This window comes from Gopherus evgoodei, chromosome 4 (genome assembly GCF_007399415.2).
Source record: "Gopherus evgoodei ecotype Sinaloan lineage chromosome 4, rGopEvg1_v1.p, whole genome shotgun sequence".
In the NCBI taxonomy this organism is placed as follows: Eukaryota; Metazoa; Chordata; order Testudines; family Testudinidae; genus Gopherus; species Gopherus evgoodei.
Window position 1 is genome coordinate 116,261,156 of NC_044325.1, and position 551,757 is coordinate 116,812,912.

A 551,757-nucleotide genomic window follows, 5' to 3' on the forward strand; every position below is an offset into this window, starting at 1 on the left:
AATAGTAATTATCAGAGTGACACCTTGATTTTTTCCCTGTACAGACCTACTGATTAACACACAATTATCTGTGTTTAACATACAGATTTGATTTTGTTGCTTTCGGAGACAATATGCTGCTGGGTACATTTCCCAGGGAAAATGGACACCTAACTATACACAAAAGCTATACAGCTAATTTATACCTTTTTGAATTTATAATCTTGTCTATGCTTCTATGGACACTTTGTATGGGCTGCAGCTCAAATCCTAAAATAGTAAAGAATTTTTCCTTTCCCATATAGTATTCTCTTTACTTTGACTTTAAAAAAAAAAGCGTATAAATGCAATAATGCAGGTAGACTAGAAATACTAGATTGAAAATTAAAGTAGTTTAGCTTGTCCCATTGTGACTTACAGTGTTGTATGACACCCAACGCTGTATCCTAGCATTCTCAAGGCTTCCTACGTAGCTGAATCTAGTATTAGCTTTGAAACCCATTGTGTGAATGGCGGGCGGGTGGATTGGAAATGTGTACTCTCTACGCACTGTATGTTACTCACATCAGAAGCTGTATGGCCACTCCATATGCTGTGAAACTGTAAATGATTCCAAATACACCTGTAACTCTTATCAGGATTGTGTGAAATAAATTATATACATATATATATATATTTATATATATATATATATAGACATACTGTATAATGCTAACGTGACCATCTCTGTGTATTTGGGTGTGTGAGTGAAACTGGCCATTCCTTCTCTCGCTCCTGAGGGATAAATACCCATCTCTATGGTTAATACTGTTAGTCATGCCTAGAGACCCTCAACGGAGCTCAGGGACCCATAGTGCTAGGTACTATATATACATATCATATGAGACTGTCACTGCCCTGAAGCACTTACAATCTACATAAGACAGATGTAAAAGCAGCAAAGAATCCTGTGGCACCTTATAGACTAACAGACGTTTTGGAGCTTGAGCTTTCGTGGGTGAATACCCACTTCCTCAGATGCATGTCTGAGTATTCACCCACGAAAGCTCATGCTCCAAAACGTCTGTTAGTCTATAAGGTGCCACAGGATTCTTTACTGCTTTTACAGATCCAGACCAACACGGCTACCCCTCTGATACATAAGACAGATGGACAGAGGAAGCATTATTAGCCCCATTTTATAATTAAGGAACTGAGATGCAGACCCCAAAGTCACAACAGAAATCCATGAACCCAAGTCTCCCGCATCACTGTCTGTTGCCTTAACTACAAGACCATCTTTTCCCTCCTGCTAGGAGCTGTTAAGTCTTGACTTTTCACCCACCTGCAGTGTGATGTTTTCCTGGGCAAATAATCTAATTTCCTTCAAGCTTAGTTGTGGCACCTCCACCTCTCTCACCTTACTGCCACTGATGAAAAATTACTCACCTGGGTCATCCCATTGATTTCACTCTGATTACTCCCAGGAGCAGCTGCTCACCAATGGGAGCAAGGAGTTCACAATCTGGCCCAGAGGAAGCAAAGAGAGAACTTCAGAAGCTTAAGTGATTATTGATGAGACTTACATCATCCATGGCAGCATCTGGAGGCACTAAAGAGCCTTGGCTGGGAGCCTCTGCAAAAATCTAATTGCTTCTGGGCAAGAGTCTATGAGAAGTCAGGTACTGGATTCCCCTGGGACCAGGTAAAAGGCTCAGGGATAGTCTTTGGCTGGAGAAGCCTTATCAAATTCAACATATAAGGAGAGCCTTCTGAGCACTCAAAAACTTCAGCTATAAGGAAGCCTTTATTATCTACAAGCTTGTCTGCCACTAAATCACATTCTTCCTGTGTGGGTCTGAACCCTGCTTATGAGAAGCCATTTACCTGGTGTTTGACTGGGGTGGGAGGAGGCCTGGCTTTACCCACCATCCCTGGTTAGAGCATATAAGCCAATATGGACACTTAGCCAAAGAGGAGGTGACTTGCCCTTTGATTAGGCAGCCTGAACAGCCTACCACCTGGCAGTAGGGTAGGGAATAACTTTGTCAAAGAGGAAATAGAAATGCAGCCCTTACATGGCTACTTGCAGAACAACAGAAGCAACATGACTTCAGTGGAGCCAGGAGTTAAAAGTAAAGATATTGTAGCAGGAGGCAGTGTTCCAACTTGGAAGTTTCACTCATAGTTTGGAGCAGAGGGGTTGGGTGAGGGACTTCTGCACAAATTATCCCCTTTAGCCTGGGTAAGTCAGGATTGTGCCTCCTGTAGAGAGGAGGTGGGGTGAAGGTCTGGGGAAATCTGTTCAGTTGTTTTCTCATTCAAACCAAAAGGCTTTCTCAGAACCAAGGCTAGAAGCAACATCGCTTAGCGAACAAACTGCTGGTGAGTGCCGTTCCTGAGTGCTCGTTTGCTCCTGAAAATTCTAGTGAGTATGTTTATTATGGAAATATATATGCTGAGTCTGTATGCTATACTGAGCACCTCTCTTTGAGGAGTGATTTATCAACATCCATGGAGAAAGTGAACTCCATTTGAGACCGAGAAATCCTCCCTTTAGCTTGATGGCTGAACATTAATAAGAGGACCCCCAAGAACCAATCTGAAACCAATGTCACCTGTAACCATGTTTGAAAATGTAAGGTCCTGTTATGAGCCACAGGAGTAGATAAGGTTCTAGAGCAAATAGTTCTTGCTGCAGCATCCATTAGTGTTCAGCATCGCAGAGCCACTGTTCCAGGAGAGATCCAGCCCTGGCAGTGGAAAGCTACATTAACTAAGCACTTCATTCTAGAAACATGGTTCCAGGGTTTTTCATATAATTCACAGGAGCTGTTATTTAGGAAGCAATGCTGTTTCATTAGCGGAAAAGGGCCAGATCTTGGTCCCTGCTCTGGTGAGTTTGTGGTGATCCACTAGCACATTAGCAGTCCCAAAGCCAGCTTAAATGGCTACTCAAAGACTTCCCCAGCATGGAGAAATTTCAGGATGGTGTAAGATTGGTGCAGCAGCCCCCTGTAACAGCTCTTGGGACCAGCCTAGTGGCCCCAGAACTGGGATGGGAGATAAAAGATGCCTGAAAACCACCTTTATGCTCCTTTCCAGATCTGTCTCAGTTGCTGCCACACTAGTCCTAAAAGTCTGACCAAATCTGTTATTTAAAAGACCTCCAGGGCACACTGCAAGGCTCCTCTGTTTTCCCAAACTTTTGTCTGAGAGTCTGGTTGCATGGACCGGGCTTAGTTTTACTTTGGGAGTTGGGTGAGTGTTCCACTTAAAACTGACATTTCGCCAACAAATTGCATATTCTAATTCTAAGCGAAATGCAAGGGCTTGGAGCAGTTAAAAATCTCTTGGAAAATCAAATATTTCAACAGCCTTAGAGTCTGCACCTTTAGAATGACACTGTGCTCTGTAGTCTTCTTGAGGTGTCCACATATGTTCTCAATGCTACAGTGAATGGTTGGGACGCAGGAGTCGAATAGGATCCGATCTGGACGGTTGTGCCACCTGTGTATGACTTCAGGTAATTTCTTCCTTGTACCTCAAGCCTTGTCTGTACTTGAGTTTCAGCAACCACCGGCCAGCAATCAGTGTAGCTACACTGAAGCAAACTGAAGGTGGAAGCAAGAAAAGCCAGTTTACGCCAGTTATCCTGCCTGAAAAGTACAATCAGCTCAGCTGGTGAAATTGCAGTTTTCCTTGCCTATGCCTGAGGTTTACATCTGAGCAAGATACTAGTTACCAGTTACTGAATCAATGGTAATCCTAAGTACAGACAAAACCATAGACAAGTCCTTAATGCAAAACTGAGTAGAGAGAAGCTGCGCTATTCTGGATGGGTATCTCTTTAAAAAGCGTTCTCCACAGGTATTTCTCTTAAAAGATACATACGGGGAAGAAAACACTTCACTCTCAATTCAGGCTGCTTCTGTCTCCTCCATGTATTGACTTTCCTCAGTGGACCACACTTCTCAGTGTCACTGAACATAGCCTTTCAGACATATGATTGAAGATCTCTCTCTACTTCTCCGGAATACATGGCTGGCTGCTGTGCACCGGTGGAGGGAAGGAGTTGGCCTAAAAGCACAGGAGTAGGGATGTGTTGAGAGCTACCCAAACTAAAGTTCTGAACATCTGTGTTACAGGTTGGCTGTCCCTTTAATGGGAGTTGGGCCCAGCCCCACCTATGATAGATCAGCTACCTTTCCACTCAATCCTGATCAGCTAGGGATCAGATGGCCCTGTTTAATCATTAGAAAGGGGTGAGGGGATAGCTACAAATTGCTATGAACTCAGGAGGTGGAGATGCTGCAGAAGGTTAGTTAGCTCTTCTTGTAGGCCCTTGAGAAGGGTAACTGCCAGGCAGGTAGCCTGGAGGAGGACAGAGGAAAGCTTGCTTACTCACTCCTGTGACTGGCCCTGGAAGAAGAGAGACCCCTACAGGGGAAAAGCCCTGAGAGTCAGTGCTCTGTAGGAGAGTGGGAAAGAACCGACAGCTGAGTCCAGAAGGAGCAGAAAACTCTTTTGTTTGTATTGCTCTTAGTACTATTGTCAAAGTTTGTTACCTATACCTTGTTGAGTGGTGCTAATAAACTCTCCTATGCAGTAATGTCTCCTGTGTGGGGAAAACTGAGGAAGGGTGAACAATGCCATGGTGGGCCATGAGCGGGGTGCTGCAGAGACCAGCCCTGCCACAAGCTGGTGGAGAAAGTGAGCACAGATCTAGCCCCTGCAGGAGGGAGCAAACTGGGATGGCAACGCTGCCACATTCAGCTAGCACTAGATTTGCACTGTTTATTCACGGTGTAACTAAATTACTGGCTTTGCCTCATCATAATTCAAGGAAAAAGTCATTGGTTGTTCGGGTTTTTTTGAGGAAACCATAAACTGATACTCAGCTCCTGCAGCTTCCATCCTTCCTTTTCTTTTCTTCTTTTTCACACTTCCTAAATAGGAGTTAGAAACAATAACAACAACCAACATTAATATCACACCTTGTTGTTTATCACCTTTTTTTGTTTAATATCTAGTTGCCTCTAATTTAATCGCTTTCTTTTTCTGATGCGTGTTCTAACGCAGTGGTTCTCCACCTTTTTTTATTTGCAGTCCCCTAAAACATATCAAATGGCAGAGTGGACCCCTTTGGAAATCTATTGTCTGTATATATACTTGAATTCTGTACAGTCAGTTTTCAGTCTAAGTCTTTCACAGACCTCTTAGACGTAGTCCATGGATCCCCTGGGGTCCACAGACCTCAGGTTGAGAACCACGGTTCTACCAGATCATTAGACCAACTCCATTCTGCATAGTAGGAAAGTTCCACAAAGGAGCACAAAGCAGTCCAAATCCAGCAACCCCCTTTGCACCAGCTGATGACAGGTATAAACAGGTATGAATTCAATCATGGTCATTTGGGGCATCTAAGCACCTGACTTTCAGGCACAGTTGTGTACTTAAAAGTCTAAGTAATAGTAATTCTGCCCACAGTGATGCAAGTGCGAAAAAGGAGTCCAAGTGAAGGATGGACCTAAAACTGCAGACTTTTGCCCTTACTGCAGTATCATTGTCTTTAGAGGGGGTTAACAGAATATAAATCAGGGATAATTTGACCCTTAAAGTCTAGCCTTAGAATGTACTAATCTCACAGCTAAATCAGCCCTAGTAGTAGCTATAGATCTATTTGGAACTGATGTAGGGGAAACCCTGGAGTGGTGTAGTGCCAAGTTTAGCAGTTCTAGGTCACCAGCCCATTGCCTGGGGAGTGGACTGAGTACTATGGTGCTCCTGCGCTAGAGTCTATTCATGGCTAGTGGAAAGGACCTTTGGGGACAGCTGCAGCAAGGTGCACATTCGAGTAGCCCAGCAGCTGCTCAGAGTTGTGCCAGGGGGCACACAGTTCCCTGGCCAGGCCCAGAATAAAAGAAGTGCAAATGTACAGTATAGTCCCTCCTGTCCACCCCCACTCAGGTCCAGAGCCAAGGGCAGTTCAGCTTAGGAACTGGGCTCAATAATTGCCTTACTAGTAAAGTCAAAAAGGTGTAGCCTACTGCTGTGTGCTCCTCAGCCATCTGTGCCTGATCCACAGGTGACATGGATCTGCTAGCGCTCTGAGCTAGAAAGTGTTAGCTGAACCTGTAGCAGCTCTCCTTTTAGCTCTGCAGGTCCCTGGCTCAATCGCCCATGTGTTAGCACAGATGGGGGCCATCACCCTTATAATAGACTGTAGGTTCTAGAGTCTATTGTTTCCCTGGAAATGTCTTAGCTATAGAAAACAAAAATGTAGGTAATTTTGAAATGACATTACAAGGGGCTCAGCCTATTAGAGAGCATAGGTCTCAATGTAGCTACAAAATCAAGTCCATCATCAGCCAAGGGATACATGAAGGATAAAATCCATTACTTTGTCATTCCATGATGGCTTTTCTATGACTAAAGCCATTTGTGTAATGATTTTGGAACACAGCAGTAATAAATGCAGCACTCGTGTCCAGCAGAGGAGATATATACCCAGGGCCAGCTCCAGCACTTTTGCAGTCTAAGTGTGGGGGGAAAAAAATAAAAGCCACGATTCGTGGCAGCTCTACCGCCACCGCTTCATTCTTCGGCGGCAATTCGGTAGCAGGTCCTATCCTCCGAGAGGGACTGAAGGGCCCGCCACCGAATTGCCAGCAAAGAGCTGGACATGCCGTCCCGCTCCGTTGGCAGCCCCAGGCACCTGCTTACTGCGTTAGTGCCTAGAGCTGGCTCTGTATATATCTAAGCATGGATATGTCAGATATGGTATGATGGACAGTGACTGTATGGTGCAGATGCTGCCTAATGCAGGCACCTCTGGTACGTAGCAAGCCTCATCGCTCCTTATCACCCAACAGCTGTGAATTAACTGGCATTAGCACTCTGTTGGAAGGACGTTATTGTGGTTACCCAATGGATATTCTTTCACCCCATAAAATAGTTCCTAGGGAAGTCTCTGAATATTCTATTCTCCCTGGCGCAGTGACATTCTGGTTTCTTTGATTACTTACTTTAAAAGCTCGCTTTTTATATATATATTTTCACAACTAAAACTGATAGTGTGATGTGTAACACTTGTAGCACACTAGGCACTTACCATCTATAGAACCACATGAGTAAAGCATACACCAAGCCCCAAAAAATGCATGCAGCAATCACAGCACCTAAAATGTACTTTCCAGCTGAAAATTAAAAAAAGACAGGGAAATGATTAGTTGCAGATTGGCCTTTCCACACACCTGTAAATACAAACCCCAACCTGTGTCTTATACGGCAACAAATTGCTGGTGTCAAAGCTTGTTCTTTTTAAAGCATTTTTGCCAGCACTTCATCCTCTTCCCCTCCAGGCCTGGCCAAATGCCTCTCTTTCAAGCCAGGAGGAATGGGGAATGTTTGAACAACTTCATACTGGGAGAGACCAGAATCTGGTTGTACACCATTATTATTTATATTACAATACTACCTAAGGTCCTAACCAAAACTACGGCCCCATTGTGCTGAGCCCTGTGAACATACACGGTAACAGACCATCCTGGCCCTGAAGAGTACGCAATCTAAACAGACAAGCCAAAGGGTGGGAGAAAGGAAGTATTATTCTCATTTTACAGCTGAGGAACTGAGTAAGGCCTGGTCTACACTAAAAAGTTGGGTCATCAAAAAGGACCTGGTAGTGTAGACATATACATTAACAGGTCAACTCAAGGTGGCTTCCTTTGACCTAAGTTGCCTTTAATGTCAACTTCTGTAATCCACTTCTGCAAGAGGCATAGCGCTTAATTCGATTTTCATGGGTCGACTGCAAGCTAGTGCAGACACAGCTTAATTCAACTTAATTGGCCTCCAGGTGGTGTCCCAGAATGCTCATCTGTGACTGCTCTGGAGATCATTCTCAACTCTGCTGCACTGCAGCCAGGTACACAGGAAACAGCCCCTCCCCAACTAAACCCTGGGAATTTTTGATTTCCCATTTCCTGTTTGATCAGCATTTGGAACATGTCAGCTTGAGCACAGCTGATCATGGAGATTAAATGCCCCAAACGTGCTCCAGCCTGGTCTGCACAAGAGGTGGTGGAGCTCATCGCTGTGTGGAGAGAAGAGTTTGTGCAGGCAGAGCATCAATCTAGCAGAAGATTGCTTGTGGAATGGGGGAAAAGGGCTACATGAGGGACATACAGCAGCATCATGTGAAAATAAAAGAACTTCACCAAGCGTACCAGAAGGCAAGGGAGGCGAACAGTCATTCTGGTGCTGAACCCCACACACACTGGTTCTACAATAAGCTGCATGCGATTCTCGGGGGTGACCCTACCAGCACCCCCACAAGCAACATAGATACCTCATAGGTGTGTTAGTCTAGGGACAACAAGGAGGATGATATGGTAGAGGAGGAGGAGACTGGGAGACAGACAAGCAGTGGATCCATTCTCCCCGAGAGCCAGGAAATATTTTTAACCCTGGAGCCCTATGGGTCGCAGGACATCACAGTGTCCGACTGTGATGCCGGGGAAGGCACCTCTGGTGAGTATACAGTTACAATGGAAGTCTAGTTAAACTTTAGCAAGCACACACGTTCAGCGGTATTGCATGTTTACTGTGAAGAAAAAATGAGGTGCTGTGGTTCTCTGCTTACAAGAGGCTGCTCCGGCTACACAGAGGGGGAGCCCTGGAAAAGACTGTTTATGTGGACTGGGATAGCCCGGAAATCCTCCATGGATATCTCTAGGAAACTTTCATGGAGGTACTCTGCAATCCTTTGCAAAAGGTTTCTGGGCGGGGCAGTTTTATTTCTTCCACCATGGTAAGACACTTTCCCATGCAACTCCTGAATTAATTCTGCTGGCATCATTGCGGTACATAGAATAGCACCATAAGGACCGGGTTGATACCCAGACACTTGCAGCATCTCCTTCTTTTCCACCTCTGTTACCCTCAGGAGACTGATATCACCTATGGTCCCCTTGGGGAAATGGGGGAAATTCTCACTAAAAGTGCTCTTACAAGAAAAAAAAAGGGCATGTAGGCCCCCTCACACATTCTGGATAGCCAAACCAAGTGGCCACTAATGTGCCTTTACTGTGCTCTTCATGGGTCAGCAAGTAGTTTAAAGTGGCTGATAGGGAACTGGAGCCCCACATGTGAGATTCCGCAATTTGGGAGTGAAAACATTCCCATTCACACCCCATTTGTTAACAGCTTCCTGTGGTACTACGGGGAAGGGCCATTGTTTGACTAACTACCTCTGCTTCTGACATGAGCCTGCCATAAACTTCATTAAAAGTGTGGTCATGCATGACTTGGGGGGAGGAGTTTACTCACCATGGCTGGAACAGCAAAACGGCGCAGTGAACAGTTACAGATTCTGATTATGTTATGGCTTGTACCTAGTGTAATAAGGATTTTTTTAAAAATGAAAACGGCCTTGGAAACATTTTATTGATGTACACTGGGTCCTTTATTTTTTCCCACAACTGACAGCTGGAAATGTGTCCTTTGGTGTGTCAACACTCGAAAGCAGGCATTCACTGATTAGGAGGAGAAAGAGAATGCGGGAGGAGATGTTCACAGAGATAATGAATGCCTCTGGGACAGCTGAGACAGAGCTGAGAGCGTGGAGGATTTCACTGTCTGAGAACTTAGACATTGACATGGACAGCAGGAAAGCTTCCAATGAGCAAGAGCGTGCAGTGCAGGATGAGATGCTTCGGATTATGAGGGGACCAAGCAGACATGTTGAGGAATCCAGTTGAACTGCAGGAACAGAAGCAGGAGGGTAGAGTCCCTCTATAGACTTTGGTGGACAGCCAGCCAGCATGGCCTGGCAGAATCACCCTCCCCAAAACGTTCCATGAGGCATGGGCGAAAAGTCCATTATCCCTTTCATTTAACACAGGTGGGAGGGTACAAGGAATGGAAGGCACCCATTCTCAGACCTTTGATGGTCTGGAGTGTGGTGTTATGTTACACAGCTGAAAACATTTCTCCGGTTCCAACTTTACAACCTCTTTCCCCCAAGGTTATTTTTTTTCCTGTTCTCCCTCTTTACTTATGTTTGTTAAATAAAGTAGATGGATTTGAGAAATAAACATTCTTTATTGAGTAGAAGCAGTGGGCTTGGGTGGGGGGTTGGCTTAACAGGGACGGTGATACAAGGCAGGTGAAGGTTGGGAAAGCACAATGCAGACAAGCAGCTCACATTGCTGTGACTCATTATTGAAACAGCTTTTCAAAGTCTCACAGATTTGCAGCACCCCTTGCTGCGCTCTTCTTATTGCCCTGGTGTCTAGCTGCTCAAAAATGGCTGCCATGTGATCTGTCTCAACTGCCCACCCCCGTGGAAAATTTCCCCCATTTTTTTCACAGATATTATGGAGCACTTAGCAGGCAGCTATAACCAGAGGGATGTTCTCTTCACTAAGATCCAACCTCGTTAGTAAACTTCTCCAGCGCCCTTTCAAATGACCAAAGGCACATTCGACCACCATTCTGCACTTGCTGAGCCTATAGTTGAATCGTTCCTTACTGCTGTACAGACTGCCGGTGTATGGCTTCATGAGCCATGGGAGCAATGGGTAGGTTGCATCCCCCAAGATAACTATGGGCATCTCAACATCATCATTGTTCATTTTGTGGTCTGGAAAGAAAGTCCCAGATTGCAGCTTTTTTAACAGACCCGAGTTCCTAAAGATGAATGCGTCATGAACCTTTCCCAACCATCCGCCAGTGCTTGCAACACCATTGAAAAGTATCCCTTTTGGTTTATGAACTCTTTGGCAAGGTGGTTTGGTGCCAAGATGGGGATATGCATGCCATCTATTGCCCCACCATAATTAGGGAACCCCATCGCAGCAAAACCATCCACTATGTCCTGCACATTTCCCAGACTCACTACCCCTCGTAGCAGAAGTCGATTAATGTCCTTGCACACTTGGAGCACAGCAGCTCCCACAGTTGATTGGACAAGGAGGAGAAGAAGTACAGGTGGCCAGGCAACTGGGGGATCCAGTGGCGCCACAAGCCAGGACCTGTTTTTTTAATTCCAGAGCAATCCAGGCAGTCCCTACAGTGCAGCATGGGAGAGCCTGATGCAGGGGCAGGAACCTCTAGTAAGTATGCAGCTTGCTTTGATATTGCAGGGACACATCTGTTCATTTACTCTTTTTTTTTTTTAAATCATGCTAGAAGAGGTAGTGAAATAGCAACTCTATCTCTATTGGTTATGTGCTTCTCATTCCCCTGTACAGTTAGGCACAGGAAGCCATGCAAAACAGTTTATTTATGTGCACCAGAATGTCCCGTGAATCCTCCATAGAGATCATGAGGAAAGTTTCCTGAAGGTAGTCTGCAATCCTCTGCTGAAGGTTTCTGGTTTCTTCTGCCGTGGTAGGACTCTTTCTCACACCACTCACCAATTACTCCAGCAGGCACCATTGCACCACTCAGGCTAGCAGCATATAGCCCTGGTCTACAGCCAGAAGTGAGCAAGAGCTGTTACCCTCAGAAATGAAATATCAGCTAAGATCACCACTGCCAGAGGAAAATAGTGCCAGCATTCAGTTCATTTGCCCTATCTGCAGATACTCATGCTCGTGAACTAACCCCCCACCACTGTCCCAACTCACTCCTTCTCCCCTCCAGGCCATACTCACCATGGCTGAGACTGTAACTGTGCTCTATGAATCCCAAGGAGAAGTAAGAACGTGGTGCTTGCAACTTGCGTGGCTCAAGAGGAGCGAGTTCAGTATACCACATTTCCATGTATCTTGTACGATTGTGAGTATATTTACCTCTGTGCATTGTATTTCTTGCAACGGAAATGTGGCCTTGAGGGCTTTCTATCCACACCAGCAGAGCGGCTCAGCCAGACAAGGGGGAGAAGGAAGAGGATGCAGGATGACATGTTCCAAAAGATCCTGCAAGACTTATGGTGGTTGGGCTACTGAGCACAGGGTTTGGAGGATCACCTTTGTGGACAGAATGGACAGGGATAGTTTGGAGAGCACAGGAAAAGGGGAGAGATGTGCAGCAGGAGATGCTAGCACAGGAGTGGGCAAACTAAGGCCAGCAGGCTTTATCTGCTTGATCCGCTGGGGAGTGGGGTCGGGGGCCGCACCACGCGACTCGGCCCTGCTCCAGTGCTCTGGCTGGGGCACTGGGTCACGGGCTGCACCACGCAGTTCGGCCTGCTCTGGTGCTCCAGCCAGGACGTTGGGTTGGGGGCTGCTCCGGTGCTCAGGCTGGGGTGCTGGGTAGGGGGCTGCTATGGTGCTCTGGCTGGGATGCTGGGTTGGTGGCCACATCACGCAGCTTGGCCCTGCTCTGGCGCTGTGGCTGGGGCACTGGGTCGGTGGCCACGCCACGTGGCTCAGCCTAACTCCGGCGCTCTGGCTGGGGCACTGGGTTGCGGGCTGCACCATGCAGCTTGGCCCCACTCCGACGTTGCAGCTGGGGTGCTGGGTCGCGGGCTGCACCACACGGCTCGGCCCTGCTCCAGCGCTGCAGGCAGTTTGCTAAAGTCTGCCCTCTTGAAATCCATTGTCTTTATTTTGCTGTTCTCCCTCCTACCATACCATTATAGCCCTGGTAGCTGGCTGCTCAAAATCAGCAGACGACCATTTCACTTCCACTCGGTGGAAACTTTCCCCCTTTGCTTCACAGATATTATGAAGCACACAGAAGGCAGCTATAACCATGGGGACTTTTTTTTCCACTGAGATCTAATCTCATGAGTAGACAACACCAGCGGCCTTTCAAATGGCCAAAGGCTCATTCTGCATCTGTTGAGTCTGTAGTTGCTGCTGTCGAGGTGGCTGGTGTATGGCTTCATGAGCCACAAGAGTGAAGAGTAGGCTGAGTCTTCCAGGATCACTACTGGCATTTCAACATCTCTCAGTGGTAATCCTTTGGTCTGAAAAGAAAGTCCCTTCTTGCAGCTTTCTGAACGGTGGGGCTGGCCTTACCATGAGCGAACTGAGGCGGCTGCCTTAGGTGCCACACTGGGGAGGGGTGCCACTAGGACCCAGAATGTAAAAAATTGTGTCTGCTGCTGGTGCATATGTATTCTCTCTGCTCTAGAAGCACAGAGATGGTGGAGTGCTGTGCTGGAGGAAGAAGGGCACAAGAGATATAACAGGCAGGCAGGAGAAAAGGTGAGAGGGAATAACAGAAAGCAGCAGAAGCTGCAGGGAGAGAGAGGAGGAGAAGCCTCTTATGTACCTTTCTAGTACCCCCAGGAGCCTGGACTGATTAACACCAGCTTCTCAGGCAGCTTCCTGTTTCCTGCTTCTTCCCTGAACCCACTTGAGGAGAACAGGCAGTCAACTGAAGTAGCAGGAGCCAGTTAGGCCCTTAAGACGCTGATATCTTCCCTCACTCAGGCCCTGCTACCAGCCTATTTATTTGTCCCCTTCAACTGAGTGTTGAGAGTCACTATAGCTGGCACAGAACAGCAGTCATGAGTGAAAGAAGAAAATGCCCCTCTGTTTGCTTTCTTTTTCTGAATGCTGCCCCAAAGGAAGCTGTTCTATCTAAGCAGGAAGGAGCTCTCCCGAGACACATAGACACAAATGTTCATGGTGAGTCTTCCGGCCCCAGTGAGGATGTGAGGGGTGAGGAGATGCCTGATCTTCCAGTTAAACAGAGTGCAGGTGACCTGGCAGCTACTGCAGCATCCATATCTCCATCTCAAATGGATGTAACCAGGCACATTCCTGAAGAAAAGTGTAGATCAGAGAAGAGTGTGGTGGAGGCGCAAGAAACAGCTGCTGCTGAGTTTAGTTCCTTAAGTCTAGATGGTCCAGGACTGTGGACTCATTTGAGCAGCAGCCTGAGGGACTTCCTTGTACTGCCTGGGCCACAGCAAGTGAAAAACTTCATGTTCCCCAAAGACAATGAAAATAGAAATTTCCATCCAACATATTACTGGCGTGAAATCCCCCATGGTGACAAATTGGAGAGGCCATGGCTTATGTACTCAAAAGCCCAGAATGCTGCATACTGTTTCTGTAGCAAACTCTTCCAGTCTAATGTTCCTGCCACATTGGGTTCTACAGGAACAAAGGACTGGAAAAATCTGGCTAGAAAGTTGGCATGCCATGAGAAGGCAGCAAATCACCAGAGAGCATTCCATAGGCGGAAAGAGCTTGAGATGAGACTAAGGTTAAAGGCCACCATAGATGATCGGCATCAAGAGAAGATTGCATTAGAGTGTCTTGACAGGCAAAATGTTCTGAAAAGGCTCATTGCCATTGTGAGAATGCTTGCTACCCAAAACCTAGCACTGCATGGCACTTCAGATCAGCTGTGTATGACAAACCATGGAAACTTCCTTAAAATTGTGGAGCTGATGGCGGAGTTTGATGCACTCCAGGAGCATCTAAGAAGAGTCACCACCTGAGAATGTACCCACACCACTACCTTGGAAAAACAATTCAAAATGAGATCATACAGTTACTGGCAACAAAAGTCAAACAGAAGATTGTGGCAGATCTGAAGTCAGCAAGATATTACTCTGTTATTCTGGACTGCACACCTGACATCAGCCATATGGAACAAATGACTTTAATGGTGCGTTTTGTAACAACAACAGAGCCTAGTGAAAATGTCCCTGCAATGGTGACTGTCAGAGAGCATTTTCTAGAATTTATTGACATTGATGTTACTACAGGAGCTGGTATGAGAAATGTGCTTCTTAAAAAGCTGGAAGATACGGGAATTGTGATAGCTGACATGAGAGATCAGGGCTATGATAATGGTGCCAACATGAGAGGAAAGAATAGGGGAGTGCAGACATGGATCTGAGACTTAAACCCTCAAGTTTTTTTTGTCCTATACAGTTCTCATTCATTGAACTTGGTGGTCAGTGATGCAGCATTAGCTTTTAGTGAGGCTGCTGAATTTTTTAATGTAATTCAAAGCATCTATGTATTTTTCTCTGCATCAACTCATCAATGACAAATTTTGAAGCAACATCTGGGAACATCTTCTCTGACACTGAAACCACTGAGTGCCACATGATGGGAAAGTCAAGTGGAGGCGATAAAGCCTATCAAACACCAAATTGGGAAGATAGATGATGCCACAGTTGCCATTATGAAGGATAATGCTATGACAGGAACTGTTCATGGGAGAACAGTAGCAGAGGGAACTGTAATCACCAGAAACATACGTAACTTCAAATTTCTGTGTGGCTTAATGTTGTGGCATAACATACTATTTGAAATAAATGTTGTAAGCAAGAGACTCCAAGGTGTTGACCTTGATATATCTGGAGCAATGGAACAACTGGACAAAGCAAAGTCATACCTACAGTCAGATGAGGGATTTCAAAACATTTTGAAGAGTGCACAGAAGTTGGCAGAGGAACTTCACACTGAAGCTATTTTCCCACCCATTCAAGAATACAAGAGTCACCAAAGAAGACATTTTTATTACAAGGCACAGGATAATCCCATAAGAGACTCCGAATAACAATTCAAAGTTGAATTCTTTAACCAGGTGCTAGATATTGCAATACAGTCAGTTGAAGAACGTTCCATGCAGCTCAAGGAACACAGCAGTATATTTGGGATGTTGTATGATATTCCAAAACTCTTCACTCTACCTGAAGAAGACCTACACCAGCAATGCAGGGCACTAGAGATAGTATTGACACATGATGACATGCTCAATATTGATGTGAGTGATTTAGGTGATGAACTGAAAGCCCTTTCAAAATACATTTCGGCAGGATCAACTCCAAAGGCTGTTCTGGAATTTATGTGCACAAATAAGACGACTACCCTCTTTCCAAATGCTTCTGTTGCTCTGTGCATACTTCTAACACTTCCTGTAACAGTTGCCAGTGGAGAATGCAGCTTCTCCAAGCTGAAGTTAATAAAAACACATCTACGCTCCACAGTGACACAGGAGAGGATGGTCGGCCTTTCAACCATCTCAATAGAGCATGAGTTGGCCCAGACTGTGGACTTTCAGGAAACAGTTCAAATCTTTACAACCAAGAAGGCAGGGAAAGCACCACTTTGATTATTCAAACAGATAAAAATGCCAGTGTTTACTATGCAGACAAGAAAAATTACATTTGCTATTCAGGTGTTTAAAAGTTAAGTGTTTTACTTAAAATTTTTGAACAAGGCATTTTAAGTTGTTGTTCTCCTTTATTGGGGTAGGTAGCAGAGCAGTACCGCAAGAGGAGTAGAACAGGAAGAAGGCAGAATTCAAAGTTTTGGCCTGAGCGTGGGGGCATGGGGGCATCATTTGAGCTCCCTGTCTCAGATGCCAAAATGTTGTGGGCTGGCCCTGCTAAACGGGCCTGTGTTCTTAAAGATATGTGGCTCATGCACCTTCCCTGACTGTCCTGGTGAGCCTCAGCACTTGCAGTACCACAGAAAAGTAGGGAGATGCCAATTCAATCAGGGTGGATCAGATTTCATTAGCACTGACCCCGCCACACTTGGTAAGGCAAATCCCATCTTTTCATGTGTTGTATATTTATACTGCCTACTGTATTTTTCACTCCATGCATCTGATGAAGTGGGTTCTAGCCCACAAAAGCTTATGCCCAAATAAATTTGTTAGGCTCTAAGGTGCCACAAGGACTCCTTGCTGTTTTTGCTGATACAGATTAACATGGCAACTCCTCTGAAACTTTTCACAGACTAGACTCCTTCCTAGTCTGGACCCAATCCTTTCCCCTGGTACAGTCCTTGTTAGTTCCAGCAGGCATGTTAGGCCTTGGCTACACTGGCACTTTACAGCGCTGCAACTTTCTCGCTCAGGGGTGTGAAAAAAACACCCCCCCAGTGCTGCAAGATACAGCGCTGTAAAGCGCCAGTGTAAACAGTGCCGTAGCTCTGGGAGTGCGGCTCCCAGCGCTGTAAGCTAAATCCCAGGAGTAGGTGGAGTACATGCAGTGCTGGGACCACACTCACACTTCAAAGTGCTGCTGCGGCAGAGCTCCCGCAGCAGCGCTTTGAAGTTTCGAGTGTAGCCAAGCCCTTAGGTGAAAAGCAGGAGCTTTCTCATGACTGGGAGCTCTCTTTGTCCTGTTCCATCCCCTTTTATAGCTTTGGCACAAGGCGGGAATCTTTTGTCTCTCTGGGTCCCCACCCCTCCTTCTAAATGGAAAAGTACCAGATTTAAGATGGAGTCCAGTATCATGTGACCTGGTCACATGTCTCATGAGACCTCATTCTTCTTTAGCCATGGACTGGCACACACGTACACAGGAAGGTTTGCAGGTAAGCAGAGCCATTTACAACAATTGTCCTAGTCAATGGGAGCCATCAAGATTCTAAACCACCATTAATAGCCCACACTTTTCATAATTATAGTGGGACCTCAGAGTTATACTTCATATTTCTAGCTTCAGATACAAGGATGATACATGCATACAAATAGGAGGAATATATTCAATAGGTTATAACCTTTGTTATGATACCTTACATGAGATCTTTTGCATAAAGGATATTCCAGTTATATCATATTCACACTCATGAGCATATTTCCATGAAACATTATGGAGTGCATCATCACACTTGGTACTTATTTAGTACTTCACATCTTCAAAACACTGTACAAATACTTTTACTGATGGCATGGCTACACTTGCAAATGTAGAGCGCTTTGAGTTAAACCAACCTTCGTAGCACGCAGTAGGGAAAGCGCTGTAGTCTGTCCACACTAACAGCTGCAAGCTCATTGGCCTGGCCACATTTGCGGCACTTGCAGTGGCATTGGGAGCAGTGCATTATGGGCAGCTATCCCGCAGAGCACCTCTTCCCATTCTGGTGCTGTGGCTTGTGGGAAGGGGGCGGGGAATGCAGGGCATTCTGGGTCCTGTCCCAATGCCCCGTGATGCATCGATTTGCATCGCAGCAATCCCTGTGCTTCCATCCACATTGGAGCCATCTTTCAATGTTTTTTGTACTGCGTGCTCTGTCTTCCCTTTCGGTCTGTGGGAATGGAGCCCAAACTGCTGAGGGATTTTCTGAAGAGTCTCGCCACCATGCCATGTTTGGAAGTCGAGTTACTCCTTAAGACCCATACTGACAGTGAGGACTCTGATGATGATATGGACTCAAGTAACGCATACAGCATGAGATTGCTTGTGCCATTCACAGACATGCTCACCACCGTGAAACGCCACTTTTGGGCTCAGGAAACAAGCATTGTGTGGTGGGATCACATCATCCTGCAAGTCTGGGATGACGAGCAGTGGCTGCAGAACTTTCAGATGAGAAGAGCCTCTTTCATGGGACTGTGTGAGGAGCTCGCCCCCATTATGCAGCACATGGACACGAGATTGAGAGCTGCCCTGATGGTGGAGAAGTGGGTGGCTATTGCAATCTGGAAGCTGGCAACTCCAGACAGCTACCCATCAGTCGCTAACCAGTTTGGAGTGGGAAAGTCAACCACTGGAATCATGTTGATGCAAGTTTGCAGAGCATTAATTGCATCCTGCTCAGAAGAACCATGACTCTGGGTAACATGCATGATATTGTGTCTGGCTTTGCACAAATGGGTTTCCCTAACTGCGGAGGGGCGATAGATGGGATGCATATTCCAGTTCTGGCACCAGCCCACCTAGCCTCCGAGTATGTTAATTGGAAAGGGTATTTCTCTATGGTTCTCCAGGTGCTTGTGGATCACTGTGGGCATTTCATTGACATTAATGCAGGCAGGCCTGGAAAGGTGCATGACGCATGCATCTTTCGGAACATGGCCTATTCAGGAAGCTGTAAGCCAGGACTTTTTTCCCAGATGAGAAGATCACCATCGAGGAAGTCGAAATGCCCACTGTGATCCTTGGAAACCCTGCTTACCCTTATGCCATGGCTCATGAAACCCTTCACAGGGAGCCGTGACAGCAACAAGGAGGGTTCAGAAACAGGATGAGCCGGTGCAGAATGACTGTGGAGTATGCTTTTGGCCGTTTAAAGGACCGCTGGCACTCTCTGTATGGGAAGCTGGACCTGGCCAATGAAAACATCCCTGCGGTTATATCGCATGCTGTACCCTCCATAACATTTGTGAAGGGAAGGGTGAAAGATTCACTCAGGCATGGAACTTGGAGGTTCAACACCTGGAGGCTGAATTTGAACAGCCATAGAGCAGGGCTATTAGAGGGGCCCAGCGCAGGGCTGCAAGGATTAGAGATGCCTTGAGGGAGCAATTTGAGGCTGAAAGCCACCAGTAATGTCTGGTGCCCTGCACAGGACTGAAGTGCAGTGATTCCAATGTTAGTAGGAACCTGTGTTTGCTACGCTGAATTGCAGTGCCTGTTGCTTTCCTGGGCTAAGTTATCTTTTACTTTATGCAATAATAATGAATATTTTCAAAGCCAAAAAATCGATTTATTGAAAAGATAAAAAATCATTTATGGAAAAGAAACACAACTGCTTGGGAAACAGAAAGGGCAAGAGGGTGGGGTGGGGAACGGTACAATCACAGATTTGCATATGTCCTGTTATCATACTCAGCCTTCCCATCTGGAGTGCTGTGCAATGAGTGCTGCACTTCAGGATGGCTATAATGCATGGTGATGGGTGTTAAGCGCAGTGGGTAAGGGTCATAGTTTTCAGGGCTGGGTGGTGAAGCTACAGGTGTTGGAGGCAGCTGGTGGCGATAAGAACCCAGATGTTGGGGAAAGTGGGTTGGAGGTGACATTGGGGCACAAGGGAAAGAGTTTTGGGACAGGGGGTGCTGGTGCGGCAGTGCTCTGCCTGCATGGCTATGAGCACCTGGATCGAGTCCGCTTGGCGCTCCATGAAGCTTATCAGACAATCTGTGCTTTGCTGCCGAAGTTCCATGCTTTTGTGCCAACGCTCCTCATTCTGCTGGTGAATCCTCCTTTCACTCTTTCTCCACTCCTGCGCTTTTAGATTCTCGTTAAGGGACTGCTGCATTACTTCATGTAGCATGTCTTCTTGCTTCTAAGTGGCCTCTTCCTAATTCTTTGGAGTCTTTTGGCTGGTGATAACACAGATGGCTGAGATCTCAAGGTTGCATCTATAAAGGCAAAATGCAACACTTAACAGAGGCAGCATTGTTCACACAAGACAGACCAATGATTCCCCCATACTTAAGGGCAAGCACAGATTACACAATAGCATAATTTCCCCTTCCAATGCGAGTGCACTTAACCCATGGGAACCCCGAAATGGTGAGTAAGCACAGGGTCAAGGGGGACTGATTGTTTCACGGTTGTACTGTCCTCGGAGTTTCTGGGCCTTGGGGAGAGCCAACAGCTGCAGGGGGCCCCTATACCGAACACTGTCCCCACATTTTCCATAGGAGTTCGTCCTGAAAGATATCTCACTGCTGAGGGAGACCTGGGAAGCAAGGGAGGGTCTTCTACTGCAATGCGGCTTTCACCCTGGCCCATATGCAGCTTGCCTGTGTGCAGCAATGGTCCCCCCACCCCTCATGATACAGTGGGGGGACATATTGGCCTGACTGGGACAAGGACCACAATGGCTCTCCCAAGAAACCTGCACAAGCTCATTGCCCAACTCCTGGATGAGACCTTTGAAGGGATTACTGAGGCCGATTACTGCAATGTGAGAGAGTACATCAATGCCCCATTCCACATTTAGGCATGCATGCAGCCCTAACCCTCGTCGTCCCAAAAGCCTGCAATGAATAACTTCCTTCCCAAAATAAAAGCCACTTACTGGGAACATCCTCTGGTGTCTATCCTTCCCCAAGCACCGGCCACCACAACTGGCAACCTTCTTCCTGGCTTGAGAACAGCTCCTGGCTGCATGCATCTAGGGATTCCAGGGTGTCTTCTTCCTTCTTAGCACCCTCGCTCCCACTTTTCTCCTCCTCCTCCTGCCTTGTTGAACTGGACTCTGAAGTGTCCATGGTGGTCCTTGGAGTGGAGGTGGGGTCGCCCCCAAGTTTCGCGTCTCCTTGCAGAAATGGCAGGTCGCGGGGGCACCACCAGAGCGGCAGCTTGCCTTGCAGGCTTTGCGGTAGGCATTCCACAGCTCCTTCACTTTAATCCTGCAGTGCAGTGTGTCCCAATCATGGCCCCTTTTCATCATGTCCCTTGATATCTGCCTGAAGGTATCGTAATTCCTATGGCTGGAGCGCAGCTGGGACTGGGCAGCTTCTTCCACCCAAACACTGATGAGGTCCAGCACCTCACCATTGCTCCATACTGGGGATCGCATGGTCACCTGGAAAGATTCACTGAGAACACTCAACGCCTGGCTGAGCAAACAGGAAGGGGATTTTCAAAATTTCCAGAGAATTTAAAGGGCGGGTCTGACGATTGGTCACCTGAGGGCAGGGCAGTAGAATTCAAAGTGATGACCACAGTGGCTAGAATAGGCATTGTGGGACACTTCTGGAGGCCGAGCAGAGCTCATTAACAGACCAGCGCATCCACACTGGAGCCACGGCACTCCAGCAGGGGCACATCAAACGTTATTCCACTTTCCGAGGTGGATTACCAGGAGCGCTCTAGCCGCAGAGTCCAGGTGCTCTACATGCCTTGCCAGTGTGGACGCGTCATGAGTTAGAGCATTCTGGGCTGCTTTAATGCGCTGTAACTCACAAGTATAACCATGCCCTAAGAGTAAAATTCACCCTACTGTGGCACAAGAAACTAAGTGGTACATAACCCTTGTTCTAGCCTTCTGAACAGTAGTGAATTCCCCCTTATCTGATTAATCCTCACAACAGCGCTATCAGATAGTTAGCAAGAAGGGGCCAGATCCAAAGCTTATTGAAGAAGTTTAGGGAGCACTAATGGTTTTACCTTGTTCAAAGAATTCATCCCTTTTTACTCTCTGGAGTGTGGGGAAACTCACGAAAGCCATACTAATTGTGGGCTGAAACTGACCTCCTGCGTGGGGGATAACACACAATATAGACAGCTCAGTAACTTCATTGAGTCATGTTTTCCAACTGTCCCTTTTAATCACTCGACTCAAAGGTCTACATGACTGACAATGTGCTCCGCCTCCCCCAGAGAAAGGTTGATAGCATCGCAGATGGCTGTTATCTTGCTGGCTATATTTGCAAGAAGAACATGCTGAACTGCAAATTTGAGCAGAAATTAAAAGTATGGGAAGGAATCCTTCCTCTTTACCCTCCTCTCTTGATACATAATGGCAGTGGCTAATGGGATAAGTGCAGAAATGAGGCTTTCTGCTAAAGCATCAAGTATTGACCACTGCCAGAGGCAGGATACTGGATTTAATAGATCAATGTTCTGATCCTGTAGGGCAAATACTATATACTATTGATTTTATTCCCATTTTCAGAGGTTGACAAAACTTGGGCTCTGAACTCACCCTGGAACTTTTGGAAAGTGTGAATTTGGATTCAGACTTTGTGACTAGCCCCCAACCTTTATAATGAACTGAGGCAGGCTCACTTCTAAGCTTTGTGGCTTAGACCTGTCTCTGTGCTTACTGCCCTTGTAAACTCTTGAATAATAAATGCCTTACACTTCGTTCTTTCTTCCAATTGAAACAAAACCAAGAATTATTTTAAAAGACAATTAAATATTATGGGGCGAGCAGTTGCAAAGATATGCTATAAATAAACACATACATTCAGTTCTTGAGTGCTGAAGGAAATTGTTCTTTGACCCTGTGCCTCACAACTCTACCACAAGATATGGAGCCTAATGTTTCTAGATTTCTAGTACTGCTGGATTTTTTTCTGAAATGAAAACATCATGATTTAAAAGGTTCTCTCAGAAATCCAGACGCTCCCCTTATGATGATTTTCTTACATGAAAATAGCCCTTTCACTGCTATTCCCAGCTCCAGTCGCTGTTTGGCAGAAGAATATGACGTGACACGCTGAAAGTGATGCTCTGAGCTGCACTGCAGCTATGTTTTGCTCAATGTACCTATTGAGGCAGCACCCAATTGGTTAAATAAAATCATAACATCAAAACCCTAATAAAAGGAATGGCCTGCCTGACATGGTACAGTAGCAGGTATGTTTCATAGTCATCTAGATACTTATAGAATGGCTTTACTCACAGTTACTAACCAGCCAAATCCAGCATAGAGAAATCTAAATGTTGATCTAGAGCTTATTGGAAAGAGAAGTCAACAGCAGATCATCTTCAGAACCAGCCAGTCATGTGATCCGATAAAATTGACACATTGGCACCCAGTGAACAATGGAACATCACAGACTGTGACATCATTGTGTGATTTAACCTCTTAGCAACTGGCGCTGACTAGATGCTGAACAAGTTTTCTTTTTTTCTTTTTGGAGAGACTAGATGGATGAGATAATCTCTCTTATTGAACCAACTTCTATTGGTGAAAGAGATAAGCTTTTGACCTTGAGATCTTCAGGACTGGGATGAACACAACTACAATCACACCACCAAAAAATTGTTTTTTTACACCCACCACATAAACCATTGCAGGACCATCTGTATTTTATGCCAGGTGAATGGGGTATATATGACTAACCAGTTGGAAAAAAGGCAGGGGAAGCTAGAACTGTGGCCACATTCATCTCATTGATCAATCTAGTCAGGCCACAATCTGATGTATCAGTTTGCACTCTGATTTTTGATTTTTAAAACCTGTAGATTAGCAAAGATCGACTGAGTGGAGACAATAGGCCAGAGTGTTTGCTCCATTAAGGCTACTCTGCCCTGTGGCCCATGCACAAAGCAACCATCAAGCCAGCTTAACTGGCCAGTGGAAGGCAATCTCTGTCTCAGACCCAGGGCCAGTGAGCAATCTGGAGTAAAGAGTGAGGAGTCTCCAGGGCATCTCTACAATTTGGCAATTCCTGGCATTCCCAACAGCTTCTTGAGGCCATAGTAGCTGGGTGTAACGTAGAGCAGTCCTTTACCCCGGGACCTGACCAGTGACTAGACAGCCCTAGGATCAGGGGACTGAAAGTCCCCTTTAAAGCCATTTTTGCCCCTGCAGCCCATGCTGAGCTGAGGGTAATTTAGCAGAACCAAGTATCAGAGGGGTAGCCGTGTTAGTCTGGATCTGCAAAAGCAGCGAAGAATCCTGTGGCACCTTATAGACTAACAGACATTTTGGAGCATGAGCTTTCGTGGGTGAATACCCACTTCGTCAGATGCATGTAGTGGAAATTTCCAGGAGCAGGTATATATATGCAGGCAAGCTAGAGATAATGAGGTAGGTTCAATCAGGGACGATGACGCCCTGTTCTAGCAGTTGAGGTGCAAAAACCAAGGGAGGAGAAACTGGTTTTGTAATTGGCAAGCCATTCACAGTCTTTGTTAAATCCTGAGCTGATGGTGTCAAATTTGCAGATGAACTGAAGCTCAGCAGTTTCTCTTTGAAGTCTGGTCCTGAAGTTTTTTTGCTGCAGGATGGCCACCTTAAGGTCTGCTATAGTGTGGCCAGGGAGGTTGAAGTGTTCTCCCACAGGTTTTTGTATATTGCCATTCCTAATATCTGATTTGTGTCCGTTTATCCTTTTCCGTAGCGACTGTCCAGTTTGGCCGATGTACATAGCAGAGGGGCATTGCTGGCATATGATGGCATATATTACATTAGTGGACGTGCAGGTGAATGAACGGTGATGGTGTGGCTGATCTGGTTAGGTCCTGTGATGGTGTCGCTGGTGTCTTGAGCTAGAGTTACTATGGTGCGGTGTGCAGTTACTGGTGAGAATATGCTTTAGCAGAACCAGAGAATATCTGGCTTTATTTTACCAAACTGTGTGCTGGTTTTGTGATTGACGCAAATTAGGAATTAGAATAAGACCCACCAGAATCATTTCACTTGTAGCCCAAGGCAAGATTTATACACAAGGGTCAGATCATCAACTAGTGTAAATTGATGGAAGTCAATGGAGCAATACTGATTGGGGATCTGGCCACACATCTACTGGGCTCAAAGGCCAATGTGTTAGGAATTAATGACCTATTGTTTCAGAGGTACTTAGCACCTGCAACTATAACTAAAATCCATGAGAGATGCAGGTGCTCAATGCCTCCACAAAATTAAGCTATAAGGGAGTATGTGAGAGAGAGAAGAGGTGAGAAATTTAGGTGGGCTGGGAACCCTAGCCTAGTGGAAAGCTATATATGGACATCAAGTTAATGCAATAATTTAGGAACTAAATAATTGAAAAATTATAAAAAGTAAAGAAACACAAAGAAAGAGTAAACTGAATTCAGATACCAGGATGCTCCCTGTAAAGTCCCACTGGCAAACAAAGATTACCTTTAGTGGCAGTTCAGGTTGCATCAAGATATATTCCACCCACCCAAAACCTTAAAAGAATGGAAATAAGTAAGGAAAAAGAGTTGTGGATCCTTTCCAATTTTGTCTTTCATACAACGTGATCAATAACATACTCTAATAAGGTTTTCAGGTTCCATCTTCAACAGATATGCATAACAAGCAACATGTATCCAACTTCATCAAACTTGTTTTTATATCAAAGGCTCAGCACATCTGATTGTTGCACATTTCATGCCTTTGAGAAGCTATTATGTCTCAATACTGTTCAGGTGACTGTTAAGGTTTTGTATTTAAGGGTTATAACCCTATTAGGAAAAGAAGCAAACACTCCACAAATAAGTCCTATGACATCATACATTGTATCTCTGGCTACATCATGAGAGTGAAGCTTGCTTTACAACTGGAAGCAGAAAATAATATATAACATTACAAAACAGGTTTCCTCACATAAACAAAATAATAAAAGAAAATGATGTTTCTCTCTCTCTCTCTCTTTCTTTTAAGCCCTTGTGTATTGACACTGATGCTTTTATTTGCTAATGTACTATAGAAGAGAATAAGCCTAATGAATGAACATAAATAATACTGGAAAAAATGCAAATCTGGAAACTGTTACTGCACACAATTTATAGAAATAAGATTTTCTTTTGTGAGATATGCCACCAAAAAGAATGATTTTTACAATAAATGAACATCTTCCTCAAAGACTAACAAGTCATTAAAAATTAAAAGCGTACAGTACACAAGTGAGGCACTACAGCTGTATATATGAAGAATGGGAAAGATGGTTCTAGGACAAATATTTGTTTACTTAGTTTACAATTCTGATGTTTGTTTTATTGGCTCAATGTAATCACTCGAGTCCTGGATCCACAAATTTCAATCTTCACTCTTTCAACTGCCATAGCAGCTTGATAGGTTAGTTCTCTAAGATATTTTATAACCTCATCATTGAGAAATTTTGATAGCAACCGCAGCTTCTTAAAGGATGCAGGGAGAGCAAAATGGCTGTTCCTTTCTGTCCCTGTCCCGCCACCCCTCTCACCAAGAGGTTCACTGGAATATATTAGGAATAAAATACAATAAGTATTAAATTCCAATAAATGAAAAATTGCTTTGGGTCAAGAAAGTGAGATTGTTTCCTCCTTGCCTGAGTGTGTGAAAAGCACTGCATGATTGACATGATAAAATATGATAGCGTAATGGTTGCTACGTGCCTTATAATGCATAATAAGGTATTTGAGCTCAGTCTGATTTGGTGTCCACCACCTAAACAGGACAATTCCAGACTTTCCAAGCCTGAGTTTGGAGAATATCAGCACCAGGAGAATTTCAAATGAAAAGCAAATGATTCTTCAAATTCAAGTACACAATCCTGAAAGAATTTTGCTCTTGAGGTTAGAGCAAGGGAATGGGAATCCCCCTCTTTTGTGGGTTCAATTTCTAGCTGTATCTCTTTGGGTGAGACATTTAGGGTAAATACTTTCATATGTGGGTGTCTAAAGGTAGATGTCTTAATCCATATTTAGACATTTAAATAACATTTCTGGTTTTTGAAGAGGCCAAGCACCCACAACTTCCACTGAAGTCAACTGACACTGTAGGACTCATTATCTCCCTCCTTGCTTTGAGCATGCAGTTGCAGAAGAGAAAAATCCAGAGGGTTTGAAACAAGGCTGGCCCTAGATGTTCTGCTGCCCAGAGTGGAAAACATTTTTGGTGCCCCCCGAGAGAAGCAGTTGAGCAAAAAACAAAAACAAAGTGGCCAAGCAGAGAGAGAGAGAGAGAAAGAGAAAGGGGGAAAAAAACAAACAGCTGTGTAGCCAAGCAACGTAGCGCCCTCGATGTCGACTTGTCGCCCCCCTGAAGTTGGAATCCAGAAGAACTGCCTTGATCACCTGCCTCTAAGGCCTTGAAATTGAGAATGCAAATACCTTGCTGATCAGTGATGCTGGGAAAAGAAATACAGAGTTAATGACAATTTTGCAAGGGCGTTTAGCAAAGTATCATAGCTTTGGATTTTAAAACTTGATGCCTAAAGTTAGGCACCTGAATCCATATTTAAAATTTAGGCACCTAAATAACTGGCCTGATTTTCAGAGGAATTGACCATCTATAGCTCCTAGTGACTTAAATTGGAGTTGTGGATGATTAGTACTTCAGAAAATCTGGCCCCAGGATACTTATTTAGAGGCCTAAATATGGATTTAGTTGCCTAGCTGTAAGCATCTAGGTTTGAAAATGTAAGCCTTTGTTATTACAGGGGTGCAGGTAGCACTGCCTGTAGATAAGTTTATCTGATCCTTTCTATTTCAAGGCCTTCTTTAAAATTACTTATAACTTTGCCAAATTTTAACTGTTTGAGCTGAATTTTTCCTGCTGGGTATCTGCCTCAGGCTGAATTTATTTCTGGAAATCTTCAGCAAAAATAGTTTAACTGTTTCCAAAGAAAAGGCTCAAGGAAAATACCTTGTTTTGTCCATGTTAAAAAATCCTAACAATCATTTCACTGAGAAGCTCCAGCACCTCTTATGTATTGAAGTAGAAACTGGATGTGGGAAGGGGAGTAGCTCATGTCAAATATGTAGTTTTCAACATTCCTGTGAAAATATGTGTGATGGGTTGGATCACAGAACCCCCCTTGGGAGCTGCCAACTAATGTACCAAGACTACTTCTGTCCCTGTTTTCCTGCCCGGTCAGCTTAGGACTTCAGACCCAGGTCTGAATCACATCCCCTAACAGCTGCAGGTTTACGTGAAAGCAGCTAATAGAAATGTTCTTGTCTTTAACACTGAGATGCTCAACTCCCAGTGGGGTCTAAACCCAAATAAATCCGTTTCACCCTGTAGAAAGCTTATGCAGGGTAAACTCCTAAATTGTTCACCCTCTACAATACTGATAGAGACATATGCACAGCTGTTTGCCACCCAGGTATTAATATATATTCTGAGTTAATTAATAAGGAAAAAGTGATTTTATTACATACAGAAAGTAGGATTTAAGTGGTTCCAAGTAATAACAGACAGAACTAAGTAAGTCACCAAGCAAAATAAAATACAATGCGCAAATCTATGTCTAATCAAACTGAATTCAGATAATCTCACCCTTAGAGATGCTTCAGTACATTTTTTCCTCAGACTGTACGGACATCTTCCAGGCCTAGGCACAATTCTTTCCCCTGGTACAGCTCTTGTTCCAGCTCAGGTGGTAGCTAGGGGATTCTTCATGATGGCTCTCCCTTTGTTCTGTTCCACCCATTTATATGTCTTTTGCATTAGGTGGGAATCCTTTGTCCCTCTCTGGGTTCCCACCCGCTCCTTCTCAATGGAAAGATACCAGGTTAAAGATGGCTTCCAGTTCAGGTGACATGATCACCAGGACTGGCGCTAGGGGTTTGAGCGCCCTAGGGGACGGCAATTTCGCCGCCCCACGCGCTGGTCCCGCGGCTCCGATGAAGCTGCCGCAGTCGTGCCTGCGGGCGGTCCACCGGAGCCGCGCGAGCAGCCGACTGTCTGCAGGCACGACTGCGGCAGCTCCACCGGAGCCACGGAGCACCAGACCCTCCGCAGGCACCTCTGTGGCAGCTCCACCGGAGCCGCCGGCCGTCCCCTCCAGCAAAACGGCGCCCACCATTTATTCTGGCGCCTTAGGTGATTGCCTAGGCTGCCTAAATGGTAGCGTCGGCCCTGATGATCACATGTCACGGTAAAACTTCAAGCCTTCATTTCTCCCAGCCTGACTCACAGGAAGGCTTGCCTGCAAACAGAGCCATCCATGGTCAATTTTCCTGGTTGATGGGAGCCATCAAGATTCCAAACCACCATTAATGGCCCACACTTTGCATAATTACAATAGGCCCTCAGAGTTATATTTCATATTTCTAGTTTTAGATACAAGAGTGATACATTTATACAAATAGGATGAGCACACTCAGTAGATCATAAGCTTTGTAATGATACCTTACAAGAGTCCTTTTGCATGAAGCATATTCCATTTACATTATATTCACTCATTACCATATATTTATAAAATCTTATAGAGTGCAATGTCACAGTATGTCCAAAATTTGACCAAGTGAAGTGGCTCTCGAAATCTCAGTTTGCACCTGCCTACTAGAGACTTTAGAGTTTGCTAAATTCTCTGCAGATTCCATCTGCACCGACTATGCTCCAGCCTTCCCATTACAGCTTCTACCTATGACCAGACTCTGCCTGCGGCTGTACCAATTCCATTCTCCACACAAAGACTGAGTATGCACCTACCAAAGACTGCAGATGCTTAGCAGGATTGTTGCTGCAAATTGCTATGGCTACTCTTGGCAGCTAAGGGCTGATGTGGTGCTGGGCAGAGGAACTGCACTGAGAAGCCAGGGAGTGGACTGGAACTGGGATGTGGAACCACAATATTGGGTGTGGGATGAGGAGCCAAGGTACAGTGTGGGTTTGGGATGAGCAGCTGGACTATGAGGTGGAGCTGAGGAGTTAAGGACTGGAACAAGAGGCCCAAGAAGGGCAGGTGGGGGGGAGACTGGGACAAGGAGCCAGGGGGGCATGTAATTCAGTGTTTCTACATGATGGAGCTACTGTTTTTTCAGTTTGCTTTTTTAAAAGCTAGGAAATTACACAACAAAGAAAACAAAACAAGAACAGCCCCACCTAAAAAGAACATTAAACTTACAAACTCAAGCCCTTGAAGTTGGAAAATGACAGAATTAAGATTACCCTTGTGCAGCATTAATTTTGACCCCTCACGTGTTTGCCTTAGGCTACTGTCCTCATTAATTACATGATCACAGGGTTTTCATTTCTCCCCAGGACCCCAACCACTCAGTGCACAGGATGCCCCTGCTGTGGGGCTGAATCAGGTTGTGTAGGGAAGGAGGCTGTCAGCTGCAGGACCCCTGCAACCAGCAGTGTTCATTCTGGGCATCTCCTAACTTTGAGCGCTTCACTTTGCAACCTTAGCAATGCTAACGGGGGGAGGGGGGTGTCCCGCCTTTGTACGGTCCCCAGCCCCACAGACCCCGCCAATGATTGTCCCGCACCCGCGGGCACCACAGCCCCTTTCTTGTCCCCTCCCCCCGGCCAATGACACCCCCTCTCGGCCCCACCCCTCTGCCCCGTGGGCCCGGGCGCTCCGCGGGTGTGATGGGAAACAGCCGGGCGGGGTCGGGCGAGGCCCCGCCCCCCGCTCTAACCGGCGCCGTCGCGGCGCCTGCGCGGTGCGGCCGGCCGGGCCGGGGCCCATCCTCTGGGGCCGTCGCCCCGGCCCGTCCATATGCGGAGGCAGCCGCCGCCGGGCCCCGCCAGCGCCATGTCGGAGCGGCCCGGGAAGCCCGCCTGCCTCATCATCGCCAGCGCGGCCTCCGCGGGTGAGTCACGGCCCGGGAAGGGGACCGAGAGCTGGGCCGCCCCTGCGGCGGGAGCCGGCCCTGGCCGGCCTGGCGCTGGCGTCCGGCCGCCTCGTCCGGAGCCGCCCCGCTCCCTGTGCCAGGGCCCTGCTCCGCCTCCTGCTTCCCAGCCCGGACACCGCCTCCACACCGCTGGCAGCGACGGACCGGGTAGTACTTGCCCGGGGTGAGCCCGCTGCCCTCGGCTCTGGGGCAGGTGAGGGTCTGTGCCAGCCCCCCGGGGGTCCAGGCTGTCCGGGAGGAAATGGAGATGCTGGGTGGTAGACCTGGCTGGCAAACTGAGCTTGCGCACACAGCTGATTGGAGAGAGATTTATTAATCGCTTCCAGCAGAAGAAAGTCAGGAACAAACACTAAGGGCCTTCAGAGGAAGGTTGGTCTGGTGGTTCAGGTGCTGAACAATCATGAGATGGGTTCAATAGGCAGCTTTGTCAGACTTCCTGTGTGTCCATAGGCAAGTCACTTAATCTTTCTATGCCTCAGTTCCCCGTCTGTAAACCAAGGATAATAATACTTCCCTGCCTTCCAGTAGTGTGATGAGAATGAGTTCATTAATGCCTTGTGAAAGGCTCAGCTACTGTGCTGTTGCAGGCTGTAAAAATACCTTAATGGCTGGAACGTGCTTTGAGCAGAACTTAAGATTTCTATAATTAACATGTCCAGGCATGATCCTTTCCCATAGTTCTTTATCCTGCTACGTCAGATGCCAGGGGTCATTCTTTTAGAAATATCTGAAGATGGCACAGTCAGTGCCTTTCTTGGAGCCTTTTTCAATGCACATTGGAAAAAATAACCCCAACTATACACACAATATGATGGGGGCTAATTTAGCTGCAACAAATCAGGAAAAAGATCTTGGAGTCATCGTGGATAGTTCTCTGAAGATGTCCATGCAGTGTGCAGATGCAGTCAAAAAAGCAAACAGGATGTTAGGAATAGTTAAAAAGGGGATAGAGAATAAGAAGGAGAATATATTATTGCCCTTATATAAATTGATGGTACGCCCACATCTTGAATACTGCGTACAGATGTGGTCTCCTCATCTCAAAAAAGATATACTGGCACTAGAAAAAGTTCAGAGAAGGGCAACTAAAATGATTAGGGGTTTGTAATGGGTCCCATATGAGGAGAGATTAAAGAGGCTAAGACTTTTCAGCTTGGAAAAGAGGGGACTGGGGGGGATATGATAGAGGTATATAAAATCATGAGTGATGTGGAGAAAGTGGATAAGGAAAAGTTATATACTTATTCCCATAATACAAGAACTGGGGGCCACCAAATGAAATTAATGGGCAGCAAGTTTAAAACAAATAAAAAGGACATTCTTCACACAGTGCGCAGTCGACCTGTGGAACTCCTTGCCTGAGGAGGTTGTGAAGGCTTGGACTATATCAGGGTTTAAAAGAGAACTAGATAAATTCATAGAGGTTAAGTCAATTAATGGCTATTAGCCAGGATGGGTAAGGAATGGTGTCCCTAGCCTCTGTTTGTCAGAGGGTGGAGATGGATGGCAGGAGAGAGATCACTTGATCATTACCTGTTAGGTTCTTTCCCTCTGGGGCACCTGGCATTGACCACTGTTGGCACACAAGATACTGGGGCTGAATGGACCTTTGGTCTAACCCAGTATGGCCATTCTTAACGTTCTTAACTAATTTTTCATTAGTCTGGGGCTTTGGATTTTGTTGCTCTCTCTAATTTCATTAACACTGACTCTGCTTGTACTGTTCCTGTTTTTCAGAGCATTACATTTTCTAATGCCATTATTAAAATACTAACATCAAGTGTAGAGTGTGAGTATGATACATTATTTTTGTGAATATTTCTCCTTGTGTTATTAAAAATGCCCCTAGGCCACAGGCGTCTTTTAGTGACTTGAAGGCTCATTTAACAGAGGCCACTTGGTGAACTATGTACTGTACAGTGTAGCTGGGTTTAAGATATGATGATTCTTTCCTTAAGTTGTCCAACTCTATTTTCCAGGTGTGTCTGCCCAATCCTTTCTTCATTCTTTTACACTGGCTAGCGCTGCTTTTAATCTACAAGTTGCCACTCCAGGGGTAAGTGTGAGAGAACAGCAATTGACACGTACAAACTATGATGGTCTGAAAACAACCAATCCTCCATTAATGTATAAACTAGTAATGAAAAAGTATGGTAGCCCTTTGAGAGAATTCTGGTCATCTTTACAGATGAAGGCCCTTGACCTTTAAACTCTTACATACATGCTTAACTTCAATGAGAACACTCATGCATAGAGATAAACCCATGCATAAGTGTTTGTAGGATTGGGGTCTATGCTGGTACATTAATTAATTAATAATTATAAAGTCCTTTTGTTTTTTACGTTCTAAAGCAGGGCAAACTACGGCCCAGGGGACACATCCAGCCCTCCAGACATTTTAATCCGGCCCTCGAGCTCCTGCTTGGGAGCAGAGTCCAGAACTTGCCCCGCTCTGGCACTCCAGCCAGGGACTGGGGTCGGGGGCTTGCCCCTCTCTGCACAAGTCCTGGAAGCAATGGGATGTCCCCCCTGTGGCTCCTACATGTAGGGGCAGCCAGGGGGCTCTGCATGCTGCCCTCGCCCCAAGCTCTGTCCCTGTAGGGAACCATGGGCGCTGGAGGGGGGATATGCTGCTGCTCCTGGGAGCTGCTTGAAGTAAGCGCTGTCTGGAGCCTGCATCCCAGACTTCCTCCCGCACTCTGACCCCCTGCCCCAGCCCTGATCCCCTTCCTGTCCTCGAACCCCTCGGTCCCAGCCCGGAGCAACGTCCTGTACCCCCAACCCCACCCCACCCCCAGAGCCCACATCACCAGCTGGAGCCCTCACCCCCTTCCATACCCCAGCCCCCAATTTTGTGAGCATTCATGGCCCACCATACAAGTTCCATACCAGAAGTGGCCCTCCAGCCAAAAAGTTTGCCCACCCCTGTTCTGAAGGATGCTTCCTGAAATACTGCAAGAATTGTAAAGGGGAATCTACAAAGGGAAAAAAACATAGAGATTGTGCTCTCTTTTTCTTCTTTATGTTGTAGAAAGAAGGTTTGAAAAATCAACTTCCTTCTCCCCCTCTCATCCCCTCAAAAAACAGCAACAAAATCTTTTGTTGCTTGTTTTGTATACAAGATGTTTTGGTCTTTCTGGCTGTGGAAGATTCTGACTAGAGAACTAGGAAAATGATGACATCATAAGAATCAAGATAGTAAAAATTGAGCAATAGAAATGGGAAGGGGTTTTTCAGACTTTTAAAAACTGTTTGACCCAGATTCTCTGCTGCACATAGTTTCTGCTTGGTACAGCCAAGGGAAGCCCTCAGGAAGCCTGTTGCATCTCCATGATTCTCAGGGTTGATCTGTTCCTGTCCTGGCATAATTTAGAGCAACTGGGGACAGCTCTAACTTGCATCACTGGCAACAGTCCACAGTGTTTACTACCCCATTTGGATATAGCCATACGATAACCAGCTCTGGCCATGCTCCTCTGCCTCTGTCCCTATGCTGGGGCGACAGGAGTGTGTGTGTGTTTAGCATAGGAGGCGGGTATGCCATCTTTGCACCAGCTGAGAGTTCCTGTACACCAGAGGAATTCTCAGCTGTCAGATCTGGCTGTTTTCTAGATGGCGCAGAGGGATTGGAATTCCTTCAGAAAATCTGACCCTTTGTGTTTTTTGCTAACACTTTGACCACGTTAGTCATTGAAGTTAAAGGACGTCTTCATTAAAGATTCTTCATTTTCATTTAAGATGTTAAAACCTTTAATAAAAACATTGTGTGTGCTTGCACAGGATCAAGGCCTTAAGTTCTGATATTGAGTCTAATATTTCCCTAGCTCGAGTGTATGAATTATTGGAAAAACAAATGTGTGTAATTGATTGCAAAGTATCAAATGGATCATAAAAGGACAGCTAAGTAACTTTTGCATTTAGTCTGGCAAAAAGTACCGGTGTAACACTTCTGTTCAGTTGCATATAATGAAAAGTTGTTTCCCACAGTCCAAACTTAAATTGCCTTCCTGCAAAGTTAATAAGAAAATAACTCGCTTTCATTTGGCACTGAGATTTTTGTCTTATTACCTCAGATACAAACAAGTAAACTGAAATAAAATGTGCCGATCCAACTATCTCTAAATGCATGTATAAAAACTAACAACACAGAACTCATTAACTAAAGGGACACTTTCCCCAGTATTGCTCGATCTCTGGCTATGTTTACCTGTTCTCATCAGGCAAAATCTGGAGTGGACCGTTGAGCCATATGTAATATCCTTTGGGCTTATTTAAAAATTTAGTTGTTCATATCACTTTTATTTTGATTAACAAGTTTTTCAGAAATTTCTAAATGAGTTTATTGTAAAATACATTGAATTGGATAACTACATATGTCAGGAAACTGATAATAGGAAGTAAATCTGCTCACTTCTGGGTCAGTAGTTCAAATTCATTGTGGGCTAACGGATTAAAAATTGCCATCTGACAAATGCTTGATGTTTTCTCTGCTTCTAACAGGATGAAGTTCAAACTTCTGACATCACTCTTGAGAAATTAGTAATAGTTAAGTCTGGTTGCTTGTTGTGCTCCTCACAACAAACAAATGCAACACTTGTAGTTTAAACATCATTTTCCAATACAATAACTGTCACTGATAGTTTTAAAAACATAAAAACATGACTAACTACAAAAAATTGAAAAGAGCCAATTGTGTAGAAATTCATGGAAGAGCTTTAGCTCTGTAATAGGCAGAACAGAGTGAAAAAGTCTTTTAATGGAAAAATTCACATAATTTGTCAAAATGACAAATATACAGCCATACTACTGGGAGAGGCCTTTGTCTCTGGATCACCAGTTAAAATCCAGTCCAGGACAGAAGTGACAGAAAATCATTACCATTTTATTACTGAAACAAGTTCATTTCTAACAGGTCACACAAATCTGCATCATAGTTTGGCGCTAATCAGTACTCTGATTTCTACCTCTAAAAGGCTAGGGATTAATTGGGCCCTGGAAGATGAAATATCCTCTTCTCAAACAGAGGCCAGGTCTACACTAATAATACTTTGCCAGTATACCTATAGTGGTATACTAGCTTTTGCCAGTATAGCTTATTTCAGACCCCCTGAGCAAAATATGTGATACTGACGAAAACATGTCTGTTAGAGGCTTTTGCTGGCATAGCACTCCTAACAGACACCTCTGTTTCTACAAAAGTTTGTATTATAGACCTCCTGTTAGATATGGCTTCTTGATTTCAGGGTAAAGTCATCTTGGAGAGAGAAAGACCTTCTCTGTGGGCAAAGAGAGAACTTTTAGTTCCAATGAGCACTAAAGTCCCTGTAAAAAAGAAACTCCACATACTTAGAAGCAAGCTAAACAAAAAGCTGTGTAGTGATATTAACCACTATCTTTGAACAATGATTCAACTAGGGGAAGTTAATTGACTTTGTTGATGTGAATGAGAGCAACATGCGTTGGATACAGGACTTCCGAATGAAATCTTATGCAAATCCTGCCAAGTTAGAGTCAATTGATGGTGAGTAACTTTGAGGTTAGCCTTTCATGTCTCCCTTTTATATTGTGAAAACAAATGCTTCTGAGTGCTAAACCTGTGGGAAGAAAGGAGCAAAAAATGTGATGGGACCTGTGTTTTTGGAGATGGTCTGTCAATTTGCAGAATGGGCATCACTGTTGTCTTCCCACTCTAATTGCTCCGGCTATTCCTTCTTAAAATGGTCTGGAGAAGCTGCATCATCTGTTGCAAACAGACTGCATAACTAATCACTGAGACAAAAACTACAGGAAGAGATGAAACTATAAAATGTCTTTTCTTCTGTTTTTATTAACATGTGTACTCAGCACTGTTCAGGCAGAATATGCCTAACAGAGTACCTTTCTCCAAGCACTTACAATATAAAGGCACGTGGATGCAGTGCAATAGAATACAGGAAAATTACTGAGTGTGTTGTAGCTAGATGAACTGGGTCTTAAGAAAATTTATTAAGGAAGAATGGGAGAAGGTTTATGATATGCTAAATGATAGGTTGTTCATGAAAGAAGATTTAAAGTCAGGAGTGGGCAAAGAAGTCAAAAGGATCAATAAGGAGAGAAGCTTATACACTGTGGAAGAAGCATGAGGGGCTGTAAAGTCAGACTGAGGAACTGATGTAGGCAAGAAGTGAGATGGGGCAGAGCCTTGTTGGAAATGAGGACCAGGAGCTTGAATTTATCTTTCTCATCATGGATTTTGCCATGCATTTCAGCCAAGATACGGGGCCTGTCTAGTATTGCAGCGGACCTCTACTCCCTAATGTAGATTGGGAATAAGCACTAGGCTTGAGATGTCTTTCCCACAATTGAATCAAAGTTGTGCTAAAAAATTCTCAAACAGAGGTGTGGTTTGGGTTTTTTCTTTTGTTTGTTTTTGGGTTTTTTTGCATCTTAATTTTTTTCTTAGCATGTCATGGGCAAGCAGTGAAAACGTTAGACTAATAAAAAGCCAATATTTTGGCGACATACATTTGCTCCTGAAGAAAGGGTATGCTAACCTAGGCATACTGGTAACTATGGGGTCAATTAAAGGGCTTCTGCTTTAGCAGAAGGAAGAATGGTAAATCTTTGGCTTGTTAAGAATATCTCTTTCTCCTTCCCGAGCTCTGGACTTTATAGTGAGCCACATAGGTATTTTATTTTTATTTAATTTCTTTGGGACATGTTTTTATATATTGTGCTGTGTGACTGACTTTTTTGTGGAGTAGTTTTTGTTTTGTCAAATAAATGTTGGAAAGAAATCATGCTCAGATATTTTTGCCTATTAATATGGTTCAAACTTGTATTATTCTCTCTTCCTGACTAGGTGCTAGATACCATGCCCTGTTGATTCCTAACTGTCCTGGGGCTTTGACTGACCTTGCAAACAGTGGATACCTAGCTAGGATATTGCAGCACTTCAGCAATGAGAACAGTAGGTAAACCCTATTGGGCATCTTTAATAAAATCCAGAGTCTGTATGTAATTCATTACTTCATTCTTGGTCCATGCAAAAGTCCATTTATCTTGCAGTGATCATTTGTAGGCATTGTAATGGAAGAAGTGGTGATGGGACCAGCAAACTTCAAATTACTTACACAGCTGGAAGAGTGCAGCAGCATCAGAACTGGGAAACTGCTCTAGATCAGTGTGTCCTTTCACTTAAAAAATAGCAAAACCTTTCTTGTGAAAAGAGATAAAAATAAGGTGTTTTGAATGCTTTTGAGAGTGAGAAGAGAATTCCTCTGCCTTACCAATGTCCAAAACTGGAGTGATGCTCCCTGTGAGTTAGATGGAACTTTTAGTTCATAGCCAGTTGCACAGTATTCCAGAATCCTCTTCAATAAGTTCCTCGTTCTGCAAATAATCACACATGTGCTTTAATTTAAGCACTTGAGTGTGAATAGCCCTGTTGGAACTACCTCTGTTAAGCACATATGTAACTCTGAAGGATTGGTCCCTAAAGTCGTAAATTGGTGCACAGAGAAAACAGTAAAGCCAAAGAGAATGCAAACAATGCCTCATAACATTGTTTTCAGAAAGGTAATATACAGTACCTTAAAGGATATTATTTTGGCTGTTCTCACTTTCAGGATATTTATAATTAAATGAATTTCTTAATTCTCTTTGTTTTTTAGAGCCTATTTGTGCTGTGGGACATGGAGTTGCTGCTTTATGCTGTGCCACAAATGAGGATAAATCGTGGGTATTTCAGGGATACAGCCTGACAGGGGTAGGTACTGTGAAGCAAACTTCTCCCAAAGTGAGGATTTCACTGTGCATGGGGCAGTGTAATTTAGTGTGGTAGTGCCAGGGATTTTGGTGTCATCCTCGGTCTTAAGAGACTTTGGGCCAAATCAAAATAATCAGTCTGACATGTTCAACAACTTGTTATTCAAGAGCTGCAGGACTGTCATTGGCAGGGGGTGCTGTAGGCCAGGATGGTGAGCTGTGTAGGGGCCCAAGACTGCACGTGAGGGCTCTGCTGCAATTCAGCCTTGCTCTGGTGAGTGCTGTCGGTCTCAGTATTTAATAAATACTAAATGAAGGTGATAAAACCTCTCTAGCTGATAGTTCATGGCTTTAATACTGTGGTTATTCAATTTGGTGCCATAACACTGCTCTTGAATTTTATTTCTGTGAATGATTTTTGCATGTTAAAGGAATCTAACTCAGAAAAAGCTATTTGTACAAACTAAAATAAATTCAAACTCAGGCTGCCATTATTGATCTCTTGCTTATCCTGTTGTGCTTTAGGCTGTAATGTCTCAGATCACGCACAGACTGTCACCTATCTGTGCAGGCTCTATTATGCATTTTATTGATAAATGAGTATAAACATTTTTAATGCAACTTAAATGGGAGAGATAGCTCAGTGGTTTGAGCATTGGCCTGCTAAACCCACGGTTGTGAGTTCAGTCCTTGAGGGGGCTACTTAGGGATCTGGGGAAAAATCAGTACTTGGTCCTGCTAGTGAAGGCAGGGGGCTGGACTCATTGACTTGTCAGGGTCCCTTCCAGTTCTATGAGATAATATAATATATGGAGATATACCTATTATTATTAACTTTTGTAGTTGAAAATTTACACACAGAGTCAGGAAATTAAAAGTTATGGCTTCCTCAGAAGCTGTAACGCGGACTCCTGGTGCATATATATTTGATACCACAGTATACGCTGATACTTTTAATGTAATATGTGCATTGTGGCCTAGTTATTGTCATTAAAGATGCAGATTTGTTTAAAATGATGATGCAGTTTTACATTGAAATGTGCAATCAGACACAAACACTGTGTCCTGCACGGAATCCAAGTAACTGGGCTCTGCAGTTTAGAGAACACGATTAGGCAACATTTTGGTGTGGTTAATCTCCTGCATGTTGTTTTCTGGATACAGGCATATATTTTTTGCTGTTAAATTAGTTGTCAGTGTCATGCTGTTGTGTGAATGCAGAAGTGGGAAGTTCCTTTATATTATGGTTGAATGGGCTGACCCCAAAAGCAGCAAAGTGGAGAGCTATCTTTTTACCTCCCTTTCACCAGCACTGCAGGTAAAAGTGCCACAGCAGTAGCTAACAGAAGGCAGATCGCTCATGGGACAGGGTAAAGGGCTTGTCCAATAATCTTTTGTTTAAGAAAAAGTACGTCTTATGTGTGATGATTTTGTGTGCATGAATGGTTGAGTGTGAACACCTTCTAGACGATAAAGAACTGAAGGTCAGGCTGTGTTTTATTTGAAAGGTAATTTTTCTCACATTTGCATTAAGGTCTTGGATTGGTTCTGTGACGCCCAATGTCATGATTTGAGAATTGTTGATATACCTGCCTGCCCATCGTGGGTTACCTTCTTGTTTGTGTGGTGTATTTATTTTAACTTTATAAAGTGCTAGGGTTCAAAAATATCCCCATGTGGATTCCATTAAGATACAACACGATAGGAAAACTAACACCTGTGTGAGTAAGTAAGCAGATGTAATGTACAATGTGTCAGGCTGGAATAGCACCATGTCTTGGGGTGTTACAAATCATGAGGTGGAGTCAAATGCCTTTTAACATCCAGAATTACAGAATTCCAACTAAACATACTCATGGAGTATTTCACTGTAGCTACAAAATGGCCCCAAGCTTTCTAGCTTTTTACAAAACAACACAGTCTGTAATTCCATCCCAATTTATCATGTTTTGTGGATACAAAGCTTTGCTTATCTCTTCATGTAGGTGATTATGCTGGATTTAATGCTGATAGAGGTCAAGTAACAAACTTTTGTCAGAGATAGCTTTCTATTACCATTATTGCAAAACAACTTGAAAGTAATCAATTGGAAGTTTACTTAAGTGGAATTATATTTATAATTACAGAGCTTGAGGATGCATTGGTATAATGCAGTTCTCAGTCAACTATTGTTTTCTCAGAAGCTTCTCTCCTGGTTTCTGGGCATGATGTTCTACGCCTTCCCTGACGCTGGCCGACTGTTTTCACCTCTCATTATTTAAGATTTGCAGAGACTGCAGAATCAGAGAAGGGAGAAGAGCAGAAAAACCCATGACATCCTCTGGGGACATTGCATTGCTATTCAAATTAAGTGTGACGTTCTCAGATAGTGCCAACACCCAAATCCAAAAATAGACAGAAGCCTCAAATTCTTAGTCATATACTGTTGGAGTCACTATGATGTACTTGTGTGCTTAACCTTTTTATGCAGACTAAGATTGACTCCCATGAGTGTTTGGTCCCTAATTTGGATATCTGTAGGATATTGGATATTTTGGGGTTTGGGTTTTATTTTTTAACTACTCCAAAAATAACTTCAGTTGCATGCTTTTATTTAAAATTTTTTGGAAGAAGGAAGTGGGTAGAAGAATAGATTGTAATCAAATATTTTCCTTACTGGTTTTGATTGGATCTGTCTTATGTAAAAGCTAAGCAGATTTATCTTACTCTCTTGTTTTTTTTCAGCCCTCTGTGTATGAGCTGATAAGGCAGCCCAGTTTTGCCAGTTTGTCCATTATTGTGGAGGACTTTGTGAAAGATTCTGGAGCGACTTTTAGTGGTATGTCACTTTCTGATTGTTAGCCCTTCATGTCTTATGAATGATTGTTGGTGGGTGAAAGAGCTTTTATGTCGGGGTTGGCAAACTACAGCCCACAGACTGGATCCGGCCCGTGGGATTGCCATCCCTGTGGCACAACGGGGCTAAAGCGGGCTCCCTGGCATCGCTACCGAAGTGGCTGGCACCACGTCCCTGTAGCCCCTGAGAGAGCAGGGGGCAGAGGGCTCTGTGCGCTGCCCTTGCCTGCAGGCACTGCCCCCTGCAGCTCCCATTGGCCAGGAACGGGGAACCACAGCCAATGGGAGCTTTGGGGGAGGTACCTCCAGGGGAGGGCAGTGTGCGGAGCCCTCTGCCCCGCCCGGGACTGCAGGGATGTGGTACCAGCCACTTCTGGGAGCAGCGCAGGGCAGGCAGGGAGCCTGCCTTAGCCCGCTGTGCAGTGCTGCCACCCTGGAGCCACTCAAGGTAAGTGGCCCTGGACTGGAGACCACACCCCCGCTCTCCCTGCCCTGAGCCTCCTTCCGCACCTCTTCTGCACCTCAACCCCCTACCCTGAGCCCCCTGCAACACCCCACATCATTCCAGCACCCCAACCCCTTGCCCTGAGCCCCCTCGTACACCCCGCACCCATCCTGCACCCTAACACCTTCTCCTGAGCCCCCTCCTGCACACCGCACCCCTTTCTGCACACCGCACCCCAAATCTCTGCCCCAGCCCTACATTCATGGCCTCGCATGCAATTTCCCCACCCAGCTGTGGCCCTGAGGCCAAAAAGTTTGCTCACCCCTGTTTTATACCTTTGCCACACATGTGAGAAGGACCATTACAGAATGTGCTCTGTTACACTCTGTTAAAATAAAATGCAACACATGCTAAAAGACCTGGAAAGTTAAAAATGTTTTTCCATTACTCTGCCAATCAAGCCTTTTGTGTGTTTAAATAGCAGCTTTCTCCTTTCTAATTAGCTGACTTTTCCTGATTAGTTCAGTAATGATATTCCAGCATCTGATGTCACAGTCATGGTGACTACTTGTGATGTCATACAGATTTGGCTGAAGCTTTACTGAGTGGATTGAGCAGCAGGAGGAGTATGTTCAGAACTAAGCCATTTATACCCACCCACGCATTTGGATTATCATCATCAGTTGTCAGGAAGGGGGTGGAATACAGAAAAAGAATGACAGTTTAATGGAATTTCATAATAGTATGTAAAAAAGTTTCATCAAGGACAAAAGATCAAAGGGGTTGGTGAAATACCAACATGTTATCCTGATATACTGTATTTGCTAGTATTTTCACTGGACAGAAAATCTGTATCATTGCAGGCTCTTTGTAAGGCAGTGATTGCTAACCTTGGTTTCTTCCATGAGAGGTATTTATAATGCATTGCATGGGTGAATGGAAGCTAAAGAAATGCACTTCAAAATTTGTTTCCCAGGATAGCCTCATGAAATACTCAGGGAACTTGATAGAGGACTGGTACAAATAAAGGGCCAATCTGTCTATCATTCCATGCAGGCAATTCCTGTTGAAATCCTCAGGAAGCTTTTGATTGGAGGGTCAGGTTTATCTCTATTTTGTAGACAGCTCAGCATATCAATTAGTCACCAAACACTATGTCTATTTGAAAAAGTTAACTTCTGTACTGCAGTCTCATTGGTTGTGTGAAATAGAAATTATGAAGAAATTATGACATCAGTATTTGAATATTTTTCTCTGATTCAGCCAGCAAGCCAGATGCCGTACACATAGTTCTGGACAGGCACCTTGTTACAGGACAGAATGAGAATTCCACTGTTATAGCAGTCCAGAACCTTATTAATCTCTGCAATGGCAGGTGAGGAAATATGGGTAAAGGACCGTGGGAATGGATTCTTTGACCAGAAATATTTATGTTTCAGGAATAACTCTGAATAGTGCCACAAAGACAACAATTTTTCTGATATAAGAGCAGAAATAAGTCTTTTTAAATGTCTCTTGTGTCTTAATTTCCTTTTACTAACAGCATTTTTGACTTACAGTTATTGGGTTTGAAATGCACAGCTACACACGCAGACTGATAAAGGGAAATATGGAATTTGGGTTCACTCAGTCTTTTCATTAGGAGAAATTTTTTATGTGTAAATTCTTAGTGTCACAGTTTCAGGGGAATGTCACCTGTATTCCCCCATGGTCCACTCCAAGGGTTCCCAGTTGGGTATCATGTTCCCAGCTGCCACTTGTGTCAGGGCAGGGACTCTTGTCCCACTGCCTTCTGACCAGGGGGTTTTAAAGGTGCATAGCTCTCCTGCCTGACACTCTGATATCACCAGCTAGCCAATATGTCTAAAGGCCAGCACCTGTGCTTTGCTTTCTCACTTAGGGCTGTGAACAGTTTATTGACAACAGTTAAAAATTACCACACAGTTCTTGCTAAGCAAGCACCTTTATTATTAAGGAATAAGCATTGCAGTAAAAGCATAATAAAAGCAATACACGGATTTAAACATACCAGGAGTCACCCATCAATTTTATTGGACCCTTGTAGGCCAAAATCATTCCAATCCTTTCACAAGGGTTGGGGGTCCTCCTTGGAGATAAGCTCCTGTCCATTTGCTGAATCAGAAAGAAGCCCTGTGTTAGTTCAAGCTCATCCTTTTATACCAAAATCTTGTCTCTTAGGCCTTGTCTATACTACTAAGTTTTGTCACCAAAAACTGCCTTTTGGTGACAAAAGAGCAAGAGCGCGCACACTACAATGGGACTTTTGTCGTGAAAATGCCCGGTTTTGGCGACAAAAAACTTGCATTCCTATGAGAGACTTTTATCTTTTCCCCTCCCTTTTTTGTCGACAAAGAGTCAGTGTAGACACTGCTGATTATTTTTGTCGACAGAACTGGCTTCCGCCAGTATCCCACAATGCCTGCCCTGATTGCTCTGCTCAGTGTTTTGATCTCTGCTGCCTTGCAGGCAGGCGCCCCTCCCCTTTCAGTGCTCCAGGAAGTATCTATGGGCTGCTCCGCTTGAGGAACAAAATGCAAATAATTGGAATGCTCCTGTTCTGCCCGGCACTAGGAACACAGCAGCATGGCACGGAGAGCTCCCAGAGCTGCTCATGATGCTGCTCTCGGCAGCTGAGGGGGCTGTGGGAGAATTTGGAGAGAATCCCAAAATGCGCAGCTATCAGCTCTTCCTTCCCACAACACTGCACTGTGGGAAACATACCCATGGTGCATTGCTCAGCCTGTCGATGATGGTGCCCCCAGTGTGTACGAGATCTGTTGACAGAGGGAGCAAGTGTGAAAACCCTTTGGCGACTTTTGGGTGTCAACAAGTTTTGTCAACAAAACTTGGTAGTGTAGATAAGCTCTTAATCTCTGGAAAACTCATCATGAGCCAGTATATGCAAACCACCATGGGGGCAGTACCTTTCTAAAGTTGTTTAGTCTCAGTGACTCACCTTAATCACCACCCACTGGTTTTAAGTTTCTGTAGGAGCTGCGGTAACCCTCCACCATGGAAAAGAACACAATCATGAATAAACCATTTGTAAATTTACTACAGTGTCCCCCCAAAATACTGCATGGGATTGCAAGATCTGTCACACTTTGAGCTTTGATAACTCAGTATTTGGGCAGCTCCATATATTGTGTATAGTAGGAACAAACAGATTTCAGATATTTGTTAATAGGTTGGTGGTTTAATTTGTTTATTTCTTGGATCTGCCAATACGAAAGACTGCAAATAACAAAAATCTGGATGGGATTAGGTGAATATCAGTTAGAAGTTCCTTTCCAGCTGTGGGCTAGCTAGCCATGTCATGCTGTTGGATGTGTTTCATTCAGCAGGAAATGAAGGAGCCGGCCTCCTTGTAGCTGGAATGGATGAAGAGCCAGAGAGACTGAAGATTTTCTTGTCTGTGAATAGGATGTCTTGCTGATGAAGAGGGCCATCAGCACTTCTGTTGATTCTGTGATCATGAAGAGGTGGTACCAATGTACATGCAGAGTGGATAAAGCTTGTGAACAAGAAAGCATTTACGTGTGTCACTCCTTAAACATGATCCTGAAATAGTCTCACTTATCTTTCTGGTAGTGAAACTTTTCTTGCAGATTTTATCCCCCCTGCCCTTGAAAAAAGAGGTTTCTACATTTTACATGGGAAAACATCCTAAAAAGAGCATATATATTTATAGTACCAACACTTCTCCTTGTGCTAAAGGGCAGAGATCCCACTCCAGGGCTATATGATGTCAGCCCTTAGTTGGGAACCTGATAATCCAACTCCATAGCAAAACAGTTCTGGAATACTCGCAGTTTAGGTCCATTCATTTATCAGCTGGTGCCTGTGGTTCAAATATCAAACTCCACAATTAATGCTGCATTGAATTGCAGTTTGAAGTCTATTCTATACCTCTGTCCAATGAGTCACAAAGTTGGCTCCAGACTCTCTAAATGGATTTTTGAAAGTGTGACAGATTTGAGATATAAAGGAAAATGCTTAGATAAATCCTGCATGAGTGCAACTTGAACAATTGAGTCTGAAGCAGCTCACCTTGACGATACCATTGACATAATATGCTCTTTTCTCATTGTGTATTCAGGTTAATGCACTTCTTTAAAAAATCTGCTCAAAGGTTGTTTTAAAGGACCCTCTAAAAAGTCATTTGCAGTACTGTCTTGTGCAGCATGTATTATGAATTTGTATTGTTTGGATTGTCAGAAATATTGATCTCTGGCAAGTACAGTGCGATTGTCTGTTCTTGGAATTAATTTTATTACAGAAGTAAAAATTTAGAAATGAATTTACTTAGACCAAATAGATTTCATCCTGCACATAGTTTCTTAGTAGATCAATGACTCATTCTCTTTGCATTTCATATTGAGCATGTTATTTGTTCCTTTCCATCCATTTAAAAAATGAAAGGGACCATCAGCCCACGAAGAAGGGTTTTCCCTCCACCTTAGTCCTAACCATGTGAAAGCTGTTGCCAGAAGGTGGATGCATTCATGGTTGTTTTTTTCCATGACTGAAATTGAGACCACCCTTTTCTGCAGTATTCTCTAGGGAACAGGACTCATGAAGTTTCTCCTGGTTTAATTTTTTCTTAAAGGGAGCATGAGATGCTGTAATCATAGTGATCTGGCAGACCAGCCTTGTTTCCTTTTCTGAGGGGAAATGTTTATTAGCTCTACTTCCTCTCAGAACTGGTGTGTGAGTTTAAATAATTTGCTATGGGGGTTTCCAGGCTTTCTGTCTGTGTTGTAAACTGAAGCCCTGCTTTTAGATTTGCACTTATGATGGAAATGTTTGTTAAATCTTCATCCCTGTCAGCTTCTGTCAAGAATTTTCTTTTAGTTTCTTCTCTGCTGCCAGAACATATGTCTCAGCTACAGTTTTTGGTGGACCATCCAGTGAAATGATGTGGAACGTCTATTTCGGTAGCATGCAGAGGTGGGGCAGTATGGGACAGCTTCTGAAAGCCAGCAACAGTCGATGTAAGCAACACGGTATCTACGCTCACGCTGCGTCAACCTAACTACATCGCCATTGACTCGACGCCTCTCATGGAGGTGGAGTTAAGTCAGTGTAACGGGCCAGTTATGTCTGTGGGAGTGAAATTTTTACTGTAGATGCTTACATAAGCTGTTTTGCGTCTACCTAACTCTAGAATAGACCAGGACAGAGATTGGGGCCCCATTGTGCTGGGTGATGTACTCACACAGAGCAAGAGATAGGCTCTGCCTCAAAGAACTTACAGTCTAAATAGACAAAACAAAGCCCTGTCCACTAGACCAGAGGTTCTCAAACTGGGAGGCAGGCCCTGGGGGCGAGGGCAGCACATGAGCAGTTTTAGGGGGGGAAAGACTTACTGCGCACATTTTGCCCACAGCAGTGAATAATTAGCAAAGCTCATTCCTCCAGACATTGTAGCTCCTCAGATGGCGCTGTGTATTTGACGCTAGATGGCACTGTTCATATTGATGGGTTTCTGTTAACCTTGCATCATACAAAGTTGCTGCCATCTGTATATTAATCTGTTTGCTATGACACTGCGTGCACATTTAACTGTAAGCATCAAGCACAATCGCTGTTTTGCCTTTGCTCTTATTACTATGGATCATTGCTCTGTTTGAATTGAAGCCTTACTGTTTTTAATATTTAAGTGAGAGCTGCATATTGGGGGGTGGTTTGTTTTTTTAATCGGTGTGTATGTATACTTGTGTGGCAGGAGGAGGGGGCATAAACTACTACAGACACAAAGAAGGGGAGTGCGATCAAACAAGTTTGAGAAATACTGCACCAGCCTACGCTGCCTCCCATCTCTCTCTAGAATGTTCCCAGCTTTGATAGTCCATATTCCTGCCTCTCCCTTCGTCTCTCCCTCCACCCCCATTTTAAAAGCAGTTGAGAGAAACCTAGTTCTCTAAGAGCAGGAAACTGAAAGTTGCTCTCAAGACTGCCAGTCTTTTCTGCTTTTATTTTTCTTAACTGAAACATTTAGGGGCCAGTAGAGAAGACTTGTTATTTCACCAAGGCTGATTTCACCCAGAATTAGAGTCCCAAGTACTATTTTTTTCCCCAATGGCAGCTTGAACTAGAAGTGTGATGGCAATAACTTGTGGTTTTGAAAGCACAAAGTGAAACATAACTTAATTAAAAATAGTTTTTGATTGGATTTTGGTAGTAAACTGGGTTCTATTTCAAGCTGTGCCTTGGGCTTCCTACCTGATTTTGTGCAAACTTAACATCTCAGTTCCCTCTCTGAAACAAGGGACTTACGACCATGTTGCTATCTCACGGGAGTGCTGAGGCTTGATTCCTAATTGGCAATGTGTTTGGTGACCCTTGGATTGAAGATGCTAGATGAGCTCAAAGTATTAAAAAGGTAACTATCCATCGTAACACTTCCAGTTGTAGCTGCTTGTCATTAACAGATGGTTAAGGGTTAATGTCTCTTTTACCTGTAAAGAGTTAAGCTCAGTGAACCTGGCTGACACCTGACCAGAGGACCAGTGGGGGGACAAGATACTTTCAAATCTTGGTGGAGGGAAGTTTTTGTTTGTGCTGGTTTTTTTTTTTGTTCGTTTGCTCTTGGGGCTAAGAGGGACCAGACATATACCCAGGTTTTCTCCAATCTTTCTAAATCAGTCTCTCATGTTTCAAAATAGTAAGTACTAGCCAGGAAAGGCAGATTAGTCTTGTTTTGTTTTCTTAACTTGTAAATGTGTGTTTTGCTGGAAGGATTTTTACCTCTGTTTGCTGTAGCTTTGAATCTCAGACTGGGTGGGGGGAAGTCCCTCTAGTCTATATGAATCTGAATACCCTGTAAGCATTTACCATCCTGATTTTACAGAGATAATTTCTTACTTTTTCTTTCTTTAATTAAAAGCTTTCTTTTTAAGAACCTGATTGATTTTTCCTTGTTTTGGAATCCAAGGGATTGAGTCTAAACTCACCAGGGATTGGTGGGGGGAAAGGAGGAAGGGAATGGTTAATTCCTCTTTGTTTTAAGATCCAAGGAGTTTGGATCTGTATAGCTTCCCAAGGCAACCCACGGAGGGGAAAGTCTGGGGGGGATAGGAGGAGGAATGGTTTGTTTCTCCTTGTTTTAAGACCCAAGGGGTTGGGGTCTTGGGTTTCCCAGGGAAGGTTTTGGGGGAACAGGAAGTGAGCCATATTTTGGCTGGTGGCAGCGTACTAAATTTAAGCTAGTAATTAAGCTTAAAAGTGATCATGGAGGTCCCCACTTTTTGGACGCTAAAATTCAAAGTGGGGAAAAGACCTTGACACTGCTTATCTATTTCTTTTGCCTCTTGTGACTATCTACTAAACTTTGTATGCACCTATACGAGGAAGTTTTCCAGGTTAATCATTGTAAAAAATATGTATATGTTAACTGTACTACCTAATATTTTTGAGTGCCTCCTTGTTCTCACATTATGGGACTAGAAGAGGCATCTTCCCTATATTTCATGATTCCCTCTTCTGTGCCCTTTTTCTGTCTGATCTAAATAGTCCCCATATTGGAGCCATTTTTATTGCAGAGCAGGGAGTAGGCATTTCATGCCCTAACAAGAAGTGGCTGAATAGGTGATGCATAATGTCTGCTTGCACTGTCTGATGAAAAAAGAACATTGGCTGTTTGATAGTGACCTGATTTCTAATAGCAAAGTAGGTAAGTGATTTTGAGAAGGAACCCCTCACCCTAATGTTCATGGTGGACTACCAAGTGATAGCCTTAGAAATTTTAGTGACACATAGTGAACGACTGACGCTGACACTATTTTTAAAAAATACAGTTTTCATATGATGCGACCAATTTAAACTCAGGGCTGTAGACAGTGCTAGGCTGACAGAAGAATTCTTCCGTCTACCTAGGTACCTCCTCTCACGGAAGTGCATTTACTACTACAGTGATGGAAGAACCCCTCCTGTCACTGTAGTGAGTGTCTACACTGGGGTGGAAAGAATGTCAGGCTGTCTTACAAAACATGTCCAGATAGCATGTTAGCTTTGGGAGGAGTCTTCCTGTTCTTTGGTCACTGGATAAAAGTGCAAGGACACCAGCTTCTGCTGAGTGGAGCAACAAAAGGGGTAACAGGATGAAAAAGGGGTAGAGGTAACTGCACAAAGGAAGCTGCGGATACTGTTTGGCTCAGGCTTTTTTAAATTTTGGAAGAAATCCTGGACTGAGAAAACATTGCAGTGATTTCAGATGGTGAAATATATTTGATTTATTTAGAAATGTGGTTGCTGTATCATTGCATTACTAAAATATGTTAGGGTGAACATTGTTACAAAAGTTAGTGCCATTTATCCCCTCCTTTCCCTCACACATACCAGAGCACAGAGAGCTGATGTCACTTTTCATCAGCTTCTGTCTCCTGACAAACACTCTGGTCCCCTCGCCCCTGGAGGGGCTGATAGTCTCAAAGTTACAGTTTTCATAATTGAAGAACTATTGGAAAATGTTTTGAAAACAGCAACATCTCTTGAATTTGCTTCTCAAATGTCTATATAGTATGTTCTTGGCACCAAAACTACTGTCGTGTTTAACATTCCCATTCATTTTGAAATTAGTTAAATGCAAACAAAGTTGAAGTACAGGCACAGAGAAAGAAATGAAAACTTAAGTCATTGTTATGTGCCCAGCTATTGGAGCATCTCTCAGCTGTCCCTCATTTAGTCCCAAAGTTAAACATGTGCCACACAAATTTGGCATCCCCCTCATTTTATTCTTGAAAGTGTATTTACATCAGACATAAATAATCATGAAACTGCGGTTGTGAAAAAAGTGTTGCTAAAAAAAATAAAATATCCCATGGCATTTGAAGTTTCCTACCTGAATAATTTTTGTCCCTTTTTGAATCTGCCACATGTTGTTATGCAGAGTATTGTTCTCTGTTTGGGTCTTGGCAGGTTGAGAAGTATGCATAGTAGGCATCTCAGCTCTCGCATCCAAGCAGCAACCTTTATTATGTGTGTCAAGTTTCCATCAGTAGAGACTTAAATTTGTCCCTATGCCTCACAAATAGCAAGTGTACTTTTAATATTGTAAAAATGTCAAAAAAACAGTGCCAGTGTCACTCTAAAGAAAAGGCTCTCGCATTGTCTGAACATATCTGCTGGGTTTTTTTTGTTATTTCTTAGTGTCGGTCTTGTTCTCACACTTGGACTTCACCAAATTGAGTGGTGGATACTGAATAATAACTTTCAGTGTGTATTTCCATCTTTTTCTCAGTTTAAAATTAGACTTGTAATACTTTTAAAATCCAGTTTTCTTTTGGCTTATTGGCATACTAAAACACAGCTGCAGACATTGTAGCAGCCCTGCAAATGTAAAAGACACTTACTTTGCCCAAGGCAGTGCCTCACCTGAACAAAGAAACTTTTATGATTCCACTGCAATGGTAGTTGAGACATCTGCTAACATTGTAACTGGCCCTTTGTGGAATGAAGAAAATTGAACTCTTCCATAGTCATTTTATTGCTGCTTTGGATCTGGTATGGGGTTAGTTATCAAGTGGCTTTAGAATTCCTCTCAAAATGCCCTTTGCTGTGATAGTCTCATATTCTTAGGGATACATTCCTGTATGGCACCCCCACAAAGGACTTCTTCAACAGCAGAAAGACGATACACACCACTGTGCAGCCCAGCACTATCCCAACCACTAAGGCAGTGTAGTTGGTACCTGCAGGGAGGAGGGAACGGAGGCAGATGTGAGAAATGTATTCAGGAACCTCCAGGGGAGAACCATCAGATTTTAAGTGCTGGAAGTTGTAGGACAGGCCTCACCCTTGTGAAATGTTCTAAACCTCTTCTAAGCACCAAAGTGCTAACCGTTGGTTTATTTTGATACCCTGTCTCTGTCTCTGGAAAAGAAACACAGAGGGGCAAAAATCCAATAAGCTGCCAACAAGCTCTAGTGTTCAAATGGTATTTGGGGGTGCATTGTGGTATTCATGAAAGTGAGGCACCAGTATAACTCAAGAGTTGTCCCCAGCCTGCCAGCTGTCCGCATACAAAAATCTCTAGTGTGAGTTAGGTGCTACTTTAAACTCTAACTAGCTGGTCTGTCAGAGGGTGCAGGTTGAAGCTCTAGTGTAGGTGGAAGCTCTTGAGAAAAGGCTGCTCTCCTTTTATAGATGTTTGTTGCTGTTTAGAATTTTTCCATAATAAGGTTGCTCCCATGCTCTCACGCACACGCAATAACGCCTTCCATGCCCCACCAATGGAAATCATTATTTGTATTAATATCTCTCTATATTTCAAGATGTACAGGTCCACCTGGAGTCTCCAAAGCAGCAGCTAAAGGAAAAGAACGTTAATATGGCAGTTTGTGCTTCATTGGTAGTGGGTGGCATGTACATTTTGCCGTCTCACTACATCTACACTTTGGAGCCACACCAAATTCTTCTGCTGATGGCTAAGAAAGGAGTGGCTTTCTTTCAGTGATTGATGGAATGATCCCTATACATCCCTTCCTTACCCCTATAGTGCTACCGGGAGACTAGAGGACTGTTATCTGGCTACTGCATCCCCTGTAGCTTGTATACTCATGTATTCGGCATTGATTACTATGGCTCGTAGAAGCTTTTTGTCAGATAAGAGGGCTGATATGGGCACATGGGGAGTATTTGGTACCTGGTACTGCTCTGCCCAGTGGTATAGAATCAGCTAGCCCATTCCCCTCTGAGTTTTATATTTTCATGTTGTGATCTAGTATCTTGATGCGATTATGCAACATTGTGATGCTACCAACGAACATATAATCACAATGCTGCAATGCCCAAAACAATCCTGGGGACTTTTGGCTATGTAAACCTGATTCACACACTAACGGACATTGGGATGATCCCATTTTTGTTTAAAAAAAAACAAAACACTAAAATGAGGACTATCTAATATTTTACAAGTGACAACCTCCCTCCAATTTTGAGGGGTTGTCTGCACCATTGCCTATGGCTCCCCCATTACTGTGGACGTTGTGGTGCCCTAGAGATTGCCCTGCTTGGAAGTCAAAACCTAGAGTGACCGCCAGCTCAGACAGTTCCAAATACCACTGCTGTAAATTCTGGGCATAAGCCCACTCTGCCATTTTTGTAAAATCATGTGCTTGATGATCATTGCAGTCCTCAAAAACCAAAGTCTTTGTGGTGGCATGGAACCCTGTGCAACAGGTGCACCCCTAGAGCGAGCTGCTGCTTGTTTCTGTTACATAAGGGCTACAAGTTCTACAATCCTATATTCTCAGTGGTGAGGTTGGTGCTTTGGGATAATACATCAACTGCTCCCAGCCTTCCCTCTCGCAGCCTGTTTTAGAAGACCCTATTAAGTAACAAATGCCTCAGAAATCGAATGACCTCTTACCGTTGGAAGGGCCCTTGGTGATCTGGATTGGCCCAGCGGTGATCCGATGGATCTTTGTTTCTAGTATCTTCCATGGCGAATCATTGCTTTTGAAGGACCTGCACCCTGAAGGGCATAGCCTGGACCTGTTCAAGCTGTGGCATAGCTTCACATCGCAAGTTACAAACACCCCTAGAAACAAGGACAGCTGGCTTTAAGTTCTAGCAACCTTCACAGTCAGCAATATAGCTCCAAGCCTCCTCTACCAGCCTGGGAATTGTGACTATTCATGGTTCTGTGGCAGAATTTTCCCCTTGGATACACACGGCAGTTTTGCCGTTTGTGTCGCTCGCTCTCCTTCATATTCCTGAATTTGGGATGTGTATGAAACAGACTATTTTTGTGAAAATATTATCCCGTTTTCCAACCAGCTCTGCTGCAGACGTTTTTGTGCAGCATTGTTTGTGCCTGTATTTCTGTGCATGTGCAGGGTGGGGAGTGACTTGTAGAAATAGAGGAGTTAATTTTCAGGAGCTGGATGGAGGAGAGTATCTCTTTCATGTTTTACATGTTCTGTGGGAGGAGGAAGCTAGAAGCCAGGTCACTCACTTTTCGGAAGTGTGTGATGTGTGAAAACATGGATGGCACTAATGTAAGTATGGGTGTGTGCCTGCGCAGCTCTCTGGGTATGTAGGAAGAGGCAGGGATGTGTATTCTTTTTCTCTGTGTCAGTGAGGGAAGTACCTGTATTAATTTGAAGGAGACGGATGGGAGGTGTGTCCTTCATGTTTCTAATGTGTCCATTCTGGAGGAGCTGACAGAGGAGCCCTTATACCCTATTTGCACAGTATCGCAGCCTGTGGAACACTTTGGGTTCTCGTCCCAGTATCTCCCAAGAGCCCAAGGGTGTGGCAGGACTGAGCTAACAGCTATAGTGGTAGAAGAAGGGGCAAAGTGGTAAAGCAGCTCAGGAACGGTGTCGGCTACTGCGGAGAGCCTGAGGCTGTACACCTTGTCCTCGGAATCTTCCAGTATCACTTCTTTGGCTCCCCCTTTCTTGACTCTCTGCAATGTTTCTTCAACATTAAAGAATCGCTAACCTAGGCCCAGTGTCATTTTTGGAGACATTCTACATTTTCAGGAAAGGAGGAACTATTTCTCTGTCAGGTTTTTGTTTGTTTCTTTCTTTCTTTTTAATGGCAGCTCTGTGAAGGTGCTTGGAGGTTTGGGCTATTACACTTGGTCCTAGGGATGAGCTAGTGATCTTCGTTGGGAACCCAACAGAAAATAGGAATTGCCATATTGAATCAGCAGTGGTTCCTCTAGTCTTGGATCTTGGCAATTCTGCCTTTCCCCCAGCACTGTTGTGGTAGGTGGCCTCTTCCCCGAAAGGCTAGTGGGGTTGATAGCAATACCATGTAGCAGCAACTCTTTCTCAGTGGATTGTGCCCAGCCAGCCCCCTTCTTAGGGATACAAGGAGGGAGGTTTCCTGCACCCTCTTCCTCTCACCCTTGCCCATCGACACAGGGCTGGGCACAATCGAGCAAAATCTGCAGCTTCTGCAAACATAAGAGAAAGCTGAGACCTCTTTGATTTTGGATTACTTTTTTTAAATAGACAAAGCAGCTCTATATGGCCTGGAGAATCTAAGGCAGACTAGGATTTTTCAAAAACCCCACAAGGTGGTGCCCTTGCACCACACAAACCTCTACATTTATACTCCGCCAGTGCCACACTTGATGAATAAAAGATTAAACGCATAAGCAAAGTGTTAGGGTTTGCAAGTAAACTTCCCTCTACTAATTCCTAGCATCTTACATGCTACTTTTATTTACCTGTGCCCTGTGGGTAATCTGCAGCTTCTGCAAGAGAGGGGAAGAGGAAAAACCAATTAAACCACCCCCTTTGGCAATAGTATGCAATAGGTATTCATCTACAATTAATATTAAACTCAGCTAGTGAGCAGGAGGTTGCAGACATAGCTGGTCCTTGCCATGTGCTATGGTTGCTGTTGCATTAAGCCCCACTCTCCAGAACCACGGAGAAGAGGAGGTTAGGCTTGCTAGCCATGAAGTGAGGTGTCTACACTCCTCTTATGCCCACCTTTCAAACCTTCAGCCAGTGACAGAAGCCTTGGCTTCCCCACCCCAGTGCCACTGTTCCCTCTAAGCTGTGTGTGTGTGCGCACACAGATCCTAAACCATGCACACATGGGCGAAACACCATATGCACAAAAATTTGCACAGAAGAAATTTTTTGCTCACACAGCCTGTCAAAAATTAGAGGGAACATTGCCCAGTGCCCTATAATAACGTACCCAGCCACACTGACATAGACCCCACCCCCGCCACAATTATCCTACATGCGTCACCCTAATGGCTAATCCCCCAACCCTAATCTACCCAGCTAAATACTCCCTCTCCCATGGGTTATGTATGTCTGCCTGCCTGCCACCTGCACCTCTTCCTGTGCACAAAACCTAGAGCCAGCCCACCCTGCTGTGTAAATCAGCAGCAAGATACCATATCTGGGATAGTCACTCACAACCCTGGGGGGTAAGGGGCCAGGACAGCAGTTTAGTTTAGTTTGATGAGTTCCTAGTTTTATGGTGAATCAGCCTGAAGGTTATACAGATCTCCTGCTGTCCTAGACAAACATGCAACCAGCAGCAATGTGGTAAGGGCACTAGGGGAAAGGAGTTCACTGGAGTGACACATCACTTGGAAGTAAGGAATGTGATTTTACTCCCCTTAGGCTGCTTCAGAGGAGCTGAGACTGACCCAGGGGAGAAGGCTCCCATTCATCCCTGCAATGTAACATCACACTGAACATCCAGCAGTGTCTTGTGATTGAAATGGGCTCAAGCTGCAGCAAGGATATACGGTTCTTCCTGTGAAATCTGCATTTCTGCATGTAGAACTGACCAGATTGCTGCCCTAATGGGGAGGGATTTGCAATTACCACACAGACTGATGGGGAAAATATGAGAGATGACAGGAAACAACCCTTCCCAGATACTCACTCTGCACAATCCAAATGCATCTGAGCTCAGACTGTAACCTAGACACCAAAGAAGAAGCAAAGAAGATAAAGTCACCTGCCAAGCAGAGCAGGTCAGACCTTAAGCTACCCTAGTTACACTGAAATTAATGCAGAACAGCTGTGCTCACAATAGTCTTTGGTAGTTCTCACCCGGACAACGTGCTGGCCACAAAACATACAGGAACCTGGTGCGATCTTGCAGGGTTCCTGCTCTCCCAAGTGATATTCACAGAGACAGTGCAGAGATCATCTGTCATCCATGGACCCAGTGTGTGTAGCCCGTAAGGACCCAGAACCTGCAAGTCCGCCATCCTGCCCGAAAAGAGAAAAGGGTTGCATTTCAAGCCCCAAGGATCATCCAGATGTGAGCCTGACACTGGAATCATGCACAGAATTGAGAGGGCAGATCATGTCAGTGCAGCAGATAATGACATAGATGCAGTACCGATTGCCATCAGGCTGGATTTATTAATTCAGCTGCATGCCTGTGCCTTCTGTGCAGGGTCATGAATAATGCTGTGCAAAACTTGTCTGCACTGGTACTGCCGCTATCCTACAGGTCTCTAAGGTGGGCATAAAATACCAGGCATATTTAGTTTATCTTGCAGCCCATGCACTGGGTAAGGTAGGGTTTGCTTTTGAATAAGTGCTAGAGAATATCATTTTGAATGGCCTTTCCAAGGCGTTCAGGGCAAAGTTACAGAGCCCAACACCCCTCTGCAGAAAGGAATAGAAAAAGAATGGGAGCTCCCACTTCCACTGCAGTCAATGCTGGCTGATCTGCTGCCCCAGCTCTGCCCACAAAGCACCTATAATCCCCCAGGGTAAGACATGTCATTACATGCAATCCAATCGCTGCCACAGCAGATGCAGTACAAGAAAGAGAGAGCTCTAACAGCATGTTATTAACAGGCCTAATGAAGAACTAACAGTCTGAGCATCACCCCACAATAAATGTACTCAGGAAATGTAGGGTCTGATTTAAAGCCCCCTGAAGTCAGTGAAGAGACTCCCATTGACCAGTGAGTTTTGGATCAGGCCCTACAGATGCATAACATCTGTCTATGCTCACCAGATAGGAAATAAAAAGATGGTCAATTTATTGTCAGTGTATTGGATCAGTAATGGTTGAGGGAAAGGCCAATTAGATCATCCATCTAAACTGTTGGCCAGGGCACAATATAGTCCCTGTATTAAGTAGACATCAGATATTGAAGTGATACTGCACGTTAGTCACAGTCACAAAGCACTGTCCTACAGGCATTACAAACCAGAAATCAAGTTGGCACATCAGTGTATGGCATTTATTTATCCCCTTATTGCAGAGCAACTGGTCCTGTGGAAGGTACCGAGCTGCTAGCCTTGGAGAATGAAGTCCTCCTCCACTACCCACAGAATAAGTGGCTGCAGTGCAGTTTTCCCCAGTCTGAGCCATGCTTTAACATGTGTTAACTCTCAACACTAAATTCTAGTGCAGACCTGCCACACATATTGGTTTGCTGAGTGTGGCTGCAGATCCTGTAAGGTTCTGGTGCCTGCTGAGCCAGTGGGAGTTAAGGACACTCAGGTGCCTTGCAGGACCACTCTATGAATGCGCATCATGTTAGCAATGATGAAGCCTGAAAGGGCTGGCGTTGTGTTCTCTGAGCTTGGAAGGCCTTGGTCCTGTTGTGGGGTTCAGTTTAACTGTGCAGCCTCTCTTCCATTTCAGTCACCTTTCTCTTGCGCTGACAGCCATCACTGTGAAGGAAATGTCCTCGTAGGGCAGCACACTGATCCTGTCCCCATCGATAGGGGTTGGGCTGATAAATATTGGCCTTCTAATTCCAAAGGCACAGTCCTCTACTGGCTTCTCCACTGGGAAACAAAACAGGAACATGTTATCTTAAAGCCACTTCCTTTCTTCTACTGAGACCCTTTTCATCCCCCTCCCAACACACTCACATCCCAATAATTCCTTTGATCCATTATAGGAGAGGACATCTATGTCTTCCCAACCCCCATCCTTAAAGGTGTATTCCCTTACTGTATCATGGGAGTTAGGTACCTAAACACCTTTGAGGACCTGGGACAGCCTACCTACAGTAATACAGACATCTCCAATATCCTCCTTCCATTCTCCATCCTGATGGGCATCCTGGCTCATCTGAATATAATTCAGGATGAACACCAGAGGATATCTCTGACAGAGGATATAGGCTGACAGGAATGCTGAGCTATTGCTCTAAGTTATAACAGAAATAGATTTATTTCTATTTCAATTATTTTAGTACATAATTGATCTCCCCAAGATCCAGTAACTGATTTGATGTTTGTTCCTCAAATCATTAAACTAGTTTCTGAGATGAATGGCAGACCTTGATTCCCTCTCCCTCATACAAATGTTCTCCTCTTGTTTAAAAAACCTGAAGTGGACAAACCTGTGACATCATCAGGTATTAATAGTAACATATAATGTCATAGGCAGAAGGTGATGACATCTTAACTGGTTATTACAATAACTAAGATGTTATGAATGCCTTTGAGGTTACCTAGGGCGAGTTACCTAGGGAGGTGGTAGAATCTCCTTCCTTAGAGGTTTTTAAAGTCAGGCTTGACAAAGTCCTGGCTGGGATGATTTAGTTGGGAATTGGCCCTGCTTTGAGCAGGGGGTTGGACTAGATGACTTCCTGAGGTCCTGATATTCTTTGAGTCTATTCTATGATTCTAATGTAAAATTTTGATACCACAGCTCTGCTAATAGTTCTGATGAAATACAAAGAAGATGTGACATCACATTGTGAGATAAGCAGAAGGAACTAATCGTTAGGGAGACAAATTCTGTTTCCGTATAAGATTTCCTAGTAAGTCAATGTTTGTCTGAGAAAATTCCCAATAGATAGATAGACACAGGAAAGGTGTATATTTATTTATTTATTTCACAACTTGGATAGGTGATGGCAGTTAATTGGGGAAGAAGTTCCCTGGGATAACACTTCAATCCTTAGTGCACATACTTGGGACTGGCACTGTTACCTGTTAAGGTGAACTGAAGTGGGACAGAACTTAGGGCTTGGTTCCCACCCCCTCCTGAAGCATTGTATGGATGAATCTCATGCATCTCATCCTCAAACTTCAGGACCACCATTTTCCTGGGGAAATCCTCCGCCATCAGCTCCACCGGGTGGGTGCCTTCGGAGCCCATTCCATCATACGTAAGGGTGCATCCTTCCTGAAGCCAAAAAAAGATCAGTCAGAAGTTGTGCAGGCTACAGGGCCTCAATTTTAGCCCTTCGGTGCCAGTCTCAGCTCACATGAAGCAATGTACATGGTGGATTGGAGCAGTGAGCATTGTGGCTGCTGCGCCTTGTGTTCATCTCTGCAATGGAGCCCATTTCAAAGACATGCAGACTAGAGCAGAAGGCCCAAAAACAAGGCTCTCAGTGTGAATTCAAAGAAGTGAGAACCTGAAGGAGTGGTTAGATTTTGGGTGCTGGGCAGCGGCATTAGAGTAAACACTTTAGGGCGGGCAGTATCTTTGTGTTCTATTTGTACAGCATCTTGCACAGTGGGGTCCTGGTTCATGGCTGGGGCTATTCAGTGCATTGTAATAAAAATTAACAAATAATAATAATAGTAGTGCCTCAGACAGGAACTCCTAAGCTATGGACTTGGCTGCTTTTTACTGAGTATATTAAAAGGCTAGTGCCTTCCTGATGGACTCTTTTTTAAATTATATTACTATCAAATATTTAACTGCCTGAGAACTGCAATTAAAATACCATTTTAAAATGTGCATATAGAGAAACTAAAATATTAGGTTATCAGATTATTACTGTATTATTATTATCTTTTTAATTTTGTACTGCAATAACAGTCAAAGGCCCCAGTTAAGGTCAGGGCCTTGTTGTAGTAAGTACTGCACGTGTTGGACGTAGGAAGACACAGCCACCTTGCTTCTGCTTGGTACTTGTCACTTGAATGAAGATACCAAGAAAATCTTCCCCGGTTCCAACTTTACACTTTTGTCACACTTGGCCAGAATTGGCTTGGAGATCTCTGGGACGTATTTCTGCTCTCCAGATGTGAACAGGGGTACCTCCTAGACTTGCCAAATGAGCTGCCACGTTGAGATGTTGTCTCTGTTCAGAACATGGACTCATCCAGCTGAGAGATGGATAAGACCAACAAGAGCTTGGTGTGTTCCATCAGGAACACTGCCTATTGCTGTTAGAAGTACTTGGTCCTGCTAGGGAAGGCAGGGGGCTGGACTCAGTGACCTCTCAGGGTCCCTTCCAGTTGTATGAGATAGGTGTATCTCCATATGATAATTAAAAAAGGAGTGAACAGGTTAAGAGAAAAAAATGCTCTCAAATCTCAAACCAAGCCTCTTTTGAGATTTAAACAAAGTTAAGGAAGGACCCAGGAGATCTGAGTATGATTCCTGGTGTGGTTAAGGCACTGTGGTAGGACCCATGAAAGTGGGGTTCAATTTCTGGCTCTATTACTGGACTCTCAGAATGACCTTGGACAAGTCTCTTAGAACCAGATTTGTCAAAAGTACTTAGTCACCTAAAGTCATAGATGGATGCCTAGCGGGGGTTTCAACAGTGATTTCAAGTGCCTAGGCAGCAGTTGTGTGCCATCTGTGTGTGCAAGGCATGCATTTCATACCCTACATTTCCCCAAAATGGGGTCCAACTGGCAGCCCTCAGGCCAATCCTGTTTGGCCTCCCAAAGTGCATTGTAGAACAAAATGGTCTCCTCTGCCCAGCATGACCTCCCATGCACCATTCATGGGAGGTCATAGTGCATGGTGAATGCCATTTCGGACCCCCCTAGGGCACGCAGATGCTGGAACTAGAGTGGGGAGTGCTGCCACACCCTGTGGCTTGAAGTGGTTTCTATCATACACAGGGTTTACAGTTTGGTTCAATGGCTCTCAGCACCCCCACTATACAAATGGTTCCAGCGCCCCTGCTAGGGCATGCGAATGTAGCACTGCATGCCTTCCTGAAATGTCATGGCATGCCACTGCTGAGCATTTTGAAAATCCCACCTATCAGCACCATTAGGCACCTAAATACCTCTAAAAACCTGGCTCTTAATCTCTTGGCACCTCAGCTCCCCAGGTGTAAAATGGGGATGATGACAAGGCTTCCTTTGCCTGGCTTGTCTATTTAGATCACACAGTTTGGAGCAGGGGCTGTCTCTTACTCTGCATGTACAGCACCCAGCGGCATGAGGCCCTGACATAGGCTGAGGCCTTTCAGTGCTACTGTACCTAATGCAACAATGATAATGTTTTGGCTGAGTGTGATAGCAGGAGCTGGCCTTTTAAGGGAGGGAGCTCCACCAGTGTTTGGTTTTCTCACGAATCATGAGACTGAGTCCCCAGGTGATGCCACTGTTCAAAGGGAGCAAGTTGATTGGGCAGGCTCATGGACTGGGGTCATGTGACTGCAGGCTAGAGGCAGGGCCTGCTATAAAAGCAGATGTCTTCCTTTCACTCTCAGTATATGTAGGGGTAAAGTAGGGTCAGTGGTGGGACTTGCTATAGTGTCCAGGCAGCATTGCTAGCCCCAAACATTCAAAAAGCCTGAGATTGGTTTAAAAGTGATAAATCTGGGGTGCTGTTAATTTGCCTTCTGGCTCGTGAGCCTGCAGGGTGCTTCCTTCCCATTGCTGCGTGCTTCTGCACAACTACGAAGGCTAAAAACTTACCCTTTAAAAAAAAATAATGAAAACTGAGAGTCTCACCTAATCTCATGATTCCAGGGAGCTGGGGCTTCTGAAAAGCCACCAAATACCGTGAGAGTTAGCAGCACTGCAGGAAGCTTGGGAAATGGCTGGGAGGCTCTTCTAGGCTGACTTCAAAGGGACCCAGGGAACAGGGGGCTGGAGGAAGAGATGTGGGCAGTATAGTGCAGTGTGGGGCTCAAGCCTGAGTGGCTGCCTGTAGGTAATGGCCCAGGCTGGGGCTCCCTGTATTGGTAGGAAGATGCCCTTTTCCTCTGGGCCTGAGTCAACAGCGCCGGGAAGGCCTTGGAAACAGCAAGAGGCTAGGTGGAAAATTGGTTTTCGGTGGACTTCTTGTCCCACCTCAGATGGGGTGGACTTTGTGACTTAGCTAGGTCATCTCCCTGCTCCAAGTGCACTGAAGATAGCAGCCTATAAAACAACCCAAGGTGCTGGCAGAGGGAAACTGAGGCAGCAATGAATGAAGGTAAGGGAACTTGTTACAGTGAGTATTCAAACTTCAGATAAATCCTGCTCACTCTGCACATTCTTGACTCCTCTCAAGGCGGACGGCTTGTCTGTTAGTAAGAGGAGTTGGAGTTGACCACTGATATTGTCTAAGCTGAGACAAACCTCTGTACTTTTTGCTGCTTGCCCATTACTAACTACTGTGGACTTTTACTACTGGGTTAAACAAGGTTTCAGCTGCATTTGTGTCAGGCTGCAATGACACCTCACTACTGACCACCTCAAGTTCTCTTATAAGTATATCACATCACTGGTCCCACTATTGCCTGGTTGCTTCTGCTGCTGGGTGTGAGGGCACAGGACCTACATACTTGCCTCATCCAAATGCAGAAAAGGGTACTTCTTGCAGAAAGCACAGGCAAGCTCCTCTCGACGCCCATATCGGCACCTCACTACATCCCCATCTTGGTCTGAGACACTCAGATTATACACTGTAGCACAGTTTTGGGGAACTCTGTGAAAACAAACACCATGGTTTTGAAGAACTCTCTCTACCTGATTTTGTATTTCGTTCTCCATTGAGCCCTTTCGTTTTTGCATGGCTGCCTGTGTTGGGGTTTTGGTTTTTTGAAAGTGAATGCTTTCAATGAGCCTTTTTCAAAAATGGTTCCTATTATCTGACTAGCTGTAGTTACATGTGTATGAATGTGTGACGTTAATGTGCACTGTTAAATACTTGCCACTTCCACTCCCAGAAGTGGCTGCATTTCAGTGGTGAATGGAATGATACTTCTATCTATAGTTTATAGAAAAACTTAGTAAAGCTCTTTGGGATCCTTTGAAATGGAAAGTATTATATAAATATGAGCTATCAAAGTTCTGTGTTTATGGGCCTGCCTCCTATAATAACTGTACACAGGTCTTATATAGCACTCTTAATCGGTAGATCTTCAAGCACTTCACAACTGCCAATATCATTCTCCTCATTGTACAGTTGGGAAAACTGAGGTACAGGGAGGTGAAGTGACTTGCTCAAGGTCATCCAGCAGGCTTGTGGCAGACCTGGAAATAGAACCCATGTCTCCTGAGTCCCAGTCTAGTGCTCTATCCATTACACCACACTGCCTCCCTATGGGTACTGATGCCTTCTTTGGGTGAAATATCAGATCTGATCTGGTGTGTCATGTCTCCCTCAACTGGCTAAATACTGCTCCCTAGCCTCCAGTGCTGACACATCTACCATGTGTGCGCACGTATGTGTGAGATCTTGTAACTAGTGCTTCAGCTTACAGAGGATACACAGCCTAATGCTACTAAAGAAACATGAGAGCTTTGTGGCGTATTGACAGCTTATCATGATGAATGCTGCTGCCAGTGTCCTGTGCTGAGATCAGAATTTCTCACCCTGTTGTATTAGTGTTATAGGAAGAAACATTTGAAAGGGGGGTGTCATGGTTCAGGGCAACTGCACCTGTATTCCCCCGCCATGGTGTACCAAAGGCACCCACTCTAGTCTCCCTGCTCCTCAGCCATCACCTGTCCTGGGCAGAGACCTGCCTTCCCCCTCTTGACTGGGGGTTTTCCAGGCTACACAGTTCCCTGCCTACACTGGTATCCCCAGCAAGCCAGACTGCCTAAGTAGACCAGTGTCTGTGCTTTTGGTTTCTCTTCAACAGCTATGAGCAGTGTAGTTGCCAGTGGTTCTGAATAACCACACAGCTCTTCCTAAGCAAGCACATTTATTCTTAAGGTGAAAGCATACAGAGAAAACGTACTAAAAACAATAATACAAATGCCAAAAAGCTTATCAGAGATCACCCCAACTCCAGCCTTGGGCTTAGGTACATATCAGTCCTTCAATACCCACAGCTGAGTTTTTGCTGTGGCACAAGTTCATAACTGTCTCAGATTCAGAACAGGATGAACTATCCATGATTTTCCTTTATATAGCTTGGGCCTCTGATCTGGGCTTGCTGTAACAGGGGATCAGCAAAGGTCCACACCTCAGAGCATAGCTTCAAAACACTGAATTTTTGCATGACCGAAGGTGGGGGATTGCATTAACCTCCCCCTAGATATTTCTTAGAAAATCCATTTCACACACATTATCCCAAAAGTCCATTCATGCCTGGCACACTGTTCAATACAATCCTTTGAACATCCAGGCCTTATATCCCATCTCCTGCCTAGAGAGTTTACATGCAATCCTGGCCCATAATAATACATAATCTTTGCATTTAGTGCAATGGACCTCAAAGAGACCTAAACTTAATTCCATATGTTGTTTCCAAGGATATGGCAGGAAATGGCCATCTCTGTCACTGGGCACAGCTGAGTAAAGCATTAGTAGATTGGACTCTGCCATTCTTAGTACCGCTTGTAGCTGACATGCGGTGTACTGAATGGAAAGGAGTTACCTGAGAGGAGGCAGAAGCGGAGTCTGCGGAGAGGTGTTTGTTGATCCTGTATCAGAGCGGGCACCCAGGGTATAAGTCATCACCATCTCAAACTGGACACTGGAGTTGTTATCCTGACTGGGAGAGAGCACAGTCTGGGACCAGCAGCAGCTGGAGAGCCTAGAGGAACACAGAGGAATGTACAAGGTGGAATATTTTAAAGCCTCTGCATGATTAGCTGTAAATCAAACAACAATTTGACTTGTCCATTCCTGGAAAGTGATCTTTTCCCCTACTACTGTGTCCAAACTCCTCCTCCCCATCATCATCATCGAACCATGGGGAAAGCTGTCTACATGAGAGAAAAACCATGTAAAATCTAGTTCAATTATGTTTCCATTTCCTGTTGGGGAAAATTCTCTACAACCCTACTGACCAGTGGCTTAAAATATGTGCAAAATTTGGCCCTTCCTTTTGAAAAGGAGATTTGACCTACTTGAATATTATTTGAGTGTACTGAGTTCTCCAGACTCACTATGGTTTCTTTTCTTATTGCATTCCCGTGTCTCACTGCTGAGATGGTGTGAGCTGCTTTTGTGATGGGTCCTACAAAAACCCATCTTTCTCTGCTGCCTCTTCAGCAGCAGTGAACTAACAGGGCAGTTCTGGGAACAGCAGAAGTTAACAGGATGGGATACGAACCAAATTGCTTTGAGGTGAGATGGCTGTGGCATATGTTGGCTCCACAACAGATTGGCTGTGTTAAATTCAGCTTCATTGTAAATGAAGGGAAAAGAAACTAGGGTTTTTTTCACAAATGAAAAGGGATGTGATGGTTTTATTTGAGTTCCCTGGAGAGAGGTTTAAAATCAGCTGAGTGCTCAGTTCAGTGCTACTTTAAAAATACTAGCTATGCCCATTTTCTTCCTATGATACTAGGGCCTGATCCTGCAAGCTGCCAAGGCCCAGATATTTAAAGGTATTTAGGCCTTGCTCTGCTTTTGAAAAATTGGACTTTGTCATCTAAAAGTGTCTTAGGCCTGAGGATCTGGACCTTACATCTTGCAACGCTGAATGAAGAAATGCCTAAATACCTTTTAAAAATCTGGGCCTAAGAGCCCTCAACCCTCACTTGGGGGTTGGGAGCCCAACACTGGCTGGGCATCTCACAGCATCAGGCCCCTAGCGCATAGCTGCATTAGAACTATTGGTCTCAGTACGAGACATTTCCTGGGGAATTCATATGTGATGGGCTGAGTGGTACTTCATTTCATTTCAAGCTATCCTGATGTCCAGATGGTCATTAGCCACCAGGAAGTGCTTTGGGCCCAGGACTATTAAATGGCCATTATTTAGACTTCATCCGTATTAGAGGCAATATCTATTTATAGGAGGATCATTTTTTGTAATTGTTTCTTTATTTAGCATCGTCTGCTATCAATTATCTAGGGAGTCTGTTTGCGTTATTGCTTTAGAGTAACCTTCTCATATAATAACTTTAAATTATTCTGCTGGTGACAGAGGCCAGCTCTGGAGGAGGATGTCTGCTGATTCCCAGAACAGGCAAAGTGTGGGATACAGCAGGGCAAGCATCTCCCAGCAGTGCCCTGTCATTGAGTCCCAGCTGTGCTAAAGGAAAGTGGAGTAGGAGAGGCAGCCACTCAATGCCACACCCAAAGAAGCAATTGGGAAGTGCTGGGGACCCAAGCCAGGGAGCAAAGGGGGAGCTGTGCTGCCTCCGGTCCTCCCTCACTTTATCCTTTGCCTGCCATCACTTCACTGGGTGACTGGTTCAGTCTCTAGAGCCTTGCTGATTCTTGGCATCTGAGCTAAGGCTGCTAATTAGAGCCAGTCATGGGAATGGGTGTTGTAACCTCTTTAGAGCAGGGACCATCTTTTTGTTCTGTTTCTACAGCACCTAGCATGGTGGGGTCCTGGTCCATGCCGGGGCTCCTAGATGCGAGGCAGTACCCCTGAAGGCCTGGCCTGAGATCATGATCTTGCTTTATGTGGGTCCTGGAATGGCTATTGGCAAATGGCTGCAAGTCACTATTGACCAATGCCCTAGCACTGCAAGGGTCCAAAGTGGCTGTTGACAACCTCCTGAGCCACCCCCGGCTTGAGCACAGATGTTTTGGGGGTGTCACACTCCTTTAACACTGAGGATCTGGAAACCCTTGTCTAGGGGCTGGAATTACCTGTCTGGGAGCTGGAGGCAGTTAGTTAAACCCTTTAGATTTGTCCAGCGTTAGGAGCATTTCAGGGTGTTTACTGGGGGAGTGAGTTCTCTGACATTGGATTGGAGAGAGCAGGTGGTTCTGCACTGGAAATGATTAATTTTGGTCTTGGACATTTGGAAAGCAGCTGGGAGTCCATGGTGTGGAGATGAGAATGCTAAGATGTCACCCAGGGTTAGAGCAATAGTCAAAGATATCCTTCCAAGGTACATTTTTTGATGCTTCTGTATTTCTTATCTATTCTAAGGCCAGAAAGGACTATCAGTCCATGTAGTCTGACCTTCTGTGTACCACAGGCCAGAGAATTTCACCCTGCCCCTCCTGTACTGAGCCCAGTCACTTATTTGGCTAAAGCCCATCTTCCAGAAAAACCAACTCCTGATTTGAAGATGACAGAAGGGGAGGAGCAGGGGGGAAGCCTAGGGCCAGGTCCCCAGTTGCTGTAAGTCTGTGTAGCTCCACTGACTTTAGCAGAGGCAGGATGACTGAAATCAGTGGAGGATCTGGCCCGCACTGTCAGAACTCCTGTTACATGCAAATCACCCCACCTCGCTCTTTAATCCTGCCACACAGTTGTACCAAGAGGAAATGATACACAATTAGCATTCATCCCTGCCTGAGTCCCTCACACCAATTTCCAGGGAAGCTGTCTGCTTCAGCTACTCCTGGTTAAGATAGTTACTAGGGACCTTGACTTAAACCTTACTTCAAATACGAGTGACATTAAACCTAGTCCAAGTGCTGAACCTTTCCAGAGTAGCTAAAATAAAAAGTCAGTACAAGAAACGCAGTGAACCTGAACAGCCAACAGAACCCATCATGCCTTTGGACAAAAATGCAAATGACAATAGGCCTGCCTTGGAACAGCTAATCACTACAATGGCCCTTGTGGCTGCAACTAGCTGTCACTCTGTGGGAGTGGAGTGGCAGTGTTTCATGGGAGCCACATTGGCTGATCATATTGTCAGTTGTCCATGAGATCCTGTAAGTGAATGGTGCAATCGTGATCTCTGTTGCCTTGTAGTCACTGTGCTGCTGTTTGGTGTCTCAGTGGATATAGGATTTGCCATCCTGCGAGTGGGGAGCAGTGCCTGATGCACCAGAAGAAGGTGGTTTGGGAGAAGGAGGGAGGGGCATATTGCTTGATATCACTGTAGTAGAATGCTGTGCACTGCTGTTTTGTATTACAATAGCACTTCCAGGCCCCAGCTGAAATCAGAGCCCCGTTGTGCTTGGCTCTGTACATACACCTAGTAGGAGAAGGGTTTACCATTTACATAGGGAAGACAGACGGTGGGAGAAAGGGAGTATTATCAGTTCCATTTAACTGGTGAGGAACTGAGGAATGGAGAGAGCAGGGTCTAGACTCAAAGACACTAAGATGTGATGTTCAGAGTTGCCATGCCAAACTTTTAAGCTTATGGAAAATAACTGCAATTCACAAAAGAGGGCACCTAAGATAACCAGTGGGAAGAGTGCTAAACCCTGTCCCTGTCACGGAGATAGGTACTCAAGTTTTGGCTGTGAGAGGCACCTCCCTCTGCTTGGGATTCTCAGCTGCAAACCCTCACTTGGAGATAGGGACCTCTTTTTGCAAGAACCAGACAGGTGCAGTGGGTTCGGGGGAGGCCTTCCCTTGTAACTTTTAGCCCAGCAGTTAAGGCATTCACTTGGGATATGAGAGACCCCCATTTCAAGTCCCCCCTCTGCCTGAGGGGGGGACAAGGGATTTGAACACATCTCCCACCTCTTAGGCAAGTGCTCTAACCTCTGAGCTACAAGATATTCTGATATAGCCTCTCTTGACCACTTCTGTTGAAGCTGTTCCACTGAGTGACAAACTGATTGGACCACACACAGAGAGAGAGACCAAGCATGAGAAGGCCTTTGTAGCCTGCTGATCAGAGCACTCACCTGCGACATGGGAAATGCACAATCCAGTCCCCTGCTCCAAATGGCTTCAACAGGAGAGACTGAGGGAGTGATTCCATACCCTTGATCATCTTTGTTGCCCTTCACTGAACCTTTTCTACTTCCACTATATCCTTCTGAGGTGGGGCAACCAGCTCTGGACACAGTATTCAAGGTATGGGCTTTGGGCACCACAGATTTATATAGTGGCATCATATTTTTGTCTTATTTTCTACCCCCTTCTAATAGTTTCTGCCATATTGTTTGCCTTTTTGACTACTGCTGCTATGCATTGAGTGGAAGTTTTCAGAGAACTATCTACAGCAGTGGTGGGCAACCTGCGGCCCGTCAGAGTAATCCATGGTAGGCCACGAGACACTGTTTACATTGACCATCCACAGGCATGGTCACCTGCAGCTTCCAGTAGCTGCAGTTCACCGTTGGGATTATTTTTTTCAATGTTCATTACTTTGCACTTTTCAATGCTGAATTTCATTTGCTATGTTGTTGTCTGGAAACCCAGTTGTAGGAGATCCCTCTGTAATGCCTCAAAGTGTGCTTTGAACTTCACTATCTTGAAAAATTTTGCCTCATCTGCAAACTTTTCCACTTCACCGTTGACCCCCTTTTTTAGATCATTAATTAATATGTTGAACTGCACAGATCCTGGGGGGTCCATGCTGTTCACCTCTCCATTTATTCCTTTCCTTTGTTTCCAGTCTTTCAACCAGTTACTGATCCATAAGAGGACCTTCCCTCTTATCACATGGCTACTTAGTTTCCTTAACAGGCTTTGGTGAGGGACCTTTTCAAAGGTTTTCTGAAACTCCAGATACACTATATCAACTGGATCACCCTTATCCATGTGCTTTTTGACTCCTTCAAAGAATTCTAATAGATTAGTGAGGCATGATTTCCCTTTACAAAAGCCACATTACTCTTCCCTCAACATATCATGTTCATGTATTTGTCTGATAATTCCGTTCTGTGGTATAGTTTCAATCAATTTGCCTGATACTAAAGTTAGGCTTACTGGCCTGTAATTGTCAAGATCTCCTTTGGACCCTTTTTAAAAAATTGGTGTTACATTAGCTATACTCCAAACATCTGGTACAGAGGCTGATTTAAGTTACATACCACAGTTGTTAGTTCTGCAATTTCATATCCGAGTTCCTTCAGAACTCTTGGGTGAATACCATCTGGTCCTGGTCACTGTTTAATTTATCAGTTTGTTCCAAAACCTCTTCTACTGATGCATCAGTTTGGGACAATACTTCAGGCTTGCTACCCAAACAATAGCTCTGATGTGGCTATCTCTCCCCACATCTTCAGCAAGTAAGGCAAAGGCTGTTCCTGGCTAGCATCACAAACCCACCTACCCACCCCAATCTGAGCAGAGAAGCAAACGGCTGGATTTGGCTTTTCCAACCCTCAAAGGGTTGCCTGAAGGTCTGGCTGAGGCAAGCTGGTGGGGCAGTGTGTGGGGAAGCTGGCCCTGCCATGCTCTGTACGTGTCAGCCAAGCACTTTTCACCAGTGCTACATTCACCGAAAACGTTAACACACACCACCCACCTTACCTCATGGGGAAGGATCCAGGGGAAGCGGGGAAGATAGCCGCCTCTCCCTCTAGCTGGCACAGGGCTGTGGAGTTCTGTAAACCTGTGGAAGGGACCCTGGAAGTGCAAGTCACAGCCCTGCAAATCCCATCTTTGGTACTGGAACAAGGAGAAGCAATCCTTTGGTAATATAAAAGTACCTGGCAATGGCATGTGAACAATTAATACAGCATCCCCTTACAGCATAAGAGACTCTTACAGCACTTCATTCCTTCACTTCCAATCTCAGAGGAATATTTGCAGAGTGGGGAGCGGGATCCCTGCCCTATGTGAAGTTAGCCAGCTATAAATTCAGAGATCTGCTGTAGCTGAGTTTTGATTAGCAGCAGGTTGTAGATTCAGGGCTGAATTTTCTAAGCCAGAGGGCAGAGACTGGCATGTGCAAATACAGTAACTGGTTGCAGATGGGGTAAACACACATACATTTGCCTGCAAGATGCCCATCTGGCTGTTGGCACTGGCTGGTGCCCTGTGCACGAGTGCACTTGTGGTACTTGTGCTAGCAAATGCAGTTGCCCAGGCAAATGGGCTTCTACCTTTTAGAGATCAGGCACACACTGAACAGTCAAATGTTCATGAGATGTCTTTAAAGCAGAGGTCCCCAAAGTGGGGCATGGCCCCCCAGGGGCACGGAGGACTGTCTGGGGGGGGCGCAGCAGGGAAGGAGCATCACTCAGCCCTTCCCCACCCCTAGCTCTGCTCTGGTCCCTCTCCCAGCCTAGTCCCCAGTCTCCGTGTGGCTCCGCTTTCAGTTCTGTGCCAGCCATGGCCGCTGGCTGCAGCGCCATTCCCAGCCCGGGGCTGAGGCTGGGGGAAAGGTTGGGAGCAGAGCCACACCTGGTCGCAGGCCCAGCTGCCAACCCCAGACTCAGCCTCAGCCCCCTTGCCCCTGTCTGTATCTTCCCCTCCCCCAAGCAGTGGCCTCATTTCTGGCCTCAGCTCCTGGGGGTGGGAGGGTGCGTGGACAGGGGTGAGGGGGGCGTGACCCTCAGAAGTTTGGGGATCACTGCTTTAAAGTCTTCCCATGTGCTTCTGGAAAGGTTGATACATGTTCTGCAAAATCATCCTCCAACTATGAATAATCCCCTCTGGTCACACATTTACCCCCATCCCCTCCACAGCCCAGTGGGCACCGATGCCCAGATCCTCAAAGGTATTTAGGTACCTAACTCCCATTGATTTCAATAGAGCTATTCTGACATACACCAGATGAGGATCTGGTCCAGTATATTCACTGGTGCTTCATGCGTAATGTGGTTTCTCTTGATTTCTGTGCTTCATAAGCACGGGCATCAGTTAATATACACACTGCAGCAGGAGATGCGACAGAGCCCTGCACTATTTAAAACATAGGGCTGGATGCTCAGCTGCTGGAAAATAGCTTTGCTTCACTGAGACCCAGTTACACCTGGCCAAGAGCTTGTAACTCTTAAATAGTTTTGCTGTTCAGCTGGCTTCTGCTTTAAAATGACACCTCCTGCTCTTGTGAGCCCTGTAACACAGCCAAGATGATGGCTTTGTCTCTTCCAGACTGGAAGAAGAGACTAAACAAACACCCATGAGAATATCAATCAGTCAGGAATGCTTCCATCCTGTTCCCAAATTGATCTTTCTAGGAGCTTATGTGACATGTGGGTGTGCACACTGCTCAGTACTGGCAGCTGGGTGAAATTCTGGAGGGTTGAGGTGAGCCATGTGGATAATGGATTTTTTTTCCTGTAAACAGCACAGTACAAGAGCATAAGACAAGGTGTAGAAGTGGAACAGAGGGACTCCTTTAGGATCAGTAACTAGACTGATGGGTAAATAAAGAAGATGAAGACTCCATCTGCTAAATAGAAGAAGCCTGAAGTAATGAGAGCTGGCAAAAGACAAACTGGGGCAGGCCAGGGCTGTGTGAGATAACCCTGGGAAGATGGGACCTAATCCACATGCTCCTTTTTAGGGCTGGGAGAATTTGGTTAAATTCTGGATCTAGCTGCAAAAGTCATCAAAGCTGATTTGAGCCCTGCTGTGATACAGTGATCATTACATCACAGCACTACATTGTGGTGTCAGCACCCCAGCCCAGCCAGTTTGTGCTCTGGGGTTGGGCGCCAGAAGCAGAGGGTTCTCCTTGAGTTTCTGTTTCCTCATATGGTCAGCCCAGATGGGCTGGGAGACTCTTGAGTCTGGATTCCTGAGTAGTTGCTACATTCTTCCGACTGAAAAAGCTTCAGAGCTGTGGGAGCAGCACAGTGCAGGGTCTTTTAAATCTATTACATCATTTGCATAAAAACTGCAACCTTACCAGGTATGCAGCCTGCTCCTGCCACCTGTGCTCTGGGAATGGAAGACATCACCTGGCATTACATACTTTGTTGCACAGTATTCACTGCATAACTGATTACAATTACGGATGGGGTTTTTGAAATCCAGCCCCTGGTAATATGTATCAAAGGGAATGAAATCTCAATGGAACTTGAGCTCCTAAGACATTTTGAGTGCTCTTGAAAATCCCACCCTAAAGCTCTATGTACCAGCAAAACACAGGGTTTGATTAGGCAGCCAGTTAAATAGTAACATCATAGTATAAAGTCCCAGGAACCCCAACTGGGTTTCTGTTTAGTAACAAAAGATGCAAAATCCACTAAATGAGAAGGAACCCACCTGTGTTGTGTTCTCCTGGAAGGAGGACTGCAGGCTCAGGGAGGATCCCAGGTAAGAGAAATCCACAGAGAGAACCCTTCCAAAGGACAGCACAGTTATCCAGAGGGAAAAGGACTCAGACCTTCCCAGAATCTCCATGCTCTGTGCTGCTTGTGTGCTGGCCAGAGATATTGAGCATACAACTCCCAGATGAAAACAACAGGGACCAAGAGACTCTGGTGAAGTGCACCACTGTTGTGACAACGAAAGGAGAGAAAGGGATCTGACAGGTGAACTTATGGCAGCATCTCTGATCCATGGACCTTAACAGCTGTTTCCTTATTAAAGAGCTATTTAAGGGCTCGAGCTGAGCTCCAGCACATGGAGGCTTTTGAGTTCTGATTGGAGCAGAGGCAGTGCATGCAGCTCTGGGAAATGGGGAAAGGAGACTGGATGCCAGCCAAGCTCAACTTATGATTTTGTTTAATTGTAAATGAGAGATGATCCAGACACCCCCATGGTGCACCACGGCTCAACAGAAGAGTCCTAGCACTGTCTATGGTCATTATCTAAAGGCAGGCTAAAGATTTTTGTGTATGAGCTGTATGATGGATGTAGCTCATGCAGCGGTGGCTTTCATGTGTCCTGGTACTGTAAAGGCGGGAGGAGGCAGAGAGAGGACACAATCCATGGTGTTTATTTCCATACAGTGCCAATTCCACAGTACATCTGGTACACTGGAATAAGTATATAGCAAATCTGAGAGCAGCTTCCAGAAATCCACAATAGTAGAAGAGGGCCTGGAGTTTGGTAGGGAAAAAGAAAAGAATTGACTAGAGATGAGCCCAACCCAGAAGCTGGAAACGTGACTCTAAGGCCAAATATCACAGCTCATGTTTAGCTTCGTAACAGGCATGTAAGGGGTTAGCTGTCATGATCATTTGATTGCCTGACATATGATACAGTGACTTTGCAAAAGCTAAATTACTTGTAATGGAAAAAACATTCCTCACACTGTTTGAAAGGACTGCAGCAATCCATCTGCAGGTCAGATCTGTCACCTGAGATTTTTCTGTTCAATGTCTATTTCTGTTTGAAAGAAGGGCTTAGCCATGTCCATGTGAATCCCCCATCCTACTTTACAATGACCTTAACCCTTCTCATTCTGAAGAGCTGCATGTGATTTGATAAATAAGCCCAATATTCAGCAAGTTTAAATTGTAATCACTACATTAACTTCAACGGAGTTCTACCAGTTTTGACCAGCTGAACCCAGGGAATGTTACCAAGGCCATTCAGTGCTCCTGTTTACCTTGTCCTACAATGCAAGGATGGTCAATGAAATAGAAATGGAATACACTGTGAACAGGGAAGAAAGAGGGAGGGGACTGGAGTGCTAAAGCTTATGGGTAACGGGGTTTCTCTCCTGACCAGTTTGACAATGACCAAATGTTGTTCCTACATGATGACTCTGGTCTAGATGAAACACATTAGTGATTTTAATCCTGTTCTCGATGGTAAGGTGTCACACAAACCATGATGCTAGCTGGTCCAGGCAGCAGAGAACCAAAGAATGGGGTGGATGTGGAGAAAGAACTACCATTTTGTCTCTCAAGATGGTCAAAGATGAAATGCATTGTTGGGGCAGGACCAGGAAACTTGCATTGCAGTTGTTTATGCTGTACTTCTTCCACTGTCAGGCCCCAGGGCTCAATCCCATTTTAAATTCATTGATACATTTCTTTAAAACCATATAAGTAACCTGTGGAATCCACTGGCACAGGAACATCAAACAGGGCCTGATTCCCAGCTCAGTGTAATCAATGGTATGATTCCTGTTAACATCAATGGGATTTGGATCAAGCCCCTGGCGAGCTAGGTTCAGAGATGGATTACCCTGTTTTATGAGCATGAATAGCTCTTTCCCCTCCAGAGGAGGTAACTTGTGGAGGGCTCAGAAGGGAACTTTTCCTCCTTTTGCAAAAATGTCCATGTGCTTTATAGACTTTCTCTAAAAAACATTACTGGAGACAGGATACTAGATTAGCTGGATGAATGGTCTCTTCCAGTGTAGCAGTGTCTCCATCCTTAGTGACTTTAGAGGCCTTACCCTGTATGCCTTCCATACCCAAACCTCCCACTGCGTTCAAGGGTGTTAAGGCAGGTCAGATTGCATTGTGATAGTGTACTACTGTGCCCACTGGTAGGAACCAATGATGTCTTACTGCTGTGGTGCCATTAGTTTGCATTGTTTAGGTTTGTAGAAGGTACATGAAGGAATCACAGCACCATATTGTCAAGTCCTTAAACCAGTACTCCCAAACTCTAAACCCCCCCCATAGCATGGGATTCCTGGTTTGCTACTAATGGTGTGTATTGCCACTGCTTTGCTTTATGTAAATAAGACCCTCACAGCAAACACTGGTGGCTCTCAGGAGGAAGCAAGAGGAAAAGCACAACTATGATTGTGTATTTGCACACATCTAGCTTTTAAAAATCTGTGGCCAAATCCTCAACTTTGCTGAGCATTGTGTGTGAACAAAGGCCTCTGTCTCTTGTTGAAAGCAGTCATAATGGACTGTGTACCTCACTTATCATGTGGCCTAAGGCTATGTGTTTTAGAATCATAGAATATCAGGGTTGAAAGGGACCTTAGGAGGTCATCTAGTCCAACCCCCTGCTCAAAACAGAACCAATCCCCAGGCAGATATTTGCCCCAGATCCCTAAGTGGCCCCCTCAAGGATTAAACTCACAACCCTGGTTTTAGCAGGCTAATGCTCAAACCACTGAGCTATCCCTTCCCTATATCTATCTATCTAAATAAAAAAAATTCAGAGTTTACAAAGTAGCTTAGTAGGAACTGAGCATTACTCCCTCAATGTATATTCTAGAACTGAAGTAAAAAAACCACTTGATGAAGGAACTACATCAAAAGCAGGAACCTACTGATTTGTTTTCTGAAGATTCTCCCTCACTATTTTGCCTCACTATAATTTAGGTTCAGCTCATTTTTTAGCAGAGGATAAACTCCAAAGGTTTGCAGATGCCTAAAACCTGTGCTAGCTCTCAGAAAGTTGTCTACTTTTTTACATGACCTGCCCTGGGTTTGGTAGGCAGTTGGTTCAAGCTTGGTGCCTCTGGAACTGTGGGCTGGTTCACAAAAGGCCTGAAAGTTTGTGTGTGTCTTGACTCTGAGGAAAACCTCATTGTCCTATTTTCTTTGAAAGACCTTGCTGCAGTGACGCACATCTCTGGAAGTATTTCTAGTGGTGTATTGTGGCAGTGTTCAGGAGCCTGAGTTATGAACCAGGACCCTACTGAGCTAGCTAGGTGCTCTACAGACACACAACAAAAAGGTGGACCCTACCCCAAGGAGCTCATGTTCTGAAGAGACCAGACAGAAAAATAGGTTTTATGCAGGGCACAAAAATTAAGTGGCTTGCCCAAGGTCATCCAAGGGAGGGGAGTGGCTTTGGCAGAGAATGGCAATAGTTCTGGGGCTTGGGAAGCTTCTTAGTGCAGTGTTGCTTACTGTCCTGCGGGAGAGCTAAATTCCTGGGCCTTGGCTCTTGCTTGCAGGTGTCTGCCATTCTGAAATCTATGGGACTGCCCTGATTCTCAAAGTACAGCCTGCAAACCTAAGGCCTGCATGATGAGAGTCCTAAATTTATTTTTAATGTTTAAGTACAAGCAGTTGGCAAACTCTCCTTTAAAAGCTTGGCTAAGCCTTCAGTTGGGAAAAGCAGTAGGATTTTGCCTTTCAGGGGCTTGGTTTTTCTCTTTTTAAGGTGTTGGCTTTTGACCTATTTATCCACAGAAAAGATACAGCAAGGCAAGCTTAACTATGCCTAGAATAAAGCTGGGATACTCAATCCTTCATCTCATGCTGAAGGGTGGCTGAGAAGGAATGCAATTTTTCCATGCAGCTCTATATATCCTCAGTATAGGCATGTGGACGCCTAGGCTGAGCAGCCACTGCTTACTGCAAAGTCTCTGATCAAAAACACAGGTGCACTTGAAGTTGAGTACCCATTCTCTGCACCCAAACTAATTCATATAAGTTAATGGGAGTCTTACTATTAAGTCTCAATGGGAATTGGAGCTGCCTCTAAAAACATTAATGGAGATCAGCAAAGGCTCTATGATTCTGAGTGTGGCTGAATTACAGAATGCAAGGAAATTACCAGTCAGCCTTCTTTGTCCATAGTGCTAGCACCTGAATGTAGATAAGGCCCAGTGAAGTTAGTGAGTTACACGTACACAGTCAGTGGAAAAATTTGGGCCCTTGCATGTCTTGTGCTGCTAGGGGTGCCTGAGCATTTTCTTCTCTAGCAGAATTGTGCTAACACCAACATAAGAGGAGCATTCCCTGCTCTGGCCTTAGCTAAATTAGGTTGTCAACCTTTTGCACAGTCACCTAATGACAACAATGACTAGTCCTGTTACTCATTGGGTTTTTCCCCCCTTGTACTGTTCAATGTGAATGCATGGGTATAACAGAGCAGAATGTTCTTGACATACAAGTTTAGTGCTGCTTCTTGGGAGGCTGAAAGTTCAAATACAATTTACTGTGTTATCAGTTTAATCAGGGAACAGTTAACCTAGGGCCACATCCTCCTGACATAATTGGACCCCTATAAACTAGTAAGGCAGGAGGCAGATTTAATTATGAACCAGAAGAGAAAAATACAGCAAAAAGGACAGGTGTTAAGCACTGATTGAGCTCCACTGAGCATTCTGCAGAGAAAACAAGAGTTTAACAAGTGTTGTAGTAGGAACAGCCCTTTCTTTAGAAGAATGGGAGTAATGCTCTTCTGCTATAATGGCTTCATTTTTGTGGAAGGAGAGGAAATAACAGGGAGCTGTTCAGAATGGAAAAAGGAACCTTACTGAGATGGAGTAGTTGGAACTGTTCACTCATTATGCAATAGCAATGAAGTAGTTTGTTCCAGAATTTTAAGTTAATAGAAAGCTGTAAAGTGAGCAGGTTGGAGTGGTGTTTGAATAATTTCAGCAGCTTTGGGGACCTATCTTGATTGTTTAGAGTTGCATGGATTTTGAGTGTCAAGTCAAAGTTTCTGTGTACTTATAAAAAGCTTTTAAATATCTTAAGCTGTACGCAGCATGGACTGATTCTGATTACCTCTGTCTAATTTTTGGTCAGTTAAGTGGTAGAGTGGGACTAAAATTTGTGCTAGAATGCTTGTACTGGAGCAGCAGAAGTCAAGCTTGCAACTTTGATTTAACTGACTTTCACTGCCTTGTACCATAAAATGCCTGCTCTTTCTGCAGGCTTCTAGTGCCTTTACTGGGGTAAATCAGAGCTCTGTGTCAGCTAAAAAGCTTGTCTGAGTGACAGTAATTAGTCCAATACATAAGGAAAGGGGGTGAGGTAATGATTAGAGTCAACTGCAAATGTCAGTGGCTTTACTGAATTGCTATGTAAGATTTCTTAACAGCAAGTGGGGAAAGGTCTGAGATATCACCACAGTGCAGATGTTTAGGCCCTGCATTATACAGGGCCAGGACAACTGCACAGGCTGCCTCAAATGTTTGCTAGAGCTAGGGCATGCACACAGTGCAATGGAAAACTGGCAGTCTCAAAATACCCCCAAGGAATAAAATACTTGCTCTTACTGCTTCTATACCTAGCTCTGCTAATTCATTTAGGTCTGAGTGAGTCTTAACCCTATTCTTCAGCTATAGAATGGGGTAGCACCTCAGAACTGTTACCTTATACTTCTAAGTGCTTTTAGATCAGTAGTTGAGAGTAACTGTCATTTTCAGTGGAAGGAGTGAGGAAAACCTAGAGGCTCAGCTTCTACATAATTCTGAAGCTGCTATTCCATGCTTACTTTCACAGCCACATGTTCTAAGAGTACATCTCTTGGTTTGTTTCTTTAAGTCCACTTACAATAAGAGGTATTTGGACAGGCTGCTGGACTGGGATTCAGGAAATCCAGCTACAAGTGACAACTTCACCCCACTTCCAGAATGATACAAAAACAATTCATGATCTTACTGAAAATCTATTGAGTATGTGTTTGATCTTTAAAACTTAATAGATCTTCCTAGCCTGGGGCAGTAAGTTTGATTAGTTATTGTATTGAAAAGGCACTCATACATACTGTGATTTTGAAGGCTGTGTAAGTACTTCAAGGATAAAATACTTGTTTCCCTAGGATCATCTGGGAGGTACATTTAAGGGTTTAAAAATTGTTAGCTACTTGCTGAGAATTCTAGTGAAAGTGAGTGGCTTAAGCTGAAAAGCAGCAGCAAGGTGTACAGCAATGTAAATATTGATCTAAATAAGTGCACAATAGTGAAATTCATTACATAAAGTATTTTATTACATTGCCAAAATTGCTACATATTGAAAGTCTTGTCCCTTTGCAAATTGATAAAAGCATGGAATACAGAACTCTCCATACACAGCATAAAAGACTTTACATACAGATATTTGTATATCCATTTTTAATAATTCCACTCAGTCTCCACAATACAGCAGGAATTTTGGTTTCTCTACTTTCCATTTTTAGTACTGAACATTCGTTCCTAGGAAAAAGAATAATCTGCAGTTAAAATTTCCAATAGTCCTAAATAAGTCTGGAAACTGTAGTGCTTTGACACTAGACTAAGCCAGCACAATAGTAATTATGCAGTCAACATTAGCAGTGTCTACAACTGCTATGAAAATATACATGCAGATTAAGTCAAGATGCTATTAAATTCACCTAATTATTTCAACTGGTATTTTAAAATAGTTGAGACTATACAAAAATGGACCTTAATCAACATTTTCCCCTATGCATCCTGTAAATAAGTGTTTTACTGCCAAAGTTACACCTAATCGCTATAGAAGTACTGCATTTTAGTGTACCTCAGACACCAATACTGATATAGAATATTACTGATTTGAGGCAGAAACTTAATTTTCAGATTCTATGTCAGGAATTTCTGATAGCCATACAAACTCCTCAGAATGTCACCTGCTGACTCATCTAGCCGTAGTGCAGTCTAAATACTGCTGGGCACTTGGGATAACATTCATGTTTGTTTACATCTTGCATTAGTCAGTGCTCACAGGAGGTATAACAAGACATAATTACATATACTGGGTATTCATTCCAATGTATGTGTTTCATATGCTATCTAGGCAGCAAACCACCTTTGCACATAGGAATGGAGACAATACTTATCACAATTTGTATACAATAAACACTGTTTTAAGAATAAAGACAGCACCACACTTCACTTGTGGGTCAGCTGGTGTCATTCTGAAAGGTCTGGAAAGGGGGCATATAAATTGCTGAATTCTATGCTGAATTACCTTCAACATTCTCTCCAATTTAACTGCATCAGCAGCAAATTTCCTGATCCCATCTGATAATTTCTCCACAGCCATTTGGTCTTCATTATGTTCCCAGCGGAATGTCTTCTCATCCATGTGAATCTTCTCAAGGTTAGATGTCTGAGCTATACAAAAAAGGGAGTTGTAACAATCTCAAAAGGCAAAATCCTTCATTCAAATACAAGATTGCTATCCAAAAATAATAAATGTTCCTTAAACTCCCTGATGTAGTCTCCCATTAGCTGAAGTTTGAAATTCTCCTCTCCCTCCCCACACACACTGCTGACAAGGTTGTCTGAGACACATTTTGGGGAGTAAATCGGATATTGTTGATTCTGAACTCTTATCTTAAGGGAAGTTATCCTGCTAGTCTAAATTTTAGGCTAGGGCATTTGTTTCTCATGTTTGTATCTAGCTCCTAATGGCACTAAACTTTCAGCCCACAGTACAAAAATGTTACACAAGACACTGTGGGCATGAGCAAGGACTCAAGCAAACAATTGGTTCCAATTATTCAGCAGATGCCTAACAAAAAGCTCAATTGATAACAAGCCTGCCCACTGCTTAGAGCCTTTAATAGAGCTCATGATTGCAGCTGTGCACAATTCCCAGTCTGAATTTTGTAATTTACTATTTGTTTATAAAGCTAAGAGGAAGGAAAAAGGAGTGGTACAGCTACCAGGACCACATGCAAGAACCACCACAGCAAAACATTGCTAAACCAAATAAGTTGCAACACTTTAGTACCATTTCAAGAGAGACTGGTTTTTAAAAACTCTGGGTTTCAAATGTTGACTGTTGTATAGGCATATGATCTTTTTCTAGCCTTACCTGAAGTCCTTCAGATGAATTCCATTCGTGCAAAATTAGTGTTAAAGTTTCTTGCTGGAAGGATTTTGTGAAATCCTTCAAGTCCCAGGATACAAATTAGAGGTGGTTTCTCCCTCCCACCCCAATTTTTTTTTTAATTGAAGTATCACTGTTTAAACTGAATCGGACATCTTGACTTTAATCTGGGGTAGTTGCTGGCTAATGCATGCAAAAGGACCCAAGATATTAAGTAAACTGAATATAAATGGCTACATACTAGATCAAAAAGGTATAGAAAAGCCTTGATTCCCTCAACAGCAGTGCCACAAGGACTGCTGATAGCCATGGTGGTCATGAAGACAGTACAAGGCAGTTACTGTAGATGAGCTAAGTCTTACCCCTTTAAAAAAAAGTGTTTGGATGGAGGCAAGAAACATTAAGTTTAAGCTGAAGTTATGTACTACCACTTACCAAAGCTGGCTTCTTCCATATATCAGCTATGTTCAGTAGTAAAGAGGAGTCTTGGGATTATGGAACAAGTCTGTATTATACAAGGAAAGAAAACTGACTTACCATCTTTAGCACTGAGTGTGGGAGTTAGCTTGGTGTTCTCTTTACTGAGCTCTCCCAGAAGCTTAGGTGAAATGGTAAGATAGTCACAGCCTGTCAGTGCTTTAATCTCCCCAGTGTTTCGGAATGAAGCACCCATCACAATAGTTTTGTAGCCAAACTTTTTGTAGTAATTATAGATTTTAGTGACACTCTTCACCCCTATGAAGAAAACACTGGTGATTTTCAAGACAATAAGTTTTAAAATGCAAAGATTCTTAAATCAGAGAAGTTTTAGTACCCAATACTGTGTTTTCTAGAGGAGCATTCGTAAGAGAAGATTTAAAAAGTAACGTAGTGAATTTTCCCCAATTACATTCAGAGGCAAGCTTACCTGGGTCCTCTGAGGGCTCAAAAGTCTTCTTGTCTGTGTTTGCAACATGCCAATCCAGGATACGCCCTACAAAGGGGGAAATTAGGGTGACCCCAGCTTCAGCACAGGCCACTGCCTGAGCAAAGGAGAAGAGTAAGGTCATGTTGCAATGGATTCCATACTCTTCTTCCAGAACCCTGCAAAAAAAAAAAAGGGTCATCTTTGAATGGAGGGGGAGGACAGACTCCATTCTATCTACAATCAAATTAGTTTAATAACTTCATAAAGTTAAATGTCACTAGTTAATTACTGAACTAACATGTTAGAGCTCAAAAGCAATGATCTAGTACTAGAATAAGCATATTAGTCCCATGAATAAAAAAAGTCTTGCTCATGTTAGATTTAACCCCACTAACTGAATTTACTGGTGCATGGTTCTCAAAACAGTCACATTGATAGGATTTTTTAAAATTTTCATGACCAGCCATTAGAAGCATTATATAAATTAAAAATAAATGCCAGCTACAGACACTTACTTGCCTGCCTGAATCCCCTCCCACGTTGATGACAGTTTTATGAGAATGCGATCTTTACCAATTCCTGCTTCCTTATAAAGGTCAATGAGGCGCTTAGCTCTCTTAATCATTCCTTCCTTATCAAAGGACAACCTGTGAAACAAAGACATTGATCCAAGTCAAACATTTGTCATCTTGTGTCTATATCCCAGATCCATCTTTTTCTAGCTTCCACCAACAGATAATGGTAGACAATGATGCATGCTCTCACATGGAGTAACAGTGGCTATCAGTGTCTCTAATTTAGCCATAACCAGAAGAACTATCCTGCCTCCTGTATTTAAATTTAAGTCCCAATAAATAGCTTTTCTATTTGGGGCTGTAGTTAAAGTGACCCAAATTGTAACAGATTCTCTAGGATTAAGTGGGCCCAGAGCTCAACAAAACCAAAGATGTTTCTCAGGGAAAATTAAAGTTATTGCTTTAATTTTCATAAAGAATTTAGATGCTGAAAAGGCAGAAAAGAATCAAGGAGGTTAACAGGCCTTACCCCTTGTGCATGTTAAAAACAAAAGCCATAGTGTACCATTTTGTACATTTTGGTGGGAGAAGGGCAAAGAAAAGAAACTCAACTCTTATGTTTAAATCAGATGCCTGAATTTAAGTCCAAGAATGGTGGATAGATTGAGAATGTGATCTGTGCCTTAACTACGTCGAAAGTGAACCCTATTTACAACTGCCTTGAAGATTAACCCCATTTCATACTTAGTTTTGTCTAGCATGCAGTAAAAACCTAGACAGGCAAACTGACTTCACAGTTCAATTAAACAAAAAAGGTAGCGATTTAAACTCCGAACATTTCACTGTTCCTAATCTGCTGAATTTGTAACACCCTAGTTACAAATTGCATACAAGATGCCTACAAATCTTGCTCTGGTTCAGAAAAACCAAACCTTGCATCTACTTCTGTGGACACACGACCTGGTATCCTCTTCAGTATTTCTGCCCCAAACAACACAAAAAGTTTGTCACTTGCATTTTGGACCTGTTCGTCTTCTGACCTGAGAGAATGAAAATGTAATTAGTGAAATGTGAGAGACTGCAGCTAGTATCCTAAGACTGTCTCTCTCCACATACAGTTCAAGCCTTTAAATCAGAAAAATTCTCCCATTCTTTATTTATCCACTCTAGTCTTTTGTCCCATCTATGCTTCACCAATACTACCAGAATCCATATGCCATTTGTTTCTCCCACAAACATCTGTGCTTTCTTTCATGATGCTATCTATTCATGGAATGCTTTCCCTGAGCAAGCCCACAAAGCTACTTCAAAAGGGATCTAAATTAGAATGAAGACTCACTTTGCTTCACAGGGTACGTCTACACAGCATCTGGACACCCACGACTGGTCTGTGCCAGCCAACAAGCTCAGACTACAGGGCTGTTTCATTGTTCTGTGGGCTTCTGGGCTCAGGCTGGAACCTGGCCTTCAGGATCCTGTGAGTCCCCTTCACCTTTCAGGTTCCTGGAGCTACTGGGCTCCACCCTGAGCCTAGAAGTCTACACAGCAGTGAAATAACTTCATAACCAGAGCCCCATGAGCCAGAGTCAGCTGGCACAGGCAAGCCATGGATTTTTCTTTGCTAGGTAGATATACCCATAATGTTTACCAGAAACTACTCATTGGGGTAGTCTTTACAGTGCTGAGGACAAAACCTCACACTGGGTTATACACCTATCACATGTAGCCTGTCACCATCTTTGCTGATGTGTATGTTGCATCCCTTTACCTACGCTTTGTTAGCTAGTCTTCTAGACTAAGTTCTAGGAGCAAAACTCATGTGTTTGCTTAGGTTATGAAAAGGCCAAACACTATAGCTGCTACTGCAAATAGTTACATAAAGCATCAGTTGTCATAACTGTAAGCCCAATTAAATTAATGGTCTTACTTACCCACCAAGTTTTTTTCCATACTCAATAGCATCCTCTACTAATTCCTGGTAAGCTGGCATTTGAGCTGCAGCTAGTATCAAGGATGGGTTTGTAGTAGCATCCAGAGGCTTGTACTGATCAATTGCTACAAAAATAAAGATTGCTAGTTTAAAACAGGTTACCCAGCCTGACCAATCAAGTATGATCCTACTACTGTAGGATCAGTTAACATGCCTCTTAAGCAATAAAATCTGTATCAGAGTTAAGTGTTTTCTTAAGGCAGGAATGGTGCAGTTAAGAGGCTGCCTGCAAGTCTGGGGAATGGTGCCAAAAAAGAGTCTATACCAGAGTCTCAAACTCAGGGGGTCATACTCAGAGGCTTGCTGTGTGAAAGGGGTCACCAATACAAAAGTTTGAGAACCACTGTACAAAGCGATGACTGAAAGCTACAGTGATCAAGCAAGGTTTATTTAGTACTTAAGCTCTACTGTTTCCAAAGAGTAACAAACTATTGGTCAAGACACTGTAGAAGTTACTTATCTATCTTATCTAGGTTTCAGGGGGCCACCAAGCAGGGGAAGCATTAGACTCATTGGGGCCTAGTGCAGAAAGCCAAAGCCTGGGATTGAAACCTGGGCCCTGAGCCCCACCACCTGAGGCTGAAGCCGAAGCCTGAGAAATGTAGCTTTGCAGGGGCTCCTGGGGCATGACAACTACAGGCAATTGGCCTGCTGGCTACCCTCTAATGCGGTCCCTGGCTTTTACATGCAGAAAAGCTGTTATGACAATACAAGTGGGCCATGGAGTTTAATAGCATGTTGGGGGGCGGGTCCTCAAAGAAAAAGGTTGAGAACCTCTGTTTCAGATGACATATGTTTACCACAAAGTGGTTTTTACTGTACACTGTCTGGTTCTAACATGCCTGAGTAGCTGAACAGTCTGGCATGCAATGTTTGCCTCAAATAGCTTTATAAGCAGAGGTCACTGTAGAGGACATAAGGTATCTTGAAAAAGCTAAAATATCAAAATTATGAAAAAATTACCAATTTGTTTTTCTGAACACTTTGCATTCCAAGAGGAAAATTTCATTTTAGAAAATTCTACTTAATTTCTACAGATAGCGCTCAGAAACATTGTACAGAAAGCTACATTTTCCTAGCAGCTTCCTTTAAGTAAAGATCTTGATTCTCTGTACATGTTCATCTTACGCATAGGTCCTTCAGATATCTTTTTTCCAGTTTTACGTTCATCGTCCATGTTTTATCTGACAACACAATGCAACTCCAAGATGGGTAAGTACTGATAAAGCTCATTTATCCTCTTCAGCATCCTATGTATTTGCAATACACTTCTGGATAAACTATCTTACAGGACTCTAGCAACATATATACTGCTTGTCATGTGTTACTGAAGTCTGTACAACTCAGTTATGCTAAAGATTACAAGCAAACATATGACTTCTGACATGTCATCTGGATATATGATAAGGACTGATTTTTCCAGTATCCCCTACCTATAGAAGCAGTGTCATTTGGCACTTTCTAGTCTCTAATTATGATAACACAATTGAAGGTAGAGTTCAAAAGTTCGCTCCCTATAATAAGGGGTTACATTTCAGCCTTCCAGAACAAGTTTTCAGCAAAGGTTTAAATGCGGATTCTGAATCCTGCTCACTGCTACAAAATCTGTTTAATGTTGACTGGTTGGAGAACTGTGCAGAAGAATAAGTATGTGCTGTTCTGGCCCATACTGCCACACCAACAAGAGCAGCAGACTGAAACTAGGGGTATGGCTACACTCGAAACTTCAAAGTGCTGCCGCGGGAGCGCTTTGAAGTTTTGAGTGTGGTCGCAGCGCCAGCGCTGGAAGAGAGCTCTCCCAGTGCTGCATGTACTCCACTTCCTCATGGGGATTAGCCTGCAGCGCTGGGAGCTGCAGCACTGCTTACACTGGCGCTTTACGGTGCTGTATCTTGCAGCGCTCAGGAGGAGTGTGTGTGTGGCTTTTTTCCACACCCCGAGCGAGAAAGTTGCAGTACTGTAAAGCATCAGTGTAGCCAAGGCCTAAGTTTCATAATTTATCAGGTGTTCTTTGCTTTTGCTGGGAACACTGCTTTTCTGCAGATGGAGACAAGAGGCACCTGGCCCAATGTTTCACTGGAAGCACACAGATGGTCAGGACTAGAATGGTCCTTTGCTCCTTAGACCAGAAATTTTCCCTACTATATAGTGCAATAAATATTTATCAACACTTTTGGAAAAAAATACACACTGCTGGTGACTGGTGTCAACAACAGCTGCAGCTGAACCAGTACCAAGCACTAACCGCAAATGTAGCCAAGGACAAACTACAGAATGGTTTTAGAGTGCATGGTTAAAACTTGCAGCTAGATTGTGCTCAGCACCTGTTGCTGACTACAGTATGAAATACATATCTGTTGACAAGGCTACAGAGTCAATGTTTTAAATTCCCATACCCTCAGACATTAGATCCTAGACATTCTGTTAATGGCCACCTCTAGCCATACTTGATAGTGCTGAAGATTCAGAAATCAGCAGATATTCGAGTTATACATGAATAATTCATGTATTAATGTAAAATATATGGGTTACATCTGGATTCAGAACACAGCTCCATTGTAAGAATTACTTTTTCTTTGTACAAAAGTTATGAGACTGACTTGGCTACCTCCTTGGGACTTTCAAGGCTCAGGAGAGTTAATCCCTTGTCCCCATAGCACCTAGACATCTCCTGTGAGGACTGTGGCTTGTATAAAAAAGCCAAATTGGTTCAAAATTTTACATGCATTAAAGTTTTGTCCAATTAGACAAAACCAAGGTATCAGGGGAATTAAAGATCTCATGTGGCTCTTGATCACCTCTGGCCAGGGATTAGAGTGGACGTGTGTCCTGGCCAAATCAGAGCCTGAGAAATCCTCCCTTAAAATCCTTGTGGTCACAGTAGTTGCCTTCCCCTGAAAATTGTTATGAGCCTGTTCCACTTAAACTTCTACTGCTCCCTGCTCATATTTGTACCCACTGTTCACTGCTCGTATTTATTTACTTTTAGTAACAATTCCCATCAGCAAAGTCTGCTCTTTCAGCTACCTTCAGCACTACTGAATTCATGCTGCAGGAACCTTGCTGTGGCTGCTCTTTCTATATTCTTTTGCCCTATGGTCCTCTACCACACAAGGCCTACTCTTGGGGTCAATTAAGTTGCTCAGAAGCCAGCACCCCATATCAGGAGTTAACAGGTTTGTATAACCTACTCTAATGCCTTCAAAATACTCAAAAGTATTTTTACTTTGTCTTTTTGACTTTGGGTCACCAATACTGAACTCCACCAATTACTTGTTCCCCTACTTTTTTCTGAATCTTAGATGAAACCCAAGTACTGTACCAAAACTACTGTACTATACTCTTGGTCTTAATAGAAGTCACTAAATATAAGACTCCCATTACTGAAGACCTTTGGACACAAAGGTAAAACATGATTCAAGACTAAGTTAACTAAGCCTGCATATACAGATAACCCCCAACTTATGCAAGGCTTTCTGGAATGGAACAATTGCATAACTCAAGTTTTGCATAGTCGGAAACACATACATGTACATTACATAAAAATTTCCGCAACTTGAAAATCCTATTTCTGGCTTATGGAACTTTTTCCGTAAGTGCAAATTTGCATAAGTCCAGTCTTGGCAGAGCATCTGTATGTCACTGAAGTTGGTGAAGCAAATCCTCAATTTTAAGTGTACTGAGTACACTATATTATACAGTACTCCTTAAATCCTGTAGCAAAATCATTTGTGTTTAAGATCTCTTGTACAGAAAAAAATCTAGCCCCGCCCTTTTTAAATTAAGCAACAAGAGTGTTTACTCATTTTCATGCTAAGTGAAACAAAATTCCTCTTACATTAACTCCTCTCTGCCTCTCCACTGTTGTTTCACCATGAGAAAACTATACAGGAAGCCATTAAAAAAATCAAAACCAGCCAAGTAAATAAAATGTAACAGCTTTCTGAAGAGAAATGAAGACAGCCAGTCTTGTAAAAATAAGCCTCGTTTATAAACCTATTATAAAAAATTAGAAATATTTCCAATTTACCAAACCCTGATTTGAGCAGGAATGAAATTTGAATCAGAATCAGGGTGTTAAAAGTACCAAGGGCCATTAGTTTCCCAAATGGATAATTTAAACAAGATTTATGGTACATATAAAAATTAACTACTTGTTGATGGTAATAAATGCTAGCTCAGAGCCCTTCACTTGTTTCCATTATCAATTTAAAGATAGCTGCACTCAGGAGTTCTGCTGCAACAGTAACTAAAAGAGTAGAGCTACAATCATTTACACCTTGAAACAACCACGTTTTTGCATTTTAATAATGCAAACAACTTTTCAAGATCCTAGTTCAAAGGTCAGTGCTAGTAGGTCATACTTATGACATTTGTTTATAGGAGCAGTACACAGGTTATTGCAGTGAGGCCACATATTTCCAGTAACACACCTGTACCCACACATACACTGCTAACCATTTCATATTAGTACTTTGGATTTCTACAGTCCCTTCCATCCAGAGAGCCAGAATTATTTTACAAAGCTAATTATCAGCATGAGGCAGATATTACCCTCATTTTACATGTGAAGCAGCTGAATCATAGGAAGGCTGACTTCCCAAGTGAGTCAAAGGAAGTGGGTAGAAAAGACGGTATTAAGCATGTGTGATTTCTGCTACTAGGCTGGTGTTGTGGTGAAGGCCCTTCTCCTGTTGTGAAGTCTTCAATTCCTGATGCATTTATATAGTTTTGTTCTGTGTTCTTGTGTTGAGTCCAACTTCTCTGTATTAGCAAATTGCACTGCCATATAACCATAGGATCCCACTGTGTCCTGCAAGACTGACCACAATTTGCAGAAGGCTCTTATCCTCTCAATCTGCAAACTCACCACCCATCACACATTAAGCAACTGGGACATTTCAGTCTTTCATAACAGCACACAAGTAACAAGACAGCTTTAGGCAAAGAACTTAACCTTGTAATAAAAAAACCCTCTGTTAAACTTGGCTATGTTCTCCAAGTAGATTACAATTTAGACCAAAATACTTAGATTATGTCTACTCTAGAGAGCTGCCAGTGGCACTGCTGTACCTATACTGTAAGATCTCTTGTGTAGCTGCTCCCAGTGACATAATTAAGTCACCCCCAAAGAATAGCAGTAGTAGCTATGCCAGGGGTAGAAGTTCTCTCACTGACATAGCACTGTGCACACTACCACTTATGCAGATGTAATTTATGTTGCTCAGGGAGGTGGGATATTTGCTGACATAAGTGGTAGTGTAGACATAGCCTATCCTAAGTCTTCCCTTCCATCAGAGAATGATTAATTCCCACTCAATATTTCATTCTGACTACATGCTATCTCTCATGGTGAAAGTTCAGTGTTCCATTTATGTTTCGCTCACTTAACACGTGAGGCTGTTGGTGAGTGGAATCAGCATTTCCCATATTCACTAAGACCCCCAAACTCAATAGGATGGTTACACTTTGCCAAACAGGGAGTCAATGCGAGGAAGGGGCTATTAGTAACAAGTGATCCGGACCTTGCTTCCCCTTACAGGCAGCACCAGTTAAAGCAAAGCAAGGCCTCCACCTGCCTGCCAGACCCCGCCCCCCCATGAGGTATCCCCTGCCCTGCTGCTGCGCTCCCAACCCCCCAACCCACTTCATACTGAGACCCCACGATCTGAGTCAGGGGAGAGGCAGAGGCAGCCCCATCCCCTGCCCTGGGCACAGGGGAGGGAATGAGCCGGAGGGCCTGGCCCTTACAGAGCTGGGGAGGAAGGACTAGGCCCCCAACCGCCTGCCTCAGGAGGGGCGGCGGCACCCAGTGGTTCCGGGGAGCGCGCACGTCCTGCCCAGCGATCAGACCCCTGGAGCAGCCGCCTTCCCGCCAAGCCTCCCCCTCGCCAGAGCCGAGCCCGCCAGAACTCCGGGCTCGGCTCCCCTCCCCCGCGTGTGTGTGTGTGTGGGGAGGAGGGGGCGGGCTCGCCCACTGCCCCTGTCAGGGGGAGGAGTCAGCCATGGGGGACTGGGACCACCCCCCGCCCTAATGGGGGTAACGGGCCCCTCATGCCTCGCGGGGGCGGGGTGTGATCTCACCATGGAAGTCGCCGGTGTCCGCCACCACCGTGGTGTGCTGCTTAAGCTGCTCCAGCGCGGACTCCATCTTCGGCCGCTTCACGGGGGACACTGACATAATCCGCCAGGGGCACCGGCCCGGAGACCCTTTATATACCTGCCAAAGGCCACCCAGCGCGCGCCCGCCGCAGCCGACGTCCTACAGTAGCGCCAGGGGGAGGAGACGGCGCCCGCGAAGGGCGACACCTGCGGCGACGCGCGCGCCCCCGCCCTGACAGCCATTCACGACCGTGGGGGGGGGGAGAGGCAGTAGCCAATCAACAGCGAAGAGAGCGGGAACTAGCCAATCACGACAGGAGAGGGAAGAAGGCATCTGATTGGGTGAGTAGGTGGCGTATGACAGTTAATACATACCGGAGGCTCCTGAGCATGAGTTGGTGACGGTTCACCCTATCAGACGGGGCAGGGGGAACTGTGGGGGCGGGGCGAGAGGAGAGCTACACCTCCCCCAAGAGAGGAGGCAGCGGGTCATAAGGGCGCGCAGGGCTGTCCAGGGTCTGGCCTCTGCCCGAGGGTGTCACGTGGGTCCTCCCGTAAGTGACGGGTGTGACACTGTGTCTGCTGGGGCTGCGGCTGGTGCGTGAGCAGTTAGGTAGCTGCCCGGGAAGTTACCTGTAAAGGGCTGTGGCTGGGCCCTGGTCAGCAGGAACGGACAGAAACCCTGTTTTCCCCACACCAGGGAGGTTCACCTGGCTGGCTGGTGACGTGGTTGTGTGTTTCACAACGGGGCTCAGCTCACCGGCCTGAACTGGATGCTCAGGAAGGGTTGTGGAAACTTCAAAGAGGAAACAGTAACAGGAGAACTAACCGGTAGAGGGGAGGGATCCCTACCTTGAGATACACATCAACTTTTCATGTAGTTAGGGGACAAAGAAGACACCCTGGCATCCTTCACCTACAGCAGTGGTTTTCAACCTGTGAATGCCGCAGTCTATGCCTAAGATTTCCAAAGGGTTCTGCACCTCCATTAGAAATCTTTTAGGGGGTCTGCAAATGGAAAAAGGTTGAAACCTACAGATCTAAGAAGTAAACAGTATGTTTACTTCATGAAAGGGGGTGTCAACCACTGTTGGCTGAAAAATTTGGAAAGAACTCTGTGTGAAATCAGATCCTTTAGACAGGAGGATAGCTTGTTAGGCAAGGTTAGTCTCTAGAAAGTGTGTTATGGTTTTGTTTTATAGCTAACCATTTGTTTCCAATATTCCTACAATCACTTGGATCTCTGTTCTTTGACAATAAACTTATTCTTGTTTTCATTGTAAATATATCTCTGTGCAGTGGCGTAGCCAGGTGGAGGGAACAGCGGGAGCGGGGAAAGAAAAAAAGGCGCCTCCTCACCGTGGTGCTTTTACTGACGGAGCGGTGCTCTGGGTCTTCAGTGGCATCTTGGCAGCGGGACCTTCACTCGCTCCGCGGGTCTTCGGCAGCATTTCAGTGATGAAGCTTCAGTGCCTCTGAAGACATGCGGAGCTAGCGAAGGGCCTGCTGGCGAAGTACCACTGAAGACCTGGAGCACCGCCCTGTCAGTAAAAGTGGGTGGTGCCTTTTTTTTTTTTTTAAATTAAAAAGGCTCCACTTGTGCTCGATGGGGGAGTGGCTGCTGCCCCGCTCCCCCCGCCAGCTACGCTCCTGCTGTGGTGTTAACCAAAGTGGTGCTCCTGAGTTGAATCTTACAAACTGGTGTGCACTGCTGTTCGTTTGAGAATAGCAGGCCTGGCAACTATGTGAGTGTTCAGTGGATAAGGGGCTGGACACTGCCAGAAATGCTCCAAGGACATGAGGCTGGAGTGTACTTATCACTACCTGTACAGCAAGAGGGAGGCCTGAAAGGCAGTGCTTTTACTGCCAGAGGCTGGGGGTTTCAGGAAGCTGATCCACTGCAGTCATGGACAAGATTTCTTACACTAAAAGCAGGTGGTGGTGAGTGTTACAAACCCTCTGTTTTATTGAGATGAAAGCAGATGCTCTTCTCCATAGAGGAACAGGGAATTTGGCTTCCCATTGATGTGGAGGGAAAAGTGGTGCTCCTCCGTTCCCTGGCACCAGGGTGGTTGGATGTCCTTTTATGGGACAGGACAAGATGCCCCTTCGTTGGGGAAGATGCCCCCACCCTGCTGATGGGAGAAAGCTGGTATGCCTATGTTTGGGGTAGTGGGTAGCTAATTCTTGAGGGGATCTATGGGGAAAGAATAAAGATCTATCAAAGGACTCAGAGTTACTATGCTGTTAATAACAGGTGAAGTTGCATTGGGCAATTAATCAAGTGCTCCTGTGTATTTGGTAACTTCAGGCAGAGAGTGAGCTGGCATGGTGAAAGGAAGCAGATTGTAGGGAAGGCCTGTTTCAGATATCTGCCCCTTTTACAGCTGGCCCTTTCTGTCTGGCTCTGGGGGTTTGGAGCATCGCCAAGATGCAGATGGGCCGTCCCTAGCCATTTTGGTGCCCTACGCAGCCCTCCTTTGGGGGGGCGGGGTTGCCCCAGGCCTCGGGGGGGCAGAAGCAGGCTTGGGGGGTGGGGGGAAACCACCCCCCAGCACAAGCTGGCGGCACATCTGGAAGCCACGGAGCGGGCTGGGGCTGGGTTGCTCCATTTCCCACCACCCAGTGAGTGCAGGGTAAGCTGGACCCCTTCTGCAGTCCTCAGGGGAAGGAGTGGAGTGTGGGTGGGGCAGGGATGGGAATAGCTGGGACTGGGGCAGAGCAGGGGTGGGGGTCATGGGGAAGAGGTGGAGCAGCACGCAGCTGCATAGGGCACCAGGAAATTTGGTGCCCCAAATTTCTTGGTGCCCTACGCAGAGGCGTACTTTGGGTATGGGTAAGGATAGCCCTGCCTGCAGGTGCCGCCCCCACAGTTCCCATTGGCTGCGGTTCCAGGCCAATGGGAGCTGCAGAGCCGACACTCTGGATGGGGGCAGCATGTGGAACCCCCCTGGCCACGCCTCCACCTAGGAGCCGAGGGACATGTCGCCGCTTCCAGGGAGCCGCACAGAGCCAGGTAGGGAGCCTGCCAAACCCCTCCCCCCCAGCAGCAGCAGGGGTCCTGGGCTGTGTGCTGCCCTCCCTAGTATCAGTGGGGGTCCCAGGGTCCCGTCCCCCCCCCGCCAAGCACCCAAGTTTTAGTTAGGGGTATATAGTACAAGTCATGGACAGGCCACAGGCTGTGAATTTTTGTTTACTGCCCATGACCTGCCCATGACTTTTACAAAAAATGCCCGTTACTAAAACATAGCCTTAGCAATGGAGCCTCTCTTAGATACTCTGATCATACCTTTCCCTTGATTTTATCTTGTAATGCCTCATCTGTGAGAGTTGTGACAGTGATTTCCCATAATTTGCTTGATGTGTCAGAATACTCCACTGCATAAACCTCCCACTCCTTGTCCAAGACAGAAAAATGATATTGGTGAAAGAAACATTAGTGTTTTGGGATTCTCATATTTCATGATTATTGGTAGAAAACTTATACTCCTCATTGATCACAGACTCTTTGTCAGAATCTGCAAGCTCAGGACAGGGATACCTCTCCACTGCCTGCTGTGCTCCTCTAGGTTTGGGCATCATTAGCATCAATCTGCTTGTATGAAATGCAGTACATCTGAAGCTCTGCACTTACAAATACAGCTATACTCTCCAAATGGCCTCTTCTGGAGGTGAAAGAGGTTCTTCCCTCCAAGTATCAGAGGATGCAGTTTGGATCCAGATCCTAATTTTCCCGCAGTTTGGGCTCTTTCAGAAGTAGGTTTTGCACCATTTCTAGTTTTGATTGATCATTATGCTGAAGTGGTCTCACTTTTGATCATTACTTGCTGACAAACAAGAAGAAACAGGCTACCCACAGCTCTACTGTTGCTGTACATCGAGAGGCTTGCTGCAACAAAACGTTTGAAAAACCAGCCATCTGCTCCCAAATTCTCCTTTTCGCTCATATCAATTTAAGAGCAAGAAAGCATTATAATTTAACTATTTTAATAAATCTTAAAACAGTGCATGGTTATATCATTTTATCCTTAGTTCAATCACATTCATGTACATTATAGTTTTATCTGCAGACAGTACAAATATATCAGATGCATAGTTCATATGGATACTAAACCTATGATGTGGTTTAGCATTTTAATAGTTGCTGTCAGCTTTGGCAACAATTCTTTACAGAACTGTTGAATGGACTGCTAATATAAATCCAAATAGTTGTAATTGTGGGTGATTTTGTTTCCTTTATACATAAAGAGAAAAATGGTGTGTTATGGTTCTTAGCTCACCTTCTGGTTTATTTTTGTTTTTCTAGAATTCATTTAACCTGCCATCCTTAAACCGCTGTTATCATTTTCCAGTATTAATGCTTGCTTTCCCTCTACCCCAGTCAAAAGCTGATGGTTCTCTAGAAGAATGATCTCTTTCATTCCTCCCTGAACCAAATCAGTGCCCTTTTCAAATTCCAGCTACCTTGGTAAGTAACTGCTGATGTGGGAAAGAATATTATCCTCACAATCTAGTGTCTTCTCTGCACTGATGATTTTCTCTAACTGTTGCTCTGTCATTATTTTATCCCCACTGGTGCTAATGATGGTATTGTCTAAGGCTTTATTTAAAAATAAATCATCCATTTAGAAACATGTTACAAAAAACCAAATAATGCGTCGGTATTCTTTTAATATCGAAACCAACTCCCGCACTTACTCCTCCATTTACAGGTACATACAGTTCAGTATGATGAATCATTCTGTATTTGATTAAATATACAAGCATGGGCCCCTTCCTGCAAAGGCTTATGCGTGTGCTTAACTTAATGCATGGTGAGTATTCCCACTGAAGTCAATGTGTGTAAACTCAGTGTAAAGTAAACACTAGTGTAAGTCTTTGCAAGATCAGAGCGAGAATTTCCATTAACCAAAGTTAATGTGGATAAAGGAAAGAATAGATCAAAGTTACTCCAGTTTTATTATTACCATCTCAGACAATGAGCAGTACCTGTAAATTTATTTATCCTTCCCACTTTGTAAGGCTGGTGAAAAAGTAAGGAAAAGGTGTATATATGTTTATTGACTGGAAATGTGCCAATTTCACTGTGCATGCTAAAATCCAGGAAATATATTTTATACTTGCTTTGATTTTTAAAATGTGTTGTTAATTTATCACTTCACAATTACTTGATTATACGTTACTTTGGGCAGGGACCTTGGCTTCGTCATTTATATATACATAATCTCAAAGCCTGTCAGTGCAATATAGATATTTAACAGCATTAGGAAAAACAGGAAGTAAAGTACTAATAAATGTATTTGCTAAATTAAGCAATTTTTCAGACCTTTTTTCCAAAGATTTTTTTTAATTGTGTGTGAAATGGCCATCCCAACTTCCATTTAATTTCCTAGATGTTCACTCTTTGTGCCAGATTGTTATATTAATAAAGCAGAGCACAGGGCTACATGGATAGAGAATGGGGAGTAAGTTTTATAGATTTATCTTCTGATTGTTGAAGTCTTGGGTTTGACAATATTGTGGTTTGCCGGTTGGGATCAATGCCAAGTCAAACTGCTGCATAGTCGCACTAGCCCGCATCCACTGGTAGCCATTGTGTGGGTGAATGTAGTTGCACACAGCTTCCCAATTGGCAAATTCAAATAATTTAAGGGTACTACTCACTGCTCTTTAGTGTTTAATTAAAACACTCCCTGTCCCTCAAAGAAAGCAGTAGCTTTGTGTATATATATTTAAACAGGGTGATCCAACCCTAAAATCTGTTACACACTGTTGTAATTTCATCTTCAGATACAGACAGCCCAGCCCTTGTTTTAAAATGTTTAAGGCTTGAGAGAAGCACAGGGGTAGAAGTGTGGGAGGAAACTTAACTGCTGCTGGGCTTTCATGAACAGGGAAACTCAGGATACTGTTGCTTAGTGTTTCTGCCACAGCCAAGAAGGAAACAAGGGGGAAAAAAGCTGTAGCCTTTATGGTACAGAAACTCTAAGCATTCAAGCAGTCCTTTGTTGGGAGAATTATTTCTAGCCTTCTTTTTAGAGCTTTATCAGATCAATGGAGAGCCATATAGCAGTATATTATGAGGTTCTGGGTGTGTGTGTGTGTGTGTGTTTTTTTAAACTTGAATCCAGCCTTGCCTCGTACATTTAGAATCCCATGAATTCAGATCCTGCTCATGCTCTGGACTGCATACACACAAAATTTCTGTATAAAATATATAGATATAAAAATAATATTTCATGCAATACTAAAACTTCTCTCCCAGCATGATAGCATATTGGTGAATGAGTATCCTCCTTATCAACAGTGTTCCAGGAATTGTCAGTTTGCTGGCAGTTATTCTGGTAGGTGATGGTCTGTAGTCTCTTTCATTTTGATCAGGGATCGGTGCTGTTATTCCCTTTTTCTGCATGACTATGACTAATAGTTGAAAAAAGCAGATAGAACTTTAAAGAGCAGAATCACTCCTCTCTTGGCGACGTTTCATAATTTCTTGAAGCTCTGAATCCCCTCCGCATTTCTGGAAGGGCAACAAAGCATAAAGAGTTTGAACCTCAAAAAGCGGCTTACAGCTTATCCTAAATAAGTGATATAGAATGCTGTCAAAGTGGAGCTGCTTTCAAGGAGATAGGGTATAAGTTAATAGCCCAGATCTTTCCATTAAACTAGGTTGATTTGCACCAGCTGAGGATCTGGCCCAGTGTTTCTAAATTGTAGTTTTTGCAAGATTTCTATTGTTTTTATGCTAAAATGAGTGTTCAGCAGGCCTCTTATCTTGGTTAATATAACTGTGTTTCTTAAAATGCCGTTTTAATAGAGCTTGCTAGTATTTTGTGCTACTGGGTTCCATACTAATAGGATTTTGTGGGAAAACTTCTTACCTCCAGGAGAGATTTTTGCACTGTAATTTTACTGTATACCCTGCCTCCTTCATGACACACTTTCTTCAATTCCTCCTTATTCAGAGAGAAAAGCTGGGCCCCTGTAAGTATGCCAAGATGTTCCACAGTCCTAGAAAAACACAGGTAATGAAAGGCACGTGATACAAATGGGTCAAAAGGAGAAAAATGGAGTGAGAAGTCTATGAAAGTTTACTCTATTATGGCAGTGTCCACTCCATGAGTAGTCAACACATGAGATTAGGCTCTGTCTCCATATATATTTAATATTATTATGAAAAGTTAGCAGCCCATATTTAGTTATTATATACTTAATTATAATCCCTAGGTAAGAGGTGTTTAGGAATTACAGCCCAGACATGGGATCCAGTTCTAACCCTAGTTCTTATATTGACTCGCTCTGCAGTCTTGAGCAAGTCACTTGAGACCAGATTTTTAAAGGTACTTAGGTACCTAAAGGTATAGATGGGATCTAGTGAGATTTTCTGGAACTACCTAAGATACTAACTAACTCCTATTGATACTAAATAGAGTTAGGCAACTGAACTTTTTCAATATCCTGCCAGGTGCCTCTCTATCTCTATGCATCTAAATACCTTTAAAAATCTGGCCCATAACTTTTCGGTGCCCCAGTGTTCCCATCTGTAAATTAACTACTTTTGCAAAGTCCTTTGGGATTCTCAGCAGTAAGGGTTAGTTAAAAGGAAAACACCTGTCATCCAGGGTCGATCCTACTGGGAGATGCTAACTGGGTTCTGCTAACCACAGGTGGCTTGCTTGATCCACCTGGGATATAAGGGAGGTGGGAGTGCTCCCCTGAAGAGGTGGTGTAGAGATTGAACAGTCCTCAGGGAGGAACTTTAGAAGTAGTCACATCTAGAGAGAAGACACCGGCTGGTATTTGTGTTACATTGATTGTCTCTTTGTCAGCAAAACAAAACCCCTGGGAGTAGTTCGGACTCTGTACTGACTGTGCGTACTGACTGTGTTAAGAGCAGGGTAGAAGTGTTGCTTGCTCACAGGCTTTATAAATTAAACAAACATAAGCATCCTGTAATCTAGTAAAAATGTCAAAAGCCTCCTTCTTCCCCCCTTTCAATGAAAGTTCAGCATCTCACATAGCAGCTGTGCAGATTTACCCTTTGCTGAAGGAATTTGCTTCCAGCCATGCTTTGACCTCTTCAGCGCTTGACTCAAACGTCAGGGGCACGCCAACTTGCTGCGTCTTCTCCACCTTAAAGTTTCTTTGGTGGGGCTGAACTTTACTAGTTGTGATCTTCTTCAGCAGCTCATCATTCACCTCGTCCATATGATGGATAAGTTCTGGAAAATGAAGCACACTTTCAGGTGACAAATTAGAGACCGGAGGCGAAATTCTGTCTTAAATCACAACTAGTGAAAATCAATGGGGTTGCATAAGATGTAAATAAAGGCAGAATTTGACTCTGCAGCTCTATTAACTCTGTAAAAAAACATGCTCAAGATAGGAAATCAGGAAAACTTAATCATGTGGTTAACTTTAAAGAAGGTGCTTAAGTGCTTTGCGGGGTGGGCGAGACATGACATTTTGACCATGAAACCTGCTTCAGGAACAAAGTGTAAAGGAAACATTTGATGTGCCATCACTTTAGTAGTAACATGCTGAACCAACTGTAGGGTTCTCTCATGCCCCACAGGCCCCAAAGCTGGCGCCTATCTTTTCAAATTTCTTTTTCAGTTTTTGAGGTCTGAAAACCTTCTTCCGTGCTTTTAAATGCTGTATTTCCACAATATCTCTTCCGAGGGAGGGAATGCAAAATAACAGCCAGACACAAGTCCTTGTAGCAGAGTTTTAGGCGGATTTTAGTTTTCAGAAAGCTAATTGAGAACCAGTCATAGGGTCACTTGCTCCTAAGATGAGTGAGTGGTTGGGTGCAGGTATTGTGTCCATTAATCCTGCAATGCCAAAATCCTAGCATAAGTTCTAAAGCAACTCCTGGAGGGCTAATTGGAGAGTCTTGGAATAGTTGGCGATCCTGAGAGCAAGGAGACAGACAGCAGAGATGGCATTGTGTTATGTAGTTACTAGCCACCATATCAGGACTGGACATTAATGACATGGACATAGGGTAAATCCATCCTCCTGTGTCTTACCTGTCTCTAACTAATAACTGAGGGATCTGTCTCTTTTTTTTTTTTACATGGTGGTAATAATTGAATGGCGTTTATTCAGTTCTCATTGGAACAAATTGTTGTGATGGGATTTCTAGTTCCCAACATGATTGTCATTATTAAAGCTGTATAATTTCCAGTTGGTAAAGAAACTCTTCTCTTTCATGGTACATAATGACAAACTTGATGGGGAACGATTAAATTTTATTTCATAAGTGTGTATTCTAAGGGGCAATATAAACCAAGCCATGATTTGTAAGGCGTGAGAAAAATGAACACATACCCGTAGTCCACCTTACTTTTAGCTGGCTGGAGCTTTACTTTACTAAAGTCAGAACTGGTTGGGAAACTATTACTGAAAAGTGCTTGGTGGAAAATTCCAAAGAGCAGGATGAGTCCTTTTGGAGCCAGAAGTCCAGCACGCTTTTAAAGTGATGACATTGTACATATATGACAATTAAAGAAGACCGGGGTTGTTTATTTTGCAATAACCACACACAGAATGCATGGGACTGTGCTGAGTACTACAGTTTTAGTACAGTAGAGAATATGTAAAAGAAAAGATAAAGAAAAAAATAGTGGGGGAAGATATGGTTGCTGCAACATATAGTAGTAGGTACCTGAATGGCCACTTAGTAGGCAACTAAACACAGGGGGAGTGAGATTGGTGCAGCACACACCTTGCTGCGCAGGGGGAGGAGAGGTTAAGGTGTTTTTAAGCCACTCCTCATTCGGGGCTGTTGTGGGGCCCACAATATAGTTTGCACAGTCTTGCAGGCCGGTTTAAGTTGCAGCAGCTTCCTCAGGGCTGCTCTGTGGGCCACAGCATAGCCCAGAATCTCAACAGTGTTGTGACCCTGCCTCATTGTGCCTCTTATGGCCACAGCCCTGGCAGGCCCCCTAGACCAGGATTTGTACAGGGAGTCTCAGAAAGCAGCTTCCTGGCTGTCTTCCATAGTGACTGCACTGGGGGAATCCTCCCCTGGCCAGAACTAGAGTTCTTACAGCCCCTGTGTGCTGCACTGGCCCTTTTATATGGTACAAAGAGGCCTGAGTGGAGGTGAAGATCTTTCCCCTTTTTCTGCTGCCTATGTCATTTTAGGTATTTAAATATGGATTTAGGTGCATAGATTTAGGCCCATATACACAGTGACTAATAAAAATAAAATAATAATTGGAGATATCCTGTCTCCTAGAACTAGAAGGGACCTTGAAAGGTCATTGAGTCCAGCCCCCTGCCTTCACTAGGCAGGACCAAATACTGATTTTTGCCCCAGATCCCTAAGTGGCCCTCTCAAGGATTGAGCTCACAACCCTGGGTTTAGCAGGCCAACGCTCAAAACCACTGAGCTATCCCTCCTCCTTAAGGATACTAAGGAAATTAAGACAGATGAACAGTTTTAGAAAAGTAAATAAAGAAGGAGGGTGGTGAAGCACTGGAATGGGTTACCTAAGGAGGTGGTGGAATCTCCTGCCTTAGAGGTTTTTAAGGTCTGCCTTCACAAAGCCCTGGCTGGGATGATGTAGTTGGGGATTTGGGGGTTGGACTAGATGACCTCCTGAGGTCCCTTCCAACCCTGATATTCTATGATTCTAAGAAGAAATCCACTAGCACCCAACATAAACAAAGGAGAGAACACACTGGTGGAAGCTTCTCAGCTTAAATCTAAGTTCCAGAACGGCAGTACCAAGTTCTGTGGACTGTGTATTGTGAAACAATATACATGTCTGAGTTGTGGTGAACAGTAAGAACCCTGATACTATGCACTTACGTTCTTTGGCATTGTGAGGAGAGTTCCCAGCTAACATTTCACTTCCCCATTTATCACCAGCGTAGCTACCAGGAATCCTATGGGTAGGGCTGGCAGGGCCAATTCCTCTCGGACTCAAGTCTCCTTTGTACTTCTGGTTAGAATAAAAAATAAAAGGGTTTTTATTAAGTAAAATATTTTTTCAGCATTATTGAATATTTGTCCCCCCCACAACTATAGTAGATTAGAGCACAGTGGCCCAGATCCTCAGCTGTTCTGTAAACTGGTCTAGCTCTATTGAAGTTAACATGTAATTATGAGAAACTGTACTTGACCAGCTTCCATTTAATTCTGTTTTACACCATCCAGTGAAATTGTATCAAGGATCTCCATAAGCCAAGGCGTGAATATTCACATGCTATTGTCACCTGCTACATTTCTACCTCGATACAATGCTGTCTTTGGGAGCCAAAAAATCTTACCACGTTATAGGTGAAACTGTGTTGTACTGAACTTGATTTGATCCACCAGAGTGCACAGCCCTCCCCCCCGGAGTACTGTTTTACCACATTATATCCGAATTCGTGTTATATCAGGTCATGTTATATCGAGCTAGCGGTGTACCTCAGGTTGCAAGAAGGCCTCACCATTGTGTTGCAAAATAATGCCAAGCTAAATGTGATCATGTACTGTTGGCTCTGCAAAGCCCAAAGTTCATTGCTTATTGACTTGCCACAGAGCTATAATTTACAGTGCTGCTAACTCTCAGGATTTTATCATGCACCTTGCAATAATGAATAATTTTCTGAAAGTCTCCACTCTAGCTGTTTTGTGAGATTTTGTGAGAATCTCACTTTTTTTAAATGAAAGGTTAGTCTCCTGCACTTATGACTGTGTTGAAAAGCCAGAAAATGTGACATGAGTGGCCCCTAAGGCTCAGAATCCATACAGCAAAGAAATTGTATGATATTTTTAATAGCTCATGATTTTTAAATCAATCTCACTGCACCCCAGTCTATCTCATCTTGCACTCCAGGGTTTTTAATACCTGGGACTGACAATACTGAATTTATTGTCTGCCCAGACCTTCCACTCCCATTTTAGATAAATAATTCATCATTAGCACTAGCTTGGCGAGAGCCTTTCATCAGTACATGAAGTTCTGTGACATGGCCATATAACCACAGAAAAGAAAATCATTATGCTTAAAACTCAAAAGCATGTGAAATTCTACTGCCACTCATTTGTAAGAGATGGCAGGTGGCAATTTGTGATTTCTGATTGGCTAAGAATTGCATGCCTCCTATTATCTTTATTATCCTAGTTTCGCCAACCCTGACTCACTTGTGTCACTCATCTGTTCAATCTTGTAAACTCTTTGGGACAGGGACTATCATTTTACTATATATTTATACTGTGCCTAGCACAACGGAGCCCTGACATGGTTGCTCTCATGGTTACCACTGTATAAAAGTTAATTAATAATTAGTAATAACAGAAAAGAGAACAGATGACCATGAGGATATCTTGACAGGGAGTGATATAATCTAGTGGTTAAGCCACAGGACTAGGAAGTTGGAGAGCTAGATGCTATTAGCGGCTCTGTCACTGACTTGGTGAGTGACCTCTTTCTTTCAGTGGGACCACTCACAGTAGTAAAGTTAAGCACCTGCATAAGTGTTTGCAGGATTGGGGCCTAAAGACCTGATTCTCAGAAGTGGTGAGCACCCACTGCTCCAGGTCAAATCAATGGGAGCTGCAGGGCCTTAGTCCCCAGGAAATCAGACCCTTAAGCACCTTGGCTCAGTTCCTTAATGGTATTTAGGCACCTAATTCCCACTGATTTCAATGAGAGTTGTGTGCCTAAATCACTTTGAGAATCTGGGGCTTTGTTCCTGTCTCCTCATGTCATTATGCCTATGATGGTCATGATAATGACCCACCCTCCCAGCAACATTACAAGGGCTAGTTCATTAACATCTCTAAATTACTTTGAGATCCTGGAATGGAAGCCTAGAGATGTGCAAAATGTCTGCAAGCTGGTGGAGGGGGCTAGCTGGCTCAGGAACAAAACCAAAGGCCTGATTTGTTATTGCCTTGCAGCTTGCACAGGCATTTCAACCAGTGCATGGTGGTTGCGAAATGCCATTGAGTCACAGCTGGTAGTTTACTCCCACATTGCAATGGACTCAGTGACAACATAGTGCAGAGCAATGATGACTCAGGCCTTTTGCTAAGTGAGTATGGCTTCTCTGAAGTTTTTCTTGGTGATGTGAGACAGTGGTTCTTAGCTAGAGGTCCAGGGCCCTCGAGTAGGTTTCAGGAGGACCTCCAAGCAGGGCCAACATTATACTCGCTGGGGCCCAAGGTGGAAAGCTGAAGCCCCACCGCATGGGTCTGAAGCCCAAGTCCTTGAGCCCTGCCATCCACGGCTGAAGCTGAAGCCTGAGCAATGTAGCTTCATGGGCACCCCTGTGGCATGCGGTCCCAGGAAATTGCCCTGACTGCTACCCCTGAACATTGGCCCTGCTTTTATATGCAGACAACCAGTTATTGTGGCACAGGTGTGCCATGGAGTATAGTATATAGGGGGAGGGGAGCTTAGAAAGAAAAAGGTTGAGAACCTCTGTTGTAAGGCACATCTATGAAAACAAAGAAACTACAGGATTGTACATAAAGAGAAAAATTCTGTCTCAAGTTATAAGCTAATCCTCTAGGAGCTGAGTGTGGAGTTGTATCTCCTTCAAGGGCCCAGAAGCTGTTTTCACAGAGGTTTCTGGCTTTCTGCTGAACACCTAATTGGGTCTTCATTGTTTAGCTTTACTTAATCACTTCACCTTCTACACCAGCTGTGAGGTGTCTAAATAGAGCATTAACTTCCTAATAACATTTAGTTGTGAAGACAGCACAATGCATGAAAACCTATACAGACAGGGAGAGGGTGTATTAAGAGGCCTACAGGTATCTTCCCCACCCCTTCTTTTTTTTATGCCTACTGAAGCTAGCCATAAGCAGAGGCTGATTATGCACTGCAGCTGATCACCAATGAAACATCACCTGACTATAGAGCTGTTCATAATCTTCCAGTTTCACCACATCCAGGATGTTATAGGGGACATAACCAGCCTGCCCACTCCGGTTTAGCAGTTTCCACCACTGCTTATTATCTTCCAACACCTGTGAGGGGAAAAAGTACTTCAGCCATTGAGCCCATCAGGCATTCATGACAAGTGCAAGGTAACAAAAGTTTCACATCTTCACATGGGCTTGCAGTGGAAAAAACATACAATTATATTGGAGCTTTGTAATACAGGCAAGGAAACCACAACAGATTCATGTAACATTAAATTCCAATGTCACATTAATAAACACTCCCTGAAAAGGATTGATAAAACAATTGTAATAGTGGTCTATTGGGCAACAATGCTGAGGAAAAATGTATCTAGTGTCTGTAGGAACCCCTAGCTCCTGCTTAACTTGCATGTTGTTTTTTAAAGCTTTACTTGATGAGAGAGATCATGGTGTCCAGAAATGCTTGCCTTGCTTTTACATTTAAAAAAAAATGCTCTTCAGCAGTGAATCCTGCTGAAGGTGGAAAAAATGCCTGCAGGATTTTCATATAACCTGATTACAGCCCATCCATTACATAAACAGGACATGGAAAAGATGGTGTATTGTTATTAGAATATCTTCCTCTTTGCGTCATGACCTGTCTCTTCTTACAGGCTTGTTCTATTTTGAACTCCAATTAAAAAATCATGTGTGAAAACTGTCCTTAACCCAAAGATTTCTGAACCACATGCCTGTGCTTCAGTGTTTATTTGCATTAAGATTTTAATATAGTTATATCTGAGAAACAAGGTTTTAAAATGTCAGTTTTCCTAATCTACAGATTTGCTAACCCAATGTGAAGCAACTATACAATTATTCCAGATACATATTTAACAGAAGTCTGTCTCTTAATCCAATGTAGCCTTAACATGTAGACTAAAGTCATATCATGTATTTTGTGACAGCGAAGTGTGTCGCAATGAGGAAGACTGGTAGTGGTTAAAAATTCTGTATTATGTTTTAGTGGAAAATAGTCCCTGAGTTCACCATCATACTGAAACTTAAGGCAGAAAGACCCTTCTTGCAGCAAACAGTGAATTTTAGTGGGGCTACTCACATGCGTAAAGGTGAGCGTATTAAGCAAAGATTTAAGTGCTTTGCTGCATTCAGGCCAGAGTGCTCAGTGATTGCTGCCAGGCTGAGCCCTGTGCTTGGAAATTGGGCTCAGTATGTTGTCAGACATTGTATTATAATGATATGGTTTTCTTTTCTTTGCTGCTGTTTTTTTTTAAACCAGAGTTTGGTCTCAAATCTCAGCTGAACCCATGCACTAAGGCACTGGAAAAGTACCAGCCATCCTTTTCTTACTCAGATTTAAAGCTTACTATCCAAATGAAATGTCATGTTGCCATTCATAACTTCCAGAGGAAAACTATTTGGGATTTTTCAGTCTCTTGGTGCATCTTCTTTCCCTCTCTAGAAAGCAGGGACTATAAAAATTTGATCCTGAGTTTATTAACTTACCTCCAGGACTTCATCCTTCAGCACTGAGAGTTCATTGGCATTTCGAGCAGTGAAATCATAGCGGATTTTGGCATATTTCTTCGGCTGGGCCATCCCTTGTGCCTCAAAATTCCTTTAAAAGACAAAATGAGGTTATAATCAGGGCTCCTCTGACAGCCATGTCAATAATGCCAGTGCTGGAGGAACTGGTATTTGTAGTAATTATGTTAGCATGCAGCTGAAGAGACTGTACATTGTTAATGGGGCAATCGCCCTGGACAAGTCGCATTTACTTGTGACCACGAAGTGAACAAATTTTCCATCACGTTACAGTAAAAAGTCCTGCACAAATGCAAAGTGCAGGCTCTTCAACCAATGACCAGTGCATAGCTGTGAGGTTGATGTAAGCAGACCCATACAAAAAGACAGTTTTATTCTCCATTTTAGTAGTTTCTATGCTGAAGTGAGGACTAAGAAAATGTTGTGGAGACACAGAAAACCCTTGAATTTACTGTACTGAAATAAAGTTATAGTAGCCAGCCAATCAGAGCATGTCAGCTGTTCATGCCATAAATCTGAGTAGACTTCATGGGCCTGATTCTATAGTGCTTTGGCACCCTGGGTAGCCATTTACACATGTGCAAAATGGGTGTAAACCACTACCACTCTGTACGGGGTAAATAACTTCTCAAGAGAGAAGCAGGCTCCTTATCTTGAGGAGGGGGAAGTTACCATTGTGTGGTTTTGGAGTGTCTAGTAATAATTCTTCCCCAAAAGGTTTGTTTACCCCACAGTCCTAACTTTTGATTGGCTTATAACCAGCATGTTGTTATGGAAACACATCCTCAGTGTCATGATTTTTTATTTATTTATTTATTATTCTAGTATGTCCCAAACCACCCCCTCCCCACTCAAAAACTGGTAATTGGAAGGTCTATGCCAAGTACAAAAGATGATGGCTCTTAAGCATATATGAATAAAATGGACCATATGTGTGAGCAGCGGCCTACAGAGAGCCAGCTGTGAGGTCCATCATAAGATATTGCTTCTAGTCTTCCTTGCCTGGGAGAACTTGTGTTCCAGGCAATAAATTGTCATAATAATTATAGCCTTGTACAGTCTGTCAATAGCAAGTCTGTGGCGTTGGCTGGGGTTTGGAATCAATTCATTGGCAGCCTGAATCTGCTAGACAGAAAAGGGAGCGGTAACCTTTCCCAGCAGTTGCCCTGAAGGCAGGGAGAGGGAGGAATGTTTTGTGTTGTATTTTTGTAGCATGCCAGCAGCAAAGTGAGTCACCAGGGGAAGGGCTGGCACTTGAGTTTTACTGCAGAGGAACCCACAGCAGTTTTTTTGCCCGCCGTTACTAAGACCAGGTCTACAGTAGAACTTTTGCTGGTATAGCAGTGCCAGCTAAGCGGCCGGAGGAGTGGGGTGTGTGTGTGTGTGTGACACACACACACTTTTATACTAGCAAAAACCCTAGTGCTTTTGCTTGTATTGCTTATTTTGCTCAGGATAGTTGTATAAGACTTTTTTTGCTAGAACAAGCCATGTTTACACTAGGAAGGTTATACCAGCAAACCTTTTTTAGTGTAGACCTGGCCCTGATTCAGGAAAGTACTTAAGCATGTGCTTAGCTGGAATCAAGGCCTATATGATGACAGCTGTGTCATGGATGCTGCTAAATATAATCCTATCTGAAAGGTGGAAGAGTTGGTAAAACAAGAGAAACATAAGGATAGCGAATCTTGCTTGTGGGAATTTACTGATAAAAGATCTAAATGTCTGTTAGAATAAATTCTTCTTGCATCAAAACTTTTTAAGAGATTTCTTTTATAACTGTGGCTGCTACAAATTGATGTTCTATCAATAAAACACTGCAAAATAAAAAATAATTATTCATGTACTTAATCTGACTTTCTGGTTTGGCTCATTGGAAAAAATTCTGAATCCTGAAGTTTTAGATCTGATTCAGATCTGAGCTTTTCCAGAGTTTGGATCTGGGGGTTTCAGCACTGGAGTTCTGGGGTTGGCCCATCCTCATCTCCATGACAAACAGTTTTAAAATCGCAACAGATAAGATGTTGTGATAATAATAATGATGATAAATGCCTAGCTGTTGTATAGAGCTGGATGAATTTTATTTTTTTTTTAAACAAAACTACTTCATTTAGAATATTTTGGGGAAAGTTTCAATTTGTTGATGGGAAAGGAATCTGAAACAATTTTGGTTTGTCAAAAAGCAAAATGAAAATTCCCATATCAGACAAAACATTTTTTATTTGGAATTTTTCATTTCATTAAAAATTAAAAATGTGGAAATCACACTACTTTTTTTTCAAAATACTGCATTGTTCAACAACAAAAATCTCAGCAGAAAAATCTTGACCATCTGTAGGTTTTTGCATGTATTCTATCCTTAAAGTGTTTTTCCCTAAATACGTAATACCAGGGGGAATGAATATAATGGAGCAAACTAACTTATGTAGCCATACAACTGTTCCACGTGAACAAACATTGCAACAGAGTATCCCAAACACAGGACAATAAGCGGGGAAACAGAACCTCTACCAACTTCTTAATGTCAAGCATGATGGTCTGAAATAAAAACATATTGACTGACTGATAAATCAAGCTGATAATTCTTTCTCTACAAGGATGAAATACACTTGGGTGTAACCCATTTCCTTGCATATGTGCTTATTAAAATGCTTTTCAGGCAGGCAGTACATGCATGAATAATTATTTGACATCTCTGGATGTAGACAACTAGCATGAATCAATGATAGCAAAGAGATACCAAAGGCGGTGGGGGGGCCAAATATTTTAGTATTTATTTTTGTATTGTGATAATGCCTGGGGCCACCAATCAAGGATCAAGGCTTCATTGTGCCAAGCACCGGGACTAGTACATTACCTATTTACATGTTGAGTAACTGCTTGTGTTTGCTCAGGTGTCTGTCCACGTTTTATCGATGAGTTACGATAAGGATATCCATTGGCTGATGACAGCTGAAAAGATAAAATGGAGTCATAGTGTTACTAAAAGAGAGTAAATCTGCATGAGATACAGGAAGGTAAACTTATCATCGCCTGGAGTCTTTAAATCAAGATTGGCTGTCTTTCAAAAAGAGATGCTCTAGAGCAGGGGTCAGCAACGTCTGGCAAGTGGCTTGCCAGAGCGTAGCACCTTGGCGGGCCAGGCTGGTTTGTTTACCTGCCGCGTCTGCAGGTTTGGCCAATCACAGCTCCCACTGGCCGCGGTTCACCGTCCTAGGCCAATGGGAATGGTGGGAAGTGGCAGCCAGCACATCCATCAGCCCGCGCCGCTTCCTGCCACTCCAGTTGGCCTGGAGTGGTGAACTGTGGCCAACGGGGGCCACGATCAGCCAAACCTGTGGACGCAGCAGGTAAACAAACCGGCTTTTCCCGCCAGGGTGCTTACCCTAGTGAGCCGCATGCCAAAGGTTGCTGATCCCTGCTTTAGAGGAAGCACAAGTTATTTTTCTTCTTTGTGGCTTGCTTACGTTGTAGGGAAGAATAATTCCCTCCACTGGGTGAAATGCTAAGGTCTGTGTCATACAGGTCAGGCTGGTTGATCAGTGTTCCCTTCTGGCCTTAAAATCCATGAATGTATTTCTGAGTTTCTATAGTTTATTCAGATGAGTAAGAACAAATTCAGCTCTTGATCGACCCATTCACTGTATTTCAGACACCATCACAATCTACATTGTAGCACAGTTAGATCAACCAATATCTTGTATATTTGGGAAGCACCTGATGGCGGCACCGCCACCCTTGAAGTATGGTGTGATTCCTGGGCTACTGCTGAAGAGGCCAGGATACTGTAGATGGTAACTGGATTTCTGGATTAAAATATTGCTGTTGATCATGACAGCTCCAGGGTCCAGTATAGAATAAGTCCAACATTCTCTAGCCAGAGCCTGTTATTTTCAGGAAGAATCAAGAATAACTTGTTAAGAGGGTTTCAGCAATAGGGCAAGTCAGCAAGCTGCACAGTGACAGGCCTCTGCTCTGTAAGGTGTATATGCTATGGGTAAGTCTACTCTGCAAAAAACACCCACTGCAATGAGTCTCAGAGCCCAGGTGCTCAGACTTCGGCTTGCACTACAGCTATAAAAATGCACTAGATGTTCCTGCTTGAGTTCTGAAACCCACCAATGGGGGTGGGTCTCAGAGCCCGATTCGGAACATCTACACTGCTATTTTTAGCACTGGAGTATGAGCCTGAATCTATAGAGCTGGGCTCTGAGATACACTGCTGCAGGTTTTTGGGTGTTGTGTTGTTTTTTGGGTTTTTTTTGCAGTGCAGACCTGCCCTAAGAGATTTAGTACTGGCAACAGAGAGCTAGGAACCTGGGTTCTCATCCAACCAACCCACTGACTCTTTGCATCTGATTCCCTGCTCACACCAGCATAAAACTGGTGAACTCCACTGAATTCAATGGCATTTCACTGCAGTAATGGAGTGGAGAATAAAGCCCTTTGCCTCATCTCAATAAACTCAGTAGATCTCACATCTGCATCAACCCAGCTGAAAAACAGCAAGGCTCTTGCCATGAACCTGGTATTTGTCCCTGAGGTAATCTTCAAAATGCAGGACCAGATCTGTAGCTCGTGTAAACTGGGATAGCAGAGGATCTGGCCCGCTGGCCAAGTAAGTTAGTAGAAAAGGAAGATGACTTGAGGCATGAGACCTACCTCCTCTTGTAAATGTCCAACGTCTATTTCCCATGGGGCTCCACGGAAGATTTCCAGGGGTGGCTCCCATCCATTGCGGAATTTTGGGATGTAGGTTGGGACAACAGACTCTCTAGGCCATTCCGCTCTTAAAAGATGGGAGGGAAAAATTATATGCAGTGTCAGATCCTCAAATGGTACATTTCTAGGACCCAAGTCCCCATTGCCCTGTACCCACTGACATTACTTACATCAGTGCAGAGGGTGTAAATTGCCACACAGGTGCAGGACAACAGTGAATCAGGTCCCTAGTGTTTTAACCTATTGGACAAAATCCTGCTCTCACACTCAGCCCCCCTGAATGGGCTACAGAAACGAAATGCTGCTCTGAATTGTTCTTAGAACTTGGAAATCTGCTGATTGTCCCTTTGCCCAGCCTGACTCTTACCTGGATCTGGTCCACGTCTCTCCAATGGACTCCCAGAGCATCATCTCTTTCGGTGTCAGGTGTCCTCTCAGGAAATCTGTGGTATCTTTAGAGAGAAGCGGGCTGACGACAGACCTTGCGAGTTCAGGGCCTCCACAGCTATGGAGGATCTAAGTCACGCACACACATACACACAATACCAGTTACAAACTTTCACTTCATGAACAAATCCCACAATCTCAAACTGAAAATCAATTTCTCTGGGTTTCTGGTTGAAACTGGGAATCCCTCATAGTATTTCAGGGCTAATAATGAGTGATATTTGCTTGAAATTGGGGCCCAGGGCCACTCCAGATTGGAACCATATTTTGTTCTCACGACCATAGGCCCAAAGTCTGAAAAGGCTCGCAATCCTCGTGAATAGTTTGAGTCACGTTCAAGTTTGTAATTAAACCTGAACCCAGATGAATGTTGCGCTGTTTCAAGGTTTGGCTGTGAATTCGTTGTGCAGTTTTGCACAGTAGTCTGAATCCCCACATGCTCTCTGCAAGTGCCCCGGGTAAAAATAGGTGATTGTTGCCTTTAAGGAAATGGGGTTTCAGTGCTCTCCTAATCTAGCAAGCTTGGCTTGCCTCTCTGACTTTATGCAATGGCCGCCGTCTTGGTCATGATCAGGGACTGCCAATGCTAAGAACACAAGACTCTATAGTTTGAACTAAAGGACTGAATCTTTTGAGCAGGAGCTGTACTAGACGATGGAGAACACACAACATGCCTCAAACAGTGGTTATATTTGCACCTGCTAGTATTCTGGGATAATGTGGGGAGCTATATGCCCACGATTGGCACTGGTACAATGGTGATCACTAATGCAGGATCAGGTTCTATGCCCCTTGTGCTGCTTGTAACTTCTTATCTTACACGAGTACACCTAATACTGGCGCACCTGCCCTTAGCCAGATCATGTCCAGTATCTTTCTGTCTGCCTCTTATTCTCTGCTAGTGCTACTTTTTACATAGGGACATTAGTAAGAATAAGAATTGTATTTAAAGGGTTACCAGTTCCAGTGGCCCAAACAGGAAATGCACTAGTTCTGAAGCACTTGGGTTCTGGATATGCTTTCTCAATTTGGCCTGAAAAGAGAGAAGACTCCCAGATTAATCCAAACCTGGCTTTTGGTTCCTATCATCTGTGATGTAGAGAGATTACTGTTTTCTGATACTTTCCCTTACTGTAGGAGACTGAGAACTAAAAAAATAAATGGTTAGCTTCCAATCATGAGACCTAGCCCAAGTGACATAATGATTTTGGGTGACTCGATTCTTTTTTCTTTTTCTTTTCTTTGGTGTCCATTTTGAGAACCCATAAAGGGGCCTGATTTTTCAGAAAGTGCCAAGCATCTGCCCTCTGAAAATCACAACCTTTCAAGGTGTTTTGAGTTGGGAACCCAAAAGCATTGGTCATTTTTGAAAACCTGACCCATAAATTCCTGGGTAGAAAGAAAGGTCTAGAACTTCAGAGGTATTTAGGCATTTGACCCCATTGTGAGCTAGGTGCCCTGCAAATGTATTCAGCAAATTACCAACAGGGAAAATTCTTCACTGTGGCTTGGGTTCCAGCTAAAACTTAGGTAGACCTAGCTGCATCGTTCAAGGCCGTGTGTGACATCATTAAGTCAACCTAAATCCCACTGTAGACATGCAACTAGGCTAATGGGAAAAAATTCTTCTGTCGACCTAGCTACCACTTCTTGGAGAGGTGGATTTACTACAGCGATGGAAAAACCCCTTCCGTCCATGTGGGAAGCATCTATGCTACATTGGCACAGCTGCACTGCTGTAGTGTAGACATGGGGGTTTGCACCAATGTATCTAGAGAAGTTGATGGCCACTGATTGCAGAATCCCAAGCATAGACAAGACCTAAATGCTCTGCCTTTTGAAATGGGCTGTGTTGCAAAGAAGAACAAATGCCTGGGATTAAATTATGATGATCAAGTGTATTTTTGCAGCAATCAATGGGAGACGTAGTGACACCACTTCAGTCTATGCCTCCTTTATTTTCTCTCTCTCTCACAAATTGTTGGTGTTGCTACAATGGAAAATTAGATCTCTCAGTGGAACTGCAAGGTACTGTGGCTCTGCGTGTGCTAAAATCCTTAAATTATTTCTGCTGCATGCATCCTGTTGTGAGAGAGAGATGAGCTCATCTGAGCACAGCCCTAGGAGCCAGAAACAGCTGCATTTAGTCCCAGCTCTAGCATCAAATCCCACTCTGCGGTCTTGGGTAAATCACTTAACCTCTCTGCTTCAGTGTTTCCATATGCAAAATGGAGCTGCCCAATTCCCAAGTGAGATGTGAGGACAGATTCATTCAGGGGAAGTGCTATGTAGGTTCTAAGTAACGTTAGGCTGGCGGTGTGTGTTTTTAAATATTAATGTGGAGAAGAAAATGTAAAAAAGAATTGATGTATATAAACCTACTAAGTGAAGTGACATCTCCTAAAGCGTGTGCTGTTACGCAACCTGGAATTCTGCAAATGCTGTGTTTCTATTGGGGCTAGTTTAATTTATTAATATTTTCATTGCTACTTCCCCTTTACGTTCCTTCAGGGCAGCAATTTGTGTCTATGACTAAGGGCTCATATAAACCCACAAGTTGTATGGAGCTAATAATGCCAGTATAGTAAAGTGGTACAAACCCCCTAGCATGGATGGAGTTATACTGGTATAAAAGTGCTTTTATATCAGTATAACTATTCCCATATGGGAAGAGGAATAAACTCTACCAGTTTAAGGCACTTGTGATGCATATAGCAATTTCCTTCAATATCTTTGGGAGATCTTATTGAATTAAGTTTCAGTAGATTTGGACTCCATTGTATTGTAAATGCAAAATTTATATGTGGATGTGGGATTGTATACAAATTGTCTAGGAGGAAGACATGACCAGTGTAAACTCTGGGAAGTGTTATGAGCTTCAGAGGACTATTTTAAACAATGAAGACAAGAAGGAATTTTTGGGACAAACAAAGTTAAGTGGGTTTCCTAGAAAACACCTGGAGGGAAGTGAATGAAAATTCCCACCTCCAGACTCAACCTTTTGAAGCTACTCCCTGAGGAGAGCGCCATTGTCTGACTGATTAGCTATTCATAGGCTCTGAAGATCAAAAACCCACAGTGCACTGAAAGCTGTTATGATCTTGTAGCCACAGAAAAACTCCTGTGTGCAGTTTGAAGGGCTGATCACCTATCAGAGCCCTTGCTGGAATTGGAGGTAATCTCTGGCAAGCTATTAGCATGTGTGTAGGTTTTTTGTCTAACTTCTAGGCACTGTAGAAATGCCTAATAGAGCTGACCCTAGTCCCAAACTGTTTACATTCTAACTGGAACATCTCAATGCTTCTGGTCTCACTTTTCCTCCAACGAAGCAAAGTTGAAGAGCCAGAGTGATTATTTCTATCAGAGTCAGAAAAATTAGCAATGGAAAAGACTTACTAGGTCACTCCTAGAGAACTGGTGCAGGAATGTTCTCTACAATATCCTCCAGTCCAGACTTTTTAAAATGACTCAAGAGATGGTACTTCCACTACTTCCCTTAGGTGATCATTCCCCAATCGTACAGAACTTGTAGCTCAGTGATCTCCCCTGGTATTCAGCCTACATTTTGCTTCACTTAATTACATCCCATTTTTCCTAACCTGAGCCCTCATTCTGTGGAGCAAACTAAATAATTCCTCCTCCTCTTATGTAGCTTAATCCTAGAGGCGGGGTGGAGAAAAGGTGGCTCTAAACCAGAGGTCTCAAACACGCGGCCCACAGGCTGCCCCGCAAGATTATTTTCTGCGGCCTGCAAGCTCCTCGCGGTCCCTCTGTCCTCCCCCAGTGTTTACCTACAGCGGCTCTGGCCCGGCGCGCACTGGGGGCAGGGCAGGCTGCCTGCCTGCCCTGCCCCGAGGCTGCTCCGGGAAGCAGAAAGAAAGTAGGGGGAGAGAGGCGCAGGGGTGTGTGTTGCTGTTGCTTCAGGCACCGCTCCCAGCAGTTCCCCGTTCCCAGCCAATGGGAGATGTGGGGGGTGGTGCCTGAAGCAACTGCAACACACACCCTGTGTTCTTGCTCCCCCACGTTCCAGCCGCTTCCCGGAGCGGAGCAGCGAGGGGGCAGGGCAGGCAGGCAGGCAGGCAGGGAGCCTGCCCTGCCCCTGGTGTGCGCTGGGCCAGCCTGCCCCCTAGCCCCTCCAGCAGTCAACCCCCCTGCCCTGAGCCTCTTGCCGCATCCTGCACCCTGACCCTCTCCCACACCCCTCCTGCACCCCAACCCACTGCTCTGAGCCCCCTGCCGCACCCTGACCCCCTGCCATACCCTGCACCCTGACCCCCTGCCCTGAATCCCCGTGCCACACCCCTCCTGCACCCCTTGGGGACAGGGAGGGGGTGGAGTTGGGGTGGGGATTTTGGGGAAGGGGTTGGTAGGGGAGCAGGGAAGGGGTGGGAAGAGGCGGGGCAGGGGAGGGGCTTCATGGAAGAGGTAGAGTGGGGATGGGGCTGAGGGCGGCGGGGAGGAGGTGTTAGTAATGTGGCCCTTGGGCCAATGTATTAGTCCTCGTGGCCCTCATGGTCATTTGAGTTTGAGACCCCAATCTAAACCTCCCTTGATTGTGGGCAGGCCTCCAGCACAAGCTAACAGCAGCTTCAGGACTGATTTAACAGCTAGACCAGAATTCTGCCCTGACCCTGCCTCTTCTGTCATACTTCCTCCTTAGCCCCTGCTGGCTGAGGGAATCAGGGAAGATTGGGGTAAATCCAGTCATGCCAGCTAAGGATTCCTGTATTCCAGGTGAATCCTCGGCCACCTCTTTAGCACAGTTTTTAGGGACATTTCTTGCTGCCCTGGATGCACAAAGTGAGCTTTGTGGTGGGATTCATAATCTGACCTTTGATGTTAGTTATCCTATCAGAGTTTTCCCCAGGGCTCTTACCCACGAGTGATGGTCACTAAGGGGAGGAGTGGTGGGGTTTGCTGGCATTGCCAGCTCATTCTCGGGTGGGAGAATGTGCATTAATATTCAGTTGCAGTAGAAAAGTCTGAAGTTGGTCTGCTAGTTGCCCTAGACTTGTTTACAGTCTGTGGTTTCTCTGCAAATAACTTCCTTAAAACTAATCTTGCTAGATCTGGTTCATTGGACAAGCTTGGTTAGAGTGCTATGAAATGACAAATTGATTCAAACAGAGTCATTACCCTGCTTTTCTACTATGTATAGTTAATCAGAATCAGCAGCATTTGGTACATCTTCACGCTTGGTAGTACCTGGCTCTACTGTTTGTAACAGGGCAACTCATCCAGAGGAGAAATGGAAAGTAAGAGCTTTATAAAGCATTTGGGGGAAAAATTAGAAGCACAGGTATGCTCAGTTACCTATGGACTCCACATGGGCCAATATTTTAGCAGCTCATACAAAGTAACGCTATACATAAAGTGTCCGATGTGAATCATGTTAAAGCACAATGGTTTTTTCTTTCCTATTTAAAACCTCTTTCCTTTCCTGCCCCCCATCGAAACAGAGAAGTAGAAAAATTGCATAACTAGTCAGATTTTTTTTTTAAAGGCAGCAAGTGGAAGTGTATGTGCAAAAACACTGACTTGTGCACAAATGAGTATCTAGATGTTTAACGGCCCATTTGCGTGCACGGCTATGACAACTGTGCTCACGCAAATGTTGGCCTGCAAATATGTACGTATTGTTGAGGGCTGGGTTAAACCTCATTTAAACTGTTGTGATCTCCACCCCTCATGTAATATAGCTTTGAGAGACAGCTGAGCCGTCCTGCCTAAGACTAAATGGGATACGTGAGCCCGCCCAGTAACACTGACCATCTGGGCGGTGCGCTCCACAGCTCATTTCCCTTGGGTAAGTGTGTGTGGATGGAATAGTGAGACAGACAGCGGCCTAGCAAGCAGTGGGTAACACAATCCTGGGAAAAGCTGAGAGAGAAAGCGTGTGCCGTTGGGGAGGTGCCAGCTGAAAGAAGTTTGGTGCTGTGAGCAAGGACACTGTCTTTTGTTGTTTGGTTCCTCCTGTTTTCAGGCAACCATACTTTGTGCGTTCCATGTAATTAAACACGATTGCCTCAAAGGTACTCGACTCCATCCTTCAATTCTCCCCCCCTACCAGAACAAACTTCAGGGTTGAACTTTGACTAGAAGCTCAGGTCAAAAGTGGTAACAATATTTTTGTGCCTGGACCTTCCTCCTTTTTACCATTAGAAACCTGCTTCAAGAAACATTATATAAAAGCTTTAACCAGGATTTTGTCAGCAAGTGACTATGATGCAGGAGTCTAGAATATGTCCCACCCCATCCCTGTAGTAAAATAAGCAGGAGGAAATAAAGCAGGTGCTTCAATATTATTTTCTGTTGGTTTTGAGAGATCACATTTGTTTTCCAAAGTACATGCATAGTAGTTGTGTTCTATAGGCATACAGCACTCTTAGTGCAGCATAGAAAGGGAATGAAATACATTTGCACCTTACCAGGAGGTTGAGAGCCAGCTTGGTTTTCTGGAAGCAGTCAATGAACTCAGCCTCTGTTGGAGGCCTGGCTCTAAGAGTCAGTACCCCCTCTGAAAAGAAGTTGAGAAGAAAGATTATTTGAGCAAAGCATGCTTTCAAATTTACAATGAATTAAAGTAATTGGTTTTAACGACAAGGTGTTATTTGGCTCATTGGATTTCAGGAGCCCTAGCAGGGCAGCACATACATAATAAAGACACAGCGAACATCTTTTCTCCATGCTGCAATCTTTGCTTACTAAGCTGGAGTTATAGAATGGTGCTGAATGTATTGTTATGTCACTGAACCTGAACTTGAAGGCTTCAGGAAGTCGCCAATTTGTGCCTGCTTAGATTTCCTCCCAAGTCATTAACTGAGCCCTCTTGTTCACCCACTTGCGTATTATGCTGGTTGATTGACTATACCTGCTGGCGCTTTCTTCTTGCTCTTCTTCCCTTTCTTCCGCTGGTTCAGCTGTTTGAATGCCTCTGCTGCTTTCTGAAGCCGGGCAACAAACATCTCAATATCATCCAGAGTGCAGTTCAGGATTTGCTGTGAATGGAGCAAAGAGACAAAAATGCTGAACCCAGGGCAAAAGAGCGGCTACTGCATCAGACTTAGGAGCCCAAGCACTGAAGTATAACTTCCACCAGGGCCTCAGTCCCAGGGTCTAGTGATCACTTCCTTAGAGCCTCTGGAGGGGCTGTTTATCAAGGCATGAAATAAAGTGGAATTGACCTTTTTCCAACAGTGTGATTTCCAGGCACAAAATTCTGTGTTTAGGCACTTCTTTTCTACTGCATCTATCAGTGTGGTATCTGGCCGACTGCATGGCAACTGGAAAAAATAAACTGCATGAATAGCATCTCTGGGCCTAATCTGGGCACTCTTTTCCATATCAAGTTAGTACCTCATTCTTTGTAAAGTCCCAACTACTCAATGAGTAAGGCAAGTACAAATGGCACAATCTGACCTATGCATCATCTTCTCTCTTGTCCATCTCCTCTTGGTGGGTATTTAGGTGCCTGTTTTAAATGATTAAATTGCATACAATTTGTCCATGAAGGACAAATTTCTTCCCTTTCTCCCCATATCGCTTTGCCTGTTATGGATGCCCAACTCCTGCTACCAACCGTTTCTTTTTCAATCTTCTGTGCTAAGATCGCTCGGGACTCTTCATGCTCCTGGGAGCTGGAGCTGGGTCGTTCAAATTCTGCCAAGCAAGCAAATGGCAGGGTGTTAACAATCAAAAGGATGAAAACAGGGGTGCACTCCCAACAAATAATAAAGGCATTGTACCCAACTGAGTGATAAAACTTGATTGGGTTTTGCATGTTAATTTATGCTGGGTTACAAAAATTTGTCTATGGGAATGCAGAGAACATTCAGCTAGGAGATCAACAGTGCTAATTAAGCCATTCAGAGGTGTAGCACCTGTCTGCAATATCTGTGTATTGATTTGTCAGCTTGCAAATTCAAACAGTGCATGAATCATAGGAAACAATAGCCAGTTAGTTGTAGCTACTGAAGCCACATCCTCAGCTGTAGCTCCATTGACTTCACTGTTACTTGACTGGTCTGCTGGAGATCAAACCTGTAGTCTCTTGACACCTGTGAGCAACATAATGTGAGCTGCCACATGCACTCTTAGGTCAAGGTTGATTGAAATACACATCCACACCATCCATCAGCAGAAGCTTCTATTGTCACATGGGCAAAAGATCAAAAATACAAGGGATGGTAAGACTGAAGAAAAGAAAAGACACAAATAAATGCAAAGGCTAGTCTGCTAGTCCCAGTGTGCCAGGATTTCTGCTTGACTGATATTTTATACATGCTTGTACAAAGATCAGAGGAGCTCTGTGCAGACTTGTATGTGCTGCCTCAAGATGTAATTCTGTTTAACTTGCAAAAGCTCACTCTGGAGTAAATAAAAACAAAGACACAGGTAGTCCGTAGGCTTTCAGATGACAGACTGGTCAATGACATATCAGTATTTCAGAATAAGTAGTTTCTGGGTCAGCTTTTTTGTTTAAAAGAATAATGACTAAGTTCAGGAAACAAGAGTTCAAAGTCTCAGAAGGCTCCTTTAGCAAGTGCCATAGGAGTTCAGACAGATTCACAGAATATATAATATGAGAGTACTGGGAGATTGTTTTGGCAGAGAACCACAAAAACTGCCTGCATGTCATCCCTAATTGAAGGGATTAGGTGACTAGTTTGGACAGGTGTTCTAGAGAAAGCACTGAATTATGTCTTAATGGTGAACTGGTTCAGTGAGGCATCTACATTCAAGATATTGTACTGTCCCACTGATACATGCCGGACTCCATTTTATCTGGACACGGTCCCTGAACTTTAGCAGTGCCTGTTGATGTAGTGGACAGATTCCGAGAATTCCATAAAGCATTTGGAATGTACTGTGAAGAGCAGAGTCAAGGGTGTGTGGGTCGTGGCCATTTTATGACAAAGATGTGCACCAGAAGTGTTGCCTATGAAAATACAAGAGGCTTAACTCTAAAATGTCCAGCCCTGTACAATGCATCTCCAGTACTAAGTGGGCCCCAGGGTGTTACTGTAAAGCAAATAATTAACAAGCATGTTCAGTGGGAGACCTAGCAGTGCATTGTCTAGTGTCTGTACACCACTGTCCTTGGGTGGATAGAATGGCAGACCTGCTCAGGTGTGACTATCTTGCCCTCCAGTGGCTGCAACCTCTGTTGTGTAAAACCCTAATAACAGCTGTTAAAGATCCTGCTTCAGGTGAAGGGACCAGAGCTTGTATTTCTGGAGAAGGTGCACAGTTCTGTCCTCATCTATGAAGGTAGGAAAAGACATACACTTGACTATGCTGTGTGATGTAGCTGGTGACTATAATCCAGATTGGCCATGGAACAGTCCGTCTGACCATGACGTGAAGGGGTAAAGTTAGCAAGGAGAGTTTAGACATAGCTGTGCTTGTGGCTGGGGAGGGGATACCAAGCTTCTCAGTGAAATTGGTATTGGAAAAAATAATAAGGAAAAGCAGCAAAGAGTCCTGTGGCACCTTATAGACTAGCAGACGTCTGTTAGTCTATAAGGTGCCACAGAACTCTTTGCTGCTTTTACAGATCTAGGCTAACACGGCTACCCCTCTGATACTATAGTAAAGGAAGCAATTTGTGGAACCAGAAACAAAATGCCACTAAATGCTCTTCAGATCCTGCCTAATGGGACTACATCATAGACATTATTAGGTAGAGGGGTGGGGAAACCACAGAGATCAGTTTCACGCCAAGAATATAATGAATGATAAAAACAATCTTCCTTGGCATTTTTGAAGTCCCATTGAAATATCTCATTGAAAGAAACTGTCCCAGAAGAGGTCGGTTGCTAACATATTCCAAAGTCTTGTCTTTGCAATCTGTGGCCAGTGCCAACTATTTAGGATTTTGAGCTGTGGCCCCTTTGCATGTGGCAGTCTGCCAGCATGCATGTTTGCCAGTTTGTAATGAGCTAGTGATCTCTACAGTTTAAGGACCCATTGACATCAGTGATCTCTGCATGAGCAGACTGCTGCACACACTGACTTAATCCACCTGCATAGAGCTCTTTGCAGGATTGAGGCCTATGTCTTCACAGTGGTCTATCCAGCTAGTCATGTATCTGAGGATTACACCTGGGAAGCAAAGGGGACGCAGCTGGCTGGAGTCACATTACCGCAATGAAGTCAGCTAAATGAGAAATGTAGCATAATAAAAGATTATGTCTTGGGCCTATCATTGTGCTCCTTGGAGTGGAAGATGGATCAGGTTGGTGGTGTGGAGAGTGATAGACAACCTCTGTTTAAGCTATAGCTTGGATGGTATTTTCTGGTCTTGTGCTGCTTGGTTTGCTATGGAACAGCAGCAGCAGGTTATTTGTATTTTCAGCTCCAGTTTGCTCATGTGTATCCGGTCGTGGTTTTGAATCCTGAACAGAGTGCTCTCTGTGATGACAGTACTTCTATGAAATGTGACAGCAGCATGATGTATGGTTACTGCTCCTGGGGCTACATTTGTAAGTTCTATGTTTCTGTGCATATCTTGGGACACCAACACCAGCTACATCATCCAAGCGTGTAATTTACATATTTGAGCTGAGAGAGCTGGAAAAAAATATACCAGAATAGCTTAGGATCATAGAAATGAGAGCTGGAAAAGACCTAGTTTACCATGTAATGGAGATAGTAATGCTTTCTTTTTCTGTCTTGTCTATTTTGATTGTAAAGCTCTCTGGGACAGGTACTGTCTCTTAATGAGTGTTTATACAGCATCTGTCACAATGAGACTCTGATATTGATTGAAGCCACTAGGTACTGCAATTATACAAGTAATAAATATTATTTTCCTTTTTATCCTGGAGATGTTTCTGAATCCAGGAACAAGACATTCTAAATCCAGTATGTACAGTGTGTACATCAGTTGCTTAAAAAATTAATCAAATTTCTATCTTCTAATCCAAGCTGCGTATTATTTTCATTATGCAAAGCTGATTCTAAAATACTGTTTCTTTACACAGGAGAGCAGATCAACTGTTTGTCCTCTACTGTCCATCACTGGGAAAGAGTATTTTGTCTCCTCAGGACCTTGATAAATTGGAGAATTGGTCAGCGATGAAATTCAATAAAGATAAGTACAAAGTACTACACTTACGGTATGTCTACACTATCCGCTGGATCGGCGGGCAGCGATCGATCCAGCGGGGGTCGATTTATTGCAATAAATCGACCCCCAAGCACTCTCCCGCCGACTCCTGTACACCACCACCATGAGAGGCGCAGGCAGAGTCAACGGGGGAGTGACAGCACACTCACCGCAGTGAAAACACCGCGGCGAGGAAGTCTAAATATGTCAACTTCAGCTACGTTATTCACATAGCTGAAGTTGCATAACTTAGATCGATTCCCCTCCCTCCCCCGTCCCCCCCAGTGTAGACTAGGCCTTAGGAAGAAAAAGTCAAATGCTGAGCTACAAAATGGGGAATAACTGTCTAAGTAGTATTGCAGAAAGGATTTGGGAGATATAATGGATCACAGATTGAATGAGTCAACAATGTGATGCAGTTGTGAAAATGGTAAATATCATGCTGGGATGTCCGAAAAGAAGTGTCATATATATGACATGGAAGGTAATTGACCTGCTCTACTTGTTATGTCCATTTTTTGGGTGCCAAACTTTAGAAAGATGTGGGCAAATTGGAGAGAGTCCAGAGGAGAGCAACAAAAATGATAAAAGATTTAGAAAACCTGATTTATGAGGAAAGGCTGAAAATACAGGGTATATTTAGTCTTCAGAAAAGAAGTCTGGGAAAAGAACCCTCAGGCTGTCATAAAAAGGACGATGATAGATTGTTCTCTCTGTCCTCTGAAGGTAGGCTAAGGAGTAATCCTCTTAGTCTGCAGCAAGGAGATTTAGGTTAGGTATTAGGAAAAACCTTCTAACTACACCTCTACCCCGATAGAATGTGACCTGATACAACGTGAATTCAGATATAATGCAGTAAAGCAGCACTCCGGGGGGGCGGGGCTGCGCACTCTGGCGGCTCAAAGCAAGTTCGATATAACACAGTTTCACCTATAACATAAGATGTTTTGACTCCCGAGGACATAGTGGGGTAGAGGTGTATAAGGATAGTTAAGTACTGGAATAGGTTTTCAAGGGAGGTTGTAGAATCCTCGTCATTGGGGTTTTTAAGAACAGGTTAGAAAAACGCCTGTGAAGGTTGGACTAGTTTTACTTGATTCTCTCTCAGCACATAGGGGATGGACTGTGTGACCTCTCAAGGTCCCTTCCAGCCCTACCTTTCTACAACTTTGTGTGCAGTAGAAGCTTTGTTATCCAGTGTGTTGGGGGTGCCAGTAAGCAAAAAATTCTGGTTAACTAAGAGAGAGGGAATTTGGATGCGGGAAGGTGCTCAGGGCCAGGGTTTGGGGCACGGAACATGTGCTCTGGGAGGGAGTTTGGGTACAGCAAGGGGGTTCAGGGCTGGAGGTTAAGGTGCGGGAGGTGGCACGGGCTTTGGGAACTTCTTTCTGAGAGGAAAATAAACGTCTTCCTGATCAAAGTGAAACGAAATATCAGGCCTAATGAAGGAAGGATGGTCTTGTGTGTAAGGCACTAGCCTGGTACTTAGGAGACCTTAGTTCTATCCCAGGCTCTGCTGCAGACCCCCTGTAGGATCTTGGGCCAGTCACTTAGTCTCTCTGGGTGAAGTCCTGGCTCTACTGAGTCTTTAATACATATTAATACTTGAATACATAATACAAATGATTATAAAATGACCTCAAAAGCAGCTTCCAGGCCTTTGATTCATTGAGCCCACTCACACTGGTCAGGTTACCAGTTGCTAGCCTGGCAGGTAGAAATATGCACAGTTGGTTGCATTTTTGAAATGCATAAACAAAGGGTGTTTGTTTTCCAGTTCTATGGAGACCACTTTGAAACTCTGTGAAATGACATTTGCTTTCTCGTGTTATGACATCAGACCCAAAATGAGTTCAGGATATTTTTAGAGGTCCAGGATGGGAGTCAGCCTGCGTAACTGTTTGCATTAGTCACATATTCATATTACAGAGCCACTGAAGGACTCCAGTACCTGGTTCATTATGCTCTGGTGGGGGAGCCACCCGGTTCCTGTGGTTCATCGATGAGCCTCGCATCTCGTGCTGGATAGGGATAGGAGCTGGCCCTTGAGACGGTGGGAGTATAGATTGTCGCTGCTTTATTTTCTCTTGGTTTACTCTGCAGGGTAAAGAATACAAAAGCAATTAATCCTACCACCAATAGCAACCTTTCCTGTTCTCAAGAGAGTGCCCAGTTAGAGCAGGGAAGGGAAACTCAGTCTGTGTTGTTTTGTTTTGCCTGAAATTCACCCTTGTGCACAGGGCTTGTGCAATGTTGCACCAGTGGATAGGCCATCGGCAGTGAGGATCAAACCTGATATGTCTGGATCTTAACACGTGAGTGTCTCTCTGCTGCTTGAGCTAAAAGACCCACTCCGTTAGGCCTGGTCTACACGGGGAGAGGGGATGCAATGTGCATTTCTGGTAAGTTTCTATGATAAAAGAACATTAGATGTTAATGGATTACATTGACTTCCCTCCTGTTTGGTCTATAGCAGTGGTTCTCAAACAGGGGTACCCCCTGGGGGTACACAGAGATCTTCCAGGGGTACATCAACTCATCTAGATATTTGCCTAGTTTTACAACAAGCTACATAAAAAGCACTAGGGAAGTCAGTAAAAACTACAATTTCATACAGACAATAACTTGTTTATACTGTTCTATATACTACACACTGAAATGCAAGTGGAATATATATATTGTCAATGATTTATTTTATAATTATGGTAAAAATGAGAAAGTCAGCAATTTGTCAGGAATAGTGTGCTGTGACACTTTTTTGTATTTCTATGTCTGATTTGGTAAGCAAGTCCTTTTTAAGTGAAGTGAAACTTGGGGGGTATGCAAGACCAATCAAACTCCTGAAAGGGGTACAGTAGTCTAGAAAGGCTGAGAGCCACTGGTCTGTAGGGATCACACTTTCAGAAAAGGCTGACTCATATTGGTGTAGGCAGTTTCACCTGGTGTCTTGAAGCAGAAGAATATTTTATGATGCTAGTGGGATTCCTCGTGTGGAGCGGAGAATAAACTAGAGCCCCCTATTGTATCACAGCAGCCAGAATATCATTTGTGATTCACCAAAGAGTATTGCTGTAAAAGTTACCAAATGGCATTTGGACAGAAGGTAGCGGAATCCTGGTGAAACAAGAACATTTATCTATCAAAGTGCCTGCAGTTCCCATTTCCAGACAGTGAAAAGAGGGATAAACTTTGAAGAAATTCAGACCCTTTGTAAATTGCAATGGAACTGAGTCAGCTTACACCAGGTCTGACTTTAGCCTTTTACCTGTGTCCTCCCAAACACTTTAACTGTAGATGGACCTAAAGCAGAGCATCTAATTCAGGGGTAGGCAACCTATGGCATGCGTGCCGAAGGCAGCACACAAGCTGATTTTCAGTGGCACTCAGACTGCCCAGGTCCTGGCCACTAGTCTGGGAGGCTCTGCATTTTAATTTAATTTTAAATTAAGCTTCTTAAACATTTTTAAAACCTTATTTACTTATATACAACAATAATTTAGTTTATATATTATAGATTTATGGAAAGAGACCTTCTAAAAACATTAAAATGTATTACTGGCACGCAAAACCTTAAATTAGAGTGAATAAATGAAGACTCGGCACACCAATTCTGAAAGGATGCCGACCCCTGATCTAAATCAAAGCCCTTTGAGGGTGTGTGTGTGTGTGTGTTTGTTTGTTTTAAACGGAGGTATGTGATAAACGTGAATTGCTTTATTTGAACCTCTCCTTTTAGTTCATTTCTGGGTTAGATCCAAAACCAGGAGGGAGCCTATTTTCCTGCTCTCATTCAGATGTGACAAAATCTCCCAAGAATAGTGTGCAAGATTTCACTGCCAACAAACTCCAACTCTCATTTGACCTGGAACCCTAATCTCAAATCCCAGCCTGACTGTAACCTGTCTCTGGATTCAAACTGATCCAGGACAGCCTTGTCTGCCTTTGTGTTCTGTTTTCTATGTAGCTGATGAGAGCAGGGGGCATTTGTTCCCATCTGTCTGCAGCACTTACTTGAGCGTCTGCGGCCGTATCTTCTTTCCCTGCTTGTGATCGGCGAGTGCACTTTCTATGTCCTCGTGGACCATCTCCGCCTCAAACACAAAACAGTGATCTCATAAAGGCTTTGCTTTGAATGAACTGGAGGATGTAGGTGGCATGATGGGGAAATAGCTGGCTGAGAATGTCACCGGCTACGTGCTCATATTGCATTACAAGTCAACTCAGCACTTGGCAGTTTCACTGTGTAGTGCTCTCACTGCCTCTATCTGAGCAGCCAGTGTGAATACTGGTGCAGGTGAAAGGATCCGGTTCTCAAGCAGGTGAACTAGTTTCAAGTGACTAGCTATGAAGCAGCAGGATTTGGGCAGTCTTGGACATCGTATGTCCTAGGATTTCAGCCACTAGTGTCTGTGCAAACCGCTAGGGTAGTTACATGCTTACGCAGGTGATTTGCACCTTTTGATTTGGAACTAGGATACAAATTGTGTTGCCCTAGGGTAAACTGAGCTTACGCTAGAGGTTTGTATTAGTGCAGCTGAAGGCACTGCTACTGCTCACTGGCAGCTGCAGTTAGTGGGGCTGAAATCTCCACATAGATAAGGAGAGCACTTCCTGACTGCACTCCTGACTGTGTGCCTGATGACAAAGCTACACAGGTGCATGCTGGCTCTCTGGAAGAGGAAGGGATAGGATTGCAAGAGGCAACTGAGGGTCCAGAATGGACAGGGGTGCAGGGAAAACCTCCCAGTAATTCCAGATATATTGACATAATTCTCTTGCGTTCCAGTTGCACTAACTTCAGTGGATCTGCACCAATTTACACTGCTATGACTGAGAAGGGGATCTCCAGCAGCAGTAAATGACAGGCCAGGCGTTGCAGTTAAGGCAGGCAGAATGCTCTCCAGTCCTACCCGCTAAAAGGAGTGATGGGAAGCATTGCTGCTGTAATTCGTACTCTGGTGAAATGTCTCTGCTCTTAGTCTGTTAGACAGGGTGGAATGAAAGGCAATGATCAATATAAACTACCCTTGCATGACAACATTCATTGCTCTGCATGCGCTTCACCCTTACTTGAGCCAGCTTAGGATAAGCTCATGCAGACTGTGCGTCTGTGCATCCAGTCTGCATTTGCTCCCACACATGGAGGCTTGCACCGTCATTTGCGCCCACAGTTCTGGTTTGGTTTTTTCTCTTGACATGCCCAAGCAGGGGGAAGGTTTGGAAATCTAGCCCCAAGCAGCAGTGACTTCTGCCGCCTAGAGCTCCTCTCGCTTTCCCTCCCTGCTCACCTCCACCTCGTCGCAGTTGAAGAAGTGGATATCGGGCTTGTGCTGCTCGGAGTCCTGGCACACCAGCAGGAGGATGGAGGTGTAGCGCATCTGATTCAGCACAGTTTGGCAGAGCTGGACCGTTGGCAGGGGAAAGTCCTCCAGCTCCTCCTGTAAGACAATGGGCAGGGCATCATGCAAACAGGAGTGGTGTTAAAATAGCCCCTCGCCATCCCCGGCATTGCCTCATGCAGTCACTGCTGCAAATAGGAGGAGACCTCACAGGACAGGTGCCTCCCGGCGGTCCATGTCCCCACAGTTCTGTGTCTGATACTGAAGACCGTCCCATCAATGTTTGGGGAAGACAAATGAGCCTTGGAACTAGAGACCAACTAGAAGGAGGTGGAGTTTCCCACCGTGCTTTCTGGGGATGAGGTCCCAGAGCACAGGCTGCTTCTTGGGCTTGCAACACAGCACATTGATATTGGTGCTACAGAGGTCACCTCGTTGCTGTGCTCCACCTGCAGCAGTGAACTAGCAGTGTTGGGCTTGCGGCAACACAGGCAAATGGGGCTGGGTTGGGAGCACCAAGAGGAAGGATGCTGTTGTGATTAAGGCACTGGACTGGGACTTGGGACAACTGGGCTTTGTTCTTGGCTTTGTCACATGCTCCCTGGGTAACCTTGGGCAAGTGTGTCCATGCCTCAGTTCCCTGTTATTAAATGGGATAATAAGACCTTCCGCCCACCTTTTGGCTTGGCTATTTAGCTTGTACACCCTTGGGGGCAGGAAGAGTGGTGTGTGTGTGTGTGTGTGTGTGTGTGTATCAATCTCTGTTGGGGGCTCCTAGAGCTACAGAAATACAAATCGTTAACAACTATGAATTCCACCCAAACCATTTTGTGAAATCCTGACTGGACCCGTCAATCTCCCTTAGCCTGTCACTTCCACTGAGGTCTGACTTATCGTTCACCCCTGAGTGTAGCAGCAAGGAGCTGAGAGTTTGGTTAATTAGTTCAGTCCCACCTTGCTGTGCACTCAAACTCTAGAGAAACCCTTCTGTCCTTTGGTTAAAATCAGCCAGTCCCTGTTGTGGTTTTTTGTATCAATTCTTCCCAGTTTAGTAGTCCTGGAAAAGCATGTTACCCCTCCTCAGCCAGCTGGAAAGTGGCATACTTTTGAATGCAGTCTATTGCCCATTTTGCATCTTGCCTTGGAGGAGAAAGTTCATGACCTACCTGTGACTCGCAGTCTAGCAGTCGAATGGACTTGTCATTCACTTGCAACAGCATCTCCTGGGCCCAGATCTTCTCTTTAGAGTTGAGCTGCATCAGCTTCCTGATGGCGTCATCCACTGTCACACTGGCTTCACTTTTATCCATGATGAATGTGGCTAAGTGCTGTGGGGGCAGTGGGGAGAACACACACAGGAGAGGTGTCAGGCTAATAAGAGTGAGGGTGACCTCAAGTCAGCTTAGCTCTGCAGAGCTGTTAATGAGCCATGTCTGCCCCACACCCACTCACTACAGCACTTTGTCCCCCTTTGGTAATGGCTGGGCTGCATAGAGAAGTTGATGAGCCTGCTACGGCCTTGGCTAAGAAGCGGATGGTTTTTTAGCTTGGGCAGTAGAGATTTATGTGCTAAATCCAGAGGTTCCAGGTTCAATCATGGATACTGACAACCCAGCGGGGCACAGTGTTACACACACTTTGTAGGCTGCAAGAGAGATTTACAGTATATGAGAGTGTGCATCCTATCTCAGAAGTTGGGCTAGATCAGGGGTAGGTAACCTATGGCATGCATGCCATAGTGGCACACGAGCTGATTTTCAATGGCACTCACACTGCCTGGGTCCTGGCCACCAGTCCGAGGGGCTCTGCATTTTAATTTAATTTTAAATGAAGCTTCTTAAATACTTTCAAAAATTAATTTACTTTACATACAACAATAGTTTAGTTATATGTCAGACTTATAGAAAGAGACCTTTTAAAAACATTAAAATGTATTACTGGCACGCAAAACCTTAAATTAGAGTGAATAAATGAAGACTCGGCACACCACTTCTGAAAGGTTGCTGACCCCTAGGCTAGATTATGTAGGCTCCTCACAGCCTGCAGCAACTCACATGAGAAGCAGTCACATGGTGCTGTCAGGTAATGGCCTGTTCTCTGTTATGAACCATCATTATGTCAGTGCCAATACCTAATGGACTCCTGAGGAAAGCATTGCTACATGATAGGATTTCACAGCACAGAAAGGCATGTCTACATGGGAATGCTCTGGGAAAGTTAAGCCACATTAACTGAAGGCTGTAATGTAAAGTTAAAGCATACATTCAGTTAATGTGACTTAACTTTCCCAGAGCATTCCCATGTAAACATGCCCTAAATTCCATCACTTGCAGATTTAGCAGAACATGTTTTAAGGCGCCAATCCAGCAAAGCACTTAAACATGTGTTTCATTCTAAGTACCTGACTAGTCACATTGTTTTCCTGGACTGCTCATGCGCTCAACATTCAGCTTGTGCTTAAGTGATCTGCTGGATTAGGTCTGAAATCATTCCCCAGACTGAACACATTCAGTGTTTTCTCTCTTTTGTATAAAGAATGAGGACCACGAAAGCTTATGCCCAAATAAATTTGTTAGTCTGTAAAGTGCCACAAGGACTCCTTGTTCTTTTTGCTGATACAGCCTAACACAGCTACCACTCTGAAATCTCTCTTTGTATAGTAGATCTCACAGAAGGAAATTTGCCCCGCACAGATGGTCCAGACAGGAGCTATGCAGACACCATTTAAACCCTATGGGATTTAAATGGGATTAAAGTGATCTGTAGGCTCTGTCTGGACTGTCTGTCCAGGGTCAGTCCCACCCACGCTGCAGCTATACCACAAAGCTCTCTACACTGCAAAGCTACCCAGCAGATAGGGTAGCCTTTAACCTGACTCCTAACTCTACCCCAGCCTGCTAAATCACCTCTTGTACCACGGAACCAAAATGACGCCATACGCAGTGGCATGACTTTTCCTTGAGTTCTGAGACCTTAATGGAAACTGGCATCTCTGGTTACAATAGGGGTTTTTGTAAAGGGTCGGGGGAGCTTCTGCAGGATTTAGTGTTCCTTACTGCTCCATTTTAGGAAGGAAGGAAGCCCCAAATGCAACGGACTTGTTGGACTTATCCTGCAGGGCACACTCCTGCTTTCCTGTACGCCCCAACTCGGAATTCCACTGCATTCCTCTGCTCTTCCATGTTCCTTAGCAAAAATGCAACGGCATTCTATGGTAGTGGCCCAGATACTGCAGTAACGCTATAGTCATTCTGGTGCTTTAGATCATGAAAGTGGCCCGTGACTTCCAATGCACTCTGTAGTACCTATTTATATAAAAGGTCTCAGAACCTGCCAGATTCTGCATCCCAGCTCAGCTACAGAAAAGGAATTCTCCCTGTTTTCATATCCCACCCATCCCCTCCCCACCGTGTTTTGCTGTCACTTCAGCTCTGCACTGTGGCATTCAGTGCTTAATTTGTGCCAGGGCTTGTGAGAGCTGACTCCCTGCACCTCTAGACTTGGCAATTCATAGCTCTGGCACCTCTGGACTTGCCGTGTTAATTATGGAAATTTAAAAAAACAAACAAAAAACCCTGCTTGAGCAGCTCTTTCATTACAAATTAAGCACTGGTGGCATCACAGGAGTTCCCCAGTTTTCCTTCCTCCCAAATCCAGAGAAACCTGCACCCAGCTTCTATAGCGCTTATACACGAGCTCCGTCCCTATAACAAACTGAATTCAGTCATCACCTCCTCTTGCACGTTGTGTAAATTCTATACTTTGGACTGAAGGCAGCTCTGATCAGGTAGCATAATCCCAGACATGACTGCAATTGCAGGCACTTCCATCCAGGTCTAAGCACATCCTACCATTTTCGTAAGCATGCAATGAAGCCATTAAACATTGCACTTGGATACAATCACACTTACTCAAGGCCTCTGAACTTTGGTGTCTGCATAATTGTGCTGTACCTCTGGGCTTTAGGCTGCTATTGATGCTATGCATAAAAGAAAGTACCATGCTGGGAAGTGGAGGAGATAAACGGAGGGGAGATGTATTCTGCATAAAAATGGCATTTGTTTCCTCTAGCCTGTGAATTCCACCCTTTCAGTGAAAGTTGGTTCTCGCTTTCCTATCCTAAGCTACGTCTAGACTACCCGCCGTATCGGCGGGTTAAAATCGATTGCTCGGGGGTCGATATATCGCATCTCATCTAGACGCAATATATCGATCCCCGAGCGCACTTATATTGATTCCAGAACTCCACCAACCCCAACGGAGTTGCGGAATCGACGGGGGAGCCGCGGACATCGATCCCGCGCGGTGAGGACGGGTGAGTAATCCGATCTTAGATATTCGACTTCAGCTACGTTATTCACGTAGCTGAAGTTGCGTATCTTAGATTGATTTCCCCCCGTAGTGTAGACCAGCCCCTAGTCTCTCTTTACTTGCCACTGTTCACAGGCAGAACACCTGTTCTCTCACCAAGCTAGATAATGCTTCCCAGTGACTTAACTGCCACCAGAGGGAATTGCGAGGCAATAGAAGCGAGGAGGCTTACCTTCTCTCCTACTAGTTACACACTAATGTATCATCTGGAGAGACTGTGGGGCTGATTCTGCACTCACTGGTTTTACAGGAGTACAGCTCAGCTGATTTCAGTGCATTTGCTGCTGGTCTATACTAGCAGGAGTGACAGAAGAATCAGGCCATGTGTTCTTATAACAGTGGGGGCAGGTGGGTAAATCATGAACCAAAATCAATAGTCTCCCCTGCTCTGTCCCTAGGAGTGCAAAGTGGATGATAACTGGCCCAGTCTCCATCACTGAAGATTCCTACAGTGTTGGGGAATCACTACGAGAGTTAGAGCCAGCATATCCTGGTCCTAAGAAGACAGCTTCTGTTGCAGCCAGTGGTGGAGGATTTGGGTGTGTTTGAGGCATAGTCTCTGTTCCACTCAGCAGACTCAGGCACAACAGAAAGCTTGGGCCTGTATTCCTGCACTGAATGTTACAATGGAACCATGGGTTAGCACTGCCTGTTATTACGGCTTTTTTTGCTTGATCACTATTTAGCACGGCAAAAAGAGGGACAAAACCGGATTTTGATACAGTGAATACTACTGAAGTAATTCTAACACAAAGTGTTAGAAACCAAACAAATTCATGTGAGGAAACTCATGTCTACACTGCAAGTGAAGGTGTGATGGTAGCATGAGTAAGCATACCCGTGTTAACTTTAATCTAACCAGCCTGGGTTACAGTAACAGTGTAGATATGATTGCATGGACTAGCAACCAGAGTGTAAGTCTTTTAGGTACCATGGGTATGTACTCTGGTTGTTAGCCCATGCAGAAGCTTATGCCAGCATATCTATGCTCCTATTGTTATTTGTCCCAACTAGATCAAAGCTAGCATGGGTATGCCTACCCATACAACAATCACATCTTCGTGGTGTAGACAGAGACTAGGGGCAGGTCTACACTACAGCCAGGTTTGACACTCTGAGATCAATCCACGGGTGGTCAAGTTAGCGGATCTAGTGAAGACCCGCTAAATCGACTGCAGATAGCTCTCCAGTAAGCCCCTGTACTCTACCTCTGATGAGAAGAGTAAGGTAAGTCAACGGGAGATTTTCTCCCTTTGACCCCCCCCACCCTCCGTGGTGCAGACCCCATGGTAACTCGACCTAAGGTACATCGACTCCAGCTACGTTATTCATGTAGCTGGAGTTTTGTAGCATAGGTCGACTTACCGTGGTAGTGTAGACATAGCTTAAGAGGTGAGGCTAGCTGAGAATCTTGGCAGCTCCCACACCATGTTGCCAAAAAGGCAGAAGGTGTTCTGGGAGCAAAAATAGGATTGGAAGGGGGGAGATGACCATTGTGAGGGATGGACTGTTAGGTTTGCAACAATGGCATTCTGGGACAGTCATTAGAATTCAAAGCAGAAAGAATTCTAAGGCAGAAGATGCTGGATGAGGACTTGACTCTCTCTCCTAACATTCCTTCTCCTTTTTCTTGGGTAAATAGTAGGACAAATAGGAAAACCAGAGTGTTTGGAACTATCCAGTATTTTTTGAAACTATTTGTTTGATGTAAGTCGTAAACTCCTCCTTATAATATGAAGATGGATCTATTCTTGTCCAAACTCTATGAGGGACTAAATGCTTCATGAGGGTCAACATTTTGGGGGATTTGGAAACCATCAATGACATTTCAAAACTTTTTAAAAAACCGGAAATATTTTGACACAATTTTCATAAAATCAAAATATGTAGTTTAACTGTTTTTGTTTTGTTTTTTACCTAACCAGCTCTTCTGTGGGTGAACAGTGAGAACTGAGAGTGGTCAGCACCTTGCAGAATCTGGCCCTAGCTCAGGGGAAAGCATGAGGCACCAAAAATAAACAGATGTCTGTATGTAAAATTCATAAACCTGACTGAAGCAGGATTAGAAAAACAGCTCAGCTCATTCTGTGGCTAAATGTCTTCTGCCCCTCCTGCCCACCATGAAGAGTTTGGAAAAATGGGAACTTCTGTATTGGCAGAAAAATCTGTAGCTTTTCCCAGTGCTGAGACATTTAAACCAAATGTCACTGTGCTATGGTCATCATTTGAACATTATTATCATGGGTTGGGGAGGGCGGGGTTACCAGTCTAAGGTCAAGGTGGCAGAATAAGTAGAAGACTGAGGAGAAAAACGCATTGTAGAGCAAAACAGATTTATATCCATGCCTCTCATGAAAAGGCAGAAGTTCCCTCACTTGGACTGGAATTATTGGAAAACACTACACAATATTATCTGGTAACTATGGAATTAATTTGTGTGACTGCTCCATTTCCTCCAGCCAAACAACATTTAGCTCAGGAGTTTTCCAGTATTCTCTGTGTTGCACTTACACCTTATCTGCTCATGAAACTTCTGTACAGAACACTGGATTCTATTTTCTAGGTCTGTGCATTGCATCCTCTATTGTTCAATCACGTAGCACAGAATAAAGATTACTAAGAGGGGGATTGTGTGGATCAGGGCAAGACTGCCCCTCAGCAGCATTGGCAGCATAGGTATATAATTCTTACTCCTTCCTTCCCATCCCACTGGGCTCCCATTCCAGCTACCCTTATAGAGACAGTATCCAGTGTAGCAATTCCAACTGGCTAGTTGCGAAGACTCCATGCTTTGTCACAATACCTCCTAGATATGGCACTCTGAACCATAGATTTTTAACCCCAAGCTGTGTGTGAACTGGCCCAGGGTGGGGCACAATCCCCCTCCATTTTTTTATGGCTCAATGGGAGAGGAATCATGAATGTATTTATTTATTTTTAATAACATGGAGTCACAGTATGGAAAAAGGTGAGACCGACTGCCCTCTAGGCAGCCACTTATACTGCTTATAAAGCTGGCCCTACACAGGGGATTGATGAAGGAATACAGAGCTCTTCACCTCCAGGTCACCCCTTCGTGCCACGGTAACTCTTCTGTGTATACAGGTAGTTGGAATGAGAGCGAGAGGAGGGGATCACAAGTAATTATCTTGGATGCCAGTGCTGCTGAGGGGGCCTCTGGTCTGCACAGTTCTCCTTAGTAACCTTGTTCTGAGTAACATTAGCTGATGAACAATGGATGACCCAACTCAAAGGCCTAAAAAACAAAATCCAGTATCACTTACAGATGCTTCACAAGCAGATAAGGTGCAAGTGCACCATAGGAAGAGCATTGGGAAATTCCTGGGCTAATGTTGTTTGACTGCAGAGAATGTAGCGGTGACACAAATAAATTCCATAGTTACTGGATAATATTGTCTGGCATTCTGCAATGATTCCAGTGAAAGCCATGGAACCTTCTGACCTTTCACAAGAGGCATGCAACTAGATCTCTGGCTGCAATCTGGTATCACATAAAGAGCTGGAAAAACCAGTAACATTTTTAAAGCAATGGTCTATTTAAGCTGTAAGGGAGAAAAATAGGTTATCACTACTGCATAGACTCCCTGCAGAGCAATGAATCTCACCCTCAGAGAAGACAGTGTGCATTGGTCCTTGCTCTCCTTTTCCCCTGTTCCTTGTCTGTCGGGGTAGAATGTAAGCTCTTTGGAGTAGATATCATTTCATATTATTATTGCTTGTATTACAGTGGTGGTGAGGGGCCTCAGTCAAGGATAAGGAGCTCATTACCCCAGAGAGTTCATAGTCTAGAATTATGATGGAACACCACAGATGAATAAAATAGACATATGGGGTGCCTGGGGAGGATGAGTATGAGCATAATACATAGCAGTCACCCCTTGCCTGGCTAGCCATTGTCAGCAGTGTTCTGAAGGCAATGCATCGTGATAGAGGTGAGTCTCAAGGAGGAGGAGAAGATAATAGCTTGATGGATTTGCCCACCTGGAAAGGGTGGCATGGGAGATGTCACAAAGGTGTCTGAGTGAGAAGTGTACTACTCAGTAATAAAGGCTGGCCTCACTGATTGACTCAGGTGGCTCAGCATGGAACTAAGCTAAGAGATCCGCTGTGTACGGTGGTGCTAAAAGCCAAAGGGCCCCCAAAGTGAAGATGAGATGCTTGTGTTGGATATGGAGGAGGAGGAGGAGTCAGTGGAAGGGCTCAAAGAAGGAGGTTCATGTAGTTAGAACCATGTGCTAGGAAAATCATCCAGGCACTAGCATTTTAAATGGATCCGAGAAGGACAAGTTTGTTGCAGATGAGGTCAGAGAGGAAGAGATTAGAGGTGCCAAGGCATGAGAGAACAGCCTAGACAAGAGCACTGGTAGTCTGGACAGACAGAAAAGCCCAGATCTTAGAAATGTTATATATGAAGATGCAGGAAGACTGAGACGCCTGGACGTGTGGGTCTAGAGGGGGTCAAGTCGAAGATGATGCCTGCATGAGTGACTAGAAGGATGGTGGTTGTATCCATGGTGACAGAGAGTGGGGAGAGTTTGGGGAGAACAAGATGAAAAGCTCAGTTTTGGTCATGTTGCATTTAAGTTGATAGCTAGACATCCATGAGGAGATGTGAGAAAGACAGGCCAAGATGGGGGATTGGATGGAGGGAGGAAAGTGTGTAAAATCCCTAGCACTTAATAGGCACCCATTTCAACACCCCTCGAAGGAAGGAAAAGACTCCCATTGTCTTCATTGGGCACTGAATCAGGCCTGACATAAATGAAACTATGGCAAGTGTGCTCTGAGCAGCTGTTGCTGAAAGCCATGACTGGCCATGCAGTCAGGTGAGAATTAACACCCTCAGGTGTTTTGTGGTAATTATAAAATGTTATACCAAATGTTATTTCAGAAAGGCAATAATGTTATCTATATTTATGTTACTGAGGTGACAAAACTGAATTCCGAACAGTGAATTGCACTGTTTTGCAGTCTGGAATTCTAATCAGCTCTATGGCATTCATCGACCTGTTTTACAGACTTCATAAATTCCTCTGCGATTTGCTGTTGATTATATAAATATTTATTGGGGTTATAGTTGCTCATATGATTGTCATAGCATGTATTGGTAGATTAATGCCCCCACCCCCTTCCAATCATTCAGTCTTCTCTAGATACTGGACCAATTATTTTGTTTAAGCTACTGGAGAAGGGGGAAGAGTTTGCTACTGTCTTGTATTTATCTCATTTTAAGAAATTTTGAAAGCCTAAAAGCAAAATGTAATATCTGTCACCCCTAAAGTGATTCAGATCCAATATATACTGTAGGAATGGACCATGATTGCAATTTAGTAACAAGAGTTTTATCAGCATACAAATCGCTGCTATGCATATAAAAGGCCAACTCATTTTTTATGAAAACACATGCACCTTGTGGCAATAAAACCTATTTGCTCTGATCAGCATTCAAGGTGGGGCCTCACACCTGGGTGACATGAAACATAACTAACGGGGGCTGACCTGTGTGTCACTGTTTAAAGTCTCTTCTCTGCCACCGTGACTTCCTTTTGGTACACAACACTGTGGGGCTTCTAATAATAGCTTAAAATAAAAACCAGATTGAAAATATGGCATCTGAGACCTATGAAAAAGGATGTGAAGAAAAATGAACCTTTAGTCCAGGGGTAGGCAACCTATGGCACGCATGCCGAAGGTGGCACGCGAGCTGATTTTTAGTGGCACTCACACTGCGCAGGTCCTGGCCACCGGTCTGGGGGGGCTCTGCATTTTAATTTACTTTTAAATGAAGCTTCTTAAACATTTTAAAAACATTATTTACTTTACATACAACAATAGTTTAGTTATATATTATAGACCTATAGAAAGAAACTTTCTAAAAACATTAAAATGTATTACTGGCATGCAAAACCTTAATTTAGAATGAATAAATGAAGACTTGGCACACCACTTCTGAAAGGTTGCCGACCCTTGCTTTAGTCATTCAGCTTATGATGTGTAGCATGTGTCTATACAAGTGTGCATATAAAAATGACTGGCCAGTGGGAAATGAAGCCATTTCAAGGTTTTATTATACTGTCATTCATGACAATATGGACAGTACAAAGTTTATACACCTCTGGTGCAGTTATACACCACACTTTTTCTAGAGTAAGGTCTAGTTGAAATTGTGATTTAATATTCTTGTCACGTGTTAGGGACCTTTTCTTAAGTGTAAATCAAGATGCACATCGGTGACCAACTGTAAAAGTGGGGCTCTTAGCCATCAGGTTACTTATTCTGAACTTTAATTATACAAGACAAAAAGGCCCCAATCCAATAGAGCACTTAAGTCGGAGCTTAACTTTAAGCAGCTGAGTAGTCTCATTGAAATCAATGGGACTGCTCAGGTACCTGCTTAAAGTTAAGTAGGTGCTTAAGTGCTTTGCAGGATCAGGCCTCCACAGCAGAGAGAAGGATATTCCTTTTAGTATATAGGAACCTCTGATAAGTTATTTCCTATCTCAAAAATCCATCTCCCTATTTTTCCTTCCTCATGCATTTAAAATATATGACAAGTGGCCAACTGGTTTTAGATACCTTTTTATTTCTTGTGGACTGGAAACAGTCCACGGGGATCAACCCATTTCCTCCTCCACCTGACAACCTCCGGGCAGGGCTAGATGCTCAATGTCACTTCTGCATCAAGCAGAAGGTGTTGCCCCAGCACAGCAAGAGATACTTCCTCTACACTGTCTGCTGATTGTGTTGCTTCTGTAATACCATTCCACCTCAGGGAGCTAAGGAGCAAGCACAGACCTTTCACTTGGATCCACACATCCCATGAGAGGCCATTGGCAGCCTGCCCTTGCTTCAGCCTCCAATACCCAATTCAATGTTAAACTGGCAGGGATATCTTCTGAAGCAACAGTCTCCCTAGAGTCCCCCTAGAACAGTATTGCTATGAGGCCTTAGCTACTGCGCACAGCAGAGGATGGCTGGTCACCATTCTGCAGATTTGACAGGCCATGCATCATCAGATTCTGCTGCCTGCTCTAGCTTTTTAGTTCACGTCTATGGTTTTCCTAATTTTCAACAAGTTAGAAAATAATTATTTAAAATGCAGCTTGATAGCAGTGAGATGGCTGAACCAAACACACCTGTGTTAGGCTCTCCATGTCCTCTATCTCAGTGATTCTCTACCTTTTCCACACTGATAAGGCTATTTTGCAACAAATATTTTTCAGGATGCTCCCATCCCCCTTTTTGTCTAGCCACATAAGGGAGGATGGCCATGATCCCCCACAACCTATTAATAGGCCCCAGATAGGGTCATGATGACCCTGGGCAGAATGCTTTTCCTCCCCAGTGCACCTCTTCAAACAGCACCCCCATAGTGATGGGCAAAGAACAGCAGTGAGGCTGTTACTCTCGTGTTGCCTGTAGATGCTGACCCTCTGCCTAGCAGATTGAGTTGTGGCTGGGTGAAGCTTAGCGGCTGGTGTTCTGCAGAAGATCAGACTAAATGATCATAATGGTCCCTTTGGGCTTTAAAATCTGACATGACAGGGAGACCCAAATCTTGGTGTTATGGAGAAATTGCCTGATGTTCCCAGACAGGATCACCACCAAAATGCTACATTTCAGGGCTCAGCAGAGCAGAGATCATCTCTCTGACGAGGCTGGCTCCTCTTTTGGCAGTGGAATGTCTGTAACAATGGAAGGTGGGAGCGCTGCTACCTTGCTGTCAAACAGGTTTGGAAATAACTGAGTAGGACACACCATGGTAAAGCAACAACAGATAGAGAGGGAGCCCCTGTATCAATCCTGGTGGGAGGTCACGCTCAGTGGGGCCCTCTTGTTCTGGCAGATGGATTTCAGCAATCGCTATAGGACTCTCAATTTATAAGCTTGTGCCAATCAACCAGAGTTTAAAGTGGGGGATCATATGAGGGAGCACAGCTCCCCTTGCTTGGCTTAAGGCAGAGAGAGTGAGAGCTTAGGCCTTTTCTCTTCTAGGCTTAGGAGAACTCGACTCTCCCAGAGCTCCCCCCCTTCCTGTCTCTTCACTGGCTGGTGATGTGAGGGAGAATCTGAAGTGGGAGCAGCAGGACAGGCTGGTGCCTGGCTGGGAAGTTGATGGGTCTCTGAGTCTTTCCCGCCACTAGGCAGAGCAGCAGCATCCGCATCTGGTGGGAGGAGGACTGTCCAGGCTGGGAGGCCTAGTCTGCCTCCTCCTCATGCCTTGCTGGTTCCTCCTATGCCTTTGGGCATGGGGGGAGAGACAGATCCTGTTTCACTCAGCTCTCTCTCCCCTCGGGGAGCAAGGAAGAGAGACCCTGCTGCTGACTTCCCCTCCCTTAGACAGAGTGGCCTTGTCAGTTGTCTCTCCCTTCTTGGCACTACAGAGTGGAAAGAGAGGCTGGGAGAACAAGTGTTTCCCCCCCCCAAACACATACACACACACTCTTTGTCTGGCTCCAGGCCTTCTTGGGGACATGGATTCCTTTCAGCTATGCTGATTCCTTTGTTCCGTTCTCTTCCACATGCCATGTCCTATCACATGCAATGACACAAAGTCCTCTCATAATGTGATGTCAATACTTATGAGTCAAGGCAGGTGAGTTAATATATTTATTGGACCAGTTCCTATAATGCCTCAGCCATCTTGTGTCTCTGATCTCCTGGGACCAACATGGCTACAACAACACTGCAAACCTCAGTACCTATGACAATCTGCAACCACCACAATGGTTGCACTCACCTCACCTGTGTGGACCTATTTTAACCACTGGTGCTCTGGCTGTGACTTTCACAGAGGCTTTCTTGGCTTCGGATTAGCAAATGAGCTGCTGAGCCAGCAAGCTCCAAGAGGCCTAGTCTTTGCCTTGACATCAGCCTGCCGGCCAAATGCTGATAGAGTTGTCTTACAGAACTGAAGGTCTCTAGATAAGCTCAGGGGGATCAAGCTGCTGTGACAGGCCTGAACCTTGGTAACAGGCTACCATGCTAAAACTGCTGAGTTAGTTGCTACAGAGGGCAGTGCTTTGGCATTATCTGGGCAAGCTAGAGAAACTCATCCAGAGAACTTAGTGATGCATGCTTGGTATTGAACCAGAATGCTATGGCTGTGATGGGGCGTATCAACCCTACACTGGTGACACCAGGGTTAAAAACTGGCTTTGGGCCCAAGAGACCATGCTCCCTCATTCTTGTGGGCATGTGCCTAGCGGAGGGAGAATATAAAAGGAAGCTGCTCAGCTCAGTGTGGGCTGGCTGAGGAGGAGAATGGATGCGAGCTGCGGACTCCTGCTGAGAAGCCACCGGGACTCCAGACCGCTGAGGCTGCGCTCCCTAGCTATGCTGCAGGAAGCCTTTCGACCACGGGGACTGAAGGAGATGATGCACTCGAGGGGATCCCAGAGATAGAGCAAAGGGTAGGAAGTGACCCAGGGAATGCATTTGGGGATATGGAGCCCTGAGCCTTGTACCAGGGTAACTGGTTTTGAAAGGCCCTAGGTCAGAAGCAGCTGGACTAGGGTGAGCTGGAGTTCCTCTACCCTCCGCACATCCACCACATGGCACCCTAGCAAGTAAGGAAAGCAGCCTACTTGGACTCTTGCCCTTGGGCGATATAGCTGCTGGCTGCGGTGGCTACTGGGTCCTTGCCATGAGGCATTACTGCTGCCAGAGAGAGGGAGGCATCTTGGACCCTGGCCATGAGGCCCTACTGCCACCAGAGAGAGGCGGTGCCTTGGGACCCCCGCCACCACTGACCCTTTGCAATGGCTCTTCAGCAAGTGGTCCACAAGGAGGTGTCTGCCGTGATGTTAGCTCAGCATGCTATTCCCATGCTCGGGAAAGCAGATATCTCAGTGAAGCACTATCACTGTGAGTCACCTGGCGCTAATGACTTTGAATGACTCTCAACTCCTGGCCAATCCCCTTGGAATAATGTCCTTTTCTACTCAGCTGAGTCAAGCATGACGGAGGGAGAGGCTGGAGCTTCACACTGGAACACTTGGCAGAGAGACAGCATATCTCAATGTCGCACGCTCAGACTGGACTCTGATGCAGTGTGAGCCTGAGTCCACACTCACAAATCTGGCTGACACAGATCAGCATGCATACAGGACCTGGGTTCTAGGACCCTGTTAGGAGGGGTGGCTCTGAGTCATCCAATCATAGAATATCAGGGTTGGAAGGAACCTCAGGAGATCATCTAGTCCAATTCCCTGCTCAAAGCAGGACCTATCCCCAATTAGATCATCCAACAGATTTTTGCCCCATATCTCTAAATGGCCCCATCAAGGATTGAACTCTCAACCCTGGGTTTAGCGGGCCAATGCTCAAACCACTGAGCTATCCCTCCCCCAAGACATTGGTCCAGCCCTGTCAGCTGCAGAGGCAAGTCAGAAGATCAGTGTAGTGCATTATGGACTTGTTAGCACAGCTGTGAGACCTGGATCCAGCAATTGTAAACCGAGGCAGGGTGGATGCCCAAGCATTGGCTCGGAAACACCAAGTCCACAAGCCTCAGTCCCGCAGATCTGGGTTTATAATGAAGTGTAGATGTACGCCTGGAGACCTACTTAAGAGGGGGTGCAGCTCTGTGGAGGAGCTAACCATCGCCACATGTAAGAAGGACTTTGGAGGGCAGGAGGAACCCTGCCCAGCCTGAAACATAGACAAATCATGGAATCACAGAAGGGGGGAGATCTGTTTTAGTACTCTTGTTAGTTTCAAAGATCTCTAACTGTTGGGTGCTTTAAGAGTAAAATCACTGTGGTTTAGAAATTCCTAAGAAAGTCCTAAGAAACAGTGACTAGACTCTCTACCCAGACTCAGTTGGCTTGGAAGCACAAGTCCACTGTCAACAGACTGGTGACTGCATGGAGTGGGCCAGGTTGTAACAGTACGTTTCAGTTAGCCCTCAAAAGGCATCGGGCAAAGGAAAAGATAAAAAGAACTAGCGGACTATGTCCCAAATACTGGAGAAAGGAGAATGCAGTTCAAGAGGTTTCATTGTCAGACACTATTCAGGACTTCCTGTGAGTAGGGTGACCTTTGCTCATTCATAGAAAGGCTTCTAATTGGCCTCTGAAGTAATTAGGTTCCATGATGAGTCATGCATAGTGAATTAAGCAAGGGTCATGATATAAATGAACCAGGTGTCCTTATCAGCACCCATCACTGATGCAGTTTATTGCTTATTCCCGTAAAGGCTCTGTGCAAACTCACCTGTACATGGTACTGTGATGTCTCATGCATAATTACATTGGAGTTGGAGTACTTTTTCCTTTGTTCTGAAAAAAGAAGAAAACAAGCCTTGCATTTAATGTTCATTTATCAGTGAAATAGGATCCAAGGACGTAGTTCACATGACTGGCTCTACTGCCTTTTTCACTCCTTCTGAATTCATTGGATTAATCAAATCCATTGGAAACAGGGCATGTGTAGAAAAATATATTAATCTTTATTACAGAGACTCACAAGCAACTCATCTGGATTTTCATATTACTGGTAACTTGATTTCTGAAAGCCAAGGGCAGAGTGCTTGTTTGTCAAGGAAATGAAACTTAAAAATCCAAATAAACTATGAGGTTATCAGAAGAGAGCTGGTGAGTTATGGCTCCCCTGCCTGAGAAACCTGGCTCAGGGCCACAAAGCAAAATTGATCTGAAAAGGAAATTATGAACACCCACCACCCTGCACAAAAACTCTACATTACAACTGGGCAAAACATCTGACAAAACTTTTTTTTAATGCAGATTCAGGTCAAATTTACCAAATTGTTTCTGTCCAAATAAAAAAAAAATCAAAACTTTTTTTTTTTTTTTTTATATTTTCAAAGACATCAATAATACTTTCAATAAAATTTTGGAAAACTGAAAATAGGTTTTTTTTTTTAAACTCTGAAAAATGTACTGGGAGGGGATTTGAAAAAAAACTTTAAATGTCAGTTTTTTGAGCAGCATTAATCATCACGTTTAGGGGTTAACCTTGAGAGCTACAATAGTTACATCAAAAAGTCTTGATGCCTGATGATGCTCACATCCTCTCAATGCAATCTCATAGTGTGTAAAGGAGTGGGTTTATTCTCCCCCCCATCAGACTAAATTGGTGTGCTTTGCATCTTTTAAGCTACTCCAACAAGCAGTCTGTGTGCATGGGCTTCATCTCCCACACTTCCATTCCTAGCAGCTGTTTTCCCTATTGTATAATCCCAAGCATTGTGGTCTCCAGGAAAGAGCATAGCTCTAGGAGTTGACAGATCTTGACTTCTAATCCTGGCTCTGCCACTGCTTGCTGTATGGCCATGGGTGAGTCACTTTACCTCTCAGTCTGTTTTCCCCATCTGTGAAATGGGGATATCACTACTTATAGGGCTGTTTTGAGCGTTAATTATTTCACATCTGTCCCTTGCATTAAATATGTCAAGAAGTATATGAATTTTAAAATTACAACTTTCTAGAGCTTACCTTCCAGCTGCTGCTATTTATTTAGTGTCACAAGTGCCACAGGGCTTTACAAATTAAAAAAAACTGCAAGCTCCCCACCCTGAGGAACTCATTATCCAAGAATCCAGTCCAGCTCCTACTAAAGTCAACAGTAAACTCCTATTGTCTTCAATGGGAACGGAATCAGACCATAAATTAAGGCTATGGCTACGCTACGGAGTTTACAGTGGGGCAGCTGCACCAATGCAGCTGTGCTGCTAGTGCAGACGCTCTAAGCTGACGGGAGAGAGCTTTCCCGTCAATTACTCCAGTCCCAGTGAGCAGCAGTAGCTATGTCAGCAGGAGAGCGTCTCCCGCCGGCATTGTGCTGTCTACACCGACACTTAGTGTAACTTACTTATCAGCTCAGGGGGCTGGTTTTTTCACACTCCTACGGAACATAATTTATACCGACGTAAGCTGTGGTGTGTGTGTAGCCTAAAAGAGTGAGTATCAAACATGGAGGAGGAAGGAGGGGATGGGATAGGGAGAGGGATGCCCAGACAAGGGGAAGGGGAGAATCATGTGCAGAGCATCTGGCTTGCTTTCACACAACAAGCTTTTGTAACAGGAATTGTGTTGCTTCATATGTTTATTTATAGACAGGCATGCACCTATCGTATCATGATCAGGTGCGGCAGTGACCATAAGGAACACCCAAGCAGAGATTAGCAGTAGTAAGCAGGCAGGGTGTTTGGAGGAACAGTGAAAAGAGTGCTTGGGTGCTCCAGAGTAAGGAGGCGGCTCCAAGCATGGACAGGAAATGGCCCAGCATCAGGAGTGGAAGGAGACAGCAAGGTATAGTGATGCTAGCAATGCACTGAGTGACAAGACAGAGGAGGAAATGAGAGCTGAGAAGCAGGCAGGAGCAGAACTCTGCAGAACCCTGAAGCGAGGAGAAGGAAGCTGAATATGATGCAGAAGGAGGCAGAAGGATGGTACAGAGATTTGAGTTGGGGCATGGGTGGTGGGTTACATAGGCTGGGGGAGGCTATGCCTCCCCAAACAGCCAGGTGTGGCCCCGCCCCCTGCTTACTACCACTCCCTGTGTGTGGCTCCAGTCCTCCAACCCCCAGTGCTCTGGCTGGGGAGGCTGGGGCTGTGCACCACCCACACTCTCGCACTCTGGGGTTGGAGGGGGCTGCAGCTGCATGCCATCCACGCTCCTGGCACTCCTTTGGGGCTGGGGCCGCCTGCCACCCGCCCTCCCAGTACTCCTTTGGGACTAAGGGGCTAGCCTGGGGTGGGACTGGGCCAGTGGCCATGGTGGTGGGGGCTCTGAGCTCTGGGGGGCAGAAGGGGTAGGGCCTTGAGCAGAAAGGGCGGGGCTAGGGGCTAGCCTCCCCCAGTTGGCAGTTCACACACTGCCCACGAGGAGGGGGTTATACAGAAAGTCCAGCAGGATAAGATAAATTGGAATGGACACAGGTGAAAAGCAGGGAGTCCCAATAGAACAAAGGCCCAATGGTCCAAGCAATTAATGTCCAAATCTACCAGTAAAGGAACTGCTTCAATGTGGACATGAGCTAATATTGCCTTTCCCTTTCTGATGACTGGGAGAAGTGCCAAGCAATGCTCTCAAACCCCACCAGCCTGGGAAACCTCAATCCCATGGCATCTCCCAATTCATGTGGTTGTATGCTACAGTATCTACCAAGTTAGCTGGCCAGTCACTTCTTTAGATTTTTTTCAAAATATGTCAATAGTTGAGTGCTAACAAGAAACTGATTCAGCAGGTTCTTCAGGCCATCCTTGTTCTTCATCCATACATTACTCACAAAGACCAAACAACAGAGTTCCAGCAAACAACCCACAAGGGGAGAAGCAATTGTTTTAATCCTAAGTAGGGTACAAGTGCTGGTCCAAGAGGTGAATATAGATGGACCACTTGGTAATAGCGACCATAATGTAATTAAAATTAACATCCTTGTGGTGGGGAAGATACCAAAGAAGCCACAGTAGCATTTAACTTCAAAATGGGGAACAACACAAAAATGAGGACACTAGTTAAACAGAAATTAAAAGGAACAGTCACAAGAATGAAATGCCTGCAAGCTGCATGGAAACTTTTTAAAGACACCACAATGGAGGTTCAAATTAAATGTATATCCCAAATAAAGCAAATTGATAAATTAAACAGTAATAAGTTACCAGGACCAGATGGTGTACACCCAAGAGTTCTAAAGGAACTCAAATATGAAATTGTAGAACTACAGACTGTGATATGTAATTTAACACTTAAATCCGTTTCTGTACCAGATGACTGGAGGACAGCTAATGTGATGCCAGTTTTTTAAAAAGGCACCAGAGGCAATCTTGGAAATTAGAGGCTGGTAAGCCTAATTTCAGTTCCAGGCAAACTGACTGAAACTATAATAAAGAACAGAATTATCAGATACATAGATTAACGTGATTTGTTGGGGAAGAGTCAACACGGGTTTTGTAAACAGAAATTATGCCTCACCTATTAGAATTCTTTGAGAAGCTCAACAAACGTGGAGAAGGGTGATCCAGTGTACAGAGTGTACTTGGACTTTCAGAAAGCTTTTGACAAGGTCATTCACCTAAGGCTGTTAAGCAAAGTAAGCAATCATAAGATAAGAGGGAAGGTACTCTCATGAATCAGTAATTGGCTAAAAGACAGGAAACGAAGGGTAGGAGTAAATGGTCAGTTTTCACTGTGGGGAGAGATAAATAGCAGGGTCCCCCGGGAATCAGTACTTGGACCATGCTGTTCAACATATTCATAAATAACCTGGGAAAAGGGGTAAAGACTGAGGTGAAAAAGTTTGCAGATGACACAAAATTACTCAAGATCGTAACTCTTGTAGTCTGCTTCGGACTTAATTAAGGGATCTCACAAAACAGTGGACAATAAAATGGTAGGTGAAATTCAGTGCTTATAAATGCAAAGTTATGCATGTTGGAAAACATAATCCCAACTACCTATTTCAAAATGATCGGGTCTAAATTAGCTGTTATCACTGAAGAAAGAGATCTTGGTGTCATTATGGATAGTTCTCTGAAAATATCAGCTCAATGTGCAGTGACAGTCAAAAAATCTAGCAGAATATTAGGAACCCTTAAGAAAGGGAAAGATAAAAAGACAAAAAATAGCATAAAACCACTATATAAAATCCACAGTACACCCACACTTTGAATACTGTGTGCAGATGTGGTTGCCCCATCTCCAAAAAGATCTATTAGAATCGGAAAAGGTGTAGAGATGGGCAACAAAACTGATTAGGGGGATGGAACAGCTTCCGTATGAGGAAAGTTAAAAAGACTGGGACTGTTCAGCTTGGAAAAGAGATGACTAAGGGGGGGATATGACCAAGGTCTGTAAAATCATGACTAGAGTGGAGAAAGTGAATAAGAAAGTGTTATTTACTCTTTCACATAACTCAAGAACCAGAGGTCCCCAATGAAAATTAATACGCAGCAAGTTTAAAAGAAACATAAGGAAGTACTTCTGCACACGATGCATTGTTAACCTGTGGGACTCATTGCCAGGGCATGTTGTGAAGGCCAAAAGTACAAATGGGTTAAAAAAAGATTGAGATATGTTCCTGGAGGACAGGTCAATCAGTGGCTATTAGCCAAGATGGTCAGGGATGTAACCCCAAGCTCTGGGTGTCCCCGAACCTCTGGCGGCCATATGATGGGAGTGGATGACAGGAGATGGATCACTCAATAATTTCCCTGTTCCGTGCCAACTGCCGGTGTAACAAACTGCAAAGGCACAGTCTGAGCCTTTGTCTCAGCCCTACGATACCTGGGTGTGGTGTCCTCCTTTGCACCAAAGCCTCCTTCCCCTCTCGCTCCCAAGCAGCCACTCTGCAAAGGGAGGGGACACTGCTGGTCTGGAGTTTCAATGGCCAGGTGGTGCCTTGGTATTTTGTCCAGTGAGTTTATATGTTAAAATCTATATTTGGGATTTCTACTGTACCTGGTATCCAAGTGCCATGACTTTCAGAAGTAGGATTTGTGTCCTTCCACATCTGTGCATGTGCTACCAGCCCTGTGGCCAGAGGCACCTGTATGCTCAGGGGGTATCTTACCTCTGACTGGTTGCTTGCGCCTAATACACAAATGGAGCTGGCCAATGCCACCACCTGCAGGCCTCTCTTACTGACAGTCCAAATCACTCCTATGCTATGGTAGGCAGCTGCAGACTTAGCTGCCAGGGCTGGTTCAGCAAGCAGAGTATGGGTCTCTCTCACTGCACTGTGTATCTCCCGTTTTCTCCTGGACTACTAAACTGTGCCCTATGTTGTTACAATACACTGTATTCCATCTCAGTGGTGTCTGAGCAATATTATAGGTTAAGCATCAACAGTGTTTGCTAATCTGTGGAAGACACTAAATGAAGTGTCCCTGCCCCAAAGGGCCTGCAGGTAGAGCTAGTCCAAAATATTTTTGATGGAACAATTTTTTTCATTGGAAAATGCAGTTTTGTCAAAATCTAAATGTTTTGTGGGAACATGGCAATTCTCAGGAATTTTTCAGTGGGGACAAAGTCTAAATGAATTGTTTACTTTCTCATTTCAATAGTGTCGTAACATTTTGTTTTGATTAACATTTCAGTTAATTTCAGTTTGGCTATTAGAATTACAATTATATTATAAAAGCAGCAAAGAATCCTGTGGCACCTTATATACTAACAGAAGTTTTGAGCATGAGCTTTTGTGGGTAAATACCCACTTCGTCAGATGAATGTAGTGGAAATTTCCAGGGGCAGGTATATATATATGCAGGCAAGCTAAAGATAATAAGGTTAGTTCAATCAGGGAGGATGAGAACCCCTGTTCTAGCAGTTGAGGTGTGAAAACCAAGGGAGGAGAAACTGGTTTTGTAGTTGGCAAGCCATTCACAGTCTTTGTTTAATCCTGAGCTGATGGTGTCAAATCTGCAGATGAACTGAAGCTCAGCAGTTTCTCTTTGAAGTCTGGTCCTGAAGTTTTTTTGCTGCAGGATGGCCACCTTAAGGTCTGCTATAGTGTGGCCAGGGAGGTTGAAGTGTTCTCCTACAGGTTTTTGTATATTGCCATTCCTAATATCTGATTTATGTCCGTTTATCCTTTTCCGTAGCGACTGTCCAGTTTGGCCGATGTACATAGCAGAGGGGCATTGCTGGCATATGATGGCGTATATTACATTGGTGGACGTGCAGGTGAATGAACCGGTGATGGTGTGGCTGATCTGGTTAGGTCCTGTGATGGTGTCACTGGTTTAGATATGTGGGCAGAGTTGGCATCGAGGTTTGTTGCATGGATTGGTTCCTGAGCTAGATTACTATGGTGTGGTGCGCAGTTACTGGTGAATTATATTATACTCCAATATGTAATATTTCATATTGTTTTGACATTATCAAAATGATATTGCAGAAATAAAACAATTTGCTGGTTTCAAATCAAATTTATGGGGGGAGGAGGAATGCTTGTTCTGATGGAATTTTTGACTCTTGCTGCTGATTCGGAATGAAAAGTTATCTTGGAATTTCCCATAGTATGGAAATTCTGTTTTTTGACCAGCTCTACTTACAGGTCAAATATGAGTTTCCAATCCACAGAATGTACTGATGAAAAATGACCATGATTTATCAGTGAGAACCTAATCTAATATACAGTGTTTCTAATGCACCCGTCACTACTCTCTCTAGGCACCATGTATGAAGAATCTTGTGGTTTTAACTATTGGAAAATATTAGTCAACCTCTATCCTGTGCCACTGTGTTCCCTCCCTCATATGACCTCCGGACCTCATGGGTGGGAGACAAGCAAAAGACAACTCAGGAACTTGGTAATGGGCAGTGGAGAAATCTGTGTTCAAATGTTGTTTCTAAATTCAAATAATGAGGCTATTGATGTCTTAGCACTATTCACCTTTGCAAAGGTGGGATTTGCAAATGAAAAGACAGTGGGAAAGCCGGTAAAAGTACAGACTTCACAACAAGCTTCTTGAATGAGAGCAAGGGTAGTCTTGCCACACTGAAATAGCATGCAGGAGACCTGGGTTCATTCCCCTGCTTTTACCAGAGAATTGACCCTGGGCAAGTCATTAGTGTGTCTATTCCTTCATTCCCATCTGTAGCAGAGGGTTAACTGTCTTGTCTATTAAGACCAGTCTTCATGAGAAAGCTGCACCAGTTTTTAAACCACTTTAGTTACACCTGTGTGAAAGGCTGTGTGGATCCTGTTATTTCAGTTTATTTTGGTTTAGCATAAGGCGGTTAGTTATCAGTTGGGTTAAGTAATCAAGATAAGCCACGCTTAAACCAAAATAAGTGTCCACGTGGGAACTTAAAAACTATTTCAAGTTAATCAGTGTTAACTTTCTCATGCAGACAGGACCTTAGATTGTAAGCTTTTCAGGACAGTAGCTTACTATGTGTTAGGGACTGCACTGTACAAACGCAAGGAGACCTCAGATCTCAGCTGGAGCTTCTAGGTGCTACTGTCATGCTAATAACAGTAACAAAATCCAGGGCATAGATGGTGCAGGTCAAACCTGAGCCCTTAACGCCGTTTTTGTTCTTTGTCTTGCCTCTCCCATGTAAACCTTTTTCCGAATTCACCTCAAGCATTTTTTTCTCCAGCCTGCCAGGCAGAACTGGCCAGCAGGTGGCTCTCTATAGCAACATTCGCCTCACCCATGCCGCCTTCCCTAGGTGCTAACCACATCAATTCTGCTGAGGCTGAGGCTCTCAACTCACTGTGGGGTGAAGGACTGAAGACCCCTTCTTGCCATCATGCTGAAGGATTTAGCTAGCTTTGCATCACTGCTTAGCCAGGGCGGGTTGGTAGTCTAATCTGGTTCCCTATAATCCATCTCACAAAACTGAGTTGGCTGTTAACCATTCTTCCTCACTAGATCTTGGTTGGGCTGGTTGTCAGGGAACCACAGCCTGTGACTAGTGTTTCTGGCTGCTTGGCCAACGGAAAAACATTTTTAGTTTTTATTAACAACAAAGCTAACTGGTAGTGCTGGGACATCGTAAACATCCTGAGGAAGGAACATGGAGGTGGAAATAGAACAAGATGCACCATCTTTCAATCATACCCTTGTGTGGGTTGGTGATAGCTGATTTTTAATGACTTTTTTTTTATTTTGAGCCTGGGAGGAGACCTATAAGCCTACATTACACATGTTTCCATGTGTTTTATCTCTGGAGCTACTTAACAGAGCAACAGCAGCTCCCACTGGTCCTTAACTGGTAGGTGTACACAAATAGACGAGTTTACTCTGGATGCACTGGCAAAAGCATAAATGAGTAAGACTATAAACTTCAGACTCGGTATGTTTTTATAATGTTAGAACTGTGCCAGAGGTTTATTTGGAGGAAGGATGTTTTTGTGATTAAGGTGCTGATTAAGGAGAGCTGGGTTCAATTCCCAGCTCTGACATCCAGAATGACCTTGGATAAAACAGTTAATCTCTCTGTGTCCCTGTTCCCTATTTGTGTCCTACATCTATAGAAATGTTCCGTTTCTGTTGTCTCCGTTTTAATCACAACCTGCCCCAGCTTGAATGAAAAGGCACAATGAGGCACTCAAGTTTTGTGCACAAAGTTACCAGGCTCTGGGATTAATGTCTAACCCGAATAAGACTTTTCCATAGCGGCAGTTGTATAATTCAGCATTTCTGACCTAAATAATAAAAATGAGAACACCAAGTCTGTGTGGGATAAAAATCAATTTGGATCTTGGGACATTGTGTGCCTTCCTTTTAAAATGAATTTACTACTGGTGAAACAGGCCAAATTGTCAGGTCTAGAAAATAAAACTTTTTAACATTAGAACAGGTTTATCTCATACTTCCCTGTCTGTAAAGTTCTAGCTGAACTGGATAAGGGCCTACCAATGGAATAGCAGGGGGTGCTACATAAGAGGACTGAGGTGCATTGGCAGAGCTGCGGTAGGGCATGTTTTGAATAGGATGGGCTGATGAGTTCAGGGAGAGTGAATGGGCAGAGCTGCGTGGGAAAGCTTGTGTGGTGCCTCTCTTCACCATGTATGGTTCTGCATACAACTAGCTCTCCATGTGCAAGTATGCTCATCCTCTCCTCCCTTTTATTTTCTCATAGTTGTTGTTAATTATATAGCAGGGACCTCAACACCCATTTCCAAGGACAATGGTTGGTCTCTGCTGTTTCATGTGCCATGTAATATGAGCTGTACAATATGAGAGAACTCTGTTTCAAACACAAAACTAGCTCTTTTTTAGGGGAACTATTTACAGAGTTGCCATAACTGCAGCTGACTTTCCAGCCATGTGCACACAGACTGGCTTCTCAGTGCCTCCTTCAAATTCTTCCCTCCTGCAACCTGTGCTCCTTCCTCCAAATTCCATGCAGGTTGCAACACCTGCTGTAGAGAGAGGAGAGCTTAGAACTCATCATTTAGAACTTAATGAGCTATGTAATCCCAAGTCTCTGAAGTGTTTGCTGTATTTGGGAAGTGGGGCAAGGCAAATCCATTATCTCACCTTCCCAAAACAAAATTTTGAAATATTTTGAGAAATCTGTAGAACTTCCTGAAAAGTTCTAAGGCTTTGATGAAACCTCAAACTTTTCTATGTTCTCCCTTTCCTTCACCAATGCCATCTGATTACTATACATCTAGGGACCCACCTAAAGCCCACTGCAATCAGTGGCAGAGCTTTCCGTTGACTTCAGCTGGCTTTGCATCAGGTCCTATTCCCTGATCAGGTCAGATGTGCTGCTCTAGGACTAGCTCTACCTCTCTGCCTGCATCTCCAGCAGGGATGGATTGCTGACCAGGCTCACCTCTCATTGGAGAGGCTTTTCTTTGTCAGTACAAAGCTGTCACTTTGATAATTTATGCAGGTGCTGAACAACTTCAGGGGGCCTCTTCTGCTGTCTAATCAGTGCTGCATCTCCACTGCTCTGCTCACAATACCAAGCAGCTGCAAAAATAAAATGAAAGGAAAACCAAAACTTTCAAGCTCCTTTTGTTGATTCTCCAGGGCGGTATGTTTGTGTTACCTTTAAGGTCCATAGAACAAGGACAACCTGGCTTTGTGAGATGCTGTGCTTAGATGTCATTCAAGTGAGGATCTTCTAAAACCAACACTTTGACAGCTGCTCAGGAGGTGGATTGGGGTGTGTGTTGTACGTATGTTTGTCTGGCTCTTTACCTTAGGCTTCTGTTTACTTCTCTTCCAAGATCCCCTTTCACCTTGCTGTTGATCCTGCCCAACCCCTCCCAACTTCAAAGCGTAACTAATCTGCCTGAAAACAGACACACTGAATGAGGAGGATGCCAATATGTTTAGTACTGGAGAATTGCAAAGCTTCCATTTGGGGCATGCTTGAGCGCTTCACTTCTGTTTAATCACAGATATAAGATTCTAAGCAGAAAAACAGCAGTAGACTGTAGTAGCCTCACCATCACAGGCCATGTCTACATAGGAAAGGTGAGTCAGTTTAATATGGGAATAGGGAGGTTAAACCAATATAGTTAATCTGATGCAAAGCCTTGTGTGGATACTCTGATTTTGGTTTAGCGTAAACTTGTTCTCAGTCAACTTATGCTGAGCTGAAATAAGCATCTCTTAAACCAAAATAGTGTCCACACAGGGACTTATACTGGTCTAATGATGATGGTTTAAAAATCACACTTTTAGGTTCAACCACTATAACAGACAAGGCTTTGAAGCCAGCAACTTTCTCATTAGTGTTTCCCAAGCTGCTGTTCGGCACAGCTCCGTCCTCAACCTGCTTAATTTTATACAGGGGAAAGCTGGACTATCCGTAACATTAGCTAATTTATCTGTGTCCTTCTGGGTTATCAGATACCTCTAATAACAGAATCCTTCGCGTTCCTCCAGCACCTTCCACTGGAGAAGTTCAAAATACTTTACAAACATTATCCAGTCCTTACAACATCTCTAAGAGGTGAAGTAGTTACACTTTCCCCATCCGATAGGCTGTGGGAAAGAAATGGCAATGTAAGTGACTTTCCCAGGGTTACATGGTAATTCACTGTCACAGCCTGGATCAGGCTCTAAGATTATGCCTTTGCTGCAGAGATAACCTGGGTTCTTACTCCTGTGTTGCTCCAACCCCCTCCCATCCACACACAAAATCCTCTCACTGGATTTAATGGTGCTTTCAACCGTAGCTAGCTGGCCTGGCTGAGGCTAGGAAATAGAGCCCGAGTGCCACTATCACTTGGGCTGGTAACCTGCCTACTTTGCAATGATAACACAGGCTGAACCTCTGAGTACTGATAGTCATTTAATGCCCTTCCCACAATGCTCTCTGTGTGCCCAGGAGGACAGACAAGTTCTTCAACAATTCAGAGCAGCTCATTTTACTGCAGTGCTGAGAACCATAGGGATGTGCCCCGAAACGCCCTAGCAACGCATACAGGTGACTGCAGCACTAGTGAGGACACAGTGACTGAGGTAAGACTTGCAGTGTGGCTGCTCACCCCCCAAGTGCTAGTCACCTGGGGTCTGATCACCAGAGTTAACTGCAGTGAAGGCGTACCCTAAATCTGCTGGCTTCCAGACTCTTGCTTTTACCCTCGCTCTAGATCTGCTAGGGCAATAGTGGACTTATGGCACTGCGACCAACCCATGTGCAATACTCAAAATTATTCCTTTCAGTGCTGAAGTAAAGTATTGTGCAATATCTAACCAATAGCTTGATGGCCAATAGCTTTGCTTTAAATTGCCGTTTGGGATGCTTTGGTTGCACACATGGTCTCTATTTCCTGAAACAGTCCAGGGTACAGGTGCTACAAAAACAGTACAACCTGGAGGAAGGAATTTTTTTGCATTACTGGTACCCTCTTGCTGACTGGACAGAGGTGCATCAATTGGCTCCAAAGAAGTTCTCCTGTATTCTTTGACTTGAAAGATAATAGCTCTGATGCCCTATAGGGGGCTGTGAAGTGTTAGTGAGGGGGATTGGGAAGGAAAGTCTCAGAGTTCTGAGGTGACTATGGCAAACTCCACAAGGGAAAGGAGCATGTTGATAAAAGCTGGCAATTCGTAATCTCTGATCCACTCAGCATAAACCTGCAGTAACCACTGCTCTATTTTTCCCCTTCTTCTTTACTTATGGCAACACAGTGGCGGCATGCAGTTCAACGCTTGCATGCAAAATGGCATCCGCTGTGCGGCGTGACCTGGCATATATGAGGCATGCAAGGTCACACTATGCAGAGGATGCCATTTTGTAGAATAAAATATGCTCCTTGCACATTGGAGCTAGACTAAATCAACCTTCAGGCACAGCCAGTCCAGGGGCATGCAATGTGTGTGTTGCACACTCAGCTGGATGCCACTGTAACACACACAAAGCCAGAGGGAGACAGGAAAACAACTGAGCTGGTATAAATCCAGAGTAACTTCATTGAAGTCAGGGAATTGCTTAAGCTTTACATCAGTGTGAGAGCAGAATTTGATCCATTCTCTTTTACTGGATGACTCCTGCCATTCATACGCAGTGCAGCATCCAGACAAAATGCAGGAGAGGAAGGATGGTCATGTGGTTAAGGCACTGGACTGGGTTGTGGTTCAATTCTCAGCTCAGCCATAGAGTTACTGCGTAGCCTGGGACAAGTCACTGAAGCTACCTGGGCATCTGTGGGGATAATTAGGCTTCCATTCCCCCACCTTTTGTCTTCTTAATCTTTTAAGCTCTTTGAGGCAGGGATCTCTCTTCCAATGTGTATGTACAGCACCTAGCACAACAGGGTCCTGATCACACTTGGAGTCTTTAGATGCTATTGTAATAGGAATAATTATTAATCAAGCATGGCCTGGGTATGTCCCAACAACCCCACTGATTCCAAAAGGCTGTTAATGGATGATGACAGCACAGCGGAGGCTGTAAGAAATCATAATAGCAAAAAAGATTGCTATTTACTTTAACTTGCTTTGCCTTTTCTGAACGTTGGGCTTCTACAGCATTCATGCTGGTATGCCACTGGCTCTATTTCCCCCCTGCTCCTGGATATGGGGCATATATTTTGTAGACCTCCAAAGAGTAACGAATTTCAGAAGCCAGAGAGCAGCCTGCTAGCGACAGGATCCAAAGAGATGATCGGTTCCCAGATATCATCTCTTTCCATTCCATTTGCATTTGTGCCATTGCTATAAACAGAAACTTAATGGCCAAGTGGCTGTACACGAAGGGCCACACTCAGTCTTGGTGTCCGTTACATTTGTCCCCAGTCACATGTGAGATGAATGCACCCCAAACTCTCCATCCCAAACCTCCTAATCTGGTTAATTTGGCTTCCATCACAAAGGAGGCTCCCTGTCTCTTCTCTCACATTGGATTTTGCTGTTACTAGCAGAAGGCATTGAGGAGGAGAGGGAATAATAAGGGGCCGCCACAGATGCAGAAGCGTAGAGAACTGACTATTCTGTCAACTAAGTGACACTTGTAATGCAGCCTAACCAGTAATCATATTTACCTTGCGCCTTTCATCTTGTAGCACTTTGCAAACTAGATATACAAAGAACCACTAATAGGCAGCCACCTCTAGGGCAGGGGATTGTCATGGAAATTTTAGCCACGGATACAGAGCAAATCCCTGTAAGGTTTTGAAGCCCGCTTGATGAGCAGCTTCTCTTGCTGATTGCAGAGGCCTTCCCAATGACCAGAAAATGGCCCTTGCAGAGATTCTGAGCTCAGCCGACAGGGTAGGAACCACTGAGCTCCATGCCTATTCTTAAGGAGTTTAGAAATATCTTAGGGACTTGAGGCCATGGCAGAGCAGCTGAGCTCTGTGTCTGTCCCTGCACTACTTCTAAACTCTGGAGAGACATGCACATTGCTGAGAAGTTCTGCAGGGGATAACCAGGAATCCAGTGCCATGGACTCCAGAGAGAGTCCCAGCATTCTGATCTGGCAGTGTTTCACACTCCCTTTGCACAGGTGTAAATGATATAAGGCAGTGGAAGGCCAGGTTCAAAGCGCTCATCTTGAACAACAGACTGTGATTTTAGTATTAGGGGCAGGGAGCAGGGCAACTTCTCCAGGCCATCTGAGCTACACTCACTCACTGTGGGGATGCAGTAGGCAGCAGTCCTGCCAACCCCACAAAGTCCTACGTCAGGAGTCAGGCCCCTGAATCAGGCTTAACAATCACGAGATTTTTTTTAAAAGTGTGAAGTTCAGGTTTCTTTTATTTGCCTTCTGCTTTTTGAGCATGTACTTTCCCAAGCTCTTCCCCCATATTTTTGTTTTAAGTGAAAGCTGAGATTCTCCCATGACTCCAGGAGCTGGGTCTTTAAGGAAAAACACACCAAACCTTATGAGACTTGTGATTAAAACAGTGGAAAATGGCAGCATGAGGATCGGAATGACCTCTGAGATCCTCTGTATTCTGGGGCCTGCTAGAAGCCTGCCTAGCCTGCCTAGTCAGGCAACTTTTGGAAGTAGTCTTCTGGAACGTGCAGTTTTGAGACTTTACCAGTGTATACACTTTGTGGTAACATGAGTGTTTAGCATGGCTCTTGGCATTTGTGCCAAAACAACAGGTCGGGGCACAGTCCTTCAAAGGAGGCTCACAGAGACGAAGCAAGACGACAAATGCTCTGCATAATGTTAAAACAACCATGGGCATTTTGCAGAGCTGGATTGTTAAAGATACTGATCAAATTGAATCTACTGTTAGTAACTGATTACTGGGTCAGAAAAGCAATCCAGTTACATATCACTGAATAGTGCTGCCTCACACACAACAGGTTAGTGGTTACTCCTAGGTCAGGTTTATACAACAAATTTCTGTCAGCCTAGCTCCAGGAGTGTGAAGGGTTGTGATTTGCAAGTGACATAGCTGTACCAGCAGAAGTCCCTAGTGTAGACACAGTTATATGAGCAAAACTGCACTTTTGCTGGTATAGCTTATTTGCTCAGGAGGGACAGAATAAGCACTACTGGCAAAAGCTGCATCCACACTAGGAGTACTTTGGTAGACTGATATAGCTACACCAGCAAAGCCTTCCAAGTGTAGCCGTAACACACAGGTGCAGGACACAGTATGCGTGGCTAGACTGCACACTGTGACATCAGTGCTCACCTGCGAGACAGATAAAATCTGGGATTGTTCAAACGTAATGAAAAGTAAATCCATAGTTGGCACCATTTTCAGGCAGGTCCACTTACATTTTATCAAGGTACCTTTTAAAGGAGAAAGACAGAAAAATATTCCCCACAATGCATTGCACCTTCTTAGAAGCAGCTCTGCAGCACTTTTTAAAAGCATCAACTCACATTTTTGCTTAGCGGACTGATACATCTTGACCTGGCCCTAACAATTCTGTGAGAGAAATTGTATATCTCTGCTGTGGTCATGCTGGGGATCTGTGCCTTGTGAAACTATTACTTTTAGTTGGTGATGAAGGGCCTGTTCCAAAACCCACTGGAAATCAATGGGAAGGCTTCCGTTGACTGCTGTGAGTTTTGGATGACGCCCAAAGGTATGAAAACTTTGTAACAATAATTATAGACAGCATGTCAGTAGCTGTTAGTTGGAGTTTCATAACTAAATTCCCGCTCCTCATGCTTTGTGTTTACCACCAGAGCAATTTCAAGTGCTCATATTCCTTTTTTATTAGCTGCAGATATAACCCACTCTGTGAGAGCAAATAAAAACAGGGCCAGCCTCCTGATTGTGCAAGGGCTTTGTGCAATCAATAACACTGCACCTCTGCCTCTTAACTTGTCACAGCATGTAAGGATGGAAGGCAGTATTTACAGTAGCACCCCATGCTGTGACCTGGGGACAAGAAGCCAAGTGGTGGAAAATAACTTACTAGAGAATAAGCAACCCAGTGAAAAAAAACATCCTTGGTCATGTAAGCTTAGATACAGAGATAGCCTCCTGTCTTATAAGTAGAGCTGAATGAAAAACTGCCAGTTACTTTTTTGCAAGAAAATTGAAAATATTATTTTTTCTAGATTTCCCACAAACATTTTTCAGGGATTATATGTGGGGGGAAAATGAAACAGAAATATTTTTAATTTTGAAACCAGTTTTCAGTATAATTTTTTTGGGGGGGAGTGGAAAAAAATTTCAAAAACTGAATGTTTTTATCAAAAAACAAAAATTTGAATTGAAAAAACTGTTTTTTGTTTTTAACAGCAGAATAACAGAAGGAAATTTTTGACCAAAATGAATGTTTTCCCAATACTTTTCATTCCAGTAAAAAAGCCAGTGTTTGTTTTTTAAAAGTTACAATGAGAAAAAAGTCTTGCTTGTACTATTATAAAACTTTGGAAAGAAATCCTGTCCACTCCCCTTTGAACTGTGCAGAAGAGAAACCTGGGGATCAAGGCTGGGGTTGCAAGAGTCAGAACAACTTCACAGGTCCACCATTACCTGAATATCTGTGATGTAGTCACAGTGGTCACTTGGGGACTACTGCCAGCTGATGGGCTGCTCTAGCCTGTGTCAGGGCAGTGATCAGGGCAACTCTGGGCAAAGAATTAGGGAGCTCCCCAACCTGTTGTGCTGAGCAGTTCTCAGCTGCAGCAGCGAGTCTGACCTAATATCATCCGACTGTGGCTTCAAGATGAAACAATAGGATTGATGGACTGGCTTGAAAAAGAATCAGAGCTAGAGTAATACTTTCTGGGGTTCACATCAGCTTGGATAGCTGTCCCACCAGAACTACCAGCCTTTAGAGGTCTCAGCAGATCTCAGGAGCTCTGGGGCATCTCCAGAGAGACAAGCAGCAATGGGCTGTGGAACATGGCTGAACACACACAGGTTGAAGAAAGCAGCCAGCCAGAGGCCAGGAGAGAGGGGGTTAGAACGCAGAGCTCTCTCTCCCGCTAGGGAATATTAACAGCAGGCCAGCTTCTGCCCCTGGCTACACCTGCAACTCAGTGAGATTTGGGTGTGTGTAACCGAGGGCAGAATTTGGATCATAGGGAAGTAAACAGCATTGTATTTGGCTAGAAACATTAGGCTCTCTAGGGAGGGCATACGGAGCCAGAAAACTACCCATGCCCATCCTAAAAAGGGGAGCACATTGGTGAGGGACATGAGGGAGCAGCAGGGACCTGTTTGCAATTGAGGAAGCTGGAGAAAGGTATTGGAGGGAGGGAGGGAGAGGGAGAAGGCTGGGAAGCACAGAATGCTCTTTTATGTCCTAGACTGTGTGGTGCTCTCCCTATTAATGTAAGGAGAACTTGGGTCAAACAAATACACACTTTGCTTCTACCTAGCAGCACAGAAACCAGAATCTGCTTCTGCCTGCAGCAGGAAGCTCTCTGTTCAGCATTCAGGCCTGATCTACACTGGGGGCGGGGAAGAGGAGCGAGATAAGTTGGTCTAAGTTACGCAACTTCAGCTACGAAAATAGCGTAGTTGAAGTTGACATACTTAGAGCTACTTACTGCGGTGTCTTCACTGCAGTAGGTTGACTGCTGCCACTCCCCCGGTGGAGTACCGGAGTCAACGGGAGACGGGGACCCCTGCTGGATTGCTTGCTCCGGAGGTAAGTGTGGACATACCTTTCAGGGCCCTGCATTGCTGTCTGAATTCTCCCACCATTTCCCACAACCTTACTGCACAACAGTAGCTACTCTGCTGCTTCACACAGTGAGCTCTCTGGGAAAGAAGCTATTTTCTTGTTCCCTATCTGTCCCTAGCATAGTTACTGGCCTTTGGTTAGGGCCCCTAGAGATGCTACTGTCATACCGATAATGGGGCAGCAGGGTGATGAACGTGGATTTGGGTGCATTCAGATACCTATCCAAGCCTACGGGAGCTGAACTGAGTACGCACATGGAGGTACACCCACCACGGGCAAACAGCTAGATTACTGCCCAAAGGATGCTGCCGCCTTCTTTCAAAAAGCTCCATTTTCAGATGGCGTAGGTAAAAAGGAAAGGGTGACTGAGGCTTTAAGAGGAAAGGTTGTCAGTAAGAGGAGAGCTGCACTGCAGCAGGGGAAAGCAAGGGGTAACATGAAGCTGGGATCTGTGATAGGAAAGGAAACATGAAGAGAGACACTGCAGTGGCCCAGCTGGATACGTATATGTGAACAATGTAGTCATTCAAAGCCTGTGGGGAAAGATGGAATTAGTGTGCCTCAGGCATTCCAGTGGCACAGCTCCATGAAACCAGATCAACTCCAGCACCGACTTCCACGGGGGCATAAACACACAGCAACCAGGCCCTGGGAAAGTTTAAGTGGCACAGCTTCAAAAGGCTGTCCTCTTGCTTACTATTTACACACAGTAGAGCAGTGATGGGCAACCTGTGGCCTCAGCCTAGCATCCCCAAAAGAGATTTGAGCCCCATTGTGACAGGCACTGCACAAACATAGTGAGAGACAATCCTTGCCCTGAAGCTGTTTGCAGTCTAAATAGACAAGACAGATCAAGAGTGGGAGGAAAGCACAGAGAGCTGAAGTGACTTGGCCAAGCAATGCAGGGCTCTGAATGCTGATCAGAGTGGAGAGCTGCCTGCTGCAGATTGGAGCAGACTCTTTGCTGTCAAGTGGATGCAAACAGGTTGGTAAAATGCATCCCAGGTCTCCTGGTTCCCAGACCAGTGCACTAACTGTTGGACCCCTGATCAGAGCTAGAGGTAGGAATTGCATGGCCAGCAGGTGGGAGAATGTTGCATCAATCCTGATGAGTACAGCGTTCTTGCTCCTGAGTATTGTTCTTACTGGGCTAGGCAGAAATTATCATAGTGAGACTAAAATATTCAGACCCATAAAGGTGAACATGAACAGCATTTTATTGGTTAGAGACTTTAGGCACTGGGGTGGGGTGGGGTGGGCATATATGGAGCCAGAAAACTACCCATGTCAATCATAACGAGAGGGTAGGGAACCACTGGAGACAATGTTGTTACTTTAATTGTGCCCTATGCCCAAGGGTCTCAAAGCACTTCCCAGATATTAAGAGCCAGATTTAGCCACAGCCCTGCATTGGGGGCAGTGTGGAGTGACTCTGCCCCAGGGGAAGAGTCAGAATCCCAAGTGAGAAGCGTAAACCCCATGGCTCTGCCCTCTCCCAGCCTCCCATGGGTTGACTTGTGCCCCAGGGGGCACATTCAGGGAGCAGTCCTTGTGCTCAGGCTGGCCACGCTCTGAGACAAATGTTTGCAACACCCTGGAATGTAACTTAGTCATGAGAAAATCCTGGCTTGCAATTTGCTGAAAAAAGTCATGCTAAATCAGTCAATTCCTATTAAATAATAATACTGACCAATCATGTTACATATACAAAATGAGTGGCTGCTGATAAGCTGCAATGGAATTAGTGGACAGCAATTCTTCCTTACTAGGGAAGTGACTTATTTTTTTCTGGACCTCTGACATCATTCCTTTAAAATGATTGTTTCAACAGAGAACCTCTGCTGGCAGTTTGTTCAGTCACTATAACCTGAATTGCAGCCCAGTTCTTTTAATGCTGATGACAAAAGTATGCACCAGTGTGTATACTGACTTTTTATTCATGGAAATACCACTGCTTCCCCCTAGTCAAGTTAATGAATTGTGACAGTCACCGCTATGGATGTGGAAACAGGCATACAGAAATATTAAGTGACTAACCCAAGTCCAGTGACAGAAAGGGAAACTGAATCCTGGAATCTTGACCTAGGTGCTGGAACTGGGGGTGCTGCCACACCTCTGGCTTTAAGTGGTTTCCATTATATAACAGGTTTACAGTTTGGTTCAATGGCTCTCAGCACCCCCACTATACAGATTGTACTCTGAGTCTTGATTCTCTTTTCAGTGCTCTACCCACTAGACACTGCTAAACAGAAAGTGCATGAATCCTCTCATAAGTGTACGGTCACAAAGAGACATGTTTTTCTCTCTTCCTTGTACCTATTGGAAGCAAACTTAAGCATGTACTTCACTGACACCTCCCCACCCATCACCATTCAGGGCAAATAACCAAGAAAGAAGGGGCCCGAGGAGATAAATGAGCTGGAGTGAGAAATTAGGTTAAGTCTCCAAGGCTCTTAATAGCCAGTGTACTTTTGAGTGCTGCATTCATTTTGTGGGATGGGAAGAGATTTCTTGCTAATGTGAATAGCAGTAACTTATCAAAGTCTGCTCTTTGGTGGTCTCTGGGACCCAAAACTGGGAGCCAAATTAAGGCCTTGATTCAGAAAAGCATTCCAATTCAAGACAGGGCTTAAGCATGTGGTTTACTTTTAAGCATGAGCTTAAGTTCAGGTAGCGCATGTGTTGGTTACGGTGTCGGTTACATCCTGAACTGGGATGGCCTTACGCTTGTGCGTAGGTGTTTTCCTGAATCATGGCCTAAATCCACTAAACACAAATGTTGGTTGAGCTCCGTTTATTGCATCAATGCTCTTTGTCTTACATTACAGATGTTAACTACACATATTAAACCAGTGTGAAAGATGTGGAATTTTTGGGGGTCGGCGGGGGGGGGGGAAGAGGAAATATTTCATGAGCGCAGTTGCAGTGTATCCATTTATATTCATGTGAATGTCACATGTAGTTCAGCTAAAATAATTAACAAGCCCATGGTTCTATACAGCAGATAACCAGTCACTAATGCTGAATAATCACCCCTGTTGTCCAGTATGCTAACTAATCAATAACTAATGGCTATTTTCTACCCAGCTTTATGAAAAAGATAGTTTCAAGGCAATTTTTAGAGCTTTGTGCTTTTGGAGCCAGAACTTTGGCTGGTGTGAACACACGTAACACCACCAATGTCAATGGATCTGTGCCAATTTATACCAGCTAAGGATCAACTGGGCCCTTTATTTTCACTTATGCTGCTGTTTATCAGCCCCTGTTAGATGTTAGAAAATGACATTTCTTTTATGGCCTGTTTGTTCAGTTCCACCAGTTAGTTGAACACTGATTCTCGTCCCCACCCCATGTTTATAACAGAGCTGGAATTGACGTCATTATTTTCGAGTGTCTGATAGCATGTTAGGTTCCTCAAGAGAACAGATAAAGAGACAGTCCCCGCCCAGAGGAGAGTACAAGATAAATTCACAGAAGACACAAAGAGTATGTCTACTCTACAGTCCAAAGTGAGGCTGCAGCAGGGTAGACATACCAGCGCTCGCATGGATAAAACCAGAAGCGTGGATGCAGCAGCGTGGGCTGTTCAAGCACACCAGGGACCATGGATATGTATTCACGTTGCTAGACTGTGCTGAAGTGGGCACACCTACCTGTGCTGCAGTCACACCGCAGATTGCAGTGTAGGCACACTCAAAATGAGGGGCAAAAGCAGTCAAAATTGGGGTAGGTGGAGGACAAAGATGATGACTCTAGGACTGTGCAGTTATTCAGTAGAACCCTGATCCTGAAAACTGGTCCATGCAAATAGACTCCTGGGCTCCACATGGGCACAGGGCTCTGCATGTGCGCAGCCAATTGCAAAATCACAACCTTGATGATCCCATTAAACGTTTTGTTCTGGTCTTGAGAACCAACAACTGCCACTTATCTAGCACTTTGCTGCGCTCTGCTCTGTCTAGGGAGAGGCATGTCAGCTTGGGAAAAATACAAATTGAGCTGATCCTTAGTTCATGCACACTCAACTCAACCAAACCTTCTTTCCAATTCAGATCACTCACTTCCCTCTGCAGAGCTCCCAGCCCATGCAACTATCTGCTAGGCTCAGATATTGAACTCAAGTCTCCCAAAGGTCTCTGGCTGTTGGATAACTGAAATCAGCTTTGCTCTGGATACAGTGGCTGTGTAGCTGTGGAAACCAGTCTTGTGATCAGTCGGGTTGTAATTTAATCTTTGACCTGTAGTACATTCCACTCAGCCAATGAGGACATGAGGTCTCTTATGTGCCAGGGATCCTACAGTGGCACTTCTCCATGGAAACTGTGCTGCCAATGGATCACTATAGATTGGGTGCAGTCTGCCTCTGTTCAGAGTCTCCTGGCTACAGCACATCAACCTGTGCCTTAAGCCAGTGGTTCTCAACCAAGGGTCTGGGGCCCCCTGGAGGCCCACAAGCAGGTTTCAGGGGGGCCACCAAGCAGGGCCAGCGTTGGATTTGCTGGGGCCCAGGGCAGAAAGCCGGAGCCCCACTGCAAGGGGCTGAAGCCCGGGGTCCATGAACCCTGCCACTTGGGGCTGAAGCTGAAGCCTGAGCAACTTCGCTTCAAGGGGGCCCCTGTGCTGTGGGGCCCCGGGCAGTTGCCCTGCATGCTACCTCCTAATGCCAGCTCTGGGTTTTACTTGCAGAAAACCAGTTGTTGTGGCACAGGTGGGCCGTGGAGCTTTATAGCATGTTGGTGGGGCCTTGGAAAGAAAAAGGTTGAGAACCCCTGCCTGAAACAAAGCACCTCCAGGCAGATGGTGTCATTTGCCTAAGCCAGGCAGGTGGGAATGACTGGGCCTGTCTTGCCCAGTGTTCTGTTACAGCCTAGAAACCTTTCTTCAGTTACAAACTGCTTTTGGTATCGAGTGATCACAGCTGCCAGGTTGTCACTCCTCAAGTTAACTGTTTCATCAGCTGGTTAATCTGCAGCAGGCAAAGTGCTCAGCACTCTCAAAGCTTGGACTCCATGATAAGACAGCACAGAAACTTCTTGCTATGAGCACAGTTACAGGCTGTGAAATACCCCTTCCATTTTATAGGCATTAGTTAGTTCTTCCCTAGGCACAAATAGATCAGTATAGTCTACAGACAATCGGGAATGGGTGACTGATGTGAGTCATGCTGCTTAATGTACTACTGGAAGGTGCTTAGATGATCACAGTATAAGTACTTATATAGACTAGACTATTATCTTACAGCCTGATTCAAAGCCCACTGAAGTCAATAGAGAGACCCCCTCCCTTAGTTTGTTATCTTAGGATCTTAGGATCAGTCCCTTTTTCCCCTGGGTTCAGTGCATGACCCTTGAATGGGTACAGTATTATTTATTAAGCCTTGAAAACAATTTAGATCAGTAGGAGGCTGCTGGCTAATGCAACCACAAAGTCAGCAATAAGCCTGTTGTGTAAACTACTCATTATTTTAAAGTACTTCCTTCCCAGCCTTTCTCTAGGGATTGTCAGGAATACAATGGATTTCCCTCAATGTCCTTTCATCTAGGTTCAGAACAGAAGCCAGTAAGCAGAGAAGCAGCTTTATTTATTCATGGTGGACATTAACATTTAGTCAGCTGGCTGCCCTGTGCGGTGAATAAGGCAGCAACATGATAGCTACCTGTCCTCCTACCTGCTGTCTGGGTAGCCAAGGTGCGTTCTAAAAATGTGGCCAGAGACCCTTCCAGAACTTGGGGCTGAGCAAAGGAGAGACTGTGTTTTACTCTTTAAGAGTGATGACTCTGTGGTACCCATGATGACCTGGAGATAAGCTCACCAACAGCTGGGAGCAACCCATCCACCCTCTGTTCGTGCAAACTGGGTGAGGGATCATTCATCTGATCATGGCATGGCTATGCTAGTTGACTCTGAAGGAAATGCTGACCATAAACTGTTCACACACAAGGCACATATACAGGGCCAGGTTTGCTGATATACTCTGGATGCCTGGTGATGCAAAGCAGCCGGATTGTACCAGTGATTCTGCCCGTGGTATTCTCTTTTCCTATCCTTTCTAGGGTGACCAGACAGCAAGTGTGAAAAATCGGGACGGGGGCGGGGGGAAATAAGAGACTATATAAGAAATAGACCCCCAAAACGTGACTATCCCTATAAAATCAGGACATCTGGTCACCCTAATCCTTCCTGTTAAGTGTAAACTTATGTCTAGGAATTCATACTAGGCAGACAGGATGAGTAGGTGGCCAACTTTACATTGTAGGAGAAAACGTAACTTTCAGAATTTCCTGACTTTTGAGTGTTTGATTTTACAACAGAAGCTGAGAATAGGCGACTGGAATGGATCACTTGATGACTACCTGTTCTGTTCATTCCCTCTGAAGCACCTGGCACTGTCCATTGTCGGTAGACAGGATACTGGGCTAGATGGACCTTTGTTCTGACCCAGTATGGCCACACTTATGTTCTTACAGTCTAACATTTAATGTTGCATTAACCTCGGGATTTTGTTTGGGGTTTTTTTGCATTATTATTATTAATTATTGTTATTTTGTCAGTGAATAGGGTCTGAGTATGGATGTGTGGGAGAAATTCCTCTTAGTGCTATTAGAATCAGCCTATTTAAATCCCCATCAGATTGAAGGTAACTAAATGCAAAAAGAAAGAGGGTTAATGCAACACTTGCCTCCTTTGTACAGTGTTTTGAGATTTACTATTAAAAAGTGAATTACAAAGAAGGTGATTGTCATCATCCCCATTTCACGGGCAGGGAAACTGAGGCACAGAGCAGTAATGTGATTTGCCCAAGATGATCTAGCAGGCTGCTGGCCAAGCTACAAATAGCATCTAGGTCTCCCAAGTCTGAGTTCAGTACTCTATTTACTTGGGTACAGTGCCTCTGACATCCTAAATGACATTTATAAAGTGTTGCCTATACAGGTCAAAGCGGGAGAGACAGGTAGGTGTCCAGCTACTGAGGGTTTTTTGGCAGAAAAGTAAGCACACAGAAGGCTTACCTCATTCATATACAAGCAGTGTAGTCTAGCAGGAGGCTGGGAGGGCAGAGCCCTGGATCCTATTCCCAGCTCTGCCACAGACCTGCTGTGGGATGCCAGTACTTGTCATTTAACCTCTCAGTGTCAGTGAATTTGTAACAAGAATTGCTTTTAGGGTGACCAGACAGCAAGTGTGAAAAATCGGGACAGATGGTGGGGGGTAATAGGAGCCTATATAAGAAAAAGCCTCAAATATTGGGACTGTCTCTATAAAATCGGGACATCTGGTCACCCTAATTGCTTTTGGGGCAGCTTCACAAAAAAGTAAGGCACTTTTCACCGAAGTTGTGATTGATGTTTGTTTTTGAGAACAAATTTGTTTTACAGAGAGTATGGATGCTTTGGGAGTGTTTGCCAAACCATTGGCTACTTATTTTCCACCTCCAGTTGTGGGCAGTAAAGCTATTTTAGAGCTGCCAGTGTCCCTATGGAAGGGCATAGAGCCAGTATTTTAACATCCGCATGTTGATTACCTAATAACAAGTCTCAGTTCTGTGATGCATTCACATGGTTGGTGGCAGGGCCGGTGCAACCATTTGGTGCTAGGATTTGCAGGGTCGGGGGGTGCCATTTTCTCCAGCAGCAACTGCAGCGGCCAGATCTTTGGCCGCCCCAGTCGCCGCCAGCATTTAGGCGGAGGGAGTTGGGGCAGGGGAGCGCGGAGAGGGCCACCTGCAGCAAGTAAGGTGGTAGAGGGCAGCACACAGGGGAACTCCCCACCCCAGCTCACCCCTGCCCCGCCTCCTCCCCGAGCATGATGTGGCTGCTTCACTTTTCCCGCCTCCCAGGCTTGCGGCACCAATCAGCTTAGGTGCCACAAGCCTGGGAGGCGGGAGAAGTGAAGCAGCGACGGCGTGCTTGGGGTGCTTGTGCTCTTGCGCGGAGCAGGGGTGAGCTGGGGCGGGGGGGTGCCTCAGGGCGGGGGGTGGGCTGTGGGGAGCTGCCGCAAGGGGGGCGCCTCAGGGCAGAGAGGGGAAGCTGCCGCAGGGGGGTGCCTCAGGGCGGGGACGCTGGGGGAAGGGGAGGGCGCAAAGTGGAAGTTTTGCCTAGGGCGCGAAACATCCTTGCATCGGCCCTGGTTGGTGGATATCTGCCTTAAGGAAAGTGGCCTTAGTACATGAAATGTTTAAAATACGTTATGTTCAAGTTATGTTCAACTTTCAGTTTAATTTTTATTTTGACCAGTATTCAGAAGAGGCTAAAATAAGATCAAGGTATTTACTGTAGAAGGCTTTTAGACTGAAATCTTTGCACCACCAAAAACTACCCTCCCCTAGCCAAGCTCTGGGTACCTTCAACATATAGTTAAAAACACAATAACATAGGAGTTACAAAACATAACAGAGGGGCACTATGGCCCCCTTACACTGTGTAAAGGGGCCTTAGTACAAATGAGAATAAGGTCCAACTAGTCCAATGCATCAGCACTTCTTTTCCCCACTCAAGCACATGTTATTTAATCACTAGACAAGTGACCAATAGAATAACCCCTGCATTTTCTCCCCAGACAGAAATTAGGCCACAAATAGTCAGTGAGTGGTGCAAATAGCACTGAATTTATCTCCTCCCTTTACTTCTGTGTATTGGTCCCTTGCAGCTAATCTAAATTATTTATGATTACTTTGTTCAACACTTTATCCGCTAAGCTAAGTACTCAGCCCTTCAGCCAAGGAGGTCACTCACGGTGACACTGTCCCAGGTTGAGGTCATTTTACAGTGACAAATCTCCAGGCAACCAGTCTGCAACAGAGGTCACTCTAGAGCGACAAATATCCCAGGCACCCCACCTGTGACCACGATCACCTTACAGTGAAAATATCTCAGGCAACCAGTAGGCAAAGGCAAGTTTCTAATCAAGTCTGAGCAACTCATTGAATTGCTGGAATGCTTTGATAGTCTACAAAAACCCAGAACAGAAGAATTGCCAGAATTCCACAAGGTTGTTTAGTAATTTTGCAGCTGGAAAGCAAAATCAGAAAAGCCATGTTCTGTTCTATTCTGGCTTTTATATCTGCACCCATCACACTGCACTCACAAAACTAATGTTGCGTACCTGTGGCTGGATCGGGCTAATGAAGTCAGTGAGAATTCTACACACGGAAGGCTTTCCAAACCACAACTAGAGTACCCCAAACTAAAGAGCTTTTATCCTCCTAGCTGAACTGTGTGGAGAAGATTTCTCTTCTCACCTCCCCTTGCTTGTTCAGGCAATCACTACATAGTGTGGACCAGATCCTCAGCTAGTGTAAATCAGCTGAGATCCATGAGTAATGTTGATGATTACTAGCTCTGATACAATGCTTTTATACGTAGGTCCATTGACTTCAATGTGGCTATGTCAGTTTACACCAGCTGAGGATCTGGCCCGGCATGTTAATCTGAAACTCTTCTTGCCCTCTAGAAAATAATCCCTTTGTAAACTCTCTCTTTGAAAGCTTCAGAGAGCATTGACTTTTCATGGTGTACTGAGTAATTAATGAGTATAATCATTAACCTGCTCACAACAGTCTTTTTTAGCTTCGCACTTTTGAGAACCTGGTTGTCTGGCTAAATCAGCCAGAGAACGTTAGGGATCCTGTGGAAGTGTGTCTGTTTTGCACAGGCTTGTAACATTAGCAAAATTAATATGGGGGTGGCAGCCTCTATCAGAGTAGTTGCAATGGCATGACCACTAGTGCAGAGAGAACATGTGCCATTCTGCCACCATGTCATGAAAACCTGCTGTAAACATGATGTATAGGAAAACAGATGTCGTCTGCCTGTTTTCTGCCACATAGCACCTCAGCATGGAGAAGTATAGGAAACAGTATTGGAACAGACCCATGGCTTGTCTAGTCTGGCATCCTGCCTGCAGTAGTTTCTTCTACTGGATGCTTCATTGGAAAGTGAGAAGCCCCTTAAAGGTGAATTGTGACGTGTCCATGTCAGTTCCTCTCACAACCGCCCCACACTGTCCTACCATGAGATACGAAGAGGAAGCCATGCAATAACGATGCCTTCAGCTTTCCCTTCTACCAGTTTGAACCTGGCAGTCTTTACTCAGGCAAATCTCAGCAGCAGCCTAGTGTATCAGTGGCAGTGACTTACCGTATAAATCTTTTGCACTCATTCTCGAAGCACCATCTGCTTTGCCCAAGCTGCTGCTGCAAAAGGAAAGAAAAGGAGCAAATAAACAATAAATCTCAAAAAGTTGTGGGTTTTTTGTGTTTTGTTTTTACTGGATTCATTTGAGCAACATGGAGGGTAACCAGTTGATCTGGTCTAGTGCTTGAATGGCAAACGACGACGGGCTTTTCAAACCAGCTTAATGGCAAATGGCAATGGGTTTTTCACATCAGCTTGCGTTAGTGTGTAAGTGAGGTAGTTATCAGGACCCTTCCTGGTGAGCTGAAGGAGTATCAGTCACTGACACCAATTCTCCAGTGACGCCTCTGATTGCAACAAGCTGGGATGCCTTGCAGGAAGCTCGAATGCCATCATGTTTGCACAGTCTGTTGGAGAGACCTAATTTTCGTGAGGGGAGGGGATCTGACCTACTCCTGTTTGAGGTTTCACTCACTCCAAGGAGTAGCCCACTGGCTTTCCCTTCAGGCAGGTCAGACCAAAAAGGGCAGAGGACCCTCTGCCTAAGACAACATATGTATGGATCTTCCACCACTGACTCTCACCCATTTTTCTCTTTTTGTTCTCCCAGCATCCGTTGGTCCCTTCTAGTCTGTAGGGGTTTGTCACAGGCTGGCTGGCCCTTTAAGGCAAACCGGGCTCAGCCTTGCCTGTGACCAAACAGCTATTCCCCAGCTGAATGTGAGGGAGACTTAATTATAACGCCTGGTCCCAGCTGTGAAGGATCAGAAGAGGACTATGTAAACAGAGCTGTGAACTCAATTCAGAGAGGAGCCAGGAGAGTCCCCTTTCTCAGAAGTGCCTGGGGAACTTAGGCTGGAGGACACAACTCAAGGAGCAGGTCAGGTTCCTGTGGGGGATTATGAGGTAGGGCCTGTGAGGAGCAGGGAGATCCCTGAGGGAGGGGACGCAGTGGAGGAGACCTGCCGCGGGGAGGAAGCAGAATAGGAGAAATTGCTGGGACCAGGTGCAGGGGGGCAGAGAACTTCCAGGTTGCCTGAGAGGAGCAGAAGAACTATTAGTCTGGGTATTTATTTGGACTTACAGTTGGATTTCTGTTACCCTGGAAAGGGGCTGAATTTGAGAGGTGTTGGCCAGACAAAATCCAAACAGCAACAGGCCATCATGAGGCCAGCACAGGTGGTCAACAGGGGGCATAAGCAGCAAAGTACCCTGCAGTGCCACATCCTGATGCCAGGGGATGCTATAGCAATGAGGCCAGCCAGGATAGTGAGCTGTGTCCTGGTTCCCCCCTCCTGGGGCAGGCAGCAGCTCAGAGTTGTGTAGTGTACTGCCACATGCACCCTGCTGTCCAGTATTGGCTGAAGCTTTCAGGGAGAGAAGGGAGAGATTTTGTAGATCCAGGCAGAGTATAATTTGAATCTGCCCCATAGAGATTGTGGGCACCTGAACGAACCCTAGCACTACAGAAACAGGGCAACCAGACATAGGTTTCTCTTCCCTCTAGAATGTCGATCAAACCACATGGCGCTTTTTGGGAAAGCCTTGATGCATGATGGCATGCGTGAGCATGTTTGGTTTAGACTGCATTGGGACATGGCAAGGTGGAATCTTCCCTGGCCCTAGCTGGGGAGACCCAAGTAAGTGAGCAGGAGAAAGTGGAGTCCCTCTCTTAGGGGAGAACCAGGAGTGGAAGGAAATGTGTTTGTGGTGGCAGGTAATAATCTATTGCAGTTCCTGGGGATGAGCCATTCAGCCAAACTTTGTCATTCAGGTTCTTACTTTGCAGAGCCAGGCTGGCTGCTGGTAGATCCTTTGAGACTCATGTTGCTGTCCAAGACATTAAACTGTAACAGAAACAAAGGAGTTGCAGTTAGCACATTCCGCATTCCACTTGTTTGACCTGATGAAATGTTTGCCTGGGTGTGAACCACACTTCACAATCAGACTTCGTTCGGCATCTGGGGCTCCAGCCTTTGATTCTGTGCCCACAGTCAATAGCGTGTGCAGACAATAGTATTTAGATGCACCTAATGTGCTTCCATAACCTCTCCCGACCCCACATCTGTTTGTATTGCTATATCTCCCTATATAGAACACCTAATGTGTGCACACACACCGACAAAAGTCCTGGATTCAAATTCCACAGCAGGTTGTAGGCCCATTCCTAACCTAATGCTTTCAGTTTGTTCTATGTTGTTGTTTTATGACTTGCTGCTGGCATTACAGCACAGTATCATTAAAGGCTGCTGCAGTGTTAGAGATCTGTCATTTAGATGACAGATTAATCCAAGGTTCCCTCTGCTCATCTCTGCCCAGGTAGAAGGTAAAGCCTTTTAAAGCCAGTTCCAGTGCCTGTGTATGCGTGAATTGCTGCTGAGCTCACAAGGGCAGCTGCTGTCTCTTTACAATCTCCACACTGCTGATATCTGATGGATCTCTTTGTGCAGTGCTTTAGGATTGCTGGAGAATGGGCTGCGCTCTATAAACCCCAGTTAATAATAATATACGGAGATATATCTATCTCATAGAATGGGAAGGGACCCCGAAAGGTCATTGAGTTCAGCCCCTGCCATCACTAGCAGGACCAAGTACTGATTTTGCCCCAGATCCCTAAGTGGCCCCCTCAAGGGCTGAGCTCACAACCCTGAGTTTAGTAGGCCAGTGCTCAAACCACTGAACTATCCCTCCCCTGTCTTCTGTTCATTTTAGGACTGTTTTATGTGCAGTTCATACCTCCCCTGAAACCACTGCACCATGGTCGCAACTTAATGCAACCTCTCTGAAGTCCAAAGTGTTGCATGGGTGTAAATGAGAGCAGGATTTGGCCCAGGGAGTTGGCAGTTTACCTCCAGGATCCTAGAACAGAAAGCTCTAATGGGGGAGCTGATTGACAGAGGGGTCACCTTGAGAACTGTAGCACTTGTGTTGCTTCATAAATTCTCTCAGCGCAATGCTGTGAGATCTACCTCCCTTTCTCCTCCCATTATAGGGCTAGATTCAATCACATCCCATCTGGTTTCTGAGGTAACAGCAGGGCCGTCCTTAGGCATAGGCAACATAGGCAGCTGCATAGGGCACCTGAAAATTTGGGGCACCACTGGGTCTTAGTGTCCACCCTCTTGTTTTCCTATCCCTGTTTTGACCCTTCCTGCAGGCTCCCACAGATGGCTGCTCTAGCCTGGTGAGTCTTCCTTGGGAGGGAATCTAGTAGTTAAAAGTGAAAAAACCTCCAGCCTGCCAGACCTATTAGCACAACATTGAAACTGTTAAAGAGACATTCAAGGGGTAATAAAGCCATTTAACAGGCATTTGCCAACCCCAAGGTATATACTGACAGATTTCAGAGTGGTAGTCCTGTTAGGGCTTGGCTACATCAGAAAGTTGCAGCGCTGGTGAGAGAGTTACAGCGCTGCAACTTTGAAGGTGTACACATCTGCAGGGCATCACCAGCGCTGCAACTCCCTGTTTGCAGCACTGGCCGTACTCCCGTTTTGTCTCGGGTGTAGAGGATCCAGCGCTGGTGATCCAGCGCTGGTAATCCAATGTAGACACTTACCAGCGCTTTTCTTGACCTCCGTGGAAGGAGGAAGCCTCTGGTAATCAAGCTGGTCTCCTTTCCCGGTTTGCTCTCTCGTTCCCGGAACCCCGAGCAAGCAGGTCTCCTTCCCTGCGGTTTGCAGGGTGGCTCCGGGAACGCGAGAGCAAACCGCGGCGAAGCTGGTCTCCTTTCCTGGTTTGCTCTCTCGTTCCCCGAACCGCCGAGCAAGCGGTTCTCCTTCCCTGCGGTTTGCAGGGTGGCTCCGGGAACGCGAGAGCAAACCGCGGCGAAGCTGGTCTCCTTTCCCGGTTTGCTCTCTCGTTCCCGGAGCCACCCTGCAAACCGCAGGGAAGGAGAACCGCTTGCTCGGCGGTTCAGGGAACGAGAGAGCAAACCGGGAAAGGAGACCAGCTTCGCCGCGGTTTGCTCTCGCGTTCCCGGAGCCACCCTGCAAACCGCAGGGAAGGAGACCTGCTTGCTCGGGGTTCCGGGAACGAGAGAGCAAACCGCGGCGAAGCTGGTCTCCTTCCCCGGCTTGCTCTCTCGTTCCCGGAACCCCGAGCAAGCAGGTCTCCTTCCCTGCGGTTTGCAGGGTGGCTCCGGGAACGCGAGAGCAAACCGCGGCGAAGCTGGTCTCCTTTCCCGGTTTGCTCTCTCGTTCCCGGAACCCCGAGCAAGCAGGTCTCCTTCCCTGCGGTTTGCAGGGTGGCTCCGGGAACGCGAGAGCAAACCGCGGCGAAGCTGGTCTCCTTTCCCGGTTTGCTCTCTCGTTCCCCGAACCGCCGAGCAAGCGGTTCTCCTTCCCTGCGGTTTGCAGGGTGGCTCCGGGAACGCGAGAGCAAACCGCGGCGAAGCTGGTCTCCTTTCCAGGTTTGCTCTCTCGTTCCCGGAGCCACCCTGCAAACCGCAGGGAAGGAGAACCGCTTGCTCGGCGGTTCAGGGAACGAGAGAGCAAACCGGGAAAGGAGACCAGCTTCGCCGCGGTTTGCTCTCGCATTCCCGGAGCCACCCTGCAAACCGCAGGGAAGGAGACCTGCTTGCTCGGGGTTCCGGGAACGAGAGAGCAAACCGCGGCGAAGCTGGTCTCCTTCCCCGGCTTGCTCTCTCGTTCCCGGAACCCCGAGCAAGCAGGTCTCCTTCCCTGCGGTTTGCAGGGTGGCTCCGGGAACGCGAGAGCAAACCGCGGCGAAGCTGGTCTCCTTTCCCGGTTTGCTCTCTCGTTCCCGGAACCCCGAGCAAGCAGGTCTCCTTCCCTGCGGTTTGCAGGGTGGCTCCGGGAACGCGAGAGCAAACCGCGGCAAAGCTGGTCTCCTTTCCCGGTTTGCTCTCTCGTTCCCCGAACCGCCGAGCAAGCGGTTCTCCTTCCCTGCGGTTTGCAGGGTGGCTCCGGGAACGCGAGAGCAAACCGCGGCGAAGCTGGTCTCCTTTCCCGGTTTGCTCTCTCGTTCCCGGAGCCACCCTGCAAACCGCAGGGAAGGAGAACCGCTTGCTCGGCGGTTCAGGGAACGAGAGAGCAAACCGGGAAAGGAGACCAGCTTCGCCGCGGTTTGCTCTCGCGTTCCCGGAGCCACCCTGCAAACCGCAGGGAAGGAGACCTGCTTGCTCGGGGTTCCGGGAACGAGAGAGCAAACCGCGGCGAAGCTGGTCTCCTTCCCCGGCTTGCTCTCTCGTTCCCGGAACCCCGAGCAAGCAGGTCTCCTTCCCTGCGGTTTGCAGGGTGGCTCCGGGAACGCGAGAGCAAACCGCGGCGAAGCTGGTCTCCTTTCCCGGTTTGCTCTCTCGTTCCCGGAACCCCGAGCAAGCAGGTCTCCTTCCCTGCGGTTTGCAGGGTGGCTCCGGGAACGCGAGAGCAAACCGCGGCGAAGCTGGTCTCCTTTCCCGGTTTGCTCTCTCGTTCCCCGAACCGCCGAGCAAGCGGTTCTCCTTCCCTGCGGTTTGCAGGGTGGCTCCGGGAACGCGAGAGCAAACCGCGGCGAAGCTGGTCTCCTTTCCCGGTTTGCTCTCTCGTTCCCGGAGCCACCCTGCAAACCGCAGGGAAGGAGAACCGCTTGCTCGGCGGTTCAGGGAACGAGAGAGCAAACCGGGAAAGGAGACCAGCTTCGCCGCGGTTTGCTCTCGCATTCCCGGAGCCACCCTGCAAACCGCAGGGAAGGAGACCTGCTTGCTCGGGGTTCCGGGAACGAGAGAGCAAACCGCGGCGAAGCTGGTCTCCTTCCCCGGCTTGCTCTCTCGTTCCCGGAACCCCGAGCAAGCAGGTCTCCTTCCCTGCGGTTTGCAGGGTGGCTCCGGGAACGCGAGAGCAAACCGCGGCGAAGCTGGTCTCCTTTCCCGGTTTGCTCTCTCGTTCCCGGAACCCCGAGCAAGCAGGTCTCCTTCCCTGCGGTTTGCAGGGTGGCTCCGGGAACGCGAGAGCAAACCGCGGCAAAGCTGGTCTCCTTTCCCGGTTTGCTCTCTCGTTCCCCGAACCGCCGAGCAAGCGGTTCTCCTTCCCTGCGGTTTGCAGGGTGGCTCCGGGAACGCGAGAGCAAACCGCGGCGAAGCTGGTCTCCTTTCCCGGTTTGCTCTCTCGTTCCCGGAGCCACCCTGCAAACCGCAGGGAAGGAGAACCGCTTGCTCGGCGGTTCGGGGAACGAGAGAGCAAACCGGGAAAGGAGACCAGCTTCGCCGTGGTTTGCTCTCGCGTTCCCGGAGCCACCCTGCAAACCGCAGGGAAGGAGACCTGCTTGCTCGGGGTTCCGGGAACGAGAGAGCAAGCCGGGGAAGGAGACCAGCTTCGCCGCGGTTTGCTCTCTCGTTCCCGGAACCCCGAGCAAGCAGGTCTCCTTCCCTGCGGTTTGCAGGGTGGCTCCGGGAACGCGAGAGCAAACCGCGGCGAAGCTGGTCTCCTTCCCCGGTTTGCTCTCGCGTTCCCGGAACCCCCCTTGAAGCCGCCCAACAGCGCTGCAGTGTGGCCACATCTAACACCACTTGCAGCGCTGGTTGCTGTAAGTGTGGCCACTCTGCAGCGCTGGCCCTATACAGCTGTACTAATACAGCTGTAACAACCAGCGCTGCAAAATTTTAGATGTAGACATGGCCTAAGTCTGTATCAGCAAAAACAAGGACGAGTCCTTGTGTCACCTCAAAGACTAACAAATTATTTGGGCATAAGCTTTTGTGGACTAGAACCCATTTCATCAGATGTCCACAAAAGCTTATGCCCAAATAAAATTTTTTACTGTCAGTTTCTGACTTTACTGACAAAAACAGTTGTGCATTAATGTAATATTTACACAGAACATGTCAGTCTACAGGACCTTAGTTTAAAATTTGCTTTAAAAATATTTCATTAGTGAGCTGGTGAAGATTATAAAATCACATTTCTAAAAAATGCTTGCATAGAGTTTTAGATGCACAATCATCTTTAGCCTTAAATGTGTGGATCTTCACACATAGTTTTTTTAAATAAATCCTTCAGAAGACCTCCCTTATCTAAAATACACATTTTAATTACTATAGTTAAAAAAAAAAGTGCTTCCAAGTCTTCCTGTCCTTTCTGTCCATCCCTTCACCACCTCTCCCCCTACTCCCCACTGAAGAGAGCCCTTAAAGGGACAACAGTCCTTCCCTTCCAGATAGCTGGACAAAGAGTTCCCTTTCTTTACTTCTGACTGTCCGACAAACTAGTTTTAAAAGAACCCTCCAGCAAAATCAGTACCTTAGTAAGACAAAATCCTTGTTATACCTAAAATCTTTGGAAACATATTTTTTTAAAGTTGGTGAAATTTCATAACCATGTCTCTTGTTATGGAGATCACACAAAGTAAATTACTGTTCCCTTTTTCCAAAAGCAATGAACATTGTTATGAACACACTAAACCTCTCTGATTAATTTAAAAGAACGTCTTTGTTTCAGTGAGTTAAATATGTAGTAATCTGGAATGCTGGCTTAAGATTTGAGTACATTTAAAATATAAATTCAACTTAGAAATACTGATGAAGAAAATGTAAAACAGAGAAGAGCTGCATCATGTGTTCCATAATATGTAATGTTGTATTCAGCAGGACAGCTGACTCACCCTTACTATGAAGTTTCTGACAAACTTCAGGGCATATCAAAAAACCTGTGACTGACATTTTTTATTCCCAAATTTTAGTGCTTTTAATTAGGTACTTTCTTCATGTCCATTCTGCATGAGGGAGAGTGCATGGAAGTCTCTGCGGGGAACTGTGACTCTCTGCCATCATGAGGCAGGCTGGGCATCTCATTATCCTTTGCTGTCAAGTCCCTCCTCCCCCTCCCCGACCAGGCTGTGAGCTTGGGCTGCCATCTGGCATAGGGGCACCAGTTTAATAATACTGCCTCGGGCCCCATAAATCCTAAGGACAGCCCTGGGCAGAGCTTTATACAAGCTCCCAGAGAGAAGCTATGTGGAGTTCTACTGAATCTGGACAAGCCATAAAATGAAATGATTTTTAACTCATGGTTGATAACAGTGGAGCACCAGGGGAATAAGCCATTGCACCCAGGAGAACAGCCAAAGAATTCATCCTGCATAATGGTCTAGCAGGAGCCTCAAAGGAAGTCAGAGCCATCTGCCACCTATTAAAACTTGCTGTTAAGGTTGCCAACTCTCCAGGATTGGCCTGGAATCTCCAGCAATTAAAGATTCATCTTTCATTAAAGATTATGTCGTATGATGAAACCTCCAGGAATACGTCCAACCAAAATTGGCAACCCTAACTTGCTGTAAGCTCCATGCACACATGAAGGCTTCATAAAGTTTCATCTGGCTGAGTGTGGGATTCACATGCATAGCCATTGCTGGCATTTTGATGAGAGTGTCACATGTAAATTCCCTGCATTTATCTAGAGTAGAAAGATGCCACTGACTTCCTTAAAGGTGAGTTGTCATGCTGTGACAGCCACTTCAGTAACAGAGTGCAGTTACGGTAGAATGAGTGGCACATGCTAAGGGCCTGATCCAGAACTCACTGAAGTCAATGGAAGGCTTGGGCTGCCCATCAGGAATCAGGGTCCCATTGTGCGAGGTACTGTGTGTACACACACACACACACATGCACTGATCTATGCCTGAAAGAGCTTACACTCTAACTGTGTGATGAGAGGCAACAGGTGGATTCAACAAGCAGACATGGGGAGCATGAGGTGACAGTGAGAATAATGAGGAGTGTACTAAGCAGCAGTCACAGCATACCAGGTGCCTAGCCACCTCAGGTATTTGTGGGTGTAACCCACGCTAATAGAGAGTGATGCTTTGTCTCCCTCTAGTGGCTAATGAGAGTGCAACACCACTCAAACTGCACAAGCTCCTGTAATTCGAGCAGTCAGGGCTCCTGCTTTTTAGAGCCAAGGTCCGAGGGTCAGTCCCTGCAGATGGACAGGAGAGCTGGTGTTATATTAGGTTAATTAATACAGATCATAGTGCCACATTCCACCCCGGAAGTGACTTCGCTAGTTGTTGAATGATTCCCTGTATCTATATAGGGATCAGGATCAACTAAGCATGAGCTCCCAAAGTATATCTGGGGCCAAAAATGCTAATACGATCCTAAAATGCATAAACAGGGGAATCTCGAGTAGGAGTAGAAAGGTTATTTTCCCTCTGTATTTGACACTGGTGTGAGGGCTGGTGGAATACTATCTCCAGCTCTGGTGGTGCCTACAAATCAAGAAGGATGTTGATAAATTGGAGACAGTTCAGAAAAGAGCCACAGGAATGATTAGAGAATTAGAAAGCATGCCTTACACTAATAGACTCAAGGAGTTTGATCTATTTAAATTAACAAAGAAGATGAAGGGGTGGCTTGTTTACAGTCTATAAGTATTTATATGGGGAACAAATATTTAATAATGGGCTCTTCAATCTGGCAGACAGAGGCGATCCAATGGCTAGAAGTTGAAGCTAGACAAATTTGGACTAGATATACGATGTCAATTTTTAACAGTGAGAGTAATTAACCATTGGAACAATTGACCAAGGGTCATGGTGGTTTCTCCATCACTGACAATTGTTAAATCAAGACTGGATGTTTTTCTAAAAGACACGCTCTAGGAATCATTTTGGGGAAGGCCTGTGTTACACAGGAGGGCAAACTAGATGATCATAGTGGTCTATTCTGGCCTTGGAATCTATGAATCTATCTATTATTATAATTATTTATATTGTGGTAGCTGCCAATAGCCCCAGTGCTAGGTACACTGAGAGAGAGCCCTCCGCCCAATGAGCTTGCAGTCTAAAAGAACACAAAACAGGAAACACGCAAAGAGCCCAGGGAGCTAGCAGGCACGTGTTTCAGTACTTCCATCCCTCTCATTTAATGCAGCATTATTACTATTATTTATTAGTAGTATTTAACCCTTGCCTGATTTCCCACCCCCAAACTATTTCATTATGATGAAGTCTCATGTGATTATGCTGCTAATACTTCTCACCAATAGGTCTTGTCTATATGTAACTGAGCCCTCATCCAGACTAACCCGCGGCATCGGCGGGTTAAAATCGATTGCTCGGGGATCGATATATCGCGTCTAGTCTGGACGCAATGTATCGATCCCCGAGCGCGCTTACATCGATTCCGGAACTCCATCAACCCGAACGGAGTTCCGGAATCGACACGGAGACCCGCGGACATCGATGCAGCGCCGTCCAGACAGGTGAGTACCTCGATTTTAGAAATTCGACTTCAGCTACATTATTCCCGTAGCTGAAGTTGCGTATCTAAAATCGATTTTAATATCTAGTCTGGACGTGGCCTTAGGGTGTGATGTCTAACCAAGTTAGTTAAATCTAGGCAAAATCTTCTTTTGTGAATACTCTGAATTTGATTTTAAACCTGGCTTATATCAGTTAAACTGAATTCCTTATCTGTAGGTGAAAAGCACTATGCAAGAGTTAGGGGGTGGTATGATTATTATTGAGCTAAATTGCGATAAACCGAATGTCAGGGGGTTTTAAATAGATTTACAGTTAAACTGTTTCAGCTTTGAATATAGACATGGACCAAAGAAAATGTGTGAGCACTGGGGCCTGTGATCAAGCCCTCCCCCCCTTCCCCTTGTGTTCTTTCCTCTCTGGAGGGCATCTCCAAAGCCTCCAGTACTGGTGCAGCCTCCAGCTCTTGCTCTGGGTTCTGCTTGCTTTCACTTTGTTTCTCACTCATGCTTTCCGGATGAAAGAATTCCTGAAATCTCTCTTTATCTTCCTAATGGGTGCGGTTGTTTGCTACATATTTCATGGGGCGCTGGTGTGTGCATTTTAAAAAGAAACAAGAGGCAAATTCAGTAATATGATTATTAGAACATTGTGTATCCGGATCGCTTTGTCTCTGCCACTATTTGCTTCTGTTGTTTCCTCCCTAGACCTTCCGTTTCTCATCTCCCTCAGTAGGAAATTTGCCTTTGTTTAAATCAGTATTTAAAGTAGCAGTAGATGTGACTCTGGACTCTAGTAAGGCTTTTGACACATTATATTCTTTAAGCAAACTAGGGAAATCAGGTCGAGATGAAATTACTATTAGATGGGTGCACAGCTGGTTGCAAAACTGCACTCAAAAAGTAGTTATCAATGGTTTGCTGTCAAACAGGGATATATCTAGTTGGGTCCCACAGTGGTCTGTCTTGGGACCAGTACTATTCAATATTTTCATTAATAATTTGGAGGATGGGGCTGGGGAGAGTATACTTATAAAATTTGCAGATGCCACCAAGCTGGAAGGGTTTGCAAGCACTTTGAAGGGCAGGATTGCAATTCAAAATAATCATTTTATACTGGAGAATTGGTCAGACATGAACAAGACGAACTTCAACAAAGACAAGTGCAAAGTACTACACTTAGAAAAAATCAAATGCACAAATACAAAATCGGAAATAAGTGGCTAGGCAGCAGTACTGCAGGATTTGGCGGTTATAGTGGATCACTGAGTTAATAGTGTGATGCTGTTGCTTAAAAGGCAACTGTCAGTCTGGGATGTATTAGTGGGAGTGTCATATATAAGACATAGGCGGTGTCCCGCTCTGCTCAGCACTGGTGAGGTCTCAGCTGGAGTCCAGTTTTGGGCACCATGCTTTTAGACAGATGTGAACAAACTAGAGAGAGTCCAGAGGAGAACAAATATTATAGAAGATTTAGAAGACATGACTCTCAGGAAAGGTTGAAATAATTGAGCATGCTTAGTCTTGAGAAAAGAAGACTGAGGGGAGACATAACTTCAAATATGTAAAAGGTTGTCATACAGAGGAGAGAGATCAATTGTTCTCTGTGTCTCCTGTCTTAGTTTGCAGCAGTGGAGATTTAGGTTAGATATTAGGGGAAAAGTTCTAACTATACAGATAGTTAAGCACTGGAATTGGTTCCTACAGAGATTGCACAATTACTGTCTTTGGAGGTTTTTAAGAACAGGTTAGACAAATACCTGTCATAAATGGTCTAGGTATATTGAATTCTGACTCAGGACAAGGTGATGGATTAGTTTCATTGCACTGCGACCCCCTTCTGACAACAAAAATTACTACACAACCCCAGGAGTGGGGGACCAAAGCCCAAGGGCTTCAGCCCCAATTTGGGGGCTGTAACCTGAGACCCACCACCCACGGCTGAACCGGTGGGGCTTGGGCTTGGGCTTGGGGCTCAGGTTACAGGCCAGCAATTCTAATGCCAGCTCTGACGACCCCATTAAAACAGGGTTGTGACCCACTTTGGAGTCCGAAGCCACTGTTTGAGAACCGCTGGATTAGATGACTTCTTGAGGTCCCCGCCAACCCTACATTTCTGTGATTCTATTATTCTGTTTTGGTGAACTATCCCAGGTTGATTTATCTGATGGGGTAGGGCAGTGTTTTTCAAAGCCCATTGATTGTGACTGCCAAGAGGGTGGGATCACAAAAGGCAATCATGGGCATTGCGAGGCATTGAATATTGATACTTTTTTATTCTTACTTTTATAATAAATGTGAGAGGGTCGTGAAAAATTTTGACTTCGGATAAAGGCTTGCCAACCTGGAAAGGCTGAGCAATGCTGGTGTAGTGTATAGGAATAGTAATAACACCTCATTCTTATATAGTGCTATTCATCTTAAAGTGCTTTGTAAAGGTGGCACATATTAGAGCTGGACGGAGAAACTTCTACAGAAGCATATTCCATCAAAATATTCAATTCCAACTCAATCAAAATGCTTCATGAAATTGGGTTGATTTTGCTGGAATTTCCTTTCTGAAGAAAACTGGAATAAAAAGTTCTGACAATGTTGAAACACCCCATTTCGACCTTTTTGGAATGAAATGATTTTTCGTTTTGAAATTACTTTTTATTTTGAAATTTTGTGTTCTAATACTCAGTTAAAGTCAAAACTTAAACAACACATTTCAGTCTTTTCAAAATGAAAGCCTTTGATTGACCCATAATCAATTTTGTTTGGAATTTTCTTTCCTGGAAAACTTTGACATTTTTGGTTTTTCATTCTGATTTGCAAGGAAGCCAAATTTCAAAATCTCAAAAGCCTTCATGAAATGGCATTCTGTCCTCCACATGGCACTAGTCAGTTGTCATGGAGTCCCTGGGCGATGCTCTGGAACTGCTCCCCACAAAGCCAGTCAGGATTTTGGGGAGCCTCCTCTCCCTTGGAGCAGACTTTTTCAGGGCAAGAAGCTCACACGTCTTCACCTCCTGGGTCTCTCCTTGGAGCATTCAGCATATGTCCCTCCATGCGCTTCGCACATCGAGCCCGCCCCAGCGGGGTCCTGGGGAAGCCACAGGGTCCTGCACCCCGACTTAGCAGTCAGACATGACTCTCAGCCAGCCAGTAAAACAGAGGTTTATTTGATGACAGGAACACGGTCTAAAACAGAGCTTCTAGGTACCGCGAACTGGACCATTCGGCTGGGTCCATTCTGGGGGGCAGTGAGCCAGACCCCCACATCTGCACTTCACTCCTCGTCCCCAGCCAGTCCCAGACTGCTAACCCCCTCCAGCCCCTCCTCCTCTGTTCAGTTCCTTTCCCGGGCCAGGAGGTCACCTGACCTTTTTGTCTCCGACACCTTCAATTGTCACCTTTGCAGAGAAGGGGCCCAGGCCATCAGTTGCTAGGAGACAGAGTGCCAGGAACTTAGGTGCACTGGCCCTTTGCTCTGTAGCAATCACACACCCTTATTCCACCACTTAGATACTTAAGAACTGCATAGGGGACACTGAGGCACCAACACAGTATTCAGAGAAAACATTAAAAACATTTCCAGTTTGCCACATCAGTATCATCCACCCCCATTTGACAGATGGGGAAACAGAGGCACAGAGAATGATTTGTTCATGGTAACAGACAGGCCAGTGGCAGAGCTAGGAACAGAATGCAGGTTTCCTGAGTGCTCTAGCCACTGCAGGTCATACTGCCTGGCATAGTATTGCTGTCTAGGGTAGTATCTCTCTAAATAGGAATATCCCTATATAGCTCAGATGGGAAGGCCTCCCTAAAAAAAGACTCATCATAAGCAGAGCAAACAGTCAAATGAAATTGAACTGAATATGTAGCCATGTTACTGGGGCATGAGATGAAGCCACTCCAACCAAGCAGGCTAATGCCACTTCCCATATAGTCCTACAATAGAAAAGGGTTGGCAGGAAGTGAATCCGTTGATTAAAAATGGCTAGAAAACCTACAGATCTGCTGTAGATTGGCCAAAGCTGCAACATTTGAATACATATCTTAATTCCTATTCGTTATTTGGATTACAGTTGTGTTCAGAGGCACCCACAGAGATTAGGGTCCCTTTGGGCTAATCTCCGTACACACACAGTCTCCGCCCCAAAGAGCTTACAACCTAAATAGACAAGGCAGATGGGTGAAGTGACTTGTCCCAGATCACCCAGCAGGTCAGCAGTGGAGCTGAGGTCTCCTGGGTCCCAGTTCAGTGCCGTATCCACTAGTCCACACTGCCCTAATGTAAAGGGTTGATTGCTGCTAGGACTGAAGCAAAACTCCTATCTCCAAAATGTGAACTAGCTAAGGAGTAATGCTGAGAGCTTCACATTGGAGTTCAACCCTTTCGCTGCCAACAGACCATGTCCTTGTCTTCATCAGCCTTGCAACTGAAACGTCTGTGTGACTGGCGTGATGGCGCCTATCTGATGGATCAGCCCCGAGGGGCGGATCGTGTTTTCCTAGGTGGAGCTGGCATATCATATTCAGTATGAGCTGGGTTAACTGGAGCAAGCACAGAAAGGGGTTAATTAAGTCAGCTGTCTGAAGCCCTTCTTTGCGTATTTTCTGGTCCAGGAAATGTTGAATTGTCCCTAAGAGATGATGCATTTTCTAAAGTCTCACCAAAGGGTGGGACTGAAATGTAATGGAAATCTGAACAGAATCCTAGTCGGGGTTGGAGCTTTAGCATGTTAGGTACTGCCATGTGATCACTCTAGCTGAAATGGAACCTGTGGGTGTCAGCAGGAGCGAAGGGAGCCTGGCATGACATGGGCCAGCTCTCATGTTGCCGTCAATGCCAAGTTCCCTCCCTCTCTTCCTTCAAAGTGGGTGAAAGAGATAACGGACACAGGCAGGAGAGAGGTCTGGGCAGTGAGAGCAGGGCTGGCACCTTCCATGGATGCTGTCAGGCATAATTAATGAATGCATAGGAAATACTTCCTGATCCTCAGAGAGAGGAGACCCTGCACAAGGACCAAATGTTATTAGTGGAAAAGAGTTGGCGATGATGAGATGTTTGTGACAGAAATGCTGCCCTTGGGGCCCGCGCAGGGGGCGAGTCTAACCTTACTCTGCCTTTGGTGGCCACATTTGTGGTCAGTGCCGATAGAAAGGATCACACAAGAATGCTAGATTAGGGAAAGCCTGAGCAAATAACACCAGGCTCCAGTTAGAATCTTTAGCTGTTGATCACATGATGTTATCTCTTGAAGTACCCAGGAGAACAAAGCTCCATCTGTTCGTGCTGCTGGACAGTTTTGGAAGCATATGTAGCGCTGGGGAAAGTGCCTAATTAGTGCCTAAATGATGCCTAAATCTGCCTGTGCCCACAAGAACAGTTACAGCACAGCCAGCAGCTGTACAAGCTGCCCTATGATGCTGTACCAGCACACATCTGCCACAGCCAGGGCTGTCCATTTCCAGAGGCAAGAGTGTTGTCCCATCTTCCATGGCCTATTACATCCCCCCTGCCCCATTACTGGGCTCCTGGAAAACGTTAATGCGTTCATCCTCACAGCACTCCTGGGGGAAGTATTAGCCTTGTTTTACGAGTGGGCAGGGATGAGGCATTGAGTGACTTGCCAAATCACACAAGGAGTTCATTGCAGAGCCAAGAATTGAACCCAACTCTCCTGAGCCTCCATCTAATGCCTTCGTGATAGAACCATCTTCCACTGTTTCCCCATCATGGTTCTGCTGGGTTTGCCAACGAGAGTGCTTGTTAGTGCCAACTGCGGTGTGGTTTCTGTGATGTTGAGACCAATACACTAGGTACTGGTCTGAGATAACTGGTTTATTTCACACACGCTGACTAACAGCCATGTGATGGTAATAAATTTCCGCCACTACCAACCTAAGCTGGATTTGGACATGTGAACAAGAAGTGAAGGGCTCTGTTACCCACCACCAAAAAATCCATCTGTCTAAACAAAAACAAATGAAGAAGAAAATGATTCACATTTGTCACGGAGTGTGGGGGAGACAAGGCCCTGTACCCCCGGCTTCCTGCGATTCACAGTGACTCTCAGCCAGCCAGTAAAACAAAAGGTTTATTTAGACAACAGGAACACAGTCCAAAACAGGTCTTGCCAGTACACACAACAGGACCCCCTTTAGTTAGGTCAGTCTGGGGGCCCCAGGGAGGCCACAGCCCCGTTGGGAAGCCCAAGCCCCATCGGGGCTTCCCTCTCCATTTCCCAGCCAGCTCTGAACTGAAATTCCCTCCAGCCGTCTCACTCAGCCTCCCCCTGGCTTCTCCCCCAGTCTTTGTGTCCTTTGTCCAATTTCCGGTCAGAGGTGTTACCTGGCCTCCAACCCCGCTCCTGGGTTCTCATGTTACATGCTCAGATATCCCCGCTTCCCCAATGCAGACAGTCCCAGCAAAACTCCCCTGCAACCTTCCCAGGTCAATACTCCCCACTCAGTATTCAAAGAACACATCAAGAACATTCCCACTTTGTCACAACATTCAAGAAAGGTATGTCTTGTTTTAGATGGAAGAGAAGTCAGCAGCTGCAAGGGAGACCAGCACCCAGCACTCAGGTGTTGGCCTTTGGGCAAAGACGCAAATGTGCTTCAATCTTTTCGTTGTTGTTGTTGTAAATCTTCTCTGCAACATTAGGGTCAAGTTTTTCAAAAACTGTTTTCCAAAATGTGCCCTCTCAAATTTTGTTTGTTTTTCTCATGAGCAGATCTGTGGGGGTCGGTGCTCGTTTTGGATGGATTTTTTTTAAAAAGTGGTTCTGATGGCTCCTACTTTCACATGAGGGGAAGACTGGCAAACCTGTTTAAGGGGCTAGTAATTTGATGTGCCTCAATTGTGAGGCACCCAACTTGAACTGCCTGAAAGGGTCCAGATTTTCAGGAAGTGTCACACCTCCAGCTTGTGAAAATCAGGCCCCTATGAGGAGTCTATAACTGGACACCTAAAGACTGAGGCACTCACAATTGTTAGTTGTTTTTGGAAGATCTTGGCCTATTGCTTGTGTGAGAACACACCTAGGTGAGTGTGAGAGTATAGCCAGCCTGTGTGTGTGGCACTTCGATGCGACTAGAGGAGTGAGTGGGTCCTGCTAGGAACCTGAAACAAACACTCCCTGTTCTCCAAATTAAATATTTCACATTTCTGAGATTCTACAGCAGATAAACACACAGCTAAAAATATTCCTTCCTGGTGGGGAGGTGACCGCAGTCACTGGCAGCCACCACAGTGCTCTGGATTTCAGAATGGCACAGGTGTGTCCGAAAGAACCCTAAGGCTGGGGAGGAAACGTCTCTGGGTGTCTAGTCTGAATGCAGGGAGCGTTCTTTTCATACTGACCATTCTTTTCATACTGACAGTCCTCAGAACCCCACCCAGCTCCCTCCTGGGGCTGCTCCCTTGCAGCTCAGAACCAGGAGCAAGATAGTGGACTGTATTTGATGGGGTGACAGTAGAGGATCAAGACTCTGTGATGGTCCAGGTTTGTCCCATATTAAATATCTCCCCCTCCTCCAAGAATCAGTCCATCTTCACAGGACTGCAGCAGCTCCTTGTCCCACCTCATCACACTCACTTCCCTGGGCTCTGCTGCCCAGCAGTGCTCAGCACTGACACCTCCAACAGGAGCATCCTCAGCCCTCCCTATGTCAAATCTCTCCTGCCCCACATACCTACCCATATCGTAGGTATATTGCAGATCATCAGATCTTCCCACTGACTGCAAAGTGTGAGTCGGATCAGAAACCAAGGCTGATCTCCCCTTGACTGCACATGGTAGGGTAGATCAGCAGTCCCCAAAATGTCTCTCTTCCACAGTTAACCTACATTGTTATGCTACTATTATGCTACCAGAGCTGAAGAATTCTCCAAAGAACCCAAACCCTCTGTTTTCTAAGCTCCTCAGAAACAATAATAAACTCAGGATTTGTACTAAAATAAAAAAAAAAAAGTTTCCTGAGAAAAGGCTTAGGTGGAGTGAACTTCCCAGCATTGAAAGTAAACCACCCATGTGTTTCTCCTGGGGCTGGGTTTGGCATGGATTGCTCCCTCGGGGGAGGGACTGCGAGGTTGCTGCCAGATTGGATTAGAGCTCAGACAGGGACTGCCTCTGTGGCTGCCCTCCTTAATGTGGATCAACAGAAGGGGTTAGAGACAAAGGGTATGGCTACACTTGGAGATGTGCAGCGCTGGGAGTTACAGCTGTGTTCGTACAGCTGTGTAGGGAAAGCGCTGCAATGTGGCCACACTGAAAGCTACCAGCGCTGCAGTGTGGCCACATTTGCAGCATTTGCAGCGCTGTTGGGAGTGGTGCATTGTGGGCAGCTATCCCAGCGTTCAAGTGGCTGCAGCGTGCTTTTCAAAAGAGGGGGATGGGGTGGAGTGTGACAGGGAGCGTGGGGGAGACAGAGAGTGGATTTTTGAAGCTGACACTGTGTCAGCTCCCTGCCTTGCAAGTTCTAAGGACTGGAAGATACACAGCACCAACCTTCAATCATTTAAAAAGTTTTGACCTTTCCCCCACCCCTCTCTTATTCACTAAATGCAAATTATGCACTCCTAAATAGTCTTTAGACCATATAAGCAGCTGCTCAGCACGGACTACCCCCTCCCCTCTCTCCTCAAGCAAACAGCTGTGAACATTCCAAAGCAATTCCCCTGCCTCCGCTCACTCGCTTGCTGGAGCAAAGAGCAGCTGTGTTTGTTTTTTAGCTAAGTAGCTACGGGGAGATCGGAGTTCAGCCATTCTTCCGGTTTGTTGTGGACAGGAATTCTGGGATACCTCCTAATACCCTGGAGGCTAATAACAGTGCTTTTGGTGGCTACACTTGATGACCAGTGCTGCATCACCAGCGCTGGAATCGCTACACCCGAGGCAAACCAGGTGTATAGCCAGCGCTACAACCAGGGAGTTGCAGCGCTGGCCGTGCTTTGCAAGTGTGGACACAGAGTGAGTTGCAGCACTGTAACCCCCTCACCAGCGCTGCAACTCTCCAGTGTAGCCATGCCCTAAAGCCTGATCTTGCAAGCTACTGTTAATGCATTGAAAACATAAACTGATACCAAAGAGCACCACCAGCGCTCAGAACATGCCAGTATTTGCAGAATCTTTACACGAAATTCACAAAGCGCTTGGAAGGAGTTCTATTTCCCCTCCCTTGTCAACCTGCAAGCCACACTTAATCTAGATAGATATAGCTCAAGTCCATTCCTGCAGAGTGCTGGAAGCTCTCACTGCCCAGTGCGGTCAATGGGAGTTGAAGGCCCTCAGCAGCTCACAGGTTTGAGCCCAAAGCTGGTGAAGAGACCAAAATAATAGTGTATACTACTACTACTACTACTAACAAAAGAATATTCCTGCCAGAAGATGAATCTGTCCTCAAGAACATGACAGAACTGGCTGCATGCACGTTCCTGTCAGCATTGCTGATCTATAAATATCTGGGGAAAGTGTGGAATCTAAAAGATCTTGGGAGAAGTTTGGATGTTGACTTCAGTGTCAGTCTGAAAGGAGAATTAGCAGAGGGCAGATTCTCCAGTCTCTGAGCTGATTCATATCATCTGAATTTATCCTGTGCCTCTGTATGAACAGCCCTGTCAAATCCAAGTTAAGGAAAAAACAGAGCAGGTTTCAGCTTGTCGTGTGTATGCTGATCACGCGCCTTGCCAAGGATGCCATGTTGCACATCATCTGTGCTTCTATCAGGGTTAAACAGTTTTGGCTCAGAACTGGGCACTTTCTTTCCTGGCTTTTGAAATTCTCTCCTATTCTTACTCTTTTTGTTTTCTCTCTCCATGCACTGGGCAGAAATGCTAAGGGTGCAGAAAAGCTGGTAGCCATGCTGGGCCTGACTCTCCATTGCCTGGCACCCTCAGGAGTCACTTAACCCAGAGCAAAGTGGGCATGGAGCACGACCATTCTGATCTGGTGGCATTCTACACTCATTGCGCCCTGGTGTGACTACACACAGTGCAGGCCAAGGGTGAATCAGGCCCTCTCGTTGCGAAGGCCTGAAGGTGATTTTAAATAACTGGAAGAGCACAACTCCAATTTTATATGGCGTCTGATTTAAACATACCCCTTCCCCCAAGCCCCTCTGATAAGGTCTTGTTTCTTTCCATTCCTGGGGAGGCAGTCCACTGACCGCAGCGGTCATCCCTGCACTGCATCACTGCCTTCTTCCTGCTTCTTCTGGGGTCCCTTGGAATGCAGGGTTTGAAGCCTTAGGATCCTGCCTTAATCAGTTCCTGAGGATCTAATAAGGGCTTGATGCAGGAATCTCTGGATGGTATGGCCTACCTGTGTTATGGAGAACATCCGCTAGAGGAACACAGTGATCCTTTCTAAAATCCTGATTGCCTTAACATCTGTTACTTTATAATAATAATAATGAGAGCTAAGGCCTACATTTTCACTGCTTTAGGGTGCCCCCTTGAGAGCCCTGGGGCTTGATTTGAGTCTGAGCCCCCACATTCCAGGTGAAATCAATGGGAGGTGTGAGTGCTCTGAAAATCAGGCCCTAGGTACCTCAAGATGGAGGTAACCCATAATGGAGACACCCAAAATCAGGGGAGCTTTTGGGAATGCAGGCTCAGATAAATAAACGGGCATTGTATAGAAAAGTTCATTACAATCTTTTTAAAAGACCCAAATCAAAAGTGTCAGAAAGGTGGGTCTGTAATATGAGTCATTGATATGGAAAAACAGCTCCAGGTTCCCCAGGCTCCCTGGGAATGGCTCAGTGCCTTTGTTTGTGGAGAGTGCCGTAGCTTTTTCTTGCCCAAAGCTTTGAAATGTTCTCTGGTTTTGGTTTTCCCCTCTCCCATTCTGCAGTTAGTGAAACCTGCCACCGTGCCCTATAATTAGCACAGAGTCCACAACAGATGGGAACAGACCAAGAGACCTTTGGAAACATTCCTAATTTCAGCAGCAAGTCTGACTCAGGTGGCTGGGAGAAACCGAGAGCCTGATTCAAAGCCCATCCAAGTCAGCAGGAATCTTTCCATTGACTTCACTGGGCTTTGGATCCAGACCCCTTAGCGCCAGAAAGGGCAGATGCTTGCTTAGGAGGTGCACTGGCGATTTCAGAGTGAAATGCTCTCACATCCGAATAGCACAAATGGGAATATTTCTCCCTCCCCCACTCCTGACTCAGAACCATGAATCCAGGACAGTTAATTCTCTCTTTCCAACCTGGCATTATATACTAAGGGCTGGCTCATCAGAGAAGTCAGTGGGAACAGTCTCGTTACTTTCAATGGGAGCAGCATCAGACCTGAAGTCTCAAGATGAAAAGAATCCTAAAGCCCCTTTTTTCCCCCTCTGGTGCACTTTGTGTTTACATTATAAATCAGAGACTGGGCCAATCAAAATAGGGAATGGCTGTGCGTGTGAGACTCGTATTCTAATGAGTAGAGCACTGTCTACCTCCTGAGTAGCAAGAAAAACTCCAGAGGAACATAATGTTCTACTCCAGCCAAACTCCTAACATGGCACTGAATGAGGGGCTCTGTGTTCACGCGAAGTGTAGAGAGTGTCTGTACGAATGGCAAGGTGTCCATGTCTCCTGGCTCAGTGTTCACATTTGAAGAGCTTTTCCTCGCATGCACCTCCCCCAGGAGCCAGAATTGCATCACATTTGCCGTTTGGCTTCTCCAAGCTAGGATGCACTTGACTTCTAAAGCAGCTAAGAGCTATGACAAGCAGTGGCATGTATGTGATGGTGTGGTCTAGTGGCTGGAGTGGAAGACAGAATGTCAGGACTCCCAGCTCTGTCTCTGACTCACTGTATAACTTTGGGTAAGTTGCTTGAAGGTGCTATGCCTCCATTTTAAGAAAAGGGTATAATATACTGATCTACCTGATAGTGGGGGCTGTAAGCCTTAGTAAAAGAATTCTCAAGAGTTCTGAGATCCTCACTTGAAATAGGGTGGAATATACCCTTGATGCATTGTTATTTAATGCCCCAAACTGCACTATTTAAGCACATCAATCAGAAAATGCAAAACCTTGCTTCCTTCAACAGCTTTACTCTCAGGCAGGCTGCACATCAGTGAGAGCACTTATCACTTAAAAGCCCACAGTCACTGCACAGTGACATGACAGATCACAGTTCTTTCCTTATATAGAGAGTAATAACTGTTACTGCAGCTACAGCCATATGGTAGGTCAGTGATTGGCTTCTTAGGGTACGTCTACACTACAGGATTATTCTGATTTTACATAAACCGGTTTTGTAAAACAGATTGTATAAAGTCGAGTGCACGTGGCCACACTAAGCACATTAATTCGGTGGTGTGCGTCCATGTACCGAGGCTAGCGTCGATTTCTGGAACGTTGCACTGTGGGTAGCTATCTCGTAGCTATCCCATAGTTCCCGCAGTGTCCCCCGCCCATTGGAATTCTGGGTTGAGATCCCAATGCATGATGGTACAAAAACAGTGTCGCGGGTGATTCTGGGTAAATGTCGTCATTCATTCCTTCCTCTGTGAAAGCAACCGCAGACAATCATTTCGCTCCCTTTTTCCCTGGATTGCCCTGGAGCCTGTTTTCCCTTTTGTCATTGTCACCGTATTGTACTGGATGCCGCCGACAGAGGCGGTACTGCAGTGCTACATAGCAGCATTCATTTGCCTTTGCAAGGTAGCAGAGATGGTTACCAGTCATTCTGTACCGTCTGCTATGCCACTGTAAATTAGCAATGAGATGATGGTTATCACTCGTTCTGTACCGTCTGCTGCTGTCATGGGTGTTCCTGGCTGGCATTCGCTGAGGTCGGCCGGGGGTGCAAAGACAAAAATGGGAATGACTCCCCAGGTCATTCCCTCCTTTATGTTTTATCTAAAAATAGAGTCAGTCCTGCCTAGAATATGGGGCAAGTGTACTAGAGAGCCAGTGCATCAGAGAACCAGAGAGCACAGCCACTCCGTGTCAGATCCTGCAGAAATGATGAGCTGCATGCCATTCTAGGGGGTGCCTCTGCAACAACCCCACCCTTTGCTTCCCTTCTCCCCCAACACTCCTGGGCTACCGTGGCAGTGTCCCCCCATTTGTATGATGAAGTAATAAAGAATGCAGGAATAAGAAACACTGAATTTTTAGTGAGATAAAATGAGGCAGAGGCAGCCTCCAGCTGCTATGATAGTCCAGGCAGGACATTAAATGGTGGTGGGGAGAGGAGCCCAGCCTCCCGCTGCTTTGATAGTCCAGGCAGTACAGAATCTTTTCTTTAGACATGAAAGGGGGGCACTGATGGAGCTCAGCCCCCAGTTGCTATGATGAGGACGGTTACCAGCCATTCTGTACCATCTGCCGGGAATAACCGGGAGTCATTCCTATTTTTACCCAGGCACCCACGGCCGACCTCACCTGAGGCCAGCCAGGAGCACTCACGGAATGATGACAAGGACGGCTGTCAGTCCTTTTGTACAATACCGTCTGCCACTGAGGAGGGGAGGGGAGGGGAGGGGAGAGGATGCTGCTGTTCAGTGCCGCAACACCCCATCTACCAGTAGCATGCAGTAGACATAGGGTGACATTGAAAAAAGTCAGGAAACGATTTTTTTCCCTTTTCTTTCGTGGGGGGGTGGGGTGGGGAGGTAAATTGATGAGATATGCCCTGAACCACTCTGGACAATGTGTTTGACCCTACAGGCATTGGGAGCTCAGCCAAGAATGCAAATACTTTTCAGAGACTGCGGGGACTGTGGGATAGCTGGAGCCCTCAGTCCCCCCTCCCTTCCTCCATGATCATCCATTTGATTCTTTGGCTTTCCGTTACGCTTGTCACACAGCACTGTGCTATGGCCTCTGTCTATCATAGCCTGGATATTTTTTTCAAATGCTTTGTCATTTCGTCTTCTATAATGGAGCTCAGATAGAACAGATTTGTCTCCCCATACAGTGATCAAATCCAGTATCTCCTGTATGGTCCATGCTGGAGCTCTTTTTGGATTTGGGACTGCATCGCCACCTGTGCTGATCAGAGCTCCACACTGGCCAAACAAGAAATGCAATTAAAAAGTTTGCTGGACTTTTCCTGTCTACCTGGCCAGTGCATCCAAATTCAGATGGCTTTCCAGAGCGGTCACAATGGTGCACTGTGGGATACCGCCCGGAGGCCAATACCGTCAATTTGCGGTCACACTAAGCCTAATCTGACATGGCAATACCGATTTCAGTGCTACTGCTCTCGTCGGGGAGGAGTACAGAAACCGGTTTAAAGAGCCCTTTATATCGATATTAAGGGCCTCGTTGTGTGGACGGGTGCAGGGTTAAATCGGTTTAACGCTGCTAAATTCGGTTTAAACGCATAGTGTAGACCAGGCCTTAGTGATGGTTATTTTAAGCTAATCATTTACCTGCATAAATATTTAATTAAAATCACTACTTAACACACGTGCTGGAGGCCAAGTTAACATGTTAACACAATAATCTCTAGTTTGCCCTCGGGAGAGATTCCCTTGTGTATAAAATACCTCTGGCCCTCAACACCAGTTTATCTGATTTCATAAGTGATCCATAAAGCTGCTCTTAATAGAGCTGGCAGGCAAATGCATTGCAACATTCTGCTCCCCAGCAAAGGCCCTGTCTACACTAGGACCCCACGCCCATCAGATGATTTATTGATAGGGTTGAGCTCAGTGAGCTGTGTGTGACTAGGAGGCTGTTGCAATTCTTTTCCACCAGCTCCATCTGAGAGGTTGGCTGCTAAGGATGTTTCTGACACTCCCCCAAAGGTGAGTGTTAAAGCTGGACTCACTTGCCTCAGGCTTGCAAAGGGATAAAGTCTCTCCATGAAAGACTGAAACCAGGGATGGAGACATTGCTTACACCCATTGGTTAACAGAAGAATGCCCTCTGCAAGGCGGGGCAGTAAATGCAAGGCCTAGGGCTTAGCATTAAGAATTTACAAGTGCCTGCTGGCTGGCCTGCCTCCCCGGGGGGATGGACTCTCTGGACCAGGTTCAGTGCTGACTCACACACCCTGATTGATGTCAATGGGAGTGCAGCTGGGTGCAAATCCAGATTGGTGAATCTGGCCCCTCCTACTTAAGGAGATGTTCTCCATTTCTCAGGGTCCCTTTCTTGTTAAGCTGCTGGCTTCTTCAGTCTGTTGAGTTGAGAAGCCTCTGTCAGGCTCTCCCAACGCCCTTATTGGAATAAAGCTGCAAACATTCCCCTGTCTGGCCCTACAAGGGAGTAGCTGCTTCACCTGCCCTGGGGTCACCCCCCTCCCCTTTCCAGGGGGGGTCTCAGGCAGTTCACAGATGCCTTCAGTTGGGGTAAACTGTTGCATCAATAAATTCCATTTACAAGCGTGGGAATTTTGAGCGTTTTTTCGCTGGGGGTTGGAGGATTTAGATGTTTCATCTCTTGAAAGCATGTCTGGCACTTTAGGGCTTTTTTCAGTCTGTAAGCTAACTATTGCTGTTTTCCTCTCCCTCTCCTCCCGCTCCGTTTTTATTTCTTACTCACGTCCTGTCTATATATTTTTGGACACTTGCTAACAATTCACTTTGGGCTGAAACCTGGCACTTAGGAACTCAGCCGGGAGTGTCCCTATAAAACAAACAAGACATTGTTTGAGCTGGTCTGGTGGCAGCACAACCACATGGGGGGAGGGTGTGAGTCTCAGCCCTAGGCCTGGCAGGGGCTGAGAGTGCTACTGAAGCAGCCCATTCAGCCCTGAACAATGTGTGGAGTGGCACTGATGAGCTCTGGAAACCCTACTCCCCAGAACCCCTCCGGGAATCAATAGATTTGGGAGCCATCCATGGCTTGGGCTTCTGTTTGACATTAGTGAGTTGGAGGAAGTCTTGCAGCTGGCTGGAGCTGATCAACAATATGCCACACCCAGCATGGACCTGTAGGGTAGCATGGCTTTGAATGATGTGGCATTTCTGTAAGGTGATATCCCTGCAGCTGCTCCTCCTGTGTGCCCGACACACTTCTGCTGTTAATATTTCATGCCTGCCAGTCTTCCTTGCACCACTGCACAAGAGGTGCCTATGACAGCCAGCTCCATTTACAGCTGCAGCCAGCGAGAATGAATGGATTTTTGTTTGGAGTTGTGTTAGGTTTCCTCACCCCTTGTGGTCAGATTCCTCCTATGGAGGTAGATGGCTCTGCAAGGGGTCGGGGAGCTCATCTGGCCAGACTGATTTGGCTGGCAGGATCAGAAGGCAGTGGGAATCTGTTGGATGTAGATTACATCCCGTAAACAAATATCAATGTGTCTAAGGGCCAAATTATCAGCTGGCATAACTCCACTGACCTAGTCCATTGACTCCTCCGCTTATGTAATTCCACTGAACTTGGCCCTCAGCATCCACAGGGGAACAAGTCCCAGTGTTTGTGCTTGACTGTGTGGTAGATATGTGGGGGGATCCCAGTCAACACAGGAGCATAAGAATTACTATATTGGATCAGACGTGTGGTCCATCTAGTCCACTATCCTGTTTCTGACAGTGGTCAGCAGTAGAAGGTGCAGGAAACTCCACTATACGTAGACATAGTCTAAACCTCCCAGGAAGGTCTCCTTAATCCCTAATAGTTAGAGATTGGTTTAAACCTGCAGGATGGGGCTCAATATCCCTTTCAGACTTTCTGTTAGCATTAACTATTATAACTTTGGATAGTCGTGTTATCCATGTAAATGTCCAATCTCTCTTTGAATGGTGCTAAATTCTTGGTCTCAGCAACAACCTAAACTGCACTGCCCAATTTACTGTACAAATACATGTTTTCACTGCATTTGTACAACATCAGTTTACTGTATTCCAGCAACGTCTTCACTGTGTCCTTTTTTTCATGATGGTGGGTCAGATTCTCTGTTGCTTTACACCAGTACAAAGGGGGTATACGATGCTAATAAGACAAAATAAAACTGTACTGAATCCAGATCTTCTGCGTTCCAGTCTTAATCACAACACTATCATTCCTCTCGGGTTTTGTAAGGAGTCTCTAAAAATATTGCTGGCGGCAGAACCCCAGTAATCTGGATCTGTGGTCGTTACTCAAGCTGGTTGAAACTCAAGAATTTCCATTCTGCAGGAAACTTTTTTGAAATTTGTTTTTATTCCAAAATTAAATGATGACAAAAAAAGTCTCACCAAATGCAGTTTTTGAAAAGCTGTCATTTTGGCTCAATTAAAATGTTCCATTTCGATCAAATCAAAAAGTTGTGTTCCACTTTCAACAGGTTTTATTTATTTTTTTAATTTATAATATTAATTTTAAAATGAGTCATTTTGAAACAAAAATCAAAATGTTCCATTCTGTTAACGTCAAAAGGGAATGTTTTGACAGCAAAATGCTTTTTTGTTTTGGTTTTGTTTGTTCTTTGTGGCAAAATTTTGTTAAGAAACCAATCAACAGGAAAACTTTCAATTTTGACAAAATGGAATTTGTCAATGGAAAACTTGTGACCATCTCTACGCATGACATCCTCTTCCAAGTCAGAGCTCCGGGAATAACTAACTTTGTTTGTTTCCAAACACAGGAATAAGAGCAACAACAGACTGTCGACTGAAAATGAGGATAAGTGAAGGTTTTGGTTTTCAAAGTGCGATGGAAGCAGAGTGCTGGCTTTCAGTCAGGTGAGTCCTATTGAATTTCGTTGAAGTCATTTTATTTCTTCAATCGTCACTTCCAGCTATTGATTAAGGAACACATCTGCCAAAGGTGCAAACACAGAGGCATTGTGGTACCAGCCAGCTATGCCTGAATCATAGATCATCCCTATATGGTGCTTGTTTCAGCCCTCATCCAGACTACCCCGCCGTATCGGCGGGTTAAAATCAATTGCTTGGGGATCAATATATCACGTCTAATCTAGACACGATATATCGATCCCCGAGCGCGCTTATATCGATTCCGGAACTCCATCAACCCCAACGGAGTTCCGGAATCGACACGGAGAGCTGCGGACATCAATCCCGCGCCGTCTGGACGGGTGAGTAATTCGATCTTAGATATTCGACTTCAGCTATGTTATTCACGTAGCTGAAGTTGCGTATCTAAGATCGATTTTCCCCCCCTAGTCTGGACGAGCCCTCAGTCTCTCTGATGACAGGAGTTGGGATTAGAACCAGAATGTGGAACAGGGATCCCATTTTCTGAAATCCTGAATTACCGTTAAATGCTTCAGTATAGCTCTACAAAGATTGCCCTCATCTATTGCAGCCTGTCATGTCACTGCACCGCATCTCTGTGTTAATATACAAGGAGCATATACTCAATAGACAAAGTGGGGGAGAACTAGTTCAGTGTGCCATTTAAAAGGTGCTAAGGCAGGAAGGATGGGTCAGAGGTTCAGTTCCCTGCTGCACCACAGACTTCTTATGTAGCCTTAGGCAAATCACTTAGCTACTCTGCCTCAATTGCCATCTGTAAAATGGAGATAATGCAACTTCCCTAGCTCACAGGTCTATTGTGAGGATAATTACATTAAAGATCGGGAGGTGCTTGGATATTATGGTAATGGGGCCATACCTGGAGAGGGAGATGGTGTGTCCAAGGCATACAGTTTGGATCCGGATCTCAACACTCCCAACACCAAAGTGTGTCACAGATTGGGCTGAACCCTAATCCCAGATTCCAGTACCGGCTGATGCATTGCCTGCCTTTGTTCAAAGCCTAGTGTATGGTTCTGCAGGTAGTTTCTGGCCATGTTTTAGTATTTGGCTCATTCTGTTAAGGAGAATTTTTAGAGCTGTGGCTTATGTTCACACCAAGTGTGAGCTGGAATGATGTTCTAATGAGACGCCCATTTCGCTCACATTTGAATTTGAACTCTGCAATCTGGTCTGCTTAAAAGACAGGCTAAAGCTCTGAATTCTCTCTAGTAGCTTGAATCTAGTGTGCAGTTGTAATGATTGGCATTTTAGTTGGCACTGAGAACTAGTTCCTGGACCTACACAGCAAAGAGTGTGAGCCTCTACAGTTAGAGCTAAAGCAGAACTAGTTCCTCTAGCTAGAAGCTGTCGGAAATGTATTCTCTGTGGATCAGGCCCAAAGGGGGATGTATAACACATACTGAACAGTGAGTTACACAGTAACCAGAATGATCCCCCGATAGACCTTCCAAATGAAGTCTGTTTTCTTTGCCCTTTGTTTCATTTCACATGGAAGGATGTGTGTTGCTGGATTTGTCCAGGCAGCTTAAAAGGGCCATTTCTAATCTTAATGATGCAGAAGCATTTTAACAACCGCGGCATAAATAATTAACCTGGAACAAGGGGAAAAAAGCTGTCATTGTATTTGAGCTCTGGACCCATGTTGGGGATCTTGCTCTGTGTCACAGAACATCAGCCATGTGATTTCCCCTGGCTTCTTATCAGAGCTTTTGTTCTTGGGCCAAACAGTAGAAGTTGTGGTAGGTGCCTGCTGCAACACGCTAGCTGGCGGAGGAGGAACCCAGCGGAGTGGACAATAGTGGGCAATAGTCCAGTAGGGGTGGAAAAGTCATCTATGCAGCACAAATACTACCTCACAGACGTAGGATGCACCAAACCCCTTGCAATCAATGAACCCATCAGGCCTTTATCAGCTTCCCCCAAAGTTGTCCCCTCTGAGCTACCAGGTCTCTTGTATGTCTGCGCAGAGGCTTGGCCCTATTTTCCAGCCCCGAAAGGTGTCACAGGTAAAGCTCTGCCTGTGGGCACAAAAGAGGAGCACCCTTGTTCGACACCCTTGTGCTAGTTCCCAGGGGACAGGTGGGCAGGGAATGAGGGGATCAAGACTGATGCTCATCTAATGGAAATGCACTTTTAAAACCATGCAGGGCAGCAGCGTAAGCACAATTGGCCTTTCTGAACTCCTGGAGCCGCCAGGGAAGAGCCTGGCAACAAAGGGCTTGTCTACATCAGAAAGTTGCAGCGCCGGTGAGGGAGTTACAGCGCTGCAACTTAGGAGGTGTACACATCTGCAGGGCACCACCAGCGCTGCAACTCCCTGTTTGCAGCGCTGGCCGTACTCCCGTTTTGTCTCGGGTGTAGAGGATCCAGCGCTGGTGATCCAGCGCTGGTAATCAAGTATAGACACTTACCAGCACTTTTCTTGACCTCCGTGGAACAAGCAGGTATCCCAGCATACCTGAGGAAGCCTCTGGTAATCAAGCTGGTCTCCTTCCCCGGTTTGCTCTCGCGTTCCCTGAACAGCAGGTCTCCTTCCCTGAGGTTTGCTGGGTGGTTCCGGGAACGCGAGAGCAAACCGCGGCGAAGCTGGTCTCCTTCCCCGGTTTGCTCTCGCGTTCCCCGAACAAGCAGGTCTCCTTCCCTGCGGTTTGCAGGGTGGTTCGGGGAACGCGAGAGCAAACCGCGGCGAAGCTGGTCTCCTTTCCCGGTTTGCTCTCTCATTCCCCGAACCCCCGAGCAAGCAGGTCTCCTTCCCTGCGGTTTGCAGGGGGGTTCGGGGAACGCGAGAGCAAACCGCGGCGAAGCTGGTCTCCTTCCCCGGTTTGCTCTCGCGTTCCTCGAACCCCCCTTGAAGCTGCCCAACAGCGCTGCAGTGTGGCCACATCTAACACCACTTGCAGCGCTGGTTGCTGTAAGTGTGGCCACTCTGCAGCGCTGGCCCTATACAGCTGTACTAATACAGCTGTAACAACCAGCGCTGCAAAATTTTAGATGTAGACATGGCCAAAGACACCGTTTAGCCTCAGACTGATGGTCTCCTGGAGCTGAAGGGAGAGTTAGCGGTGACTGTTTTAAGGGCACAGTAACCTAAGCCAGTTAATACAGCCTGTGCAGCCTGAGGCTAAATAGCAGTGGAGAATCTGGCTCAGTGAGAACTGTCAGGCAGTGGAATGGCTTCCCAAGGGAAGAGGCAGAAACCTCAGCTTTTGGGGCACTTCAGAGTAGACAAGACAAAACCCTTTAGGGCAGGGATTGATTCAGGTAGATTTTCCAGACTGTAATTAAACTCACCCAACGTTCTCTCTGAATAGTAATCAGGACTACTGTTTTTCTGCACCCCATCCACTGGCTAAGGAAGCTGTTAATAAGGACACACAGCCATGGACAGCTGCCCATAAATGTTTTTAGTGCTTCATTTTCTAGATCATTGTTATGGCCAACTCCAGCTAGGATGACAAGTTATTCACTTTGATGTAATTACTTATTAAAATTTGAACACCCGTTGTCACATGGAGACACAGCAGGAAAAGGGTCCTCCCAATCCATCCCACGCGTGACAGGATCACCAAATCAGCTGAGCACTCCCAAGGTGTCATCTGCACACACTGGCAAGTGGTAGCTATAATCACAATACTGTGCATTTTGGTCTCTCTGTCCTGCTAAATCTGCTCCTGTCCAGTTTTAGTTCTCTTGAGTCTTAGTTGGCTAGGTTGCTGCTTATTGCAGCTAATTAAGCTTTGGTTTGTTTTTGTTTTGTTTTGTTTTTTTAAAGCAGCTGTGACCGGCAGGAGTAATTAACCTTTGGATGTTTTCTTCAATGTTGAGCCCCAATTGAGATTGATCAGTGAACTGAAATCAGTGCCCTGAGCCTTTTATGACATGTTTACTCCTCCCTCCTCATTTCCAGGGCAAAAAACCACTTTTCCACATTCCTTACATGCCAGCCTACTTCAGGTTTAATTTGAATCACATATGGTACTGCCTGGGACTCCAAGATACTGCCTGATTACAGCAAATCTGGATCTGGATACCAGCCCCGACTCTCCTCTCACTAGCATTGGTTTTGCACGGATGTAAAACTATAAGGCCAGATCTTCAGCTGACATCAGTTGATGCAGTTCCATTGGAGCCATGCGGAGGCTCTGATGTGTAGATTTCAATAAAGTTACTCCTCGTTTATATCACCATGAAAGAGAGACCAGGCCTGCAGCCTGCTGATTTCACCCACCATGAAAATTTGGAGGTGTGCTGATATGGGATTTTCGATCAGCCCATTATAGACACAGGAACTATCCAGTAGTGGGTCTGAATTTGGGGACAGATTTTAAACCCTCCTTGAAGTCAATGGGACTACTCACACACTAAAAGTTAAGAACGTGCTTCAGTGCTTTTCTGGATCAAAGCCTAATTCCCCAGGTAACCACACTGAGGGCTTGTCTACATCACAAAGTTGCAGCGCTGGTGAGGTGGTTACAGTGCTGCAACTTAGGAGGTGTACACATCTGCAGGGCATCACCAGCGCTGCAACTCCCTGTTTGCAGCGCTGGCCGTACTCCCGTTTTGTCTCGGGTGTAGAGGATCCAGCGCTGGTGATCCAGCGCTGGTAATCAAGTGTAGACACTTACCAGCGCTTTTCTTGACCTCCGTGGAATAAGCAGGTATCCCAGCATACCTGAGGAAGCATCTGGTAATCAAGCAGGTCTCCTTCCCCGGTTTGCAGGGGGGTTCGGGGAACGCGAGAGCAAACCGCGGCGAAGCTGGTCTCCTTTCCCGGTTTGCTCTCGCGTTCCCCGAACCCCCGTGCAAGCAGGTCTCCTTCCCTGCGGTTTGCAGGGAGGTTCGGGGAATGCGAGAGCAAACCGCGGCGAAGCTGGTCTACTTCCCCGGTTTGCTCTCGCGTTCCCCAAACCTCCGTGCAAGCAGGTCTCCTTCCCTGCGGTTTGCAGGGGGGTTCGGGGAACGCGAGAGCAAACCGCGGCGAAGCTGGTCTCCTTTCCCGGTTTGCTCTCGCGTTCCCCGAACCCCCCTTGAAGCCGCCCAACAGCGCTGCAGTGTGGCCACATCTAACACCACTTGCAGCGCTGGTTGCTGTAAGTGTGGCCACTCTGCAGCGCTGGCCCTATACGGCTGTACTAATACAGCTGTAACAACCAGCGCTGCAAAATTTTAGATGTAGACATACCCTCACATCTATGGGCCTGATTCGAATCTCACATTAGTGTAAATCTGGATCAATTCTGCTGAAGTCCATGTAACAGAGATCAGAGTTTGGCCCTTTGGAGTTGAACTAGGGGTAAATCAGCATAGGCTGTGGCCCACAGTATCGATCAGAAAGGCCTTGACTATGCTAAGCACCAGCACCTGCCATCAGTATGTGAATTCCTTAGTTCCAGCAGGTTAGTATCAGAAATATTAAAGTGAGGATGTGAAGGAATCGCAGAGAAGTCCCACTTGCAGCAATTACCAAGGAGAAAGCAAGTAGTCTGATTGGTTAAGAAAATCCGCTCATGAAGTCAATAGAGCTGGACTGATGAGGCAGGATCCAGATTGTTTCGGTCATTGTTTAGGTTGAAGGCTGACTTGGGGGAGAGTTAAAGGTTGGAGTCACTAACCCAGAAACCTTGTGAGATCAATTATTTGTGAGAGAGTTCTGCCACCTAGGGCAAAAGATTCACGATAGCAGGAGCTGTCGAGAGACAAGCTGCATCTGAATGGGATCATTACAGTGGCTCTGGCTTTGGAACTAAACAGGAACCAAAACCACTGGGGCACATTTGGATGCTGGCATCTCACTCCAAACCTCCTATCACCCAACTCCCATAAAATTCAAAGAGGGTCCAGCTTTGGCCCATGTCTGTCGTTCATAAACACAGCACTTTTGTTCCTTATACCAATGAAAACCATTGTAATGATCGTCTTGAGTTGTAATGTAGTCTTCGCTACAAAGTGTGACTCAGGGACTCTTATACTTAAGCTCCAAGATGATTCCCATTCAGCTGTCCTTGGCAAAAGGAAGGTTGTCTGGGGTAGGATGTAAACTGTGCTGGTTATGGGGAGTGTTGGTCTGGAGGACTGTGCTTTTCCATTAGCATCTTTCTTCCTATGGAGAGTATTTTGCTTTCGGAGTTACACAGCGCTGGTGAATTTCACTGCTGGATGGATGGTACTTTGGTTTACTGCCATGCAAATGGACTGCACTTTACCCCTTGTGGGATATAAATCTGGACAATTTGGGACTGATAAGGCAATAAACAACTGAGAAAAAGAAAACAGGAAGAAATAATTCAGAGAAAATAAAAGAGACTATTTTGAGCTGATACCAGAATTGGGGTCAAGAATGAAGGAGAAATTTGCTGTCCTCCTTGGGAATTTGCATTGAAAGAACAAATCCTAATGAAGCTTGTAATATTCTTTTTAGTGCCATATCCAGCTGGGTGCATTTCTCATTGGCTCTAGTGGGAGTTGCCCTCTTATGCAAAGGCTGTAATTGGTCCCTGTGGTTTAAAATCCAGATTTTCCGCTGTGTCAAAGCAGCTGTATGCTGCTCCACCAGGGCAAAGCTCCCCTAAAGCCTCTTTAAATGGCCACAGAAGGATTCCAGCCCCAGCCATGGAGGAGAAATCTTGCCAGCAACTCCATGCAGCCCGCGTGGGGAGACGGTTTGGAAAAAGGAGCATGGCTGGGACACCCCTTCACCCTTAATGATCCCTAGTTGCCATAACAACAGCTGTTGTAATTCACACCAGTTGGCCAGAGCAGAATAGCCATGTCCCCCTTTCCCCTCCCCCCCAACACACACACCTTTTCCAGCCCTACTTGGGTTAGATGCACTATTCTACTACATGGTTTAAGCAAATGTAGGGTCGAGATGGTTTGCCTGGCTGCAGTGGAGAGCAGAGCTGCTCCTACAGACATACAGAGCAGGTGGCAGGCAGCCCCAAGCATTCAAAGCAGGGAGGCTGAGGGCTTGTCTACATCACAAAGTTGCAGCGCTGGTGAGGGGGTTACAGCGCTGCAACTTAGGAGGTGTACACATCTGCAGGGCATCACCAGCGCTGCAACTCCCTGTTTGCAGCGCTGGCCGTACTCCCGTTTTGTCTCGGGTGTAGAGGATCCAGCGCTTGTGATCCAGCGCTGGTAATCAAGTGTAGACACTTACCAGCGCTTTTCTTGACCTCCGTGGAATAAGCAGGTATCCCAGCATACCTGAGGAAGTCTCTGGTAATCAAGCTGGTCTCCTTTCCCGGTTTGTTCTCGCGTTCCCCGAACCCCGAGCAAGCAGGTCTCCTTCCCTGCGGTTTGCAGGGGGGTTCGGGGAACGCGAGAGCAAACCGCGGCGAAGCTGGTCTCCTTCCCCGGTTTGCTCTCGCGTTCCCCGAACAAGCAGGTCTCCTTCCCTGCGGTTTGCAGGGGGGTTCGGGGAACGCGAGAGCAAACCGCGGCAATGCTGGTCTCCTTCCCTGCTCTCGCGTTCCCCGAACCTCCGTGCAAGCAGGTCTCCTTCCCTGCGGTTTGCAGGGGGGTTCGGGGAACGCGAGAGCAAACCGCGGCGAAGCTGGTCTCCTTCCCCGGTTTGCTCTCGCGTCCCCCGAACAAGCAGGTCTCCTTCCCTGTGGTTTGCAGGGGGGTTCGGGGAACGCGAGAGCAAACCGCGGCGAAGCTGGTCTCCTTCCCCGGTTTGCTCTCGCGTTCCCCAAACCTCCGTGTAAGCAGGTCTCCTTCCCTGCGGTTTGCAGGGGGGTTCGGGGAACGCGAGAGCAAACCGCGGCAAAGCTGGTCTCCTTTCCCGGTTTGCTCTCGCATTCCCCGAACCTCCCTTGAAGCCGCCCAACAGCGCTGCAGTATGGCCACATCTAACACCACTTGCAGCGCTGGTTGCTGTAAGTGTGGCCACTCTGCAGCGCTGGCCCTATACAGCTGTACTAATACAGCTGTAACAACCAGCGCTGCAAAATTTTAGATGTAGACATACCCTGAGAGCTACAGCAATGAAGTCATTATTTTTCTTCTTCAGCCAGTGAGAAGGCGGGAGGAGTGGGAGCAGCAGGAGTTGAGTGACCCCCATTTTCATGGTGGAAAGCCCCAGTCAGCTGTAGCTGGTGTGGGGGCAGGGCATGGTTCTGGTGGGGTGTCCGGAAAGCGCGGGCAGGAGGATTTTGGCAGCACTTTAGCTGGGGCAGGCAGGGGGTTCGCTATAGAGCCTTGGAGAGGACAGCATGACAAATCTGAGGCACAGATGCACTCGGCCTGCCTGCGGTCAGTTTCACTGGCTTAACTAGCTAGAGGCCCTGCCACACAAGTATGTAAGTGTGGGAAACAACTGGGACACAACACCTATTGTTGTAGAATAACCAGGATACCTGGACAAGCCTGAAAGTAGGGCCATTCTCATCTATCAGGGATACATCCTCTGCCTAAGTGGGAGACCAACAGGGCCTGATCTCAAGCCCATCGAAATCAAATAGAGTCTTCTCCTGTGGAAGCAACAGGAGCCTGCTGGTGGGAGGAGCAGACTGAGAAAACTGGTGCCCCTAACCAAGAACTGTATTTCCTCTGAAAACATCAGACCCACACTGGTGAGGAGAGCATCACAGAATGAGCAGCTTCCTTTGCCTCAGAAAATACATCCCTTGCTCTTTCTATGTGACTTTTGCTAGCAGGGTGTTAGCATGGCTGGTGTGGACAGGAACAGTTTTTCTGAGAATCATGGTATGGAATAATGATCCTCCTACTCTGTAGTCCAGAGCATGGTTTATAACGAGTCTGTCAGAAAAAATATTCCCATCCCCACAAGCTAAGGAAATGTCTCTAGAGTCCTGTGAGGAACAAGCCTGTTTCAGTAGTGGTGCTGTGAACACTGATGAGCTGTAGCCCGGGGGGAACCTAAGTGCATTCATTATGCAACCAAAACTAACTGTGTGAGGCTTCCAAATTGTTGTGCTGCATGGACACTTTCAGGGCAGATTATTTCCCTTTTTTAGTTGTGATTCCTACTCATTTATCCAGATGACCTGGGGAAGAAAACAGATCAGCTTATCCTCTGCATCCTGCGTTTCACCAAAAGAGGATTACAAATCACTCTGCCACCAAAGAGGTGCATAATGTGAATGGAAACCATTTGCTTCCTTTCAAAGGGAAAAGCTTTCCCTTTGCATACAAATCTGTCTAGCAAAAGGGGCCTTTTCTGTGCAGTATCAGAGCAATCAGAGTTGCATGCATTACCGGCTCCTAAGGTGCTTCAGTTGAAAGTTAAACTCCCTGTTTGCAGTGACTAGCTGTTTTAGGGATGGGTAATTGGATATATTTGCCCCAAGGTTGTCTGTTCAAATCCAGTGCAGGTAGGGTGAATTGTCAGCTCCTTAAAGGTATATGAAAGACACACGAAATGTCTCAGTCTAGCTTCCAGTGGACAAGTGTCCACCCCACGACCACTGACCCTAAAATGCATCTCGACAGAGAGGCCAATGATTGAATGGGTCTGGAGACTCAAACTCCCCTCTAGCAGTGGCAACTCCCAAAGATAAGATAAATAGGACACATGGTCATGTGGGTAGGGCACTGGACTGGGAGTCAGGAGCTAAGTTTGTTTCCAGCTTGGCCTCAGATTGCATAATGTCTAGCTCATTCTTGGCTGGGGTCCAGAGTCCCTGCTGTAATATAGGTGGGGTAGGGTTTGGGAGCTTCCACTACCTATTCTGTGGCTAGAGAATTTCAGATTAGGAGTAGCATAATCATATGCATGTTGTTTATAAAAGCTTTTCAGTAAGGCCTCTTATTACAGATGAGTAGAATGGGAGAGGAAGAAAGAGGTATCTCAAAGATCAGGTGAGAGGTTTTGAAGGCCCTTAGCTAGTAATGTGGGCACTTTGCTATCTATCTAATGAACATGGGTCAAACAAGACCTGATGTGAATACCTTGGCAAAGGAGTGATGTTGCAGTGTTAGATATGCTTTGCACTGCCATTGTGACGACATTCCAGGAAGAACAGTTGCAAAGGTTGGGCCATTTGGGTGTGTTTTATTGCAGGGTGGGAAATAATCCCTAGACATGTTGTTATTCCATAAAGTCCACAGTCTTTCAAAGGCACAGCCTCTGGGGACCGTCAGAGGAGATGTTTGGAAGGCTGGCAGGTTTGTGTATATTTGGGTAGAATCAGCAGGTAGCTTTATTACAGGTCATGCTGAAATTATAAATTTGTGCAAGGTGTGAGTCAGGGCAGAATTTGGCCCTGTGCTAGGAGAAAATGGTTGTCAGTAAAACCACTTGACCTTCCCGGAATCAGCATTCACAGAAGAGAGAGAGACTAGGATGTGGGGGAGAGAGGGAGCAGAGAGAGGGAAAAAGGAAGAGAGACAGACAGGAGGACATAGCTGAGGGATTCAGCCCTGAGAGAATCATCCAGGCAATAATTCAGTGAGATTACAATTGCACTTCATTCCCCCACCATCCCAGTGTGGGATTTTTTTTCATGCCCCAGAATAATTAATTGATCACATGTGGTGCTCTGGGTTGTTTCCTATAGACATTCCTCAACCCCACCGCCACACACACTGACAATACAGTGATATATTTCACTTCTTCCTTAATCTGACAAAACCTCTGGAATATTTTTTGAAGCATTTGGGGCCTTTAGAACTTTGAGGCCTCTTAAATTTCCGTCATCCCAAATAAGGAACCTGGACAGTCACAAGCCCATCTAAAGGGCTGCAACGCACAAAGGAAAGTGGTTTGTGTGATCCAGGGGTCAGATCCTCAGCTGGAGCAAATTGGCATAGCTCAATTCACTACCACAGCTGATTTATACCCATAGCAGATTCTGCCTAGTCTGTTCCTTTAGCGTGGATTCAGCTTTCAAGTGCTATACTCCAAACCCTAATGATCAGATCTTTAAGATGTCAGACAAATAATCATGCACCTGCATTAAGCAGCACCTGGCACTAGAAAGCAAAACCTCATCCCAAGCAATCACTTTAAGGTTTGTACAGTGCCTAGCACAATGGAGGGGCAGGTCCATGACTGGGGCTCTTAGGCCCTATCACTATACAAATAAAGTATCCCCATGTGGTTTCCAGTGCAGTTTGGTTCTGCTTTATCATAAAGACCAACCTATACTAGACAACCAGTTTTGGACACCAGCTGAGGATCAGGTTCAGGTCTGACCGCAAATCTAGGGTGGTAATTAAATAATTTATATTACTCTAAATGTCTCTTGTTTAAATGAGAACAATATGCTGCCTGGCATGACAGTTTCTACTGCATTTATTTGCATTTCCATAGCAAAGTCCGTGGCTTTCAATCTCCCTTGTTATGACAGAGCCTTTTTAAAAGGTCCGTATCTCCAAAGAGCTTAGTTATCAGGATCTCTTTTTCTCCTGAACCATTCTTTTCTGTGCCCAAGAAAATCACTTGATCACACAACTAAATGGAACTTTGAACACACAACGGCAAGCTTTACTGAGGAATTCTTGGAGCCCATACTAGCTGTATTTGTTTGACACCAAGAAGGCTCACAGATAGCTTCTTAGGTGGTGGACAGCAGTAGCTCCATTGACTTCAATGCAGGTAAGACAGTTTACACCAGTTGAGGATCTGGCCCTCTCACTTAAATTGCTTTCCCTGACATGGAAAGTGGCCTCAGTGCGGGGCAAACCCTGCAGTGGCAGCTCAGTGACTGCAATAGGATTTTTAAATGAGCAAGAACTGAAGGACCTGTCCCTGTTTAATCTTCCAGACAGTTCTTGGAACATTTTCAAAGCAGCCCAGCAAAGGCAGAATCACACGGAATGGCCGTAATTATAGGAGACGTAGCATCGTATTTTACTGCGTGACTGTTTCACAATATGAGGAATAATTCCCAGAGTTTAAAAATACATCAGTCGACACTTCAAAGAAATCTAGTCTCGCCAAATGTCCCCCTGAGGACATTTAACATCCAAATAAGCAAAACGGGGAGAATATATGGACAATATCTCTTGCTACAGGTATAGAATGAAAGATTTCAGAGAGCCTGCACAGTCATGGGTGAGCCCCGCAGCTCAAAAATTACTCCCACTAGATTTTTAAGTACTGTGTAAAATTGTGTGCTGTGGGACGACCCAGCAAACCAGCAAGTAGGAAAGGACCCAAATATGAAGCAGGGAAAATTCCTTCCAACCTCTCCGGAGAGGAGGAAACCCCAACGTTTGTTTGCAAACAAACAGAGCGACACAAAAATACCATCTTCAGACTTCATTAAAAAGCCTCTTCTCTGCCAAACAGCCATCATCTGCCAAGAAAGTGCCACCTACTGGAGGTAGGACACTGGGCAGGAAAGGGTGAGAAAAGGAAAACACTGGGAAAACTGCTGCTTTTTCCTTTAGAGAAATCCCTCTCTTTAATGTCTCCCAGCACTAAATTCTTACCACCTTTCCCTGCCCCAAACGCACACGCTTCCCCAGCTGCATGGCCCCATTCTTTGAAGTAGGCACATGTCACAGAGAATAATGGACTGTGGAGAACTAAGAGGTGAGACTTACCAGTGCTGAGAAGCCTCTGCTGTTTCCTGGTCCCTATTTCCTCTCCCAGTTAGCTGTGCCCTGTTAGGGAAATCTCGCTGCCATTCTCAGCACACCAGGTGCCCCGCTGCTTTTCCCTCAGCAAAGTGCTTTGGCTGATGTGGATGCAGCCCCAGTGTCCCAGAGGCTTTTAGCTGAATAGTTTAACAGAGAAGGAGGGAACCCACCTAATTTTCCAGGGTGGCTCCTTATTATATTCACTCTGCCCTGTCTTCCACTTCAGTCTCCCGAGCTTCACTGAGAGCAGGTGACAGGCGTCTGGGCAGAGGAGGAACAGCACAAGGAGGGGAGGGCTGGGAGGCAGGGAGAGGTGGAGCCACAACCAGACAACAGGTTACTGTGTAACTAGGAGCTTGAGGCCCTGGCTGTCAGGCAGCATCCCCGGAGCTCCCTCCAGTGCTGGGCATCTCTGCTGACACCTGGCACAGCGGGGGAGAGGGCTCCATGCTGCCTGGGCTAAGGCCAGGAAGGGCTTTGAGGCAGACGCTATTTCTGTTTTCTGTCATCTGGGAAGATTTGGGCAGCAGGGGCGTAAGAGAATGAGGAGGGGAAATTACTGACCTGGCTGTTCAGTTGGGGGAACAAGGAGTCTTTTGTGAAGCATGAGCCACCTCTCCCAAGCTTTCCATTGGCTCACAGGCTCACTCTGTCTCCCTAGGTGTTTTTTCCTGCTTGGGTAATTAAGGGCCTCCCAGCCTTGGCATCTTCAATGTGGAAATTTGCAGTGAGGCAGAGGATGTGGACAAATAGCCTCCATTTTGGGCAAATGCACACAGGGCCCGATGCAAAGCCTACTGAAGTCAAGGGGTAGATATGAAGTGCAGGGAGGCAAGGGCTGATTCTACTGTCATGCTAGTTTTGTGCATTGAAATCAATGGGTTTACACGGGCGGCTTGGGCTCCCAGTCGCTGTTCCAGCTTCAGTGCTGTGTTAGTGTTCCATACAAGATGAACGAGCACTGGTAATCGCACCTCCTCCTAATTATATGGGAGCCAGCAGGGGCCTGATCCCAGTCCTTGTGCACCCCTCTCAAACCACCTAGAGACACATTCTGCTCTTTTGACAAGTTAGTCTGTAGCAGCTGTGTTAGTCTGTATCCGCAAAAAGAACAGGAGTTCTTGTGGCACCTTAGAGACTAACAAATGGATTTATTTGTTAGTCTTTAAGGTGCCACAAGTACTCCTGTTCATTCTGCTCTTACTTTGCATTTGCACTGTCATAACTAACATCAGGAGTTACTCCAGATTAACACCCATGTAAATGGGAGTGGGATCAGTTCCCCATTGAGTTTATTGAGAATTTTGGGTGAACAAGGAATGCCAGATCAGGTCAGGAGAGAGTTTTCAGAGGCATGCAATTCACTCAACTCCTACTCTATGGACACAGAGGATCCACCATGACTGTTGAAGGGCTGATGGCACCAAGCAGAACACTTGGGAAAACCACTTTAGTAACGGTTCTGCTTATAGGTGACTATTTTCAGGATTCATTAAATCTGTGGTTGGAAGGAAGGGAAATAAAACACTTGGCTGGACAGATGAGGGATTTTTTTTTTAAGTGTTTACTGGGCATCAGAGTATATATTACTGCACCATTGGGAAGTTTGTGTATTCTCATGCTTCGGAAGTGGTACCTCCTCAGGCTCTGATCCTGGAAACTCTTCCACACATCCTAATCTTTAGGCCTGGTTTACATCTAAAACTTAGGTTACACTAGCTACATCTCTCAGGGGCGTGAAAATTTTTTCACACCCCTGACCAACACAGTTAAACTGACCTAAGCCCCCATATAGACACCTCTAGATTTATTGAACAATTCATCTGTCGACCTAGCTACCACCTCTTGAGGGGTTTGATTTATTCAGCAACAGAAAACACCCCTTCTGTCACTGTAGCAAGTGTGTACGTACAGGGCTACAGCAGCACAGCTTGCAGACATGGCCTGAGTCCCATGAGAAGACCCATTGGTTTCAATATAATTGGAGCTTAAATACCCCACTTCACAAAGAATGGGACACATTCCTGTCTCCATCTGTCTGGTGGGGAAACCGAGGCAGAGAGTAGTTGTCAAAGGTTATATAATGCATCACTTCTAGAGGTGGAACTAGAACCCAGGTCTCCGTACTGCAGGTAGAACTTTTCTTATGTTCTGGGAGAGGGATTCCTTTGGAAACCAAAAAGTCCCTTCAAATTTTCCAATGTTCCTCCTCTTCTTCAAAGGCCAGGGGAGATCCTTAAAGGATGGTACAAGGCACTCCCCTCCCATCATGGGCAGACAATGCTTACCCTGAAACTATGCTTCTGTTACTGGGCTATTCTGATGTATCTTTTGACAAAATAGGAAGAGAGGACATGTGAATTGTGCTTTTGGGTCCTCGGAGAGAAGGTGCCTATCCCGCATGCTGAGCTCCATTTGGAAAATCTGGGCACTTATTTTGGTGTCTGAATGGGAACCAAACTCTGGGAAATCTGGTTCTATATTTGTAAACTATTATTACTTTAAAAGAAGTGTCTCTGTACCTTTCCTACCAAGTCTCTCATTTCAGCTATGCAATAACACGCAATTTTAAGATAGTGCCACCAGCTGAGGGGCTGGTCAGTTCACACTGGCGACTTACTCAAACCATGTATAATGGGGCCCGAGTGTTGACACATTCCATGATATCACACACCTTTCTTGCAGTCAGGAAACAGATGAGCAAAACATTTGTGCCATTTCACTGGTCTGGTAGTAATAGCCTGAGCTCCTGGGGTCCAATCTTGTCACATAGTGTTTTCCTGCCCTGGCATGTTACGGGAGGGGACTTGATTTTCAGCTTTCTACCTTGCATATGTGCAGTACTACCTGGAGAGAAAACGCCCCTGCTGAGTTCTCACCAGTGGAATGTCGCATGACAAGGTGCACACAGCAAGGCTGGACTGATAGAGATTCAGTTTACTGAATGACAGTTATCATTTTAGAAGCCCAGCTTTAAAAGAAGAATATCCTCTTTCACCACCAATACAAATAGTGAGACATACCTTGTGTGTGTATATAAGACACACAATGATTCCTTTATTTTCCTAAAAAATGCTTCGTAAACCCTGTATATATTACAACACCATTAAAATGAAGCCACCCCTAGGGTAGAGGGCAAGAGGCAGATAGATAATAACCACCACATATAACAGGGAGGGGACGGCTTAGCCAGCTCACTGGAAACAGCCTCTACTCTTTTATGAGAAGCATCTTGGGATCTTTAATCTCGTCCAGAAAGTGAATAGTACCTCCTGCTTTAAAATTTCATACGAGGTCCTTTCTCAGTAACCTGTATTATGTACCTTTGACATACTTCAGAGTGATTAATGGCTGAGTTGACCTTCCCAGGATGCACCCCTGTAGTTTCAGGGATTCTAGGGACAACACACTTTAAGCTTAACACACTAAGATATCCCATTCTGGCTGCATATGTGTGGTGTTCTGTACCTCTTGGGAACACCCTACACCCCCATATTCATCTTTATAATATAATTGTATGGTATCCAATGCAAAGTTTGTCATGTCGACTGTCTTCGGAAGGCTCATGATGCACTGAGCATTGTTGTTATAGTGACGTTATACTACCCAAGATCCACAAACTCGGAAATCCTGGACGTCCCATCATCTCGGGCATTGGCACTCTCACTGAAGGACTGTCTGGATATATGGACTTTCTACTCAGACCCTATGCCACCAGCACTCCCAGCTACCTCCGTGACACCACTGATTTCCTGAGGAAACTACAATGCATTGGTCACCTCCCAGAAAACACCATCCTAGCCACCATGGATGTAGAGGCTCTCTACACAAACATCCCACACACAGATGGAATACAAGCTGTCAGGAACACTATACCTGATGATGCCACAGCACAACGGGCTGCTGAGCTCTGTGCCTTTATACTTACACACAACTATTTCAAATTTGATAACAATATATATCTCCAGATCAGTGGCACTGCTATGGGCACCCGCATGGCCCCACAATATGCCAATATCTTTATGGCCGACCTGGAACAACGCTTCCTCAGCTCTCGTCCACTCATGCCCCTTCTCTACCTACACTACATTGATGACATCTTCATCATCTGGACCCATGGGAAGGAGACTCTGGAAAAATTCCACCACGATTTCAACAGCTTCCACCCCACCATCAACCTCAGCCTGGACCAATCTACACGGGAGGTCCACTTTCTTGACATCACGGTGCAAATAAGTGATGGTCACATTAACAGCATCCTATATCGAAAACATACTGACCGCTATGCCTACCTTCATGCCTCCAGCTTCCATTCCGGACATATCACACGATCCATTGTCTACAGCCAAGCACTGAGGTACAACCGCATTGCTCTAACCCCTCAGACAGAGACCAACACCTACAAAATCTCCACCAAGCATTCTCAAAACTACAATACCCACATGAGGAAATAAGGAAACAGATCAGCAGAGCCAGACGTGTACCCAGAAGCCTCGTACTGCAAGACAAACGCAACAAAGAAACCAACAGGACTCCACTGGCCGTCACATACCACCCCCAGCTAAAACCCCTCCAACGCATCATCAAGGATCTACAACCCATCCTGGACAATGATCCCACACTTTCACAGGCCTTGGGTGGCAGGCCAGTCCTTGCCCACAGACAACCTGCCAACCTGAAACATATTCTCACCAGTAACTGCACACCGCACCATAATAACTCTAGCTCAGGAACCAATCCATGCAACAAACCTCGATGCCAACTCTGCCCACATATCTACACCAGCGACACCATCACAGGACCTAACCAGATCAGCTACACCATCACTGGTTCATTCACCTGTACATCCACCAATGTAATATACGCCATCATATGCCAGCAATGCCCCTCTGCTATGTACATCGGGCAAACTGGACAGTCTCTACGGAAAAGGATAAATAGACACAAATCAGACATTAGGAATGGCAATATACAAAAACCTGTAGGAGAGCACTTCAACCTCCCTGGCCACACTATAGCAGACCTTAAGGTGGCCATCCTGCAGCAAAAAAACTTCAGGACCAGACTTCAAAGAGAAACTGCTGAGCTTCAGTTCATCTGCAAATTTGACACCATCAGCCCAGGATTGAACAAAGACTGTGAATGGCTTGCCAACTACAGAACCAGTTTCTCCTCTCTTGGTTTTCACATCTCAACTGCTAGAACAGGGCCTCATCCTCCCTGATTGAACTGACCTCGTTATCTCTAGCTTGCTTGCTAGCATATATATACCTGCCCCTGGAAATTTACACTACATGCATCTGAGGAAGTGGGTATTCACCCACGAAAGCTCATGCTCCAAAACGTCTGTTAGTCTATAAGGTGCCACAGGATTCTTCGCTGCTTTTACAGATCCAGACTAACACGGCTACCCCTCTGATAAGTGATGTTATAGTAATTGTTATTACAGTAATGTTATAGGTTGTAATTTCATATATATAGTTATGAGGCTGAAAATGTGTCCTCGTGGCTTAAAGCAAGCCCATGCAAAAACTGTCCAGAGCACAGAGGCAGTTAACACCTCATCAGGGCATGTATGGAACAAACCCAGCCCAGCCTCACAGGAACAAAGGACACTGGCCTAGGCAACAACAAAAGATCTGTTGGACTCTTGAGTGAGTCACCCCACTTCCTTTGGTCAGTTTGGGACTGTGATGAGGTAACACTGAAGTGGGGGGGAGGCCAAAGCCAAGAAGGAAGAAAGAACATGATAAAAGGGAGAGACGTTTGCCATGCTCCTCCTCTCTCTTCCATCTCCATCTACAGACATCACCACCAAGCAACTGAAGTGCTGATCAAAGGGGAGAGCCTGGCTGAAGGGCAACCAGCCAGCCTGCGGTGAGAAGCATCGAAGTTTGTAAGGGCACTGGAAGTGTGAAGATCAGCTTAGAATGCGTTTTGCTTTTGTTTCATTTGACCAAATCCGACATGTTGTGCTTTGACGTATAATCACTCAAAATCTATTTTTTATAGTTAATAGATTTGTTTGTTTATTCTACCTGAAGCAGTATGTTTGGTTTAAAGCATGTCAGAGATTCTCCTTGGGATAACAAGCCTGGTGCATATCAATTTCTTTGTTAAATTGACAAACTTTATATAAGTGTGCAGTGTCCAGCGGGCATAACTGGACACTGCAAGATGGAGATTCCTAGGGTTGTGTCCGGGACCGGAGATATTGGCTAGTGTCATTCGGTTGCACAATCCATGGAGCAACTTACATGCCAGAGGCTGTGCATGAACTGCCCAGGAGTGGGGGTTCTCACAGCAGAGCAGGGTAAGGCTGGCGCCCAGAGTCAAGGATTGGAGTGACCTAGCAGATCACCGGTCTGGGTAACACCAGGGGAACATCACACTATGCTACACATAAATTATGGAGATAGCCACATGAGTCACTGTGAAATGCTATATCCTATAACAGTGGTTCTCAACCAGGGGTCTCGGGCCCTCTGGGGGGCCATGAGTGGGCTTCAGGGGGTCCGCCAAACAGGGTTGGCATTAGACTTGCTAAGGTTCAGAGCAGAGAGCTGAAGCCCCACCTCATGAGGCCGAAACCTGAGGCCCCAAGCCCTGCCACCCTTGGGCTGAAGCTGAAGCCTGAGCAACTTAGCTTTATGGTGCCTCCTGTGGCATGGGGCTCCGGGCAGTTGTCCCACTGGCTACCCCCTAACGCTGGTCCTGGCTTTTATATGCAGAAAAACAGTTGCTGTGGCAAAAATGGGCTGTGGAGTTTTTATAGCACGTTGGAAAGGCCTTGGAAAGAAAAAGGTTGAGAACCCTTACCCTATGGGAAAAGGTACATGGCTTTAGGCTATCTGTATAGACTCCTGGGAGTGCCACTACCCTAGTAAATAATGAGTGTTTAGCCTAAAGGAAAAGGAAAGGAATTGAAAACTGGAAGGGCAAGGAGTGACTTAGAGGATTAGGAAGTAGTCTAAAGGCCTGATCCAACCTCAGTTGAAGTCAGTGGGAATCTTTTCACGATTTCAGTGGGCTTTGGATTGTGCCCTAATGCCAGAGCTGGAAATAATCAGCACGTTGCGTATCAGCAAAGTCAAGAATGTGACAGCTTTGATTGTCCACCTCCGGTGGTATAAACCAGAAAATGATCACTAAGCACTGAGGAGAGTTTGGGGCTGCAGGGGCAGGCGGTTCACACCTTCATGAAATGAAATGAACTCCGGTTAAGCATGAAGGAGGAAGAAGGTAATGTAAATTTGTATCAGACAATTGTATAGAAAAGGTAGAGAGGGCGAATTGCAGTGGCCATTCTCTTATTACAAGGGGACATTCAATTAAAGGAAAGGCACTAAATTTAAATTGAAAAAAAGAAAGGCTTTTCCACACAATCAACAGATAACCTGTGGAACTGACCGCCACAAACCATTGAGGCCAAGTTCTTGGTGGGACTCAAAAAGGGATTAGAGACTTATATGGCTAATAAGAACATCCTGAGCTAGAATAGTAAATATTTAAAAAAACCAAGAGTTTGGGCAGGGATAAGAACCCTCCTGCTCTATGGCAGGAGCCATCCTCAAACTATTAGAGCTTAGGAGGGAACAGTCCCTCTTGGGGCAGGTTATCCCATAGCTCCTGAGTGCAGGGTTTCCTGCACCTTCCTCTTCAGCAACTGGTGCTGCCTCCTTGTCAAAGCATGTCTGCACTGGAAAGTAAAAGTGTGTTTGTAATGTAGGTAGGCTTACCCATGCTGGCTTTCATCTACTGAGCTTGGCTACCTGATGGCAGCATGGGCTTTAGCATAGACTAGCAACTAGGGCCCTGGCAGGCTTCGCAGGTTGCTAGTCCATGCTGAAGCCTGAGCTGCTGCATTTTTGCTACTATTGTTACCCCTGCTAGATAGTTTAATGGGGTTCTTGACTAGGTTGGCCCTGGTCTGATCTGGTATGGCAACTCCTATGTTCCTACAAATAAAGTGTACTAAATTCCCACAAAAAGTCCTATGGCACCTTATAGACTAACAGACATACTGGAGCATAAGTTTTCGTGGGTGAATACCCACTTCGTCATGCATCTGATGAAGTGGGTATTCACCCACAAAAGCTCATGCTCCAATACGTCTGTTAGTCTATAAGATGCCACAGGACTCTGTCGCTTTTTACAGATCCAGACTAACACGGCTCCCCGATACTAAATTCCCACAGGCAGATAAACACAAATCTTGCTTTGTTGTCGATAAAGCAGCTTATGAGTTCTTGAGGAATGCAGAGCTTTGTTTGTATTTCATTTTTCAGTTTTATTGTTGCTTGCAAACGAAGGCAGCCCATGAAACAACAAGGCCTGGAATATCTCTCAAAAATATCTCTCAGTGCTAAACCCCTGGAGACTAACTTGCTTCTAGGTATTGGTCGTTTCATGCTGGCAGCAAACACCCCAGGATGGCTGAGAACAAAGGCCTTTTCCCTGCAGCATAAACAACACCCAACACTTGATCTAAGCGTCTTAAAATATGCGTTCCTCTTCATTTTTAAGGCAGTTTTCACCACACTTGCTTGGCCTGTTTCAAAAGGGCTGGCCCATATAATTATACACTCCGGCAGGCTTGTACATTTGCAAATATTATCAGTGGCTTGATTATGCCATGCCCATGCTCCAGATAGCAAGAACAGATCAAAAAGTGTGTTACTGCTTAGAAAGATGTTCTGAGGTGCGGGGCTTGGTCCTCAACAGTAATTTATATGAGTGCAAAGAGGGTATGAAATGCCAGCATGTCAGAATGGTAGCGTTTTACACCCAGTTTGCATTGATATAAATGAGACAGCGCAAGGGCCGTGGAGAATCAAGCCCCAGGAGTATGCAGGAAGGCAGTGACTACAGTGGCCTACACTGTAGGTTACAGTGTTCTTCCTTATGCTGATTTCCTTGATGAGGCAGAATTGTGGCATGTGACAGGCCCGCTGAATCAGGAAAGGAGTTTAACTATCACTGTGATCTGCTTTGTTGTAAAATAGCAAAGTAAATGGGAACGTTCTGACTCTTCAAGGGCTAAGCAGAAGCATAGCTGGATCTATGAGTGTTACAGTGACACAGCTGCAGTGCTGTAGTTATGTCATCGTTGCTCCTGTAGTGTAGATGCCTCCTATGCTGAAAGAAGGTGGTTTTCCATCACTGCAGGACAGTAATCCACCTCCCTGAGTGGCTGTAATTATGCTGGCAGATGAATTCTCCCATCGACCTACCCACGTCTACACTGGGGGTTAGCTTGGCTTAGCTACAGCACTCAGGGGTGTGAATTTTTCACACCGAAGAACCATAGCTATGTCTACCTAGCTTTTAAGTGTAGATCAGGCCTGTTACTGGGCTTTCTGCAACCAAAGTAAAGGTATAAAGCAAAGCTTGTGAGCTCAGTTCAGAGAAGAGATCTAAAGTATAGCTCCCTGCAGCCAGGGGCCAGAGAATCAGACACACCCATCTATGCTCTCCTGGTTCTCCACTCATCTCTAGCCTTTTCCTTAGAGTTCATTCCTCCCTAAATCTCAGTTAGACTCTGGTCTCAACTCCTTACAGCATGTCCGCCATGTATTGTGCTAGAGGGGGTGTAACCCAAGGACTCCATGCCAACTGGCAGAGGGCACAGGGATACAAGGGGCACAGGGATCCCAGGGGTTCATCAAAAGGGGTCATGTAAGGTCTCCGCTGAAAGCCTGTGTTACACTGATCATCATCATCGTATATGTACAGAAAATGTGTGAGGAGTTATATGGGTATATACTACCACTTATGGGGGGAGGGATAGCTCAGTGGTTTGAGCATTGGCCTGCTAAACCCAGAGTTGTGAGTTTAGTCCTTGAGGGGGCCATTTGGGGATTTAGTTGGGGATTGGTCCTGCTTAGAGCAGGGGGTTGAACTAGATGATCTTCTGAGGTCCCTTCCAAACCTAATAATAATCTATGATTCTAATCTAATCTATGATTCTAAGTTCTCTAGGTCTGTAGTTAAAAGCAGGTTACTCAAATGTAGTTTGTCTTGAGACAAACTTTTCTCAGTAGGGAATGGGCACTTATCTCCATGATGGACCACTGTGTATTTTATGTCATACAGTAGGAGTCTACTGGCATACTAAAAATGCTAATGAAGAGCTGGTGGAGACTTCAGAAGGAAACTAACAGGAAGAGGTAAACAGCAGGTGAAAGACCCTAGTTGAAGGTGAACATCAAAGGTCTGTTCTGGTATATTTGGCAGTGCAGAGGGACACTCTGGCACCCTTTAGCTAGGAAATAACCTGGCAGTGGGTTTGCAAGATGAAAAAGAGATCTCAGCCAGGCTTGGCTGAAAACACTGGAAAGAAGTTTGGGAGAGAGAATCTGCTTTAGATAGGTTAGCTTGGTTAGGTTTAGTCTCTAGAATGCATGGTATGATTTTGTTTTATATGTAACCATTTGTCCCTATCTCTCACTTTGGTTTTTATTTGAATCTTTATTTGTTCTTCAACAAACTTCCTTTTGTTTTATAATTGAACACAAGTGCTGTGCATAATGGTATAAGGTAAAGCAGTGAACTGTGGTACGCTGTTCTTTGGGAACAGAGGATGTGAGATTTCTGTGGGTACTCAGTGATCAGGGGCTAGAGACCACACAGGGACACTTCAAAGGGACCTGGGGGCTGAAGTGCATCTCTTGTCAACCTGCAAAAGTGAAGATAGGGTTGGTGTAGCCCAAAGGAGAGTGCCTGAGTGGTTGACAGGCTGGTTGTGTAAGGGAGCTAATACCCAGCTAGTACAGGTCAGGCTCCATCATGCTTGAGGCAGGTGGTAAAAAGGTAACACAGCCCTGGGTGTCCCGAGAAGCAACATTGGGGGATATAAAATGAATTCCCTCAGCTGGACCAGCCCAGCTATTTGTAAATCCCTGCACTCAGGGAAGGCAACTGTACTTCCTCTAAGTCAGAGGTGGGCAATTTATCGCCCGCGGGACCATTCTGCCTGGCCTTTGAGCTCCCGGCCGGGGAGGTTAGCCTCCGTCCCTCCCCCGCTGCTACGCCGCCACGTGGGCAGCGCTCTGGATGGCGGGCCTGAGTGCTCCTGCAGGGCAGAGCAGCAGCGTGTCTGGCTCTGGCCGGGCAGCCGCCAGACATGCTGCTCTGAGTGTCATGGTAAGGGGGCCGGGCCCGGGGGGACTGGGTAAGGAGTAGGGTGTCCTGGGGCACAGGGAGTAGGGGCAGAGGTTCTGGTAGGGGTGTCAGGGGATGGGGAACGGGGAGTTGGATAAGTGTGGGAGTCCCGGGGGGCCTGTCAGGGGGCAGGGGTGTGAATAGGAATCAGGGCAGTCAGGGGACAGGGAGGGTTGGATAGGTGGTTGGGTCCTGGGAGGTGGTGGTTAGGGGACAAGGAGCAGGGGGTTGGATGGGCTGGGACTTCTGAGGGGAGCAGTCAGGAGGTGGGAAGTGGGAGGGGTTGGATGGGGGTGGGGGCCAGGCTGTTTGGGGAGGCACAGCCTTCCCTACCCAGCCCTCCAAACTGTTTTGCAACCCCAATGTGGCCCTCAGGCCAAAAAGTTTGCCCACCCTTGCTCTAAGTGGGGAGGGCTAATCCCTCCCTGCCAACATCTGAATGGGGATTATATAACCTTTGGATCTTTTCCTCCTGTCCTTAACACTGCCCTTGGTCATTGCTGCATCCTCCTCCTCCTCACTGGCATTGCAACATCAGAGAGAAACAAGCTAACAGGTGACCTCAAGAGACTAACAGCTCTGACTAATGCCAGGCACAATGCAAGTACAGAGTAAGCTTTCCCACCCAGCTCTGCTCGTGCACTTACTATATAACCCATGCCAGTCGGTTCCTAGACTTCTGAGCAGACAATTGTGTGGTGATTTTGTGACATGAAGAGAGCTCCACTAGGGATTAGGGGCCTGATCCAAACCCCATGGTGCCAATGGGAAGACCTCCATTGACTTCGAGGGGGCTTTGGATCAGGCCCTAGTTTGAAACCACCAGCCGCATTTGAAATGTTGACCTAAATAAGAAGATATGAACTTTGAACTCCAACACTGAAGGCTAGTGAATTAAACAATTTGTCTCCCAGCCTCTAAGATCAGTCCCTTTTAAAGGTGCCCTGCAAAGGGGAAAACAGTTGGCCTTTTACACTCCTTTCTATCAAGTAGAAGCTTTTTAAAAAAAACAAAACAAAACAAAAAACCTTTCAGCTCCATAAAGAATATGAAAATAGCACAAGTGCCATTTCATCCATTAGAGGGCACCTTTAAATCAGCAGAAATAAAGTCAAATATAGGAACCTCGCCAGCCTTTTTCCTATGTTTTTCTCCACTGACTCAGAGGAAGGACTTGCAGAGCCTGAGAGCTTGTCTGTCAGTATTATTTTTAACTGCAAATAAAATATATTAATCAAAACTTGGCTCCCTCTAGTGAAAGACAGTATTGACTTGTCCACCACCCTTTCTGTTTAACAGGATATTCCTGTTTTGCTGTTGCTGGGATACTAGAGGAAATCCAAAATATTCTCTCTCGCAATATAACTGTACATCATGCTGTACAGCAGGTACAATGTACCAAATAAAGATAACAAATTTCTGTCCCAAAGAGTTAAGGCTATGGCCCTGATCCTGAAAGGAGCTCCACACACAGGCAATGATCTGCTTGGACAGAGCTCATTGTAAGACTGAGATTAAATATAGGAACGGGCACAGTAGCAATAGCAACCAGAGAGATGAGTGTGAGCATTACGGCTTGGCTGGCTTCATGGAACCCATGGATGTTTTGAAGTGTGAGAGGGAGAGTGCTTGGCACATGCTATCCAGGAGATTGTTCAGTGCATGAAGGTGACATACAAGAGGGCATAAAAGCATAACTACTTAACATTCCATGGATGGTATAAATCCTCTAGTTCATATTGTCATCCAGAAACCCTGGTAATTTCACAGTCCCCTCGTACCAAAACTTTGCCCTAGCCGTGTGCAATTGAGGAGAAGCCTGGCTCTCACGACTCCAGCACTTCTGTTTAAACATGCTCAAGCAATAACACACAACTTACGGAGAGAATGCCCCCCCCCCGCCCTTGCTGTAGGCATCCACAATTTCAGGGTAAAAATGAGTGAATGAGATCAGGTAAAAGATGAGATGTGACAACAGCCGAATCACGAACATGGGCAGTGGATTGAGGCTGCACTAGCAAGACAGGAGAAAAGAGGTAGTAGGACTTTTAACTCCATCATCACTAGCCTCCCACTTCTACAATCTTGTTCCTTCTCTCTCCACCCATAGCCAATATAATCAGTGAGCTCAGCCTTTGACCCAGAGAGCTGGGTGTGCCAAGCTAATATTATTAATAGTGCAGTAGGGCTCAGAATCCCTTTCTGGAACATTAGACCCTGCTCTGAGTATTTGGTGCTGCTTGAGAGTTTAGGGTTTATCTACAAGGATAATCACACTGGCTTAACTAAAGGTGTGAATTTAAATCAGTTTAGTTAAACTCCCATGTGGTCACTTATTTTGATTTAAGAATGGCTTCAATTCACCTTAAGTACATTGGGAACAAGTTGAAGCTAAGCCAAAAATATACCCACTCTAACCAAAATACGAGTGGTGACACAGAGGATTGCCCTAGTTTAACTACACCCATGTGAGGGCGGGTCGACCAGGCCTTAGTTGACTTCTCGGGTTATTCGTTTTCTTAAGTGTTCCACGAGTTTCTTTCAGAGAGAATTTCGAAACGACTGACAGTCTGTACAGAGAATAATGCATACAGGTGACAGCGTATCACATCTATGTAGGGGCTCTACATCTATGGCGAAAAAGGTTACAAAGAGCATAGAACACCAGGAGACATTGGATGGGTACTTTATCTGTACCAGAGGGCACATGACTTTAGGCATTAATTGTGGGACTCAAGACAACACTTGGAAACAAGAGAACAAGTGTATTTAAATCATTAATGAAGTTAGACATTTGTTACCTCTAGCTGGACTAGTCTAATGTGCTCTGTTTGCAGCCACCCTTTCAGACCACCAGAGGCAAGTAAAAGAGGGAAGCTAATCCAGGAACTCAGAGTTAACTATAAGGTGTGCTATCGCTGTCTGCTCTAATAGAGACAATCAAGTAACTGTGCTTTTGTTTACATCGTTTTTCCTTTGGATTCTGTTAAGTGCCCCTATATTTCTACCTTTGCCTGAGATGGGCATAAGTAAATACCAGGAAATGAACATGCATTTATTTACGCACATACAATAAAACAAGGTATAAATATGCATGGTATGCTTTCATCATGCGTAGGGTGGGTGCAGCAGTGTTATAGGTTGTGCATTTTACTTTATTAATAGAAAGTGTATGACAGGACAGATTCCATTATGCCAGGCAAATGGAGAAGAACAAAAGGATTGCCATTTGACTTATGCAGATTAAGCATGAAAGCATTCAGTCACTCAGTTTATCTGCTGCCTCCAGGGCTGGTGCAAGGATATTTTGCGCCCTAGGCGAAACTTCCATCTTGCGTCCCCCACCCCCCCCAAATCGCATACATTATACACAATACACGGTCACAGAGTAACATGTTATAATTTAGAATTTATGTTTCCGCGCTTTAAGTTTGGCAAATTTAGAAACAAGTTCCTCCAAGTCAATGCTGTGAGCAATGTCATGTTCTATTGACAAGGTAGATAGCCCAACAAGTCTTTGTTGCAACATTGATGTTCGCATATATGTTTTTATCAACTTGAGCTTCAAGAAGCTTCGCTCACCACTGGCCACAGAAACTGGGAGTCGAGAGGATGCGAAGAGCAATAACTGTGTTAGGGACACTATCTGTCAGCTTATTTTCCCATATGAAGTTCAATACATCTTGCAGTGATGAACTCCTTTGGACTCGTCTTGCAATAGCTTGCAATTCACTGCACAAGTCAAAGGCATCAATATCTTTGTATTCACCATGTTGCAAAGTTTTCTCCAGATTCAAGCAATGTTCCATAATTTGCTTTGGTGTTTTATTTTGCAAACTGTACTGTAAACATCAAATATGAAGCCAAATACTGAACTAATTTGCTGCATCAATGTGAATCTTTCTTCAACCGAATGTATTGCTGTGTCAATGACTGCAAAGTAAAAGTTCACTTTGAATTTTTCTTTCGGATCATAAATAGGTTCGTCATCTGCTTCATATGTGAACTGCTTCCTTTTCTTTCTAATACGGATTGGATCTGGTTCAAAAAGTGCCGGTACATCCAACTCCTCCGCAAGTTCACCTGCATCTACCAATGTTTTCTCAAAGGCTGCATCACTTCTGCGGCCCACAAGAAACTTCTTGGTTTCTCCAAGTTGATTAATGGCATCTCATATATCAAATTCTTTTGCCTGAAGTTGTTTGCTAGTTATGTTGATCTCAAACAATGTCATACCACAAAACAAGAGAAACAAGAAACTTGAAACTAGAAATGGCTTTTGTAAGAGCCTTTTCATCAACTCGTGATGTATTGCCAGATGATCCTGTCAGAGTATTGTCTTCATAGCTGTCTACCAGAGCATCACAGATGTCACCAATGAAAGCAGGATGGAAAAGCTCCCCCCTAAGAAGACCTAAGACATGATGGCTGGATACAGAAACAGACGCCTGTCCCTCACAGGCACTACCTCATAACATGCCAATTTTGCTCAGGACAGAACATCATAGAGGAATACTATGCATTCAGTGGTCTCTACACTGGCCAAGCAACAGCATGACAACTAACCTAACCAGTCCATCCAACTTTTTTGACTGCTTCTTGGGCACTGGTGAGGGGTAGCGGTGCCAGACTGAGCCCGGTGATGGGTGCACTACAAATCTACAAACTGAGGCAAGGTGCTGGGCCTAGAGTCCTGCTGAGACTGCTGTCCTGCACCAAGTGGAGCACAGCCTCCATGAGGAGAGAACTCAAACAAATATCATGCTCCTTCTGCATGATTCCCCCAAGCACTTCTTCAGGCAGCTGCTATGGAGGTCACTCACAGGCTTAGGCCTGCCTGTTGCAGGCAAAACACAGCAGCAGGGCTTAAAACTCAGACAGGGCCGCCCAGAGGACTCAGGGGGCCTTGGGCAAAGCAAAATCGGGGCCCCTTCCATAAAACATTTGCAATACTATAGTAACATGTATTAGGAAATGTAAAAAATAACTAGTGAAATACATTCAAAAATTAATTTGTAATAATTTGAAAATAAACTAAATACATTATTTAAAAATATTAAAAGCTGTAATAGTCTGTATACATTTGCAATTACATAATGGGCAGTTGCTGGGTGATTGTGATAGTTGGTACCAATGGGCCGTCGTTGTCTGGGGGTGGTGCTGTTGTTGCCCACGGCTGGGTGGGGAGCTGGGCTCTGGGTTCAGGGGTGCCCAGCTCACAGGGGCTGGGCTCAGGGATATGGGGAGATAGGGTCAGGGGAGTGTCCAGCTCAGAGGGGCTGGGCTCAGAGCTGGGGGTCAGGGCTGTTGGGGGGATGGGGTCAGGGGGGTTCCAGCTCAGAGGGACTGGGCTCGGAGCTGGGGGTCAGGGCTGTGGGGGGGATGGGGTCGAGGGGGTTTCCAGCTCAGAGGGGCTGGGCTCGGAGCTGGGGGTCAGGGATGTGGGGGGGATGGGGTCAAGGGGGTTTCCAGCTCAGAGGGACTGGGCTCGGAGCTGGGGGTAAGGGCTGTGGAGGGATGAGGTCGAGGGGGTTTCCAGCTCAGAAGGACTAGGCTCGGAGCTGGGGGTCAGGGCTGTGGGGGGGATGGGGTCAGGGGGGTGCCTGAGGGCACTGGGGCAGCTCAGCTCTGCAGGCTGCTGTTCTCTCCAGCCGTCCAGGCACAAGGGGAGCAGGAGCAGGGACCAGCCAAGGACCAAGGGGGCAGGAGCACAGGCACCTGAGGCCGACCTGTGGGGAGGCACTTGCTTACCTTGCCCAATGCATCAGCGTTGGGGTCCTCTTTCTTCCTCCGCTCCACCAGACCACTGCTGAGACTCTTTTCTTCTCCGTGCCCCTCACTGGGGCTGATGTGGAGGCTGAGCCAGGGGGCAGCCGCCGCTTTTCTTCAGAAGCGAAGCCCTGGTGTTGTGCCGCTGTCACAGGGCCCCTGCCACGTGCCCTAAGCAGAGCTGCGCAGCTCTGCCCAGCCGCCGGTGCCCCCGCCGGCAATGAGAAAAACTGCAGAGGGAGAGGGATTCTGAGCCTCTGCCTGCAGCTCAGGGATTCCCCTGGGTCAGCGCAGCCGCCGTCAGCCCGAACCTCTGGGTTGCTGCGGCGGCGCGCTGAACCCCGGGGCACCCTGGGCTGCTGGGCTGCCGCGGCGGCGCCCTGACCCCGGGGGCGCCCTGGGCTGCCGGGCTGCTGCGGCGGCTCCCTGACCCGGGGGGTGCCGTGGGCTGCCGGGCTGCCGTGGCAGCTCCCTGACCTCAGGGGCCCCCCGGGCTGCCCCAGCGGCGCGCTGAGCCCAGGGGCGCCCTGGGCTGCCGGGCTGCCGCGGTGGCGCCCTGACCCCGGGGGCGCCCTGGGCTGCCAGGCTGCCACAGTGGCGCCCTGACCCGGGGGGGCGCCCTGGGCTGCCGCGGCGGTGCGCTGACCCCGGGGGGGGGTGCACTGGGCTGCTGGCGGCAGGCAGCTGCTGCTGCGGGCAGCTCAGACTACCTCTCCAGCAGCAGTGGCTGCAACCATTAAAATTTTGGGGGGGGGGCGCCGCTTTTTGGCACCCTCAAATCTTGGCGCCCTAGGCAACCACCTAGTTCGCCTAAATGGTTGCACCGGCCCTGGCTGCCTCTTAGGATGCACTTCCACAGTTCTCGCATTGACTTTGGGGTGAAATCCTGACTCTACTGAAATCAATGGGAAATTTTGCCATTGGCTTTAACGGGGCCAAGATTTCATCCCCAGGAGATTTGCCTGGAGAAATGCAGATTTTGATGTTAGTTACATTGTAGGTATAATCTGGCTCTGAAGCAGATGTTAACTAGCTCATGGATGATTTCCCTACTTTAAGATTGATCCTTTGGTGGCACAGTGCTGCCACGTGGGCTCTTACATCACTGTCCCCCTGCTGCCGTCAGAGCAGGGGAAAGGGTGTGTGGCTGCGCCACTATCAGGCAACACCAGTCCCTGGCTGCATTTTCAGCCCCCTGCAGTCACCGCAGCCTGGCGTAAATTAAAGCAGACCTCAGGATGCTCTCCCAGTGTACAGGTGAACTGGCCTGCACATAGAAGCAGCAAAATCAAAGGAGTCCTTTCCACACACTCTACCTAAGCCCCCTAACTTGTGCTCTGTGCGGCTTAGCCATACTCTAGAAGCTGGTCTCCAAAGTATTTTGCACTTGCAAACAGAATGAGAGTGTAATGAATTCTTTATTTTTTTTAAATTGATACAAAAATAAAACATGAATAGGAAGGCTATAATTATGTGCAAAAAACCCAATGATGACACTGTTACAAAAACCCATGGTCATCTGTAAAATCTTAGCTCGCATTTAGTCAAACAGATTTTAAAATAGTGACTTAACCAAACAGGAAAGGAAAGGTATAAAAATAGATACATCATATAGAGACAATAAAAACCTTACACAACATTAAAGCTGATCTTTCAAAAGGAAAAATCAAGGACTAATTCTTATTTATAAAAAGGTCATTCTACACTGCTCTGGTAGTACAAAGGGGAGGTAACATTCATGCCCATTTTAAAGCCCCATCCTTTACATTGCCAAAGCAGAGATGTGGCCTTAGTGGAAATGAGGAGTGGTTGGACCTGTAGTTCCCACAACAGCCATAACACAGCTCCCTTGTGCATATAGGAGACTTGATTCGGCTCCCTCGCACACTGGTATCAATCAGAATAACTCCACTGAAGTCAGTTACGAAGGTGTAAAAGGCACAAGTGAGATCAGAATAAGGACAACAGGACAAAATTCTGCCCTCAAATACAACCCTGTACCTGGTAGTACAGAATTGATCCCACAGTATTTTCTTTTAATATAGACAGGCCGGATTCTCCTCTATATTACTCCAGTTTTATGCCAGTTTGATTTCATTAAAATCAATGGCATTGCCAGGGCTAGCTCCAGGCACCCGCTCAGCAAGCAGGTGCTTGGGGCGGCCAAGGGGAAGGGGTGGCAGATTGGGCACTTCGGTGGCAATTCGGCGGCGGGTCCCTTGGTCCCTCTTGGAGGGAAGGACCTGCCGCCAAAGAAGAAAGCGGCGCGGTGGAGCTGCTGCTGATCCCGACTTCTTCTTTTTTTTTTTTTTGCCGCTTGGGGTGGCGAAAACCCTGGAGCTGGCCCTGGGTATTGCACCAACATACAACTAGAGTAATATGCTGGTTTATATTTGTTCTAATTTGGATACAAATATCTGATGCAGAATTTTGATTAAATACACATGTACATGTTTAGGCACAGCAGGTCAGGACATGGACCCAATGCAGGAATACGCTTGATTATGTGTGTAACCTTAAGCCCAGAAGCACTCCCATTGACTACAATGAAATTACTCAGATTTAAAGCGGAGCATGTGCTTAAGTGTTTTCCTGAAGCAGGGCCATTGCCACTAAATGAACTACTTAGTCAAACAGTGGAACAGTGCTACTGTACAGGATATTTTAGCTGGTTATTCATGGGGGGCTTGAAGTTGCATATATAAGATCGATTTGGAGTAGGGCTATATTAAACCCTGTAATATAAGGATGAGTTTCTTCACAATATTTTACACTGGAGAAAGTGAAACCAAATACGTTTAGACTTTAAAGATGCATGTTGTCTCTTTACTGAAGAAATGTTGGAAGCAGATGTACCTTACAACTCTGAGCAGCAGAGATTTAGCTGACGAATGCAGCAATGGCTATAATCTGTAGTAGTCCCTCAAGTCCATACATAAAAAGAAGAATAGCATTAATTATGACGTCTGCTTTTAGCACGTAAGTCTCCCACACCAGGAAGTAGACAGACAACATTATGCTGCAAACAGTAATCACGAGACTGACCCCTAGTGGAACCTCTTCTTCTGTCAGGTTACCCTTTGTACCTTGAGGAAACAAAAGGGTTACATGAATCTTTGACGGTTTACAGGGACAATGTCTTTGGGCTGGTCTACACTACGGTGGAAAATCGATCTTATATACGCAACTTCAGCTATGTGAATAATGTAGCTGAAGTCGAAGTAAGATCGAATTACTCACTGTCCTCATGGCGCAGGATCGATGTCCGCGGCGCCCCCTGTCGATTCCGCAACTCTGCTCGGGTTGGTGGAGTTACAGAATCGATATAAGCATGTTCGGGGATCGATATATCGTGTCTAGATGAGATGTGATATATCGATCCCCGAGCAATCGATTGCTACCCGCCGATACAGCGGGTAGTGAAGACGTACCCTTTGAGAGCAGCTCTGTTCAGTAAGGGCACTTAAACACATGCTTAACTGTAAGTACATGCTTAGAGTCGAGCACATGCTTAAATGCCTTCCTGAATCGAGGCCATTGTCTGTAAGCTTAAGAACAAAACCAAAGACAGATGAGCACGGTCATTTTAACACTGACCAGGATGGTAGTTTGGAGAAAAGACAATCTACCGGTACTCTAAGACTTGGTCTCCACTACAGACTTATGTCGATATAACTACATTGCTCAGGAGTGTGGAAAATCCACACAGCACATGTGGACAAGCCCTAAGCACAACTCCTACATTATTTCCCCCAGATTAATAGAATTTAAAGTTAGATGTAATCATTACGATCATCTAGTCTGGCCTGGTGCTTGAAAGGCCGTTAAATTTCACCACATTGTTCCTGCATCTAGCCTGACAACTTGTTGACTAGAGCAGAGGTTCTCAAAGTGTGGTCCACGGACCACCAGTGTTCCGCGAGCTCCATTCAGGTGGTCCACAGATAGTTCCCTCTAAGGTGTGCGCCTGGGCGGCCGCACACAAGAGAACGAAGAGCCACCCAATTAGCGGAGCCGTGCAGGCATGGCTTCACTAATTAGGTGCTTGGACCCTGGAGAAGACACACATGTAAGGTGAGGTGGTGGCCTTAGGGGGAATAGGGGGTAGGTGGGAGGGGGCATGGGGTGAGAAAAGGGAGTGGGGGGAATTTGGGATGTGCAGGGCTATGGTGGCCAGAGAAAGAGGCAACACTCCCCAGCTCCAGAACTGTGGCTGTTGAGGAGAGAGAGAGAGACATCCCTCCTTCCCAGCCTCAGCTCTGTGGGTGTTGTGGCGGAGGAGAGACACCCTCCCTTCTCAGCCTCAGCTCGGGAGCTGCCGTGGCAGGGGGGAGAGGGCACATCCATCACATTAGAAAGGTAAGACTACTGATATTAAAAAATGAGTTGTGTGCTTTTATGTGTAGAACAAAAAAAGTTAATTATTATTAAGTTTTTTATATATAAATATAGTGCTTTTATGCAAAGCGCTTTACAGTAGTTAGCTAAGAGTATAAACAACATTTGGAAAGATCATTAAGTGGTCTGCCGAGACCCTCAGCAATTTTCAAGTGGTACGTGGAAAAAAAAGTTTGAGAACCACTGGACTAGGGTGTATCTTTTTTAAAGAGATCCAAATACGATTTTAATATTTCAAGTAATGGAGAATATACCACATCTCTTAGTCATCTGTTCCGATTGTTAAGTATTTTTGTTAAAATTTTGTACCTTATATCCAAGCCAGTTTTAGGGTCAATAGTTTTGTTATTCATTTTTAATTGACTCAGACTTGGAACTTATTTTTCTATTTATAGAATATTTTTATTGAACAGGCTCTGAGAATATCTACAGAGAATTTTCTTTTAGGTATATTTTAGCTATAAAATGAAGACAATAGGCTATATTCAGCCCTGATGTAACCTAGCTGAATTCAGCAGCAGCCCATGGTGTATGCTGGTATAAATGTCTCAAGAACATCTGGCATATAAAAAAATTAATCCTCAACCCCAACAAACACACACAACCCTTTGGACTGACTCAGTAAAGCCTACAGTGGGGGTTGGAACCAAGGCTTATATGTTCCTTTATGCAGTGATGAGCTGCCAAAATATTAACTGGTTCCCTCCTCCTCACCCCACGAGGGGGTCGTGCCGCCACCCCCGGGACTCCTGCCCCATCCAAGCCCCCATGTTCCTTGACAGCCCACCCCATCCACCCTCCTTCCCTGTCCCGTGACTGTCCCTGCCACCCCATCCAACCCCTCCTCTCATTCCTGATGGCACCCCGGGACCCCTGCACCATCCAACCACCCCTTCTCTCTGTCCCCTGACTGTCCCTGGAATCCCTATCCCTGACTGCCCCCCGCCACGCCATCCAACCCCTGCTCCTTCCTGACTGCCCTCCCCGGGATCCTTGCCCCCATTCAATCCCCGTTTCCTGCCCTCTGACCGCCCCGACACTAATCCACCCCCCCAACTCCCCTGTACTCTATCCAACACCTGCTCCCTGCCCCCTTACCCCGCTGCCTGGAGGTGGGGACCGGGCTGGGCCAGGGTGGCTTGGCCGGGGCCGAGGTTGGAACCAGAGCCACTCGGTCAGAGCCACGGCGCTCGGCCGGGGCTGGGCCCAGGGGCCAGAGCTGGGCCGCCCGGAGCCAGGACCGGGGCCGGGCCGGAGCTGCGCCGCCCGACCAGGACCGGGCCCAGAGCCGCGCCTCCCGGCCAAGGTCGGGGCCAGGCCCAGGGGCTAGGCCAGAGCCGCGCCGCCCAGCCGAGATCAGGGCTGGGCCGGAGCTGCGCCGCCCGGCATGCTGCAGTCAAAGCCGGGGCCGGACATGTGCCGGCTGGGGTCGGGGTCACAGTCCGAGGCCAGGCTGGAGCCGTGTGGCGCCTGGAGCCCTCCTCCCGCTCGCACCCCCCACCCCTCTGCCCCAGTTCACCTGTGGGAAGCCGCTGCTTCCTTCTCACCCCTCCCAGGCTTCCTGAGCAAACAGCGGATTTGCGGGATGCTGGGGAGGGGGAGGAGAAGTCGGAGGAGCGTTCAGGGAAGGAGGCAGAGGTGGAGTGAGGTGAGCTGGTGCTGGGGGAAGGGCAGGGAGCTGTTGGAGCTTTTTATAAATTTAAAAGCCCTTTTCGAAAAGGGCTTCTAAATTTAATAACCGGTTCCTGTGAACCGGTGGGAACCGGCTCCAGCTCACCACTGCGTTTATGCCACTCTAGTCCATTAACCTAATGCAAAGGGGCCACAGTCAAGGTGAGAGTCCCTCCTGCCCCATACCCTGCCCTCCAAGTGTAGTGCTGGAAGAAATGAGGGCTGCAAGGAGGAGGAGTGTGGAACAATTGTGGCAGCTCTAGGTTGCTCAATTAAATCTTCTGTACTGGGGAATCCCTGGGAGCTATTTCCAGCCACTTGACTGGTTTTTTGCTGCTGGAGCAGCGTAAAGGAGCCCTTCAGTAGAATCAGGGCCTCTGCATTTTGAGCTTGATTCTCTCCCACAACATACACACTTATAAATAGTTCAGCAGTACTCTAGTGTTACATTTCCAGCAGTTCTTGTTATCTGTGAATCTGTCCCTTTTTAGTGGTAATAAAAAATTATATTTAACCAATATATAGCTATTATCATTTGCCCTTTTGGCAATACAGATCAATCGCTCAATTAATGTTTAACAACATACATGTTTAACAGTCTGTAAAATAACAGGTTACGTTGCTAAATCAGCAAGTTTTGACATCCACATTCATAACATGATTCATGTGTAAAGACTATGAGGCAAACATTCCATCTTAAAGTGTACAATGATAATTAAGATTAACATACCCAAGTATAATCGGATTGCTTCTAGAATGGCCATAATGAACAGCAGCGCAAGATCAAGAGCCAAGTAATTATCCGGATAACTGAAAACTTGACCTGTTGAATAACAAAGCATAAACAAACCAGAACCACTAAGTACATCAAGTCATCACAATATCACATGCACACATCTGAGTTTTGTGTTTAGAGTATGTATAAAGTAACTTACTTTTATAAATAATCATTAGAAGCGTTGCCAAGAAATAAAAGATGTAATAAAATCCATTTAAATAGAACAGGATCTGTAAGGGAACAGACGACAGCTGACGAATGTTATTAAGGATCTTTAACAGGAATGCAGTCAATCTATTTTATAAACTATCGGTCACAGCATATTAATGTCAAAATGCTACTATCCCTTATTTTCCATAGCAATCTATGCATGTACATGTTTCTATTGGCACTTAAGATATCAAGGTTGTTGATATAATGGAAATACCTAAAATCGGTTGAGATTCCAAATACTATGAATTTATGACAATAGCTTTTTGGTTTCTTGTCTGTTTTAATACGTAGTTCTAGCTAGATTATGTGTTAACATGGCCCTATTAGCATAGTATCTGAGCACCTCACAATCTCTAGGGTATTATTCTCACAACACTCCGGTGAACCCTATTATTCCTAATTTTACAGCTGAGGAACTGATGCACTAGGCAAATAGTGATTTGCATAAGGTCGCGCAGGAAGTCTGTGGTAGAACATGGTAGAACAGGATCTTGAATCCAGGTCTCTTAAATCTTTGGCTAGTGCCCTAGCCTCTGGATCAGCCTTTCTCACCAATTTTTCAGACAGATCAATATTACAAGAGTGTATGGTGGGGAAAGAGTCTTCTAGCCAGCAGGTGTGTATTTCATTTGAATTTCCTTGGTAGTCTCTTTCATTTGTTTATTATGCATTGTTTAATGGGGGGGGGGACCACAGGAGCCAAATATGATCTACATTTCAAATGCTGACAACGCCTTCAATAAAATACAGGTGCCAAAATCTCTGCTGCTGTCATGGAGCTGCACCTATTTCAACTAAGAGAGAATTTGGCATGGATTTCTTCTAGTGGCCATTTAGTTCTATTGTCTCCCAGGTTTAAGATGATATTAAATTAACATACAAATTATTTTAGCGTTCGTGCCCACCCAGTTTTGGATGAGAAACCCTGCAAGTCCTGGGCGTAGTCCAGTTCCCAAGCAAGTAAGCATGTTAATTTTAATGAGGCAGAACTTGGTTTTCCTGTTTTTCTGGTTGAAGGTGGAGCAAAAATGCTGGAGAAATTCCAGTAGCAGAAGTCTTTGAAGAATAAGGTGTCTGGCTCTTTTCTTAGGAGGTTACCCTGGGGATGTGGCGGAGGAGGGAGGGTGGAGCACCAGGAATTAACCAGAGAGGAAAGAGAGACAAAGAGTGTGCTACAATGCTCTTTTGGTGCCTCTTGTCAGCTATGTAATGTCAAATCTCAGGGGTGTGTGCTGCATGGATTTCATGTGGCTCAGTCTACAAACCTAATTGTTTAGATTGTTAGTATGGACCAAACAGTCACTCCTTCCTTCTCCTCTAATCTCCCACATACACCTCTCTAGACCATGGATCTATGGTGACTGTTTTTTGTTTCAACTCTCTTTCCATTACTCCTCTACACATCACTGATTTAGGGTATGTCTTCTTTCAGATGAACAGCCCCTAGCTTAATCTACCCTGGATGTGAGCAGCCGCATTGCAAAACCATTCCTGAGTTACTGCTCCACACTGATTCATGTGTTGCTAGGACTTCTAGGGGCATATCCTATGGTTCTTAGCTTTGCTGTAAGCTGACCCACTCTATGATTCTTTCCCAGTAAACTGTAAGAGAACTTGTCTGTCCTTTTCAACACATGGGGGAGAGGGAATTTTGGGAAAGCATCAGAGGAGTCAGACTATTGGCATTTGATGCGCCCTGATTGCAAAATGGGTGGGTTTACCAGTCCCAGTGAAAGCAGAACCTGACAGTCAGCCTATAGCACCAGACCAGCCAGCTAGCCCAGGCTGAAAGCATAAGTATATTCATGCAAGAGGTCTTCATGTGTGTATGGGTGCTGGGGTAGCAGCAATACCCAAGTAGAAGCCTGGGATAACTCTGCTGTGAAGACATACCTTTAGAAGCTATCACCTACCAATAGTAGCTCAAACAGATGGTGTTGATGGTTGATGCCACACAAAAAAGGATACCAGTGAAAACAATGCTAATATAAACATTGTGCAAACTTATTAGACAGCGATCTTGCATGTCATCCCCAAGTGCAAGGGATGGGATGTCCAAAAGGATACAACTGATGAAGTTCTTCCTGCCATCGGAGGGAAAATAAGGAGTAATTAGGAAAAAATCAGCCTACATTTTTGCTACCAACAATGTTGCAAAATGCACAAATGACTGAAATTTTTCCACATCAGCTACTTCAGATTTAGAAAATAACTTGTTTTAGGATACATTAACCCTAAAGTCATTTTGTGAAACCTTCATGGAGAGAACCCACCTTCTCTTTGAAAACTTTAAGCATTATATAGATACTAAATACTATTGTGTATCTGTACCTTCACAGCACTCATTATGAATCACCTGATGACATTTCCATTTCTGAACTGTACAAGAACCAGGGAAGCATGTGTGGGAATCAGAATGTCATCTGTTGTTAAATTACAACCAAAGGTTGATTAAGTCAAACCCATGGCCCCAACCACCACAATGTTGCCCCTATCCCCATCTCAAATGATACTTCCTTCTAACCATACTCTCCTTACAACCAGTCATTGAAAGCCCAGATAAATCCTTAACACAATGCAATTAAAAAAAAAAAAGTATGAGCCAAGCAATAATTCTTCTGAAAGTGTCTAATCTAACTTCCCTGTAAACCCAAATTTAAATTTTCTTGAAGTGTGGCAGTATTGACCTAATGAAAGCTCACTTGTCCATTGTTATCCCTCTTAGGTACATACAGAATTGAGAATCTCTTGTGAGTATTATTAGCCCCATTTTTCAGAAGGCAAAATTAAGGCACTTTGTGATTAAGGCACTCATCCTACAAAGATTTATGCCTCTGCTGCTTACTTTTACACATTGACTTCAATGGGACTACTTACAACATGTAAAGTTAAGCTGATGTGGAAGTCTTTGCAGGATCAGGGCCTAAGGACTGGGCTACATGCAAATTTTTTATTGATATAAATATGTCAGTTAAGGGTGTGATTTCTTACTAAAATAGTTATACCAGAATAACCTCTAGTGTGGATCGCTTACTCCCCAAACAGGAAAAAGGGCTTGTCTACACTTGAAACTTGTTTCATCTTAAGGTAGAGTGTTAATTTAAAGTGCAATAACTCCACGTGTGGATACCCTTATTCTGGAGTAGAGATAGCTCTTATTCTGGAATTCCATCTGTAAACAAGCCTAAGATACACCGTATGACACATGGCCAGAAAGGGTTTAGCAGCTTGCAGGATAATTGACCCAGATTCAACTTTTAGGGACATATTGGTAGATAATGTTTGTGGTTTTGTGCGTTTACATATATATTGTTAGAGGTTAACAATGTAATCAAGAGTTCCTGTCTATGCTGTATTCTGTTAATTCAGACATCAAAAGGAAATATCATTTAAATGAACTGTAAACAGTGATATCACTGTATTCATCTCTCTTTGAAATGTATAGCAAGTCACCTGTGAATGGTGGAAAACACGCAACTGCCTTATGTTAATCCATGTAGCTAATTACCGGTGATGCTTAGGAAACAGGTCTACTTCAAAGTCTCCATGATTGCCTATTGTTCACCTAAAGACTCCGAGCTATCAAAAGAAGGCCTGGTACTATATAAAAATGTCTTGGGTCTTGATCCTTTTTATCTCAGATCTGCTTGATGCTTCATGCAGGGGAAGCTTAAGTCCCAAGACTGAGATCTCGAGAGTCCCATCTGGGTCACCCTGAATATGGACATAGGACCATAGCCTTGGACTAATTCTGAAAGAACTCTTTGCAACTACAAAGCTCACCATCTCTATTAAGAATCTGATCTCAGAACTGTACTCAAGTCTGTATGCATACTGATATTTTACCCAATATTCTCTCTCTTTTCTTTTTAAATAAATTTTAGGTTAGTTAATAAGAATTGGCTGTAAACATGTATTTGGGTAAGATCTGAAATATTCATTAATCTGGGAGATAACGTTTCTGATCCTTTGGGATTGGTAGAACTTTATTATATGATTAATAAGATTTTCAGTAATCTTCATCATATTTGACTTGGGAGTCTGGGTGGAGGCCTAAGGCTGGGTTACTTTAAGGAAACTGTGTTGTTGGCTTCTGAGTAACCGTAAAGTATTATGGAAGCGGTTTTGTGCTGACTTGGTAAATCTAAGTATTGGAATATTCACCAGCTTTGGGGATTGTCTGCCCCATTCTTTGCAGTTCACCCTAATTGAGTAACCTCCGTGTGACTCCCCTGGGACTCTGGTCACACACTTCTATAACTGACTCCATACTACAGAGGTTGTATTACTTTAATTATACTGGGCTAGATAAAGCAGTACAATTTTTTGCCCAAAAAAAGATCACACAGTGTCAGTGAAAGAGCTGAGTATAGAACCCAGAGTGCTGATTCCCAGTTCTCTGCTCTAAACACAAAACCGTATACCATTGTCATTAGTCCACAAGTAGACATTAACCATATTCCTACATTTGTACCAAGGACAAATGATATAATATCTAATAATCCTACTTAGCATCTATAGAATCTCAGTACATTTCACCAATATTAATTGCTTATGCCTGACAACACACACTTGTGAGATAGGGTATTGTAATTATATAGTAGTTCGTAATCTAGTAATAACATATCCACTCCATTAAGAAACTTGACATCTAATTTTCAATTATTCTAAATTAGTTCAGACTGCCAAGTGCAAGATCACTTTGCTTTCAATGGCCTAAATAACGATGCTTAAATATGGGCCGACTCTATCTTTGATGTAACTCCAGTGAAGACAATGGGTTTATACCAGGGATGAATCTGGCTCACTAACTCCAGTTTTCAAGAAAGGATACAAACATGGTGCAAATCCCACATTCATATATACGAGTGAGCTCTTAGGAGCATGGTTCTGAGGGCCTGTTTGCATGTGCATATGCCTGAGCTGCATGTGTGTCTTAAGAAACATTTTGAAAATTGTGCCCCTCGTGCTGGATCATGCAGATACTCCATAAGCAGAATCCCACTGACTTTACTGGGAGTTTGATATACTGAACAAATACAGAACCAGGTCCATAAAGTCTGTTCCAAACAACTGAGTTTTTTAAATGTAGCCCCTGCAAATTTTCTTAAAGAACACTGTGCGCATGTATATTTGAAGACAGAATTTGGCCCATTTTCTACAAATCTGTTTCAGGATTTAGCATTTCTGATGCCAAAAATGTATCAGGGCGCAGGTAGCCTGTGCCTATAACTAGGTTTGCCCAACACTTCCCATTACAAGACTCTGTTTTCACTTACTTATATCTTTGCCAAACTTAAACCATTCAGGTCAAAATTTTCCATGCCAGGCATCTACCTCAAACTGAATTTATTTATTTATTTATTTTTTAACTTTCAGCTAAAATGGTGGTTGTTTTTGGAGAATGAGAGCACTGAAAAATTCATGTTGCCCATGTTAATGAACTGGTTGTAAGATTATTCTCATTTTTTAAGAGGCTTTCACACCTCCTTGCTTTGGATTGGGACTGGACATCTGACAGGGGGTCACCTGCTATCAGGAATGTGCCTTTTGCTGTTGCTGTGAAAAAAACACCCAAGTAGGACCAAGTTATGAGTCACTGAAAAATCTCAGTTCACACATAATCAACTGAGTCTCCTTGGACATTGGCTACTAAATTCTCCACAGATTTTGTTTGTATTGCACATGCTCCAGCCCCTGGCAGCTCCCATGTATGATTGGACTGCACATGCACCATCCCCAAAGAATGACGGAGCACACTCTGGGAAGCTGTGGCAATACTATAAGAAAAAATAGTATGTGATCATGTAATAAAATACGGTATCATAATGCATATGCACAAGGGAGCTGAATTAAGGTTGCATAACCATCCTTAAAACTGGTATTTCCCACTTCTGAGTGCTTGACTTTGCAATGTTATTAAAAGGGCATTGTTAGGCTTTTTTTTAATGAAGTACTTACAACACTGAGGGCTTGTCTACATCAGAAAGTTGCAGCGCTGGTGAGGGAGTTACAGCGCTGCAACTTTGAAGGTGTACACATCTGCAGGGCATCACCAGCGCTGCAACTCCGTTTGCAGCGCTGGCCGTACTCCCGTTTTGTCTCGGGTGTAGAGGATCCAGCGCTGGTGATCCAGCGCTGGTAATCCAATGTAGACACTTACCAGCGCTTTTCTTGACCTCCGTGGAAGGAGGAAGCCTCTGGTAATCAAGCTGGTCTCCTTTCCCGGTTTGCTCTCTCGTTCCCGGAACCCCGAGCAAGCAGGTCTCCTTCCCTGCGGTTTGCAGGGTGGCTCCGGGAACGCGAGAGCAAACCGCGGCGAAGCTGGTCTCCTTTCCCGGTTTGCTCTCTCGTTCCCCGAACCGCCGAGCAAGCAGGTCTCCTTCCCTGCGGTTTGCAGGGTGGCTCCGGGAACGCGAGAGCAAACCGCGGCGAAGCTGGTCTCCTTTCCCGGTTTGCTCTCTCGTTCCCCGAACCGCCGAGCAAGCAGGTCTCCTTCCCTGCGGTTTGCAGGGTGGCTCCGGGAACGCGAGAGCAAACCGCGGCGAAGCTGGTCTCCTTTCCCGGTTTGCTCTCTCGTTCCCGGAGCCACCCTGCAAACCGCAGGGAAGGAGAACCGCTTGCTCGGCGGTTCGGGGAACGAGAGAGCAAACCGGGAAAGGAGACCAGCTTCGCCGCGGTTTGCTCTCGCGTTCCCGGAGCCACCCTGCAAACCGCAGGGAAGGAGAACCGCTTGCTCGGCGGTTCGGGGAACGAGAGAGCAAACTGCGGCGAAGCTGGTCTCCTTCCCCGGTTTGCTCTCGCGTTCCCGGAACCCACCTTGAAGCCGCCCAACAGCACTGCAGTGTGGCCACATCTAACACCACTTGCAGCGCTGGTTGCTGTAAGTGTGGCCACTCTGCAGCGCTGGCCCTATACAGCTGTACTAATACAGCTGTAACAACCAGCGCTGCAAAATTTTAGATGTAGACATGGCCTGAGAGAATAGCAGGTGTAACCAGATCTACTAGCAGCTTAGCACTCATCCACTTGCACCGTTGTTAGCAGCTGCTATAATACAGATCCTACTTTTGCTAGTATAGGAGTACGCCATGAGAAGAGGACCAGGAGTCTTGGTTTCTATTTCTAGCTAACTTATTAACTTATGTCATGTCACTTTGGACAAGCCACGTACTGTCTCTGGGTCAAAAATCTGCTCTCAGTTACACCACTCTAAATCAAGGGAAACTCTACTGATTTGGTGAGAGTCCTTCTGGATTTAAACTGATACACAGCAATATCTGGTCCTTTGTACTTGTTTCTACATATGTAAAATGAAGATAATTTACCTGTGTCACAAAGATATTGAGAGGCTTCATTCATTAGTGTTTGTCAAGTGCTTTGAAATACTCATCAGGAAGGTGCTAATATAAGTATAAAATATTGTTACTAATCAAAATGAAGGATGCCCCCCTCAGCAAAGGTCAGTTGGGAGGCTGGGTGTAACTGTTTACATTTATTTTATTCATATTAAATTAAAATAATTAAAAACAACATAATACTGATTAACTCACTCTAAAAGTAGCCAGGAATGCTGTAATAAGCAAATTCTGCTACTACTGAAGTCAAGGAGAGTTTTGCCATTACAAAATGTATGGCATGGGATAAAATTGTACAGATCGATAGTTAATAATGCATTCATCCCAGCTACAGTTATTTCACTGGTGCAGCATCTCTTTCCCTTGCTTTACTTCATTATATGTTATAAAGCAGGGGTGTGCAAACTTTTTGGCCCAAGGGCCACACTGAGGTTGCAAAACTGTATGGAGGGCTGGGTAGGGAAGGCTGTGCCTCCCCAAACAGCCTGGCCTCCACGCCCTCCCACTTCCTGCCCCCCTCAGAACTCCCTCGCTCCTTGTCCCCCAACTACCCCTCCTGGGACCCCCCCATTCAACCCTCCCCTGCTCCCTGACTGCCCCGCCCCTTATCCATACCCCAGACCCCTAACTGCCCCCGGGACCCCACCCCCAATCCAACCCCCCTGCTCCCAGTCCCGATTGCCCTGATCCTTATCCATACCCCTGCCAGGCCCCTCGGGACTCCCATGCTTATCCAACCCCTCATTTCCCATCCCCATGCCCTATCGACACCCCCACCCCCTGACATGCCCCCTGGGACTCTCATGCTTATCCAACTCCCCCATCCTCTGACTGCCGCCCAGAACCTACGCCTCATTCAACCGCCCCCTGCTCCCTCTCTCCTGACTGCCCCCCGGCCCCCTTACCATGCCGCTCAGAGCAGCATGTCTGGCAGCCTTGCCGCCCGGCCAGAGCAAGATATGCTGCCATGCTGCTCGGCAGGAGTGCGCAACCCCGCCATCCAGAGCGCTGCCCACGTGGTGGCATGGCTGTGGGTGAGCGGGGACAGCAAGGGACGGGCTGGGGGCTAACCTCCCTGGCCGGGAGCTCAAGGGCCGGGTAGGACGGTCCCATAGGCCGGATGTGGCCCGCAGGCCGTAGTTTGCCCACCTCTGTTATAGAGTATCCCACACGGAGAACAAATTAAACAAAATATCCATGCTGTGTTGTTCACGTTGCCAGAAGAACTCATACAAAGAAAGCATGACAAGCTAGTCAGGATACTGACAATTCAGTTATGCTTAGTGGGATAGATTCACCACTAGTGCAGCAGCCGCTGAGCCTACCAAGCACATCCCTAGGCAGAATTCAGCGATAACGTTAGTAGAGCTGATTGGGAATTTTTCAACCTAATTTTTTATTGGAAAATGCTGTTTAGTCAAAACTGAAACTGTCTGTGGGAAAATGGTTGGTTTTGATGAATTTCGTGACTACAAAAAGTTGAAAAAATCCAAATAGCCTAAACAAATAATTTTTGAAACAAAAAATTCCAGTTTTCTGGTTCTAAATGACTTTTTAGTTAGAAAAGCAAAAAAGTAAAAATGGTCAAAACCAAAATGTTTTCATTGACCCCAATTGAAATGGAGGGGGAGGGGTATGGTGTGGTTCATGACCGTTTTCAAGATGTTGGTCCAATTTGGGGTGGGAACATTTTTCAGTGTCAAAAAATTTCCTGAGACAGGAAAACTTTTTCCTGCCCAGCTGTGATTGTAAGCAAGAGGCAAGGCCCTCTGCAAGTGGTGAAGGGATGTAGCTTGCATAGATTTGAACAGGTCAGAGGGAGGCACACCAGGCAGCCCCTACCCTGAAGTGGGAGGCTGCACACAGTGGAAGGGCAGACGCTGGGGGTGCTTGTGACCTCCAATGAAGCAAAGCCAACCTGTCCCCTTTGCTGAGGCTTGGGATGCAGCAGTGCAGAGCATGGAGCCTCTGGCTCTAAACAGTTTAGCTGAGTTCAGCAAGTAAGAGTCAGAAGCAGGCAGGCAAGGGGCACAACAAAAGTTCCCACTGGTCTAGGTCTCCCTGGTGTGGGGAAGGGAGTCCACACCACTCCAGGTCTCTCCTAGAGAAAGGCGAGGGGTGGGGAGAGAAGGAGGGGAACCCCATATGCAGTGAGCCCCTCCTGGGTCCCCTCAATAAAATTCTGGTTGTGCCTTTGCAGCCATCTGGTACTCACAACAGGGGTACGCACTGGGGACTGGTGAGAATGAACATGGGGCACTCCTTTCTCGCCATCTCTTCCAGACACCAGCTAACCCCTGCCTCTTCCACATACTCACCACCCACTGTCCCCTTAGACACCCCCCATCTCTCTCTCCTCAGTCCCCTGCATCCCCGGAGCTCCCTAGACACACAACAGCCCTCTTCTTAGTGCCCTGCATCCTTCGGCCACACTCCAGCTCCCTGAACCCCCTAGACACCCATCACCCGGACACCTTTCTCCTCTGACTCCCCTCAGGCACTGACCGCCCCGGACCCGCCCCGCTTTCCGATAGCCGCTTGCAGGCAAGGCTTGCTCAGGGGTCGAAGTGCAGGAGAGGGGCCTGCGAGGCTGTTCCGTGAGCGTGGGAGCGAGCCGGGCTAAGACGAGCCAGGGCTCACTCAGCCTGTCTCTCCTGGAAAGGAGGTCGCAGCGACCCTCCTTCTGCCCCCCGCGAGATCCTGGGGCTGACTCCGGAATCGCTTCACATTCCCTTCCCGTCTGAACGCTCGTCTCCACCAGTTTTAAGTTTCACACTGACCAGCGCTGCCTCCTCCCCCACGGGGTCCACCGGAGTCCGTCGCCGCCGTGTAGTGAACGGTACCGCATCGTTCGCGGTAATAACCCCCATCGCCTCCTGGCGCCGCGCGCCGGCTGGCGTTGATTGTCACGTAACCAGGGCCGTGCAGTAACCATGGCAACACTGCAACAGAGGGACGAGGCCCATCATCCCGAAGGGGCAACCCCACACTGCCCCCGCCCCCCGCACTCCGTCTGGCTGGGAACCGTCACCCCCGACCCATCGGCCACGGAGCTCGCGGTAACGATGGCAACGCGTCCACTCACCTCTCCTAACAGCAGCCATGTCCTCCCCCCTCTCTCTCCCCTCCCTTCGCCACCTCTCAGTCCTCCAGCATCCCGGCATCCCGTGCGCCACTGGGGCTTCGGGCGCCTTCGGCCATTGCCGCTTATTCTCGCGTGCTGTGAGGGAGGAGAGGAGCCCGCCACTTCCCCTTCAGCCCTGCGGCCTTCGGGCGTCCCGCGCGCTCGGCCGTGTTCGTTCTGCTTCGGGCTGACTCGGGCGCTGTCCGTTCGGCTCCCCGGCCAGCCCGGCCGTTCGGGTGAGATCGGACGGGGCTCGGCTCGGCTCGGCTCCCCGCGGCTATGGGGACGAGCTGGGAGGACTCGGGCAGGCTCGACTCTAATCGGCTCTAGCCTCCGATCTCCTCGGGCAGGTTCGGGTCCCTCCGTCCCACCCGGCTGGGATTGCTGTTCGGGCGACGCTCGGGTGAGACGGGCGAGGACTCGCAGGGGTTCGGCTCCCCTCGGGTGCCCGGATCGGTCCGCATTCGGGTCACCCGGGAGGGGCAGGGGATTCAGTCGAGATCAGCTCCTTCGGCAGGAGCGGCACTCGGCCGAGCTCGGACAGACTCGAGACCACTCGGTCAGGCCCTGTACAGTTCTACAGCTCGCTCTCGGCAGCGCTCGGCTATTTTCGGAAGGACTCGGGATCGCTCGGGGAAACAGTGCATCCAAGGGGTAGCGCGGCGCCGCGCCCGAGGAGCTGAGAATCGGGCTCGTGTGAGATCGGAGAGGGCTCGAGCCCGCTCGGGCCGGGCTCGGCTCCTCTCGGTCCCCGGCTACGGCCGCCTCGGGCGGGCTCGGATGGAGGACTCGGACTCGGCGGCGAAGCAGCTGGGCTTGGCCGAGGCGGCGGCGGTAGCTGCGGCGGCGGTGGCCGCAGCAGTGGCCGCGGAAGGATCCGAGCACCAGCGGGCGGAGGCGGCGGGCTTAGAGGCGGAGCCCGAGGAGGAGGAGGCAGCGGCGCAAGTGACGGCAGTGACCGTGATGGCGGCGGATGCCGAACACATCGACATGGGAGCCGAGTCCCTGCCGAGCGCGGACGAGGCCGCCGCCTTCGCAGGTCAGAGCGCGGCGCATGCGCACAGAGCGCCCCGCGCGCGCGCGCGCCTGTGGCGCTGGCACGCGCTGTGGCTGGTACAGACCAGCAGCCCCGCGCGCGACGGGCTGGCAGTTCCCGCGGGTGAGCCAAGCCCGCAGTCAGAGTTGTGCACAGGGTGTGAGCCGAGCGGAGATGGGGTCCTGGTGGTTTCACCTGCGTGGAGCTACTCCAGTAGGGTGACCAGACCTAAAGTGTGAAAAATCAGGACGGGGTGGGGGTAATAGAAGCCTGTATAAGAAAAAGACCCCGGAATCAGGAGTGTCCCTATAAAACTGGGAAAGGGCCACCTGGGTTCAGCCGCACTGCTGAGTTTGACTTGCTGCTCTCTACCTCATTCCCCCAGCCAGTCTGTCCCAGGATGCTCATTACCCACATGGTCACCCACCACCGTGCATCTTATCAGTGCCACAGCTCCTGACATTAAGTCCTCCCACCCACATGGTCACCCACCACCGTGCATCTTATCAGTGCCACAGCTCCTGACATTAAGTCCTCCCAGCCGAGCTACATGGTTATCTTTGTTTTACAGCTGGGGAGCCAGACCGGTGAAGTAACTTGTCCCAGGCCAAATAAATAGCAAATTCAGAATTAGAAGTAAATACTGTCAGACTCCCAACCTTTTGCTAAGGTTGCCAATTTTGGTTGGACTTATTCCTGGAGGTTTCATCACATGATACAGACATCAGGATAACCCTACCTTTTGCTTAGTGTTTCAGTCCACACTGCCTTCACAAAAACACTGAGGAGTCCGGTGGCACCTTAAAGACTAACAGATTTATTTGTGCATAAGCTTTCGTGGGTAAAAAACCCACTTCTTCAGATGCAATGGCAACATCCTGCCTTCACAAGTAAACGATACACTGTTTTCCCCCTTGAGTAAGAGGCTTCTTTCTGCACATCACATCTTGACTTTGACCTTCTGCTCACTGTGTGTGCACAGATCTCTCACTGGGAGTTTTGCCTCCCTAAACAAATGCAAAATATTGGAGACGAGCTGCCATGCAGCCAGGAGCGGAGATTTTAGCCCATAATCAGGCTTAATAGAATTCAATTTTAATTTTTTACATAATTTCAGTGGTTAATATCAATTTTTATTTTTTATTTTTATCTATTCAAATTTTCTTAGTTGTGAGAAATTACGGGAGGGATCAGACAGTAATTGTTTAATGACAGTAGACATTGAGATGCAAAAAGTAAAGATTTACAACCATTAACACAAAAAATTGTGAACATTACACGTCAAAGTATACAAAGTAAATATCCTTAAACTGTAATAAGCTGTCAAGCAGCATATGTCTTACTTTGACTATTTGTAAATTGCAGTTATGATGAAAAAATTTTCCTTAGTTTGTGTGTGAAAAGTAAAATTGACATTTACCGATAAAAATCTAATGCATCCACAATTACCCATAATTAGCTGTCAGTCTTGTTGCACGTCTGGGTGTTGTTTTTCATGCCTTTCCATTCCTGGAATACAGAAATCATTTTTTGTGTGTACGCCATGAAATATGGCAGCAGGATTCAGCCTAAGGGTATGGCTACACTTGCACGGCAGCACTTTGAAGTTTTGAGTGTGGTCGCAGCTCCAGCGCTGGGAGAGAGCTTTCCCAGCGCTGCACGTACTCCACATCCTCTACAGGTGTAGCCTGCAGTGCTGGGAGCTGCGCTCCCAGCGCTGCGGCACTGTTTACACTGAGGCTTTACAGCACTGTATCTTGCAGCGCTCAGGTGGGTAGTTTTTTCACACTCGAGCACGAAAGTTGCAGCGCTGTAAAGCACCAGTGTAGCCATGGCCTAAGTATTCTGTATGTGCTCTAAACAGCTGTTACTTTACAAATTTTATATGTAGAATAGTTGTAGCAGTGTCAGTCCCAGGATATTAGAGAGACAGGACCTGAAGAAGAGCCCTGAGTGTCTTGAAAGCTTGTCTATCTCACCAACAAAAGTTGGTCCAATAAAAGACATTACCTCACCCACCTTGTGTCTCTACTTTACAAGTGTGTCAGACTCAGAGGACTTGTAGGATCTTACTTTGTGAAGCCGCACATATATGCCATACAACACCCAACTTGGATTCCCTTAGTTAAGAAGCTGAGCTTTCATAAGGGTTTGTATATATCTTGTAACTTATGCATAAACAGAAGTTGATATAAATCATGAGCATCTATTAGCTTGTACCAAATTTTCCTTAAAAAAGCAAATTTTTATAGACAGCAGCAGAAGAGAGACAATCTGGTAGACTTTCCATAACTAAATATGCTATCAAATTTTATGCAAAATATAATTTTAAAAATTGGATACTTTCTAGCTGATGTGCTAGCTGGCTCTATCATGATATTATTGAAGTGGTAGCAATTAATTTATAGACTGAGGCCATGTCTACATCTACAATTTTGCAGCGCTGGTTGTTACAGCTGTATTAGTACAGCTGTATAGGGCCAGCGCTGCAGAGTGGCCACACTTACAGCAACCAGCGCTGCAAGTGGTGTTAGATGTGGCCACACTGCAGCGCTGTTGGGCGGCTTCAAGGGGGGTTCGGGGAACGCGAGAGCAAACCGGGAAGGAGACCAGCTTCGCCGCGGTTTGCTCTTGCAGTTCCCCGAACCACCCTGCAAACCGCAGGGAAGGAGACCTGCTTGCTCGGGGTTCGGGGAACGAGAGAGCAAAACCGGGAAAGGAGACCAGCTTCGCCGCGGTTTGCTCTAGCGTTCCCCCGAACCACCCTGCAAACCGCAGGGAAGGAGACCTGCTTGTTCGGGGAACGCGAGAGCAAACCGGGGAAGGAGACCAGCTTCGCCGCAGTTTGCTCTCACGTTCCCCGAACCACCCAGCAAACCTCAGGGAAGGAGACCTGCTTGCTCGGGGTTCGGGGAACGCGAGAGCAAGCTGGGGAAGGAGACCAGTTTGATTACCAGAGGCTTCCTCAGGTATGCTGGGATACCTGCTTATTCCACGGAGGTCAAGAAAAGCGCTGGTAAGTGTCTATACTTGATTACCAGCGCTGGATCACCAGCGCTGGATCCTCTACACCCGAGACAAAACGGGAGTACGGCCAGCGCTGCAAACAGGGAGTTGCAGCGCTGGTGGTGCCCTGCAGATGTGTACACCTCCTAAGTTGCAGCGCTGTAACTCCCTCACCAGCGCTACAACTTTCTGATGTAGACAAGCCCTGAGACAGGCAGAGAGTCTGAGGTTTTCTCTTCCTTTTATCTTTAGGTTTGTAAGTCAATCCCCTTTTACAGTTCTCATGCGCACTGAAGCAGCTTCATTTTTCCTCCTAGTTAATCACATGCTGTTAAATACTGTCTCAGCCTCAACAGTGTTCAAATGATAAGCCCAAGGCAGTTTTGAAGATAAATAGCAATAATCAGAAAGATATTTATTTCTAGTTTAGATTCTTTGAAAAGATTTCCAGAGGTGACCTTAGAAGTGAAGTTGTGTATGTCCTCTGTGGATGATCTTATTCTCAACGGGTGGGAAGGAGAACCTGGAAAAAAATTGAAAATAATATAGGGGGGGGGAAAACACAATTGTATTTTCTCCCCTTTTAGCTTTTATCAGGTTCTGTGAATACAGCAGTATATTAAGTTCACTTCTGTTTTATGTTCTAGAAGTGACAACAGTAACGGTAGCCAATGTGGGTGCCTCTGCAGACAATGTCTTCACCACATCAGTGGCAAATGCTGCATCTATATCCGGACATGTGCTGGTAAGTTAAGGGTTTTTTGTGTGTTTTGTTGTAATTCCTTTAGGATGTTGTGGGCCCTATGTTGATAATGCCCTATGTAATATCTCAGGATAAGTACAACTCTGATGTTCAGGCTGTGTTAAGATCAAAGGGGGACTCTTCATTGCAATATGCAGGAATTTAGCCACATAACCAGCAATAAAGTTAAGAGTTACACAGCTAGCTCACTCTGAATATGTCCTCCCATGTAGTTCTGGTGAACTGAAGCATATAGCCTTGGATTCACTGTTCTGAAGCCAGAATTTGGTTGACTTGAAAGCACACATCCCTATCTTAGCTACTTCCATGCTGATTAGAGTTGTAGGGATCCAGAGAGAAGAATCTGAGAGGCATAAAAATATCTGAGATTTTAATTATATTAATTAAAACTCTTTATTATTTTGTAGTCTGGCAGAACAGCTCTTCAAATTGGGGACAGCTTGAATACAGAAAAAGCCACTTTGATAGTGGTTCACACAGATGGCAGCATTGTAGAAACCACAGGGCTGAAGGGGCCCTCTGCACCTCTCACACCAGGTATAACACAATCCTGCTTTGTTTTTTAAACATCACTCAGATGAGTTAGCCTTATATTTCCTATTTCTGTATTGAGAACTAGAAACTGTCTCTTGTAACTCTTAGAAATCATGTTATAAGCATTGACTGTCACCTCTTGAAATTCTGTTGGTAGATCCAAAAGCCAAGTACTTCTTGAGAGTAGAGGAAGATTATTTTCTCCCCATTTCTTCTATATTTCTTTCACTCATTTTTTGAGTGTGCTTTCGCAAGCACACTCAAGAAAATCTCGCCTTTTCTTTATTTTTCTCATGTTCACTTGTCTCTGCATTCCACCCAGGAAAATGAATTTTTCATTGTAACTATTGATATTGGAAAAGGATGGCAACCTTGATAAGTTCCGTCTCCTAGTTCTGGACTCATTTATATTTTAAACTTTGCAAATGGTCATGATTCCACCAAGACCTTTTGTTGACATTTGAATGTCAAGATAGCACTGTTTCTTTGTTTCTAAAGATTATTTCTTAATTCAAGTGTGTGCACTGGCAGCTGCAGTCTTCTTTCTGTGCACAAGGTGGCACAACAACTCTTTAACATTAAAAGTCACATTTCCTAGAAACAGGATATGGAAAATACATAATATATCCATCCTCCCATAGCCATTGCAGTTTTAAATGACTCAAATAAGAACGGCCATACTGAGTCAGATCAATGGTCCATCTAGTCCAGTATCCTGTCTTCCAACAGTGGCGTTTCAGAGGGAGTGGAACAGAACAAGTAATCCTCAAGTGATCCATCCCCTGTCGCCCATTCTCAGCTTCTGACAAACAGAGGCTAGAGACACCATCCCTGCCCATCCTGGCTAATAGACATTGATGGACCTATCCTCCATGAACTTATCTAGTTTTTTTTTTAACCCTGTTGGTGTCTTGGCCTTCACAACATCCTCTGGAAAGAGTGCCACAGGTTGACTGTGTTGTGTGTGAAGTAATGGGAGTTTCATCATTTTCCCAGGAGACTATTTCACTGTCCATTTGAACTCATTGTTAAGATACATTTCCTAATGCACACATACAAAGTGGGAAATGACTGCCTAGGAAGTAGTACTTCAGAAAGGGATCTGGGGCTCACAGTGGATCATAAGCTAAATATGAGTCAACAGTGTAACGCTGTTCAAAAACAGCAAACAATATTCTAGGATGTATCAGAAGGAATGTTGTAAGCAAGACATGTGAAGAAATTCTTCCGCTCTACACTGTGTTGATTAGGCCTCAGCTGGAGTATTGTGTCCAGTTCTGGGTGCCACATTTCAGAAAAGAACAAACTGGAGAAAGTCCAGAGGAGAGCAACAGAATGATGAAAGGTCTGGAAAACATGACCTATGAGGGAAGACTGAAAAAATTGGGTTTGTTTAATCTGGAAAAGAGAAGAGTGATGGGAGATGTAACAGTTTTCAAACACACAAAAGGTTGTTACAAGGAGGAGGGTCAAAAATTGTTCTCATTAACCTCTGAAGATAAAACAAGAAGCAAAGGGCTTAAATTGCAGCAAGGGTGGTTTAGGTTGGACATCAGGAAAAACTTTCTAGCTGTCAGGGTGATTAAGCACTGGAACAAATTGCCTAGGGAGGCTATGGAATCTCCGGCACTGGAGATTTTTAAGAACAGATTAGACAAACACCTGCTAGGAATGGTCTAGTTGTTAAAATAGTCCTGTCTTGAGTGCAGGGGACTGGACTAGATAATCTGTTGCGGCCCCTTCCAGTCCTACACTTCTGTGATTCTACAATTTAGCCTCCTTTATTTTCTTTCTGTTTTATAACGTTATACCTAACCAGGGCTCCTAGAAGCACCTTAAACAATCTCATTGGTCTGAAAGACGCTGTTAACATACCCTAAATTAAATTACATCATTTAGTATGATTCTCTGCTCATTATGGACAGTCATGAGCTGGCTGAGTTAATTGCATTACAGTCTGGGTGTCACAGATATTAAAACTCCAAAGCTGTGTTTGGTGGGCATTTAGTATGTTTCATCTTTCTTTTCTTAACCCAAAGGTTCTCAGTCTCCTCCCACTCCCTTAACACCTGGTCAAGAAAAAAATGGCACAAAGTATAACTGGGACCCATCAGTGTATGACAGTGAACTCCCTGTGCGATGCCGGAATATCAGTGGAATCCTGTATAAAAACAGGCTTGGTTCAGGTAAAAAGGCCCTTCCTGCCTTCCACAAGAGAGGGATGGTGATTCGTACATCTTTGTTTGGTGTGTGCTTGTTTTAATTGTGCTGCTCTTACAAACCTGTTATGAAGGGAAGGGAGAATTTCCAAGCCAGTCTTCTTTTGGATATTGCTCTTCTTGGGTGCTTTGGCCTCTTGCTATCCCACTCTGTTCCTTTGGAGAGTAGGAAGCCTGACTCCCACAGAGATTCTTTGGTTGTGTCAGATGCTGAATCTTGACATAGCCACAAGCAGCATAGAGGCACTGGAGCTGTCTGCCTGCAGATTCAGGCATCCATGGCTGCTCTTTTGTTCACATATGGAAGCTTTTCTTCACAACCATAAAGGCTAGAAACTTAAAAATAAAAGTAAAGGAGAGCACTACTTCTGGAGAAGTTGATGGCATTTGCTTGGAAAGCTTTGTACGTGCCACAGAGGAGTGCATTCTTCCAGCTTGGATCTAGGTGCTAATGAGAGTAGGATATGGAGCAGCCTAAGCACACACAAACAAACAGGAGGTGGTAAGCACTGGTTAATACAACCAAGGTCTTAAATGAGTACAATTATTCTAATAGGGTGGGAACTACTAGACTAGTGTGCCAGATATTTACATGATATGGATTAACTGCTTCATCACCTGGTGGTTTCAGTGCTTACATCTTCAGAAAAGTGAAAAAGTTATTCTTCTCTTGTCTTGTTTCAGGAGGCCGGGGCCGATGTATTAAGCAAGGGGAGAACTGGTACAGCCCCACTGAGTTTGAAGCCATGGCAGGAAGAGCCAGCAGCAAAGATTGGAAAAGAAGCATCCGCTATGCAGGGAGGCCACTGCAGTGCCTTATTCATGTAAGATCAATCCTGTGCTTGTCTCTGCTTCAGGGGAAGGGATGGCAGTGTCTGTCTCTCCAACGTCCTGGCCAAATGCTTGTGTTCTGTCAAAGGGATGAGTCGTGGGGTGTAGGGGGGAGAACGCTAACCTAATCACAGAAGTATTAAAGAGAAATGATGTTACAACAGGGCACTTCATTAACAATGATTTGGTTTTGCTGAGACCCAAGGGGTAGAACCCCTAGCCAGGTTCCCAAGTTAAGTCAGTCCAAATGTTTGTTAAGCTCAAAAAGGGTTTATTCCAGTTTAAAAGCTACCATGGGTTAAGTTCCAGCAGTGAACTTCATATGGCAGAAATGGGGAAATGGTAGCCTTAAAGGCTCCCCACCTGTATTACCACCTTGTAATTCTATAATCGGACTTCATTTACTGTTGTTTGGCTGGGACAAGTGGTTCCCTTGCTTCTTACTAGGTTTTCTCCAGATATTTTACATCCCATAGTGTTACAAGGGAAGCCCATTCTTTATGGACATTCTTATTAAACAGACAATTGGGCAGAGGTCCTTTATACTATTCTAAACACATTCACCTGCCCTTTGTCTTTGCTTTTGGAGTTCTTCCCTTGCTATATTCCCCACCATTCCCTTTTTGTTTCTGAAGAGTTGTCCTTTTTACTGCTAGGCAGGGTCTTCAGGGACTGGACAGATTTCAGGAGAGCCTGAACCATTTGCTAGAGTAATGTTCATGCTTTGGGTGATTTGTGACTCTTTTAATGCTGTCCTGGTAACTTCCCAATTTCAGGATGGGATTTTAAATCCTCATGCTGCCTCATGCACGTGTGCCGCCTGCTGTGATGACATGACCTTGGTGAGTTGCAAGTTTACAGCCACTAATTTGAGAACTTTCAGTATTGGCTTCGTTTTCTAATGATAATCAGTAGGCTGTCACATGGCCATCAGAGTTTAAGTCATCAGCAACCTGAGACAGGAAGGGGTTGGGAGTGTTGTGGATGCAGTGTGCTTTGGTCATGACTAGAGTAAGGAAAGGGGTAATGAAATCCCTCTGTTTGAAGTTCAGAGCTGCTCCTTAGATAATGATGGTAAGATGCTGAGTCTGGGCCCTTTTAGCTGGAGCGGGCATTTTGTGTGAAATGAGTGAGTAACATAATGGGAGTGAGAAGGCAGAGATTTTGTTGGTACAAGTGGGTAGCTGGTTTGGGGATATGCTCTTTGCTGAGACTGATGATATCTTAGCCTTCAATTTTGATCATCTTTAGTGCTGATTATGGAGTGACACCACCAGCTGTATTGAAAGGTTTGAGCTCAATAATACCTTAAATATTGTGCATCTTAACTGTTCTCTTTGACCTGGCGAGAAGAAGCAAATATCTCTGCTGTAGTCTTAATTGGCACTTTGACAAAATGCAGCAGCAGGAGAGCCCAATGATTTGTTAGCTCTGTGTTCCTCAGGAAGAGCTGCTACATATAAAACAGTATGCTCCCAGCTGTGTCTGGAGAGTTAGAGCAAACATGATCAAGATGAAAAAGGACAAAGAGTCTTAATAAGAAAGCTCCTATAATAACTGCTCATTTCTCTTTCTCTCAGAGTGGCCCAGTACGACTGTTTGTCCCTTATAAAAGGCGAAAAAAAGAAAACGAATTGCCTACAACTCCAGTGAAAAAGGACTCTCCCAAAAACATCACCCTGCTTCCTGCTACAGCTGCTACCACTTGTAAGTTCCCTTCTGGAATAGACCTGCCAGTTCTTTATTAGAGGAGCATTGTCATGATCAATAAATCATATTTTGTCTTTTTTGCTTGATTTCCATATTAATGACATCCTAGAGAATCCAATCAGAAAGGCTTTAATAAATTTGATTGTTAGTTTAATTTTGGTATGTCATTTTGATTGGACAGTGAAACTAGACTGGTCTGATTAGTCAGTTTCATTTCTTAGTTCTTGTGCATGAGTACAGTGTTGCAATAGTTGAGTTGCAAACACAGTAGAAAAATGTTCAGTCTGTTTGTAGGAAAATATTTTTTTAAGAATCTTGAAAACCTTTTGTGTTTGATAAAACTTGGGTTGTATTTTTTTCTTGCTGCACGGGAAACCTGGATTTCCATTCCGTCCTTGTCTTTTGGTCCAGTGGGCTATCAAAAGCTTTGGAGCCCTGGCCTCATTCTGTAGAGGTTAGAGGTAGATTTTCCAGAACTAGGTGCCTAACACCTGTTGATTTTGACTTTCAGTGGGAGTTAAGCAATAGTACTTTGAAAATTTACCCTTTTGTGCTCTTCAGGAGACTCAGGTTCCATTCCTTATGCTGGTCTTTTGCTTTCCAAGAGCAGGCAGGGTCTGTATTATTAGCTTCACACTGTTTCTTGAAACATACTAAAATATTATCAGCTGCTGGAATGGTCTCTGATCTGGAAGTTTTTAGTGAGAACTGCTGCATGGGCCATCTTCACCTTCAAACAGGTTTCTCAGAATATATTAAATTTAAGTTCTATCTAGATACCATGTAATCTTTCTGTATTTTGTTTCTCAGTGTTTTTTATTACCAAGATACTTGTGTGAAAACAAAGGTTCACTTTTATAAACGGTCTGCTTCCATTTCCTGATACCTTCAATGATGTCATAGTTCAGTATATGTGACTTTCTGGTATTGAAGTCTCAGTATTTGGATTGCAATATTACTGAATGAGTTGAGCAGGAAGAGACATTCCCGTATTGTCTGAAAGAAAATTTTTATTAGCCAAGAAAAATAGCTAACTGTCAACAATACTGAGGAAAAAAATATAGACCATAGCAGTATATGGCAATGAAGTGGAAGTTTGATTGAAATGTAAAGCAGTTCCATTTTAAGGAAAGAGGTCCAGCATGTGAGTTGACTTGGTCTGTTGCAGAATCCTGCAGACTTCAGTCTCATGATTAAAGCCTTGTGCTCAGGGGGTTCAGAAACTGGTTTTTGTTGAACAGTTTTTTGTTTTAAAAACACAATTGAACACAGTTCCTGGCTCTCTGACATGCTCAAATGAGCTTCTGAAATTAAGATGAACCTATGTGAATGTTGCTAGTTGTAACCACCATCTTGTAACCGGTCCTTGCAAGAATGAGTATCTGCAGCCATTTCTCAAACTTGTGTGTGTGTTTTTGTGAAAAGATCTATCTGAACATAACAATAGGCACAGGAGTGAGTCCAAGATGGCATGTGGGTTCCGTTCCTTGGGCTTGATTAGGGGAGTTTAAAAAGATAGGTTTGTTTTAAGATCTTTCTAAACACCTTAGTCCACTGTGTTTGGAATTTTGGTATTGGAAGGATTTTGTGGCTTTAGCATTGCATATTGTTCGTTGTTCCTTTTAAGGGAAATACGGTAATATTAGTCCAAAGAACCAAACTATAGTGGAAGTATATTGAGGTGAGTCTAGTTTCTCAGACCAGTAATAGCTGCTCTCACTAAAGTTTCCATGAATTAGAGATCTGCCTTACTGGATTTCCTAGCCCTGTTGCTTTATTTTCAGTTGGCTTCTGTGTTGCGGCATCACTTGTGTAGTGATTTGAAATGATTGTAATGCAGTAGGAATAAAACTGTGCAGGACTGATCTGGGCATCACACTTCAGAGATTAAAATGAGCCATAACTCTGGGAAGCTGATGTGTGCACAATGAATTCAGAAGCCAAAATGAGATTTTTGTTTCCATTTACCATTCTATGCGATGGAGGTGTTATCCAAATATTGATAACACAGGTCAGTTACTGATCTGTGAATTCTGTGACTTAGGATGATTCAGAACAGGGAGATCAACAGCTAAACAACCAAGGCTTCAGAGTTGAGCACTAATTATGAAAGTGCTTCTGCTATTTCCAGTCACCGTGACTCCTTCAGGACAGATCACTACTTCTGGTGCTCTGACCTTCGACCGTGCATCAACTGTGGAGGCCACAGCTATCATCTCAGAAAGTCCATCCCAGGGTGATGTATTTGCTGGCGCCACTGGTAAGTCCTCAAAACACACATGCAGTTTGCAGTAGTGACGTGTGTGGGGTTCTGAACTCCCATTGCCAAAAGAGGAAGGGCTTTGAAAGCAGCTGTGAGACTTTTCTTCAAGGGCTTAACCAAAGGGTATAGGTCATTAATTCTCTTTTCCTCAAAATGACAACGTCAGTTTGAAATCTTGTCAATTTCATAAAATAAGTTAAAAATACTGCATCCTCCTTGGTAATTTTTGTGTTTTGTACAGACACATCTTCCACTTTTTTGTTTTCTTCTTCCCCTTTTACTCTGAAAAAACAACCCCTCAAAAGGGAAAACTGTGTGTGCAATGAAACCAACTGGATGAAAAATGCTGTCTCATCTCCAGAGTAAACTGAAAAAATAGAAATATTTTCCCCCTACTCTTTCAATGATGATTTAAGTATTACTTGAAGGCCTGCACAGTGGAAGGTAAAACAGTGTAATGAATTAATAGCTCATCTGGCAATTCAAATAGTTCTGAAGAAGGAACAAATACCAATGTTAAAAACATACCCAACAATAGCATAGTGTCTCTTGCTTTACAATTTGGATTAAATAAAGTCCAAGTTATGTGTATCCTGCATTTTTTTTTAAAGTCTTCTTTGTACGTGTTCATTGTAAAACCTAAGGTGTTTTTTGCCACCTTCTGCAGCATGGGGTGTGGCTCACTTGCAGTATTCTCTGGGTATATCTCAATCATTTCCCTGCAATTTCAGGGGCCTTGGGCACTGGTACAGCTTGGTCCCGCCTATACTCTGTGTGTGTGTCACGTAATAGTCTAGTATCCTGTAATACAGTAGTTTTAGTCTCATTTCAGTTGCTCGGTTTAGTGTGTGGGTGCTGTACAGTGTAGGTGGCCTGTAATATACAGGTCAGGCTAGATGATCTGGAGGTCCCTTCTGGTCTTAAACTCTGTGCCTCTAGCCCAGTGGCTCTCAACCGTTCCAAACTACTGTACTCCTGTCAGGAGTCTGATTTGTCTTGCATACCCCCAAGTTTCACCTCACTTAAAAAGTTCTTGCTTACAAAATCAGACATAAAAATACAAAAGTGTTAGCATTTTACTGAAAAACTGCTGACTTCCTCATTTTACCATAGAATTCTAAAGTAAATCAATTGGAATATAAATATTGTACTTACATTTCAGTGTATAGTATGTATAGCAATATAAACAAGTCATTGTCTGTATGAAATTTTAGTTTGTACTGACTTCGCTAGTGCTTTTTCTGTAGCCTGTTGTAAAACTAGGCAAATATCTAGATGAGTTGATGTACCCCCTGGAAGACTTCTGCGTGCCCCAAGAGGTACATGTACCCCTGGTTGAGAACCACTGCTCTAACCTATGCACACTATCACTACTACATACAAAAGATATACAGTCTGAAGGCAACTTCAGTGGAACTAAAGTTTTTTATTTGTATTAACCTTGCAATGTGTAGAATAGTGACACTGAAATGTAGTTACCATATTATGGGCAAAACTTCTGAAAGGGCCTCAGCCATGCTCAGAATATCTCCTGAAGTCCTGTGTGTCCACTTTTTGTGCAAACAGTTTTTTGCATGGCCAAGTTTTGGTGGGTGCAAAACTGGTGTGGGACATTTACTTTAAGATATAACGGTATGGTGATAGAACATGGTGAGATAATGTTTGAGGGGCAGTGTGGTATGGTGGAGAGGGCACTGGAATGGGACGCACAAGACCCATGTCACTCCTGCTGGCCTGCTGTGTGACCTTGGGCAAGTCATTTTACTGCTCTGTGCCTCAGTTCCCCCACCTGTAAAATGGGGCTACTGTTACTAACCTCCTTTTGTAGAGTGCTGTGAGGTCTAATGATAAGTGCTATATGAGAGTGTATTATATCAGTGTATTATTTAAAGCATATTGAAAATGAGAAATATGGTTGCATATTGTTGCTGTTATAAGAGTTATTTATTCCTAAGTGATTATTAGCTACTAGACTTTAACTTGAGTTATGTACAGTGTATTGTACAACAGTTCTTTTCATATAACAGCCTTCATATGAAGCCCCACCAGACATTTTTCTCCAGAGAGAGGTTGGCTAGTGAACTGTTACGCAATGCGGTGGCTTTCAGATAGTTGGAGAAGAAACACTGTGCACAGAGGGAGTAGAACATAAGATAATTCAATCTGCCAGGAGAGATGTGAGTTTTGAGCTAGATTATGTATTTGGGCTTTATTAACTTTCTCTCCTGTAGTTTAATACAGGCTTTTGCATTCTTTGCAACATTGAGGTGCACAACATAAAAAGAGAAGAGAATGAGGAGAATAGAGTATTCTGAATCACTCTAGTACAGTGGTTCTCAACCCGCTGCTTGTGTCCCAATGAGCACACAGCTGTGGCCCGTGTGAAGTCAGGGTCATATGGCCCACATAACACATGGAAAGCTGCATATGCGGCCCACAGTGGTAAATAGGTTGAGAACCACTGCTCTAGTATACTGCAAACCTATTTAAGGTGTGGTGTGAGAGATTTCAGAACCTTGCAGTTCAGCACCATGCTTGCTTACCATGGCATAGTGTCTAGAAGACAAAATGGGCAGCCAGGAGACCTGGGTTCTAGTGTCAGCCCCACCTTAGAATTACTGTGTGACCTTGGGCAAGTCCTGAACATCTGTACCGTGCCATCTTTCAGAATCATAAAACCTTTATCAAGCATTTTGGAATCTTTGGATGATTTTGACAATGTAGAAGTAAGTTTGGAGGGGAAAGATGATAGTCTTTGTAGAAACCTTACAAAGTGACAGTGGAGACTCACGTGGATGGACTGTTTGTCTGGCAACAATGTGAAATCATCATAGGCAGCAAGTTATATGGGCCCGTGGTGCCCGGGCTCCACCAATGTTTCGGCTTAAATTTTCATAGGACTGACTGGGGCAACCACCCTGGGCCCCGCGCTTTGGGGAGCCCTGTGCTTCAGGGGGACACAGGGTCCCGAGCGGCCTGGGGGATTAGTGGGGTCCTTGCATCTGCAGCAGCAAGTGACCCAACCTACCCTGCGCCGCTCCGCCTTGCCTCTTCCCGCTTCTGCTTCGCCCTCTCCCTGCCACCATTCCACCTCTTTCCCCTAAGCCCTCGCCCCGCCTCTTTCCTGCTTCCACTCCCTCCTCCAAGCGATGCCAGGAGCCGGCAGAGTGGGTTGGGGCCGGGTCGCTCATTGCTGCCCTGGACCCCTCATCTCCCCAGAGCGCGGGTCCCCACAAAGTGGACAGGATGGCTCTGCTTGGACCTGTTCTGAGCACCACCAAAATCATACAAATCTGGTGCCCATGCAAATCACATCACTGTTTCCGGAAGCATTCATAATGCGTATAGTTACCACAGATTTTGGAAACCCACATCAATCTAAATACAAAAAATGTCAAAGCAATGTATAACAAGTACTTTATGGGTTTATAATACCGTTTCTTCTTCCAATAGTTCAAGATACTACTGTCCAACAGCCGTGCCGTGTCAGTCATCCAGAACCTCACTATCCAAGTTATCAGGACAATTGTCAGATTTCACCTTTTCCAGAAGCTGCACTGCCAACTTCCCATCCCAAAATAGGTAAGTTTAGTCTCTCTAAAATAAAACACTGTTTGCAGCACCTGGGCTTACCCCATAACCTCAACTTTTTCTTTAGCTAATGATCGTACAAAGAAGTAAATTTACTCCTCTGTTCCTTAGCTGGACTGAGGTTAAAAATGAGAGAGGGCAGAAATCTGTTCTTTGTAGAAGGTTTTCCACTTCTCCCTTGAAACCTTAAGAACCATTTTTTTTATTTTTTTTTTAATCACACAGGCTTACATTAAAATCCCACTTCCTAAATCTGATAGAGGTTTCCTTTAGCACCTTTTCACGGAGCTGTGTTTCGATGTTGTCAGCCAGGAGCTTTGCTGATTTTGACTAATAAAGTCCTGTATTTGAGGTACCCTTTCTCACTCTCCAAATACAAATTCACATGCAGCTGACTCTAAAATTCCCATTCCTTTCTGTGGATCAGCAGGTTTTCAGTCACCTTCCTGGGAGGTTTTTCTTTTTTTTTTCCCCAGGTATAATCTTATGATTCCATGCCCCCAAATCAATTCTCCGTCCCTTGAGACTATGAGATGTACCATCCCAGAATGATATTTGTGGTTTAGCAGGTTTCGCTGCAGATCAGGGATCTAGTCTGCTGAGAACATGATTTGCCTTCTGCAGCTTTGTCATGTTGAGAAGATGAGAATAAAGGTGCAAGATGTAAATCAGGCATTTAGTGACTTAACAAAGTTGAGGATAAGTTGGTTTGCTTTTTTGTTGTCTATTTTGCTGTATATTTTTTTCTGTAGGTTTAATACATTTATCTCAGAAAGTTTAAATGATAACTGCATTAGTTGGAATGTGCAGTCTTGCCAAAGTTGTGTGTATGTACTTCCTGGTTTGGAAAGAGATGTAACCTTCGTTGGTATCTTACTGTGTATTGTGGGAGTTTTGGGGAGAACAGGTGGACTTCTGCAGCAAATGCTACAAAGCTCTTTCCACATGACAACTGTGTTGTGTTAGATTGTCTGTCTCCCCGGTCGAAGTTCAAAAATAGTTTTGTAAAAACTGATTGTGCAGCTCTTTTTATAAATTGTTTTGGTTTCCTTAACTGGGCTTGAAAGTTGTAGTGTGGACAGAACATTAGAATCACACTATAAAAAGAAAGCATAGTAGATTTTCCCTCAAAAAAAGCACATACCTAAACTTGAGTTTTGCAGGCATAACAGGTGCATGCCCCTACTCTGCCTCTTATGAAAATCTAAAAACCTTTTAATGTCAGAGACAGACAATAATGGGGGAGATAATATCTTTTATTGGACCAACTTCTACTGGTGAGAGAGAGAAGCGTTCGAGCTTACATAAATACCTAAAGAAGAGCTCTGTGTAAACTCGAAAGCTTGTACCTCACTCACCTTGTCTCTAATATCCTGGTACTGACAGGGCTATAACAATATTGCGCCCTTTAATGTCCTCTTTGTTGAAAGAGGCATCCCAAAAAATCCTACATAACCGATAAACAGGTGTTTTTGAAAGTGATAGATTGGGACACTGCTTTCAGTTCCATTGATGGTCACTGAACTGGGATTGCTTTCCATTGGGAGAAAGGAAAACAACAGTATTATTGCCTTAAGAATAGGCCTTGACCCTCCTAAATATAGAATAGTTCATGTTTATTGCTCAGTGAAACTATGCTGTGCCTTCTAAGACGAAAAACACTGGCCCAGATCATTCCCTCTTGCATTGAGTATGACCCTTTTAGGATCCCCCCCTCCTGGCTCCCTGGAGTTGTGGGAGTCATGCTGCTAGGTTTCTTTTAGCTGCAGTTACCACACCAAAAACTTCATACAGACTCGGGGATGTGTTATTTTTTTCACTTGATTTCTCCAAGTCTGGGCAATGGACAAAGTGCATCTGCTGTCCTCTCCCATTCCTCTGGTCAGTCTGTCTTCATCCCCTTTCCCAGCATCAGTCACAGAATGCACAGCGAGGCCTTTGCAGACTATAGAATTGTAGGTGAGACATGTTGGAGACAGTAGAGCGGAGGTAGCTGACCCTCTCCTTCCACGTGGAAGAAAAGCGGTGCTTGTATGAAGGATTCCTTCTAAAGGAATGGGGAGTATTTCCTTGTTTGCCTCACAAGCTATCTTTTACACCAAAACAGCCGTTGTAAAACAGGGATTTGATTCAGTAAAACTTGACACATAGTCAACCTGTCAAGAAAAGCTCAACCTGTCAAAAGCAAACTGGGAGTTACACAGCTTGGTAACTGTGTGATGCACTTCGCTCCTTTTAACCACTCCCTCAGGAATGACAACTGACAGGTTTTATGGTATAACTGAAGACTGGGGAACGTGTTTACTGGATTTGAAAGAGGAGGAGCTATTTCCAAAACATTGCAACTATGCAGATTGGGAGCAGCATAAGTTTTCTAGGTATAAAGTCTGAATTCTTGGCTGATAACCTTTTATTTTCCCAAAATGTGTATTCTCTAGTGTACCAGGGTCCTTCCATACAGCACTAATGACCCAATGCCAGCGTAGCAATGATATTTTAGTGTATGTAGGATAAGATCTGAATATGACTGACTTGTGCCATTTATATATTTGTCTTCTGAAGTCAATGTAATTATAGTATTTTGTACAGAAAAAAGATTTATTTTCTACTTATTAGTTCCAAAAATTAGCATAGATCTTTTGAACGGCAATGTTTTGTCTTACTAGTTCCAATAATCAGTACAGAAGTTCTGGTAAAATAGATAGCACAAGAATCCATACTTTGGTTATCTATCAAGAAACTTGACCTGTCTTTATTTAAACAGAATTACACTATTAGCAAAACAACTTTCCATCTGTACTGCTTAAAAGTATCTCTCTGAAAAAACGGCAAAAAAATTTATGTGATCTGAACATATCCCTCCTTCACAATGCTTATACCTCTTGAATTCCCGTTCTCGTTGCTGGGAGAGAACTTGGTTTGAAAATAATTAAATTATTATACTGACAAGTAAGGTGGCATCTTACAGATGCTGTGTCCCCTACACTTCGGTGTAAGTTTTTCTAATATAGTAATTTAGGGTGGCTTATCATTTATAGGTATTGTGGAAAAGCTGTGTACGTGGTGGGATTTCAAGAGCTTAGTCACCAAATGTTGGCAAAATGCTTTATGCTCACAGAGCTTGTGCCTGTTGAAATTAAGAGGAGATATGCTGCTGTTATTTATATGTATTGCAGTAGCACCTAGAGGCCCCAGCTGAGACCAGGCTTCAGTAGGAGCGGGAGTGGGCCCATAGTGTTCCATAGAGCCATTCTGCATAAGAATTGGTAAGGAGTATATTGATCACTGGAACGCAAATTTCCATTGGAATAAGTGGTTGATATCTTTCACTGAAAGGTGAATTTAAATTTATTGTTTAAAAGTCTGGCCCCTGTCTCAAACTTCAGCCATTTTTCCTGTGACTGGGAAACATGTAATAGCATTTTGCACTTTTCTATTGTGCCTTTCCTCTGAGTATCTTAAAGCATTTTACATACAAATAACCCTTACAACACCCTATAAGCTCGGAAAGTGTCATCATTCTGTAGATGTGGAAAACTGTGGTTAAATGACTTGTCCAGTCACTTAACAAATTAGTGGCAGAACCAGGACTAAGAACCCAGAATGCCTGACTCTCACAACTGTGCCCTTCATCCTCCTCCTAACTGGTCTATAGCCTATGGTAGGGTTGGATAGGTGCAATTTAAAACCAAAATGAATAAGCAATTGAAAAATCACATCTAAGCATGCTCAGTGGGTTTCTGAATGCTTTATATAATTATTTGCTGCAAACTTAATGTTGTATTAATGTAACTTTTACATTCGGGTGTAAGGAGTGGTCTCTAATACTGATCTCTTCCACTTAATCTTACACGTCACTTGTAACAGACAGAAGTTCATGGTGTCCCTTTTTAAAACAGCGGTCCCCAAATTGTTGGATGTCTCCTCCCTCCTCCCCTCCACGGGTGGGGGGGCACAGCAGGGCCTGGGCCAGCCCCATGGGGAACGGAGAGGGAGCACCACCAACCCTGCTCCGCCCCCAGCCTTGGCTGCAGCTGCTGGCCTCCACCACAGCCTGGCCGCGGCTTTGACCCCAGCCTCGGCCCCTGTTCAGGTCTCCATTCCCAGCTCCAGCTACAGCCACTTTACCCCTATCCATGTCCAGTTCCTCCCCACCTCCCTGGCAGTCGTGGAGTGCAGACGGGAGTAAGGGGAGCACTACCCTGAAAAGTTTGGGGGACACTGCTTTAAAATGAAGCTGGACAACAAGCATACAGTAGGCAAGTACTCTGCTCTGGCTGGTTGCTGGATTAGATGTCCTAATGGGCCTTTTGCTTCTCTAATTTCTGAGTCTATGAAGCCATTCAGGAAGGAGTCAAATGGACGTGTATTCATGTGGCATCTAATGAAATGCTGAGGTTATTGACACTGGAGAGCTGAAGGTGAACAGTTTTTAAGCCCTTTTATTAATTCTTTTATCTTCCAAGAAATGGATATGTAAATACAGAAATGAGCCAGCCAGCTTGTATACCAGAAGGAAAAATTAATTTCCTCTTCCCTTTTTAACCCACATCAGGTCTTTCTGTTTTTTAGTGCTTTTATCAGATAAACTGAAGTCCGCGTTACAAAGCAAAGATTTGATAAAATAATTACTAGGCCGCTCATATTATTCAGTATTTGCTTTCTGTTTTGATAGAAGTCGGGCTTTGGCACAGTGTCATGGCACAGATATTTCAGGATAGGAAGCATGTTTGCAATGCCTGTATTCACTTTTTTTGGAGTTGTGGCCTGTAATACAAGATGTTAATAACAATATTTTTAAAGTGAAGCTAGGCCTCTGCTGATCAGTTTGTAGGCATGTGAGAGTTTTTGTTAACTGCAAAATGATTCTGTTAGATGGCTAACTTGTGTGCATTGGGATAACTTTTTAATATATCTTTCCAGACAGATTTTGATTCGCTTTAATTCCAAAGTAGCATATAACATTTTACAGCTAAACTTAGCGCTGCTGGGTGGAGCAATGTGATAAATTTCTGCTCTGTCAAAATTTAAATCTTTGCTTCTCTTTCAGGGCTTGAGTCTATTGATTAAATATTGGTCTTTTCAGAAAGGAAGTGAATGAAGTTTGTAAACATTGACTGGCATTTACTGAGTCGTATGCTAACACTGAGAGAGCACAAATACTTCCTATTAGATAGTGTTATCAAATGTCAAACTGTAGTCCTTGTTGTGTGGAAAATCCAGCATTGGAAGACGTTGTTAGCAAACAATCTCTTATGAAAGAGGGCAGGTCTCCTTTCTGTCTGTAAATACAAATAGTACTGAGATTATAGTGTGCAAACATCTGTTTAATTTACTGTCTTAATAAGGACTTTAGGGCAAAATGTCAGTTATCTGCTTCATGTTCCTACACTTGCAGTGCTACTTGTCAGTAAAGGTCACTTGTCCAACATACCATATCATACAGTTGGCTACTTCTGATTTTCAGGAAGTACTAACCTCATCTAAATTCATGGAAGATTTGTCTTGCTCTTGTTGTTTGTATATCAAGTGATAAATTATGACCTGAAAATTGCTAACATGCTATTGCATTTATTTCAGTCCCTGACTTACTGAATATTCAGTATTCAATGCAGTGAAATCACTTTTCTTGAAAAGAACTTCATTAAGTCGAGGTTCACTACAATCAGAACTGCATTGCACACATTGCTGCGCTGTACTGAAGCAATTGAGGACTTTGTTTACTTCAGTACAGCCCCAGTTCAGGAAAGCACATAAACCCATTCCTATTCAGGACAGCACTTAAGCTTGTGCTTACTTTGAAGTTATGTGTTTCCGGCAGTGGTTCTCAAACTTTTGTACTGGTGACCTCTTTCACACAGCAAGCCTGAGTGCAACTGCCCCCCGCCAATAAACTAAAAATACTTTTTTATATGTTTAACACCATTATAAATGCTGGAGGCAAAGCGGGGTTTGGGGTGGAGGCTGACAGCTCACAGCCCCCTATTTGAGAACCCCTGGCTTAGGGCATAAGCCCATGCATAAAATGGACAGAAATGCTTTCCTGCATTGGGACCTATAAATGGTGTTTCACTGTATTTGAGTCTCTTATAGCTAGGTTCCACTGTGCTAAGTTCTGTTTTCCCAGTCTGAAGCAAAAGAGGACAAAGACTTCTTTTCCTTGGCTTTGCTTTCACCACTGCTGAAGAGATCACAGCCTCCTTCGGGAAATTAGCTTGACAACCTGAAGAGGGCTGTTAGTATCTAATGACTATATCCCTATGATTCCAAATACCTATGCTGAGTTTTTCAAAGTCCAGTTCCCATTAAAGTTACAGGGAATTGTACATCCAGATCCTTTAGATGCTTTGAAGATTTCAGTCCTCGTGTGTTGCTTTATTTTCAAGAACTTCCCCTGTAGTAAACTTTCTATCATAACTCTAGAGCTGGTAGCCACCATTTTAGTGAAAACAATATTTTGTACCCTGCAGCAGCATTTACTCTGACAAATACTCTCTTCAGAGCTGAGCTAACCTTCACAATGCTGCTGCACTAGATGAAGACTTAGCCTGAAGTTGTTATGGAAAGCACTGTTACGTTCAGGTGTATTCATCATGCAGGAGGTGGAGGAGGATCTGCCTATGCCAAATGGAGAGACAAACTCGGTAGGGAGAAAAATCTTATTCTGACCCTTTTCAAAGGCTATCATCAGACAGTGGTGGGAATTGAAAACACTGTTATTATGTCCTTAACACTGTTATTTCCAGCTGTGTTGGACATTGCTCTGTGACCAATGGTATTTGTAGAAATGCTTCTGTCACTAGTGTATAAATGTGCCATTGTATGTTTTTTAACAATGATGGTATTTACTAGAGCTGTCAAGTGACTAAAAAAAATAATCACGATTAATTACACTGTTAAGCAATAGAATACCAATTGGAATGTAGTAAATATTTTTGGATGTTTTCTACATTTTCAAATATATTGATTTCCTTTACAACACAGAATACAAAGTGTACTCACCTTATTTTTTATTACAAATATTTGCACTGTAAAAAACCCAAAGAAATATTATTTTTCAGTAAATCTAATACAAGTACTGTAGTGCAATCTCTTTATCATGAAAGTAGAACTTACAAATATAGAATTACGTAAAAAAACCCATCATTCAAAAATAAAACCATGTAAAATTTTAGAGCCTGCAAGTCCACTAAGTCCTACCTCAGCCAATTGCTCAGACAAACAAGTTTGGTTACAATTTGCAGGAGATAGTGCTGCCTGTTTCTTCTTTATAATGTCACCTGAAAGTGAGAATAAGCGTTCACATGGCACTGTTGTAACCGGTGCCACAAGATATTTGCGTGCCAGATGCACTAAAGATTCTTATGTCCCTTCATGCTTCAACCACCATTCCAGAGGACATGCTTCCTTGCTGATGGTGGGTTCTGCTTGATAATGATCCAAAGCAGCGCGGACTGACGCATGTTCATTTTCATCATGAGTCAGATGCCACCAGCAGAAGGTTGATTTTCAGTGTTGCGGGTGATTCTGGGTAAATGTCGTCACTCAATCCTTCCTCCATGAAAGCAACGGCAGACAATCATTTCGCGCCCTTTTTCCCTGGATTGCACTGGCAGACGCCATAGCATGGCAACCATGGAGCCCGTTGTCCCTTTTGTCACTGTATGTGTACTGAATGCTGCTGACAGAGGCAGTACTGCAGCGCTACACAGCAGCATTCATTTGCCTTTGCAAGGTAGCAGAGACGGTTACCAGTCATTCTGTACCGTCTGCTGTGCCATTGTAAATTGGCGATGAGATGACGGTTATCACTCGTTCTGTACCATCTGCTGCTGTCATGGGTGCTCCTGGCTGGCCTTCGCTGAGGTCAGCCAGGGGCACAAAGATAAAAATGGGAATGACGCCCCGGGTCATTCCCTCCTTTATGTTGAATCTAAAAATAGTCAGTCCCGCCTAGAATATGGGGCAAGTGTACTAGAGAACCAGAGAGCACAGCCGCTCCGTGTCAGATCCCACAGAAATGATGAGCTGCATGCCATTGTAGGGGGTGCCCCTGCAACAACCCCATCCGTTGTTTCCCTCCTCCCCCAACCCTTCTGGGCTGCCGTTGCAGGGTCCCCCCCACCCATTTGTGTGATGAAGTAATAAAGAATGCAGGAATAAGAAACACTGACTTTTTAGTGAGATAAAATGAGAGGGAGGCAGCCTCCAGCTGCTATGATAGTCCAGGCAGGACATTAAAGGGTGTTGGGGAGAGGAGCCCAGCATCCTGCTGCTATGATAGTCCAGGCAGTACAGAATCTTTTCTTTAGACATGAAACGGGGGTGGGGGGGGGCTGATGGAGTTCAGCCCCCAGTTGCTATGATGAGGATAGTTACCAGCCGTTCTGTACCATCTGCCGGGAATAACCGGGAGTCATTCCTATTTTTACCCAGGCGCCCACGGCCGACCTCACCTGAGGCCAGCCAGGAGCACTCACGGGATGATGACGAGGATGGCTGTTAGTCCTGCTGCACTGTACCATCTGCCACCGGGGAAGGGAGGGGAGAGGATGCTGCTGTTCAGTGCCACAACACCGCGTCTACCAGCAGCATGCAGTAGACATAGGGTGACATTGAAAAAAGTCAAGAAACAATTTTTTTCCCTTTTCTTTCACAGGGGGAGGGAAGGGGAGTAAATTGACGAGATATATCCTGAACCACCCCGGACAATGTGTTTGACCCTACAGGCTTTGGGAGCTCAGCCAAGAATGCAAATACTTTTCTGAGACTGCAGGGACTGTGGGATAGCTGGAGTCCTCAGTCCCCCCTCGCTTCCTCCATGAGTGTCCATTTGATTCTTTGGCTTTCCTTTACGCTTGTCACACAGCACTGTGCTGTGGACTCCGTATCATAGCCTGGAGATTTTTTTCAAATGCTTTGGCATTTCGTCTTCTGTAACGGAGCTCTGATAGAACAGATTTGTCTTCCCCATACAGCGATCAGATCCAGTATCTCCCGTACGGTCCACGCTGGAGCTCTTTTTGGATTTGGGACTGCATCGCCACCCGTGCTGATCAGAGCTCCACGCTGGGCAAACAGGAAATGCAATTCAAAAGTTCGCGGGGCTTTTCCTGTCTGCCTGGCCAGTGCATCCAAGTTCAGATCACTTTCCAGAGCGGTCACAGTGGTGCACTGTGGGATACCGCCCGGAGGCCAATACCGTCGGTTTGCGGCCATACTAGCCCTAATCCGATATGGTAATACCGATTTCAGCGCTACTCCTCTTGTCGGAGAGGAGTACAGAAATCGGTTTAAAGAGCCCTTTATATCGATATATAGGGCCTCGTTGTGTAGACGGGTGCAGCGTTAAATCGGTTTAACGCTCCTAAAATCAGTATAAACGTGTAGTATAGACCAGGCCATAGACACAATAGAGAATCCTGTCTCTTACTAACTAAATCTTAAAGAGTTAGAGAGGGCCCAATTTGTAATGCATATGGGAAAACAGAATCTTATAGTCCCAGAGGGTCATTTCTTTCTGCTATTCAAAAAGGTGGCTAGCAGGATGAAATCAAATTATGCATTAATTCTTATGGAACATTATAAAATCCTTTTCCTACATATCCCCCTTTTGACACTAAGATTATCAATCGCTAGTGTCACTTCTTATTTAGTCCATGTAATAGAAACTGGGAGGTGATTTGGGCCTGTGGCTCTAGCTTTGCATACATTCGTTTTATCCACCAGCAAATTTTAAATATTTCAGTTAAACACATACAATTTAAAACCAAAAACAATTAGGGGTAGTATCATTAGTATGCCAGCAGTTGTGGGAGACCATCCAGAAAATATGTTATACCAATGGTAAGCTGTTATGTCTTTCTGCAGTGGCAATTCTTAACATGTCCCCATTTGCATGTATAATATGAATGGTCCTGTTTCCCACATTGTTTTTTTTTCCCTAGGAACTATGTTACCTTTTTACCTTTTAACAGATGATTGGTAACTGTTTGCCATTCAGTGCCAAGATTGATAGAAAACTCAGCTAAATCAGTGCTTACAGTAAGCTGAGACTTTCTTTTTTTGTTGTTGTGGCAAATAATAAATGTGGTTATTGGTAAACACAGTACTTACATTACATTTACATTTGTCTTCTGATGGGTTGCTAACGTTTTTTTAAACACTTTTCCCCAAGAATTAACACATACACACAGCCCATTATACAGTACTTTGGATTTTCTGAAAGACAAATAACATTTTTCTACTCCTTTTAGGGTGGCATTGATTATTGCTTAAAGATTCCATTCTTTTACAAATACCCTTGTTGATTGCAGGCAAAACAGAGGAATTACCCCCATATTTTCCTGTTTTGTTTTTTTTTTAAAATAGGCAGGCCAGATTTTTACGGCTTCTACTTTTAAGGGTTATGGGGAAATTATTCCACTGTTTAGTTATTTTCCTCTTATATAGCAGATCAAGTTCGTAATGTTTTTCCTACTGTGTTAAGCTTTAAGTTTATTCTCAGGTAATAGCTGAGAAGCATTACCACCATATTACCTTAAAGGAGTTTTCCAAAAATCATACACACTATACGTTGTTACAGGGGTACTTACTAACATTAAATTTATTTCAATGTTTAATATTAACAATAACATTAGCAATAAATCTATTAAAGGTATCTTGTTATACCATGCCTTTTATTTAGGCAATTTGTTTGCTGACCAGGTATGTTTTTTATTTGCAGCTTCTTTTGTGCTGGCAGTTCTCACCTTTCTTTATCAGTTAGGTAATTTGCATCAACACAGACTTGGCTTTTGGATTCAAAGCCATCAGCAGAGCTCAGAGGCTCTGTCTTAACACACAGGGATCTGAAAAAGAAAACACAGCCTATTGCAGCTCTTTTTGGAGCCCTAATAGGATTTTAATTCAGCAGAACATTTCATTTGCATTTCTTTTACCCATTTCTACAATATACACTGCACGTCCTAGGGAAAATGCACATTTCTTCTGTACTATAACTTTTTAAAACATTAGCCATATCAATTTTTACATAAGGTGTAACGGTTTCTTTTGTTCCTAGAGTTTTCAAGTACCCTTATCAAAGTGACAGTCTGATTATACAGAGCCGTCTTAAGGCTCAGTGTTTTTAACATTGCTGCTTTTTGTTTTGTGCACCTCATCTCTGCTGTTGCCTCAGAGGGGCACTGTTAATTTCTTATTCTTTCACTACAGCTCTTATCTGCTATTGTTACCAAAAAAAACAACCAAACAAAAAGACTCCAGAATCTCTTCCTATTCTCCTAATTTTGACTGCCCTATTGCAGCCATGACTTGGTCTTTATTTAAAAACATTTTAAATTTTGTAAAGAATCAAGTTACCCCTTAAGGGTTAAACGCTAAATCCCAAAGCCAAACAACACTAATTACCTGGTGTCTTGCAAAAAGGTCTGCCAGTTTGGCAACTTTGAATTAAAGAGTCAAATGAATTTTTAGTGGCATTAAAAACAAAAACAAAACCAATTTATCTTACACCTAAAAAACAAGAGTTTTACAAACCAGATGTGCTGGTTTAGATTCTTAGAACTTTACATATTTTTACAGACAGATAGATAGATACACATTTTCTTTTCCTTAACATTCCTTTACACTGCTTTATTTTTACATAGCTGTATATATATTTGGATTATTTACAGGCATTCTTTTGGAAAAGGGCCCAAACCAAGAATTCTCTCTCTTTTTAACATAGTCCTTTTTAACATTTTCATAAAGTTTAACTGCTTAATTCTCTCCAGCCTCTGTAGAGTTAACTTTTCACTCTCTTTCCTTAAATCACTTGTTTATCACCCAAAATGACACCTTTATCACCTCAGATTTCACGATTTTAAGTATTGTTCCAGGGGGTCATGCCTGAACTTACAGCTTTTCTTATTCCTGACACTATGCCCTTAAGGCTTCCAACCTGTTTTTCAGTTTCTTAATCTGTTGCTTGCCTGCTTGTCTGGGCCCGATCCTGCTTTTTTTTCCCCCAATGAACCATTTTTGTGAGTGATATTTTGAAAGAAATGTTCAAGGAAAGGGACCAGGAAGGGTGGGGGCTAGTTGAGGAGCCCACCCTCCGTGCTGAATTGGTAGTGGAACACTAAAGAATCAATTTTTGAGGCAGACAACAAAGGGAAACAGAACAAGGGGATTTTTGTCCTTTTTACAATGAGATGGGAGTATGAAGGGGGTTGTGATCGATCTGGGGTTTGGAGAACGGGGTAAAGGGGAGTGCTCAGTCTGGTGGTGGGAGAGGAGGCTTTTAATAAAGCTTTTAACTTATTATTTGAATATTTGAGAGAGGCAGGTTTTGATTTTGTCCACCTACGATTTGCCTCTTCCCACCACTGCATGAAACAATTAACCTCTCCTTTAGCCAATTTAGTTTTAGGTTGGCCAAGTTTGTCCTTTAAGTCGTCCTCTCGGTCTTTGTTCCAAGATTTTAACAGTGGCCACTGAGTTTTGGGATCCCCCTGAGTTAGCCTAGACCATTTTTCCAAAAATTTACAGGAGTCCAGACACTTTTTATAGGAGTCTGGGCCCATCCTAAATACATAAGTGAGCCGGCGTTCGTTTAGGGAACTGTCCCAACTTAGACTTCTGGTTACCCATACAGGAGGACTTTACACACCAATTGCACAAGAAGGAAATTCGGGTTCGTCAGAGTGATGCCCGGTGCAACACACATAAGGAGCCCACAGGCTACTGCCTCAATCACCCTTGCTTTCACTCCAAAGGTTTTACCCAAGGTGCAGTGCGGCTGCAATTGTGCAGATTCCACTCACTCAGACCGCGGGGACAGGAACCCCTTGGTCGGCCGATCCCCGGATGGAGACAGCACCCAGACTCAAACACTCCACAGGGAGGACGGATAGACACAAAGACAGGACAGTCCTCAGTCTGGACAAAACACAGAAATAATTACCTGACCAGATTCCTGATGTCAGATCTCGTGATCCCTACCAGAACAGAGTGGGAACCAACAGGTTCGATGGCATAGACTTCACTGTGGCCATGCGCCTTTCCGTTCTGGTGTTGTTCCGCTCGGGCCAAATGCCCAGGTGCCGGCTGCCATGGTCATCCTACAAAAACGGTCAGGAATCACACAGCCCCAGTGAAGACGGTTGCCATCTCAGTGAGACCTCCAAATTGTCAAAGTTAGACTCAGGACTCACAGTTTGTCAGACCACTCTGTTTTATTAACACAGCGCTCTGCTAATAACACCAGATAAGGTGAGCACCATGTAAGACACAAACTATCTTATTTATACAGATAAAAGGGCGGGAGCTAAACAAAGGGACAAAGAGAGCAAAACTGTAAAATTTACCTGGGGCACAGCATGCATATCCTACTTCCTTACTAACTCTTATCGATCTAAGGCTAATTCTTCACCAATTGCCCTTAAGTGCCCAATTGTTTTACCTTATGTCTGCATTCCTGACACCTGGATTGCAGCATTTCAGCTCTTTTGCTTAAAGGTACACACAGCATTTCTTTAATTCTTTCTATTTTTACAATATAATTCATTCTACTTTCACACTAGCCTGCTAAAGCTGAAGCCTCTGCTTGTTTGCTTGTTCTGTGAATCCTAGTCACCATGGGTTGTTTCTGTTAATAGCCAAATATAACAGCAAGAGACTTTGTGAATATATTGACAGGGAAAAATTCTTGAAATAGAGTACCAGATTGTGTTGCCACACTTTGATAGCTAACAGATCTGATTGAGTAAGGACATTTTTGGGTGGATTTTTAGATGCTCATTCTAAAATGATTAAAAGGAGGATTCCTCAAGTTGAGTAAGATTTCACTGGGAGCTGAATGTGTTGAAGAACACTATTTGTGAAACTGTGCAATATAACCAAGGGGGCACTTAATCGTCCCTTCTAGCCAGTGAGCAGCTCTGACGAGGTTCCCCGGTGAAGGTAACTTCAACAGCACAGTGCATTCAGGAGTGTATCCAATTGGAGAGGAAGCTAGAAATCTGTGACAGTGCTGAAAGTTATTGGATCTAAAGAGATGCAAATGAGAGGCTCCTGGGTGCACTCAGCCAGGTCACAGGTGGCTGTGGATTGCAAGGTATCATGTGTAACTGAATGGTTCATACCGAGCTACCTTCAGTGAACCAGTGGAATAATGTTTAACAGTTAAAGTAAACTTATTTCAGTACTGGATGCCCCCCATCCACAGCCTGATAAATAGCAGGAGCGGCTGTTTACCTTGTAAATCTGGGATTAATTCAGTTTTCATCTTATCACTGCAGTTCATTTGGCCGTTTTTGACACTCCTAGATACTCTTCCTGTGACTGACACAACAGAAATACATATATGGATAGCTAATGTATTTTGAAAGTTTGTGGGATTTTGCTGAATTCCTTTGTAGGCCTTTTTAGCAATATGGTAAATATGAAAAAGTCATAGCAAGGAGCAAAGAAAAGTGATGTTTTGTTCTTTCTAATACACCTTTGTTGTAGCATGTGTGCCTGATTTAGCCATAATTAGACTCCCAGAGAGATTTAGAATATAAATTTTGGGATGGTGCAGCTATAGTCTATATTAATCTCATATTTTGATTAAACATTCCATGCTACAGTGAATGCTAGTGCAGCCAGGCTCCCACATGTTAAATGAGTCAGTTTGACATTTTGAACACTTGCAAAAACAATGCGTAAGAATTTGTGGTCCCTGCTTTGCTTTGGGTTAGTTCAGATGACAGTGAGTGAAGAAGGAATATGTGGCAGTGGGGCATTGCCTGACTGCCTGAACGTAGTTTCCAGATGTTCTTACATTTAGGGATATTTTTCAAAGGTATAGAATTGTGTGTGTGTGTGTGTTTTTAATGGGAGAAGGGGTTGGCTGCACTCCTCTGCAACACCGTCAGCCTTAACTCTCTCCTAACTAATTTCTTCATGTGAGAATAAGGCAAATAAGGATAGTCCTGGCTGTTGCATGTGCTCCTGCTTATTCATGGCTCTGTAACATATGATTGCACTTCTCAGGTCACAGCCCCATCTGCTTATAACAAATAAAACTATAACCTACAATTCGAGCCTGCCTGTCCTTCCAGTTACCCAGTGGTGATGAGAGTTTGAGGATAATCATTTCTCTGTGTCTTCTGTAAGCTAGAAGGGCTCTTGTTGTCATCCTGTTCCTGCTAAGGTGGCTCACCTGGCTGATTCCATGTGTGAAGCTAGGAACAAGAGTCTATGCCATCTGAATAGACACACACAATCTTATGTGACCCTGCTCAACTCATTTTATGAAGGGCATAGTTACAGACTAGCATTCTCAAGTATGGATCTCTGATATTCGTCACCTACTTCCATTTTAGGCAATTAAATAAGAGACCTGATTTTCAGAGGAGCTGAATACTCCCAGCTCCTACCGACATTAACGGAGCATCTCTGAAAATTAGACCTTGCTTACCTACTTAAATATGAATGTAGGTGGTTAACTTTCAGCATGCTCCAATTTCAAATATTTTGGCTACAGTACAAGTCTGCCTGTCTCATTGCACCTTTATCCTCCTCCATAAGGTTTCTAGAAGAAGTCTGATACTTTCCAAGAATGGGAATTTCATCCCTCAAAGATCTTTTCAGTATATTCAGGGTCCTGTGGCTTTTGTGGCCAGGGATTTTTCTCAGAATTATGCTGCAGAGTTATGTTCCGGAATCTAGGCTATCATTTAAAACAACAGCAAAAAAAAAAAAATGTTTCTAGCCCTCATGGTTATGAAGCAATCCTCTGAAATGTGAATCAGATGTAAACAAATGCAGTTTGTCATCTTGAGTTTTGCAGACAGCCTGAAACAACAGCTGTGAGCGTGAACTACCTCCACCACACACATATATCTTAATACACCTCTACCTCAATATAATGCGACCCAATATAACACAAATTCGGATATAACTCAGGGCTTGGCTACACTGGAGAGTTGCTGCGCTGGTGAGGGGGTTACAGCGCTGCAACTCAGGATGTGGCCACACTTGCAAAGCACGGCCAGCGCTGCAACTCCCTGGATGCAGCGCTGGCTGTACACCTGGTTTGCCTCGGGTGTAGCGATTCCAGCGCTTGTGATGCAGCGCTGGTCAGCAAGTGTGGACACCACCAGCGCTTTTATTGGCCTCCGGGGTATAAGGAGGTATCCCAGAATTCCTGTCCACAACAAACCAGGAGAATGGCTGAACTCCGATCTCCCCATAGCTACTTGCTAAAAAACAAACACAGCTGCTCTGTGCTCCAGCGAGCGAGCCAGCGAAGGCAGGAGAATTGCTTTGGAATGTTCAAAGCTGTTTGCTTGAGGAGAGAGGGGGGAGGGTAATGTTGAGCAACTGTTTATGTGATCTGATGGCTATTTAGGAATGCATAATTAGCATTTAGTGAATAAGAGACAGGTGGGGGAAAGGTCAAAACTTTTAAAATGATTGAAGGTAGGCACTGTGTATCTTCCAGTCCTTACAACTTGCAAGGCAGGGAGCTGAGAACAGTGTCAGCTCCAAATATCCACTCTCTCTGTCTCCCCCACGCTCCCTGTCACATTCCACTCCCCCCCTTTTGAAAAGCACGTTGCAGCCACTTGAATGCTGGGATAGCTGCCCACAATGCACCACTCCCAACAGCGCTGCAAATGCTGCAAATGTGGCCACACTGCAGCGCTGGTAGCTGTCAGTGTGGCCACACTGCAGCGCTGGCCCTACACAGCTGTAGGAACACAGCTGTAACTACCAGCGCTGCAGAACTGTAAGTGTAGCCATGGCCTCAGTAAAGCAGCGCTCCGGAGGGGCAGGGCTGTGCATTCCAGAGGATCAAAGCAAGTTCAGTATAATGCGGTTTCACCTATAATGCTCTTAAGATTTTTTGGCTCTCGAGGACAGCGTTATATCGAGGTAGAGGTGTATATAGCTAACTGAGAAACTCAAAGATGACAAATATCAACCTTAACTATTTTATTGCTGATCATTGTAGCAGAAACAGCCAATTAATGTGCTTCTCTTAGGGCCCCAATCTGTCTTCCATGCCTACCTAGGTTCCAAAAAGCTCATCTGTCAAGTTTGACTGCATTAGGCTTCACTAGAGTAGCACTGTAGCTAATTCCTCCTCCTAATAAGTCATAGGCTTTACAGACCCTGAGTTAAGTGTTTCAAGAGCATATGTTCTTCAGCCCTCAAGTTTGAAAGCTCCACAAGGGATCACTACACCCCTCTGTCACTGCTCTGTTGGGAGGCTTAATTCTATTTGTTTAACTGGGTCTTGGTTACATTGTACTTCTGGTTGAGATATGAAAAGAACCATCTTGTGGAGTTGAAACACTTCAATCCAGTGTGCTTTGTTTTGTTTTCTTAATATTCAGTGTTGACGTCCCTTCCTGCCCTGGCTGTGCCACCTACTACCCCCACCAAAGCCATATCCCCCTCAGTAGTGAATGGACTAGAGATGACAGAGCAACGGAGCTGGCTATACCTGGAGGAGATGGTCAACTCCTTACTGAACACAGCCCAGCAACTGAAGACCCTGATTGAACAGGCTAAACAGGCCAGCTCCTCCTTCCGGGAGGCTGCTGTTACTCAAGCGAAAATCCAAGCTGATGTGGAGAGGAAAGAGGTAACAATGCTGGAGGAGATGACATTGCTTGAGTCTGTATTATCTTTGTTTATGACTACTAAGTGAGCAAAGTGCTACCTTACTCAGCTTCCCTTGTGGTTGGAGTGAAAGACTGACTAATGAGCATAGTCTCAGAAACCTTGAGTCCTATTCATCACCCCTGCAGCATCCATCCTCGTAAATTCTGTTGAAGTCACTCAGTTACTTGTGTCTTGTAGTGGGGGAAGAGGACATTCTGGGATTCTAAGAAGCTGAGGGTGCTATGGAAATAGTTTAAACTCTTGCTTCAATGATCACAGATTCTGAGCCCTGGCATCAAGGATCAGTTGGTGTCTGGGAAGAGACTGCTGATTTCATGCAAGACCTACATACCACACAACTAAGAAATAACAAAAGCTCCGACTGCTTAACTAGACAGTTATTCTGCTTTCTTTATGGCAAGCTAGGAAACATTTAACAGATGCTACTCAAGCTGCTGACTTCCTGCTAGAGGAGCAAGGGATGGGGCAGTGGCATGTTGCTGAGTGAAGTGGGTTGTTTTGTTTTGTTTTTGTTTTTGTTTTTTTTTGGGGGGGGGGGGAGTTTACATTGGACATAATGTTTATTCAGCAAATTGTCTTATTTACTGTTGAGATAACAAAGTGTAGCTTGCATCTGTTGCCATGGATACAAACTTCTGGTACTCTCAGAGCCATTGCTGACTCCAGCCCTGTGGGTCTCCTAGATAAGGGTGTAGAGAGAATCCATGAAAGACCGTATCTGGCAGGACTTCGATGCTAGAGCAGAGAGCTCGCAGGACAGTCTGAGCAGGATTTTAGTTACTTTAATAAAACTGACTTGTGTTTGTACTGGGAAACAGATTATTCTTTCTTGATTAACACATACATGGGGAGGGGTGTTAAGTCTCCACTTCATTCCACCTGGTGTAGTCTTTTACACCTGTTCACAGTGGGTATCAAATGCTATTTTTCTGATTTAGCACCCATGTTACAAAGGTGTAAGGACTACACAGGGTATGAGGCATTGGAGAATCCGACCCACAAGTCTTTGAGGAGATATGTTGTTTGCAGGCACAGCTGTTTTTGTTGTTTTTATAATTTGTTGTCTGTTTGTTTGTTTTCCCCCTCTCCAGTTTATGCCCTGTCTTCTCTCAGGGCTCCCAGATGAAGAAGGCTGGTTGGGGCTCTCATTAGAAGGCCATTGATGCTACGCTCACTTTATATAAAGGCATCTCTGATGGCAATACAGACTGCTACACTCCTGCCAGGGCCGCGTTTACTCACTTCTCTATGCTGCTCCTATTCTCTGCTGGCACAGGAAGTGAGGGATCAAATCCAGCGGCTGCACAGCAGTTCAGAGTGCTAATTTACAGGGCAACTACTGTGAGCCTGTGTGAGAGAGTGATTTTTTCTCAGTAACATACACCCCCAGCTGTACCATCTCTGGCACTTATATTCTTATTTTGTAATATGTTATTGATACTTGTGCTGCTGAGTGGGACTGTATTCTTTTGAGAAATTGTGTAGGTGGTGTTGTCATTTGTATTGACCCTTAATAACAATTGTAAAACTCTTACTTTTTGTGGCTGCACAGATCCCTTTACCTAACCAGAAAAAAATACTAATTTACTTATGGGCCTGCAGTACCAGAAATGTTGAATGTAGTAGCTGTCTCACCCCTGTTCAGGATCACCATCAGTTTTGTGCAATCTCTTTGCAGTGTTACATTTTAAGTATTTTGAAATGAAAGATCTTTTCATTAGATAAGAAATGCAGAGCAAGCCCAAATAAGGGATTAAACCAGAACAGAGCTATGGTGTCAGATCTTCCTGGAATATGGATTTGGCACATAGGATTAAAGAAAAAATCTGCTAGATTGGAAATCAGCCTGCTTCCAGTAATAGGTTGTTCAGTAACAAGCTTTGCTGCTACAGCTGTTAATACAAGCTTCACTCTTTGCACATCTGCAGAACTGTTGCTCTGTTCAGCAACCTGACTCTTATATTGGCATTTGACACCTTATATGTAATGCATAGTTTAGCTGATGTGTACATTCACTGGCAGGAGAAGAAAGCAAACTGGAAAGCTTACCCTGTATTACCTTTGATATAGTCTTTTGGATAGTGAGAAATAATGAAGCCCTGTTGAGAGCCGGTAATCGTGTATAACACATAGATATCACTATTAAAGACTGGCTGATCCTTAAATATTGCAAATGAACCATACCGTTTCCAAAGGACCGTAATTTCATTGGTGTTGCTGAAGGGAATCAAGCTATGCCATGTACAGTAAAGGGGTATTTGCTTTTCTTGTGTTGAGATCTGTAGAATTCATAACCATGTGAAAGACAGACTTCCACTTCCAGTCCTTATGGACTGAAAGAGAGATTTGTGCTGAGGATAGGTCTTCATTTGTTACTTGACCATTGGTTGAAAAAATGTGTGCAGTCAAATTATTGACATAGACTTTCCTTCTGATAGGCTGTAGTAATGTTACTGTCTGATGATGGTTCATCTGAGTCTCTGGAATGCATTTTTTTAAATCTTTTTTTAAGGGGGGTGGAGGTTGCAGAGAGAATTTTTGGGAAAGGGGACTTGCTAAATGTAGCAAATAAAAATATATTCAGCATTGTGTCATATAAATTGATGAAAGCCAGCAAAACAGGCTTTAGGCTGCAGTTCATTCCTTAAATTGGTCTGTTGTGTCTGAGTTGGGCAGGAGTGTTAGATCACTGGGCATACTTAGGAACCTGTGGCAATTGCTAGACACTAGGTCGTTCAAGTCAGTGTGGGGGTTTAAGGCTGGACTTTACAGCTTTCCGAAAAAAAAATCATCCAGATACAGTAATGGAATATATATGTAGACAACACACATTCACGTATTTAAAAGGAATATTTGAGAAGCCATTCCTCTATCATGTATCTCCCAAATCCTGTGTTCAGATGTTTGCCTCTGACCAATGATAGCATCACAGATCTCATGCTCATAGCAGGAAAATGCTGTTTAGATGTTTGTGAAGCCCTCAGCTGTTACAATGGAAATGTAGAATCACAAACTCCAAACTTGTAAGCTGAACATCTCAAATATTTTCTTTCAAGATATAATTGTAATTTTAAAGTCTACATATATGTTCAGGGACGAATTTTCACTGTCCTTTTGTTTTGTTTTTGTTTTGTTTTTTTTTTTAGTTGATATAAATTGGCTTAAGAAGCATGGTTTGGTGGGTAAAGTGCAGGACTGGGAGTCTATTCCAGTTCCAGGTTCTATTTCCAGCTCTGCCACAAATTTCTTATGTGACCTTGGGTAAGTCACTTAACTGCTCTGTGCCTCAGTTTCCTCATCAATAAAATAACAATAGTATGTACTTCACAGAGATTTGGTGAAGTCTTAACAAGTGTTTGAAAAGTTTTGAGAGAGCCCTGGATGGAAGGCACTATAGAAGTACAAAGTATTAAGCCAGGCCATTCCCAACCATTTTTTGAATCACACCCCACCTTAGCTATATATATATATATATTTAACTTGAAAATCCACCCTTTACAATAGCAAGAAGGATACTGCCACCTACTGTTGCTAATGTGTTTGTTCCGATCAGATTACTACTTCATCAAAATACATGTCAAAGGGTACTATAAGAACATCACTTACCTTTTAAAATGGAGTGATGCTGCAACCCTGTACACCAGACTATAAATCCACTCACTCAGATTTGGCTCAGCCTTTCCTCCTTTATGCCAGCAAGGAAGGGTCTCTGCCGTCCCATGCCTCCCAGCTCTGGTCGGAGGAGAGTGGTTCTGGACTCCCCCATGTTGCATCATCGCTGAGTTCAGGTGTTCAGGTTCTCAAAAGCGGGGGGAAAGGGGGAGGGAAGAAGAAGAATGGCTCTTTGGCCCCCTTATCTCTGGCATCCATGGCCTTGCCCCCTAAAAAGTCTGACACCTCCCTCCCCCTATTGAGAACCTATGTATTAATCAGACAAGTTTTTTTAAAGCTGAAAAATAAGATTCCACCATTTACTGTCGCATCCCTACTGTAACAGTAACTGCTCCAAAGGAACTGTCTCAGTTTGCACACGGGAGTGTCTCACGCAGGTAGTACTGCATCAGTGCTACAAATGGTTAGGGTATGTTGTCAGTCTACTAGAACCATTACAAGTTCACTGTAATGTGGTGTTACTGGTCCAGAGCATTGATACACATATGCAGTGTTGATCATGTCTGAGTTTCAAAGTTTAAATAACTCCAGCATTTTAAAACTAATGAAACCAGTGTTAAAAGCCACTTTTTTATGCATCACCCCAAGGATTTTCTAAACTGAGACCACTTCTACTATCTTTCTGCAATCGGAGACCCCCCCCCCCCCAGAACTAGTCCCAGATATGAGACTGACCTCTATTTTAATGCTTTGGACCTCAATGCCCATAAGGCACACCCGGCATATGTGAACCTTTGGTGTGCATGCAGCTGATACTTTAGTTCTGTGTATGGCAGTATGTTTTCACATGGAAACACCAGACATCATTTACATATGGTCAGCTTATTGTGAGTGACAGACAGATCTATGTTTTGGCTAAAAGTGATCTCACACATTAAAGAAAATTCTTTTTATCAACTATTGGTATTTCATGTGTTTGTATAAAAATGAAAGTATCTCAGTATTTGTGTTTTAAACAATAAAATATTTATTGGTATCCAGGAAGTATGATTTGATATTTCATATTTTGATATTCCTGTTTTTTAGTCAAGTAAAATTCTCAGCCACCCTTATTGAAAGACCCTTAAAAAAACTACATTTGATTGGTCACTGAATTCTGGTTTTACTGCATCTTTTTGTTTAAAAAGAGTAGGGTAATGGTGGGGGATACTCTGCATTTAAAGGTTGAGGATGCTCAACATTTCATAGGAGGTGCTTAGTATCTTTCAGGATAAGCCCAAAAGGAATGGTTGAAAGGCACAACTTTACACAAAGCCCGAAACGCCTGCAAAATCTAATATTTTTAGTGTTTGTTAAGCTGCCATTTAGTTCGAGCAGGTTTTAGAGAACATGTAAACCCACCAAAAATCCTTTCCCATATTCTGTGCAAAACGAATACTGTTTAAGCCATTAAAAAATTCCAAGACCCTAAGCCAAAGATATGCATATAAAATATCATTCCTCTGTGAATTAATGTAGAAAAACAATAGAAAAAGTCCCATCCTTTCAATATAATAGTGCTAGAGGGGATACTACTTTTAAGGACCAGGCTGAAGATTAGATCATTTAACAGCTGGATTATCTGAATTGTTTTCCCAGAAAGATTGAAACAGTTCAGGGCAGGAGGGCATGAAATTTAAATGGAAAAGGGGCAGGCATTTTAGGAATCTAGCTGTACACAGAAAGTAGTTAGTATATGGATTATGCTACATAGGACAATAGGTGCAGTTCAGATCAGTGGTTCTCCAAATTTTTCTGGAGACCATATTGTAAGAGAGAGATTCTTGCTCTTGGTTCAGTTCCACACCCAATTTCCCTCTGCTTGGGTCTGAAGTGTCTCAGTTTCTCCAGACCGCTGATGATTTGTGGCCCATAATTGGAGGACTCCTGATTCAAATAAATAAAATGGAGGTGAAAATAACTTCATCTGCAGACTTCAGGAAGGGATGGGGACTGGAGGAGTACCTGACAGATGTGCTTCCTGGTGGCTATCCTATAACTCTTAACTGAAAATTAGACAGGGAAGAAGTCCTCCGCTATGGAGCTCACAGCCTGTGGCAGCCCCTAGAGCTAGAATTCATTGGCTATCAGCATTGTGCATCCGTTTGTGTGACTGTGTAGACCATTGCTATGGGGTTTGTTGTGGCTGGTTGGGACTGCGCTTGTGTGTGCATGGATTGGAGGGGAATATTTAACATGCATCACTTAATCTCAAAAAAGATATAGTGGAGTTGGAAAAGATTCAGAAAAGGGAAACAAAAATGATTAGGGTTAGGAACGGTTGCTATATGAAGAGAGATGAATAAGACTGGGACTTCTCAGCTTGGAAAAGAGACAACTAAGGGGGAATATGATAGAGGTCTGTAAAATCCTGACTGGTGTGGAGAAAGTAAATAATGAAGTGTTATTAACTACTTCTCATAACATAAGAACTAGGGGTCACCAAATGAAATTAATAGGCAGCAGGTTCAAAACAAGCAAAAGGAATGCACAGTCAACCTGTGGAACTCCTTGCCAGAGGAGTTGTGAAGGCCGAGTCTATAACAGAGTTCAAAAAGGAACTTGATAAGATCATGGAGGATAGGTCCATCAATGGCTATTGGCCAGGATGGACAGGAATGGTGTCTCTAGCCTCTCTTTGCCAGAAGCTGGAAATGAGTGACGGGATGGATCACTTGATGATTACCTGTTCTGCTCATTCCCTCTGGGGCACCTAGCATTGGCCCTGTCAATAGACAGGATACTGAGCTAGATGGACCTTTGGTCTGACCCAGCATGGCCATTCTTATGTTCTTAATTGCTGTCATACAGATCAGAGCATTAGGTGCAAATAATAATAATAATAAAATAATACAATTACAGAAGCAGTATGGCATTTTCCCACACTTCACGTTAGCTAATTGTTATTATCATAGGTAATTTGCCTTCCACTTGATACTAGAAGGCCTGTTTTAACCTTCTTGGAAGAACATGCATTTTCTTTCCAGTATGATTCTTCGCCTTTTGCGCAAATAAATATCTGGTAAGGTGGCAAAAGAGCAAATACTAGCTAGAATGTGGAGGTCAGACACAGATTCTCAGCTGGTGCACATTGACGTTCCAGTCTGTCTCAAGACTTGAGGTCACCCTTTGCCCAGGAAAGGTCATTCTGCTTAAAACTGACTCCAAAGTAGAAACAAAATCTCTAAGTAGCAATTATTTTTGCTGTTCCACTGAGGTTGCCTTTAGCTTGAGCAAAATTTTGGCATCAAATTCTAAGCAGGAAATTGTACGTATTAAATTCTGCTGCAAGTACGACTCTGTTTACTTGTGTCTAAGCATGACTAGAAGTATTAAAGATTCTGTGCCTGGTACTTTGCATGCTACATAGACAGATTGAGTCTCTTAATTTAATAAAGCCAGAGCTAAACCAAGCCCCTTGCTATAAGGGGTGAGATATTTTCATCTATTATTCTTCAGCTCCCCAGAGTTTCTTAATTTGATTTCATGTCATGGTGACTTAAGGATTTCTAAGGTTGTGGTTTCACAGGAACATAAATGCCTTGATGCCAGGTCATAAAGATGATCTGAAATTAAGCCCTTAATCTGTTTAAGCGCTGGGGACCTACTCTCAGATAAACCTACTTTTCTTTATGGTGGTATATAATGGGTTTTTTTAACTTCCCCTGAGGTTTAACTCTGGGTCAGTACTGAATCTAATCTGGTTTCATTCCTTCCTTATGTGGGCCCACGGGAGGTTGGGGATGGGGTGGGGCGGGAAAGAGAACATCTGTTGTACTCAGAAACTGATGGGGGGGGAGGGACTCAAAGTCCCCTGAGATACACCCAGTGCGAACTTCTTTGGAACAGGTTACTACTTGTATGCCAGCAAATATGAGACAGCAGAGCAGATGGCTCTAACGCTGCCTCTCAGAGAAACCAAGTTACAGACCTGGCCTAATATTTAAAAAAATCCAGCTTGGCAGTCTGTCCTTGCCAAATGTGTCTACTTGGTTAGTGTGAAGATTATAATAAATCCATAGGATTTTGCATGCATGTTCTTTTACTTGACTAGATTGGCCTTTAGTTCTACTAGGGTAGCTGGACTGCAGTGGAGCCTTTACCCCCACTTTTGTTTTTGTATTTTGGGGGACATTTATTTTGTCTGTTTTTTGTTTTCCTGTTCTCATTTATGGGCTATTTCATTCCTCCAGAGTCTATCTGGTCTCCCTGGGTATGTCTACACTGCAATAAAAAACCGTGACACAGCCTCGGCTGGCCCGGGTCAGTTGATTCAGGTTTGTGGGGCTAAAAATTGCAGTGTATACATTCAGGCTCAGGCTGGAGCCCAGTCTCTGAGACCGTCCCTCCGCATGGGGTATCAGAGCCCAGGCTCCAGCCCGAGGCCAACTGTCTACACTTCACTCCTAGCCCATGTCAGTTGCCTCAGGCTCTTGAGACTCAGTTCGGCAGGTTTTTATTGCAGTGTAGATGTGGGTTTTTAGTGGTCTGAGGGAAATTTGACTCAAGTTAGTGGTCATTAAATGCCTTTAGCCGTATACCATTGTTACCCGCACTGCTTCTTCTGTGAGGCCATGTCTACATCTAAAATTTTGCAGCGCTGGTTGTTACAGCTGTATTAGTACAGCTGTATAGGGCCAGCGCTGCAGAGTGGCCACACTTACAGCAACCAGCGCTGCAAGTGGTGTTAGATGTGGCCACACTGCAGCGCTGTTGGGCGGCTTCAAGGGGGGTTCCGGGAACGCGAGAGCAAACCGGGAAAGGAGACCAGCTTCGCCGCGGTTTGCTCTCGCGTTCCCGGAGCCACCCAGCAAACCGCAGGGAAGGAGACCTGCTTGCTCGGGGTTCCGGGAACGAGAGAGCAAACCGGGAAAGGAGACCAGCTTCGCCGCGGTTTGCTCTCGCGTTCCCCGAACCACCCTGCAAACCGCAGGGAAGGAGACCTGCTTGCTCGGGGTTCCGGGAACGAGAGAGCAAACCGGGAAAGGAGACCAGCTTGATTACCAGAGGCTTCCTCCTTCCACGAAGGTCAAGAAAAGCGCTGGTAAGTGTCTACATTGGATTACCAGCGCTGGATCCCCAGCGCTGGATCCTCTACACCCGAGACAAAACGGGAGTACGGCCAGCGCTGCAAACAGGGAGTTGCAGCGCTGGTGATGCCCTGCAGATGTGTACACCTTCAAAGTTGCAGCGCTGTAACTCCCTCACCAGCGCTGCAACTTTCTGATGTAGACAAGCCCTAAGTGTCATGTCATGCAAGACTAAGCCCTGGTCTACACTTACAATTTAGATTGATCTAGCTACATGTGTATAGGAGTGTTCACACCCCTGAGTGCTGTAGTTAAGCCAACCTAACCTCCAGTGTAGACATGGCTAGATTGATAGAAGAATTCTTTCATCAACCTAGCTACTGCCGCTCGGGGAGGTGAGTTATCTAAATCGATGGAAAAACCCCTTCCATCAGTGTGGGAAGCATATATACAATGTCATGCACCCCTAGTGTAGACATGCCCTCAGACACCCTGTTAACGGATGAGCTCCTGTTTGGGTGGAGGGGAGAAGTGGGATTGCTTTAACATTGCCATTACTTGACAGTTACATGAGCAGTTAACCAGGATGTCTGATCAAAGCAACGCATCGTGGTGCAGGCTCTTTTGTTTACCACGAGTGGACCCCACAGTGTCACCTCCTTTTAAGGAATGGTAATGGCTCATTCAGATGCCCCCAATCCAGTAGTGGAGCAGAATGAGCTCAAGTAATGGTATCTTTTATTATTTATATTACCATCACGCCGAGACACACTTATCATTTGATATAAACAGCTCCCTGTGCTGCCACACCTCACAACCATGATGCATATACTAAGTAATGGTGCCAATGTCTCTTTCATTGCAGCAATATCAAAACCAGTTATTTCAACAAACGGAAGATGTTGATGGTAAAACAGAAATCATCATCAAGGTAAGAACAAAGCTGCTGTTGCAGCCTTGAAATCCCAGCTGTAAATGTCACATGCTTTAAGAGTGTTCTTTAGGCGTGTAGTTGCTTCTTTGTCCTTTCTCAGTTAAAGATACAGGGCTTGTCCTCACAAATACTTACTGCGTGCTTTGTGGTGCAACAAAGTGCACTAGGGAACTTGTAGTGTGCGTCAGCTGGGTCCACACGGACGCATGGTGTGCGACACAATGGAGCGCAGTGAGTGTTTGCATAGCCATGTCTATCAGGTTTATTTAATTTCTCTCTGAAGTTTCTGGTTTTGTCCTCTAGCAGGCATAAGGATATCGAGCTAGATGGGCCAGCAATATGATCTGGCAAATCCGGTGTTCTTTTCACATGGCTTTTCATGTTCTTAAGCCTCATTTCACCACTGTGCTCTGGCCAGACAGGCTGAACTGAGTCCCTCCGCAGCTGTGTTAGCATAGCAGGTACTGCTGGTGAAGAATAGGAAGCTGACCTCTCACTCTGTGAGTTGGCCATCACCTTTACATCTCTCTACATTCCTGGCAGCTTTGGGAGTAGGGCTTTGAGTTGGGATTCAAATTAGATCTCCTCATTAAGAGGACACAGCATTGTCTCTGGACGACTCGACAGGCCTCTCATAATATTTATGCTCTCTGTGTATTAGTTTATTTTTCAGTATCTCATAGTACTGTGTGTGGTAGTGACTAACTTTGCTAAGGCCTTGGCTACACTCACACTTTACAGCGCTGCAACTGGGGTGTGAAAAAACACACCCCTGAGCGCTGCAAGATACAGCGCTGTAAAGCGTCAGTGTAATCAGGGCAGCAGCGCTGGAAGCGCGGCTTCCAGCGCTGCACGCTACACCCGTAAGGGATGTGGTTTACATGCAGCGCTGGGAGAGCTCTCTCCCAGCGCTGCCGCTCTGACTACACTCACACTTCAAAGCGCTGCCGCGGCCCCGCTCCCGCAGCGCTGCCGGGGCAGCGCTTTGAAATTCCAAATGTAGCCATACCCTAAGGATCAGTGGGGATGAGTTCACACGAGGTATGGGAGCTTTAACTCTCTCCTTGGTTTTTATGCATTTATGTCTGAATATTAGCACTCTCTAAATATAGTTTTATTGCACTGGCTTTATTTCTAGGTATGCAGAAAAGATGCAAACAGACAGTGTGAATCAGCTGAGTGTTAATAGGGGCCTGAATGTTAAATCAGATGTGCCTGAAAGAGAGAGGAAGCAGCTAAACTAAATATGGCTTATGTTAATGTTGCCGCAGTGTGACAATATATTCACAGCCAAGAACTACTTCCTGTGATGGCATTATACCGCTGCTCCGACTTGCTAATGACATGTCAGTAATTTGATGAGTTGGAAACTGAATGAGCTGTAAAAATGTACCCTGACTGCCCGGGTTAAATGATCCTCCCACGTAAATATACAGTAACTCCTCACTTAAAGTCGTCCAGATAAACCTTGTTTCATGCTGATCAACTAGGAACATGCTCGTTTAAAGTTGTGCAATGCTCCCTTCTAAGGTGTTTGGCAGCCACCTGCTTTGTCCACTGCTTCCAGGAAGAGCCGCCCATTGCAGCTAATTGGTGGGGGCTTGGAACCAGGGTGGACTGGTAGCCCCCTATCAACTCCCTGCTCCCCTAAGTTCCCTGTGCAGCAGCTGCCTGCAGTTCAGGGGGGAGGGAAGGAAGAGGGGAGCTAATGTCAGGGTGTCTCCCTCCCCCCCTGTTCCTCCACCCCACTTACCCCATCTTCCATGGAGCAGGAGGGACAGACCAGGACAGAGGGAGCTTGCAGCAGCTGCCTATCAGCAAGTTGATCTAATTAACAGGACAGTGTACTTAAGGGAAATGCGCATATCTCCCTCCATTCCTGCTGCCTTGTGTAGAGAGAGGGTTAACCCTTGAGGGCTCAGCCAATTGCTAGTTCATCATTTAGCGGTAAGGGAAATATCCCATCCTCTGACTCCTCCACCTCAACCAAGTTTCACAATCATCATCACTGTGTACCAGTATTAAATTGTTTGTTTAAAACTCATACTGTGTGTGTGTGTGGATAAATAGATAGATAGATAGATAGATAGATATAGTCTTTTGTCTGGTGAAAACAATTTCCCTAGAACCTAACCCCCCCTTTACATGAATTCTTATGGGGAAATTGGATTCGCTTAACATCGTTTTGCTTAAAGTTGCATTTTTCAGGAACATAACTACGACATTAAGTGAGGAGTTACTGTAAAACTCTTTTCATTTTTAATTGGAGTTTTATTGAGAGAAGGATAAAGTAATGGACATCAACACCTAGTTTCATAAATATTTTGGAGTTACATAATCCATTCGTCCTTTCTGTATGAAGAGAGATGGTGAAGTTATCCCCAGGTTCTGGGTCTATGCTTCTAAAATAGCCTTTTTCCCTCTGTCTCTCTTTCCTGTTAGGAAATTGCTGTTTTGATCATAACAGCAATCATGTTCTCTTCAATCAGTAAAGCAAGGAAGGCAGAAAGTCAGTCCTCATTTTGCCTTCATGTGCCTAGATGTTGCTTCCATAACGTTCCATGTATGCGGGACCCCTCTTCCTCTTGTGAAAATCAGGGAAAATTAAATATGGCGTGTGAGCCAGCTATTTGAACTTCCATGTACACCTTTCTATTACAGTCAGAGCCAGCAATAAACTGGTGTAAAGGAGCTAAGCACACTGGTAAAATAGAAGTTTTTGTTACGTATCTGTAATGAAAATTGGGAAGCCCAGCTGGGGGTTAGAGTATATCTGTGTGTGAAGGCTCCCCGAGAGCAATGCGTACTTAAAACTTACCTGGAGCTAATTTAGATGAAGTTCCCTTTTCTAAGCCCTGGTCCATTCTTGTTAAACCCTGAGTTTATCTGAAGGCAGCTGAAGGGTTAAACTTCTGCCTAGAGAGAGACTGTAAAGAGCTTGTTAGTGGATTCTGAGAGGAATCCACTGTAATGAACAGTTGTATATACTATTTACCTCCATTGGCTGACTGCCTGTTCAGATGCATCAGGTCAGCTTAAGTAAAATACGGTGAGGGGAACCTGTGTGTGATGTATTGCAAGGTTTCCCCAGTGTCCCAGGGTCTGATTCATAGCTTTGTTTGCTCTTCAGAAAGGCAGCAGGTTGGAGTACTAGGAAATCGCTATGCTGGCTCAAAGTTGTTTTGCTTTCTGAAGTGACTTAGGCTAAGATGGAAGGGAGAGTGGATTTCCAAAACTGTTCCCTGAGCCATTGTGCTGGTTTTTCCTTTGCACTGCTGTGAGCTTCAGCCTGTGTAACCAGACTACTGTTTGAGTTGAAGACATCTAGCTTTTTATCATCCCTGACCTGGCCACTCTGTCCTTTTTTTTTTTTTTTTTGCAGCAGTCCTGTGTAAACTGTGGTCGAGAGGCAATGAATGAGTGCACTGGATGCCATAAAGTCAATTACTGCTCAACTTTCTGCCAGAGGAAGGTAATGGATTCTTTATAAGTCACAGACACCTCCATTGTCTAAAGGCAGTCAGCATAGCTGGCGAAAGAGGTGCAAGCATATACTGAATACCCCCAAATAAGCAGGGTAAAGAGGGCAGCCCAGCATATTAGTGTGTGTGAGCTTATCTTCTAATCAAGTCTACAGATTGCAGACCTGACAGATCACTGGCTGCTGTTCACACTGTAACCTCAGCAGGCACTCAGCATTACACCCATGACTGAGAACATACAGGCTGCCTGTAAGAGTGTGGTCATTCTTGTTGTTGGGGAGCTTTTCCCACATTTTTTAGGTGGTTCGTGTTTTTTCTGTTTACTATCCCCAGGGTCTGTCGCCTCTTGTAAGTTTGTCAATCATATTTTTTTAAAAGACAAATTTACAACTGGGACATGTGTGTCCCTATAGGCAGCCTGCCTGCATGTTCCAGTGCTGAGCTGTGATGGTTGTGACGTCACCAGCAGAGAGCATGCTGGGGCAGTGTACCAAGCAGACCCTGCCAATCAGAGAGAAGCCGCAGTGGAGGTGAGGAAAATGAGACCATTTTCAGTGAAGTTCTTCTGTTTATGTGCATCACTTATCTGTATCGCAGAAACTAAACTGTCCTTTAAAAAGAGATTGAGTAGTTAAAAGTGACATCCCTCATCATGCAATCCCTAAAAAACAAGGCAATAAGTTAACTGCTCCCTAATGCACACACGACACATTTCCACTGACTGCAGCAGACTCTGCATTGTCATTAGAAACCTCCTTCAAGTGCCAACTGATAAAGGAAACACACCACACAACACATTAATCTCCCTCGTGGTGTAACACACAACCTTCATTGCACCCTGATGTGTGCCCCATGCACACTTAACCTGTGCCCATGTGTCAGTTACGTGTTCATTGATGTTGCCACACGCCCCTGTTTGTAATATTTGAAGAGGGTTTTCTAAGATTGGCAACTCGCCTGTTCAAGGTGAATTCCAAGGCAAAATGAAAATCCAGGTAAGGCCTGACACGGGTCCTGACCCCCCCTCACCAAGTGAACTGTCAGGAGCGTGAGGCTGTGACAGCTTGCGTTTTTCTATTAAATAAACCTTTTGTTGATTTTTACCCCAAACAGGTCTCTGTTGTTAAACTGTGGGGAGTGTGGCCCACAATGATTGGCTAACGGGGACAGGTTTCACTCCATCAGGGATGACGAACCAAAGGGGAGAAGTCTGAGTGTCTGGGAGTTAACAACATAGGGTAGATGGATTTGGGGAGATTCTGGATCAGAAGGGCTGCAAGGCATAGCTAGGCTGGGGGATGCCAGGATCAGGCCTGTATGCTTGTAGGCTGGCTGCTGGTGTCAGGGCTCTGAGTCATAGCAGCATCACACTGAGGCACTCAAGGTGACAGGGCAGTTGGTGATAGAACCTCTCACTGGTCTGAGTGATCCCCAAAATGTCACAAAGGCACAGAAACAACATTTAATGTATACCCTCCCCTGGCTTTTCCTGCTTTGTTAACAAGTTGCCAAAATACATTCGTCTGTGGTGTTACTGATACCATAGATAGCATGAGATCTCTGCCATTGGTGATAATACAAATACATGGATTGTGGCATGGTTTAAGCAAACCAAGAAATAACTCAGGATTTCCCAGGAGGGAAAAACAAATATGAAAAGGTGAGGTGGTTTTATATGACTTTTAAACCAACCTTAGATAATTTAAGCACTATACCCAGATGTACAGACACCCTTGTCTTAACCTATGTATTATACAATTTTAACATTAGTTTTAATAAAATTTTCAAATCTTCTGTGCCATGTGTTCCTCACATTCTGTTTACTGGCACATTCTGTACCTATTTCTTGCCAGAACTTAAAGGTGAACCAAAAATTTGATTTAGCCAAAGTTATGTTCTTGGAGCATGTCCTAATTCAGTCCAGTTGGTTGAAGTCAAATGCAGTGAGAATAAACAATCAGTTTTTTTAACACTAAATAAATTAATGCTCTTCTTGCATCCTGTTTGCCTGGTTTTCATTTGAATAGTAATTACTGCTGCATTTTCCACTTAGAATGCAATTGTTAAAATAGTCAAAAAATGAATGAATGTTTAGCAGAATATTGCAGCAGAATCTAGATGTCATTTTCTTGAGAATCTCAGGGCAGCAGTCCCACCAGATTGCCTCAATGTAACACAAACAACGTGACACAAGCTGTTCAATCTAAAATGTAGGCAATACCGAACAGTCACAATTTCACTTTCTTGCTAGACAGTGCAGGTGCCTGCTCCAAACGAACAAAACACCTCGCATGCTGCTGATGCTGAAAAAATAATACAGTAGGGTAGTTTAATCCAGCTATTGATAGCTGCAACCCCAAACTCTTGCTGGTAAATATTAGACTAGTTCATTTATGATCTGCCTCTTTCCCCTCCTGGGCTGTGATCCCATCACATCTCATGAGCTAAGCAGGTTGGATTTGATCAATATCTGAATAGGAGACCAGCAGGTGAGAAAGGATATTATCAGAAACGGGTATTGGCCAAGGCCAACTTTCCCCTGTTCATAGTGAATCAGTGCCCTAGCACAATGCTAGAAGTGTGTTGGGTTGTTTTTCAGATGCAGGTTACAACCAAGGTCCTCACCATTTTGTGATAATTAAAACTCCTGACATGTTTTTCACAATGGTGGGGTAGCTGACTTGTTTCCTGACTAAATTCCAATTGGGGGAATTGACCCTCTGCCTATTTAAATTCCCTTTGTGATTTTGGTCGGACACTTTGTTCCTTATGTCCTCTCCTAAATTGATATTGTTTTCTGTGCACTGTTAAGCAGCTGCTGCATTTCACCCCAGTGTCAGGGGAAGTGGTTCCTTAATACGGTTTATAAAGCTTGATAAATATTTAGAGATTCTTTGAGGAAACAGACATTCTATACAAATAAGTTATCCCAAGTCCATATCTGTTACTGCTGTTGGCTTTCACGAGATCATACAGGGTACATCTACATAGCAGAAAAGACCCACAGTGATGAATCTCAGAGCCTGCGTCAACTGACTTACACTTGCATAGCAGGGCTAAACAGAGCAGTGTAGAGGCTCTGGCTGGAGCCCAGTCTCTGAAGCCCAAGTTAGTTGAGCTGGGCTCTGAGAGTAACTGCCATAGGTTTGGGGTTTTTTTTTTGCCGTTTAGATATACTCACAGTCTCCCGATGCTCTCTTTTTTCACATTCTCTCTGCGTGCTCCTTTGCAGGATTGGAAGGATCACCAGCACATGTGTGGTCAGTCGGCCACAGTCACAGTGCAAGCGGATGAGGTGCACGTCACAGACAGTGTCATGGAGAAAGTCGCAGTCTGAAAAATCTACTTCTGTAAGGTCCCAGCAAAGAACAAGGGAAGGTGCTTGGCTGGATCAGCAAACTGGATGGGAGCTCATATTGTTGGGTGTCTGGAAACTGAACTCTTCTCTTCGATGAGCTCGTCTTATGAAAACGCTTGAGCACTGTGACATCATTTGCATTTTGGAGGCCTACACAAAATCGTAGCAAAGGAGACACTAAAGATACGTGATCTGGGAAAAATAACTAGACTTGCTGTTCAGGAGACCACCCTCGTTTTAAGGAATTTTGGACTGTAAAGTTAAGCTTTCAAGACTTAGAAACCTCTCCGTTGCAGATTACGTTAGAGCCATTTCTCTTGAGGGCCATCTACAGTGGTTGGAGTGAAAGTTACGATGTGCCAGTGTTCCATTTCACCCCATGCCACCCTACCTCTCATTTGAAAAAACAAATCTTCCTTCATTTGTTTAATTTAATTGTCTTTAAAAACATACATCATAAACTATATTCTGTCATTAGAAGCCCTTTTTCTGATTCATTTTTGCCTTTGCCTTCAGGGCAAAATTTTACATACTGGAAATTCTGCACGTGTTTATAGACAGAAGATGTCATATTGTTAAACAAAATACAGTGAAATCATGAAAATGCATATCTGTAACATTCCTTTTTACGCCAAGTGTATTTGCCAGAGCGCTGTTAAACGGACAGCGTGGACCTATTTTGCTCAGCACAGTAAGGTGAAGCTTCATGACACTGGTGTTTCTCAGCTGCCTTTTTGTGGCAGCTGTCTTGCCAAAATCAGATCTATCTGAGCCAAAGTAAGAAAATGGTTTCTTTCCTGGCATTAGTGTACTGACATCAGGGCTTCACTGCAACTATTAAAACAAAATGCTGAATGGCTAAGTAAGTGAAATAAGTCTCTACAAAAGTGGCTAATTCAACTAAATCTCTTTTAGTGACTTAGACTAGCCAGGCTAAGTGTCCTGGACTCCCTGTTAAGAGTAATACACTGAGCTGAGGCTTGCCACAACCCATGAAAAACTCTTTCTCAGGGATTTCTTTGATCCAGGCCTGGAACCTTCTACTGGTGTGCCTTAGCCATTGTTTCTGTTCATTGAACATGAACTAGTGTCACTCATCATAGGGCTGATGTCCTGGCTTAAAACTGAAGCACAGTTCCAGTCAGTAGACTGACACATAGGCAAAAGTGAGGGGACTGATGCAAGAATTGTTCAGAGAAATTCCATGACCTGTTATGCAGGAGGTCAGACTAGATGATCATAATGGTCCTTTCTGGCCTTAGAATCTATGAATCCTTAAGTTCTTCTTCGAGTGCTTGCTCATATCGATTCCAATTAGGTGTGCGCGCGCCGTGTGCACGCTCGTCAGAAGATTTTTACCCTAGCAACACTTGGTGGGTCGGCTGGGCGCCCCCTGGAGTGGCACCGCTATGGCGCTGGATATATACACCTGCCGACTCAATGGCCCTTCAGTTCCTTCTTGCTGGCTACTCCGACAGAGGGGAAGGAGGGCAGGTTTGGAGTGGATATGAGCAACACATCTCGAAGAACAACAGTTACAAAGGTGAGTAACCGTCTTTTCTTCTTCGAGTGCTTGCTCATATCGATTCCAATTAAGTGATTCCCAAGCCTTACCTAGGCGGTGGGGTCGGAGTGAGATGTTGCAGAATGCAAAACTGCTGAGCCAAAGGCTGCCCCTTCTCTGGACTGTTGAACCAGAGCGTAATGAGAGGCAAAGGTGTGGACCGAGGACCAGGTAGCTGAGTGACATATCTCCTGGATGGGTACATGAGCCAGGAAGGCGGCAGATGAAGCCTGAGCTCTGGTAGAACAAGCGGTGAGGTGGCTCGAGGGAACATGAGCCAAGTCATAACAAGTACGGATGCACGCTGTCACCCAAGATGAGATCCTCTGGGAGGAGACAGGTAGGCCCTTCATTCGGTCTGGCTCTAACGTAATCTGCCCTGACTCTGGTACCCCCACACATACCCAGCCCCCCCACCCACTGCCCTGACACCTGCACCCCCTTCACATGCCCCCAGCCCCTCCACCCACTGCCCTGACGCTGCACTCCCTTCACATGCCCCCAGCTCTCTGCCCTGACTCTTGCCCCCCGCACATACCCAGCCCCCCACACTCCCTGCACCCCCCACATCCTGACTCTTGCACCCCCACATTCCCATCTGCACCCTTAGCACCAAATGGGAGCTGCCCAGGTAAGTGCCCCACACCCAAACCTCCTGCCCCAATCCTGAGCGCCCACCCTCATTCTAGCTCCTGGCCAGACCCTTCACCCCCAGCCCTATGCTCAGTGCACTCCCACCCTCAGTTCAGTGCAGAGAGAGGAAGAGCATGGGCCAGACCAGAGAGAAGGTAGGTAGCCACTGTATGTGGGCAGGGCCGGGACCCCAGACCGGCACTGGGCTGAGCGGGTCCAGCAGCCGGCATCCCGGCTGGCAGGAGCCGGAGGATGGAACCCCTGAGCGGCAGTGGGCTGAGCCGCTCAGCACACTGCTGGTCTGGGGTCCCGGCTGCTGGCCCCGCTCAGCCCACTGCCGGTCTGGGGTTCTGGATGCCAGACCCTTCCCAGCTGGGGTCCTGGCCGCACGCCCTGCTCAGTCCACTGCCGGTCTGGGGTTCTGGCTGCCGGCCCCGCACAGCCCACTACCGGTCTGGGGTTCTGGCTGCCAGACCCTTCCTAGCTGGGATCCCGGCCGCATGCCCTGCTTAGCCCACTGCCGGCCTAGGTGAACAGAACCCCAGACCAGCAGCGGGCTGAGCGGGTCGGTGGCGTAAGATCAACATTTTAATTTAATTTTAAATGAAGCTTCTTAAACATATTGAAAACCTCGTTTATTTTACATACAACAGTAGTTTAGTTATATAATATATAAACTTACAGAGAGAGACCACCTAAAAACCATTAAAATGCATAACTGGCACACGAAACCTTAAATCCAAGTGAATAAATGAAGACTCGGCCCAGCACTTCTGAAAGCCTGCCTGCCCCTGGTTTGGAAGATAGTTGTGATGGAACATGGAGCCCGTTCCCATAGGAGGAGGACTGAAATCCAACGCAGGTCAGTGGTAGTGATTATCAGTCGCTAACGGACGGCTGGCTGGTGGTCTGCCTGAAGAGAGTCATTGATCTCAATCCAGAACATAATGGGGAAAAGGAAATATTCTGTGACTTCTCACAGTAATTGGAGCATATTCAGGTTGGCTCGGCTTGTTCCTTTTCAGGATCTAAACTGTGCTTGGTTCCCATTCTTCTTGGGTTGGTTCCCCATCTGCTTAATCAACGCAAAACTTTCTTGAGATACTTCTGAGTTCACTAGAGCAAAGTTGTGGCTTCAAGTTAGTAAAGCTCTTGGTCAAGACATTGTTTATTCTGCCAAAATAAGATAAAGTGCAACTGTGCCTTTCCACAGCGTCTCACACCAGAGCACAGAAGAGAGGCCTTAGGTAACAGGAAGATTAGTTTGAAAATAGCACCTTTGAGTGTTGGTACTGAAGACTATACATGCACTTTTGCTTTTAGACTTGAAATAACTATTTTCATGGCTTTTTTGTTGTTGTTTTTACCCCTGTCAGGTTCATTATATTGTAAGGGTCTTTATCCACCACCAAAGAGAGAGAGAGTTTCCTACTGCTATTGTTGGAGGAATAGACCCATCTGTTGTGATTTACAGAGAAATATAACTGTGTAAGGAACTGCAAAATAACCTTTCAACGGGGCTGTCATAATATAATTCCCAATTCTGGACCTTAGCGTCCAAAATATGGGTATTAGCATGAATTCCCCTAAGCTTAATTACCAGCTTAGGTCTGATAGGTTGCCACCAATTAGGACTTAGAGTAGAGCGCCTGATCGACTCTAGTCTCCCCCAAAAATCTTCCCTGGGGGTCCCAAGACCCAAATTCCCTGAGGGCTTGTCTACATCACAAAGTTGCAGCGCTGGTGAGGGGGTTACAGCGCTGCAACTTAGGAGGTGTACACATCTGCAGGGCATCACCAGCGCTGCAACTCCCTGTTTGCAGCGCTGGCCGTACTCCCGTTTTGTCTCGGGTGTAGAGGATCCAGCGCTGGTGATCCAGCGCTGGTAATCAAGTGTAGACACTTACCAGCGCTTTTCTTGACCTCCGTGGAATAAGCAGGTATCCCAGCATCCCTTCGGAAGCCTCTCCGGTAATCAAGCAGGTCTCCTTCCCCGCGGTTTGCTCCAGTGTTCTCCGAATCCCCCCCCCAAGCGGGTCTCCTTCCCAGCGGTTTGCAGGGGGGTTCGAGGACGCGAGAGCAAACCGCGGGGAAGCAGGTCTCCTTCCCCGGTTTGCTCTCGCGTTCCCCTAACCCCCGTGCAAGTAGGTCTCCTTCCCCGCACCCCCGAGCAAGCAGGTCTCCTTCCCCGCCGTTTGCAGGGGGGTTCGGGGAACGCGAGAGCAAACCGCGGGGAAGGAAATCTGCTTGCTCGGGGGTTCGGGGAACGCGAGAGCAAACCACGGGGAAGGAGATCTGCTTGCTCGGGGGTTCGGGGAACGCGAGAGCAAACCGCGGGGAAGCAGGTCTCCTTCCCCAGTTTGCTCTCGCGTTCCCCGAACCCGTGTGCAAGTCTCCTTCCCCGCACCCCCGAGCAAGCAGGTCTCCTTCCCCGCCGTTTGCAGGGGGGTTCAGGGAACGCGAGAGCAAACCGCGGGGAAGGAGATCTGCTTGCTCGGGGGTTTGGGGAACGCGAGAGCAAACCGCGGGGAAGGAGATCTGCTTGCTCGGGGGTTCGGGGAACGCGAGAGCAAACCGCGGGGAAGCAGGTCTCCTTCCCCGGTTTGCTCTCGCGTTCCCCGAACCCCCGTGCAAGCAGGTCTCCTTCCCCGCACCCCCGAGCAAGCAGGTCTTCCCCGCCGTTTGCAGGGGGGGTTGGGGAATGCGAGAGCAAACCGCGGGGAAGGAGATCTGCTTGCTCGGGGGTTCGGGGAACGCGAGAGCAAACCGCTGGGAAGGAGACCTGCTTGCTCGGGGGTTCGGGGAACGCGAGAGTAAACCGCGGGGAAGGAGACCTGCTTGCTCGGGGGGTCGGGGAACACTGGAGCAAACTGGGGAAGGAGACCTGCTTCCCCGCGGTTTGCTTTCGCATTCCCCGAACCCCCCTTGAAGCCGCCCAACAGCGCTGCAGTGTGGCCACATCTAACACCACTTGCAGCGCTGGTTGCTGTAAGTGTGGCCACTCTGCAGCGCTGGCCCTATACAGCTGTACTAATACAGCTGTAACAACCAGCGCTGCAAAATTGTAGATGTAGACATACCCTGAGTCTCACAACAAAGGGGAATAAACCATTTCCTTCCCCCTCCGGCAATACAGACTCAAGCTTCTTTGAGCCTTAACTATGAGAAAACACTTAAACAGGTTTTAAAGCAAAGCTTTTAATAAAAAAAGAAAGAAAAAAGTAACAGGTTTATCTCTGCACTTTAGATGGTAAAAGTTACAGGGTCTTTCAACTTATAAACAATAGAAAGAAACTTTCTCCAGCAGAAACACAATTTAAGCTGCTTCCAGCAAGTACACATATGCAAATGAAAAAGAAAACAAAAGACTATGACTGCCTTTTTTACTTACAATTCTGAACAGATAAGAGACTGTAGCAGGGAGATTGGCAGAAACCTTGTTACACCTCTAGCCCCGTCCAAGACTCAGGGTATGGCCCTGATTACACTGACACTTTACAGCACTGTATCTTGCAGCGCTCAGGGGGGTGTTTTTTCACACCCCAGTTGCAGCGCTATAAAGTGTGAGTGTAACCAAGGCCTCAGAGAGAACAAAGCCAAACCCAAAACCCACAAACAAAGGCTTCCCTCCCACGAGATTTTAAATTATTTTGTCTCCTGATTGGTCCTCTGGTCAGGTGTTTGGGGTCCCAGTTTGTTAACCCTTTACAGGTAAGAGAGACATTAACCCTTAACTATCTGTTTATGATAGGGGCAAAATGTAAACTGGAGGTACTGATAATTTGTAAGTAAAGATTTTTACTTACAAATTATCAGTTCCTCCAGTTTACATTTTGGCAGAAACATACATATTTGAGCACGTAAATGATGGGATTTTTGTCTTCCTCTGATTAATCAGATATTGGTCACTGATAAGATATGGGACTTGTGGGCTATTCTAATATGGAAAATCCTACATTCTTATGAACTGACAGCACAATGTAGCTTTTATAAGTGCCTTGTTATGCCCCGTTGAAAGGTTATTTTGCAGTTCCTTACACAGTTATATTTCTCTGTAAATCACAACAGATGGGTCTGTTCCTCCAACAATAGCAGCAGGAAACTATTTCTCTCTCTGACTTTCTGAGAGGAAAGACCACCAGGGCCATTAACTGTGTTTGTGGGACTTTGACCATTATCTGATGAACAGTAAAAATGGCTCATTTTAATGAGGCTTAAAAGGAGCATTTAGCATATGTGAGAACTACATGTTTTCTGTTCCCATCAGATCTCCCATGATTGGTGAGAGACTCTGGCCTTTATCGGATGGGGACTAAAATTCCAGCTTATTCATGTGAGGTATAAGATTGTCTATTCAGTTGTAATATGATGGAGGATGAACCCAGCGTGTCAACGTAGAGCAACTGGAAAAGTGGGCAGAGCATGATAATTCTGTGTGTATGCAATATCTATATTAAGGGGTATAGCGTGAGCCAAGCTGAAGTCCGGAGCATCCCTGTTTGTGAGAGCCCACAAAATGATTTCCAGGCATAAAACTGAGTATTTGGCACGTCTAGGCTATTTGATTTGTCCTTGCAGTTGAAATGCAGGCACAAATGGTACCCACCGATGGGAGCCCCCCCTTCTGAAAATCAATTTCTAACTGTGAAGAATTCTTTCCAAGGTAGTGAAATAAGTGCTTCATATAGAGCATGTGAGGTTTTTAGGCTCTTGCACCCTTATCCAACATATTACACAAATATTTTGAATATGACTTTTTCATTTTAAAATGCCCAATGCAGTGCCAGAGTATACTGTGCTTTATACACCAGGTTTCAGAGTAGCAGCTGTGTTAGTCTGTATCCGTAGAAAGAACAGGAGTACTTGTGGCACCTTAGAGACTAACAAATTTATTTCAGCATAAGCTTTCGTGGGCTACAGCCCACTTCTTCAGATGCATAGGATGTGTGTTCCGTTCTATGCATCTGATGAAGTGGGCTGTAGCCCACGAAAGCTTATGCTGAAATAAATTTGTTAGTCTCTAAGGTGCCACAAGTACTCCTGTTATTTATACACCAGGGTTTTCAAAAGTAACTAGTTATTTGGAGTGACTCAATTTTTGGGTCTCCAACTTTAGACACATTAAAGGGTTCAGATTTTTCAGCCAATGTGTTGTGTCTACTATCTGAGGATCAGACTCCTTTAAGGCATCTGAAATTGGGCATCCAAAACTGAGTCATTTTTGAAAGTCTTGGCCATAAAATATAGGAAACGTCCTACACCTGGTCCAAGTTGGATAGTTTAAAAAGAGCTTTCTCCACGTTAGCTTAGCTATTGTATTGTCTAATTTTTTAGATCTTTAAAAGAGTCAGTTTCTGAAAATTCCTCTTTGTCTCTTCTAGTTTTCTTAATGTTAGATCTGTAGGAGTGCAAAGCTCACTCCTTGATAGTGATCGTAAAATGGTTTCTTCTTATACTCATGTCAAATGAAAACCTTTATAATCTAAGCACAACAAATGTGCAACAAGGTGAAAATAAAAATGTTCTACTGTTTTGCCCAAACACAGTATATCAGTAAGATATTCTAATTTGTTACCATGGTGTAAATCTGGAGTAACTCCACTGAATTCCATGACAATTATACTCTTGATATACAGTGCTGCCACTGAGCAGACTTTGGTCCCTGTTCATAGTTACGTCATTTTAACTCCATGATTGATTTATAGTTCTTCATTGCTTGGTTGCTTATCTGTTGAGTATTGCAGTATATTTCAAATGATTTAATAATATCTTGAATTTGCCGAGCCTTCCCTGCAAGAACATCGAGGCTCTCTGCACATGTGAATTCAACTTAACTTGACCAAGGTATTATCCCTATTTTATAGATGGGGAAACTGAGGCACAAACTTTGCAACTTGTTCAAGCTAACATCGTGTATTAGTGGTGAAGCCATAGATAGAATCCAGTGATGAAACTGAGGACCTGCTGAAGTTAATGGCAAAACTCCCATTGACTTCAATGGGGCCAGGATTTCACCCTTGGTGTTCTGACTCACCCCCATTCCCCTGCTCTAACCACTTGACCCCACTGTCTCCTCTGTCTTTTTATTGGTAAACTATTTTCATATCCCTTCATTCCAGCCCCAGTTTCCTGCTTTCCCCTGCCAGGCTTCCCACAGACCCGAGTTTCTTATTTGCAAAATCATTTGGATTAAAAGGCTGGAAACACCAGTCAAACATCTAATCTAAACTCAGCGGGAAATAACGCATGGGAGATGCTAAGCATTTTCTGGAACACTTGTGGCACTGCATGAAGTCCCTCCTGCCGGGATGTTGTGAGGCTGCACACTCAGATTATCTCAGCCGCTAGAATTAGCTGCACATAAAGGCACCTGCTGTGTTGGGGGAAGCTGACAGGGACACGACTGTGTCACTCAAATTGCAAAAGGAAAATCTTACCACCACCCCCGGCATGCCACTAATGACTGCAGCGCCTCTGCCCAGCTTCAGGCAACGAGGGAATTAATTCTGAGGCTGCTATCAGAGTGCCGGCGCACGGCAAAGTGGGCCAAACTCTCTCCAGCCCTGGGAGAAGTTAATAGAGTTGCACTACGGATGGATTTGGCCCATTGTGGCTCAGGAAGCAAGTGTTCTTGTGGTACGTCTGCAGCCAAAGCAGCATAAGAGCCGACATGGCCCTTCAAAGTACTTTGGGGCCCTGCCTGGGGAAGCCTGTGTTGGGAATGTGGATACATCTTTCTGGTTTTCTGGTCTGTTTGGTTTTTGTCTTTTATGATTTTATTAAGATCCTTTCATGGGCCACAGTCGAGCTTCTCCTTCCACGTGTTGAAAAATCCCATTCTGCAGTGGGAACTGGCTGAGGCATGGCTGGCTGTTCTGGTTTGCCACCTTTCTGCTCTGAGATGGGTTCCCAGTGTTGGGTCTAAACTTTTGGTGAACTTTGGGGAGCCAAAACACACCCAGACTGGCCGTCTCTGCATAATCCTTTCTGAACCCTTTATCGAACAAAGCACTGACCTGCAAACTACTCATGACACCCCCTTTCTCAAGTAGCCATTAGCCTTTATCTCTATGCATTTACTTGTTAAACTTGCTTTTCCTGTAAAATCTTGATTGATTATGCATGACCATTATCTTTTGTTAATCACTTTGTTTACTTCTGTGTATAAATATTGATGCTCACCCCTAATAAAGGGGCCACACTTAATCTAAAGCTTTGAGAGCTAAGGATAGTGTGAGCCCGTTGATCAACGCATTGGTGTCTGGTCTCTGACAGAATTGTGTGCCCTATACCAACTCCGCACGAACTCGGGTGCTGGAGAGGTGAGTGAGGACTTGCTTTATTACCTAACAATTTGGGGGCTCGTCCGGGATTCCTTCTGGTGCGGTACCTCTGTCCAGTGGTCAGACCACTCATATATGAATTGGCAAGGTGCCACAGGAGATTTCTCCCAGCCAATTCAATATTGAGGGGTCGTGTATTGGACAGCAGGGTAAACACCAGTTGGAGGGCTCCTGTCAGACACCATGGGTCAAGGGACTAGCGTGCCTCTTGAGAGTCCGTTGGGGATTGTAAATAAGTTATGGAACGAAGGGAAACTCCCAGTACAGACAGGAATGTCTAGGAAGAAGTTGTACACACTATGTGTAAGGAATTGGACTGGGTATACCGCGGTATTGGCCGACCCGGAGATGAGGTGGCCTTCGTATGGCTCTTTCGAACAGGCTGCCTTAAGAGGAGTAAAGAGCCAGATCGAAAAAGACCATCCGGGACAGTTATGTTACTGGTTTTGTTGGGACACAGCAGCAGAGCTGTGGAAATCTTTAAAAATTATGGCAGTCAGGTACTCTCCCGAGAGTGAACCCCCTCCAGGTTATTTCGATGAAGGGTGTAGACCACGGCGTGTTTTGACTCGTCAGCTGGTCCCCTCTGCACCTGCCCCTATTCCTCCGCAGGGGGACTCTCTCCTTGTAGCAGAGGGGAATCTGCAGGATACCAGATTGGAATTTCTGCAGAAGGATGAGGAGGAATTGGAGGGGCAAACCTCGGGAGGAGTGGTTACTAGGCTAATGTCCAAGCAGGTACGGCAGGGTGCATGCCCCCCGCCTGAGGATAGCCCAGAGGATGTCACCGTCAAATCTCTTGCGAGTAATAAAAGTATAGTTAGAGAGATGCCTTTACAGGTGCACGATCAACCTTATATGGGCAATGATGGACGGTTACAACATGCTAATATTGTGGAATATAAAGGATGGCTAGAATGGGACTTGAAAGAGTGGGGACAGTTGTCAGGGTCTTTTGGGGAAAATCCCCGAAAGATCATAGAACTTCTAGAAAGATTGTTTTTAAGTTATAATCCTACTTATACGGATGTGGATCAGTTGTTAAGTAGAGTTTTGACCGGAGAGGAACGTAGTAGATTGTGGATGGCAGAAAGGACATGGGGAGATAGCAATGCAGTTAATCTTACTTGGATGGATAGGCGGGATCTGGCCGCTGGCTGGAATCCCCTAGACTGGACTCAGCCAAGGCTGACTCAGCTGCGAACAGATCGAGAGCGATTGTTAGAGAGACTCAAGGAAATGGCTCGCCGCTCGCCTAATCAGGCTAAGTTCATGCAGATTCGGCAGGAATCTGATGAGCCGCCCAGAAAGTTCTGGTCGAGGCTATTGGAGGGGGCCCGAATGTTCACTCAGATGGATCCTGAGAGAGAAGCAGACCACCCTACTCTTATTTCATTTTTTGTGAATCAGTCGGTGCCCCCTGTAAGGGATTACTTCTTAAAGTTTCGCCCTGGTTGGGGAGGTGAGTCAGTCACTTCAGTGTTGGACGTAGCTGATTTTGCCTGGGAGAAAGAAAGGGAAAGTAGTAAAAAGAAAGAGAAAAAGGAAGAATATAAGCTGATGGCTTTAGCTTTTCACGGCGGTGTTCGAGGCAAAGGCCGTGGCCGTGGCAGGGGATTCCAGGGTGCTCGGGGAAGAGGGTCCTGGCGACCCCAGCCATCAGGAAATTGTTTTCAGTGCGGACAGCCCGGTCACTTTAAACGTGAATGCCCCTGGGGACGCCCAGAGGGTCTGGTTGCATCCGCAGATGCTTACACAAGTGAGGAATACACCCCTGCACCACCAGCTCAGCCCATTCCCCAGGCCTGGATCAACTACGGGAAACAGCAGCAGCCGCAGCAAACTCAGCAGCATAAGAGCCGACAATGACGGTACCCCGGGGGCGAAGGCAAACAATGTGATGGTCTTATTTCCTTAATGTCTTTAGCCGGCTCCTTTCTCACTTTCTCCCCTCCCAGCAAAGAGCCTCGTTTAACCCTTTCAGTCCAGGGACTGCCTGTCTCTTTCCTCATTGATACTGGGGCTACTTTCTCTCTTTTAAATCATGCCCCCTCTCCCTGGCTATCCTCTGAGGTTAAAACTGCGACTGGGGTGGAGGGCAACCCACAGTCTCTGGAACTCACTTTGCCTTTGAATGTTGTTTATGCTGATAAATGTTTTCCTCACCGTTTTCTTTTTTCCACAGCTTGTCCGATCCCTTTGATGGGCCGGGATTTACTCTGTAAGCTTGAGGCTACTTTAACCTGCACTCCTGAAGGGGTAGGATTATTGATGACAGTGTTAGGAGATTCGGCCCCTACTCAGGGTAATTGGGAAACACCCCCCTCTCTCTCCCCTGACCTCACTGACTTGCCTCCAACCCTCTGGGGAATTTCTGACACTGATGTTGGCCTGCTCCTTTCGGCAGAGCCCGTAAGGATTCAGGTAAAGCCTTCCTTAACCCCCCCGTCAGTCCCTCAATACCCCCTGTCGCTGGAAGCCCGGGAGGGCATCCGCCCCATTATCGAGGGATTCATTGCACAAAAGCTAGTCCGCCCTCAGCGCACTCCCTGTAACACCCCTATACTGCCTGTCAAAAAGCCTCCTAAAAAGGACGGAGGCCCTGTTCGTTGGCGCTTTGTACAGGATCTACGAGTTGTTAATCAGTATGTGGTCCCTCTTCATGCAGTAGTTCCTGACCCAGCTACTATCATCAGCCAAATCCCCTGGGATGCTGAGTGGTTCACTGTTATTGACTTAAAATCAGCTTTTTTCAGCATTCCTGTGCACCCAGACTCTCAGTATCTCTTTGGTTTCACCTGGGAGGGACAAAGTTATGTCTGGCAACGACTTCCTCAAGGCTACAGAGACAGCCCCACGATTTTCAGCCAGTGCCTCCGCCACGACTTGGAAGGTTTCACCAGTCCGCAGGGATCCACATTGGTCCTATACGTAGATGACATCCTATTAGGTAATCACGAAGAAGCTGCCCTCCGCATTGATGGTAAGGCACTTTTATTATACCTACACACCAGAGGCCACAAGGTAGACCCTAAAAAGATTCAGTGGGTCTCACAGAAGGTCCGATATCTGGGCTTCCTGTTAACTCCAGAGGGAAGACAGATGGACCCAGCCCGCATAAAGACTATTCAAAACTGCCCTCTACCGAACACCAAGAAACAACTTCGAGGTTTCTTAGGATTAATTGGCTTCTGTCGCCCCTGGTTGCCGTCCTGCGGGGAGTTAAGCAAACCGCTCCACCAACTCACTGCTAACCTTGCTCCTGACCCTTTGCAGTGGTCCCCGGACACTATTCAAGCCTTTCAGTTACTCAAGGACAGTGTGGCCTCCTCCATGTCTCTCCGCCCCCCCAATTACAGCAAACCCTTTCACCTTTTTGTCCACGAGAGGGGCGGAATTGCTAGTGGTGTCCTTACCCAGCTGAGCGGGCCCCACCATTTCCCGCTTGCTTTTTACTCTCAGCAAATCGACCCTGTCGCTCAGGGAACCCCATCCTGCACCTGGACTCTGGCAGCAGCTGCCCTGCTGATCACAAAGGCAAAGAGCCTAACTCTGGGTCATTTTACCACGGTTTGGACCTCTCCATGCCTTGTCAGCCCTTCTGCGTAGGGGCACAACCCAAGTCTTTTCGGCCCATCGTCAGCAACAGCTAGAGGCCGAACTCTTAGAAGACACTAACCTAATTTTTGAAAGGTGTGGACCCCTTAATCCAGCTACCTTGCTTCCTGACCTGCCAGTCCTCCAGGATCAGCACGACTGTGTGGAAGTAGTTTCCAGCATCTTACAGATAAGGGACAACCTGTTTGACGTGCCACTGGACAATCCCGATTGCATCCTCTTCTCGGACGGAAGCTCCTTCTATGTTGATGGCAAGCGTTTCACAGGTTATGCTGTCACCTCTGAATGGGACATTCAAGAGGCCGCCTCACTGCCAGGCAACTGGGGAGCCCAAGCCGCTGAACTCTATGCCCTGGCCCGAGCTTGCCAGTTGGCCGCTGGTAAGACCGTTACCATTTTTACTGATAGCAAATATGCTTTTGGAGTTGTGCATTGTCATATCCACCTCTGGAAGTTTCGAGGTTTCCAGACAGCTGCCGGTAAACCCATTCAGCACCTCCCCCTCATCCACAAGCTTTTGGACGCCCTCCAAAAACCCTCTGTCCTGGCTGTAGTTCACTGCCGGGCCCATACTAAAGATAGTAGCCCCGTTACCCATGGGAATGCCCTGGCTGACGCCTCCGCCAAGAAGGCTGCCACCTTACCTTTAGCCATGCCCACATTGGCTATTGCAACCTCCTCCTTTACTCCACCACACCCCGTACCAGTACCCGCTGCTGAACTACAGTCGTGGGAAAGCCTCGGGGCCACTCTGGTCAAAGGGACCTGGCTTATGCCAGATGGCCGAGCCTGCCTCCCTCGCTCCACATACCCCGTGGCAGTTCGCTGGCACCATGATAAAGGGGGTCACTACGGCACGCACGCCCTCGTGGACACTATCGCTCGCTTTTGGTATGCTCCAGGCATTCAACCCTATTGCCTATCAATAGTGAAAGCATGCAGCACATGTCAGCGTAATGGACCTGCTCCGCCTCTTAATAAAATTAAGGGTGGAAGACCTCCGCCTGCTGCTCCATTTCAACATCTTCAAATTGACTTTGCAGATATGCCAAAGGCTTTTGGGAAAAAGCACCTCCTTGTTTTGGTTTGCCCTCTGACTTCCTGGGTCGAAGCTTTTCCTACTGCTAATTGTACTGCTGCCACAGTGGCGAAGATTCTCCTTAGAGATATTGTACCCCGTTTTGGCATCCCTCTTGTGCTCGACTCAGATCGCGGACCTCACTTTACTGGTCATGTCCTTGGCCGTTTAGAACAAGGACTGGGCATTTCACACTCCTTTCATACACCCTACCACCCCCAGTCTAGCGGGAAAGTTGAGCGTATGAATAGGGAACTTAAGTTTACATTGGCTAAATACTGTCAGGAAACAGGATTAAAGTGGCCTCAGGTACTTCCCTTGGTCCTGTTTCACCTTCGTACTCGCCCAACCCGCGCATTGGGATTATCCCCCTTTGAACTGCTCTATGGATACCCCCCTTTCAAAGGCGGGGTGCTACCACGTGCTGATGTTTCACTATTGGGAGGGGATCATATGACCGCGTGTCAGTTTCTCTCCCTACAGGCTCGCCTCCGTACCCTTTGGAAAGCCTCGCAGTTTTCCCAGACCATGCCGCTGGAGGAACAAATCCACCCGTTCCAACCAGGGGACTTCGTCTGGGCCAAAAAGTTCGTTCGTGACGACACCCTCCAGCCAAGGTTTACTGGACCCCACCAGGTTCTTTTGACAACCCAGACTGCAGTGTTCCTGGAAGGACGCAAATCTTGGATCCACCACTCCCACGTCAAGCCAGCCGTAGTGGACCACAGTGACGGACCAGCAGCTCTTGTCACCACTGAGGACACTGCCTTCGACCAGTGGACCAGCCTACCTCTCTCAGACATTAGACTTAAATTGACTCGAAAAAAATGAGAGGACCCTTTATTCTGACAACTGTATGTTTTTTTTTATGCTTTTTTAGTTTATTTTCTGCTTATGAAGATAATGCTTTTATTAGATATTCCCACGAGGTTAAAACTCGTATTTTAGGAAATAGAAGTGATTGCTGGGTATGTACTCAATTTCCAATAAATGCAGCACAGGGACTCCCCTTCACACCCATTCCCCTAACCACTGCTAATATGACTTGGATGCCACCGACTAGAATAAAAAATCCAGTCCAACCCAATCTTACATGGGACAAAACAGGAGTGCCAATTAACAAATATCTCAGGGTAACCAATCAAACAGGATCACTGTGTTTTGTTAAAGAAAAAGGGTCAACTTTGTGGGAACAAGTAAATGCAACATATATTTTAATGGCACCACCTTTAGTAAAAATCTTGGCTTCAAGCCTTGCGCATCCCACTTATCCCATATGTGGATCCCTCACCCCGATCCAACCTTTTCAACTTTTTCATGGAGGGGCAGGTTTTCAGAGTCAGTTTTTAAAAAGCCCTGCTCAGATCTCGAGGGTGTCCAACTAATTGTTAAAGGATACACAATTGCCTTCTACAACTGCTCAAGCAGTAATACACTGCCCTTTGAGGACAACACTACCAAATTGTGCCTCTGCAGTTCACACAACGACCCCTCTGCGTTACCAGGGGAACAGTGGTACAACGGGTGGTGGGTTACCTCCTACTTTGAGAAATGGAATACCCAAAACGCATTATATGGAACATACTGGGTGTGCGGGCCCAAGGCTTATTATTTTCTCTCCCCTGATTGGGCAGGGTCATGTTATTTGGCATGGCTAGCACCGCCTTCTCGCATCTCCCTCACTTCCCCTCATTTTCCCCACGTTCGTAACATCCGTGAAACTGACAGAGATATTAATCTCCGTGATGGTTTGTCCTGGCAGCGGTGGGCTGGTCACACTAGCTTGAAGGGCGCTATCATCCGTCTACAGGGACTATTAGAATCTTTGACAAATGAAACTGCAACCCTATTTGAAAATCAGGCCGGGGAAATGTCCCAGCTGCGCCAGTTAGCTTTGCAAAACAGAATGGCTTTAGATATGATGTTAGCAGCCCAGGGAGGAACTTGCGCCCTCATAAATGAAGAATGCTGTGTTTTTGTAAATGACACCTACTCTGACACTTTTCAACGTACCAAACACCTAAGGGAAATGGCTAAAAACTACTCCTCTGGCCAGCCACCTTATGATTGGTGGGGAGCCTTATGGAATTGGCTGCCCGGACTTGGGTGGGTTAAAAACCTCTTGGTGGGTGTTGTTGGGGCCATAGTAGTCCTTATAATACTGTGTTGCTGTATTCAGTGTGTCCCCTCCCTCATAAACTCATGTAAGTCAGTTTATTCTTTTCCCACTTCAGCTAAAAGCCTTACTCTCTTCGAATTGGCCCAGGCTGAAATTGCCAAGCGGCCCTTGAGATCTTGAAATAGGGTGTAGCTTTTTGATTAATAGTTATCTCAAAGCTACAAATGGAGGAATGTTGGGTCTAAAGTTTTGGTGAACTTTGGGGAGCCAAAACACACCCAGACTGGCCGTCTCTGCATAATCCTTTCTGAACCCTTTATCGAACAAAGCACTGACCTGCAAACTACTCATGACACCCCCTTTCTCAAGTAGCCATTAGCCTTTATCTCTATGCATTTACTTGTTAAACTTGCTTTTCCTGTAAAATCTTGATTGATTATGCATGACCATTATCTTTTGTTAATCACTTTGTTTACTTCTGTGTATAAATATTGATGCCCACCCCTAATAAAGGGGCCACACTTAATCTAAAGCTTTGAGAGCTAAGGATAGTGTGAGCCCGTTGATCAACGCATTGGTGTCTGGTCTCTGACAGAATTGTGTGCCCCATACCAACTCCGCACGAACTCGGGTGCTGGAGAGGTGAGTGAGGACTTGCTTTATTACCTAACACCAGCATGAGGGCTAAGCGGGGGGAGCAGTGGGGAAGAATGTCCTGGGATTCTGTCAGCAGCGAGTGCAGTGAGGGGTGTGGGGGACAAGGGAGGGAGTCCGGACAGACTCTGGGACACAGCGTGGGAGTTAACAGAAAAATGTGTCGCAGCCCACTCAGAACGGTAGAGCTGGCTCTGCTCAGTGAAGTGTTCAGCTCTCCCAGTGCGAGTGCAGCAGCTGTTACAAAGGCCTCCAGCTGCTCAACGTGCATTGGGGGTGCACCATGCTATCTCCCCCCCTTCCCCACCCCCCGGTGGCCACACTGGTTGCTCCAGCTGTGTGAAAGGAGGAGAACTGAGGCCAAACTGGTACAGGGATAGGGCCTGAAGCTCTCTGTCCACACACCCAATGGCCAAAGGAGAGCTGCTTCCCTCTCTCAGCCCTCCCCCAACAGGTAGGTGAGAGCACCTCCATCCTGTGTTCGCTTCCCAGCCCTGCCCCACAGGGGACCCACGCACAGGACAACCACCTGCCAGTTCTATGGTGAGGAAGAGGAGCCGTCTCAGTGAGGTACAGGGATAGGGGAAGCATGGTGGTGAAGGGATATTAGGCCAGGGATAGGATGGCAGAGCTGCTGGATATGTGGGGACGGAGGATTTGATGGTTAGGGATGGTAGGTCATGTGTATCCCTGGCTGAGGGGGCAAATTGTTAGTGTCTAGCTGTAACCTCACTACGGAAGGTGATGGCTGTAGTGTCTTCAAACTCAGCAAAGACAAAGACCAGCCAGGGGAGGGGAGGGAAGGGAAGGAGCTGATTTCCAGCTACTGCTTTACATTGCAAATTGGAGGTTTTTCAGTCTGCCTCTCTGGGTTGTTCAGAGTTTGTGTCATTTTAAGCACTGTTCTGGTCACTTTTAAAAGTGAGCTGCAAAAATAAGTAAACGGGCTTGTGCCCTTTTTTTGTGCTGCTTTAGGATGGATAAGCAAGCCTGAGTTTAATGAAGGGGAAAAAAGTGCTTGCTTTTTACAGTAGAAAACGATGACAGGAATTCTCCTCCAACTTTCCCACTAATGGGAATTTCATGCTACCTCCGTGTCAGCTGAACCAGTGCTAGCACTGGTGAAAGTGCAAGTGTAGACAAGGCTTTCTGGATCATGAATTAAACTCTGGGAGCTTTATAGGGTAGCCATTGAGAGGGGCTGCTGGTTTTAGTGGACATAAAACCTTAATGCCCATTTAACTCCAATGCCTAATTAACACTAGTCTGCATTAGGTGTTCAGTGCTCCTAGCCCCTTCCATTAGGGTGTGAATTCGCCCAATGAATCTCCAAAACTCTCCAGCAAAGGCAGAGGAGACCAGATGTGACAGTCCTGATAAGTATATGGCATAAAAAGAAACTTTTCAGGGACTGAGTGTGTTGGGAGTAAGCCCTGGGGTAATCTGTTATAAAAATGAGAGCATTGGTTTATCGCTGAGCCTGGCCCTCTTTGCAAAGCTGACAGCTAATTAGAAAAGAGCTTTAGCTAGCCTGCAGATTGGCTTTCTTCCACTACTTACCACCCCTGTGTGTTTGTCAGGAAGCAGCAGGGTCCCTCTCATGAGAGAATTTGCTTAGTATTTCAGGAGCTCATTAGAAAGAATGGAACATCCAGCTGTGAGAGTTCGGGGGAAACAAACATCTGGAGTCTAATGAAAGGCAAAGCATTTAACAGCTTCATATGCAACAGGCTGCTGGCTGTGGTACTGACTAAAATCCTCTCTGGGGCAGGGCAATTCCCCATCTCACAGAAGCAGAGCCCTTGTATTTTGTTTGTTCTCCCTTTTATGTCATTTTCAGTGCCCAGAGCCTAATGCTCAGCATTTATAGTCATCACTCACACGCACGGATGTAGAACTGATAAATGAAATTGTTTTCAATTGTTCACTTTATTAATGTAACTTCTGTTCACCATTCACTACACTTGCCTATACTGTAACTTCTGTTCCATATTGTAATTCAAACCCCATTTTAAAACACTCACTCCATTTTGTAAAAGCTTCCTCCAACCTTCATTTTTGCAAACGCTGCTGTAATCTTAGTTTAGTTTAGTTTAGATGTGTGAATGAGGTATGTATGAATGATGGAATCATAGTTTAGATGTGTGAATGAGGTATGTATGAATGATGGAATCAACCTCCAGCCCCAGCCTGTCCTGATGAGATAAAGTTCAAATACCAACGGCTGAAGACCTAGACAACAGCCCTAAACAAAGTAAGAAGCATCCACCCTAAAAAGAAAAGGACAACAGAAGGAAGATCAAAGCCAGGTCCAAGGCTGAAAGTCACGCCTGCAATTGATGGCTGATCAATCTAAACCCAGAGGCAGCGTGACACAGCAAGACCTATAGACTTTGAATCCAAACTAAAAACCTATAAAAAAGAAGGATGAGATGAGAGACTCTGGGTAACATTCTGCTGCCAACATGGAAGGACATCAGTGCCTGCCCAACAGAGATCCAGCTCAGCCTTGTGCCCAGCTTTCCTGGCCAGTTAGCCGCCACAAGCTACAAACCCAAGCTACAAAATCAAGCCATGAACTTAAGCTATCTTCAGGACTGGTAACTATGCAGCAGCTGCAGAACACCTGGTGAATGTGTGTGTGTGTGTGTGTGTGTGTGTGTGTGTGTGTATAGGTATTAGGTATAATGTGTGTGTGTATCAGGACTGGTAACTATGCAGCAGTCGCAGAACATCTGATGGGTGTGTGTGTGTATATAGGTAATAGGTATAATGTGTGTGTATAAAAATTAAGATATTAGTTGTTAGTCATAAATTGTTATAATAAATGTGGCATCTTTGCCTTGTCCCCTTTAATAAGATCCTGCTGGTTTTTACTGGTCTAATATAGTTGGTATAACACGGACACTCTCCATGCCCCCTGCCTCCAGTGAGGTAACAAGGATTCTCCCTCTTTCACAGCTGGGGAAGTCAAGGTATAGAGAGGTAATTGTGGGCCAATGTTCAGTGGTGTTGAACACCTGAAGCTCCCATCGAGTTCAAAGGAGAACTTGAGCTGCTCAATGCCTCTGGTAAATCAGGCCACCATAAGGGGTGTGTCAGTGTAAATCAATCAGTGACAGAACTGGGATTAGAACTGACCTGTTCCTGGCTCTGTTTGCTAGGGCACAGCTCTCTGACACGGCACTAAGTGGGCTGTGCTGAATCTGATGTTGCTCTTTTTTATGTTTTATCTCCTGTCAGAAACCTTGAGTGATGCTGGAAGACCTGGTGCCAGCTCTTGCCAAGGCTTTAGGCCTCATCTAAGCACTGAAGAATGCATTGCTGGAAACTAGTCTGTTTCACTCATGTGTTAGTATGTTTAAGATGGGGATTGGACTTGTGACAGTGTGATATGCTTTGATATGCTTGTAAATTGCTGCATTAATCTCACTTACAATGTCTTTATCACATGCTATAACATAATATTTAAATTTTTGCTTTGTAACTATGAACCCTGGTCAGACAAGCTTATCTCCTGCCCATCAATACTAAATGGGTCATTTTGGGACATCACACCCATATAGAGAGGTGCAAAAGGGCTCCTCCCATCAGCTTGAATTCTGGCAGAAGGCAATACAAATAGCTGACAAGAAAATTTTCCTCTCTTTTTGCTGTTTGGACTCACACAGAGCTGGAGCTACAAAACCAAAGCAGAGATTCCCCCCCCCCCTCCCCCGCAATCAGTCATGCAGAGCTGACAGATTACTACAACTCTGTCACCTTTTGGAATCTTAGACTGTAACTCATTTGTGTGTATATTAGGGTTGTTGATTAAGCGTAGGTAACTCACACAATTAACTCAAAATTAATCGTGATTAATTGCACTGTTAAACAATAGAATACCAATTGAAATTTATTAAATATTTTTGATGTATTTCTACATTTTCAAATATATTGATTTCAGCTACAACACAGAATACAAAGTGTACACTCCTCACTTTATATTACTTTGTCATTTTTACAGGTCAAATAATGAAATAAAAACAAAAGAAATAGTATTTTTCAATTCACGTCATACAAGTACTGTCGTGCAATCTCTTTATTGTGAAAGTGCAACTTACAAATGTAGATTTTTTTTTCGTTACATAACTGCACTCAAAACAAAATATAAAACATGAGTGCCTACAGATCCACTCAGTCCTACTTCTTGTGCAGCCAATTGATAAGAGAAACAAGTTTGTTTACATTTACAGGAGATAATGCTGCCCACTTCTTGTTTAGTGTCACCTGAAAGTGAGAACAAGTGTTTGCATGGCACTGTTGTAGCTCACGTTGCAAGCTGTTTATGTGCCAGATGTGCTAAAGATTCATATGTCCCTTCATGTTTCAACCACTGTTCCAGAGGACATGCATCCATGCTGATGAGTCGGATGCCACCAGTTGAAGGTTGGTTGATTGGTGGTTCCAGTTCTGTAATTTCTGCATCAGCGTGTTGCTCTTTTAAGGCTTCTGAAAACATGCTCCACACCTTGGCCCTTCAGATTCTTAAACCTTGGGTTGAGTGCTGTAGCTATCTTTAGAAATTTGATATTGGAACCTTCTTTGTGCTTTTGTCAAATCTGCAGTGAAAGTGTTCTTAAATCACATACACTGGGTTGTCAGCTGAGACTACCGTAACACAGAATATATGGCAGAATGCGGGTAAAACTATGGAGCACGAGACATACAGCTCTCCTCCTAGGAGTTCAGTCACAAATTTAATTGATGTATTATTTTTTTAAAAAGCATCATCAGCATGGAAGCATGTCCTCTGGAATAGTGGTTGAAGCATGAAGAGGCATATGAATGTTTAGCATATCTGGCACGTAAATACCTTGTAATGCCAGCTGCAAAAGTGCCATGGGAATGCCTGTTCTCACTGTCATGTGATGTAAATAAGACGTGGGCAGCATTATCTCCTGTAAATGTAAACACACTTGTTTCTCTTATCGATTGGCTGAACAAGAAGTAGGAGTGAGTGGAGTTGTAGGCTGTAAAGTTTTACTGTTTTATTTTTGAATGCAGTTATTTTTTGTACATAATTCTACATTTGTAAGTTCAACTTTCATAATAAAGAGATTGCACTATGGTTTTTTTATGAGGTGAATTGAAAAATATTTTCTTTTGGTTTTTACAGTGCAAATATTTAATCAAAAATAAAGTGAGCACTGTACACTTTGTATTGTGTTAATTGAAATCAATATTTTAAAATATAAAAAACATCCAAAAATATTTAAATAAATGATATTCTATTATTGTTTAATCATGATTAATTGCTTGATAGCCCTAGTATATGTTCATAAGATCACAGACTTTAAGGTCAGAAGGGACCATTATGATCATCCAGTCTGATCTCCTCCACAATGCAGGCCACAGAATCTCACCCACCCACTCCTCTATCAAACCTGTGTCTGAGCCATCGAAATCCTCAAATCATAGTTTAAAGACTTCAAGGTGCAGAGAACGTTCCAGCAAGTGACCCATGCCCACGGCTGCAGAGGAAGGCAAAAAAACCCAGGGCTTCTGCCAATCTGCCCTGGAGGAAAATTCCTTCCGGATCCCAGATAGGGCGATCAGCTAAACCCTGAGCAGGTGCGTAAGACTCACCAGCCAGACACCCAGGAAAGAATTATCTGTAGTAACTCAGAACCCACCCCATCTCATCACAAGCCACTGAGCACATTTACCGCTAATAGTCAAAGATGAATTAATTGCCAAAATTAGGCTAGCCCATCATACCATCCCCTCCATAAATTTATCAAGCTTAGTCTTGAAGCCAGATATGTCTTTTGCCCCCACTACTCCCCTTGGAAGGCTGTTCCAGAACTTCACTCCTCTGATGGTTAGAAGCCTTCATCTAACTTCAAGTCTAAACTTCCTGATAGCCAGTTTATATCCATTTGTTCTTGTGTCCACATTGGTACTGAGCTTAAATAATTCCTCTTGCTCCCTGGGATTTATTCCTCTGATATATTTATGGAGAGCAATCATATCTCCCCTTAGCCTTCTTTTAGTTAGGCTAAACAAGCCAAGCTCTTTGAGTCTCCTTTCATATGACAGGTTTTCCATTCCTCGGATCATTCTAGTAGCCCCTCTCTGTACCCATTCCAGTCTCAATTCATCCTTCTTAAACATGGGAGACCAGAACTGCACACAGTATTCCAGATGAGGTCTCACCAGTGCCTTGTATAATGGTACTAACACCTCCTTATCTTTGCTGGAAATATCTCGCCTGATGCATCCCAAGACCGCATTAGCTTTTTTCACAGCCGTATCACATTAGCAGCTCATAGTCCATCCTGTGATCAACCAATACGCCGAGGTCCTTCTCCGCCTCTGTTACTTCCAACTGATGCCTCGCCAGCTTATAACAATAGTTCTTGTTATTAATCCCTAAATGCATGACCTTGCACTTTTCACTATTAAATTTCATCCTATTACTATTACTCCAGTTTACAAGGTCATCCAGATCTTCCTGTATATCATCCTGGTTTGCCTGCTTTAAGCTTGTAATAACTATAATTTGTTTTCTTAGTTAATCTTTTGTTATTTACCGGGCTTGCTACAAGCATTGTCTTTGGTTTGAGTTCAGTTGACCTGGGATAAGTGACTGGTCCTTTGGGACTGGGAGTAACCTGACTATTTTGTGATCTTTGGTGTCTAGCAACCATCTATTACTAAGGTCAGCTTGCCTGGGTAGCAAAATAGAGTGGAAAGCACAAGGGGTGTCTGTGACACCTTAGTAGGACTGTTAAAGTGCTTTAGGAGTTCACCAACCCCATAACATGTAATTATAGAACATACAACCAGTTTGGGATCCCTGCCCTGCTTCTTGACAGTCTGCCTTGAAATTGGCAGGAGAATCTGTGATTGGACAGATGGATGCTGGCTGCAACAAAGCAGATAGTTTCACAGTGTGGCTAAGAATCTGCCCTGGAGGCCTGTCATTGTGCAGTGGGGCTGGAGGGCCCCAATGTAGCAGAGAGCCAGAGGGGGCCAGGATTTCTCCAGGGGAGCAGTAACTCTGTCGCTTTTGAGGGCGAGTAGCATTCACCTTGCTCTGCACTTTGCCAGCTTCACGTCTGGCACAGCACAGGCACTAACTATGCTCCCAGCGAGCAAGGAGTGCTCAGCCAGAATGGTTTAATCGAGATGGCAATCATCAGGGTTTAAAATATTTTCTCTTGTGCTCTGACACATCAACCTGCACTTTCAAATATTCTGTGCTATTTCCCTGATCAGTACATAATCCCCACTGGGGAGTTACACTGCAGCAGTGCCAATAAGGGACGATAATGTTAGTATTTAAACTTGCACCTCCTTCCCTCTACAGTAGGTCACCTGGTCAACTTGCTAAATGCTATAGTGAGCACCCTAGGGCTAGTGCACTTGAATGTCTATCCACCAGGATGCTGAGGTATCCCTCAAAGCAAAGGGGGTGTAGGAAGAAATTGGACCCCTCTTGTCTTCCCCCAAGGGTCTGGAGAGGCACCGTCTGACAGTCTCACGCCTTCCTCTTCAGTACTGGGCACTGGCTCGTGGAAGAGCCAGAACAACAGACCATAGGCCACTTTGGCTGTTACACAGTCTCTCTCGTTTGGCAGCTTCCAGATTTTTGCACTGCAAACTGACCAGAGGCCCAATTTTTATTCCTGCCTATTAACAAGTGCATCAGGCTGGGGGTACTAGACTCCATGGACAATTCCTCCCAGGATTGGGGCAGGCTGTTGTGCTTTCAGCGTGCATGGAAAAAAAAGTGTAAAACACAGGAACGTAGCAAGAAATCAAACTTTAATGGGCTATACAAAAAAACCCACTGGGTCATCTTTACTCCCTGCTGTGCCCTGTGCTTTAGTTCCTCTCTGACTCCAGCAGGCACCAATCTCAGCAGAAGAAGTGCAAAGCTTTGCGGAAGAATTTCCTGAACTCTGTGTTGAAGATGGTGTAGATGATGGGGTTAAGGGCACTGTTGACGTAGCCCAGCCAGGTGACAATGCTGGTGACCTGACTGGGGATGGTGCAGGATTTGCACAGGGCTCTTGTTATATGTACTACAAAGAAGGGTGTCCAGCAGCAGAGGAAAGCGCCTGTGAAAGAGAACAGACAGCAAAGTCAGACACTGCACACAAGTACCATGGAGGTGGGGTGGTATATGTAGCTCGTGGGTTGATAGATGAGGCTGTGTAACCCAGTGGAAGGGTCACAGGCTAAATGAGGAGACCTGGGCCAAGTCACTTTATTTCTCTGTGAAATTCCCTCCCACTATTTGTGTCTTGAGAGGAACTGTCTCTTACAACGTGTCTGTATCATGAAGTCTACGCATTATTGTCAAATACATATTACAGACTGTACCTCTGGGTATAGTATTGATACAGACAACACAGCAGGTAAGCCAGCATCCAAACAGCATGAGATCCTGAAATTGTATTGTGCTATTACAGAATTGCCATGCACCTGTCTGGCTTAGTAGGGTTTTGGGGCTAAAGAAGGCATTACAGAGATGGACAGAGAGACATATATCGGACCCAAATGGAGGAAGTGGAAACCAGGACAAGCATTAAGCAACCTCTCTAGCCATCTCTTCCTGCATCATTACAGGCACAGATCAAGTGTGGTGCCAGCATCAACTTGGACATCAAAAGGAGGGGAAACCCATCAATCACCTTGAGCAGGGGTTTTCAACCTTTTCCACGGCAGGATGGTTAAGATCCACTGACTTTTTCATGACCCCCAAGTTGAGAACCCACAGCTTAGAGAAAAATAACTGTCAGGGTATTGGGTTCAACCTTGTGGTTACAGGTTGAGTGTAACTGCTGCCTTTCGTTCACAATGTACATGACTGAAATAGCAGTCTCCAGCCCCAAACCACAGGCAGACGCAAGGCTGTCCAGAAATCTGCTACCCTGGGCAGAGTGGTTTGCTGGGTATTGTTGGGGGATAGGGGAGCATAAGCGAAAGAACAGATTGGAGAAGTAGGGTGTGTTCCAGACTTCTGCCAGGGTCACACAGTGTGACCCTGACAGAAGTTGGGAAAAGGGGCTTCTGCTCTGGTGCTGACTAAAGAGGCTTTGGACTACAAGCAAAGAAGCTCTCTTGTGTTCATAATAAACCCAAGAGCATCAAAGGACTCCCTGCCTCCATCGTCAGTTTCTCCTTACAGAAACAACTCAACTCTTTGACTAGATGTGTGGGTTGAATGAGGGCAGGTGAGAAGGTGGAACGAGTGGAAACTGGAGGGCAGGTACTGCCCTTGGCTACACACCTGTGACTACACTGGGGAGCTGTGCAGCAGTATCTGAGCACAGCATTTTACGTCTGGTGGGGGTGGGATGTTTTGGTGGTAGCCAAGTTGCTGCTGAATATATTACAGAGGCCCGTGTCAATATGCAGTATATTTCTCTAGCTGTAACAAGAGGAAAGCGATCACATTCTGAGGCTCAGCCTCTGACCTACAGCAGCAGCAATGGTGGCTGCTGCACAAGGAATTATTGGCCTCGAGGTTACAACAACACCGTGTTTGGTGAAATCATCTCAGGAGCAAGCATGCTCCTTACTTCATCTCATGCCCACTCTGCTGTGCTTTCTCAGCTTCTACTGCCAGAGAAATGTGGCCCTCTGCATGAGCAGGCTGGCACTGCGCTCGCCAGGACAGTGAAAATCAGATGCAGCCCTATTCAGCTCCCACCTAGGGGGTGTCTGATTCTGCAACCCTGCACCAGCAGGAATTTAGGGCTTCACTAGCCTCTAGGGCAGTCCCTCCCTCCAGGGAGACGGGTCCATGTATCCACCTGCTCCGGGATGGACTGGACTTGCCCCCATCACAGTAGACTGGATTTTAAGTGATGAACTGTTGTTACTCCATCCCCGACAGAGGAGCTGTGCTCCAGGGCCCATAAGGCAGGGAAGCAGTTGTCCCTGAAGACTGCCCTCTTGCAGAGCGTTGAGTTCAGAGCCTTTTGGGGGAGAGGATTTCACCCCCTTTGATCAAAGGGCAGCTCTGGCTACCTTGCTGTTTCCAGGCCCTTTTACTGCAAAGAGGGAGGCACTCGTGGTGGGCTGAATTTTACCCCATTTATAGTGACCGATGAGCAGGACAGAACAGGCCCCAAGCAGATGGGCTGAGGGAGGAAGCCTGGGCTTACTGCTCAGGCACGGGCCTGGTCCACAGCAGGGTGGCCCTCAAGTCACAGCTCTGCTATAACGGACCTGTGAGACCCTGGGCTCGTCACTGAATCGCTCTCTGTGCCTTAGCTGGCAAAGGCGCTACCATCCCTTGGAGGTAGGGTAGTTTAAATTCATAACTGTGTGGCAGATGCTCACAACCTACAGAAGCATTTAGGTGGATTTCCCCTAGCAAAGGTCATGTGAAGTGCCAGCTTCCAAGTTTCCTCCACTAAAACTCATCTGACCTGCTGTCCCACTGGCTTGGTTTGGATTGCAGCCATCCATGCACTACTCCTTCAGCTCAGGTTTTGCATAGTTGAGACACAAACTACCCTGAGTCATGCTTAGCTGATCAAAGGGCCTGTAATGCGCATCTGATTACAGTTAACTAGAGGCTTAAGCTGGTTTTCTTATCACTGTAAAGCATTTCAGGATCTGACACACACAATTTGGCAGTTGGAAGAGCATAAAACATTACAATAGGCTGGAATGTGGGTTGAGTCTGGCAGTTCTGAGGGGGGTGGCTTTGTTCCTTAGCTTTGCTGCCTGGAAGGCCTAAAAAAAAATCAACATTCTCTCCTAGGGCTTGTCTACATCACAAAGTTGCAGCGCTGGTGAGGGGGTTACAGTGCTGCAACTTAGGAGGTGTACACATCTGCAGGGCATCACCAGCGCTGCAACTCCCTGTTTGCAGCGCTGGCCGTACTCCTGTTTTGTCTCGGGTGTAGAGGATCCAGCACTGGTGATCCAGTGCTGGTAATCAAGTGTAGAGACTTACCAGCACTTTTCTTGACCTCCGTGGAATAAGCAGGTATCCCAGCATACCTGAGGAAGCCTCTGGTAATCAAGCAGGTCTCCTTCCCCGGTTTGCTCTCGCGTTCCCCAAACCCCCCTTGAAGCCGCCCAACAGCGCTGCAGTGTGGCCACATCTAACACCACTTGCAGCGCTGGTTGCTGTAAGTGTGGCCACTCTGCAGCGCTGGCCCTATACAGCTGTACTAATACAGCTGTAACAACCAGCGCTGCAAAATTGTAGATGTAGACATATTCTTAGTCTCTTGAACCAGTGAGAGATTTTTGTTATTAAAAACAGTGACTTCTTGAGCATGCAGGACAGAACAGTGGAGGGGGATGGAGTGCAACCCCACTGTCTTTGTGGCCCTTTGACACACCTGTGATGAGGGTCTCAGCGCTGCTGCACACAGTTGTATGTGACACTTTCTTGGAATTACTCAAAATCTCTCTGTTGGTAGTGCATGGATCAATTACAAAAACAGCTGGACTCCTGGCCTTCATGGAAAGCTACTTCAAGAACAAACTGATCCCCACCCTCTAGACCAGGGGTGGACAAACTACAGCCTGTGGGTCACATCCGGCCCTTCAGACTATTTAATCTAGCCCTCAGCTCCAGCCAGGGAGCAGGGTCAGAGGCTTGTCCCGCTCCGCATGGCTCCCAGAAAACAGACAGCACGACCCCCCTCTAGCTCCTATGTAGTTCGTGGAGACATGGCCAGGCGGCTCTGCACTCTGTCCAGTCTGCAGGCACCGCCCCCGCAGCTCCCATGGGCCACAGTTCCCAGCCAATGGGAGCTGCAAGGGTGGTGCTTGCAGACAGGGCAGCGCGCAGAGTCGCCTGGCTGTACCTTGGAGCCAGATGGTGGACATGCTTTCAGCAGCTGCTTGCAGTAAGCGCCGCCTGAAGCCTGCACCCTGAGCCCGCCTCTGTACCCCAATACCCTGCCATAGCCCCGATGCCCCCTCTGAACCCCTCAATCCCAGCCCAGAGCCCCCTCTTGCACTCCAAGTCCCTGATCCCCCGCCCCCCCCCCCCAAGCCCGCAGCCCCTCATGCCACAACAGCCTGCCCCATCCCTGATCCCCCTCCCACCCTCTGAACCCAATGGTCCCAGCCTGGAGCCCCTTCCTGCACCCCAAACCCCTCATCCTCAGCCCCATGCCAGAGCCTTTACCACCACCCCCTGGTACCCCACCCTAGAGCCCCACCCTGCACCCTGAACTCCTCATTTCTGGCCCCACCCCAGAGCCCACACCTCTTCCTGTGTCCCTACCCCCAATTTCATGAGCATTGATGGCCTGCCACACAATTTCCATACCCCAATGTGGCCCTCAGGCCAAAAAGTTTGCCCACCTCTGCTCTAGACCCACAGGGACCTACGGACACATACCCCAGTCTGCATCCTGGCATTGTGCCCTTGTGCCCAGACAGGAGGCTGAGCAATAACACCATGTCTAAACTAGCAAGCTTACAGCGGCCCGGCTGTACTGATTCAGATGCACTGCTGTACAATCGCTTGCGTAGCCGCTCTATGGCGACAGGAGAGAGCTCTCCCATTGTCATAATTACTACCACCTCCAGGAGCAGTAGCAGCTGTGCACACCACCACTTATGCCGGTGAAACTTGTCGCTGGGAGGCCGGGGGGAGGGTTCACGCCATTGAGTGACAAGTTTTGCTGACTTAAGTGGTAGTGTAGACATGGTCTGAGTGGTGGAATAAGTTGTCCTGCTACATCATCGAATTCCTGCCTTTATGTACAGTCCATTTCAATAGGAAATGGCTCTTGAACCAAATGTATCTTCTGCAGCATGTGGTGAATAGTCATGATACTGATGCTTGAGTGTTTAGTCCTCACGTAACAGAAAAGCCTTCAAGGAGACAAATAAGGGCAGAAAAGGCCCTTGAGTCATTAGCTTTTCGGGATTCACAGATTTTAAAGCCCAACAGGACCATCTCTTGCCTAGCTTTTAGCCAGCAAGCCAACTCTGATGTAAAGACGCCACCACATCCCTGCTCCTTAGTAGTAAAAAGTTTTGTCCATTTCCAGTTTGAATTATTCTGGCTTCCAGCCAGGGGCTTTCTCTATGCCAGACAATCACTGCGCTGTCTGTGGAATGAACTCACACAAGAAAAGGGTAAAAGACAAGCACTATCACCTGCAGGTGAACACTTTTCACAAAGCGATCCCTCTATATCGGGCCTGTCAGCCCTCATCCTCAAAGGAAACCTGCACAACAATTTCACAAGACAAGCTTGAGAGCCTGAATTCATTCCTCTGCTAGAGCAGGTCTGCACACAAAGTGCTACAGCAGTGCATAGGTGCTGATGCAGCATTTTAAGTGAAGACGCTCCTGGCGGCACAGTTAATCTACGCCCGCAAGAGGCGGTAGCTATGTTGATGGGAGAAGCTCTATATCGGGCATTAGCCTGGTATAAGTACGTTGCTCGGGGATGTGGATTTTTCACACCCAAGCAACATGGTTATATCAATAAATATCTGTAGTGTAGCCCTGGCCTTCATGGACTGAACAGAGACAATGGATTTCTGGCTTATTACAACAATCTGTAACCCACTAACCCTCTCTTTTTGTCCTCTGACTGCAGAGTTGTTAATGGACCATTCTATCCTGAATGGTCCCTTACAATATGTGCCAACTACTTATGCTAAACAATTTGTCCCCCCTTGTGCTTTGTTGTGATGCTGGGAGTTCCCCTTAGACCTGAAGAAGAGCTCTGGGGTAAGCTCAAAAACTTGTCTCTCTCACCAACAGAAACTGGTCCAATAAAAGACAGCTGAAGGCACAGATAGACACTATCAGATTAAAGAGCTGTAAAGGTTTTAGGATAAGCATCATCATTAGCCATAACAAGAGAGGCCAGCATGGATTTCCATGTGGGAGTAGTATGAGTATTTTCAGACAGGGGAGATGAGATAGGATTAGCCCTGGTCAGAGCAGCTTTGCTTCCCTCACCTATTGCACTGCAGGTCACAGCAGTTGAGCCAGGATGGCTAGAGAATTATTTCTAGTTCTAGGTGCTTGATTAGTCATGATGATCAATCAATCAAACTTCCAAAACTGCAGGGCTAAATCATAGCTCTGCCCTTCACCCCACACAGGGGGCAGCACAAGACGCTGACTCTGCCTCGTTCACCCCCACTTTGGTGGGGGTGGGAGGAGGAGTGCCCTGCACCTGGCAAAGCATGGGGGGGGGGAATGGAGACCTTGGCCCCACCTATGCCTCACCCACCCCTGCCTACTCCCCACCTACCTACCCAGGGGAGGATGTAGCAGCTTGGTAGCAACTACCTCTGTCCTGCAGTGCAGGTAGTTGAGGTGGGAAAACAAGGGGGCACCTTACACCCCCGGACCATCTGCCCAAGCCACGCTGGGACCTGGCCCTCAGTTGCACTTCGAAGTACAGATACTTAGCAAAACTAATTATCCAAACCTCTAGGCCTTTTCTTGAGGCTTTCAGTACTGTACACTTCCAGACAGGCTAGAAATACCACACAGTCCATCCTACCAAGGCCAACGAGTCATCGTGCATTAGAGACTAAACCTACCAAAACTCACTAGTTGCTTCTGCCCATTGAAGCCCGTGTGTTTGTTTAAATGCAAGCTCACTTTCTGGAGCACAGTGCTGCTGTCAGGCTTGGGAATCGCAGGGACCCTGTCCTGTCCATAGCCAGCTCCCTGGGATGGACAATCACCTACCGTGTGCTGATCATCATGGGATCCTTGCATTAAACAAAAGGATTCAAATACTTCCATCTTTGCTGCTTAGGGAAGCTTTTCTGTTCACTACCCAATCCCCATTAGCAAATAGATCTCAGCCTAGCCCTTTGGGCATGAGATCAGAGAACTGGTGATATGTTTCTTCCTCCCAGTACAGCAGCCAGTATTCTCACCATGCTGGGAGTGCTGCATTAAGGGCATATTGGGGCCCCTGTCTTCCTTGCCAGTCTTGCACCCAAGGAGAACACTGCAGAGCTGGAACAGAAGAGTCTGGCGTGCTCCCCATTGGTGTGAATCACGCTGAAGAATTAAGCATGACAGCTGCATCTGAAGCAGACATGAGACTGGAACACCAGGTGAGATCTTAGTCCAGATGTTCCTGAGACAATCAAGTGCTAATCCTGGCTAAGGGGTGGGTGGGAAGAAGGCTAGTGGTGCCCTGTTAAAATACAAGAGCCCACCTGGGGCCAGATTTTCAAATGCACTCATGACTACATTTACAGATGCTTAAAAAAGCTGACAATTGGGGGCAGATATTCAAGACAACACCTGAATCAGAGACCAATTTTTAAACACAGACAGCCCCCAACATACAAAGCCTTTCTGAAAATCCCAGTCCCAGAATAAACCCCCCTCCCCCCCACTGTTCTAGCAGCCATGTAATGAGGAACATCCACTTACCGACCACAACCGGCAGCACCTTCATAGCCTTCCTCTCACGGCCATTGATCTTGGCCTGTTTCTGTTTGTGTGCTGGGTGGGAGTACTTGAGGTGAGGGCAGGAGACAGTCTGGATGCCACTGTTCATCATGTACCCCATGGGGAAAGAGCACTCGGAGCGGTCATACAGACTGCACTCCTGCAGCTTGATCTCAGCCTGCTTCCTCTCCAGGAGGGGAGGTGGGCAGCACAGCTTCTGGCCACCCGCATACACGCTGCTCTTCAGCTTGGCTTTCCTGGCCTCCTCCCACCGCTTCAGTCCCTGGAACATGGCACAGTAGAGGACCAGCATGACCGGACAGGGGATGAAGAAGGAGCAGATGGAGGAGTAAACAATGTAGTTGTTATCCTCCAGCTGACACAAGGTGGGGTCCCTGTCTGGGACGTTGTTGAGGCCGAAGATGACTGGGGATGCCACGGCGAAAGCAAAGATCCAAGTGGTGGAGATGAGGATCAGCTGCCGCAGGTCGATCTGCTGCCGGTTGTAGTTCAGCGGGATGGAAACGGCGATGAACCTGTGACATAGAGAAAACAGGGTCAAGGCTGGTAGCATGGAGCTGCCCTGAGCTGGGAGAGTGGTGCTAGCAGAGCATGTCCTCTTCTCCCATCGATCACTGAGTGAGTTGCCTGCGCAATGACTCTGACAGTAAATGGAGCAATCAGTCAATGTTCTTCCACACCCAGCCCCGCACCAGGCTGAGATCCTGCTGTTGGTTGGGACCCCTTCTTCCCCTGCACGTTTAGGAGAACACCATCAGACCACTAAGCCTCATCTACCACTAGGCCATTCCCAGCAGTATTGCTACGTTGATGTACCCAAATCCTCATAACTCACATGGCACTGGCACAAAGTGGAACAGCAGCCGAGATCCAGCTGCACCAGCATTAGCCCCCCATGGTGCCTGTGCACTGTGGCATAATAGGGGTTTGTGCTGCTGTCTCTACATCCATGATGTTACACTGGTGTGAATTCCCTTAACATAAGCAGGGCTTTAGCGTCTCTTCAGGACAGGACAAATCTCATCTCATCCCTGGGTGAGATTCTATGACTTGTGCAGGAGCTCAGGCTGGTTGGTCGGTCATCCCATGGTCCCTTCTGGCCTTAACATCTGTTACTCCTGCCATTTTGGGGGGCCATGTTTGGTGATCAAAGGACGGGAGGGAAGGTGAAGTCCAGCCATTTGTTTGGGCGACATTCACTGCTTTGTTCTAGGGTAGCTGCTCCCTCAGTTAGTTCTTCCCTGACCCCACTCTGACACCCGCCTCCTTCATCACCCCTATTCTCCATCTAGGGATGCTCAGTTCCTTCCCAGGCCATCACTCCCTCTAGCAGACTGGCTGCTGAAGCCCTATGTGGTGGCACTGCCTCTCCCCTCATCATTCCCAAGAATATGGTGCATCATACCCACAAGTGCTACTCAGTGCATGAGCTCCTGATCTCACTGCCAACTCCCACCCCCCACATGGTATTTATTTCCCACGCTGCACTGCAGAAGAGAATAGCATGGCTCCCTGACAACAGGAAAGGGGAACTTTCTCAGCTGCCTTCCCCTCACCCTAATCATTACTAAAAGTTCCCACAATTGCCGCTTTCTCCCCTAGAAAGAGGGTGGCCATATCATTCCCAGGTTGAGCTTCCCACACAGCAGTGTAATACACATCCGCCCACACGAACTGCTTTATACAGAATGCTTTGCCTGTGTGCCTCACCACTACCTGGGATTTTGGCGTTCACCTCACCAAGACTCCCTCAATATAAAGCCTCTGCAGCGTGGAGGGGATAGTGCATTTTACTGTAGGTCACCAAGCATGTGCCAGATGGCGGTGGCCAGGTTATTAATGTGGATCAGTCAGTTCTGAGCCAGAAAAGCTTCTCCTTTCCTCACCTCGGGTTCCAGACAGCTGTTGTCACTTCAATTCATGAGACAGATGATGTATGTGCAATAACCCATGGTGTTTAAGACACTGACCATGGATTAAAAGCCACAGCTTGCAATAGCAATGTAGCAAATGTACCCTCGGACAGAGTTATTAATCCTCCGTAAATAGGTTCTCAACTCTTATTTTGCTGACATGCCATAGCCAGCCTATTGAAATGTAAATGAAATGAGCGCCTGGGGCTGTAATTAAATCTTGTAGGGAGCTATTCTTGTTACACGTGTGCTGCCAGGAGGAGGTCAGGCTGGTGTTTGGAGCACTGGGACCACAGAGCAAAGAGGGAGCTGAGCTCTGCAAAGGGCACTCTATGACCAATTGATCACTTCCCAGCTGTTTCTTACTCATTCCTTCACTGGCCCAGCTAACTTATTTCTGTTCAGGAATCGACTGTCACCTCCAAATCCCCAGGAAGGACAACCTTCCTGAACAATAAACAGCCTTTTGTGATGCAGCAATATCCTGCCACTGCCATCCAAATCATCCCGACCTGCTACGCTGGGTTCTGCTCTGTTTATTTCAAAGTGATAGGCAGAAAGCCAACATGGAGCCTTGCCACCAAGGAACAGGCGATATCTGCAAGTGGTGTTGGGCGTAGCAGCTTTCCCAGCCTCAAAAACAAAGACGGCATCCAACAGCTGTTTGGTGGCCTGTGTGAAGCATGTTAGGTCTAAATCCAGCTTCTAATGGACTGGTGTCTACACCACACCCCTTGGCCATCCAAGCAGAGAGGCCAGGACTGAAGGGGCCCTGAGACTTAACGCTCCGCTTACCTCAGCTTGGTCCTCTGATCTGGGAATTAGGGCAGAACTCTGGAATCCAAGTGGCTGAAGGCTTATTCTAGACATAGTTCACTCTCTCAAGTCAAACCCAATAAGGGACAGCTCTCATCAGCCCGGTTTCTGCCTTTGGCATCACTATTAACTGCTCCCAGACTGCTTGGACTCCAAGCCTTGGAGAGATGAGGGAGCAAATCTCCACCAAAACTGAGGCTGGAGATAGGGGAAACAGATTCAATCCAAGAGGGACTTCCCCAGGGGGAACAGGGCTAGGGACTCCCTGCATGGCAATGAGGAAAGTCCCAGCCCATCTGACCTCAGCACCGCTTCAATACAGAAGGCAGGTGGAGAAACATCCCTTCAATGATTTCCCGGGGGAAGGGTTGTAAAGCCCAGACAACAGACAAGCTCGGATGGGCTAAGTAGCTGGGGGATGTGCTTACCGATCCACGCTGATAGCACAGAGGTTGAAGATAGAGGCCGTGCACAGCATCACATCCATGGTCATCAGTGCGTCACACAGACCCGTGCTCAAGGCCCACACTCCTCCCTGGAACTGAGGGCAAAGAGAGGGGCAGTCAGTGCATGTCAGTCCCTGATGCCGCACAGGGCTTTGCAGGTCATTATGGGTAGACAGACTCTCGCTCCTCGCTAAAAAACAGCTGTGCGGATATTGCAACTCAGGCAGCAGCTTGAGCTAGCCACCCCAGCTCAGATTCAGGGGGCCAGACTGCTCAGGCTTGTGCGATTAGTAGGGATCTGTGCACCCTGGAACTATAAGTATCACTTCAACATGTTTTAATAGGGGATCCTAGACACATTCACAAGGTCTGAGATTGTCCTAGAGGGGAAGAAAAAAAAAAGGTTTAAAATCAGATAATCCCTTCTCTGTCCTAGCTACAATCCCCCACTGAGTTGACGTCCACGCAAGTGGTTTATTCACATGTTGTAGATCACAGCTTTGTTATCCCTTAATTTTTAGACTGGCTGGAGGTTCATGCTAAGGTAAGGTTAATGTTTCCACCCAAAACACCACCCAGCAGAACTGGGATACAATACAACCACTGCTAAAAGGAGTGGGGGGAAACCCACCTGAAAGTCATTTTTCATCAGGGTCCATAACCACCACCCCTGAGCCCTCAGAACAAAGAGGTAACCGATTTAATCTGAGATGGGTTCCCTAGTTAATTTACAGATCCTCAACCCCAAAAAGTGATTCCTCTTTTACTTGGTCTAAGTATGAATGCTCCATTTGTAAATAACTACACAGATAAATTACTACTCATTACTACACAATTATTTTACCCTGCCACACTAGATAACGAGCAGCCCCTCTGGGAGTATGCTAAAGCAGTTCTAGTTTTGGGGAAATGAACAACATAATCTCTCTTGGTGTGATCACAGCCACCATCCTTAGTGCGGGGCAGAGGAAAAGTGCCAGCAGCAATTTTCATTCCAGAACTTGGCCACATTTGTCTAGCACAGATTGGCTGGAGTATAAACTTTGCAGAGTATATACCCCACAATGGACCATCCCCCAAACAGTTGAATTGATCAGGTTGCGAAAAGCATTTATGGAAAATGGGTCCTTTCTGAACCCTGCAGAAAGGGGAAAAAAACATTTTGAATTTCTTTATGAACCCATTTTCCGAATTTTCAAACAGCTTTAAGCAGCCAGCTGACAATCACCTACACGGATGGGTGGGCTTGATGGAAAGGAGACATTCAAGGAACTTTGGACCAGCCTTGAGCTGATGCTTGCATCGACATGAGCAGTGCAGAAGGGACTTGTCTCTGTAATTCGCTGATCAAGGTGGAGTTTCAGGGTTACGATGGATAACACATTACTAGGAATAATACCCTTCCTAGGCATTAATTTGCAATGCAATTCTCTAGTCTCAGAGCTGGTCTATGCAATTTACATGGGTATAATTATGTTATACCCATAACTATGTTATAGCGACCTAACTCCCCACATAGACAACGTTAGGTAAATGGGAGGGCTTCTCCCATCACATAGCTACACTACCGCCTCTCGGGGAGGTGGAGTACCTGCGCAGGTAGGAGAATCCCTGCCATCAACATAGGCAGCATCTTCACTGAAGTGCCACGCAGCTGCTTAAGTGTAGACAAGCCCTCAGTTTTTGGAAAAGTTAACGGTCAGCTAACAGAACCAATGTCCCCTTACAAACAAAACACTAAGCTTAGCAAACAACATGTGTAATTTCAAATAATATGGATCATAATATGGTTTTAAATTGAGAGCTTTTGTCATTTACAAGGCTCTTTTGACCTTTCTGCAATATAAGTATTGCGTGAAAAGAACAGGAGTACTTGCGGCACCTTAGAGACTAACAAATTTATTTGAGCATAAACTTTTGTGGGCTAAAACCCACTTCATCGGATGCATGCAGTGGAAAATAAAGTAGGAAGATATATATATATATACACACACACACACAGAACATGAAAAAATGGGTGTTGCCATACCAACTGTAAGGAGAGTAATCAATTAAGGTGGGCTATTATCAGCAGGAGAAAAAAAAAAGTTTGTAGTGATAATCAGGATGGCCCATTTCTAACAGTTGACAAGACGGTCTGAGTAATAGTCGGCGAGGGAAATTTTGCACAGGGAAATAGTTTTTACTTTGTGTAATGACCAATCCACTTCCAGTCTTTATTCAAGCCTAATTTAATGGCGTCCAGTTTGCAAATTAATTCCAATTCTGCAGTTTCTCATTGGAGTCTGTTTTTGAAGCTTTTTTTGTTGGAGTACTGTGACTTTGAGGTCCCTTAATTGAGTGGCCAGGGAGGTTGAAGTGTTCTCTGACTGGTTTTTGAATGTTATAATAATTCTTGACATCTGATTTGTGTCCATTTATTCCTTTGCATAGAGAGTGAGTTTTCTTTCTGTTTAAACAAGTTTTAAATCTAATCACAGCATCAGGGTCACTTAGCAATTCAGTAATGTATTTATGTATTTCTTACCTTACCACATGCTGTACATTTTTTTCTGAAGCCATGGCATGCTAACACCACGATCTAGAATAAGCCAGATGTTTGAAGCGCAGAGGTTGTGCTCTCTGACTGTGCTAGGGTAGAGCTGCCAATGTCCCAGCAAGGGTTTGCTCAGTGGTCTGAGCATTGGCCTACTAAACCTAGGGTTGTGAGCTCAATCCTTGAGAGGGCCACTTAGAGATCTGGGGTAAAAAAAAAAAAAAAAAAAAAAAAAGGTTGGGGATTGGTCCTGCTTTGAGCAGCGGGTTGGACTAAATGACCTCCTGAGATCCCTTCCAACCCTGATATTCTATGACTTCTCCAATAAGCAACCTTTATCTTCACACCCATTGCATCTGCTCCTCTCTCTCTGAAGGAACCAGGTTATTTTGACCAGTGATCTCTCACTTAGTTCTGCCTGGAGATATGAGGCCTGATTCTGATCTCACTGACCAGTATAAAGGGCCTGATACAATGCCACTGGAATATATCGAAAAGACTCCCATTGAAGCCCTAAATCAGGAGTAACCCCACTGAGGCTGATGGAATTACATCAGTCTGAGACCAGAATCAGGACTGCAAGCTCCAGAAGTTCCCTGCTCTCCATGAGTGTTATTTGCTTCCAGTAGCGCACATGTGCGTGCTAGGTGCCGTGCAAAGCACAGTCCCTGCCCAATTTTCATCCTCACCTGGGGACGTTTATGCTTTCAGATGCAGTCAGAATCTGAGAGCTAGTCCCCACAGGCACTGAACCTGAGTGCAGACTGACTGAAGTCCGGAAGCCCATATTGTCTATGGGGCTCTAACATCAGCACAGAGGCTGAATATTTGGTGACCATTTATCTCCCCATATGACGCCTAATTACCCACTCAGTAACATCCGAGTGTCCTAGTTTCACTTCCCATTGCAGGTGAGCCAATGGCATTTTGAGACCCGAGTGTGGCCGGAAAAGCGGATGACGTGAGCTGAAAACAGCACAGAGTTACACAAATCTCATAGCGCGCTGTTAACTATGACATTTGCTAAGGCACAACCGCTTGTCCGCTTATTATACTGCGGAAACATCCCATTGCCAAGCTGAGGAGTAACAGTCACTCTCTTATATAGCCCTGGTGCAGTGGCTGCCTGAATATTTCATTCAGCTACTGCATTAGCAGGAAGATATTGATGGAACTGGAGGGAGTTGAGAAAACAGCAACAAAAATGATTGTGGGAGCTGAAGAGCTAGAGATAGCGTCTGGGGGAAGATAAAGAGCTAAGTATTTTTAAGGAAAGAGCTAAACACCGTTGAGACATGCTAAGAATCTGTATGCTCCTGGGAGAGGAAGAGGAGTTATTTAGCAGGATATGCAAGGGTAGAACTAGGAGCAATGGAATGGTGCTCAGAAAGGCAGGAATTTAGACTGGATATCAGGAACAGCTTCCTGGCACTGAGATATTTTAGCATGTGGAACAGTTTCCTTGAGCTAGTGACAGAGACTCCATTTCTTGGGACAGGTGAACAAAATATGCAGCATCAGGAATTACGGCACAGCACCATCCTGGGGCGAGTGCAGGTATCTCACGGGAGGGAGACTAGAGACTTACTTGGATCAAGTTAGGCGCTCTCTCTAAGACCAGGCCTCATCCCTTATGTCGTTGGGGGGGAGGGGGGAGGGGTTTGGTAAAGAAAACCATTTCACTGAAATCTGAGACTCCCAGCTTCCTTGGGAATGTCACAGGAAGAGTCTGGCAAAGAGACAGGTTGGGTGAGCCACTAGGGCTCTTTCAGCTCTAGCTTCAATGATTGTGACTGAGCCCTGCAGGGCTGTGCAAGGAAGTCAGGGGGCATAAGGTTCCTCCTGCTGTGTGATTGTACAGGGCTTCCCCAGATCAGGGACCCGGGGGTGGGCAGGAAGAGCAGCTGCTCCATGTCTGACACTCCTTTCAGGTGAGAATGTGGGCAGGGCCGGAGGTGGAGAAGACTGGATACAAGGTGGCAAGCAGGCTCAAAGGGAACTGAGACTTGGAATCGCTTTGGCTTGCTGGGGTGGTAGAGCTTCATGCTTTCCCTTGCTCAGTGCTGAAAGTACACACTCAGTCTTGCCCGTTGTTTGCTATAGAGGGGGACTTTTGCACCAGGGAATCCTCCCCGGCACAGTAATAGGGGACTGTCTCAGAGCCAGACTGGCATGTATGCCAACTGCTGTACATACTCTGTATATCTGAACAAGATTCTGCTCCTTCCCAACCCCTCTTCCCCTCTCTTTGTCCATCCTTCAGTGATATCTCAAGGCTGACTCTGCAACATTGCAGGTCATTTACAAGATGTGTCCCCCAGACCATGGACAGGGGTCGAAAGGAGAAACTGGGCTGTTTTTTGGTAAAGCACAAACATCTTCAGTCATGGAGGGGTGGGCAAGGGGCCATCCAAGTAAATACTTTTTGTAAAAAATGTCCTTTTATATATAAATACAGATAAAATACATACACTAGTGTCTAATGGACCAATGCACCTTGCACCCCAGCCTCCATTGCACGCGACAGAAGATCGAGGGGAATTACAATTATATAATGCAAATCTTGCTCCAGACTGAGCACCCCAAGTCAGATTTTGCCACTTTTATTGATGCTTAGTTGTCCCTTTCTCTGGGGTCAAAGTGTGGTTTAACCACAAGCCCTGTATAACTACCAGCACAGTTGTGCTGCCCCAGGAGCAAACCAGCAACCAAATTATGATTCGTGATAGTAATGCTCTGGTTCTCCCATTCTCCAGACAGATGCCCCGGATCTCAGTGAGGTCCACTATAAATGCAAACAATGGGAACTAAACTTTGAATCCCTTCATCTCTGAGTTGAGCTTTGATGTGTGAAAGTCTAAACCCTATGCTCATGCACCATCCTTTTCAACAGAAGCAACGACATTAATACCATATCCCTTTGAAGTCCCCCAGAATAGGAAGGGACAAAGTTTGAAGGAGAGGCAGGGAAATCCCCAGTTGGAAGCTGCTCGCTGTCACTGGGCAAGTCTCATTCAGGCAACCCAGTAAGCCTCAGACCAAATAAATACTACATTGCCATTTCTCAGGTATTCCTGCAAAGTTAAAGAGATGCCGATGCCCCATGGAAAACCATCAACAAACATCTGCTGAAAAGCTTCGATTTTATTAACTCAGTTTAAGGAATTGTTTAATCGAAATGCCTCCATCCCAAGTTCTGATAACTTTCCTTCCCTTGCTCTAGTTAGAAGGATGGTCCATGAAGCTAGGTCTAAGATTTTGCACACGTAAGAACTCTGCTCTCTTTAGAAGTAATAGGTTCAAAGTTTAGTTCCCATCAGAGCTTTGATTTTATTAACATTGTAGGTGGTCCCCTGAATTCTTTGCAATTTCAAGGTTCTACTGTATTCAGAATCCTTCCCAAACACATAGTTTACAAGGGAAGGGAGCTGCACAAGGATTAATAGCAATCAGTTGTGATGTCAGTGCAAGGTTGTGATTTCTGCTGAGGAGTAGGACTAGATGGACTCCAGGGAAATGGTTATTTTTGTGCAAACACCCTCACCAGAACCTTGGAGCCAGATGAAGGTTCAGATCAGACTTAATGTTTTGAACCTCTCTCTAGAACTGGCCAAATACAAACACCAACACCTTGGGCATTGGGAAGGCATTTTGATTCAGTCCTCAAGTCAAACCCTCAAGTCTTGCCACATTCACATCCTGGGGGCTAGGTCTGACTATTAGAAAGACAGGAAGTTCGGATCTGAGGGCCAAGGTTTTCAAAAGTCCCTGTGAGTTTTGGGCACCTCATTTTTGGTATGCCCAGCTTTAAAGGGACCTGATTCTCAAAGGGCAGGAGCTCAGCACTTTCTGAAAATCAGGCCCCTTTAAGAAGCCTCAAGTTGGGGACCTAAAATCACTAGTCACTTCTGAAAGGTCTCAGCCTAGGGTTTTAGTTCCTCTCTAGGCTCCAGCAGAGAAGGAGACAAGAAAATATAAAGGTGAATCACTTCTAAATAGAAAAAGTCTGTTTTCCATGTGGTATTAGCAGCATTTAAGAATGACTTGTTGCCATGCAGCATGACCCTCCGGATGCATTAGCTAAGACACCTCCAACTGCCTCTTGGATACTTGACTGACTTGGAATTAATAGAGACAGAACTTGCTTCATTGGGTCATGTGATTAATTGCTACCTAATTACACTAGGTTGCAGGAGATTAGCCTGTCAAGGCACACAGTGTAAAGCTTTAAAGATCTTATATGGCTTAGGCCTCCTTTAAATAGTGCTTAAAGGCAACTTAGTTTCCACCCGCTTTTATTTTCTGCTTTTTAACGGGGAAAAGTGTTCTGTTTTTTCCATGGGAAATATTAGCAGCTTTTCTGCCAAAGCTGGATCTCTTTTTAGTGAACATTCTCTTCACGCAGAGCAGATAATGGAACTCAATGTAGAAGTGGGTTCCCCCAGCCGCCACCCCCCAACCCCAAATCCCATTCAATAGGTCTTACAAAATTCTCTAGGCGTGGTTTGCACAGCTCTTGCAAGAGTTGCATCAATAACCAGCCTGCTGAAGGCTAATGAGAGGCCAGGCTAATTAACTAGTCCCTATTCAAAGAGCTTTAGTTGTCTTAACATCACTTCTTAGGGTATGGCTACATTTGGAATTTCAAAGCGCTGCCCTGGCAGTGCTGCGGGAGCGCGGCCGCGGCAGCGCTTTGAAGTGTGAGTGTAGTCAGAGTGGCAGCGCTGGGAGAGAGCTCTCCCAGCGCTGCATGTAAACCACATCCCTTACGAGTGTAGCGTGCAGCGCTGGGAGCCGCGCTCCCAGCGCTGCTGCCCTGATTACACTGACGCTTTACAGCGCTGTATCTTGCAGCGCTCAGGGGGGTGTTTTTTCACACCCCAGTCGCAGCGCTGTAAAGTGTGAGTGTAGCCAAGGCCTTAGAAGATGGGTAGCCATAGGTCTGTGTTTGGCAGAGGTGACACACACTGCCTTTAACAGGATTCACTGACAGTCTGGTGTATTGGAAGGCACATAAAGCTAGATGCTTCAAGGCATAAGTCAATCTCTAGTTGACTGGGGTTAGAAAGCAGCTTTCTTTATAGGCAGGGTCTTCCATAATTATCCAGTATAGGGTTTCTCACACCTTTTTTCAGGGAGGTTTTGAGGCCTGTGCTATAAAGGAGATCAGACTAGATGAACACAGTGGTCCCCTCTGGCCTTAAGACTCAATTTATGAATATATCAAAACATCCTCTGAAGCATCTGGTGCTGACCACAGTCAGAAACAAGACACTGGACTAGACGGACCACAGGTCTGATCCAATCTGGCAACTCCTATCAGAACATCAGCTGCCAAACCCGCTGTATCATGTGCAGCCACCCCAAGATCCTACGACAAATCATGAGACAGGGAAACAACTCAGATTACCTTGATCTCTTGGATCCGAGACTCCTCTCTGAAGAGAGCTGGACTGATCTCGGTGAATGTGCCTTCTCATGAACAAACATGAACCCTAATGTCAGCAGCAATCCCACACTGGCTATCCACTGAGAAGCAACAAAGCTAATGAAATCTTGGGGGTGGGGGAGGGGAGGGAATGAAGGTATGTGTGTCAGCCCCAGAGCTAGATGCTTTACTCTGCCTTGCCAGGTTGGAGGCCCAGGCTGGACTCCTGGTGCCTTGCTTGCTGGGCTAACAGAAGAAGTAAAGAAGGAGGATGAAATAAAGGGCTAGATCCACAGAGGGATTAAGTGCCAAACTGCCAGTTTAGGTGTCCAAGTCCAAAATTTAGATCCTCAGAATCCCCACTCAGCTGCTCCCTAGCCCTAGAGGTGCCTACATTTCTGCCAGCGGGTGTTCACAAAGCTGCCCAGATCCTGACGCCTCCTAACACAGCTCAGCATCGAAGTCCCGGTGGGATCCTCCCAGTAGGCACTCTCTCATCTAACTCGTCCGCATGGCCTGATCTGGCAGAAGCCTGAGGTGGTGCTGCTGCCCCCTTTATCCCAATGATTGTATCCTTCACCCAAGGCAAAGGAGACACAGATTCAAGTCCCTACTCTGCGTGACTGGGAGCAGGGACTTGAACTCCCATTTCTTGGGTGAGTGCTGTAACCTCTGGGCTATAGGATATTCTGGGGTGGGTCTTTCTCAATCTCTCCTGTTGAAGCTGTTCCACTTTATATAGACACAATTAAATAGTCATTGAAGCAGGAACTGGAATGTGGGTGTCCTAGGTGAGTGCCCCAACTACTGGGCTATAGAGTCACTCGCTCTCTCTGGCCCGTCATTGTTTGCAAGAAAGGGATGACTGGCTTAGTCATGGCTGTGAATCCAACGTGGAGGGATATGACCCCTTCTGCCTGCACTTAAGTACCTAACTCCCTTAAAGAGGAGTGGCATAGGCCATGTGCCTCTCCATGGCATTTCTTCCTGGCTAGCTTAGGTGGCTCCCCACTCAGCATGCTAGTTTTTGTGACTCCCATTCTTAGGCACGTAATGCGTAAGCAGCCTAGGTGCTTAGCTCAGGGCTATGGATTTGCCATGTAGCAGGGCACCTAAACATCATGCAGAGTCTAAGTCCCCTTTGTGGAGCCAACCCAAGATGTCCTGCACCACATAACAATGGCCTCTTTGGATGAATAAGGAGCAGCACTGATGGATTCTGAAAGGAGCTGCCTCTAGTCCTCTTTGACTAACAATATGGTGACTGCAGTAAGTCACGTTGAGAGAGAGACTGACATCCTCACCGCCTAAAGGACCAATGCAAAAATTACACCAGTAAAAAGATTTATACACGAAGCTTGTGAAGGTGTAATTTACAGGATCTGAGCTTCTAGCAAGCTCAGTTTACATGTTTACATGCCAGATACACTGGGGGCAGCTACTGCTGGAGCTCTCTTGTTGACTAACCCGAACAAACTGTTCACTCTAGAAGACAGATATTTTTCTGATCTGTAGTGCAAATGTCCTCTTTCCTCAGGAAAGCGTCAGCCAGAACCAGCCTCTTACAGGACTGAAGGAAGAGCAAGTTGGCTGGAAGAAACAAGGACCATCAGCAATTTGCCCAAGGTCCTTTCCCATGTCTAATCTTTGCGGCCAAGTTTTTTTGTGTGTGTGTTTTCTTTTTAAGTGACTAGTAATTTTTGGCTGTCCAGCTTGAGACACATTGAAGGGGTTGACTTTCAGAAGGCGAGTGCTCAGCACTTTCTGAATAATCAGGCCCCTTTAAGTTGTCTCAGGTTAGGGACTCAAACTGAGGCACCCCAAATATAGTCACTTTTAAAATCTAGGCTTTGGACTATAACAACTAGTCTTCACCACCACCTCAGAACCATTCTGGCTCCAGATTACAAATATCCTTAGAATTCTAGGGATGAATGAATTTGTTTTCCCCATTAAGACTGCATTATTCTGATTGAATCTTTAAGTGTTATCAGTGAAAGAGTACAAGTCTCCCAAAAGCCATGGGAAATACTGGAGGGAAATGTTCTCGTTTTTCATCCAGGACTTCAAGAGAAAAGTTCTCTAATAGGTGAACAAACACACGAGACACATACCAAGCAAGATGCTCTTTTATACCATACAGAAAGCCACAGTATCTAACTCCAGTCTAAAGAAATAGGTAATAAATGGTTGAGAAGTACTTTGTTCCAAGAATCACCCAAGAGACCCAGAAATGCCTTGGCTCCAAAACTGATGACCTGTAGTCAGAGCATGTTAAGTTTAGCAGATCCGCTGAAAATCTTCCTTTCCTCCTTAATCAATTACAAAGAGCTAAGAGACAAAGTAGTTTACGTAACCAAGCCACACAAATCTGCTTGCAGAAATTAGTCCCTTCCACTCCTAAGACTACTGGTTTGAGGTGTCTGACAGACAGGCAATAATCTATGATCCGCTATCTCATGAGCCATTAGGGTGAGAAATGGATGCTTTGTCCCACTGGGGAGCTGGCATTTCCCACTCCTGTCCATCAGGATAAGGCTTCTAGCCCTGGTCAGTTGCAAGATATCAAACCTTGTGTCACAACATTAGGATTTATAGAAAACTTCTCTAGAAGCATAGCTGCTCAGTTAGTTACAGAGTGTTGTTCTCTCTTGCAAAGCTCTCAAGAGTTGACTCATGGTGCTAAGGCAGGTAAATCTGACAGGAAAAGTAGAGTATGTGGGGTGGGGATCCAAACAGCTTAAACACAACAACCACCACCACCCCCTCCAATGTCTAAAATAATTCTTTTCTGAAACAATGTGAGACAGATACAAGATGCAAGTGGTAGAATGAAGGTTTTATTGGCAGAGCTTTACAACAACCTGTGGTACAAGGAGAAGGATAGTTGTGTGGTTAAGTGACTGGACTGAGCCTATGGGATCTGGGTCCAATTGGCCATTCTGCCAATAGGAGCTGCAGGGGCTGGTGCCTGCAGGTGAGGGCAGCATGTGGAGACCCTTCCCTCCCAGGAGCTGCTGCCGGATATCCTGGCCGCTTCAAGGATTGTTTTATAATAGAATGAAAATAAGTTTATTAAACAAAAAGCCATAGGTTTAAGTGATATGAAGTATGAGATTGGACTTAACTGTCTCCAATAGTTCTAAGCAGATGGCAAAGAACTACAAAGGGATCTCACAAAACTGGGTGACTGGACAACAAAATGGCAGACAAAATTCCATGGTGATAAATGCAAATATACATTGGAAAACAATCCCAATTACGCAAATAAAGTGATTGGGTCTATATTAGCTGTTAACACTCAAGAACGAGATCTTGAAGTCATTGTGGATAGTTCTCTGAAAACATCCACTCAATGTGCAGCAGCAGTCAAAGAAGTGAACAAAATGTTGGGAATCATAAAGAGAGATAGAGAATAAGACAGAAAATATCTCATTGCCTCTATATAAATCCATGGTACGCCCACATCTTGAATACTCAGTGCAGATGTGGTTGCCTCATCTCAAAAAAGATATACTGGAATGGGAAAAGGTTCAGAAAAGGGTGACAAAAAATGATTAGGGGTATGGAATAGCTTCCGTATGAGGAGAGATTAAGAATGAGACTTTTCATCTTGGAAAAGTGATGACTAAGCGGGGGATATGACAGAGGTCTATAAAATCATGACTGGTGTGGAGAAAGTAAATAAGGAAATGTTATTTACGCCTTCTCATAATACAAGAACTAGGGATCACCAAATTAAATTAATAGGCAGCATGTTTAAAACAAACAAAAGGAAGTATTTCTTCACACACGGTCAACCCGTGAAACTTCTTGCCAGAGGATGTTGTGAAGGCCAAGACTGTAACAGGGTTAAAAAGAGAGAACTAGATAAGTTCATGGAGGATGGGCAAGGATGGTGCACCTAGCCTCTGTTTGGCAGAAGCTGGAAATGGGCTACAGGGAATGGATCACTTGATGACTACCTGTTCCGTTCATTCCCTCTGGGGCACCTGGCATTGGCCACTGTCGGAAGACAGGATACTGGGCTAGATGGACCTTTGGTCTGACCCAGTATTGCTGTTCTTATGTTCTTAAGGAATAAAGACAGAAAGGGTTACAAGCAAAAAAAAGTAAAAATATGCTTCTAAGACTAAAACAATTTCAGCAAGTTAAAATCTTTGCCTAAGCAGGTTTCTCACCTAAACTCAGTTCTCAGAGACTTCAGCCCCCTTGGTTAAAGGACATAGCATTCTGTGATTTCAAGAGCTCTAGCCACTTGAGTCCCCCAAGTGATGGACAACTATGGAGTCCGTACTCCTACTCCTTTTTTTTTTTAATAGTTCAGTAAATCTTTGAAATCATGTATCCTTTGTCTGGAGAAACTTATTTATCAACTCTCCCTGATGTGCATGGTTTAAACCAGGGGTAGGCAACCTGCAGCACGTGAGCTGATTTTCGGAGGCACTCACACTGGTCGGGTGCTGGCCACTAGTCCAGGGGGCTCTGCATTTTAATTTAGTTTTAAAATGAAGCTTCTTAAACATTTTAAAAACCTTATTTACTTTACATACAATAGTTTAGTTATATATTATAGACTTATAGAAAGAGACCTTCTAAAAACGTTAAAATGTATTATTGGCACGCAAAACCTTAAATTAGAGTGAATAAATGAAGACTTGGCACACCATTTCTGAAAGGTTGCCGACCCCTGGTTTAAACACATTTAATTCATGTATTTTCAGCATATATCTATAACAGGGGTTGGCAACTTTTGAGATGTGGTGTGCCAAGTCTTCATTAATTTAAGGTTTTGCATGCCAGACTGGCAGTGTGGACAGCAGATGGAACCCCAGACCAGCAGCGGGCTGAGCTGCTCAGCCTGCTGCCGGTCTGGGGTTCCGTCCACCAGTCCCTGCCAGCCAGGGTCCCAGCAGCTGGCCCCACTCAGCCCACTGCCGACCAGGTTCCATCCATCCAGGCCGGCAGTGGGCTGAGCGGGGCTGGCAGCTGGCAGCAGCATACCACTAAAAATCAGCATGCATTCCACCTTTGGCATGCATGCTGTAGGTTACCAACCCCTGATCTGTAAAGTCCTTTATGGGTTTACCATACATACATCATGCAAGAATATTAATGACCAGCGAGTTTGTAGTTTTCCAATGATATATTACACGCCACCTTTTGGATAAATATCATGACAACAGTGTGTTAGGTGTAGTGAGTATGTCAGGCCTCACAAAAGTTGCTGACACAGAACAGTGAACCACGAATGGGCCTCTGTGTCACATGGCCTCTCGACATTACTGAAAAAACACCACATTTCGCCAGCCATGAATAATGCAGTCATCCCAAACTCGCCATAAAGTCTTTACAACTCACCACCGTTACATCAACCTTTTCTTTTCTCAGTTGTTATAAACAGCACAAGTAGGAAAGTTAGGCAACCTTAACATTATAAGACCCCGTTTTCAAGTGCTTCTAACTCTGCTAGACAAACTATTTGAGCTGATTTTTTTTTTATATGTTAAAATGGTTACGCTATTTCTCAGAACAAGGTTATTTTCCCTAAATCTGTTCTGAGAAACAGCTTTACTGTAACTGTAGACCTAGGTACTATTCATTTTTTTTTTTTTTAAATTCAGCCTGAGGGAGGGCTGCACACTTCATTGCTTCTGTAGGCTGAGCTTTATGGGTTAGTCAACTTGAAGTGCAAATGGCGTTTCAGATTTTCTGAAAACAAAAACAAACAAAAAAGTCTATGTATAGAATCTATGTACAACCTCTAGCAATTTTACAGAATGCTCAACTAAACATCAATTTGATTGTGAAGTTGTCTAAGACAATCCTTTATTTTATTTTTGCATGATGCTGTTGGTCACCTCACAGAATTGGATTTCAATATCGTGTAGTTTCCATAGCATGGGCAATTGCATGGCACTCATTGGTAGCTCACTAAGGAGGAGTTTCACATGAACAGCATTTGGATTGTCACTTTGGCCTTGTCTACACCACAAAGTTGCAGCGCTGGTGAGGGAGTTATAGCGCTGCAACTTAGGAGGTGTACACATCTGCAGGGCATCACCAGCGCTGCAACTCCCTGTTTGCAGCGCTGGCCGTACACCCGTTGAAACTCGGGTGTAGAGGATCCAGCGCTGGTGATCCAGCACTGGTCATCAGGTGTAAACACTCACCAGCGTTTTTCTTGACCTCCGTGGAATAAACAGGTATCCCAGCATACCAGAGGAAGCCTCTCTGGTAATCAAGCAGGTCTCCTTCCCTGCGGTTTGCAGAGGGGTTCAGGGAACGCGACAGCACACCACAGGGAAGGAGATCTGCTTGCACGGGGGTTCAAAAAACACCGGAGCAAACCGCTGGGAAGGAGACCTGCTTGCACGGGGGTTCGGGGAACGCGACAGCACACCGCTGGGAAGGAGGCCTTCTTGCAGGGGGGTTCGGGGAACACCGGAGCAAACCGCTGGGAAGGAGACCTGCTTGCACGGGGGTTCGGGGAACGCGACAGCACACCGCGGGGAAGGAGACCTGCTTGGGGGGGGGGGGGGTGTTCGGGGAACACTGGAGCAAACTGCGGGGAAGGAGACCTGCTTCCCCGCGGTTTGCTCTCGCGTTCCCCTAACCCCCCTTGAAGCCGCCCAACAGCGCTGCAAGTGGTGTTAGATGTGGCCACACTGCAGCGCTGGTTGCTGTAAGTGTGACCACTCTGCAGCGCTGGCCCTATACAGCTGTACTAAAACAGCTGTAACAACCAGCGCTGCAAAATTGTAGATGTAGACATACCCTTAGTCTTTATAGATATCAATTTTGTTTGTGGTATGATAGCAAAGTGTAAAATTCAAGAAATGATAAATACACCTATGTAGGGACTTACTTCTTTTAAATTGTGAGTTTAAAGTTCTTTTTACACCCCCCTGCCACCCGGGGTCATGGATCAACATTCCCATCGCACACCCAGTCAGTACTCAGCCTGGGCTGAGGAAGTTAACGGTCCAACCGGTGAACCAAATACAGTGATGAATCCTGGTCACATGACACCTGAGGCACGTTGTGCATATGCTAAGTAGTACACACACCCTGCCTTATGTCAGAGGCTCCATGTGTCCCCCCCATTTTCTGCTCCCCCATATTAGGGTTCCCCATTCAACCTCTACCCCATGCCAAGTATGTGCGTCTCCTTTTTCTCCCCCTTCCAAATACCTTTCTACCCACCCCAGATTAAAACGGAAGGACTGATAGCTGGTGCCCTCTCTCTTCCTGGGTTCACTCAGTCACAGAGCTGCAACTGGCCCAGCCACTCCCACAATCCCCTGGTCAGGCTCTTACCCAGGGCATGATCTCCCCAAGCTGCATACACTGTCCTTGCTCCCTCTGGAACAGTTGGGTCTCAACAAACCCAAAATCCAGCTGCATCCTCCATCTCACCAAGCCAACAGGTTAAGACTTGGGGATGCCCTGCCTTGTTTCTCCTGGGGTTCTGCCCAAGACTACACCCACCTGACCTCATCCTTGTGATTTCACCTAGAAATGCTTCATGATTTGGTTCCCATGGCAACAGCCAGTGAGGTCATCACAGCAACTGGTGCAATTATGCTGCCAAGCCTGGCCACACCCCAGTGCAGTCCTGCTAAAAAAGAGTGAAAATGGCTTTTCTAGTTCCTATGCAGAATCCTATTGATTTTGATGAGAATGCCTAAAGCATTTCCTGAAATTCTGGAATTGATCAGATGTGGTTTTCAAAAGTTATCATGTTAAAGACAGACAGAGAAATGCCATCAAACTGAGCACAGGGCCTAACTTCAGTCAGTCAATAACGTGCAACCGCCTTAATCCTCTCCTGAGGACTAGAGTTTTAGTTGTAATAAAGAAAGTTGCGTTTGAGATACAGAAACACAGCCCATGTCAACAACTTCAACTAGCTCTTTTGATTTATTGTTGTTGTAATAGCCAGAAGCCTCAACTGAGTTCAGGGCCCCATTGTGCTAGGCAGGACCGGCTCTAGGGGTTTTAGCACCCTAGGCATATGGCAATTTCGCCACCCCGCACCCTGGTCCCGCGGCTCCAGTGGAGCTGCCACAGTCGTGCCTGCGGAGGGTCTGCTGGTCCATGGCTCTGGTGGAGCTGCCATAGTGGTGCCTGCGGGAGGCCCACCGGAGCCACGGGACCAGCAGACCCTCCACAGGCACGACTGCAGCAGCTCCACCGGAGCCGCCTGCCACCCCCTCCGGCAAAACAGGCACATCGCGAGAGAATTCCTGCTTTAAATATATCACAGACAAAAAGGTAGGAGAAAGAAAGAATTAAGGGAATCACAGGTGAAACCCATTGAAGACAACAGCGAAACTCCCACTGACTTAGTCAGACCAGGATTTCACCCCCAATTATGTCTAAATCTTTTAATCAGCTCTGTGAACCTCAACCACATTATCGACAGAACCACCAATGTCTCTAAAAATCAGAAATAAGAGGTTCCTGCATTTCAACAAGAAACTGCAAGCTGCTCAGGCCTGTCCTGTTGAGGGGGGGAAATCCACACTGATTTATTTAGATAAAGGGATATGTGTGCAGCGGTGCCGTAACAAGGACAAGGAGAGTGAGGCACTTGCCTCGGACACACAAAGCGGAGGGGTGCAGCTCTACCGCGATAGGCGGCGCTTCGGCAGCAGCTCTACTGCCGCCGCTCCTTTGGCCGCAATTTGGTGGCGGGTCCCTGAGTCCCTCTCAGAGGGAAGGACCCACCGACAAATTGCCACCAAAGAATGAATGAAGCGGCAGCAGCAATTCAGAGGGAAGGACCTGCCGCCGACAGGGACTCAGGGACCCGCGGCTGAATAGCTGAAGAGCCTGAAGCCTGGAGCCCGCCCTTGCCTCAGGCGCAAAAATTCCTTGTTACGGCTCTGTTGTGCACTCAGGAACCTAAACCGAACAAGAGGCATAAAACCTCTCAGGAGGGCTGCCTCAGCTAACCACTGATGATTCACTCATCACTGCATGAGATGGAGGCAGGATCTAAATTCAAACTATTGCATGTTGTTGTCACCACACATCAAATACCAATAGAATTTACACTGGAGGCAAGAGAAAGCTACTGAATTTTAAAAACAGATAGTGATAATTGCTTCACACTCCACCCCCTCATCTCTCTGACCTGCAGCGTCTGCTCACCTTTCCTTCCTATAGGCCTGCCGTACACTACGCGTTTAAACCAAATTTAGCAGCGTTAAACTGATTTAATTCTGCACCCGTCCACACGAGGCCCTTAATATTGATATAAAGGGCTCTTTAAACCGGTTTCTGTACTCCTCCCTGACGAGAGGAGTAGCGCTGAAATTGGATTGCCATGTCAGATTAGGGTTAATGTGGCCGCAAATCGACGATATTGGCCACCGGGCGGTATCCCACAGTGCACCATTGTGACTGCTCTGGAAAGCCATCTGAACTCGGATGCACTGGCCAGGTAGACAGGAAAACCCCCGCAAACTTTTGAATTGCATTTCCTGTTTGCCCAGTGTGCAGCTCTGATCAGCACAGGTGGCGATGCAGTCCCAAATCCAAAAAGAGCTCCAGCATGGACCGTACAGGAGATACTGGATCTGATCGCTGTATGACAGACAAATCTGTTCTATCATAGCTCCGTTACAGAAGATGAAATGACAAAGCATTTGAAAAAAATCTCCAGGCTATGATAGACATAGCAGTGTGCTGTGGCCTATGTGATAAGCGTAACGGAAAGCCAAAGAATCAAATGGATGCTCATGGAGGGAGGGAGGGGGTACTGAGGACTCCAGCTATCCCACAGTCCCCGCAGTCTCCGAAAAGTATTTGCACTCTTGGCTGAGCTCCCAATGCCTGTAGGGTCAAACACATTGTCCGGGGTGGTTCAGGGTATCTCTCGTCAATTTACTCCTCCCTCCAGTGAAAGAAAAGGGAAAAAAATTGTTTCTTGACTTCTTTCAATGTCACCCTATATCTACTGCATACTGCTGGTAGACACGGTGCTGCGGCACTGAACAGCAGCATCCTCTCCCCTCCCCACCCCTCCCCGGTGGCAGATGGTACAGTACAAAAGGACTGATAGCCATCCTCGTCATCCTGCGAGTGCTCCTGGCTGGCCTCGGTGAGGTTGGCCAAGGGCGCCTTGATAAAAATAGGAATGACTCCTGGTCATTCCCGGCAGATGGTACAGAACGGCTGGTAACCATCTTCATCATAGCAACTGGGGGCTGAGCTCCATTAGCCCCCCCCCCCTTTCATGTCTAAAGAAAAGATTCTGTACTGCCTGGATTATCATAGCAGCTGGAGGCTGCCTCCCCCTCATTTAATCTTACTAAAAAGTCAGTGTTTCTTATTCCTGCATTCTTTATTACGTCATCACACAAATGGGGGGACACTGCAATGGTAGCCCAGGAGGGTTGGGGGAGGACGGAAGCAACGGCTGGGGTTGTTGCAGGGGCACCCCTAGAATAGCATGCAGCTCATCATTTCTGCAGGATCTGACACGGAGCGGCTGTGCTCTCTGGTACACTGGTTCTCTAGTACATTTGCCTCATATTCTAGGCAGGACTGACTATTTTTAGATAAAACATAAAGGAGGGAATGACCCGGGGACTCATTCCCATTTTTGTCTTTGCGCCCCCAGCTGACCTCAGCGAAGGCCAGCCAGGAGCACCCATGATAGCAGCAGATGGTACAGAACGACTGATAACCGTCATCTCATCGCCAGTTTACAATGGCATGGCAGACGGTAATCGTCTCTGCTACCTTGCAAAGGCAAATGAATGCTGCTGTGTAGCCCTGCAGTACCACCTCTGTCAGCAGCATCCAATACACATACAGTGACAGTGACAAAAGGCAAACGGCCTCCATGGTTGCCCTGCTATGACGTCTGCCAGGGCAATCCAGGGAAAAAAGGCGCGAAATGATTGTCTGCCGTTGCTTTCACAGAGGAAGGATTGAGTGACGACATTTACTCAGAATCACCCACGACACTGTTTTTGCACCATCGTATATTGGGATCTCAACCCAGAATTCCAATGAGCAGGGGATACTGCGGGAACTATGGAATAGCTACAGGATAGCTACCCACAGTGCAACGCTCCAGAAATTGACGCTAGCCTTGGTACATGGATGCACACCGCCGAATTATTGTGCTTTGTGTGGCCGCGTGCACTCGACTTTATACAATCTGTTTTACAAAACCGGTTTATATAAAATCGGAATAATCCTGTAGTGCAGACGTACCCTAAGTGACATGTGAATCAAAGAAAGACCATGAGGGCATTAGTTTCTATGGCAAGTGATGTATCTGAGCTGAAAGTTTCAGATCCAATTTTTAATCTCCGCTCCAAAGTTTGAGATTGTTAGATTTGATGTTCGCTTCACTACAAAAAACCTACTCAGCCAAAACGTTAATTGTTACTCCTGGATTTAAACTAGTATAACACCACTGATTTCAATGGATTACTGCCATGATTTACTCCAGCATATCTCTAAGCATAACTTGGCCCACTTTGGTGGGGCAGTTTGAATTAACCTGGACTGAAACAAAGGGGGGGGGGGAAATCAAGCGCTGAAAATCAAGCACCCCATATTCATTCTCACACGCTCCCCCATGTAAAATATATTCCAGCAAGATAGTGTAAGAAACAAACCTCTAGATGCACTGATGTCTGGGTGGGATAATATAACAAGACTAGCCCTATTAAATTGACTCAGTTTAATGAAAATTGTCTTTTAAACTGGTGCAAATTTGCATGCAGACAAGGCCATATTCTGAGTGTGAGACAGCATGATCACTAATTTAGAGCAGAGGACTGGGAGGCAGAAGACTTGGGGTCACCTCTTGAACAAGTAGTAGTGGGGACTTTTCAAAAGCCCCTTTGAGCACTCAGACAAGAAAGTAAACTTTTAAAACAGAATGTGGGTGAAGGTTTTTCTTGGAAAACCTGCTCCCACTACTATGTGCCCAGCCCTAGCTGTCCAAGTACTTCCAGCCCAGCCAAAGGGACTCTAAAAGCCTTGCTGCTCTATGATGCTATGCTGTTTCAGTACTGCTGCTGTTCTCCCTATATCTAGATGTTACACACTCACTCCCAAAAAATCACTTAACATACTTCAGCTATGAGACACCTGTAGCCTGCTGGAACAGTCTGCTGTTTGCCCCAGCACCTGAATTGCTAGAAAAGTCTCTGAAATTAGTCTGAATGTGTGTGGTAGGAAAAGGGTGATCACTGATTTTTTAAAGTAATATTAAAACACACAGTTTTCCCATGCTGCTTTCAAATGCTGTAGGAATGCAGCAGGAGGCAGATAAGGGACACTTCTAGAACTCCAGCCTGATTTTAAATGCTGATATTGGTTTGTGGATGGTCAGCACCCATGAAGCATCAATGTTTTCAAAAGCTTGTGGAAGCACAATTAGTTAGTGGGATCACCACTGAGGGGCTCACATGGGAGTTGGGAATTTTCAAAACTGGTATTTGGCTGCACCCAAGTTGTCAGGATCCAGCACTCATGGGATTTTCAAATGCATCCAATGCATGGAAATTCCCCAGGTACTCCGAGCTGAATGGAAATGCCTTCTAGATTCACAGACATATGTAAACTAGCACATTGCACTAGATCTAGTGTTAGGGCCAAGTTATTTTCAAGCAACTGTGGTGAGGGTTAAGTGCCACAGCATTTGGAGCTGGCAAAAGTAATGGGGAAAACTACAGAGAGGATGAGAGAGCAAGAGAAATCCCAGCTCCAGAAACTGCGACCATAAGCACTTAGGAACCTAAATCTCATTGAAAGTCAATGGGACTTAGGTGCCTAAATCAGTTTTGAAATGGCACTGAAGGGGCTAAGTCACATAGGTCCAGATTTTTAAAGGTATTTAGTCATTGCTGTGCTCAGCATTGCAACACATAGGATTTAGACTCCTAAATCAGTGACCAGCTGTCATTAGAATTTAGGCTCCTAAATGCCTAAATCCCTTTTGAAGGATAGATTTAGGCTCCTAAATCAGTTAGGCATTGCAACAATGAGTGCAGCAAGGCCTAGATACCTTTAACAATCTGGTCTGCAATGATGCTGTATGGGAAGCAGAGCACCGGGATCTTCTAGGTGAGTGTCACGAGCTCACAGCGGATGGCTTTGCAGCTGAGCTTGCATTTCTGAATGACCCTTGCCTCAGGAAGATCAGAGAAAGTGCTCAGCATTCCATGGATGTTGCAAGGAAGGTAAGGGCACCCTGAACTCTCAGCCTCGCCCTCCCTAGCCTGCTGCCTCCTTTCCCTGATTTTCCTCAGGGTCAGGCGCTGGATGGCAGTGTCTCCTTGCCTGCAACCTCCAGTTTTCCTGACACCATCAATGTGTGCCCTAACCCTGTCCAGCTCTCCTAACCCCCACTTTAACCCTTCTCCTCCAGCACCAAACTAATCCTATAATCCCTCAGTAAAGCCTCTGTCTCTCACTCGTGTGTGCGCATGCAGGAGCACAAAAGTGTTCTCACTCTGTGTGCTGTGCCCTCAGGGATTTCAGACAAGAGGAGGGGAGAGGGAGGACACGGCTGCTTGATCACTTTAACCTGGGCTTCCTGGCCTTACTCATGTCTCCAAGCCCTGCTGGGCCTTCCAGCAATTCTCTCTGGGCTGCCCTCCCCCACAATATGCACCCTTGGAGCAAAAAACTGCTGTCTCTCAAACGATTTGGGCACATCCAAACACTAGCTTAAGTGCCTGAGCATTTACTTTTATGGGCTGTGGGAGTCCTTCAATTGACTTTAGGGTGACCAGACCAGGGCCGCCCGGGGGGCAAGTGGGGCAATTTGCCCCAGGCCCCAGAGGGGCCCCGCGAGCCCTGGCCCGGCAGTGGTTCAGGTCTTCAGCGGCATTTCAGCAGCAGGGGGCCCTTCAGTGCTGCCAAAGACGCAGAGCGACTGAAGGGCCCCCCGCCGCTGAAATGCCACCCAGGACCCGGACCGCCACCAGATGAGTACAAGCACTGCAGCTCCCCTGCTTTGTCCCAGGCCCCCTGAATTCTCTGGGCAGCCCTAGACCAGACAGCAAATGTGAAAAATCCGGTCGGGGAGTAATAGGTGCTCATATAAAATTGGGACATCTGGTCACCCTAATTGACTTTGATGAGCTTTACTGAAGGATAACTATTTCTATTCACACCTGCAAGTCAAAACATCCCAGCTCTATAGCTTATCCTTCTTGCGTATGCTATAACCAAGTTTAGGAAATTAAGGGCTCTTTTTAATCATAACAGTTCTGTTGAGATAACATAATAGTATCAGGCATATGCTGTATCAGAGTTTCTAATTAACACAGGCCTGACATTCAGTCTGTTACACATTTGCTACTCTTCACTCCCCAGCCCCACACAGAGCAGAAAAAAGTTACTCTCATGAAGTATTTTTGACTGGGCTACTACTAGCAGATTTCTCCTACAGACACAGATATCAGATATTCCGCAAAACCGGCCACCACTCATGCAACCAAAATAAATCATCCATCCAAATATCTACAGCGAGATGCTCACTCCAATTGCTGAGATGTTTCAAATCCATGCGCCTGCCCTTGCATTTCAGTGGGGCAGAGTGGACACATCTTGAAAGAAGCTCCAGAAACCGTGTTTTACTTTTGATTTGGAACCCTAAAACAAACACACACGACCCTAGGGATAACATAATCCCTCACCCCAGCCTGGTGGGACTAGCCCTGGAGGCTATGTCTGCACTGCACATCAGGCCTGGGCTCTGACTCAGGTTTGATCCCCGCCACACACACAAATCAATCTGACTTGAGACAGGAATCACTCAGCCCCCAGCTTCTAGGGGGATCATTCCACATTCCAGCTGTGACTGGGCTCCAAGCCCTGTCATTCTGCAGTGCGGACGCAGCTCAAGCCGCAGAGCAGAGTCAGAAGAGCCAGGCACAGCCTGGCCGCACTAGCGGGGCTGGGAGAGGGGATGCAGCAGTTACAACCCCAGGGATGCAGCAGTTACAAACCCAGGGACCCAGTGGAGGCGCAAGGCGGCGGGGAAGCACCCAGGGGGCACAAGCCGGGGGGCCGGGCTCTGTGCCCGCAGAGGCCCCTGCTGGAGGGCCTGACTCACCTCGGAGTAGACGTAGAGGGGCAGGACGAGCAGGGCCAGCAGCAGGTCGGCCACGGCCAGGCTGACGATGAAGTAGTTGGTGGTGGTCTTGAGGGCGCGCTCGGAGCAGACGCTCAGGCAGACCAGCAGGTTCCCGCCCAGCACGCAGAGGATGAGCGAGACGCCGAAGACCAAGGCGGCGAAGTTGTAGCCGGGCGCCGCTCCCGGCGCGGTGGCGTTGCCCAGCTCCCCGCTGCCGTTGCCCGGCATGACCGCCTGCCCGTCCCGGGGCAGCCCCCGCCGCAGCCGCCGGGCCGTGGAGCAGCTCCGGCCGGGGGAGGCTCATGGGGTCCCGCGGAGCCGCGTGCGGGGTCTGTGCAGCGGCGGGGCTCACGGCGCCCGGCTGCTGGCTGGGCGGGGCTCCGCGCCCGTCCCGCTTGCGGTGGGAGCCAGCAGGCGAGTCAGCTCGGCTCCGACGAGGCGGCAGCGGCGCGGCCCCTGCTCCCCGCAGAGTTCCCGCGCCCGGAGAAGTCCCTGCCCCGCAGACTCAACTTTTCCCTCCCCGCGCTGCAGGCAGCGGCCCGGGCCGCACGCGAGTAGCCGCGAAGGCGGAGCTGCCCGCGTGTTCCCCCCGCTCAGCTGCTTCCAGGCGTGGGGCGCGGCCGCCGGCTCCCGGGCGCTCTCCAAGCCCGCTCCTGGCGCTCGGCCCTGCACCCCGTGACCCCAACCGGGGGCTGCGGCAGGTGCCGGAGCTCCAGAGCCGCTGAGCGCGGCTGGCTTATGAAAAGGGCTGGGGCGGCAGCTCCGGCTGGAGCAGCGAGGGTGGCCGCAGCCACGTGGGCGGAGAAGGGGCGTTGTACAGCTTCATCCCGCCGTAAATTCCCCTTCTCCTGCAGCCAGCTCGCTGCTACCTGCCCTGGGTCAGTCCCAGGAGTCCCCTGTGCCACGACCTGAGACTCTTCCCTCTTTCCCCACGGGGGAGCCAGCAGTGCCTCGAGGGGCAGCAGCTCCGCGGCGAGAGATCCTCCCCCCGGGACAAGTGTCCCAACAGGGACATGGTGCCTGTAACAAAGCTGCGGCAAAACCCTCCAGCTCTTTCCGAGATCTTAATCCGTGCTCCACGGCATCCTCTCCCCACATCTCCCTAGGCAGTGACGGGGTTAGCGCCAGCAGACTTGGGGTTCGGTTTACCCGCCCCATTCACATAGACGTAACGAAACACTGATCCCTCATTCGACTGAGTGGAAATCCATTTATATTGTCTCAGTCCTACTCGGGGGCAAAACTCGTGCAGCCAAGGGGAGCCCTGTGCAGCAAAGTGGCCTGAGAAATATTCTATTGTTAATTTCGACCTCAATTATCTTTTTTCCAAACCTGCCCTCTATCCTAAGGTATTTATATAGCTCCAGTTCCCATCAAATCCGGACTCATTATGCTTTTTAACCACGCAGCCAAAATATCATGCCAACGTTTTACTTCCACACTACTGTTATTTTTATTGTTGCTATGTTGTTACTTGGCTTAGCTGTACTTTTCTGTGTATAGCTATTAGCACCTCTGTATTCATTACTCATTAATTCCTAGGCCAAGAAAGTCTAGTGTCAAAATGTATCATTGTCTCCTTTGTGGATGGCTGAATAATGAAACAAGACAATATTTGTATTTAAACTAAAAAATGCCAATGAAAAACAAATGCAAAGAAATTACAGAGGAGATTTGCACTACTGGTGAACAGCTACTGTGATACCTCTTTAAGCGGTGTGAAACTCACCATGTGTTGGCTAATTACACTCTGAAGGAGGCTATAACAGAGGAAACTGGATATCCTCATTACATGAGATGTTGTGATTATTGTTCATTACCACACTATGTCAGTACTTACGCCCCGAATTCAAAAAGCTGTTTTGTGCAGGGAAATTTCTATTCCCCATAGAGCAGGCTGCAGGATCAGGGCTACAGGCACCACTGCAATAGGCTTCTACACTTCTCTCTGCCTCAGTTTCCCAAGTTTGAAAGAGGAGATCATAAGAACAGCCATACTGCTCCACCTAGCCCAGTCTCCTGTCTTCTGACAGTGGCCAATGCCACATACTTCAGAGGAGATAAACAGATTAAGGCTACCTTCCTGGGAGGAAGTGCTCTGAGTTCTGCAGATAAAGAGTGCTGTCCAAGAGCTATAGTGAGTCAGTAAAAAGTCCAGAGAGCTCACTCTGACCCAGATCCGGAGCTGGGGGCTGTGCATTTAACTCAATTGAAATGAATGGAGCTGAACCTATTTCTACCAGCTGAGGATCAGGCCTTTTATAATCAGGGAATTCTCTACACTGTAGCATGGTCTACAGGTTCTCTTGGTAGGAGTCTGAGAGAACCATCGGCCTCTCACCATGTGTATTGCATATGCGGGGCCACTTTAAGGCAATCTGTGGCCCTAGACACTCTATGACATGAGGAACCCCCTGGCTCCATCCCTGTGTGCCCCCCCTCCCCCGCACTCTTTGCAGTGATGGTGGGGACCTCCCCTCCCAGACTGGCAGGGGCAATGGAATGAGACCCGGCTTCTCCCTCAGCAGCAGTAGGGATCTGCTTTCTCTTAGAGCAGCTCAGAGGCTACCCAGTACTCAACCACCAGTTCTGCTTTAGTGGGTGGGCTGGGCCTGCTGCTTTCTCCTCCAGCATCCTCCTCTGTGAGGGTGGTGTTAGCCAGGGCCCCAGAGTAGTAAGTCTTCAATTTAATGCCTCACTGAGATGCTTGGGGCAGTTTGCACTTTTCAGAGCTATTGGTTTGGGCTGCCAGCAGACTTAGGCAGATGTCACTGCACCAGTTACACCTGAGTCACTTTTCAAGCTTTTCTTCACAGTCATGTTTAAAAAAAAAAAAAAACAGGCTGAGATTCTGACATAATCTCATGACTCTGGGAGCCTAGAGGGCCATAGTGCCTCTGGCTGGCTGGCTGTATATCCCTCAGATTTTACCCAAAAAAATCTGACACCTCTTGTAGAATGCAGCATTTTCTATTGGTACACGTTTTCATATTTTTCTGCTTCTGCAATCAGGCAACATAGGACCATGAGGCCAACTAGGCAGACCTTGGAGGGACAGCGCAGTGATAACCAAAAATATGGTTTGAGCTTGATAGAGATTCTCTGTAAGTCTGTATTTTTAAAGCCTGGTATCACAATCTCCCAGGGATGGATGCACAAGCCTTGTACCACTAAAAAGTGGAGATTCCCAGCTCCTATTTCTAGCCATTGCAGTTCAGGAGTTATTGGGCTTCAAGGGCTCAATCCAAAGTCCTTTGAAGCCAATGGGAGCCTTTTCCATTCACTTCCATGGGCCTTGGCCCAGAATCTGAATCTGTCACTGGTCCAGGTCTAAATGATGGTCATCCCATAGTTCAGATTAGTGAAATCTAAGAGAATGGTGGAGTGTGAGAATTCTACATGAGAGCGGGAGAAAAAAACACAGTGGCATTTTTTTGGGGTGGCGACAGGGTGTGCGTGTGTTAAATAGTGGCTGCTCAATGCTGCTCACAGATTTTATAAAATATGTTGCTGGATGTGAGACTGGTGAAACAGAAACTCTTGTTAAAAGAAACACTGCAAAGTACGTAGCATGAAAAGGCCAAATTATGCAGTTGTCCTCCACATTAAGTCCATCGGCAGTCAGTGTTTTAAGATGAGATATTCTGAAATTCTCTTTCATCAAGTTGTCCAGGCCTTGACACTTTCTGAACACAGGAGGTTTCAAAGACGGGGTTATTTCTGTTGAACGCTGGGCTACTGACTTCTCAGATGTCCCAGTAATGACACTTGACTTGTTTCATACACTTTACAGCCAGAAGGGACTGTTAGATCTACTCAGACCTCTGGTGTGCTGTAAGCTATTACTGTACCTTTAACCCAGCTACCCCTATTGTGAGCCCAATGACTTTAGTTAGACTAAAGCATTTCAATCCTGAGGAGACTAAATGTATGATTTCTAAATCTTGTCTGAAGGTTTCTTTGATGAAGATGATTATTGCTAGTGTGTATTGAGGAGCTACTGAATGAAAATGCACACCAAAAAGAGTTCTGTCATAATCTTGGTTGGTGTTTTACTCTTTTGAGTATAGGACGGATAGGGAAGCTATGTGTGTGTAAAGTGCCAGTGTAGCCAAAGAAAGAGCTTCAGTCTCCATGGATGAAAGACACTATGTAAATGCAAAGTAATTACCTTATTGCACTGGGTACACACTTCTTCCATCAAATGACTTGGAATAAGAACAGTCCTGTCTTCCCTAACATTTGAGCTGCACATGGCTAATATAAGCCTTAAAATTTACCTCTTTTGAGATGCCTACAAAACCATTTACAATGAATAGGTAGCTGATGTGCTGTGACCACTGTTTATCACATCGATCAATCAATGCATTGTTAATGTGTCCTCCCCCTTCCCTCCTGTCTGTTCACTTTATGCACCTGTTGTCTCTTGACAAACAGAGCCCCTTGCTTCCCACTGGTGAGCCATTACATAAGTAGTTCCATTGACTTTAATGGGACTGTTGTGTGAGTGACTGCTCACCAAGATGACTAATAGGTTCATAAACTGGCCCTTCAATTTTAGATACTGTGGGGCAGGAACCAGCTATTCATTCTGTGTGCATACAGCACCTAGCCCCATGGGGCCTCTAGGCACTTCCACAATCCAAGGACATAATAGCAACAACAGTGAAATGCATAACCTTGTCATGCTTTTGTGAGTCATATATAAAAAGATGACAACCATCTGACCCTCTGCAATATCTGGTGCTCAGCATGCGTTAAGAGGCTCTCTAGAGAAAGAAGCATTTGTCTTCTTGTCTTAAAATATGAAAGAACTTTCTTCGGATCAATAACAGGCTGAATTCCTTTCACTTTTAGAGTGGCTGCCCTAAAATAGTGACGACAAGCTATTAGTATATTCCAATGCCCAAACTACTAGCCGGCGACCTTTGTCCTAAAGACTGTCCCCTCCAGGGACTCAGTATGGTTCCCCATTTGAGTGATGGAATCTGGGGCCCTGTCATCTGTTGTGTTTTTTTTCTCAAGGAAGCCAAGGAGTATTCTGTACTGGAACAGTTTGAGGGGATCAGGAAGTTTAAGCGATGATAGTGCATGTTTACAAGCTCACAGGGGAAGTGTCCTGAAGCGGTCAGAGGTTTTGAACACACCTTTCTGCTTTGATATACCTCTTGCAAAAGGATTTAAGTTTCCATTAGGCTGTGACCTGGCAGGATGGCTCAGGGCAAAGAGATGCTGATGAGGGCACATATCGCTGCCTCTCTTAACAGTAGCAATGTTCACACTGTTGATGGCGACATGTACTGTACAGCAGAGTCTCCCCAAAGCCTGGAATCAGACCCTATGTCTACCTCAGTTTCCCCATTCCTGGGTAAGGCAGCAGGCCAACTGCATCAATGAAGCTTCCACCGGTAGCTTCAATGAAGCTTCCTCAGGCAGCTGCATCAATGAAGCTTCCACCGGTAATGGTATTTCCTCCCCATTTACCAGAGAGATGTGTGCAGTTCAAAAAGCAAACACATCATTATCAGCCAAAACAGGGAAACCAGGCCTGGTCCCTCCTAAGGCCTCTGCAGCTCCCTACACAGCAGATATTCTGAGTCAGGCCTTTCCATTAGCACGTGTGGCAAGGCCCTTTCCCGGATTCAGGGTCTCCTGCAGCTCTCCTTTCACCTGAGCTGCTATTGGCCATTTTTCTCACCCACAGGAGGCTGGCTAGTCAATGCCATGCCTAACTATCTTAAAGGGATTACCACACCCTGTGAAAGGCTGGTTTGGGGCTACCCATACTCCTCTTTCTCCATATCACACTTCAGTAGGTCACATTGTTCCCTAGGGACCAGGGTGGGTGCAGGGATGTTTCACACCCTAAGCGAAACTTCCACCTTGTGCCCCCCTCCAAGCCCTGTGGCAGCTCTCCGTGCCCCTCTCCGCCCTGAGGCCTCCCCCCTGCGGCAGCTGCCCCCCCACCCTGAGGTGCCCCCTACCCCCCACCCGCGGCAGCTCTTCCCAGCCCGGGGAGCGGTGTGGCAGCTCCCCACCCCAGCTCACCTCTTCGCCGCCTCCTCCCTGAGCAAGCCGTTGCTGCTCCACTTCTTCCGCCTCCCAGGCTTGCGGCGCCAATCAGCTGTTTGGCACCGCAAGCCTGGGAAGGAGAGAAGCAGAGCAGGGCGGCGTGCTCAGGGGAGGAGGCGGAGCAGAGGTGAGCTGGGGCAGGGAGTGGTTCCCCTGTGTGCCGCGCTTCCCTTACTTGCTGCAAGTAGCCTTCCCTGCGCCCCCCTGCCCCAGGTCTCTCCGCCTAAATCCCAGCGACTACCGGGGCAGCTGAAGATCCAACCGTCATGGTTGCTGCTGAAGGACCAGAAATGCCGCCCCCCCCAAATGCTAGCGCCCTGGGCGACCGCCTAGGACGCCTAATGGGTTGCACCGGCCCTGCTAGGGACTCAGAGGCCAGGATGTCTGTGTGTGCCAGGGCAGGATGCCAGCTCCCCTCCCGTAATGTGAGACCATCCACTTCCCTTCCTTGTTCACGTGCCTGAGGTCAGAACTTCAAGCCAGTGCAAATCAGCACAATTCTACTGAAGGCAATAGAACTTTGTTGATTTCCACCAGCTGAGGATTTGACCCCATACAGAGAGAGGCAAACCCACCCAGAAAATCAATTTATCATATAATGAAACCCTGAAGGCCCAAAAGACACAGGCTTCTTCTTCAGCAAGGAGAAAACTAGTTTAGGTTCAAGTGGAGAAGGAGACTAAAGACCCACAATGTATATGATTGTGATTTGTGTGATGTGAATGTCTGTCCACAAAAGCAGGATTGAAATTACCACAATTCATTTCCCTTGGGCCACCAAACAGCCCACAGGTGATAACTTTCAGTCTCTTCCCACCTGTGCTCAGTTCATATCAGTAACCTCATTGTGAAAAGGTTCTACACTCCCATCAATATCACTTCCTATCTTTGACATCATTAATGATTAGAGTTCAAAGGAGCACTGAGACCTTGCCTGGCAGATTCATCATTACAGACTCCTAAGGGCAGGGGTAGTCAATAGGCAGACTGTGGGCCAAATCCAGACAATCAGACACTTTTGAACAGATCTTGAAATCTTTTTATTGAATTATTATTCTTGTTGTTTTATTTTTATTAATTTCTCTGAAGTCTAGATCTTGACTATACCTTGACCAAGAAATTTGGACCCTGACAAAAAGTAGTTGACTACCCCTGCCTAAGAGAAAAGGCTGGGCGTGCACAAAGTATCTTGCAACAGACTCTTAAAAGTCAACATTGTCAAATAGGGTGAAATTTACTTCTGTGCATTGGGCCAGCACAAGACCTGTGCCTTCAACATAAATCTTAAGAAGGGCATAAGTGGTGCACATCTCTTCTGCTAACCCTCTGCACAGGGATAAATTTCATCCAAGGCACTGGGGGACAAAAAATAAAGGGGGTGGGTTCCAGGATGGATACATTTAAATCAAAGTGATTTAAATCATTGATTTTAATCAGCATCAGTGTAGACATTACCTGCACCAATGAGAGAGGTTCTCCTGGGCTGTCAGCACCCGGGGGGTGGGAAGGAAGAGGAGAAGAGGGCAGCTGTGAGCCATATGTGGGGCTGAGGCTGTCAGCCCCAGGGCTGCCAGGCTTCAGCTGTCAGTGCCCCACAATGCCCCACTTCAGTCAGTGGAAGTGCTCCTGGTGAGATGTGCACAGCTGACAGAAGGAGCAAGTGTGGACGTGAACCACCGCTTTCATTAGTGCGGTGGCTGTACGTTTTTTAGTGTAGACAAGCCCTCAGGTGCAAACCCTCACTTGGGGTTAGGGACCTACACTGTTTTAGCAGGAAGCTCAGGGTGGAGGAAGCTTCCTTATAATGCCCGGTGGTTAGTGTACTCATCTGGGATGTGGGAGACTGCTGGTTCAAGTCCCGTGTCCAGCTGAGGGGGAGGAAGGATTTGAAGAGGGGATCTCACCCAGCTATCAGGTAAGTGCTTTAACCACTGGACTCTGGGATATTCTAACTGGGAGCCCTCAGTCTCTCCTGCTGAAGCTGTTCCACTGTGAATAAATAATGAAAAATCATTGGGGCAGAGAGAGAGAGAAAGACAGCAACGCAAAGAAGCAAACAACTTTGTAGCCAGGTGGGTAGAGCACTTAGCTTGGAGTGGATGGAACCAGGATCCAGTCCCCCTGTTCCAAGGACTTTAAAATTATTTGTCCACAAAAGTGGCAGTTAGGCCCCTAAATCCCTTTGTGACTCTATCCCCTATGCTAGTTTTTAATCATAGACTGGAAGAGGAAAACAAGTTTTCTGACTTTTTCAACTCCCCATTGAGTTCTTAACTTTGATTGAATGAGTCATTATACTGAACTGTCAAATAAACTGAAATGAAGAAAATATTCTCTCTCTACCTGCAGAAGGGGTTCCGGCTGTGAAAAGCTGGTTTAGCACTTCAGCAATTTCTGGCTCTAGATACTTAGCCAGTGACTTCCACCAGTTCAGTGGGGTGACGTTCTTTAAAACTTGGCAGGAAATAGGTACTGCTTAATATTATTTTTTCTTTAAATGATTTTAATAGATTGTAATCAATGTAAGTCAATGTAGGTTGTCAATTTTCAAATTTAATTTTAAATGGGCTTTTCTAAAAAATCAACCTGTATATAATTTAAATTAAAAAATCAGCTTTAATCAGCTTTAAAAAAAAAAACAACTTTTATCCCCCTGATGCATTCAGATTCTCTAAATTAGACAATGTGGAAGTAGAATATGTTGAGGTAGTATAGCTATATAGAGGTCTAGCCTGCTATGTTTAACAAGCAATGCAGGGTTCTGTGATGTTGTGGCATGATTAGTAATTACTATTAATCATTATTAAATAATTGTATTGGGTGAATGGATTCTTCCATTGCTTCGACAGATGAATGTTCAACTAGTATTGGCTTGGGTTCTGGGTTTATTTGTTTTTATGGCTTAGCACATGAGATACAAATCCAATCCTGGATTTGCAAGTGCAGTTGCATGTCTTGCAAGTGTAGTTGCCGTTGGCAGGAGGGTTTGAGGTACTGACCTTACGACGTGCTCTTTTCTCCTGCAGAGACCTCACATGCCACTCCTCGAAAGTGGACATGGCCTCATAGCACCGACCTCTCAATCTGGGGCTATGCAGTGCAACATGTTCCTAGGTTTTAATGCCTATCTTGCATGCACTGAGGTTGGCCTTCAAGGTGTCTTTATATCTGAGGATGAGTCGATCCTTAGAGCGGGTTTCTATGCTCAGCTGGCTGCAGAGCAGCACTTTTAGTATGCGGGACACGCCACGTGGACCACATGTCTCCCAGCAAAGTTGAGCCTGATGAGCATGCTGTCCATGCTGGGGATTTGGCACCTCTCCAAGACTTCAGTGTTGGGGATTCTGTCCTGTTGATGTTGCAGATGGATCTTAGGCAGAGAAGGTGGAAGCTCTCCAGATGTTTGATGTGGCATCACTAGAGTGTCCATGTCTTGCAGCTGTCGAGGAGTGAGGTGAGTACAACAGGTAGATTTTTATCTTGGTTCTGAGGCAGACTCCATGCTTCCTCCAGAGCTGCTGTGGATGAGGCTGCCAGATGCCAAGCTGGCCTTTGCCAAGCACCGAATGATCTCATCCTCCATCATGATGTTGCTGGAAAGTAGACTACCCAGGTAGCAGAATTTCCTGATGGCGTTGAGGGGTGTGTTGCCAGCTGTGATGATGGGATCATGGTGCTCATGATGCTGGTGGTCTGGTGTTGGCTGGTACATGACCTCTGTCTTTTTCAGGCTGATTGTGAAACCAAAGCATTTTGAGCCCATAGGCAAAGCAGTCCAGGCTAAGCCAAACTGTATTACAGTAATACATAAAGGCCTCAAGCCAGGATTGGGGCCTCCATTATGCTAGACACTGTATAAACACATAAGAGAAGACAGGTCTTGCGCCAAAGAGTTTACAAGACAGACAAATAACTATATATAATGAGCTGTTGCTTGACTAGGCACATTCTATCATGAGGGGAGGAATGAGCTAACTGCACTGCATTAGCACCTCCCACCAGTGGATCTCAAAGCCAGTCAGTTACTAGTGTCTGTTCAGTTAAGCTTCACTCCTGTGGGGGACACATTATTTCCTCTGTTTTACAGATGGACACACTGAGGCACAATACAGTTAACATGGATTGCTCAATCTCACACAGCAAGTCAGGACTGGTCCCACATCTCCTCAGGAGCGGCGCCAGGGTTTTTGGTACCCTAGGCAGGGGTCCTTCTGTGCTCCCAGTCGGCGGCAATTCTGTGGTGGGGGCGGGGCCTTCTGTGCTCCCGGTCTTCAGGGCACTTCAGTGGCAGGTCCCGGAGCGTGTGAAGGACCCGCTGCAGAATTGCCAGCGAAGACCCAGAGCGCGGAAGGACCCTCTGCTGCCGAGGCCTGCAAAATGCCGCCCTCCCAAATCCTGGTGCCCTAGGTGACCGCCTAGGTCACCTAAATGGAAACGCTGGCCCTGCATCTCCTTACAGTAAGCATTGTTCTGTGACCACCATCTGATGCTTCCTCTCATGGACCCGTGCGCTGGAGATTATGCAAGCCCCTTCTCTCCCAGGAGGAACATATGCTTTGATGGATATGGCACTGTTCCCATTAGCAGGGCTTTTACTTATATTTATTGCTTGTGAACCAAAAAAAAATATGGAACAATAAATTAAAGCCATTGCTGCTGTTCATCTGCTGTTTGAATATCACTGGCAAATAGGAACTGTTGGCTGTTGGCTTATCTCCAGCCATATCCAGACAGGCAAGGAAAGAAAACATTATTCTTACCAGACAGCTAGAGCAGTGAAGACAGGTAGTACTACTCATTGGCAGTTTGATGTCACACAGCAAACACCAGGAATGTGCCACGCCAATTAAACATTCATGGGCTGTTGTTCTATGTACCCTAGTATTCATGCAATGCGTGGAGCAGAGGGCCAGCAATGTAGCAGCCATGGAGCCATTAGAGCAAGCTATAACATGGTCTGAAGGGAAGGGAATTATCTATCACACACTTTAGTCTGCAGGGCACATCTCACCAACAGAGGCATGCTTTCTATGTACACAATAAATGCATTGAATGCACAACTGATGCCTACTTGGTCCAATTGGCAACCTACAGGACAATTCCATCTAGCCCATGAACACACATAGAGGATGCATAATCCTCCATGCAACGTGACTTCACATGCACCATATGTGTGAGGTCACACCACGTGGAGGATGCCATTTTGTGGACCGTCACTAAGAAGGCATGCAAATGTAGAATTGAATACCCAAGATTTTAGTGGGGACTTGCCATTATGTAAGTAAAGAAAGGAACAGCACTCTTTGCATGATTCAATGATTGAATACTCATTAATGAGACATCATGTCTTTGTATATTTCTGGCAGATGATTAGATTAAGTGCACTATAGATATTTAACATTGCTGTTTGAGGTCTGCATTTTAATACCATGCAGCTGCTAAAACATCCACATGCAGATAAGATCAGTTGAGAATAGCTTTATGAAAACATTACGGAGTTCTTGAGGTGAGTTTATCTAATGAACTTTTGTCTGGAGGCCCATAAAGGCATGCAAGTGTAGAATTTAATTGTCCATGATAAAACAAAGATAGGTATCTGCACATCTTACCAGATTTCCATGACTTGGTCACTGAGGAATTTCTTAAAAAAGAAGAATGGATTTTTTATTTCAGTAGAAAGAATAAGAAACCACATATTTGTCTATTCTTAGCTTTCATTATATTTGACTACTAGTATTTGCCAAAATGAATGCATTTGGTTTATTAATACTTTAGAAAAAAATCTTTTTATCTGTCCCCTAAAATTTTGTTGCAGGCCTTATTAAAAAATGCCGTCGCACGTCACTTCTCACCAGCAGTAAGTATTAAGAAACAACTCACTTCTTCCACGTTCCTCCACAACAACTCACCCATCTGAAAAAAGGGTATCTCTCCATTTCTGTGGTGAAGATAAATAGGAAAGAATTAGGGCTAAAGATTCACAAACCCACATGGGAGCACTGAACTGGGAAGGGGCATTGGCTAAGTCAGGTCAGTGGAGGAGCTGGAAGCTCAAAGGTTTCTTGTGGCTATCACCTGTTAAGAGCTAGATTTTTCCCATCAAGTGCATGAAGAATCCACTGATAATGTGATCACCACTCCCCACTACAGAGAAGCACTATACAGGTGCTCCGGGGTGAAGAAGGGGGCTGGTGCTTTCAGGGTAGGGATTCGCTGCACTTCCCTCAGCTATCAGCATTGCAAATAGAGCTGGTCCAATTTTTTTCCCCCATTGAAATTTTCAATTAAAAAAAAAAGTTTTCATCAACATTCTCCTTGGGAAAATTTGAGTTTTCAGAAAAAAAATTTTTTTGGGCCAAAACCAAAGTTTTCCATTGAAAATGGGAGTTATAGTTTGCTCCTTATGTCCCCATTCTCCTCTATAGGCCAGGGCCCCCAGCTAGACTACATCTCATATAATGCACCCCAGTCTCCCTTTCGGTGAGGGAAGCTGTCAGTCATGGAATCCCTGGGCATGGCTCATAGTAGGAGACATAGCCCAGCTGTGGATCCCACCTGTTGAAGAGAATGGGTACATGAGGCACAATCTATGACTTTAATGAGTCTAGGCAGAAGAGCTGTTTTGTGATTGGGCAGGGCAACTTCAGCACCAGCAGAAGAGCCAGCTGATTCTTCCTCACCCACTAGTGAGGTCCTACTGACAACAGGGTTGGGTGGTTCTCGACTAGTAGTGTGCCATTAGTGGAGAAATGGTGCTGATGTTTAACTTGACCATTGAAACAGTCCTTTTCCAGTGTGGCTGGGCTGCTTTTTGGTGCCATTATGTCTTTGCATGGCTGAATGGTTTTCCTAACTAGAGGTTCAGTCATGCTCATCAATTCTATTCCCAGGCAAAACTCCAGGTTGCCTCAAATGCCCTAGGAAAGAGGAAAGCCTAGGTTCTAGGAGAGATGGAAAGCAGAGGAGATGTCCAGAACAGCAGGGCCAGTCAGCAAACATCCATAGCAAGCAGACAATATCCCAGGGAGAGGGATTGCAATGGAGACTGATGGCCCTGTGCTAGCACAATAGCGTGAGGAAGCTGTTGGAGGACAGCCAGCATGGAGAAGATGCTCTTAAATCACAGGCACCTGGAAGAGAATGTTTGACTGGTTAGCTCTGCCCCAGCAAAGCCGTGGCTGATGTACTTTCTGACAGAAGCAGCTCAGGATCGAAGCATGGATTTGGGAAGGGAGGGGTGGTCTTAGCAACACAGCTTCAGCTGGCACCCAAAGCTTTTTCGAAGACAATGATGCCAACAGAGCAGCAGTGGCAGCCGGCATATTGAAAAGCAGGCTCCCCGGGGCAGGAATGAATGAGGAGGAAGTTAAACAGGGCTGTTGCCAGCCACATCCCCTTGGAATGGAAGAGTTCTCCTCAGAAAAGCTGCATTCTAAATGAACGCCCCATCTGCGGTGTGTTTTTAAATAGAACACGGCTGGGGGCCTCAGAGGCAGCCGTGGAGTGTGAAGCCAGCAATGCCGAGGGACAGGAGATGACTGATTGTGGGTTGAAAAATGAGCAGTGTGCATGGTTGTAATTTTCAGTAAATTGCAGGAATCAGGCACCCGCTAAATGCTACACCCACCCAGGTTCTGTAACAGTGGGGGCTTGTTTTACTCTTTCCACATTCAGGCTGGCGTCCTGGAAAAACACCATTCACTTCCTTCTATTTCTGTGTGTGTCCAAATTCTTTATTTTTTAAAATGGCTGGTGAAGGATGCCAGGCTATTTGACCTCAGCTGAAGATGTCAAGGCACTTGACAGAAGTTCTCTCCCTCTGTCTTCCCCTGAAAAGACAGCAATAGCCCATTCGTCAGTCAGTTTGGAGAAGCCAGAAAAAGAAACCGAGGTTAACTGAGAGAGCCTGCCCAGAGAAAATGGAATGGACAGTGCAGGGTGTGAAGGAAACTGGCTTCACTGCCTTCCACTACAACTCATTCCAGGTGTGTCCTGAGCACAAAGGTGTATATACAGCTCTGCAGCTCCAACACACCCTGAGGGACCTCTCCTGTCATGCCTGAGAAATCAGATCTGCTGTTGGCTGCTCAGAGGAAGTCTGGTGTCATGACATCAGAATGGCCAAGTCGCTACCAAGAAGTTGGCATCTGACAACATGCCAAAGTGCTGAAAGAAGGTCTGTACAGTGTAGTTGTAGCCCTGTCTGTCCCAGACCTGAAGAAGAGCTCTCTGTAAGCTTGACAGCTTGCCTCTCTCACCAACAGAAGTTGGTCCAATAAAAGAAAGTAGGCCTGGCAGGCTTACCTGAGACAAGTAATGGAGGATTTGATCATGAGCCAGTTTGAATGAGCGGCAAGAATGCAAAGACAGAGAACTGGCAGGGTTTACAGGAAAACAGAGAACTCCTTATTTATCTAGTTATTTATTCATTGCATTTAAGGTATTGAATGTTAAGAGACGGGCGGTTGGGGGGGGGAAGAGACTCTCCTTCCCTTTCCCAATTTTCAGTAAAACCATGCAAATGCCTTAAGTGGGATGGTGAATGGTATTCTTATATGTGGGCAAAAGGATTGTGCTAGCTTAATCATATAGAACAATGAAAAGAGGATAGAGTGCTCTTAAGGTCAAGCCTATGCCTTTTATCTGATACATTTAGCTAGAGAAATCCAACCTCATCTCTTTGGGAAAGCATCATCTGCAAAATTGCTCCTGTTATGCAATCTGCCTACCGTTCTTTTCCACGTAAATCTACAATAAGCAGGACAGTGCATTTCAGGCTGGTCTTTGTTGGAGTTGCCAGCTCCCTCCTACCTATTTGAAAATAAAATGCATGAACTCTTTGCTGTTTTAAGAACACCTGACTCCTCCGGCAACGGAAGAAGGGTTTTCAATGTACTCTGAACAGATCTTTCAACTTTCACAATTCTGCTAAATCATGACAAATTTAAATTAGACATAAGGCACAAAATGAATAGTGAGAGTGATTCACCGCTGGAACAAACTACCCAGGGAAGTGGTGCATTCTCCATCTCTTGATGTCTTCAAACCAAGACCAGATGCCTTTCTGCAACATCTGTCTTAGTCAAACACAAGTAACTTGGCTCTGTACAGAAGTAACTGCGTAAAATTCTATGGCATGTGCAATACAGGAGGTCAGACTAGACCTATTGGTTCCATCTGGCATTAAATCTTCAAAACCTATGACTGTACTGGTTCACCAACTTACAAAATCTCCTGTGGTGAGAAGGAGCCAGTCAAAATTTGTCAAATTTCAGTGAACATTTTTGAATTTAGATTAAAATAATGGGGAATGATTTTTGATGAATGTTAATAATCTTCCCCCCTCGTTTTGTTGACATCTGTGAGCTTGTCAAAATTTTCTGACTTTTGTAACTTAGGCAAACTTTGATTTGAACCTAAAAAGGGACAATTTTTTTGAAAAAAAGTTGATGTTTCATTCCGTGTTTTTTGACCAGCTTTAAGCATCAGATCCTAATGTCTTACCAACAGTCTTCAATCAGTAAGCAGGACCCACTGACTATATGCCATACCCTGGCTGAGCAAGTGAGACCGTCTCCCCTAAAGGCTGATGTCAGTCACTACACAGTCTACTACCATCTCACAGCCAGAGGAGATCTCCTTTAGCTAACAGATAGAGAGGCCTGTTGTTGTTTTTTAATGCCAAGCACTTCACCTCTGAAATCAGACCCCTTATGGTGTCACAAGTTAGGAAGCAAAATCGCTAGTCATTTAGATGAATCTTGATATTAGGGTTTGCATATTGATGATTGGAAACAGTTGCTTAGACTTTAATGCCTTTGGGGCAGCGACTGTCTCTTTTGTCTTGTGTTTCTATAGCGCCTAGCACAAAGTGGGTCTGTAGGCACTTCCACAATACAAATAAATAACAAACAATTAGGTGTGGTCACTAAGGTGACTTTTCAAACTGAAAATTGCAAGCTTAACTATAGAGCCGCTGGCAGACCTCAGCAACAATACAGACTTGTACCGAGTAAGCATGTAAAGGGAAGCAGCTGGAGACTGGAAATGCAGCTGAATTTAAGGGGCTGCAGACTTTGCAACACACCGATTGAGCATCTAACTATGCTTTTTCTGCCAAAAACTATCATTTTTGCAAAGCCAATCCCTTCACAGTCAGATATTTCTCTCTCTTGAGGTTATGAACGCACTTTAGACAGGGATGCAGTCATAATAAACCCAAAAGCAGTTAGCAGCTATTTGTAGCCATTTTGGTTTTTGCTGGAGCGGCACACCCTGGACCAGCTGGGGCAGGATTTCCCGCCAGCCAGAAGAGGAGCATATCGTGGTATAATGAGAATTAATTCTCCAAAGTTATATATCCTCTTCCCCATGCAGCAAACAGTGAGGATCACATTACAGATGCTATCCCTCCTGTAGTGCTAGACCAGTGGGAAGCATTAATCCACAGCTCTGCCATGGAGAACCAGAAGAGACATACATATATGAGTGCCTATGTTATTTGTATCAGGGAGTAGCTCTGTTAGTCTGTATCTACAAAAATATCGAAGAGTCCGTTGGCACCTTAAAGACTAACAGATTTAGTCGGGCATTAGCTTTTGTGGGTAAAAAACTCACTTCTTCAGATGCATGGAGACCCCATTGCTCATGCCATGCATCTGAAGAAGTGAGTTTTTAACCCATGAAGGCTTATGCCTGAAAAAATCTATTAATCTTTAAGGTGCCACAGGACTCCTTGTTGTTTTTATGATTTGTATTGCACCAGCAAGGCACTCGGCACCATACAGATGTGTAAAGAGAGATAGTCCTGCTGTCATTGTTCTTAACAGCTAGGAGAACATCCAAATGCAAGGACAGGAGGCAGCATATAGCACCAGCGGTGAAGTATGCACAAGTCTGGTTAGTGCTAAGATTTGTCCTCATGGGAGTGGACGACGTTACCCAGGGATATGGAGAAGTACACATCAGTATGATCTCACGCTTGGCAAAGGGCTTGAGGAAAAGGCCCAAGGGGATGTGAGCGACATCAAGGCTGAGCTTACAATTACAGTGAGAGGATGTGGTTGGTACTCAGTGGCACGGATGCAATGGGCCAAATACTCAGCCTGCCCCCTTGCTCTTTTCACTGCCCTGGTGGCCCAAAGAGGACGGACAAGCTGGTTTAAACAGCCAACTGAGGATTGGGTTCCCCTTCTTTTGGGTATCCCAGTTGGTGTGAAGCTTGCATAGTGTGTTCTACACCCCAGCAGTAGGGTGGGGATACCGTGCTCCAGCAAGCCTGAACCACCACATTGCCCCAAGGGATCTATTATGGCCAGTACAAGGAAGAGCAGCCATGAGGCATCATATTGACTCCCACATGGTTCATCAGCAAGGCTGGAACCTTTAGATCCACAGCACAGACCTCTGCCACTTGAGTAACAATAGCAGTAGCAGGTTATCATCTTCTGCGTGGACCAGCCCAAAGCGGAAATCAGACACACACACTTTGTTAGTGGGTTTCACAGGAAACTGCTCACAGCAGAGAGATGGTGAGACTCAGGAATCTTGGGTTCTGTGGTCATGGACCCTTCTGCCTTTCTTCACCCGAAGCCTAATTCCTTCTGCCCCATTCCCTCCAGCTCATCCCTGTCCTAGTCCTGCCTCTTCCTCTCCCTTCTGGTTCCTTGTCCTATTCTCCCGCCCCAGAGCCCAGCTTCCAATTCCAGCCCAATCTCCTCACCTAGCTAGACCCAGCCTCTACCATTCAGCTTCCTTGCCAGCTAGTCCTACTCTTCCTAGGTTCCTCAGCCAAGTTTCAGTCTTCCCTTAGAATCATAGAATATCAGGGTTCCCAGTTCCAGGCTCCTCATCCCAATCTTACCCCAGGCTCCTTGTCCAACTAGTCCCATTTCTACCTTCTTAGCTCTTTGTGAAATATCCGTCTCCCCCCTCACCCACTAGCTTCCAGCCTCCCTGTCCCTCCCCTCCTCCTAGGCTCTTTATTCCAACCTCCACAGACTCCTCCCCAGGATCTGACTATTGTCCCCTCTGCATTTGAGTCAGGCAGGTCCCTCCTCCATTGCCTGGACTGTCAGCATGAGGAGCATTTAGAGCACAGGTGAACTAGTCTCCCTCTCACAATACCTGTGCCCCTGGTGGACAGGAGAAGGCATTTCAGGGAAAGTCTTGCTCAGCCCCAGCAGTTCCAGGCTAGAACATCCTCAGTGCAGACAGAATCTTCTGCACATTTAGCAGCCAAACTCTAACAAGTAGCTACTGAGCATGCGCAAACTGAGATTTTTCAGAGGCTAATAGCTTGGCCATATTTGAATATGTGAATAGTTGTTCTTTCAAGCATCCAAACCTTTGCCTTTTCACTGCAGCTAAGAAGCATTTTTCTCTGTTATTCACCAATTAACATTTTTTGTTGTTGATTTAAAAATAAATCAACATGAATCCACGGACATAAAGGAGGCAAATGTACCAGTGGAGAATCAAGATTGTGCTACATACACATCAAAGATGTGCTTCCCATGTCTAAAGGCCTTGACCAAAACCAAGGGGAAATACCACAGAGCTAAAGAAAGAGGCAAAAAAAGAAAGAAGAAGCTGAGCAAATCTATGAGCAAGTCAGAAGCTGAGCACAACCAAAAAACCCTAAACAAACCAGTACAAAAGCCTAAATTCAAACATCCATGTTGCAACAAAGCATCACCTCCAAAGGGAAAAATAAAAGCATTATCCCGTTACTGCAGCAGAAGTCAAAAGCATAAAACTTCAATGGCAGATGGAATCCAGCCTCGCTGCTTCAAAATCAGGATCCAAGGAGCTACCAAATCAATAATTCCTCTGTACATCTTCAGAAAAACACCCTTCATGTTCCCCACCTGTTGTCGTCTTCTAATCTGAAATAAGACCAGAGCCGGGCAAGCCCATTTTTAAACAATTCAGGTCACATCTGCAGTGAAAAGGGGCTGGACAGGACAGCTGGGGGGTTCCTTTCTTTGTGCCTTCCATATTCAGGACCCTGCTGGGGGATCTGCCCCCCCCATCAGTGTAATGCTGCCTCCATGCTTGTAACAACCCATTAGAAGCTGTTGCACCAGCTGGGATTAGCTGGTGTGCAGTGTGGTCTGGCCATGCCCACTCCAAACCTTTCTGGCCACTGACACCCTGCCCTACACTGGGGGCTGCAAAAGGAAGTGGTATAGAGCAGACATAACAATTCCATGTCATCCTGGACATGCTCCCCCGACCTTGCACTGGGGTAATCCTGGGGGGGCAGGTTCCATTACCTTCACAGCCCCTTTGATGCCACTGGAGCAGCACAAAGAGGCTGGAGAGGAACACAGAATGGCCAGCAAGCAAAGACGTTAAAGTGCGGAAACACAAACAGTAGCACTGATTTCATTAATGAGGAGGTAGGAGAGGGATGAATTCTCTCTGCCTATGTGTTTCCTATGTATCTGGTGAGACTAAGAGGCCATTTCTCCAGCTTTAATACACTCCATCCACAACAGAACAGACCAGTTTGGGCAAATCTGCCTTTTGCACAATTGGTGCCTTTGACAGCAGCTTTGGAGCAGTCACCAGAGTTCCACTCACCTCCTCGGAGTCAAAGCACCACCCTTCCCTCCAGCCCTACTTCCGCATGGCTTTTATTCTTCATTACTTAGCCCTTGCAACTCTGCCTGCTGCCTGCACATCCTGCTTGCTTTCACCATCTGTCTTTTTAAGAACATGTCACTGAGTTATACACGTGCCATCACACAGTTAGCTCCGTTTTTTACAGGAGATTGCATTCCCATCCTCACCTTTCCTTAGCCATTCCGAATGACAATGGGAAACAACATGGCACCATCTGTTTTAATTGCACTCTGGGCAGCGGGATGGATTATCAAACCCCACTTAAGCAGTTTCAGCAGAGTAGCTCTCAGGTGATGATACTACCCCTAAATATCAAGGGCCAGCCCCCAAGCTGGTGCAAAGCAGCTTTTGTGTGAAGGACCCTGAAACCTTCTGCAATTTGCAATCTAGGCCTGGTCTGTGCTAGCAAATTATGTTGGCTTAACTATGTCACTCAGGGGTGTGAAAAATCTGCACCACTGAGCAATGTAGATAAGCCAATTGTAAACAGTGCTAGACCAACAGAAGAATTCTTCCATCGACTGCCTCTCAGGGAGGTGGAATACCTATGCCAAAGGGAGAAATCTGAAGCGCTCCAGTTGTGCAGCTGTATCACTGTAGCATTTGAAGTGTAGACAAGCCCATAGTTGTAGCACTGAGAGCTACCAAGGGGGTTCTGTGATTGACGCTTAAACTTTGCCATTTTCTCCTGGGCTGGCAGTGACCCTGCTGGTCATGTTGGGAACAACATCCATCCTTCTTCAGCCAAAAGGAGGGTCACTGAAGTAGGGGAGGGGCTTTCAAGGCTGAGAAGAAGAACAAGTGAAGATGGGAAGGTCTGAGAGTCACTGGGACAGTCACATGGGTGAAGTTACTGTTGTGTGACTTGCAAGTGGGGTGCAACCCACCACACTTTTGCACATACAGCCATGTCCTCCAGCAGGGGTTGGTGCATGTCACAGGCCCATACACTGACAGGACTCAGGAGACCAGCGACAGGGGGGTTGCAGGCCTTGTAGGAATTGCATTCCCAGAGCTGTGTAGGGGCCCAGGATGGGAGCAGTAGGGGGGTGATGCCAAATAGTAAGGGGGCACAATGGCAGAGCTGTGGGGAGGCACCAAAGGAAGGGCAAGAGGGATTAAAACTGAGGCGCATTGGCAGAGCTGTGTTGGGGCTCAGGACAGGAGGCTGCAATTCATGACTGAGATCCAGAGTCATGTGTGGGAACTTTGCACACAGCTCCTACCCACAGCATGCCTGGCTCTAGCTAGTGGGATCAGGTGTCTCTGCACCAAAAGAAGTCCCAAAGTCTGCAAAAACATTATAGGGTGGAACTTGGCGCAAGAAACCAGGCTTCAGGCTTCCTCCCCTCTCCTCCTCACAGTGCTAAACAGACACATTAGGGAAGTACCAGCAGAAAGGCCCTAGCCTCCAGCACGATGCCTGCAATTTTAAACTGCACAGGGTAGGAGACAGTGCAGCCTCTTCAGCGCTAAGATTACTGAAAGACCTGAACGTGCATTTGATGCTACCGTTGATGGGGAGAAAGGGAGGGAAATGCCCCCTAAGATGCTGGAATCCAAATCCTTTGGAGGAGGAAGCTTCCAGCAGAGCTCACAGCTGGGACATGGCACATTGAAATAATCCCACAGAGGGATGGAAATCCTCCAAGACACTATTTCCCAGTGTATTCATCCCTAACTTGGTCCTTAAGAACAAAAGAGTAGCCATATTGGCTCAGACCAGTGGTCCATTTAGCCCAGCCTCCTGTCTTCTGGCAGTGGTCAGTGTTAGATGCTTCAGAGGGAATGAACAGAACAGGGCAATTATCAAGTGATCCATCCCGTCATCCAGTCCCAGCTTCTGGCTGTTACAGGTTTAGGGACACCCAGAGCACGGGGTTGCATCCCGGACCATCTTGGCTAGTAGCTATTAATGGACCTATCCTCCAGGAACTTAACTAGTTCTTTTTTGAACCCAGTTTTACTTTTGGCCTTCACAACATCTCCTGGCAATAAGTTCCACAGGTTGACCGTGCGTTGCGTGAATAAATTCTTCCTTATGTTAGTTTTAAACCTGCTGCCTATTAATTTCATTGGGGGACATCTGGTTTTTGTGTTATGTGAAGGGGAAAATAACACTTCCCTATTCACTTTCTTCACACCATTCATGATTTTATAGACCTCTGTCATATCCCCCCTTGCTCGTCTCTTTTTTAAGCTGAACAGTTCCAGTCTTTTTAATCTCTTCTTGTTTGGAAGCTGTTCCATAACCGTAATCATTTTTATTGCTTTTCTCTTTTTCAAATCTTTTTCAAATCTAATATATCTTGTTTGGAGATGGGGTGACCTGACCAGAATGGCACACAGTATTCAAGGTGTGGGCGTACCATGGATTTATATGGAGGCATTATGCTATTTTCTGACTTCTTATCTATCCCTTTCCTAATAGTCCCTAACATTTTGTTCACTTTTTTGACTGCCATTGCACACTGAGCAGATGTTTGCAGAGAAACTGTCCATGATGATTCCAATATCTCTTTCTTGAGTGGTAATGGCTAATTCAAACCCCATCATTTTGTACGTATTGTTGGGATTGTTTTCCAATTAGCATTACTTTGAACTTAAAATTGAATTTCAGCTGCCATGTTGTTGCTCAGTCACCCAGTTTAGTGAGATCCCTTTTCCCCTGGAGTCTGGTCTGCCGTGTACGTATCCTCCCTGCAGACACTTGGTGCCACAGAGCAGGGGCAAGGGCTATTGGAAATTATCCTTCTACATCCCTGCAGTTTTCTCTGTTCACTCTCCTATCCCTCCCCCCACCCACACTACTGCAGCAGAACCCAGAAATCAAGTGTTAAAGATTAATGCCACTCCTGAAACCATTCTGTGCAATAAAGGCACATTTGAAAAGCTAAATCCTCCAATCCCCTTATTCCAATTAGGGCCCTTTCTTATGTGGCCGCTGGAGCTTTCCTGAAAATGAGTGCAATCCGCTCCTGGCCAAGAGCACAGTCACCGGCAGGTTCCTGCTGGGCTTTTTGTAAAATAAAGTTATTCTCTCCCCACTTCTCTTAAGCTGATTAAAGGGTATTTTACTTTTACATAGAAAGGATTTAGCCAGGCAGTCCCTAGTACTATCTGACCTCAATATGCTAGCCTGGCATTTGGTGGGCACAAAGCTAGGCTGGGAGTCATGACCTTGTTATGGAGTATTTGCACTGTGGTAGTGCCAAGGCCCCAGTCAGGGATAGGGCCCCATTGTGCTAGGAGATGTACACACAGAGAATGAAAACAGAGTCCCTACCTCAAACAGCCGATCATCTAAGTGACAAGAGACACACCGTTTGGATTTGGCAAACAGATGGAAGGAGTACAAGGACCAGCCCATATCTGTCTAGGATAAGGTACTTCTATGGCCCACATGAGTGCCGTATCAGAGCACTCAGGCAGGGGAGAACTGTTCTTTCCATTGTACAGACGGGGAACTGAGGCACACCCAGGGAGACTAAATGACTTGCCTAAGGTCCCACAAGAAGACAGGGGCAGAGCAAGGAACTGAATGCAGCTCTCTCAAGTCCCAGACTAGCATGCAAACCATCAGACCATTCATCCTCCCTATTGGTTTCTGTTGAAAGACCAGTGAAACCCCTATAAATCATGACAAAGTACAACCCAAATGCTCCGATTAGGCAGAATCACACCCCTCAAGCCAAGCAGAAAGCTGATGATTCCCATTTGAGTAGTGCAGGGTGATTCCAAATGCTGGGATAGAATCCACAGCAAGGTATTATTGTGGCTCCTGGTTAGCAAGATGCTTCCCCACACAGCTGCATTGCTACAACAAAGACCAGTGTGGTACCAATGGCCCCGACTACCGCAGTGACCTGACTGGTATGGGGAGATGTTGAGTTTGTAGACATTTCAGCAGCATATCGTATTATAAGGGAATGGAGGGAGAGTGTGAGGAACGATGATGGCCAGCAGTGACTGAGCACAAGTTAAAACCCGGAGCGCTACATCCAGATCTCAGTTACAAAAGTGTAAAGCCAGAGTAATTTTACACCAATGGAGTTACCCTGGATTTATAATGGCCCAGTGCCATGGGTGTTACCTCTCAACCTGCCAAGGTCCAAACACACGGTGCAATGTGGGACAAAGACCCAAAAGAAGGAACATAAATGTTATACATGTAGGAAACTTAAAATACTGTAGGGGATCCCTTCCTTTAGTGCAGATAACTCTACATATCCCCAGTTGTATGATGATTTCTGCGGCAAATATTTTTTCAACAATAAAAGTGAGGGTTGCATGACATTTGTCTGGTAACTTTGGTACTAAAATGAGCGAGATTCCTTGAAATAATTGATATTTGAGAGGCACAGTCTGGGGTCTGCAGTATTACCAACCCCAAATGAGTCAGGCTCACCAAAAATCATGAGATTAGCATTAAAATCCTGAGATTATGTAAAGATAACAGATGTGGTGACCTTTTTATTTGCCTTCCTCTTGCTGAGCCTTTAGGGTGCACTGGGTTCCCATTTCGAAGCTTTCTCCACAGCCATGATATCTAGAAACTTACTTTTTCCTTAAGAGTGAAGGCTGAAATCATCACCCAGCCGCTTGACTCCAGGAGCTGGAGCTTTAAGGAAAACAATAATTATGATGGAACTCATTAAAAAATCATGAGAGTTGGCAATACAGAAAGGTCACAGCAAAGATTTATAACCCAGGGCTTGAAAAGGGGCTGAGCCATCATTCTGAACTCAAACTACAGCATGTCTAGTTGGTGTGATCTCACAAACAGTCATAACTCACAACTGCTAAGTCTCAGGATTGCCAGCTGGGTGAGTATTGCCAATACTTAGATGTTCCATTGAAGGGGATCGGTGTGAGACAACCTGACAGATGACAAAAAATTACCATAAAAATACGTCAGCCAGTCAAGAAAGCTACTCACTCATAGAGGAACAGGCCAACATTTTCAAAAGCAACTAGTGTTTTTAGATGCACAGCATGAGACATTTTGAAGAGTCTGGATTTGCTCAGTGCTTTCTCGAAAAATGAAAGACAGCGGCACTGAGAATCATCACTATGTGGCTGTGCATCGCGTGACTCCACTTTCCACTTGCAGCTAATCACATTGATTAGGTCTCTGAAAGTTCATTTAACCTTGATAAAATCAAAGCCACAAACTAGCAGCATCACGGCAGCCACAACACAGGAACACCATAGGCTGAGGGCAGGGCTGCACGATTCACTGTCCTGTGTTCCAGCTGGCTGGAGGAGTTGGAGAACCTTAAGGTGATACATTTAAGGCAGGGGTGCGCCAACCTGTGGCTCCGGAGCCACATGCAGCTCTCCAGAAGTTAATATGTGGCTCCTTGTATAGCACCGACTCCAGGGCTGGAGCTACAGGGGGGTGCTCACTGCTTAACCCTGCCTGGCTCTGCCACAGGGCCTGCCCCCGCTGCACCTTTTCCTACCCCCTCCCTCAGCCTGTCATGTCCTCGCTCCTCCCCCTTCCCCCAGAGCCTCCTGCATGCCACAAAACAGCTAATCGGGAGGTGCAGGAAGGTAGGGGGAGGCGCTGACAGGTGGGGCTGCCGGTGGATGGGAGGAACTGGGAGCGGGGGTGGGGACAGCTTATGGGGAGCTGCTGACATGTTACTGTGGCTCTTTGGCAATGTACATTGGTAAATTCTGGCTCCTTCTCAGGCTCTGGTTGGCCACCTCTGATTTAAGGTGTCCCTAGCCTTTGCTTGCCAGAAGCTGGGAATGGGTGTCAGGGAATGGATCACTTGATGATTACCTGTTCTGTTCATTCCCTCTGGGGCACCTGGCATTGGCCATTGTTGAAGACAGGATACTGGGCTAGATTGACCCTTGGTCTGACCCAGTAGGGCCACTCTTATGTACATTGTTACAACTAATGTTCTGGCCTGCAGCTGTGTTTCATTAACATGGCTGGAGAGAAAGTCACGCAGAAGATCAGTTTGAGAGATGTCAGGGAGAAACGCTCAGGCTTCAAGCCTGCTTTGTCTGCTGTATTGAGCGCTCTTTGGACACTCGGTGTCAAGGGAGTCCAAGTGAGAGCAGATGCTGTGGTTCCTCAGTCCCCAACAGGACACATCTTCAGAACTGTACGAGGGGTTTAGCCATGTGACCATCCCCTCCCAATTAGCTTTCACTTTTTCAGAACATAGGACTGAGGTAGCACAGTAAGGTTCTTTCCAGTTACTGGGTGAACCGATCTTGAACCTCAGACTCTTTGGAGAGACACTTTACAGGTTTGAGGTCTGAGCAGAGTCCATTCTGAACCCTGAATTTGTGCCGTTGGTGTCAGAATGGATTCATGCACTGTGACTGTCAGCCCAGTTCTGATCTTGCATGCGTCAGTCTTATGCGGCCATTGGGGCTGATTGCTGTTTGCACTATGGCCTCTTTACACCAGTTAACTCCCTCTTAACACTGCCAGAGTAGTGCTGTGTCTATAGTCCATTAACTCTCTATTTCTTCTAATATGTAGGTTACTTGGTTTTGGTTTTGGGGAGTGGTGTTTAAAGCCATATTTCTTAAGCATAAGTGCTGGAACTAGGGGTGCTGGGCAAGCTGCTGCACCCCCTGGCTTGAAGTGGTTTCCATCAGATAGAAGATTTGCAGTTTGGTTCAATGGCAATACCCCCACTATAGAATTTGTTCCAGCACTTCTGTTCTCAAGTGCTTTGCACAGCATTGCTGGAGTCTGTAACACCTTCTGCAGGTGCAGTCACTCAGGCAGTATTACTGGCAACGAACCTTTGTGGATATTACTAAAGGAGAGAACTGCTTTGCACCGTGATCCACAGCTTCACACTAACACAAATTGTCTAACAGATGCTGTCACGTCCTCTATAAATATACCAGCCTGGTGGCTGGGTTTGTTTTTTTTTTAAACAGATAATTGAAAAGCAGTTTTTTGAAACAAGAAAACCTTGAACTCTAACTTACCTTAGAGTGTAAGCGCTTTGGGGCAGGGGCCACCTTTTGTCCTGTGTTTGTACAGTACCTGGCACAGTGCGGTCATGATCCATATCTAGGGCTCCTGGGTGCTGCTAAATACAAATCACAAGCTGAGGGAGGAGGAAGACGTTGGAGTGGGAAAGAGGGTCAGGTTGGGGGACATCTCCTAGAGGCTGTGTGATGGAGGAGGCACAGGTTGTATCTGCTCATCTCTGGGGGTTGTGGGAGAGTTTGGCAGCTGGGATTGGTCCTGGCTGCTTAAGAGATGTCTCTCCACTGTCGAGCAGTTGGGGGAGGAGCGCAGCTGTTGGAGACAGCGTCGTCACAGGAGCCAGACCAAGGATATGGAACTCTCTGCCAGAAGAAGCGAGGGTGGCCACTGCCCTCACTGCATTCAGGGCAAATGCAAGACCCAGTGCAATCCCATTTAAACTGGCTGTCATGCCACTTGTCCTATTACAAGGGTCAGCAACCTCTGGCACGCAGCTCACCTGGGTAAGCACCCTGGTGGGCAGGGTCAGTTTGTTTACCTGCCACATCGGCAGGTTAGGCCGATCGTGGCTCCCACTGGCTGCAGTTCGCTGCTCCAGGCCAATGGGGGCTGCAGGAAGCCGCAGTCAGCACATCCCTCCGCCCGCGGTGCTTCCCACAGCCCCCATTGGCCTGGGATGGTGAACCGCAGCCAGTGGGAACCGCATTCGGCCGAACCTGCTGACGTGGCAGATAAACAAACTGGCCCGGCCTGCCAGGGTGCTTACCCTGGAGAGCCGCATGCCAGAGGTTGCTGACCCCTGTCCTATTATATACAGCTATGCTTCTTTCATGACAGAGAGATCATCATAGAGATGGAAAAGACTTATTAGATTATTGAGTCCATCTTCCTGCAAGATTAGGATGCAGTCCCCAAATAGAGGGTGTATTAGTTTGATAATTACTCTGATACCATCCTCTGATTTCAAATAAAAGGTCAGAAAGCAGTGATAGATGCAGTATTGCCAGACCCAAGCATTCAAAATTAAAGAGTCTGACCTAGAAAATTCATGAGATCAATTTAACAATCATGTGATTTTTACAAAACAACAAGTGTTGGGTTCTTTTTCTTTTCCGTCTGGTTCTGAGTCGTTAGAGTGCACTTAGGTCATGTTTTCAGGCTAGAGACTTTGTTCTTAAATGAAAGCTGAGATTCTCACACAACCATTGGAGCTGGGGTTTTGAGAAAAATATCATGAGACTTGTAACAAAATCACAGGAACTGGCAGCACTGTGGATGCCCTGCCTATTTCATGAGCAGCAAACCAGCTGGAAAATTAATGCTCCAGTTTATTTTTTTCTGGTGGCAGCATGAAGCATTGCCAGCAGATGGAGGGAAGTGATTATTCCCCTCTATTTGGCACTTGTGAGGCCACAACTGGAGTATTGCATTCAGTTTTGGGCCCTTCACTACAGAAAGGATGTGGACAAATTGGAGATAGTCCAGTGGAGGGCAAAGAAAATGATCAGGGGCCTGGGGCACGACTTAGGAGGAGAAGCTGAGGGTACTGGGCTTGTTTAGTCTGCAGAAGAGAAGAGTGAGGGGGGATTTGGTGTTGGTCCTGCTTTGAGCAGGGGGTTGGACTAGATGACCTCCTGAGGTCTCTTCCAACCCTATGATTCTATGTGAGCTCAGCTTCTGTCTCTGCACAGCAGGCTTTTCTGCTGGCCCCTCTGGGCTGCTTGGAGAAATGGACCACCAGGCCACCTAGTCAATACCACAGTGCTGCCGCCAGAGTAGGGAAAGCATAGTCCTCATCACTATTTCCTTCCAGGCTGCTGTTGGCTTGGAGAGACTGAGAGTATGTCTACATTGCAATTAGACGTCTGCAGCTGGCAGGCCCGGGCCAGCTGACACAGGCTCGTCGGGTTTGGGCTAAGGGGCTGTTTAACTCCTAAACCACAACCGACCCAAAACCAACAGGCCTGAAACAAATCAGTGTTCAAAGTACATTAATGGAAAAAAATTAAAACAAAAAGGCTTCTCCAAGCACAGTTTTACTGTGAAAGGTGAGAAGAGTTGGAGACTCCAATGGGATTCCACTAGAGACTTGGCTATTGCTATTGATTTAACATGGAAGGCGCCCAGAAGCCATGGTGATGGGTGATGGTATAAATCCCTAAGTCCCAATCCAGTGCACTCAGCACAGAGCCATCCTTCCTTTTGGAACGGAGAAATGCATATTCTCCTCTCTGGGCTCGGCACTTCCAGCAGGCACTGTTCCAGTGTGAGACCAACTGGCTCAATTTCAAGGTTTGCAAGGGAATTACCCAGCATGGAATTTCCTCTCCGCCAGCAGCGTGCCTTGCCCAACACACTATATAATTTGGTCATTGCACTGTACAAAAATCTTCTGCTGCTAGAGTCAGGACTGGCAGCATGCCAGCTTTTGAGGCTGCAAAGCCAGCCCGCTGCCACACTTGTTCCTTAGTGTCCCTTACAGAGCCCACTCCTGTTCCCTCCTGCCTCAAGAGAAGCTCAGTGGGAGCAGCATCAAGGCCTTTGTGATGCTCCCACAGGTTGAGAGGCACCTTGCTATCACCTGCCCTTAGCGTGAGGAGGTCTTGTCTGAACCTGCTGTGGGTCAGGTCCCTGAAACCCCCAGCCTCTGGCAACACAAGCGATGGCTTCCAGGTCTCCGCACTCTCTGTACAGGGTAGCAATGGGCACCCACCAACCCCTGAGTCCTCCAAACATCCCCCTGGAGTGCCCAGTCCCGGATCCACCATTGAGCACTCACAGAGCTCTCAGATTTGCTCCTCCCAAAGGAACAGCACACACCAGCGTACAGGTTTTAACTCGTGATGACCACTCCGCTTAACACACAGCACTCAGCAATAGTTAGAGTGAAAATGAGAATAAGTTTGTTATCAAAGAACAGAGAGATTCAAATGACAGTAAATACCAACACTGGAAACAAACAGTTCCATATACAATAAAACCATAACATGCTTTCTACAGCCTAAACTTAACTCACAAGACATTCCTTATCTCCTATGAGAGAGCTTACTCCAAGTACTTTTCCCAGCATTTTCAGCCAGGTTGGCTGAGAGCCCACTTTTGATAAGATCAAGCCCACTGACAGCTTGTCTTCTCTGATTGAAGGATACCAGAGTGTCTTTGTGCACACATAGGTATACCAGACTGGACCACTGATCTTCACTTTATCAGGGTTGGAAGGGACCTCAGGAAGTCATCTAGTCTAACCCCCTAGTCAAAGCAGGACCCATCCCCAGACACATTTTTGCCCCAGATTTCTGAATAGCCCCCTCAAGGACTGAGCTCACAACTCTAGGTTTAGCAGGGTAATGCTCAAAGCACTGAGCTATCCCTCCCCACTGTTTTTTAATCCTTTTGAAGTTGCCCTAAGCTCTTCAGCAGCATTTGGCTCAGTCTGCAGATAGATTTCTATTGTGAGACACACAATACACTGTGGTCCAGCAGGGAGATAACTGTTTCCCACCTCCTGTCTGGAGAAGTTTGTCATAGGGTACATACCTTTGAGTGACCTCCCTTTAACTAATTAGAAGGCTTAGAGAACATCATTTTCCAGCATATATCCATAACTCCTCACATATTCCCCATAGAGGCATCTTGCAATGAATATGATGATTGGTTTGTCACAGGCTTTCTTTACAGACCTTACACAATATCCTTTTGGTGAACCCAGGGATCCCTATGCCCCATGACTCCTGGGGTCTCTGCCAATTGGCATCAAGATTTCCTGGGGTCAAACAGCCTTAAACACATTGACTGATGGCTGTGCTGCCCTTCATGCCAAGGCCAGGAACTGTGCACACAAGCGAGGGCTGGCAGGACTGGTGCCGAGTCCCGATGTCAGTAGCAGAGGCAGCCTAACACATAAAGCTGCTCTTCCGGATGTACAATCCTGCACATGAATCAGGACGGGATATGTGTCAGGGAGAGGGCTTTTCGGGGGTAGGCTGTCTTCAGGACTGAATATCCCATTTAAGCCACTACTCCTCATTTGACAGCCTACCATGAGCATGATCCAACATCCACTGTCGTCAGTGGGGGTCTTTCCATAGACGTCCATGGGAGCTGAATCAGGCCCCTTGCCAGGGTTACTGTACTTTTTTTATTAATCAGTCTTGACCCTCTTCTCTCTTCAACTACTTTTCTCCATGAACGACTTTTCTCTCCCCCTCTCGTAAACCTCTTGGAGTAGCTGCCTAAATGTTTAGCCCCTTCCTGCACTCAGTCTCTTCAGTCTTGTCTACACTAGGACTTTTTACCAAAGAATTCCTACTGGCACCAGGTTCTTGCAGCTGGATACATTTTAACACCATCAGTGGGTTTAATTGACATAATGATAAAAATCCTGGGAGCTACTGGAGCCATATCTACACTAGGGCCCCACTGGTATTTGCTCAGTAAAATTCCCTAGTGTAGCCATGGCCTGAATGCTTGATCCCCTTATAGCTAAGTTAATGACCTCAGCCTGCCCCCTGCATGCTGACACTGCAGGGCAGTGCTGGCTTGAGGGAGGTTGTGGGTAGTGAAATGGGAGCATGCCATTCTCCCGAGGGGACATTAAATAGTTTCTGATGGAAGACGCTCCCTGTGAAACTTAAAATCCCGAGAAGACTAATCATTATCATCATCAACTTCATTTTTATAGATGGTAAAACTGAGGCACAGAGGCAAAGTGACTTGCCCAAGGTCACACAGGGAGCCAGTGTCAGAGCTGCGAATAGAACCGAGCTCTCCTGACCCCCAGTCCCATGTCTTTGATCAATAGACAGGCTCCTTCTCTGCCAAGAGAACCCTCTGTTTGCTGTTCATTACAGAAATACAGAGCAATGTTTTCACTCTGGTCAGCCTGACCCACCCTCCCATTCCACTCCACTGCCTCTTCCCCACACAAACAAGGCTGTCCCTTGTCTCAGCTGTAGGGCCTCATTTCTCCAGCTGAGTGGGAAGCCAGCTTCAGCACTCCAAACATTTGCAGCCTTATTAGCTCACGTTAATTGGATTTAAGTCATGAAGATTATGTCAGGTCTCTCCATGCTTTCCGTGCACGTGCTGTCATAACATTTCTTCCCAGATCTGGACCTTAGAGTCCAAAATATGGGTGTTAGCATGAAAAACCTCCAAGCTTAGTTACCAGCTTGGACCTGGTAATTGCTGCCACCAGCCAGGAATTATACAGTGCCTAGCTCACCGTGGTCTCCCCAAAACCTTCCCAGGGGACCCCAAGACCCAGATTCCTTGAGTCTCACCACAAAGGGAAATAACCCACTTCCCTTCTCCCTCTTCCCCTCCAGGTGTTCCCTCCCTGGGTTCCTAGAGAGATATACAGATTCAAGCTCCGTGAATCTAAACAAAGGGATTCCACCCTCCCTGCTTCAAGTCCTTGAAACACAAGTACCGAGAGATCTAACCTCTCTCCCCCCTTCACCCAGAGAGTATGCAAAGTCAGGCTTAGTAAATCTAACACAAAGAGACTTTCCCCCTCCCTTTGTTTCTTAGCCTTAACCAGTGAAAAATACTCAAACAGGTCTTAAAAAGAAAGCTTTATATAAAAAGAAAGAAAAAGGACATAAAATGGTCTCTGTATTAAGGTGACAATATACAGGGTTAATTGCTTAAAGGAAAAAAAATGAATAAACAGCCTTATCCAAAAAGAATACAATTTAACACATTCCAGCAACTACACACATGTAAATACAAAAAAATATATAAACCTATTGTCTTACTATCTTTGTACTTACAACTTGGAAACAGAAGATTAGAAAGCCTGGAGATAGAAAAATCACTCTCAGAGCCGAGAGGGCACGGACACAAGACAAAGAACAACGAACTCACACCCAAAGCTTCCCTCCACCCAGATTTGAAAAAGTCTTGTTTCCTGATTGGTCCTCTGGTCAGGTGTTTCAGGTTACTGTTTGTTAACCCTTTTATAGGTGAAAGAGTCATTAACCCTTAGCTATCTGTTTATGACACATGCTCAGACTATCAGTGATCCCAGCAAGGGCAGGATTCCGGAGGAGACTGTGCAAAGCTATCAGTTGCTCTACAGATGGTAACCTCCCTAGTCGCCAACACAGGACAACACACCCTTCACTAAGGCCTGATGCAAAGCCCACTGAAATCAAGAGGGTTTTTCCATTTACTTCAAGGAGTTCTTTATTATGGGCCCGCTGCTGTATTGTGCTGCCCAGTGCCACAAAAGCCAATTATCAAATTAATTTTCTTTCTGGGGATGGCACAATAATCATATTGCATCACGTGCAGCATCACATCCCCATGCTGCTGTGTGCAATGATTTCACTGTGTCGTGATGCTTTGTCCCAACAGCCAGATTAAATGCAGGGCTCTAATTATCTAACAAGACTGCAGGCCCCAGCCAGGCTGGTAAGAGTCAGGGAGGGCAGCACTTATGACATGTATTACAGTAGCACCCGGAGACCTCAAATGGGATCAAAGCTTCATCATGCCAGGTGTTGTACAGACCCACAGCAAGAGACCATCCCTGACCCAAAGAGCTTGCAGTCTAAGTGGACAAGTATTATCATATTCCATTTACAGATGGGGAGGTGAGAAACAGATTGAGAGCCTGATTATTCTCTCAGTTCTGCTGGTTTTAGAATCATAGAACATCAGGGTTGGAAGAGACCTCAGGAGGTCAAATAATCCAACTCCCTGCTCAAAGCAGGACTAACTCCAACTAAATCATCCCAGCCAGGGCTTTGACAAGATAGGCCTTAAAAACCTCTAAGGAAGGAGATTCCACCACCTCCCTAGGTAACCCGTTCCAGTGCTTCACCACCTCCTAGTGAAACAGTTTCCTAATATCCAGCCTAGACCTCCCACACTGCAACTTTACACGAGTATAACTCTGTTGACTTCAGTGAAATAACTCCAGTGTAAATGAGAGGAGATTTTAGGCCCTAAAGGTAACATTTTCAAAAGTCCCTAAGTGAGTTAGGCGCTGACGAAGGCTTATTGAAAGTAATGAAGTCACCCAGGGCCAGGAATTTAACCCACCGTTGTGTTCTGTAGTCACTCCAAGCCAAGGAGTCTCACAGAGCTGTGCTTCACTCAATGTCTAAAAGAATATCTAAGATACAATAAAAGACCCCCAGCAGCACCAAGGCTGGCCTGGGTCAGCTGTCTCGGGCTCGCAGGTCTCGGGCTGCGGGGCTAAAATTGCAATGCACACATGTCTGCTTGGGCTGGAACCAGACTTCGGGATCCGGTGAGGTAGGAGGGTCTCAGAGCCCAGGCTGCAATCTGAGCCTGAACATCTACACTGTAATTTTTAGCCTCACAGGCCTAGCCCCACAAACCTGAGTCAGATGCCCCAGGCTCTGAAATGATGCTCCAGGTTTTTTCTCTCAGCCTAGACATATCGTGAGTTCTGATTGATCAGCACTGTGTAATGTGAGCCTCTGCATAACATCAAACTAACTTGAGATCTTTTTTAGATGAGATTACAAGTTTGGTTGATAAAGGTAACAGAGTCGATGTAATACACTGAGATTTCTGTGAGGCATTTGACTTGGTACTGCATGACATATTGATTAAAAAACTAGAACGACATAAAATTAGCTCGGCACACATTAAATGGATTAAAAACTGGCTAACTGATAAGTCTTAAAATGTAGGTGTAAATAGGGAATCATCATCAAACAGGTAGGTTTCTAGTGGGATCCTGTAGGGACTGATTCTTGGCCATACACTATTTAACATTTTTAATTATGACCTGGAAGAAAACCTAAAATCAGCACTGGTAAAGTTTGCAGATGACACAAAAATTGTGGGAGTGGTAAATTGAGTAAATAATGAAGTGAAGAGGACAGGTCACTGACACAGAGTGATCTGGATCTCTTGGTAAACTGGGTGCAAGCAAACAATATGGTTTTAATATGGCTAAATGGAAATGAATACATCTAGGAACAAAGAATGTAGGCCATACTTAGAAGATGGAGGACTCCATTCTGAGAAGCAATGACTCTAAAAATGATTTTGGGGTCATGGTGGATCATCAGCTGAACACGAGCTTCCAGAGTGATGCTGTGGCCAAAACGGCTAATGCAATCCTGGGATGCATGAACAGGAGAATCATGAACGAGAGTAGAAAGGCTGTTTTACCTTTGTATCTGGCACTGGTGTGGCTGCTGCTGGAACACTGTGTCCAGTTAAGGTGTCCACAATTCAAGAAGGATGTTGATAAATTGGAGAGGGTGCAGAGAAGCGCCACGAGAATGATTAAAGGATTAGAAAACCTGCCTTTATAGTGATACACTCAGGGACCTCAGTCTATTTAGCTTAACAAATAGAAGGTTAAGTGGTGACTTGATTACAGTCTATGAGTATCTACATAGGGAATAAAAATTTAATAACGGGCTCTTCAGTCTAGCAGAGAAAAGTATAGTACAATCCAGGGAGTGGAAGTTGAAGATAGAATTCTGGCTAAATTCTGACTGAAAATCAGCCATACATTTTTAACAATGAAAGTAACCATTGGAACAATTTATCAAGAATCATGGTGGAGTCTCCTTATCTGCCCATTTTTAAATCTAGATTGAATGTTTGTCTAAAAGACATGCCCTAGGAATCATTCTGGGGAAGGTCTCTGGCCTGTGTTATTCAGGAGGTCACACTAAATGAGCTCAACGGTCCCTTCTGGCCTTGGAATCTATAAATCTATTAATCACAATGGGTTCCAATGGGCTCTTGCCAGAACCTCTTAAAGGTACAGTTCCCCATATCTCCCTTCCACAGACAAACATAACAATCAACATCAATAATATAGAAAGTCAAATAGTTATAGCCTGCCTACTAACTAAACTAAGTAGCAATGTTCAGTAGTCTCTGAGGTGCACTGTGCCATTGCATAGACCTGTTGGGCTCCCTTGAGATGTCAGCCCCATTACTGTCCGGAAGCAGTAAGTCCATGAAGTCTGGTTGTGCCGTTTCCTGGGGCTAGCCATCTTAACCTGCTGTGGTTGTCATCACGGCCGGTGCAAGATGTTTCGTGCCCTAGGCGAAACTTCCATTTGCGCCCCCCACACCCTGAGATGCCCCCCCCGCGGCAGCTCCCCCCTTTGCCCTGAGGCGCCCCCCCCCCCGCGGCAGCTTCCCACCCCCACCCTCCTCCCTGCCTCCACCCTGAGCACACCGTGGCTGCTTAACTAAATGCTGGCAGCGACCGGGGCGGCCGAAGATCTGGCCACCACGGTCATTGCCGAAGAAAATGGTGCCCCCCAAATCCCAGCAAAGCGGTTGACTAAATGGTTGCACCAGCCCTGGTTGTCATCTGTCTGAGACTTTCTCAGTGCTGCTTATCTCCCTCCCTTCTGGGATTTGGAAAAGATGTCGTCTATTGCACTGCAGTATGTACTCATCTGGGGTTCCAACCTCATATGATCCTGGGCTGCCTCTTGTGATACCACTTGTGTTTGTATCCATTTCCTGCCATAGATATGCACAAGTGTCATTTTCATTACGTGGTGGCAGCTCCCAGGACATAAAATCATATTGTTTTTGTTTAGCCATATCCATGTATATGTCTTCAAGCCCCCAGTGCTCTGGCATCAGTTTCTAACAGTGCAGGCATTTTTGTTTTCAGTTTTCTGTTGAACATGTCAGTAGGTGACAACTCACCCTTCACTTGGTCCGTTCGATCATTTAACAGGGCTAAATAACGATCAGAAGCTGACTCTGCAGCCTTTTCCAGTAGGTGCTTTGTTATTATGACACCATTTTCCACCAACCTGTTGGGCATAATGGGGACAAGAGATTACATATTGAAACCCATACTTCACTTTAAAATCATGCCCACTAAACTGCAGGCTATTGTCAGACATTACTATGTCAGATATACCATGTCTCACAGAAACTGATTTGACATGTATAATCGCCTGTTTAGCTGTAGTATCGTCCAGTGAGGCTATCTCAGGGAAGTGAGAATAACAGTCTAGGACAAGTACATATTTTTCTTTCCAGACAATGTAAATAAATCTATGCCTACTTTGTTTGCTCCAGGGGGGCAATTTTTCCTGTGCCACTAATATAGGCTCTTTTGCTTGAGTTGGTCTGTATTTTTGGCATATACGACAAACCTTGACAGCTTCTTCAACGTTGCTGTTCATTTGAGGCCAGTATAAAATGTCTTTGGACCTTCTCTTAGCTTCTTCAATCCCTAAATTACCTTAATTGATCCTTTTAAACATTTTCCTGTAACACCATCTAGTGACTTTAAATAACAACCCATTTCATACTGAGAGCTCCAGATGTAGGCCTAGCAATCACAGTACACATTTCATCTGATACTGGACAGGTTTTGTTGAATCAGATTTAACATGTACTATACCTAGCTCCAGATTTCGCTCCACTGCCCTTCTGTCAAAATTCTTTAGCACGTGTATGTGACCACCAAATTGTCCCCGTTTGTGTTCAATTTGCTACGTTTGTAGCTGAAAAAATAATCTCTGTATTCTTGGGGGGTGTTTGACAGGTCCCTTCTGGCAATGGCCACCAGTGGTTTACTGTCAGTTTCTGCTAACACCAGCCCCCATAAAAAAAGACATGATGCTTTTAACCCTTTTCTTTGCAAAAGATAAGAAAAGCCATCCCATGTGAAATCACCAAGCAAATCATTTTCATCCTTTTCCCAGACAGAGGCTGACTTGGGCAAACATGAGGCTGGTTGGACCCTGATAAGTGGATTGTAGATATGCACGACAGTCATCAAGAAAGTATAAATTCAGCCCTGGCCACAGATTGCAGATTTCATGCTTCTTAGTGTGCACGTTCAGTATTTGAAGAGCAGGAATCAGGCAGGGGCTATAATTTTCATTTCTTTTGTCATTCTTTAAAGTGGAAGCTTTTCACTGTAATGATGCCTGTACAGTGCTTTTGGGTTAGATTATGGTGATTACAACCAAGAATTAATCAAATTCCCTGTGCCTCACTGGGAATCTCCAAGTTCAAATGCTACCTCAAATGGGGAGAGGAAGATATGGGGCAAGATCTGCAGCTGGGGTAAATCGGCAATGTCTCACTGATTACATCATTTTACATCAGCTAAGAATCTGGCCGTGGCTTAGATTGGTACATTCTCCCATCCTTTAAATCCCTGCTCTGTGGAAATATAGTCCTGTTAGTGTTCCCTCTGAAGTCAGTGAGAGTTATGTCATTGATTTCAGTGTGAGCAGGATTGGGCGTTAATTTTGGAGTAAGAAGTCATTTCTTTTCTTGTCAGTAAGCTTTTCATTTTGGGATCTGTTTTATTGATATATCCACTGCACTTTGCACAGGTCCTTGTGTCTAATAGCATCCTACAGCCATTCAAATAGCCACATGTACTTTTTTTTGCTGCATAAGTCTTTGTACCACGAACTCATGACAGGAAGGAGAGTCTTTCAGTTACGGCACTGGACTAGTGTTCAGGAGATGTGGGTTTCAATTCCTGCCTCTGCCATATTCCACGTGTCTCCTTGGGCAAGTCACTTAATCTCTCTGTGCCTCAGTTCCCCTCTGTAAAATGGGAATAACAATCCTCCCTTTGTCTTGTCTATTCTGATTGTAAACTCTTTGGACAGGGAGAGTGTCTTATTATATGTTTGCATAGCACCTTGCATAATGGAGCCCTGATCGAGTCTGGGGGCCTTGAGGTGCTACAGAAATCCCACTAATTATTACAGTCTCAAGGAGCCAGAGCTTTCACCTCAACTCGTAACACTGCAAGTTGGGAGTGGCACTTCCGTATTAAAAATGAGGATGGTGGCCAGAGGTGGCATTTCAGTACTCCATGGGTTTGGCACATCTTCTAGGATGCCCTTTGGGGACTCCTCTCACCCAGAGAGGAGGCCATTTCAGAAAAGCTAGGGGATTTCATGCTATAAAGAGAGTTTCCTACAACAGGGGAACTTTTAAAGGAGAGAAAAACTCCTCTATTTAAAGACTTCCTTTGAATCCACAGATGCTGAAAGAACTCTCTGCATTCTCCAGCTTTCCACAGCCCTTACATTTGGTATTGGTGAGAAGGGAAAATGTATTTTTAGTAGGAAGGTAGGTGAATCCAGTTACCCCAGTTCTCAGGCAGTCACTCTTCAAGCATCCAAAAGCTCTCTCCTACTACTCGCCCTCTGCTGCCATCATGAGGCCATTTAATTAATTATCATGATGAATCTTTTCCTTGTGCTTTTCATCTGAGTGCTTCAAAGAGCTTTGCAAAACACTAATCGAGCGCCATCAAAGGTGTTGTGAAATTCAGGACTATTAAAGGAGCCCTGGAAAAGGAGAAAATTGCTTGGGTCCTTTTTAGCTACCTCTGATGTTAAAAGAAGCCAGAAAGCGTTTTTTCTTCTTGGTTTGTACATCCATGTTTCAGCTCCTGTGCCTAAGAAGGGTGTCTGAGTCAAAATGCCTCCAAGGGCTCCTCCGAGGGTGGTGAAATTTACACACTGTTCCCTGTTCACGGCTGTGCCTTTGGGCTTGGCTACACTTGAGAGTTACAGTGCTGGTGGTGGCTTTACAGCGCTGCAACTTACTCCCCGTCCACACTGGCAAGGCACATACAGCGCTGTATTTCCCTGGCTACAGCGCTGACTGTACTCCACCTCGGCCTGGGGAATAACGACTAAGGCCTTGGCTACACTTGCAGGTGTGCAGCGCTGGGAGTTACAGCTGTCTTCGTACAGCTGTGTACGGAAAGCACTGCAGTGTGGCCACACTGACAGCTACCAGCGCTGCAGTGTGGCCACATTTGCAGCATTTGCTGCACTGTTGGGAGTGGTGCATTATGGGCAGCTATCCCACAGAGCACCTCGTCCCATTTTGGCGCCGTGGGTTGTGGGAAGGAGGCGGAGGGTGCAGGTCATTCTGCTTCCTATCCCAACACCCCGTGATGCATCGCTTCACATCCCAGCAATCCCTGTTTTTCCGTCCATGTTTGGCGCCATCTTGACTCTCTCAACGGTTTCTGTGCAGTGCGATTTCTGTGGGCAATGGAGCCCAAACTGCTGAGGAGTATGCTGATGAGTCTCACCAGCACATCACGTTTGGCAGTTGAGCTATTCCTTATGATCCAAAGCGATGAGGACTCTGACGATGATAGCGAGTCGCCTGATGCGTGCAACGCGACATTGCTTCTGGCATTCACGGAAATGCTCAGCACCGTGGAACGCCGCTTTTGGGCTTGGGAAACAAGCACTGAGTGGTGGGATCACATCGTCACAGAAGTCTGGGATGACGAGCAGTGGCTGCAGAACTTTCGGATGAGAAAAGCCACTTTCATGGGACTGTGTGCTGAGCTCGCCCCCACCCTGCGGCGCAGGGACACGAGATTGAGAGCTGCCCTGCCGGTGGAGAAGCGGGTGGCTATTGCAATCTGGAAGCTGGCAACTCCAGACAGCTACCGATCGGTCAGGAACCAGTTTGAAGTGGGAAAGTTGACCATTGGGATCGTTTTGATGCAAGTTTGCAGGGCCATTAATCGCATCCTGCTAAGAAGAACCGTGACTCTGGGGAATGTGCAGGACATTGTGGATGGCTTTGCACAAATGGGTTTCCCTAACTGTGGAGGGGCGATAGATGGGACGCATATTCCTATTCTGGCACCACCCCACCTAGCATCCGAGTATGTTATTTGGAAGGGGTATTTCTCTATAGTTCTCCAGGCGCTTGTGGTTCGCCGTGGGCGTTTCATTGACATTAACACAGACTGGCCTAGAAGGGTAGAGCTCATCCTGACTCTGCTTACACACGCATCTTTCGGAACACTGGCCTGTTCAGGAAGCTGCACGCAGGAACTTTTTCCCCAGACTGGAAGATCGCAGTAGGGGACGTTGAAATGCCCATTGTGATCCTTGGAGACCCCGCTTACCTGTTAATGCCTTGGCTCATGAAACCATATACAGGGAAGCTTGACAGGAGCAAGGACCAGTTCAACTACAGGCTGAGCGGGTGCCAAATGACTGTGGAGTGTGCTTTTGGCCGTTTAAAAGGGCGCTGGAGATCTCTGTATGGGAACCTAGACTTGGGGGAAAGCAGCATCCCTGCGGTTATATCCGGGTGCTGTACCCTCCATAATATTTGTGAAGGGAAGGTTGAAACATTCAGTCAGGCATGGACCTCCGAGGTTCAACGCTTGGAGGCTGAATTTGCAGCCAGAAAGCAGGGCTACTAGAGAGGCCCAGCACAGGGCTTCAAGGATTAGGGATGCCTTGAGGGAGGAATTTGAGGCTGAAAACCAACAGTAATGTTTGGTGCCTTGCACGGGAGTGAAGTGCAGTGGTTACAATGTTAGTAGGAATCTGTTTTTCCTAAGCTGATTTGCAGTGCCTGTTTCTTTCCTGGGCTAAGGTATCTTTTTACTTTCTGCAATAATAAAGGCTGTTTTCAAAGCCAAGAATTCATTTATTGAAAAGAAAATAACTTTATTGACAGACACACAACATTTTGGGAACCTAAAAGGGTAGGGGGCTGTGGTGGGGAACTGTACAGTCACAGGTTTGAATATGTCCTGTCTGGAGTGCTGTGCAATGATTGCTGCACTTCAGGATGCCTATACTGCATGGTGATGGAGGTTGAGTGCAGAGGGTAAGGGTCGTAGTTCTCAGGGCTGGTTGGTGAATGTACAGGTATTGGAGGCAGCTGGTGGTAGTGGTAAGAACCTGGATGCTGGGGAAGGGGGTTTTGAGCTGACATTGGGGCACAAGTGAAAGACCTTTGGCACGGGGTGGGGGGGGGCAGGTTGGCATGGTAGTACTCTGCCTGAATGTCTACGAGCGCCTGGATAGAATCCACTTGCCGAGCCAGGATGCTTATCAGCTGCTTTGTGCTTTTCTTCCTGGCCGCTGCGTTTCTCCGGCGGATCCTGCTTTCCCTTTGCCTCCAGTCCTGCAGTTTTTTATTCTCTCTGGCAGAGTGATCCATAACTGCTTGCAGCAGGTCGTCTTTGCTTTTTCGCGGCTTCTTCCGGAGGTTTTGGAGTCTTTCAGCTGTTGATAATACGGGCATCCGAGAAGTCAAGGTTGCTTGTAGAAAGGCAAAAATGGCAACAGTTAACAGAGGCAGCATTGTTTATATCTCAGACAGTTTATATCTCAGACAGTTATTCCCACACAGTGAAGGAGTTTACCGTCTTCACAATAGCATAATTTTCCCATGCCAAAGAGAGCGCACATAACCCAAAGGAGCCCTGAAATGGTGAGTAAGGGGGACTGATTGATTGCTTCTGGGCTGTACTGGGGTTTTTGTGCATTGGGGAAAGCAAACGGCTGCAGGGGGCACCTACACTGAACAGTCTCCCAACATTTTCAACAGGAGTTGATGCTGCAAGATATCTCGCTGCTGCGGGTCACCTGGAAAGGGGGAATGATTGCTTCTGGGATGTACTGGGGTTTCTGTGCATTGGGGAAAGCAAACAGCTGCAGGGGGCACCTACACTGAACAGTCTCCCAACATTTTCAACAGGAGTTGATCCTGCAAGATATCTTGCTACTGCGGGTCACCAGGGAAGAGCGGGAGGGTCTTCTACAGCAATGTGGATTCCGCCCTGGCCCCTATGCAGCTTTCCTGTGTGCAGGAAAGGTCCCCCCACCCCTCGCGGCACAGTGGCATGGACGCGTTAGCCTGACTGGGACAAGGATCACAGTGGCTTTCTCAATAAACTTGCACAAGCACTTTGCCCATGCTCTGGCTGAAACTTTTGAAGAGATTACTGAGGCCAATTACCGCAACGTGATAGACCACATCAATGGGCTATTCCACATCTAGGCATGCATGCATGCAGCTCTAACCCTTCCTCCTCTTCCGAAACATTTCCATCCTGAAAATACAAGCCACTTACTGGGAACCCACTCCTCTGCTTGTCCTTCAGCAAGTACCGGCTGCTGCGACTGGCTACCTTCCTCCTGGCTTGAGAAAAGCTCCTGGCTGCATGCTTCCTGGGACTCCGGGGTGTCTCCCCCCATCCCAGTACCCTCACTCTTGGTTTCCTCCTCCCCCCCGTCCTCCTCTGCTTCCCCTCCCCGCTCTGAAGTGTCCATCGTGGTCCTCGGATTGGCGGTGGGGTCACCCCCAAGTATCGCATCCAGCTCTTTGTAAAAATGGCAGGTCGTGGGGGCAGCACCAGAGCGGCGGTTTCCCTCACGGGCTTTGCAATAGGCACTCCGCAGCTCCTTCACTTTAACCCTGCACTGCAGCACGTCCTGGTCATGGCCCCTTTCCATCATATCCTTCGATATCTGCCCATAGGTATCGTAATTCCTACGGCTAGAGCGCAGCTGGGACTGCACAGCTTCCTCCCCCCAAACACTGATGAAGTCCAGCAACTCACCATTGCTCCATGCTGGGGCTCATTTGGCGCGTGGAGGCATGGTCGCCTGGAAAGATTCACTGATTGCACTCCACACCTGGCTAAGCAAACAGGAAGGGGATTTTAAAAATTCCCGGGGCATTTAAAGGGCAGGTCACCTGAGGCCCGGGCAGTAGAGTTTGAACTGATGAGCAGAGTGGCTGAACAGGCATTCTGGGATACTTCCAAATACCTCTGGAGAGCAATAACAGCGCTTTTGGTGGCCACACTGGCAGAGCAGTGCTGCATCACCAGCGCTGCAGTCGTTATTCCCCAGGCAGAGGTAGAGTACAGCCAGCACTGTATCCAGGGAAATACAGCGCTGGATGTGCCTTGCAAGTGTGGACGGTGTGTTAGTTGCAGCGCTGTAAAGCCACCACCAGCGCTGCAATTCTCCAGTGTAGCCAAGCCCTATAGCACTGCTCTTGCAGCGCTGGGGTGCCAGTGTAAACAGTGATTAATCTGACTACGCTGTAACTGACCTCCGGAACTTTCCCATAATGCTTTTTAAGTAAAGATAACACTCTTTGTTTTGTTGTGAACTCGGGGCTCCCGGAGTTGCTTATCTAAAAAACAAACACAGCTACTGCTTGCTCGAGCAGAGGCAGGCAGGGGGATGAATGTCCACAGCTAGTGTTTGCCTGAGGAGAGAAACAGCCCGGAGAGGGGGAGCGGGGGTCTGTTTTGGAGCAGCTGCTTATCTGGTCTGAAGGCTATTTGCATTTAGTGAATGAGAGAGGGGTGGGCGAAGGGGTCAAAACTTTTAAAATGATTGAAGGTTGGTGCTGTGTATCTTCAAGTCCTTAGAACTTGCAAGGCAGGGAGATGACACAGTGTCAGCTCCAAAAATCCACTCTCTCTGTCTGCCCCACGCTCCCTGTCACACTCCACCCCACCCCCCTCTTTTGAAAAGCACGTTGCAGCCACTTGAATGCTGAGACAGCTGCCCATAATGCACCACTCCCAACACCGCTGCAAATGCTGCAAATGTGGCCTCACTGCAGCGCTGGTAGCTGTCAATGTGGCCACACTACAGCGCTTTCCCTACACAGCTGTACGAAGACAGCTTTAACTCCCAGTACCGTACAGCTGCAAGTGTAGCCAAACTCCTAGAGTCACATTCTGGCCTGCTATCAGATTATTTACAACTCTGTTATCTGTTTGTTTTTGTTAACTCTCAGTTAACTCTAATGTGTGCCAAACAGTCAGGATAAAGGATCTCTTTGTGAAAATTCACGTCCTTGCCATCTCTTCAACTGGGAGCTGAGAAAACTCCAATCCTCTACTCCTCCAAAGAATCCTCCAGAAAAAAAAACAGGGAAGCCAAGACTTAATATTCCTCAAACTTCTGTGGTAGAGGACAAGGAGATTTGTTCTTTTCAATGAAAAAGACTTTCAAGCTACCTAAAATGTCATGAAGATGCAAAGAAAGGGCATAATTCTATTTTCTCTCTCTTTCCAGCCCTTTAAGAACATTGACTGAACCTAGCCTGATCCAAAGGGCACAGAAGTCAATGGGAGTCTTTCCACTGACATCAGTGTATCTTGATTAGGCCCATGCCCAATTCCCACACAATTCTAACTAGGCAGCCCACTGCTGAGCTGCAGTAAACTCTGCTATTCCAGGAATTGACACTTCCCAGGTCTGTCCAGGCAACTCCAGTCTCAGCAGTAACAACCTTGTTATTCCAAAGCCAGGGTTATTCCTACTTAAGACCAGTCAAGGTTTGCCCTCAAATGAGTCAGAGTTTAAGACTGGAAGAGACCACTAGATCATCTAGTCCAACCTCCCCTGTGTATCACAGGTCACCAACACTAGCCAGCTCCTGCACACTAAACCCAGCAACTGAAATTAGACCAAAGTATTACAGCCCACAGGAGACTACATTATAATGTGACAGAGGCAGAGATAGATGGGATCAAGGTGCACCAGTGCCCAAGGCCCCTACAGTGGCAGGGCAATGAGTGAGATATACTCAGATAATGCTGACAAGCGAACCACCCACATGCTGCAGAGAAGGATGAACCCACTCCTCCCGCGCCACGCTCACTGCCAAGCTGATCTGGGGGCTCTTTCCCAGCCCCACCTATGGCTGTCAGTTAGACCCTGCACATGTGAGCAGGGACCAGCCAGCCCATCACCTCACTATCACCCCAGAGCCCCGGCCAACTTCATCAATATCCCACTTACAGCTGTGGCCATTCCTGATGCTTCAGAGGAAGGACATAAAAATCCCTCACAGAAGACATTTGGGGGATAAGGGGGGGTGGGGGGAATCTCTTCCTGACCCCTGCTGGTGGCCAGTTGAAACTTTGAAGCATGAGCTTTAGGAACGTAAGTGAGTCCCAGCCCGGCCCCCCACCATTACAAGCAACTCCATCAGGCAACTGCACTCATAAATTTTTCCAGCTCTCAGTTACGTTGTTTGCCTCCACAACTACTACTTGGAGGGTGTTCCAGAACCTCACCCACTGTACAGATACTGAATCTTGACAATTACTTCATGCAAATTATTCTAATATATGTCCACATATCAAGAGCGTTCCTTGTATGTACACACACACACTCTCTCTCGGCTATTTGCAAACAAAACTCTAATGAAAAGGAGGGAAACTGTATTAAAGTCCCATCAAGCAGGTACTTAAAGCTAAGAGAGGTCATGCTGGTGACATTCAAAACCAATTAGTCATTACTGATATCATCAGTATCAGTCCAGGGATGTTTGTCTGACAAATTAGTTTTATTATATGCCCGAAACAGGAACCAACATACACTAGCAAAATGGTCAATCAAACCGCTGTACCTACCTGCTTGGGTTTACAATGCAATGAAAAATACATTTCTGCCAGGATATCAATGCCATTAATAAATGTTACTCTCATTTCCATCTTTACCTAATTTAGTGCACCTGATAAGGGCTGAATATTTATAGGGATGCAGGCAACGATGGATTAGTGGCATATCGCGGGTGTGAGAGAGTGAAGAAACCCTGTGTGAACATAGCACAGTAAGTATTGAAAATCTATGCTGACATTTGTTAATGGTGCTGAATGGGAGGTGAACTAGACAGAGGGGTATCAGAGGGGTAGCCGTGTTAGTCTGGATCTGTAAAAGCAGCAAAGAATCCTGTGGCACCTTATAGTCTAACAGACGTTTTGGAGCATGAGCTTTCGTGGGTGAATACCCACTTCATCAGATGCATGTAGTGGAAATTTCCAGGGGCAGGTATATATATGCAGGCAAGCTAGAGATAATGAGGTAGTTCAATCAGGGAGGATGAGGCCCTGTTCTAGCAGTTGAGGTGTGAAAACCAAGGGAGGAGAAACTGGTTTTGTAATTGGCAAGCCATTCACAGTCTTTATTTAATCCTGAGCTGATGGTGTCAAATTTGCAGATGAACTGAAGCTCAGCAGTTTCTCTTTGAAGTCTGGTCCTGAAGTTTTTTTGCTGCAGGATGGCCACCTTAAGGTCTGCTACAGTGTGGCCATCCTCTGTGCCTTCTTCCATGGGGCAGCCTGTGCAGAGTACAACCTCTCAGAACTCATCTGCAAGGTCCCTCCCCTCTGCACATGTTGTGTTGCTTATGGTGAATCTAGTTAGTTTCCATGTATGTTGCATGCAAATTGTCCATTGTTCCATTTGGTTCTCTCTACTTCTTTCTCCTTGGATAGTAAACTCCTCAGAGGAATTGCAAGGGAACCATATTCTGTCAGGATATATGGTTCTGTTGACATTGAAAACTAGATTGATTTCGCTGGAATTTTGTTTCAGAACAAAAATGGGGCAAAAGTTCCAACAATGTCCCATTTTGACATTTTCAGAACAATACATTTTGATTTTTTGTTTTGAAGGGGCTTTTTGGTTTGAATTTTTTAAAATTTGTATTAGCATTTCCTTCAGAAACAATTTAAAAAATGTTTGGTTTTCATTCTGATTGGGAACAAAGGCAAATTTCAAAATCCTTTGTGAAACAGAACTTCTGTCCTCCTCACAGCTCTCCTAGCAAACTGGATGCTACCTTAAGTAATATCTTCCATACTATCTGCTCAGATTCTGATATGAGCATCCAAGCATGAGGACCCAGAATTCTGCAGACGTATTCTGCTGTTAGCTCTCACACACACAGATATGTACTGAGGGTTCTGAACCCAAGACATTTGGAAGAAAATAACGTGTGTTATTTTGACATTTAGGATCTATTTCTTTGCAAGCAGAAAATCATGATATCTTTGATCTGGGTAGTGGTTTAATTTATCTATCCAAGGGACTTATATGGCACCACAGTAGCTGAGCACATTACAATCTTTACTTTTCCTCAGCTCACCTCTGTGAGGTAGAGAAGTATTATTTGCATTTTACAGATGAGAACAGCGGCACAGAGAGGTAAAGTAATTTGCCAGGTTCACAACAAGAAATCAGTGATGGAGCAGGGACTAGACTCCAGGTTTCCCAAGCCCTAACCAGTTGACCATCCTTCCTTTCTAAACACCATTGATGAGCAATGTAAAGTCTAGATTAGTGCATGTGTCTGCTTCCTTTTTTGTAAACTCTCAGAACAAGGTACAGAAAGAGACTGGGGAATGTTTCACGGGTTCTATGTGAAAGTCCCACATAATGGTGAGATATGGATATAATTAATAGAAAGTGTGCCATCTACTGGCATATAAGAACACATAGCACCATTCGTAAATGTGTAAGTTCAATAAAATTGTGAACTCACCTGCAGTGCATAACAAGTACAGCTCAGGATGACGACAGCCGGAGAAGCAGGCTGCAGAAAATAAGCATATACAAGGGGAATGGGCCACTGCTTATATATGAGACACATTCCCATTCATGAGATGGGCAGTAAGCTAAAGGAATTTGTTCTGATGGCATGGGCTTCGGAAAGGAGCTGTTTGGGTGTCTGCTGGTTAAGGGGTGATCCCTCTAACTAGAATTTAGTGAAGCTGAGGTATTCTTTCTGTGGGATTCTGGGGAACAGGGAGGCCAGTACATATTTAGCCAGCTTAGACAGAGCTCACTGAAAGGAACCTCTCATGTATTAAGCACTCACTGCAGGCTGTCACTGTTCACTTCCTCCTTCTCCATTTCATCAGCATGGAGTAGAACATGCTTCTCCTCCCTTGGCTTTCCTTTGATCTTGCCTTCTCTGAGGGATTTTGTCCTTATTTATGCTATGGCTATACCCCAATGTCCATAAAACATCTCATGCTCCAACTGCAGGTGATCATCTTCAGAGTTTTTAAAAAAATTAAACAATACATGTATAAACATCTGCCTGAAGATTTTCCTTGAAGATGCAGATGCTGAGACTGGCTACTCACCCCTTTCTAGTGTCAAGTGGATGCTTGCACATGGCTATGAGCACTGGCAAACCCCCAGCTTGTGCAGATGAATTATAGTGTTGCATATGCTTTTTTGCCTGACAGTTTGAAATATTAGACTTGGATTTCTTATAGGTATTTTGACAGCTGAATGTGTTCAGTGGTAGTGAATTTTTTTTTTAATCCTCCCATTTCTAAATATATGGCCAAATTCATCCCTGGAGTTTTGACTTAGATCCAGTTACAACAGAGTGGGATTTGCTCCATTGTGTTATGGCCCAGATGTATTACCAGTCTAGTCATTCTACATTGCGCTGAATCCCAACATTAAAACATCCAACCTGTGGTTTCACTGGGGCGTATAGAATACAAACAGCTTGTAATTTACTGACTGGGCAAATTATTTGGGTCTGTTCATCTTTTACGTTTCACAGAATGCTCTCTCTGTTGGCAAGAACCACCTTATGTCATTGCAATGGTGTTATTAGAGTAGCAATACAGCAATATCTGGCGCTGTGCAATCGGTAAATTGTTCCAAACAAATAACAGGGTCATTAATTTTACTGATCACAAAACCTAGTGCTTCATTTCAGGAGACATCATGGCCTCCCTGCTGACTGGACTCTGGCAGCTAGTTATTTCTGTGGTTGTCCTGTCTCAGCTCTCAGCAACGTTTCCTGCTCTGGAGAGGTAAGAATCCTTTTGGGACTCCATTTCCCTTCTTCTTTCCATGACTTTCTGTTCAAAGGATCCAGCAGCTAGAAAACTAAGGTCTTGTCTACATACAGAAGTTGCAACTGTTTTTTTTTTTTAACTGATTTGGTTAAACCAGTGCAAGATTTTGTGTGGACACTCTTATTTTGGCAGTCAGAACAGAATAAGCTAAACTGAAATGACCCACTCACTCTTCAACCAATTTAAGTGCCTACATACAAGTTTGCACCAGTGTAACTAAATTAGGTCTTGTCTACATAATGAATTCATGGGGAAATTAGTACAAAATAACTAGGGTGTTAATTTAAATCACAGTAGCTATTCTGCACTTGCTCCCTGTGTGCATACGCTTATTCCATGCTAAGAGTATACGCCTTTGTATAGATTAGTTTAGTTTAGTCCAACCAACTGCTGACAAAACATTGGTAGTGCCAGGCCCTCAGCCACGGTAAATCAGTGAGACTCCACTGAAGTAGAGCCCCTGAGGGTCTGACCCTACAGCCCCTCAGGGGTGATAGTATGTGCACACTGGACATTTCTTTACAGTGAAACATTCATTTAAGTGAGGTGTGTTTTTTGTTTTGAAGAAGTTCTTTGCTACACCAAGTATCATTACCTGATTTACATAATGCCAAAGCATGCCAGATATTTCAGTAGACCTGTAGAGATCCTTGCCCCAAAGAGACACTCTAGTGGCCCAATCTTGAGAATCCCATCTCTCTCAGGCACAGGTGCTGGAACTAGGGGTGTGGGGTGAAGGGTGCTGCAGCACCCCCTGACTTGAAGAGGTTTCCATTATATACAGGGCTTACAGTTTGGTTCAGTGGCTCTCAGCACTTCCACTGTACAAATTGTTCCAGCACCCCTGCTCTCAGGTACTTATATGTATCCTATTACCCTACCACCTCAGAGTCTTTGTTGTATTTCTCCTCACAGCATCCCTGTGGAGATAGGACAGTACCTTCCCCATTTTACAGATGGGGAACTACAGCACAGAAAGGCTAAGCAACTCACCCACCATCACACAGGAAGCCTTGGGGATGTTTGTCCCTCCTTTTTATAATTTCAGTCCCCCTGGGAAAAACATTCCCAGCTGTGACCAAGACCACAAACACTCTGTGTGGAAGGATATTCCTTGTTGGTTTTTAAATCACCTGTTGAACTTCCTTTGTTTTCCCGCCCTGCTTGATGGCTCTGTTTACTGCTTAAATGGAAAGTCAGGCAAGCACACATTCCTTGGTTTAGGACAGACCTGACTTCTGCCTGGGCAGTGCTATGGGATTTGGAACATGTGTTAATAACATCATACAGGGAAACTTATAACATCACACACAATGTTGCCACACTCATTTTACCACGACAACTGACCAGCAGATTATGAGTTTTCAAATGATATCTCACAAGGCATACTTTATAGAAAGATTACTACACCAGTGTGTAGGGTGTGAACACAGGGTGTATTCCATCACACGTGGTGATGGGCAGGCTCTTCTAAATCTAGCTAGAAAGGAACATAAGACATTTTAATTTTCTGATTAGTTTAAAATATATTTAAATCTCTAAATATTTGCTCCTTTTATGTTTTGAACTTTTGCCTTTTCACCCTCCTTCCTTCACCCCTACTTGGAACGCTTCCGTTTCACATTGTGGGCCAAGGTAATTATGATTTCTATTAATGGCTAGCTGTGGTCCTGCCTCCCAGCTTCCCCCCTCTCCCAAAGGTATGGTTTTAAACACCCACTCCATCCAAAGCATGGCATTGTGCCCATTTTGGTTTTCTGTTCTAAACTCCCAGGGCTCAGAGACATGCCGACGGGGTATTTAACAGTGAACTCAGCAAGATGAATGAAAATGCCTATGTGCAGAAGTTAGTCAAATCTCTCGTGGGCCTCAATCAAAGGTAAAAAATACTGGTTCTTCCCTGCTTCGTTCTGTTGTGACCTCTGAACTCCAAAGTGTAAAAAGATCAGGATGAGCCTTAAAGAGACTATAGCTTGGTCTAGAGAGCAAGCCAGTCAAATACTAGCAAGCAAAGTGCCTGGTCTTCTCTGGAGCCTGATTCCAAATGTGAGGCCAGATCCTCAGGTGCACCTTGGGTTCCTGAAACCTCCATCCCGATGGCACCCAGAAGCCAGCTCAGCTGCTGCAAAAGCTAAAGCGGTCTCAGGGCTGCTCTAACACACTGGAATTGACCCCACAAGGGGCTCTTAATGGCTCATTACATCCAACAAGAGGGGGGCTAGGAGAGAGTGGCATAAAGCCAGCTAAGCCACAGGTGATTACCTTCCACACGGGAAGCCCCAACTGCTGCTTCAGGACAGCTTCAAATTCTCTAGGTGAATCCTTTGGTAGCCAGAGCAGCCCAAAGGGGAGCCAGCATGGGGCAGAATCCAGCCCTAGTGCTTCAGGGACAAACCCTGCCTTGCATGCAACCAGGTCTGACTCTAGAGAGCTCATTCGTCAGCCCTGCAGAGCCTACTCAGGCGTAGCTCCCTCTGAACACACTGGGAAGGAGTTTTGCCTGAGGAGGGCTGGAATAAGGACTTCTCCTTTCCCCTTGGGTGTCTATGCCAATGGAGGCGTGGTGTGTTGCTTTACACTTACAATTCCAAGCCTGAAGTAACAAGGGAAAAAGCAGAGACAGTCTGCTGCCTTCTCCTCTTCATCGCATGTAAGACTAAGGGGCTAAATCATCACTCACCCAATGTGGCTGCACACCTGGGGGAAAAAAGTTATCCCTTAGAAGGGTTTCTTACCCTGTATGTCCCTTGGGGCAGGGACCTTTTTATTTTTGCTCTGTCTGGGCAGTGCCTAGCACAATGGAGTCTCGGTCCGTGACGAGGGCTCCTAGACACCACTGCAATACAAATAATAAGGTATGGTGCTCCCTTACTCCCCTACATGGGATACCAACATTTCAGGTCACAGCACTGGTGGGAGAGCAGCTTCTGCAGGGCCAGTCCTCCCCTTCCAGAGCAGGTAGGGGGTGGGAAGGAGCAGGGAGTGGTGCAGCCTTGGCTCTGAACCCCCATAGGCTGAGCTGAGCTGGTGTGAAGGGGGAAGGGAACTGCTCTAATGGTGTAGTCCAGTAGCAGGCTGCTTCCTCCGTGGAGCAAGTCTGAGAGTCACAATTCCCTCCCTGGTGTGCTCCTGGGCCACACAGCTGCGCATAGCCACTTATCCAGGGCAGGTGGTAAAGGGACAATCTAGCCCAAGGTTTGTAACTTTATACAGATGCCAACATTTCAAAGCTATCGTTAAGGAACAGGGGGAAGTGACACACCATTTAACTCCCTCAAAATTCATGCAACTAGATAAGTGGACTATAGCCCACAAAAGCTTATGCTCAAATAAATATGTTAGTCTCTAAGGTGCCACAAGTACTCCTGTTCTTTTTGCTAGATATCAGAGTGGTAGCTGTATTAGTTTGTATCCACACAAACAATGAGGAGTCTGGTGGCACCTTAAAGACTAAGAAATTTATTTTGGCATAAGCTTTTGTGGGTAATTTGTTAGTTTTTAAGGTGCCACTGGACTTCTCATTGTTTTTATGCAACTAGATGATGTTTTTGTGGGGGGTGGGGGTGAGGAGGGGAATAGCACCTTTATTTTTAAAAAAATTGATCATCCTTTCTAAATACAAACAGCTGACTTGATCATATGTCATCTAGAGTAAGCCGTATGCCAGTACAGAACTGTTCCTTTTCAGTTACCTATGTCAGTGCATAATTAATACACACAAGAGAGGCAACTTGTCTCTCCTTTAAGTTCTGATCCCGTGGGTCAATCCTAATACACAGTGTTGGGAGCAGGAGCCTATCTGAGCAGGAAAGGCCCACCTGTGCAGCAATTACAGATGCAATCCAAGTCCCTTAGAAGAGAGAGAGCAGTCTCAGGGCAAGCACATTTGTTTTCTCTCTTTCCGGAAGCGCAGGTACCAGAGGCACTCTGATGGCATGTTCACCAGCGAACTCAGCAAGATGAGAGGAAACGCTCAGGTTCAGAAACTAATCAAGTCTCTGGTGGGCTACAAGCGCAGGTAACAAATGCATATACTGGGAAAGGAAAGTGACTTATTGGCAATTCAATCTGTTACAGGCGTCAGCTTACAGCTAGAAAACAGGCAGCCAGAATGCAGAGTGACAGATGCCCATCCTCCAGGGAGAGAGAGCAGTATGTACTTCCCGGACTTCTGAAAGCTTCAGACACCAGAGCTAGCTCTGTATTTTCCCCACCCATTCACTACTACTGCAGAGCCTACCCTGACTGCCTGTGTCTGATGTACAGTCACAGGCATGTAAACACCCCTCTGCAACATTACCCTGCCCACTTATGTGTTATTAATGGCAACGCTGGTAGCATCACATATTAAGGTTGCCCAACACATCTCATCATAAGATGCGTCTGCAGTTACAGAGAATAAGAGAGAGAGTTTGTCCTGAAAAGCTTACAGTCTAAATAAACCAGGCAGACACACGGTGGGTGGGCAAACAGAGGTGAAATGATTTGCCCAAGGTCACATGGTAGGTCTGTAGCAGAGCTGGGAACAGAACAGAGATCTCCCAAGTACCCGTCAAATGCCTTTTCCATTGCCCCACCTGTCAAGTCTTGCCTTTTATATCAATTTTCAGCTACAGAGAGCAGAGACTGTCTTTTTCTATCAGCCGAGGTGTTGAGCTACCGAGCTCCCCCTGAAGTCAGTCAGGTCATGTGTGTCTATGCAATACCTATTGCAATGGGCCCCAATCTAAGTCAGGTGACTAGACGCTTAGTACAATACTATCCACCCCCGCCCCACCCCTGGGCTCTAGCAAATAACTAGAGCACAAAGATCAATGGAAGCATTAAGGCCTAATTCAGTCCTGGCCTTTTCCTCAAGGATAGAGCCTCCGCAGATAACAAAATACTTCCTTCCCAGTTCCCACCCTGGAGGCATTTTGTTTTTCCTGTGAGGTTCACCTCTAGTGTGATCCCTGCAGATGCATTAGATTTTAGTTTCAAGATGCTGTATGGGTGCTCTTGGGGATGATGGCGCGGAAGTTAAGTCACTCCTCCCTAGGTTGGCTGCCTACTGTGAAGAATTTACGTTCTGGAAAACCAATTAGGATGTAGAATGGAGCTGGGATAGGTGACACAAGGATAAGATGTATTAAAAACAGAGGACCACATCTTCAAGAGGATGTAAATCGGCATACTCCATTGAGAATCTGGGCCAGGGTCTCGTCACAATGAGCTAGGCAACAAGGAAGGGGATTTTCATAGGTTTCATAGAGTTTAAGCCTAGACGGGACCATTAGATCATCTAGTCTGACCTCCTGTATAGCACAGCTCATGAAATTCCACCCAAATATCCCTCCATTGAGCCCAGTGATTTTCATTTCCTGAAATGCTTTGGTTTGACTAAGCTGTAGTGTGCCAAAGGCAAAGAACAGGAGAGACTGAGGTGCACCACTATGTGAGGCCCCTACAATGGCAGGGAATTGATTGGGTGAGATGTGCCCACATGATCCCATCATGTGACCCATACCCATGCTGCAGAGGAAGAGAGGCAATATTGAGAAGCAATGTTATCCTTCAAACACTTGCTTTGTCTCCCAGCAGTGCAGAACACCTGCAGCTCCCACTAAACTCCCTGGGATTTGCTGGATCTCAGCCCTTGTTAAAAATAAGGCTAACCTTGGTAAAGTCTGAGCTGAATCAACATATCAGCTCATTGCTAAACAGTTCCATAATTTACTGGTGCAGACCATTATCAGTGATCTTTAGGGCACCTGAACAAGCCAATCTGAACTAAAATTTGTTGCCTGAGTTGAGCAGGATACATGTTTATCTCAGCTTGTTACAAAGATAACATTCAGCACAACGATTGAGCTGAGTTTTGGCATGCTTTAAGCTTTTTTACAGCATGGGAGATTTAGGTTGAATATTAGGAAAAAAATTCTCACTAATTTTTGGTCACTTTTTCACAAGAATAATTAAGCACTCGAATAGGTTACCAAGGGAGGTTGTGGAATCCCCATCATTGGACGTTTTTAAAGAACAGGTTAGACAAAACACTGGTCAGGGATGGACTAGGTTTACTTGGTCCTGCCTCAGTGTGGGGAGGGTATGAGTGGGCCCAGATGACCACTTGAGGTTCCTTCCAATCCTATATTTCTATGTAGGCATTTTCACATAAAAGTCAGCACCTCAGCTGATATAAATCTGACTTCAGTGGAGCTTTCCCAATATACACCAGCTGAGGATCATTGTCTTTAAGAACTGGTAGGACAGCAAGTTAAGGAGGAATATTGCAAGAATCAAGTAGGTAAGTAATGTGCAGATGGAAGAATAAGCCTTAGCTTTGTATATTTGTACTCTTGTGTAATAGTGTCCCCGAATCATCTGGACTGAAGGAGCAGGTGGAAGACTCTGGCTTTATTGATCATGCTGAAAATGACTTGGGCTCCAAAGAGAAGCTCACTAAACTAAAGGCTTTCCTGCACCACGTACAGAATCTCAGAGGAAGGTAAGGGGAAAACTCAATATTATTTCCTTACTTTGCTGTACCTTTTTGATACTGCAAAGCCTCAGGCTTGGTCTCTCCACTAAGTAATCCCCACGGACCATACCTGGTCAAGGGAAGGGAAAGGAACTCCCACTGGCAGGGCTACTGAGGGACATAGCAAGCCATCCTTTGGTGGTCTTTTCTCGGGGCATCACTATTTCCCCATCTCTTCTCTCCTGCTCATCCCTGTTTGTGACCATTGACCCATACAGTAACTCTAGGCATATAAGGATACTGTGCATCTTTCTCCAGAGCTAACATCTACAATGGATTAGAAGGTCAGTTTATAAAGACATGTTGCAAGATTTAGGCCACTGTTTCCTTGCCTTATCATTCCTGTTGTGTCAGATGAGGTTATGATAATCCTGGATTTTTATTTCCATGTCTCAAATTTCATATTTATGTAAATGTGTCCCGTATATTAGGAGACAGATAAGCCACACAAAACCAACTCTAACCGCCTCTCTCTGCTGCCACTCCTGTTCCCCAGCTGAGGTGTAGCTAGAGACACTGTCTGGTTCTTTGACCCCTACAGTGCACCTATACGTACTTGAAGTAGACCTGATATTTTGACCAATACAATCATTAGCATAGGAGGATTCAGCTATCTAACTATAGCCTGTCCTCTGCTAGTGTGCAAGGGGAAGATGGTCATAGAAGGAAAAATCATTCCTCTTGCTTCAATACTACAAATAAGGCAGAATCCTTCCACACTACACAGGAATACACTGGGAGGAATGCCGGCTTCATTGTTGAGCATATCCAGCCCCCTACTCCAGCTGGCTAGTACATATACTGCCGTCAGCAGCCAGGGAGATCTGAGCACAATTTTCCCCTATTCAGAGGATCAGCAAAGTAGATTTCTGTTTGAGAGGAAGCATCTACCAGCATTGCTGTTTGTCTTTGCTATATTGGCTTCCTCTCCCCAGAACAGAATTGAGCTCCCAGAATAGCAGCAGCAAGTTATTTAAAGACCCAAAACTTTTTGCCCTAGAAAATTAATAAAAATTTTCAATTACACCTCTACCTCGATATAACGCTGTCCTCAGGAGCCAAAAAATCTTAACGTGTTATAGGTGAAACGCGTTAAATCAAACTTGCTTTGATCCACCAGAGTGTGCAGCCCCACCCCGCCCCCGGAGCACTGCTTTACCACCTTATATCCGAATTTATGTTATATCAGGTTGCAATATATTGTGGTAGAGGTGTATATGTGCCTTCCACATGTGCCTTCACTTCACCTATGTCACCACTGCAAGAGGCCTTCACGCCCAGCTACAGCACGTCCCATCAATAATCAGGCAGTATTGGGGAGGTCAGTTTGATATGGCATCAGAAGTCATTGCTTCTACATGTCACAACTGCAGCCTAGCAGGAGGTGGCAAGGCAATTGGTGCTAATCTGTGAACACAATGGAGATAGCCCCTGTAATGCCATGCTTACTTGCAGTGTATTATTCAGCTGCTAAATGTCTCTGTGTGCTATATAGCGTTCCAGGCAGCATGCAGTCCTTGCTAAATAAGGGAGCCTAAACTGGGACTCAAGCTGTATGGGAACTTGTTTTGTTTGTGTCAGTTGTTGTAGCTGTTTTCTTTACTATACTTCTCTGGTTTAAGAAACACTAGGGTGCCATATATCATGGCATCCTTTGGAAACAGAAGGAAACAGGCTGTCACTGTATATTAAGATACAGGGGAATCAGTGTAACCTTCAGGAACTGGCATTACTCAAGTTGTCAGATCACAACCTCTTGTTCACAGCAGCTCAGCTTTTGCTTGAAAAACATTCCCTACAAGCAAGTAGCATGGGTGACATTAACAGTATTCTTCCCACCTCTCCTCCAAATCAGTGATGAGGTGGACGGCTCTGAAGGATTAATCCATATAGATATACCAAGGACACATGAGACTGGCAGCCCTTACGATGACTTTTGCTTCATGTGGTTATACCAGAGCTTTCTGAATGATAGGTATGTACGGTGTGTTTCTACTCTATCAACAAGGATAACCTAGACTTATCGTGGTACTTCTATCGCCTTCATTATCATAGCATCTGAGTGGCTCCCGAGCCACATGCAGCTCTTCAGAGGTTAATACGTGTCTCCTTGCATAGATGCTGACTCCAGGGCTGGAGCTACAGCCACCAACACTCCAATGTGCTGTGGGGAGCTCACTGCTCAACCCCCTACTCTGCCCCAGGACCAGCCCTCACTCCACCCCTTCCCCCAAGGCTCCTGCTCCTTCCCCCAAGCCTGCCATGCCTTCGGTCCCCCCTCTTTTCCTTCCATTGGCTTCAATGGAATGATTCACATGAGCAAAGCTGTGCATGTGTTTAGCATGGGATTTACAAAAGCACCTTTGTGATTTAGGAGCACTAATCCTATTGACCACATGACATAGGACTGCATTTACAAAGTTATTTGGGCATTTAAAGATGCAGATAGGTGCCTAGGCACTTTAGGCATTCTCAAAGCATCTTAGATGCCTAAGGCCAGTTGATTTCAGTTATTAGTTAGGCTTAGCTGCTTTTCAAAATCCCACTGGGAGCCTCTCAGCATCTTTAGGCACTTAAATACCTTTGAAATCTGACTCTAAGGGTATGTCTACATCTAAAATTTTGCAGCGCTGGTTGTTACAGCTGTATTAGTACAGCTGTATAGGGCCAGCGCTGCAGAGTGGCCACACTTACAGCAACCAGCACTGCAAGTGGTGTTAGATATGGCCATACTGCAGCGCTGTTGGGTGGCTTCAAGGGGGGTTCGGGGAACGCGAGAGCAAACCGGTGAAGGAGACCAGCTTCGCCGCGGTTTGCTCTCGCGTTCCCCGAACCCCCCTGCAAACCGCAGGGAAGGAGACCTGCTTGCACGGAGGTTCGGGGAACGCGAGAGCAAACCGGGGAAGGAGACCAGCTTTGCCGCGGTTTGCTCTCGCGTTCCCCGAACCCCCCTGCAAACCGCAGGGAAGGAGACCTGCTTGCTCGGGGATTCGGGGAACGCAAGAGCAAACCGCAGGGAAGGAGACCTGCTTGCACGGAGGTTCGGGGAACGCGAGAGCAAACCGGGGAAGGAGACCAGCTTTGCCGCGGTTTGCTCTCGCATTCCCCGAACCCCCCTGCAAACCGCAGGGAAGAAGACCTGCTTGCTCGGGGATTCGGGGAACGCAAGAGCAAACCGGGGGAGGAGACCAGCTTTGCCGCGGTTTGCTCTCGCGTTCCCCGAACCCCCCTGCAAACCGCAGGGAAGGAGACCTGCTTGCACGGAGGTTCGGGGAACGCGAGAGCAAACCGGGGAAGGAGACCAGCTTTGCCGCGGTTTGCTCTCGCGTTCCCCGAACCCCCCTGCAAACCGCAGGGAAGGAGACCTGCTTGCTCGGGGTTCGGGGAACGTGAGAGCAAACCGGGGAAGGAGACCAGCTTGATTACCAGAGGCTTCCTCAGGTATGCTGGGATACCTGCTTATTCCACGGAGGTCAAGAAAAGCGCTGGTAAGTGTCTACACTTGATTACCAGCGCTGGATCACCAGCGCTGGATCCTCTACACCCGAGACAAAAAGGGAGTACGGCCAGCGCTGCAAACAGGGAGTTGCAGCGCTGGTGATGCCCTGCAGATGTGTACACCTCCTAAGTTGCAGCGCTGTAACCCCCTCACCAGCGCTGCAACTTTGTGATGTAGACAAGCCCTAAGTCACTTTGGAAAAATCTTACCTTTATGAGCTTTGCAGAACTGGGTCTTGAGCCCATAGTTTCAAAATGAGGGAAAAAATGCACAGCTGAGCTGACAAGTTCTGTGGCAATGGTCTCAAGGGATGGTAATTAAGGTTTGTAGTGTTTTGAAAAAATGGGGGTTAATTGTAATGCAACTAAGGCCAATTCCTTAGGTCTCATATTGTAAATGTGATCCTGCGATAGGATCGCTATTAAATTCTCATAGAGGCAATGGTTAGCCTCAAAAGACAATGTACAAGAGAGGAAAATGAACTGGATTCTGTACATAGAATCGTAGATTATTAGGGTTGGAAGGGACCTCAGGAGATCATCTAGTCCAACCCCCTGCTCAAAGCAGGACCAATCCCCAAATGTCCCCCTCAAGGATTGCACTCACAACCCTCAAACCACTGAGCTATAAGTCATGTTGACTTCAGTGGTCTTAAGTGCTTTGCTGAATCAGGGTCTTAGTGAGGTTTACATGAGCTTGTAACAGGGGGACAATCCCCTTAAGGGTAGCAGGGACAAGGAGGTTAGTCAACACCTGTTTTGTGATGTGTCCTTTTAAGGTTCCTGGGATTTTTAGAGTGGACGAAGTGCAGGAGATGGGAGAGAGGAGGATGGTCCCAGAGGAATAGTTAATACTTGGGGAAAACCCAGGCTATTGTTTCTTTAAGGGCCTATTCTTCATGCTAGATGGTGACATCTCATGCCTGGGTAATATATGTCACTCATTTTAGACTCAAAGTTGAGGCTTGAGCCTGCAAATACTTATCAAGGGTTCTGCTCACATGAATCCCAATGGGACTATTCCCACAAGCCAGCATTCACAGGGTCACAGCCTGAACTTTACACAGAACCTTGGTGTACCGCACTATTATCATCAGTGACATTTAACACTAAAGCTGCTGGGACCGAGTCTCAGCTGTATGAATCAAAATAGCTCAATTGCCCTCCATGGACTTACAGCAATTGAGGATCTGATCCAGAGAAAGTTTTAAACACATTTTTAACTAAATCAAACTTGCATCATTGCTCATCTCCTCCTGGAATGTTTTACTGTTGCTTTGTCTCTTATTTTGGGTCTGTCACAAATTTTTACATCCAGTGTCATCCTGCAAAGGCCTGCATGTATGAGAAGTTGTTTGCATAGGGATTAGGGACAATTCCATAGCTGAAACACAAGTCAGCATTCAGAGTAGCAGCCGTGTTAGTCTGTATCGGCAAAAAGAACAGGAGTACTTGTGGCACCTTAGAGACTTACAAATTTATTTCAGCATAATCTTTTGTGGGCTACAGCCCACTTCATCGGATGCATGTAGTCAGCATGTAGCTATCACCATAGAAATACACTTAAATTCTATGCAATTCTTCAGGCTAATTCTGATGTTTTGCTTTAGGAGATCTAAGCGTATACGACACTCAGTTTCACCTTCTGACATCAATCTTTGCGATCGATGGCAAAAAAACCCCATCCTGTATGAGGTTGTTATTAAAACTAAATAATATGGGGGGAAATAAAATATTTCTCTGATTGTAAAGAGGCTAGATCTAACATTCTGGACCAAACCATCTTCTACTTCTTGTAGAAAAGTCTAACTATTCTAACTCAATTTCTATAGCATCTTTATTTAGTTTTTCTGAATTTGAAATATTCTGAGCCAGGTCATTCTTATTTAATGTTTAAAGTTACTGGCATTGCCACAAAGGTGGTCTCTTTTTTCTTATTGGCATTTTATCAACCATCCCAGTCCCCTTAGGAGAGAGAAGGGTGGTCTTGTGGTTAAGGAACTGGACAGGGACTCAGGAGATCTACACTAAGTTTCTGGTTCTGCCACAGACTTCCTGTGTGATCTTGGGCAAGTCATGTAGCCTGGTCTACACTCAAAATTCAGGTCACCATGGTGATGGATCTCAGGGGTGTGAAAAATCCACACCCCTAGAGTGCCAAAGCTATGCCAACCTAATCCCTGGTGTGGCCGAAGCTATATTGACAGAAGAATGCTTCCCATCAGTCTAGCTACTGTCGCTCAGGGAGGTGGTGTTCCTATAGTAGAGGAAAAGCCTCTTCTGTCTCAGTAGGATGTGTCTATACCACAGGGTTTTCGCAGCATAGCTATGATGCTGTAGCTATGCCGCTATAGTCCCTGCAGTGTAGACATGGCCTCGCTGTGCCTTAGCTCCTCCATCTGTAAAATGAGGATAATACTTGCCTTCTCCCACCCTTTGCCCAGTTTGTCCTTTTGGGTAGTAAGTATTTTGGGACAGCAATTGCCTCTTATTTTGTGTTTGTGCAGTGCCTAGTACAACAGGACCTACTCTGGCTATAGTCTGCCACCATCAGGCGGGCGGTGATAATTTGGGGTAACTGGCAGGTGTTTCATTTTACTTTTTTCCTTAACTTTGCAACTCAGTCTCGTCGCCATCCTCTAGTCCACTTCCCCTGTGGAATCTCAGATACTTCCCTGTTGTTTGTCCTACTACAGCCTGTCCAAGAATGATGCAAGAGAAGCCACTCAGATGATCGGCCAATACATTTGCCCAGCCTCCAAACCACTGATTGAAGAGATGAAGGCAGAAGTGCCTGTTCTAGACAAGAAGTGAAGGGGACAACAGCAGCCAAACCTCTCCATAAACTGCAGCATGGTGGGGTGGGTTCCGTGTGCGGCTTACAAATAAATAAGGAAGCTTTTGAATCTGGTTCAAGGGTAAATGATGGGATCAGAAACCGCCAAAATAACAGTAAAGCATGTAATCAAGGGCACTGTGTGTATTGGTGTAAAATAGAGGGTGGGGTTAGTAGATAGTGCATGAATGATGGAAGCAGCTTACACAGTACTTTGTTCCAGGCCTGTCTGTTTCTAACTTTAATAAAGATTCTTCAGCAGCTGTTGTGCTTTGGCTTGTGTTTTGGTTCCTCTGGTCAAGTACCAGGAAGCAGTTGAGACTACAGGAGGAAGGCTGCTATGCATAGCACTGTGGGGATTGCTAGGTCAGGACAAGAATTGTCCTTCCCTCTCTCCCGCATAACTATATATGTGTATGCGCATGCACACGCGCACACGCACACACGCACACACAGCGGTCTAGTGAAGTCAGTAGATTTAGCCCAGCTGAAGATCTGACCCTCTTTGTTCATCAAGGTCTCACTTTTACTCTGATTCCCCAATGTTAGAAAGACAGAGCAGGAGACATCACACAGACAAAGAGATCAGTGCTTTTGTTTAAGCAGAAAACGTCAGATAGGTGGTGGGTTTTGTGACAAAGATCTCCGTGAGAACTATACTACACTGATGGCAGCTACATATGGATCAATTTCCAGTCCATTCTGCCCTTCTGTTTACAGGACTGGTCTTCTAGCAGTTAGAGACAGGCACTATAGCCAACTGAAAAGCAGAAATTCATTCTCAATACTCAAGTTTGTACATGCTGCTTATGTCACACTGCATGGTTTTGATGCTGTTTTCTTGTAAAGATCAGGGGACCTACTTCTAATGCAAAAAGAACTAAATTCAACTATCATCTCTAAACAAAGGTCCATCTAGCCCAGTATCCTGTCTGCCAACAGTGGCCAATGCCAGGTGCCCCAGAGGGAATGAACCTAACAGGCAATGATTAAGAGATCTCTCTCCTGACATCCATCTCCACCCTCTGATAAACAGAGGTTAGGGACACCATTCCTTACCCATCCTGGCTAATAGCCATTTACATACTGTAAAGATCATTCCTTGTTGCCTACAAGACTGTTTATGATGTAGCTCATCAGAAAATTACCATTCATTTTTCTTTCAGAGACATTTACAAAGCAGTTAGTCTTACACAAACATATGTCCTTTCCCTTAATGTAGCACTAAAGTACCATTTCCATGTCTCACAGGCCAGCTTCCATTTATTGCAGCATGTGGGAAACCATGCTGCTGTAACTTTCTATTACCAAAACGTTAGAAAAATCTCAAAGGAATATTTGGAAATATTTATGTGATTAAATAACTAAAAGCAGCATGGCTAAAATTTTCAAACCTGGCTTTGACAGCACCTTGACTGGGATTTTCAGAGCAGCGTAAGTGAATTAGGTGCCCTAAGCCCATTGAAATTCAGCCCTAAATGTTTAATTAAGTGCCTAAAACACGGAACTGGACTCTTCAAAGCTTGCTTATATTCAGACATAGCCTGAATTCAGCCAGGGTCCAGCAATTGTTCTAGTGTTAAACCCTAAGAGTTTGTTTTCACTAGGAAATCATGTTTAAACATGCTTTAACAATTGAGTTAGCTGGCATAATGCTAACCTTGCCCTTGTCTGCGGTGATCAGTCAGTCAAGTCAGATTCTGCATTGTGCCAGCTAGACATGATGCTGAATGGGACTTGCACTGCCCTAAACTGGCCAGTTAGCACGGTGCCAGCTAACTCAATGGCTGAAAAGCAAATTTAAGAGATGATTACATTCCTGGTGAGGAAGGTGCCTCAGTGGACCAGCTGAGCTTATTGGCGTTTACCCCGATTACAAGAATTATCCTGATTAGATCTACAGTTAAGGGCCAGCACTAGTGCTGGCTACCGATGTATGAATCAGGGTTATCCCCAAGTGCAGATAAGGCCTAACTTTAGGTCCCCAAGTTTGAACATTTTAGCCCAGGTGAAGAGCAGTGAATACAAGGCATTGTCATTCTGCACTCATAGACTCATAGACTCATAGACTTTAAGGTCAGAGGGAATGAAGTCACATTCCTGTTTATATGATTCTGTCTCTGTCTCCCACGAAAAGACAAGCTGAGGCCTTGTCTACACCACAAAGTTGCAGCGCTGGTGAGGGAGTTATAGCGCTGCAACTTAGGAGGTATACACATCTGCAGGGCATCACCAGCGCTGCAACTCCCTGTTTGCAGCGCTGGCCGTACACCCGTTGAAACTCGGGTGTACAGGATCCAGCGATGGTGATCCAGCGCTGGTCATCAGGTGTAAACACTCACCAGCATTTTTCTTGACCTCCGTGGAATAAACAGGTATCCCAGCATACCAGAGGAAGCCTCTCTGGTAATCAAGCAGGTCTCCTTCCCCGCGGTTTGCTCTCGCGTTCCCCTAACCCCCGTGCAAGCAGATCTCCTTCCCCGCGGTTTGCAGGGGGGTTCGGGGAACGCGACAGCACACCGCGGGGAAGGAGATATGCTTGCACGGGGGTTCAAAAAACACCGGAGCAAACCGCTGGGAAGGAGACCTGCTTGCAGGGGGGTTCGGGGAACACCGGAGCAAACCGCTGGGAAGGAGACCTGCTTGCAGGGGGCTTCGGGGAACACCGGAGCAAACCGCTGGGAAGGAGACCTGCTTGCACGGGGGTTCGGGGAACGCGACAGCACACCGCTGGGAAGGAGACCTGCTTGCAGGGGGGTTCGGGGAACACCGGAGCAAACCGCTGGGAAGGAGACCTGCTTGCACGGGGGTTTGGGGAACGCGAGAACAAACCGCGGGGAAGGAGACCTGCTTGGGGGGGGGGTGTTCGGGGAACACTGGAGCAAACCGCAGGGAAGGAGACCTGCTTCCCCACGGTTTGCTCTCGCGTTCCCCTAACCCCCCTTGAAGCCGCCCAACAGCGCTGCAGTGTGGCCACATCTAACACCACTTGCAGCGCTGGTTGCTGTAAGTGTGACCACTCTGCAGCGCTGGCCCTATACAGCTGTACTAATACAGCTGTAACAACCAGCGCTGCAAAATTGTAGATGTAGACATACCCTGAGTTTTGAATGATGCAGGCACCTAAGAGACAGAGGAAAAGAAAGAAAAATGATGTAAAAATGATGTGCTGTTATATTGCCAAGTGTAGAACAAGGATTAAGATGAAAGAAGCAAATATCAGATTCAGAATTGTTGTTAGATTGGAAATCACCACCAGCAGCATGTAAAGAAGCAGAGGACTCCATGCAAAACACAAGGCAAAAAAGCATGTATTACTCAGCCCTCCCCACCAAAAAATAATCCTCAGGACAGAAGAATGCCCATAATGTTTGCCAAGTGGGGTGCATATTGAGAAGAGAGTTTCAAATTAGATTTCCCATACTCCTTTCTGTATTGAAAACCCCATTATGAGAAATTGCTTTCAAACTCCACAGCAGAAATAAGAAGTGACCTAATCATTGCAGGTAAAAGACATGGTGAAATGTAATCTCCAAAAGCCAAGAGCAAAACTAAACCAAACCTGTAGCAGGGGTGGGGAGGAAGACTGCAAAGATCCTGGTCTTTTCAGCAAGAAGAAACTCCACTACTTGTGGCTAAACTGATGATTGTTTTAGTATAGTGTATACTCTCCTTAGTCAGAGTTATAGAAGAAGGATGTTCCAGCAGTTAAGCCACTTGACTGGGACTCTGGAAACCTGGGTTCACATCAGAGACTACTTGTATGACCTTGGGGAAGTCACTTAAGGGTCTGTCTTTTCTACCCAGGCTTAAGCAGCCCCACTGCAAACCCCTACTCGAGCTACCATCCCCTCACTGGTTCTGTGCCCACCCACATGGGTCACTACGGTTTCTGGGGAAACATCCCATAGTTCTCTGCGCTGCAGTAAACTGATCCTCTCCAATTCTTCCCCAGTGAATTTTAGGAGACAGTTTGTCCTTCTGGGACACGGGGAATTGTAGGAAGGCACTGGAGGACTATCAGCAGCACTCAGGGATTTAGCCTGCATCCGCACTGCAGTGTGGGCAGGTTACCGGCCAGGGGTAAAGCAGCATTCAGGTTTTAGCCTAAAGCCCTAGGCAAGTCAGTCAGTCTGGGCTGAAACTAAATTCACTAAACCACTAAACTCCAGTGAGCAACACGTGTGTGGAAGGGAGAGAGGCTAAGGGTGACACCCAAGTGAGAGCCCAGGTTAACTCTCAGGGCATGGCTACACTTGCAGATGTAGAGCGCTTTGAGTTAAACCAGCGTTCGTAGAGCGCAATAGGAAAAGTGCTGCAGTCTGTCCACACTGACAGCTGACAGTGCACTGGTGTGGCCACATTAGCAGCTCTTGCAATGGCCACAGAGAGCAGTGCATTGTGGTAGCTATCCCAGCATGCCTGCAACGTGCTTTTCAAATGGGGGTTGGTGTAGGGTGGAGTGTGACAGGGAGTGTGTTGTGTGTATGTGGGGGGAGAGATATTGGGTTTTGGGGGGGCTGAGAGCATGTCAGCATGCTATCTTGTAAGTTCAGACAGCAGCAGACCTCCCAGCCCCCCCCCCCCCAGAGCCTCTCTCTCTCACACACAGCATTCCACAGTAATGGTTGCTTTGTCTCGGAGCAGATAAGCATGCCGGCTGTCAAATGGAGCCGTCAAAGGGCATATCCAAAACAATGGCAAGAGTGGCCACTTGATTTAAGGGGATTATGGGACATTTCTGGAGGCTGATCAGAGTGCAGTAATGCAACACCTCGTTCACACTGACGCTGGGGTGCTCCAGCGGAGGCACATCAAACATTAGTCTACTTGCCGAGGTAGAGCACCAGGAGCGCTCTAGCCGTGGAGTCAGAGCACCATACATGCCTTGCCAGTGTGGGGGGTAGTGAGCTAGTCTGCCCGGGGCTCCTTTAATGCGCTGTAACTTGCAAGTGTAGCCAAGTCATAAGTGAAGACAGACACTTAGAAGTCACTGGGAAATGAGTTCCCGCCCCACAGGGAAGACTGATTAAAACAAGAAGTTTTGTTCAAATTTTAGCTGACAGTTTCGAATTTCCATTAAACCATAAAAGTGCTGAAACCCCCTTTTTTTTTTTTTTGGCTTTTTATACAAAAAACCCCCAGAAATTTGGAGAAAGCAGCCATTTTCCAAAGGTTTTGTTTAATCAAAATCCCAGTTTTCCATGGAAGAAGTGTACAGAAACAAAGATTTTCAACCAGCTCCCACACCTCATCTATTCACCTTATTTCCCCATGTTTAACTCTTCAGGTCAGAGTATCCAGTACCGGGTTCAATGGTGCCAGGCCCACCCTCTGCTCTGCTCCAAGGCCCTGTCCCTCCTCAGCCTCTTCCCCCCAGAGGTCACAGCCATCGCTCACTCCTTTCCGCCCCCTCCCCACCTTGCAAGTGCTGGGCGGGGCCTTGGGGGAAGAGGTCGAGTAGGGGTGGGGCCTCGGGGCAGAATGCAGGTGGAGTGTGGGGGACCCCACTACCGGGGCACACAAAAGGGTCATCTGGCCCTGAGAGTATGTCATTGTGTGTGTATGCACAGTGCCCAGCACAATGGGACCCTGATTGCAGAGGGGACATAATAAAGGTTTAGTCATAGATATCATCCTAAGATACAAATTGCAAAGAGTCAGGAAAGTAACAAGCTTCAAATGAACAATCGATCAACCATTTCACAGCAAGCTCTCAAGTTCCTCGCTTTGTAAGGTACTTTGTTACCTCACCATTCCGTTACTGAGATTAAGCCTATTTTCACACTCATCTAGTCTCATTCTCAGTGAATTTTTTTCTATTAATGATTCTCATAAATGAATCATACCTTACTAACAAAATCCACCATATTCTCCGCAGCCCCCAAGACCTCTATCCTGAAAGTGGCAGCCTTTTCTTGTGAAGTAAATACCGAGCATTCCACAGAGAATCCAGTCTGCTGCGTGACCGGCTCACTACAGCAATCAATCCTTTTAAACATCTTTAGCCAATGTGTGCACCACACAAAGAAACATTAAAAGGAATTAATGCTTGAGGACAATGGCTTGTTATGAGAATGCAGAATTCTGGGTATAATAAAAGCTTTGCTGATCTTCAAGCACAAGCCACAAAACATTACTGTAAAATTCCTCTTAGGAAAAGTTTGCCATGTGCAGTGTGACAGCCTGTAACCACAATTTCACCCCTTTTACAAGACTATGGTGAATTTTGTACAAAGTATGCCTTGTGAGGTATCATTTGAAAACGGATAATTCACTGGTCATTATTGCCCTGGTAAAATAAGTGTGGCAACATTGTAGGTAAAGTTATAAAAAATTCTACTGTATGACATTACTGAGACATATTCCAGATCTGGGGAAACAGCCACAAACCAGTTCCTCATGGCTACACTTGCACTTCAAAGCGCTGAGTTTCGAGTGTGGTTGCAGCGCCAGCGCTGGGAGAGAGCTCTCCCAGTGCTGCACGTTCTCCACATTCTGTACAGGTGTAGCTTGCAGCGCTGGCAGCCACGCTCCCAGCGCTGCGGCACTGTTTACACTGAGGCTTTACAGCGCTGTATCTTGCAGCGCTCAGGGGGGTGTTTTTTTCACACCCCTGAGAGTGAAAGTTGTAGTGCTGTAAAGCGCCAGTGTAGCCATGGCCTCTGAGACAAAAGGCAAACTGATGCCTCAGCAAGGTATCAACAAAATCAAATGGACCATCACCTGGTTAAGTGGCCATCCCTCAGCAGGAAAAACGGCATAAGTGAGAAATTGACACTTTGTCTCCTGAACTCCAGCTGGAGATGATTCTCAAAGAAGGGAATAAGAATGGGGAACAGGTGCCCCCAAAATATTCCTTCCTTTCTCTCCATCCTCGGCAACCACAATACCTAGGGAACAAAGTAACAGCTCTGGACTGAGGGAGGGATCCTGTCTGAAACGAATTCAGCCAGTAAGACTGCTGAAGCATGTGCTGAGAGATCTTTTGCTTTGAATTCATGTAGCTAGTTAAGTTAGGTATTAGCTGCGTTTTACCTTTAATTTCTTTGTAACCAGTTCAGACTTTTATGCCTCATTACTTGTAACCACTTAAAGTCTGTCTGTAGTTAATAAACTTGCTTTATTATTTTATCTAAACCAGTGTGTTTGGACTGAAGTGTTTGGGGAAATCCTACTTGAGATAACAGAATTTGTGCATATAATTTTCTATTAATGAAATGATGGATTTATAGGAGCTTGTATTGTCTGGGAGAGGGCTGGGCTGTACAAAACACATGTTTCTGGGGTAACATCTGGGGCTGGGAATTGCTGGTGTTGCTCTTGAGTGTAATGCATGAGTAGCTGTCCATAGCACTCATACAGAATAGCTGGGAGTAATTTACATGCTGGAGGCTATGTGTGAGCTGACCAGCAGCATTTGCTCTCACAGCGAAGCTGTGTAAAAGGCATCCCTGGCTGGAGAATTGAGGGAACACAGCTGTTCCACAGTCCAGATTGTACCCTGGTAAGTCATAAGCAGTCAGATGAAAATCCACAGGAAAGGCAGGGAAGAAAAGCTAAAAGTTGTTTTATTTGTATTATGGTAGTACCTCAAGATTTCACCTAAGGGCTTGTACTTGAAATGCTGCAGCTTCACTGCTGTAGCAGTTCAATGTAGACACTAACTACGCTGAAAGGAAGGTTTCACTCATTGGCATAAGTAATCTGCCTCTGTGAGAAGTTGACAGAAGATTGTCTACAACCGGGGTTAGGTTGGCTTAACTACGTCACTCAGGAGTGTGGATTTTTCACATCTGAGTGATGTAGCTGGGTCAATCTAACTTTTTAGTGTAGACCAGGCCTGAAATGAGGGCCTCAGTGTGCTAGGTGCTGTACATACACATAGTAAGAGACAGTCCCTACCCTTAGGAGCTTACAATTTAAATAGACATGACGGGAAAAAAGGAGGTTTATTATCCCCATTTTACAGATGAAGAACTGAGGCAGAGAGAGTTTAAGTGACTTGCCCAGGGTCACCCAGGGACTCTGACAGAGCAAGGCATTAAACCCTGATTTCCTGAGTGACAGTCCAGGACCTTAAACAGAGAGCCATCCTCTCTCATTTTCCCAGCCCAATGCTTTAGCCACAAGACCAATCCTCCTCTTCAAGTGCAGTAAAATCAGTGGCACTCAACCTTTCCAGACTACTGTACCCTTTTCAGGAGTCTGATTTATCTTGTGCGCCCGCAAGTTACCCCTCACTTAAAAACTACTTGCTTACAAAATCAGACACAAAAATACAAAAGTGTCACAGCACACTATCACTGAAACACTGATGACTCTCATTTTTACAATATAATTATAAAATAAATCATTTAGAATATAAATATTGTACTTACATTTCAGTGTATAGGTTAAAGAGCAGTATAAACAAGTGGTTGTCTGTATGAAATTTTAGTTTGTACTGACATCGCTAGTGTTTTTTATGTAGCCTGTTGTAAAACTGGGCAAATATCTAGAGGAGTTGATGGACCCCCTGGAAAATCTCTGCGTGCCCCAAGAGGTACATGTACCCCTGGTTGAGAACCACTGCAGTAAATCAATAGTGCATGCATTCTTCTGCTTTAGCTTCCAGGCATTCACCCTTTCACTTAAATGATCCTTTTAATAAGATTTTTTAAAACCTATTTAGAAAGTTTTAGGTTTACAAATCCTTGCCGAGTAAATATAAGAGACAAAACAATAGTGATTACAACAGTGAGCTTTTGTTCAGAGAAACATCAGACAGTAATATCAGTTCTCTATTTAACAGGGTGTTACCATAATGCAGAGAAAGCCTCTTTATACAAATGAGATTTTAAAACATATATTCCTCTATTGTGCAATCTTCTCACTAAATAGCATCTTTTTGTTAGTAACTCCATCACTCGTTAGGCTCTGACATGGTGCATGATCATATGGGGATCGACAGCAGTCACTGACCTATTCACACTCCAGTAGTTTTAAAGAGAGACAAAAGGAAACGTCCTATGATAGAATTCAAATACTCTGAATTCTCCAGTGCCTTTCAGCCCAGGGTCGCAAAATACTTTGCAGATACGGCAACCTACAGCATTTGTAAAAGTGATCAGCAATTCTGGGTGCCCAGCTTGAAACAGTTTAAAGAGCGCTGATTTTCATAAAGTGCTGAGCACCAGCTCTCTGAAAATCAGCCTCCCTCAAAGGCATCTCAGGTCGGGCAGCCAAAAATACTTGTCACTTTTGAAAATTTAGGCCTTCTAACATCCCTCTGAAGCAGATAAGTTTATGAACATTTTACAAATGTGTGTGTGTGGTGGGGGGGACACAGAGGAGCAGATTTGCTCCAGACCACCAAAGAAAGAAGCGGTAGAACTAGTAGGAAAACAGAGGCTTCCTGCTGGTCCAAACAAAGCAGGAGTTCTGGCTCCCAATCCATTGCACTACCAAGATCTTTCACTGTAGTTAAACATCCCAGAGAGCTATGCAACACATTGTAATAAGAAGCAGGAGGCAGGGCCAGCTCCAGGCACCAGCATTCCAAGCAGGTGCTTGGGGTGGCAGTCTGCAAGAGGTGGCAGTCAGTGTGTTTTTGCCCCCAAGCAGCTCGCTGAATTGCCACCGCGGATGGCGGGGGAAGTCAGTGTGCCATTAGGGCGGCACATGTGTTTCCGTGGCAGCTTCTATGTTCAGCTGTCTGCGGCGGCGCAGCTTTTGTCTTCCGGCTGAAGACAGAAGCTGCTACTGAATTGCCACCACCGCAGAAACACACGTGCAGCCCTAAGGGCACATGGATTGCCCCCACCTTCCGCGGCGGCAATTCAGTGCACTGCTTGGGGCAGCAAAAACAGTAGAGCCAGCCCTGGCAGGAGGAGAGCATAGAGAATGTGCTGGAGAACACGCAGGGCCGGTGCAAGGATGTTTTGTGCCTAGGCGAAACTTCCACCTTGGGCCCTCCCCTCCCCTGCCCCCGCCCTGAGGCCCCCCCCCGCCTCAGCTCCCCCCCTCCGCCCTGAGGTCAGACAACTACGCTCCCCACCCTTCACCTTGAGGCACCCCCCCCGCCCCAGCTCACCCCTGCTCCGCGCACGAGCACCCCGAACACGCCATTGCTGCTTCACTTCTCCCACCTCTCAGGCTTGCGCTGCCAATCAGCTTAGCCGCCGCAAGCCTGGGAGGAGGGAGAAGTGAAGCAGCCACGGCATGCTCAGGGAGGAGATGGGGCAGGGGAGAGCTGGGGCGGGGAGTTCCCCTGCCTGCCACTCCCCTCCCCTTATTTGCTGCAGGCAGCCCTCCTCACGCTCCCCTGCCCCAGCTCCCTCCGCCTAAATGCCGGCGGCGATCAGGGCGGCTGAAGATCTGGCCGCCGCGGTCGCTGCCAAAGAAAACGGCACCCCCCAAATCCTAGCACCCTAGGCAACCGCCTAGGTCACCTAAATGGTTGCACCGGACCTGAGAACACAGCTTGCTATGCAGCAGAGCACAGACCTGATGTGGGCTGCATAGGACAGTGCTGGCCAGTAGCAAATTGAGATCTGACACAGAAGATTTGCTTAAGCCCATATTATTTCTACCGTGAAACCTCCCCATGAAGTAGGGTAACCAGCTAGCAACTATGAAAAAAACAGGACAGGGAGTGAAAGGTAATAGGCTTCTATATAAGAAAAAGTCCCAAAAAACAGGACTGTCTCTTTAAAAACGGGACATCTGGTCACCCTACCATGAAGCAGAGAGTCTCTATGGTACATCTGAAGTGCAGCCCTGCTCCAAATCATTGGCTCAGTACGACACTCCAGCAGGCGCTCTGGTGATTATAATCACACCTGCCACTGACAGTCAACTTAACAGGTGCCAAAGCGTCCCTGCCCCCGTGTTTATTTGGGGGGTATTCAACACCAAATCCTAATGCAGCTAAAAATCCAGAGATCCAGAGCCAAGAAGAATGTGGAATTCACCACCTATCACATTCTGAAAACAGGAACCAGTAAATAAGTCATAAATAAGTTAAACAATAAAGCAGGGAGGCAAAGGTTGAAGTGCAGCAGGTGGGTGTCTGCTCCAGACATGCAGTGTTCTTTTCTTCCTGGGGCAGTGAATGGGTGAGCATGCTTCAGTGACAATACGGAGAAAAAAGGTGGTGGATTACATTTGCCCAAAGACGTGGGCTTCCTTCTGCTTCCAGCATGGCGGTTTCTAATCAGTTCCCTGCTGCTGCGTTCCTTCTGCTATTGCCCTTAACACAAGTTCTTGCACAGAGCACCACAGGTAAGTCCACATTTGTTGAGTCCTACAAGCACAGAGGAAATTTTCCCTATGAGCGAGCTATTCCATAACAGCCTGTCGCAGGGGGTTTCGCACCATCCTCTGAAGCAGCTGGTGCTAGCCACTGCCAGCAACAGGATACTGACCTAGCTGGACCTTAAGTCTGATCCAATCTGACGGTTCCAACATCCAAAGAGAACTAGCTGACAATTTTGTGCCAACGCTGACACAAATGATTGTGTGCTTCTTCCAGAATGTTCTGTAGGAAATAAGGAACCAACAATAAATGAGAATAATTTGCTGGGGGCTGTTGTTACCACCATTACAATGGAGCCTGATGTCACAGTAACAATTGAGAACTCTTCCGACTCCAGATGGTTTGCCATTAATGGCACAGAATTGATTCTAACTGATTCCTTGGATTATGAGGTAAGTTTTTATTTGGAAAAAAGAGACAATTAGTTGATGAGTTAATATTGTAAAACACTCTTCACAGAGTACAGGTCACCTGGAAGAGACATGATCTAATACCTCTGACGGTCACAGCACAGCTGGCTTTTAAAATGGCGTCTCCTTTTCTATTTTACTGACGTTTGGTATCCCGAACAGGGAACTTGTATGTGTAAATTCAACCTTTTCTCCCCCCACCAACTCTCTCTTTTTCAAGTGAGCACTGGGGGAAAGCTGACAAGTGCAGAGATAATAAAAAGAAAATATCATAATGCGGCTGTATAAATCCACAGTACACCAATACTTTGAATACTGCAGTCAGTTCTATTCACCCACCCCTTCTCAAAAAGATATATTAGAGCTGGGAAAAGTACAGAGAAGGGCAAATATGATTAGGGGATGGAACAGCTTCTGTATGAAGAAAGATTAAATACACTTGCCCTGTTCAGTTTAGAAAAGAGACAACTAAGGGGGGATATAATATAGGTCTATAAAATTGTGACTGGTGTGGAGAAAAAAAGTGTTATTTACTCCTTCACTTAACACAAGAACCAGGAGTCACCCAATGAAATTAATAGGCATCTGGTTTAAAACAAAGAACCTTCATACAATGCACAGTCAGCTTATGGAACTCCTTGCTAGAGGATTTTGTGAAGGCTAAATGTACAAATGGGTTCAAAAAAGAACTAGATAAGTTCATGGAGGATAGATCCATCAATGTCCATTAGCCAAGATGGTCAAGGACGCAAGCTCATGCTCTGGGTGTCCCTAAACCTATAACTGCCAGAAGCTGGGAACAGATAACTGCCCTTTCTGTTCATTCCCTCTGAGGCATATGGCACCAGCCGTTGTTAGAAGACAGACTACTCATCTAGATGGACCACTGGTCTGGCCAGTATATCTGTTCTTATGTTCCCAACCCCTGAAGTCTATTCCAAGAGGTCCATAAGGTGTGCTGGAGAACATGGTGCACGTTTTAAAGCAGAGACTTGTAAATACACTTCAGTAGAGTTCGGATCCTCCCCATGGCTGGTTTAATATAGTACACATACATACACAGAATGATAACAGTCTAGAGCTGTGAGATGATTCTGTTCACTTTAGTGGAGTTCTAATTTGGAAATTTAATGGCAATTTAAATGGCAGCGTTGTTAACTATTTCACTGCCGATTATTTTAATAGCCGGCAAGTGTGCCAATCCTAAACTGTCCCCAGCAACAAAAGCCTCCATCTCCTTCCCACCCTCTCAATAGTTTCTGCAATTCAGTCCTGCCTTTCCCAATGTACAAATCTGCAGCATATCGAACAATGAAAAATTTCCTGTAAAAACAGACTATGTGGGGGACATTGTACTCACTGTTCAATATTAACTTCGGTTTAATTTACCTGGATCTGCTGGAGAATTTCCAGCTAGACTCACTGTAATGCGGAAGCAATGAAGGGGCACTATAGGAGGGTGGATGTTAATTCTGCAGTCAGGTAGACAGGGTGTTGGCTGTGGGAACAGATGTAGCCATGAAGAAAGGGGCTGGGCTAATTGGTATCTGTATAAACAGAAACCTCACTGAGCAGCAGCCTCAAAGAACTCTCTCTCACTGCCCCACTTTTGGCCTGGTCTGCACTATGGGGGGATCGATCTAAGTTACGCAACTTCAGCTACGTGAATATGTACTTAGATCTACTTACTGTGGTGTCACTGATGCTCTCCCGTCGACTCTGCCTGAGCCTCTCGCTCTAGTGGGGTACCAGAGTCAACGGGAGAGCACTCGGCAGTCCATTTATTGTGTCTAGACTAGACGTGATAATCGACTCACTGGATGGATCGCTGCCCGCTGATCAGGTAGGTAGTGTAGACAAGCCCTAGCATGATGCATGGGGAAAGTCTCCAATCCTATCTGCATCTGTGTAAATCTAAAGTAACTCCACTGAAGTCAATGGTATGATTTCACATTGACACCAGTGTAATGGAGATCTGAAGCTAACTGAAGGCCTGTAAAAGGAAGAAAGAAAAATATCTATCTTAAAAAAAAGAAATTATACATATATATATAAACACAGCTGAAGCAGAGCACTTATTCACTAACTTTATTTCGAGCATAAACTTAAATTCCATTGAGTTCAAATGAGACTTGTCCCTAAATCCCAACTGGATTTAAGCTCATGCTTAAAATGCACAAAAGCAGGTGCTCAGTTACTTTGTTGCCTCAGGACTGAAGTGAGTCACACCTGAGGAGAATGTTGGTGCCACAATGGATGTTTTTTAAAATGACAAATTATTTTGTTTCTGTTTTTAAAACACAGACAGAAAATGTATTACTAGTAACCCTGCTTTGCTGGAAAGGGGGTGTAGAGGTGAGTATAATTTCTAATATGCTGTTATATTGGTAGATAGAAACTAGAAACAGAACACCACATTTGGCTCGGATGTTAACTATTCCCAGCACATACCCTCTGTGAGAAACTGCTCATTCTCATGGTTGTCTTCTCCTGGAAAGAGCAAAAAAAACCCACTGCCCATGAGATTTCAGTGCCATCATATCCAAATTCAAACCCAAGCCTTCATTCAGCCTACAGCCCAAATGCACACATAGTCCAGATCCAGTTCTGATCCTCACACCATCTCATGCCTACCAGTCAGTGTCGCTCCTAACGGTCTTACTTTATAAGTGATTTTTCTCCCCTCTTCCTACCTCCCCACCAGGTCCATTCTGTGATTGTTTTAGTATATGTTGGCAATTTGAATGACAACAGCCCAGTATTCAAGGAAACAAATCTCACTGTAAAGGTTCCTGAGGTAAGGGTTTTATTAAAGTGTTGTTATAATAAAGGGAAGATTACAGATCAGATAGTTCCAGTTCATGTGGGACTCTAATCTTGGCAAGAGGAAAGTGATTTATAAGCATGTATGCAGCCCATTCTCGCCCATGAACATTAGAGGACGTGCATGAGGTGAAGACAATATTTCCTTGACATTTCAGGTTAGAATTATTGCCCATGCAGTCAGAGTCATTTTAAACCTGATTGTCAGAAGTGCTGAATCATTGCTGCTTCTGTTGACTTCAGCTGTGTTGCTGTACTTCTGAAATCAGTCCTTAACCTATTTAGCCAAAATCAAAGCACACAGAGGAAAGCAAACTGCAGCCAACAGTGACACTCCTTACATGTGCAGCTCTCCAGGGGCTTTGTCTCGGAAATCCACCTCTCAGTACATGTTACAGGTCCTCCTCTGTGCTGACGGTCACATTTCCTAAGGTAACTGCATCTCCGACCTCTTACTGGCCACCTTGAGGAATCCCATCCAAGTTTCAGGCCTCTAGTAGTCGACTTTCTTGGGGCACGATCTCACTATCCTCTCCCTTCAGACTTAGGCTGCAGATTTCTGCAATTCACTGTGATCACCTCAGCAGAACTGACTTTAGCCCAGCACTTGCAGTCCTGCTCTCTCAGGGGCAAGGACAAGGTTCACCAGAGACCAGCCAGCCTTCATAAAGCAAAGTACTATTTAGTCAGAACAAAAGCACTGCACAGAGAAGACATATCCTAAAAAACAGGCAGTTTATATGCAGGCTTAGCTCACCAGGTGTCACCCATCTTCCATGTAGAGACCCTGGCAGGTTTCAAAACACTTCAGGTCCTCTCGTGAGGCCTGCCCCTCTTGGTCACACCAATCAGAGAATAGGAACCTGTTGCAGCCACAGCTTGGGAATCTTGGCTCTTTAGCTCAAGCTATAGCAGCTCCTGATTTCAGCTCTGGTTAAGTCCCTGGTGTGCCAGCCAAGATGACAGCTGTCACATCTACACCAGGGAATTTTAGAATACACACCACTGGCCAGGGGCGGCTCCAGGCCCCAGTACGCGAAGCGCGTGCTTGGGGCAGCAAGCCGTGGGGGGCACTCTGCTGGTCACTGAGAGGGTGGCAGGCAGACAGCTTTCAGTAGGATGCCTGCGGAGGGTCTGCTGGTCCTGCGGCTTTGATGGACCTCCCACAGGCATGCCTGCGGAGAGTCCGCAGGTCCCGCTGCTTCGGTGAGCCGCATGACCAGCGGACCCTCCACAGGCACGCCTGCGAGAGGCCCACTGGAGCCGCGGGACCGGCGACTGGCCGAGCGCCCCCCATGGCATGCCGCCGTGCTTGGGGCGGCGAAATGTCTAGAGCCACCCCTGCCTCTGGCGCCATCTCAATTCAGCAACCCCAGTACCGGTAAGGGCCCTAATGTAGACAATGCTCTGGAAGCATCCAGCATTTTTACCACCATGTCAATTAAACTTGATCAGAGGTGGCAGTGGGAGGATTCTCTCTAATTCCAGAGCACTGACCCATACAGAACAAGGGGACTAGGAAGGATTTACCAGTGAGGACCATTTGCCAAAATGGAAAAAATAATCATGCATATTTGTTTTCAGGATACAAAAGTGAATACAATCGTTATACCTGAGGCGAGCGTAACTGCTAGTGATGCTGACCTGGACAACATACAATACGAGCTTACAGCGATCACCCCAGTGAGTATGTTTGTTGCAAAAACATAGAACTCTTTGTTAGTGATTTACACTGGCACCAACTTTGAGACAAGAGGCAAGTGGGACTTTCAACAAGAGTTGGTTATTTCAACTGCTGGATTACATGTGAGATTTCCAGAAACCTAAGGCCAGGACAGAGCAAGGAGGGCACTAGTGGAACAGAGAAATCATGTTTTAGATACTGAATTCTTTAAAAATTCACACTTAAAAAAAAATTATTACCAGAGCACCTATTCAACTTCAACATTACAGTAGCGCCTAGAAACGTATACCAGGTTGGGGAACAATTGTACTAGGCTGTACTACAAACACAGTAAGAGAGAGACCCTGCCCTGAAGAGTTTAGAATCTCAATAGGTCAGCAGGCAGAGTGGGAAAGGAAGTATGATTATCCCAGTTTTACAGACAGGGAACTGAGCCACAGAGGGATTAAGGGATTTGCCCCAGGTCACACAGGAAGTCTCGGGCAAAGCCAGAAACTGAATCCAGATCCCCTGAGCCCCAGTCCAGGGCCTTAGCCATAAGATCAGCCTTCATCTTTAAGGAGTTTGTTGAAAGACCAATGGATAATGTATAGTCAGTTAAACTGATGCCAATCTGGAGTATAAAGGGTGGTGTTTTGTCATTTTATTTGATTTTTTTTTTAAGTTTTAATTAACAAAGGAATTGATAAAAAAAAATTCCAAACAAAAAAAATAAGAAAATCATGTCAAGGGCAGATGGGGGTCAAAGTTCTGCATCAGTTACACTTGTGCAACCTCACTGATTTTAATGGCGTTGAACAGGTGTAAATGAGTTCACCTGTCAGGCCAGATTCTGGCCTCAGAATGCTATAAATCAGGAAGAACGCTATGAAAGGCGCTGGTGTAAGTGAAAGCAAAGCCAAGCCCATTATTTCCGACTACGGTAGAAGGCGATGTGCCAAATTTTGTTCTCTGTTACACTGATTTAATTCTGAATTCAGCCCTATGATCATTTTGAGAGAAGAATGTTCAAAATTCCACTAACGATCCATACTGAGATACCAGAGATGATTCCATTTTACTAGCAAGAGACCAAAGAGTTCAAATCATCAACAGTTGAACTATGCATGTATCTCTCCTATAAATACCCAGCCTTGGATATTATGTATGTTAAGCAGCTAACAGTATTTCAGAGTATGCGTCTGTGATTGAGATAGGTATCATTCTCTCTCTCCCCCCCACCCTCTTGTTTTTCAGGAAGCAACTGACTACTTTAACATACAAGGAATTAATAACCCAAGCATTTACTTGCTCAAAACCCTGGACTATGATAAATATAAATTTATGCAGTTAATCTTGTATGCAAGGGTGAGTTTTATAAGTGAGCAAAACTTCTCATTATTCACAGCTGCTACGTCCTAGTGTGTATTCTATCCACCAGTATAGCTGTAATTGTCATACTAACAATAGTTGCAGGTCTAGATTCTCAGCTAGTATAAGCTGGCATAGCTCCATTGAAAAATCGATGAAGATACACTGGTTTATATCAGCTAAGGATCCAGCCCAGATTTTGCAGGGGCTCCAGGAAAGGGGGTTCTACGGTTGGAAATATTCCTTGAATCTAACAGGAACGTTCTGATTTTCTGTATAGGACAGGGCACCTGGCAACCCAGATGGTAATACAGCCACGGCAACAATAAACATAGACATCCAACAAACCGACACCAAACCGCCCTGGTTCCAGCCATGTACTTTCATTAACGCAGACAAGAAAGTTTGCATCAGCAGTGGCTACACTGGAAGGGTCAACATCTCAGAGAAAACGGTAGGCAGCGAACACAGGAGCGTATGCTTTCAGTCTGTATCCGAGGACAGGTCTTTAGCACCACAAATATGGTCCAGGCTAAATCAGAGCAGAGGCCTAAGGCCCTGATTCCCAGATTCACGTGATGTTGGAACCTCAACTTTATATGATTATGTTCCTAGCTACCATCGTGGTGCAGAAAAGCTTGAAAACGTGAGCCACACATAAGTCAAGGCAGTGACTTCTCCCTGAATCTGCAGCACAGTCGTCGGGGAGGAAGCCAACTGGTCCTGCAGCAGCCACCATCAGGGAGCAGACCAGGCCCACTCCTTGGGGAAGGGGCTTGCCATATTTGGCAGGCATCCTACCACCATCTCTTTCATTGCTGGAAGCATGAAGGGGACCACCCCTCTAGTTCACCCCTCTACTAGGGTGTAGGCCATGGTAACAACCCCAATGTCAGGGTGTGTCTAGGGCTTCAATCCAGCCTCGATACAGGGCCTTTTCTCTGAAAAAGTTGTTTGTCTGCTTAGGAGAGGTGCCTCCTCCTGCACCCATGTGATGCAGCCCATATCTACGCCATCACCATACTGCACCAGACATGCTTGTTGCTTGAGTTCCCAGCATGGTATTACCATCCTAAGAGAGATAAGAGCATTGGCATAGAGTCAGCATGGATGTGCTTAGCAAAACAGTTGCTCAAAAAGCCCTTTGGGAAATGAAGGCTTTGTAATGCGAGCTCCAGCAGCTCCCTCTCAATAGGGAGGAACGATAATAACGATGCTAGAATGTCAACTCTTCACCCCTATCTAGCACTGACCAGCTCAGTTCATGAGGCATTTGGAAAATCTTGTACACATTGATCTCTCTCTTGCCCGAGGACGGACTGCAGGACTGGACCCTTTGTGGGGTTTGCTCAGCTCTGTTCCATGAGACAGCTCTTTTTGTGTCTTCACACCTAACAGAAGATGGTTACAATCAAACGTGGCTTGTTTTCCTCAGTGACTATTTGAGACGATGTTCAGCAGAATAATGCATGTTGGGAAGGCTGCGACAAGACTGGTTACACTGACAATAAGTCACCCTCTCCCCTAAGGACCATGCCCAGTACCGGCTGTATCACTTAGTCATGAGCAGACTTTTGACTCCAGTCATAAATTAGGACAAGTCAGTGCAATGGCAAGTCTGAGTTAACCACTGAGACTGAAAATTCCCAGCAGCAGAGAGTTAATTGCTTTGATGCATACCTAGAGCAAGGAGGGATCTACACAACCCCAAATCCTATTCTCTATCATCTCTTCTCTGCAATAGTGCATGTGAGCTAAGTATCACTTGGATTGGAAAGTTCTGCAGGCATCTAGTGTTTTGATTTTAAGAGTCTTGCCTTGTTGTTGCAGACTGAACCGCTGAGCCTAGAACCTGGGCCCCTCTCTGCCATTGACCCTGACTACACTTTGAATGAAAAAATAGTGTATAGCATTGTTGCTGGTGAGTAAAGTTCCTATCTTCCCAAACATTCATTTCCATCAGTAATATTGCCAAGTTTCCCCCACCAGTGGGGGGGAACCTCAGAAATAATATACAGTCACAGCAACATAGCTCTAGATCAGAAAAATAATTATCGCAATTAATTGGCTGTGTTCCTGTAGTGTCTAGAGGCCCCAACAGGATAGACTCAGAGCCTCCATTATGCGAGGTGCTGTACAGACACACAGTGGGAACCTCATAGGTTTCTTGTCTCTTTAGACTGCAGAGATGGGGAGAAAGGAAGAAGCGCATCTCTACAACCAGAACTCCGTGCAGAGTGTTTGTTGGGGGGGCTCTTTTCTCTCAGTTGAAACAGCAGGGTCAGTGCTTCCATTTAGGCGATCTAGGCGGTCGCCTAGGGCACCAGGATTTGGGAGGGAGGCATTTTGCCGCCCGCGGCAGCAATTCAGCGGCGGGGGGTCCTTCCATGCTCTGGGTCGTCGTCAGCAATTCTGCAGCGGGTCCTTCACTCGCTCTGGGACCCACTGCCGAAGTGCCCCAAAGACCGGGAGCGTGGAAGGACCCCCCTTGCCACAGAATTGCCGCCAATGACTGGGAGCGCGGAAGGACCCCCGCCTAGGGCGCCAAAAACCCTGGCGCCACTCCTGTGAAACAGATCTTTATCTTAATGACTGGGGCTGACTTTTTCCATTCCAGTCACACTGATTCCAGCTAGTCTTCAACCTGCCTGAACCAAAAATTCCTGAAACCCTCTTAATCTTCATTTTTAGTCGAGAATTTTGTATTCGCACAACTGTACATTGCAAAAAGCTCTGATTGGGATTCCACGTGTTAGTCTTGATTTCAAAAGATAAGGCTTGACTATAATCAGCTGATTTCTCAACGAATGAACAGCACATTATTTCAAAGTTTTTTTGTTTTGTTTTGTTTTTTTAAAAAGGAGGTCGGTTGATTGACAAATACAATCCATCCATATCAGACAGATTGTTAGTTCTCTGATCTTCTTTAATTGTTCTGTAAGGCGTGGCCTATCTGCATACCCATATGGCAATACAGAACGGAGTAGGGAACATGATGTTGTAAAAGTGTTGTGAAAAATCTCTTCATTGCTTCCCAAGGCTTGTGCTGTCACTAAGGCACTGGACTGGGACCCAGGAGATCCAGATTCAACTCCTGGCTCAGCCCCACAAACTTCCTGGGTGATCCTAGCCATGTCACTTAGTCTCTCTGTTCTTCACTTCCCCCCACCGGTAAAATGAGGAGAGCACTTCCTTTGTCCTGTTAGATTGTAATCTCTCTGAGGTAGGGACTGACTCTTTCTATGTATGTACTAGCACAGACTGGCTCATACATCAACTAGGGCCACTAAGTGCTACTGTGATAGAAATAAATAAGAAGCGTTGCTCTCCTACCTCCTTCATCAGGCTTGCATGTGTCTTCCTGTTGTTCTCATCAGGCCAAATCCACACTTTGAGGTCGCATTGTGTCCATGTTATGCGTGTCCAGTCCTAAAGCCTGGCAGGGCGATAAGGAGATGAGGTCATGGGTTGCAATATCCAAGGTGCAAAATACATGAGCCACAGCACCATTTCTTAAAGCTCTAGATAAGTTTAAAGTATCTCTTACGGTCCATACTAGTCCTAATTAACCTTCCCATTTTCTTTAGGAAACAAGGACGATGTATTCTTATTGAACAGTGATACAGGGAATATAACTATGAACAAAGCAGCAAATACTACAGACACATTCATTTTGCATGTCATGGTAAGTCTGTTGACATTCCAGAACCCCAGGTCTCAGCTCCAGAGTTCTGGCCTCCCAGGAGGACAGTAACTTTACATGTGCTAGGAGTCCAGGAAACCACAGCGCTTCGGCATGTAATGGAGAGTAATTAAGCACGTGCTTTCTTCTTAAAGCATCCAGTGTGCGACAGGTGTCTGGAAACGGGTGCTTTGTTCCTACAAGCAAAAATCCTGCTGGGATTTTCAGTGGGAATTTTGACCTGTGTAAAAATGACTGGATTGTGCCCTCAAATCAGGACGTAGGAAGCAATCGTAACTGAAGAGCCATCTATTTGGGTTAAAATTATCATAAGCTTAACAGAAAGGACTAGAGCTGGGGGACTTGGGCATGATCTGTGTGTGCACAAAGGCAGTTATTTAATCAGCCCATATGAACAAGCTCATTTTCCAACTAGAATATAATCCAAGGGAAGTCACGAGTTTTAAACCATTTTTGGGAGAAAATACATGCAAAACTCTAGATTATCAGGCTGTAAACACAGCTGTTGGTGGAACCTCTTGATGTTACGCAGCATAGCGGTGCCTGCTGATTCGGATCATCCTACCCTATTAATATTTTGCACTTCTGTAGCCCTTGGCATTGAAGAATTGAAGGCACTTTACATATATAAATTAAGCCTCAAGCACCTCCATGTGATAGATGGAAAATTTTAGGTACAAGAAGGCTAAGAGACTTGTTCAAGGTCACAGAGAAAGCCAGTGGCAGAGACTGGACTAGAACACAGCAGATCTAACCATCAGTCCCTTGCTCTAAATGTTAACTTAGTCCTATCCCAGCCTCCCATCATGGGCCTGATCCAAAGCCCATTTGATCAATAGAAAGAATCCCTTTGACTTGAATGGACTTTGGATCTGGCCCCATGACCTCTTGTGTCTCAACAACAATGCAATAGTTGTGTGTCTGTATTGTCTCCTTTCTCTATAGGCCACTCAGGCCAACAATGCACTGAGATACTCCTTCACCACAGTAGAGATCAAGGTCATCGCTAAAAATAACTACGCACCATACTTTGAAAACTCCAGGTACACAGGGACGGTGTCTGCTGGGCTGGCCACTCTCAGTCTGGTCATGGACTCTAAAGCACCTTTAATACCCCTGAAGATCTTTGCAGCTGATGACGACTTCCCTAATGTAAGGAACTGGAAGGGTCTGGTCTGTTGCTCTACATACTTCATGCGTGGATCTGGATTGGGGGTGGAGGATGGGAGGGAAGGGTTTGCCACTGACTTGAGTGGAAACCGGATCAAGCCTATTGAAAGCTGCTGATGACATCCACTGTGACAGGGAAGCCCAGAAATCCTGAGTCTGGATCTTATAGCCTTTCAGTCTCACTGCAAGGCCCATCATTTGCTCAGACTTTGAAGGAGGGCTCAGCTTGAGGGGGACATTACTGACAGGAGCAAGTGAGGATAGGGATTTATTTGTCTGCAATGAAGTGATTGATACTGGGTAAAGAGAGGAGATCGACAGTTTTAATTGGCGTAAGAGCAGCCAGGAACACAGGATGGGTACCTGTTATGGTGCACCCTCACCTCAGGGGCACTCACTGAGGCTTGGATGCAGCATTGCATCGGGTGGACTTTGTCTCTCTTGCACCCTTTGTTGACCATTTCTTCAGGCCTGCCATGGCCTCTCTCTCTCCAAGTCTTCCATGGCCTGGCCCTCCAGCCAGGTCTCCTTTTAAATTCAGCCTCCTTCCTCTTCAAGTCCAAATAAATACCCTCTCGGGCTCCACTGACGTTTACTGCTTTTGGCTGCTTCCCTCAGCTCCTCTACAGAGTTTCTCCTATGCTACTTCCTTCCAGCAGGTTCTCCCACATCTCCACCTCCCCACAGGGATCTCCCTGCGCTTTGCAGGCCCTATCTTAAGCTCCCCTATAGGAACCTACCCTACTTCCTGTGGGCATTCCAGCTTAACTCCCCAAGGCCCTTCCCAGAGAGGCAACTCCCCTTGTTCTGATCTCCTCTCAGGGCTGAGTTCACAGCTCCATTTAAATGGACCTCGTTCTGAGGCCCTGCTGCTGGGGTCTGTCACTGTAATTAAGCTCCATCTAGGGTGACCAGATGTCCCGATTTTATAGGGACAGTCCCGATATTTGGGGCTTTTACTTATATAGGTGCCAATTACCCCCCCACCCCCATCCCAATTTTTCACACTTACTATCTGGTCACCCTAGTTCCATCACACCCAGCTGGGATCACTAATTCACTGCATCACCTGTGAGGCTGTGGGATAGCTCAGCTGCTAAGCCTAGCTTGCTTTAAAAGGCCAGCCAGCCTGTGACAGGAACAGGACCTAACAGTGAAACAACATTTTATAGACACAGCAACAATCAGCCCAGTCCAGGAGCCCAGCATGAGGCTTATGCAACATTTTTGTCCCATTTAAACCTTCCCAACAGGATTTGGTTGTGCTGGTTCTTTGCATGGGAACAAACTCCACCCTGAGGGAACCATTTTTATAGGAGTAAGGATTTCCCTCAATGTTATGGGCAACGATTTCAAGGAAAACACAGACAGCCAGTGCAGATGCTTAGTTCACTTTCTTATCTAATTTTTCAGAAACTCAACCCTCAAATCACGTACAACATTCAAAACAGCAGCGATTTCACCGTAACCAGAGATGGACTTGTCCTGACAAACACAATGCTGCAGTCAGCCGCAACTATAACAATGTTGGTATGTCAGCTTTCCTGATAGGCAGAGGATAGTTATTTGTATTGCAGTAGCTCCCAGAGTACATGGGGTTCCCGATCAGAGCTAGATATCGTAAAAATGGCAGTCCCTGCCCCAGAGACCTTACAATAGAAACATATGATGAGACAACAGCTGAGGCGATAGGGAGGTCAAGGTAACAGGAATCATAGAGCTAACATGCCTGAGAAGCCTGCAAAACACAGGACTATCTGCTAGAGCCACTCAAGAAATGGGTTTTTCCTTTTGGCCGTGGAAAATGTCAGTGGACACACACACCCAACGTTTTCCAGAGTTTTTTGGTAGAAAATTTCAACTTCTAATTTAAAACAAAATAAAACCCTAAACACCAGAAAAATATCAGTTTTCCAATGAAAAGTTAACAAGTTTCAAAGAAATCAGACATTTTTCACAAAATTTTTTGTTTAGTCAAAAGTCCAGTTTTCCACAGGAAAAAAAATTGACAGAAAGATTTCAGTGAGCTCCACTGTCTACTAATCATTGCAAACCTGATGTTACATATGCACAGAATTTAATGAAAAGAAAACAAGATTTGTCTTCTTGGAAGACTTTAGGACCCAGCTAAAAGGTTGACTGTGCAATTAACACTGTTCGTATCTATCAGGTTCCTATTTAGGGTATGGACCAGCTCTTGTTGGGAAGATGAAATACTAAGGGACTCATCCTTGGTGGGTGTAAGTCAGCATGAGTGGAGCTGTGCCATGTTCAAACAGCTGAGGATCTGGCACTTAATATTTTAAGTTATTTACTATTGTCATAACCATGTTAAGAGCCCTCTTTTGTGTGGGATTTTTCCTCGGAGCTGGCTTTTTCCGGACGATCGTACACATAGAAGGGTTTACACAAAGAGGGGCAATGTTTCTTAAAATTAAGAATCTGCCTTCCATAGACACACAAAGTAACCAATGACTTAACTGGGAGCTATGTCCAAAGGAACTGATGAGAGATAAAGACTTTTGGTGATTTGGTATATGCACCAGCTGTAGGGAATATGGCCTCTGAAATCCTCTGATAAAGCCTTTTGGTTTTTTTCCCTCTCTGAGCAAGAAAGGTGATTTATGCCTTTGGGTTTTCTTAAAGGATAGGCCTTTTTTGTCACATTGTGTATCCTTCTACCAGTGCAGGATTGTTCCCTGATGCATTTCTGAAGGAAATATGGTCTGGTGTTTAAAGCACAGGACTGGTACTCAGGAGATCTGAGTTCTGATTCCAGATCTGCCAGACTTCCTGCGTGAATTTGAGCAAGTTACTTTACCCCTTCATGCTTCAAAGTCCCCATCTGTAAAACGACAAAGAAAATGCTTCCCCACTTCATAGTTGCAAAAGATGCTGCAAAGATTGTTACAGAATATGTATAGAGCTCCGAGTGCCCCAAGTGGGAGGTGCTGTGGGAGTGTACAGAGTACTTTCACTTCAGGGGATGTTCAGAGAATGAATGAATGTAGCAAGCAGCCAATATCATCTCCTTCTCATGTCTGCATAGGCTACTGCTGTCGATGAGGAGAGTCAGCAGAAGGCAAACACTTCGATCACTGTGGAGGTCACACCTTCCACAGGTATGTTGGGCATTTATTTTACATTGCCCCAGGCAATCTAGAGAACACAGATCACACATTAGAGACTATGGGCCCAATTCAAAGCCCATTGATATCCCATGGGAGGCTCTATTCTATCCTCCACAATAGCCATTGTGCACTCTCAACCTCCCCGCACCTAAAGTGTCAGGGATTTAGCCTTCGCCAGCTCACTTTCCTTTTCCCATGTATTTTATCCATGTGACTAGAGCTAGGATCATGTACTGCTTCATTTTATTGGTCAGAATGAAGAGGGATGCTGAATGTTGGCGCAAGTGAGAGTCGCAAGTGTACCTTGCTAACAGGTTTTTCCTAGTTTGCTTAAAAAGGAGCAGATGGCAGCTGCTCTTACCTTTAAAAAGAGAGGGGAAGCCAAGAGGTCCCAGCAAATAGCGCTTCTTCTTGATCCCTCCTGCTCAGGTCAAGATGGAACATTAACTTCTGGGATCTTTAGCTCTTACTAATATGGAGCTGTGATTCATGCAGAATAGGGTAGCCATATGGCAATGCATAGAACTCATCACTTGGCCCCCTGGCCATCACGGAACCTCTTCGGAACAAGGTAGTTTGTGCCTCCCATACTCATTAGCAATTGCTGTTAGATAGTATTTACAAGTCAATCAGATCTGAAGCTTGGTGAGCTCCTTGTAGTCTGCGTGAGTATTGCACATTAAACACACAGAGTGGGTCAGAAATCCCAGGCCACCTTGCCAAACAGCCTTCTTGGTTTATATCCTACTACACCTTGCAGAATGTTGCAGTTGATATCCTGCATTACCTCACCACTATAACTATATTTGGACAACACCAGCAAAATGATGCTTAGACATGACAGAAAGATATGACAGGCCAAGTGGCAAAAGGTTTTCCTGAAATATGACCATGCTGTCTGAGGACACACCCATCTGTGTGAGCAAACACCTGCAGCTTCACGTGCAGACAGGTATTTGCATGTGCAAAAACAGTAATTGCATGCAGGAGGAGTCCCCTTATAAATGCAGATTTGCCTGCACTCACAAATATTGCTGGTGCATTTTGGAGGCCCTTTTAAAATATGGCTCCACGAGTTTTCTGCTGATTCTTAACATTCATGCCAGTCCTGGACTTGAGTAGGTTTAAAATTCTGCCTGCCCATTAACATAATCCCACTTTTAAAGGGTTGCAAGGAGAGAGAAATTTTAGCTCCTTCTCCTCCAGCCGGTAGAACACACACCTTTCTGGGTTATTTATATTGAAACCGTATGGCTTGTTGTATCAATCGTCACCTGCTTTACTTTTGCTCTGTTCAGATGAATAACATGTTTTGCCATTGTCAAAAATAACGTAACATGTAGCTAAAAAGTTAACCAACACAACCTCAGGTACCTGTTTGGTCTCCAGGTACAACTACTCTTCCTACCCCTACCACCACCACCTCTGCTGCTGCTGGGACAGGAACCACCACTCCAAAACCTTCTGGTTCATCATCAGCTTCACCACCTGGAGTAACTAACACAGCCTCTATGGCCAATTCTGGATCCACAAAATCCACTTCTTCAGTGAACGTGGCAACCAGCAGTGCTGGAACACTTGGGCCCACCGGAAAGCCTGTGACAGGTACTCCCTCAGGCTCACTTATCCCTCCTCTTGTAACCACAACGAAGCCTGCTACCACAAAGTCTTCTACCAGCACTGTATCCAGCATGCATCCAGTGGGGCCTTCAGAATCCAGAACCACCAAATTCCCTATAACAGGAACAAACCCAGGTGGAACTGTTCAATCCACTGCTCTGCCATCTTCCCCATCTGGCGGGTCCAGCCCTCATCTTACATCAACTGCAGTAGCAAGCAGATCTCCGAGGCCATCAAACATCCTTCACAAACAGCCATCAGACAGGTAGATAGATGTGTGCGCTACTCAGAATCAAGGCGTTTCCACCCCACCCCACTGCACCCATATCTCTGCACTCAGCAAATTCAGTTTCATTCTCGCTGTCTGTTTCTGATTTGTCCTTCTTACAAATGGGAGAGGTTTCCAAGGAAGTCTCAAGAACTGCTGCAGTATTGGTGACTCAGTAGGATGCACTCACCCTTTGGGATCAATATTCCTCATCATAGCAGTATGCTATTGGGGAAACACTGCACTACTGAAGATAGCGCTTTTTGGGGGTGCACAGCAAGGCTCTGACCGCTTGGTGTCATCAAGGTCCCATGGCACTTTTTGCAAGAGGAGGGGGGCTAAGCCCCCATGTCCTGGGGAAAGCCCAATCTGGATAATTACTTTTTAGTGCCTAACTAAAATCCCAGTGCAGCTTTTACCACATACAGCAGTCTTCTTCAAGTCTTGTTCTCAAATGTTGTACGATATTGCCCCGTGCTGTTAAACTACTGCATTCCTGAGGCGGCTGCATTTCAGTGCTGGAGAAAGGGACTCCTGTGTCCATATAGTTTGTGAATTGCTTTGGAATTCTTTCAGATGAAACATGCTAAATAGATTGGGACTTTAGGAACAGCCCTTTGAAGGCAGTTAAGTGTAAGGTGCTCTACCCCAGATGCAGCCGTGAAGGGCATTGTGGTTCGGAGACCCCTCTCCAGCTCACAATTCTACCAGTACTCAGGGGGGTAGCACTTCCTTGCTGCTGACCAGAGCTGGTCAAAGAAATTTTGATGGAACCATATTCTGTCAAAAACCAAAAAACACTTTGTAAAATCAGATACATTTTGCCAGAATTTAAATTTCAGAAGAAAAAAAATTAGAAAAAATGGTTCTGACATTGTCAAAATGGGACCTTTTGACATTTTTTGGAACAAAAATGTTTTGATTTTTTTTGTTTTGAAACTTTTCATTTTGAATTTTTTAAATTTTGCATTATTATCTACATTGCTCCCTACTAATAATGTAGTCTGTGTTTTTAATAGAGCTGTTTGAAAAATGGCAAAATGTTTTTGTGAAAAAAATTCAGTTCTGCTGGTTTTGGAAATGGAACAATTTCTGGGTTTATTTGACATTTTTTCCCCCCAACAAGAAATTTATTGAAAATTTATTTCACTTTCAGAGATTTTCAGTTTTCTGAAAAATTTCAGTTTCTCAGTTGTTGGTTTTCTGTGTTTTAGAGTGAAGAACTAATAGGGATTTATATATATATATATAGTGCTACAGTATAGAATCTGTCAGCTCACAGCTTCGTGCCAGCACTGTCGGGGGCTGAATGGCTCATCTATCTCAGTGTGCCAGAGCACATTCTAAACATCACAAAGTATGAAGACTTTTGCCCTGGATAGGTCAGGTAGCAGGTCCTCAACTGGATAATAACTTCTTTTCAATGCTCTGTTAAGTGGATCTGGATCACTGCAAATCCTCAGTTTACCTGAAGATTCTCTCACCACTACTAGGCTGTTGATCCACTTTGTGCTAGTTTCAACTGGTGAAATGATGCTTCTGTGCAGTCTTGCTTCTTTTCAGACTTGCCAGTTGCTCTGTCAGTGGATTCCTCGGGGCTAAAACTCTGTTTAAGAGATCTCACCGGCAGCATGTGGGGATGGTTTTCAAACTTCAGCTTGCCCTTTAGGTGCCCATCTTCAAATATGGCTTTATATTCTGTTAAAATGCGGGACAGGGCCCTACTGACTGTTCTTCCTCCTCTCTCATGTGGAGGATATTCAAGGGCTGGTGCTACTGTGCATCAACTACTATAGACTTCAAGCAATACCCATGAAACAAAAGAAGTTTTTTTATCAACAGCCTACTGTTCTCAGAATGACCAAGTCCTGGTGATGTACAATGAAACCACATTTCTCCCGTCTAATATTGCTGTTTCACTGTTGCTGGGATTACATTGTTGCTGGCTCCACAATTCAGCTGGAATCAGATTGGTCATTGTGCTAATAGCATAGTCACAAATACAGCAGCGGAATGGCTGAAGCCTTCTTTGGCAGTGCACATAGACAGATAGTCTTTGGAGTTGCTGGAGTCACACTGCAGATGTACTTTTCTTCATTGGAAGCCTCTACCTCCACAAATCACAGCATGTACTGCTGCTTCTTTCTTTCCAGGGGAGCTGCAGCTCTGGGACAAAGTGGTTCTTGTTTCCCACACTCCTTACAACACTGCCCATTGGCTGGATAATTCTTTTTTCCTTGTTATGTTGCTTTGCGCAGTACATACGCTGGACAACGATCCCTACGTTCTCAGTCCGCCCGTCTCTGTCCTGCTTCCTGAGTCTGTGTATTTGTTCTGCACTAATGGCTATCACTGTTTTGTTCTTTTCCCTGGACAGTTCAGATGCTCTTGCTATTTAGAAGCCTTTCTCTAGGGCTAGACTGTTTTCCCTTCACAATCTCTCCTGTAAACTGGAATCAGGTGTCCCGCAAACGACTGTCTCTAAATTATGGATCCAAAGTTTCATGTGGATGCCAGAGTTCTCAGCTCTGTAGTGTAAGCATCTATTCTCTTTTCGGCTTCTTGGTGTTGGGTGAAAAATAAACAATCACTTGTCTCTACAGTCTCATTCTTGAGACCACAGTACACAAACACTTTCGTCAGCTGTTCCAATGTCTCACTCATGTCTCATCCCCAAAGAGGTAGTAAAAAAAGTTTTATTTTCTTTTTCTCATAGTTATCTTCCTTGGTCAGCTCTGTACAGAACTCAATTCTTGCTTCCACTGCTTCCCTGCTCGTGCAAAGATTTGTGTGTGGAAATCCAGCTTTCCCAGTCCCTCTATGCTACCTGATTGCTCTATTTCTAGGTGTTGCTTTGTTTGCCTGTTAATCATACTCTCTTCCTTGCTGTGGGTCTCACTAGATTGACCGCTGTCACCATGGTTTCATATACTGCATTCTGAGTAACAACATGAGAGGCGTTCATGTTTCTAAAACTAAACTGGCTCTTTAGGAAGAGAACTATTTGCAGAGGTGCTGCAGCTAGCATTCTAGCCATGTGCACACAAATGGAGTTCTTGTTGCCTTCTCCAAATGTTTCCCTCCTCCAACCTGTGCTTTTCTCCAAGATCCAGGCCAGAATGGGTACCTCCATTTCTGGATGCCCACAGTTAGACTGATGGGGCCTTATTTTCAGAAATGCCGAGCACCTCCAGTGCCCAGTGACTTCAGGGGGAGTTGCAGGTGCTTCAGACTCTCTGATGGAAAAACAAAAACACACCTTCCCTCTCCCCACCCCGGCAAGTTATTGAGTGCCAGAATTAGGCCAACATTTTCAAATCTTGGTATCTAAAGTATCTGAGATTGAAACATCAGAAACCAAGGCACCCAAACACAGATGTGACTTTAAAAATTTGGCCCTTAGTGTCTATTTATCAAACAAACAACATACTGGTAACTAGGCAATGAAATGGTTTCACTACTGTACTAAAAATATGCTGGCTTGCGGTACTTAAAGTGACAGAATACTGCCCTATTTTCCTGTATACACAGTATATTTCAGAGGGCCAAGTCAGCACTAGCAAAGGCAAGGAGGAATGAGCCAATAGGCCTGTTCTGTGTCTAATTGCTTTGATTCCTGTCCCCAAGGCTGTTCTTTGGAGTCAAGGGATTTGTATGCTAAGGACCGGAATGTACTTTAAGGATGTGAGCCAAATCCCATTGAAGAAGTCAGTGGAAAAGTTACAGTACAGTTTAATAATACTCAATTTACGGGAGGTGGATGCTGAACTACACTTTAATTTCTAGGACACATGCACCAAAGGGATAACTCATCAGAAAGAGTGGAGTCTTGCATCAGCTCTGCAGGCTGCATTTCCCATCACTAATCATGGCATCAAACACAATTAAGTAGTAAAATTTCATACAAGTGCTAGTCATCCACTGTCACGTTAATAATAAACTGTTGGAGCTGTCACTGGCCCAGGTAATATTCAAAGTCCACAATGAAAACATGCCAGCGAAAGGGCAAAACATGCTATTAATTATCATGAAACTTGAAAGAAATTGGTTTACGATTCAAAGTGAGAATGGAATAAGAAACAAATATTCCTAGAAGCAAGCTAAATAGACGAATCCTCTGGAAGTATAGTACGGTATCTCAGTTTTGATGTTGATCCTTAGGCTTCTTGTACCTGCTAAGTGCTGAAAGCGTAACCCAAACTTACAGCCAGGAAAAGCTGGCAATTCATCATCAATGAAGGATTAAACACACTTTAAAATAGTGCAACTTAAAGCAACTCCCAAGTCACTTTCCTCTGCGCTTTACATAGCAACAAGCACAGTGGGCAGTATCATGGCTTTTATCAGCATTGCAGCTGTATTATGGCACAATAAATCCACCTTTAATAGACAAGAGGGTAAAGGGTGTTTCTCAGATCCCACTGACGTCAGTGCAGATTGCAGCCATGTAACAGAGATCAGAATGCTATTCTGGTAATTTTTTATTCCCTGTTTTTACTTGGCCCTGAATCTCTGGGATAGAATGCTGCAGAAAGGATGCCTCAGTTTCCACAAGAAAACAAAGAAGTGTTTTCTTTTGCTGGTGGAAATTTGTAAAGCAAAAATTGTCACACAGCTCTGCTCTGGGAAACACCACTGTTTATTTGATCATTCACTTACACAGTCTAGCCAGTAATAAGATGATACTGGGATGAGAATGGATCCTACTAGCCTTTTAAAAATTTGAAACTTAAAGTAATAAACTCCAGCCACCATCTACCTTCTCACCATGGGTGTAAACTTTTGTCTGGCACTGTACAGAACATGCCACAGACATTTTGCTAAGCCACAGGTATTGATCCCCACCGCATTGGGCACCTTAGCTCCCACCTCATTCAAGGTCCATGATGAGGAGCCGTGGTTAAGGAAAGGATGCTTTGGGGTTTAAACGTGATAAGCAAAATGTCAACGCAACACTCCTGTCCCAGTCCAACAATTCTTTCCCAGGAAAAATTCCCCATTTGTTTAAATGGGAAATTCACCTTTGTAAGTTCCCACCTCTTTTTATTGATTGAAAGTTCTGAAGTCCCATTCAGAGTCCTTCCAAAAGCCGATGCCTCAAGCACGGCACTGCAGTGCACCCTGTCAGATTAAATGGGTCCATTTCACCCCTTGCACCCTGCAGGAGAGCTTTGTCCTTGATCTTAGAAAAGTGAATTCGTCTTCTCCTACAATCAAGTCTTGCATTAAAGACCACGTATGAATGATTCTTAGAAGTGTAACATCCATTTGTTTTCCTCACAGGCACAAAAGACGAGAGAGCTAACTTGCGCTACACTGCACAGGACATGGCTGCTCTAGGCGCCACATTGGCGGTATTGCTGGTAATCGCCTTACTCATGCTTGGATTGATTGTCTTCAAGCATTATAGAAAAGAAGCTGAGCATATGGTTGGAATAAGGAGAGGCAAAGTGAGTGGTTAATTTGTAACTAGTTCATTTCAGGGTTGCCTTAGAGCTAGGAAATCATGTCTTGGCATAGGCGCCAACTTTTACTTTTCCCTGAGGATGCTCCATCCCCATTCTGCCCCACTCTGCCTCTTCCTGCCTCCTCTCCGAGGCTTCCTGCCTCCTCCTGCCCTCCACCCTCCCCAACCCCATCAGCTGATTGGCACAGCCGCTGCCGCCCACCCACCCATCAGCTGTGGCCGTTGAGTGCTAAACCTCCACTATTTTTTTCCATGGGTGCTCCACCCATAGAGTCCGCACCGCATGCCTCCTGTCTGGGCCCCCTCAGCAGCCTGATCCTCAGCTGACATCAGGGCTGCAATACCACTGATGTCCGCAGAGCTGTGCCCAAGCATTTCAAGCTCCCATGTTTTTTTCCCCATTTCATTTCTTCCCCCTATAATCATGAGACATTTCTGCTCTTGCCATTCCCCCAGGATCCCGTTGAGGATTTCAGTAACCAAGGCTACCAAGATGATGAAAATCCTCTTTGGAGCACAAAAGACAACGAATCGCTAAGAAGCGACACTTCAGAGAACGGTACCCTTGTTGTGCAGAGGCAGTCAGATGGCTTCCCTCCTCCGGAGCCCACAGTGGAGAGCAGCATCGCAACAGCTTCCGCCGCCATCAAGGACGGGGAAGAGAACAAAGAGGGAAAGAACACAAACAGCGATAAAGAAGTGAAATCTATCCTCACCAAGGACAAGAAGACAGTGGACGATGGATACAAAGCTGTGTGGTTTAAGGATGAAATTGATCCAGACACCAAGGATGATGTTGTAGTGATTGAAGACCAGGTTGAAGAGGAAGATGATAGTGATGAGGATAAGGATGAGGAGGATGAGCATGGAAGTCAGCATGGTGACCCAGTGGTGTCCTTCATTCTAGACAGAGCTCAGCTCCAAGCAACGAATGGGAACCTCAAACCTGACCAGGATGCAGACACAGGAGATGACTTTTATTTATAGGCTCAGCAAAGTGAATTTTGCCAGTCTGGAAACTGGGTAATTTGAAGCCACTTTTCTGAGTAAGGGTCCCAGGTTCTTTGTGCTGTGATAGAGACAGGTCTGCTAGCAAACAATGGTGGCTGGCAGATTTCACAAACATATGCTCTGTGATCCCCTCCTGCCTTCAGGTGTAGAGTAAATAGATTTTAAGGCCAGCTGGGCCCATCGTGATTATTTAGTCTGACCTTCATAGCACAGGCCATAAAGCTTCACACAGTAATGCCTGCACTGGGCCCAATAACTTGGGGTTAAGCTAGACCATCTCCTTCAGAGCGGATATTGATTTAAATCAAATATCTTCTTACTCCAGAGGAGAGTCCAATCCACAGTTCCTAGCTTCAGAGGCCAGTGCCTTAGCCATTAGGCCACCAGCACTACTCCCAGGTCTTTCTTCAGCCAGGGGGCTCCAAAAATGCTTCTGCCCCCTCCTTCCAGTTTTTCTGAGGGGCAATCAGGAGAACTCATTGGAAGTGATCTAGACACCCTTAAGCCTCCCTTGACATGGCTGAACAGATGTGAATTTCCTAGGGCTCTCCCTACAGATGAACCCCTCCCAAGTTAATTAGTGGGGAAGTCCCCAGTGACAACATCAGGTTTTGCTTCAAAATGATGCAGAGTCTAGAGTCCATTTTAATTGGTTTTGACATGAAACAGGCAATTGCCACAGAAGTTTGCTTTGAATCTCATTTAAATCCCAGTGCTAGTTACACCACTGAGGCACCACCATTTAGTGGCACAAAACTAAGGCAAGCACAGAGCTTCCCACTGAGACTGAATGAGCCTCATTCACTCCCCAGGCAAAATTAACAGCTTCCCCCTTCACTGCAAGCTCATTCTGCTCTCACTCTGCCCAGAGGAGCTAGAGAGCATAGAAACAAGCGTAGTGAGAAAGACCATTACACATTTCTTGTTGGTAGCATAGCTTAGTCACATCCTCCCCACATCAGGACTGTTTATTTACACAAACTGGTAACACTGTAATGGAGTATTTTATTCTTTATTGTTTTTAATTTAAGACTTGATTCTTCTCAGGGGCTCACTGCTGTGATATCAATGCCGTTACTCTTGATTTTCACTGGTGCAATTTAGGACAGGCATGTGCCCCACTATGGCTTAGCGAGTCCAAAGCCAGGCCCCAGTCCTGCCGACATTTAGGCACATGCTTAAGTTTATGCGTGGGAGTAGTCCCAGTGAAGTCAATAGGGCAAAGCACACATGTGTTTGCAGGACCTAGACCTGATCCAGCATTTTACTAACCATAAAGACCACAATGAAGAATTAAACCTATTAATTTACAGAGGATTTTAGCATGTGCTGCTGCCGGCAACTACTGGAAAATAGTCCTCTGCTTTGGGAACAGTATTGCACTTGGCTTGTTCATTGATCTCATCTATTGGTGGGGCAGAAGAAGGTAACTTCTCCTTCACAGAGCCCTTTCCCAAATCCACAGGGACACTGGTATACGACTCTCTTCAGTGGGAGTCACACCTGGGCCAATGAGAGGGGACCTGGACCATGAGTTAGTAGAGGACTCCTGGTTTCATATTGAGATAATGATCAAAGTGGTTTTATGGTTCTCTGATCACTGTCATGCTAAGCCAAATGGATCACGCATTTCTCTGCAATAAAGCTGTGGCATCCAGGAGTACAGATAAGATTGTCATCTTTATTTCTTGGCTCATCACCAGGCATGGGTGTTGGCCTTTTGTAACCCTATCTCAGGACAGAGGCTGGTCCCACTGGCTCCAGCAGCTACACTTAAACCCACAATAAAATCAATAGTGATCCCTTGCCCCAGCAGGTTCTCTCTGCCTCTTATAGGAGGAAAGCAGAATAATCTAACACCATCAGAACCAAACTGAACAGGCTTAGTACAGTAACCAGCCTGAAAGCAGATCAGATCCTCCCAAAGGGGCAGGGAACCGCTGCCATGGGATACTTTAAAAACCCCACAGACTTCCTGCTATGTTCTATGGTTTGGCTTCACAGAAGCTTGGTTTTGTCTTCTCCTTATAGCCCTCCTCTAGTACCGCCTTTATACTGCCATGAATCTTTCTACAGTGTGGAGGGGTGATTATACCATTGCTTACTTTACGGCCCATCACAGCTAGTCCTTGTGTCAGCCATTGGGAATCCCCAAGGAACAAGGTGCTTCCAGACTGTGGGATCAACTCTTTGGACCAGATTCTCAGCTGGTGTAAATCAATGTCACTGTTGACTTCCAGGGAGCGACACCAAATTTACACCACCTGTGTGTCTGAATCCAATTATCTATCTAGGTAAAATGCATGCTGCTCTCCGTTTTCCAATGTTAGTGCCAATGACACTGACTGGTACCATTAAATAACCTGGCTTTTGTCAAATGGCATTGAGAGTTATTCATCATGGGCAGGGCCTTAGTAGAGCATGACTTCTGGTTTATTCCACTTGTTCTGCTTCCTATGGTATCAGGGTTTCATCAAGATAAGTCTGTTTTTTTAGAGGTCTGACAGCAATGCACAACCACACCCACTCCTGATTTATAAACTTGTGGCCAAATTGAACTTTCACTGACACCACCGGCTTCAGTGGGGTTACTCCAATTGACACCAGTGTAGCTGACAGCAGAATTCTGTTTTAAGACTCTCATTATCATCATCAAAAGGCAAAACAGAATCTTACATGCATTGATAAGCTAGGGTGCAAATTTGGGGCAAAATCCAACTCATTTACACCCATGCAAGCTCCACTGAAGTCAGGCAGACAAATCATCTTCTGGATTTTGTTTCATCTATCTCCTCTGGTCTCTATTACTATCCCTTGGTGCTACTATACTTTGGCTGCTGAATCTGTGTGTTTGAATGACCACACCTGGGTTTCCATGGAGCAGCTGCCTCGCAGAGGGTGGGAGTTAGACAAGGAAGTCTCTGTGGCTTAGAATACGTACAGTTTATCAGATAATGGCGGAAGACAAGCATTAGTCCCATCTGTATAAAAGGATCTCAGGCTGTAAAGGCATAAAGCGTCCATGACATCACAAAAATTTCTCAATAGCAAATTGCTGAGCCTGTCACCTTGAATCAACATCATATAGGAGGATATGGAACGGGAAGCCATCTCCACTGCAATACAATCCCAGATGAGAATTGTTTACTGTGGAAGTTGTCCCAGCATTCCCTTTGGCTCTGGCTCACTCCTGGTCCTACTGTTTTTTGACCTGCTACTGGCCCAAAATAACCCAGGCCAGATTCTTGTGCTGCTACTGGCCCAGGGAAGAGTGGATGCAATAGTTACCATTCTGATTTAGTAGCATTTGAAACCCACCTTTGTGTGAGGTGGGGGGATGGACACAACAATTGACAACACAAGGTGCAGGGCAAGAGAGAATCTCTTCTCTTCCATGTCACCTAAAAAAAGCCAACGAGGAGTTCTTGTGGCACACTTAGAGACTAACAAATTAATTTGGGCATAAGCTTTCGTGGGCTAGAACCCACTTCATCAGATGCATGGAGTGGAAAATACAGTAGGCCGTATAAATACACAGCACCTGAAAAGATACTTCCCCTAGTGCACCAACCTCTCCATCATCACTGGACTTCAGGCTCTGTCACAGCCTTCTAGGAGCAGATCCTCAGCTACTGTAAGTCAGCCTAGCTTTTAGCAGAAGTCAGTGGAGCTACCCTGGTTTACACCTGTGCTTTGAGATGGAAAAGGCCCTGCTAGATCATCTAGTTCAGAGCCAGATTGTGCTCTGTCTAGTTTATATTCTTCAGCGCTTTGCCCAGACCAGCTTCACTCAAAAAAGGGGCTTTCCTCTACATCCCATGGGAAAATATGCACTGTAAGGCCTGGTCTACACTGGGGGGGGTGTCGATGTAAGATACGCAAGTTCAGCTGTAGCTGAAGTCGAAGTATCTTATTCCGACTTACCTCCCATCCTCACTGTGCGGGATCAATGTCCACAGCTCCCCCTTCAACTCCGCTACCACCGCTTGCTCTGATGGAGTTCCGGAGTTGACAGGAGCGCGTTTGGGGATCGATATATCGCGTCTAGATGAGACATGATATAGCGATCCCCGATAAATCGATCACTACCTGCCAATACAGCGGGTAGTCTGGACATACCCTAAGAATAGAGAGCTGATTACAAGAAGTGTACTCAGTGCTGATGCTATATAGAGTGTGTTCCCAGCATAGCCCTGATATACTGATGGTGGTGGCGGGGAAGAAGAGGAGTCAGTGCCAGGCAAATAGTCTTTTTTGTAAGTTGTGTGTATGGAGTGAAAGGCAGGAAGGTGGGCAGGTGAATACAAGGGAGCATGGAAAGGAACAAGGAGAATACTTGTCATGGGGGAGGCGGGGATGGGGGAAAAGAAGAGAGGTGAGGGTAGGAAAGGCCCATACTGTTTTCTTTTCGTGGCTCTGCTCAGCCGACATCAGAACTCTGCTAATTTTAGGCACAGATCAGTCATGCTGCCTACTGTATATAGAGCTTTGAGCGGCTTTCATGTGGTATAACGACTTGAAAAATTTCTGACTGATGACAGGTGGCAAAGAGCCCAACTGCCAGATTCCTGATCCCTTTTATTAACCAGGAAACTACAGATCAGAGAGACAAGACTTTATCAAGAAGGTAGAGTTCCAATACAGGCAAGAATCCATCCCAGTGCATTCAACTTTCACACTAATGGTGCAAAGAATCATATGTTGCCCTTGCACAAAGGTACATTGACTTCAGTGGATGCTCACAGAATTTGATCCCCAGTGTATTAACAGCATTATATGATACTGATGAATTATTAACAGTTTCTCAAGTGCATAAGTGTTTGCAGGATTAAACTATACTCGCACAAATGATCCACATTTAAGTCAGTGGGACTCCTCTCATGAGTAAATTTACTCACATGCATGTAGGATTTGCCCCTCTGCCATATACATTCGCCAAACTGGACAGTCTCTACGCAAAAGAATTAATGGACACAAATCTGACATCAGGAATCATAATACTCAAAAATCAGTAGGAGAACACTTTAACCTGTCTGGTCATTCAATGACAGACCTACGGGTGGCAATTTTGCAATAGAAAAAGCTTCAAAAACAGACTCCAACGAGAAACTGCTGAGCTGGAATTGATATGCAAACTAGATACAATTAATTTAGGCTTGAATAGGGACTGGGAATGGCTGAGCCATTAAAAAACATTGAATCTATCTCCCCTTGTAAGTATTCTCACACTTCTTATCAAACTGTCTGTACTGGGCTATCTTGATTATCACTTCAAAAGTTTTTTTCTCTTACTTAATTGGCCTCTCAGAATTGGTTAGACAACTCCCACCTTTTCATGCTCTCTGTATGGGTATATATATCTCCTCACTATATGTTCCATTCTATGCATCCGAAGAAGTGGGCTGTAACCCACGAAAGCTTATGCCCAAATAAATTTGTTAGTTTCTAAGGTGCTACAAGTACTTCTGTTCTTTTTGCGGATACAGACTAACACGGCTGCTACTCTGAAACCTAGTTTTTAAATGATATCTCACAAGGAATATTTTGTACAAAGATTATTACAATAGTGTGTAAGGTGTGTATGCAGAGGCATAATCCATCACAGGGTGAAATTTCTCGATAGTATATTTAGGGAATTTTCTAGCAGTATTTAAATGCAAATACACCTGGATTTCTCATCATCACTACTCCCCTAAGAATGCCATAAGTTCCTTAAAGGTATTTTAGACAGAAGTAGCAAGGCAAAAAGAGGTTTACCACTATAGGAGGTTTTGGTGTTCAGTCCAAAATGCCCATAACTAAAACCTAAATATCTGCGGAAAGGGTTGAGGTATTTGGAGGCTCAAATAAAGAAAAAGGAGAGTGGAATGGAAACTGAAAGAAGGAATTTGCTTCCTGAGTTCACTTATAGCAAGTACTCTGGCTGTTCCTGTGATTATTTGTGTGTTAAAGAAGTTTCACTGAATATTTGGTATTTGTGTAAGTAATTGCTGAAGGCAAATGTGAGTTCTCACCAGAAACCTGATTTTAAGAGTTACACTCAGCCAGCCAGAGAACAGAAACGATACCATGTGACTTGTGTCCAGTCAGGGCTGGATTACCCAATAGGCAGACTAAGCACATGTTTAAGGCACCTGCAAAGCAGGAGGCACCAAAAACAGAGGTGTTGTTTAAAAAAAAAAAAAAGAAGATATTTGCTTTTTTTGAAATATCATCGAAGTAGTAATCATGGGAAAAATCAGAACTTTGCTGGACTTCCTTACACTCCACTACACACTGTTCCCCGGTTTTCTGTTCTCCTTGTATTACTTATCCCCACCTAAGCCAGGGGAGTGTCCTACTAACGTAGATCAAAATAATGTGAGGAAATCAGAGACTGTAACTGATCATCCCACTCCTGGTGGTAAAAACAGACATTGTTCTAGACGGTGTGGATGTGTCAGAGATTGAACCTGCTCATGCTGTAAATAATAGGACAAAAGATCCTGGTATGTGGGTTGATTTCAGTACCGATGATGTAGCTTACTGGATAGATCGTGGACCAAATGACTGTCAACACCACACTGGGCCATTTGAGAAATCACGTGGGAAATTTACCAGTGGCAAACAAATAAGATATTGTCCACAAAATTTTTTTGGCATGAAAGCGAATGGTGAGAAATACACTCGAGAATGGCTACTGTATTCACCATCAACAGGGTCTGTGTACTGCATATAAACCTTCAACATCCCAGTTTGCTGCAGATGGATTTAGTGACTGGCGGAATACTGCTTTAATCGAACAACATGAAAATAGCATTACTCACAGAGATTTCAGTGTTGACATATTTAAATCGAAGACAGGGCTTTGGATTGACACAAAATTTGGAAGAACAAATTAAAGGGGAGCGTGAATACTGGCAATGTGTTTTGCCGCATGTTATAGCTGTTATTCAAACATTAGCTGAGAGTGGTCTGCCTTTCCAGAGATCAAATGACCCATCTGGATCATTGCAGAATGGAAATTTCTTAGGAGTGTTGGAGCTTGTGGCTCAGTTTGACCCATTTTTAACATGCCATATCTCAAAATATGGGAATGCTGGCAAAGGTAACCCATCATACCTATCCAAGACAATATGTGATGAACTCATTGGTCTAATGAGTGACAAAGTTCGTTCAGCTATTGTGGATGAAATAAGTACTGTTGGATACTTCAATTTGCCTTTCACATATTGATCAGTTGAGTATTGTACTAAGATATGTGTCTCTCACAGATGGAAAACCAGTTGAACAATTTATAACATTCCTCAATTTGAAAAGCCGCACTGGTGAAAAAATGACAACTCAAGTACTGCATTATCTGTGCCAAGTTTGCAAAATAGTTTTCTCAAAGTGCAGAGGTCAATCTTATGACAACACTACCAACATGTCAGGGCGTTATCAAGGAATGCAGAAGAAGCTTTTAGAACAGAACAAATACACCATATTCATACCGTGTGCTGCACACTCTCTCAATCTTGTTGGCCATAGTGCTGTTGATTGTTGTCCGGTGGCAGTAAGGTTTTTCTCAACAGTCCAGTTACTTTATACATTTTTCTTTGCCTCAACACACCGATGGGCAGTTCTTAAAACATATTTGGGCAATGATCGTGCGCTGAAATCTCTTTCTAATACTTGCTGGGAAGCACATGCAGAGGCAATAAGTGCAATTCTGGAGTCCTACTCAAAGATTGTCGATGCATTAGAAAGTATAGCTGAAGACCAATCACAAAAGGGAGAAACTATACGAGAGGCAGAAAACATTGCAAACAAGGTGCAAGAACTAGAGTTTGTATTCATGTCGACCATGTGGAATGAAATTTTACAGCAATACTTCTACCACACAAGTCAAGTTCTCCAAGAAAAAGAATTGGATTTGAAAACATGTGCAGACCTCTGTCAATTATTAGCAGACCACTTACACACTTTGAGGAATTGTTTTAAAAGATTTGAAGACTTATCAATAGATATCTTGCCTGATACTAACTACAAAGAAGCCCAGTCCCACAAGCAAATCAGGAAGAAACAAGCAATTGATAGCAGTGCAACAAAAACAGCATTGAATCCTAGAGACAAATTTTGTGTATCTACTTACTAAGCTATAATTGATACACTTGAAGCTCATATGAAGAGGAGAGGTGAAGTGTACAAAGAAGTATCAAGTAGATTTTCTTTTCTAAATGATTTGGACTAATCTGATGAACAATATTCACAAGGTTCCCAAAAGCTAGTTGACTCATACCCTGTTGACTTGAACCTGAATCTCTGTGGAGAAGTACAGCAGTTCCACTGTTATATGCGCGCAAAGTTTAATGAAACACGAAAAATGAAATTCAGTCACATTGATCTTCATGACACAATATTGAAAGACAGAATACACATTGTAGAGATCGCACTACGTAGTTTTCTAACATTGATGATTACTAACTGCTCTGCAAAACACTCTTTTTCTCAGCTGAAAAGAATAAAAAACCCTCAGAGAACAACAATGTGTCAGGACAGACTTGATTCACTTTCCCTATTGCGTATGGAAGCGGACATGCTTCGTCGAGTCACCTTCAATGAAATTATCCATAATTTTGCAATCAGAAAATCTGGAAAGAAGCTATTTTAATTTCAGCATACATGTAAGTTTTGTGTCATTTCAAAAAATAAAATTGTATTTTACGGTATAGTATTGTTTTTATTTTGAATTACATATGTAGGGGGGTGTCATAAACTTTTCAGTGCTTAGGGCCTCTAAAGGTTTTAATCCGGCCCTGTGTCTAATCAACACTAGCCCATGTGCTCAGATATCAGATACAGGCCAGGAATTTAAAAGATGCGTGCCCTAAAGTCAGGTTTCCAACACTGTTTATAGGCACCTAAATAAACTGATCAATATTCAAAAGCATTGAGCAGCCAGCAGCTCCCATTCTACTCAAGTGACTAAATATGGATTTAGGAGCCTAACTTTAGGCAGTTTTAAAAATAGATATCAATGAACTATTTCTGAACTTACAAACTAAACATTATTTTCCTGAAACAGGTATTTGCATTTCAGAAAATCATAAGGCTGCTCATGGAGAATTTGCTATGAATTATTGGCCTGCCTATCCAAAACAATTGTGCATACACTTACTGCCCCCTTATGGTTGCGGGGATACTGATCACTGCCATAACAGCATTGTGTTGCAAATGATCAGCTCATTCTTTCCAATGAAGGACACTGTCCTCCCAACTATGAGATTAGCAGGAACTTCCCCAGGAAAAACAAAATCTGCACATAGGAAAAATGTGATTGATTACAACAAATGATACACAACAGAAAATAGCCCATGATATTCTCTCGTAAATTATTTGGATCCACAGAATGATCTTGCGCCAATTTGATGGCTTTGAGAGCTATATACATTGATTAGAAGCCGCATATGCCCCTGATTTTCATACATATGAGTGCACAAACCTGATCACAATACTAAAGCACCTGGAAACACCCAAACAGAAGATTAAAACATGGTTAGAAAAAATGGTTTAAACTTTTGGTAAGAAAAGCCGGAAAGCAGAACATGGAAAACACTAAGTCAGATTTGCAGTGCCAATGGTTACATGCATGCAAAAATGTATGTGAAATTTGCATGTGAAATTAACACAACTGCAAACTGTAATATGGTATGTGGTTCTGCACCTGCAGTTCTGAAAATCTGGCTCAGATCAGGAGTGTCACTGGTTATAGTTGGGACCCACGGGAGTCAGGATGCCTGGATTTTTATTTGGAAGGTGGCTATATCTAATTATTAGGGACTGTGAACCAGGAGTTCAGGTTTTATTCCCAAACTATCACTTGTCTTGCTGTGGACTCTCTGTGGATTACTTTATTCAGTAGGAAAAGTGAGTTAATACTTATCTAACTCCTACCTATATTTGTGAAGGTAAATTCACTCAGTGCTTTGAGATTCCTGGATGAAAGTGGTTACTGGTGTGTGCCAAGTATCAATACTTAACATGAGACAGCAAACGAAATGAGACGGTTTTCATACCACAAAAATAAGCTGGTTCAAAATACAATGCTAGTTACAATGGTCAAAGCACAAAGACCCTCATCCACTATTTTATTAATGTGCTATAAAATGAATAAACTCTTTTCCAAGCCAATCTCTCTCACTCATTCACAAGAGCAGATATCTTCCATCCTCTCAGTGGTATTTATACCCTATCCTACTCCAGTTGGAGAGCTGGGAATTCTTCAGCGTCCGAATAGAATTTTCAATCCACTCCAACATGATGGATGTACTGTCGTGTAACTAACATCATGCTGCACCAATAACCTTATATATTAAAGCAACAGTGCACTGATTAGGCTAATGTACAGCCAATATCAGTAATTAAATTGTCACACATAGGGATCCTAATATATAAAGTGACTAAGTATGCAGTAACATGGGACATGTACATGCTTTGAGTATGTTGTGGTAAATTCAGCGAAACACACCTTCAGCTATCCTTCACATCACACACAAATTCAGGTCTTAAACTCAGGTCATCAGAGCACACAGCACTATTAATAAGGGCAGGACTGCAGCATCCCAGCTAAATCCAAACCTCTGTGATTGTATTCTGCATCCCTGAATTCCATAGACATTTCAGCTGGAAACAGCATTCATCTCCTCCTGTCACACAGAGTGTTCTGTGCACTCTTAAACAGCCACCACATTCCACAACAGAGGTGGCTGCATTTCAGCGGTGAGCAATGCGATACCTACGTACCCCTTACGTGCCTTACTTAACGTTAGCAGAACATGCCACAACTCTGCGTAAATGGCGGTGCTCTATGTGGGTATTGTCATTTTGATTATTATTCAGCCACCCTCTTCCCCACCCCCCAAAAATTATGTGCATCTCACAGCACAGTGACACGCTCTTCTTGCATGTGTGTTATTGCTTTTAGGAAGCGTTTTCGTTACATCCTCAAACTGGTAATGCACAGCAAATCCAGTAGATGGTGCAAGTGACTCAGCTTTGTGCAGATATATTGAAAGGGAAGAAGTACTGTGATGATACCTAATTCCTGGACTCAGGACAAATTGAAAAAGGACTCATTCCGGTTCCTGTAATTTCATCCATCTGCCTGCTCAGCACCTCCTGTCTTGAGATCTTCTATGTTCCTTCCCCGCAGTTCTACAGAGTTGGGAGTCACTTATTCCTCCTGTGCTGCCCAATTTACCCAAAACTCCCAATCTCTCCCACTTTAGCCTAGGACTGATATTAAACCGGATGCATTAATCACTTTGGTAGCACCTCACGCCAAGATGACTTCCCCTCTCTGTCTTCAGTGGGACTCTCTGCTGAGGATTCAGCAGGAGGAAGTATGTCATAATTTGGCCCTTATTTATGGGCATTTTTATGGCACTCAGCTCCGTGGTCTGAGTGCCTCTCAAATCTTAATGAATCCTGCACCATGATCCTGCACCATGGCAGTCAACGGGAGTTTTGTCATTTGGTTCAATGAGAGCAGAAGGCCTTTACTGCTCCCACACCCAGTACCGGATTTACCATAGCACCGGGCCCAGAGTCAGAAGGGGACCCGGCCAGCCCGACTGTTTTGCAGGTGCCTCAGCAGATGAGCTGTTTCATATGGGTAGCCTGCGGGCAGCTGCAATCAGCTGTTTGGCAGGCAGGTTCAGATCAACTGTTTTGTGCCTCTCTGAGTCTCTCAGGGGCTTAGTGAGTCTCACAAAAAAACAAACAAACAAACAAACAAACAGCTGCCTTACGGTTGGTGTGGGCAGGAGTGCTGGGCTAGCAGCAGCAGCACAGCCAGCACCTGCTCACCTAGGGCCACCCCACAGCTCTTGGGGTGAGGGACATGGCATCCATGTGTATGGCTGCTCCCTGCCAGCCAGGCTTGACTCTGGCCACAGCAGGTATCAGGTGACCCAAGGGAGCCCAGCTAGGCTAGGGCTCGGTGCAGTGGTGGATTAGGGGGAGGAGAAGCCCTGGACCCAGCAGGATCCAAGCCGGGGGAAGTGGGGGAGAAGCCCTGGACTCTGGCAGAAGATGTGGGGCTGAAGTCCCTGGCTCGGGAGCCTCAGCCACTCTAGTGGCAGAAGCTGCAGGGCTGAAGCTCCAACCCCACTCTGTGTGGAGCTGGCCTGAGCCCCTCTGTCCCATTCAACCTGCATGGAGCTGGCTCTCATTCTCAGGCTGTGGAGAAATTCAGCCCAAATCTACCCACCTTGGTACTGCCCTGCCCCCATCATCACACTACCATGAATGGATTTAGCCTAGGAGGCAGAGTCAGCATTAGCCCCATTTGGCAGGTGAGATCTAGGGCACACAGAGGTGAAGTGACTTTCCCAAGGCTAAGCAGGGACTCTGTGGCTGAGCAGAGAATCAAACCCAGAACGCCTGATCCTGAGGCCTGTGCCTTAACCATTAGGCAACCGTTCCCACCCAAGGAGAAGGGAACCTCCTCTGCCACTGTGGGTGAGAGCAGGCACTAGACAGAGCCACTAGGAGATGGGGAGCAGAGAGAGATGGGAAAAGGGAAATGGGTGGGAAGCAAGAAGGAGGAAATATCAGGAAAGGGAGCAAGGACTTAGAGAAGAAACAAGAGAAAGGAAAAGGGGCAGGGAGAGCGAAAGGACCCAGGAGAAAGAGGAACCCAGCAGAAAGAGGGGAAAGACTCTCCACTGCTTGTCCCTCCCATCCACCTTCTTCCCACAGCCATCAGTGGCCCTCAGCTCCCAAACAGCCCCTAAGCAGGTGTGAAGCCCAGAGTGAACATAATGTCTTTAAACTGGGATGTTAGTGAAGACAGCTTGTAGCTGAGTGTAATGATTTTAATAGACTGTAATTCATGACAATGTAATGATATATTTCATTACTATTTTAATAATGATTGCATTGTTAAGATGCCAATGATAGACACACATTCAATAACAGAATATGAAAGAAGTGTATAAATATGCTGAAAATTGCCCATTTTGGGGGGAGGCTGAGTCCTCCCAAACACACACCTCACCTTCAAAGCAGGAGGGGGCAGAAAGAGGTGGAGTGGGGCAGAGTGAGGGCAGGGCCTTGGGGAAGGGGGCAGGGCCAGGATGGGGCACCCACCGGCAAAACGAAAAGTCAGCACCTATGCCTGCATCTGTACCACCCCAATGAGCCCCTCCCAACTCTTTCCCCACTGAGACTCAACCACCTACAGCTGAACACCCACCCAAATGAACCCCACCTCCGCTGCACCCAGATCCCCCACTGAGCTCCAACCACTTTCACTTGGTCCCCCCTGCAGACTCCCATTGCCCCTGTACCAGGAACCTTCCTGTGCATCCAGATCCCCCACTGAACTGCCTGCACCCAGAATGCCCCCCACAGAACCCTCTTACCCCCATCTGGATCCCTCTGCACTTGGATCCTGCTGCCAGGCTGAGCCTCCCTGTCCACATCTGGTACGCCTGGCGTAAAAGGGGCAGGACCCCAGAGTGTTTCTGTGGCAGGCCTGGCCCTTGTGCTGTGTCAGGGTCAGGTTCAGCCTCACTGCCAAGTCCCTGTCCCGGGGGGGAGGCTGCAGGGTATTCTTCCACCTCAGTGGCCTGTGCTCCACAGTGCCACCGTGGAGCTTCCACATTTATTTATTGTAAAAAAAAAAAAAAAAATTGCAGAATTTTAAAATATTATGCACTGAATTTGATGCAGAATATGGGACACTGTACAGCTGTGATGATGGGACTGTGAAGCGGTGATGGACAGGAGGGGATCTGTGGGTGGGGAGCTGGGCAGGGAGTATGGCATGCAGAGTGCTGTGCAGTTGTGGTGGGAGATCAGCTGGAGGGGTCTCTGGGCAGGGGGTGCTGGGCATAGCAGGTCTGGGGGCATTGGGCATAGGGATCTGTGGGGAAGTCTCTGGGTGAGGGGGCGCTGGCATAAGGGCAGGGCACTGGGCAGGGGGACAGTGTGGAAGGGGAGCGCTGTCAGCACAGGGCTGGGCAGGTCGGTGTGCATCTAGCAGTTGTGGGTTTGTAAACAGTGCCCTTGTGCTGGGCTGAGTGGGGCCACTCCTGCTGCACTGCACCTCATTGCCCCAACCAGCCCCTTGCTCTGCGGACCACTCCCCCATCACATGCCCCATTTCCCCAATGGGGGCCCACAAATATGTTTGGCGCAGGGCCCGCAAAAAGTTAATCCGGCCCTGCTCAGGCCCTTGTGAATTTGAAAAAAAAAAAACGGAGCTAACCCCTACCTAACAGGGAAACCAAGTCACAGAAGTGAAATGACAGGTCACAGGAACGTTGTGGTAGAGCCAGCACTAAAACCGAGCTCTGCTGCCTTCCTGTCCCATATTTTAACCTGAAGGCTGCCGTCCTGTCCCTTTCTACTTCCTGCCTCCACTGTCTGCAGCATTCATCCCCACTCAGCTTCCTCAGCTACACTGAGGGGAGCACAGCAGGCACTAGAATAACCCAGTGATTACTCCAGCTTTCCATTGCACATTCCAGCTCTTTGCAGACATGAACAAGCAACACTTCCCTGCACCCCTACAGGGACAGGAAGTATTTTCCCCAATTTACAGATGGGGAACTAGACAGAGAGAAAATGATTTGCCTGGGCTCACACAGAGTCAGAACCAGGAATTAAACCATCTCTTGACTCCTAGTCTTGAGTTTCTTGACCATCATTGAAGGGAAGATCATGCAGGGGAAGGTCAGGCCAGTCTGACCACAAAATCTTTGTTCTCCCTCCACTGCAAAGCCGCATCATTTTCAACAGATTCTCATGGAGGCCCTTGCCAGCAAAGCATTTACGCTTTGCTTAACTTTAAGCATTCCTGAAAACCTGTTGACGTCAATGGGACGACCCAGGCCCTTAAAACGAAACCTGAGCTTAAGTGCTTTGCTGGATCAGGGCTTGAATGAGATGGACATTTTCAAGAAAGTTGTCCAGCCCACGCACATCAGCTCCCAGAGTCTTGGGTATCCTCTATGGCAAGAATAAGGCTAGACAAAGGAGGCTGTAACATGGATTTCTCTAGGGACGCCAGTCCCTATCGTACATCAGGAAATTCCACAGAGAAGCCTAGGCCACCACACCCCCAAACTTTGGATCCACACTGGGATTTTGCAACTCAGACCCACATCTACTTGAACAACTCAGACATTTCAGCCCCTGGCTTATTCCTATTGGGTCTCGTTACAGGAAGTGCATATGTCAGTGTTAAAAGAAGTCCCTTCTTGTTGTGAAGAATTTAAGAATAGACCCATCTTATTAATGAATGAACTGATACACAAAGTCATCTCGTTGCCAGATCCAAGCAGGCAGCTTGCAAAAGCAGAACGCCCCTGCCCTAGCTTTTGGGTGTGTTTATACTGCAACTGGGAGAGTCTCCCAGTGTAGGCAGACAGACTCATGCTAGCAGGGCTCCGTTCAGGGCTGGAGCATCCACGGAAAAAAATTAGTGGGTGCTTAGCACCCACCAGCAGCCAGCTGCCCCCCCTCCTCCCCTTCCCCGGCAGCCCTGATCAACTCCTTCCCTTCTCTCACAGTGCCTCCCACTCACCACGATCAGCTGTTCCACAGCGTGCAGGAGGCACTGGGAGGGGGAGGAGCAGGTATGGGGAGCGCTTGGGGAAGAGGGCAAAACTGGGTCGGAAGAGGTGCGGCAGGGGCAGAGCGGGGGGCAGGAAGAGCAGAGGTGGGTGCATGGGGCTGAGCAGCTCCGGGGAAAGGAAGAAGCAAATAGCTGTGCATTCAGTGTGCTAAAATTAGCAGTGTGGACATTCTAGCTCAGGCTCTCAAGCTCACCTGACCCACTTCTAAGCTTCAGAGCCTGAGATGTCCACATTGCTACTTTTTAGCTCAGTAACTCAAACCCTGCTAGCAGGAGTCTGTCTACCGGGGCTGAGCAGCTCATAGCAGGCTACAGTGTAGACATACCCTTCTTTGAGGCCAGCCAGACAGGCCTGATCAGTTTCACATTCTCAGTTTATACGTAGTGAGAATTGTGTCTGGGCACAAGATCCTGCAGATGGCTTAGTTCAGCAGTTCCCGAGACCCAAGTTCATGCTTGAAGCAAAATGAAGAGCCTGTTATTTCAAATAAATACAGCAGAGGGTGCTGGTTTTGTCTTCCACAGTGCTTGTTACAGATACAAGTAGGATACGGGGCAGTAAGAGCTAATGAAGGATGGGACCTGGTGGGTGCGCTGTACATGAACGACCCCTCTGTTGGGAAGTCAGTCATTTGAAAGCTCTAGACTGAATGGTAATGCTGCAGAGCTGCTTAATTTTGCATTAGCCATATTTGCTTATTTTCACACGCTGAGTGACTTGCTGCCAAAACGTGGAAACTCTGGAGTGAACAAAGCCCAACAAAGAGAGTCAGCAGAAGCTCCTGCAACCTCTCTCTAAGGGTATGGCTACAGTATAGAATTAGGTCAATTTTATTGAAGTTGATTTTTAGAAATCGATTTTATACAGTTGATTGCTTTTGTCCCCACTAAGCACATTAAGTCAGCAGAGTGTGTCCTCAATACTGCAGCTAGCATTGACTTACGGAGCAGTGCACTGTGGGTAGCTATCCCACAGTCTCCGCCACCCATTGGAATTCAGGGTTAAGCTCCCACTGCCTGATGGGGCAAAAACATTGTTGTGGGTAGTTTTGGGTACATGTTGTCAGTCACCCCTCCCTCCATGAAAGTAACAGCAGACAATTGTTTTGTGCCTGTTTTCCTTGGTTACCCGTGCAGATGTCATACCACAGAAAGCATGAGCAACAGCAGAATGGTAGTAGAGTGTGCCTTTGGACTTTTAAAAGCTCGCTGGCGCTGCTGGTCAGATTTCAGCACAACCACCATTCCCATTGTTATTGCTGCTTGCTATGTGCTCCATAATATCTGTAAGAGTAAGGGGGAGACGTTTATGGTGGGGTGAGAGGTTGTGGCAAATCACCTGGCATCTGATTTTGAGCAGCCAGACACCAGGGTGATTAGAAGAGCGCAGCACATCAGAGAGGCTTTGAAAACTAGTTTCATGACTGGCTAGGCTTCAATGTGACAGTTGTGTGTTTCTTCTTGATGCAAACCCACCCCCTTTGTTGATTTTAATTCCCTGTAAGCCAACCACCCTCCCAGCTTTGAAATAAAGTAACTATTGATTTGAAACCATGCACTTTCTTTATTAATTAAAAAAAATGAGAGAACGGACATGGTAGTCTGGGTGGGGTAGGGGAGGAGGGAAGGACAAGGCCACATTGCTTATTGTAGCCACACTAAAAATCAAACTGAATGACAGCCTTCTGTTGCTTGGGCCATCCTCTGGAATGGAGTGGCTGGGTTCCCAGAGCCTCCCCCCCCTGCATTCTTGGGCATCTGGGTGAGGAAGCTATGGAGTATGGGAAGGTGGTTATACAGTGGATGCAGTAGGGGGTTGTGCTCTTGGTGGCTTTCCTGCAGCTTCAACAGATGCTTCATCATGTCTGTTTGCTCCCCCATTAGCCTCAGCATCATGTCCTGACTCTGCTTTTCATGCTCACTTAATTCTTTCCTGGCCTCTGACACTGAATGCCTCCATGAATTAAGCTGTGCCCTATCAGTGCAGGAGGACGGCATGAGCTCAGAAAACATGCAGTCACAAGTGTGGTTTTTTCACTTTCTAATCTGCGATAACCTCAGGGATGGAGATGATAGGTGGAGTGTAGAAACATTCTATGATCTACAATTCTGGGGGGACTGCATGGTCACCTGGACTGCTGAATACTGCTGAGCTCGCCATGCTGAACAAACAGGAAATGAAATCCAAAAGTTCCTAGGGCTTTTCCTGTGTACCTGGCTAGTGCAGTGGAGTTGAAAGTGCTGTCCAGAGCGGTCACACTGGAGCACTCTGGGATAGCTCCTGGAGGCCAATACCTTCAATTTGCGTCCACACTACCTCAAATGCAACCCAGCAAGTTCGATTTTAGCGCTACTCCCCTTGCCGGGGAGGAGCTCAGAAGTCGATTTTAAGAGCCCTTTAGGTCAACAGAACGGGGTTGCTTGTGTAGACACATTCATTATAAAATTGATCTAATACAGCTAAATTCGACCTAACCCCTTTATGTAGGCCAGGGCTTAGTCAGCCCCACTGAGTCTCTATAAAAGTGCTAACTGTGAAGAGGAATTTCATGGCTCAAACACCTAGCATGGAAGTCAAGCAGACAATAGATGCCATTCATTGCCACAGCATGTCATGACGTGCAGAGGGATATTGCAGCAAGCCCTGAAAGTAGAATGAGCCCTTGCTGTGACCCAGGTGACATCAGCCAGACTTACGTTGGAGAGGAACTATGTACACATTTGCAGGACAGGAATGGAGGGTTGTAGGTCAGAGGGGCACCAGTGGCAATGGAAGGAAAAGGGCAGAAGTCTCCCAACACTGAATCATTGTCTACACCACAAAGTTGCAGCGCTGGTGAGGGAGTTATAGCGCTGCAACTTAGGAGGTGTACACATCTGCAGGGCATCACCAGCGCTGCAACTCCCTGTTTGCAGTGTTGGCCGTACACCCGTTGAAACTCGGGTGTAGAGGATCCAGCGCTGGTGATCCAGCGCTGGTCATCAGGTGTAAACACTCACCAGCGTTTTTCTTGACCTCCGTGGAATAAACAGGTATCCCAGCATACCAGAGGAAGCCTCTCTGGTAATCAAGCAGGTCTCCTTCCCCGCGATTTGCAGGGGGGTTCGGGGAACGCGAGAGCAAACCGCGGGGAAGCAGGTCTCCTTCCCCGCGGTTTGCTCTCGCGTTCCCCTAACCCCTGTGCAAGCAGATCTCCTTCCCTGCGGTTTGCAGGGGGGTTCGGGGAACGTGACAGCACACCGCGGGGAAGGAGACCTGCTTGATTACCAGAGAGGCTTCCTCTGGTATGCTGGGATACCGCTGGGAAGGAGACCTGCTTGCAGGGGGGGGTCGGGGAACACCGGAGCAAACCGCTGGGAAGGAGACCTGCTTGCAGGGGGGTTCGGGGAACACCGGAGCAAACCGCGGGGAAGGAAACCTGCTTGGGGGGGGGTGTTCGGGGAACACTGGAGCAAACCGCGGGGAAAGAGACCTGCTTCCCCACGGTTTGCTCTCATGTTCCCCTAACCCCCCCTTGAAGCCGCCCAACAGCGCTGCAGTGTGGCCACATCTAACACCACTTGCAGCGCTGGTTGCTGTAAGTGTGACCACTCTGCAGCGCTGGCCCTATACAGCTATACTAATACAGCTGTAACAACCAGCGCTGCAAAATTGTAGATGTAGACATACCCTGAAATGCAATGTCAGAGGGGGGACCCCCCTCCCCCAAAAGCCTGGCATCAGCATGTAACCACCACCTCAGAGCTTTTTTTTTTTTTTTTTTTTTTTTAAATGTCTGCTGTGCAGGTCTGTTTCCCCAGCATCTAAATTGACCAGTCAGTAAAACAATCACCTTAAGCTGTACAAGCCAAGGCTGCCTGAGTTTCAGTGTCCAGTTGCAATAGCACAGACAGCAAACACCTGGAGCAAGAGACTATTCAGACACCTGGGACTGATTCAGGAGGTGCAAACCCCTGCAACTGCAAGGGATGCTGCACCTGAGTGGGGAGGAGGGGAAAGGGCAGGGGATATTTGCACAAGCACAATTTACTAAGAGTTAAAGGCAAACGAATATGGCCTCATGATTCTACTCTGTGGTTCAGCCAGCAGTTCCCCCTTTACCAGGTGTGGGGGTTCCTATGGGAGAGAGTAAGTGGTTTGAGCATTGGCCTGCTAAACCGAGGGTTGAGTTCAATCCTTGAGGAGGCCATTTAGGGAACTGGGGTAAAAGTCTGTCTGGGGATTGGTCCTGCTTTGAGCAAGGGGTTGGATTAGATGACCTCCTGAGGTCCCTTCCAACCCTAATATTCTATGATTACTAGAAGGCCCCTTCACACTTCTCTAGCAGCATAAGTTCACAGCCACTTTATGGTCCCTTTCCATTTCCAAAGCATTATGAAGGGGTCCTCTTAGGGTATGTCCATGCAGCAGCAGCTGTGAGGTATTTCCCAGCTCAGGTATGTACATGAACACACACCCCTCTGCTTGAGCTAGCAACTAAAAACAGTAGTGTGGCTGCAGCCACAGGGCCTAGCCACCCAGGTATGTACCCCAGGGGTCAGGCAGGATTATACTCAGACAGCGAGCCCATGCCACTGCAGCCCCATTGCTATTCTCTGGCACAAATTCAAGTGAGCTACTACACGTAGCCGAGCTGTGACTCTCACCTCCCAGCTGCTGCATAGCTGTACCCTTAGTGTGAGCAAGAATGCTCTCTGGTTGCAATGCGGTTTTGAGATATCCTCCAGGGACGTTTGTACTGATGGAAGCCATGATACAGTGGAGAAAGTAGTTAGGTTGTGAGCTAAGAGTCCAACAAGAAACTGCCACCTGTTGCCTGTAGCAGGAGAACTTCACACTTCTGCAAAGCTATGACAGAGCAACACAGGAATGAGCCCAGCCGCTGCCAAACAGGGTCACTCTGACCCTCACACTAAGTTTTAGTTCCTCATTACTCTGCTATTGTGTTCTGTAAATCTTTGCACTGTTCATTTGGTTCCAGTGAAACCACTCTTTACCAAGTCTCAGGAGTAGCCATGTTAGTCTGTATCACTGTCACTCTATACCAGTTTGCTTCAGAGTCATTGTGGAGCCTAGCTCCTGTCAGGGGGAAAGCAGTTGCCCTGATCCCAGGGGGTGTTATGGCAGAGAGTATGGCACTGCAGAGGTCTGCACCCCTAAAACCCCTGTTAATTTTCACTAGGACTCTGAGATAGCCAGGGGGCTAAGTTGTGGATGGACTCAGGCTAAGTCCCACTTGATCTAGACCCCTTCCAGGGTAACAAAAGTACAAATGAAAGTCCCAAAACGAGAGGCTAAGACCATTCCTCAACTTGTCCTTCACATTCCCTCTTCAGTCCCACCCTGAACACACAACAGCCCTTACATCAGACTTGCATACCACTTCCTCAAGGCTGGTAGGGGAATAGGCCCACCTTCTGCTCCAGGCCAGGGACCTTGTATTAAGCAGTTAGGCCTACTCCTTCAGATACACAGCCATTTCCCTGGACCACTTTCTACCCCTAAGCCTCTTTGTGCTGCTTCCTCACAGCCTCTCCCCTAGCTCCACCCACCTTCTGTGGAAGGCCAGTCCCTCTGGAGCACCTCTCTCTAGCTTCCTGGTACCCACCATAGCATGCAACTCCATCCTAGTGACCTTCTTCAACCAATAGAACCTCTCTACAGCCTCACCGCAGTCTCCCTCTTCATGTAGGCTGTCCTGACTTTCACAGCTGGGATCACTAATTATAATTAAGCTGCCAAATCAGAACCAGCTGCGGGATAGCTGCTAGGCCACAGGCCAGGGTGAGTCTGACTCCATATAAAGGGACAAGGTGGGCAACAATATATCTTTGATTAGACCCACTTCTGTTGGTGTGTGAGACAAGCTTTCAAGCCACACAGAGCTCTTCTTGTCTCTCTCAGCAGCGGAAGTGGATCCAATCAAACATATGACCTCAACTACCTTGTGGCTTTAATATTCTGGGACTGACATGGCTACACCAACATTTCCTTTAAAAGAGTTAGCTAGCCTGGTAAAAGAAGGCAGAAAGGACTTCCTGGGGAACCCTTATTCATTTTAGGCCCAATCCAAAGCCCACTGAAATCTATGGAAAGATTCCCAGGGTAGTGTTGCCCACTCTTGTGATTTTTATCGCGTCTCATTACATTTTGTGTTTCCTTAAAGTCCAAGCTTCTGGAGTCACATGATTATGGGAGAATGCCAGCTTTAATTTAAAAAAAAAAAATTCTAGTCTTGGTGGTTGCAGAGGAAAGCTTAGAAATGTAACCAAAGTGCACCCTAAGTGCTAAACAACTCCCCCCCCCATTTTTTTTTAAATCATGATTTTGGGTGGTGGGGGCATGGGTGGGTTGACTCATGTTGTTTTAATGCTAGGGGTTGGTAACACTGCACTGACTTAGACCAGGTTTGGTTCAGCTCCTTAAAATACTAGCTCTATCTGTCAAGGCATTTTAAGCAGTATCACAAAATGAAGCTCTCCTATGGAGAAAACAAGGGTGGCTCAGAAGACTGAGGCAGCTGTGCAAAATTACTCTTTTGAGAGAGGCAAAGAAAACCTGCTTCATTTCCCATCCTCATCTTGGTAAAGGAAAGGTAGATTGATTCTGTGCCTGGACTGGTAAATTCTGGGCAATTATGCAAGGTTGGGCTAAGGGAATTCCAAATATGTGATACTCCCCTTTCACAAGAGTGTATCAAAGCAGGAAGGGGGAAGAGTTCAGGACTTGTAGATTTTCAGGGCCATTGGGGACATTCTCAAAAGGTGCCTAGAGAGATGTAGGGGTACTAGTCAGATTGCCTTTCAATGGGACTGGTGCTTCTAAATCCCTTAGGCACTTTGGAAAAGTCCACCCATATCCTCCCCCTCTCCCCCACCATCACTGCACATGAAGAGGGGTGGGGCAGTGGTGGCTTTCCACTGTCCTGTGGCACCATCTAAGGCCCTGATTCTAGGGTTAGCCAGGGACCTGGTTCTCAGTGTTGCTCTAACCTAGGCCATCTGGAAGGGCTGTTTCCCCTGGTTTTGCCAGAGGGTGATGTGCTTTAGCTACGCCCCCTCCAGCCCCAGGAAACCCCCTCTATTGCAGTGGGGACTGGAGGACAGGGCCGGCTCCAGGCACCAGCCCAGCAAGCTCGTGCTTGGGGCAGCAGATTCTAGGGGGCAGCATTCCCTCCAAACCTAGGGCAGCACGGCCGCCTTTCTTGTTTTTGTTTGTTTGCTGCTCTGGCCGCCCTGCAGGGGGCAGCGGCGCAGAGTTGGGGAGCGCCCTGCAGCAAACTCAGCAGGGCAGCCCACGTCCTTCCCTCCCTGCCCACCGGAGCGGCGTGGAGCCCTCCTGGCAGGCAGCGTGGCAGTCAGGGGGGCATGGTGAGCACCCCGCTGAAGAGCTGGCTGCCCCCTTCTCTCTCTCCCCGCCGCTCCCTCCCCTCCACTAGATCGGGCACGCACTCTGCAGCACAGGGAGTGCCTCTGCACCCTGGCTCCGGCCGCCCTGTACGGTTTTTTCTTTTGTTTTTTTCCCTGCTTTGCCAGCCGCGCCGTTTTTGTTTTGTTTTCCCCCTCCAGCTTTGCTGCTTTAGCTGCACCGTGTCCCGTCCCCCCCCAGCCCGGTTTGCCACTCCAGCCGCACCGTTTTTTTGTTTGTTCCCACCCCCTTGCTGTGCTGCTCTGGCCGTGCTGTGTTTCCCGACCCCCTGCCCGCTTTGGCACTCAGGCCACGCCGTGTTTTTGTTTGTTTTTTTCCCCTGATTTGCTGCTCTGGCCGCCCCCCCTCCCCTTTTTTTTTTGCTTGGGGCAGCAAAAAAGCCAGAGCCAGCCCTGCTGGAGGGGGAGTCAGGATCAGGTAGCACAGAACTAGTTAATCTGGTCTCAGAGCATTCAGGGATTCCCCCCTAAGCACTGGGAATTCCGGTTGCCTGGTTAGGGCAGTTCCCAGAGTGCAAAAACATCATATTTAAGGGCTTGGTTGGGATCTGGTCCTAAGCATTTTGCAGGGAGAATATCTCTGCCAAAACAATTTTCCAGGCGTTTGGTCCCTTCATCCTAAACTTCTCTTTGCAACTGTCATTTCTCTGGCTTAAGTTTTATTGCCAAATAAGATCTCCTCTGCCAGGAAAGTACAAACAAGAAGACAGAAGGATTGGTTGAGGGTCAGTGACATTAGGAGCATGGAATATCGTAACAGGAAGCTAGCAGTATCATAGAGTCACAGGCAGAGTTTCAGACCAAAAGGGCCTATCAGATCGCCTACTCTGACCTTCTGTATATTGATCACCTTGCACTCACATGCTAAACCCAAAAACCAGAATTGGCCAATGTTACCAAAACACCCAATGGCCAGGAAGAAATTTTAGCTCCTGCTTGAACAATTGTGGTAAGATATCCTCCTATTAGTTGCCTTCCCCACTTCCCTGCCTCCTGGGGAAGAGCAGCCAATCAGAATGCTGCAGGGGGCAGGCAGAGCTCTCCCCCCATCCCCTCCCTGCAAAACTCCATCCCCTGAAATGATGGAAGAGAAGGAGCAGCCGTCACATGATGGGGGGGGGGGAGCAGAAAGAACTCCACCGCTCAGAGTGGCTCTGCTCCCCCTGCCCCTCCTGTGAAGTGAGTCATCACCTCTACTCTTCCACCCTCCCCTCCCCATCCCTGCAACACCACATCTGGGTGAGAAGAAGTGAAGGACTCCTGGGGGGCTTTCCCAGGTCTGGGGATGGGGGTGGGGGAAATGCAAGAGGAGCGGAGATGCTCTGGGGGTAGAATTGATGTGAGGGTTGGGGAGGCATAATTAATTGCTGGGGTGGGGGATGGGCAGATGTGGGGCACAGGCTTAATCAGAATTTGGGGGGTTGGGAAGAAGCTGGAAACACCACAGTATTTCAAACAGATGTGTGTAATTTGGTCTCAGCTGGGGCTCCCAGCAAGAGCTTCTGTAGTTTGGCCAAAGTCCCGAATTCATAGAGTACAGTGAGCGTTGGCAACACTCAGCCACATGAGAGGAAGGGAGTTCACAACTCAGAAGACAGACCCCCAAAAAACACAAAAATCTGATGGATTTTGCTGCTGACTCACGATTTTTGCACTTCTGAAGTTGGCAATACTGAGCCAGTCACATTAACTATGGAGAGATGGTTATCTCTCCCCGATGAGGCAATTCAGAAGTGCAAGGGATTCCCCTTGTTAGGGCCTTAACCTAAACACAGATAAAGAAACTGTGGAAGTGGTTTCTACCAGGGCCAGAGTCTGAACAGAGAGAAGCACTTCACAGGAGACCAAACTTTAAATATAAAAAACCTCCCTCCATCAAATTTCAGGGGTTCTGGTGGTTTAACCAAAACAACAACCGGAGCAAAGGTCTCTGTAAAGCAGGAGGAAAGAATGCAGCAGCCAGTCGGCAAACTTCCAAACCCGCCAACAAACTGTCAGTTGAATTGACCAAGAAGCAAAGTGCCAGCACCATGTCCATGCTATTGCCCCCAGAAGCATTAGTGCTGATTCCGCTGAACTCCAGGTAGCCCTGATGGGAATTTTTCTTTCTAAAATACCCTGGTGTAAACAAGGTGAGAGATGTAGGCAGGGCTGTAGCAATGTTTGCTGAGTGGGGATTGCACAGTGAAAAAAATAACCATGTGTGAGCGGGGGAATTTGTGTGTGTGTGGTAAATGACTGCATGGAGTCCTGCCTCCCTTTGTCTGAACGGCAGCTGATGCCTTCAGCATTTCAGAGACTCTCCATGTGCCCTGGACCTTGCATCATGGGGCAGTCTGAGCTGTGTGTGATGCGAACCCCAGGGCACAGAGAGAACAGCTGAAAGGCTTCTGCTGCCATTCAGACAAGCTGTTGGAGGGGATTGAGCCTGTTTATTTGCTGCCAGGGAGCAGAGCTGCAGCTGAAACAGGTCCACTTTGTAAGTGGGAAGTTTTCTGTGATCTGTTTTTGGAAGTCTACTTATGAGCTCACTTCACTGACGCTGGGGCAAGGAGGTATAAGTTACACCAGCTGGGCCCTCTAGGCTCCATGTGGATGGGTGGACACCATTTGTAAACAGGGGTGTCACTCCACCTGTCCCACACTGGAGTTTCCACTACATAGGGGGACCGTTAATATTGGCTCCATAGCAGCCACAGCAGGTTGGGCTACACTGAATTAGTGCTTATCCTGGCTGCAGCCCCCCTTAGCGAGCACTGCCTCCTCTTTGGGCTACACAGGTCTCATATAGCTGTATGATTCAGGTCTCACAGGCTCCCCTGGTAGATAAGATGCAGCCACTTACTATCACTGCAGTCTCCCTTCTGGCAAACCTTCTGTCTCAGGGATCCAGTTAATGCCAGCTTCCCGGGGAGCACACTGGCCCTTTAAAATACAGGGGGATGTATTGTTGCCAAGACATTCTCGGTCTCATTTGCTTACACCTGTTGGAGTCAGGTGTACTCGGCATAGTCTCTCCCGAGTTCCAGGCAGCATTTCAGAGACAGGGAGCTAGCCAACATCTCAGTGCCGATCCGCAGCCAGGAGGAATGGAGTGTAGCTCAGAGAGTGACCCCCAAGCATAGCATTAGACTGGTAAGTACCCATGGAAACTGAAGCACAATGCCGTAGTTATATCTGTGCCTCAGAGGAAGCTTGAAACTGAAAAGGGGGAAGCCCCAAATCAGGAGAGTGAGAATTCAGAGAGTTACTTTTAGAACATAGTGCTGAACAGGGGATGCTCCCCGCCCCCGACATACCAGTGCCATGTTGGTACAGTTCCTGGGCAGAAAGAACTCTGCCGCATTCTCTTTCATGAGAAGAATAATGACCCAGGGTCACAGCCCTGATCATCTCTTCCAAAGGTTCTGGCTTTGTTCTAAGAGCTAATTCCTCACATAGCACAAGTCAGCGAAGTTCCTCTGGATCTAGCCCCCCCCCCCCCCCCCTCCGTGCACAGCAGAGATAGGCCCAAGCCACAACATTCAGATTTGGATGCAAATCCTCCAGGGAGTGGGGTTGTTTGGATCTGAGAGGGTGGGTTGTGTTGGCCTCATTTCTAGTGCATATTTTGTTGGCATGGTGAAGAAGCTGAGAGACACATTCTCCTAAAGGAGAAACTATTTCCTCAAACTATTGGAAGCTGTAAGAGAAACATCCCTGTCCCCACTCAAAAACCAGGAAGAAAAACTGTATAAATTCAAGGAGAAGAGTAGAGATGGCAAAAGTGGCCTTGTTCCCCCATTGCGATGCTATTGAAGTCAATGGGAATCACTCATATCCTGCTGCCAAAGAATCAGGACCCAGAGCTGGGCAGGAATTTTGGCAATTTTTTTTTATTTTTGGGTGGTGTTGGGAGGGGTGTGTGGAAGATGCCGATTTGTCAAAAACAAAACATTTCATGGGAACATCTCTGTTTTGGTGAAGCTTTCTGAGAACCAGGGTGGAATTTCAGGAGTGAGGCACTCCAGAATAATCAGCAGCCTGACGGTTAGGGCACTCACCTAGGATGTGGGCAGGGCCGGCTCTAGCAATTTCGCTGTCCCAAGCACTGCGAAACGCCGCGGGGGGCTCTCTCCCGCTCGCCGGTCCCGCGGCTCCAGTGGACCTGCCATAGGCGTGTCTGCGGGAGGTCCACCGGAGCCGCGGGAGCAGCAGACAGTCCGCAGCCACGCCTGCGGCAGCTCCACCAGAGCCGCCTGCAGCCCTCCCATCAACCGGCAGAGCTCCCCCCACGGCGTGCCACCCCAAGCATGCGCTTGGCATGCTGTGGCCTGGAGCCGGCCCTGGATGTGGGAGAGGGAGACCCAGCTTCAAGTCCCTGTTCCAAATCAGGCACAGCAGGGACCTAAACCTGGGGGTTGGCTCATCTGGGGTTGAGGCTCACTCTCTCATGATCAAATTTTTCATGACAATTTTCCAATGGTCTCATTTTTGTATTGCAAAACCAGATTTCAAAACATCCCCTCCCCCTCTTCTTTTTGACAAAACGGAGTTCTTGTTTTCCAGCCAGCCATAATCAGAACCCAGAAATGGACAGCAATACAAAAGTCAGCAAACACAGTGCATTGCATTTCACTACTACCACAAAACTGGGAAATAGATACTTGGAGCCAGATTGTCATCAGGCATGAATGGGCATAGCACCAGTCACCTCAACGGAGCCACATGTATTTACATGAGATGAGAATTGAGTGTCTCTTCAGAGCAGTGTGGCCTAGTGGATAGCACACTAGACTTATGCCTCAGAAGACCTGGACTGTACTCCTGGTTCTACTGTGAGAGGTAGATGTTATCGTCACGCCCTCCACAAACTGACTTTACTAGTACCTGAGCATCTTGTCATGTCAATAAAGGGACTCAAGTTTAAAACTATGCACCTTATCACTGAGATGATACCCAGCAGTCATTTAATTTCCTCTCCTTTTCTGGCCCTCCTTATGGTTTAATCTTGTGAGCAACATTAACACGGAGGGGTAATTGAAACTGGCCTGATAAGGATATTTACTTCTGCATTTTATCTCTGAAGAAACAGCAAATAAAGAGTCGAGTCAGGATAAGAGGACGATGCAGATCAGAAACATTAAAGCACAGAGAAGCGGAGTGTCAGCCTGAAGTCTCACACAGCACATCAGCAGAGGAGTCAGGCATCAAGCTTAGTCCTCGTGAGGCCTGGGCCAGCGCCCTGAACCACTGGTCTATGTTACCTCTTTAGCCCACCACAAAAGGACTCAAAACCTTCAATCTTCTGTTCAAAAGCTTGTTATATTGAAAATGGTATTAAAATTGTGATCAGTCACTTGAAATTTCAGAGGGTTTCCTGGTCCTGCTTGCAGCCTACGGGGCTCAGTAGGGAAGCGTGCAATCTAGGCCCAACAGCAGGGAGTCTGCATACGGACAGCCTCGAGTCAGGTGGGGTGAAGTGTGCCTCTTTTAGGGAGCAGCCTGTTCTCTCTTTGTTTTGGGGTTCTTGTGTGTCATCATTATGATTCTCAGAAAAATTTCTGTTACAGTGCAACTTTCCAGCAAGAGTTTTTATCTAACGTCTTTTGTGTGCCATGAACATAACAAAGCCAAGTGAGTTATGCAGTAGGCTATGTTGTCATTTCATGTATTTCTCTCTCCTCATAAGCTCCATCCTCTTCCAAAGTCCCTGCTGCTACAACTTTGGCCATGCAGCCCCAAAGGAAGAAGCCTATCAAACATCTGTTCTCCAAATCAGGAAGAACTTGCCCTAGAAGAGCTGTGTGTGAAGGCTTGCCTACCTTGTGACCGCATCAACTGGACCTGCTGAAACATATGTCATTAAGGAGCTGGTTTTGCAACATGTTAAAGATTTTTAATAAATAGCAAGTCAAAAGCTGTCGACACTTTCATTTCCAGTTTATTTCAGGAGTTTCAAATGCTCCCCGTACAGTTTTGGGGATGGAAGAAGGGGTCCAGAGGTGTTTCCTGAAGGTAGAACAGCATTAGAGTGCTTTTGCCTTATCTCAAGCAGCCATACCACCTTGGAATGAGCTCTCACTGCCAAATCCCATGAGATATACTGATCCTCCAGCCCTCATCAGTAGTTTGATGGGAGATCTCTAAGGAAAACCCAGTGTGCTGCAGCAAGTGCCCTTAGCTGAGTCAGAAGTGAGCAGATGCTGGGTTGCTGGAGCTGCCATCTTTCAGATGAGATATATGTAACCCTTCTGTCTGGTGGAGCTAGCAGCAACCAGGGCTGGGTTCAGTATCTTAGGGTTCTTTTTCAACAATGCAACACAGAACTTGCTTGAGTCCCCACCCAGTAATCTGGGAAAATTACACATCACCCCGGGGCGCCTCTGAAAGGCAGTACTTCCTCACTTGCAAGCACAGATTCTGAGTGCAGAAAAGAAACTTTTAATGAAAGGAGGGAAGTTGATTAATTAGGGAAAATGCCACAAGCAGGATTCAGGATCATAAAACTGAGTAGGATACTCACCCCAGAGTGAGTGGGACAGTGCTTTCTGCCTCAGGTTCTTGAGTTCTACAACCAAAATTTCCTTTTCTGTGCCCCTCTCTGCTCACTCACCATATGCCACTCACAGGGGTTGTCCTTGGTCAGCGAGGACCCAAGGTTCAGAGATGGATCTGGGGAAGAAGGCACCTTGCTTGCTCTGCCATCTGAGCACTTCCTCCACTGGCCACCCTGCTAGCCGATCGCTCCACTCTGCTGGCTGCCCCACCAGCTGCTAGTTCTGCTCCACTGGTCACCTTCTGCCATCTGCCTTTCTGCCGTGATTCCCACCACAAGTGATTGTCAGCTCTTTTAAGCACTTAAAATAACAAAAGACTCCTAATGGAGCCCAGTTAGCTCTATCTTTGAAGAGTGGGGAGGAACAGGTTAAACCAGACCCAAGTCCCTTAGGGAGAGTCCACCCCTCCTGGCTGGGACCCTTGTCCCAACCCCTCTCTGCTTTCATAGAGGTCTGGCATTTGAGCTCCTGGCTTAAGGAGGTTATTTCATCTGAGGATGACCTCCTCGTTTGGGACAGGTTGAGCACAGTTCTGCTCCTCTTTACTCAGACAATAAAGACAACAACATTGATAACATTTCACTACCCCTGCATTCAGTGCTAAAGTGATTTGTAACCCAACACCAACCAAAGCTGATCACTTGGAGCTACACAGCTTCCGTCTGCTGGATACCTACTCAGAGTAGGTGTGTTCATGTACATACAGTTTGCTCCTGAAGTCTCGTTCCCTCCCCAACTAGCTGTCAGGGGAGAGTTCATTCAGACCATGCTTACATACAAAACTAAGGTCCAGAGACCATTTGTCTCTGTTAAAGATCTAAGCCCCTTTTCAGAAGGGAACAGGGGTATTGATTCTTACTGCGACAGCATGGCCTAGTGTGAGCTGAAGGCAGAGAGCCAGGGACTCCTGATTGCTAATCTATCAGTACTGCTTTCCTTACTCCTCGAGATATCTCATAGAAAGCAGTAGGATTTCAAGAGGCGTAAGGTACTATTTAATATGAATAAGGGTGGCAGAATCCAGGACTAACAGAGCTGGTCAGAACTGGGAATGGGTGACAGGGGATGGATCACTTGATGATTACCTGTTCTGTTCATTCCCTCTGGGGCACCTGGCAGGATACTGGGCTAGATGGACCTTTGGTCTGACTAAGTATGGCTGTTTTTTATGTTCCTGAAGAAAATTTTGGACTTTTCATTTTTAAAAAAAGGTTTGAAAGTTTGAGGTGCACAGACATTTTCTGCCCCCAAAAACTGTTGAATCAAAAACCCAGTTTTTGGAGGGAAAAAAAAAAGTTTGAATACAAAGTTTTTGGCCAGCCCTGTCCTAAGATTTCAAGCCTTCAGACAGACTCTGCGAACGTGGTATCAGACCGTTTCCATCAAGCACCTAACCACAACTGCCCTCATCTATTTCAATGTCTAGTCACAGAGCTCTCTACTTTTCCTACATGAGGTAGTGGGAGGCCATTTCCTCTGCAACTTCAGCACCAGTGGTGAATATGTAATGGTCATATACTTCCTACACAGAAACCACACACTTCCCCTTAACCCAGGGCTGGCTCCTGCTTTTTTGCAGCCCCAAGTGGCGAAGAAGAAGAAAAAAAAAAAGGCTGATTGAGCTGCCGCCGAAGTGCTGCTGAAGAAGAAGGGGAGTAAAGGGCCTGCTGCCAAATTGCCACTGAAAACCCGGATGTGCCACCCCAATCATGGACAGAGTGCCTCCCCTTTCTGTTGGCTACCCCTGGCACCTGCTTTCTTCACTGGTGCCTGAAGCTGGCCCTGCCTTAAACTGACAAGAGAGTCCCAGATTCTCCAGTGTTTCCCTTTTTTGGAACGGATGAGATAACTCCAGCTCCTTGCCTCAACCTTAAAAAACAAAACTGCAGCAGCCTCTTGGAACTCAGTTTCACTTGAAGCAGCCCAACAAGGCTTACACTGAATCAAGACCAAGCTAGATACAGAGCTATCAAACAGTATTGGCAGCAAAATATGTTAGAATTCACAGGTCCAACAGGAGTGGTGGGGCAATGCCCTCTGACCAGCCACTGAGATGTGTCTCTACCAGGACTGCCTGCTCCCTCTCTTTGTCTTCTGATCCAAAGACCATGGAGGTCAATGGGACACTTCAAGAGGTCTGAGATCAGGGTCTTAAACGTTAAGCATCTGAGTCCAGAGTGGCATCCCGTTCAACAGTGCATTCTTTCACCTACCAAGGAACTTGGGCGGCCCCAAATCCCAGGCCTGCATCATCTCCATTGAAGTACAGTAGAACCTCAGAGTTATGAACACCAGAGTTACTAACTGGCCAGTCAACCACACACCTCATTTGAACCAGGAAGTACATAATCAGGCAGCAGCAGAGATGAACCCCTCCCCACTCCACTCCCCCCAAAAAAGCAAATATAGGACAGTACTCTATTAAATGTAAACTACTAAAAAAATAAATAAAGGGAAAGCAGCATTTTTCTTCTGCATAGTCAAGTTTCTAAGCTGTATTAAGGCAATGTTCATTTGTAAGATTTTGAAAGAACAACCACCATGTTTTGTTCAGTTATGAACATTTCAGAGTTCTGAACAACCTCCATTCCCAAGATGTGCGTAACTCTTGAGGTTCTACTGTCCATACAAACTGAATAGGAAGCAGTAGGGACTGCCTGGTCCAGCAGAGGCCTCGGCCTTGTGCGGCAAAGTGGGAATGTTCTTAGTGTTTTTTCTGAATACTGTGTTGTTGCCTCAGTGTTCCCTATGCAGTTCTTAAGTATCTAGGTGGTGGAATAATGGTGTGTGATTGCTGCAGAGCAAGGAGCCAGTGCACCTAAATGCCTGGTACTCGGTCTCCTAGTAACTGATGGCCTGGGCCCCTTCTTCTCAGCAAAGGTGCCAGCTGAGATGTTGGAGACAAAGAGGTCGGGTGATATCCTGGCCCGGAAAAGGAACTGAGCAGAGGAGGAGGGGATGGACGGGGTTGACAGTCTGGGGCTGGCTTGGGACGAGGAGTGAGGGCAGATGTGGGGGTCTGCCTCGCTGGGCCCCAGAATGGACCCAGCCGAGGGGTCCGGTTAGCAGTACCTACAAGCTCTGTTTTAGACCGTGTTCCTGTTATCGAATAAACCTGTTTTACTGGTTGGCTAAGAGTCACATCTGACAGCGAAGTGTGGGTGCAGGACCCTGTGGCTTCCCCAGGACCCCGCTGGGGTGGGCTCGTTGTGGGAAGCGCACGGAGGGGCAGAGGATGCTGAATACTCCAAGGAGAGACCCAGGAGGTGAAGATGTGTGAGCTTCTTGCCCTGAAAAAGTCTGGTCCAAGGGACAGGAGGCTCCCCAAAGTCCTGACTGGCTTTGTGGGGAGCAGTTCCAGAGCATCACCGGGAATCTGTGATACCTCGTAAATTGCAGCAGTTGCCAGAACAGTTGGGGACATGACTGACAAATCCTACAGAAGGGGCATCAGCAATGCAGGCAGTTTCTGAATCCTCACACCAGATGGAAGTTAACCCTCTCCACCTGTAAGGTCATTGTTTGAAATGGTTCTCATAGTAATTAATAGGAATCAGGTTATGGAAGAATGCGGCAATTCTTTCATGGCCAATTAAACTTCACTTTGGCATCTTGTCAACCTGCCTTCATACATGCCATACAATAGGCCCTAGCTAAGAAGCAACTGTAATACAAAGGCTAGACTGTTCTTTCTTTCAGGCTAACTTCTTTGCTCTAGTAATATCAGACTGCAAAGCTCGTCGGACGAGGCTTTCTAATGAGATATCCAGTGCTTTCTAGTTCTGACCAAAATATCACAAGGACAGAGTTTTACTTCCGCTGGCCACTGTAAACCAGAAAGTTCAGGGGAAAGTGGAAGTAACAAAACCACACATTTCTAAGACTCCAAAAGTGTTCAGTTTTGATTTGCATTTTAGGCGATGGTTGGGGGTCAGTTATTATTTATACGATGATTCCTCCAGCTCTCATCGCAAGGGTCTAGCAACACAAACAACATTCTGCACAATCTAATGCTCTGATTCCAATTCAGAGTCCCCTCTACCACGATTCTCAGTGTGCTGAGCCTTAGTGTAAGAGACTCCATTTCTACATGATAAGTTGCTTAGGAGTTAGGTTACAAGGATAGGGCTAAGGTTTGTGAGGCCATACGTGAAGGAGCACATGCACAGGTCAACACAGCTCCCTCCTTGCCTATGACCCGTTTCTGCCCCCCACCAGCAGGTACTCCTGATCAATATATACAGTCACCGACTCCCCGCACCCATCAGGCAGCTACACCTAGGGCCGCCAAGAGCGGGTTTACACTCCAGGGAAAAAAAATTTTCGGGCCCCCCAGCAATGGCAGACCAGCTAAACAGGGCTAACAAAGTCAGGGAAGCCGGGCCCCAGTAATTTGTACAGGCTTCCCCCCCTCTCATCGGCCCTGGGTACACCTTGCTCCCCACCCTGTTTGGATGGCACGGCCAGCTTGGGTGAGCTTTCATCCTCTCCGGCAGTAGCTGGAGCTTAGGTAGGTTTTGCCAAACTGGAACGTGCAGTTTAGGAATTCAGTCTATACCACTACTGCTTGCTGCAGGCCCTCCAGAGGAGGGGTGAGGATGTTAGGACTATGTATTGGGTGTTAGGAGGGAAATGAGGAGAGCTGAGCCCAGCTGCTCCACCCTCCCCCACTACAGCGGCCAGCACAGAGGGTGGTGCTATTACTGCCAGAATTTTCCTAAGGAACATAGGAGGAGAAAGGATGTTTTCTGCGTGCTGCTCCTGATTGCAAGCACTACCCCCAAGCTCCCATTGGCCAGGAGAGTTGCGGGGTCAGTGCTTGCAGAGAGGGACAGCACACAGAGCCACATGCCCCTCATCCCCTCCCTAGGGGCCGCAGGGGTCCGTTGGCCCCTTCTGGGAGCAGTGTGGGGCCAGGCTAGGCAGGGAGCCTGCCCTTAGCCTCGCTGCATCCACTGCCAACCAGAAGCCACTGGAGGTAAGGGGTGCCCGGCAAGAAGCCACACCCCAACCTCCAGCCCTGATCCCCCTTCCGGATCCAACACTCCATACCCTCTCCTGCACCCCAAGTCCCACCCTGAGCCCCCTCCCAGAGCCAGCACCCCAAACCCTCTCCTGGACTCCCCCCTAAACTGCCTCCAGGAGCCAGCACCCCATACCCCCTTCTGCACCCCAAACCTCCTCCTGCACTAAAGCCCCAGTCCTGACCCCCTGCCAGAGCCAGCACCCTGTACCCCCTCCTGCACTCCAACACTCTGCCCCAGCCCTGCCCCCACACCCAAACTCCCTCCCAGAGTCCACACTCTACACCCCCTCCTGCACCCCAACCCTCTGCTCCAGCCCAGAACCCCCTCCTGCACCTAAACTCTCTCCTAGAGTTTGCACCCCTCACCCCCTCCTGCACCCCAACCCCCTGCCCCAGGCTCATCCCGGAGCCCCTTCCCACACTACGAACCCCTTGGCCCCAGCCCAGAGCCCGCACCCCCTCCCTAACCCCATCCGCAACCCCCTGCCCCATCCTGGTGAAAGTGAGTGAGGGTGGGGGATAGCGAGTAATGGTGAGGGTGGGGATGGAGTGAGTGGGGTGGGGCTTTGGGGAAGGGGTGGGGTCTCGGGGAAGGGGTCGGGTAAATCCTGGGTGGCACTTAGATTCAAAAAGTGATCTTGGGCATAAAAAGGTTGGAGACCACTGCTTTATATTATCCAGAGTCCATTGTCTCAAGAGCCAGGAAAATTTCCTGAGGGTGCAGACTTGGCCCCCCTGCTATGCTCACTAAGCTGTTTCCTCCCCAGCTTTAGCTTGATTGCTTTGTTCACTTTAGATGTAACTATACTTCCATTGTCTCTGGCCTTACCTTGTTCAATTTACACTGGAGACACTGGCAAACACGGGAAACAACAGTATTTTGTCTATGACAAGCTTGTCTATCCGCTCTCCTCAGATTGCTTGGTCCAAACATATTTTTGGAACATATTTTCAGCAAACATACATCATTCTTTCCACGCTAACCGCACGTACATCACACAATAATATTAATGATGGGGGCCAGTGTTTTCAGGAAATTGCCACTTTTTTTCTGAAATCATCTTTACTTTCTGGAAGCACCAATCAGAGGCAATGCATGGTGAGGGCACACAGGGTCAAGAGACAGCTGTCCGCCAGATTTCTGCCAGGAAACATCTGCCTCTTCCCAATGGCACAGGGCAGTGGCTGGGGGCTGACTGGTGCTGAGACTCGTTGCCAACTTCCTTTCTCACACAGCAAAACTACCACAGAACTTCCCCTGGGTGGGCAGGGCAGTTGGCAGGGGGGCACTGGGCTCTCTCACCATGCTGCAGAGTGGACGGCACTCGCACCTGCTCTCGGCAACATCCACAGCACCTCTCCCCCGCACACCTCCCCTGCACACAGCTGGGTCCTGCTCCCTCCCTCCAGCACACAGCTGGCTCTAGGCACCCAGCTCACATCTCACTCCTGCACACAGCTGGACCTTGCCCCAGCCGCCTGCAGGCTCAGTGCTGTTCTCTCACAGCTAGAGCCTCTCCCTGACCCTCCTGCATGCTGATTCCTTCTGATTTTCCACCTTGCGCTTTGGCCCTTCAAAGGCATTTACTACCGATGCCTAAAATGGTTAAGGCTTAGAATAGACTTAAAGAATTTGGCAAAGATGGGCTCCATGTGGCTGGAGGGAAGTTATATGGTACAATTTGCAGCGCAGTTCTTGGCCATGTTAAAAAGGACCGTATAGTTGGCGACATGAAAGGCCCACGTCATGTTGCAGCAATGGAAAAAAGAAAACGAAGGGCAGAGAGCAGCGATGTGACAGCAGCGAAGCAGCACTCACAATTACTGGTGTGCTTGCATGACAAAATGAAAATCAGAAATACAGGGGGAAAATAGTACATGTATATGTTGTATTAACATAATGCCTATCTGAAATAGAAAGCTTTGAAAATCTGAAATGACTCTGTTTTCATTGCCAGAAAAGACTGGCCCTATTAATGACCAGTATGTCACCAATTTTTATATGATACCTTACAAGACACCTTCTGGATACATTTTAGAACAACGGTGTGTTAGGGGTAGTGAGTGTGTCAGGCCTCACATGAGAGAAGTATAGTGGGTCCCTGTCAAGTATAATTCCCAATTCTGGACCTTAGCGTCCAAAATATGGGTACTAGCATGAATTCCCCTAAGCTTAATTACCAGCTTAGATCTGATAGGCTGCCACCAATCAGGAATTTTTAGGGCCTGATACCCTCTGGTCCCCCCAAAACCTTCCCAGGGGACCCCAAGACCCAGATTCCTTGAGTCTCACAACAAAGGGAAATAAGCCATTCCCTCCCCCCTCCCTTCTCCCTCCCAGCTCCTTCCCGCCCTGAGAACACTAGGAGATCGCCTGATTCAACTTTTTGAATCACCACACCGAGAGGAGTGTTACCTTCCCCCTCACCCAGAGGCAATACAAGCTGCGTGAGTGAATATAACACAAAGAGAAAATTTATCTTTCCCTTCTCCCCACCAATTCCCTTGAACCTTAACTAGGAGAAAAAAATTAAACAGGTCTTAAAAGCAAAATTTTTAATAAGAAAGAAAGAAAAAAGTAAAAGGTTTATCTCTGCACGTTAGATGGTAAACAGTTACAGGGTCTTTCAACTTATAAACAATAGAAATAAACTTTCTCCAGCAGAAACACAATTTAAGCTACTTCCAGCAAGTACACATATGCAAATAAGAAAACAAATTAAAAGACTATAACCGCCTTTGTTCTTACTCACAATTCTGAATAGATAAGAGACTGTAGCAGGGAGACTGGCAGAAACCTGGTTGCACTTCTAGTCCCATCCAGGACCCAGAGAGAACAAAGCCAAACCCCAAACCCACAAACAAAGGCTTCCCTCCCATGAGATTTGAAAGTATCTTGTCTTCTGATTGGTCCTCTGGTCAGGTGTTTGGGGTCCCTGTTTGTTAACCCTTTACAGGTAAGAGAGACATTAACCTTTAACTATCTGTTTACGGCAGTCCCTTGTCAGTTGGCACTGAGGGGTATTAGGGTTGCAGTGAGCAAGATTGCTTCAGAGCACTTAGTCACAGGGAAATCTAAAGAGATCACAGCCTGTGGCTGTTTACCTGGAAATCACTGAACATTGAGAACTATAGAATGTAGCAGAATCCCACCTGTGCCTGTAGCTGCACGTCTCACACTGTGATCACATCTGATCTCATAAGCTAAACAGGGACATGCCTACCCAATATCTGAGTATGAAACTGCAAAGAAAATCCCCAGGAGCTGCAAGAAGAGGTGCACTGGTTCCGTATCAGGCGAGCTACTCCTTCTGAGTTTGGGCACTGACTCGGACATTTTCCTGGAGCATTTGGCATTTCCATATTTTAAAATAAACAAAACCCATAAACATTCCTTATACAGGCTTTCCCCTCAACTCATTCAACAGAAAGTGATTTTTGTAAACAGCTACCAACCAGGACAGCTATTACACCTCTTTAGAGGAATGCCACAAAACGTACCAGGTCGATCATGGTATATAGGAATGTACCATATATATCAATCAACCAAGTTGAGCCTTTCTGCATTTTCTTACATCTAACAATGAGGTTGTTACTAGATCACTAAAGAGCCAAACACTTTTCATAGCAGCCCTGGCAGTTTCCCCAAATTCCAGTTGCCTAGATGAGATTCCCCACTGGTTTCAGTTGGATACAGTATTTGCTTCCTGTCTTGAATTGTTGTGCAGTTTAGCTAGGAGCTGTGGAAAGTATGGTTTAGGTCTAGCTAGCCTCTGCAAAGTCTCATCCTTGATGACTCTTGGAATGGACACTGCCACCAAGAAGGTCCCTCGGGGAGCCACAAAATCATGGTTCCTTCTAGAGTGGGCCCAGGGCAGGGGCCAGAGGAGGAGGAAAGGGGCAGTGCTGCACCCTGGCTATTCTGCGCTCCTATGAAGCCAATAGGGGCCACTGAAGCAGGGTTGTGCCAGTCCCTACAGCCTTTGAATAAGGCAGGGGCAGTCATCTACCTCTGTCTCTGTGCCACTGTAGAGATGAATCTGGCTCTGAGAAATGATTCACACTGCCTAGATGGTTTGCATCTGATTGTTAGAGGTAGACCAATAAGCATAATTATAATTATTTATGGGTTCGTTATCTGTCTGGTGTCTGGCTGGAAATACTCAGATTGCCTGGAAGTCCTGGTTCAAATCCAACAGGGTGAACACAGCCCTCCATCTGCCAGAAGCAGATCAAATCCTATTCTGAAGATTTTGGCTGGCCGTTAAAGACCCCATGACACTTCGGGGGAGAGTAGAGATTTTAATCTGGCATCCTTGGACAAGTGTCCAGTGGCAATGTTGTGTGGTGTCGCCAGGGCTGGCTCTAGCAATTTCGCCACCCCAAGCAAGGTGGCACGCCACGCGGGGAGCTCTGCCGCTTGCCGGTCCCGCGGCTAAGGTGAACCTCCCATAGGTGTCTCTGCGGAGGGTCCGCTGGTCCCGCGGCGCCTGTGGACCTCCCGCAGGTGTACTTGCGGATTCTCCACTGGAGCCACGGGGCCGGCAGACCCTCCGAAGGCACACCTGCGGGAGGTCCACCGGAGCCGCGTGCCGCCCTCCCAGCAACCGGCAGAGCGCCCCCCGCAGCATGCCGCCCCAAGCACGCGCTTGGCGCGCTGTGGCCTGGAGCCGGCCCTGGGTGTCGCTCTGGTTGGTCACTGCCTTTCCACCCCAGAGCCAGCATCATTACTGTGGCAGACAGCAGTGCCTGCATATATGTAGTTTGCATATTGGTTCTAGCAGGTTCCTGATTACTCTAGCGCAGCCCCTGCTCTGGTCACTCAGGGAACAGAAAACTACTCATCCAGTGACCAGACTCCAGTATCCCACTGGTCTGGGTCTGTCACAGGTGGAAGGCTCCCTTCCATTGAGGTACTGCATCCAGCTATCTTTAAACAACCACTGCCATAAAAGCAAACAGAGAAGGGCTGTATTTCCTTGAATATGGCATACACCCATATTGCATACAAAGATTATTTTTACCTAGTGCAGTTGTGGCATTCCTCCAAAAAAAAAAAAATGCACAACAGCCATCATGGCCAGCTGCCAGTAACAGTGAAATAAATATCTCTTTGAATGAGTCTGGAAGATAGGTCGAAATAAAGAATATCCTATTCCCAAATAAGGAAATGCAGAGAATTCCGGGGTAAGGGCTTCTGGAGAAATATGAAAATTCCCTGTGATTCATGCAGGTAGATTCAAAAAGTGGCTCCTCCTGCTCCACAGCTGAAATTGCTTAAAGGCTTCTTGGCATGCATGGAGTGCTATTACTTTAGGATCCTTCTGACGAAAGGTGCTCCATAAACAGACACATATTTGTAGGACACATAGGACCAATAGGTTAGAACCTTTTCCTGCTTCTATCCACGCATGCCAAGAAGCCTTTAAGCAATTTCAGCTGTGGAGCAGGAGGAGTCACTTTCTGAATCTACCTGCATGAATCACAAGGAATTTTCATATTTCTCCAGGAGCCCTTACCCCGGAATTCTCTGCATTCTCTGCATTTATTTGGGAATAGGATATTCTTTATTTCGACCTATCTTCCAGACTCATTCAAAGAGATGTTTGTTTCACTGTTACTGGCCGCTGGCCATGATGGCTGTTATGCTTTTTTTTTTTTTTTGGAGGAATGCCACAACTGCACTAGGTAAAAAGAAACTTTGTATGCAATATGGGTGTGTGCCATATTCAAGGAAATACAGCCCTTCTCTGTTTGTTTTTATGGCAGTGGTTGTTTAAAGATAGCTGGATGCAGTACCTCAGTGGAAGGGAGCCTTCCACCTGTGACAGACCCAGACCAGTGGGATACTGGAGTCTGGTCACTGGATGAGTAGTTTTCTGTTCCCTGAGTGACCAGAGCAGGGGCTGCACTAGAGTAATCAGGAACCTGCTAGAACCAATTAACGCAGACAGGATGATTAGAACACCTGCAGCCAATCAAGGCAGGCTAATCAGGGCACTTGGGTTTAAAAAGGAGCTCACTTCAGTTTTTGGGGGGTTGGGTGTGAGGAGCTGGGAGCAAGAGGCACAAGGAGCTGGGAGTGGGAATGGGAGGCTGTGCTGCTGGAGGACCAAGGAGTACAAGTGTTATCAGACACCAGGAGGAAGGTCCTATGATGAGGATAAAGGTGTTTGGAGGAGGCCATGGGGAAGTAGACCAGGGAATTGTAGCTGTCATGCAGCTGTTACAGGAGGCACTCTAGACAGCTGCGATCCACAGGACCCTGGGCTGGAACCCAGACTAGAGGGTGGGCCTGGGTTTCCCCCAAACCTCCCAACTCCTGATCAGACGCAGAAGGAGTTGACCCAGACTGTGGGTTCCACCAGAGGGGAAGATCACTGAGGTGTGCAAATCTGCCAATAAATGCAGGACCCACCTAGGTAAAGGAGGAACTTTGTCACACACCCAAAATGTGGATTTGTAATTCACCCCCGTGCAGAGAACCTACACTACCAGGCCTGTGTGCCACTAAAGTCCTACTCAAACCCTCTGTATTCAAACTTCTAAACACACTGGCTGCTCACTAATGAGCCAAGCTAGAACACAAAATTCAACACACTCAAAATATGGGGACATTCACGACCAGCTCTGATTCTTTACCCATACTTTGTCTCACCAGCCATTTTCTAGGCAAGCCTCTGATTAACTCTTGACAAGCCCAAACACCATCTGAGATATCCACCGTCCTTTCAGCAGCACACCAAGGCTGATTCGAAAATAGGGTTTAAAGCCTGGTTAAGAGTCAAAAAGTCATCTCTGAAATATACATTATGGGCTCCATAAATCTTCTCTCTCTGGCTTTCAGATCAAGATTGCGCCCCAGCTGGCTGGTTAAATTGCCTATAAGCCTGTATGGTAGTGCTGGAGCAGGGTCAGAATTTGGTCTCAGTATTTTCTAGATCAGTAGGAACATCCTTTTGTCTCAGTTGCTTGCCATATTCCTCCAACACCCTTCAGTGGCAGGTTTCCCTCCATTTTTCTGTGCTGCACTCTGCCCCTCATAGTAAAAGCACAGTCACCGACTTTCCACTATGCCGTGAGGTGCCTGATCCCTGGCTTTGCTCCAGGTCCTGCCCCCACTCCACCCCTTCCCTCTAAGCTCCACCTCATCCCACCTCTTCCCACCCAGTTCCGCCCCTCCCCCGTATGCACCACATCCTCGTTCCTCCCTCCTCCCTTCCAGCGTCCTGCACGCCATGAAACAGCTGATTGTGGGAGGCCGGAGATGTGAGGAGGGAGGGGGAAGCTGCTGATCCACCGAGCACTTTCCTGCTGACAAAAAACTTCCACCCCAATGAGAGGCGTTAGCCTAAGTCTCTTTGGAGTCTATTAAATGAAGGGTTTACGCATTATTCTGGGCCAGGATTGTATGTAACCTCTCTCTAGCGGGGGAGATGGAACGTGACGCTGGGAAGTATTATGAACTTCAAAAGAACTAAACTGAACAAGACAAGACGAGATAAGAATAGATGCGTGGGGACAAACAGTGTCAAGGGTAATCTCTAGGAGGAGGTGAATGCAATTCCCCACCTCCAGTTATGCAAAAGCACAGCCTCCAGAAGCAACCCCGTGAGGAGCAGGGCCAGTGTTTTCTGGAAATTGCCACTATTGCCACGGTCTTTTTCCGAAATGACTCTTCATTTCTGAAATCATGATCAGAGGGTGGGCAGGGCACACAGGGTCAAACACCCTCCTTGCCCCCCGTCCCGTCCCGTCTCTGTAATGCCTACATTGATGCGCTGCAGCTGTGCGGCTGTAATGTTTTCAGTAGGGCTGTCAAGCGATTAAAAAATTTAATTGTGATTAATTATGCGATCAATTGCATTGTTAAACAATAGAATACCATTTATTTAAATATTTTTGGATGTTTTCTTCGTTTTCAAATATATTGATTTCAATTACAACACAGAATACGAAGTGTATAGTGCCCACTTTATATTTATTTTTGATTACTATTATTTGCACTGTAAAAAAGAAATAGCATTTTTCAATTTGCACTACAGTACTTGTATGAGGCAATCTCTTTATCATTAAAGTTAAACTTAACAAATGTAGAATTATGTACAAAAAAAATTGCATTGAAAAATAAAACAATGTAAAACTTTAGCGCCTACAAGTCCACTCAGTCCTACATCAGCCAAACGCTCAGACAAACAAACTTGGTTACAATTTGCAGGAGATAATGCTGCCCACTTCTTGTTTACAGTGTCACCTGAAAGTGAAAACTGGCATTCGGAGGCAGGTGTCGCAAGATATTTTCATGCCAGATGCGCTAAAGATTCATATGTCCCTTTATCTTCAGCCACCATTCCATAGGACATGCCTCCATGCTGTTGATGGGTTCTGCTTGATAACAATCCAAAACAGAGTGGACCAATGCATGTTCATTTTCATCATCTGAATCAGATGCCACCAGCAGAAGGTTGATTCTTTTTTTCAGTGGTTCAGGTTCTGTAGTTTCCACCTCTGAGTGTTGGTCTTTTAAGACTTTTGAAAGCATGCTCCACACCTCGTTCCTCTCAGATTTTGGAAGGCACTTCAGATTCTTAAACCTTGGGTCAAGTGCTGTAGCTATTTTTAGAAATCTCACATTGGTACCTTCTTTGTGTTTTGTCAAATCTGCTGTGAAAGTGCTCTTAAAACAAACATGTGCTGGGTCATCATCTGAGACTACTATAACATGAAATATATAGCAGAATGGAGGTAAAACAGTCGAAGACATAGTTGTCCCCCAAGGAGTTCTATCACAAATTTAATTGATGCGTTATTTTTTAATAACCATTATCGGCATGGAAGCATGTCCTCTGGAATGGTGGCTGAAGCATGAAGGGGCATGCGAATGTTTAGCATATCTGGCATGTAAATACCTTGCAACGCCGGCTACAGAAGTGCCACGGAACGCCTGTTCTCACTTTCAGGTGACATTGTAAATAAGAAGCAGGCAGAAGTATCTCCTGTCAATGTAAACCAACTTGTTTGTCTTAGCGATTGGCTGAACGAGAAGAAGGACTGAGTGGACTTATAGGTGCTAAAGGTTTACATCGTCTTGTTTTTGAGAGCAGTTATGTAACAAAAAAAATCTACATTTGTAAGGTGCACTTTCATGATAAATAGATTGCACTACAGTACTTGTCTGAGGTGAATTGAAAAATACTATTTCTTTTATCATTTTTACAGTGTAAATATTTGTAATAAAAATAATATAAAGTGAGCACTGGACACTTGATATTCTGTGTTGTAATAGAAATCAATATCTTTGAAAATGTAGAAAAACATTCAGAAATATTTAATACATTTCAATTGATATTCTATTGCTTAACGATGGTGCAATTAATTTTTTTGAGTTAATTGCGTGAGTTAACTGCGATTAATTGACAGTCCTAGTTTTAAGTCAAGTATCAGAGGGGTAGCCGGGTTAGTCTGGATCTGTAAAAGCAGCAACGAATCCTCTGGCACCTTATAGTCTAACAGACGTTTTGGAGCATGAGCTTTCATGGGTGAATACATGCATGCATCCGACAAAGTGGGTATTCACCCATGAAAGCTGATGCTCCAAAACGTCTGTTAGTCTATAAGGTGCCACAGGATTCTTTGCTGCTAGTTTTAAGTGTAGACCAGCCTAAGCCAGACCAGCTAGAGGCATGCTGGAGAACCAAGAGAGAATTACCATAAGCCAGCTGCAGTCTGTAGGGCTTGTAAAGCTTCCTCTTTCTAGTACACTCATTCCCTCTGCCTATCATGGGGGAAATTACCAATATCTCTGCACAATTTGATTGGTCTTTGAATGGAAGGAAACCCTGGTCAGCAGGTTGTTTTATTTTTTGCCATACCCTTGACTGAACACATTGTCGTTTGAGGTCAGCACCCCAGGCCACTTTTCCCTTCTTGGCTTCGAAAGAGCTTCCAGTCTGTATGCCTCATCACAGCTATCAGATCAGTGTTCACTGAGGGTGGGACACCTGCTTGCATTAGCTCTGCCAAGTATCAGCCAAAACCCTCAGTGAAGAAACTTGGGTCAGCAGAGCTTTCAGGCACAATGTAGCTGCACCATACACATTGCTTTCACAAGATTAGGCAGCAGTTTCCTTTTGAATGAGATCCCACCCTCTTCCCCTACTCAGAATTTCCAATGATAAAAAGAAAAAAAGCACCTCTCTCATGGAAGGAAACCCCCACTTCCTTACCTTTCAATATAGAGAGAGGACATAAATTGACTGACCAAGTACATTAGGCCATTACACCTCCTCCATCCTCTATTGAGGACAGCATCTAGCACAGTGACCATCTTCTGTGGCTGGCAGCATGTCACACATTGACAGTTTTATGGGCCCATCCAACTCATCTATAAATGTGAGTCTAAGATTTTTGTGGGAGTGGGATCCAGCCCTACATGCAGAGTACACAAAACAGACCTGGAAAGATTATCATTATTTTGGGGAGGTGTGAGATCAATTAAGTCTCAGCATAAGAAAAGTCCAAAGACAGGATCCCATTACACAGGTTCCCCCATCTCTCTTTCCATTGCTCCAGTGAAAATTCATACCGTGTCTGGGGCTCAGTCAATGTGATAGGCAGGAATAAAGTGGGGGCTGTGTTTTAGTGCAATCATTCCCGCTGGCTGACTGTTTTATCAGGACTGTCCTCCCTTAATCTTCATTCACTAGCTCCTAACTATGAGAAACTGGCTTATCCAAAGCTGTGTTCCAGGGCTATATCTAGACATCGTTAGCTCTGGGGTGTCTGTTGCCAGGGTTTTGTTTAGGCCTTAGAGATGTGGGCATCTGAGGCACTCAGAACCAGATGTCACCAGAGTTCAGAATATTTGGGTCAAGGATTTTGATTTAGACCAATTTCCAGACTGGATAGTCATTTCCCTCTCACATCATTCAAGAGTTAGGTCAGATTTCAGTTCGCAGAGGGAAGTGCAGAGAAATGCCCAACTCTAAGACCAGCTGTTTACCATTCACATAGTGCTAGTTGCCAAATCTATGGAAAAACTAGTTGCAGCACTTAAAACCCTGCAAAGTTCAGTAGCAAGAGTTGGTCTGAAAATTAATTGGGGGTAAGACCAAAATTCTTCTGGTTGTCCATTCTGAACACGCTGCAGGCTGTGTCATCTTAGTGGTAGTCACCGAGTCGAGAGCGCCTGTGATTCATCTGTGATTGGCCAACTTTAAGAAAGAACTTAAAATTGAACACAATTCTGATGAAGTATCTCTGAATGATCAAAAACAAATGGCATGAATTCAAGTTGAACAGAGATCCATTTTCAAACTACGCAGGTCCACCACTCAAAGGTAATATTGGTATCTGCTCCAAATGCTTACCAGCACTCCTGAGAAAATCATCTTCGACTTTGCCCCTATGAATGCAGGATGGAAGAGACCCTCCTGGAAGACCTAAAACATGATGACTGGATGGCATCAGACTTCTTTACAGACTCATACCCTGTAACAAATTTGATTTGGCACAGGACAGGACATCACGGAGGCTCATAACACATTCAATGACCCCTACACTGTCCAAGTGACAGCATGAAAACTAACCTAACCTAACCAGCGAATAGCTCATTTACAATCACACTGCAGCCAGTTACCCACAGTTCCGTCACAGAGCCAGTTCAGACAATGTTGCTAGGCCTGCAGCCACAGGGCCACACCACCTTCTTCTCCCAGATCATCTCTACTTTATCACAGACCTGGATGGGGTATGAAGGGCTCCCCCTCAGCCCACTCATGTTTAAGAGGCAGTCTTCATACAGCGTTCCCTCGCCTCCTTCCACAAACACCATTTGGAATATATTTCCTCCTGCCCCCTGGGACTAACCTCACCTAACAGGCCTGGCAGAAGGGTTTGGGAGAAGAGTGTGGTTTTTGGGAGGTGGAAGGCAGAATTCACATAGTGTATCTAGTGCCCAGGAGGGAAGGGCTTTTAAGGCAGTAGCTTGCAGTGAGTGGGGGCGGGGTTTCAGATTTACCTGAACCCATTCTTACCACTCAAGCCTGCCTGCATGACACATCACTAAGCTCTGAAGCAAACACTGGCCACGATGGTCTGTGGAGTGTGCTCCTCAAACATGGCCAGACAGTCCTGGGACAGGAGACCTTTGCTCCCCAGTCATGCAAACAGGCCTTCCATTGAGAAGTGCTGTGGGGGACATTTGTTCTGACATCTAGGGAAGAGAGAAGTCGTGGGGTTCATGCTAAGCGAAAAGCATCCTATGCTGCAGGTGCTCTAGGACTGGATCATCAAAGACACCCAGCCTTGGCCTATTTCTGCTCCAGTTAAAGTCAATAGTAAAATTTCCACTGAAGTCAATAGCAGCAGATGTAGGCCAAGAGGGGCGTTTGAATAGATACTGTTCTGGATGCAGAGGTACTGGCAGCGTCTGGAGCATCCGGACCCCTGGGCAGGTACAGAGTTGAAGCATGGTGCATGTATACTCCTACCAGTCTGAAAGAGAACCTGGCCTGGAGCTGATGCTTTGTAATAACACAGCAGACAGGCTGAAGTGACGGTGAGTTGCTCCCTCAGCTTGAGGCACAGTATCTCTTCGTCTTGGAAGTTTATCGGGCATGGGAATTTTCTGTTCCTTGGAGCACACTTAGAAATAAAGTTAACAAGCGGGGTTTGATCCAAAAGTCACTCAGCAGGGATTTTTCAATGGGCTATGGATCACGTCCTTTTCATAGCCTTTACCCATGACCTGATTTCCCCCTAGAATTTTTCCATGAAGCTCAGTTTACCACAAGACCAGCAAGTTGCGTTTTGATGCAGACGTCTAAGCAATTTGTCACTGTCTAGACTGAATCAACAGAAGTACAGAATTTAACCTCAGCAATGTCAGGATCCATTTGCTTTTGATATCAAAAGTCCTTTATGACCCTAACGGAAGGCATTTATAATAAGGCACTCAGTAAGCCTCAGCCTGAGCTACTGCTTTGATTTAGGATACCTGCTACCTAATACAAAGCAGAGACATGTACAGTTGCCAACCCCCCAGGATTGGCCTGGAGTCTCCAGGAATTAAAGATTAATCTTTAATAAAAGATTATATCATGTGATGAAATCCCCAGGAATACATCCAACCAAAACTGGCAACTCTAAAGACACATGCACAAATATATGTAAAAAGATGAGATTTTCAAAACCACCTAGGGAAGTAGTCCCCAAGCTTTTTCGGTCATGCCCACCCAGGAGCCGCGGATGGGAGCAGGAGGCCATGGCTAGGATTGGGGGACAGGGGCTGGAGCTGCAGCTGAGAGCAGGGCTGTGAGTGGGGGGTCAAGGCTGGGGCTGGAGCCAGAGCTGGGGCTAGGGGTGGGACTGAAGCTAGGTCGTGCTCCCTTCCCACCCTCTGTGGGGGCTGGCCCAGGCTAGGCCCCCTTGAATGTTCCATTGTACCCTCCAAAGGAGGGCATGCCCCACACTTTGGGGACCACTGACTTAGTAGATTCAGCCATGAAATTCCTATTTTAAGGAATGGTATGGTTAAATCTCCTGGTAGTTGGCTTTGAAAATCTCAAGCAACACATATAGAATGCAGCAGAACAATTGTATTGGCACTCGTTTAGGAGGTGCACTCAGAGTTGTGCCACTCGTGAATAAACCAGGCATCCTACACTAAAGCTGCTAGAATCTTTGCAAGTGATGAAGACTGAGAACGCTAGAAAAGCACCGTAACAAAATGGCCAGTGTTTTCCAGGTGGGAGAAACAGGGATGTGAAACGATAACAGAATCCTGGTGCACTTCAGTTTAGACTAGGGAATATAATCCAAGTATTTTAAATTCTTGAAATTCAAGGATTGCAACATCCTTGCCAGCTCTCAATGTGCATACATCTCTGTCCAGGTGATTTAGGGGACATGGACTCTTGTCTGCTAGATGCTGAAACAAAACTCACTTCATATAACCATTCAACTCACTTTATCTAAAATAGTGAACACCCTGTAGCCAGCTGTTCACAACAGCCCTCAGCCCTATCAGCCTGTACTAGATGGGAGTCAAATTTCAATAGCGTAGCCGTAGCCTATGAAGCCTATCTTCCTGACTTTCAGATCACCAGCACAGTAGCATTTAATACTTCAGGACTGTGTCTCATTTATCCATAGATTACATGGAGGACAGGTGTGAGAAGGTAAATTTAAACCTACAATGGGAGACAGGATGAAAGTAAGGCAGGGGTGGCCAATCTGAGCCTAAGAAGGAGCCAGAATTAACCAATGTACATTGCCAAAGAGCCACAGTAATACGTCAGCAGCCTCCCGTGAGCTCTTCCCACCCACCGACAGCCCTGCCGATCTCCGCCTCCCCCTCCCTGCCCACACCTCCTGATCAGCTGTTTCATGGTGTGCAGGAGGGTCTAGGGGGGAGGAGGGAAGAGCAAGGGCATGACAGGCTCAGGGGAGGGAATGAGAAGGGGTGGAGTGGGGGCAGGGCCTGTGGCAGAGCCAGGGGGTTGAGCAGTGAGCATCCCCTGGCCCATTGGAAAGTTGGTGCCTGTAGCTCCAGCCCTGAGTCGGTGCCTGTACAAGGAGCAGCATATTAACTTCTGAAGAACCATATGTGGCTCCAGAGCCACAGGTTGGTCACCCCTGAAGTAAGGAGTCTAATGATTGGAGAATGGGATTCAAGAGATGTAGGTTCTACTCCAAAATGCCACTGATTTACTGTGCAGGACTCTAGTCACATGGAGGCTATGTGTCTCAGTTTCCTCATCTATAGCACACAACCAATATCTCCAACTTGTGAAGGGCTTTAAGATCCTCCAATGACAACTCCTCCGTTGGCACAGAGTGCTATAAGAAGCATGAAATATATAAATAACTGGATCATTAAAATAGAAAGTTGTCCCCAAATTCCTCTAACCCATTTCAGCACATCAGATGATTTGACCACTAACCACAAAAAAATAGCAGAGGAAGCAGACCGAAAAACTGGTAACCCCCTGTAGGAAATAGCTGCAAGTCATTTCATACAATATGAAAGCCAGCCAGGCCCTAAGGGAATTGGGCAGCTTCAGTACAGTTTCACTGTATTCTTACTCATGCGTGAAGCAGTGGAAGGGGAAAGAGGCTGAAGGGCAAACTGAGTGAATGCGGCAGCCATGGTCCCATAGACTAGCTAGTGAATGAGAAGCAGGAGCAGGGACAGATGCAAAGTAGGCTACATGCACCATAACACATGCACAAGAGCCGTGGGCCCCTCACTGAAAGAGGGAAATCATTGCTGATGCTCAGAGGGACAGATTCACACCTGGGCTAGAACTATTCAGGGAGAAAGACAAGGGGCCTTATGCCTCCCCTACCCAGGATCTCTTGGGGCTGGCTTAGCCCCTGGCACAGGGTATGGCAGGTGTAAATTACACTCCTCTTGCCCCTGTTGCCATTACGGGGAGAAGAATCCCCAGGGCACAGGAACAGCCCAGCCAGGCGGCCCTCCTGTTCTGGCCCACCCTACTCAGAGTTGAAGGGGAGCAGGGGACGAATGCCTCAGAGGCAGCAGAGATTTCCCCCTGCACCAGGTATATTCCTTGGAGGGGCAGCTTACACTTGCTCTACAGCTTCTTTGTGCCAGCTAAGATGGTGCTATGGAGCCATATTGCAACAATCAATCAAGCCCAGAAACGCTTTACTCTACATCAGCAACATAGACATTAAGAGAAAGGACTGATCTATTAGATCATCTAGTCCATTCCTCAGGGCCTGGGCAGATTACTCCCTATGGTATATTCTAAAGAGCTTTGTCCTGTACAGAGACCTCAAGGAATGGCACTTACAACATTTTCCTTGGGAGATCAGTCACCAGCCTGGAGCAGGCTGATGATCTTGCCAAGGCACCAGGGAGACTCCATGCTGTACCAGACGAATTCAAAATAAATCATAAGAGGAGTTCTGAGCTTATCACATCTGGGCCCGATGCCATGTGTTTTTAGAAGTGGGAAAATAAGATCCCAACAAGCCACCTGGCAAACTGAGATAAAGCCATGCCAGAGATCCAAGAGTTCAAGAAAACGCCCTTAATTGTAAACACAAGCATCTGTTCAAACCCCATCTCTTAAAGGCAACAGGCAAGGGGGTTTGTTTGTAATTGGGTTTGTGCTCCATTGTTCTTTATGAAGTGAAGAAATCACCTGTAAGGTTTAAGTAGCAGAAAGAACAGATGAGTTCCAGCTTTTTTTATGATTTTAGAAATATCAAGAACGTCAAATCTCATCTTGTTTTGCCAGAGGATTTCTTGGGGTGCGGGTGGAGGTCTCAGGTGATGTTTGCTGTGAGCTGTTACACCTCAACTAAAAATAAGGGGAAATGAATCTTTAAGAAAAGACTACCTTTCCCTCAAGCGTTATGTGTTGCTCTTAAACAGGTGCTAATAAAAAACACACACAAATCAGTTTCAGACAGTCCAATTAAACATAACTTCTCATTAGCTTAGCTTTCTCTCTCATCTCTCATGATGTCACAACCACACTATGTCTCCAATTGCCAGTCATCCATGGCAGAAGAGACCAGATTTCCACTTTATCAAACAAGCAGAAACTCCCCCAACTTTCTCCACTCCCCCACCCACTCTTTTTGACTGAAGGTATTTAAATCTTCATAAGAAAAAAATAAAACAAAACAAGTGAATTCCCACCTTACACCTTTGCAGGTCACCTTTAGTTTAAAAAGGTGATCATTCATGGGCATGCAGTTATCAAACACAACTGTGTACAGGCCAGCAACCCAGAAGAAGTCTGCAGAACTAATGGCTCTGCTTTGTCCAACTCAGTTCCTCATCCTGACGTGCTGGAGAAGAAATGGCAGTACTCAGAGACTAAAGTATTCCTTGGGATTCTTTAGAGCTGGGACTGCACATTTGCATTATTTGAGTCTCTTCTCTGTTCCTAGAAACTAGCTCAAGAGATCAGTAGTTATTAGCATTGTTAGACAAGGTCCACATTTTGTGATTCCCCCTCCACTGGAGCAGCTCTCTGCCACCTAAACTTCCTGTTGGCAGCTACTTCCCATTAAAATCTTCTAGATCAGCGGTTCTCAAACTTTATTGCATCGTGACTCATTTCTGACAACAAGAATTACTACACAACCCCAGGAGCAGGGACCGATGACTGAGCCTACTTCAGCCCCGCCACCCCGGGTGGGGCAGGGGGGCAAAGCTGAAGCCCAAGAGCTTCTGCCCTGGGAGGGGGGCATGTAACCTTAGCCCTGGGCGATGGGGCTTGGGCTGGGGCTTCAGACTTGCTGGGGTCCAGGGCCAACACCAGCGTTGGCAACCTCATTAAAATGGGGTCTCAACCAACAGTTTGAGAACCTCTGTTCTAGATCTTTTGCCAATGTGTGTGATGAATAGACTAACCTCAGATGCAGGCTTTCACCTGAATTAATCTGCAAGGAAAATCACGCAAGTCTTTTTAACAAGAAGAACATACATTGAAATGTTCTCCCCTCCAGACTCTTCATTTAGTAGCCCCTTAATATGAATAAATCTTGGAAATATTCCCTGGTCAAAAAACCGAAGATGGGTGGGATTTACAAGAATGCCTAAGCAACTCAAAAACAGAAATCCATTGAAACTCCATTGTGCCAAGTCACTTGGCTGTCTTTGAAAATCTCACCCAGTCATTTTGCTGCATCTCCTGCATCAACTCATATGGCATGACGTCAAATACTCTCAGAGGACGACGACATCAGTTCAGAAACTCTGAACAGTGCTGTTTTTCCAATATGTGTGTGTGACGGGTGGGGAGAGTATGGTTAAATATAAATCATAATAGTAAATCATGAGCATCACTCAACTGTTTCCTTTTGTCGCTGCAGTGCTTAAGTGCTTTGCTGACTGGGGCCAGAGTCCTCAGCACCTTACAGGATTGAGCCAGACATGAGAAATCCAGCTGTCTACTAAAGTTGAGCACCACGTTGAAACTAAACTCCCAAGTCCAAATTTTGACCTCTTAACAGGGATTATTTGCAGTCTGTGTGGGCCAAATTAAGTTGATATCTTTAGCTACTCTGTGGAAAGTATGTCTCACCCATTCACCTCCTTCCCCAGGCATAGCTATAGTAATCCTCCTCCATAGGAGGCATGACTGGTTAGTATAACATTATCCACAGACTGTTTTCAGTGTCTCCCCTTCTAAACACAGACTCCAGAAACTAGACTCTTAATAGCAGAATCCTTGAATCCCAGGAATAACTTCTTTAGTGAACTCCTCTCCTCCCCCATACAGCTGCAACAGTTTTCAAGGCCAATGCCTATCTTGTTCAGAGTGTCTGCTCATCTCTTTCATTGACACCACTTTTAACCCTTCCATCTTCATTGTTGAAAGACTAAATGGGCCCCTCAGGGAAGCGTCCTTTTCTAACGGAGCAACCAGAACTCGATTCCAAAGGCCACAAGCTGCTCTGGAGACAAGCACAGCAAGCCAGGCTGACCTAGGTTCTTATAACCACCCACATCACAATTGTAACTGAGCACCTCAGATTATCTGTGAAGGGATTAAGTTGGTCAGGAATTAAGGGATTACTTGTCTTCATCGTAACACTGGTGTACTGAGGGAGGGGCAGTCCTTTACTGGACTCCCAGTATTGTCACTTATTTGCAGGTACCAAGCACTTGCCCCAGCTTGCTGGGGCATCAATAAGATTTCTTTTGCTTGGAAGCCTGTATAATGAGGTGTGACCACACCACTACCTGGATCAACCCACAGAGTTTATTTACGGCAGTGGAGAGGTGAAGTCAGAGCAAGGCTCAATTTATACAGAAGAATTAAGCACCTAAAGCATTGTCTGCACAAAGGCTTGCTGTGGAATTAGGAGAAACACATTCCTGCCACTGGTACAACAGAATAGGTGGCTAACATGAATCTTCCCAGAGCAAGAGGCAACAATCCAGCACTGAGAAATAAGAGTTAATGGACTCGAATTTAACAGGTGATACGGTAACTCCTCACTTAACATCGTAGTTATGTTCCTGAAAAATGCGACTTTAAGCGAAACGATGTTAAGCGAATCCAATTTCCCCATAAGAATTAATGTAAATGAGGGGGTTAGGTTCCAGGGAAATGTTTTTCACACACACACACACACACACACACACACACACACACACACACACACACACACACACACACACACACACACACACACACGTTTTAAACAATTTAATACCGGTACACAGTGATGATGATTGTGAAGCTTGGTTGAGGTGGAGGAGTCAGAGGGTGAGATATTTCCCTTACTGCTAAATGATGAACTAGCAATTGGCTGAGCCCTCAAGGGTTAACCCTCTCTCTACACAAGGCAGCAGGAATGGAGGGAGGGGGTATGTTAGAGAGAGAGAGATATGCACATTTCCCCTTTAAGTACACTGCCTTGTTAATTACATCAGCTTGCTGAGACCAGCTGCTGCAAGCTCCCTCCATCCTGAGCCCTGCTGTATCCCCCCTGCTCTATGGAAGATGGGATAAGTGGGGTGCAGGAGCAGGGGGGAGGGGGACACCCTGCCATTAGTCCTTCTCTTCCTCCCTCACCCCCATAGCAAGCAGGAGTCTCGGGGAGCAGATCCAAGGCAGAGGGCAGGAGCAGCACATGGCAGTGGAGGGAGGGACAGCTGCAATTGCTAGTCTGCTGGGCAGCTACTGTACCAGGAACTTAGGGGAGCAGGGGGCTGATGGGGGGCTGCCGGTCCATCCTGGTTCCAAGCCCCCACCAGCTAGCTGCAACAGGCGGCTCTTCCTGCAAGCAGTAGACAAAGCAGGCAGCTGCCAAACGATGTTAGAAGGGACCATTGCACAACTTTAAACGAGCACGTTCCCTAATTGATCAGCAATGTAACAATGAAACATTAACCGGGACTACTTTAAATGAGTTACTGTACCTGATTCTCTGCTGGTGTAGACCATTTCAGCTCTATTAACCTCACTGGATCTGCACCAATCTATATCAGCAGGGTATTTAGCCATGTTGGTTTAGACTGAATGCATCATCACCTTCGCTCTTCCTCCAGCCAGGTTACTCACACAATTGCACACTGATCAGGTGGGCAGGTCCTGTATGCTCACACCCTGCTGCACCCCCACAGGCATGGCAGTGGATAAGCCATTATACATCACATGTAGTCAAAGCCCCTCTCATCCTCTGGTCTGCAGTGCTAGAGTTGGGTGGAAAAGGGATGGGAGGGGTTTAAAGTCATCGTTCTCCTGATGGAGATGTAAGCAAGGGTCTCTAATAGCTCCTCTTTCGCAAGCTCTTCATTATATTTCCCTGAAAGTTGGGTCAAAGCTACAGCATCTGGTACTTGCAGGAGCTACATAGTTTTCCCATTATCATGCAAGGGCATGTAATTATGTGGCACATGGTAGCTGTCAAATTAACCAAGAGCTGTTGCCAGGGAAGGAGAAAGTTCTTACCTAACATCTGAGCTCTGGAACATTCTAAGGTTACACAGTTTGCTTGCAGGCATCTGATGCAGACAATGACCCCATGGCCACCAGGTTTGGAGAAGGTTTCATCCTCACTGCCCAATGAACAGTCACAGGATCTACCAATTAACAAAACCAGGGGGTCATGCTTTCTGGGACAGGCAACACAACCCTGCTCTCTTATCCCCTCCCTCCCTCATGTTTGAAAGGAAATACCGGTGCTAGGAACATGCATGGCATGGTAACTGGTACCCGTCACGCTTCCAACACTTACCACTCTAAGGGTATGTCTACATCTACAATTTTGCAGCGCTGGTTGTTACAGCTGTATTAGTACAGCTGTATAGGGCCAGCGCTGCAGAGTGGCCACACACACAGCAACCAGCGCTGCAAGTGGTGTTAGATGTGGCCACACTGCAGCGCTGTTGGGCGGCTTCAAGGGGGCTTCGGGGAACGCGAGAGCAAACCGGGAAAGGAGACCAGCTTCGCAGCGGTTTGCTCTCGCGTTCCCCGAACCCCCCTGCAAACCGCAGGGAAGGAGACCTGCTTGCACGGGGGTTCGGGGAACGCGAGAGCAAACCGGGGAAGGAGACCAGCTTCGCCGCGGTTTGCTCTCGCGTTCCCCGAATCCCCCTGCAAACCGCAGGGAAGGAGACCTGCTTGCACAGGGGTTCGGGGAACGCGAGAGCAAACCGCAGGGAAGGAGACCTGCTTGCTCGGGGGTTCGGGGAACGCGAGAGCAAACCAGGGAAGGAGACCTGCTTGATTACCAGAGGCTTCCTCAGGTATGCTGGGATACCTGCTTATTCCACAGAGGTCAAGAAAAGCGCTGGTAAGTGTCTACACTTGATTACCAGCGCTGGATCACCAGCGCTGGATCCTCTACACCCGAGACAAAACGGGAGTACGGCCAGCGCTGCAAACAGGGAGTTGCAGCGCTGGTGATGCCCTGCAGATGTGTACACCTCCTAAGTTGCAGCGCTGTAACCCCCTCACCAGCGCTGCAATTTTGTGATGTAGACAAGCCCTTAGAGACTCTCCTGGTGAAGTTCTCAACCAGGGACAGATGCTGGAAGCCATTTTGAGTGGCCTCGAGAGTCCTACTATGCAGCTGGGGCCTGTTTTAAAGGGAGAGGGTGAGATGAGTGAACTCCCCCCCACTAGCAAGGATTGGGGGTCTAGGAGCTTGGTACTCCTCCCTGATAATTATGTATATGGGGTGACATCAGGCTGACTGAAAGATTGACCTTTGGCCACTTGACTGAGACTATTAGCAAATGGGCCAATTAGCACCAACTGCGAAGACTGGTCCGCTAGGAGTTAGGAGACAACTAGGCTCATTTCACACTGGTCCAATGAACAACTGTCCAATGGAAACTGCTGGCCTGCCCAGGACTAGACTTGAGCTTGTGTCAATGAAAGACTGAGTCCCATTACCAGCTCCCAGAGTCCTGCACATCCTCCCATCTTTAAGTTATTGTGATAAGTGTATTTGAATACTGGGCATTTTTTACACGGCTTGTCAACTGCCAATAGACTTGACAGCATTCGCTGCCCTGTGCTTTGTTGGCACTGACAAATTATGCTTTCAAGAAAATGAAAGCACCCCAAACACTTGGGTTAGCTGCACCCCTCACACACACAGCAGAAGAAAAGCACTGTATTATAAGAGTGTCACGCTGTCCTTTCGTACACATGTAACATTAATTGCACTAGGACTGGCTTCTCTCTAACTAGTGAACTACACTGGCCCCATCACTGTTGTACTTGAATACATTTTAACTGGACTCGCATTAGGCTGCGAGGGAGATCCATGGACTAGTGTTCTGAGCACAGGACTGGGAGCTAGGAATGTCTATGCCCTGTGCTGACATTCACTTCCTCTGGGGCACTGGCCAAATCATTTCAACTTTCCTTCTCAGTTTCCCTATCGGTAAAATAGAAATAATACCACCAACCTGGCTCACAAAGGTGCTGCGTGGAGTGATTTGTGTTTTCAAGGGTTTTAAGGATTGTAAATGTGAAGAATTACCATTTTGGCTTGCACCAAAATAACTCCTGGGTAGTCCTGACTATCAGGATACACGGGACACCTTTACTGTGTCCTTATTCCATGCTACAGTTTTGTTGTGGCTCATGCCCAGGAAAAGTACAACTTCCCATCCATCCACTTATCCCATGTCACACAAAACCCTCTTCCTGTAAACCACCTCCGAGCAGCATTGGGAGCTGCATGTGGTGCAGCGCTGAATGGGTTAATGCCATGTGTGCGTCTGCTTGCATAAGTGCAGGCCAGCATCCAGGAATATTTGTGTCACAGCGAAGCCAGGGATCACTTCCCTCTCATTATGTCTGGGCTAACATTGTTCCCCTTTCATCAGGTTGTCTCTTGCCTCCAAGGTTATAGTTTCTATTTCTTTGTATTGGGTCAGAGGGAACTAGCGCCAATTTCCCCAGCTCCACCTCCTGCAGTGGGGAGTGGGAGAGCTTAGAGCTATCTGTGTGGGTGGCATCAGAGATTCCTTGTATTCTTCTAATATAAACGCTATTGAACAGGAAGGGGAACCCCTCACAACCTCTCTTGGGCTGTTCTCTTCTTCAGCCTAACTGCCACACTTTCCCGTGGCACAGAGGAGACTCAGTATTTCCTCTCCTCTGCTTGGGGACTTCAGCGTCTCATCCTCTCTTAGGCCAAGAGAGGTAGTATGTATGGGCAGCAGGTGTAAGAGGCCAGGGCAGGCTAAGCCTCCCTAAATAGCCAGCCTGCCACTGAAAGGGTGCCTGGGTTGTGGCCCAGCCCATGGTCTGCCCCAAGGCCCCGCTCCCGATTGTTCTTTTCCCCCAGAGGCCCTGCCCTTTCCCGTCCCGACTCTGCCAGAATGGGGACCTCAGGGATGGGGGTGAAGAGGCACGTGCAAGTAGTGAGGGGCAGGCCAGCTGGCCAGTCAGCAGGCAGGCAGGTGGGGCAGGGGCCTCAGGGGAAGAGGTGCAAGAGGCAGATGGAGGGGGGGAAACCTCAGGGAAAGGGGCAGGTGGGGCCACAGCATCCCCAAATGGAGGAGTCCCGCGCCACCCATAGTGATATGGTTAGAGCAAGGGGCAGGGAGACAGCCGCTGGGTTCCATTCCCAACTCCACCACTGACTTGCGATGTCACCATGGGCAAGTCATTTAGGGATCAGTTTCCCCGGCCCCTGCACAGGATGGGCAGGAGAGTGCAAGGAGACTTCTCTCCCGGAACCCATCATGCAGGGCCATGGCCCTGTCCCCCTTTGCACCAGTCCATGGTGTGGGGCAGGCTGCATTCTTAAGGGCTGGTGCAGTGCACGTGTCCCCCCTGCATGCCAGGGAGCTCAGGAATGGATTGTACCTCCCTGAACTCTCCCTGGGGAGGGGTGGTTCAGCACCGCCTCCAGCACAGGGCAGTGGATAAATGGCACCATCTGGCCCTTTCCTTTGCTGTAAAATGGGGGTGGTAGTAGTGACCTGCCCTACGGGGTGCTGTGAGGCTCACTCACTGTTTGTTTGGTGCTCTGAGATCCCCATGTGCTACGGGGTGCATGGGAGTGGTTATTTCTGCTCTCACTTTCCCACAGTGCTAACACTTGCCATGATCCTTCCTGCCACATTATGTGAGTTCGCTCCCACCCCTGCACACACATAGTGAGGTTGGTGCTGCCAACAGACCTCCTGTGGAACGATTAGATCTAGAACTCAAAACCCCACTGTGGAGGCTTTGGGAGCAAAGTCCAAGCCGCAAACATCCATGGAATGCCAAGGTGTTACAGGAAGTAGCAACTGTACAGAATCTGTACTGTGTATTTGTGCCCTGGCCTGCACCTTATCCCTGGATCACACCTGCCATTTCTACAGTGGTGTGATTTTAATGGAGCAGGGGCTCAAATACCTTATTTCGGAATGAGGGATTAAATGAGGGGAGGCACCAGGGTGACTAAACTTAGCATTTTTTCCTGTAGGACAAAATAATTCTACTGAGGTCCATAGGCAATGCTCACCAGCATGCTGAGCACCTCAAATTTTGACCACCCTAGGAGGTCTGGAATCCATGAGTTTTGGCATCATACGACAACACCGATAGTACTGAACCATGAAGCTGCAGCGTCATTACACCCTAAAACAACGTCAGGGTACAAACATCCAGGATCAAGTAACCTGGGGACTTGTCAAGCCGTGTACGACTGCTGTGTGACAATCAGGTCCAGCAGCAATCCACAAGGGAAGTGAGTGGTGTGTGTGGTCAGAGCAGAAGTTGGGGAGCCTGCTTTACCCCTGGAGCCAGATTCAGTGCACAGTAATGGGTCCTCGGGTGCAGAAAGTCAATGAGGAGTAAGGATGCAGAGACGCAAGGATGTACCGTTACCCTGCTGAGGAGTCTGAAATCAGCCACAGGTCTATAAAGAGACTAACCCCAGAGCAGCCAAGGCCAGGCCAGATAGAGGGAAGATGTACTGTTCCAATATCTCACCTGGGCTCCCATCGGATGAATCCCACCTGCCCCTCCTCTACTGAAGCAGCTGCAAAGGAGTCAAACTTGCTCCCCCAGGGTGAATCTGAATCTGGCCTCTGAGTTCTAGGCCACGTCCAGACTAGGTATTAAAATCGATTTTAGATACGCAACTTCAGCTACGGGAATAACGTAGCTGAAGTCGAATTTCTAAAATCGAGGTACTCACCCGTCTGGACGGCGCGGCATCGATGTCCGCGGCTCTCCGTGTCGATTCCGGAACTCCATTCAGGTTGATGGAGTTCCGGAATCGATGTAAGCGCGCTCGGGGATCGATACATCGCGTCCAGACTAGACGCGATATATCGATCCCCGAGCAATCGATTTTAACCTGCCGATGCCGCGGGTTAGTCTGGACGTGGGCTGAGTCCCAGCTCTGCCACTGACTTGCCATGTAAGCTTGGGCAAGTGATAGAGCTCTGTGCCTCAGTTTACCCACCCGTAAATCAGGGGTAATGACCCTCACCTCCCTTCCAGCAGCCTTAGTTAGTTAATTGTCAGTGTAATGCATCTGTCAGGGTGCTTTGCCAGGGGTGAAAAGAGCTGTACAGAAATGGGAAGGCAGACAGAGGGGTCCCCCCCTCAGCATCCCATTATAAAGACATTTCATCTCTGGTGGCAGGATCAGTGGACACATATGAAATACTTGATTCACGACAGTGTGGAGGGTGGGGGGAGGAGGAATGCACCAATAGCCTGCAAAGGAGTTAATGTTTTTTGTTTTTTTTTGTGGGTTCCCATAGTTTAATCCGTGTGTTGCAGGGGGTGTCGGGGTGGGGCCCCCCTCAAGGGGAGGAGAAGCGTGGCAGCTGGTTGCCCAGGACGACCTGGCGCTCCACGCCCTGCTCTGTGATGGCGGCCAGCCGGATCACCCCACCGCTGGAGCCGTCCCGCTCCATAGCCAGCGCCAGCGCATTGGCCGTGAAGCTCAGACACTCCTCCCGGCTCATGCCTGGCTTGTAGGAGGCGTCGACAAAGCCGTAGATGTAGGAGCTGCCAGAGCCGCCCACCGAGAAGGGCTGGAGAACCATCATCCCGCCCATGGGCACCGCGAACACTTGCCCCCCCTTGCACCTGTCCCAGCCGGCGACGATGATGCCGGCCATGAGGTCCTCGCGGTAATGTTAAAGAAGAGTTCTCCTTTTCGGTCACCACAAAGGGAAGCAGCAGCAGCAGTGCAGCCGCAGCCCTGGGAAAGATTCTTGGTACGAGAGCAGGAGTTCTGGGGACAAAGTGTTGAGAGAATAGAAACCAGAGGACCTGCACTTCTCAGTTATCCTGGGGCCCTTTTAAGCCACTCTGGCAGCATAAAGGGAGCTTAACGTATGTGGAAGCCAGCCCTTGAGAATACCCCCTGCACAGCTGGCTTCCCCAGCCCATGTAGAACTGGTGAAAAGGTTCTGCATCAGCCCTGCTGCCAGCAGTGGTTTCCCCAGGAATTGAAATTAGGGGGGTGTTTGAATTTATGGAGGATGGGGGGTGTCAGGACCAATGAGATATATAAAAGAGATATGAATAAAGTAAATGTTTTGTTAGGACAATGCAAATTTAACATAAGGATAATGCAAGTTACACCAAAACACATAACAGGTCTAGATTTCTAAATATATATGTATATATATATATTTTAAATGTATTTAATTTAAATTGCCTTTTGAAAAGTAAGCCATCATGGGGTAAGAGGGAAGTCCTCTCATGGATCAGTAACTGGTTAAAAGTTGAGAAACAAAGGGTAGGAATAAATGATCAGTTTTCAGACTGGAGAGAGATAAATAGTGGTATCCCTGAGGGGTCGGTACTGGGCCCATTACTGTTCAACATACTTGTAAACGATCTGGAAAAATGGGTAAACAGTGAGGTGGCAAAATTGGCAGATGATACAAAACTATTCAAGATAGTTAAGTCCCAGATAGACTGCGAAGAGTTACAAAGGGATCTCACAAAACTGGGTGACTGGGCAACAAAATGGCAGATGAAATTCAATGTTGATAAACGCAAAGTAACGCACATTGGAAAACAATCTCAACTATACATACAAGATGAAGGAGTCTGAATTAGCTGTTAACACTCAAGAAAGAGATCTTGGAGTCATTGTGGATAATTCTCTGAAAACATCCACTCAATGTGCAGCGGCAGTCAATGATTCCCAACATTCTGTTTGCTTTTTTAAAAAGAACAGGAGTCCTTGTGGCACCTTTGAGACTAAGGGCTTGGCCACACTCGAAACTCCAAAGCGCTCCCACAGCTGCGCTTTGAGGTGCGAATGTGGTTGCAGCGCCAGGGCTGGGAGAGAGCTCTCCCAGTGCTGCACGTACTCCACCTCCCCGAGGGGATTAGCTTACAGTGCTGGGAGCCACGCTCCCAGCGCTGGGGCACTGTTTACACTGAAGCTTTGCAGCGCTGTAACTTGCTGAGCTCAGGGGGTTGTTTTTTCACACCCTGAGCGAGACAGTTGCAGCGCTGTAAAACACCAGTGTAGCCAAGGCCTTACACATTTATTTGAGCATAAGCTTTTGTGGGCTCCAGTCCATTTCTTTGGATGTAGCCCACGAAAGCTTATGCTCAAATAAATCTGTTAGTCTCTAAGGTGCTACAAGTACTCCTGTTCTTTTTGCGGATACAGACTAACACGGCTGCTACTCTGAAACCTTTGCTTTTTTAAGAAAGGGATAGATAATAAGACAGAAAATATCACATTGCCTCTATATAAATCCATGGTACGTGTACATCTTGAATACTGAGTGCAGATCTGGTCCCCCCATCCCCAAAAAGCTATATTGGAAATGGAAAAGATACAGAGATGGGCAGCTAAAATGATTAGGAGTATGAAACAAGAGGAGAAATTAAAATGACTGGGAATTTTCAGCTTAGAAAAGAGACGACTAAGGGGGGATATGATAGAGGTCTATAAAATCTTGACTAGTGTGAAGAAAGTGAATAAGGAAATGTTCTTTAATCCTTCACATAATACAAGAAATAGCAGTCACCCAATGAAATTAATAGGCAGCAGGTTTTAAAAAAACAAAAGGAAGTACTTCTTCACACAATATAAAGTCAACCCATGGAACTCTTTGCCAGGAGATGCTATGAAGACCAAAACTATAACAGGATTAAAAAAAGAACTAGATAAATTCCTGGAGAATAGGTCCATCAGTGGCTATTAGCCAGGATGGGGAGGGATGCAACACCATAGTGTCCCTAGCCTGTTTGCCAGAAGCTGGGAATGGGCAACAGGGGATGAATCACTTGATGATTACCTGTTCTGTTCATTCCCTCCGAAGCACCTGGCCTTGACCATTGTTGGAAGACAGGATACTGGGCTATATGGACCATTGGTCTGACCCAGGATGACCGTTCTTATGTAAAAATTAATTATAATAATAAAAATGTTTAGTACAGAAACTCCCCAACATAATGACCTCTCAAGATAGCAACAATGTGAGATAACAACCTTGGCAAATAATGCATTTAAAAAATCTTGACCTACTAGGAAACATATTTATATAAGTTTCCATTCCCAGTCACAAATCTAGCATTCTGGAGCAAAGTGACTAAAATATAGTCCAACAAACAAATGTTTATTTAACATGCCCCTCCCTTTTCCCTCCACCGCACTCCACTCACCAGTGTTGTCCTTGGTCAGTGGAGACTCAGCGTTCAGAGGTGCTTTCACATGAGTATACCTCCCAGGTGGGGGGGCCAGAAAGCTCCTTGCTCATTCCTCCAGCTGCTCACTGTTCGCTCTGGCCATGGCGGTTTGTTGTGCCACCATTCACTCCACCACTCTGTTGCCAATGGCCCTGCACAGTCACCTTCTGCTGCCACCTGCGAGTTGGTTTCTTGAGGTTCCACCCAGCTCTCAGTGATTTCAGCTGAGCTCTCAGTGGGGGAACCTCGCTGCTAGTGCAGTCTGGGCTGTCTCTTAGACAAAAACTGTACCCACAGGAACACTGTCCTCAAAGCAGGACTAAGCACTTAGACCTGATTGTCAGTGACTTCAGCTGCAGTGGTCACTTAACAGAACAAAAGCCTATCTATGGAGCCTAATAGTGGAAAGGGGCAGGTCCTCACCCTCTCTCTTGATGCCCTCAAATCAGCAGAGGCTAAGTACAGTTCTACTGCTCTTTACTCATACAATAAGAATAATAACATTTCATTCCCCCACACACACCTCCACCCCGCATTAAAGTGACTTGTAAGCCAACCCCAGCCAAAATCTATCACTTGGGCAACACAGCTCTGTTTGCTGGATACCTAGATAGATTAGGTGTGAATGTAAATACAATTTGGTCCTGAAGCCTTTCCTCCCAGCCCCAGCTCATCATTAACTGTCAGTAAGAGCTCATTTAGACTTTGTTTACAAATCATTATTTGAAATTATTAGGTTGGCCAACATCACCGAAATGAATGCACTGACACTGTCATAAAAAACAACAGCTGTATAAGGAAGCTAGTCTATGTTCATACTTTACAAATCTATTATACTTTCAGATACACATATTTTATCATACACTGTATATGCTTTAAAAGTGTGTATTAATGTTTCAATTTCAATTCAAATTTCTAAACGGTCACTAAATTGGCATGTTTCAGAGTAGCAGCCGTATTAGCAGGGCTGGTGCAAGGATGTTTCGCACCGTAGCCGAAACTTCCACCTTGCGTCCTCCCCTGACCTTGAGCCCTGCAGTGGCTCCCTGCCCCCTCCGCCCTGAGGCGCACCCCCCCTGTGGCATCTCCCCCCCTCCGCCCTGAGGCGCCCTCCCTGTGGCAGCTCCCCCCCCCGGGAGCCGTGCAGCAGCTCCCCACCCTCCCCACACTGAGGCGCCCCTCCCGTCATGGCAGCTTCCCCCCCCGGCCCGGGGAGCTGTGCGGCAGATGCCCACCCCAGCTCTCCCCTGCTCCACCTCCTTCCCAAGCACGCCATCGCTCCTTGACTTCTCCCGCCTCCCAGGCTTGCGGCACCTAAGCTGATTGGCATCGCAAGCCTGGGAGGCGGGAGAAGTGAAGCAGCCACGGCGTGCTCAGGGAGGAGGCGGGGCAGGGGTGAGCTGGGATGGGGAGTTCCCCTGCATGCCGCCCCCCTTACTTGCTGCAGGTGGCCCTCCTCGTGCTCCCCTGCCCCAGCTCCCTCTGTCTAAATGCCGGTGGTGACCGCGGCGGCTGGATCTTCGGCCGGCCCAGCCACTGCCGAAGAAAATGCCACCCCCTCAAATCCTAGTGCCCTAGGCGACCGCCTAGGTCACCTAATAGGTTGCACCTGCCCTGCGTGTTAGTCTGTATCTACAAAAAAGAACAGGAGTACTTGTGGCATGTTAGAGACTAACAAATGTATTTGAGCATAAGCTTTTGTGTGCCCACTTCATCGGATGCATAGAATGGAACTTATAGTGAGGAGATATATATACATACAGAGAACATGAAAAGGTGGGAGTTGCCCAACCAACTCTAAGAGGCTAATTAATTAAGATGCACTATTGTCAGCAGGAGAAAAAAAACTTTTGTAGTGATAATCAAAGATAGCCCATTTAAGACAGTTCGACAAGAAGGTGTGAGGATACGTAACATGGGGAAATAGATTCAATGTGTGTAATGGCTCAGCCATTCCCAGTCTCTATTTAAGCCTAAATTTATTATATCTAGTTTGCATATTAATTCAAGTTCAGCAGTTTCTAGTTGGAGTCTGTTTCTGAAGCTTTTCTGTTGCAAAATTGCCACCTTTAAATCGGTTACTGAACGTCCAAAGAGGTTGAAGTGTTCGCCTACTGGTTTTTGAATGTTATGATTCCTGATGTCAGATTTGTGTCCATTTTGCGTAGAGACTGTCCTGTTTGGCCAGTGTACATGGCAGAGGGGCATTGATGGCATATGATGGCATATATCACACTGGTAGATGTGCAGGTGAACGAGCTCCTGATGGCGTGGCTGATGTGATTAGGTCCTATTATGGTGTCAATTGAATAGATATGTGGACAGAGTTGGCATTGGGCTTTGTTGCAAGGATAGGTTCCTGGGTTAGTGTTTTTGTTGTGTGGTCTGTGGTTGCTGGTGAGTATTTGCTTCAGATTGGCGGGGCTATCTATAAGCAAGGACAGGCCAGTCTCCCAAGATCTGGGAGAGTGAGAGATCATCTCTCAGGATAGGTTGTAGATCTTTGATGGTGTGCTGGAGAGGTTTTAGTTGGGGGCAGGGGCGGCTCTAGACATTTCATCACCCCAAGCACTGCGGCATGGCGTGATGGGCACTCTGCCGGTCACCGGTCCCGTGGCTCCGGTGGACCTCCTGCAGGAGTGCCTATGAAGGGTCCGCCAGTCCCACGGCTCCACTGGAGCTGCGGGACCAGTGGACCCTCTGCAGGCATGCCGCCGAAGGCGGCCTGCCTGCTGCCCTCCCGGGGACTGGCAGAGCGCCCCTCCCCACGGCATGCCGCCCCAAGCATGCGCTTGGCGTGCTGGGGCCTGGAGCTGCCCCTGGTTGGGGGCTGAAAGTGACGGCTAGTGGTGTTCTGTTATTTTCTATGTTGGGCCTGTCTTGTAGTAGGTGACTTCTGGGTAATCTTCTGGCTCTGTCAATCTGTTTTTTCATTTCAGCAGGTGGGTATTGTAGTTGTAAGAATGCTTGATAGAAATCTTGTAGGTGTTTGTTTCTGTCTGAGGAATTGGAGCAAATGCAGTTGTATCTTAGAGCTTGGCTGTAGACAATGGATTGTGTGGTGTGTCCTGGATGGAAGTTGGAGGCATGTAGGTAAGTATAGTGGTCAGTAGGTTTCCGGTATAGGGTGGTGTTTATGTGACCATCACTTATTAGCACAGTAGTGTCAAGGAAATGGACTGCTTGTGTGGACTGGTCTAGGCTGTGGTTGATGGTGGGATGGAAATTGTTGAAATCATGGCGGAATTCCTCAAAGGCTTCTTTTCCATGGGTCCAGATGATGAAGATGTCATCAATGTAGTGCAAGTAGAGTAGGGGCGTTAGGGGATAAGAGCTAAGGATGCATTTTTCTAAGTCAGCCATAAAAATGTTGGCATACTATGAGGCCATGTGGGTACCCATAGCAGTGCCGCTGACTTGAAGGTATATATTGTCCCCAATATATGGAAATAGTTGTGGGTGAGGACAAAGTCGCAAAGTTCAGCCACCAGGTTTGGCATGTAACTAGTTCACAAAACTGGGGGAGGGGGTTGGGGGAAATTCAGGGGGGGGAGTGTAGGGAAATCACTGGCTGCCAGCCCCCAGTGTGGAGTGTGAATCAGGCAGGCATAGCCAGAGTGTACTGCCCTAGGGCTGGTCTCTGCTTCCCAGGGCCCCAGGACAGCAGAGCTTATGTTTAGAGCAGCTTCATAAGAGTAACTTACTTGATCTTACAATTAAGAATCCTGGGAAACTACATTTGATTTAAAAAAAGGAAAATCTCATGGGAATTTTCAACTACCAGGAAAAATTCTGAATCCCCTGCCTGGATTGAAAGAGTTTGCAGCCTCAAAGAGAGAATGGTGGCTGGATGGGGTTAAAAGCTGCATAGCAATGGGAAACTCCCCTACCCAAGGAAAATCCGAAACCATTGCTAGAGTGCCCGGACATGCTCTGAGATCAACTGCAGAAGCTTACTGCTGCTCCAGCATTCTTTGTAATAAAGGAGGGGGGCTGCCTCTCCACTCACAGCTGGTTAAACTAGCCCCACAGCCCTCTGAATTGTGCAGGCTGGCAATGAAAGTAAAACCTGTAAACATTTTTAAGTATTAACATTCTTTCCTGTTCCTGGGTCCTGTGAAGGGGAAGAAGGCGGGGTGGCAGCAACTTTGGGATTGGAAGTGGGAGGGCGTGATGATGGGACAATGGGTTTGCCATAAACCAGATGGCCACAGGGGTAGGGGGAGGACGTTCTTTAGAGATGCCTGTGGGAGAATGTGGAAGAGAGGGCAGCATGTAAATGTGATGACATAGCTCCACTGACTGCAATGGGGCTGTGATATCTGACAGCAGCTGAGGATCGGCCCCAGGGAGCACAGGGCCTTCTAGTAGGAGGCTACAGCAGCATTAGTGTAAGGTTCATTCAGTTTACATCCCAAGTAGACAGACCTGTTTTATGAGTGATAAGCTGAGAGATTCTCTGGACAGGGCTCATCAAGGACTTTGCTAGTATCACAGAACTGCCTTCTGCAATGGATGCTCTTTAAAGTAAATGATGCATTCATACACTAACACTTTCATACCTTGCAGACATATAATATAAAGCAAACTGGCCACCTTTATTCACCTTTGCCCAGGGCATCTAATTTTTTTTTCTGACTGGCAGGTAAACCATCTTTTTCCTTCCATTACAATGGAAGGAAATGTTGTGAATGTTGTTGTTATTTGTATTGTCCGAGAAGAACCTAGAGGCCTCAGCCAGAATCTGGGCTCCATTATGCATAAACACAGCAAACAATGAGTTCGTGGCCTGAATAGCTTACAGTTTAAATACACAAGACAGACAAAAAGTGGGAGAAAGGGCGCATCCCCATGAATACACATCAGGGAAACGGAGACACAGCGATCATGTGATTTACCCAAACTCACACAAGAAATCTGTAGCACAGCCAGAACTGAACCCAAATCTCAGGGCCTTTACACCAAGTCCAGCCTTTCAATTTTGTGCCTGGTCTGGTCCATTTTCATATCAATTTTTCAAGGCAGCTCTACAACACGTCCAGTGCAGCGGCAGCTGAATGCGTTTTTAATGCACATCCTGCTGACGCAGTACAGGCCCCCCGGGGACTGCCTGCCTGTACTCCAGGTGCTCAAATCAGCCGAGTACATCTAAAAACCACCACAGGGAGCATGGGGATCTTCAGAGACATCCTAAGGGCCAAAGCGTCATATCACTGACACAACTTGCCTGCTGGGTCCATCATCGTCACCCAGCAAGGAGGGAGGGGCCATTAAGGGATGCTAAGCTGTGAAAGTGGCTACAAAGGCGAGTTAACCTACTATGCCGGATGGAGCACGCACTTACCTCCCCTGGAAAAGCTGGGCAGGAATCCAGCCTCGCAGACTGCCAATGAAGACCTTTCATTGCCTAGGAACTGAGGTGAGAGGTGGCGAAGCTGGCTCGTCTGGTGTCTGTGAGCAGGGCACGAAATCTCACCCAGGAAGATTCTGTAAGGGGATGCAGCAATAAAGAGCAAAATACTATGGCCCAGTTAGGGGCCAGATTCCCATCTGTAGACATGAGGGGTGTATCTGCAGGGGGAGTTGCACTGGAGTGGGAAGTTTTACCCCTGCAGGGAGGGCAGCTGTGAAATCCAGGCAGAGAAGCACTGAATCATTATTATTATTATTACTACTATTTACAATATGGAAGCAGCTCGGGACCCCTATTGTGCAAATCACTCTGCAAACAGACCAAGACGTAGCTCCTGCCCTGAACAGTTTATCACTGAATCTGTGTCTCTCCTGTCTGGCCCCTGCTTGGCGCCATCCATTTTTCGGCTGCTCCAGCAGCTAGTTTTGATTACTTGGGGCAGGGGGGCAAGGGGATTGCAACCCCTGCTCCATATGGGCTTACTGTAACCAGGGGCTGCGATCTGAGAGTGAAGCTGGTCCCTGAATTATTGGAGCTTGGGCCGAGTGAATGATTTGCATTATGAAACCTACTAGGGTAACGTAACATCTTTTCTCTGCTCATGCTCAGATTGCGATTTCTTCTGCTCCATTAATTAATCGTCTCTAAATTCTTGCATTAATCATGAGCACTCAGGAGTCATGCTTGTGCTGCTTGGTAGGGATTGGTCACAAAAGCCACATGGTATTCCGTGTCCTGAGTGAGTGAGCATCCGAGCGCTTCCAGCAGGAATTCTAGCGGCTGCAAATGAAACATTCCGTTTCCATGACTCATCTTATGTACGACCCTAATAGTCGTGTTCCACAAACATTTGTGCCAGCAAAACTCGATGGCATGAATATTTGCAGAAAGCAAAGGTAACAGCCACCTTGGTCTGTCACTGGGGGTTGACAACACCACCTCCGGTGCTAAAGAATGAGCCCTTGCAGCTTAGGCTAAAGGACAACCCCCGTAGCTGGGAGCAGTAGCTGGCTCATGGCTCCTGTGGATGTGCAAGGGGCGGGGGGGTGTCACATAACACAAACTGAGAAGCAGGAGACACAAACACCAAAAGAGCATAAGTAAGGTTGAAGTGAATTGGTTAAGAAATTCAAACCCATACTCTTGGGGAGTGCTTTGCATCATTCACCCAGCTCTGCTCCTGCATAGCAGCCATTGGCTGCACCAGGATGTGCTGTGAAGCAAGGACATTTTCCAAACAGAGCTCATCCTTTTTCAGGATGCACACGGGCTGTCTAACGGCTGCATGCTGGGCTGGGCTGGGCTGGCAGTCTAATGAACTATTGCCATCCCATGAGCAAATAGAGGGTGTCCTGAAATAGCAAGCTGTATGCTGCTCCTTAGCGACCCCTTCTGTTAGAGGCACATATGATGTCGGTAGGCTCTGAAGCAATGGTCCTCACTCTCTGCTGCTAGAGGAAGATGTGGCATGTGGCAAGGAGACTGCATATAACAGGGGGGATCTCTCAGCTCTGAAGACATTACATGGGCAGGGGAAAGCCTTGACTGACTGACATGCATCTCTTGTCAGCTCTGCCAGCCTGCTCCAACTAATCCCTCCACCATTCAGTACACCTACCTATAAGGCCGTGAAAGCAGCTGGAGCGCATGCAGATAAATGCTGGAATTCACATCTGGAGTGCAACACAAACAACAGCACAGTCTCCTATTTATTCTTCACGTCTATCTGTTACCGCTCTTGCGGAGCCATTCCCAGTGGCGATGATCAGCTTCAGGTTGCAGGCTAAGGTTGTGTTGCAGGGGTGGTGTGTACATTAACTTTTCATGCGCCGGTTTGCAGAGGTTTAAGTTTAGCTGCCCTCTACATTCTAGAAGGGCATGAGGCAACACTGGGCAACCATAACTCTGTGCTAATAAAGTTTGGGGGCAGTTAATACAGGATTACAGCACATCTGTTTCCTTCAGCGCTTCCTACAATTCCTTCCGAGCTTCCATCCAGGGATACAGGAAATAACAGAAGACTCATATTCAGGAGATGTAAAACAACTCCGCACCAGACAGCCAAATAACAATTATGACGTAAGAAACAATCCTGCAATGATGTGCCTAGAGGATCTAATATATCCGTTCCAGCTCCATTTTCCAGGATTTCTGATTAAAGTGCCTATTCTGAGATGGCGGAACAAGACAGATGGACACATTGCATGAATTAGATATAGCTATAGATATAAAAAGCATCCCATTTTCAGTTTTATTTAATCTTATATGGAAAGAAAAGAAAAAGAAAGAAAGACAGAAAATGTTAGTACCCAGTAATGAGGCTGGTGGAGGTACTGGTGCTGCTGAAACAGCTTTGGAGAAGTCCCTGGCTGGGATCCAGAAGAAGGGCACCCTGAGACTGTTGATTGCAGCATTTGCATTTGCAAACATAGCCCAGCAGATTGGGTGGACCCTTCCGCCTTCAGAGAGCCTTGTAGCTTAATAGAAATGAAACTTTTACTTTCAAGAAGATCATGTGATTTCCAGGAAAGGAAGTGCCATATTTGGGCAGGACCAGTAGAAACCACTTGCATCACCACAGCTATGCTAGAAACATGCTCTGATGGGGTTTCTTGTTGTTGTTTTATTAACCACCATCTCAGTACGGGGTCCATTCTGATTGGCTACAGGCTGTGATTCCAGGGTCTCTGTTGCCAATGAGCTGGGCTGACGACATGTTCCAGAAGAGTATAAAAGGGAGACTCCTTGCTGGAAGTACTTTGATAATTCAACTATTCACAAAATCCCTGGTAACAGCAAAGGTAACAGATCTGGTTTTTTATAGGTTCTATTAACAGATCAGAGCTGGGGAGAAGTAGGAGGAGGGAATTGCAAATAAGAGATTTGGCGTCTTCTTGGGGAAAAGCAAGCAGAATTAATCACAATCTCATAACGCTGCCTTCTTTGGAAACAACAATGCAGTTTTGAATGGGCGCCAGGAGAGACAAACGTTGGCTGGATTTCTTGGTAACTGGTGCACTAGGGGTGTGAGTGTGTGCACATTGTGTGTGTGTGTGTGCGCACACGGGGGGGTGAGAGTGCATGCTCTCGTGTGCATGTTTGTGCACACGGGTGTGGGGGTGTGTGCACGGGCACTGGGGGGGTGCACTAGGGCAGGGGTTCTTAAACTGGGGGTTGGGACCCCTCTGGGGGTTGTGAGGTTATTACATGGGGGGGTCACGAGCTGTCAGCCTCCACTCCAAACCATGCTTTGCCTCCAGCATTTATAATGGTATTCAATATATTTTAAAGTGTTTTTAATGTATAAGGGGGGTTGCACTCAAAGGCTTGCTGTGTGAAAGGGGTCACCAGTACAAAAGTTTAAGAACCACTGCACTGGGGGCGGGGGGTGAGAGAGAGATTTTATGGCAGTGCTGCAAATTCACTTGCAGGATGGAAGCTAGAGAAATTCCTTTTTTACACTCTGATTCCTGGCTATGCATGTACTGTAGCTTTGCAAATCCCTCTTTCTCCTCCTCCTCCCTATTTTCTTGTGGTTTGCAGAGGTGCTCTGAGGCACGTTCACCTATATCTGCAAAGGCCTTTAAGATCCTCAGATGAAAGGGATACAGAAGTATATCTCAAAATGCTAAATATATTATAACGAGACAAGACTCATACCTCAGCCTACAGCTGTGGCTTCCCCCTTCCTCCCTCTATGAATGTCAGCATTCATGATTTGCACCATGTTTGCAATTCAGAGAAGGGAACAGGGAAGAAGGAATAATACAGACTTCTTGTGTTTCAGCGCTTATATTTAAATACCTATTATTTCCTGTCTGCGCAATGCCAAATAGCAGGCTAACTTTTATATTGGTTCCTCAGCATTTATAGTTGTTAGCACTTGCATTGCAATTTGCATTTGCAAAAGCACTTTACACTATCCCTTACGAATCTCTGCAGCACCCATGTGCAATAGGTTGGGAAACTAAGGCATAGAAAGTTCGGGGCAGGAGAACTAAGGCATATAGAGGTATTTATGGCTTGCTCACTATGGTGCTGCAAATCAGTGGTTGAATCAGGATTAGAATTTAGCATCTCCTGACCCAAGTACCTTATGGCTTCACCTTCTGAACCACCTCAGCGCTCCAGGGAATTTGCTATCACATGGATGAGACAGGCTGCCATGGGATCAGGTTGGCTCAAGAGCCAGACTTTACATGATCCTGGGATATCTTAGCTATCTTCTCTACTGAAGATGGGTACCAGCTGGGTACCAGCAAGTAAAGGGGGAAGGGAGACTGATCTTGTGTAACGTTGGAATATGGTGGAGACAGGGGCAGCAGGTTATATGGGCTCAAGGTGCTTGAGCACCAGGAATATTCAAGGCTGGGGGCTGTGCTCCACCAATATTTGGAGCTGGGTTTCTCCCATGGCCCTGCCTGGAGCAGGCCCTGTCCCCCCGCCTCGGAGCTTCCCTGCCTGAAAGAAAACAGCCGGTGCCTTTCTCTCTTGTTTGTGTTGCTTCTGCATAAGGCTATAGAGATCAGCAGCTGGCAGCCTCTTGGAGCACCGGGGTAGGGGAAGAGGGAGAGGGGAGGGGGGAGGCACACACGTGCTTGGGAGCTCTCTCCCCTGTTCCCCGGCACACACCTGGAGGAGACGCCAAGGGGACTTCTGGCCAGGAGATGGACATCTGGGGTGGACCTCACTCACCTGAGCAGCTGCTGGGGCTTCGGTGAGGTTTGACCCTGTGATCCACCCCCTCCTCCCACAGCCCCCACTCCTGCCCAATGCTTGGCAAGGGGCAGGCCCATCCCCAGTGAGACAAGGGTGAGGGGCAGCAGGCTGCAGCAGGGGAGGAAGGAAGCCACATGTGCTGGCAGTTCGCCCACCATTCCTGCTCCCCAGCACCCACCCACCACAGGGGAGATGGAGGAGGGGAGCTTCCTAGACCTGAGCAGCTGGGGCTTGGGTGAATTTTGTGACACTCTACCCCCCACCCCAGCCACCACCCTCCAGTCCCCACTCCTGCCCCTTGCTGGGCAAGGGGCAGTCCCATCCCCCATCCCCAATGAGGCTCTGGTGAGGGGCAGCAGCAGGGGAGGCCACACATGATGGCAAACCCCCCCCCGATACCCACCATAGGGGAGACGAGTGGGCTTTCTGGACCTGAGAGAGGCCTTAGGAGTATGTGCAGTGACCGTGGTGCAGAGTAAGTGTGCTGCCGGGGTGAGGGGGGGTTGAGAAGCAGGGTCCCTCCCCTGGAGCTTGCTGCTGCCAGTAAGTGGGGGGGGGAGTCCTCTCTGGCTCTAGTCCTGGGGCAGCCTGTCTGCATCCCAAGTTCCTTATCCCCAGCCCTGCCCCACCCCAGAGTCTGCACCCCCAGCACCCCACCCTGAGCACCCTCCTGCACTGTGAAGCCCTCATCCCCAGCCCCACCCCAGAGCCCTCACTTGAGGGGAAAAACGTGCAACTTAAATTTGGTGGTCAGTTTGGAGTATCATTGTGTTTAGCACAATACTTGATTATTTTACACCCTTTAACGTATTCAGGTGTTAACAAAGTGGGAATGTTCTTAATGTTTTCTCTGACTACTGTGTGGGTGCCTCAGTTTCCCCTATGCATTTCTCAAGGATCTAGATGGTGGGATAAGGGTGTGTGATTGTTGTAGAGCCCTAGAGTGCCAGTGTGATGCCATCTGCACAGAGAATGGCCGAAACCCTGTCTCCGGGCAACTGATGGCCTGGGCTGCTCTCCTGCAAGGTGCCAACTGAAGGCGTTGGAGAACAAAGAGATCAGGTGGCCTCCTAATGCCTGGGAAAGAGACAAAGGCCAGAGGAGGGAGTGTCAGTGCCTGTGCGCAGGACCGTCCTTAGGCATAGGCAGAATGGGCAGCTGCACAGGGCCTCACTCTGCAGGCAGCCCAGACAGTGTAGAAGCAGGGCTGCTGGGTCCTAAAGAGAGCCGAATGCAGCACAGTCTGAGGAATGGGATTGGCTGCTGGGGTCTCTGGGAAGGGGAGGGGGTGGGGGTTGGGAAAGGAGCTCACCTGTGAGTGTGACTCTTTCCCCCCGGCTGAGGTCAGGTGAGGCAGGCTCTGCGGCTCTGGAACCAGTATCCTTTGTTGTCCCCCATAACATCCATTCTTCTCCCCCCTGCCCCATGGAGCACCCCCTCCTTTCTCCCTCCTCCCCAGGAGCACCCCTCTCTCTCTCCTCCCTCCCCTCCATCAGGGCTGGGTTGAGTGAGGTGCTGGGAGGGAGGGGAGGCTGGCTGGCTGCCTGCTGAGGAACGAAAGTGAAAGTAACTCACTTCCTGGGCAGGCAGCCAGAATTGGAATGTCACACAGGGCTTGGCTGGGGTTAGCCAGATGTGTGAAAAATCAGGATAGGAGATTGGGGTGGGGTGAGCAGATATCCCTATTTTATAGGGACAGTCCCAATTTTGGGGTCTTTTTCTTATATAGGCTCCTTTTACCCCCTCCCCCCCCACCCATCCCTGTCCTGATTTTACACACTTTCTGTCTGGTCACTCTAGGTGGGGGTAATTGGTGCCTATATAAGACAAAGCCCCAAATATCGGGACTGGCCCTATAAAATCAGGACATCTGGATCTATCACCCTAGCTGGGGAGCGCCTCTCCCCCGGGCTAGCAGCTGCCAGCGATCCATCTCATCCGGGGGGAGCTACACAGGGCAGGATGAGCTGCTGTGGCTCCATGGGTGCCCCGTCCCTGAGATCAGATGCTGTGCTAACTTCACCGTGGTCTGTTGGGCTGGCGGCGGTGCCCATTGGCGTGTGATTGGACCTGAGGGTTTGCTGCTGCTGTTGCCACTCTGCACCCCAAGAGGTGGATTTTGGGGTCCTGCAGTTTTCCACCTATCTCCTCCTCTACTGCAGCTGTTGGACCAGCAGGCTGGGGGGTGAGCCAAGCATGAAAGCAGTACTGTGTTGCCATTTAGATTGTCATTTAACAACTTTGTTTGCCAAAAATTCTTGCTAACAATCCTGAATCCAATTTCAATTTTTTTTTAAATCAATATCTTAGCCAAAAACAGAAAATTAAGTTGTTGACAATTATTAGTGACAGGTTTGGTTTGAGGCAGGGAGTGGGTCAGTTTTCATCAGAGAAACAAAAAATGTTGACGGACTTTCCTAGAGCCTGTTACTCCTGATAAGAGCCCTTCAGCAACTGTAATATGCTCATCTCCTTACTAGTGTATAAAGCAGGGTTCGGCAACCTACAGCACACGTGTAAAAGGTGGCAGGTGAGCTGATTTTTGATGATATGCAGCAGCAGGCTGAGCGGCTCAGCCCATCACTGCTCTGGGGTTCCGGCTGCTGCCCTATTGCCAGCTGGGATACCAGCCATCGGCCCCACTCAGCACCTGCTGCTGGCCTGGGGACCCCCAAGGAATCCCAGGCTGGCAGTGGGCTGAGCAGGCCAGTTGAACCACTCAACCTGCTGTCAGCCTGGGGTTCCATTCACTCAGCCAGCAGCGGGCTGAGTGGGCTGGTGGCGGGCTGAGTGGGCTGGTGGCGGGTTGAGCAAGGCCGGTGGGGGGTTGAGTGGCTCAGTCTGCTGCCAGTCTGGGGTGCCAGCAGCACTCAGCCTACTGCTACTCCAGGGTTCCGGCTGCCAGCCCCTTGCCAGTCAGGAGCTCAGCCGCCAGCCCCACTCTGCCTCCTGCCAGCCTGGGTGAGCAGAATCCCAGGCTGGTAGCGGGCTGAGGGGGTTTGGCGGCCATGATCCTGGCTGGCAGGAGTTGATGGTCAGAACCCCAGACCAGCAGGGGGCTGAGCAGGGCCTGGGATCCTTGTCTAGGGTTCCAGCCACCAGCCCGCTGCCGGTTTGGGGTTTCATTTACTCAGCTGGCAGTGGCCTGAGCAGGACCGGTGGCCAAGACCTCAGATAATAACAATAGTTTATTTATATAATATAGACAGAGAGAAACATTAAAATGTATCACTGGCACGAGAAACCTTAAATTACAGTGAACTTGGCACACCACTTCTGAAAGGTTGCCGACCCCTGGTATAGAGTGACCATATGTTGTACTAAGAGTCTCCTGCTTTTTTTTTTCCCTGTGAGTCAGTATAACTTTTGCCAGCCCAGAAGTTGGGCAGCCAATGTTTTACATTTTCACAATGTTTTCTCCAACTTTCATAAAGTAAATACATAGTTAATATGAGTTAAAAAGGCCAGGGACACTTCTTTATGAAGAATCTGTACAGCAGATCATGCCCATAGACGATCCAGAAAAGAAATTTGAGGTTGAATTTTTTTAATGTTGTGATGGATAAAGCAGTATCTGCTGTTGATGAAAGGTTTAATACCTTGCAAGTACACCAAGAAGTTTGGATTTTTGTATGACATAACTAAATTCAACAAAATAGGAAAACAAGAGCAACTAATGACAAAGTGCAAGAACCTAGAGAGCTTCCTGAAGCACGGTGATAGTTTTGATTTAAATGGACTTGAACTGTACGAAGAATTGAGTACACTGTCATCAATGTTGCCACATGCAAAATCAGTGATGGACATTGTACAGTTTATTCATACCTGCAAACTTGTTGACATATATCCTAATGTGTACATTGCCACTCGTATTCTACTGACAATTCCTGTAACAGTAGCATCAGGAGAATGGAGTTTCTCAAAACTAAAGCTCATTAAAAACTGTCTCGGCTCTACAATGAGTCAGGAACGCTTGACTGGTCTTGCTATTCTTGCAATCGAACAAGACACGACTTTGTCTTTGTCATACGATGACATTATTATTGATTTTGCAGCCAAAAAAGCCAGAAAGATTGCTTTTAATTAAAAACAAATCTTTGTTTCAATACCTCTTCATATAGATTTCCAATAAAATTTTGATAAATTAAAAAATATTTATTATTTGCATCATTCTATCATATCAGAATTTTTTCTATAGTGCTGCTTCTTTAGTGCTAGTCCATCAGCATTACAGTGTGCTTAATTAAGTTAAACTGGTTTTAATAATGTGAATGTGGCAAGTTTTCCAATACTATAAGCTTATGTTTGTGTTGCTAAGAGCAGATCAGGCACAGGGGCACTAGTTTAATAATCTCGCCTAGGGCACCATAAATCCTAAGGCCGGCCTTGCCTGTGCGGACTTCCGGGAAGCTCATGGTGTGGAAGGGGATGCTGGGATGCTTTGGAACTACTCCATACAAAGCCAGTCAGGACTCTGGGGGAGCCTCCTCTCTTTGAGCATACTGTCTCCAGGACAAGAAGCTTACACCTTCCTGAGTCTGACCTCAGAGCATTCAGCATGCCCTTCCACACTGTGCGCTTTCCACAGCGAGTGTGCTCAGGCAGGTCCTGGGGCAACCAAAAGTCTCTGCACCCCAACTCTGCAGTCAGATGTGACTCTCAGCCAGCTGGTAAAACAGAAGGTTTATTAGACAGCAGGATCACAGTCTAAAACAGAGCTTGTAGGTACAGAAAACAGGCCCCCTCAGTCAGGTCCGTCTTAGAGGTTGGGGAGCACAGACCCAAGTTCTGGGCCTCTCCCCATTTCCCCAGCCAGCTCCAAACTGACACTCCCTCCTCTAGCCTTTGTGTCTTTTTTGGACAAGGAGGCCATCTGATCTCTTTGTCCCCAGCACCTTCAGTTGGCATCTTGCAGGGGAAACTGAGGCACTCACACAGTATTCAGAGAAAACATTAAGAACATTCCCACTTTGTCACAACAGGTGCAACAAAATATAATACCGTATATTGAAGCAGGCAAGTGCTGCTTTTGACTTTCCACTTTTAATTGACCCTTGTAATCTTGTGGTGCCGATGCGTTGTAGCTTCATTTTATATCAGCTTACAGGGAGGGAGCAGGGGGGGTGGGCATCACCATTTTGGGCACCACCAAAAATTATACAAAGCTGCCGCCTATGAAGGGTAAGGTGTTGCATGAATTGCAGGAGATTTTTCTTAAAGTCAAGGAGGGTTGGGAGCTCAGCATGTCCCCTTCCCTCCCTTGTGGTTTGTAGCAGGAATCCAGAGAGGAGCATTATAAGAAACATCCCAGCAAGTCAGGTTAAGTATTGGTTCCTCATCAGCAGTATTGTTCGTTAGACTGTAAGCTCTTAGAGGGAGGGATTGTAGGACAGCACCTGGGCTGCAGATGCAGTATAAAGAGAAACGGCTCCATCTGCCAGCAAAGCCTGCCAGCTGCATGTGCCTCTCCCTTTCCCTGAGACTGGTGCCTCCTGAGGGTTCCTGCTGGGCAGCGGAGCTCCAGCCCATCCACACTGCCATGGCTCGGGGCTCAGTGCCACAAGTCGCATTGCTCGAGTGGTTGTCGGCGTACCCCGGAGAGGGCTCCGGGTGCTAACACAGGAGTTGATTTGGGGTTACATCATGGCGGCTAATGTGAATGACGCTCCCTGCTTCTCCCTCCCATTCATACAGGTCCTGCTCGGAGGTTTCCAATTCATCCACAAGAATTCCGTTTGGTAGCAAAGGAGTGAACTCCCCAACCCTTCCTTCCGCAATTAACCCGAGACTGGCTGTGTGATGGCTGCATCCGAGAGCGAGGGGTAAGTGGATTTGGGGGAGCTGGACGCGGGTGCGGTCAGTGCAGTATGAGCAACGTACACAAGCTAATGGCAGTAGTGCAACCTGCACTGTCTGGCTGTAACCATTGCCAGCAGGCCTCAGAGGACACCCCCCCGGGTAGGTGGATCATACAGCAGCAACCTTTTTTCTGATCTCATGCTGGCAGCAAAGGCAGCCATGCCTGGCTAATGTCTGCCAAGGAACCGCTGGAGACTGGCCCTCGGGGCTGTAACGGCCGCTGTCATTCATCTAAGTGGCTGGCAGCTGTGGCACATGGATGCCCGAGGACTGCTTTGCAAAGGGAAGGAGCAGTTTATGGCCTTGTCTCCACTACAAGCATAAACTGATGCTGAGCATGGCTTTCAGCAACTGGTTACCTCAGCCTGGGCTGAGAGCTGCTAAGCCACAAGCATAGAAAATGACAAACCGCGTTGAGCCCCATTTTGTCAAACTGTCTAAGCTCATTTGGCTGGAATGGTGCTAGTGCCGGTGGGCCAGATCCTCAACTGGTATCAAGCTAACAGAGCGATGCTGACCGACAGCAGCTGGTGATCCGACAAGGGCCCTCCTGGTCTCTGCTTGCAACTTAACTGTGCTCACAAAGGTTTAAATGTTGTAGTGCGTAAGACCAGGCTAAAGAATCGACAGAATGATGGTGGATGCCAAATGAGACTGCTATTCAAAAGTACTGTCATGATTACGGGTTTGTTGAAGTGCGCTGGGTGTGAAATAGGACCACTTCTTTCTGCTGCAGGAAACAGGAATGGGAACATCTTAGTGAAGTATTTGAAGTTAAGAGTTGCCTGCCCTTTCTTTATCATTTGTATTCCCTTAGTGCCAGTGCCCACGGCCCAGAGCCAAAAAAGTAGCTAGGCTTCTAACTCTTATTGAAATCAACAGTAGCTCGGTGCCTAAATACCATTGAGGATCTGAGCCTAGAGGGCCCAAGTGAGATGGGAACTCAGTGCTAGGTGCTTTACCAGGGCTCACCACACTGGTGCCTCCTGTTGGTCGTTTTGGGGATTAGCTCTGCAGGTCAGTATGCCTATTCCCAGTGGTGCCTCACCCAGTGTCCCTTCTGCTCCTGGACCCTCATCACTCCAGGGACCGCGGCGTTCTGTCCTCCCCATGCATTCCCAGGGAGAAGGCAGCATTTCCTTGGGCTGCATTTTCTTCTTCAGCAGCACACACTGTTCAGCCTTAGCTGGAACAGCAGAGCTCTTCGCTGGCGGCCTTGATATTACTCGATTGTTTGCAGGGGTGGGTCTTTGATCTGCCATTGACCAATAGGCCTGGCATAACCTCTGCCTTTGTCATTACAGGGGTTCTCAAAAATTACGGTTTGCCTTCTGGCTGATTAAGCAGATCAACAGCAAAAACTACGAGGGGCTCCGCTGGGTAGACAAGGACCACACTCAGTTTCGCATCCCCTGGAAACACACTTCCAGGAAGGATATCAACCCTAACGACTACAAGATTTTCAAGGTAGGATCCCAAATGATGCTTTTTTTCCCATCCCCACTAACCATCATTTCCTGCAGAAGCAAGTCCCAGTCCAGGGCATACATTGGATTTACACCAGGGTAATTAATTAAGAGGAACTGACAAAACAATCACTGTTGATGCCCTGATGCTGTTCTGTGGCATTTGCCTTAAAGTGGTGTGTCATTGCGTGATGATCTTGCATTGTAAGGATGCAGCATGGTCACAGTGTGGCACCAGGCAGTAGTTGGCTAGTGCCCTTTCATTCGATGGAGTCTCCATCCACCAGGGTATCAGAGCACAGAAGGGTTCCTTGGCAGAATGCACGCCAGGCCTCAGAATAATGACCAACTTCAATTCCCATGGCTGTGGGAGGACTCCAATGACCCTGGTGGGGTTTGTAACATGTTCCTTTGCAGTATATCATCCAGTCACTTGCTGGCTCCATGTGCTGAATACATCTCTAAATAGAGGGTGGTTCCTGGTAAACAGAAGGCAAAGCTGGAACTCAACCAGTGTGGAAGCTTGTTTCTGTCTGTTGTTTGAGTTATTTTCTTTAATAAATACCTCCTGTTTCTATACATCATGATAGGGCTTCTGCCCCTTCTGGAATGTCCTGGACTGTCCACATTTTAATGGGGCATTCCCTGCAGACTGCAGCTTACAGGCAATTGAAAGGTTGTCAAAACATTGGAATGACATTTTAGAATGTTACTTTTCTGAAATGAAATTTCAGAATTCTCCTTCCCTGGGAAATTTCAAACCTGCATTTTTTGTTCCATTCCAGAATAATTTTTTCCCCCTGAAATTGCAGAATTTCCTGCAGAATGGGAATGTCAGTTTCAGCCGGCACAATGCACAGCTAAGAGTAGGATTAGACTTAGGGTATGTCTTCACTAGCAGCCGGATCGGCAGGTAGCAATCAATCCCCGAGTGCTCTCCCATCAAATCCTGTACTTCACCGCCGTGAGAGACGCAGGTGGAGTCGACGGGGGAGTGGCAGCAGTCAACTCACCGTAGTGAACACACCACAGTAAATCGATCTAAGTACGTTGACTTCAGCTACATTATTCATGTAGATGAAGTTGCGTAACTTAGATTGATCCCCCCCCTCTTGTGCAGACCAGGCCTTAGATGCCACCCTTTCAAAGACTGATCTGGCAATAGCTCTCAAAAATCCTGAAGCTGGGATGTCTGACCACACTGAGAATTACAATCGTTGCAGTGTCATGGTTGGTAAAGGCAAAAACAATCTCCCAGTTGTCTCTGCTTAACTTTTATTTGTGATCTTTCCCTTGGCAGCCAATTAACTGGCATGTGCCTTGGAAAATGGAGTCTTGTTACAAAGAGTTGGACAGAGCTGTATTAACAAGGCATTGGCTTTCTAAGCCAGAGATTGTGGGTTCAAGTCCTATCTGGAGTGAAAAGCTACTTTGGGGGAGGGATAGCTCAGTGGTTTGAGCATTGGCCTGCTAAAGCTAGGGTTGTGAGTTCAACCCTTGTGGGAGCCATTTAAGGATCTGGGGCAAAAATCTGTCTGGGGATTGGTCCTGCTTTGAGCAGGGGGTTGGACTAGATGACCTCCTAAGGTCCCTTCCATCTCTGATATTCTATCATTGTAGGCAATTCAGGGCAGGGCCTCTCTATCACTCTATATTTGTATAATGTACAGCACAATGGGGCCCCAAACACTACCATTATACAATAAATAATAATACAGACCCGTTCAGCAGTAGCCTATTGTAAGGAACGAGCCTAGCACAACAGCTATTGAGGGGTACCTTATAAGAAAATGGGATGGGGGAAATGAAATCCACTGATGATTTTTCCTAGTATTTCTCCTTTCCTTTCCATTTAACTCAATGCTGCATTGTATGATGCATGTCTGTATTTGGACCATGTCCAACATGCTGTGATGATGGGAGATTGTATATGTACCTAAGCAGAGCACATTTCTGAACTCTTGCCAAAATCAGCACCAGAAACCTCAGCAGCCTAGGAGAAGGTTGGGTCAGGTTCTAAACACTTGGGTGGTGGGGGTTGCGGGTTGTGTTTTAGTCCTGGACCACAGTAATGAAAACAGAAAAGGTTACTCCACCGCTGCGGTATCAGTGGAGGTTGGGGAGGGAAAGGTTGGGGAGCTTTACACTTACGGCAGAGCGTTTGACAGGCTCCTTTAAAAAACCAATGGTGCTAATGGAGAGCTTGGAAGGAATTGTACAGAGATCTTCATGCCCTGCTGCCCGTGAGGCTAAGATCAAAATGGCTTTCTGCTTGACTGCACTGACAGACTGCCCCTTCTTTAATGCCTTCCCACCTGTCTTCTCTCCCCCCATCCCTCTCTTTATGGAAAGGCCTGGGCCATAACCAGCGGAAAGTACAATGAAAAGCTGAAAGATCTAGCCAAGTGGAAAACCAACTTCCGCTGTGCCCTGAGAAGCACAAATATGTTCCTGATGGTGCAGGATAACTCAAAGACCTCCGAGGACCCTCACAAAGTGTATGAAATCATCAGCCCAAGCCCTGATGCTGTGACAGCTGCTAATGCCCTGACTACTAAAAGTAAGGATGCTGGTAATACAGGTTGAAGACAGGTGCAGACAGACATTGTTCTGATTTTGTGCAAGGAGCTCTATTCTTTTACTCTCTGCCTGGCACCAGTCCAAATAGAATCATAGAATATCAGGGTTGGAAGGGACCTCAGGAGGTCATCTAGTCCAACCCCCTGCTCAAAGCAGGACCAACCCCCAGACAGATTTTTACCCCAGATCCTTAAATGGCCCCTTCAAAGATTGAATTCACAACCCTGGGTTTACCAGGCCAGTGTGCAAACCACTGAGCTATCCCTCTCCCCCCCAGTGTCATGGGAGAAGAGATGGGATTTTAGGCAACTGCCTTTAAAAAGAGAGCATGAGGGGGGGCAATATTTCAAAAATACTCATCCCCCAGCAGGTCCTAGTTTTCTCAGTCAATGGGAGCTGCTGAATACTCTTGAAAATCAGGGCCTGTGGCCTGAACTGTGGGTGACATGGTTGGAGTGAGATCATGGTGTTAGTGCTGCTCCCTGCTGGTAGGGTAGATGCTAACAGTACCAAATGTTTTCCAAGGGAAATCTCACTACCCTTCTCCCGCAGATTTCTGCTCTGAGCAAACTCTGACCTAGTTACACATGCACTACCCTGTAAAGTTAATGGGGCTGTGAAGGCTATGGTGACGCAGGTGTAACTGAGGGCAGCTTTCAAGGCTTCCCAACAAAGTGTCCAAAAGATCACAAAGAACCGGATAACCTGGTGGCATTAAGGGCAACATTTTCAGGAGTGCCCACTGATTTTTTGGGGGCACAACTCGAGACATCATAAAGGGACCTGACGTTGAGAAAGGGGTCTGCATCTGCCCTCCGAAAACTAGACCTCTTCAAAGTGTCTCAAGTTGGGCACTCAAATTCACCAGTCCCTTTTGAGAAGTTAGGCCCTTGGTGGCTCCAGTTGGGCTTCTAAAACTTGAGGGAACCCCAAATTAGTGAAGAGTTTTCAAAATATGGGCCCTAAGACCTGAGCAAATCCCACTTCTGGGAACTATGGATCATGCTTAACTTCCCGTGTCAGAAATTCCATTTGCTAAACCACTGTTTTTTTCCTCCTCATCCCTGTGTAATTTGCTGTTGTCTTTTAGACAATAACCTGCATGACAGTAAAGAAGACATCCACCGCCATTCTGAAGAAGCCCCTAATCTGCACCACCGTATGCCACAGCAACTACAGGTACCAGAACTGGGGATGGGAGAAGCTGGGGAAGTGTTAAGCTTGAAGGAGCCCTGGAATCATCAGAATCTGATAACGTTTCACTAAATTTATGTGGCTCATGGGAAATTACAATGGATAAACTCCTTCCCACCACCCCCATGCTGCAGAGTTCTGTCTCAATCAGAGTCGCTGCTAGAGCCCTCCATATGACTGTGTCCCTAGACCAGGGATAGGCAACCTATGGCATACATACCAAAGGTAGCACGTGAGCTGATTTTCAGTAGCACTCACACTGCCCGGATCCTGGTCACCAGTCCCGGGGGCTCTGCATTTTAATTTAATTTTAAATGAAGCTTCTTAAACATTTTTAAAACTTTATTTACTTTACATACAACAATAGTTTATAGTTATATACTTATAGAGAGAGACCTTCTAAAAACGTTAAAATGTATTACTGGCTCGCGAAACCTTAAATCAGAGTGAATAAATGAAGACTTGGCCCACCACTTCTGAAAGGTTGCCAACCCCTGCTATAGACAATGTCCCTGGGAGTTGCTTGTAAACTGCAGGGACAGAATCTGGACCCAGGAAAACAGCTGGGCAAATGATCATGCATGTCTTTTTGCAAGAGTTCATGTTTGCAATACCAAACTGAACTACACACGGGAGCTAGCTCCTGAGCTGAAATCACAGACGATGATCCAGCTAAGTCTTCTCACAGTGTGAAAAAAGTTTTCCACAATGGAATGAAAGTTTTTGGCTGGGGAAAACGGCTTTTGTCTGCTACTGATGTAACCTTTTCATCCACACAGTGGATTGAGATGAGGAGGGAACAAAATTTACTTGTTCTGATTTTGGCAGGAAAACATCCAAACAGTCAGGACACCCTCTCTCCCCTCCAGCTCTTCCAGGAATCTTCCATCTCTCAGAGGTCTTGTCTACAGGAAAAAGTCTAAAATTTAACTAAGGGTGTGACTCAAAATCAGTTAAGCTAAACGAGGGCAAATCCTCGTGCGGACACTTCTGGTTTCATTTAAACCAGTCTTGGTTTGTGTAGCTTACGTCCATTGGGAATCAGTTTAAAGCTAAACTAGAATAAACTACTCTTAAACAGCAATGAGTTCCACCCGGTTGTTTGTAGCAGTTTAGCTGATATCAGTTTTAAGTTAACCTGGTGCGGCATTCTCATGTAGGCCTAAGATCTTGGGAAGATTCTATTGGCTGCTGTGGAACTACTCTAATTCACACCAGTTGAGAATATGGCCCCTGGATCACACTGGGGGAATTGTCTCCATTCCAGCCACCAGTGGCCATAGCTGCAAACCCTCATGTCCACAAGAAAGACACCATTTGCATCAGGGGTGTTTATCCCTGCGTCAAGCAGTTTCTCAGCCCCTCCCTCTTGGATGCCTCTTCAAGACAAGAACACAAAGCATATTTGGCTTGCATACATTGGAGTAGCCAATCTCCTTGGCTCAGGCTGGCCAGAGCTGGGACTCTCATGTTTCTGCTGGGCCACTGGGAAGTAGCAAGTTTAGTGACAGAGTGAGGCCATGCCTGAATCCACTTCACCGGTCAAAGTCTCTCTGTGAATGGATGCCTAGAAATGCCCAGCTAATTGTGGGGATGTTGCTTTACTGATGCACTTTGTGTCTCACATATCTCTGTGATGAATCCAATAAAACAAAAGGAAAATGGTCTCGTGCTTTGTTTTGCAGCCGCGGATAGAATTAGATTTGGAGATGTTGTCACTGGAAAACCCTCCCCAAGGTAAGTTACTTGCTGATTTCTTTTTAAACACAAATGATTGAATTCCAGAAGATAAAACCCAGACTAGAAACCATCGTGCTGCATATGGCCGTGTGCTCCTCCATTGTTTGTTCATCGAATCGGATCCCTTTCCTGAAGGCCTAGTGGCCACTGGACTAAGAGTTGGGAGCCCAGGGTACTCTGCTCTGCCACTGACTCATTCAGCACCTTGGTTGAGTCTATCAGCATTTCTACATGCCCTGGGGTAGGAAGCAGGATGAACTAGCCAGAAATTATTCTGAGGTATACAGACTTTGATTCAAAGCCCTTGCCTCCTAGTGCAAGAGCCCTGAGGCTTTTCCAGCTTTGTCTGGAATTCTGGTGGAATGTCTGTGTTGCATTTAATTCTTAACAAATAGAACAGGAGTGAGTAAATGTAATACATGCTGGGGAACCCTAGTGGGAGCTTAGGGAAGGAGTCAGGAGAGAACAACAATATGGCAGAGCTGAGAAACCTTTACTCGCATAAGCAGTCAAGTTTAATCCCTGTTCACTTCAGTTCAGATTCAGTGCCCAGCAGTTGGACCGTGGTCTGATTGCCTTTAAAACCAGCCTATTCAAGATCAATTTGCAACCCAGCAATCAGTCAGAGACACTACCCCATAGTCGGTGGGTCAGTGGCAACAAGTCTGCCAAAGAACCTCTGCACGATGCCATCGGGGGCAATAGCACCAGGCAGGTTCAACCATGGTGCTAAGGTCAGTGGGGAGACAGACTTGGCCAACAGTGTCACACCTCCATCAGCTCCCTTTGGCCATGCATGGTGAGGTCCTAGCCAAACCCCATGGGTAGGAGCAGGGCTATTGCAGGCTTCCACCATGCAAAGTGAACTCCTGAGGAAAACCAGTTTCTAGTGGGGCAGGTGGAGAGGTGCATGGGGGAAAAGACTTGTGACACGCATAGAGAAGTGCATGTGATTGAGATCATCCTCTGCTCTTGTTGCTCCACAGAGATGGATAGTGGGCAGAACGAAAGGCCAGCCTACGACCCTGGCAGGAATCCACCCCAGGGCTACACCACCAATAATTCGGCATCAAACGGCTACCAGTGCAGCCCCGACACACTCCAGTGGATTCTGCAACAGTGCAACTTAACCCAGAACGACTGCAGCCCGCAGCAGCTGCCGTGGGCTCTGGATGGAGGTTTAGATCACCGCTCAGGTAGGCTGAGGCCTCAAAGAGCAGAGCAGAGGCACCTATGCTTCATAATACAATTGGCTCTCATTGGACTCCTCATACTGCGCCTGTGTTAGAAGCATTGGGTGGGGAGCGTCGGGACAGTCCCGTTGTATTCCAGGGATGAGGGAATCCTGCCCTTGCTTCTGATGGGCTGGTCGAGAGCTGTGGTTCTTCACCATCTCATACCAGCACGCCAGCAGAGCCTCCTCCCACAGCACCAGCAGTCCCAGACAGGAAGCCGATGGGCTGCAGGAAAGTGTCTAGGAGGTATCCCTCTAAACAGCTGCTCCCTCCAGCCCATGTACTTGGCTCAGAAACAAAGTGGCAGGTTATTGTACAGCATCCAAGCAACAGCAATGGAGAGGACCTAAAGCAGAGGTGCCCACCCCATGGCCCTCGGGGCTCTTAATTGTGTCCCCCTCCCTAAGGGCAACTGTGTAGAAGAAAATGCACACTTGGTCCTCGTTGAACGTGTGTCTCTGAGCGGCACGATGTGACTTTGTAATGCAGTGTTTGTATCAGCCCAGTTGCTGCAGCAAGGTGAGGGGAGCGCCGCTGCCCAGTCAACACCCACTGCATCTCCCTCAGCAGCTCTGGTGTCAGCCAGAAGCACAGGGAGCGGCTACTCTCCCTTTCCCCTTGCAGCTGCTCAGCAGCATCCATGCTGGCTGCCTGCTGCATTACAAACAAGAGAGGTTGCTCTCTTCCCCATGGGGCGATGGGGGCTATAGGGAAAGCAGGACAAGAGTTTGACTAGCATGGTGTGGGTCCTGGGGGAGAGCCTGGCAAAGGACTTCCTCCCCTTCCCCATACAGTCATCCAGGGCAGCCCAGGAGAAAGGAAAATGAAGAGCCATTCTGATTCTCTGCCCCATAGCTGTGACCCCCTCCTCCTGCATGCCCGCTGCTGAGAGGACATCTAGGAGCCAGCTGTGCTGACTTTGGCTCCTGCTGGGGACGCCCCCACATAAGGGAACAGTGTTGTCCACTCTCAGGATTTTAAGCTTTGAGTCCTGGGCTATTTGTTATCTTGTAAAGCCCCAGCTCCTGGAGTCATGTGATGACACAAAATTCCCATCTTTCATTTAAAAAATGGGAAATAAGTTTCTAGCCCTCATGGTTGCAGAGAACAGCTTGAAACTGTGAACTTCAGAGACAAATGAAAAGAGCCCCAAATTGGGGGCAGGGGAATGGTTATTTTCGGGGACTTGCATGATGATTTGAGAGCAAGATGGGTTGGTGACACCATGGGAGTCCTGCTGGGTAAGTTCCACGCCTGCCTCAGCAATGGAAAGCAAGCCAAATTTTTGATTGGGACTTTCCCACCCTGCCCTTTCTGAGACCTCTGATCTTCAGGCTGGGAAGCTCTGGCATCACATCTCAAACAAACGGCATGGGTCGTTCACCCTGCCCACTCTGAGACCAGACCTGTGCTAGCAGTGGGCAGCAAGGGCCCTGCACTGAGCCACTCACCCACATCGGGTGTGTTACAGCTGGGTGGATCAACCCATGAGATCAGGGCAATGAAATCCCTCTCCTCTCCCTGTTTGGATTCCCAAAAGTGAGGTTTCGGGTAGGGTTGGGAAGCATGGGAAAGGCATTGCGATGGCAAAGCTTTAACCAATAGGAAGATCTTGCGGCATTTCCAAAAGGTGAGAGAGCCCACGCAGCAGCTACTGAATTGTCTAATGCAGTTGCTAGCATGCTGCAGTGCCTTAACCAACTCTGGTAATTAACACTGGGTTTCTTCCCCCCAATCAGAGGAAGTGCCATATGAAGACAGCCCAGGCTATCCAAACCAACATATTGGTCAAAATAGCTACTCACAGCAGGGGAGCGGAGTGGCAAATGGACCAGTGGAGAACTATCACCAATCAGTTGGCCAGTGGGTGACCCAAACAATGGCTGAGACCCAAACCATGCAAAATGCTTATGGCCCTTCTGCTGCCTCACTTCTACAGCAGCCCCTCCCATCCAGTACAGTTCCTGTCATGAGTCAGCTTCTTAATAATGCAGGTCAGTATATCCCCATTATCTGAGAGCTGGCTGGTTTAAGCAGGCACTGGTCAGATCATTGAGCCCCACAATGGAAGGCTATGCTCCCCCAAGAGCAAATGAATCAGATATGTAACTAGGCTCGGGGGGGTTAGGTTTTTAACCAGTAAATGTCGGTAGACATCGATTTCACTCTACACACACAAACCGAGGAATAAATATTCCATCAATAAAAACTGAACTATGCAGATAAGCAGCATTTTTCTTACTCTGCCTAACCATTTACTAGCGTTTGGCTTAAGGCTACGGGCTGTGGACATTCTGACCGGTGATGTCGACGATTTGTGATTCTAACAGTTATAAAGCTGTAGTTATTGGAAATCAAGGTCGGTCATTAAAGAATTAGTGCCTGGCCTGCCCTGCTGTCTGACCCCCTCCCTTCAGTTCCCACAACTCTGAACATTTAAACTGAAAAAAAAATGCATAAAATAAACCATCACCATTGTCCATCAGTTATCAGAAATAAACAACGAGCTCTGCCAAGCCTATTTAGAGCTGATACTGCACGCGAAGCCAGTTTGCCCGAAAAGCTCAGCTCCAGTTCAGCAGTTAAATGAAGCTCTTTGCTAGATGTAAAACTCCCCCCATTCTCTTGTAATTATTCATACCGCACCAGCAGGCCGTGAGGTGCTTTAGGGGGACAAAGTGTCTGTCCCAAAGAGCTTCCAGTCTACGTAGTGTGGAGGATGGGAGGCAGGAAAAGGAAAACCACCAAGCAGTGACGCATTACATGTGTCTGTGTAGTGCTTCCCTTTGTGCAGAATTATGTTGTTTCCTTCTCTTTAAAAATTTATCCTTTTTTTTTTTTGGACAGTTAGTTTAGGGCTCAAAGCAGGGGGGTTTCAGCAGGCACTTTAGAAGAGAGTGGAAAAGTGACTTGAGGACTGATCCATACCCATTAAAGTCAGTGGAAGGACTTCTAGGCCTACTGGAAACTCCCATTGGTATCTGTGGGCATTGGATCAGGTCTGTAGGCAATGGTGGGTTCCAGGCATAGGGGCACAGCACAGCACAGTTGCGTGGCATGTATACAAGGGCCAGTTAGTCACAGGGAGCAGTGTGGGTGAGGAGAGCAGAGCTAAGCAGAAACGAATATGTTCATTACTGCCTAGCTGTCTCATAAGCCTGTTGTTTTCCATCCTAGCGGAAGTCCTGTTTGAGGGGAGACCTCACTACAATAACCTCGCTGGCGTTCAAAGCACTTTCCTGAATGAAGCACCTACAGGAAACGCAGTGATCTATCCAACGCTGAATGGCCTGGGAGAGAACAGTTATCAGCCGGCCAATCAGTGGGCAGCCCCAGCAGTGCTGGAGCAGAACAGGTTCACCCAGCCTGCTGCCCCTCTCCCAGAGCAGCATCCTCCTCCCAACACAGCACCATCGCGGAACAATACAGGTCAGTGACGCCACCCCAGCTGCCTACCCCAAGCACAGAGTCCATCAGTCACCCACCCCTGCCTCTTACCTCTGAAGGTGAACAAGAACTGGGCCAGACTAGGCAACACTTTAGGAAAACGCAGCTATTGGAACCGAATGGCACTGGCCTTTCCCACTCCACCCCTTCTCTTGCAGGTTTAGACATCTCGGCTTCAGGTTTGAAATAGACACCTTGCCCCACCCCAGTCCACATCTTAGCAGCCTCGTCTCCGCTTGTGGAGATGGATTCAGGAGGATCCATGGGGTTCATAGACATGGCATTTGTATGGAAAGTGGGGACCAACTGCAGGGATGAACGGGTACCATAACACTCAGGCAGTGCTCTGCTGAGACTCCCAACAAGGGTACCAGTGGATGCCAGGCGTGGGGACGGTGGGCTCAGCATGTCAGGGGCTAATCCAGCAGTCAGTGGAAGTGACTTCAGTGAGCTTTACATTGGGCCATTGACAAGCAGCCTGTTAGGAACCAGAGAGCACCTATTCCTGCCAGGCCCTCCTATAGAGTCCAAGCATTCCCTCGTCTCTTGCAGAAACCATTCCTCCCAATATGGACATCACCATCTATTACCGAGGGAAGTCACTCCACGAGGTGCAGGTGGCCACCAGCAGCTGCCTGTTCACGTACAATAATGAAGACCCTACCATGGTCCCAGGCTGTGCGCAGGTGGTCCATTTCCCAAGCCCAGATGAGCTGCCTGACCAGAAGCAGGTCCAGTTCACCAGGCAGCTGCTCCTGAACGCAGGGCTGCTGCTGGAGCAGAAGCACAAGAAGATCTATGCCAAGCGCCTGAATAAATGCAAGGTCTTCTGGGTCCTCTCCAGGCAACTGGCAAACATGGCTCAGAACCCTGAGTCCAAGCTGCTGCCACGTGGCACAGAGATGGAGATCTTCGACTATGAGGTGTTCTCAAAGGGTGAGTCTGCGGCTGGGTAGTTCTTACTCTGTGGGGCCAGATTTATGGGTAGTAGTTAGATTAGCCAAGATAAACTCCAAGGGACTTTATTTACCATATATTTGCACCATGGGGCTCCAATATGGTTGAGGCACATATACTGATCATGGGCCGGAGCCCAGGCTGCATAAGCACTGGACTCCAGGTTTTGCCTGGGCACTTCAGAGAACAGCCAGGAGCAGGGGTGAGGGAACCCCAGAATCTCCTAATCAGAAAGCTCCTCTCATGGCCACCATCTCCTGACCATCCCAGGGCAGTTTATTTAATCCAGCCAACCAAATGCCTTCCTTGTCCTTGCGATACTAAAACCATCCTGGTTCCTTTTGCAGAGCTGAAGGATTTTAAGGAACATCAAAGGGCTGCATCTCCCGACTTCACCATCTACCTTTGCTTTGGGCAGTGCTTCTCCAAATCCAAGCCCAAGGAGTCCATGTTAATCCTGGTGAAGGTGAGCCAAGAAGCATCGTTCTCCCTCAGCTATGGAGGGACGCGCTAGCTAAATGCCAAGCATCATTAGTCTCTGGCAGGATGGTTCAGTGGTTAGTGCTCATTCACTGATGGCCAACTCCATTGTTTGACTTCAGTGTTAATGTAGAGCCACTAAGAGGCTGCACCCCTTTCTGCATGGAAAGGTCCGTGTAGCTGGTGAATAGCTAGTGCTTGAGTGGAAATCCCTGGATAACCAGCGAGGAGAGATTTATCCCCACCCACTTAATTTCATAGCCACACTGCAAAGACGTGGGGAATCCTCCTCTGCCTCTAAAGCTTTACAGTCCTGGGAGAGTAACTAAGCATCTCTTTGCAGCTTAATTATTAGTCCTCTTTGACTACCCAAATTCCCCTCCCATGAGCCCTGCCAATGCACACATCAGTCCTGGCTCGCTGCTGTTCGTGAGGCATGGGAACGCATACCGTTCAGCACTCTGACACTACCACGATGGGCACCAGGATAAGAACCGAGACTGATGCGCTGGGGCTGCAGCGTAGGCATGAAGGCCTTCTAGGGAAGAGCCCCAGTGCAGGAAACCCCTTTGGTCCAGGCACAGAGCCAGCCCTATGCTGCTTCCACAGCAGCCCCCGATGCAGAGCATAAGCAAAAGGAAAGAAGAGGTGGATCAAGCCCGGAAAGGCTGTGGCCAAGGTCAGCCTGCACAGGGCTGCATCTGGGGTTGCCAGACATAGGTGAGAGATGAGCTTGCCCCACTCTTGCACCCCAAGCCCTCACTTCCTTGTCTCTGGGCATTGCTGACAGAGCACGTCTCCCCCAGCAGTCACCCCCGGGGGCAGGGGACCAGACGGAGGCTCTGACGGGCCCATTCATGTGGCTCATTCAGAAGAGGCAATGCGTAGCAATGTGGCAGCGCAGGTGAACACCTCCTGAAGGGTGTATGTTTCTCTCTTGCAGCTGGTGCCTAAGTTCTGTGAGTATTTCCATGACATGGTGCTGCGGGAGGGAGCCTCGTCCCTGAACAGCGGGAATGTGAGCCTCCAGCTGTCCAGCTGCTTCAACAGCTTGTATGACCTCATTGAGCAGTACAACATGCAGATTGACTGAACCTCCTCCCCACCCTAGGACCCAAGCTGCATGTGCATTGGCCAGTCCTTACCTAGGTCTCTGGCTAGCACTTCTGAAAACACTTCTGCCTTTCCCTCGTCCACTTGCATCAGTTTGCTCCCATCAGAAAACATGTGGGTAAGATGATGGGTGGCCTTGTGGCTTAGCCACATCACTGGGACTCAGTAAAGCTGGGTTCAATCCCTGCTGTGCCACTGGCCTCCTTAGTGACCTTGGCATGTCACTGCATCTGGGCCTCACTTTCCCCATCTGTAAAATGGGAATAATTCCTTACCTCACAGAGTTGTTGTGAGGAGAAATGCATGTGAGGTGCTCAGATATTACGGCAAGAGACAGATCAGCCTTCCCCGCTCTGGGCCACCAATTGAAAAGAGATTTTTTTCCTCAGCTGAAACAAACAGGGCACTGTGCTCTGAAGGTAAAAGCAAGAGAATCTTCCTGTTTCCAGATGTCAGCAAGAAAGTCGGGCATTGGGGGGCAGGGGGATACTCATCTACAGCACTGCCATGTAATGATCTTGTGCCTCCGTGGGCTGAGCTGGCTGGATTTGAAGCTGAGTGAGGTTGAGTTTGGGGTTTTTTTGTTAAAGAAATGGGGATGTTGATGGGGGGGGGGGGAGAAATCCTTAATATCACCTGTTGCTGAAGTGAGTGAAGCAGGAGCCCTCGGGGTGGATTGTACAATAGCCCTGGTCAGCTCTCCTGGGGTCACAGGGTTGGTACAAGGTGAGCTAATCCGTCTGACATAGACTAAGGCCCAGCTCCTAATGTCCATTGATTTGAATGGAAGTTAGGAGCCTAAATACCTGAGGATCTCTAGGTGGGCTGCTTTAAATACCTGGCCCATGCCTCATGCCCTCCGCTTACCACAATGAGATAGAGGTAAAAGAAGGAGAATGAGTAACACCCTGAACAGTGTAGCGGAGGGGAGGCCCAGAAGCCATGACAGAGGCTGGTCCTGCTCCTAGTGGAATTTTGCCATTGACTTTCCTGGGAGCAGGATCAGTCCCATTTTAAAGTAGCTTGTGCCCCCAAATGTGCCTGGCTGAAAATTTAAAGTTTATAGCTCAACCCTGTATTCTAACCTCTCCACACACTCTGCCTGAGGTCAGCCTGCAGGCCCAGCTGCACTCAGGCCCTGCACATGTTGTATGAGCCCCTTCACCCTACAACTCCTTGTCATCTTTGAGCAGGGAGCTGCATCTGTCTGAACCAAGTCACACCAACAACACTTCACTTCATTCTTTGCCAGCTTCTTGCCCCATAAAGCACATTCCCACAAGAGAAACACACTCCACATTCATGTAGGATAGTCCACCATACCGCCTCCCTACCCCTTTTTCTGTCCCGCTTCCCTTGGGCACCACAGCACGCACGTCATCTGATGAGCACGCACATATATAGGCACAGATCCATAAAGCTGGCACTTTCCTAACCATACGTGCTCAGGGAAACCTGTTGTTTTAATGGGCATAGGCCAGCAGTTCTTAAACTATGGTTCACTGACTGACTACACCATCCTCCTTATTTCCTGCTCTCTCTCATCTTTCTTATTTATTTATTTAGTACAGTTTCAGAATGCTTGTTAAGGGCACCCAGAGTCTAGGCTGGGTGCTTGTTTTTTTAACTGCAGCGTAGCCAAAAATCTCAATTTATTAATTGCCTTTCAAACAGCTGTACAGGCACTAAGTACTGCCAGCGCCTTGCCCATGTTAACAGTTGTGCTAGTTGCCACAATGATGTTGTGCAATCAGAGCAATGAAGCTTGTGCAGCGGGATGGGTCATAAGACATTAGGTCATGACCAACACTGGGTCAGTATGGGAAGGCCTACTGTTGTAGGCTACCGTTACGCAAGCAGTTTGGACTCTGACAGGAGACCTGTATGAAACTGCCATCACACACTGGGCATTATTTTTTCTTCCAAAACCAACTACAGATGTTAGCTTTAGGACCCTTCCATGTCCTAGCATAGCTGTGCTATTGCTAAGACACCCAAGTATCACTGTGGTATCTGAGCACTGAATATCTGTGGAAAGCAGCAAGAGGAAGAGGAGTGTCTTTTCCTCTTTTTGCCTCCCCACAATTCTGAGCTGTATATATTTGTTGTGTTAACGTGGTTCTGGGTAGTTTAAATATTATGTAACTTTAAATTTCTTGCATCCCATGAATTTAGTAACTGAGGGTGAGCGAGGCAGTAAATGAGTCATCACAATGTGTGCGTGTATTACACAAACACACACAGAGGTTGGCATCCACACCAGCAGCTCTGATTGCTTCCTCATTTTCCTTTAAAAGCTGCTTATATCTTTATACATGTCATCCTGACTGAGCTGTAAGTCTCAAAAATGCAAGTGTCTCAAGGACTGACAGCTAAAAGTTTGATTTAAATAGAAAACTTAATAGACTCCAAGAAGTCTCATCCTCTGCCCTTCCTTTTACCAGCCAAGGGCATTAAGAGAAAGGGTTGAGGAGGGGGGGGTTAGAAATCAGGGAAGCAGGTCTTCCCAAACCTATGCACTGATGGAGCCCAACATACCTTACAAAGGGTGAGTGAAATCCTGGCCTTGCTGAATTCAATCGGTGTCCTGCCATTGACATCACAAGAGCCCGGATTTCACCTGCTGTGTCTGGCAGAATATTAAGCACTAATATTAAAGTATAGTTTATAGAACACATGCCCCACTGTGGTATTTTCCCTAGGTTTTCTTTACTGATTAGATTGCAATAAGTAAGTTGTGCATGTTTGGTTTTTAGCTTCCGTTTATTAGCACAGGGGCTCTGTGTTTCATCCACTGAGGACTTTGGCCTAAGTTTTCAAAAGTGATTTTGGGGGACATTTTTTAAAAGGGCCTGATTGTCAGAACGTGCAGAGCACCTGCTTTCTCAGAGGCTGTCAAGCCAGCACCCACAAACTGAACCCCCCTGCAAATCACTCGTAAACGTAGGTGATTATGGGTGTGTGCACAATTGCCTGCTCCTGGATGGAATGTCACCTGTTTGACGGGTTCCCATCAGGGGCTAACCTGGAGGACCAGCACCTGAGCAGCTAGAGAGGCCTTTGGCTTTGCAGCTATACTGCAACTTCCAAACAGAAACAAATCCCTTTACATGGGCTAGGGTTTAATTCAGTTGGTGTGTCAGTCCAGCCCTCTCCCGGCCAGCCTGAGGCTAGAGAGGGGCTCTCCTCCTGACATCTTGTACTGGAGTTCATGTCTACGCAAGGGAGTTGGTCTTTGTTGCTGCTGGCCTCACAGAAGTAGTTTCAGCACTAGCAGAAAAGCTTTAGGGGTCTAATCTGGCTCCATTTGAATTCAGTGGCCAAAGTAAGTGTTTTCAGGGGGAGGTGAATTAGCCTCAAGAGGCTGCTTGCCTATAACATGAGGAAGAGATGGACAAGGGCAAGAGAAGGGATCGGGCGGAGGGAAGACATGAAAGCAGCAGGTCAAGGCAAGCAGGGGTGAAAAGAGCCCCACACACAACTGACAAGATGTGCCAAGCCTCTTCTCCATCTCCTCTATAGAGCAGCAGCAGGTCTCGGGCCTCCCAGAGCTGGCTTCTAGCTCAGCTGTTGACTTTAAGTAACATTTGACTTTATTAATATGCGTTTTTCTAATATCATGTCTCATGCAGCCCCAGGGTGTTTGCACTCTCTGTAGAGCAAGAATTGCATTAACTGGGAGAGGATTGCACAGCCTGAGAACGCTCCGTGGTTAATGAGATGGTAGCCTGACAGGGCATAATGTGTGTAGCAATGTTAGTGCAGTGTGTGAGTGGGATGGATGAGTCACAAGCCAGTCACTCGGAAGCAGGGTCATGGATTTTATGGAATGTCTCTAGATGTTGCAAGGGAGTCAGAGTCTCGCTCATGTAAGCATGTCTAGCTCCAGCCAAGTCAATGCAGCTCCAGAGCTGTCCCACTGAATTTAATTTAGGCAGAGAGTGAACATCTGGAGCAGGGGTTCTCAAACTGGGGATCGTGACCCCTCAGGGGCTCACAAGATTATTTCGGGGGGTGGTTGCAAGCTGTCAGCCCTGCATGTGTCAAGTCTCCAGCTGTCAACCCCCAGGTGTGCCAGGGCTCCAGCTGTCAGCCCAAGCCCTTCACAGCTGGGTGGCTGGAGAGCAGGGGCTGCTGGCCAGGCGCCCAGCAGTGCAGAAGTAAGGGTGGCATGGTATGGGAGGGGTCATCACTTTTTTTGGCAGGGGGTTCATTACAGTCTGAAATATTTTCAGAGGGTCCCAGCAAAAAAAGTTTGAGAAGCCCAATCTTGAGAATGTGCTGGCAGGGAACTGAGCAAGAGACCTACTCCCGACCCCACCCCATCTACAGTGCCGCTCCTGTCCAAGCACAGCTGTATGTCGGTGTTAGTCCACACATGCCATGCTGCACAGTCATGTTTGTAGCCGTACATTATGGACAGCTATCCCACTCTGCCTCAGCTGCTGGGGGAGAGGGGCAGAAGATTGTGGGTGTTTAATAAGGCACAATGAGCTTTGGGGCAGGCTGACCTCCCACCCACACAGCGAGGAGGCAGAAGAACCGGCTGTCAGTGCACACCCGGTTAGGTGGTTATCTGCTGTAACGAGGAAGGACCACTTAGAACCTAGTTACAGCCTGATAATGATGCTCACGAGAAAAATCAAAGCATGGTGTATCCAACAGGATTATGTTGCCATTAGCGTGTGTGGACATGAACTGGGTAGGGAGGCAGCTGCAGTACAAGCTGTACTGTAGGAGGGCCTCTCGCTATTGCTATGAAATGCTAAGCTGATCTGAGTTGGGTGCTACAGATAATTTTGCCTTTGTAACATGACCCTTGTGATTTGATTTAAAAATTGCCTAACTCACATCACACCTTCAAGGGGGATTTATTGTGTTCTCTCACACCCCAGTTGTGATCATGAGAGTTCCATACAAAGCAACACATTAAAGCCTTTCATTTTTCTTCTCTTCAAAACTTGGACGCAGAAGGAAGTAGGAGGAAATAAAAGGACACTAATGACCAGCTTTTTCATACTGAGCCAGAAAATCAAATTTCATGGCTCAGCATCTGCACTGCATCTTTGGGAGGCAATCAAGGAGGGTGTGTTAATTAAATATTGATTTTTTAGTGTACTTTTTGATACTTGGTTAATTACTGCTCCTTCCCATATGATGGAATAAACAGGCTGCTTCCCCGGAGGTTGTAAACTGGCATAGCTCCTAACACAAATAATGCTTTCAGCAAATCCAAAGACCCGGAAGTTCTGGTTCTTCGTTAACAGGCATGAGATGAATAATGTTTCTTAGTGAAGAAACAGCAAAGAGTCCTGGGGCACCTTATAGACTAACAGACGTATTGGAGCATGAGCTTTCGTGGGTGAATACCCACTTCATCGGATGCATCCCACAAAAGCTCATGCTCCAAAACGTCTGTTAGTCTGTAAGGTGCCACAGGATTCTCTGCTGCTTTTACAGATCCAGACTAACACGGCTACCCTTCTGATTAGTGAAGAAACAGGGCCTTGATCCAAAGCTTAACAGGAGACTTTCCAAAGCCTTTCAGGGGGGGTTGGATCCAGCTGCTAATGCTGAAGGTGTCGTCAAATCTGAAAGCTTCTTTCCATCTTGATTTAAGAAATGTTTCTTAGAACTGTAATTGAGGTGAACTGTAATTCTCTTCTAACACCAGGTCAGTTTTCAGATTTTGTGCCCATTTCTCGTGTGTAATCTGGGCAGTGCAAACCTTTCAGCTACTGATGTGAGCGAAGCTCTCTGTTCACAATGCTCTTCTTGCCTGTGTTGATGCATAGATAAGTGCCCTTTTCTGCTCTTGTGTCTGTGTAAATAAACTAACATTCCATTGTCCTCCAGTGGGTGGAAATCGTTTACTGCACAACACCGCCAGTACACACACTGCAAATAATGAAATGCATCCTGCTGTACAGAGCACTTAAGAGATTGCTTAGCGTGGCGCTCAACACACTAAGAGTCTTGGCTAAAAGGAAGTCCTTCCCATTGGATCTCTCTTGGGCAGGCCCAGTTATTTATCCAAGATACTCTGAAATAAGAAAGACAGCGAGTAACTGCAGAGTTGCAGCTTCTGTTGCTAGAAAGCAAAGAAACTTGAAGTTTAAGCAGGCCAAAGTTTGGGAGTATTTGGCTCTGGAGTTTCAATTCCAAATCCCAAGTTGTCAGACTACCAGCCCCAGAGCTCCCCTTGGGCGTGCAAGAGGTACACTGTGCCAGTCCCTGGAGCACTGCCTCGTTCAGTAACGGGAAAACAGAATTTGAGTAAAATCAAATAAACCAAACCTCAGCTTGGCTCTATGGTGCTGTTCACAGCACAGCATTTCCATCTTCCAAGTGAAAAATCCAGGGGGATTGCTGCTTCTACATGCCAGACTGTGCAGCACATGTTATACTGGGGGTCTCCAAAGCCTGAAGCAAGACCTGCTCCTCTTCACTGACCAACTCAACAGCCACAGTGAGAAGACTTGGAAAAGTGCCTTTAGTGAGTGTGCATGCAGCCAAGGATGCTCAAAGGTGCATCCAGCTCCCAAGACAGCAGGGTTCCCCTTGGTTGGTAATGCAACCAGTGCAGTTCTGCTGGGCAAGAGGGGAGAAGTACACAAGGGGTTCACACCTCATGTGAGATGGCCAAGCTCTGCAGGGGCTCCCTGCAGTGGTGGGATTGCTGCCACCTAGAGGCTGCTGAAGCAGCGTCTATAGATATTGGGTTCCAAATCACACCGAGGGCTTGGGGAGGAAAAGCCACTTCCTTCATTCTCCCCCTTGCCCACAACCAAGTTTTCCTAGTGCCCAGCCCAACTATGCAGGCTGGGAACTGGGAAAAATTATTGGCTGCCCTGGAACAATGACCAAAGGCTGCCACTGCACGATGCTTTTACCAAGGGCAGGCTGGGAGCTTGACCATCCACACGGCCATCGGCAGAGTGATGCTGCTACAGCGTTTAACTGCCATTTCTCTTTGCTCCTTATGTAACCCCCATTAACTCAGGCCCTTCACAGGCTCATTGTGTGACAATTCCATGGGAATCTCCATGGGGAGGTAAAGCCTTGGAGAAATGAGGCCTTAGAATATAAATGCCTTGGGGCATAATTTCCCTGTCACCCCATATATGCCAATGGTGCTATGATCTAAATAGTGCTTAGTACCGCAAAGATGGGCTCAGATTACACACCGATTACGCATTTAAAGGAATTGACATTTATGGATTTAGAATCTAACATGCCATTGCCCAAGTGCTTTTTATATACATCAAGGACAGGGCTTTCAAAGTCCACCTGGGGATTTAGATGCCCCAAATCCCCATCTATTTTAGAAATCTCAGCCTAAACATACAGCATCTCAAGTCATTTAGGAATAACACTGATAGACACAGAAGAATTGATAAGGAAGAGGGGCACCAACAGAAAGGCATCCTTCCAGTTAGCTGTATTCCTTAACAAAGAAGGACAAATGCTG

At 46.1% G+C, this 551,757-nt stretch overlaps 9 protein-coding genes, 2 long non-coding RNA genes and 1 pseudogene across 17 annotated transcripts; 7 read left to right on the forward strand and 5 right to left on the reverse strand.

The window, feature by feature from the left end:
* Positions 1-30,440: 30,440 nt before the first annotated feature.
* GATD1 (glutamine amidotransferase like class 1 domain containing 1) lies at positions 30,441-47,285 on the forward strand. 2 transcript variants are annotated; one of them, XM_030560677.1, is made up of 8 exons: positions 30,441-30,562; positions 32,584-32,660; positions 36,020-36,125; positions 37,446-37,553; positions 38,257-38,351; positions 41,075-41,168; positions 42,894-43,005; positions 44,993-47,285. In XM_030560677.1, exons 1-8 carry the CDS (start codon positions 30,469-30,471, stop codon positions 45,000-45,002), a joined length of 696 nt encoding a protein of 231 aa, XP_030416537.1. In that variant the 5' UTR covers positions 30,441-30,468; the 3' UTR covers positions 45,003-47,285. The 2 variants fall into 2 exon arrangements, with proteins under 2 accessions (XP_030416537.1, XP_030416538.1); XM_030560678.1 differs by having other exon boundaries at positions 44,996-47,285.
* Positions 47,286-79,344: 32,059 nt separating this feature from the next.
* On the reverse strand, positions 79,345-90,937 carry TALDO1 (transaldolase 1). Its single transcript, XM_030560685.1, has 8 exons — positions 90,715-90,937; positions 84,572-84,695; positions 83,573-83,680; positions 82,641-82,772; positions 82,126-82,301; positions 81,756-81,953; positions 80,352-80,497; positions 79,345-79,576 (listed from the first exon to the last, which is right to left on the reverse strand). Exons 1-8 carry the CDS (start codon positions 90,809-90,811, stop codon positions 79,544-79,546), a joined length of 1,014 nt encoding a protein of 337 aa, XP_030416545.1. The 5' UTR covers positions 90,812-90,937; the 3' UTR covers positions 79,345-79,543.
* A 4,371-nt stretch (positions 90,938-95,308) lies between these two features.
* EPS8L2 (EPS8 like 2) lies at positions 95,309-211,968 on the reverse strand. Of its 2 annotated transcripts, none has more exons than XM_030560679.1 (21): positions 211,665-211,968; positions 173,076-173,140; positions 171,297-171,352; positions 143,375-143,439; positions 128,932-129,093; positions 127,715-127,864; positions 126,438-126,517; positions 124,378-124,523; positions 118,896-118,975; positions 118,188-118,314; positions 117,745-117,833; positions 112,275-112,349; positions 111,237-111,385; positions 110,810-110,936; positions 109,005-109,099; positions 106,109-106,220; positions 104,591-104,710; positions 101,555-101,687; positions 98,771-98,954; positions 97,614-97,743; positions 95,309-97,252 (listed from the first exon to the last, which is right to left on the reverse strand). In XM_030560679.1, the coding sequence occupies exons 2-21, from the start codon at positions 173,117-173,119 to the stop codon at positions 97,181-97,183; spliced, it is 2,196 nt and encodes a 731-aa protein (XP_030416539.1). In that variant the 5' UTR covers positions 173,120-173,140; positions 211,665-211,968; the 3' UTR covers positions 95,309-97,180. The 2 variants fall into 2 exon arrangements, with proteins under 2 accessions (XP_030416539.1, XP_030416540.1); XM_030560680.1 differs by having other exon boundaries at positions 211,871-211,965.
* On the forward strand, positions 161,039-239,564 carry LOC115650549. Its single transcript, XR_004000124.1, has 3 exons — positions 161,039-161,124; positions 199,013-199,109; positions 239,334-239,564. It is a non-coding gene; the product is annotated as an uncharacterized LOC115650549 (long non-coding RNA).
* Positions 230,910-246,209, reverse strand: TMEM80 (transmembrane protein 80). The gene is made up of 6 exons (XM_030560686.1): positions 246,136-246,209; positions 245,831-245,992; positions 237,760-237,776; positions 235,637-235,730; positions 235,432-235,524; positions 230,910-231,718 (listed from the first exon to the last, which is right to left on the reverse strand). Exons 1-6 carry the CDS (start codon positions 246,152-246,154, stop codon positions 231,513-231,515), a joined length of 591 nt encoding a protein of 196 aa, XP_030416546.1. The 5' UTR covers positions 246,155-246,209; the 3' UTR covers positions 230,910-231,512.
* A 27-nt stretch (positions 246,210-246,236) lies between these two features.
* On the forward strand, positions 246,237-297,107 carry DEAF1 (DEAF1 transcription factor). 4 transcript variants are annotated; one of them, XM_030560681.1, is made up of 14 exons: positions 246,237-247,213; positions 250,864-250,961; positions 251,387-251,516; positions 253,553-253,699; positions 254,417-254,556; positions 255,340-255,405; positions 256,144-256,270; positions 258,405-258,533; positions 261,990-262,118; positions 279,497-279,747; positions 289,335-289,400; positions 292,786-292,875; positions 293,299-293,415; positions 296,118-297,107. In XM_030560681.1, the coding sequence occupies exons 1-14, from the start codon at positions 246,955-246,957 to the stop codon at positions 296,220-296,222; spliced, it is 1,854 nt and encodes a 617-aa protein (XP_030416541.1). In that variant the 5' UTR covers positions 246,237-246,954; the 3' UTR covers positions 296,223-297,107. The 4 variants fall into 4 exon arrangements, 3 of the variants coding, with proteins under 3 accessions (XP_030416541.1, XP_030416542.1, XP_030416544.1); XM_030560682.1 differs by lacking the exon at positions 293,299-293,415; XM_030560684.1 differs by lacking the exon at positions 258,405-258,533.
* Positions 297,108-303,451: 6,344 nt separating this feature from the next.
* LOC115650551 lies at positions 303,452-322,368 on the forward strand. The gene is made up of 4 exons (XR_004000125.1): positions 303,452-305,345; positions 321,414-321,421; positions 322,250-322,252; positions 322,359-322,368. It is a non-coding gene; the product is annotated as an uncharacterized LOC115650551 (long non-coding RNA).
* Positions 321,074-355,178, reverse strand: DRD4 (dopamine receptor D4). Its single transcript, XM_030560687.1, has 4 exons — positions 354,930-355,178; positions 331,848-331,960; positions 328,652-329,205; positions 321,074-321,360 (listed from the first exon to the last, which is right to left on the reverse strand). The coding sequence occupies exons 1-4, from the start codon at positions 355,176-355,178 to the stop codon at positions 321,158-321,160; spliced, it is 1,119 nt and encodes a 372-aa protein (XP_030416547.1). The 3' UTR covers positions 321,074-321,157.
* A 48,747-nt stretch (positions 355,179-403,925) lies between these two features.
* Positions 403,926-416,891, forward strand: SCT (secretin). The gene is made up of 5 exons (XM_030562146.1): positions 403,926-404,014; positions 405,834-405,938; positions 407,973-408,077; positions 410,409-410,546; positions 416,774-416,891. Exons 1-5 carry the CDS (start codon positions 403,926-403,928, stop codon positions 416,889-416,891), a joined length of 555 nt encoding a protein of 184 aa, XP_030418006.1.
* Positions 416,892-428,008: 11,117 nt separating this feature from the next.
* CDHR5 (cadherin related family member 5) lies at positions 428,009-450,825 on the forward strand. The gene is given in 17 exon segments (XM_030560688.1): positions 428,009-428,047; positions 428,049-428,178; positions 428,429-428,604; positions 430,927-430,977; positions 431,327-431,419; positions 433,030-433,128; positions 434,366-434,476; positions 434,760-434,933; positions 436,310-436,400; positions 438,067-438,164; positions 439,128-439,334; positions 440,766-440,882; positions 442,402-442,474; positions 443,873-444,335; positions 444,337-444,368; positions 449,655-449,821; positions 450,295-450,825. Coding segments are annotated over 17 exon segments (2,652 nt in total).
* Positions 450,826-511,177: 60,352 nt separating this feature from the next.
* On the reverse strand, positions 511,178-511,559 carry LOC115651188 (annotated as a pseudogene).
* A 10,528-nt stretch (positions 511,560-522,087) lies between these two features.
* On the forward strand, positions 522,088-545,443 carry IRF7 (interferon regulatory factor 7). Of its 2 annotated transcripts, none has more exons than XM_030560690.1 (12): positions 522,088-522,297; positions 529,910-530,037; positions 531,379-531,541; positions 533,893-534,100; positions 535,211-535,299; positions 537,000-537,051; positions 538,041-538,250; positions 540,029-540,283; positions 541,467-541,718; positions 542,289-542,672; positions 543,041-543,159; positions 544,117-545,443. In XM_030560690.1, exons 2-12 carry the CDS (start codon positions 530,015-530,017, stop codon positions 544,264-544,266), a joined length of 1,905 nt encoding a protein of 634 aa, XP_030416550.1. In that variant the 5' UTR covers positions 522,088-522,297; positions 529,910-530,014; the 3' UTR covers positions 544,267-545,443. The 2 variants fall into 2 exon arrangements, with proteins under 2 accessions (XP_030416550.1, XP_030416551.1); XM_030560691.1 differs by lacking the exon at positions 522,088-522,297 and adding an exon at positions 524,121-524,213.
* The last annotated feature ends 6,314 nt before the right edge of the window (positions 545,444-551,757 follow it).

Bases quoted from the DNA above. Each gene is read 5' to 3' on its own strand.
- GATD1 (XM_030560677.1), top strand. From the start codon at position 30,469: ATGCGGAGGCAGCCGCCGCCGGGCCCCGCCAGCGCCATGTCGGAGCGG. The intron at 36,126-37,445 runs GTGAGTAACTTT...CTTCCTGACTAG, and splicing joins CAAGTTAGAGTCAATTGATG to GTGCTAGATACCATGCCCTG. The intron at 38,352-41,074 runs GTAGGTACTGTG...GTTTTTTTTCAG, and splicing joins AGGGATACAGCCTGACAGGG to CCCTCTGTGTATGAGCTGAT.
- TALDO1 (XM_030560685.1), bottom strand. From the start codon at position 90,811: ATGTCAGTGTCCCCCGTGAAGCGGCCGAAGATGGAGTCCGCGCTGGAG. The intron at 83,681-84,571 runs GTAAGTAAGACC...TCATTCTCTCAG, and splicing joins TATGGAAAAAAACTTGGTGG to GTCAGAAGACGAACAGGTCC. The intron at 79,577-80,351 runs GTAATTCAGCAT...TCTTTTTCCTAG, and splicing joins AATTGGAGAGAATGTTGAAG to GAACGAATGTTCAGTACTAA.
- EPS8L2 (XM_030560679.1), bottom strand. From the start codon at position 173,119: ATGAGTCTCAAAGGATCTACCAGCAGCCAGCCTGGCTCTGCAAA. The intron at 106,221-109,004 runs GTAATGTACTAG...TGTCTTTTAAAG, and splicing joins GTTACTCAACATGTAAATAG to GAATTTTGAGGCACAAGGGA. The intron at 98,955-101,554 runs GTAAGTGCATAG...TTCATTTTCCAG, and splicing joins TCCTCACAATGCCAAAGAAC to AACTTATCCATCATATGGAC.
- TMEM80 (XM_030560686.1), bottom strand. The intron at 235,525-235,636 runs GTAAGTTACTTT...GTTATTCAACAG, and splicing joins TCTAATGATTATTTATAAAA to GTCAAGTTTTCAGTTATCCG. The intron at 231,719-235,431 runs GTATGTTAATCT...TGTTTCCTCAAG, and splicing joins AGCAATCCGATTATACTTGG to GTACAAAGGGTAACCTGACA.
- DEAF1 (XM_030560681.1), top strand. From the start codon at position 246,955: ATGGAGGACTCGGACTCGGCGGCGAAGCAGCTGGGCTTGGCCGAGGCG. The intron at 254,557-255,339 runs GTAAGATCAATC...TCCCAATTTCAG, and splicing joins CACTGCAGTGCCTTATTCAT to GATGGGATTTTAAATCCTCA. The intron at 289,401-292,785 runs GTAAGAACAAAG...TTTTTTTTGCAG, and splicing joins AAACAGAAATCATCATCAAG to CAGTCCTGTGTAAACTGTGG.
- DRD4 (XM_030560687.1), bottom strand. From the start codon at position 355,178: ATGCCGGGCAACGGCAGCGGGGAGCTGGGCAACGCCACCGCGCCGGGA. The intron at 331,961-354,929 runs GTGAGTCAGGCC...CTTTGCCCTCAG, and splicing joins CCCTCTACGTCTACTCCGAG to TTCCAGGGAGGAGTGTGGGC. The intron at 321,361-328,651 runs GTAAGTGGATGT...TCTCTTTCACAG, and splicing joins GGTGCTGCCGGTTGTGGTCG to GCGCTTTCCTCTGCTGCTGG.
- SCT (XM_030562146.1), top strand. From the start codon at position 403,926: ATGGCCTCCCTGCTGACTGGACTCTGGCAGCTAGTTATTTCTGTGGTT. The intron at 408,078-410,408 runs GTAACAAATGCA...CTTGTGTAATAG, and splicing joins CTGGTGGGCTACAAGCGCAG to TGTCCCCGAATCATCTGGAC. The intron at 410,547-416,773 runs GTAAGGGGAAAA...GTCCTACTACAG, and splicing joins GTACAGAATCTCAGAGGAAG to CCTGTCCAAGAATGATGCAA.
- IRF7 (XM_030560690.1), top strand. From the start codon at position 530,015: ATGGCTGCATCCGAGAGCGAGGG. The intron at 534,101-535,210 runs GTAAGGATGCTG...GTTGTCTTTTAG, and splicing joins TAATGCCCTGACTACTAAAA to ACAATAACCTGCATGACAGT. The intron at 542,673-543,040 runs GTGAGTCTGCGG...TTCCTTTTGCAG, and splicing joins CTATGAGGTGTTCTCAAAGG to AGCTGAAGGATTTTAAGGAA.